General features: G+C 35.6%; 13 protein-coding genes, 1 long non-coding RNA gene and 1 other non-coding gene across 24 annotated transcripts in view; 6 read left to right on the top strand and 9 right to left on the bottom strand.

Annotated features, from left to right (window-relative positions):
* Positions 1-594, bottom strand: part of LOC120631339 — a 1,125-nt gene extending 531 nt beyond the window's left edge. The window contains exon 1 of the mRNA XM_039900835.1: positions 1-594. This exon is cut by the window's left edge and continues 531 nt beyond it. Coding sequence (XP_039756769.1) covers positions 1-594 — 594 coding nt within the window.
* LOC120631338 (amyloid-beta-like protein) overlaps positions 1-164,043 on the bottom strand; it is a 201,435-nt gene extending 37,392 nt beyond the window's left edge. For all 3 annotated transcript variants that reach the window (XM_039900831.1, XM_039900833.1, XM_039900832.1), the window contains exon 1: positions 163,913-164,043. In XM_039900831.1, the coding sequence (XP_039756765.1) occupies positions 163,913-163,978 (66 nt within the window). In that variant the 5' untranslated portion in view covers positions 163,979-164,043. The remainder of the gene's footprint in view (positions 1-163,912) is intronic.
* Positions 164,044-189,753: 25,710 nt separating this feature from the next.
* LOC120631453 (persulfide dioxygenase ETHE1, mitochondrial) lies at positions 189,754-196,410 on the bottom strand. Of its 2 annotated transcripts, XM_039901050.1 has the most exons (6): positions 196,151-196,410; positions 195,057-195,180; positions 194,445-194,589; positions 192,678-192,892; positions 190,867-191,137; positions 189,754-190,000 (listed from the first exon to the last, which is right to left on the bottom strand). In XM_039901050.1, exons 2-6 carry the CDS (start codon positions 195,177-195,179, stop codon positions 189,960-189,962), a joined length of 795 nt encoding a protein of 264 aa, XP_039756984.1. In that variant the 5' UTR covers position 195,180; positions 196,151-196,410; the 3' UTR covers positions 189,754-189,959. The 2 variants fall into 2 exon arrangements, with proteins under 2 accessions (XP_039756984.1, XP_039756983.1); XM_039901049.1 differs by lacking the exon at positions 196,151-196,410 and having other exon boundaries at positions 195,057-195,241.
* An 819-nt stretch (positions 196,411-197,229) lies between these two features.
* On the top strand, positions 197,230-240,440 carry LOC120631355 (tubulin-specific chaperone cofactor E-like protein). 2 transcript variants are annotated; one of them, XM_039900874.1, is made up of 8 exons: positions 197,230-197,599; positions 214,114-214,365; positions 215,053-215,555; positions 216,135-216,234; positions 232,935-233,119; positions 238,789-238,920; positions 239,622-239,721; positions 239,827-240,440. In XM_039900874.1, exons 2-8 carry the CDS (start codon positions 214,120-214,122, stop codon positions 239,944-239,946), a joined length of 1,386 nt encoding a protein of 461 aa, XP_039756808.1. In that variant the 5' UTR covers positions 197,230-197,599; positions 214,114-214,119; the 3' UTR covers positions 239,947-240,440. The 2 variants fall into 2 exon arrangements, with proteins under 2 accessions (XP_039756808.1, XP_039756807.1); XM_039900873.1 differs by having other exon boundaries at positions 239,818-240,440.
* Positions 240,441-241,345: 905 nt separating this feature from the next.
* LOC120631354 (DNA repair protein Rev1) lies at positions 241,346-244,494 on the bottom strand. Of its 2 annotated transcripts, XM_039900872.1 has the most exons (2): positions 244,404-244,494; positions 241,346-244,284 (listed from the first exon to the last, which is right to left on the bottom strand). In XM_039900872.1, exon 2 carries the CDS (start codon positions 244,246-244,248, stop codon positions 241,552-241,554), a length of 2,697 nt encoding a protein of 898 aa, XP_039756806.1. In that variant the 5' UTR covers positions 244,249-244,284; positions 244,404-244,494; the 3' UTR covers positions 241,346-241,551. The 2 variants fall into 2 exon arrangements, with proteins under 2 accessions (XP_039756806.1, XP_039756805.1); XM_039900871.1 differs by having other exon boundaries at positions 241,346-244,480.
* A 1,338-nt stretch (positions 244,495-245,832) lies between these two features.
* On the top strand, positions 245,833-246,767 carry LOC120631383. The gene has a single exon (XM_039900922.1). The coding sequence runs from the start codon at positions 245,890-245,892 to the stop codon at positions 246,430-246,432; it is 543 nt and encodes a 180-aa protein (XP_039756856.1). The 5' UTR covers positions 245,833-245,889; the 3' UTR covers positions 246,433-246,767.
* A 5,009-nt stretch (positions 246,768-251,776) lies between these two features.
* LOC120631363 (transcriptional regulator ATRX homolog) lies at positions 251,777-291,072 on the bottom strand. Of its 4 annotated transcripts, none has more exons than XM_039900891.1 (29): positions 290,894-291,072; positions 286,815-286,891; positions 282,527-282,717; positions 281,168-281,286; positions 280,203-280,237; positions 279,086-279,280; positions 278,206-278,311; positions 276,592-276,684; positions 276,050-276,190; positions 274,931-275,047; positions 274,466-274,632; positions 273,613-273,776; positions 272,124-272,261; positions 270,301-270,476; positions 269,230-269,351; positions 268,492-268,615; positions 267,926-267,994; positions 266,438-266,573; positions 265,164-265,341; positions 263,644-263,756; positions 262,408-262,516; positions 261,640-261,811; positions 260,397-260,609; positions 259,521-259,677; positions 258,250-258,386; positions 255,318-255,402; positions 254,197-254,324; positions 253,094-253,291; positions 251,777-252,300 (listed from the first exon to the last, which is right to left on the bottom strand). In XM_039900891.1, the coding sequence occupies exons 2-28, from the start codon at positions 286,889-286,891 to the stop codon at positions 253,100-253,102; spliced, it is 3,654 nt and encodes a 1,217-aa protein (XP_039756825.1). In that variant the 5' UTR covers positions 290,894-291,072; the 3' UTR covers positions 251,777-252,300; positions 253,094-253,099. The 4 variants fall into 4 exon arrangements, with proteins under 4 accessions (XP_039756825.1, XP_039756823.1, XP_039756824.1 ...); XM_039900889.1 differs by lacking the exon at positions 290,894-291,072 and adding an exon at positions 287,306-290,380; XM_039900890.1 differs by lacking the exon at positions 290,894-291,072 and adding an exon at positions 287,306-290,380 and having other exon boundaries at positions 253,094-253,279.
* Positions 291,073-291,391: 319 nt separating this feature from the next.
* On the top strand, positions 291,392-291,924 carry LOC120631510. The gene has a single exon (XM_039901129.1). It carries the CDS (start codon positions 291,521-291,523, stop codon positions 291,839-291,841), a length of 321 nt encoding a protein of 106 aa, XP_039757063.1. The 5' UTR covers positions 291,392-291,520; the 3' UTR covers positions 291,842-291,924.
* Positions 291,925-292,990: 1,066 nt separating this feature from the next.
* Positions 292,991-294,279, bottom strand: LOC120631664 (prohibitin-2). Its single transcript, XM_039901329.1, has one exon. It carries the CDS (start codon positions 294,158-294,160, stop codon positions 293,261-293,263), a length of 900 nt encoding a protein of 299 aa, XP_039757263.1. The 5' UTR covers positions 294,161-294,279; the 3' UTR covers positions 292,991-293,260.
* A 199-nt stretch (positions 294,280-294,478) lies between these two features.
* Positions 294,479-305,668, top strand: LOC120631557 (E3 ubiquitin-protein transferase RMND5B). Its single transcript, XM_039901189.1, has 8 exons — positions 294,479-294,793; positions 295,646-295,738; positions 296,096-296,256; positions 297,477-297,683; positions 298,631-298,814; positions 301,887-302,071; positions 302,582-302,733; positions 303,391-305,668. The coding sequence occupies exons 1-8, from the start codon at positions 294,658-294,660 to the stop codon at positions 303,455-303,457; spliced, it is 1,185 nt and encodes a 394-aa protein (XP_039757123.1). The 5' UTR covers positions 294,479-294,657; the 3' UTR covers positions 303,458-305,668.
* Positions 305,669-312,236: 6,568 nt separating this feature from the next.
* Positions 312,237-341,034, bottom strand: LOC120631686 (forkhead box protein N3-like). 2 transcript variants are annotated; one of them, XM_039901356.1, is made up of 9 exons: positions 340,945-341,034; positions 329,786-330,000; positions 324,335-324,432; positions 321,701-321,765; positions 316,631-316,909; positions 315,671-315,745; positions 314,773-314,970; positions 313,630-313,779; positions 312,237-312,644 (listed from the first exon to the last, which is right to left on the bottom strand). In XM_039901356.1, exons 2-8 carry the CDS (start codon positions 329,998-330,000, stop codon positions 313,642-313,644), a joined length of 1,068 nt encoding a protein of 355 aa, XP_039757290.1. In that variant the 5' UTR covers positions 340,945-341,034; the 3' UTR covers positions 312,237-312,644; positions 313,630-313,641. The 2 variants fall into 2 exon arrangements, with proteins under 2 accessions (XP_039757290.1, XP_039757289.1); XM_039901355.1 differs by lacking the exon at positions 340,945-341,034 and adding an exon at positions 340,430-340,499.
* A 495-nt stretch (positions 341,035-341,529) lies between these two features.
* On the top strand, positions 341,530-351,141 carry LOC120631361 (hypoxia up-regulated protein 1). The gene is made up of 9 exons (XM_039900884.1): positions 341,530-341,696; positions 341,803-342,119; positions 343,394-343,536; positions 344,236-344,396; positions 345,304-345,458; positions 346,176-346,386; positions 347,351-347,583; positions 347,875-347,986; positions 348,338-351,141. Exons 1-9 carry the CDS (start codon positions 341,682-341,684, stop codon positions 349,757-349,759), a joined length of 2,769 nt encoding a protein of 922 aa, XP_039756818.1. The 5' UTR covers positions 341,530-341,681; the 3' UTR covers positions 349,760-351,141.
* An 8,363-nt stretch (positions 351,142-359,504) lies between these two features.
* On the top strand, positions 359,505-448,782 carry LOC120631560 (interference hedgehog-like). The gene is made up of 16 exons (XM_039901194.1): positions 359,505-359,668; positions 408,058-408,123; positions 415,720-415,955; positions 417,977-418,171; positions 418,940-419,112; positions 420,009-420,213; positions 420,820-421,036; positions 430,955-431,085; positions 432,412-432,496; positions 433,080-433,186; positions 433,506-433,624; positions 435,839-435,995; positions 439,963-440,163; positions 441,490-441,673; positions 446,982-447,076; positions 448,360-448,782. Exons 2-16 carry the CDS (start codon positions 408,066-408,068, stop codon positions 448,477-448,479), a joined length of 2,283 nt encoding a protein of 760 aa, XP_039757128.1. The 5' UTR covers positions 359,505-359,668; positions 408,058-408,065; the 3' UTR covers positions 448,480-448,782.
* Positions 448,783-457,282: 8,500 nt separating this feature from the next.
* Positions 457,283-457,816, bottom strand: LOC120631501. The gene is made up of 2 exons (XR_005659060.1): positions 457,642-457,816; positions 457,283-457,355 (listed from the first exon to the last, which is right to left on the bottom strand). It is a non-coding gene; the product is annotated as an uncharacterized LOC120631501 (long non-coding RNA).
* Positions 457,817-561,848: 104,032 nt separating this feature from the next.
* LOC120631818 lies at positions 561,849-561,967 on the bottom strand. The gene has a single exon (XR_005659067.1). It is a non-coding gene; the product is annotated as a 5S ribosomal RNA (ribosomal RNA).
* Positions 561,968-576,716: the final 14,749 nt, after the last annotated feature.

Raw genomic sequence — 576,716 nt, 5'->3', positions numbered from 1 at the left:
AGAACCAAGAACTATAATGGTTCCATCCCTTGTCCAACATTGAGAAACACCAAACTTTTGCCTTGCAGCCTGAAATGCATCGTGTCGCTCCTTTGTCAAGAACTCAGATATAGTGACCCCGGTGCCTTTTAACCGAGTTTTCAAGGACCAGACTTCATTTCTAACTGATAAGTCACTGAATTTTATCAATATGGCCCGAGCCTTGCCATCCTTAGGCTGACCCAAGCGCTTACAATAACTGAGCTTGGATACTGTGAGTTCTGGCAGGCCAAGATGACTGGACAATACTTTCATAACTGCAGAGGACACATTTTCTTTCTGCACCTCGGACACACCGTGAACCAACAGCATTTTCCTTCTACTCCGTGTCTCCATTATGTCATACTGTTTTGACAGTACCTGGACTTGTAGTTGCAGACTCTCAAGCGATGTCAGAACAAACACTCTAAATGCAGCAAACTGTGCAGCAACATTTGAAGATGGACTTGTAGCAGGAATTGATGTCTGAATTATTCGTTGAAAGTCAGCCATACGCGCATTAAAGTGTTCTGTTAGTGCAGAAATTGAGTGTTCAATAGAATGTAGATTATCCATGTTGTTGTTATAAATTAAAAGATTAAGTATTATGTATTTAATGGTTTGGATTACTTGCTGGTATGTAGAAGATTCACTATTAAAACATTTCACAGTTTAAAATGCATTTAATTATATTTTAAATATATTTAAACTCAAGAGCACTTCAAAAACACATGTGACGTTTTTAAGCACCTACCCGCGAAAAAAAAAAAAAAAAAAAACTTGTGAAAGATCACTTTTTGTCTCAATCAACTGATGACCCGGGATAGTTCACTGCTCCCTTCTTCTCTTTTTTCATTATTCATTATATTTATTTTGTTTCATATTTAATCTATTATATTATTTTAAGTAAATATCTATTTTATATATTATATATATAATTGTAGTTACTTATTTATTTATTTGTCTTCAGTTACAAATATTGTTTTTATATACTATATGTATATATTTAAGTAATTGAAATATTGATTTTATGGGTATATGTATATATGCACCTGTTTTTTATCTTCGCCATTGTTTTCTGGTGTGCAATAAAAGTATATTCATTCATTCATTCATTCATTCATTATTCTCTATCATAAAGCATGATGAGATGATTTATTCCCTATTACAATCTAGCCTAACTTTTTTTAAGGTCTTTTTTGTAATAAGTACCTACTATTTTACACAAAGACTATATAATTTACGTGTATATACTAGTACGCTATGATCTAAACTAGAACGTGTATAGTCTTTATGTTATTTGTGTCTTGAAATTGAATGCATACAAAGATACAGAGCGATGATTTCTCGTGATTAACTTGACTAATGATTAACTTATTTTTAATCAGTCTTTAATTATGATTTGGCATTTACTTTTTTCGCGTGAGCTTATAACTTAGTACAAGCACTTTTGTTGTCCACTGCACTGATCGACACTACACTGATCGTCAGTGGCGTACATGGCGGGTATGCAGATGATATAAAATGAAGAAAATGTCCAGTACGACATATAAATACTTAAGGGTATTGGCTTTTTATAGCTCTTACAATGCCTATCCTTAAGTTTTTTATAACCTGTACTGGAGAATTTCTTCATTTATATACCCTCTATGCACGCCACTGCTGATCGTCACATTTTACTAGCTCAAAGGGTTTTTCCCTTTTAAGCTTTAAACTTATGATTTACTTACAGCAAATTGATGATTGAAAAATGTAGTTTACGTCGTGGATTAAAAACTAACTACATTCGTTAACTCAAACCTAAAGCCAGGAGTGTTCTAAGTCTCTGGTCTTAGAAGAGCCCATAACAAACTTAGTTAGGTTTATTTTGCTATCACCATCTCACAGACGGTTAATTTTTACCAATGAAGTTAGAGCGATTCGGCATTTTTATTGTTTATGTAATCCTTAATATTATAATAGGTTACTTTTATAAGCTTTCGTTTTATGAAAACTTAGAGCGGGACATCTCTAAGATTTCAAAACATATAAATTTGGTAACTTGTTTCGTGGAGTAAGAGATAATAACCGGGAATCGCTTAACGTGCTCTTCGGGCACGGGGGTTGACAACGCCAAATTCCTAACTCCAGGTAGAAGCAGGCGTTAGTTTGCGGAAATCCATGATATATTATGAAAATTAACCTTAATTTGCTATAGTCCGTGAAAAGCAGGAGAATCTGTATGGTGTAATTTATGTGTTCTTCAATCGTTATACTCCACACCAAACAGATCTTCGGCATGCGTAGGGTACATTGACGAAAATTCTTTAATAGATCAGAATAGTTTGTTTTCTTTCGTAAGTTTCATTTTCAAATAACGTAGGCATTTTCCACAGCAAATATGCACAATATAAGCAGAGTTATAACAAAGCTGAATTTTATTACGAACGCTTAGCCATCGGTGGTTATTCGCGATACTCGGCAACCAATTTTCATATTAAACTGACGTTAACTGCTCAAAGGGAGTTTCATGAAACTCATACATTGTGCCAACATTTGAACGCTCAGCAAAACTTTCGGAAGCTTTGTACCACAAATTCCTTTGACCTTTTTGAAATGACTTTCAATTACGAAATGGCGGTTTACAAGGATATTTGAATGTCACTCATGTGATAGACAGGATATAGCAACATAAGTAATTAAACAAGAAGAAGGAGCTCTTTGGTAATTTTCACTCAAGTCATCTCGTTTGCTAATGTCGTATCCACTAAACTCTAATGGAAAATAATGTTCTGTATGCCAATATTACTAATGAGTGAGCGACCGCGAGCGAAGTAATGTAACGATGGTATCTTCCTCTTTTCATGTCTTTCACTATTACAATACAGTGATAGAATTGAATTAGCTGTAAAACGTTGTATTTTATCATAAGTTTAAGCAGATTCCTATCTATTGACATTCCACAAGATTTTATTTGGAATATTGATAGATATAAATTATAACGTTAAGGTATACGAACATTTCTGCCTCTTTGTTTCTAATACGCTGCTAAGAACCAATTAGCACTTTTACACCTTGAAATTAAAAGCGAATAGGCAACCAATCTCAAGCTGCATCATTACTTACCCACAGGTCAACCGCTAGTTTATAATTTAAAAAAACAGTTCAAATATAATCTGTAAGACGGTATAAAAGTTAAAGTTGTCATGTATCAAAACAAAACGCTCAAATATACTCGTAGGTATCACGTAACTTGGCTCCAGATCGTTAAATAACCCTACCTACTCTAGCATAGAATATTTTTTTGTACGAAAACTTTTGTTGGTCACTCTACCCTTTTATACTTCTTTGTTGTTTACCAATACATTCGGTAAACATGATAAATGGACGAACTTGGCGTTAGAACCATTTGTCTTGGCATCAAAGAAAAAGTCACCCGTTATTTACATAATACAAGGCAGTTTACACAGCTGCCAAGTTGCCAAGTTTCAAACACTTGGTAACTCTCATGTGGTTGATATGAAATTGAAAGGCTTTTCAAATCGTTGGATGAAGCTTTGTAAGGCGTTCAAGAAAGCCGTCTAAACAATGTTATCGGGGATGCTCTAAAATTTTATATTGTGAGACTGCGTTTTGAAAAATATGTGACGCTTAGATATTTTACCACATTTTACAGGATATCAAAATGCTTATAAATCAAATATCGATCCATATCTATTGTCAAACCACAAAGCACTTTTGTAGAAAATATATATCTTTATATATATATTTCTTGTGTGCGTGTGTATGTCACTGAACTCCTCCTAGATGGCTGGACCGATATGAATGAATTTTTCGGTATGCGTTTGGGTGGCGCCCTGGATGGTTTAGATTCACAAATCAGCCCGACAGATGGCGCTGGGGTCCGCTAGTATCTTTATATATATATTTCTTGTGTGCGTGTGTATGTCACTGAACTCCTAAACGTCTGGACCGATTTGAATGAATTTTTCAGTATGCGTTTGGGTGGCGCCCTGGATGGTTTAGATTCACAAATCAGCCCTACAGATGGCGCTGGGGTTCGCTAGTAGTATATATAAGTTTAGCCTGTAGTCCAACACGTTAGCCAAGTGCGGATTGGTGGACTTCACACACCTTTGACCTTTTTCAAATTCAAAATTTCTTTATTCTTGTATATATATTGTATTATGTTCACATAATTGTTTCTTCACCATTAAAGCTAGCATAAATCTTAAAAGGCTGGGAATCGAACTGTACGGGTACTGACCCCATAAAGGAAAACTGTTACCCGCTGGACTATCACCGGTATCGCATTTATTATTAAACAGAAGTTTTCAATGTAGAAGCTAGGGTTAAAATAGCTAAAGGGCATCAATATCGCAATACTAGCGGACCCTCGCGACTTCGTCCGCGTATAAGTCAACCTTAAAAGATAAACATATGCTGTCACGGGGTTTTTTAAGGAATTTCAAATGGGAATAACTTTGTAATGATCTTATAGAAACTTGGTGCTATGCTTCTATTGATGAGATGATCTACCTATAGCCTTTAGCCTTTCTCGATAACTGGGCTATCCAACACTGAAAGAATTTTTCAGATCGGGCCAGAACTTTCTGAGATCATCGCGTTCAAGTAAACAAACAAAAAACTCTTCAGCTTTATATTATATTAGTAAACTAAAGGTTGATAAAATATCAAATAGTATCAAAAGGCATGCAATACTGTGGTGTAAAGAATATTCTAAGATTCGCACTAAGCTATTGAAAGAAACCTCAATAAAATATCAGTGGCAAATAGAGATACATAGGGGAAGTATGTTATCGATTCAACGCTATGTAATTTTATGTTATGTGTTTGTCGTCGAAGTTGGAAGCCCACTAAGTGTTTATAACTTGGAACAAGTTACGAGTTGGATGTAATGAAATTTGTGTGCACCAGCACTTTATTTCTGTTTGAAGTTTTAATTAAATTGTATTGGGTGTGCGCATTCTTGTGTCCCACATAGTGAGCGGGGAAAGAATACGGGAAGAGGGACGTCTTAATATGGCGTAACCAAATATGACATAGATTAATGTTATCAATAGCCTATTACAGTTCATTGCCTCTCCCAAATGGATATGGGGGATATGGGGTACGGGGGATGGGGGTTTGCCCATTATTACAGCAGGCAGACGGTTTGGTGATCGCTGCATATGGTAGTAGTAGCACATAGGACGATGCTGCTATTCCCTTATTCTGCCTAAGTAAGGGTGCCTTCACGCTCATTTCATTACCAAAAGCTAAAGTGGCTTATACTTGAGCCTTGTTAAAAGTTAGCTGCTTTTCGAAAAATTGTACAGTTATGCGAATAAAGAATATCGTTTAGTGAACTTCAACCGCCCGTACCATTTTAAACAGCACTAGAGATGACAGCAACATTTTATGCTGCATGCCACATTTCCAATGCATTTTCCTATATTTCCACCACGGAGGCAAGGAAATAAACTGTCATTTTAAATACATTATGCAGTCGACACACCATTTATAGCCCCCCGATAATACTATTTATATATCAGAGTCAAACGTGTCGAGGAAAGCCATTTTCAAGCGCTATTTCGCTAGGTGTACCCTTTTCTTCCTACTAGACATGTTCTAATATACTGTTTTCACGGCAAGAGCGATTTCAAATGGCAAACAAGTTTTGTGACATGGCATTATTTATTGAAGTAAATAGGTGTACGACAAATTTGCAAAATCGTGCTGTGGGCAATAGTCTTTTTAACACTTACAAACTTCGAAATTTGAAAGCATTAGTTGGATTAGGTTGTGATCGGACGGGAGTCTGTTTTAGAGTTCCGTACCCAAATTGAACATCAAGCACACTCTCAACATTAGTGCATAGACAAATATTAAAATTCTTCGGTCACGTCTCCCGGAGAGACAGCAATTCCATAGAACGCCTTGTTGTGCAGGGCAAGGTAGAAGGCACTAGAGCACGCGGTAGGTCACCCATGCGATGGACCGATCAAATCAAATCTTCAGTGGGAGGTCCCTTGCATGAGTGTACCAGACTATCTGCAAACAGGGAGAAGTGGCGAATGATCGTGAGGCGAGTAACAACTGCCACAAATAATGTCCCACCGTGATGACCACGACCACTCTGGCAAGAGTGTTACGACAAAGAAGAACCCAAACGGTAAAAAGCAACCCTACTACTAAGACTCCGCTGTCTATCCGTCTGTCAATAGGCTGTATGTCATGAACAGTGATAAATCGACGGTTAATATTTTCACAGTTGATGTATTTCTGTTGCCACAACAACAAATACAAAAAAATAGAATAAGCTACATATTTGAGTAGGCTCCCATACGACAATCATGATATTTTGCCTTTATATACATAATGGTACGGAACCCATCGTGCGCGAGTCCGACTCGCACTTGGCCACTTTTTAATTTTTTGGTGCGAAACCATAAAAAAGAAATATTATTATGCTAAGTGGGCATTACATTTATGTAGCCTACTTGACATCGTTACATCAATTCAACTTTGGTTACATGAATGATGCGTGAGAACCACTACGGAAAATATTATGACGGTGAAAATGTACCCGTAGCAACATTGCTACACTTGGAAAATCTTCATTTTATATACTAATATTATAAAAATGAAAAAACAAAGCGATAATAGGATATTTTTGCGGGCGGCCAACGAATGTAATGACGTAGTTAGTTTTTATATACGACAAATGGTGTTAAAAAGATATTAGGCCCGTATTAATGAAACGACAACGGACAATAGGTTCAAGTTGGGTCTGAACCGGCATTGAATACAAGGTATAGGTCTTACTTTCTAAACTCATGTAGATTCCCGTAAAGTTGAATCTCAAACACTGCTGCTGAGTTATCTTTTCCAACAGTGTTGCCCGCTTGCAATTTCTATACAAATTTTGTGGCGAATCAACTACCGCTGCTCTTTAGACAGTTCTTATCAATAATCAATATTGCTAATGTCAACCAAAATAGTTTTAATTCTCTCAAGAATGTATATTAAAAACTAATTTTGCCAAGGTTATACGAAAAAAAGCCTTCATTTCAGCTATCTCAGAATATTTTAATGGAGAATTTATAATTTGAATCACGCTCCACGAGGAAGCCTCTCGAATTAATTGCTTTTTATGGGATCGCTCCTAATAACTGGGCGGCTTGTTTTGAATAATAATGTAGGTACACTTTATTGTTGTCCACCACAGAAATAGGAATTAAATTTTTGTTTTTAGTATATTCCTCTACAGCCCCTGACTCCAATCTCACCAAGATAGCAGCGAGCTAACCTTTTAGGGGTATGGCATATTAAACCCATATTCTATTCGGTTTCGAAATTCAAATTTTCTTTCTTCATGTAGGCCTATCACAGGCACTTATGAAGCGTTCATACATGTATTTTTACATAAAAAGGGGATGGTGGTGACTTCGTTCGCCAACCTAAAGCTACGAGGGTTCCAAACGCGGCCTGGTCTAAGAAGAACCCACATCAAACACAGCTGGCTTTTTTTTTGTTATCACCATCTCAGTGTAATTTCATGTTATGCCAAGAAATTAAAACAATTCACACCCAAGCTTTTTCATCACAAAGGAACGTACCGGAGCGTTCAATCGCTTGGCGGGACGTTTTTGTCGGTAGGATAACTAGCTAACTTCGGCTAGACCAGAGAAAGTTCAGAAATTAATAATTCCCCGCCAGGAATTAAACACGGAAACAATCGGATCCATAAAATCGTCAAAAATAAAACAACTTTAAAAAATTACGATAAAATACCATTGATAACATTGACTTCGTATTCAAATATTTTGATTACAAATTCAAATAGTCCCAAAATTTGCAAATCTTAGCACCTTATTAATTAATCATGCACTACAGATAAATAGAGACGCGCGGAGCGACGACAAAACGTCGATAAATAATTAATTATAATTAATAGCAGTGTCTTACAAACCTATTACCAACATTGAACTTAAATTGCCGGTAGATGCGAGCGTAATTGGATTCTAGAACATACTCGTACGAGAAAATTATAACAGCCTTGTGGTTTACATGTTTTAGCTGTAACTAGTTTCAGCGTACATTTCTAGTTCCCCGCGGATTTAAAATATGTATATACTAAAAAAATATCGATAACGTTTAATTTCATATTTATAGATTGTATTTGATTGATGTATTATAAATAGTGCTTCAGAGTTTTTATATGTTCGTTGATTTGATTGGGTAACAAACTAAATATATTCACTCATAGTGCCTTGTTGGTTGGTTGGTGAGCATGTTCGACTGCAGATCACTGTGTTCGATACCCGGGATGGGCCTGTAAATTTTAAGTACCAGCTCAGTGTTTAGAAATTGGTTGTAATTTACCCCTTGCTTCGGAGAACACGTTAAGATGTGAGAAAGAGGTAAGACGCAAGGCCTTACCTCTTTTCGGTCGAGTCTGATCTGCCATCCCCTCGCAGTGGAGAGTGCACCTGTGTTTACGCACACACTGGAGTTTTATCACCATAAACGAAATCTTACACCTCCTCTCACATAGGTATCTTCAGAAAAAAATTGATTTGTGATAATGTGACAACATTTTATTAACATGCAATAAGTTGTTAGCATGCAATAATACATTCTGCGTATGTGAAGAAGTTAGAAGAATACTCGCAGAAGTTTAATGCAAACTTCTGCGAGTATAATTTTGTAAGTATTACAGTAGATGGTAATTTGTACACCTTGTAAACCAAGTTGATGTAATGTGTTTCGACGGCCGATTGGCGCAGTAGGCGACCCTGTTTCTGAGTCCAAGCCCGTGAATTCGATTCCCACAACTGGAAAATGTTTGTTGAACATGAATGTTTGTGACAGTGTCTGAGTGTCTATATGTATATCATAACTATTTATGTATATTGTTCATTAAAATATTCATCAGTCATGAACTAGCTGCGGTGAAATTATCCCTGAGACAATTTAGAAATCATTAATTCTCAAATGATCATAGCCAGTAATCTAAAAAATTATTGGACATGTTATTTACTACTGTTGTTGCTAATATGATAGTATTATTTAGTATAAGTTACTTATCCATATGATTAAACAAAACTCCCGTATCATTAAGATAATTTTAATTAATAGTGAAATTTCATTTGCTTGTGTAAGATCTATAATTAAGTTTATCCATCGTAACAATTTATTTGTAGGTGTTTGTTTTCCAAATAAAGAAATAAAGAAATTATATTGACATATAAATAATTAGATTCATATTAGATTCACAGGAAGAGAAAAAAGTCACAGTTTTGATTACTATGGCTACGGTCCTTTTAGAATTAATTATTTCTAAATTCAGGAAGGATTTCATCGCAGCTAGTTCATTCTTTAGGCGTACGATTCGTAGTATGTTTGTTTTATAATGCCATAAAAGTTAGTCCGTTACTACAGTTTTACCCGTAGGTAAGTAATACTGCAATCTAAGGTAGTAGCGGGCTAACATGTTAGAGGTATAGATAGTATGTAGTTTATAACCTACATAAGCCTTTCCAAGTTAGCATGTTTTCATGCTCATGTCATTACCTATCAGCTAATCGCTCCAGTGGTAGAAATCGAAACAATGTGAAACAAAAAGTATATACTTACTTACGTAAATACTACCCGTAAGTACCTATCCGTAGATATATTTTAGACTTTATAAAAAGATAACTGAAATAGGGCTTGCAACATAAACGGTTTATCCTGCAACTTAATATATTCAAATCGGTTTGTCGATAGGACCGAACATAATTAATTCCCAATACAAGTTCCATCGATATCCGATAGCCCGTCCTTAACAACCCTACCCGTGCCTTATATTTGTGCGTGACATTAACCGTATTGATTTTGTTTGCGCGCGCAACCCTAATCCCCACCCCAGAGGAGGGGGAAGGGGGAGGCGAAAAAGGAACAAGGGTGAACGACGTTTCGATTCGAACATTTTTATAGGGGTGCCTGAATCCCTAAGGTTAATTCTACGATATGTAAGATACAAGAAATGCGCATTACCATTTTCCATTTAAGTGTCTTTGGATATAAATCGTTATTTCCTTAGTTCATCTTCAGCCTTATTTTGGTGATACTGATATATCATATCTTTTGTTATGTATGAACGCTACAGGGCAGGGGCTAGCTCTCAGAATGGGAAGGAATTAGGTCGGTTACCACGTTAACTAAGTTCGGATTGGTAGACTTCCGACAAAATTCAAAATTCATTTATTTCAAGTAGGTAATATAAGCACTTTCGAAAAGTCAAGTATGTTTGTTTTTAGTCACTCTACCACCGATTCGGAAGGCAGATTCTACCGAGAAGAAGCCTGCAAGAAACTCAGCAGTTGCTCTTTTCCATCATCACTTTACAATTTAACAATCATTGTTCTATCTTGTGTGAGATGAAAGCAGAGCTTCCAGGCAACGTTGTTATTAAGAAATTCATCAATAGCATAGAAACCTTGATGTATTAAATGTGTTTCTATGCATTTAATTCACCTTTGAGAACATTAGAGAGATCTCTGAAGCACGCAGTTTAACTATGTTTTCCTTCTCAGTTCAAGCAAAAGAATTGCCTAAAATTAAAAACGTACATAACTCTAAAAAGTAAGAGGTGCGTGTCGTGAAACGCATAAAACCATATTCTAATCAGTTTTTACGTGTCATCGTACCGGAACGCTAAATTGCTTGGCTTCACGTCTTCGTCGGTAGAGTGGTAACTAGCTACAGCCGGAATTCGAAATTTCAATATATACCGATATAAATAAACCGAAGACAGTTTAGTTGGCTTGGAAATTAAAATATTATGAAATTTGTCTTTACTTATTTGTAATTATAGAATAATATTATAATGAATTCATATGCATTTCCATGAGATAATTTATTATTTAACTAGCTGATACCCGCGACTTCGTTCGCGTGGATTATCGTTTCTTTATTCCCACGGGAACTCTCTTAATTCCCGAGCTAAAAGGAAGCCAATATTCATTTAAATGTCAAAGGCTACATGCATGGATGAAATTTGCATCCAAATCCGTTCAGCCATTTTTGAGTGATTGAGTAACGAACATCCACACTATCACATTTATAATGTTAGTAGGATAGTATATCTTCTTGTCGTAATCCTAAGGTTGCCTGGCAGAGATCGCTTTTAAATGATAAGGCCGCCTTTTGTATTCTACTCCAGTCTTTGTGTTTTTCTCTATTCGTCACTTATTCTCCTAACTGTGTAGTGGTGTTCAAATAAAGAGTTTAAATAAAATAAATAAATAATAACAATAACTACTATGTGACGTATAATAATAAAATTTATGAATAAATTACTATTGACTATTGATTACTTAGTCTTTTCAACCTTACCACCTTACATTAAGTTGATACAACAGTGAAGTTAAACAACGAGAGAACCCCAGTTCGAAAGGCCAAATGATTGTTAATTTAAGGCTTTTATCTGGGCTGCTGTATTGCTGTTAGTACCTCTTAAGATGCCTATCTGTTTCGTGAAGGGCTTTTAATGGAGAACAATGGATTTTATTGCCTTAAATAGTGTTTATTGTAGATAAGTATAGAAGAAATAATACATACACTGCCAGTAGGCAATAAATGGTTGCACTTCATACGTTTTGATCTATGTTTACATACTGGTTTTAACCGGCAGCTTTGCTCAGGTTAATTTCGATTTGAATTCAAGTTATTACAAATTGGTATACCAATTTTTTGAGTTTCATCATATCAACCGATAGACGTCCACTGCTGGACATAGGTCTTTTGTAGGGAGTTCCAAATTCCACGGTTCTGTGCCGCTTGGATCCAGCGGCTACCTGCGACGCGCTTAATGTCGTCTGTCCACCTAGTTGGGGGTCGACCAAAGCTGCGCTTTTACCAGTCGGGGCTGCGATTTTTAAGGTTACTTTAATATTAAAACTGAAATATGTGCTTTAAGTATTTGAAATTATTCGATCGATATGGAGAATATCGAGTTTTAGTGGAACTTTTATTGGTGTATCTTGAATTCCTTTTTTAATTAGCCTGCTACGTGGTAAGGTTCGGGTTCTGTTACTACTGTTTTCAATAGTCTATGACAGTCCTCTGCTGGACACCACGCTGGCCAGACGGGTTGGTGATCGCAGAAGGCAGTCGTAGGGCACAGGAAGCACAGAGAACGCTGCCCGTTCTCCGTTATATTTATATATATATATATATATATATATATATATATATAATTTATTTATTTAAGGGACAATGAACAGGTTACAACAACAACTCTTAAAAACTAAAAAAAAAATTAAAAAAACATAAGTGGAATATTGTAGACCCTCTTAAAGACTGCCACAACTTGCGAATACAAAACTATATTGTCAGTTAGAAGGAGACAAAACGATTAAGAGAGACATGAGAGTACTTATAAGCTGTAAGAACCATCAGGCTGTGACATAAACTTGACGAATCTAGCACCGCGAACAAAATATATATTCTATAAATTTATTAAAATATATATAAAATTATATTAATATATTCCCTTTGTCACCTCGTACCGCATACGACACCCGGGAAGAGGAGAGCTGGTGTAACTGTATTCTGATCTGCCGTCACCACACAGCACTACTTAAAGTGCACTTACCTAACTATCAGTTTTTTTAAGTTTGTATTTTAGATTTGGAACATGAAGCTCAAAAATAAGAAATATTTTAATTGGTGTCTACACCTTCCTTCAGAATAAATCTATGAGACACAATATCGTAAGTTATATCAACATCATCATCATCATATCATCCAATTAACGGCACACTACAGGGCACGGGTCTCCCCCAGTGAAGGCCGTAGTCCACCACGCTGGCCCAGTGCGGAACTGGGAGAAATCTCTGGCAAGCAGGTTTACGATGTTTTCCCTTCACCACCGTTGAAGCAAGTAATAAAAACGCACATAACTTAGAAAAGTTAGAGGTGCGTGCTGGGATTCTGCCCCCCGAAAGTGAAGTCGAAGTCTTACCCACGGGGCTATCACCGCTTCATACTTCTACTAAAAGTGCACCTACCTAATTATCAGTTTAATCCCTACTAATATTATAAATGTGAATGTAAGTTTGTTTGTTACGCTTTCACGCGAAAACTACTAAAACGATTATCACGAAACTTTGTACACATAGTCCTGAAGGTATTAGAAGTAATATAGGATGCTTTTAATCCCAAATTAAGTTCTTCTGGGAGAGGGGACGAAAGTGTTTGACGATTTTACACCATAACGCCGTCAAATGATAAATTTAAATTCAAAAACTACACCAGTTCTTTTTTTATAAAAGAATACACAACTTCAAAATTTCAGTACAATTACACCTAAATTGAATGCCACATGTCTTTCGAAAAACAAAAACAAACGCAGACGAAGTCGCGGGCAACAGCTAGTATGTTTATATTTAAGATTTGAAACATTAAGCTCAAAAAGAAGAAATATTGTAATTGGTTTCTACATTTCTTTCAGAATAAATCTATAAGACACAATATCTTTAATTAAATATTTACACTTAAATAGTATAAATAATATATTCCCGCATAAATTCATCCTTTCACCAGCGTCGCACCAATTTCAAACACCCATTCCGAATGATTTAAATAAGCACTCAGTTTTGAAACGGGGGATTATCAAACCCATATTTCGCCCGAGGCTTGTACAGATCGATTTTAAAATGTATGAACTCCGCGCTATTTATCATAAAATCAGCACGCGGTCGGAAATCTCGATTTTAGAATATAAAAGGGAATTTATGTGGGCACTGCCGAGTTCGTCTGTTATGCATTTTTCAAATATATCGCTATTACCCCTCTGGGACTAAGATTTTTCCACAGTAAAATTAACGAATTGGTACCAACTCGATAGTTGCACATAACGATAAAGATTTATATTCTATCTACCTACTCGTGTACGTGGTGGGACGTTTTTGTTGAGTATAATATTATTGAAATTTTAAAGTGAACTCATGCTAGCACAAGCACGGGGTATTTGAGCTGGTTCTTTAAAAATACCGATAGTTAAATGACAAGTGTCTTGAACTAAATTTTGTCTGGTGGGATGCTTGGGCCGTGGCTAGTTACCACACTACCGAGATAGACTTTTTAGCGTTCAGATACGATGTCGCACAGACATAGATTAGAACGCACCTCTAACGTTTCTAAGTTGTGTGCGGTTTAAGTAATTAAAATGTCACTTGCTTCAACGGTGAAAGAAAACATCGTGAGGAAACCTGCATGCCGCAGAGTTCTCCACAATGTTCTCGAAGATGTTTGGAGTCCACCAATTCGCACAGTGCCAGCGTGGTGGACAACGGCCTTAACCACTTCTTCATTAAATAAAACGTTTGACGAGCTCGAATAAATGAATGAAAACACTTATTTTGTACACCACAGATAAAGAACGGAGATAATGTGAAATATCCATTTCACAACAAAAGAGAGGTATCTAGATTTTAGAATATGTTAGAGAATTGAGATTATATCGCATTTTACGTTGTGTATACAGTGTTGGACGTATTTTATAGGTGTATTATCAATAAGATAAAATTTTACTGGTGATTATGCAAAGTGCAATCTAATGGCTAATAATGGTGCTGGGAGAAAATCTTTTACGCGTGGTTGAGCGTTAAACCCTCACTCACTCACACATGTACACACTTCAAGCATAGATTAGATAAAAATACGTCACATAGACACGAGTCTACTATTTATGCCCGTAAGGAAAAGTTCACCCTCTATCTTATAAGTGACCTACAGTGCCTTTGTGATTAAAAGTATAAAGTTTCCGCCCGTAACCGCCACGTTGAATTCCTATGAGATAAAAATAATTTTATGACATTTATAAATAAATAAGAAAAAATATACGAGACAATACACATTTCACTATCTAGCCCCAAAGTAAGCGTAGCTTGTGTTCTGAGATAGCTGATGAATATTTTAATAAATAATATAGGTACATCAATAGTTATAATATTCAGATTAACTCCCATATCCTGAAAAAAACATTAATGTTCATCACATAAACATTATCCAGTTGTGGGAATCGAACCCACAGCCTTGGATTAAGCAAATGGAGAAAGCCAGGTTGATGCCCACTGCGCCAATCGGCAGTCAAAATTATAAGGATTTGCTGCTATTACTAGCGTTCCTAATTTCATCTACGAGTAACAATGTTTTTTATCATTATATTATGTACAAAAAAAAATATCTTGAAACCTGAGCTTCAAACGCAGTGAAGCTACTAGGTTTGAAGTGAATTTGTTAGTAGATACGAGTATATGTTGTTAATCCTATGACATTAAGTACGGCATATGTTTTTTATGTACCGAAGAATAATTTGTATATACTATATTGAAGGACGATAAATGAGAAACGGCTATCATACCTTATACACATATCGAGACTCGCCGCAAAAATAAAATTTGTAGCTTGTGTACCCCTAACTTTGCCTTTACAAAACGGTTTTGCTACTTTCTGGGCCCCTACTTGTATAATAAGCTTAACGCAGAAGTGTTCATTCATAACTTGCCACTCATTCAGTGTAAAAATAAAGTAACATCTTTTTGCTTAGTAAATCTTACGAAGAAACAGAAGATTTCTTACAAACTTTAATTTAATTTACCTGATTGTCATTGTTACTTGAACCCTACCCCAAAACACACACACAAACACGCACACAAACACACACACACACACTTTACTAACTATTTTTTTATTTCCTTTTTTTCTTTTAAGTTACAATTATTAAAGCTACATAATAGTAATGTCTTAATTTCAATCTGTCTATGTATGTTCCGGGGGCGAGGGCTGGTTATCCTTAACACAGATAAAATCTAGCTAGGGTAGCCAGTTCGTCAACTCATTATATGTGCAATTTTGATGAAAGAATTAAACGATATTATTATTATTAAGATCATATTATCAGAGCTAAGCCGGTGTAACAGCGGCACATGAGGTTTAATACCTACCAGTCAAGTTGATGGACACAGCGGCACATTTGAGGACGTGATCCTTGCACGCCCTTCGAGGTGTTGTTTTTTTTATAGGTGATGGTTTTCCAGATACCATCAGGCCAGCTGCTTGGTCGGACAATTATAATACAAAATACTAATATCAAAGACTGCAAAGATGTGTCATAAAATAATTCAAAAAACCTAAAAAAAAACAGCAAAATGGTAACAACCAAATGTATGTACTCCATAGGTAATAAGGTGCAAACCAATAATGCATTTCTATGTGTATCGAGAAAATCGAATACCCGCGCAGAGCAGAGCAGGAAATTGGCAATTTCTGCGTCGAACGGACCGACGCGGACCAACGGCCGTACTATGAATATAATAAAGCCAACTAAAACACCCATTAGACAGTTGATTGCAATTTAAATTGCATGGCGTGGAAAACTTAACAATATTTATTTAAGAAAATTTTTCTAAACAAGCGTTATTTAGTTCATTTTTTCAACTTCTCTAGCCGGATTGAACGTTTTTAACCCCCGACGCAAAAGCGACGGGTTGCTATATGACGTGTCTGTGTGTGTGTATGTGAGTGTATATTTGTGTGTCTGTGGCTCCCGACGCAAAAGCGACGGGTTGCTATATTACGTGTCTGTGTTTGTGTGTGTGTGTGGGTGCATATGTGTGTGTCTGTGGCTCCTGACGCAAAAGCGACGGGTTGCTATATGACGTGTCTGGGTGTGTATGTGAGTGTAATGTGTGTGTCTGTGGCATCGTATATTCCGAACGGATTAGCCGATTTGGATATTTTTAGTAAGTTTATTAAGGATTATTATTAATTCTTCAGCTAAAGTAATAATTGTCACAGGAAAGTTACTGTACGTTTTATTAAGGCCCAAATCAAATATTCCAAGCAATAAAAGATCGAGATAATATTTAAATTATTAGACATTCCATTATCAAAGTATTTAATCCCATAAAATGGAAATATACCGACTGCGGGAACTTTGAAATGAAAATTATTCTGAGAGTGACATTTACAAAGGACCAAGAGAAGTTAACAATCTTTTGTGATAATATTTTAATATTACTAAGGAGAGTTTCCGAAGTTTTGGCAGCTCTTTTGGGAATGTTACTTTGAGCTGTTATGTACTGGCTCTACCCGTGGCTACGGCTTCGTGTAACCTTTGCGAGAACCTTCTGTATCTGTACCTAGCCGCTAAAATGGCACCTAAGTGCAAAAGCTGATGTGGGAGTAACTTTCATGTCCATGCTTCAAAAGAAAATGCGAAATATAATCTTTGTTACTTCTAAATAAAATGGTATTCTAATGTTAAGAGAATTATTAAACTCGTTTGAGTACTTTCAAAGTTTATCGATTACAAATGAACAGACAAACCTTTTCTCTTTATAATCTATAATCTAACTCGTAATGGGGTATCAGCAGAGAGTGATGTAGTTTTAAGTTTTATTGAATACCTCGATAACGCATGTTGAGCTAGCTTTTAAGTAAGAATAATAATGTAAGTCCTTACTTAAGTTTTCTTTTTGCTTGCATTTTATCGGAATAGACAAATTTAATGATACAAAGATTATGTAACTCTACACATAAACTATATCTGTGCGATCCTTTGCTACGTTAAAGACGGAAAAAAACATAATTTCACTTTTAGAAAATTACGTAGGTACTTATTCATAATCTACAGAGCACGGGCTCTTACAATAGCTTAATAAGGGTTTAGGCCGTAGTCCACCATGCTGGCCCAGTGCGAATTGGTGGACTCCACACACCTTTAAGAACATTGTGTAGATCTCTCAGGCAGGTTTCCTCGCGATGTTTTCCTTCACCGTTGAAGCAAGAGATATTTTAATTATTAAACGTACTTATTAATTTAATCAAAATCAAACTCAGTCGCGTAGAACCACAGTGAAAACGTACAAACGCGTTTTCAAGCGAGCGTAGCCAAGAGCATCGCTATATAAAACAAGTATAATAGGATACTTCCTGGTGTTTGAAACCGCTGGTGTCATTTCCAGGTCGCTTGTTTGCGAAACAAATTCCGAGTTTCCCTTTAACCCGCATCAGATTTCGCATTATATCACAGTCTTCGTATAAATATTAAAACTGAAACTGATATATTTTTATTTTTATTTCCTAAACCTTTGAAATAAGCCACTACTATTAATTATACTTCATACTATTATAGTATCAAGTATAATATAGCTCAGTGGTTAGGACTTCGGCTTCACTTTCGGGGGGCCGAGTTCGAAAGCAATAACCTCAAATGTTTCTAAGTTATGTGTGTTTTAAGTAATTAAAATATTTCTTGCTTCAACGGCGAAGAAAAAACTTCGTAAACCTGCATGCCTGAGAGCCTTCCATAAGTTCTGAAAGACGTGTGAAGTCCACCAATCCGCACTGGGCTAGCGTGGTAGACCAAGCTCTAAACCATTCTCATTGTGGGAGGAGACAAGTGCCCTATTATAGTGGGTCGGTCATAGGTTGATATGCTGACTATTAAAGTATCAAGTATAATTAATAGATTACTCTAGACTCTGGAATAAACTTTGTATTAATTAGGAATGTTACATCTAGAATCTAGACTTTGAATCACTGGATAGACTAAATACTAGATTGATGAATTTGATTCTAAAATACGTGTGAGGGAAGCGCACTGCGGTGTTGTTGACCTCCAAACTAATTTAGATTGTGTTAGATAGTTTCCCATTCAGGCTGGATTTCATCAACTAAAACCCTAAGCTTTGACGGGATACGTTTCAGTACCAACGGAACAATATATCTAAACCTAAACCAGAGATGACCTTACCAGATTATGGCACCTCGTACTTAAACGCATATTCCATCTCACTTTATCCCTTTTGTAAAACAATCCTTAACATTATCTAAGAACAACACATAATCGTGAAATAAAATCCTAGGCTTTGAAGGTTATGTTTAATGACAAACTTTAGAACATATCTTTTGTATATAAGAATACATCTAAACCTTATCCACAGTATAGATACCTACACTACGTACCTAAACACATTCCTTCTTGCTTATCGTTTCTGTAAAAAGCCCATTAGAAGTTTATTATCTAGATAAGAAAAAGACATGATATAGAATATTTTATTTTCTAAAAACAATCATTTTATAAAAATTAAGCTACATTTCCGGACCAACCTAACAACATTATCTTTTATAAAAAAAAAACATCTAGACTAAACCACAGATTAGATAAGGACTACGTACCTTAACGCGCACTTCATCTTACTTATCGCTTTTTTTAAATTATCTATTAACAACACAGGTAAATCAAAGAAAACCCTAAACTCTGAAGGATATGTTTCACTTAAATCTTAAGAGCATGACTTCGACAAACTTTTTGGTGCTACATCTTTCGATTATTAGCAATAAATATACCCGGGACGGTCATTTACGATTGGGTATTTCTATCTAATTGTTTTTTATCTAAGTCTGGCGCAACCTTCGCTAATCTTATAGTAGTTGGAATAAGTAGCTTGCTTTCTAAGGAACACAGGATTTGTATCCCGGAAATTATCTTAAGATAGATTAATTTTGCATACTGAGATATAGCTTGCAGTCTAGGTATGAAATTATGCATGGAAATGTGTAATGACGTTTAATATTTGCTAAGAGCCCGGCTAATATTCGCACAAGTAAGTGCACTACAACATATTTCTGTTAGGGCTCAAATTATAATTCGGTTCAGGTTTTAAACTAAACTGAAATACATTCAAAATGTATTCAAAACACGAAAATTAGTACTGAATGGTACAACCACTGTAATCAACTACAGCTTTAAACATACGCAAATGAGTTCTACGAAACGCGAGCCAACGTTTGATTCAGCATTTAGGGTTAACTAACTGAATTCTATTTTGATTTCAAATTATCTCAACAAGACAATTAACTGTTGCTATCGTTAGACTTCTGTGTGTGAGTGTGTGTGTGTGTGTATTTGTGTGTGTATGGGTTTGTAATGCTTAAACCGATTCTTATGATATGTAGGGTTTTGCGATCGGAATCTAAGCCTCCATTTTTCCGTCCGTCTGTCTGTTTATCATTGGGCTGTGTCTCATGAACTGTAATAGGTAGAGAACAGATATTTTCAGGGAATATAAATCTTTAATACCGCTATGAGAATAAAAAGTTGCAAAAACGACATAGTATTAACATTATTGAGATGGAGAAAAAAATAACGTTGTTTCTTGTATTCCTGGGGACTGGTTTTAGGTTGTCCCTACAAACAAACCCCTTAACTTTGACACTTTTATTATTTGTTGTTATTGTGGCTACAGAAATACAAATTCTGTGAAAATTTTATCACTCTGATTCTGAGATACAGCTGGCTGGCATATACTTTTATTGCACACCACAAAAAGTACATAGAAAAAAAAAGATCAATCAAAAACGCCACTCGTTACTGTGTAACGGGGGATAAGAAGGAAAGCTAGCCAACACGTTTACATTTAAAATAATAGTAAGATTCCTAACCTTTCGAATCACATCTAGAAGCTACGTAGAGGCATATAGAGACGTTTTACGCGTCGAGTAACTAACTGTCAACGCGCTATGCAAATAATATTTCAACATCTCCCAAAACTAATTATAGAACACAAAATGCTATCCACGCAAAAACTAGAACACATATACCTATACATATATGTTAATTGCAAACTGGGCTTCGAAAACAAAGCAATATCCAGTGAAAGGGTCATATTATCAAGTAAAAACATACAGAGAGAAAAACAAACTAAACTGAAACTGAAACACTATGTTAAGCCGTATCCTGACAAACATTGCGTTGTCAGTGGCGTGCACTCCATACATGCACAAAAGCACTGCATACCCTAAAATTGTAATAAAGCGTATAGGAGGAGGATTTTTTATATTTTATGCAATTTTCCCAACGTATGCATACCCTGATAAGAAGTCCAGTGCACGCCACTGTGCGTTGTTATATGTTTTATGATAGAGAACATTTAAATATTGGATAGAAGCAGGCGTTACTTTGCGAATTTTCATGATATATAATGAAAATTAAGCCTTATTCGCTATACTTTATAATTTTTTCAATCCATATTTATACTCCACACCAAACAGATCTTCCGCAATGTACCCTCTACGCACGTTTCGCTCCGAATCCGAAGCATCCTCAGAGGATATTGACTGTAAAGTCAAAATAATTGTTAATTATTCATTGTAAAGTCAACATATCCTGAGGATGCTCCGGTTTCGGAGCGAAACATGCGTAGAGGGTGCATTGCCGAAGATCTGTTTGGTGTGAAGTATGAGGATTGAAGAAATTATAAATTACACCATACAGAATCTCCTGCTATACGCGGAGTATAGCAAATTAAGCTTAATTTTCATGAGATAACATTTATTTTTAATGGAAAGCTGTTCTATAATTAGTTTCGGGAAATGTTGAATTATTATTTGCATAGTTTTTGTAGTTGTTTTAGTTGAATAGCAAACAGACAATTAATTCGATTAATAACCTTTCAATATTAATATAAGGGATTTTTGAACTTTCGAATCACGTTTAGTAGCGATGAGAGGCAGATAAGAGGCGTTGTTCGCATAAACTAACGATTGTCACCGCACTTTGCTTATAATAACTTCAAATGAAAAACAAACTTTCAATGAAATTTCAACGTTTCCAAATAATCATTAGGTATGAAACACAAAAACCATCCACTCAAAAGCTAGAACACATATACCGATACATATAAGTTGATTACGCAATGAGCTTCGAAAACAAAGCCATATCCAGTGACTGAAAGGCTCATATTAGCAAGTAACTACACACAATTAAATCGGAAAATTATGTTAAGCCATATTACTAGTATAAAATTACAAAGTGAAATTCTTTTTGACTAAGAAATTGTTTTAGTTCAGTTAGTTTTGTTATGTTAAACCGCCGCCGCCGAATCCAACTCTGATGAGCAGCGTTCGGAAAACTTCGTGACATCTTCTTGTCCAAAATCCCCCAGTGCCTGAAGACTAAAGTCTTCGAACAGTGCGTGATGCCAGTGATGACTTACGGATCAGAGACATGGTCGCTAACTGAGGGCCTCATAAGAAGACTCAGAGTCACTCAGCGGGCGATGGAGAGAGCTATGAGGAGATCCGTAGAAGAACTAGAGTTACCGACATAGCTCAGCGAGTCGCGAAGCTGAAGTGGCAATGGGCGGGGCACATAGCTCGGAGAACCGATGGACGTTGGGGTCTTAAGGTGCTGGAATGGCGACCCCGCACCGGTAAAAGCAGCGTAGGCCGGCCCCCAACGAGGTGGACAGATGACATCAGGCGAGTAGCTGGGAGCCGTTGGAGGCAAGCGGCCCAGGACCGTGCATTGTGGAACCCTACAAAAGACCTATGTCCAGCAGTGGACGTCAATTGGTTGAGATGATGATGATGATGAGTTAGTTTTTTTATAGTAATAGCGAGCAAATATAAGGGATTCTGGAACTTTCAAGTAACGTCTAGTAGTGATGAGAGGTATATAAAGGCAATGTTCGCACAACTAATATACTGTCACCGCGCTATGCTAATAATATTGCAACATTTCCCAAAACTCATTATAAAACACAAAAACAACCTACGCAAAAGCTAACACATACACCAACACATATAAGTTAATTACGAACTGAGCTTCGAATACAAAGCAATATCCAGTGACTGAAAGGCTCATATTAGCAAGTAACATACAGAACTAAATAGAAACATTGAAATGTTATGAGTTCCATTACAGAGTGAAATAATTGTGAACGTGAAGTTATTTTAGTGCAGTTATTTGTAGCAGAATATGTTTTATTCTTCTATAAAATTCAAATACTCCAATAGAATATATAATATTGATACTAATCAAAATGTTGCCATTCTCCAACTCAATTTCATTACACATTTTCACATGCTATTTTAGGAGATAGAATCTTAAAATCGTTTTATTTTGTGTTTAATTAAATATCAATGTTTTATGCAATCATTGATAGAAGCTTCATTATATGTCGTTCGGAGTGGGGAGTTTAGAGCCGTAGGAACCGGGGACTCGAGCTTTTTTTTAAGTCCTCAAAATAGGGTTATCCAGTCTACCGGGGATCCTAGAGCCGGTAATTACCTTGGCCGGTAATTAGTTTGGCCATTCAAAGGGGAAATGCTGCCAGCATCTTAAACACGATGGCTCGTTGCGGTGGTTTCGAACACATTTTTGACGGCCTCCCTTGCGCAACGGTGAGCGCTGAATTTAGGCGAAGGTCTCAGGCTCGACTCCCAGCAGGTGCAATTTTGGAATTTATAATTTCTGAATTTTCTCTGGTCTGGTCTACTGGGAGTGTTTGGCCGTGGCTAGTTACCACCGTACCGACACAGCTGTGCCGCTAAGCGACACAGCTTAGCGGCACAAGTTAATAATCGCACATTCCGGTGCGATGTCGCGTAGAAACCTATGAGAGTTATACCATATTCCCTAACAGTTTAGCCCACTGCCATCTTAGACTGAATCATCACTTACAGGTGTGATTGCATTCAAGATAATAATTGTCGTAGAGTTTAAAAAAAAAGAGTCTCATTAAGTATAGTGTAACAAAATATATCATGAGAGTTTTAAGGGAAGAGTAAATATGGTCGTAATATAATGTGTACACAACAATTCTGATCCTATGACATTTGGTATTTACAAAGCGAAGTGGGTTTCAAGAAGATAAATTGAGTTTACAACAAACTAATCTACTTAAGTAAATGTAATCTTGAGAATCTGATATCATAATTTTATGGGAGCAACTTAGAATAATATGCTTAAACCTGCTGTTATTATTCAAAGCTGGAAAGTAATCGAAGAATATAATATAATACTAGCGGTTCCTCGCGACTTCGTCCGCTTTTGAGTCTACCTTAAAAGATAGACATGCTGTCACGAACTTTTTATAGAACTTGTAAAGCGAAACAACTTTGTCGTACATGATTTTATTGGAACTTTAACTTTATTTTCAAACATTCTTCATTGGTCCTACCGTTCTATTGGTCTTTGCGTGATGATATATGGTTTATCGCGACTTCGTCCGCGTATAAGTCAACCTCAAAAGACAGACATATGCTGTCATGCACTTTTGTAGAACTTTTAAAGGACAACAACTTTGTTATACCTTTTATCGAAACTATAACCGTTTACGCAGCGGTAAGCGGTAAAGTAAAGAAATTAATAAAATTAACTTCAAGTTAATCGTCACTAATATCATACATGCAAAAGTGTGTCCTCCCTCGACGCCCTCAATCAAGCTTAAGCAAAATTAAGCAACAAATCAAAGCAAATAAATTGATTTTTGGCACAGAGTTATTTGGAATAACGGAGGGTAGCATAGAATACTTTCTATGCCAGTAAAACAAACGATTCCCACGGGATTTTTAAAAAACCGTAACGATATTACGGATTTTTACAAATGCCGACAACAGCCCGGCAAAATACGGGCATTGGTATTGTTATTGTATCTTATCTTATCTTATATTTTTAAACGAGCAATTCTTGTATATATATAATTGGAATCTCGGAATCGGCTCCAACGATTTTCATGAAATTTAGTATACAGGGGGTTTCAGGGGCGATAAATCGATCTAGCTAGGATTCATTTTTTAAAAATGTAATTTTATTCGTGTTTTCCGGTAATAACCGATTTGGTGCAGACAAAGTTGTACGGGTCAGCTATTTGTAATTAAACAAGCATTGTATATTAAATCCATCCAGTTACAAGTCTAATAAGCATCTCGGAGTAACAAGTCAGACAGTAAGTAGTTAGCGCAGAATTCTATCTTTACCACTATAAGCGTAACACCGTTCCAGAGGACCTGCTGGGAAAAAGACTCCTGTCTATTCTATTAATCCCATATTTAGTATCTTTACATTTAAGTTGTAAAAGATTTAATACAATTTAGTTAAAACTCTATAATCATTAATAAGAGCTACGTTACTCTGTTTAATGTAAAAATAAATCAGCTTTATTTTCCCCTTTTTAAAAGCTACTCGTACTAAACTTAACACTGTAGACAGGAAACGCAATATTTCGCTGTCCATTGCTCAATTAATTTAAAGCAACGGAGGCACTCTGCTCATTACGCCGGCAATGTATCGCCATTATAAGGCGAGCGCGGCTAATCGCATTACGCTACGATGCCATGTATGAAACGTAATTAACGCCCTGCTATTTTAAGTAGCTTAAAGTGCAATTTAATTTTAATTTCTCTTAAAGATATTTTAGGAAACGTTTATTTTAGTGCCTCTTTTTTGGTCCTCATCTTTATAAATAAACAATTATGTTTCATAATTAAATTCTGCTTTTAACGGGTTTCTTCACGATGTTTTATTGTATATTTGCATGCCAGAAGGTTTTTGAGAGTTCTACATAATGTTTTCAAAGACGTGTGAAGTCTACCAATCCACTGGGCCGAAGTGATGGACTGCGGAAAATTGCAACAGAGATACCAGAGGCTAACGGCCAACGTTGGCTTGACTTGACATTATGTTTATACGAGGCCAATAGCAGCATTGGCTGCTAAAAAGCAAAGATAGCTTGGTTAGGACTTTGGCTACACACCAAACAGTGGCGTGCACGGGGTTTTTGAACAGGGTATGCATAAAGAAGGAAAATGGCGTAAAATGGAAAAATCCTTCCCCTTTATGAGTAATACAAAATTTTTAGGGTATGCAGTGCTTTTCTGCATGTACGAAGTGCACGCCACTGACACCAAACAGATTCGCTCCGAAACTGGAGCATCCTCAGGAGATGTTGACTTTACAATTAATAATTAATTAAAAGAAATAAAAAAAATTAAATTTAGAATTGTTTCGTTCTATTTTTAATTTAGTGATCTGACACTTTTATAAAATATATTGATTATTTAAATATTTCATAATGAATAATTGTTAAGTTTATACAGATTCTCCTGCTTTTCGCGGAGTTTAGCAAATTAAGCTTAATTTTCGTAATAGGTCATGGATTTCCGCTAAAAAAAAATTCTGAAACGCCTGCTTCTATCCAATAAGTTATGTGCATAATAAGCAATTAAAATATAACTTATTCTAACGGTGAAGGAAAAAATCGTGAGGAAATCTGCACAATGTGTGAGAGTTCTCCACAACGTTCTCAAGAAGTGTGAACTCTACTGACGATACAATCCGCCAGCGTGGTGGACTATGGCCTAAACCCGTCTTATTGTCGGAAGACACTTGTGCCCTTTAGTGGGCCGGTAATGGGTTAATATGATTACGACCTCCCTGGCGCAGAGTTAAGCGTTGTGGATTTAAGTAGGAAGTCCCGGGTTCGATTCCCGGCAGGGGGAATTTGGGAATTTATAATTTCTTAATTGTCTCTGGTCTGGTCTAGCGGGAGGCTTTAGCCGTGGCCAGTGGCGTGCACTTCATACATGCAAAAAAGCACTGCATACCCAAATTATTTTATATAACCAGTATTGATGGGGAAATTTTTCCATTTTATGCCATCTAACTGCTTTATGCATACCCTGGTCGCAAACCCTGTGCACGCCACTGGCCGTGGCTAGTTACCACCCTATCGACAAAGACGTGCCACTAGCCGATTTAGTGTCCCGGTGCGATCTCGCGTAGAAACCTATTAGGGGTATGACTACCCTTCCTAACCGGGTAGCCCGCTACCATTTTAGACTGCATCATCACTTACCACCAGGTAAGATTGCAGTTAAGGGCTAACTTGTAGGAAAAATAAATCCTGTGCAATTTACTCACACACGGCAGAAGTGTATCTTCTGAAAAGTAGCCTACGAGAGATTGAGGTGGATGTAGAGTATCAGAACTATTAGGATAAATGAAAGGTTTATTATTTAGTTTCCATAGTAACTAGAATAGGTAAAAAAAATATAGTTTTCTATCTCACTCTGTCCTATACATTTATGTGTTTGTTTCTTTTTATATTACTCGATTTCTTGGTAACTTAAATAGGAAACAAAATGTGGAATGTGTTATATCTCATTCTCTCGCTGGCTGAATGCTATACATTTATGTGAGACACCTCTATGGACTTATTTTTTCGTTTTATCGAGTTTGAAATCACAACGATTCTAAAGAAGTTTCACTCCAAAAAAATGATTGGCTGCTAGAGCCAGTATTGGCTGCCAGTGTCACTACACTAGCAACCAATACTGGCATCGCATAAACTATGCTTTATTTATATGAGAACGATCACAATAGCGTTAGCCAGTGAGCAGCGATGCGCTCAACCGTCAATAATAATAATTGGGTACACACTACCAATAATTACTGTGTGGTTGTGATAATCGATGCTGATTCTGTACGCTGCGCGCTAGCTATTGATTCATTTGCGGTTAATACTAACAATGTATTCAATGAAATGTATAAAATTAGAGATATTGAAAACGTACATTACTATTCAACAGTGTGTTGCGGTTTTGGCAGCCGAATGTATTATAAATTCAGCAAATAATATAATCGGGGCTTTAATAAGTCAGTAGGGTACAGTTCCAAGTAAACGTATAAAAAGCCTAAAGGAAATGAACAAACGTATCACTGGTGTTAGAATACATCTTTATATGGATATGCGGTGATATCTTATAACTCATATGACACCTTTATGTTGTATAAAGGCGGTTCCCTGCGACTTAGCAATCGAAAAGGTTCTTCTGCTATTCCACATAATATACCCCGACCGACCGCGTCGCGTCACCCGCCTGCGCTATCACTTTGTTTGTTTCCTCACTGATATGTCACCTTCATACAACCAATAGCGATTCCCTGTGGCTAAGTCTTCGAATAGCTTTTAATTAATATCCCATACAGAATTTTTTTTGCTGTTCCATACAATAAACCCCGACCCACTGCATTGCATCGCCCGCCTATGCCTTTACTTTCATTGCTCGCCTCCTAAATTAGTCAAATGTCAAAAAGATTTTAAAAATCGGATTGGTAATTTCACTACTTTGCTTCATTATACTTTTCTTTTTATGTACTTTTTGTTGTGTGCAATGAAAGTATATTTATTCATGCATTCAATAATTCATTCATTCATTCATTTAAATAACAAATAAATTACAAATAAAATTGAAACCAAATAAAAATTACACACGCACCACACGCACATACACGCACACAAACATGCGCACACCCACAAACAAATCAATTAATGTACCTAAGCTCCGGCCTCAAAAATTTATATAATTCTCTTTTTTTTTTTCTTAATTTATTTATTTCTTGTAAAATTGTCAAACGTTTGTTAATAAGACCATAGATATAGGGAAGACACTGTCTCCTGTAACACAGTTTAAACTACCGCAGGAGACAGGGCTTCACACTCATGAAATGTCTACGTTTATTTTGATAAAATAAAGATATTGTTATTATTATTTATTTATTCATTGAATCATTCATTTATACTGTCATTCCTTCATTCGTTCATTTTTATATCCCGAGTTTAGCACATAGAGTTTAACACGGATGGATTATACTATAGTAGGTATACATTATAGGTAGGTATACGTAGTAGTGCAGACTCCGCCATGATCCGGAGAGCTTATCCCTCGTCAGCGTTAATTCAGCCAACCGCCACCGCCAGTAAACACTGAAGCGGTGAACCGAGAAGATATGGAATCTGTGTTAATCTCTGCGCTGTACCACTATAAACTACGGATTTGGTTGGCACATTTCAGCACCTTGAGTGTTGAGTGGTTCAAATTCAAAAATGTTTTATTCATGTAGACCTTATCACACTTACACTAATGTTAGTGATGGTGATAACTGCATTCGTTAACTTAAAACTAAAGCTAACGCGCCCTGGTCTAAGAAGAGCCCACAACAAACTTAGCCAGGTTTTTTTGTTATCACCATCTCACAGTCTAGTTTATATTGTGCTGTGAAGTTAGAGCAATTCATACCCAAGCTTTTTTATCATACATTTAATCCTTAATATTATAGTAGGATTTTTCGATAAGCTTACGTTTTATATAAACTTTTAACTTATTGAGAGACATCTCAAGGATTTCATCTGGTAATTTGTTATAAAATGATATACAGTTTCCCTTAAATGAATTACAAATTTTATGCAGCCTAGTAAACTGCACTACGAGTTTATTTCTACTTCTAATATAAATGTTGTTACACTCCATTTTCTTTTAAAATTTTGTTATATTTTTATGTACATTAATTAAATTTTTAAATATGTATTGATTATGCACCGTCATAATATTAGCTTCTTTAAATTTATGTCTTAAAGACTCTCTTGGGCCCATTTTATATATTGCTCGAACAGCCCTCTTCTCCAGTACAAAATAGAATCTATATATCTGTGACATTATCCTATCATACTTCCGACTATAATGATTGATGCGAAAGTTTGTATGGATGGATGGCTGGATGATTTCATCCATCCTAAACTGGTATTAGATTGCGGCGATCTCCACATTACTTAACTAGATGGCACCACAACATTCTGCATCGCGATAGCGACATTTTCAGAAATTACTAAAAACAACTTTCAAAGATAATCCAAAAATGATCTTTCTATTGTTACGGTCATGTGCATTTCTATAGCTGCCGTACAATACCATTTTAGACACAAAACATGTTGTTTCGTGTCAAAACATCTTTATAGTCTAATATCTCGATAACGTCGAAGCAAATTTAAGGATAAAATCAATCAATCAATAATCGACATAAGTAACGCTTTAAAGCTGCATTCACACGCACACCAGATGTTAAGTGGTGATGCAGCCGTAGTCGAAACTTGTGTATCAAGAGAGCATAAGCAATATAATCATATTATTATAATATAATCGATTAATAAATTATTCATAGCCTATCCATCACAATCAGGGTCTAATAAATCCATAGCAATTAATTATCGGTTATGTATACTCGACAATTAGACGCGGATGAATGCATCGCTTTGCAAAGCTAATGTCGATAACATAATGTGCATTCAGTAATAGTTATCCCAGTATACGGATTGATAAATAGTTTAAATAAAGGGTTAAGGTAAGTTTTCGTTGGAACATAGAATATAAATAATGCTTTACCAACCCACTATAGGGAGTGCCAGTGGCTTGCATAGAGTGTATTCACAGGGCAAGGAGATTATATCAAATGAAGAAAATCTCCAGTACGACTTATAAATACTTAAGAGTAGGTTTTTTATAACTCTTACAACGCCTTTCCTTAAGTTTTTTATAACTCGTACTGGAGATTTTCTTCATTTTATATCATCTGCATACCCTGTGCATACCCTCTATGAACGCCACTGCGGAGTGCCCAATTGTGGGCCGGGTCTTTAGTCCAGTTATGAACTTTAGCCTAAGTACACGATTTGCTTGCTGGCGAGCTAGGAGGTGTTTTCGATTTTGGAAATACTGGAACACCGTAAAAAGCTAAAATAAATAAATAAAATGGCCTCCTATTCTTTAGTGACAGGACGTTTTTAAAACAGAAATCCTGAGTGCAAGATTTGCGACGCAAATACGAATTTTATTAGATCCTTTGACGATTCAGAGTTTGATATGTGAAAACGAGTCCTCGATTGCGAGGTAGTCAATCTTAAGGCTACTTTTATGTGTTTATGGTGATACATAGAAAGAAAACCACATTGTGATCCTTGGTTACGCGTGTCCAAACGTTTTGTTACCGTCGGTTTAACGGGCGGATGCGCTACGCTAACTTTATCGTTTTAGTTTTCCGTTCAAATGGTTTTTGGTATAGCTTTTTAATACAGAACAATGGTTTGGAAAGGAGTGCAGCAGATCAATATTCGTGCGTATCCAATGCATGCGGTTTGTACTGGTTTGCTTTTTATGCTAAAATCCTCATTCAGCATTTATTGCATGCTTTGCATTGTGTTCAAAAACAGAGAAGACGTGCCGAGTACGTCTCACTTCACCTAACTCTCACCCGCAGAATATTGCTATCATACAAACTTTTCCCATTTTCCTCATTTTATGATAAACGTTTGGAACATTAGAGGTAAAATAATGACTATCAACTGCTAAATGAATGTTATAATACCATCATTATTTTTATTAACTTAGTTTAAAATACATCGCATAAATACGAGTACAACTATGCACTATTCATCTGGAATTTAATCAATAGCTTCATCATCATAGGCCCACTACAGGACACAGGACATCTCCCACAATGAGAAGGGGTTAAGGCCGTAGTCCACCCAGTGCAGATTCGTGGACTCCACACACCATTGAGAACATTATAGAGAACTCCCAGGTATGCAGGTTTCCTCACGATGTTATCCTTCACCGTTAAAGCAAGTGATATTTTAATTAAATAAAACACACATAACTTTGAAAAGTTGGAGTTGCGTGCTGGGATTCGAACTCGGCCCCACGAAAATGAAGTCTGCCCACTGGGGTATCAATAGCTTCATTGTAATATAATTCACGCAAGAACCAGTGGTCATGCTATAGTCCCCCCACAAAGTATGAGTCAGCGAACCCCAACTAATAACCTCGTTTCACAAAACACGGCGATCGATGGCAATCGTCTAGACACCGTGAATCAGAACCCTGTTTGTTTTATCACGTTATGTTATACGAATAAGTATAACGCGGAGTAGTCGCCCGAATGTTTCACCATTTGTGTCCTGCGAATCTTTATAAAATCATGCATTTTAAACCAACAATATTTCCTCTCGGGGTTGCCGTACGTAAGGAACGTCCGTATTTAACGGAGAACGGGCAGCAGCGAACTCAGTGCTAAGACGTGCCGTCTGCCCAGCGTGGTGATTATAGTATTATAGGCAAACCCTCGCGTATCAATCAAAATAGCCAATCACAGTCCAGCAGTGGGCGGTGATTGGCTATTTTGATTGATTGAATATTTACTTTACATTGTGTACATGTTTGACAAACGATTCAGAAGCGTTAGTTAACAGTTAACAATATTAAAGTCAGCAAAACTAAAATGAAGACCCATTTTATTCTTAATAAGTTTTGCTAACTTTAATATTGTTCAGTTCAGTTCAGACAGGCCAAAATTATGCATAATCTGTGATCGATACAAGTTCGTGTTGGAATTCAAAATGACAATAATCCAGATTAAATTGAATGATGTTAAAATGGCAGGAATAGAGAACGGAAGGAAGAGTAGAGAATGATTAAATTAGTAAAGTTTCATAATGTTTGTGTTTTCAATCAATTATGCTAGATTTCTTTCGGAATTATGTTACTAAATCCTTGTATTTAAGTAGATATAAGAGTATATGGTAGTAGAGATGTAGTAAAGTCATTAGAAACAAACAGACTTGACGATTCAAAAATGCTTAACTAGTGAGTGTTGAAATAAATAAAAACTCGATTTCTGATATCAATATAAATTGCGTGGCCTCTTTGCATACATTTTTTTTTTAAACTTTTTGAATGCATCTTTAAGTCAGATTTTAATCTGAAAAATATTCGGCTACAATTCTATAGGTGTAATACAAATGGCTGCCTTTATAAAATCTCGATGTCCTGAAAGCTCTGAACAAGAAAAGCACAAATTTATTACCTTGGCTTACTTTCTATGTCTGTATTGTCCTTATATAAAAAAAAAATTGAAACTAGAGGTACTTTGATACGATACTTTTTCAAGTTATTTTTCTCCTTTCAAATATATAAAAGGAAAGAAATCACACTAATTACAGCACAGAACAAAAGGCTCGAGACCTGAGGACTCTCTTTATAATAATTAAACGAAGTCTTTCAAAAAGCGAAGGGCATTAAAAGAAATTCATGACATTTTCTTTTAGCGTAGAGCTTATGACAAATTAAGAATCAAATCATATGGTTTAAGGAAAATAATAATACTCAATTATTTTACTTTATACTAAATGCTCTTGTTAAAATAAAATAAATAAGGGTTTTAAAGATTTTGATGACGGTTTTACTTTTGATTTGATTTTGCTTATACCAAAAAGCCCAATTAAAGCCACTTGATGTGATTTTTTTTTTAATTTGATGTGGTTTTTTGTAAATTTAATGCGGCGGCCATTTAGGACCAATTTTTATCAAACAAAGCTGAAAACACTCCTTACTACTTCACCGTTGGAACAAAAAAAACAACGGGAACACTCATCAGACTTATAACACGCCGTCGTTTTTACGTCGGACGTAAAAATAGGCTCGCTATAGCCAAAAATAGTCTCTTCGTACGTACGTACGTACGTCAAAAAAAGTGAAGAAGGCTTTACAGAGCTTGTCTCCGGGTCCATACACATATGTCTAACTCGAAGTAAATTTCGGCGTCAAGCGTCTGGAGAGCCTATTAAGCGCCTATTTAAACAGTGAAGAAATAGTAATAGGGATCCGTCACTGACCTCTATTTTCACCTCTATTAATGGATCATCAGGAGATGTTGACTTAACAATTATTCATTGTAAAATATTTAAATAATCAATATATTTTAATATTTAATGGAATTTAGACAATTGCCAGAGCTGTAAATTAAAAATCGAACGAAATAATTCTAAATTTAAATTTTTTATCTCTTTTAATTATTCATTTTAAGTCTCCTGAGGATGCTACGGTTTCGGAGCGAAACGTGCGTAGAGGATACATTGCCGAAGATCTGTTTGGTGTGGAGAATAAGGATTGAAGAAATTATAAATTACACCATACAGATTCTCCTGCTTTTCGCGGAGTATAGCAAATTAGGCTTAATTTCATGATATTGATCACCAATTAATTAACGTCAATTCGTCATTTCTTCATCCAAATATATTTAATTAAAATGACCAAAAACACTTAACAATAAAAACACTGGGCTGGCTGCCACTTTCTAAATGAATAGTGACAGCCAGTTCAGTGTTAGTTTAGACATATCAGCGAGGCGACATTTTTAAACCTAAAATCTGTTCAATGGAATTTATCAAAGTGCCAGAGCAGTAAATTAAAAATCGAACAAAAGAGTTCTAAATTTAAAGTTTTTTATCTCGATTCAATATGAGTATAAATAGCTGGTGTATATTCTCAGAGGCTTTTAAAAAAAATTCGAGGCCTTAGTAATCCCATTAGTTGGATACCACTTCGGTATATGAGCGTAATGAAGTTGATTTATTCAACTCATTTTAGCAGCTTTCTATTATGTGCCGCGGTGCGATTGAATAGGCTTTATTAATAGCACGGATGCATAATATTAATGTCATTAAATCAAGCTGCGAATTACGCCGGGTCCACATTAGAGTGATTTCAGGATAACTGCAGTACGGGGCACATTTCTATACTCTAATGAAATGGTGAATCTATGAAAACAATAAATTAGAAAATTAATACGCGCATCTTGATTTTTTGTGTATGTGCAATGTGCATTTTTCTTTCAATCAAAAGTAAAGAATAATATGTTCCAGTTTTTATAAAATTCCAACCCGAAGGATAAAATTGCAGAAAAGGTATTTAACTTTTTTTTTTAATAAATTTGGTACCGAAAGATTCGCCTGTAGCTTGCATTCTAGCTACGGTTATAAGAAACCGCAGAAAAATTTCTGAATACCACGGAATATCAGAAATTCTAACGCTATTAAACATAAAATAACGTCATAGTAAAGTTTCCATAAAGGGAAGGGAAAAATAAACACAATATTTTATATTAAATTAGGCTTGCGATATAAAGTTGCGCGCTTTTTCCAATGTGAAGGAAAATCGATAACTCGATGTATTGCCTTTTAGCGTCTGTAATGGAATTTGGAGTTCAAGCGGAAATGAAATGTTAAATAGGAAGTAATATATTTGATTACCATTCTTGTCGGAAGACATTTTTTCTTCTTAACAATTTTATATTGTATAGGGTCTAATGTTAAACAAATATATCATAGCTTTAGATTTAAGGATCACAGTTATCTTTTCCGAGTTAAGGGTATTTATCCGGACGGCAAAGTTTGCAGCGATCCTGCTTTCTGAGTCCAACGCCGTTGGTTCGATTCCGACTACTGGAAAGTGTTTGTGTGATAATCACGAATGTTTTTCAGTGTCTGGGTGTTTATACGTATATTCTAAGTATTTATGTATATTATTGATAATAATATTCATCAGTCATCTTAGTACCCAACACAAGCTACGCTTACTTTGGGGCTAGATGGCGATGTGTGTATCGTCGTAGTATATTTATTATTTATTTGTAAAAACTAAAAATATAACCCTTGGGCAACTCCACGATTGACTAAGTCGCGCCTAGTCTCGACATGGCATCATATTGAAAAAAAGGCAATTAAGCTTTACAGAAATGTGACAATAGTAAAAAATCTTACTATCAATAACCCTGTCAAGTACCAGTCCATACATTTAACAATAAACTTTTTTTTTTTAATACTGATAATTGATGAACAAACCTACAGTAAAACAAGCAGGATTCCTTGCGGCAAAATTCAAATATTGGATAGAAGCAGGCGCTACTTTGCGGCAATCCATGATATATGAATAATTGTTAAAAATGTTTTAACAATTATTCATTGCAAAGACAACATCTCCTGAGGATGCTCCGGTTTCGGAGCGAAACGCGCGTAGAGAGTATATTGCCGAAGATCTGTTTGGTGTGGAGTATAAGGATTGAAGAAATTATAAATGACACCACACAAATTCTTTTGCTTTTCGCGGAGTATAGCAAATTAAGCTTAATTTTGATAATAGGCAAAATTCAACATTGCGCGAAGAGCTGAGTCACAAACTCTATGACTGTTCGAATACGTTCGTTCGTTTTGTTTAATATTCAAAAACAGAACAAATTGTAACCAATTCAATTATATTATAACCAGTGATCACGTACGCCGCAAAATGAACAAAACAAAATAAAATATTATTAGTGACATAAAACCCAGCGAAATCAAAATTGGGGATAAAATATATATACACGTTATGCAAACGCATTTAATTGCGATAGATAGAGCAATCAGTGGGACAACTGCGTAATCCAGCATCGCAATAACTTTGTAGCGCTGGTAACAATTAAGCGCAGTCATTTCATAACGAGATTTTCCATAAGAATTAAACTGTGAAATTCACCACCAGTCTTTTACCCGTACTTGTAGCTTTAATGGAAATAATGATCTTAAATGATTTTCAGCAATATACTCTACAATCTACTATCCTACTAGTATTATAAATGTGAAAGTGTGGATGTTTGTTACTCAATCACGCACAAACGGCGTAACGGATTTGGATGAAATTTTGCATGCTCGTAGCCTTTGACATGGAAAAGAACATAGACACCTTTTACCCTGATTTCTTAAGTAGTTTCCGAGGGAAAATTGTAAATTGTTTAGAAGCTACGCCGCGGGCAGACAGCTTTGAAATTTTTTGTTATTCAACCACGTCGCAACAATTGAACCGATTTGGTTGAAATTTGTTACAGAGATAAATTGTAGTCTGTATTTCTGACATCGGCTACTTTTTATCCCAGGTATATATTTTCCGATTAGATTTTCCGGCTATTTTACGTCATACCGAAGAAATGGTATGATAGCAACACTTGTTCTTTATTGATTAATTTTTTTTAAAAGAACTTCGCTTTGCTTGTCCATTCACTCTTTTTAAAGTGATAGATAAACAGGATAAATCAGTGTATGAAAGAACTGGACACTTAATTAATATTCATCACTTTCATAAACTACTATTCACTGCTATTTATGTCTGGTTATACGATGATTTATAAAACAAATTAATATACCATGACGGAAGGCCGTCAACTATATTAAAATATATTTTATATGAGCATACCAGAACCGGCTGTTTAAAAGTTATAAATTTTAACGAAACAACGTTCATTCCCATTTTCATCCTTTATAAACTGCCGACGCAATTATTTTATTAACGTGAATTTAATTCCACTAATGGATGAACGCGAAATTTTAATAAAATATAACCTGGTGTGTTTTGTGGTTAAAGCAACAGGTTGCGGCTTCGATCCTCGTGTAGGTCGGTTTAGTAACAGTTACTATAATAGTTAGTAGCCTAAGACGTACTTAGGTGAAATTTGTAAAACCATACTGCTAAGCTACGATTAAGCTACGATGCCGCTCGCCGCAAAGAAATTTATTAGCATTATGAGTCTAGCTACCCGTTGGTGTAGTGGTTATAAGCGCCATGGTGTATTTTGTAGTATGAGGTTTTGGGTTCTATCCTCAGCTAGGTCAGTTAGATAATAGTGACATTTTAATTAAGTCTGAGCATTAGACCAAGCTTGTAAAAACATACTGCTAAGTTATTAAGACACGATGCCGATTACCACGTAGAAATTTATTAGAATTGTGGATCTAACTACCCGTTAGTGTAGTGGCTTCGATTCTCGGCTAGGTCAGTTAAATTTGACTCCAATGGACTGTCACAAGCGAATTTTAAGTAACAGATAAAATTCTTATTGCCGCGTATATATTAATGAGCATCGTGAAATCTTACTGTCCGTTGGTATAGAGCATGTTTGACTACGAATCTCGAAACGGTTTTCAGGTCAGACTTATTAGCTAATGGGGTTTTCTGTCAAGAAATTATTTATACCAAATTTGAATTCTTTAGATTCCTTGGATTCTTCTAAGGGCTATTTAACATCATACTGCAACCCATAAAGCCTTTTAAGATACATATGGTTGCCTTCTGAGCAGCTAGGAGTCGCACAATGCTTTTTTTAGACGTACACTGTTATCGTACGATTCACGGATGACTGGTCGGCACGATGATGACGGTCGATAAGGTCACATGCTATGCCTCGTGGAAGCTATTACACTGTACTACTAAACCCGTTGTGACCTTGCTTATATGAAAAGGGCCTTAGTAGCAGTTTAAGCACGGGCGGGCGTCGCAATGAGGTGGGTTATATTGTGTAAAATATTGGATCTAAATTATATGGAAAACATATCAGAAAATGTACTCAGGCGAAGTCATGGCAAACCTCTAGCGAGATAACCCCGCCCCACAACCATTTTCTACTGAGATAGGAAGTATGTACATAGAAGTAGGAACGGCTGAGGCTGATACTCGTGAAATGGGCGTAGTGGTAGTTTTTGTGACGCTCAACCGGGGAAGTAGCTGTGAATTTTTTTGCTGTGAAGGGCCTGAATGCAAAACATTCAAACATTCAAAATTCATTTATTTCAAGTAGGCCTAATACAAGCACTTTTGAAACGTCAGGTCTGTCTGTGTGTAGTGACTCTACCACCGGTTCGGAAATCAAATTCTACCGAGAAGAAATCGGCAAGAAATTCAGCAGTTGCTCTTTTCCAACATCAACAATTTCCATTTTGAGAGATGAAAGCGGAGCTGGATGCTTCCAAGCAACCTTGTCATTAATACCAGGTGTATGATATATACATAGTAATTCTATTTGTATTTATATATTTGTATAATTTTTAAATCTTATTTATTGCACCACCTACCTCTTTTCTATGTTTTTTCCTTTTACGCCATTGGTTGCCTGGAAGAAATCGCTATGTAGCGATAAGGCCACCAAATTGTACTCTCTTGTTATGTATTTATATCTTTGTAACTACTTTTTTTTCTTTGGTGTACAATAAAAGTGTATTCATTCATTCATAGTAACTTTCTTCTTTGTTGTAGAATATATTTATTCTGCTTGCAAAGGACAGCACTAATCTTTTTGTTGTTAATTTGGTTTAGTTTAGAGATTTATGTACAACGGAATTTGTGATGGGAGAATATTCATGTCTTTTATGTAGAAGTCTTAAAGTAGTAAGTTATTTTTTATTTATTTTATTTTTAATGACAGTGTTGCAATGTAATGTAATAAAATTAAATAACAGGACCATGCTTAGAGTTTCATCTTAAGTTGAGGAACACAGGGCGGAATTTGTAGGACTGTCCCTTGCAGTGGCGTGCATAGAGGGTTTGCACAGGGTAAGCAGATTATATAAAATGAAGTAAATCCCCAGTACGATTTATCAATACTTAATGGTAGGCTTTTTATAACTCGTATTGGAGGTTTTCATCACTTTATATTATCTGCATACCCTCTATGCACGCTACTGGTCTCTTGTATGGTTTTTTTCATGATGTTTTTTCAGCAAAAAAAAAAATTTTTTTATTAGTGTTTTTACCTACTCTTGGAGGAATTATCAATTTTATAAATTCAAAATGCATATAAAAAATTTCGGAACCGACAGGATTTGAACCTGCCACTCTCTGGCAATCGCTTTATGCTTTTTTTTTTCTTGTATGCTTTGTGTAGGTGACGGTTTTCCGCTTACCATCAGTAATTATAACTATGGAAAAAAAATAGGAGGTTATGCGCCTAATAAACAACTATATCGATGGTCGATGGGGCGTGCGCTGGTGTGCGATGCAACCTGCAAATCTGCTCAAATGCCTAAGCGCCGTAAATACTCCGTTATTTGTAATGACTACGTTTTTGTGGCGCTTGCGTTGACTATGGGCTCATGGTCTTCGGACACGAAACATTTCATTGACAGCGTGTCCCAAAAATTGGTTATTTAGCCCAACGGCTAAGTCTACGAATTCAAAGGGGCAATAGCGCCAGCATTTTGAGTACCATGCCCATAAGTGTTAACAGTTGGGCTTAAATTTAACGTAAATATTAATTTTAGTTTGTAATTATTGTTTCCCTAGAAAAATATATTTTTCGTTGGTTTATTATTAATAAAGCACAAACTATATCTCAGTTTTAATTCCTTTTTCCTTTTCTATAATGGCTTCAGAATCCCGCTAAATGGTTTTTGAACAATTGTTTCCGAGCTGCCGTAATATTGGCGGACCCAATCAGATAGTCCCAGACAACTCAATCAACTGCCTGTATAATGGCCGAGGGAAGTGGAAATGAGGTTTTTCTCTTTCCCTCTTTTATTACGTGTTTATACCGTAACATCTATATATTTTCGTTTTAAATTGATATCCGTACCTATATATTTTGATCAACGTAATATTTTTCGGTAATAGCCCAGTGGGTAGGACTTCAGCTTCTTTCAGCGGGCAGAGTTCGAATCCCAGAATGCAATTCTACTTTTTCTAAGTTATGTGTGTTTAAGGAATTAAAATATCACTTGCTTCAACTGCAAAGGAAAACATCATGAGGAAACCGGCATGCCTGAGAGTTCTACATAGTATTCTCAAAGAGGTATGAAATCCATCAATCCGCACTGGGCCAACGTGGTGGACAAGCTCCTTCTCATTGTGGGACTATTTTCACAAAACCCCCGAGGCATCGAGAGGATTCTTTTTAATATTCCACTTCAAGTTAGCAACCTTATCTGGTTATAAAAATGATCCGCCACTGCATTTATAGCTAGATATCTGGTTCTGATACTAAGATATTCATCATATATGTATATCTATATATATGTATTCATCATATTAACCCTCTACCGGCCAAACACAGGGCATGGGTCTCCTCCCACAATGAGAAGATATACTCTATATATCTGGTTCTGTTACTAAGATATTCATCACAAATATGTATCATCATCATATTAACCCCTTTACCGGCCCACTACAGGGCATGGGTATCCTCCCACACTGAGAATTAGTTAAGACGGATGTGATTAAAGACAGTGCGGATTGGTGGACTTCACACACCTTTGAGAACATTATGGAGAACGCTCAGGTGTGCAGGTTTCCTCACGCTATTTTCCTTCACCGTTGATTGCTTAAACGATGATATTTTAATTGTTTAAAACACACATCACTTAGTTATGTAAAAGTTAGAGGTGCACTGGGATTTGAACTCGGCCTCCCGAAAGTGAAGTCGAGGTACTACCGACTGGGATATCACCGCTTCTCTATATCTCGCTTAATAAACGATATTTATTATTACTCTTATTATAATCATTTTTTGTCTCCATCTGCGGATCTTTAACTTGCCTATTCCCTTCTGTTTTATTTGTGGTTTGACAATATTGTATATATTTATTTATTTATTAAAAAAAAAAAAAAAACAAAAATAAAAAAAAAAATAATAAAAAAAAAAAAAAAAAAAAAGACAGCCGAGTGGCGCAGTGGGCAGCGACCCTGCTTTCTGAGTCCAAGGCCGTGGGTTCGATTCCCACAACTGGAAAATGCTTGTGTGATGAACATGAATGTTTTTCAGTGTCTGGGTGTTTATCTGTATATTATAAGTATTTATGTGTATTATGTTCATAAAAAAATATTCATCAGCTATCTCAGTACCCATAACACAAGCTACGCTTACTTTGGGGCTAGATGGCGATGTGTGTATTGTCGTAGTATATTTATTTATTTATTATTTATTTATTTATTATTGATATTAATTATATAGGTATATATTAATTATTATCACTATCTATATATTTTATTGTAAGTTTGTTATATGTACATATTATATTTGTATATATAGGTTTATGCATGTTTATTTGCAACACAGTACAGTTAAATGCACCACCTACCTCTCTTCTTGAGCTGTTTTTAACGCCTTTGGTTGCCTGGAAGAGATCGCTATGTAGCGATAAGGCCGCCAAATTGTATACCTTTTGTTAAATTTTTACTGTTAATTTGTTATGTTTATGTGGTGTACAATATAAGTATTCATTCATTCATTCATTCATAATTTTAAATCAAACACGAACCTACGTAAAAGCGAACTCTACATAGCCAAAGTGTGTTTCGATAGAATAGTTGCAGCTCCGGAAATAATAATAGCCCAGCCGAGGAATGCCAATGATACCGAATACGTTCCGGCAAATATTTGAAGCCGCTTACCACAAAATACTCGATCGATGGACGGCTGTCATTCGATTGGAACTCGCCACCGGTGGGATGCATATTGATTACTTCCACGTTACTGCACCGACGTCATGGCAACGTTTGGAAAACGTTTTTATTTGCAGCCTCCTCGATTGCTCCGGGAGCTACCGGCCGTCCAAATCGGGCTTTAAAATCGGCCAGGCATAGATTGATTGATTTTAAAATCTTCCACATGTGTTACTGGCTAATGTTTTTTTTTTTGTTTAGGCTGGCAGCTTTTTAAAGCGCAGATAGAATTTGGCGCAAACAAAACAAATATAATCCAATGTATATAACCCAGTTTATAAAATAACATGGACCATAAAATTTAAAATACATATGCCTATATGTACTCGTACTTACATACAGCTTCACAAGAGATTGCTCAAAAACAGGGCGTAATTCTCTATGTTTAAAAAAAAAAACTATCATTATCAACCTAATACGGGCCCATTACAAGAGACGGGTGTCCTCTCTGAATGCGAAGGTTTTATTTAGGCCACCACGCTGGCCTAATAAAGATTGGTAGATGTCACATGCTCTTGAGAACGCAATGTAGAACTCTCAGGCATGCCGTTTGCCTAAAAATATTTTCCTAGGCAGTTAAAGTAAATGATATTCTAATAAATGAAATAAAAAAACGTATATAACTTCGAAAAGTTAAAGGTGCGTGCCGGAGTCTCGAACTCGGAACACCGAAAAGAACGCTACTATAACCTAAGCTATCACCGGCAAAGCTCATAACGACAATTTGTGACGTAAATTATGCAGGTAAGCAAGAAAGCGTTACACTTGCGTCACAACAGATCTACGTCACTAACTGCAGAGTTACGACTTCACGGCGCTGTTTCGTACATTAATTGATTGCCACTGTTGGAGCGGTCGAGTCACGTGGATATTGAAGAAAATTCCACGTGAGAAGTGATATTTACTTATTAATAAATAGTAATTAAGATATTTTATGAACAAAGTACTCAAGTAGTTTGCCGAGTTGGTCTGCGATGACCTAAACCTATATCGATTAGTCTATTTTTAGTCTCTGACGTAATAAGAAGGGTGTTTATAAGTTTTACCGCTTTGTTCGTATGTCTGTAACTGAAAGATCAAAAGGAAGGATCGAATTGACTGCAGTTTTTAACCAGTTAGGTTCTAAGGAGGTTTACTTTTGATTTTTTAACAATATTACCACAATCCTGAAAAAAAATACTAGGCAATTCTGTATGTGTTTTTTTTAAGTATCACTTTATTTAATTTGTAATTTAATAATTGACAAAGATATTTATTGAGGCAGGGCGAGATCGAACACGAACGGTCAATCAACCCAGTTAACGCTCATACAAAGAACGGCTTAATACGTCGAACGACGTAAATCAGTTGGTTCCGGGCAACTTTGTACGAAGATAAACTTACAAGGAATAAGTAGAAGAAGCAGCAGAACAGATTTAGTTTCCTTAAACCGTATCAAAATTAAGCTTAATTTGCTATACTCCGCGAAAAGCAGGAGAATCTGTGTGGTGTAATTTATAATTTCTTCAATCCTTATACCCCACACCAAACAGATCTTCGGCAATATACCCTCTACGCACGTTTCGCTCCGAAACCGGAGCATCATCAGGAGATGTTGACTTTACAATGAATAATTGTTAAGTCAACATACACTGATGATTATTCATAACTGATTTGTTATGAATAATCTTAACAATTATTCATTGTAAAGTCAACATCTCCTGATGATGCTTCGGTTTCGGAGCGAAACGTGCGTAGAGGGTATATTGCCGAAGATCTGTTTGGTGTGGGGTAAGCTTAATTTTGATAATATATCATGGATTTCCGCAAAGTAACGCCTGCTTCTATCCAATCCTTAAACAGTTCCATAATATTAACCGGATAAAACTAATATTATAAAGAATAGGCCAATATCTGTAGAAACGAACCTTAACGTCTATAGAAAAATGAGGCGGTTTTAAACGTCTAGGATTGGGAAAGAAATAAACTACAAATAAGATAACTATGTCATATTCTGAGCTATTGACAAATAGGCCACGGGGAAACAATCACGAAATAATAAAAATATGTCATCCCGAACTCCTTTATCCGTTATACCTGTGCCTCTAACAATAGGGCAGACGCCCCAGTTACTCGCCCCGGGCGGATTGCCTCACTCACCTGTAACAATAGGGAAAACACGTCATATATCGATGCTTATTGAGTTACCAGTAGGCTTAGTACAAGATTTGCTCGTTAGCAATCGAGGAGTCGATTTCGAGTATCAAACTATGTATCGTCAAACTAAAATGGACCTAATGCCACTCGTAATAGTGTAGCAAATACTGTATTTCTCATTTATGTTTTACATACGTTTTGTCAGAATCTCGAGCAAAAGAATTGTAGCCAAATTTGAGCTTTAATACAATGCAAAAAGATTCATTTTACTCCAATGTTCAAGTATTTCTACATTTGAAACCGACTCCTCGATTGTTAGCTAGCAAATCTTGTACTAAGACTACAGATACGTTATTGTGTTGTGTTCATTATGATATTGGTCTTACACGATGAAACGTGTTGATTGGATTAGGTGAGGTTTCACTTAGTCTGTCTGTTGATAGTTACGTATTTATGACTGCCTGAAAATTATTACGTCGCAACTTTGATATAAAAAAGGCACATGTTTTTGTCATCGATATCGGTATTTAATATGATTTTTGAAGAGATTGTAGTATTAACGGAACAGTTGGTTGTTACCAATATTACTTATTGTTATTATGTGTTGGTAGTTCTATTTTGAGGTGTAAATTAACTAAACTAGGTATGTTAAAAATGTTTATTGAAATGTTAATCATTTTAATAATAAATAATAATAATGTGGAATGTTCAGTCGACCGTTATTGTTCCGATCGTCTTTTCGGTGTGAATGGTCTTCTCGCGTAAAGCTTCGACGAACATCTTAAGAAGCTTTCGCTTGGTTGTTGGATCAAGGGTCAGATACAGAAGGCAGTAGTCCTTGAAACGGCGCGTATTGTGAGGAGGTTCCTCACTCTGGAGCCCTGACCGCCGGTTGCTTGGGCATTCAAAAGCCCTGCAAGCGGAGGGTGGATGTTTTTTTTTTCTAAACTTTTTATTAATAATGTTTTTTATTTTATTTTTAAGCATTGTTAAGAATTTAAAAAAAAAATGAAAAAGAATAAATGACAGAAATATTATAATAATATTAATCTCTATATTTCAAGCAAAGCCCATATTAATACATTTAAAACAACAATTAGTATTAGTTAATATACAATATCGAATTAAAAATTAAAATTACAGTATAAATTGATTCAAACGATAATGCAATGCAGATAAACGTCTCACTTTCTGAACTCATGTTCTTGTAAAACTGAATCTACCTTTAATCGGTAATTTACGTCCCATTGTGCTTTTACCGAAACAGAGCCATAAATTTGATGGAACCAACCTGAAACCTCAGTTACCTAATATCTCATAATTTTTTCTACTGTGTCTTCAACCCGTTACCAGCCCACTACAGGGCACGGGTCTCTCAGAATTAGAAGGGTTTAGGTCGTAGTCAACCACGCTCGCAAAGGGTAGACTTCACACGCACAGAACATTATGGAGAACTCTCAGGCATGCAGGTTTCCTCACGATGTTTTCCTTCACAGTTTAAAGCAAATTATATTTAAATTACTTAAATTGAAAACGCACATAACTCTAGAAATTCAGAGGTGAAAGAACTTGCAACCTTTACGCCTTAACCACTAAACCGATTTAGATAATTCTTCTGGCAAGGCGCTAGCTTGCATCATTGGGAAGAAACTTCATAGAAATAAGATAATTTCCGCAGGATTTCAAAAGAAACCCTAAAAACGCCGGACGATGTCTTGAGGAACAACTATTTTACAAACTCGATGAAAGCATTTGCATTGATAACAAAGCCGCCGAAAGCCGAATATGCAAAGGCGCGGTCAGTCAATACCGCAATGGCCATGAACTGTACGCACCCTTTGAAATGTAAGCTACTGTAAACCTTGCCAAGTCACGCAATATACACGTGACCGCACAGGTGCAAACACGATCCCTAGCTCTTATTGCAAGTGGTGTAAAGGCGAAACGATAAAGTGCAACAGCATTTCTAAGACAAGTTGTGGTCAACTGTACAACTACCCCATGTGTGAGTCATCATGACGCAGTATTTTAATAATGGAAATTAATAATTACTCAGTACTTCAGTAAAGGAAGCGGTGAAAGCCCAGTGGTTAAGACTTTGGCTTCACTCTCGGGAGCCCGACTTCGAATCCAAGCACGCATTTCTCACTTTTAAGTTATGTGCGTAGTATAGTAGTTAAAATATCACTTGCTTCAACGGTGTAGAAAATCATTGTGAGGAAAACTGCATGCCTGAGAGTTGTCCATAATTTTCTCACAGGCGTGTGGAGCCCACCAATCCGCATTGGGCCAACGTGGTGGAATATGGTATAAACTCTACTTATTTTAAGAGGAGACCGGTGTGTAGTAGACCAGAAATGTGTTTTTGTGATGACCTAAATGAAGAGAATGTGGCATTGAGTAGAGTTCAAATAATAATAGTATGTGTCATTGGATTCTATGGAACCTATCCATAAACTATAAAAGAAAAGAATACTTGCTCGATTCGTTATTTCTTACAAACTAAGTCAGAACCTATCACTATATAAACAAGAAGAAGTAAAATACAGAAAAACACAATACAACACGAAAATATATGGAAACGGATTTTAACCATTATCCTAAAGGCAAACAAACGTCTTCATTAAAAAATAGGAGTGTTATTTCGGCTGATAACCGAAAGCAGAGGCCTCAAAAACGAGTGTACAGCAAAGAACCCGGCTCATTGTTTTATTTTACAACACAATGGCGCCAAAAGACGAAAAAAGCCAACAGTGTATTCTATGCATGTTTGGGTAGTATATTACGTGTGCTTTGATCAGCTACTGGTTTCTAAGCTTATATGTATATATACATGCAAGTTTTCGTAGTAGTTCAAAAAGTTTAGACTCCCAAATCTCTGATTAAAAAGGTCTGGGCAACAAAATATAAGTATACCTATTTAAAATCCCATATGATTTTCATATGATTCCAATATGATTTTCACAGTGCACAAACGTATCTGTCAAGAAAGGGAAACGAGTGTACAGCAAAGAGTCCGGTTCATTGTTTTGTTTCACAGCACAATGGCGCACAAAATACAACAAAAGCCATCAATGTATTTTAGCATGTTCTCGCAGGTATATTACGTAAGATTTGGCAATATATTATCTTCTAATACTATTTATTATAAACTTGAATGTGGAAATACATACGAATCGATCTTTTTAGTAGTTCAAAAATGTATCAATTTCCAAACCCATTTAAAAAAATTAAGTGTGTTTAAAATCTATTATTGCAATCTGATTTTCTCAGGAAACACACGTTTGTTGTCTCCATTGTTATTAAAAAATGGATGTATTATTTTGTCTGATAACCAAACAGAGGCAGAAAATATAAGTATACAGCCAAGACCCCGGCTCGTTATTTTGTTTCACAGCACCATGGCGCACAAAAGATAACAAAAACCGATAATGTATTAGCATGCCCTGGAAGTGTTACGTGTGCTTTGATTAGCTTTTGGTTTCTAATACTAATTCTAAGCTTGTATGTATAAATCCATGCCATTCATTATTCTTAGTAGTTCAAAAATGTATCAATTTCTTAATTGATTTTTAAAAAGTTACGTGCAAAAAATATATATATTGACGTTATTCCCATATGATTTTCACAGTACACAAACGTGTTTATTAAAAAAAGGGTGTGTTATTTTGTCTGCTAACCAAACAGAGGCAGAAAATACGAGTGTGCAGCAAAGAGCCCGGCTCATTGTTTTATTTCACAGCACAATGGCGCACAAAAGACAACAAAAGCCGACAATGTATTTTAGCATGTTCTCGTAGGTATATCGCGTGAGCCTGGATCAGCTATCACGGAAGCGCGCCTCGGATGTGCTGAATGAGGCCGCGGCGCCGCATTGTCTATGCTCACTTGTGCTGATGCTTGTTTAAAATGATACCACTGCTCTATTTTCAATAAATTTCATAATTTTAGTGTTTTCACCTCCACTTGGCAAATATAATTGTTTTATAATCTATATTTTTTAAATGCATATGGGTAGTTCTACTCACGGTGGAATTAAATTGGACCATTAAGTGACTCAGTGGCGTGCATAGAGGGTATGCACAGGGTATGCAGATTATATAAAATGATAAAAATCTCCGGTATGAGTTATAAAAACTTAAGGGTAGGCTTATTATAACTCTTAAAATGCCTATCCTTAAGGTTTTTATAACTCGTACTGGTGATTTTTATCAATTTATATAATCTGCATACCCTGTGCATACCCTGTATGCACGCCACTGAAGTTACTCTACATTTTATGTTTCTAATTTGTATAAAAAGTGTACTAGAGACCGAGAATTCACTACAGTATATACAATATTTAACGGGTCAGGCAAAATTATGGTTAATTTTGATTTTAGCAGGTTTTCTATTTTCAATGGACAGGGAAGTGAGAAAATGTAGTTTAAATGCAAGTTAGACTAATGTTTACTTTAATTTAGTGTTATTTTCGACTAATCATAGTTTTATATTTTTTAATTGTGATTTAAATAGTGAATTCTGGAGTGTCGCCCCACAGGGCAGTGAAACTTTTCCCTATTTAGAGCCATTTTGACCAAGTAAAAGATAAGTTGAACTTTATTAATTCTCTAAGCCGAAAGCTATTCGTTGGTAAATAAAGGAGCTGTAAGGTGAGCCGTAGGTATGTTACCGGAACGATAAATCGCTTGGTCTACATAAGTTTGCTTTTTATTTATTTATTTAATTATTCCATTAGATATACCAACAATACACTGTAATATCATTATAGGATTGGGGAACACAAGAACAATCCCATTTGTTATATTAAGTAATAACTGTTTATTATGAATATGAAATATTACATCTTCCGTTAGAAGCCATCTATGATTTCAACATTGAGTTCTAATCAACAGTCAACAGTTTGAACTTGTCTAACCATAGACAATAATGTTGTAGTAACATGAAATACAAAGGCGAATCGCCACAATCATCATTAATCATTTTAGATTATAGTTTATTTTCCGAGTACAGTTATCACTTACATATATAACATTAAACTTTTAAAACAGCAAAAGTTAAGTAAATATAGAATACCGAAAAAACGAAAAAACAACGTGCACATTTTCAATTTCACACACCGATTGCCAACAAAAGCGGACAATGTGTTAAAGCACATTCACATAACACGGGCGACTCTATTACGGAAGCACGTGAAGCACTGAAGTTTTTGATCTTTTATTTTTTCATCCAGTGCTTTTTGATTTTTTTTTATTATTTATATTGAAATTATCGGAATGTGTCTTTACGCTACCTAATAGTCACTGTTGTAGTATCCCGAACTCACTAAATTTATTGAGGAAATATTTAAAAGTTTTAGACCGTCAAACATGGCGAAATTAAAACGTTTTATTAATCGTTCAACCAAATCGTTCAATAATTAGAAAAAAACGTACTCGTAAAACACATGTGGATTTCGCGGGATCGTTGAATATCAAAAAACCCTTTCATCGCCCCAACAGGAAATGAAACACTCGTAAAAACCCGAAAAGGAATAAAGAAAAAAGCTGCGAATATATGGAAGCGTTAATACCCCTTAATGAAGCTCCGCTTACGTGAACGTTCTCAGGCAATGAATTCAGAAAATTTTACACCGTTCCACTCGCCAGATTTCCTAGCTGTGGGCGCTAAAACGCATTCACGCCTTTATTATAAACGATTCAGGGTAACCGAGGAAAACCGGGGAAAAAGGTTATTCTGCATGCTGTGAGATATATCCGACGTCAAGTGACATAGCGAAATAAGGCAATGCAAATTAATATTGGCGTTTTAGCTTTATGGCGTCTTTCCACCAGATACGAGTATGTCATTGAGATGTTTTTTATTAATAGTAATAATAGATGAACCCAGCAGAAGGAAATGGAAAAAACGACCTGCTGGCCACCTGGCCCATCAACCTGAGACGTAGGAGTTTAGCCTCAAAATGTCTGTAATTACACTGCATGTCATGGATTTTGAAATTCAAAAGTCTCGTTCTGTTTTATACATCTTTATTATTTTTGATATGTCTTGTTAGATACATTCTGTCCACGTGTCTGTCAACGCTACAATTTCCGGTGCAGGGTCACCATTCCAGCACTTTGAGGCCCGGTTGATCTATGTGCCCCGTAACCTAACCTTACCTAATCTTGACCTGTATCAAAACTTAGATTCACACTTTGAAGCTACTTTGCTTAACTTAGTGGCCCCTTTACACTTTTTACAATTGCTGAAAAATGGTAATATAGTTTCACAGCGTAGCCTCGCAACTACGTACCACAGCTTTAATGTTAATCTCTACCTCTGAGTATGGCAAAATTTAACTCTCAAATTAATCCAAACATAAAGACACATAACAAAGAACAATGAGCATTCAAATAACCTATATCTATTTCCGGAAGCTTTATACGGAAAATCCCTTCCAATCCAGTTCATCAAGTCCGAAGTGGACTATAAACTAACCACGAGCGCAACTTTAGCCGTTATTCATAACTTGAGAACTAATTCAACCAAAAACGGTTTTACGGCTAATCGTAAATCTCACGTATTTTAAGGAAACTTTTCTCAGAGTCCCGTTGGAATTCGTGCAAAGCTATTACCCGAGCATTTTCATAGTTCTCCTAAGCTAGATAGCATGCGAGTTAATTTATGTGCGCGTTTTAAATCTTCCTATTTAAGGAAACCATAAAATTCGTTTTCATGTTCATAAATTCAAGAAATTATTCTCAAGGTTTTAAACCTTGAGAATAATTTCTGAAAATTCTTACTCCAAAATAGTTTGGCAATCAAATAGAAGGCCAGATGTGTTAAAAATTAATTTGTTAATGAAGTATTTTTTTTAATAATTGCAGTTTTGTTGATTTTATTAAATTAATTTTGTGAGATTCAAGCTTTGTGGTAAAAGCAGTTGATACTTAATTGACAATGTAAACCATTCTCAATTAGGTATCCAGTAACTGACAAAAAATGTGATGTGGATTTACCGAACATTTTGCATACAACTAAAGAATTGGGATTCTTAATATCTTATTATTCAGACTTAGAGGGAAACCTACTCTCACAGTGTATAAACGAGTATACTATTGAAATTCCAATACCAAATTATTATGTGCCGTGTTCCCTGAATCTGAAGGGTTGCAAGGGACAAGGGTATATTGTATTATCAATCAGTTGAAAGCTTTTGTCCCAAAATAGTTCGCCCATACATGTCTAATGGGCAAAGGAAACTCGTAATTGAAACTTCTGAAACATTCGGATGGGATGAGCTAATGAGTTTTACAGTTTCTGGTTGATATCCTCAAAAAGGTAACGTAGCCACTCTTTATTTATAAAACATGATGCCCGAAAACATTTATAATTGCACAAAATATTTGCTGCCTAAAAATTGCCTGCTAATTGGAGTTTTATTTTTGTTTTTAAAAGTAACTTAACTTTGGGGTATTAAGGTAAAGGCACTAAAAGTAGCTTGAATTATAATATGTTGCCAGAAAACATTTAATCACTAATTGCAGTATTTTTTGCCTTGCAGCTTGTTAATTATTTCAAACCTAAAATGGGAGAATCCCCTTCATACGTAAGCGGGACAAAAAGTGTTTCCAATTCGGAAATATTCTGCTTTGCAATCTTCAGTTTATTTCAATGCCATAGGTTCTATCAGAAATCTTCACATTAATTAGGTATTTTTTCTTTTTAGCTTTATTAAGAGATATCAGTCGGTAAAGGAAACTAACGTAGATGTGTGGTATTGTGTATTTCTGGTAAAGAATTTTCAGTACCAGCCTGGAGTTAGTAAATAAGGGTTGTCATCAAATTGAGCCATCGGTTACTATAATCACTAATTTATGATATTAGTCTTTAATGCCCACCAACCCCCGTTGGAGCAGTGTGGAGAGTTTCTGCTGTAAAACCATCCCAATAAGAGCTTTGCAGTATTAATGAATGAATACACTTTTATTGTACACCAATAAAAAAAAACTAAAAAAAACTAAAAAAAACTTGGGAATCTTTTTATTGTTATATGTTTTGTAAAAAGAATCAGTTTGTTTTCTTTATGTTTTTAAAAAGTAGTCACAGAGATATACACATAGATCAAGAGAGTCCAATTTGGTGGCCTTATCGCTACATAGCGATTTCTTCCAGGCAACCAAAGACGTAAAAGGAAAAACCATAGAAAAGAGGTAGGTGGTGCAATAAATATATAACTATAATATATACATGCAGTACCCAGTAGTGGGAAGTAAATAGGCTGCAGACAATGATGATTTTTATCGGGCACACCTAAAACTATACTACGAGCAACGTAGCTTTACACGGACTGCCATGTGAATTATGCTGCAGATGTTTCCTTGTCTACTCTCAATATATCGCTGCACAGTTGCACAGAGGAGCTCGCACTCACACACAACGTTGTAATCACTCAGCATCTAAGTACATCACTCAGCTAATAAATAACGTAGCCTCTACGACGTGTTCAACGTTGCAACGGCTGCAATCGTCGCAAATGAAATGACGGCTCGGTTTCATTACACGGTTCGTGCATATGCCTTGTTTGTGGAAATGTAGACCTCGTCATATGTTGGAAATTTCAGCAATCAATCCCTAAATGGGAAGCAGTTAAATGAAAAGGATCCAACCCACATTGAAGTAGGTCTGGTGGGGATATATCTGCCGCTTAGCAGCATTTTCGCAATGATGTGCTCCGGTCTGAAGAGTTTGCTTGTCAGTGTATTTACAGGCACTTCAGGTTTAACATCTATACCTCAGGTTGATGGACACAGGGCAACACTTAGAATGTGTTCCATGGACATACCATCTGGTGGGCTTCTGCTTGGTTCATCAATTAACGGCCGACTGGCGCAGTGGGCAGCGACCCTACTTTCTGAGTCCAAGGCCGTGGGTTCGATTCCCACAACTGGAAAATGTTTGTGTGATGAACATAAGTGTTTTCCAGTGTCTGGGTGTTTATCTGCATATTATTAGTATTTATGTATATTAATCATAAAAAATATTCATCAGTCATCTTAGTTCCCATAACACAAGCTACGCTTACTTTGGAGCTAGATGGCGATGTTTGCAAAAAAAAAATATATATATATATGAAAACCGTAAAAAAATGCTTCTGCCGTGGCTAGATACCAATAAAGACCTCCCGGTTAGCGATTTAGCGTTCCGATACGATGTCGCGTAGAAACCTATTTGGGGTATGGGTTTAATATGATTGCCATACCACAGGTTAACCCGTTTCCATCTTAGACCATGCATCATACCTACCAACAGGTGAGATTGTAGTCAAGGGCTAACTTGTCTTGGAATAAAAAAAAATATATATACATATATATATATATTTAGTAATACCTACTGTTCTGAGTGAACGTTAACTAAACATACTCGTATCTAAAAGACTATGCTAATGATAAGGATGTTGAGGAAGTCTGCAACTGTAACAATTGTTTTAAAATTTTAATAAACCCTCTATTGTTAGATTTCGCAGTTGCACACCATTAAATTTTGCTCATACCTCGATATAAAAGCTCGAGTTTCGTAGATTTAATAACATTAAAGCTTGCTTTGTGAAGTATAATTACAAGTGAATTCTCCGAGCGTGCCCTGGAGCTAAAGCTAGTTAGAGGTAAACAGGGGACGCCGGTGCAGACGGCGTTAAGGTTAATTGGTTTTACTAATTGCCGTTCTGCGCTAGCGTAACAGATTTATTTATGTCCTTGGTGCTACCTGATTGCTTTTGGAATTTGGGATATCTGCGAGAATCTTAACATTGCAGTTTACTGATAGAAATGCGCAATCCAAAATACGACTTGCTCTAACTCAAGATTAGATAAATGTCAAGCCTGATTAAAGACAACTTTCAAATCATGGTTGAGTGATTCATGGATCATGAGTCTCTACTCACATTAAACGATTAGTACAGTGCTATTACCGAAACACGACTTTCTTTAGGGCAGTCAAAAAACATGAGCGAGCGCTAATGGTTCTTTTTTTACCAAAACTGCCATCCGCTTAAGATGGCCCACGTGATGGTATGTCCAAAAGTATCGCCCATATACAAGGCAACACTTCGCAGGGCATACGAGGGACACGGCCTATAAAGTAACGCCTCGGGTCCACCAAACTGATATGTAAGTGTTATAACTCCTGTGTCTGTAATTACACCGGACACATTTGCCCTTTAGACCGAAACACAATAATGCTGCTTGGCGGCACAAATAAGAATGGCGGAGGTACTTTTCATCTTTCGCTAGAAGATTGCACTAAAATAACAAGTCAACTTTTTGGATTATTGATCTAACAGAGTCCTGCAGGCTATATCTGAGTCTCTTGTGAATTTCTCTCGCTGAAACTATTACATTTATATTAGGCACAATTTTTATAAGAAGGCTCTGAGTCACTCAGCGGGCGATGGAGAGAGCTATGCTCGGAGTATCTCTACGCGATCGAATCAGAAATGTGGAGATTTGCAGAAGAACCAAAGTTACCGACATAGCTCAACGAGTCGCGAAGCTTAAGTGGCAATGGGCCGGGCACATAGTTCGGAGAAAGGATGGACGTTGGGGTCCCAAGGTGCTGAAAGCGCAGCGTTGGTCGACCCCCAACGAGGTGGACAGACGACATTAAGCGCGTCGCAGGTAGCCGCTGGATCCAAGCGGCTCAGAATCGTGGAACTTGGAACTCCCTACAAAAAACCTATGTCCAGCAGTGGACGTCTATCGGTTGATGGGATGATGATGATGATGATATTAGGCACAGATGAGAAACAGAAAGCAAAATGCAAAATTCAAAGGGCAAAACAAACCTACATTATTAATGCCAATATAAACGTAGGTAGTAACGTTATTGCTCATATGCCATGCACGCCGCGCTCCTAAAAGTTTTATTACGGGCAAATTGAATTGTGTTGTCTGCTCGGCTAAAATATATTGGGGTTTAATCATTTTAGAGCCTCGGCCTGGAACGTCCAGCGTGAAATAGTTATTTCTGTAGTCCTCATATTAATTTCAATCTGCTAAAATAGCCCCTTAGTTAGGTTAGGTTAACAGTGTCGTATCACCATTATAAGGATAAGAATAATTTCGGACACATAATGCAGCTTGGAAATGATAGTTTAGAAAAATTTGGTATCACAGGAGAGAACGAAGGTTTGACCCCCGATTACAAATTTTGCTGGTGTGTGAAATTTGAATAGAATTCGATGGAAACAACTGGTAACTAATGGGTCGGAATTACTCAAAGACCTCAATCTTCAGGAATGTAAGAGTGACTAGAGAGAGAGAGAGACTACTTGAGTAAAGAAAGTTTTACTGTGACTTGCACTGAACATAATGGCTCTGGCCTGAGTATCTGTCATATGGTTTGCTAAAAATGATGGGCATAAACTTTACAACCAGGGTAAGCATACAGCAGAAAAGGCAAAATACGTGGTAAAAGAAAAGGCCGCAGGCAGATTTCCTGGTAAGAATGTCAGTGGCTGAATATAAGTAAGAAATTACTGTTAAGAACAGTTAAGCTAAATTCGAAGTTACAAGCCTCCATTGAAAGAAATGTACGATTTAGTTCTTCACTTGTTAAAGTGCAAAGAACTCAATAAAATTCGTTTACTCTGTCTTTGTTAATCAGTCATCCAAAACCCTGAGCGTTGTACATTTTTAATTCACTATAATTATTTTTTTTAATTTAAATTCTCTCAAATTATACTAGATTTCGATTTTGGATGCATTCGGTCCAGGATATTTCTCCTGAGTACTAGTTGTTTCGTAAAGCGCTTTAGTCGTAATTTTTATTCACTGTTAGACATCTGCATTTCTTTTTTTATTTATATTTCTTGGAATTGTATGGTTTTAGTTATTCTGAATAAACGAATAAACTAAATTTAATTTTTTTTTGACAATAAAACAAATTACTCGCGAATTTTAACAATCGTGATAAGGAATGAATAATCCAATTTTATTTACGCCACTATCTGATATTTATCTGCTATTGAGGGTAAAAGCGATGTTATCACTCTACAAAATGAAATTATTCATAATTTTATGCTGATATGGAATACTGCATCATTTTAATCTCATTACCTAACCCACAGCTATGTATGGGTTTTTAAATAGATTATAATGTTAAAACATTTTGATTTCAGATTTAAATTTCCGAAATGCATTTAATTTTATTTGAAATATGGGTATATACTAACAAGTAGATGCTGATATTTAAATTTTACAAAATTTCGGTACAACCTCTGAAAAGCTGAAAAGTATGAAAGATCTCAAGCATTAAAGAAAGGTTATTTTAGTCTATTTAAATCTGATATTAGTGTTTTGATATGTAAGAATTATTAATATTAAAAATCAATTGGTGTTCGTTAGTCAGACTAAAATTCGAGAACGGCTAGACCAATTTTGTTAACGAAGGCCTTGAAAGAAATATGTCCAGGGAAGGTTTAAACGGTGAGAAAATGTGTAATGAGATCCGTGCCTTGGATGCCACAAGCCGTTGGTCACACTTTATGCAGTGAACAACGCCAATTCCCAAACTCAGGGCTAGTACCAAGAGCTTTTTCAAAGAAGACCCCAAGAGCTTACAATACGAGCTAGTCCAGGAAACGAACCTCGAACGAAGAGGACATCTTGCTAAGCAGTAAGCACTAAACCAACGAAGTGGTTAGTCAAAAACGCGTAAATGTCAGAAAATAAAAGTTATCCTACTATAGTATAATTATAAACGGTGTGCTGACTTTGTGCGCACGAATATGAAAAAAATCATTCGCCGGATTATTCCTGCCTCGTGTCCAATACAATTTTGGCGTGACAACATTTTTAGCGAATCGTGAAGCCTGTGACACGAGCGACGGATTTATATTCGCTTCAAAATGTGTCCTTTATTATTCACGCCTCTCATGCCTACTGGATCTATTGAGAATTGAATACTGTATATTACGACCTCGTGAAAGTCGCGAAAATGGAATAAAATAGTTCATGTAGCAGTGAACAGTTATTTTGATTTACAATTTTTAAATCAATTTTATTGAAACCTTTTTTTTACTTATTTTGATAACTAGCTAAACAAAAATGAAATAAAACAACTTTTAAGTGCATCCATTCATATCAAGCCATCCATTCAATGTTTGAAAAAACAAACCTTGAAAACTCGCAGACCAAGACAGAAGGAAGAAAAAAAAGAGTGGGAGAGTGAAAGAAAATTGAAAACCAACACATATTTTTTTTTTATTTGTGCAAAATAGTCTCACTTAGCGTAAGGCTTCGGCTTTACTTTCGTGGAAACCGAGTTCTAACCCCGGCACCACTGACTTTTCGGAGTCATAATTCCGTTATTAGTTAAGCAATTTAAAAATCACTTTCTTTAACGGTGTTGGAAAACATCGTGAACCTGCAAGCCTGAGAGTTCCCAATAATGTTCTCAACGGCGTATGAAGTCTAAAATCCGTACTTAGCCAGCGTGGTAGACAATGGCCTAAATCCTTCTAATTCTGAGAGGTGACCCGTGCCCTGTAATGGGCCGGTAATGGATTGATGTGATGAATGTTGTGAAAGGCAAAGCACCAAAGTCTTTCTTAGACCCAGAGTTACATAGTTGAATTGTATAAAGCTATTTATCAAACATATCATGTGGTTACTCTAGTGGTAACTAGAAGTTTATAAAGTTTCGAGTTATTCTAACATCAGATCTACATGTATACATATGAAATCTCGATAGATATAGATGAGTTGTGCGAATAATAGCGGATAAAATATTCATGCTGCATATAAATCCGTCGTTCATATCCTATGCATGACGCACTCCTAAAAGTGTTGTCACGCCAAAATTGAATTGTATTGGATATCCGGAAAAATATTCGTGGTTAATCATTTTAGTACAGGAAATATGAAAACCTAGGCTGAGGAACTGAATTTTTGTCCACTCTTTTGCTTTATGACAATTTAGACTTTAATTGGGTTCAACTGATGCAATCTCAAAACTAAAGTGTTTGACAGATTCTATTGTTATGATGGCGGTAGGCCAGTTTCATAACATCACCGTAAGCTTTGTTATTTATGTTGCGATGTTAGGTATTGAAGATTGCAGGCGTATTATCGATAACGGAGAAAAACAGTTTGCAAGAACTCAAAAACATCTGGGGTTTTAAAGCCAGAATCTTTAGCACCAACCAATTGCCAATATGTAAAATTATAACTACGAATGAAGTCTGATAAATTATGGCACGGAATCAGAAAAAACTCTACCTGAACTAGGCACTAAATCATTAAATCATAAGGCTTGAAAGGCATCGTCAAATGAAGCTGCATTAAATAGTGATAGAGGAAAACATCATCGTGCTTATAAAACAACATAACTATGTTGCTAATCCGTTGGAGTGGTTGGCGTGACATAAATCCCTGTCGCTTATACTCCATGCATGAAGCACTCCTAAAAGCTTTGTCACGCTCAAATTGAATTGTATATCGCGCGAAAATATTGGCACTCAATAATTTTAGAACGAACATAGAGCAAATGAAAAATTGAATGTGTCACTTTTTTATTGGTATGAAATATATTACATTGTTATTACAAAATTTACAGACATGGCTGGATTTCAACATCTAAGTATTAATGGTCACGACAAAAGTGTCTTAGGATTTTATGTTCCAAGCAATTTTTGCGTGAGTAGAAAAAAAAATCTGAATCTGTACATATTGGTTAAAATTAGCGTATGAAAAAACCTTCGTTCGCTGGTTATCCGTTTGGGTTACAACGATCGAGATCGTACACAAATTTGCAGCAAATACAATATTGACATTATATATTTCTGTAATCGAAAAATTAGACCATTGTGTTTGTATCTGTATGTCGGTATCTGTAGGGAATACGTACATAAATTAAGGAAGTTACCTCTCCTTTTTTACCTATTAATTTAGCACCAATCTTTGGTTTTGCTATTAATTGCTAATTTACTATTAATATTTCCATGTTCACCTGAAATTTTGTACGCTGTGTATAAAACTGGCCGCTGATATAAATTTGACTCGTAATCATTCTTCACACAAAACTAACAATATAATTGTAGTAAGTGGGGTTATAATATAACAGTAGTAGGAGTGTACGGCAATATAAAGTTCTATAGTTAGTAATATCCAGAAAAAGACTCAGTAATCAAGGCAAACATACAGGCAGGCCTCATTAATTAAATATAATAATAAAATTAAATAGAAATAAATAAAATTATGGGAACATTTCGAAGATGACTTCGGGGTAAAAGGAACAAAACGATAGCTTCCCAAAAAATAAAAATAAAATATCTATTAAGTTAGAAATATTGTATCAATTGTAAATAGTATATTTGCAACCTGAAATAGAGACTGTAAAAAGAGAAAAAGTTGATAGTTTTCCACGATTCATTATTGAATTGGCAAGGGCGCCTGTACCAAAAAGTTTCATTAGTGGGAGAGCCAATGTTTTCGCCTTCCTTTGTCGTCATCTCGGGGTAAAGATAAAAAAGATTGCAAAAAGATAAAAGAGAGGAACACGCTCCAGTTTTTTTCTTTCTTTTACCTTTTTTTAGCTGGGAAGGGTTGTTTCGGAAATAATGAAGTGCGGAATGCCGCCTTACGAATATTTTCTCCGTAGCATTGCAGTGTCTACGAGTGATATGAGATATGCGAGTAGATGTGGGTGTTTTTTTAGTTCGGTTCCTTATCTTATCGTTTAAGTATTATAGCGAGGGATTTACAAGCGAACTTAGGGTTTTTTTTGCCAGATCGTTGATTTATATCTTTTTTTCTTGATTCATGATGATATCTGTGGTTCAGTATATTTAGTAACCAATCAAAATATTAAACAAACAAGAAACTACCTGTATACTGCAAAGTCTAGATGCGTATACAAATCGTTTGTCCTCTCCATGTACAGTTTTATCTAAGTACTTATTTTTAACCTACTTACATTTCGCTGTATATATTTGTTAAGTATTTATTATTTATTGCCACTTGTCACTAGTTAATGATCATTTAGTTTAGTTTAGAATAAATATAATTTTAGAATTTAGCATGTAGTTATACACGACCAATGATTGTCAACGCCGCAGGGTGCAACGGTAAAACTCTTAAGAGTTTATGTTTTACACCATTTTAATAAAAACTATTTTTGTATTTTTCGATTAAATAAATAAATAAATAGTGGCTTTTGAGAGAAGTATTCGCTATTATTATTTCCATTGGTTGATTATAAATCTATACTTATAATAAATCTGTAACTGGAAGATTTCTGTACATTTAATATATTTTGAAAATTTTGACCAAGGGATGCTTTATAATCGACACTGAGTCCAAAACAGATTTTTATTTAATTTTTGTCTGTCTGTCTGTCTGGGGATCACGTGAAAACTACTGAACGGATTTAAATATAATTTTGTATAGTTGTTGCTGATATTCCGGGTCAACATATAGGATACTTTTTATCCTGATAAACAGTAAGTTTCCTCCGGGAGATGGGATGATATTTGTTATCATTTCATACTATGAAGTACTATGAAGTAACTCCGTTAAATTTGAATCAATTTTAATAATTCTTTTTTATTTGAAAGTGTATACTATCAAGTATGTAGAGTCTTATTTTAATAAGGATCTGATAAATATTGTCGAAGATAAAGGACATAACTCTTCACATATACCAGCACGTCGCAAGGCATATGGGACAACGATCGAATGCATGCGTACCATCCTGTAATAGCTCATAGGCTTCTGTTTATCCCGGAAAAGCCAACAGCTCCTACAGGATAACATCGCTTTTTTTCCGCATTTGTCTTTCAAATTCCGCACAACTGAGTTTTAGATTGTCGTGGTTTTTTTAGATGGGCATAGTTGAAATATTATCAAGCTTTTGAGTTTGTTTGGTTGAACGCGCTAATCTCAGAAAATCCTGTATCGATTTCAATTTTATTTATTGGTAGTATTAATTAAGGCTATAAAACATCACGCTACAACCAATGGCTACCATCATTAATGAATAATGTTGCAAAAGCTGCAAAAAATATCCTTTTTGAGAGTTTCCGATGCGTGCGATGCGTGAACGGTAAACGTTACGCCAAACGACGGAAATATGTAGTAAGTATATCGGAATTGTTTCTTTAAAGTTCTATAAAACCGTCCACGACGGAATACGACTACTTTTTGAAGTTGACTCATTCGCGGACGAGGTCGCGCGGGTCCGCTAGTTGGTAATATATATTTTGTGCTCGACTGTCTAAAGATATGTCGGAATCTAAAGCCACGGGCACATAATCTGAGTCAAGGGCGAACCTACCGCGGATTCAAGGTATCGAGTAGCGTTTTGTTCAGGCTCAGACAGACCAACTAATCATCCCTAAGCCGAGGTTAGAATCGTACTGCGGCAACGATGAATGAATGAACGAGTGAATACATTTTTATAGCATACAACAAAAATACTAGAGACATTATACATAACTAGTTTACACGACGTACTTATACAATTTTTGGGCTTATCACTACATAGCGAATACCAAGCAACCGATGGCGTAAAACACAGCTTAAGAAAAGAAACGTATTGTTTTAGTGCAATATCAACGAAAATATAAATTTGATCATTTTTTGTTTCATAGAAGCTAGGATTTCTTACTACAAAATGGGATTATATTTGATTTCCTTATTAAAATTACAATTTTTTATTATATTCCAAATTTTCTAATATCCCGTTTGTCTATCATTGTTAAGAAAGTATATTGTTATGTTATCAAACGGTTTCCACGGGGTTTGTAAAAACAAATGATGAAAAACGCGGGAACAGTTTGTATGGAATTAATAAGAAAATTTTGTCTGATGACGCCATGATCCACTGAATAAGTGGTTATCCGAGACGGCTATAAGATGTCGTTAGCCCTGATATCTCTAATCCTAGAAAGCATTCTTACTCGAACCACTCACTGGTAAAACTGTAACACTAACTCATAATAATTGTATACCATCCAAAAGAAGTAAGCACTTAATCACATATAAATATTTATTTCCATCCCTATAATTATTAAAGCAATATAGACAAGCATTTAGGTATGTCCCATTAAATTCCTATAGGAAAACCGTCCTAAATATCATATAAACTATGCGGACCATAAGATCTATATTCGCTTGGGTTTCATCAGGTTAAAAGGCCCTGGACTGCGAGTTGGCCCAAAACGACATCGCATTGACTATGTATGACTGCTTATTACGTGTACTAGGCTGTAAGATGGGTGCCATAGTTCTTATTACACTAGGTGTAACGGCTATTTTGCAACAAACTTTTTGTGTTTTGGCATAGGTTTATTTAGATTTTCGCTAGTTTACAATTCTAGCAATTAATTTGGGTAGTGACATAGTAGCCTTGTTTAATACAGAACATAGAGCCTGCATAATAAAGGATTGTGTGACCTCGCAAATTAAAGCAACGTTAATCCAAGTCAGGAAATTGATTTAACCTTTCATATCTGCCGTTGAACCGCTGATTTCTTTATTATAAAAACCTGATCAACAGCAATCATCTTAATACGTTACGCATAAGACAGCGAGATGAGAGAGTGAGACTTACACTCTCTCTCCGAAGTAAGAAAGGTAAAAGTATGTTATTTTACCGGCGGTTTTGCTCGTGGTATTTTTTCGTCTTTGCCAGGAGGAATAGGACACCGACCATGTATACAGTGCACTATTTACGTACGCTTGCGCAAACTATAAAATATTGCAGCCTTCTTTACTCTTGGGTGAAAATCAAGTAGATCAGTTACTTAGTTACAGCGTGAAGGAAGGACAAACGAGCACTCACATTTTCGTATTAATAATAAAGGCTAGAATTAGTATTTCAACTATGTCCGTGCCAAAAATCAACACCAATTGACTTCAATTGGTTGTTTTATTAGGACGTGAATGAAGAACGATTTTTCGCATAAAAATATTAATGTTCCTGTAAACCATCCTTAGAAATTTTGATGTTTTTCCAGGGCGACAAGTAACCTATGTTACTCTTCTGTTTGCCAGAAATCAAGTAGCTGGGTTGCTATGTTACAGCGTGTAGGATGGACAAACAAACAATCAGTAAGAAATAAAGTTTGGAAAAAACGCATCTCTTCATAAAGTTTTTATATAATTTATATAAACTCGTTCTTGTAATTACTGATAGCTACACTGAGATACGCTAATAGATAAAATTGGGACACTATCACAAACTTTAAACAACTAAATTCATAACCGTAGTCGGGGTAAAAAAGTTTACCTTATCTTGTACAACGCGACGCTTGGTGGCCAATAAAACGCACTAACGGCCACTAAGACAAGCGAAACAATGCTGCAGCGCTTGCCAAATTGTACGGAAACGAGCGGCAACTGATGCCAACAGGACACAAAAACGGCTCGAATACATCGTATCGTACAGGCTATAAAAGTGTTAGCCAATTTGAAACGGAGCTTAACTTGTGTTATATACAACTTATAAATAAAAACCGATATACCTTCACAGGCTTCAGAGGAACATTATGTACAGGCTCTGTGACTTATCTGTGAAACAGAAAACCTAATAGTTTTTGAGTAAATAGTCTTAGCATAAAATGAAAGAAATCAGGTACAGTTCTAAATTAAAATCGTGTGACTCCTGTCACTTCATAAGGTGCGCGTCGCGTAGCGTACTTACTATGCGCGTGTCGTTCTTTTATATTCAATATGGTTGTCATAAGAAAACACTTAGTATGTTTAGCATTCATGGAAGAATAAATACGCTTGTATTGATTTAATACTTTTACAGGATGATTTCTTATGGAATATACTTATGCATCCTTAAACATTATTTCATATATCGGTTACACGTTGTATAAACAAGATACAAACTTTAAAACTGCAACCTGAATACTAACAAAATACACATCGTGCACATTTAACTACATCGTAGTTTATAGTCCAAAACAATAGCTCGACTACAACCTATGCTACTAATAAGGTAAAGATCCCAAAGGTATAGTAGTCTATTCAATTATTTAACTAAAACCTGCATAGCACCTAGGTACTCCAGCAACAAGATAAAGTTGCAAGACCAGGACCTAACTAGTACTCTACTAACAATATAAAAGTTCCAAGAGTAGCAATCCAATAACAATGTATTAAGAAGATACAATACAAAACTAAAATGCAACTAGTAATAAATTAACACAATAAGGTTTCGATAGAAATACTGCACTAGAAATCCAAGAACAATGAAGAATTCTGGTAACTATAAATATGGCTAAAGAGTAACACGAGACCAGTACCCTAATAGCAATAACAATATAGAATTTAAAAACTAAAACGGGACTGGTAAAAAACTAAACACGATAAACCTCCAATAGAAATAATGAACTAGTAATCTAAATAACAATAAAGCATTCCAGCATACGTATCTAAAGATGTTATAGCCCAAGAGTAAATCCTAATAAAATTGCAAAACCCAAACCCGAGTAATACTCTAGTAGCAGAACCAAATTTCAAGAGTACTCGTCTAAAAGAATAAAATTACAATAGAAACACCCAACCACCACTAATAGTAATAACAAGGTAACGTTCAAAAGTAGCACCAAACAAGCACTCTGTTAACAAAATAAATTTTCGATAGAGACACGATTTTTTTATTTTTTTTTATTTACCAGCCAGCGCTTGACGACAATCATGCCCGTTAGAAATCAATGATGAGGTCTACGTTGGAGCACGCTTGCCTAGAAAAAGCCTATTTACTCTAGCCTTGAACGTACTCAAATTATACGTGGCAGGAAACACAGTTGCCGTGAGGGCGTTCCACATCTTAGCGGCACATATCAGAAACGTGAATAAAATTAAAAACTAGTAATTTTATTTAATTTAACTATTGTACCATTACAAAAAAATAGCAAACTTAAACGTTCAGAAACTAACCTACCTACCTGTACCTATTAGAGCCTTTAATCAATATTAGAATATTTATATAAAAGTATAATGGAGTGGTGATACCGTAGTTAGTGCATTGACTCCCTTACGGGGGGACCGAGATCGATTCCCAGCACGCAATTATATGTATATTAATGAATAATTGCATTTTAAGCAATTAAATATCAAATGGAAAATATCGCGAGGAAACCTAAATGCCTGTGTTCTCAAAAGGCGTGTTAATTCAACCAATCTACATAGCTCACAAGAATGTGAAATGATTTTTGTTTATAAATCACACTAAAGTCGGTAGTGCGACGGTAAGTTCGACATTATAGGTATAGTTGTAACTAGGCCTTCTTGAAATTAAATACGTAATTAGTATTTGTTCAGTGGAAGTCACAAGCGTTCAAAAACGAAACCAATTGAAAACTTTTGCGACACATTTGCCCTCTACCGTCCTTCTAGTGTTTGGTTTTGATAGCTATCAAGAGCATTGCCCACATTTAACTTCACGATGACTACCCGATTACGATTTTCAAAAGTTGGCCCAGAGCGAGAGTGTTGACATCCTGTAAATACAGTATACCTACCTTTCGATCGATAATAAATGTTCTTGTTCACATGTTCAACCGACAATCTTTTATTTTCGGTTAATTTTATACAGTGTACTTAGTGATACAACACCGAGAGACAACTCTCTGAGACAAGGGAAATTGATAAACCGATATAATACAGACAGAAAGAATAGTTAAGGTTCAGATTTTCTCCATTGATTTTCTATGATCTCAAATTAGGGCCCCATTAAAATTAAAATTTGAAAATAACGCCAAACAACTCTTTATTGTTTAGGGTATCCTGCTCTCACTTAACTAGTTTGTAATAAAAAAGGATATAGGTGTGTTATGTTATTACAATAATTGTCAGTTTCTGTAATTTTCGATATCCTACGATATTATGACCAATCTTGAAATCTTATTTCTATGAATGCTAAAATCTTATTTGTATCAAAACTGATTTTGTCGTAAAATATAAACGTCCTATCGCCCGCGGAACGCGCATTGCGGCTTTTTTGTCACGTATTCCAACTATACTATAGGAATTGGAAATAAAAATTCTATATAAATATGTAAGTTTCTCTCCTACTCCACATGTAACTGAAGTAGATATTCACAAGGACATTTTATTCGTCACAGAAAATGGAATATGAAATTTTATGAATACGCCAGCAAAATATTTACGTTACTTTATCAATAAACCCTATACCAATCTCTACCATATTCGTGCTAGTTTTTTTAATGTTTCCGCTTCAGAAACAGCTATTTTACTTTGCATTCATATTTGTTGTATATTTTTTTCATTTTTAACCAACTTTAAAAGTTCTGAATTGGATGCATCGTTTTCTCACATCATAAGATTTTGAGAGCAGGTATTTTTGAAGAGATTAAATAGAAGCAGGCTGTCAATTTTTCTTCAACAACAATTTTATATATTTGCCATTCATTATCATCATAAACATCATATTAATACCGGCCCATTGAATTTACTGATTATATTATGGTATTTAGATACCTATCATATTTAATGATTATTGCGATTTTTGGCTCAGTTTCGCATATTCCATATTTCAGTTTCAAAAAGCAAACAAACACTGCTCCTGCCAAGAACGTTTTTACATTATTACATAGACTCCAATTTCCATATAAAGTCAATCTCAAGTACGTCGGAGCAAACATAATAATCTCGGCCTGAGGCAAGTTTTGTAAAAATATGAAACATCCGTGTATTCTCGGGTTAAACTCGTTTTTTCTTGAGTTCCCTCCTTCTTATTGCGTTATGGAGGGGGCGAGGCTTTTAGAAATTTGAAACGCTTATGCTCACAATTTTTCATAAAAGAAACAACCACTTCCTTCGTACACTGGAGTGTAAGTGGATAAAATTCCATTCCCTGCCGATTACCAGACGGGGTTCTGGCAACACTCGATTTTATGTATTGGTATTCCTCGGATTCCATCTTAGAACTTAACGAGACATTTCCGTCGGAATTGTGTTCGTATTCGCTTTATTAAATTGTACTGCGTAGAAGCAGGCATTACTTTGCACAAATCCATGATATAACTATAAGAAAATGAAAATTATGCTTAATAATTAAGCTTAAGATGACCTCCCTGGCCCAATGGTGAGCGCTGTGAATTTAAACCGGAGGTCCCGGGTTCGATTCCCAGTAGGGAAGCAGCAGTTTGGGAATTTATAATTTGGAAATTTAATTCCAAGTTGTGTACACATACTATGGATTGTAGCTTAGAACAAACCTTGTTATTACTTATATTTAGATCTACTTTCAGTTATTACCTCTTTTGTGTACCTAATAACAATAAATAAATACATAAATAAAGCATAGAGTTTGCTATCGGAACGTATCGTTTCTTTTAAATCTTGCCGGTTTAATAATTTATGTACGTCATTGCTATGACTCAATAGGGGATTCCCCTAACATTGTTGTATATAGTCTGCGTCAGACATCATTTATTGTGTTCTTTTGGCTCTATGACTCGTTAGGGGATTCCCCTCAAAGTGTCGTCGAGAGTAGACTTTGTAATTAGCAGTAGATTGCCAACCAAATCGTAAGTGGAAAACCATCGCATATAAGAGCAACACTTCACAGGGTATGCGAGGGGCACGTCCTGCAACATACCGCCTTGTGTAGGTGTTAAGCCTCTTGTGCCTGTAATTACACCGGCAACAATGCTGCTTAGCGGCAAAAATAAGCATGGCGATAGTACCTACTTCCCCGGACGAGCTCTGTCACAAAAAACTCTTGAAGCGCTAGGACGAGCTTTTTTTGGTTTAGGGTTTCTCTTTCTTTATCCACGCCAGGTACCACTTAGAATAGTACAGCATCCATCAATAAATACCTACTGTCATTCCGATCATTGGGCAGAAGTTACTGGATTTTAATAATAAGAATAAATATTTTTTTACCCCTATAATTTACCCCTTGACTGAAATCACACCTGATGATAAGTAATGATGCAGTCTTAGATCGTAACGGGCTAACCTTTAAGAGTTATAGCAGTTTCATGGATCTCTAAATCGCTTGGCAGCATGTGCCGTTTTGTGTTTTTACTATACGTGTTTCTTTGTGTAGAATAAAGTATACTTTCTTTCTTCCTTCCTCGGTAGAGTGGGGACTGGCCACGACCGAAGCCCGCCAGACATAATCAGAGTGGTCAATTTCAAATAAACTAAAGGGCACTCGTTCTCGTTCACACCCTTTGTATACCCTCAAACAACACTGTCCCGACTGCAAATGAAAAGGTGTTTGTATTGATTCGCTTTACACTTCCTGTGCATAAATATTAAAATCCAAAAATATTGCTGAATGAACCTTAATTTCATTAGAATAAAGTGTTGAATCGTTGTTACAGTGGTCTGTAAACGAGGGTTGTAATATACCCCAAAGGATTTCCTCCCTTACACCCTTGTTTTAAATCAAGGACAAAACAAAAATCCACCCCAACCTTAATCACCTTTGCTTTGATGTTACTATTGACTTTTCGAATTTCATTCGAGACTGTATCCTTAAGAGAGTTTGCGTTGACGTGCTATTTGAATAATGTTGTCATTCAGAATAATATTTGATTTGATTCGTATCCAAATATTTTTTGAGCTTAATTCTGGGCTAAAGTTCAGAGTTAAGAGGTTGGCTTTATACACGTTCAGCAGTGTTCCCAATCAATACTAAGTCTCGATCACTCGTCGTTTTCCAGCCAACTTGTTGCCGTTGTTTGTAGTTTCAATATTGCCTACATAAAAATAAGTTGTAAGTATTCCCATTGAGTGAAATTGTAATTTATTTTGAGAAAATAAACGTCTTTAACCACAACTTTATGTCTGTTAATGAAATATAATGCATTAAATTATGAAAAATGTATTTTAATTTATATTCGAAGGGAGGTTGTTATTTATTTTCAATAAATAAAACTGAAATAACAAGCGATCCGCCATAAAAGGTCAAGCGCCGAATTCAAAATAATAACTTCGAAAATGTCTGCGTATATCAAGTATTTTGTGATTTCAAACTAGTTACAAAAATCATATCAGCTATGGGACAAGGACATACTAAAGTTCTAGTTTGCCTATGACGTCACCAGTGCGGCCACGACATCCAGCGAAAGTTTTTGCAGGAAATATTTTTTTAAAGTATAAAGGGCAATTTATATCAACTGAACGGTTAATTTCTGCGAAAATTAGATTTTTTTATATATGGTAGAGACTACTTTCCTATTATAGGCTGAGAATAAGCATGATGATTTCGTCTCTATTGCACGAAGTGCATCGCTGCACTAGATTATCCCGATATAATTTTATGAAGTATAACTACTGCTTGGTATTTCAGTTCGATAGATATCCATAAAATATTACGTTTCCAAATATAATTCTATATGCTAGTTTCGCACAAAGGCTGGCAGACAAGCTCCATCACTCATGACCCCTGTGGAAGTTTAGCCCACGGGAAATATTAGATATGGGTTTATAACATAAATGGGGTGACGATATCCTGTTATTTTGTCACTTTGGCTTTTGAGTTATTGAGGGTGACTTAAAAGGTAAGGTACGTAAGAAAATAGTGTAATATGTAATTCACTTTTTTATTTATAGTGATAATTAAAGGACCAAATAGTAAATGGAAAACGATGACCTATAACCAGACCAACTCTTCAAAAATCACATCCTACAAATTACTGTGTAGGTGTTAAGCCTTATTTACCATTTAGTCCACGTTCGTAACTGATTTTTAATAACCAGATGTTTTTCTGCCAGAGAACCAGCTACGAGAACAGAATGAACTTGGCGTTTTCGGAGACATGTTTCGTTCTTAGGTACGAAAATGAAACTTGTTTTATTATTGTAATTACCATTTAGTTCACGTTCGTAAGTAATCTCTGATAAATAATCAGATACGTAGATTTTTTTTCCTGCTAGAGAACCAGTCCACAATGAACTTGGCATTTTCGTAGCCATGTTTCGTAGCTAGGTACGAAAATTAAACTTATTTTTTTATCTCTGTTCAACAGGAACTAAGCAATGCTGGAATACATCTGTTTTGCTTAGCGATAGAACTAAGCCTGGCGGTAGTACTTCCCCGGGCGAGTTCTGTCACAAAAAGCTCTACTGTAAGATCCCTTTTTTATCAAACTCTCCGTTGGAGAACAAAAAGTTATATCGATCAAACCACACTCATTGCTTTCTTCCGCAACTTGCGTCATCTTAATTTGACATTAATTATTTTTTATTCATTTTATATATTTTTTAGTATTTTTTTATATAATTTAACATTGCTGAATAAAGATAGACAAATAAAAATTAATGTGCTGAGAGGCGTAAATATGAAAGAATTGTCAAAAAGGGTTAAAGAGTCTACCAGTGATCCTAGAACGGGCAGTTACCTTGGCCAATGAATTAGTTTGGCCAATCAAAAGGGCAATGCTGCCAGCATCTTAGACACTATGCCTCGCTGCGGTGGTTTTAAAGACGTTTAAGATTTTATTAGGTTTTTCTTTTGTACATGGGCTATTTTATTAGTAATTAATATTTACAAATAAAAAAAATATAAAAAAACTATAAAATAAATGGCCAACATGTAAAGATGTAACTGGGGCCTACGCTTCAAACAATATTATTTTAATATTGTTGTACCTGGAACTTCTCAAAAGACCATAGCGTTCACCAATGCGTCAGGTTTGGTTCATCAATAAATCAAATAAACCCAGACCAAAAAACTTCTAAAAGACTCCAATTCTCTATTCAATATAGGTTTTACTCGACAATATACTTAAGGATTCACATAAAACCTTTTCGCATTGGATTGAGGCATAGCAAGGCATGTAATAGAAAATTATCAGCAATCAAACCGTAGGACCCCGAATTGGCATCGAGACGAAGTTATTTGCGACGCTAAAAGTACCGAATTGTAAAAATTTTACGTCTTCTATAAAACAGACAAGATGAAGGTCTTTACTGTGAGTAATTTAGAACGAGGTAATACTTTCTGCCTATATTAAAGTTCAATCTTCAAGCAACAATCTTTTTTCAGGCTTTCAAGCTAAACAACTTGGGAAAACAAATTAAAGGAGATATGATTTTCTACCACAGTAATAAGATCTACTTGCCGTAAATCTAATTATTATTTATTTTTTAATTAAAAAAAAATCAGCCCTTAACTGGAATCTCACCTACATAAAGACAAAAAGAGACCAATAAAGATAAACAGACAAGTAAAGATTATTGTTATTATTATTTGCTAACAAAACCAACCAATAGAAATAGATATATTAACTAATGCCGTTGTCGCGATTATAAGTTCAGTTAATATACTAGTAAAATAAAAGCCTATATAAAAACAACAGCACGCTGCCAATACGTAACTTGACTATCAACCAACAAAATTTGTTTACCCTGTCAGCCATTAACACCAGCCGTGTTTTACATCGCCATTCCACTGCAAAGCCCAATCTTAACTGTTTGAACAACCTCGGCTTTGCTACTAGAATCCTATTAAGATCTAATACAAAACTTTACACCTAACACGGTTCAACTGCTTTAGTAAAATGAGCCCTATTTTATAATTTTACAGTTGATTTTAAGCAGATAGAGTGAGGGTAGTTACGACTTTTTTCGTAACAAGTTAATTCGAACGCGGCTTCGGCGATTTGCTTTATTTATTTCATCTGTAGTGAAGAGATATAGGGTCCTATTTCATGGATAATGGCTTAATAAACCCCCGGGTTCGTTCACCCTCTTTATGGGGGTTTTAATGCACACAATATACAATAAACGTTTATATTGTCCGCCATTTGTCTCGCGTCCTCTTATGAGCGTCTCTAGCATCTCTATGCCATTCTAAAGATTATTTTTTATATTTTTTAAATTTAACATTCACTTTGTCTAAGCAACATTTATCCAAACAATACATATAGGTGATCGATAAAAATAAATAGACTCAGGATCAGATATATGAAACAATATTTTACATTTGATCTACAAATACTCGTAAATTATCGCCATCTTTTGAATGCGCATGAACTATAAAGGACCACAGATAAATTACGTTTTATTTTTGTCATTGAGTTAATACGGCATAAAATTATATCGCAAAAGATTATAGCATGTGTTGTATAAAACTGCCACATCCCTAACATATGAGCCTGCTTCTATCTTAGACTATAACTTAGAACCAGGCAATAAACGGCAATGTAAAGGACTTACTTATAATTGAATAAAAAACCACAATGTTGTGAGATATCGATGCTCTTGGGTCAGCCAGGGAAGTAAGTAAACATGTGTGTAGTAAATCAAAGAAACAAAGTTCTTTTGGAGAGTACCTATCAGTGTAGCATTTCACAGTCGATTTTCTCCCCCTCTATGTACCATAAGCGCGTAATCTCCAAGGGACCAATCCACAATTCCGGACGCGATAAAAACCATAACATCCCATGAAAAACTGAAAACTACGTTTGAACATTCGTAACGCTACCGTTTTGGTAGCATTACGAACGTTCAAACGTCCAATTTCTTTTTTATTATTTACCTATTTCAGTGTTACATTTGTTATTTTATTTTTTAAAAGATTTTATGTTGATGTACTCGTAGATATGTGATTTTCACATATTTTAGATACTTAGTAATAATACCTAGACCTAGATTTTGATATAGCATCTAAAATTAAACTTTTATTACATCGTCACAGACTTTTCGACTGTGTGTTGCATGTCGCGTGACAGTCAGCCGCGGAGTAGGGATAAAGCGACAAGTGACAAGCTGACGAGTGTCAGAGCAGCCGAGGCCAATATGGCGACGCGTATAGTTCGTTTGAGCTGACAGTGTAGTGTATAATCTATTACTCATTCGTGCCAGTGCTCCATAATATATTAGTAGCATTAATAAACTGTAAAACTCACGATGAAGATGGAATTGATAATAGTATGATTAAAATAATAAATTATTTAATTATTTTTTATATTTTTCCAAAAACCTATCGCACAACCAAAAGCCTAGGGCATAATATTATGTTTGGTTGTTTAGAAATCATGGCTACAACAACTTACAAGTGTGACTTCGGTCATTAGTCCACCAACACGCATTCCAGTATCGTGGTGGGTCTGTCCTCAACAGTGGGACATTGATAGACGGGTGAGAGGGGGGACAATGTTAATGAATGCTTTCATCATCATCATCATATCAACCGATAGACGTCCACCGCTGGACATAGGTCTTTTGGAGGGAGTTCCAAATTCCACGGTTCTGTGCCGCTTGCGTCCAGTGGCTACCTGCGACGCGTTTAATGTCGTCTGTCCACCTCGTTGGGGGTCGACCAATTCTGTGGTTACCGGTTCGAGGCTGCCATTCTAGCACCTTGGGACCCCAACGTCATTCCTTTCTCCGAACTATGTGCCCAGCCCATTGCCACTTAAGCTTCACGACTCGTTGAGCTATGTCAGTAACTCTGGTGCTTCTACGAGTCTCCACAGTTCTGATTTGATCACGTAGAGATACTCGGAGCGTAGCTCTCTCCATCGCCCGCTGAGTGCCTCTGAGCCTTCTTATGACGCCCATAGTGGGAAGGGGAAATAAAACTATGAATGCCTACGTTATACGCCTACAAGAAATCCAAAAAGGATAACATTACAAAGGAATTCCGCAGTTAAATAAAAAACTATATTAAAGACTGAACTATGTTATTCAACGCCAAATAATGCACTTTAAACTTCATAGAGCTGGAATTTCATCATTGCAAAGCTAAACTCTCTTCAATTTATTAATGACCGGGTACATAATTAGGTCAGCTCATAAAAAACTGCAAGAATATTGTTAAACGGAAGCAGAAATTTTAGTAGTTTACTTTTCTTTTAAAAGAGCAAAGCAAAAACGTTCGTTTCTCTTTACTGTTTTTATTGTCCGTTTTATTGCTTGTTTAAAATTTAATTTTTACTAATGAGTAGGACAACGTCTGCATGTTTACTTTGCAAGTCTTTCAGACAAATCCTAAAGAATTTCTTTCACTTAAAGATCAAAATAGTTTTATCTCAAATTGTACTTTCTACTCTTATAAAGTAGGTATTGTATATGATACCCCTATAGACATAGTTGTGAAAAAATATGTTGGCAGCCATCTTAGACCGATATTCATCAAACATAGCTAAGAATAATCCCGACTAATTTACGTATCAAAGAAGAAAAACAAAATCAAAATCAGTTCATCCGTTCGGAAAATACGATGTCACAGACACAACACACACACAGAGAGAGACATGTCATGCGTCAGACAAACTTATAGCACTCCGTTGTTTATGCGTCGAGGGTTAAAAAGAAAGAGTTACGATGCGAATAATTCGTCCCTTCCAATATGGATTTCTTCGAAAGATCCCGATAACCACCTTAAATGGCTTATGCCCAGCGAGTGCCTGCGACTGTCTTAATGTCGTCTGCCCATCGAGTGAAGGGAAGGAAGGAAGTGCCCGCTGATACGTTTTCCGTTACGGAGACCAACGTCCTTCGGTCACCCGCCCTAGGGCCCACCTTGGCCATTGCCGCTTCACCTTCGCTACTCGTCGTGTTATGCCATTAACTTTGATTCTATGGATCTCCCCTTTTCGAGACCAGAGCGTGTTTGGATCTACCGTACCTACCATAACTTAAGTGTTATGTTTACTGATTTTCATTCATAAGACTTTTGACCTGGTATTTAATTTATTATGTCGGTAAGAATAAATATCATATAAAAATAAAGAAAATTCATAATAATATTTCAGTATTTAATCATATAATGTAACAATTATAATAATTTTTTTTATTACATTTTAAGATTTCTTCCTACATAAATTTCAGGTCTCTAAATTATTTAGTTAACGAACGAAATTTCCTTGATATGAGTACGCCCAGAATACAGCAAAGTAATTTTAAATTAAGGTACGAAACCCTAAATTTTACCTTTTTTCAACACAAACAAAAATTAAACTCCTCAAAGTTGTAGCAAATATTATAAGAATCCTAGATAAGTAACATCATCTGACAAGGGAACAAAGGGTTTCTTGTTGAATTATTTCAAGATACCTACCTCCGTACCTGCCGTTTTAATTAAAACCTGTAGATTCTTCGGAAAGTTCTTATGTAATTTGTAAGGTGAGTTCGAACTTACCTGGAAAAGAAAACATATTTTAATTAGGCTTGAGTTTTTTACACCAAAAAAGATATAGATATTATTGAAACATAGTATTAACAATGCGATTTATCAAATAGAACATATTTGTTTGATTGCTAGCCCGCGTTCTTTATCCACATTTTTTTTAAATCCCCTGGAAATCGCATGAATCCCTGGGATAAAAAGTAGCCTATGAAAAGAAACATGTTTTAAATTAGGCTTGAGTTTTATACACTAAAAAAGATATAGATGTTATTAAAATATAGTATTAACAATGCGATTTATCAAATTCCTATCCCTACTAATATTATAAATGTGAATGTAAGTTTGTTTGTTACGCTTTCACGCAAAAACTACATAACCGATCATCATGAAACTTTGTACAGATATTCTTGGAAGTGTTAGAAGTAATATAGGATACTTTTTATCCCGACATTAAGCTCGGTTCCTTTGGGAGAGGGGATGAAAGTGTTTGACGATCTTACACCATAATTTCGACAAATTATAACCGATTTAAATAATTGTTTTTGTACTATAGAGGTTAGAATATTTGTTTAATTTTGCCCAAACTGTGGTTGGAGATAGAGGACAGAACTCCTCAGCGGACAGCAGCAAACCCCTCATTTAAGGCTTAACGATACTGAATACTTTAATTTTTTTTAGAACTGCAACTAAATTTAATGCCACATGAAAAAACAAAATCAAACGCAGACGAAGTCGCGGGCAACAGCTAGTAGAACATATTTGTTTGATTACTAGCCCGCGTTCTTTATCCGCATTTATTATAGTTTTTGTATAAATCCCCTGGGAACCTTTTGTACCCCTGGGATAAAAATTAGCCTTTTTTATGCAGTATAACATACGCTACTGTCCATCTTTTCAAACTTGTTATGCCTATAATTAAGTTCATTTGTTGCTTAGTAAAGCGTAAAAGTAGAACCAACAAACACTTTTTCATTTATAACACTAGTATAAATGGAAAAGTGTGTTTGTATATATAATAAGGAGTTTTATTCGAACGGGCTTAACGTAGCGTGGATTCTTATGAGTTTGAGCTAAAGCGTAATTGTTTTATAACCTTATACTCTCATACAATTTCTAACATAAGTGAAAAAATATTTGTGGACTGTAGACGTATCCAAAAATAATATCTTCCTAAAATATCAGATACTGTAACATCTCAAATAAGGCATCTGATAAAGTTATCAAATAATATCTTTGGATAATAATCAATCAAGTTTCAACATCAATCAAAACTAAGCCAATTCCCGCGGCAAGATGGCTTCGCGGCGTCGAAGGCAATCCAACAAAACGTATTCCGACCTATTTTCCATTGAAAACACCGGTACGAAATATTATACTTTGTGCAAACTTAAACGGGAGTTGAGAGCGAAAATGAGTTTATAATGCCGTGAAATTGCCGAGTTGGCTTGCGTTGCTTTTCGTTCCGGCAACATGAATGACATTGTTAAACATAAAGCAATTGCTGTGTCAAGTGGCTTCTTATTTATTACGACAATGGCATTGCGTTACTTTTTAATTTCTTGCACTAATAACAATTTTGTTTGAATGCGTACCTAAATTAAGGTGATTTTGGATCTACCGACGCATAAGTTTAAACAATGTTGCAAAACCATCATCATATCAACCCATTACCGGTCCAACAGAGCACGGGTCTCCTCCCACAATGAGAAGGGTTTAGGCCGTAGTCCACCACGCTGGCCCAGTATGGATTGGTGGACTCCACATGCCTTTGAGAATTGTATTGCTTGCAGGTTATCCTTCACAACTGAAGCAAGTGATATTTTATTTTTTTTAAACGCACATTACTAAGAAAAGTTATTGGTTAGGTTAGGTTATGCTGGGATTCGAACTCGGCCCCTCGAAAGTTTAACTTAAGTCACGACTGAAGTACAACTAGGCTTTCACCGCTGTCCACTTAGGTTAATTCAACAACTTAGGTTAATACAGGTGATTAATTTCTTAAGGACAAGGTTGTTTTGAAGCTTTACTTTCATCTCTCGCAAGATAGGAACTGCTGAACTCGTGCCGGTTTCTTCTCGGTAGAGTCTGCTTTCTAAATTAGTGGTAGAGTCAGTACAAACAGACGTTTCAAAAGTACTTATAGAAATAAATGAATTTGGATTGCATGACATTGTATGACTCTGTTTTGATGATCTTAAAGGAGCTTGTTTATTCAATGTCCAATAAATATAACTTAGATGCTCGACTTAGGCTTCGTGGCTATGATCACGAGAAATACATAAGCGATGGACCTTAGAAACTACGTGCTTAACGTGTATGTGATTATTGATTGGACTCACTTTGACACACGCTCTTTCACAGAGCTACCACGTTTACTATTTAAAAAAAAAACTGATTTTGTTAGATTCGATTAAAGTTCAAGATAATTTTGTATAGTTGCCGCTACGTTTATCAGTCTTCCCAATAGCTCACTTACACGAGGCTATTAACTTGCTGGTCGCATAAAATAAAATAGAAACAATAGTTAGAAGCACTTTTATTGTCCAAACAACACGTACCAATCTTGTTTTGGAGGCAAGTTTCGATTCGAAACTGTTCTTAGTGCAAACAGATCATACAATAATTTCAACAAAAAAAGAAAATAGAGTTTGATACCATATTCAACAATATAATCAGAAATCTTCCATCCTCCATGGGAGAGAAAACATAATTGCAGTATACAGGTTACATGTAAACCTTTGTAGCATCAGGAGTATATTTTTGCATTTGTTGGAAGGGTTCATGTTGGTAGGCATTTTATTTTCCCAGCCGTCGCCATGAAGGAATACTCGACCGGTATATTATGTGCCTTTATTATAATTTTCCTTACTCCGACGGGACACGTGTAATATAAATATCTCCTAATATGTATAATTGTATATAATGCTCATCACTCAAACATTTTCCAGTATTGGAAAATGTTTGAGTGATGAGCATAAATATTTTTCAGTGTCTGGGTGTTTATATGTATATTCTAAGTATTTATGTATATTATTCATAAAAATATTCATCAGTCATCTTAGTACCCATAACATGAGCTACGCTTACTTTCGGGCTAGATGGCGATATATATATTGTAGTAGTAAAAAAAAATCTATTTTGCTATATATATATATTACTTCATAGTAGTAGTACAAGATATGAAGTAGGATTTATTATGTATACTATGTCTCTGAGACTTATCTGTGAAACCGAAAACCTTAAAGTTATTGAGTATACCACTATCCTAGTTTTTACTTAAAGAAATGGGGTACAGCCCTAGCATCACTTGCAAAGTTAAAATCATGTGACATTGTCACTTTATTAGGTACGCGTTGCGTAGCGTAGGTACTGTGCGCGTGTCGATCTTTTACCTTCAATAGGGTTGTCATAATAAAATACAATGTTTTGGATTCGTTTGTATGGATAAATAAACATGCACTTTTAAATAAATATTTTCCTTATGAAAAGCTCGGAAAAACTCGCGATTATAATAATTGATGTCTGAACCAAAATTTCCGATTTCAAGACTTCTTGCAGGCTCAGACTCATCGACTAAAATATTATTATTGGAAGACAAGTTTTGAGAAAAAACACGTAGTTAGAAAACGGTCGGGTACAAACCCATGCCTCGGAAATATAAACAAAATACGTATGAAACCAATAAAGCAATACAGTCGAGCAGAGATAAAATTAGAATTGAAACCGCAGCAAAGAGAAGAGAGGGCTGTATTACCCATATTAGCCTACTTTCCCACATAACCATGTCTCCCCATTAGTGTAACAGCTATCACTGCAATCCATTACATTTGCAGTGTCTATTCCATGCCTTTTCCGAATATACCACATCAGTTATGTATGGAATATAAGTACCTTTTCATGCGTTTGTTTATAGACACTTTATACGGTTATTTACATAGTATTTTTTATGTATTTCACTACAAGTTAGCCCTTGACTCCAATCTCATCTGGTGGTAAGTGATGCTGCAGTCTAAGATGTAATGAGCTAACCTGTTAGTTAGTATGGTAGTCAGTGGCGTGCATTCCATACATGCACAAAAGCTCTGCATACCCAAATTATTTAATATAAGTCGTATTGGAGAGGAATTTTTCCATTTTATGCCATGTACATTTTTCCATGTTATGCATACATAAAGCCGGTACATGGCATAAAATGGACCTGGTCAAAAAACCTGTGCACGCCACTGATGGTAGTCATACCCCTAATCGATTTCTACGCGACATCGCACCGGAACACTAAATCGCTTAGGTGCACTTCTTTGTCGGTAGGGTGGTAACTAGCCACGGGCAAAGCCTTCCACTAGACCAGACCAGAGAATAATTATCTGAAGAAATTATAAATTCCCAAATAAATATGATATACCTTTGCGACCACTGTTAGGCGAGGCCGTTGGGTGCACGGGTACTAACCCATCTCAAAGATTGGACCCATCCCTTAAAGACCTAGAACGATTTCAGTCAAAGTAAAGCAATATTCTTTTATAACTCGAATACCATAAAGATAAACAAACACAAAGTAAAAGTATATAAATAAATATACTACGACAATACATACATCGATATCTAGCCCCAAGGTAAGCGTAGCTTGTGTTACGGGTACTAAGATAGCTGTTGAATATTGTTATGAATATAAAACATATAAATACTTATAATATACAGATAAACACCCAGACACTGAACAACATTCACGTTCATCACACAAACATTTTCCAGTTGTGGGAATCTAACCTACTGCCTTGGGTTTAAAAAGCAGAGTCTCTGCCCATTTCGCCAACTGGCACATAAAAACCATGAAAGGGGATTTCCTAATTCGTAGCGAACTACTTGTTATTAAAAGAACCATTTATTTTATCAAGAGAAATATAATTGAAAATGACTTTCCAAGAAAGCGAAACAAGCTTGCGTGGGGAGATAAGCTTCGGAATAACAGGTAAGCAGGTAACCAATTAGTTCGACCTACTTCGACAAGGAAAATTCTTACCAAGCAGTACGGCCTCAATGATACGCCTGATATTTTATTACTCGACATCGAAAGAGGAAAATTCTATTCGACTCTAATTGCAAATCCTCAATTATGTTGTCCATACACAAGAAGTTAAGTCTGTTTGTTACTTTGGCAGCTCCAACACTGAAACGATCTTGGTGAAATTTTTCACCAATATTTTATAGCTTGTAGATGAACATGAATGTTAAAAAACCGTTACCTATTACGCACGCTTTAATAGTTAAACTGATCTTGACGAAGATTTGTGTCCTAGATACAGGCATGTGATATTTTTTGTCGAGGAACAAGGGGTTCACGTAAACAAAAAAGGAATTAAGCCTGAGAGCATAAAATAACCAAAAGAGGACGTAAAAAAGTTGTGGAAATTTGAGGACTTTAGCATAATATTCACGTCAGCCATAGTCAAAACGTTTATAACGTTTAGCTTTTGACTTTGCTTTACAACTTTTGACCACTCACTATGTTGGTTCACTCTTCTAAGTAAATAACTGAATGGATATCGTTGTTTTTATTCGGAAAAACTTTATTATATCACATACAAACTACGTATGCGCATACTTACAGTATTCGCAATCGAAACCCCGATAATAACTAGTCATACCATATAAATTCACGTTTAATATTATTATAGTAGGTAATAGTCAGTATATTAAAGAAAGGTTCGCAAAATTATAAGCGTCATAAAACTTCTAAGCTGTTTGCCCTCCGCACGTACATTTTTTCCGTAAAAAGTAACGTTAGGGTAAGTTTGGAGAGGTCAAAGAATTTAGGGACTTTACACTGTACCGCTCGACCTATACGTATAATCTTACAAAGATCACAAGTTTCTTCTTGTAAGTTAATTTTGAAGATCCCAAGTTTTTTCACCCTTGAACGTAGACAAGTAGAAATTACATTACGCTTCTACCATGTGAGGAAGGAATATAAAGAACAGCAGGAATAAGCATGGCAGAGCCCTTTCTCTTTTTATTGTACTGCCAGATGGACTTTGCAGAAGTTTACGCGCAATCTAGCCTGTTTATCGGTTTTTACCGGATAGACTTCGGTGAGATGGCCCAGGAACTTCACAATCTTGTTCCTCCGTCCCCGTTCTGCCGCAGAACAGCGAGACTCCGTGAGCGGTGGCATCCTTACGTGGTTGATAGTTCCTCAACACACACGAACCTTTTTGTATCCACGTTTCTGATACGTATAACTTGAGTATCTTCAAGGCAAGAGTAAATAAGCTTTTTCTAGGTAAGTGTGCTTCAACCTAGACCACATCAATGCTTTCTAACGAGCATGATTGTCGTCAAGTCTATCGTTAATAAACATAAATCGTTACAAGTCCCTGACAAAAAACTAGGATGCGAATCTATCAGTCCAGAGAAAAGTCAGCATGCGAACCTTTAAAGCTGTGGCATTTCAGGAATCTCGATCAAACAGGGAAATCCAAGATGGATACACAATTTTGGATTTCCCTGTAATTATGCTGATGACCTAGAAGAAACCTAATTCCCTCGAAACCTCCTACTTACAATTTCATAATGCACATGACAATTGACCGTCGTTTTTATGACTGCATGGCTTTATTTACGAGTTTTTCATAACTTTGTTGCGCGGCGCCATCTCCTAAGGTTATTTATTACTTGTTCACATAGCGCGCATAAAACTAACTTTGACAAACCGACGAACCCGCCTATAAAACTTTATAGCCGTGAAGGATACTTGCAAGGTGCTTGTAAGGCAAAACTACAAAATACGGTAGATAAATCTAAATAGAAGGGGCGTTTTTAAAGCGCATCTCAGGCTATCCCACATTTTTGTAACTTTAATACAGACATGTACAGAAATATCTGTTTAGATATTTCACTAAGTTGACCATTTTCTTCTTGTCCTATGGGGTTAACTCAAATTATCTTCTGCCTCTCTTTTATCAGTCATCACTACAACCTATCCATCAATGTATTCTTTCGTCTCCCTTCTTTCTGCTAAATACAATATGACCATCACCTTGACCGTTTACATTAAACAACCTAAACTCTAGCTAGTCTACTTAACTTGAATTCTCTACTCTAATCCCGCTCCATGTGATGGCTCTGTCAACATTAAATTACTTTCTCTTTCACTCACTTCTATCAACTGTCAACTCATTACTGCTTTTACTTCTATATCTTCTTTCAATCAATTCATACATCTCCTATATGTACTTCCTCTACGAAATTTAACATGGCTTATACCGATATTGATCTTATCTTGGTTTAGTCTACTTCATTGAACTGTACATATTCTTGTTCTCTATTTCTGCAGCTTTAACTGTATATCCATTCACTTTAAACACATTATATCTACCACACAATCCATCCAGTTTTTCTTTGGTCTTCTTCTACAAAATATTTTAATCATTTACAAGAATAACAGTTTACTAGTACTTCCTACAGATAGAAGCTTCATTACGTATTGATGTGCAGAACAAAGCGCTTCCAATGACTCTCTTATGTGAGTAGTTTCGCCTATACAGTCTAATAAATAGCCTTCAAGCCAAAATGGACTCTCTTTTAGGCAAGTATAAGGTTTAATATACAATGTAGGTTGTATGGTAAATGTTGACACTTGGTTGGCTCACATACTCATATTGTTCGACTGACGTCGATAGGCGTCAATTCAAGATACAGAGAAGGTAATAGGTCCCTTTTGATAGCAGCTCTCTAATGTTCCTTCGCAATGGCATCACGGTCAGTGGTTCTGAATGGGCCTAGGAATATTGATAATGCACGATGAGCTATCGATATTTCATGCCTTCATTCAATCAAGCAAAAAGAACGATATGCTTTGTAGTCTGAATCATAACACATAAAATAGCTTTAAATGGTTATTCACTGTTACTTTTTTCTTTGGTGAACATTGGACTTTTTTCTTTGGGAAGAAGTGTGTTCATACATTCATTATTTTTCGTTGCAGTATTCTTCAGATTCTATTTACTATGGAGTCCACTTTCTGGCCTATACCTATAGCATTATTCACGCGTTTAGTGTATAGTTTTGGTTAAAAATACCTACTTTTTATACGACCAACCTAACATAAATATTAGCGTGAACATCGACGAAATATTATAGCCAAGTTGACGACATCGTCCTTCTGAAGTTTATTAAAAATCATTAATTTTACCGAACCGATAGACTAACGATAGAATTTATTGAACGTTATCGAATCGGAGGGTGTAGAAAGACCTTTGCTGATGTCAGATACCCTTTCCATTAGCCACCCACGCACCCATCGACGCTCATAGTCCACTGAGCACTCATCGACCCATTAGCCCATTGCTCTTTTCCGACTACACGCACGCAAGCGGTAAAATATAAATCTATAGGTATTATTATGAAATCTTTACAAATAAATAAAATTAAAATCTCTATAAGAGACAGTTGGCAGGAATTTGAAATAACTGCTTTATATCGAGCTCATATTGATTGGCGTAGTACGCTGTGCTAGTGTAACACTGCTTTCTGAGTCCAAGGCTGTGGGTTCGATTCCCACAACTGGAAAAAGTTTGTGTGATGAACATGAATGGTTTTCAGTGTCTGGGTGTTTATCTGTATATTATAAGTATTTATGTATATTATTCATTAGTCATCTTCGTACCCATAACACAAGCTACACTTACTTTGGGGCTGGATGACGATGTGTATATTGTCTATGGCTTTTTAACCTATGCTCACTGTGGGACAAGACCCGCGCCCTTTAGTGGGCCCGTTATCGGTTTTTATACATTTAAAATGCATATAAAAACGCTACAGTCGCTATAAGACTGATGGCATATACTAATTTCGGCATCGACGGTAGGAGAGCCGTAGCTTAATTGGAGAAAGCGCTCACGCCGCGAGTGCTAGACGGTCACAGGTTCAAATCCTGTCGGTTCCGAAAATTTTTATATGCATTTTAAATTTATAAAAATTGATTATTCCATGTGTAGGTAAAAACACTAATAAGTTGTTATGAATGTTCTATGGCCAGCACGTATGAATAAAAAACAAAGCGAATATAACATAAAAATTCTCTTATCATTCTGTACCTATCGGTAACCGCTTAAAAAATTAATCAGTAAAATTGAAAAGTAAAAGCATTGGTTAAAAGCAAAGCAGTTAAAAGCAAATTGGTGCACAAAGCTCAAGTGAGCATCCTGAGCTATAAACTGGTTCCGCAAACGCACAATAAAAACTCCATAATTGAAAACTACTTAGCGTTTGTAGCCGTGCAATTCCCATACAAAGGGTATACAGATAGTGAGGATACGACATATTAAGGCATAAGACCTTTGATTGCGACATTAGTAAGCCCATACTCCGCTGAGCACTCATCGACCCATTAGCATTGCTCTTTGCAGGCTACCCGCATGCGAGCGGAAAAATATGAAAGAGATTCACGGCGAAGCTCCTTCATTAGGTACGCTTTGATCAATATAGAGCTACGTATGTGATTGGAGGATGTTTCAATACTTTTTTTTCACGGCAATTACAGTTTAACACAGGTTTTGTAGACTGTCAATAGATGATCAGTGACAGTTGCGTAGCTTAAGTTGATTACAACAGCCTCATCATCATTATATCCACCGATTGGCGTCCATTGGTTGGGGTTTTCTCTTGATTTCCGAATGACACGGTCGTGTCCCGTCTAGAATGGGGCAAGAATATTTAAGATCTCTTACGCTAGTCTTCTAACTTTCCGTTTACTCCGAATTACCATTTCACTACTTTGGGAACGACCTGTCTGGAAATTAATCGATCTATGCAGTTGCACACGCATTTTTGCATATTGAGAAATACATTGCATTTTTTTATGGATTGTATATTAAATACCACAGAATTAAGAACATACAGAACCCTGATTCAGCTATTATTGCATGTCCATTATTGCGTCCAAAAGCATTGGGAACTCACCGCGTACATCTCATTGCACACCCGCGAAATGATGCTACTGGTAAACGTTTAGAACATTAGAGGTAAAATAATCACTGTCAACTGCTAAATGGAATGCACAGGAAATACTACTTAAGTAGAGTGGTTTTTGTTGCTTCAATATTGGTCGTGTATACGGTTTCTGTATGTTTTAAACGCTGCGCAAAATACCTATTTTTTCACACACCCTCATGGGTGAACCCCATGGTGTTCGTACTCACCACCTTATGACGAAGCCACGGAAACTCTTTCGTGAGAAATATCTTCCATCCAAGATACCCTATAAAACCTAACCGAACCTAACCCGTATAATTTTTATTTGTTTAGTTTTTATATAGTATATACCTAAATAACTTAAGCTAAGAATTGAAAATAAAAACAAAAAGGTAAGTATAAAATAACTATCGGTTAAATGTCCCTTAAACTAGAGAGTTATTTTGCACGACGAAACATTTTATATAGCCGCATCGCTATCTTATGCAGTCCGGTACGTGTAGCCAAAGCTGCCTGGATTAACTCGTACCTGTCCAAAGCCAACGATGCGTGGGAATGGTCTGGTCTAAATGTCTAAGTTTAGACAGGAGCGAGTCTGGACAGCTCGTTATCGACTCTACGCCCTTTTCAGGAGAAATGCCGAGTGGACTGCTTAGAATATTCCGAGCCGATAAAGGACCTGTTTTATTGGAATTTATACGTTATTTACGTATGGAAGTTACTTCGTACTTGTATATTAGCTATAGTAAAGTTTTGTTTATTAATCTGTACTTTTTAATTTCTTTTCAAATTTCTTTATAAGAATCTTATTTTAACCACTTACTATGTATATCATGTATTAACTTCCATCATTGCACTCTTTTAAGGGTAGATTTATAACAAGTAGTTTATGTCATTCGCTGCCAAAGTCCGAAAAAATAGGTTGAGTCGCTCCAAAAGGTTAAGGTAAGGTCCTCCTTAGTAAAGAAATGGACAGACAGACCCGAATTTCGAAAACGGGTATTTCGAAACGATTCCAAAAGGGATGGTGTCGCTCAAGCAATGATAATATTATTTGAATAACCCCACACTAGAAATTCAAAATTCAAAATTCAAAATTTTCAAAATTCAAATATTCAAAATTCATTTATTTCAAGTAGGCCTAATACTAGCACTTTTGAAACGTCAAGTCTGTCCGTGTGTACTCTACCACCGGTTCGGAAGGCAGATTCTACCGAGAAGAAGCCGGCAAGAAACTCAGCAGTTGCTCTTTTCCAACATCAAAAATTTACATTTTACATTTTAACATTCATTTTTCTATCTTGTGAGAGATGAAAGCGGAGGCGGATGCTTCCAAGCAACCTTGTCATTAAGAAACTCATCAATTGTATAATAACCTCGCTGTAATAAATGTGTTTTAACACATTCTTTAAACTTATGCATTGGTAGGTCCAAAATTACCTTAGGAATCATATTATAAAAGCGTATACTCAATCCCAAAAAATGACTTCTGCACCTTTCGCGGACGATAGAAATACCTGTGTCCACTTCAAAGTAAGATTCTTAATTGTTATTTATTTCTAGAGATTTATAAAGAATTCAGGTATTTTTGTACTTTTACATTTATTCTTTAAGTAGGTACATTATATTAGAGAAATTATACAAAAGTTAAAGCCAGTTTTGAGATAGGGACCCCAGGACAACAATAGGGCCTCTGAAAGCCTCCAACGACACCCCAGTCGACCCAGATTTGCTTGTATGAACGCTCTCCTCAAAAAGTTTTTTATTAGTTTTAATATAATTTTCGGGTTCGGGTCACAAATTTACATATTTTTGAGGATTTAAATTAATTACTACATTCAAAAGTTAAAGGGCTCTGACGAACGCACAGAAGAACGTACATGTATCTGATATAATCCACTTCAATCATCATCATCACCATCATCATAATAATTAAAAAAAAACTAAAAAACACGCTTTTTATAGAAAACCGAACTAAAAAATAGAAAATAAATTTTAATAAATTTAAATAAATACAAATTTCAATAAATATAAATTAATAATAGAGTAAATAAAATAAAAAAATATTTATAAAAAAGCGTGGGGTGCTTTTTAAGATATTACTCAGATTAGTGTATTGTCATCCTCGATATGTCTACAAAGTTTGAATCGAATCTGATCGTTCAAAGTGGGTCAAAATCGCGCCCAAAGAAGTCGGTTACAAACATACAAACATACATACAAGTGAAGCTAATAAAAAGCTAATAATAATAAAAAAAAACCTTTAACGGACCACTACACGGCACGGGTCACCGCTCAGAATGAGAAGGGTTTCGGCCTTAGTCCATCACGCTGGCCTAGTGCGGATTGGTGAACTTCACACGCGCTTGAGAATATTATGAAGAACTCTCATGCATACAGTTTCCTCATGATGTTTTCCTTCACCGTTAAAGCAAGTGTAATTAATTGTTAAAATTAAAAACGCATTTCTTCACTTCTAAAAGTGAACGTTCGGCGATGTCGGCGTAAAACAATTGACTTACCAGAAACGGGCATTAATTAGTGATATCTGTATATCGTCTGCGAAAGGTGCAGAACTCCTTAGTGGGGTTGAGTATCCGCTTTTATAACATGACTCCTAAGGTAATTCAACAATTAAACTCGTAAATTTAAAAAATGTGTAAAAACACATCTAATACCGCTGTATTAGAACAAATTTATAGTAACCTCGCTGGTTACTATAAATTTGATGAATTCTTTAATGACAAGGATCTACCTTGGAAGCAGCCAGCCTCGCTCGTATCTCCCGCAAGATAGAAAAAATGATTGTAAATGTTGATGTTGGAAAAGAGCAACTACTTAGTTTCTTGCCGACTCTTCTCGGTAGAATCTGCTTTCCGAACAAAAGTGCTTATAAAGTAGGCCTACTTGAAATAAATGAATTTGAATTTAATCATTCTGGCAATATTAACTTTAGACACGCGTTTAGCCTTCGGTCTCGGTTAATATCACTAACTTGCGTTTACAGCCGCTAAAGCCCACCAACCGCCATTGGAGCAGCGTTGTAGGTCTATGCTCTGCAACCCCTCTCTTCTATAACAGAGACGGCCTGTGACTGTAGTGTAGTATGTACGCCCACCCGTATTGGAGCATCGTGGGGGGTCAAAGTACTTGACTACATCTCGAACGACAGAGGCCTGTCTGTAGCAATAAGAACTTATACTTATAATTACAAAGTGTTGAAGTTATGTATAGTAAAAGTCAACTGAATATAATATAAACCGAAACCACGAATTCGTTTGCTATTTTCAGCTTTACCAAAAAACAAAAAAAATAATATTGTTTAACCTAATCAAAAGTCAGAATGCTAGCTCTGACTCTTTGCTATCTCTTTGTTATAACAACAATAACGATTCAGTTGTTGAGCCGAACATAGGTGACAAACAAATGAACAGACAGATTCGCGTATATAATGTTAGTATGAATTAATTTTTAACCTTTCTTACTACACATTAGGCTTTGACGACAATCTCAGTGTGAAATTATGATGAAATGCATTCTAAAATGGTAAAGATAGCCCATCTTTCTAGTCTACGCGGCATCATACCGGATAGCTATAATCAGTCGCTAACCCCGTTGTAGGGTGGTAAACTAGCCATGACAGAAGTCCAATCAGAGAGATCAGAGAATAATATATATAAATCCCCAAAATGCCCATGTTTATCTGGCATAGGCAGGAAACAAAAATTATATACGACTTACAAGAAACAAGATTTTGGAAACTACTGTCTTTCTTGCCAGCTTCTTCTCGGTAGTATTTGCCTTCCGAACCGGTGGTAGAGTCAATACAAATAGACATGTTTCAAACGTGCTTATATTAGGCCTACTTGAAATAAATTAATTTTGAGTTCGAATTTTAAAATATCCCCCGATTATTTCCCTTGACAATCGATAAAACAAACGCGTCTAATCTGCCAAAGCATGGTAACTGGGAATCGTTATATTATTTAGATAATATTACCCCTTGTATACCAATGCTCGGAGAATCGATCAAGCTGTGGAAGAAGATAACATTATGTCCTTTTCTCGGGAGAAAAATGTCGCCTGTCCATGGTACCCACAGTGCAGTAACAGTGCACACTTACGTCAGGGGCTCGACATATATTATGAACTAAACACAATATCCAATCAATACCTACTCGTAATAAAAACGTGTCAATTCATTTGAACCACGCAGCTACTAACTTAATAAAGAGTCGAACAAATTACGGCACTGCCACCTCAGTAAACGGAATGAGGTCACGAGCCATTACAGTACTTTGAATGGCGCCCAATACTTTATTCAGGGACTCGCAGTCGAGTCAACTTGGCTCAATCTAAGCCAATTGCCAAGTGGTTGGTGGCCAAGTTTTTTAAAAACTCCGGCTGCAAATTAAATGCGGCTAATAAATACGGCTTTGGAAATATGACGGTTGAATAGCAGGACACTTGGGAAACGTGGCCTGAAAACATAACACCTAACATTTTTTGTTCAGAAACAAAGATGATCAATACAGTTTACCTAATCGATTTGGGGTCAATCTACAGAGAGGTTTTTCCAACTACGTACAAGTTGTTTATATTGTTTGAGTTTTTTATAACATGCTTATTTCTGCCGCTAAGCACCATTGTTGCTATGCTGTGTTCCGGTCTGAAGGGCGTGGTTGCCGGTGTAATAAGGCTTAACACCTTCACCTCAAATTGACGGACACAGGGTGGTACGTTATAATTTTTTAATTTTATTATTTTATATGGTATGAAAAAATCAAATTAAAAAATTATAGTTTGCTTTCTCAATTTCCTCACTCTCAAAGTCCGTAGGGACGGGATCTCAAACATGACCGGAAATAAAGAGGGGCGCAAAACCGACAGCCCAACCAATTTCTAAACAGGGGCTGGTACTACGAATGTTTTGATAGAAAACCCCCAAACCTTTTCGTGACCCGGGAACTGAAACTCGAGATCTGCAGATGTATTTACCACTAGACCAAAGAGGCAGTTGGTTAGTACGATCAGTGGCGTACATAGAGGGTATGCAGATGATATAAAATGAAGAAAATCACCAGCACGAGTTATAAAGTACTTAAGGGTAGGCTTTTTATAACTCTTACAATGCCTATCCTTATGTTTTTTATATCTCGTACTGGAGATTTTCATCATTTAATATCACCTACCACCTACCACCACACCATACCCTGTGCATACCCTCTATGCACGCTACTGAGTACGATCGATCTCCATATTACCCACTAACAAGGTGATATTATACAACAAGTTCTATAATAGTTATATGAAATAACATAATGAGATCGAACACAAAAGACTCGCCGGCAAAGTGCAGATATGACGTGTATGCTTGCAACTGCAACGCAGCAAAGCGACACAATGTCGCCTGTGTAACCTTCAGCTGCCTTCAGTAGATGCTAGTTGGAACACGCTTTGTGAGTCTGTGTGCCTCAGTCACGCGAAGCCTTCCACTTCATGTAATATTACTGGAGGGGCGCGACGGCGTGCGTCCTTCAAAGCCTTTGTAGCTTTTTATCTCAGCCATCTTAATCTTTTAGTGTTTATTAAAATTGTTTCAAAACCAAGGTCAATAATTAAGCTAGTGGAAAATGTTTCCATTTAAAATAGCACTTAAGTGTTATGATTGACTACACATGTCCATGATATATTTAAGGTACTCAGACAGTGTATGTGTGTAGTATTAGAATTTATTTTAATTATAATAATTTACTTTATTTTAATTATTTTGTATATATATATTTTAAACTTAAATTGCTGCACCAACCCGTTCTTTCGTTTTCCCTAACGTCAAAGGTTGTCTGGAAGAGATCGCTTTAGTGATAAAACCGCCTTTGCACGCTCTATTTTCTATTCTAAATTTCTTCTGTATATGTGTTTACTTTGTATAAAATGTGTTTGTGCAATGAAGATATCAAACAAACAAACAGTGTTGTGTTTCAGCGTTTATAGCCCAAAAGTAAAAAATATTGATCTTCCTTTTTGGGTGACCACCAAGTTCGATCTGAGATTCTAATATTTCGGATTTATTTCTGGCTTTGAAAGTAGAGGAAAACATCGTGAGGAAACTTTCGGTTCCACAGATGTGCTCGCCTTAAACAAACAAAAAACTCTTTAGCTTTATGGTCAGTGATTATTAGATGACAGCAGAAACTGCAGAAAAACATGTTTTAGTGGGAGTTTAAAAATACTATAAACATAAAAGGAAATTGTAGGCACACCAGAGTGAAAAAGCCTTGTGAACAGTACTAAGCCAATAATGGAAACTGGGAGGTTGGCACTACAAGCTTCCTGAATAAACTATTGGAGGCATTCAAATTTCAATTATTTCAGCCCTGACCTCATTTTATTTCCGGTACTGTGGACTTTTTCCGCTATATATAGCATTTTCTGCTACTGATTGTGGGGTTTGCTTGACCTAGCAGCAATAAAAGTTTACGCGACTTCGTCAACGCTAAGCTCTTTTACGCATTTTCAGTATAAAACTCGATGACAAATCCTGACACATGTTCATGATGTTTCCAACTTTAGTTATTAAATAGGGTCTAGTCTAGGGTCCATACCATAAACAGTCTGACTGACTATCTTTGGCTATTTGATAACTTTATGGCAAAAGAGAAAGGTATTTTTCTCTGCATTACTTTTAGGTGACCTTTTCGTCTTCGGCTTCGAACAGTGCGTGTTGCCAGTGATGAGTTATGGCCCGGAAACGTGGGCGTAGACTATCTCTCGTAAGAAGGCTCAGAGTCAGAATTACGGACATAGCTCATCGATTCGCGAAAATGAAGTGGCAAAGGGAGGGCACATGGGAGAATCGACGTAAACAACATTTCACATGCAAAAATAAATGCTGTGTGTTAATTGGTCCTTCTTTCACGCAGCAACGGAGCAACTGATGGAAGTAATTCACAGTCATAGAGGCCGATTGGTGCCGTGGGCAGTTACCCTGCTTTCTAAAACCATCCCCCTCAGAAAGGACCATCACCCCACCATATCCACTTGTGATATATATTCATCGGTTAACTTTGTACCCAAAACTGTACATTCTAAAGGTCCACTGTGTGGTGGTCTAAAATTAATGATTTACGAGTATATTATATTATAACACAATTTTACTTTAAGGCTAGATGGCGATGTGTATATAATATATTTATTTATTTACTGCACATACGAGTACATCCTAGTTGAAGGAAAATAATTATAGGGTACCGGCTTCAATAGTTAGTTGTAAAAAACAAATAACTTTTTGTAACTTTATGCACCATCCATTTTCCACTCTTTTATCGGCTTCGTACGCTCAGGTTGCCTTTAAAAGATCACTTTTAGTGATAAGGCCGCCTTTGCACCCTAGCACTAAGTCCTATTACTGTTTTCCTTGTATTTTCCTTTTTTTTGTTGTGTTGCAATAAAGTTTTTCTATTCTATTCTATTCTATAACTTACAATAACTAGTGGGAAATAATAAAGTCTTTAAAAAAAACATCCCTTGCAAATATCAGTACGTAGAGCAATATCCTTAAATAAATCCCCGAGCCAGCTATATGCCTTTTACTATCCCATATGATTTATATTTGATGACCCTTCAACCGAAGGGATAAGAATTGGGATGTAACCTTACAGACGAAGCCCTAAAGATGAATATGTGACTGGGACAATAGACTTTTGACAAGGCCTACTGAAAATATGACCCAAATAATAAGTAATAATGTCATCCGTTATGTGTTTATATAGCTTTATGTTACTGATATTATAAATTGACGTATGCCCGGGAAGCAATGATAGCATAGTAGTAGTAGGCCTTAAAAACGAGGGGCCGAGTTCGAATCCCAGCACGCACCGCTAACTTTTTTAAGCTATGTGCGTTTTATGTTATTAAAATATCACTTGCTTCAACGGTGAAGGAAAACAGCATGGCTGAGAGTTCTTTCTAACGTTCTCAAAGGCGCGTGGAGTACACCAATCCGTACTGGGCCAGTGTGGTGGACTACGGCCTTCTCATTTGTGGGAGACCCGTGCCCTGCAGTGGGTCATATGATGATGATGTCTTTGCCCGCGTTTTTTTTTTTAATGTTATCGATTACTAAAATGTCGGTATGCAAGCTACATGGATGCAAAAAAACATTTAAAAAGGTTTGCACAATACCTTAGACTGCTTCATTACTTATTATTGTGTGAAATAGCAGTAATTAGCTAACTTTTAGTGGAATTAAAAGAACAATGGCTATATAGAAGGCTGTCTGGCGCTTTGTTGCTATAATGAAAATTTAGCTTAATTTGCTATACTCCGCGAATAGCTTTCATAATATATCACGGAATTCCTCAAGTTTCAAAATATATGATGGATTTTCGCATAGTAACGCCTGCATGTTGATATTTTCTAATGTGAAAATTCGAGTATAATATCTATTGTTTTCTTATTTCATTTGGGCCGGAGAGTAAACTATGCAACTTTTTATAAAGAATAAAATGCGGTCCACCTCTTGCTATTGAGGATACACAACACGTGGGCGCAGTCAGAATTTTTATGAATAAAAAATTTAGTACGATTTTTAAGATTGAAGAACAAGTTTATCTGATTTTGGTATGTGTCACTTTTCTGTATACGCATTATTCCTGTATTGGAAAAACAAGAAATCGAACCCAAAACTATCTGCTTACGTTAAAAAAAAGAGAAAGAACTACAAATGAGAAAGCGTCGCACCATTCTAAGCAATTTAAATGTTAATAAGCTTTAAGGCGACACAATATATCCTTCTTGCTTAGAGTTATGCGTAGGCTATAATCTGAGCCTTTGCATTTCTTACTTATTCCCGTTTTAGCCCACGCTCATCCCACACGTTCCTATGACACTCCGTGCTCCGAGTTTATTGTATTACATTGCCCCAGTTCCAGAATCATACAGTTGAGTAACTAATCCGATATCAGGTTACTAGCTCTGATAGTCAGTGGCGTGCATAGAGGGTATGCACAGGGTATGCAGGTGATATAAAATGAAGAAAATCTCCAGTACGAGTTATACAAAACTTAAGGATAGGCATTGTAAGAGTTATAAAAAGCCTACCCGTAAGTATTTAAGACTCGTATTGGAGATTTTCTTGCGCCAGTTCCAGAATCATACAGTTGAGTAACTAACCCGATATCAGGTTACTAGCTCTGATGCTCAGTGGCGTGCAGAGGGTATGCACAGAGTATGCAGGTGATATAAAATGAAGAAAATCTCCAGTACGAGTTATAAAAAGCCTACCCGTAAGTATTTAAGACTCGTACTGGAGATTTTCTTCATTTTATATCATCTGCATACTCTGTGCATACCCTCTGCACGCCACTGCTGATGGTTACATTCAAAATACTAAGAGCCTTATTTTTGAACTAGCTTCTGCCCGCGACTTCGTCTGCGTGAACTTCAAAATTGTTTCTAACGCTTCGTTCGTTAACAATTTTTAATCCACGGAAACTATTTGAGGGATCGGTATATCGATAGTACATGTCCTTTTCTATAGCATAGGTGGCATTTCAAAGGTGTCTGCCCGCGGCGTAGCTCGTAACCAATATTTCATTAATATTAACTCATGTGTAACCAGTAATTTAACTAATGTGGTACCAGCCAGGACGCTTGTGTAAGAAAATGTGATTCAGACAAACGCATCCGCACGCAATCGCTGCACATAAGCCTTAACATGTACCTACTGAAGATGTTCCGCTAAATCAATCTTATATCTAAAATCTGAAGATTGCAGATTATCTCACACTTAATTGATTAATTATTAGAAACTAAATTTATCAGTGCTATCCCTTTTTTCGCAGTTGATTAGGATGACTCTTCTAACTTTATTTTGCATTCCCAATATTTTGGTCTGGATTGATGTGAACGTCTTTCTTATTACATTCGCGTCATATTGCATCCCCATAACGCCACACGCACAGCCCAACTGTAAAATTTATATACTGCGATAATATTTACTTTATCTTGGCCGCGCAATTAAAGTTTACGAGCAACGTGCTCGTGGTAAACTAATAAAAGAGTCAAGAGATAGACAAAATATCCTCAGGGTTTCTTGGTAAAAGATTAAGTTTTTAAAAAGAATTAATGTTAGAAATCTTCAGCCTGTATACCACTGCTGAGACGAGCCTACTGAATCATAAGAGCGAGAGAGCTAAGACTCACCATGCTGCTCCAATAGGTGCTGGCGGGCTCTAACTATTTTTGCCCCATGTTTCTTTTTATTGTACTTTATTATTGACAGACCAAGCAGTTTCTGAAGCACGTCCTGCAACCACCAAAAATAAGCATGGCAAGAGGCCTTCCCGTGACGTGCTCTGTCAACTGTATAATCCATTATTGTAACGTTAGACACAGTTTTTTTGGAGTTTACTCCTTAAGAATCGATTTTCATATATAAGGCGCCCGGTATGAGAAAAATGTGAGGAGTAAAATCTACTGATGAATGACCTCGTTACGTTTTCGCTTTGCGACGTTGCATGCCCGGCAACTGTGATGCGCAAACATGCAACGTCGCTTTCGTATAATTAACTTATTTTTGCTATTTAAGTTACCAAGGAAACCGAATATTATCTAGGTAAAGAAACAAACACATAAATATATGGGACAGAGTTAGATAGAAAACATTATACATTTTTTTTTCCTATTCTTGTTACCATGGAAACTAAAAACATTACATTTATCCTAATAGTTCTGATACTCTACATCCACCTCAATCTTCCGTAGGCTACTTTTGAGAAGTAACACCGTGTGTGAATAAATTGCACATGATTTTTAATTTACCCTTTCATATGGTATTAATCTTTATTCAGTTAAACAAACTCTTTTTGTTTAGACAATCGTACTTAAGGAGTAAACTCCAGTCGTGCGTCGGAGCTGACACACACTTTTTTGTCTGGGTGGAGGCTTCGGCCGTCGCTAGTTAAAACCCTACCGACAACGATGTGCCGCCAAGCTGTATAGTGTTTCGGCGCAATGTCTCGTAGAAACTGGCTAGCCCGCTACCATCTTAGACGACATCATCTCTTACCACCAGGTAAGATGCTCACTGATACTGACAGTGAGGGGCTGACTTGTAGCACCTCACGCAGTAAAAAAAAAACTCCATCCTCATCATGTGGAACAATCTCTCATCTGTTTCCTCCAAAATACAATCTAGGTTAATTCAAGTGGCGGATAAAGAAACTCCTTAAAAGCCGTCAACTCATCAGTGGCTTCTTTGGTGCTGCCGATATTTATCACTTTACATTCACTTTATATCAGGTGACCTCACTTGCTCGTTTGCCCTCTATTAATATGAAAAAAAAACTAAGTCACCTAATACCCATTTTTGTAAAGTCAAACACAGAATTGCCGCTACACAATCCACTGTAGGTATTCCACACACCTCACGTACTGCCGTACATTATCAAGGCGACAGGCGAATCGCGGAGGGCCCCATTTATCTTTGCCAGTTAAGAATGGATTCTGGCAAGCGATATGCTCGTAGAGAAATTGATGAAATATGGCACGCGTTTTATCAGCGGGCCTTAATGTTATGTGTATATTTTAATCTATAATAATGCTAATGATTTTTTAGTCCATGCTTAAATTGTAAACTCTGATCATTAGTTGTTTTAAGCTAGCTAGCCACAACCGATGCCTCCGACAAGTCTAGAAACTCTGTAAATGACTTTACAAAAATGAGTTATACTTACAGACTTACAGTATTCATAACAATTAAATATTCTCAAATTGTCCATGCTAGGAATGCAATCGACGAACCCTGGACCTCACAACGCTGCGCCACAATGATTGTCAAAATTATAATCTTACGCATCAAGCACGTAGGTTTCTTCAGCGATAAAGAAAATGATATTTAATTCCTTAAAACGCACTTTACTTCGAAAGATTAGGAGTGCGTGCCGGGGACCGAACTCTGTCCCTCGGAAACTCGGAAAGCCGAAGCTCTAATGGTCTGACCACTATGCTATCACGGCAGAAATATAAAAATAAATACTTAAAAAAATGATATACCATTGCAGAGAAGTAAAATCACAGCTAGTTTCCAGCTACAAATCAGAGGTGCCCGAAAATCGCAGACCTCACGTTCTATCGTCCATTACCGACGGGGCAAGCGAATCCAAGCGAAACCCATTAGTACGAACAGTCTAGAATGCTAAATCTAGTGATGTTTCCTTACTAAAATTAAAAGGAAAGATATCGATAAAGTATTTCTATCTTAGTTCGGTTTTTAAAATCAACTGAGCACAAAATACAAAAAAAATGAGGCAGTCAATAAGACTATAAAAAAATTAAGTAAGATAACTAGCTGCTTTAATTTATCCTGTTACTAAACGTCATTTAGCTTTACCATTTAAGCTACGGAAACAGATAAATATAGTTTTTTTACGTATGCAAGCGTAGGTGGAACCCGTGCCCGATAGTAGGTCGGTCATAGTTTGATATGATATACTTCTCTATCTTTGTGTGACTTATCGTTGATATCTCGATGCGAACCGACATTTTCATTTATATGAAAAATAAATCATTGCACTTATGAAAATTCTTTAAGAATTTTAATGACAAAGTACTTCTTGTACCAAACTAGTTGCTGGTACACAAAATAGATTCCAGTTCAAATAGCATACTTAATTCCAATTAACAATCAGATAAACATTCACAAACAACTGATTTGCTATTCAAATTTGTCTCATCGAGCACCGTGCAAACTTTCAATATTGTCTCAGGTCAAGCTAAGGTTGCTTGATGTAGGCATTTGTACTTGCAGTTCAATCAGACCAATGGATATGTATGTGTGTGTGGCCTACCATTACTCATCCCTAATGTCTATTAAATTCACAATAAACACATTAATGTAATATAGTATTATTTAATAATGTTCTACACGGTTATCTTGATCCTTGTAGCGAAATAACAGACAAACCAGCCAGACAAATCAGCGTCTAAAATTTATTGTATATCAAAATTAAGAGTATTGATAAATCAAATAAGGATACGTAATTCAAATTAAGAATAAGATTTTGAAATTCCACCAAAAGTTGTGCTCTTACAAGCATGTAGGGAACGGTAACAAATTCTTGATTAGAATCATATTTAGGTTACCAAACTTCTTCCCTTATCAAATAGTTATCGATTTGAGTCCTCGCTGCTAGAATCGCAATACCATATCATCACAGATCAATATCTATCTTAACCATCACTAATGCTGAGTGCATTTATCGTAAAATATTTTGCACACAGTATAAGCTACGATAAATGTACACATCACAGCCAGTGCCACTGGACGAACACAACTTCGTCCGTGTGGAATTCCATTTATTCTGGAATATTCCTACTATCTTTTGTTCCGGAATTTCTCGGAACGCTTCCTCTATGCAATATTATGGTTCGTCTATTCAACATTCCGCAAATACCTATCTAATTATAGAATACTGAGCGTGGCTCGCCTAGTTTTGTCATGATTATAAATATTGTAGTAAATTATACGTTACAAATCTTTAAATACATTTCCGATTATATTGCCAATTGTACAAAACAAATTAAACAATACTTCAGATTTCAAATCTCCTTTTAAAATTCAACTTCGTTCGTAACTGCAAATAATGTTTCTATTTTTTTTACTTTAAAAATTTTTCATGATTTTGTGATTTACTTAAAACAAAACTTGCTTTAAATTCTTAGAGCAAATAAAACGAAACGGCACTCTATTTTAAATTCGTGTTCCGTTTTAACTTTAAAATGTAATGAATTAAATTCCATTCCATTTTACAGACTCAAAGATTCCACATGCACTGGCCGCTGAACAGTACATATTGGTACATGAACGCCAGTTGGGCTGTCTGCGCTCTATCTATCTCAATATTGGAGCCAATCCATTTGTCTCGGCCCCAATATCGAAATGTTCACAGCAAACGTGATTCCGGCATATAGACTGCACCAGCCTTGTATTTCGTATTTGTGTCACGAACTTCGAGACCTAGCCTTTGCCTATGTAATGAGGTTGGATATTTCATATCATATATTAATATTTAAACAACAAAGTAGTTTCTCCTTTTTTAATTTTAACCTATCTTAATCTATTATTCTTAATCTATTATAATATCTGATCGGCATTCTTAAAGGTCTTTCTCGTCATTGTTCCTCAAGTGCAAAATTTGGAAAGCAAATAATAAGAAAAAATATGTAACGTGCTATTATCAACCCACTACGGTCACGAGTTTCGTCTCAAAATCATAAGATTTTAGACCACAGTCTACCACAGGCTAAGTGGGGATGGTGGGCACATGCCTTTGAAAAGATAATGGAGAACTTTAAGACATGTAGGTTTTATGAAAATATTTTCCTTCATCGTTAAATCAAGTGTCAAGTCAAAATCAACAATTTATACGTCTTAAACATATTATAAATAATTGTTGATACGTCATAAAAACTGATTTTTAATTTGTAACCCAAATGTTTTTTTTGTAAACTGTATTTGGTGATTTTTCTTGAGATTGATGGTGTCACATTGTATTAAGATAAAATTATAAAAGGTACATACATAAGAAACTCGTTTTTCTTCTAACTTACTTTCACGGTTCAATGTAGCGAGTAAAGATGCTCTGCGACGGTAAATTAAAATACTCTTCTACTAAGCGAGTAGGATATCAAGGGTTAGAGGAAAAATAATTAAGTCTGAGCACGGCAGGAAAGTGAGGGAAAAAATTCAAGAGAGTTTAATATACCCCTGTATTATAGCCTACCTCGAATTATTGCTCCGAATATTCTTTCTGTATTTACGGCGCATTAGTGATGTAGAGCGGACATGTAAATTTCGATAGTGTTTAAAATGCTGTTAATTAAGTTTGACACGAATCTCTTAGCTCAACTTAAGTGTAAAATATAACAAGCAGTACCCTTATTTATTGAAAACATTTAGATTCTATATCATTACTTAAGAAGTTTATCTTACACTCAATAAAAATATCTGGACTACTTTATCCCATTTTTTCCGTCACTAATAATAATATCAAATACCTTCGTAATCGATAGTGAAAATGCTCCACTTTCTGCATGTTTATCTCTTTTCCAAGGCACTATTTGAATAATGCACTGAATTAAATGCCAAGGATTATTTCTAAAAAGACAATATTGCTAGTGCTGCAATTCTTCATAGGTAATATAATTTTATAGCATAAAAGTCCCGCTTAGCTTAGTGAAACAATAAAATTGTAAGCAAAGCTTTGTTGATTCACCGATTTGACATATTGGACAAAATGATATAAAATATTTTTATGTTCTTTGATTCCTTTAGTAAATAAGTAACTTCTTTAGATCATATTCAAAACCTTTCCGTTTTACAACCTTTACATACGATTTATAACGTCGTAATACTAGTGCATGGGCAAAGTTTTATCGACATGAGCCAGTTTCACTTACACCACTAGTCCCGGCACGTGCCACTCCAGGAATTTCTCATTTAGTGGCACGAATCTATGCACCTCAACACTCTCGCACGGAAGAAAGGAAATGGGAGATTTTTGCGAAGGTGTAAGCCTTTGAACGAAATGGGTCCGCATTTAGTACGTATGATACGGCGTACTTTCTATACTGTGTGTATGAAATGAGAATTTCATTTTTGAGCTTTTGAAAAAAGCAGTGTAATAATTCATACAGTTTTTCTTGCTCTACTACATGTGAGCCCTTGACTGTTATCTCATCTTAATAATAAATATTTATTTACCACAATAAATAAATTACAACATACTACAACAAGAAAACACAGAATTAGAAAAAAATATATAATAATTTAGGAGGATGTTGCTTCGTTGTGGTCAACGAGTTACGTACTCAGCTCTGTGCCGCAGCACCATGGCAGTAACTGCCAAGGAATACTGCAACGCTGATTTTCAGTAGGGACCAAAGGTCACGGCTGTTCACGGACATGCAGCGACATGTTCTGACGTAGTGTTTGTATACTCTATGGGTAAGTTATTGATAAATAACAAATATAATACAAACACTACGTCCACATTTTGTGGTACGTTATGATGTACTCTAATGTGGGAGGCAGGCTAACCTGTTTAGGGATAAGTCAGTTATATTAAACCCCTAATCGGTCTGCTTACGTCACTGTACCGGAACGCTTTGTGGAACGTCTTCGTCGGTAGGATGGTAATTCGCCGAGGCCAATCCCGACCCAGACAAGAGAAAATTTAGAACTCCAAAATCTCCTTTTACAATTACAATTACATTTATTGTAATAAGTATAATAAAATAATATGATACTTTTCTGGAATAAGGTAATTTTATAGCATATTACTTTATTACATATAAGTTATAAAATTAATTTCGTTGGTCTAGACTTAAGTAATAAACTTTGACCTTGTACCTACGTAACGCTAACCAATATACCTATAAAACCACTCCCGTTCGATGTTAACATAATGTCTAGTAATTACTCTATGGACTAAATAGCATAATGAATAGTCCAAAGAGTGCTTGTGTTTAGGTATAGATATTATAATGTTTTATTTGTAATAACATAAATCTAGGGTACGTATTTAAGTGCCACTGCACAAATCGGTTTGCAGGGAACGAAGTGTAATGGATACACTTCGTTCCCTGCAAATACCTACTATAAAATAATCTGTACATATCTGTATTGAATTAGTAACCACATGATCAAGTCATTTCAGAATTTAAAAAAAAATTTAAAGAAACATATTAGAAGAGTCACTCAGCGGGCGATGGAGAGAGCTATACTAGGAGTATCTCTACGTGATCAAATCAGAAATGAGGAAATACGTAGAAGAGCTAGAGTTACCGAGTTTTTTGAAATGTAGTGTAATCTTTCTTTGAAATGTAATGAATATATAATAACCTGTTTGAATAATACCTAAAGCCTAGCAACATTTTGTAGCGTGATTTAAGTCATCTCGTATTTCTGAGTTCACACACGTTCTTAGCACTTAATGAGTTCCAAAAAATCTGTTTCCTTACTGAGCCGTTATATGTTGCTTGTATGCTGCACATGCTGCATACACATCAATAATCGGTTCATATTTTTTTATTATTTGAGTATTATGGAATAATTTACAGTATACGTAAATTGGTACATTGCCGTCGAATAGTTTTAAAAAAAAGAGTAATAAATTTAGTCCATTACCTGTCACCGGCAGTCCACAAACGAGTGTATTAATGCGACTGTTTGACACAGACCTCTAGTTACATCACTCACTGCTGTCGCTATAAATCCGGTGTAACTGTGAACTTTCAGGAATGGGATTTTTTAATTGACAAATATTCATATTATATAGAAAAATTAAGCATAGACCCAATACAATGTACATGAGGTTAGCAAAATAACGTCCAAAAACCTTCGTACGAATATATCTATCTGACGTTCAATAATTCATACTCTGTATAAGGAATTACCAATAACAATCGACATTAAAATAGAAGTACGAAAATTTTCTTAAACAAGCTATTTTAAACTTTAGTCAGCTTTTACATATATTTATATGAAAGCGCTATAGGTATATCGTCTAGCCTTATAAATGTGATGACGATAGCTTAAAGAATTAATTTGGCTATTCAAACTGGCAACTTGGGTTGGTTCTAGGCCTAGAATTATCGTGAAACGTAAGTTATTTTTAATTTGAACTACTTTTAGCTATTGCCCGCGTATTTTACTAATTCCGTGGGATCCGTTTGTTTTACTGGGACAAGTGAGTAGCCTATGCTCCTCTATGTCCTTTAAACTAGCTCTATGCCAAAAATCTACTTGATTGGTTGCCGAGATAATGCCTGAAGTAAGGAATTCGATACAGACAACTTTCGCATTAATAATATTAGTTTCAATTTTATTTTATAAATATGCTTAAAGCTTCAAATTAAACATTTTATTATTCAAAAAACGATGAGGTCTTAATTCGAGACGCACCACTTTTGGTGCCTTTACTGTCCTCAACAGGCCACAAACGAGCACATATTAATTGGACTGTGTGACATAGACCTCTACTCACATCACTCACTTCTGTCGCTATAAATCTCGTGTAACTGGGAACTGTCGAGATGGAGGCTTTTAATTTACGCCTCCGCTTTGGTAAGTTATACAATCGAGAAGCGGATTCGATTTCATTTCACGTTTCATGCTTTAAAATACGAAACGTAAGCATGTTGTTTTGGATTTAGTTTTGTTCTGTATACCTTCAATGAATTTATATTATTAATGCAGAAGCAATGGAAAGATAGTTAGCGTCCTTTGTGCTACTACTACATTCTACTGCGAGGACTAATCCGTCTGCCCGGTGTGCTTATTATGGCCGAACGCTCCCGTAGAAAGCCTATGCTTTTACTCCAACAGTTTACTGTTAAAGGCTGTTTACTGTTTATTAATATAAAAAATATAAAAAATAAATTCGTGGCTCAGTACAATGCCGGTATGGGGTAAACCGAGCGTACAGAGCGTTGTTCCGATTCAAAATTCGTATAATTCTTAGTACGCTCACTACATACGCACTTTTAAAACGTCTGTTTGTTTGTTGTGACTCTACCATCGACTCAAACTCAGCAGTTTCTCTTTTCCAACAATAGCAATTTACAATTTAACATTAATTTTTGGAGGGATGAAAGCAGATCCGGATGCTTCCAAGCAACTTGTCATCAGAAAATCCATCAATTGTATAGTAACCTCGCATTGCATACATTTGAAAGATATTGTCAATTAAGAGAACGTATATTAACGAAGATGAAAAAAAGAGTGAAGTGAAGTTGAAAAAAGACTCCATCGAGAATTGTCTCAATATTTTTTTTAAAAAACGGCCAAGTTCGTGCGTGCCGCAAAGCAGCTAAAAAATCATGTCAGTAATATCGATCCCACTAGATCTTAGATTAGAAAAATAATTACTAACACAGTAGATGTACATATATTGGCTTTTCACAAGAATTCAAAAACGGCTGTCACCAGCAAAGCAGTCTAGGATAGGGAAAAGTCTGCATTATGTATGGAGTTTAATAAACAACAATAAATTTTAATAGACCGTGTCTAGACGGTTGTAAAGTATGATCACGAATATTGTCAGACAAACCGCATAGCGTCCCTCCGAGCTTTTGCAATTTCGCAGTTGTCAAACCAAAACGAAGAAGAAGCAAGAAAAACTATTCGAACAGAATCGAAATCTACTTTCTGTTGGAGTTAGGTATTATATTATGGAAATATTGTAATTCATCAGCGTCTAAAGAAGTTTAAAAAGTCTTAAGTTTGGTCGTACCTACTAGTAGGGTAAGGCAGTAAGTTTAATTAATCAATCTGTGATACCTATTCGAGAGAAATTTTCCATCCCCGACTCATTCGGTATTTTATAATCTATATATACAAATATATGAAATTAAAGTGTATTTTTGTAATGTCAAAAAAAAACAGCTTTTTATTAAATGATGAAAAGATATACATGTTTTTAATCTTTTTCAGTCTTTCTTACTGTCTGTTTGTTCAAGCTAATCTTCGTAAGAGCAGAACTAGTTTCTACGGGTAGGAAATTATACATCAGGAGCATGCGTGGAAGTGTGTATGAAACTTACTTATTAGACTTATGTTTTTTATTTAGCATTATTAAAATCAAGGGTTATAAAATGTCTTTCTAACTATGAGAAAATAGTAAGAGAATTAAATAGAAAAGAATTTGGAGAAACTAACAGAACTGCATTTTTTAATAATCATAGGAAAGCTCAAAATGTATGTACTTCACTTTTAAGTACTCGTAGCTACTGATTGCGAGTAATTTACCTACAGTATGTTGAGGCGTTCTTCTACTTCTGTCTACATCTATCCATCTTTATTAATTTCTAACCAAATGTATGTACCTAAACGAATAAAAATATTTTTTACTTTTAATGAGACTAACCAGAGGTACTTCTTCATTTATTCTTTTTCTAAATGGAATAAAGAACCTATGGAAATTAAAAAATTATTATGTAAAACCTTTTTTAAGTCGTTTAAAAATAAAAAGCTGAAAAGACACATTTTGGCCCGATTGCAAATCCAGGACTCGGGAACATAAGTTTTACATAAAATATTGTGTTGTCTGAATAAAGTACAATAATAATCATAAGCACCAAACAAAAGCTATTCACACGAGCACGCGACACAGAAACATAATGCAATTTTCGCAATAAAAATCTGTTACCACAGAGGGATTTAAACGATGAAATAGTGTCACGGAGCAAAAAAATGTTGCACAGCACAACATCAAAATGAAAACACAAAATCCCCGTCGAGATTCACAAACGGAAAACACTGGAACAGTTGGAAAACGTACCAACATTGGTAGACAGCTTAAATGAAAGAACGTGGCGTCGAGATAAAAATATATTGTTTAAAACTACCTTTGTTCCGAAAAATGGGGGGGGGGGGGGGTTTTCACTGTCATAGCGCGTGACACACGAATATTACTTTCAACGATGTGTTACATGATATAGATTGTTCTAGTCTTCAGTTTAGGTCGCCGTTTCGATTTTACATCGTAAAAATGTAGTTACTTGGATTATGTATTAAACCTTTCGTTACGTAAATATCTTTATCATTAATTACCTATATATAGCGCCAGTTATGTTACATGACCAAGTTTCTATTAATAAACGGGATTATTCCAAATTCAGTGTAGTAATCATGTTTAATTTTGCTCTTAAAAATCTAATAAACCTCCTGTGGTATTTTCTGCAATAGTAACTTTAGGACCAAGTTTCTAATAGAGGTTATAATGATTTTATTTACGGCATTTGTTTTACTTCCAATATTCAAGTTACTAAATAGTAGTGCTACCGTGTGGTGACGGCAGATCAGATTGTCACCACCCCTCCGTACTGCGGGTGTCGTACGAGGCGACTTAGGGAATATAAAGTAGAACGGGCAGCAACGACATCTTTGCTACTACTGCCATCGACTGCGAACACCAACCCAAGCCCAGAGAGATGATTATGAGCAGACCATCCCGTTGGGAGAGGCCTTTAGTCCAGCAGAGGACTGCTATAGGCTATTGATGATGAAAAAAAAGCTTACGAACAAATTCATCGGCATTTGAGGCTTTGTATCCTATTTGTCAGTTTGATAAAACAAAATAAACGAGAGGGATGCGAGAGGATGAGGGCGATTAGTCATGATTAGTTGAAAAGGCCGTTGAAAAAGCCTTCCATAAGCCTCTTGGTCTTAAGTGTAATTTCTTGGGCCGCAGATCAATAACAACATGTTAGAAATTGGATTATATTTTATTAGATATTTATTTAATGTACAAGTTTATTTTTTATGATCCACATAAAAAATAGCTTGTATGTGCCAACTTGAGATGAAAGCGACCAATAGCAAAGTTGAAGGTATGAAACCGCAGTCCCAGTCTACTGTCATATTAAACCGCTAATGCGAGACTATGGTCCACACCAAGACCCAGGGCGCACAAAAGAGTAAAAGGTTTTCTACCTTGACAAAAAATCTGTTAAATATGAATACAACAGATATATGAAGAGAAATGATCAAGATTTTGGATCTTGACTCATGAGTCGAGACTTTTTTTCTTTCCTTCGTCGAGAAATGGATACCAGGTTATGTAGGACTCGTACCAGCTAAAACCCCACGGTATTCCAAGTAGTGTCTGATGGGTGGGCCACAGGAACGCTTTCGCGCACATCCACGACTCAGTTAGCGTTGCCCGCCGTAGCAGACCTACTAAAATGGCCCTACTAATCGCCGAAGACGCACCGGGAGCACGACGGGAGAGTGCGCCTTCTAACCCGAGGAATTATCTCCAACGGATGAAGGATTATCATGAGTCGTGGCCTTGACAGTCTGGTTAATACACTGAAGAACACTGCATAACTAGTCAATAAACTGCAAGTCTTCATTAAAAAGTGCCTGCATCTTTGGTATATTTTTCCCTAAAATAATTTCGTATTCAGATCTCTGGGCTTAAACTCAAATCGTAAAAAGAGATAGGATACGAACATTTATTTATTAGTGTATCGTATCTTCGTCTCGTGTTCCCATGTCACGTGGTCGTTAGCTAGTAGTAACAGAAAATATCAAACAAAACGTCTATCAGACTAAACCAAAGAAAATATTTTAAATCTCTCATAAGGATTCGGAGCAAACACAAAATACTTAGCATAAAAGATTACGAGGAGGCGTTGACTTGTAAAATTTTAAAAGATTTTATGAAGTAGCAACACTTCCGAAGATAAACTCGGAAGGAAGGCACGAGGGCACTCGAGATAACTAAAAGGCGGCATAATGAAAGAATGGCAGCGGAATAATAATTTCACAGGCACGGCATAAAATATGAATGTAATTTTTTTTGAAACCCTTTTTCTTGTTTTATCAGACCCGCTGGTACCGCTAGGGAGGCGTGATCATCAAGTCTACTTATGTATATTCTTTTATTACAAAACAATTGAAAACCAAGCGGTTTTTTTCTTATGCATAGACTAAGACAAGCAGTGGCGCATAGAGGGAATGCACAGGGTATGCAGATGATATAAAATGAAGAAAATCTCCAGTACGAGTTATAAAAAAACGGGATAGGCTTTGTAAGAGTTATAAAAGCCCACCTCTATGTATTAATAACTCGTACTGGAGATTTTCTTCATTTTATATCATCTGCATAACCTGTGCATATCCTCTATGCACGCCACTGAAGACAAATCAAAAATCTTATAATCGGTCTTAATAGACACAGCATAAAAAAGAGCTCTTTTAAACATTGAAACAAAATTCAATTAAATCAAAAAAACATTTGATCATTGTAGAAAATATATATTTAAACTTAATATAATTTCCTTTTCGGCTTTGAGTCCAAAATTAACAAAAACATTAATCTTTATCGTTTGAGGCTCTAACAAAGAACATACTGTCAAAATATAACTTCAACCAAGTAACTCTTTATATCTCGCTTCGCTTGTTTAATAAAGCTACGTCTCAGTTCAGGGAAAACTTAATTCTTGAACTACCTTGTATTTTAACAAGCTTATTCCCCGTCGAATAAAAGAGCATTAGCTACAGTCCAGTCGCCATGTTTATCTCCGCAATCGCATCTCTATAATCTTCTTTACAGGCGTAATCTCAAGCAGTATTTATTTAAGCAACAGGAATCTTTTTAATTGGTTCGTTGCTTGAAACAGGGGTACCGTGTTTCACTCTCCGCGCTCTTTTTATTTGCTTTAATGAAGTTCGTTTACGTTAGATACGTTATAGATCGCGGATGAGCGCGGTCGCATAGCAACAAAGCCCTCTGTACACTAGCGTACTAGTGCACAGCGTGCAGGCTGGACAACTCTTTCTGAAGGTGTTGGGATGGTGTACACATGTGCATCAGGAGGGGCACGTTATTAGATTTGAAGGAGTTGTTTTTAAGAGTTGACGGCTGATTGGCGCAGTAGGCAGTGACCCTGCTTTCTGAGGCCAAGGCTGTGGGGTTTAATTTCCACAACAGTAAAATATATGTGTGATGAATGGAAATGTTTTTCAGTATCTGGGCGTTTATCTGTAGGTATGTTTTAAGTATTTATGTATATTATTCATAAAAATGCAGCTAAGTTTAATTTTTCATGCCGATTAAAACTTCCTACTCGCCCCAATCGTAAACTAAACTTGTTTTCGCCGCCTTTTTTCCATAACAAATACACATGCAACTGTTACGTTTCTCGTGCTGTGAGACTATATAATGATGAATTTTTGACGTGGATGTTTTTTAGCTCCTTAAAGAAAATTAAAACTGCATCTTTTAGAAAATACTTTTGATGTACCTTTATACTTTTGATTTATCTTTATATTCAACTATATCTATTTCTTTCTTGCTGTTTTTAATTAATCATGTACCTATTCTTATGTTTCCCACCACTTATTGCCTTACTGCACTGCTCAATGCTTTTAAAATTTTCTAATATTGTAAATTAACTGTACTTTTTCGGCAATGTTTAGTCTATGTTATAAGATTGTTATTATATATGTATTAAGTTACTTCCATGTAATGGCTGTTTTTGCCACAACAAAAAATAAAAAAGATTGAATAATATTCATCAGTTATCTTAGTATTCATAACAACACAAGCTATGCTTACTTTGGAGCTAGATTTCAACATGTGTATTGGCGATATATTAAATAAAAGAAAAGTAGAGTAAAGTTTTATTTAGCTTTTAAGTAATAGGTTAAGATATTATATTCACTAACTCGACATGGACAAATGTCCGAAATACAAGTCTATAAAGAAGTCTAATGGACTCCTTTATGAAAGGAGTTTTATGCTCTTTGGCATTGACATAATATTAATGCGAAAGTGGTTTGTCCTTCGATCACCCAACAACAGAATAACGGATTAACGGATTTTTATATAAAGATTTTTACCGAAGGGTGACTCACGGAAAATGTATGGTTTATAGGATTGATCTATCATGAAATTTAAGTTATTACCTTTTCATACTAAAACTTAATCTCCCACGAGCAGGCACGCACCTCTAAATTTTCAGAGTTATGTGCATTTAAGCAATTTAATATCACTTGATTAACTAATGAAAGAAAACATCGTGAGAGAAAGATAAACCAGGCTAAACTCTCTCATTCATACTAATTCCAAGTTAAGATGAAATTTGATAAAACTAGATTCTTTATCTAAAAAGCTTAGCAGCACGGCTTTCCCGGTAGGGTGGTAACAAGCCACGGCCGAAGCCACCAGACCAGACCAGTGAAAGTTAAAAGGTTATAAATTCTCAAATAACTCCCGCCGAGCAGGAGTAGATTTTTCAACAAGGGTGTAGAGCGATGTCTTACGGTACGGACGCCAGGGTGAATACCAAGCAAACCAGGGAATTAAGAGTACTTCCCGAACGTAGCGTAGAGTGTTGCACTTAGAGTCCTGAGTGTAGCCAGAGTTTTAGGGACGCCCAAAACGAAATGAAATGAAAATGAAATGAAAATTTATTTGTTCACATAAAACAATAGCAGATAAGGCGGAGAACTTCTGTTAAGTTTAAAACCTGTGCCAGAAGATCTCGCTCTTCCATTACAAAACACATTTTTATCTCAATTTATTTATATATTACTTTTTTTTTTTTTTTACTTTTTTTAATTTCTGACATGCGAGTAAAACATGCAGTGTGAGTGCGATTATGTTATGTGTACTTTCGTGTGTGTGTGTGTGTGTGTGTGTGTGTGTGTGTGTGTGTGCGAGTGTGCGCGTGTGCGTGTGTATGTGTGAGAACGTGCTAGCGTGCGCGCGTGCGTGTATATGCGTGAGGCTGATTATTACTTAAGTAATAATCAGCCTCACGCATAAACGAAGTCAGCATTAACATTGAATACTCTACTTTTCACACCTCGCGTGGCAATTCAATCAAGTTTTGGAGGGATAATTTTGGGCGTGCGTGCTGGGATTCGAACTCGACCCCGCGGAAGTGATTTCGAAGTCCTACCCACTGGGCTATCATCGCTTTCGCATTTATAATATTGGTATTCATATACAAGACTTTAATAATAACGACCGTTCGTCTCTTGAATATGAATCCGAAAAACGCAAAAGCAGTATTATTTTTTTTTATAATTTAAAGTGCCCAATTAAATTCAAACCGAACTGTTAATAAATGCATATTCGTTCTGAAAAATCATTTAAATTTATTGAAAGTATATTGCAGTATTAATAAATTAATGCCTTTGAAAACGACGAGATTTTTTTTTCTTTTAGGTAAATTGAAAAGAGCATATTTTTAGCATCTCTTAGTTTTTATCAAATTGGTACAGAAGTCCTTTCATGTTAAGTAGAGTAGGTAATATTGAATATCAAAGCGAATATTCCAACTTTGATAGTTGGAACCACTGCGGCCTCTTTCCGCGAGGTGTCTTTTGAAAGCAAAGTCTTTGATTCCTCGCTTCGGTTATTCCCAAGAGGGAGTCAGGGCTGCCGGCTGTCCGCACTGGCGCAAATTAAATTAAGTTAACCTCATCATGGGAAATGAACTCAGTATTCTGTTATAAAAGGAATGCTATTAATATTTTGTTATTGCCTCTTCACGGCGACGCAGTTAATTTATGTAATTATAATTATTCAATAAACACTCAAAATATCTCTCATAATTCTGTATTCGGTGTGCTAAGAAATATCCTACAAAGTGTGCGACCGATGCGGCGAAGAAGCAGAATCTCTTAACGTTCCGCTCATTCACTCCGGCAAAAGCACTTTTGAAAACGTTTGTACCGTAATCAGGTATTCGAAAGTTCACGGGGTTTTATAAACAGAGTAAATTTAACACATTTTTAATATTACAAAAAGATTCATCGGAGTGCCTAGTGTGAGATTTTCTACCAATTAGATACCATGAACGTTTACTACGATTTGTATGGAATCGAAAGAGCGCCATCTAGTGACAACACTGTTTTTCAGGATTTTGGTTAAATGGGGTCTTAAAGGTGGGTCTAAATGGCGGTCTGTGTAATTCATATTCTTTAGAAAGCTCATTAAATTCAGTAGTGCCATTTTTCTCCTACTCTTCCCTGTTGATGAGAATGACACTACTAAGTCAAATCTGTCATTTAAAAATTTTGGTCAAAATAATTTATTAAACAAGGTTAACTTAAAATCGTTCATGGTTTTTTGCGTTTTTCTTCCAGCGGGTGCTGTTGGTGGCATTGTGAAACAAGTAATTGAGAAACTAGTTGCGAGATCTTATTAATTAAATACAACCATCTCATTGAAGATCGTGACCATGGGATAAAAGGTAGTAAGTTTTTTTCCATGTCAAGGAATCCATGCATGCCAAATTTCATCCAAATCCACTCAGTTGTTTTTGTGTGATTGAGTTACAAACACACACTTTCCCATTAACAATATTAGTAAATAGTAGGATAGTAGGATAATGGCAACCTTAACTCGGCTTATACAGAACAAGTATGCCATAGGCACTCTAGAGATAGTCCAAAGTGATCCGTAATGATGCCTTAGGTAAAGTTTAGATAGTAACATCAATACGGGTTAGTCTTGTATTTCGTTAATGCAAATCCTTTGGAGGGAAATAAAAAACCTGTTCAGGGGAGTTGCATACATATTGACATAGTAAGTGTATAGAAAGAAATATTTCCATTTTTATCCGCAATATAATGAGATTTTTAAATTTTACATTAGATTTTCGTGCGTAGTATGTTTGATTCTTTGAGGGTGATGTTCCTTAGGGGGCGTACGCTAACCGGCAACAAACTTCCGCAACGAAAATGCGTGGAGTAAGATTGTTGTTTTTTTTTATTTTAATAGCCACTTGGCGATAAAACACAATTAATTCATGTAAACAGCAGTTTCTTTGTATATTACTATTAGAAGAAGAAGAAGAAATACTTTATTGCACACAAACATCAAAATATACATAAAATATAGAATAAGCAACAGAACAAGAATTGTAGGCATGCAAAGGCGGCCTTATTGTTGCACGCAATCTCTTACAGGCAACCTCTGGCAGAAGGAAAAGCTGCAAGAGAGCGGGATAGTGCAATTATATATACATATATATTCGAAAATAAATAGACATACATATAAAATAAATATATATATATAAATACGATAATTTATATATTTTTTTTAATCTTTGTGCATAAAATAAAAGTGTTAAGATAATTTTATTGAGTAGTTTTTAATATTCATCGATAAAAAATAGTATAAGAAATTTATATATTTATAATTTATATTATTTTCTTTTTACCTCGACTAGAACTTGAAATTAATAATTATTTAAAAATGAACTTCGTCCCTATCTGCCGTCCCACGACACCACAGGTTCTCTGTTAAATGTTGGGCAGAAGGCATCAGCTCAGTACTTCTCATTTACGGGTCCAGGATTATCGGATGTTTTCTGCTCTCGAGATAGACTCCAAGTATTCCGTAATGAGGCCTTAGGGCTTTCGCCACTCCACAGTGAGACTGTATAAGTAATTTCTCTTAATAAACACTTCCAAGGTTTTGCGTCTTGCGACAAAAATGTGGGTCATTTTTTACGCAGTGTTTTTTTTTATAGTAATAATTGACGAACCAAGCAACTGGTACACTTAATGGTAAGTGGAAAACCATCGCCTATAAACAGAAGACCCCTTCACAGAGCATACTAACAGCACGTCCTGCAACATGCCGCCCTGTGTCCATCAATATACAATAGAATATATAAAACAGAAAAGGACATTTTCGTTTTGAAAATACGAGGTTGCATATCTGGTGTTCCAAGATATTTTCTCTCGTTTCCATTAGCATAACCTTCACAGTAAAACTTCGGGAATGGTAGGTATACATTACCTACCATTACCGAAGTTTTACTGAATGTTAATGTAATCCTAAACACATGCAACGCTATACGATATTAACCAATAAATGGGAAAATCCCTTTATGGGTTGGTGCACACTCACACACCAGGTGCTCAAGAGGGTAGTTACCTTAGTTAGGAGATTCCTAATTTTTTATTATTTATATATCTGGCCAATTTTAGTTTATAATAGTATATAAGATAATTGTTTTGTTGTAGCTATGGATTTTTATCTGAATTAAACGTTATTATTATTATTATTATATTTTTTGTATTAAATTCAAATCTTCTTTACGAAGGTATTATTAACAGAGCTATTGTTATTATATTAGTTTACTCACCAAAGCTACCTACATGCCGATACAGCCCTACATCTTTTTTTTCATCATCATCGAACCTCACATTAACACATCTCAAAACAAAGGTTTCCTACACGGGATTTCGTAATTTAGTAAACAGTATATGTACAACGGGAAGCATGCAAGCCACTGGGCTGGGCTTTTCGAGTAGTCCAGCTCCTACCCCAGTGGGTAGGAGCTTGACTTGACTTTCAGGGGGCCGAGTTCGAATCCCAGCTGCAGTTCAAAACGCTCCTCTAACTTTTCTAAGTCATGTGCGTTTTAAGTAATTAAAATATCACTTCCTTAAACGGTGAAGGAAAACATCGTGCGAAACCTATATGCCTGAGAGTTCCACATAATGTTCTTAGGTGTGTGGAGTCCACCAATCCGCTCTGGGCCAGCTTAGTGGACTACGGCTTTAACCTCTTCTCACCGTAGGAGGAGACCCGTGCTCAATATCGAGCTGGTAATAGGTTGGTTTGAAGATGATGATGAAATGTACTCCTTCCATATGAATCTGCTTTTATTGACATTATAAAATAACGATGCAAGCGGGGAAATCTGTGGACAGAGTTATTGTTTGTATAAACAAGGATCCACTGCCTTTGCAAGTTAAAAATCCAAGTTTGCGGCGATGGCAGAAATGTAGTCTTGTGCAAAAGCAAAGGAAGAAGATCAACAATTAGCTCGTTTTACGGTTCGCTGCAAATCTTACTGAAAAGACGACGAGGATGATTTACAATATCAAGTCGTTAAAATACACGTTTAATTTATGAAGAAAATGCGGTGTCAGTTAAGTTAATGACCCATAAAGGATATTTTAGGACATGTGAAAGGAGAAGCCTTTAGGAAGCGAGGGCCCATTTGTTTGATTTAAGTTACCCTGTCGGTCTAATGGTTAGCAAGTTCAACTACGAATCACGAACGTCCTTGGTTGAACCCCCGGGTCAGGTGACTCATTGCCAAGGAATGATAAAATGAAACATTTTACTTAAACTATAATTATAAGATTATTTTATAACCTTCATTCTAAATACGAACATTAGAATTAAAGAACACGTCTTATTATTAAAAAGTGCGATGCGATGTCACGCAAAAACTAATTATGGGTATGACTACCATACTCCCTAACAGGTTAGCCCGATACCATCTTAGACAGCATCTTTACTTACCAATAGGTGAGATTGCATTCATGGGCTAACTTGTAGTGGAATAAAAAAAATATATATATAAAAAAGTAAATAACTGGAGACGTTTTGTTGATTTTTCGACAACTTCCCGCAGGGTGATTAGGATCGTATCTCACGACAGGCTAGGCACTTTTGTATATTTTTTAATGCAAAAGTGACGTTTAAAAGCAATGGTCGCGAGATTTACGCCTGCCGCAAGCCTGTTGTGAGATACGTAATCACCCTGCCGTTTCTCGAATAACATACAAAATAATCGCTTCAGCGCTTAACCCGTAATATAACGAGACACGACCATAATATCCAAAGCAGCTTAAAGCGCTAAATGCGTTTTGTATAATGCAACCTTTTTGTAAATGACATTTTAACTATTGACAGGCGATCGATGTTATTTTGTTGTTAGCTTGAGTTGTGACTTTTCGACTTGCTTTGTGATTGTTGGTTCTATTGATAAATTATGTTACATTTTTAAGCTCATGAGTTTGTTAAGTATTAACCAAAAACCAGAACTAATCTTGGTGAACATAGTCCTATGTATCGTATGCAATTTCTTGTAAGTCCTTGCTTTGTAAGAAATTGCATTCGATATCAATTTCTTGCAAATCTTGCTTTGGTGATTGTAGCATACGTTAAGCTTAAGTTAAGAAATACTTAATTTTTTTTTTTTTTTTTGCAATATTTTATTGTTTCTTTAATATTTTACATTTTTAATTATTCTAAATTTCTTTAGCTGTGTACAGTAGCCGTATGTACCCAGCGGATTAGCAGGTTCGCATCGAGAAGGCACAATTGTATACACATGCCAAACAGTGGTATAGTTTATATTAGAGTTATGGAGGGTAGAGGTAAGGAGAGTCATCTGTGTATATGAAAAAGTGTCGTCAAAATGTATTAAATTAGGATGGCGCCACATTTGCATCAGGGTTACTCTTAAAAGAAGCGTCAAATATAAATATTGTTAGAGTAGGCTTGAAAAATAAACAAGGAAGTATGGAGATACAAGGAAGTAAGGTTATATTTACCACAATATTTTGTACAACGTAAATTGTTAAAATTCTCAATAATTAACTACTTTAGTCGATAATGACATTAAATTTTTTAACTCGGCATACTTCAATTCATCTACGATTGCTACATTCATACCATACCCTGTGCATCCACCAGCGCCATTGCGGAGGATTTTTGAACTGTTATTTAGCGCAACAACTGGACACTTTTTCAACTTTTCTCCCATATAAGATGACTCTCCTTACCTCTACCCTCCATAATTAGAGTAAGCAGTTGATTGTCAGTTTTGCGAACAAAAAAAAAAAGGTTCTGTGTGATTTTTCTGTTTTCTAAAAATGGCTTTAACAACGGACTTCGATTTTTTTACTCCTCGATTAACCCTTTGATTAATGGACATTGGAAGCGCTGAACACGAAAATCTTGCTAAACAGTTAACTTGTAAACCAGTAAGAAATCGTAACCAATAACGAATTTGAATTTACTTCGAGCCTAATTCATTCAGTTAAGTTTACAGCCTAATAAATCGTTACAGATGTTAATTAAGATATTTCGTTCAAAGTTCCGAACAATGATAATTTGGTGCGTCATCACCATCAACTTCAAGATAATCTTCGGCTAATTGATTCTTATAGCGTCGAGTCAGCGTATTTAGGACTTGGAAGTTCAAAGTAAATATCGAGCATGAATGTTGTAAAACATTTGTTGATTAGCTTTAGTCTATTAAGCGTTTTTTATTACACTATATAAATATATTTTTTTATTACTCTACAAGTTAGCCCTTGACTACAATCTCACCTGCACGGCTAGCATGGGCAGGAGAAAATTATATCTCCGGGGAAAGGATAAAAATTTAACTTCACCCACAGCTTAATAAACTCTCAAAGTAGTGGAAATAATATTCCAATAACATATGTGTAATAATAAACGGGGGCTTACTTCTCTTTTTCCATTTTCCCGAGCTTTAGCAGGTGGATACGTTCATTATGCCCCTTGTCAGGAGATATAATCGGAGGATATTATTTTTGTCTTCTGCCCGTGCTAGCCCTGCTGGTGGTAAGAGATGATGTGGTGGCAGTCTTAGATGGTAACGGATTAACCTGTTAGGGGGTATGGCAGGCATACCCCTATCTAACTATTTGGTTCAGCTTTTTATAAAACATTGTGGATACAAATATTTGTCACGATTGGTTTTGCTGTAAAGGAAAAACGATTATTGTCAATTCCGCAGGAACAGTTTCGGGACAGTTTCTAGGGAAAAAATGTATCCCAGATTGATTTCACAGAAATTTCCACAGTGAAAGAACAGGTTCCTATGTTTAACCCGGCTAAGTTTGTTGTGGGCTCTTCTTAGACCAGGGCGTGTTTGGAATCCTTGTAGCTTTAGATTTAAGTTGGCGAACGAAGTTATCACCATCCCGTTACAATTATGTAAACAAATATGTATGAACGCTTCATAAGTGCCTGTGAATAGGCCTACATGAAATTTTGAATTTATGCAGACTATCACAGGAACTGGAAAAGAATGGGTGCTTTTATCAGCTATTTATGTCCACATTTTCCAATACAAACATTCAATGGGACAGTTTTATATACAGCTTTGCAATTTGATAAGATGTCTTTAGAAATATTCTATTCAACTTTTCATATGCTTTAAGTCCAGTAGGTCATTGCAAAGGACGCAAGTTTTAATGAGGTGGCGGAGTGTCGTCACAAAATAACCGGGTGTTTATCATTTTGAGTAACTTTAAATGGATGTTCTTAATTCGATACGATCTCACAAAACAGAAAAAATCTAATAATTGTTAAACTTTAAAACGATGTTGGAAAAGAGCAATTTTCTGAGTTTCTTGCCGGCTCTTCTCAGTGGAATCTGCCTTCCGAACCGGTGGTAGAGTCACTACAAACAGACTGACTTGACGTTTCAAAAGTGCTTATTAATTATGCCTACTTAAAATAAATGAATTTTGAATTTTGAATTTTTGAATTTTGATTCTTAAAAGTAAGCACATCACTTCGCACAGAGACCGTAGTATTCTGCTCTAGTATCGAACTTGTTTTTTCGATTACATTTAAAATATCCACCGTACCGCCAGTAACCAGTCCACGAGATACGGTACATAATAGGTTGGGGAAAAAGTCTTTTCGCATTATAGTATGTATGAACTGGTAATAAAATCTCTTTGGCTATACTTTTTGAATCTGGCTGGTTTGGGTATCATTAAAAGTTTAAATTTTAAAGATAATTCCAAATTCAAATTAGTTAAATGTGTGATTTTTATTTGTTTTTCGAACTGTGAGGATGGCAAAAAGTTATCGAACAAATGTTACCTACATACTCTTGTTAAATGTAAATAAACTATATGAAAAAATGTTTTGAATTTTCTTAAAAAATGCGAAGAAATTTTTTCCCCAACCTAATATAATACTTTGTTGCCCTTAAATTATTAAAGTACCAGGAGATAACGGCTAAGCTTGTTGTGAGCTTCTTTTTAGACTAGGCCGCCTTTGGATCTATTGTAGCTTTTGTTTCATGTTAAGGAACATACTTTAATAATCATTTCCAGTATATTATAATAATAATTTATTCCTTCATGAATAAAATATATTTTTGATATTTGAATAACGAGATTTATAATTTTAACTACTATTTTTTTTTTGTTTAAATTGTAATTGTTTCCGATTTGCTCTCGTGTTTGAACCTATCAAATAAAAATATTTGGTTTAATAGACCATAGTTTTCACCATAAACACACCACATTAATAATAAAGCCTTCTTGAATCAAATATATTTGATATTTGAAAACAGGCTACAGAATTTTTTTACTTTAACTATATTTAGCTAGTAATTTTGCATAGTTCTTCTTGTTTCAAATTGTAATTGTTATAAATAACATTTATATTTTGCTCTCGTATTTGAACCTATCAAATAAAATAATAATCATCATCACATCAATCTATTACCGGCCCACTACAAGGCACGGGTCTCCTTCTACAATGAGAAGGGTTTAGGCCATAGTCAAAACTTAAAAAGATATTGCTGGATAAGCAAAAAGGAGACGACAAGAGGAATTGGGAAGTCTGATGTCTTGGAGCAAGCCTTAGTAACGCTTTGCATAGTGACAGAAATAAGTTAACCATATTATTTAGTAGACACAGAGTGCATACACTTGCCACCAAAATAGCATTTCTTGGCCGGTCCGGGATGTCGAGAGAGGTCGCCCGAAAATCAGAGCTGTAGCAGTGATCACAAAACCACTGCTACAGCATAACGCTGAGGCGATACTCTGATTGGGAGAAACAACACCACAGATATGTCACTGCCAACATGGAACTATTTTTGTTTGTTTTTAGCTTATTTAAGTTTATTTTGTTACCTAACTATAAGATCCTTTCTTTTTTTTCTATTATTTAAGTCAATGATAAGTTTTTGTGTAACGTGTACTTTATGTGTTAATTGCTATGTGTTGTTTTTTGTCCCAAATAAAAGATTTTATTATTTATTATATTATTTAGTCCAACACGCTGGCACAGTGCGGATTGATGGACTAAAATAGTTCGTTTGGTATAAAATATAAATATTAGATTTTATTTATTTTAAATTTCCAGACTGACGAGGGAGTTTATAGTTACGAGGCAGTTTATTGTTCGGACTATAAACTACCTCGTACAAGATATATTCTTAACACTAAAAAACGTTTGGAATTTAAATATATTTTTCAAATAAAATTACCTTCAGCATTTAATAAAATATATCAATACTGAATAGATTTTAAAGATACTCAGATGTCAGTATACCTAATATTCTGTATAGAGAAATATATACACTATCTAAATAGAAATTACTAGAAAGTAACGACAAAATCCCAATCGCCTTGACTGATTTCTTAGTCCTTTCAAACATTTTGCCGAAGCTGGAAGTCGAATAGAACATTTTGAGATTCAGAACCTTTTCAGACCATTTTCCTTAACAACGTCAAAAGACTTTTATCAATCTATTCCTGAAATGTGTCATACATATTTTGCGTTCGCGTATTCAATATGTTGCCTCTCACGAAGTACAAGTTTATATTTTATCAAGGATGCTCTGTCGTCATTTTCCTTACAGCTGCTTTGATTTTTAAAGCTGACATAAGCTTCAACCTTAGTAAAGAAAACATCTTATATTATGTACCTTATCCCTATGCCTATAAATCCCTGATTTCCGCCTTCTACGATTTATTTTTTTAAGTCATTACACAATGAGGACTAAACACACAGATAACGAAACGAACGAACGAGCGAGCGAAAGCAACTTGTTACTGTGGTCAACAAACTGCTCTGCCAATCAGTAGCGCTTGTTACCAATGCTGCAAAAAAAATCTCATGGCGAACATAAGACGCGCAACTGACCTGCGCATTTACCTACCCCATGCAAACTATTCTAGTATGCGTTACTGATACAGTTTTTAAAATATATACCCTATTTAAATACAGAGTAGGTACCTACCTTTGCAGGGGAAATAAAATATTTAAAATAACTTATTACTTTTGTCTTACAAATGGGTTTCTCGCTTTCGCCATTTGCAATAAATCTTCAAACACCACAAGGTACACAATTTTAAAATAACTCTAAGAATCTAAAGTGCTATCTTACTTCAACGGTGGTTGGGAAAAAGTTAAATTGGATATCTTTTCCATTTCTCGCTTTACAATATAAAGTTCAACCTGAGAAATGTTCTTGAAACTGAATTAGGGTTTGCGCACACTTCACTGAACCGCGCCGTAATTCACTTTTTTTAACAGGCAAACGAGTGCAAGACTCCGACTTCGGAACTGTAAGGTATCACTTGACTTAGCCACTTTCTCAAAAAAAGCTTAAGCCGTAAAAACCCTGACCAAAGCAAACTTTTTGCCGTTACTAAACCCTATTAATTTCTAGCAAAACAAAAGTATAAACTTCAAGATCTGAAAAGTTATTTGGGTCTCTAAATCTAACTTGATATGTTATTTTTTTTATTTTTATAAAAGTCCTTGTAAAATAGTACAAATACAAACACCAAATACATAATACATTCCGTTTGTCTGTAGGTTTTTACCCGTCAGTTTATTAGCACCGTCCATATGTGACGATGATAAGTTAGGTTAGACTTCAGGCTTTAATGGGGTCGGCTTAAATCCCTGCACGTCCTTCTAACATTTCGAAGTTATGTGCATTTTGAGCAATGAATATCACTTTGATTAACGGTGAAAGACAACGCAGTGAGGAAACGTGCATGCCTGAGAATGCTCTACAATGTTCTCGAGGGTATGTGAAGACTACGGCCGAAACCCGTCTCATTCTAAGAATATACCCGTGCCCTGAAGTGGGCCAGTGCTTTGTGATGATGATGATTTATAATAATAATATACAACATTGCCATCTAGCCCCAAAGTAAGCGTAGCTTGTGTTATGGGTACTAAGATGGCTGCTGAATATTTTTATGAATAACATACATTAATACTTAGAATATACATATAAAAACCCAGACACTGAAAAACATTTATGCTCATCACACAAAAAAAATCCAGTACTGGGAATCGAACCCACGGCTTTGGGCTCAGAAAGCAGGGTCGCTGCAAACTGCGCTAATCAGCCATCAATGATAGATGATAGGTGACGTCTGTAGGTACCGTCCGTCCGTTCCCTCCTGTCCGTCCGCAGGTACCATCCGTCGACAAACTAACCATAGATTATAATAGAATGATCATTAAGTTTATTTTGCTATTCTCCTCGAGCAGCAGGAGAATCCGTACGGTGCTATTTCTAATTTCTTCAATCTTTATGCTCTACAACAAACAGATCTTCAGCAATTTACTCTCTACGCACGTTTCGCTGCAACATAGGAGCATCCTCAGGAGATTTTGAATTTCCAATGAACAATATCTAAGTCAATTCAAGTTCAATGAAAATTCAACATCTCCTGAGGATGCTCGAGGAGTATAGCAAATTAAGCTTTAAAGTGAATCATGGAACTCTGCAAAGTAACGCCTGCTTCTATCCAATAAACTGTTTATACATAAAGTAAAACTTTCCAATACTACGGCTGGCAGAGCATCAGTAATGTTGTTCCACACGAGAAGCGTCAGCCTTCCACTCCATTAAACGCCTCTTCGATGGAGGCCTACGTGTAATTAACTTATGATATCGGGCTTTTGGATCGGTATTCATTAGAAAAACTAATAATAATAATATAACAAGCGCTATTAATATGTATCCAACCAGCATACAACCACTTGCCGCTAAATATTTAGAAATTACTCCATCCACAGAGATAATTACTTAACGCTATAAAATCGTAAAAAAATACTTTTAAGGCGGGACTTTGTCTATCCTATATTATACTGATATTGTAAAGCTGAAGAGTTTGTTTGGTTGAACGCGCTTATCTCAGGATTTAATAGTTCGAATTGTGAAAATCTTTTAATCTTGTAAGGTCCATTTATCAAGAAAGCGAAAAAGCTACATTAAATTACGCTACAGCTAGAAAAGAGCAGATTGTCAATGAAAATATTGCAAAGACGGGAAAAAATATTCCTTTTGAGAACTTCAGATGCGTGCTATGCGAAACATGTAAAATTACGCCAAAATAATGAAGAACAGAATTGTTCCTCTTTAAAAGTTAAAATAAAAGTCTGCGACAGCATAATTATGTAATGTTTTAAAGGTTGATTCATACGCAAGCGAAGTCGCGAGGGACCGCTAGTATAATAGAAGTCATCATTAAGGCTATCAGCTTGACACTTGAATAACTTGAGATATCTTAAACAAGGTTACAACTGCAAAAAAAAAGTATTTTCACTCAGCGAAATTATACTTATTGCATAATACATTAAATAAATACAATAGTACAACATGGAGTTGCTATTCGGCCGCAGTATGAAAGGGTTTTCGATTTAGTCATTTACATTTTATTTGGAAAATCGTAATAGCGACTGAAACCTTAAGTACCTTATTCGATTTATACCGTATAAAAAACTTAACCATCAATCTTAAAACCTAAATAAACCCGTAATTGGATTGAAATTACCCAGAAAACAGCGAACTGGGTCCAGTAGTCCTATTTAGAGTATAATCAAACAAGTCAATTGCCCGGCACATGTGCGGACGCCTAGCAAAACAACCCTAAACTAACAAATGGGTCCATTTCCTACACGCCCGACTTTATTTCACCTTAAATGACTTGGCTCGTTCGTTTGGAAGCGCCCTCGATTCGGTCATTGGATTTCCTTTTAGAAAAACCATTATTATAATAATTGGGATATCTAAAGTAATTGCTTGGCTTTATTACAAATTCCTCGACACAGCGTGCGGTATTTTTAATCAGTCTTTTAATCCAAACTCTTGTTTTAAACGAGGAGGATAAGGTTTTCCGGGTGAAGGTATATTTGTTCTATTTTTTTTTGGGCAATCAGTAGCCTAAATAATTCAATTCTCATTTATAGGATAGTGTTAGATTACAAAATTTTAAGATTAAATAGTGTTAGAAAACAAAATATTAGCGAGGAAAATATATTACATCAATATTTCCCTCCGTAGTATGATAACCAACCTACCTCCACAACAAAAAAACACTAGAAACCTAAAATTCTTGTCGATGCATTGTAATATGGTCTACCTGGAAATCATAGACAGACTGATTTACGGACTGAACTTGAGTCGTCCTATTCCAGCCCACTACAGGGCATGGGTACCGCAATTAGAAGGGTTAAGACCGTAGTCCAACACACTGACCAAGAACGGATTGGTAAACTCGCTCACAAAATTTCAACATGCGAAAAACCAAAGAGACATATATTTATGTTATACTATTGATAACAAAATTACAAAAACAATGAAGAATTTTTAAAATTCAACATTTGAATATGTGGAAAAACTGTGCACCAACTTACACCCTGGAGAGTACGTGCAACTAGAAAATATTATGTTCAAAACTCAGCTTACGAAAAGAGGTATAAAATGGAAAATAATGAAATGTGAGCGGAGCAGCAGGTTAATAGTAGTGCAAAACAAATGAATCTCTGTGAACTCTCGAAACTATTTGCCTCCAATAAAACCTTCGTTCTCTCGTAAATATTCAGTGGCGATTGCTTGTTTTGCTCTTAAAATGTAATTTTGCCAGTACTTTGTCCGTGCGGAATATACGTAGACCAATGGAATGGTGCAATGCAAAGCATTTTCAGGATATTCAACACGCTAGGTACAAGAATGTTTTAGTACCAAATAAAATTATTTTCAGTTTTTCCCAACAAGCAAAAAATTCAAACCCAAAATAGAAACAAATTTCCGAATTGGCCTGAAATCTCTGCGAAAAACCAAAACAAAGGTACATTTTTCGGGATAAAAAGTACATATTCTGATGACCGGACTTGTAGGCACAGTGTGGCACGACTGTCCAACGGGCTGGAGCCGTTGGACGAGATAGCTGGAAGCGGAAAGGCAGAGGACCGTGTGTGGTGGCGTGTGTTCGAAAAGGTCCACTTGCAGGCTGATGATGAAACCTTTGTGCTATTCCAGACTATCCAGGTCCATTCAGCCAACCCATCGAATTTATAATATTAGTATACCTATATGCATGTTTCATAAAATGCCGTTCTGTTCCGTTTCCGTTTAAATATTTTAGTTAAAAAGGTATTGGAGTAAGGTGTAGTTATATCCGGACGCCACCAAGCGGCAATATCCGGACAGTTACAGCCGACTGCATGCGAGTTGGTGAAGGAAATGAGATTCTATCATTCTACTATTCGATTAACTCACACTCTCGATCAGGTGATGTGATCTTCGAGGCCCGTGTCTCATTTATAAAATAAATAATGTTCTTAATTAAAATTACATTCTAGTATTTCAAATAAAATACTGATTCAAATTATCTGGAGCTTGTAAAAATGATTCGAGAAATACTATCAAAACTTTTTAGTAATGAAAAATTGTAACCTTAAAACAGCATATCAAATAAATGCCTTAAGGAATCAACAATGAGCTGATGTCAGTAACTCTAGTTCTCTACTATCACCTGATTTAATATTTTTATTATTGGATGAAGTGATGAAGATGCTGTATTAAAATATCTTTCTAATGAATAGGAGCGTTAGAAAGATAAAGGTGGAGTAACGGAATCGTTATTTAGTATTTTATCACGCTCTATCATTTGAGAGTTGTCTCTAAGTTGAAGTGCGACATAATACTTGAAGTTTGAAATCCGGTAGTAAGTCTGATCCTGGTAATTACCGACCTATTTCAGTATTGCCAGTATTATCAAAAATTTTTGAAAAGGCAATATATAGCAGGCTTATACAATATTTAAATTCAATTAATTTTCTATATGAAAAACAATATGGCTTTAGATCTAAATCGAGTACTATATCAGCAGCTATAGATCTTGTGACCAATATGAAACTGCAAATTGATAAAAAACAAATAGTTGTGGGAATATTCATAGATCTTAAAAAAGCTTTCGACACTGTCAGTCACAACTTGCTTCTTAACAAATTAAATAGTATTGGTATTAATGGTAAAGCTTACGAAATATTAAAATCATATCTCGCAAATCGGTCTCAAATAGTAAAAATAGGTAAAAATTGTAGTGGTCCTGCTTCAATAACTTGTGGCGTGCCACAAGGCTCGATTTTAGGTCCCTTGCTCTTCCTTATTTATATAAATAACATACACGAAATAGGTCTAAAAGGTGATATATCCTTATATGCTGATGACACTGTTCTTGTTTACTTTGGTGGATCTATAAATTCCATTATGAAAGATGCACAAAATGATTTAAATAATCTTAACGTATGGTTTCAATGCAACCTTCTTACCATAAATACTTCAAAAACAAATTATGTTATATTTGCTCCAAAAAATAAGACAATTCATAATTATGACCCTCTCACTATCTCTAATGACACTTTAGTTAAATCTGACAGCCAAAAATATCTCGGCTTAATCCTTGACAAGCATCTGACATGGAGACATCACCTAGACAAGCTTCGCAATAAACTGTCATCTTTGATGGGATGCCTGCGTGGCATCGTTCACTGTCTTCCAAAAAATGTAAGGTACACTATATATAACTCCCTTGTTAAACCACATATCGATTATTTAATTGAGTTATGGGGGACAGCGGCAAAAACAAATTTAAATAGAATTCAAATAGCACAAAATAAATTAATTAAAATATTATTTCACTATGATTTTCTAACGCCAACCAACAAAATATATAAAGAAACAAAATTACTCAACATAAGACAAACGTATATCTATAACACCTCTATATTAATTCGTAAAATACTTAATAAAGACATACATTCGAAAATAACTTTTACGAAAAAAATTCAAGTACAAAAACGTTCTCTCCGACGCGCGAGCCACCTCTTATTGCATAATAAACCTCGCACTAACTATGGCCACAAAAATATTATATTTGAAGGAGCGCAGATTTACAATAAGCTACCATCTGATATAAAAGAAGCTAAATCTATGTTTATTTTCAAGAAAAAACTAAAATTTTACTTAATAAGTAATGTGTCACTGTAAGTCCTTTCTAGTATTCGATGATCTTTGTTTTAGAGTTGTGTTTCTGTTTAGTAGTTTTGTAACCACCCACTTTTAAGATCATTTTTATTTTTGTTATTAGTAATAATTGTTAATACCCTCTATAATGTACGCTCACACTATGTAATAGAACTTGTAAGTTAATTAATGTTTTCTCAATAAGCGAATTTTTATGTAATTCTTCTGAGAAATAAAGATCTTAAACCATTGAACAGTGTCTTACTATTCCGACGTTATAGCACGTTAATTTTTAACGCTCCTAATCATTAGAAAGATATTTTAATACATCATCTTCCTCACTTCATCCAATTGACGTCCACTTCTTAACATTTGTTTATTTTTAAGGAGTCTTTATACAAACTACATGATAAACTGTTTGAAAAGCTGACAAAATATGCAGCATTAAACAGAAGATTATTTAACAAACAACAACTTTTCGGCAATATAAACAATAACCGCTAAATCCCCAGAGACATGCCATAATACTATTAATTGTTCAAACCGAGTGGGGCCTTCATAAATCCTTGAATTGTTATTCAAGCGTGCTTCCTAAGGTCACGCCCCGCCTTTATGGGCACAATAAAAAGCAAAACAACGCGTCCATCTGTCAGATGAGATCTGAAATGGGCTTTTCAGAGGAAATCATGGCCGCGAAATGCTCTAATATCATACTTTGTATCAGCAATTTCGCTGAAGTTAAAGCTCTTGTGAGGCTAAATAATTGTGGCACTTTAACACAAATTTGCAACATTTCTCTTCTGCAGGGAATTTTAGAAAGGTTTCACATAATTCGTATAACCAACTCGCAAATTCTTATTGTTTTTACTGACTATCCGTATGATATAATTTGAGACCATTTCGGAGAAATTCTTCTTAACATCAAACTCAATCAAATTAGCAGTTTTCCTTATCCACTAAATGTAAACAAAAGTTGCACTTTTTAATCGAGTAATAAAGAATCAATTATTGTAAGTGAAAAAATTTACGAATAAATGACTCATAGTCTCTTCATGAGAGAAATGAAATGAAGAGATTCTGTAACAGCAGAAATAGGTAGGTAATATCACCTCAATGTAACAGAAAAGTGCTAATCAAAGGGAGCGGTGAACGACAAAGTGACAAAGTCATCTAATTTGCTTTAAGCCTTACAAAGATACGCACCCAACTCATTACCGCAAATTAGGTTAGAGAGCCTCTAGAAAAATGAAGGGGCTTTTATTGAATGAATATTCAGCAAGATGGCCGGCGCAGTTCGTCGCGGCGATCATTAAAAATAATTACGGAGCCTCCACTGAAGGTACTGCTGAGCTGCGTATTAAATAACTTAACACCTCTGTTACTGTGAACGTACATACAAAGGCGTAGTGATTCAGACTTAAATCTACATCATAAAGCAATAACAATATAGCCCAGAGTTTGTTTGGTTATTAGCTTATTGACAACATCCTACCACCCTTAGTAAAATAAAGTCAACCAGAAGGACCCAAGTAAAGCAAGAGATATTTAATTACATCGCTATCAGCTTAATCTTTTTTGAAGTAGGTAAAACCAAGGAGAATTTTTTTTATTTAAAAATTAAATTAGGGCTTATATGGAAGACTCCTGACATCTTTCCACCTCAATAACATCTCGCGACATCAGCGACTCAACCTGCACCTTTTAGTCTATGGCGCATCGAAGTGATGTCAGCTCGTACTGCGTGTTTTGTGGACTTTATAATGGGGAGTGCATCGAACCTCATCGAAACCAATTTAATCCATACCATCTGGATGCCTTTTATTCTCCTACCATCTGCAATACTAGATAATTTCTGCCTGTTGATACATTTACCCATATTTACAGTCATCGGCATTAGTTGTACGTACGGTGTAAGCTTTTTTTACCATTCCGAAAATGTAATATACATTACTGCGCTCCATCAAGAAACGCACGAATAAAGGGTTTTTAATAATAATAAAAGTTATTTATTTTTTTTGATTCTTAATTTATGTCATTGATTGCCCACTGAGATATAATTGCAACAGCAGACTTGCGTTGCTTGCATGTTTGCCCGATATATATATATATAAAGAAATCAATACCAGCTTTCGTGACGTGGACAAATATACTTTGTAATTGACGACGATTGGCGCAGTTTGCAGCCACCCTGTTTTCTGAGCCCAAGGCCGTGGGTTCGATTCCCACAACTGGAAAATGTTTGTGTGATGAGCATGAATGTTTTTCAGTGTATATATATATATACATGTATATTCTAAGTATTTATTTATAAAAATATTCATCAGTCATTTTAGTACCCATAACACAAGCTACGCTAACTTTGGGGCTAGATGGCGATGTGTGTATTGTCGTAGTATATTTATTATTTATTATTAATTTATTTATAATTTCCTTGAAAAAAAGCGACTCAAAAATATTAACAATTTAACAAAACTTTATTAAAGAATTCACTGAAAGCTACGTATCTACGGAAAATTACATTCCTTATTCCATATTCAAACTGTTCGTAAGAGGAGAACATTTTCAAATAGATGAGATAGCTTTGTGCTGGCGTCGGTAACACATAAGCAACGAATAAATTGAGAGAGCAGCATGACTTTGCACTGAAGTCGTATCTACTGTATAGTGCGAGAACAAATGGGACGAGCAACAATAATTTATAGCTCTTTTCTATAAAGCGATGCGCTGAAGAGCAAAGGAGTCAACGAAATAAACGACTCTGCAAGATTTCTGAACCATTTTCATATTTCAGTTTTACATTATCCTCACTGTAACATTCTTGTTAGCTTGAAATACCTGTCTTGAAACCCCTATAGTATCGTAGTGTCCATCTATTTTTTAGCTGACTTAATAAGAGTAGTGGGTGTTCCGTTCACTATATATGAGTATATACCTAGTAGAAAGAAATTTTACATTTATTTTTTTAACGGCTTAAAAGTGTTGGAGATAATAATTATTTCTAGCTTTTTAGTTGTAATTAAGTAATAAACGAAGTTCTTTTTACCATTATTTTTTTGTACTACTTGTAGCTGCTGCACCTCTAGTATCAATTTGCTAGTTAAATGACCTTGTTCGTGTATGGAGTTCGGCTAAGACGTTTGGATGAACATTTTAATTATTGAAGTATCCGTCATTTTTCTTTTAAAAAAAATTAGAGCAAAGCAAAATGACAGACAGCAGGATAAAATACAATTTCACCCAAGCATAACAACAAGTTCTAGCTAAGACACGAAAGAGGTTCGTAAGAATAGACGAAAATACGGCGTAATCTGCCAACAAAAAACATTTTGATGACCTCTCCAGAGGCATCGTTATGTTAAAACTTGTCCTACACGTGTCGTTGCCAAGCTGCCTGGAAGTTTGCCAGGTCCGACTATATGCCCACCCCAGATATGCGGACGAAGCCATGAACTGCAAATGCCTAAACTAGCACCACAAAAACTCTATATTTCATTAGATGGTCTTTAGCCTGCTAAAGAGTGTCCAAGGAAGTAGCAACTGCATCTTCCACATGGTTTTTTACCGTGGAAATTCAAAAGGCTATTACTCCATTAGTTCTTAAGTAAAAACATTTACATCCTTATTAATATATAAGTCACGTAACGTTTTCTTTTACAGTAATAATTGACGGCTGACGGTAGAATATGCCTCGTGGTAAGTAAAAAACCATCGTCTATAAACAGAACAACACTTCTCACGGCATGCAAGGAAGACGTCCTGGAACGTACCGCCCTGCAATGCTGCCAATATCTCAGCGGGGTACTTCTGATAATGAATGAACTATACAACAATGCTAAATCAAGTTTATTACTAACGGGGTTTATGTACATTAGTACATATATTTTTTAGTTTAGTTACTTTAATTAGAGATTTGTAAGCAATTCCTGATAGAGTAAATAATTACACCTTCATTATTCACTTTATATGTATTCTCAGTTTATATGTATTCTCAGTTATGAGAAGATAATTTCGTTTTTAGTTAACCTTTTTCTTAGGCATTGAATTATGCCTCAATCATTTGCCAGTCTCAACTACTATGTACAGTAATTTAGCAAGCAAAGTTTTACTCGGTTTCAACAGTGCCCGAACTTTGCCTCATAGAAGGTTTATATGTACAATAGACATATACATTTTAAGTTACCTACTGTCAAACAATATAGATTTTCACAAAAAGAACTTAACTGAACTATCACGCCCAACTGGTAATATTAAAATTAAATTAGAAACTTGCGAAAGAAAATCCAAATAATAATTAAAGCAACTTTAAAAGTAAAGCTCCAAATGACCAGACATTTCCGAATATGTCCTATTTTTCCATGCTTATTGGCCGGCTGGTTTTCCGTCGACAGCTAGGAAATGAGTTTTGCCACGTTCCCCCCTTCCCCCTGAGTAACCCCCTCTCAGAGGACAAGCAAACCAAACTCATTATTGGCTTGTCGGAAACCTTTATGCTTTGAAAAATTATATTTCTCGGTTCTTATCACATTCATCGGGAACAGAATAAAAGAAAAAGCTATCCTTCATATTTATAGCAAGCAAAAGTGTATTTAAAGAAAGAAATACACAATGTAATCAAAACTTCAGAGCATTAGTAACCAAAAAATATTAACAGAAACTTTCTTTGTCTCGAGGAGGCAGTAAAAGATTACGCAACTCAAATGAAAACTCTCATAGAATCCAATTATGAGACAAATTCCGCTAATGGCACTAAATATCCTATAGAGGATTCTTATTTTCGGAAATGACCAGGCCCTAAGAATATTGTTACTGATAATATTATAGAGCTAGTAGCACGTAGTATTTGCGTACCAAATGTGGTTTTGGTGCCCTGCAGGGCTAGCACGGGCAGAAGACAAAAATTATATCCCCCGATTATTGCCCCTGACAGGGGATATAATTAACGTGTCCACCTGCTAAAGCATTTCCACTTGTGCGCCAGTGCTCTGAGAGTTGATAAAGCTATGGGAGAAGATATATTTCTATAATTTCAAAGCTGAATTTTCTCAAATATATGAATTTATATAATTTTTTTTAAATTTATATTTATATATTTTTTTTAATTATCTTGTATACTTACACATACTTTAAAATCAGGCTACCTATCCAGTGATTGTATGTAAATAGAAAACTACTTATCCAATCACCATATCGAAAACCTAAACCTCAATCAGTCGGGAGAGATCTAAATAAACTCTAAAAAAGAACAAAATGAAAAAATTTGTTATAAAAATACATACAATCGAACCTAGACCAAAGTAGACACAAAACGATTCTCTAGACTAACTAAAGATAGTAGTGCATGTATCTATTGAATCAGTATTAAACTTTTGTTTTTCCCATAAAGTATGAGTCATGAATATCTGAGGTTATGTAAAATTGTGTCTAACTTGGATATCTGCCAGTCGATCTGATGGCCAAGACCATGTGACCTTTTGTGATTTATTACGATGAAGTAAAACTTTCTAACACCTAAACAGTGCAAATAGACTACGGGTTGAAATTCGCCAAACTTCAATATGAATACCTGATAAGTTCCAGTTATTTAAACCCTGATAAAAGCCCTTCGTTCCAACCACTCTTAAGTAGGCTATTTTTTGTATCTAACAATGAATTTTTGATACCAAAAACAATATATTAGTCTTTTATATTTGTCAGAAAGAAAATGGTATATCCGTTTGGGGTTAGCGGTTGTGTGGTATGTTTGATTCGTGTGTCAACGTTTTTCTAAAAATTAGATTGTATTCAATACAGCTATCATTTCAGAACAGTTCTTAGAGATATGAGATTTGATTGGGCATTGCAGACACTGCAAAGTTTCTGTCATGGTTTTTTTTTTCTAAAAAAATTACAGAAACTTTTTTTGAAAAAGACATTAAATGAATCACGTTTTTGTTTCGTATTATATTTTCCTTTGCTAATCAGACGGCAGGTACCAGGCTAGAATAGAGAGGTAGAAGATACGGCAAAGAGGTGATGCACAAAACGCTAGTGCGCCACGAGCCCTTGAGTGACTTGTCTCTGAGGGCCGGCAGTGATTAGAGCGCGCTAACAAAGCGTGGAGGGCTCTTAACCTACATGCTACGTTTCACAGCGCCGCACGCCGGTGACACTCCTACCTACCACTGTGAGCCTAGTACACAGCTTACTAGAGGCTCATCCTTTACAAGCATTGCCACGTTACACGAACGAAGCTTTGAGACAATTATTGCATACGTAATTCCACTAAGTATTCGATAAACTTAAAGAAGGAATCAAGAAAACATGAACGAGGAGGAGATATTTTTAAAAGAAGAAGTAGAACTTTTAGGCTTAAGTTGAACGCTTGCAACCGTAAAAGGCGATAGATCAAATGAAATCTGGGTGAAATCAATATACGATTAATATAGTTATTGAAAATATTTTCATCATCATCAGTTCACAGCTGGTCTCCAAACGGAAGGGTTTGAGTTGAGATGACAGTCGTAGCACAGAGCCCGTTTTCTGTTATGTTTCCTGAGTCCCCTTGTACGGCACCCACTGTATTCTGATCTGCCGTCACAAAACATTTGAGACAATAGTAGTCAACGCTAACAAAAAAAACTCTACACACATGAAGTTGCACAACAGAATATGTAGCTAAACGCCATTTTATGTTTAGTTTTCTAGCTACAAATAAAAACCACGAAGCCGGCGCGACGAAATGATTCAGTTTTATTTTACAAAAGTAGTTGTTGCGAAAGTTTTATAGCTCTAGGAGAGACAATAAAACCGCGTTTAATATAAGGACTCGTCGAAAGGCTGGCATCGGTTCAGTGCACAAATTCGTAGACTGTTTACTGACCTAACTCGAGTCGAACAAATCGCGTAGTACACGCTAAAGAGAATATATATGCACCACGGATTGCATTCCGATCCTAGAAGATATCCCATAATCCATTTCCTTTTGAACTGCCCTGGTCAAAAGCTTGGTCTCTCTCTCTCTATGGTCGTTCCTTCATCACTGAAGATCGTGGTCCTGGTGAGATCTCAACTACGCGTTGGTAAACTGTCTCCATCGACTTCTGTTGAAAGCCATTTTTGCTATTTGATAGAAGCGGTCTTGATTTTTTCAGGTGGTCGGCCCATCTTGTTGGGGGCCGGCCTCTAAGTCTTTTACCTTCAGTGTTGCCCGTAACTATATTTTTTTCCAGGCTATCATTCCCCCGCCGCATTATGTGCCCGAAATAAGAAAGCAAACGTTGGTAACATATAGACGAAAGTAGAACACTAACTCCTAGCTGCGCCAGGATAGATACATTTGTGCGCTTGGCTGTCCAGCTTGGACAAAAAGCTTGGACGAAAAGCTTGGTAGGGGAAGCAAAAAGTCGCTTTGCGAGAAATGCGGCGGTCAAAGCAGATAGATGTACGATCAGCTTAACTCGTAAGCTTATTGATTCTTGAGGAAGAGGGAGTTCTGGCAACACGTCAAGTAATAAAGCGGTTATCTATGCTCGTTTGCGCCAAAACGGATCTGTGATATGGCCTGCTCCACGGCAATGACGCGAGCTCGGAGGGGACATTAGGGCAAATGCCGCGGTAATTACGCGCGAACTTGGAAGGTGCGAGCAACTTTGTGCTCGTAATTTGTTCCTAAACTTGCTTAATATTCCCCTTGACAAGATAAATTTATTAAAGGCGTCGGTGACGAGCGCTCAGTAACGAAGCGGCTGAATGGAGCGGTTCGTGTAATGACATCGTTAATATTTAGGAATGTGAGTATGCCCAGAAGCCGCATAACGATTACTGTGCTGCTGATATGTGGCTCTTTACTGCCATCACACTATTGGGATGTAACAGTTGTACTATCTCTTGCTTTTACGAAAATTAAAGAGGCAAAGTAAAACTTCCTAAGGCGCCGTGGTGAGTAACTTCTTCAAAGATTTGATGAACACCCAACTTGAACTAACCAAGGTCACCTTGGTCTCTGGCCTTTCATTATAGCATTTTTTTAAATAATTTATGTACCCAGCAGATGGCCCACCTGATGGTAAGTGAAAAACTATCGACTATGAACAGAGTAACACTCCGCAAGGCACTCAAAAAATACGTCCTAATTTTAATTTTTTATCAATAAATAAATATACCTACAACGACAATACACAAATCGCCATTTAGCCCCAAAGTTATCGTAGCTTGTGTTATGGGTGCTAAGATGACAGATTTTTTTTTTATGTATAATATACATAAATACTTATAAAATACATATAAAGACACCCAGACACTAAAAAAACAATCCTGATTATCAGATATATACACAAACATTTTCCAGTTGTGGAAATCGAACCCACGGTATTGGACTCAGACAGTAGGGCTGCTGCCCACTGCGCCAATCGGCCGTCTAGTCGACACTCTGTGCCCGCAACCTGAGGCGTAGGTGTTCAGCCTCACGTGCCTGAAATAGCACTGGTAAGACGCCCTTAGACTGGAACACAGCAATGTTGTAACAAAGCAATGCTGTTTGACGGTAGAAATAAGAATAGTGGGTGGTAGTACTTTCACGGACGAGCTCTGTCACAACAAACTCTACTACTACTAAAATAGCACTGGCATTCAATTCAATTGCTCTGAAAATTGGATAGAATATAATATAAATTAAGCTTAGTTTGCTACGAATCCAAAATGCAGGCAAATCCGTACGGCGCAAATTATAACTTCTTTATAACCCACACCGTACAGAACTTCAAAATAAACTCTCTGAGCGCGTTTCACTCCGACACCGGAGCATCCTCAGGAGACGTTGACTTCGCGCCGAACTATTGCTGACTCATATAAATATTCAGCTTCAATATGACACTGGTCGCAATACTTAAAAGATAATCTGTAGACTGATTTAATTTTTTTGCATAATGCTGCATTTCTATTTAAAAGTATTTGCATATACTTTTTATTCCTAATTTCGCTCGGGAATCGTATATGTAGTCAGGGATGGGTGAGACATTGTAAAACGAGTCCGGGTCAGCGGGATTTAAGGTGCTATGTTCTACTAAATGAGATTGAGATAACTTAAACTCAGTATACTATTAATAATAATCTATGTAGTTTTATCAAAAAAAAGGGAATAATAATCTTGACCATATTTATGATCAAATTGTCTATTTCAAAGGATTCAGTAAATTTTTCTTGGTAGAAAAAGATATCAAAGTCTAACGGAAATTATATAAATAAGGAAGTACGTCTTTCCTATTAAAAATAAAAATTATTTTTCCTTTATTAATTAAAACAGATATTTTCCCCAAATTTAGGTAAGAACTCACTACCATATACACAGTTTTTGCACACATTAAAAGTGCTATCTATTGCTATCTAGTGCAATATGTTATATATCTCTTAGGGCCTATTTGAATAAAGAAATATTTCAATTTGACTACGAATACCTACTTCAATAAAAAAATCGACGACTCCAAAAATTTTTTACTTGCAACTGCATACTGAAATCGAATCCGCAGGGTGATTACGTACCTCACGACAGGCGTAAATCATGCAATCTTTTCTGTCAAACTTTTGTACTATTGTTGTATGCAAAAGTGATGTTTGACAAAAATCGCAAGATTTACGTCGCAAGCCTGTTGTGAGTTACGTAATCACTCTGCGGGGTCATGTCAATATCTTTACTACATTTCAATATCCTGTATCTCACCCAAATCGTATAGTCTACTGATGTCTCGAAGTCCATTAGATGATTTAGGAAGGTGCTCTACCGTATCAACTACCACTTAGGCTTAGGAGATCATAGCAAGGTAATCCATCAAAGAGCCGTATTTAATCTCAACAACGGCTCGAGACAACGTTTGTCTCCATTAAATATTTACTCGTTATAAAATGGAAAATCCTACTCACTCTGATATTAAGTCATAAATAATATACTCCGATTCTTTAGAATATTTTTCAAGATAATATATAATAGTCGTGTTCACGGTTTCTGTATGTTTTTATTCCGGGATTCATACGTATGAAGAATAATAACTTAAACAACATCTCCGTTAAAAAGTGATATCTATAAGTTACATCCCAGCTTGCCGCCAAATACATCAGCTTCAGAGCCTGGCAAGGAATCTCATTAAACTTTTACAATGCCATTAGGCAGCGTCGGTGAATGTACGCATTACGCCCTTCTAACGACCTACGGGTAGCGTCTAGATCGAATTGAGATACGAATACTTTGGCCTAACATAGGAACGCTTTTATTGAATTCTTCGCTGCTGAACTTTTGAACTTACAGTTATTTATGGATAATGCATTAATATTCGAGTGTGTGATTATCGTCTGACTTTATATTCTTACTTCTCATATACTTTTCATATTATGCTACTAAAATTAATTTTTTATCTACCATCCATCTAAATGTCCACTGATAAGTTACCTGCCTAACTGAATCGTGTGTCCGCGTGCCTAGGACACACGATGCAGTAAGGTAGGTCCAATTTCGAGAAAGGGGTGAACCGCCGAATCTAACTGGGACAGGCAGCGTTCAAGGGGCTGAAAATGCTACCTCACAGCGTTGATAAACCCCCGACAAGGTGGAAGAAGAAGAAGAAGAATATACACTTTATTGCACGTATAACATACAGGAAAAGAAACAGTAAGGAGGAAACAGTACACAAAGTTGACTGAAGACATCAAACCAGTACCCACAAACAGTACACAAGACCTCCCTACAAAAGTCAATCAGTTGATAGACTAGGATTAAAAAAAAAATTAGCCAGATAAATTAACGTAAAGTATTGGTCAAAGGCTGCCCAAGTACCTTATTTTGAAGAAAAAACCAAATAAAAGCATTAATTTGACGGCGGATTGGAGGCTGGAGCAGTGGGCAGCGACCCTGTCCGACAAATGTTTGTGTGATGAACATTAATGTTTTTCAGTGTATGGGTGTTTATTTGTATATTATAAGTATATATGTATACTATTAATAAAAATAATCAACAGTTAACTTAGTACCCATAACACAAGCTATGCTTACTTTGGGACTAGATCGCGATGTATGTATTTTGATTGTTGTAAAAGAAGCCACCACAGTTAAACCGTAAACTAAAACAGCATTACTTATATCTAACTTGAATAAATAGATTTAAGCACAACTGAAAATAACGAAACCAAAAGGGTAGATAAAACACATTCTGAAACCAAAAGTAGACTAAACAAAAACAAGGGCGTTAAGTCGCGGCTCGGGGCTTGGAAATTCACCGCGGAGTTGGAAGCCTGACTCTGACAGCTAAGTAAATGACATGTTTGAATTTCATATATCAACGCTTCAAAATCTGTGTTGCTACGAAGTTTTGCATAAATGCCTTTGCAATTTGTGCAAACATTGAATTAAGAACAGTATGCAGTGTACAGATTGCGTCCAAAAACAGTAAAAACGCCCCGCGCACGTCTCACTTTATAACTGCGGAATGTTGCTGGCTCACAAAAATTTTCCCATTTTAGAAAATTAGAGGTAAAATAATTACTGTCAATTGCTAAATTGTATGAAGTGACTAACCGTTTGTTCGAGAAACCATTCTAAAGTGGAGTGGTTTTATATTAGTATTGTACACGGTTTGTATTAGTTCTGTATGTTCTTAATTCTGTGTGCGCAAATATAATAAATTCATTTTCGCGTTAAGATAATCTTGCGTTTATATAATTACCTTTTGCTAATAACATCGCAGAAGCTAAGCTGTTTCACAGATCTTGAGTGTGCAATTGATTGGAACGTTTTGAACCCTCGTAGCTTTAGTTTTAAGTTTACGAATATTGGTATCGCCATCATCTCACTACCGTGTAATTTTCATGTAATATACAAATTAAAAGTGCCACCTATGGGCCTACTTGAATAAAGATATTTTTGACTTCGACTTTGATTAGTTAAGTTGTTACTCAGTTAACTTTCTTTAGTTTTTGTCTACCTTTTTATAATGCTTATATTTAATGTTGCAGAACACATAAATGTGTCTTTACAATTCCAAAACTTAGTTATACAACTGAAAGAACGTTGGTCTTAGTACTGATGTAGAGATTGTAAGGAGAAAAAAGAAAGTAACGATGATAAAAAGATACAAATAATAATATAAAGAAAAGAAAACAAATAGAATCAATACGAATCACTACCGCTATAATCCAAAGTTAAATATAGAATATGAGGTCGAATAAGCTCACGAATCGCGCTAAGTGGCCGTCCAATATAAAATTTTATATAATTCATTAAGCGTTCAGTAGTTAATTAAATCGACTGCACCATATTTAAATGTGGCACTTGAAAAAAACCCTCTTTTAACAGCTTAACACAGCTCGCAAAAAATATAGCCCCCGGACATTCGAGCCGGCACTTCGCAATTTACGATCCGTAACGCTTCACACTATTATGAAAGTGGAAAAATGCTCGTAAAGCAATAACGTGATTGGAATGTTTATGTGGGTCCGTAAATATCGTGTATTTTACTGCCTCATTTAATGGACGATTCTCCGAAATGGTACCAAGCTGTATGCTTTGTCCATGCAGAAACAACAACAGTAACAGTGACTGTAACAGTCTACTGCTCCAGCAGTGGACTCTCCCAACAAAATGGATTGCCCATAATCACGCTGGGCAGACATGTTGATGATCGCAGTATATAGTAGTAGTAGCACAGAGGACGCTGCTGCCCGTTATATTCCCTTAGTCGCCTCGTACGACATCCGCGGCAAGAGGAGTGGTGGCAACTGTATTCCGATCGGCCGTCACCACAAATCCTTAAATTTTTTCATATAGTTTGCTTTTGACAGCTTGTTACACGTTCCTGCTAGTCGTTCATTGGCGTATGGCAATTCTTTAACGGTAAAGGTGGTTAAACTTTATGTGTAGGTGGTGGTTGATTTTTGTGTTTCTCTCTATTCGTCCTTTATTTTCCTAACTGTGTAGTGGTGTACAAATAAAGAGTTTAAATAAATAAATAATAATTAAATAAACTATGGAATGAGCTGCCGTGGGAAATAAGACAGTCCTAGTCATTAAATATGTTTAAATCGCGGTTAAAAGACTATGACTGTCCAGTATGTAGTAAAATATCTATGTTATTTTATGTGTTAATGTGTATGTAAATAGTAATATGTATTTAAGTTTATATATTAATATATATATGGATATTTATAAATATAAATATTATAATTGTTTTAACTACATATATATGTAGTATTAGTATGTATTGTATATGTAATGTATATAATTAGCACAATTTGGGTATTGCACTATCCCGTTTTATGTAATATGTTTCTTCAACCAAAGGTTGTCTGGAGTTCAAGCGATAAGGCCGCCTTTGTGCATATGTTTTGTAGTATCGTTTTTTTTGTTAACCTGGCTTTCTATTTGTATGTGCAACAAAGACTTATACTTCTTTTATGTAGGTACCTACCTACAGGGCGTTGCAAACATAATTATTCACTTTTCTTTATTCATGGTTACACTAAAAGATTACAATATTAAATAATTACATGTTATACAAAATAGAATTATAAATTAAATTAAAATTAAAATGTCACTCAGATAGTTATATTTGAGATAGGTATGTCAAAACTTATTGTTAATCGTCAGATCGTTATTATTTCATTTAAAATAACACTTATAATAAGAATACTGATTAAATAAAGATGAACATTAATAATAATTATAATAATAATATAATAAATAGCATGTCGTGGTATTGAGGTCTATTCAGCTAGGAATTCTTGGATATCGTATTCTATTTTAATGCATTGAATTATTATATTACTGCATTCAAAGTGGTTTACAAATAAATTGGCACTAGCTTATTAACGGCATGGATTTTTCACGGAGTCATGCTTAGTCAAGATACCCTTTTCATACAAACGAATCGATGACTTCTTACAAACCTTAAGTTTAACATTTTATCCTTTCTTTGCTTTCTTGTCGGGTATAATAACAATAAGCCTTTTTTTATCTATTCCACTATAAGTTAGCCCCTGAATATAATCTCACCTGGTAAGTGATGACCTTAAACTGTTAAGGTGACAGCGGGCTAACCTGTTGAGGAGCATGGCGATGAATGTTATATCGCTTAGCAACGGCCGCAGCTTCCCACCAGACCAGACTAAAGAAAATAAAATAATAATTTCCCGAATTGCCCCTGCCGTATCAAACCAGAAATCTCTGACTTAAAACCACAGAGCTCACAGGTCGGGGAATTCATCAATAATGTACATATTTATGTTATTTTTTAAATCTTTAAAAATACTAAAACAAAATTGCTTTTCACATCTTCAACTAAATACATCGCGTTTAAAAATACTCATTACGAAACCTATTAAAAAGTGTGGCTTGTACCATTAAAGAAAAAGTGGAAACCTACGAATATTTTTCCTTTGTGTCGAAATGCCGGAAAACTTCTACGAAAAGTCGTTAAGGAATCGCGATACGAGTTACTTGAGTAAAAACCTGCAGAAAACTGTACAGCCAGTAAACGAATTTCGCCGTTGTAAGTCTGCAATATGCGTTTATGTAAATTTTTCCATTTAGTTGTTTTCATTTTGAATGTAAAAACGTTCTAAAACAGAGTAGACAAACAAAAAGTTGTATTTTTGAGCAACAGTTGTCGTTGCGTGGAATTTGTTAGTTATGTTCTCAAACTGCAATATAACTTCGTTTCGCCAGACTACTGACTAAATATTTTATCAGGCTGAGTGTATTTATGACTTTGTTTATTTGTACATTCATCACTTGTAGCAAGAATTAAACAATTTTTTATTTGTTGTTGTTTTTTTCTTGGTTTAGAGTGGAAGGTTTTACTTCTATCGAGATATGGGCTCCCTAAGTAGTCAATAGTCATTTATTCATAAATATTAATATTATACATCACATAGTAATTATTAAACAATAAATAATATCATGCAAATGTATTCATAAATTCATTATAATATTATTCTATAATTACAAAGAATTAAAGTCAATCTTCGCAATATTTTACTTTCCAAGAATTCATTATAACTGTAGAAAGCCTTCTCGACAAACCAAGTCTTCAGTTTTTTCCTGAATAAATTATTATTTGGTGCATCTCTTATACTACCTGGTATCATATTAAAAACTTCTGTTCCCATGCCTTCTACAGTCTTTGTTGCCTTTTTAAGGTTGTGATATTTGGATAGAAGTCTATGAAGGTACCGTAAGTAACAATGACTCCTTTTGAAAAACTCGTTTCTGTGCTGTGCTACGTTTACTGCTATCATGTGGATGACGTCACATGGATTCAATAAAACAGATTGGCTGCTTCCGTCACATTGTGTCGTTTTGTTCTAAGTTAGGTTGAAACACCATTGTAGTATTTAAATTAAAATAATAGTTTTGGACGATTTTGGTGGCTACACTAGGCAATGCCTAAATAAGTAACGTCTAATCTAGGGAGATTTCTAGTCATACCGCAACCATTTACCAATAGTCTAATAGTTAGTGAAACGGTTTTTTCTAAAGACATCATCTTAGGGCTATTGCTGTCTTGCTCTTTTCCGCCTCGATCATCAATTCCTGAGTGGCGAGTTCTTTTCTCTGGAGGTCATTAGTGGTTAGGGTATTAACTGCATTAGCGTATAGTATATGATTTAAAATTTAAAACCACCGACTTTAAGTACCATATCAACCCATTAACGGCCCACTAAAGGGAACGGGTCACCTCCCACAATAGGAAGGGGCTAAGGCAGTATTCCACCACGCTGGTCCAGTGCGGGTTGGTGGACTCCACACACCTATCAGACCATTATGGAGAACTCTCATGCAGGTTTCCTCACGATGTTTTCCTTCACCGTTGAAACAAGTGATATTTTAATTGCTTAAAACGCACATAACTTAGAAAAGTTAGAGGTGGCTGGGATTCGAACTGGGCCCCCTGAAATCGAACTCGAAGTCCTACCATCAGATGGGCTATATGCTTGGTCCGGCAATTGTTACTACAAAAAAAGAACCTTCCACTAAGCTAGGGCTCACAAATCTAATGGGAGTCGGGCCCCGTAATAAAAATACAGTGTTGACAGACACAAAAAATTGCCATAGAGTAAACAAACAGTAGTACATCCTAGCTATCAACACCTGACCACTCTTTAAGCGACGTCAAAAAAGGTGGTTATAAATTCGATGAGTATATAATTTTCACTAAAGTCTGTCATTACTAAAGCCGGTTGATTTTCATTTAAATGGAAAAAATTCAACCGAATTCACAAGTAGGTATATGCGGCCTTTGTTAAAAAAAAAAAAAAACAATCTTAAACAACGCAGCGTCGCGTCGAGTTCGAGAGAATCTGTACAAAAAATAAATTCGTCGACTCGGGAGGGAAATAAGCACGCAATAAGAGGCACCGAAAAGTAAATTATTCAACCCCAATTTACCCTCCTTCAGGCGGGACATGCTGAAAATTCATTTTTCACGGGTTTCGCAGTGGAGCATCGCCGAGAGAATTAGTTTGTCCGGTTAGCTATCAATGTTAGGACGTCAAGTGGAGCAGAAGGCCCTATTTGCCGCTCCATTGGCCATTTTGTAGGCTCTGACGCAATTAACCGCTGCGTATATTATGTTTGTGTAATAGGGTTACACTGGGCAGCATTCGGCCAGTTCTATGTAATTGAGCGAAGTGATTTTAGTGTTCTCAGTATGTTAGGGCTAAATTCTGTGAGTTCCCCAAATGAATAAATATATAAATAAACTAGCTGACCGTATTTAGAGGGATGAAAGATAGTTGTCCGATTCTCAGACATACCGATTATGCACCCAAAATTTAAAGCTGTTTCGGAGGAGTTTAACTACAAACACCGCGATAATTTTATATATAAGATAAATATACAACGACAATACACACATCGCTATCTAAGTTCAAAGTAGCTTATCTTAGTAATAATAAACTTTCATCATCATCATCTCATCAACCTATTACCGGCCCACTACAGAGAACGGGTCTCCTCCCACAATGAGAAGGGTTTAAGTGTGGTAGTCCACCACGCTGGCCCACTGCGTATTTGTGAACTCCACACTCATGTAAAACTTATGTAAAACTCTCAGGCATTCAGGTTTCCTCACGATGTTTTCCTTCACCGTTGAAGCAAGTGATATTTTAATTAATTAAAACGCACATAACTTAGAAAAGTTAGCGGTGAGTACTGGGATTCGAACTCGGCCCCCCGAAAGTAAAGTCAAGCTCCTACCCAATGCGTTATCACCGCTTCCGGCAAGCTAAGTAAAACTTTACGCATTTAAAATGTTATGCGGACATAGTCACGGACACGCGCTAGTCGTTAATAAATAGCATCAGCATCTAAATAAAACAAATGAAGATGCAATGTCGTATTTCTAGTTTAACAGGTGCGTTAGGCCTGGGAACCTCTGCAAAAAGTCACATCGTGTACTACGAACGAGACTTTTTGCTCTCCATAAATAGATTTACAGTGTCCCGTAGTAAATATTTGTTTTTTTATAGAGTTCATTAGATAAACGGCAAGGGAAAAATACCAAGAACTTTTTAACAGAATACAGAGTGGAAAACTTTGTTTTTTAGGAAACAAATCACATTATTAGCGATATCCCTATCCCTACTAACTTATATTTATTATTATTTATTATAATTATAAATGTGAATGTAAGTTTGTTTGTTACGCTTTCACGCAAAAACTACTTGACCGATCCTCATTAAACTTTGTACACATATTCTTGGAAGTATTAGAAGTAATTTACTAGTACTTTTATCCTTACATTAAGGTCGGTTCCTTTGGAAGAGGGGATGAAAGTGTTTGACGATTTTACACTATAACTGCGACAAGTTATAACCGATTTAAATAATTATTTTTGTGTTATAGAGGTTATTTTATGTGTTTAATTTTGCCCAAACTTTGTGTAGATCTGATGAATGCGGTTGGAGATTGAGGACAGAACTCCTCAGCGGACTTACTACAACTAAATTGAATGCCACATCAAAAAACATAATCAAACGCGAAGTCGCGGGCGAAGTAGTTAGTAAACTATATATTTTAACGTTGGCACGGATTCTGGGATCGATTTAAGACGTATTTGCGTGTACGTTACTTTGTAACCATATTGCTAAAAACTATTTTGGCCAACTATACTATTTGCACCTTTTTTTTCGTATTTATTGATAGCCCTAATCACAACTCAACTATATGTACGGTACCTATTAAACTTTTCGGTGTTATGTGCGTTTTTAATTTAAGCAATTTAAATATCACTTGCTCTAAACGGTGAAGGAAACATCGTGAGGAAACCTCAGAGATGCCTCAGAGTTCTCCATAACTTTCTCAAGGGCGTGTGTAGTCTACCAATGCTCACTTGGCCAGCGTGGTAGACTACGGCCTACACCCTTCCATTCCCTTCCATTCTGAGCGGAGACCCGTGCTCTGCAGTGGGGGGTAATGATGATGATGAATGAATGCGAACGAAGATCATGAGCGTTGTACCTAATAAATGTTTACCCCAGCTGGAAAACGAACCGACGAACGATCTTGTAGTAAGGCATCCCTACTAATATTATAAATGTGAATGTAATTTTGTTTGTTATGCTTTCACGCGAAAACTACTGAACCGATCTTGATGAAACTTTTTATACATATTCTTGGAGGTATTAGAAATAATAAAGTATACTTTTCATTGAAAAAATAAAATTACGTAAGATAAAAAAATGTTTGTGAAAAAATCCAAAAATCTCATATATGACTATAGGTGTAGACTATGTAGCAGTACGTTGCCTACCAAAATTACGCGAGCGAAGCCGCAGGGCACATCTAGTAGTAATATAAAAGTAAAAAATATAATTTTTTTTGCTATGAAAACTTTATAGAATTAACGTTTTTTTTTAAATTCTTATTTTGAAATACTAAGTGAGTATCTTAACAAACCGTTTAGCAGCGTAGGGACAACCCCGCTTCCTTAACTCCGGATTGGTACTTACCTACGTACTGAGAATTACTTGACAGAAAAATACAAGATTTTTGTGTCAAGAAATTCGATTAGACCAATGAGGCAGATAATTCCAGATGCAAGGCAGAATAATTAAACTAAGCTATAATCCGGTGGCTGACACGATGCACTCGAGACGTCTGTCAAGTGGTCATTGAAACACTAAAATCTCGAAAATCTGTAAAATGCCAACAGGGCAGTCCACTACCACATCTAAGGTGCCTTTTCATATTCTACTTCGTTTGAACTGGTGTTTTAACACGTAAATACACGTAGTAGTAGGTACGTCACTACGCAGCGTAGATAAATAACCTAAGTCTAGGCGAAAGAACACGCTCACATCTAACTCCACACAGATACTATCTATCTCCTTTACAGACACTCTAAGCACTAAAGGTGTTTACTCACCACTCTGCACTCTGCATACACAGACAATCCGTAGGACATGTATTTGCTTAGCACACAGCTCGCTATCTCTATACCTATACCTATATAGCTTGAGAGATTCATCGAGTAATCCGTGTCGGTTGAAAACACGAATTTCTGTAATCTACACATTCCAGGAATAGAAATGTTTGTCCTAATAATTTCGTGTAGTGGGTTTTTGTTTTAAGAATTTGGCATTATAAATCCGGAGTTAGGTTATGTCGAAACCCGTGCCACGTGTAGCATATTAAGCTATAGGTCCAGATTATTGTTATTATTGTGGATAGTAATAAAAAAAGCTGCACTGTTAATTTCTTTATTTGTAGCCGGAATATACCAGTTCAATTTGTAAAATCTTCTTTTAGACTGTATAGCATTCTTCAGCGTAATTCTTCTACGACTCATGAGTGAAGCAACGGGCAGTATTTAATAGAGAAATCTGAAGAGTCTATTCCCAAAATTTCTCTCTCTCCTATTGGAGAGGAAGGCTGGGCCTAGCAATGGAATTTACAAAAACTAAGATGCAAATATTTTTTCTTGAATAAAAAAAAATTTTCTTGAGTAAGAACGTAAAAATTATATTGCTTCCGCAGTGTTTCAAGAAAAGCTTTTTTCGGTATGACATCTAATAGTCAGTCTTTGTAGGCTCTACCTAGATCAGTGCATGTACTATTTCTGTAAAAGATAGAGTAACAAAGAAAAAAAAAGAAAATACATTTTGGTGCATTGTGCTGTTTTCATTGTTTACCATTATAACAAAAGAACTGTAACATTTTATTGCGAATCTTAGTTTTCAGGCATTTAAAAAGACCTGGAAGAATGCAAAGAAATTTTTCCGCTGAAAGCTAATAAGAATCACGGAATACCTTCCTTTTATGCAGATAAAAGAATAGCAATTACATGACAAGTTTACTGCAAGACGCAAAAATCGAACCATAGAACAGGGTTTCTTGTACCAGATTTTAACATTTTATCTTGCATTTTTTTGGTAAATTTTACCATGTCGAAAGATATATAAAGTAACAGTTTCATTGTTTTCATTTAACTTTACTAAGACCGTGGATGCATAAACATATTTTTTACAAAGATTTATGAATTAAATATATGCCTACTGTCTATTTACTCTAATGTTTAAATATATTATGTATGTTATACATTACGTATATTTTATATTCATAAATTACGTGTATTTATTTAAATTATCTTCGTATTTGTATCTATACATTTTGGTATTTATATATTTATATATATTACAACACTCTTGGCACTATCCCGTTCTCTTGCTTTAAGTCCTATCTACAACGGTTGCCTGTAAGAGATTGCTTTCAGCAATAAGGCCGCTTTTGAATGTCTACATTGTTTACTGTATGCTCCTTAATGTTTCTTTTACTGTATGTTATACGTGCAATAAAGTGTTTCTTTTTCTTCTTCTTCTTCTACTCTCAAATCAATGCTCTTATTCTCCTCTCAAGACAGAGGAGGCCTTTTCCAAGCTTTGGGATAGTAATGGGCTGGGAATGTTTATTAATGAGGTGTTAGTGACGTCTTATATACTGCCTAATATATATCTAACAATTAAAATGGAATTTAAAGACATCTTTACGACCGATTTAGTGTAACCGAAAACAAAATATTTAATACACCTTGGGGGTTAATAAATATTAATATTAGGTTAATTTAACTCTAGAAAGTCTGCGTCTCAAACTAGAAAATAAGGCAACCCTACGACGGTAAATTGTGATATCATTGTTGTGCGAGAGAGTGGATGGAAACTTAAAAATAGTTCCTCCGCACGTAACTACGTTCGTACGTATCTCTCACTGAAGAGAGTACTTTACGAACAAAAGGCTACATGCAAACTGCTAGAAAGTTCTGTTGAATACGTCTGAAGAGAAGCTTCGGGCCATGAAAGGAGCGGGATTTATGCAAAGTTAAACACTGAATAGAAATGGGCTATTTACGCGGCCTTAATGTGGTTATTGTTATGACTTAAGTCTACTGAAGTATTGGTTTTCTGACTAGTGAATTATTTGCATTTATATTCAAGTACAAAGTTTAATGTTGTGGATACGCCCTCATTTCAAATTGGCAGAATTTGTTTAACGCTAAATAACTGAGCTGACCTTGTCATTAGACCTTATCAGTTAGTTGAAAAGACAGACAGTAACGAAATATACTTATTATACCATAAATAAATAAATAAAAATTAACTATAAAGGTTTAAATAAAAATACCTGAAAGCTCTCAGCCTGTACAGTCATACATTGTATTTTATTGTTACAGAAAAACCACGTTTTTTTTCTGTATTAATAAAATTATAACAGTATTTTAAAAAGTCGTAGAACGTAAGTTACAAGGACTGCAATTGTATTGTACTGTTACAGAAATACCATATTTTTTTCTGTATGAATAAAATTATTACATAATTTTAAAAAGTCGCAGAACGTAAGTTACAAGGACTTCAAGAAACTACAAGGCCGAAATCTTCTTGGTATTTTTATTTAGCCCTGTATAATTTAACGTTTACTGAAGACTGAATGTTTAACCATCTGTGTGTTTTAAAATGCTCAACATTCTGAAAAAGTTTACTGGTTTATATACAATTATACACAATACCCTATGTATTTTGATCTATAGCCACAATATACTGGAAGTTTATGCCTATAAGCCACATGCTATAAAGTATCTACATATTATAAGAAACCGTATTCTTATATTATATCATAATAATATTCGAGAGCCTCATGAATAAGAATGTACTTACTGGTATATATATTCCGATCACATCTTTCTCAAGGCTCAACTTAGAATTTTATAGACGAGGAAATTCTTCTAATAGTCTATTTTCTATTTCTTAGCTAGATAAAAGATAAGAAAATCGCACGTTCTTTCTCGCATAAATGCGAGTCACTAAGCACGTAGGTACGGACAATTTAGCAGTGGTATAAGAAAAGGATAAATAGCTTTTTATTTATTTTTTCACACAACGAATAGATCATTGTTAGCTTAAATCCTTATGATAAAATCAATTACTCGATACAATTACGTAACTCATACATTATTTAGTGGCTGGAACAGTTTTGTTCAGCTATATTAATTAGTTAATTTATAATTAACAAAAAACAATGTATTTTTCTTATTACTTTAATTATGCGTTGATAGCCTTGTTAGCTTCGGTTTGCATTTCGGGGTAACCGAGTTTGATCGCTGGCACGCACAATCTCTTTTGGAGTTATGTGCATTTTTATTAAAGGAATAAAAATATTCTATATAACGTAGTAATATATAAAGGAAACCTGCATGCTTAAGAGTTCTCCATAACGTTTTCAAATGCGTGCGAAGTGTACCAATCCGCGATCGGAGAGCGTGGTGGACTACGTCCTAATAACCTTCTCATTCTTAGATCCTGTAGCGGGTACTATAGCTGTAAATATAGTAATAATTACTGAATATACTTAGACGGCAATAGAGCGCCATGTAGTTTTCCGTAATACTGGGCAGTCAGTTTTTTTCTGCCAAGTAGACATTTCACACCAAAAATCCTTACTAGAACACGATCAGTTGCGGACATACTAAAAAAAATAAAAATCCCGGACAGGTAAGCTTAGCACGAGCGTTATTAAAAGAAACTGTTGTCACCATCCTAAAATATACGAGTATGCATTAACATTTTCTATCCTAACCTAATTAAATATTTAACGTGCATAATTCGTAAATCTCTCGGGTCTCCACTGAAAATGGAGAGGGGTATTATTCCCGAACCGCCAATTTAGGGGCTCATCCAGTCTCAAAGCTTTACTGAAGACTCCATCTTGCGCACGAGGAATCAGGGATTTAACTACAAAGAAACGCTCCATTTCCCAGTAAATGGACTAGTAAACTTAATACGTATAGTATACTGGAGCGAACGCCGCGTGTATTTTGCAGTATAAAGAAGCCTCAATTGGAAAAAAAACGTAGATTTTATTTCACAGCTCTGATAATTTTTTATAATTTGTAAACCTGTAGGATTTTTTTTAAACAATAAATAAAACCTATGTTCGTCTCAAGCTACATTCTTTCGAGATTGGTTGGTTTTGGCAACTAAGCCGATTATTTGTAGCTAATAAAAAAACAGACGCAAATTAAAATGAATTATTATTATTGCTTTTTATACTGATACTACGAAAGTAAATTCGTGGGGTTGCGTTTTTGAATATCACTTAAAAATATATAAAAGAATACCACATGGTATATACGATGGATATACGATATATGAAACATTGTATATATAACATATTATTGTAATTTCTCAAACAGAAGGCGATTCGGAGGACAATTAAAAAAGTAGAATGTCTATATCTCACACCACGCATCTCATTAACAATTAGCCAAACCAAGTCATAATACCTTTATCCGACACTTATGCAAAGTAGTGAGTTATTATTTTTTTATTTATATTAATTTAACACATTGTACACATAGTTCATACAACTACAAATATGTAAAAAAATTGCAAAATATTTAGATGAATAATATATATATTTTATAGATATAGTGCAAACGTGTGAAAGTACGTGTGATGTAAAAGGTAGGTACCTTTTACATCACACGTACTTTTATATAATTAGTGAAATCCATCCAACTGTTAATTGATTTCTGAACTAATAAAAACTGTGTTTCAGTATGTATGTAAAAATAAACTTTAAAATAAAGCAACGAGGCTCGAGAGTTTCAAACGTGCCCTAAAACTTAACCGTGCCCTAAAAGGGTATTAATTTGGGTACCATCATCTTAAATTGTTGTGAAACTACTTGCGTGTTTTTATTAACACTAATAAAAACACGCAAGTAGTTTCACAACAGCGTTATAGGAGTTATAGTGCAGCATCTATTAAAACACGTTCAGGCTAGAAGAGCGAACATAAAATCCACCTTGTTTGCGCTCACGTTTTATCTCTGAGCTCATATTCTGTGGAGGTCGAATTAAGCGCATTGCAGATGTACAAAAACTACGTACAGCAATCGTAGGTTCAAAAAATACGTTTAGCTGGTTTCCATCGGCGTTTTTCTTGTACTAATGATCCCACTGCCACGTATTTCTCTTGGATTTGTTACTTTAATGAAACTTTTTGGACGTTTAACGCGTACGTTCACTGAATTATTTAGTTTGGGTTTCTAACTTACTGAACTCATGCTGTATTTAAAGAAAATCTACACATTATTCCAGAGTCATCAACATCGCCTGCTATTAACGTCCCACTACTGGGCATAGACCTCCTGGTTCCCGAGGGTTTTAGAGCATAGAATAACCACACTGCTTCAATGCGGGTTTGTAAGCTTTATAGGTTATTGTCACATGCTAGTGAAAATACTAGAAGCTTACTCTCCAAGGCACGCAGGTGGCCACCGCTTATTTTCTAACTTCGAGATGATGATTAGAAAAAACACATTATTTGACCGTCCCGGGAAACGCACGGTGCGTATGAACGACCATTTAAATATTTATTTTAGACATTTTAACTGAGAAATGTATACTATTTCCTCCTTTATTTATGGACGAAATAGTATACGTCAACCCATTAACGGCCACCGGTCTCTTCTCAGAAGGAGAAGGGTTAAGGCCGTAGTCTACTTGTCCAGTGCGGATTGGTAGCCTTCACATGCCGTTGAGAATGAGAATGAGAATCTCAGGCATGCAGTTTTCCTCACGATGTTTTCCTTCACCGTTTGAAGCATAAATTGATAAAGCACAAAACTCCGAAAAGTCATTGGTGCGTCCTGGGGTTCGAACTCGGTCTCCACGAAAGAAAAGCTGAACCCTTCATCAGCCTGAAGCTGAAGGCATCATCGGTTAAAACCCTACCGCTATAGAGCATGATATTATAAGTATAAGGTCGCCAGAGGCATACAGCAAAAGCTTTCATACGTCAATGACTTTTTTTTCTTTTATTCCACAACATCAACACAGGGCTAACCCTTGATTGCAATCTCTGTTGGTAAGTGTTGATGCAGTCTAAGACGGTAGCGGGTTAACCTGTTTTTACGCGACGTCGTAGCGGAACACTCAACTAGCCACGGCCAGCCAGATCAGACCAGAGAAAATTCCCAAATTGCCCTCCCGGACACGGGTTTTCCTGCCACGTATAACTTGAGTACCATCAAGAGTAAATAGGTATAATAAAGAGTAAATAGCTTTTGGTCTAGGCTAGGCAAGCGTGCTCCAGCCTAGACCTCATCGACATCCTAACGGGCATGTTTGTCGTCTAGCGCTGGCCTATCGAACACTGGATCTCCATTGCGCCAGGAAGGTCGTCAAAAATTTTACGCGGTAATGCAAGATAAATTCTCTATAGAATAAACTTAATAACTAAAGCCCAGACGCCAGACTGTATCACTGCAGAGCACGCTTGGCTGCATGTATTGAAATCTCTTCGGCTGTGATGAAAATAGTGAAGCGTTAGTAACTTGAGATACTAAGCCAAAGTAACAAAGTTTAACTGTGTCGTAAAATATATAGGTTTGGTTGTTCTGTTTCTTGAACTCTTGTTAAGAAGAAGAAGAAGAAAACACTTTACGAACGCAAAATACAAATTAAGGCAATAAGAAGTATATAGAAAAGGACATTGCAAGCATGCAAAAGTGGCCTTATTGCTGCAAGCAATATCTTACAGGCAACCTTCGTAGACAGCAGTGAGCGGCATATTGCCAAGAGCGCACTATTAGATATTTCATAATATACTGCTATATACATTACACTAATTAACTAAGGAGCGTAATGTAATGTTATAAACATTAGAGTCTGCGAATCGCGTACTTATAGACGTAAACTTACCACTCGACCTCAACCTAACCGCGCGATCGAGCGCCATCGATTTAATACGTACTTATTTGAATATTTCATTAATTATCTACTACCATATGCATCCAAAGGACTTGCTGTTACGTGCTAAGGTTTATCTACTTTACTACTTATTGTCTTAATAATGAAATGGCTTTTTTTATTAAGGAATTAATTGAAAGACTAATAAGGGCATTACATTGAAAAGCAACGCTTAGTTTTTTATCATTTTTTGCCATAAAAAAAAAAATGTTACTGGCTGATAACATAGCATTTTATAGGCGAAAGAATGTTTTAAAATAATTTTATCCATTACTTACAAACCTACACGCTTACGAGATATCGAACATTTATTTTCCAAGCTATAGTAAAAGGCTCACTCAAGTCCCATAATATGTTATAATTAACTCTTTTTACATACTAAAAATGTTGTCCAAAACCCAAGTGACCGCTGAACACAAAGAAGGTAGCACCATATTGGTGGAGCACACAAAAAAGGGAGCTACGAAAAGAAAACTATATTACCTGCGCCATGTGTATGAAGTCTTTATAACATGCCAAATATGCAAAACTAATTTAATCAGAAATTTAAATATAAATAAAATTAGCGTGGAGGTAAAATTAAAAAATGTAATTGCTTAAAACGTAGGAGCGCTTAAAGCATTCGTACTTTTTAACCAATTAAGGCGAGGACGCGAATAAAATAAAATCCACGGTAAAAATAATGCTTTATCCGTAAACCCAAAACAGAGCCGCCGAGTTTTAAAACAATAGCTCTAATAACCAAAGGTAATGACGTTTTGAGGCTCCATAAGCCCCTCCAAATCCTTACAAAGTAAGAACAGCATAAAAACGTTTGGGAACCGCGGCGCGACAATGGCGAAAATTTCCATCAAAACCCTCAACTCTTGGTTAAAAATGTCAAAAACAATCCCCGACCACTTTTCTTTTCCTTTTGTGTATTTTTCAACCGCAAATCCGATTTCGGATATTGGGTCAAACGATTAATTTTCCTTTCTGATACAGACAAATGAGATTAAAGGCAGAAATGTCAATATTGTTTTATTTAATACTCTTGACTAAGGCTTTAAATACGATGGTAAAGTATTATTTTAATTATCAGATCCCTCTAATCTCTAAAATTTAAATTAAATCCCTCTCTTAAATTGTTTCTTATGTATTTTTTTAGCAATTTAAATCCTATATTTTAACATATGGGTCTGTTGAGATATATTACGCAGAATCATGAAATACTATGTAGTACTTTGGCGACCAACCTTTATGTTTGGCATTATTCTCATATTTAGTAAAAAGTACTTATTTAGCTCAGAAAGCACTACGTCAACTGACTATTATAGAGTTTCACCCCCTTTGTTAGATCCTTTTTAAACTTGAATTATTTGTATTTGGATATTTTTTTTATTACACCATGCATCGTCAACACTATTCAGTTCATGTATTCAAATTCCAATGTGTAAACGAGACGTCGGACATTGCTACGCTCTGTAAAACGTGTGGACAAATTTGGTAGCTCAACTAATACGACTAGAAATAACTCTATTAGAACAATACAGACTGGTTGTGCTCACTAGACCTGTTAAAATAATAAATTCCAAAATCGAAATCGACCTCCTCTTAAATTCACAGCGCTCTCCGTTGCGCCAGGAAGGTCGTAAACATGTTTAGTAAACATCTACATCTCTACATATTAGCTTCAGTACTTTAAGGCGATACTTCGAAAATCTTGACATTTGATCGTAAAACACTGACAAATAAATAATGGGCCTCATAAGAAAGCAATATGTCATTTAGCGGGCGATGAACAGAGCTATACTTTCTGAATATCGCTGCGTGACTAAAATTAGTAAAGTCAGAGCAATTTGTCGCGAGCGACATCACGAGCGACAGATTGCATGGAATTTATCCTATACTACGCAAATTAAGATTTTTAAATAAAATAAATAAAACCAAGTGCGAATCTTTATTTTCTTTCATTAAAAAAAATATCAAACTCATTATGTTTTTTTAGGATCCAAATAACAAAGACATAATACCTATACACCTTTTTTTACTATTTAAACAGAGTATGCCATAGACTAATATAAAAGGTGAAAGACTAACTGTAGTGACATCGACAACTATGTTACTTTTAAATACGAAATAGTCAGAGAAACTTTTCTGGAACACTCAGGTTTCACTACGGAATTTTTAAACAATTTTATATGAAGAATTTATAACATCTCGCTTTGATATAACATCATAGGTACTAAAGTTGAGGCAATATAAAATACATTTTTCACAGCGGGAAGCAAAGTTCCGAACTTACGAGTACAAGTCCTAATGTAATTCCCACCTTCATAGAAACTTTTAAAAGCACTATGTCGAGACTCGGGATACCTTTTTGGGAATAGTTTACGCTCTTGGAGAGCTTTACAGCATTTTTACTGCCACATAAACAAAAGTTAGCTTATTTATATGGCATGATAGTGAATTACATGGAAAGTTTAATGTTTTCTTTCCAGCAAAAGCTCTTATTATAACAATTTATTATTAGCTGTAAAATAAAAAGTCACATCAAAGGTCTAATAACATTTTGACAACCGAAAAGAAAATAAACAGCTTTTAATTATAAACCGCAACAAGTCTGCTACTTCAATTTTAACTCAGTTGGCGATTAATGCTAACAGACGAAAAATAAAAAACGAAACAATTTTACAATAAATAAAATAAAATGGCCCTTGTTACCCGCACTAGATAAGCCTGTGTCGCAGGTTTTAGGCTTATTCAAGTAGTGATCACTTTTCGCTCGATTACCGTAAGTTTTTTCGCGATTGATTAATTTAAAGAAAAAAGCGATTGCCTACAAAATTGTTTTACTATTTGTTGCACACAACATTTTAATATTAACAAATGTTTAACCCTTTTAAACTTTTCATTCATAATATAAAGTTAAAAGGGAAGAGAAAGGAGGGTTTAAGCCCGTAAAGTCAAACAGGCAGTTGGTAGGAAAAAAATGCATAAATAAATATTCATTAAAGCAAGAAGAGGAAAGGGATACTAGGATCATAGAACAAATAACATACAGAACCCTCATTTAGCGGCAAAGAAGACTTAGAGCCCCGGGCTCAAAGGTAAAGTAAAGTAGTGAGCAAAACATCTTATATAACGTTGGGCAGTTATACGGTATACAGTAGGTCTATCACACAGATACAATACAATTATTCATTATTTCCAGAAGGGTAACTGTTATGCTCTATTGAAAAGCCAAGTCTGTGTTTTTGTTGTAACTCTAACACCTGTTTGGAATGCCGATCCTACGGAGATAAATAATGCTACTAGGAAAAATCTGTCTAAGCCCACTTCTCAAACCAGTTACACAAATACACCAAATAAAACGTCTATTAACAACAAAGCTTATATAAGTTCAATTATTTTTATATTTTATTTTTATTATATTTATTTTATTTTTATATTTTTTTTGTTCATTTTTTGTTTATGTATTTGTATGCAGTGGCGTGCACAGGATTTTTGACCAGGGTATGCATAAAGAAGGACGATGGCATGAAATGAAAAAAAAATCTCTTTTATGAGACAAACATAGGTATTCTAGGGTATGCAGTGCTTTTGTGCTTGTATGAAGTGCCCGCCACTGTTTGTATGTAGTTATTACGTATGCATTAGCTCTTGTTGTCCTAATCTTAAGGTTGCCTGGCAGAGATCGCCTTTTGTATTCTACTCCAGTTTTTGTGTTTCTCTCTATTCGTCCTTTATTTTTCTAACTGTGTAGTGGTGTATAAATAAAGAGTAAAAAAAAAAAGGTTTATAATCGCCAAAGCACTTTTCCATAGCTTGTACAGTTTGAATTTTTTTTTATTCCCCTGCTAAGATGGTATTGAGCAACCCTATTAGGGGTATTTTGTAGTATATTTTTTAACAGAAAAACCTAATTCCTTACTATGTTTTGCATGAGCCAGGATTGGAACTCGTGATCCGTAGTTTTTCAATAGTCAAACGAGGCCGTTTAAACGCACAAGTAAACACTAAAGTAAGTGGCTCATTAGCCACGTTGCCCGTTTTCACTAAACCGAGGAATCGCCTTTATCGGATGCCTGGAAACGTTTCACTCTTATGTGATGTCTAAAGACATTAGGCGCCGTCTTAAGTTACAACGCCGAATCGGTTGATCGGAAATTTATGGGACTCGTAAACTGCCACTTAACACCTGAGAATAATATAAATGCTGTTTTGGAAACTTAAATCCATGCGAGAGAGATATGATAATACAAACACAAAATACCACACCTTGTGGGATTACAACCAAAGACAAGTTAGGTTATATGAGTTGCCTAGTCGAAATCGATTGGTGAAAGGTAAATGTATGCAATCTTCTTATCCACACGAGAAATTAAAAATATGATAATACAAACACAAAGTACCACACCTTGTGGGAAAAACCAAAGACAATTTAGGTTATATAAGTTGCCTAGTCGAAATCAATTGGTGAAATGTAAATGTATGCCTAGGAATCTTCTTTGATTAGGTGTTACTTACTTAGGCATTGACTTATCCGTCATTAGGAAAGCGGGTATAAATCTAGCCATATAAAGATAACAATAGCGCCATCGTTTTCGGTACCGTTCCCATAACGGGTCTGGACGGCTTAAACTATAAAAAATCCTATAGCACCTAAGTTATTCTTATTTGGTTACATTTTAAACAGCAGATAGCCCGCTGGAAGAGATTTTAAGTGGAAATCCGCCTATAAACAGAGCCCTTCGCAGGGCATCCAAGGAACAACTCCTACAAGTGCCGAGCTGTGTGCATCAAAATGAGGCGAAGGTGTTAAGCCTCATTTGTTTACATGCACACACTGGCCACCACGTAGTTCAGGCCGGAGTAGTGCAATGCTGCTTGGCAGAATTAATAAGCATGGTGGTAACAAACCCCTGGGCGAGCTCGGCCACAATAAAGATTACCTATATATATATATCTTAATATATATAAATCTCCTGTCACGATGTTTGTCCGCGATGGACTCCTAAACTACTTAACCGATTTAAAATTAAATTGGCTCACCGTGAGCGGTCTGGTCCAACTTAAGAGATAGGATAGCTTAGATCTTTAATTATAGTCACAATTTTATTTTATTGCAAATTATTTATCTATAATTAATTGGCAGTCACATGTTATATATATATACTCATTTAAAGCTTAGCGATACTGAATACTTTAAAAACAAAATCAAACGCAGACGAAGTCGCGGGCAACAGCTAGTATATATATATATAGTTAAGTTAAATATTAACCCCCTTACTAATAAAGGAAGTCAAGCGGTTATTTAGTTAGGTAGTTAGGTAATTTGTAACTAAACTAAAATGATAAATCTAAAAGTAGTGCTGTCCTTTTCACATTGTATCCCTTGCAAAAGGACAACACTATTTAAAGACATGCCAATTTAGTTTGGTTTAGAGAATGATGTACAAAAGAATTGGCACTGTTGTTCTGTTTTCCTCTTTCGAATGTCTAATTACTGAAGCTAGAAAGAGATAAATTATTATATTCAGCGATTCTATCTCTCTATCGATTTTTCAATTTTTTTAAATTTCATGATTCAAAATTCATTTATTTCTAGTAGGCCTAGTTTATAAGACCTTTTGAAACTTCAAGTCAGTCTGTATGTAATGACTCTACCACCGGTTCGAAAGGCAGATTCCACTAAGAAGAACCGGCAAGAAAATAGATTGCTCTATGTTTTATGTGTATAACAAAGAATTATTATAATAATAATAATTATAATAATCAATACATTCCGCCATGTGGAATGTTGAGTGGACAGTTATTGTTCCGATCGTCTTTTCAGTCAATGGTCTTCTCGCGAAAAGCTTCGACAAACATCTTAAGAAGCTTTCGCTTGGTTGCTGGATCAAGGGTCGAATACAGAAGGCAGTAGTCCTTGAAACGGTACGTATTGTGAGGAGGTTCCTCACTCTGGAGCCCTGACCGCCGGTTGCTTGGGCATTCAAAAGCCCCGCAAGCGGAGGGTGGTTTTTTTTTTCTTATAAATTTTAATAGTGTTTTTTGTTTTTGTAAGCATTGTTAAGAATTTAAAAAAAATGAAAATCAATAAATGATAGAAAAAAATAATAATAATACAGAAACATTGTAAAATAAAACCACACACAAGCTAGACAGTCTACGGCGCCCTGTCTGCCAATGCGTCCTGGGCCTATAAATTTCCTTCAAGCGTAACCTAACACTATAAAAATAAAATAAAACTGAGCCAGTTAACGTTCCAGTACACGAGCCGGAGTCGTAAATGGGCAGTAAAGTTGTGTGGTTTAGAACTCACCAAAGCGTACTAGGCTACTGAAGTTAGGTACGAGTAGGTAGCTTATGTTATGGCTAGTACTTAAAAATTTTAAAATCGATCTACTTATACGTCTCTTGTAAAGTAGTGCACAGAATTAGAAGTTTAATTAGAAGTTTTTTATCTTCTTTCGTGTAACATGTCATGTTTTATTGTTTGCACTGTCCACTTTCATGTTTTCTATTATTACTTTCACGAAGGGTTGTCTGTAAAAGATTGATTTTGCAATAAAAACGCCTTTACACACAACTTTTTTTTTAATTGTTTCTACTTTTATTTTTTTTCTCTTGTGTGTTTCTTGTATTGTTTCTAAGTTTGTGCTATAAAGTATTCTAAATAAATAAAATGTCTATTGTTTCTAATATCGTCACAAATTATTTTTTGGTTGTATACCTACCCTCGTTTTTATGTTTATTTCTTGTTATAGAAGAGCGGCGTCTTCTGACACAGGGGTACATATACATACTACCCTTAAAAAAAGGCTCCAGCCATTAGCGTTTACAGTAGCGTTTAAAGTTTTATTTATATTTTTTTATTTATTTACAAGTCCGCCCTTGACTGCAATCTCACCTGATATTAAGTAATAATACAGTCTAAGATCGTAGCTGGCTAAACTACTAGGGAGTATACCAGTTATATTGAAACCATATCCCTGGTTGGTATCGGTAGTTTGGCCGTAATATCGTCACATAAAGATTTTCTTAGGCCATTCTATTCCCGAAGCTTTCTGAGGCACATTTTTTTTGTTCTATACGCGCGTTTTGCGTGTTAGACCAGATGATAGTGGTAATTTGAATAAACCGTAAATGAAAGAATGGACAGTAAAAAACGTAAAAAACAAAAACAACAGCTTTCCAATTTTGCAAACTTATCGCTGCATAGCGTTAAAAAAACAACTGCAGAAAAGAGTAAGTGATGCTTATATACACACGTAAGAAAACCTGGTAATCGAACCCACGGCCTTGGATTCAGAAAGCAGGGTCGCTGCAAACTGCGCCAATCGGCCGTCGTTATATTTTCATCATATTTAAAAGTCTCTTCTCGTTTTAATAAACGCCGTTATATTTAAAGAGAAATGTAAAATGAGTTAGAAGGTGCAAAAACGTGAGGTGAGTCCCAATGAACTGCAGACTCGTTTCATCTCTCCCCGTGAAGCTTATCTGATCGCATTAAAACACTTGTGTAAAAGTTTTGTATTCATTCTACTAATTTGCATGATAGTTGTTAAGAACAAAAATGCATAATTTATATTTTATTCTTAACGTTAGTACGCTACTCCCTGTGCGTTTATTATGGTTTATTACAAATCCCTCGTGAACAGTATGCTTTCCTGGTATAAAATTAGCATATGTTACTCTCCGTCCCTTCAAGCCAAAATCAAGTCGACCGGTTGCTTAGTAGAAGCATAAAGTCAGGACAAACGAACTAACAAACAAATAACGCGTTTATAATATCAAGTTCTTATTGATTTTCTAAATGTTTTTCGGTTTTTGTAAAGCCCATAAGAATTGTTAGTTTACCAGGAATAAAAATATCATTTTCCTGTCGCCAGGAATACAAGCTATATCAGTTTAGTTAAGAATACAAGCATAGACAACAGGCTATTTTTTTAACCCACGGGAAAAGCGTCTGGTTCTTCAAAAGTCTTTAAGTATTAAAAATAACGACTTTCGCGTATGTATATCCAACTTTTGATTTTCCTGGATAACCTGAAACCTATGAAGTCAATGACTCGAAAGAATCGAAAGGGGGGGGGGGGGATAATGTCGATAATGATTACATTTTAAAGAAGTCTTGTTAAAAAAAGGCCGCTCAATTGCCCACGAAGATGTAATAAAAGATACTCTCGAATAGATCCTACATAAATCTTTTATCTTTTTAATCACCGTTTTTCAAAAGCATATGAAGTCTACCAATCTGTAGATTCTTGGCCATGGCTTATCACCGCAGCGTAGTCAACTAAGGACAAAACCCTCTTTCTTAGAGGAGACAAGTTCGTAGAAGGCACTGTCGTTTAAAACGACAATATTCATTTCTTTTTTGAAATAATTTTATGTCCATTTTTTCCCTTAAAAAAGTAATACAATAATGTTGCAATCCCAATCTAACGCTGAAAAAAAGATAATATTCAAGATAACGGATGTAGATTTTAACTATCGGCATTACATTACTTAACTAGAGCTTTAAAGTTTGATTTCAACACCATTCTTCTAGACAAATAATTGATAACAAGCAAACAATATTAGTTTCCAGTGTGTTTGATAAAGATCGTGTTCCCTTACCAAGGGAAGGTACAAGTAGGTATATATTAGTTTTCTTATCAATAGAGTAGAATCGCTAAGGCAATACACGCGATCGTGGGTCGAATAAGAATCGACGCTTCTTGCCTTATTTGAATAATGGTACGGAGGAATCGAAAAATATCGTATTATTTTCTCCATATACTTACTTAAATATTTTATTACGAAAAAAACTAAGAGGTTCGATTTTTTTTTAACTTACTGAGCAGCGAACTTGTGAAGTTGAGTATACGTTTTTATGTGTTCAAAGATTTTTTTTAAACTTGTCTCTTGTGTCAATAACGTTGTTTGCATCGTTATTTCTTATTTTTAAACATCGACACCTTAATTTCTGTATCTAGAAATTTAGAAGCAGTTTGTCAAATTAAGTACCGTTTCGAATATTTTATTCTTCTGGATGATACAACTGATCGAACTGAAACCGCACCGCGCAGTTGCCTCTTATATAGGATGCTCTCTATGCACCAAACTAGTAACTTAATTTTCTTCATTTTTTATGCCCACATAGCGCTGTACGATACAGGGTATACGATGTGATAAGGACAATGTGATAACTCATTATTAAAACTTGATTCTTGATTGAACTTGATTGCCGACTTGTTCTCAGTAGAGTGTTCACTCAAAACCAGTGAAAGAACCTTTTTAAATAAAAATAAAGAGAAAAATGCCTAAAGGTTAGTAAGAATCTTATTTCTATTTTTGAGTTTTCCGGTCTCCGTGAGTATTTTTAGAGTTACGATAATTTCTCATAAATATTTAAATATAGGAATCACGTTAAATTTTATTGTTCTAAAAACCTAATAATGAGAATAAACTTCATAAAAACTACTGTAAATGCGACATATTTATTGCCGCGATATAATATTTCAAAGTCAATAGTTCCGTTCAGTATCTTATAAATTTATTAATTTATATTTTAGAAAACGTACTAAAAACATTCCTTAAAGTGACTTTTTAACTAGTATTTCTTAATATAAATTTCGCAGTGTCTTAAAATTTTCAGTTGATTAAAAAACACTTTAAATGGATGATATTTTTCCTCTTTAGAGACTTATTTTCTTGAAATTCTTAGTACGTGACTTGAAAATGAGAAAGCTTTTAATCAACGGCAGTAAAATGTGAAACCGATTCTTTTAAGGTTTCGTAATTTTCCGACGGCAAAGAGGATGATTTTTAGCTGGTGCTTTTCATTTACTATAGTGTTTTATATACTCTAAGACGAAGTTTTTAAGAGAAAGCCGCTCGTTAAATGAATTTAAAAATGAATTTACTCTGTGTTCGTTTGTGTTTTAATTTATTCTCTTTACTGACTCATTTATATTTCTATACTCATACCTCAATTGAAGTTATTGATAGGATTATGAAAATATAACATCTTTCAAGTTTTCCGGGCATGATAAGCTATATTATGACGTAATGATAAATCCAACATGGCGTCGAGGACGAAAAAAAATACGAAAAGAAAATTTCGATACTGACAAATAATATATCCAACTTCTTATCGAATGAACGGAATAATTATATAAAACCTTATGAAAATACTTTTTTAAATTGATTATTCTTAGACAAGTTAGCCCTTGACTGCTATGTGACCTGATGGTAAATGATGATGCATTCTAAGCTGGTAGCGGGCTAACCTGTTTGGGGTATATCAGTTATATTAAATCCATATCCCTAAGCGGTTTCTACGTGGCTTCGTACCGGATTATTGAAAAACTTGGTTGTGGTAGGCAATTTAAAAATTGGTGTATATAAGACCGCATCACTAAATCATAATGTTTGCACTACTGCCCGGAAAAGTAGTGTAGAGATCAATACGATGTTAGCAATACATCTAGAAAGTAGACCAAACTATAAGGCATAGATTTATCGAGGTAGGTATTTTATATTGATTAAATTAGCTTTACAGTTTTATTGTATTTATTTAATTAAACGCATAGGTATCAAGAATAAGTTATGTGTAACTATAACGAGCATAATCTTAGAGCGAACGTACCCTTTTATATAATATTAAATCAAACTTTAAAAAAAAAGTTTTTTATTTTAATTTTTTTGACTGTAAAACAGTGATTTATTACAACCGACTTACAGAATCCCTTCTTCCCAATAAGGTAAAATAGGTAAAATAACGTAAACTTCCCTAAAAACCGTCATATATAAAAAAATAGGTGGGTGTACTATCCGTTATAAACGGAATATTGTTTATATTAGCTTAGAATATAATTACAAACCAAAACCAATAAACGTACTGTACGTAAACGTAAAACGTATTATACGACATCTGGCAACACTATAGTACCGACTTATTTAAATAAAAGAGGGGCTGTTACTCCTCACGGTTCCATACAAACACTTTACTTCCGAATTACTACGACTTCAGCTAACATAAAACCATATTTAGTTCGCACCTTCAATGTTACGCAATCTCCGCACCTACATTGGTACTAAAAACGCTAAATCTGGTAAGTGTTAGTTAAAAAGGAAACTTTTACGGCTTTGGTGGCTGAAAACAGCCGGTAACGCTATTTAACGCCTCGCTTGAAAACATCTTTGAGAGGTGTAATCGATTTTAGACTTAGTGGCACCGGCAAAACGCTGCAGCGCTCCAGACGAAATTCCACCTTAAAATCATACAATGTAGAAGCTAGACTCACCTGGCTGGCGTACAGGACGTCCAACAATATAGTAAAAACACTAATAAAAAGCACGGCTCGCGACATTGTTGCGGCCGATATGCGCTCCGGTTCTAGACTGAGCAGTACTGACGTTCGTGCAATACGCCAGAAACCTGCGTACTAGCTGGTTGGCTCAACACCGTACGTGTACCTAGCGTCGTATATATCGACCCTCCCGGGTGTGAGTGGGACAGGCTCAATCACCAGTACGTCGAAAAGGGAGGCATTCAAGACTACATCGCATGCGCGGTGCTGTTAAAACGCAACGCAACGACTTGGCCCGTAATATTCCGAGAGGGCGTGAGCAATTTTAAGGGGGTGTTTGATTAAAGCTACCAGCATTTTATTCTGCGGTAAATTATTGTGCTAAACTAGACCTGTAGCTTGGTGGGTTCACTATTTATCTGTTTCGGACTAGCTCATAAACAAATTAAGCATCTCGGAGACACCATATACAGCACCGATTTTTTTTGGTTAGCACAATTAAAGCAAGGTTGCACTCTGCATCTGAAGAATCAGATTGCAATAAATTATTGTCCACCAATCCGCACTCGGCCGGCGTGGTGGACTACGACTTTAGCCTCTTCTTATTGGGAAAAGACACGGGCCCGGTAATGGATTGATATGTAACATGATTCATAAATTATTATGCTTCGATTTTTATTGTAATACTCTAGGCGTCTTTTTTTAAATAATATTAATTTATAGGCCTTTTTGACTTTTGAGTGTCGATATATCAGTTTGTAGGTAGTGACTCTGCCACCGGATCGGAAGTCTAATTCTATTGAGAAACCGCTAAGAAACTGAACAGTTGCTCTTATCAAATATAATCATTACACAAAAAATTATTATTTTTGTTTGTAAATAGTAATTTAAAAAAATACAATTTACAAACAGAAATAATGATGTTTTATTGTATCTTGTGTGGGACGAAAGTAGAACCGACTGTTAGCATTAATTCTAGCATTCCGGTTATTAAGAAATTCATCATTTTCTAACTTTGGCTTAGTATAACTTTGTAACAATACAATTTACCATCTTTTAGACTTTCACGTTTAACCATACACCCCCTAAAAGTTTATTACACCCTCTCGAGCCATAACGAAGCGAATCACGAATGCTGTCTTCGTCTACCCCTGTCTGGGATTCCCGATGATGAGGCATCAGTTTTTTAAATAAGCTAACACGGGAATTTCGTCCCTAATCCCATGCAAATAGCAGCTAATTACACTGAGCATTGTAGCCTGATTTACATTGTTACCGATTCCTCGCGACGTCCCTATTTTCGAAAAGGCATGCGCTCTATGAGTCACCGTTGTAACCAGTAAGTTTCAGTATTAATTAAAAAAGTAATAAGTGAAAAGTCTCAGGTAATATCGATCTGGGGTGTTTGTCTCCTCAATAACGGACTTGGGGTTTTCGATATTTGAATTTTCTTGATTTGACTTAATATTTTCTCTGACGCTGTAAATACTTCGTCATCAATACGAACCGACTTACGAGTAAGTCCAATGCTGGATAATCTGATCTTTTAAAGGGAATTTCAAATTCCATACGGTCTTGAGCCGCTTGCGACTCGCTTGATGAAGTCTTGACTAGGTGTACTAGTCGTGGGTCTTACAAAAGTGCTGGGTCGCTCATCCAGTATACCTTCGGACCCCAGAGTCCCTTGTTTATCCGAGCTACGTGCCCTGCCTAATGTCACTTCAGTTTTACTACTCGTTGATGTATTTTGGTAACTCTAGTCCATACGTATGACAAAATAGTTCCGCTCAAAACAACATATGTCTATCTTTTAAGTTTAACTTATACGCGAACGTAGTCGCGAGGCACCGCTAGTAGAATTTAAAACTCGTTTATAGTATTTATTTATAACATTTATTCAGCGTTCTGTTTTTCGGTTAAAGCAAGTAGGTTGTTTTTTCTTCGAGCTTGCTTAACAAATATTCATATATATTTCAGACTAATAGCTGGACATTACTGAAATAAACATAGCTTATGCTACTGCTACAAACAGTTGCTATCTTATAGCTGGTAGTGGCGGGGCAGCTTGTCTAACAAAAACTACCTAAATATTTCACAACCGGGTCCCTGAATCGAAAAATGGATTTTAAAAAGCCGCACAATCTTTTTTAGAGAACAAACGACACCCCGTGTCATGGGATATACGAGTATAAAAAATATCATTCAATGTTAACATTTAAATGGGAAAAGAAAAAAATATATTTGACATTTGAAATATACAGGTGCATCTCAGCATAGGTAAACTGCAATGATATTCACAGTAACACATAAATATATTTTGACGGCCGACTGGCGCAGTGGACTTTCTGAGTCCAAGGCCGTGAATTCGATTCCCACAACTGGAAAATGTTTGTGTGATGAACATGAATGTTTTCAGTGTCTGGACGGCATCTGTATATTATAAGTATTTATGTATATTTTAAATAAAAAAAATATTCATCACTTACCTTATTATCCATAACACTTTGGGGCTAGATGGCGATGTGTGTATTGTCGTAATATATTTATTTATTTAGTTACATGAATAGTATAATAGTATACAAATAACCGTCTCTCCCATGAGAGACAAGGTCTGTGCCCAGCAGTCGGATTTTAATAGGCTGCGGATGATGATGAGGATGATACACATATGAAGGAAAAGTCGACAACCTTCCTGGCGCAGTGGTAAGCGTTGTGGCAGGAACCGGGTTCGATCCCGGTGCCGGCGGGGCGATTTGGGTATTTTTATTTTATTAATTATCTCTGCTCTGCAGCCCACCAGTCGTGCTTTGACCGTGGCTAGTTACCACCATTCCAACAAAGACTTATCACTAAATCCTTTGGGGGTATATATATATAATCCTATGAGATTGCAGTAAAAAATTAAATTGTAGTGGAACAAAAAAAATGACGCCGTGGATTTCGTCATTGGTCTCTGGTGAAATGCTTATTATGCTGAAAGCCTTTTTGGTTATTTGAAATGGAAAAACATGGATGGCATAAGCCAGTATAGCGCTTTAAAATAAAGGAAGTATAGTAAGGCTATAATTGTGAAAAAGCTTGAGATAGGAGACACATGCAGTCACAAAGGCCAGGAATCTAGACCGCCATCGCTTTTGTTCACCCTTTGTGTCCCCTCGACGGCGGCAGGTCATTAACTTTACAATTAACCCTTATCTGGCATGCTCTTGAGAAGAATACATTTAATATAACCCTCTTACTGTCTCATAAATAAAGAGTTTTACTTGTTACATTAGAAAGCCTCGTTTAATGAAAAATGAGGCTACTTGAAATAATATTTTTTATGAGGACAGAAAAAGTCAGAACCTCAAAGCTTCGGCAGACTTCATTTTTTTTTTAAATTTTAACTTTGTACACAACCTACGACCAACAGGAATATATGACAGTATTTTGTTATGCATGGTATGGCTACAAAGTCTGTGCGGTAAAAGGTAACTTCGGGTGACAGTTGTGCACCTAGTTATTTACAAATATACCTATAGAAAAATAACCTTAATCGGATGCTTTGTGATTTAGGTGATTCCTAAAGAAAACAATTGTTTCACGATCCCTTATGGGATGTTTAAATATTCCAACACAAAATACCACACCGTATGACAAGAACTTTGTCTAGTGCAAATTACTCGATTTTCACTAGTAAAAGGTAAATGTATGCCTAGGAATCTTCTTTGGTTAGGCATTACTTACTTTGAAAACGAGCATAAGTGTCATAAATTAAGTAGATATATACTTTAGGTAACAACCATTCATACTCACCGGCATGGAATCTGGAATACGGAAATTTAAAAAAAAAATAACTTTTCAGAGCGCTTTTGAACTGTAGTTTGTCTGACAATCAGTCAAGACATTTCATAGCTATAAAGGATTTCATCAAAATCCATTTAAAAAAATGGCAGCATATGAATAGGCATTAAGCAGTATTTGAAAAGGTAATCTGCTGAGTTTCTTGCCGGCTCTTCTCAGTGGAATCTGCCTTCCGAACCGGTGGTAGAATCACTACAAACAGACTTGACGTTTCATAAATGCTTATTAATTAGGCCTACTTGAAACAAATGAATTTTGAATTTTGAATTTGAATAACGGAATTGCTCTTTAAATCTATCACACAAAGTGTATATGAAAACCGAAATATTACTTCAAAGGCGTTAGAGTTACATTAACTGTCTCTAAGACTTATCTGTGAAACCGAAACGCTAATAGTTTTTGAGTAAACAACTACCATAGCTTTTACTGAATAAAATCAGATACAGCCCTAGCACACAACAGCACAACACATGCAAAATTAAAATCAAGTGCCTCCTGTCACTTTATTAGGCAGATAGTATGCGCGTGTCGGTCTTTTATCTTCAATAGGGTTGTCATAATTAAACACTAAGAATTATTTGAATTAGTTAGTATGGTAAAATAAATATGCTTCTTTTGATTTTTTTTTTTTTTTTTATTTAGAATACTTTATTGCACAAACTTAAAAACAATACAAGGAAACAAAAAAAAAAAAATAAGTAAAATTAAAAACAATAATAATAATAATAAAAAAGTTAAATACAGTTGATTTAATATTTCTACAGGTTGATTCCTTATAAAACATACTTAAGCACCCTACAACAGTAATTCGTAATTCGGTTACAACTTACACGTTGTATATAATTGAAGTCGTTAATCACATAGTAAAAGTGCATTTTTCGGATATAGAAGTAAACTTTATTTTATAATCACGTTTGAGGGAGGGTAAGTAGAATCGCATGCAAGGAACATGTCCTTCAAATCGCCTCCCTGTGTTCATCAACCTAACACGTAGGCAGCGTGCACAGAATTTGGACCAGCCAAAGCTTAAAATGGCATAAAATGTGTCTGTAGCCAGTTATATCATAATGTTCTTCCCAAGTGTCAGAAGTAGCAATAAAGCTTTTCGACCACGCCAAAAAAAAAAAAAAGGGTAGGCAGCGCTTTTGTGCATGTATGAAGTGCACGCCACTGGACGTAGGTGGTAAGTTGCGTGTGAGCGGATGAACACAGCAATGCTACTTGGCGGCAGAAATAAGCATTGCGGTAGCCGGTAGTAGTTTCCAAGAGCTGCTCTGCCACAAAAAGGCCCTCCTACTACTAATATGACACTCCGGATCACGTAATTCTAGTGAAACGGAATGTCATGATTTCTACACTACTGCCCAAAACAGGAGTTATGGTTCAGAGTTTAATATACGTATGTATTTATGTAAGTTTCTTTATTCCACGATGACTTCCAAATGCCAAAACAGAATTGGATGTGTAAGTTATCGTTAGAATCCGCATCATCATCCCGCGTAACACTGCTTATAAGTTTTAAAAAAACAATGTGGCGGCTGTATGGCGCTATTTTCAAATGTCAATATCCGTACGACTTTGTTATTTTACGGTTATTTATGAAGTACGTAGAACAACCCAACAAAAATATTTTTGCATTTAAAATTCAGGGATAGTAGTAAGAGAGTCCATTTGGAGTATTAAAAGTACCCGTTTCTAAATTCTAGTTCTAAATAGACACAGTATGTCCATTCAGTCGAATAACAGCAATGAATAAAACTAAGAACTGTTTTCCGAACTAGCTCGATTTATCCCACTTACAATCGCTGTCGCAAAGGCAAGGCAAGGAATAGGTATATAGCTGTATATAGACAGCTATCCAGCGACTTTGTGTATTGTGCTCCCTCGACATCGCCGGCTCATTTAGTGTAGATTAAAACCATTATTCATCAATTTCTTCTATAGTAAACTACAAGTAAGGAATGTAGTTAATGACTTAGCGGATACCAATAGTTGTATATTACCTCGTTGGTCGGTCATAGATCACGTGGTACGCATTGGATGAAGAAATTTTTTTATATTTCGCACTCAGTTGGTGACATAGTGTCGGAGACCTTCCTAATGTGGCGTTTGCTCTGAATCGATGCCAGCTCACGATTGTTGAGATATGGTTGGGTATGCTAGAGTAAACGCTTTTTTTTCTCCTTTTCCCTATGTGTGAGTGAGTGCGCTGTCTTCAGTAGCGCGTTGGTCCTGGGTCAAAATCTGTAAGGTATTGGGTGTTTTCTGGTAAATAAGTCTTAATATCTTAGGTTTGGAATTAGGAAATCAGTGTCAAGCTTGTCATCAAACGGCCTCGAAGAGTAGTTAATATGCTTGTCTAACTAATAACTAAATCTTCGAGGCACGGGGTCAGACGACGCTAATTTCCTTTTGTTGGGGCTGGTACTGTGAATTGTATGACCTTTCTGGCGTTATACTATGTCATCATTAATAGCCTGTAAAAGTCTACTGCTGGACTGCTATCACCACGTTGGGCTGATGGGTTGGTGATCGCAGTAGATGGTAGCAGCGCAGAGGACGGTGTTGCCCGTTTTTAGATATACTTACCCTTAGTCGTCTTGTACGACACCCGTGGGAAGTGGTATGGTGACAACTGTGTTCTTATCAGCCGTTACAGAACACAATGTTGATGACGGAACACAAGTGTTACAGTCATGGAGTGAGAGATCATTTGTATACACGAAAAATAGAAAGGGACCCCATATTAAGCCCTGTGGGACACCCATTAAGGTGTATGTACTCTGAGACTTTATGTCTTTTATGTTCTATTTGAAAATAAGAGGCGAAATATATAATTGCAACGTAAATTCCATAAAACCTTATTACATATCACAATGTAAGTGACGGTAAACCAAATCCTTCCCACAATGCTTGGTCTGACGCAGGAACTGATCCACGGACTATGTGAACAGAGTGCCAAATACGAGATTGTCTACGTACGTTGACTTATACGATTGCGTGAAACTAAGCTACGATTTATATGGTATTGAAGTAGTGCCACGTACTCACAATACTGGGAACCATGCTGTGACTAGTGGTGCCGCTTTTCCATATAAATCGTAATTAACTAACACGCGTTCGAATAAGTAAATGTCGGTAAAAAATCTCACACTTGGCACTCATGCAGTTAACATTTTTACTCAAAGAATTTGAATGAATATTCAACCCTCAGTTAATGATACGAGCTACGTTATTTATTTGATTGGCGCCGTCCCCTAGCACTCCATGCAAATTTATTGATGTTAAATCGACGCCACGCCATTCTGCTCAACAGCCGGACATATTGTTTGTATTATTATATGTACCTACGTAATTCATTAACTGAATTAATTTGCAGTGTTTATGGTACAACTCACCTAACTCTTAAGGACACCAAGCCGTGCTAATGAAAAACTTTTTTTTTATTCCACTACACGTTGGCCCTAGACTGCAACTGCACTGGACTGGTGCAGTGGCGTGCTCTTCATACATGCGTAAAAGCAATGCCTACCCTATATTTTTAAATATAACTCATATAGGAGGAGGATTTTAACCCGTCACATTTTAAACCGTCTCTCTGGTTTATGTATACCCTGGCCACAGTACCCTGTATGCAAGCAGATGATCTAAAATGAAGAAAATCTCCAGTCCGAGTAATAAATACTTAAGGGTAGGCTTTTTATAACTCTTACAATGCCTATTCTTAAGTTTTTTTATAACTCGTATTGGAGATTTTCTTTATTTTATATTATCTGCATACCCTGTGCTTACCCTCTGTGCACGACACTGACGCCAATGACTGGTAGTACCTAAGAGATGGTGCTGATACAGATCATTATCATCATCAAATCAATCCATTACTGTTCCACTACAGCCTTTGAGAACATTATAGAGACTCTCAGGCGTGCAGGTTTCCTCACGATGTTTTCTTCCACTGTAATGTTATCATGGACCTGTTAAGTCTACACTGATCCGCACTAGGCTAGCCTGGTTTACTACATAGTGTAACATGTTAAATGGATGAACGCTTCATAAGTATCTGTGATAAGGTGTACATAAATAAAAAAAAATTGATTTTTTTTTAATTTTTACAGCCTTAACCCTGTAGTAGACAGGAAACGTGTTAATGATAATGAAAGTTTGGAAATGACCCCCTATATGACCTATAACACACAACTGCACCTAAAATTCTAAGAAATTAAAAGCTAACTCCATGAAATTACCGTGAAGGTCATTTTACGGAGTTAGCTTTTAATTTCTTTCCAATAAAGGTTTATTGTACTGTCATCTATTTTGAAAATTGCGTGCAATAAAAAACATTTATTTAATTGATGTAATTATATTGTCCACAGTTTAATTTCACTCACAGTCGTTTTGTCGAGTGAAATATAAATTGAAATAATTTCAGTTGCATAAAATATTACATCAAACATTACATAAAATATTACTCAACATTAACTCGACTGTGAGATGGTGATAACAAAAAATAACCTGGCTAAGTTTATTGTGTGCTCTTCTTAGACCAGGGCGCAATCACAGCAATTCGATCTTATAGAATAATACTTTACAACTTGTTCTTAGCTATTAATATGGGCCTTAGTGATAATAACTGGGACCAAAGGCCTGACATGCGCGTTAGCATTAGTCGGACATGCTTAGAACTATAGCTTAATGAGACAGTTATTAGTGGTACGATAATCGTTATCTCCGCACTATAGCAACAATACCTGACGTCATAAATTGTCTTTTCAATTCAGAATGGTACTTCCAATTTATAAATTACATTACGTGGAAATGAACACGAGCTACATGTCCGGCTGTTAAACAAGATCGTGTGGCGGGGGCTTCACGTGCGATACATTTACATGAACAAAGGGCTGGCGCCAATCAAATAAATTACGTTTCGTATATTATTAACAGAGCGGTTATAACCTAGAGGGTCTCCGGATTCCCTTTGGGGGTACCGACTTCAATACCCGCCACTAACCTCAAACTTTTCGGAGTTATGTGCGTTTTCAGTCAGTATCATCATCATCTTATCAACCCATCACCGGTCCACTACAGGGCACGGGTCATAATGAGAAGGCCTAATAAATTATGGCCTAGTCCACCACGCTGGCCCAGTGCGGCTTAGTGAACTCCACACAACCTTTGAGAACATTATAGAGAACTGTCAGGCATGCAGGTTTCCTCACGATGTTTTCCTTCACCGTTGAAGCTACTGATATTTTAATTACTTAAAACGTACATAACTTATTCTTAGTTACAGGTGTGTGCTGGGATTCGAACTCGGCCCACCTAAAGTGAAGTAGAAGTCCTGCCCACTAGGCTAACACCGCTTCGCGTTTTTAGTTATTAAATAAAACTTGCTTTAACGGTGAAGGAAAGCATCATGAGGAAACCTGCATGCCTGGGATTCTACATAATGTTCTCAAAGGCCTGTGAAGTCTACCAATCACACATGTTCAGCGTGGTGGACTACGGCCTGTACCCTTATTATTTTGAGAGGAGTAAAGAGGTGATAATCATGATATGACTAAAGAACAGGAATACCGGTTCAGGAATATATCCACAAGGGAAAACAAAACAGTTCCATAAGCCGACAGAACGACAATACGTCTTAATTCGTCTTTACACAATTCAGAATGGTGCTTGAAATTTCTACCTGAAAAAAAACACGAGCGTCATATCAATATTAACCTATTATGAGAATTAAGCTTAATTTGCTATACCCCGCTATATGTAGGAGAATCTTTATGGCGTAATTTTTAATTTCTTCAATCCTTATACTCCACACAAAACAGATCTTCGATAATAAACCCTCTACGCACGTTTCGCTCCGAAACCGGACCATCCTCAGGAGATGTTGACTTTACAATTAATCCAATCCAATAATATTGAACTATTCAACAGGGCCGTCATTTCAACTAACTGTGTGCCAAAAATCAACAAAAATCAAGTCGATTGGTTGCGTAATTAGGATGTAAATGAAAGTCAAACAAAGTCGTGGAAATGAACATGAGCAACTTGTCTGGCTGTAAAACAGAATCGTGCGATATACTGACATGAACAAAGGGTCGACGCCAATCAAACAAATAACGTTATGTATTTCACTTATATACAGGAATACAAATTCATGAACATAATAATATGCCCAGGTAACCCGTGTTCAGGAACGAGGACAAAAAATATTTTATTAAAATACTCACACATTAGGTACATTTTGTCAGATGGCTGTAAGTGTAACACATGAAAAAAAAAAATTGGTTGCCTGTAAAGTCGGTATACGGGCGAAAGTTTTACGTGACAACGACTTTGAGTGGTAAAATAATTTTAATGTGAATATTCATTCGTATAGTAGGAAGAAGGATGAAATAATAGTAACAATTTAAAACATTTATTTATACAAAGAATTATATTTAAAACATTAATTTATACAAAGAATCTCGCACTGAATTTCATATTAACAAAATTTTATTTTTACCTTTACACATACATACGTATTTATATACAAATATACATACAATAACTTGCAATACATTTGCGTACAATGAAACAGCGTTTACTACAAAGGGACGCGTGCCTTTCACTTTTTATGTCTGTCTCTCTCGCTCTTAGGCGGGCTAACCATGCCCGAGTGGAAGGGACGCGTGCCTCTCACTCGCTCTCATTGTGAGCGCATAACGTGAGCGGAGCGTAACGCAGTTTCTTGAAGTGTCACCCGGCAAACCAATTTATAAGACGTTGTCACGTCAATATCGATTTGTCATGTTACCCATACTGCAGTTTATAATCAAAGTAACCCTCCTCAAACCCTCGTAGGTTTAATTTAAGCATACGAAAATAGTTATCGCTACCATTTCGCTACACATTTCTATACGCATTAAAAGTGCCATCTATGGGTCTATTCGAATAAAGAAATATCGATAAATTTCTTGAAATATCGTGACAATTTCGCGATAGTCGGTGATTTTATCCACGATTCCAGAATCAATATCAGGTGAATCTACATATGTTTAGAACGTAAGATGCATCTAAAACTTACATTGAAGTAGTTACAGTATTGAAGTATTGTAGAAGCTCATTCGAAAAAAGATATCGAAAACATTTGACGAAGATAGACGGTAGGTACCTCAACAGAAAAAAATACGCGTTAGATTGACTGCTTTCGGAAAAGTTGAAAACAAATTAATAAACACACAAGTCATCCCTTATCAAAATTAAAGTCAAACATAAAAACGCTTTTATACCTACGAGTATGTACCGAACTTTGTAAAAGCTATTTACCAACATAAATTTGTTTTCAATAAAGTTGTGCGCATATTACCTCACGATCCGCGAAAGGTTCAAAAACCGCAAATTATGGTATTTTTTTATGGTATTTTTTTATAGTAATGTTTGATTAAACAAGCTGATAGTACCTTTGAAGGTTGCCTATAAATATAGCACACTTCGCAGAGCATGCAAGAATCATCATCAAAAGTGCCGCCCTGTGCCGATCAACCTAAAGCGTAAGCTTTGAGTAGGTGTAGTTTCATGTGCCTGTAATAGAAAAAAAATACATTTTGGAACGAAGTTGCTGAAAAAACATTTTACGTGGCAGTTATATCACTCTTTTTATTAATTAATACCCGTGGGAAGCTGGGACGGATTGCTAGTACGCAAATAAAATACATGAACTTTTTTTGTTTAAATTTATTGGTTGTTAAACCGCTGGCCAGACTAGAATACCTGCGGAGACTTGCCTCATGCAGCTCTTGTGGCAATGTGCGAAGAGCTTCAAATATGGAATTTCATAAATATGTAGACCGGTCCAACATACTCTCATAATAGCTTACCACGGAAAGTGTCTTGGGATTATATTTATAGCCTTAATATAGCTACTAAAGTTAGCATTATTTTCCTATATAATACACAAATAGGTTCCAGTTTGTAGTGTATTGTAAGATACATGACGTTACAGTCCACACCCGGATTGTCAATAGCAAGCCAAATCGGGTCATTAAACACGGTTATGATACGCATTTAAATTCGGTTTCAAAAACGCAGATCCTTGTTTTTCGATATTTTCTAAAGGATTTAGTGAATTCAAACCAGCAACCTACTTTAGCAGCAATACTCTAACGTTAAACTATATTGAATAGCTTTTGCGCACTAGATTTTCGCCTAGTTACGGGTTTCTTTTTCTTATTTGCATTAAATTACTAAAGCTAACTATAATACAGTCTAAACAGTAACTAGGGCGTTACTGTTTAGACTGTTATTATTAACCTTATCCGTTTCAGAACTCCAATTCGGTAGTATTTTTCGGATAGCATGAAATTCGACGGCCGATTGGCGTAGTGGGTAGCGACCCTGCATTCTGTTCTATTCCCACAACTGGAAAATGTTTGTGTGATGAACATGAATGATTTCCAGTGTCTGAGTGTGTATAAGTATTTACATTTATGTATATTATTCATAAAAATATTTATCAGCCATAACACCAGCTACGCTTACTTTGGGGCTAGATGGCGACGTGTGGATTGTCGTGGTATGTTTATTTATTTTTAAATTAAAATTTATAATTTGGCACTTTTTTTATCAGTTTCTTCGGCGAAAAAAACCAGGTGGCCATCCATCACGTCATAATCACCGGAGTAGGCTACTCGTAGACATAATAACATCTTTCCAATTATTGCTATCTTTTTTTTTTACTAAAACTGTAACTAGTGTTAATAAACAACAAATACGACAGTAAGACACCACTATTGCCAAATCTCTTAATTAAACTAACGGGGTAAAATTTAAACAATGTTCCACTGCAAACCTTTACCGCACAACTTAGAATTGGCGAATAAATCATAGCTTTAGTTTTAAGTATGGAGGGTAGAGGTAAGGAGAGTCATCTGTGTATATGAAAAAGTGTCGTCAAAATGTATTAAATTAGGATGGCGCCACATTTAAAAGAAGCGCCAAATATAAATATTGATAGAGTAGGCTTGAAAAATAAACAAGGAAGTATGGAGATACAAGGAAGTAAGGTAATATTTACCACAATATTGTATACAACGTAAGTTGTTGAAATTCTCAATAATTAACTACTTTAGTCGATAATGACATTAAATTTTTTAACTCGGCATACTACGATTGCTACATTCATACCATACCCTGCGCATCCACCAGCGCCATTGTGGAGGATTTTTGAACTGTTATTTAGCGCATACACTGGACACTTTTTCAACTTTTCTCCCATATAAGATGACTCTCCTTACCTCTACCCTCCATAGTTTTAAGTTAACGAAAGTAGTTATCACCATCACCACAGATTCGTTGTAACATGCTGTATGTATGAACTAATAAATATGTATGCTTCATGAGTGCCTGTGATAAGGTCTACATGAAGAAAACGTTTTTTTAATTTGAATTTGAATATTAGAAATATGTTGTATTTTTTCAGTTATGGTTTAGGAAAAAATATATAAAGCAATGGACTTTAAATTCGTTTGCGGATATATAAACTTTGCGATCCCGTGTGTTTCCAGCAGAGCGCTGCAGTTAGATGGTGTACGCAGCGTTGTCTAGAATGTTCCAGATATTTGCATGCTCGGCGGGTGACGTCATACACCCCATCCAGACACTCCAGTATGGACATTTGCGCAGACATGCGTCTTTTGGAAATAAAAATGCGAATTCGCGTAGAAACTTATTAGGAATAGTAATAGAGCGTTTTGTGACAGAGCTCGTCCGGGGAAGTAGATACTACTGCCATGCAAATCAGCATTGTTGCAACGCTCTGTTCCGATCTGAAGGTGTTCGCGAATAAATAACAGGCGCATGTATGATGAGGCTTAACACCTACGCCTCAGATTGATAGACAAACTTAGAGCGGCACGTTGCAGGACGTGTTCCTTGCATGCCCTGTGAAGTGTTGCTATATTCCAATAACCATCCGGTGAACTATGATGCTTGATCCGACAATAAGTACTATAAAAAGCTAGTCCACGTATCGGATGTTAACAAAAACAGATACATATTGCAAAACTTGTTTGTATCTATTACCCAATATAAAAGTTGGTCTAGTTGTTAATATGTCCACCAGTGTGGGTGTCCTGCGCAAATGCGCAGTGTGGTGGGTCTATTCTCCAAAACCCTATCTTCTAGGTGATCGTAGGACTGCTCAGAAGTATAAGCCGACTAAGTTCTCTATCTTATTCAGTAATAACCAACATACAACTCCAGTATAATATTTTTTTTTGTGTTTTTACCTACACTTGGAGGAATTATCAATTTTATTTAAAATACATATTAAAATATTTGAAACCGACTGGATTTGATCCTGCGACTGTCTGGCAATCTCGGCCTGAGCGCTTTAGCCAATATGGCTAGAGCTCTCCTACCGCCGATGTCGAAATTAGTATACAGTTTTATAGCGACTGTAGCGCCAACTAGTATGAAACATTGCATATTGTGGTTAAAGACGTTTATTTTCTCAAAAGAAATTGAAATTTTCACTCAATGAGAATAATTACAACTTATTTTTATGTAGGTAATATTAAAACTACAAACAACGGCACGTACAAAACAATCAGAAATTATATAAAAAAACTTAAGGGTACATTTATAAATACTTCATTAATTAAATATTTCATATTGTCATACATAGCCACGACCGCACTCTATACATGCATTTTAAATTTATAAAATACTTTATTAAAATCAGACTGTCTTGTCGAGGGTCTGCAACGCCCTAACTGCTTTATTATTGAGGCTGTGCTGAACGTGAGGCGCCTTATGTGAATTCTATAGGATAGAACCAATCGCCTATTGATGTCTTCTACGCTCTAGCGTCTACAGCAGTGATTTCCAAAGTGTATCAAGCAACTAGAGGGAGCCATTTTCTATGTGACTAACTGTCTAACTAACTAACTATAGCTTCACATATCTATCTACTTATGTTATTGTTCCGCTTACATCCTTTGGTTGCAACGCATCCATTGTGTCTTTCAGGATGAGATTAAAAAAGAAGGTGGTGGAGATAAACATACGGCCAGTGGCGTGCAAAGAGGGTATGCAGATGATCAATGGCGTGCATAGAGTGTATTTATTTACAATGTATTTATGTATATTATTCAAACTATAAAGTCAATATTCATCAGTTATCTTAGTACCCATAACACAAGCTACGCTTACTTTGAGGCTAGATGGCGATGTGTGTATTGTCGTAGTATATTTATTTTATTTTATCTTTCTCGTTCGGGTACGGTCGCGACTTCACCCGATCGAGCCTTTCACCACAGAGCGTGACGGTTCAGCCTAACAAAAGAAGTTTTTACTTCAAAAAGAAAAGAAAACCGCTTACCATATTTTAAAATCTGTGTTACTGAAACACATGTACATGAAAAAGAAGTAGTAGAATAATGGAATGCGCAAGATATATCTTGTACCTACCTTACTTGTATCTCTTATAAATAGAAAACCGCATGACCTGCATAAAGCTTGGGAAGCTCTGTTTTAGTATTCAAATGCTATGCACTTATTCACCACCTGTTTGTGATGATGATTGATTTCAACGAAGATTGGAGTAACAGTGACAAATTAATGTTACACGTTGGATTATAGTAGTTCCATAGTGATCATCAAAATCAAAATCAATATCAAGAGCGGAGGGAAGCGGATTGGTGGAATTTGTAGAAAATGTCATTTTATTCGTGTTATCAATGAATATATATACATATATAAATATTAACGCCCTGTATACTAAATTTCTTGAAAATTGTTGGAGCCGAGCTTGACGTTACAAAAGTGCTTATATTGGGCCTACTTGAAATAAATGAATTTTGAATTTTTATATTTCTCTATGGTCATAATTTGTTTTTTAATATTGTTTCTCAGGTGACTGTGCACTGTTGCGGTTGTCAGCGACTGCTGTTACGAAACACGTGTTCTAATATAAAAATACTAGAACTTGAACAAAGTTATCGATTTATGTCACCAGTTATGTCACCTAGAACTAACTTTACGATGTAGAATTTAGGTGACGGTGTGCGCGCGCATTGTAAAAGTTCACTCTTATCATTTTTCTCCATCGCGCCAATAACTTCAAAAATTCGGAACGGACAGGATATGAACCTGCGACTCTGTGGCAATAAAGCCAGACAGTACGGAAGAAAATACAACAGCATCAGCAATACAATAGTGCTTAGGTAAACTACTTATGTACCTACATATCAAGCAAGAAATAAAAGCCAAAAATATTAAACACTAAAACTGTAAATTCAAATACATCCTAAATCGTCCATTAAAGAAGGCTTTTCTAGGAATATATGTATACGTAAGCTGTAAACTGCTGACATCGATCTGGTAGTTTTGCAACAATGCGGGTAAAGACACGGGCAAACTGCCAGTATGACACATTTAAGAGCATATTGAATGGCCTTTGAGCGCTCCCACTACACTAGATTCCGTAACTTCTCACATTATATACTCACCTAGTATTTGTACATTGATTTTTTTATATAATATAAGAGCATTTAACATATTATAGAAAAGTAATAATATGTACAAACTAAAATTTATATTTGCCAAAAATATAAGCCGTCTAACTATTCACGTTTGGGCATGGTACCCAAAATGCTGTTGCCTACCGCCAACCTTAAGAGTGATCACCGGACAGCTGCCCTCTTCTGATCTGAAAGATCTGGGGGTGCAGAAGAGGTCCTCTTTCCCCTTCTGCCCATTGAACAGCATTGCAACAATGCTGCTTAGTGGCAGTAATAAGCATAGTGGTAGTCCTTCCCCGCATATATATTAGTAATTCTTATGTAATTCTGTACTTGGGATTAATATAGGTATTGTATTAGCTGGTAACTGCCTACTTTATCGTCGTATAATTTCGGGTCGATACTAAGTTATATATTATAAACGTAAGTCAAAGTAAGGGCAGGGCTGACTAAAAACCAGTTCTGTGCCTTACTGCAGCTATAATGAGCCAGCCCAGTTGTCACAATTTTTTTTTAATACTGACGTACAATTTTCCTTTATTTAAAAAAAATGTGTGAGAATACAGATGATTTATTTTTGAAGTACTACTTCTTTTGGCACGTTAGGGAAAAATGAAAAGAAAAATGAAGAAATGAGTAAATTTTTACGATGACGCACATCGTAACAAAAAACTGACACCCTGAAGTTAGCTATAAGGTTTGTCAGTGTACACTTTGAATTGTCAAAGTCTGCGAGCTCATTCCGGTGACCGGGTCTTTTTTCTATTGTTAGTGTCGTTTTTTCTACAAACGTATACAGAATAAGGCGAAAGGTAAAATTAAAAAAAAAAAATATTTTGTTACGCCAAAGTGTATCTTCTAACGCGTGTACATAAGTAGGTACACACACGTTTTTTTTTTAAACTTTTCTGTTATTTTCATTTAGAGGCACCGGGGTGGACAATCGTCAATTCCTGACACCTATCTGACCGTCTTCATACAAAACACGTTATAATTTGACAGCGGTGGTCATAAATATTGTATGGAGATGACAAAGTCGCCATAAGTTACCAACTTTCAGATAAGTTATACAATACGTAGCCTAGAATGGGTTTTTCAGAGTTGCGCACTCGCGAAGTTGGATAAATAAACTTGTGTGACTGCATACGTACTGCCGTGGGGCGCGGAATCGATAAAACCTCAATTAACTGATACCTATGTAGGTAACTGACTCTGTGAAAACTCTTTTGCATTCAAATTAATGTAACCTCTGACCTGATTATGTTGACCTGGGGGATACTTCTGGGTACCTACTGGCACTAAGTTCTAAATGATGTAGATTTTAGGATGTTCGACTACAGATATCTGTCTCCGATTGGTTCAAATACTGCTTTTGTTACACCTACATCCCAGATGTCCGCCGTCATTGTCCGCACTTTGTCGCAGTTTCTTACAAGTCTTGTGGAAACCGCGTTTATTTCCGTCACTTACACTGACACTTAGTTACTCTCCGTCTTCATCATCATCAAAGTTCAAAAAATTCAAAATTCATTTATTTCAAGTAGGCCTAATATAAGCACTTTTGAAACAACGTCAAGTCAGTCTGTTTGTAGTGACTCAACCACCGGTTCGGAAGGCAGATTCTACCGAGAAGAAGCCGGCAAGAAACTCAGCAGTTGCTCTTTTCCAACATCAATAATTACATTTTAACATTCATATTTCTATCTTGTGAGAGCTGAAAGCGGAGCGGAATGTTTCCAAGCAACCTTGTCATCATTATCATCATATCAACCCATTACCGATCCACTACAGTGCTCTGGTCTCCCACCACAATAAGAAGGGGTTAATACCGTAGTCTGATGTTAGAAATTATACCCTTCGAATTAATAAACTTCTATGGAAATCCGTTAAATAGATGTCTAGGTACATTAATTATTACAAGCAACGTGAACTTTCCAGTTCCGAACAATGTGCATGAGTAACTTCTCGAACATTATACGTTGTAACGCCTTGAAAGTCAATTTGCTAATGGCATACTAAATTCAGAAATTATTTTCATAATTCATCTTAAATTACACTTCAATCTCAATATCGTTCGACCTTAAGAAAAGTGTGAGGTCAATTAGCTTAATAGTTTTTGTTTTAAGAATTATTTTAACGAAATAGGCAATACCTACGTTTTTTGTCGAACTCCCTGGCGAAGTAGCTAGTGCTGTGATGCTATAAGTGTGATCAATCGAGCCGGGGGAATTTTAAAATTTGGGAATAATTTCTGAATTTTCTCTGGTCTGCTCTGGTCACGTCATGATCATGATGACACTGAAGTCTCATACCAAGGAGGCTTCAACCTACGTGTCATCATCATCATCATGGCGTCAACACATTACCGGCCCACTACAGAGCACAGGTCTCCTCCCACAACGAGATGGGTTAAGGCAGTCCAACACGCTGGCTCAGTACGGATTAGTGGACTCTACATACCCTTGAGAATATTATGTCGAACACTAAATCGCTTAGCGGCACGGTTATCGGTAGGGTTTTAACTAGCCACGCCCGAAGCCCCCTCACAAGACCAGACCAGAGAAAATTCTGAAATAATAAATTTCCAAATCTCCCCAACCGGCAATCGAAACCGGGACCTCCTACGTAATCTCACAGCGCTCCCAACATAAAGAACTGTCGCCAATCGATTTAGCGTTCTGGTACGATGCCATGGCGGACTTACCTGTTAATCCGCCATCATCGTAAACTGCACCATAACTTCACCAGGTAGGTAAGATTGCAGACTCGCGCACGAATGGTTCCATTCCATTCCCCACGGGAGCCCCCTTTGATATTAGTTTTCTTAGGTTATTTATTGGTATAGCGGCAACAGATATACATCATCTATGAAAATTTCAACTGTCTATCTATCACGGTTAGTGACCTAAAGCGTGGTGACAGACGGAAAAACAGACAAACGGACGGATGGACAGCTGAGCCTTAGTAACGGGGTACCGTTTTACGTAAAGAAAGAGTACCTACCAAATTATATCTATTCAATTCTGTAAAAATTTAATAGACATCAACTACGTGAACACAAACTTTCTAAAGCAGAAACTAATATTTTGCAAGTTTTTACCCAGTGTACGAGCAAACAAGCGAACTGTTATAAACCATTAATAATTCCTTTTGTGTTCTGACAAGTGCTAATGCCAGGCCCCCACTCTGGGGGAGATGACGGACGCTTGGCAGAATGTCAAACTGTCGAACAAAACTTTTGTGCCTGAAATAAACATAGCTTAATTTGTTGTGAAGGGTACTTATTAAGGTCATACTTCAAAAATCGATTTCATTCATGCCCTCGTACGACGCTTCGTTCTTAGTTTCTTAAACGCAACACAAACAGCTCCAAAATTCTCCTTTTGGCTTTCGTCCTTTCCGATAGTAAGAATTCTTTCAAATCAAGACTAAATAGGTATCTTCGCTAGGTCACTCTAAGATAGAGTAATAGATAACTAATGTAGCTCATCTTGAGCTAGATTAGTTATCTATTACTCTATCTACCGGCCCATTACAAGGCACGAGTCTCCTCTCAGGATTACAAGGGTTAAGGCCGTAATTCTGCCAAGTCGATTTGTTGGACTATAATTAAACCTGTTTATTATAGATAAAAAATACATTAATGGTTATATCTCGATAACATTACGCAAATCTTAATTATCGAAGATTTTTGCGCTCGAGAGGGTTGCGCTAGCTTGTTAATCAATCGCCTCCTTCTGTGAGGAGGTCATGACGCAGAAGGAGGCAGCGGAACGGCAGCGGGAGGAGGACGCCGTCGCGGATCCTCTCCGTCGCCGAAGAGCGGGTCGCAGGCGACGTGCTCACGAACGCCACCTGCCACCCTAACGAGGAGCCTCGGGCGACTGATTTGAGGTATCGGTCGCCCGACGAGAAACGTCCTCGAGTCGGGAGGCGCACCGAATGTTCCTGGTACGCCTCTGACGGAGTTTGGAGACCTCGAAAAGGTCCGCCTGTGGAGGGTCTGCCTCGGCGGACGCCGCTGGCTGGGATGCGGACGATTGCGCAAGTGTTCCCGTGTCCCAGTCACCAGGCGACGAGTAGGAACATCGCTGGGTTTTAGTGGGTATTCTGGCCGTTTTATGCCGGTGAGTCCCACATACCCCTCCGGAAACAGTGCAGCTTCGGATGCGCTGTTTCCGGAGGGGATGCATAAACGCATTTCCCAGCGTGAAAAAAAAAAAAACAGCTTGTTAATCAACATTTAAAGTAAGGAAAAAAAATTATAATGTTAATGGAACTTATAGGAATGGTCTGGATGAACTTCCGCCTCGTGGTTTTTGTACGTACCCTTTTTTTTATACCACTCCGTTGGGGGAAACGGAGTAATTTTGTGGGACTTGCACCCACTAAAAACTCTGTGTGCCCTCGATAGACCTATAAGAGAAAGCACGGGATTCACTTGCGTATTCACCGCACTCTTGCCAAAGTTTTGACCCCCCAATGCATGGCAGGTCCATCATCGGGCCTGATCGCTGCCAAATCCTCCAGAGAGGCGTGCGCTACACGGCACCGCACCTTCTTAAGCCTGTCATTAGTTGGGTGACAAACTTAACTGTATCCCGTACCCTGTACGTACCCTGAATAAAATAACGTTTCAACTTGTTTTTTATTTGCTTCAGGTTTTAATTTTCAATTTCATCTAATAAAGGTCTAGCTGTTCCGTCTTAAAGGACGCGTCAGCTGGTCTTAGCACAAAATGGTCGTCTAGAAAAATGCCAGTATTTTTGAGCGTTTTTTTAAACCATCAATCTCAAATAGGAATAAAAAAACTTGGCATTGGCACCCCAATGACAAGTTTTACACCACCCCAATAAAATTGCAGATCCAAGGCTAATCGACGGTCCTGTTGAATACGTCATGATAATAATCAGCAGAGCCAGCCAACCACTTTGGAGCAGCGAATTTTTCTCTCTCGTGGAAATAGAGGCCAATGCCATCATCATCAACCAAATACCGGCCCAATAACACGGGCACGGGTCTCAGAATAAAAAAGGGTTGAGACCGTACTCTACCACGCTAGCCAAGTGCGGATTGGTAGACTTCACACGCCGTTGAGAACATTACGGAGAACTCTCAGGCATGCAGGTATCCTCACGATGTTTTTCTTCACCGTTTGAAGCAAGTGATATTTAAATGGCTTAAATTAAAACGAAAAGTCAGTGGTGTGTGCGGGGGCTCGAACTCGGTCTCCACGTAAGGAAAGCCGAAGCCTTACCCACTTGGCTATCACCGCTTCAATTCGATTGCTTAGGTATCAGTGGAGCATTAATAAGATGAGAACCATGAAACTAAAGAGTTGAAAGACTCTAAGAGTCCCCATGTCTTCAAAGTTAGAGAAAGTAAAATTAAAAAGGTAGGTTCGTTTTAGGATTTAAGTATTCTTTAAGAGTTTATTTATAATAATCCTAAAGCGGTGAAACGCGTTGGAAAGTTAAATAATAATAATAACGTTTATAATTCACATAAAAATCCATAGCTACAACAATAACAATTATCTTATTTACTATATTATAAATTAAAATAAATAGGATTAAATAATTAGGAATCTCCTAAGGTAAGTACGCTCTTGAGCACTTGGTGTGTAAGTGTGTTTCTACCCAGTGCTCCATAAAGGGATTTTTAAAGCAAAGTATTAAAATGTATAGTTTGAAATAAAATACCTCAAGGGTACATAACAGTGGATAAAAGTTTGCTGGGAAAATGTTATATACAGTTTACAAATTGTACGCGTCTAGTAAGAAATAAGAACTGTGCCAAGTTACTACAAGTTTCCCCGGTAACTAGAGAACGTTCAGTGCCATTAATAATTCCCCTTTTGTGTCACAACTCCCAGGCAGTGTTAATTCGACCCTGAGTCCGCGGCCCCAAGGTTCCCGAGGGACACAGTCTTGGCAAATGTCAAACTTGAAAGTAAAACCGGGCGTAGTGGCCTTGGGAAAATTGTGCCTACATACCTATTCACAGCTGCGAAGATGAAGACTTGAATAATAACTATATTACTACTGGTTTTCCATTACTTACTATTTATCGTTGACATGTAAATATTTATCGAATAAAATTACTGTGTTTAATCAGATATATTTTTGTAATTTTTTTCAGCATTATTGGAAATATGTACAAAACATACCTCTAGTGACATCTAGTGGAAAAAGATGACAACTACCTTGTTACGAACCGAAAGCATTGTTGAAGGTATCTGCGAAGAGTTTTAGTTTTCCAAACCATAACTCCTGTCATTTACCTACGTTTAGCGATGGTTTCCTTCCACGATGCCAAGATGGCGGCAAAGTCACAGTCTATTCAAAAGGTATCAAAACTTAAATACGAGTATATAAATCAAATACAGCTTGTACTTTAGACGGCCCATTGGCGCAGTTTGCAGCGGCCCTGCTTTCTGAGTCAAAGGCCACGGGTTCGATTCCCACGACTGGAAAGTGTTTGTGTGATGAACATGAAAGTTTTTCAGTGTCTGGGTGTTTATCTGTATATTATAAGTATTTTATGTATATTATTTATAAAAATATTCATCAGTTATCTTAGTACCCATAACACAAGCTACGCTTACTTTGGGGCTAGATTGCGATGTGTGTATTGTCGTAGTATATATATATACAGTGAGGCATTTTTCATCTTTATTGCTCAACCAATCATAGATTATACAAAATGCAGACTTATTGCTGAAGTATTCTCTACCAGTCAACCTTTAGGCGTGCGAGAATAACAATTTAGAACTTTTTTTATATAAAAAAGACATTTATTTCAACTAGACCTAATTAATATGAGCAATTTTGAAAAGGCAAGTTTGTCCCGTAGGGTAAATAAATAATTGAAATAATACTGAGTAAGGATTTGATTACGGGCTATTCGATTTATTAACGGCGTAATGCGGCATTTCACTATCCACCACTACACATTACCCACTCGCGAGCTCTATTTTTATTTTTTATTTATTTGGGACAGAAAACAATTACATATTACAACAATGAAATCATTTTTTTATTTATTCTATAAAATAATTGTTTTATAAATATAACCTAAAATAAACAATAGCTCTTAAATTAAAAAAAAAAAAAAATTGTTGATATGAAATCCACAACAATATATATATATATATACTGCGACAATACACATATCGCCATCTAGCCCCAAAGTAAGCGTAGCTTGTGTTATGGGTACTGAGATAGCTGATGAATATTTTTTTTATAAATATAATACACATACATACTTATAATATACATATAAACACCCAGACACTGAAAATTCATGTTCATCACACAAACACTCTCCAGTTGTGGGAATCGTACGCACGGCCACGGACTCAGAAAGCAGGATCGCTGCCCACTGCGCCACTCGGCCGTCAAATATATCCACATAATATTGTAAAGAGAAGTAGGACGATACGATGTAGATACTCTAACAGCTATATGAACGTCGCCCGGCAGTGGCTACTGAATTGGGTCGACGGGATGCTGGTGCGCTCGTTGCAAGCCCGACAGCCGAAACTGTCTTGCGTTAGGTTGACGTAAGCGCTAGTCTACGACCCCGGCGTAAACAACGTTATGCCCTATTACTAAAACTTCGCTGTCCTTCGATGTTGCAGGAAGAGTTCTTTGCACGCCCTGCTGTTTGCCTTGCTTATAGGCGACGGTTTTCCACTTAACATTACGTGGGCCATCTGCCCGGTCCGTCTACCGTCACTTACAAAAATTTAGAAATAAAGCACTCCATTCGAACTCTTAAATGCAGAGATAAATTTAAAAAAAAAAAAAAAATTTAACATTTTATTAACCATTGAAAGAATTGTATTCTACTACATTATTATTTATTACATAGTGAAAATTTTTTACTAAAAAAAACAACATATTATAATAAACATGAGTATAAAAAACACTATTCTTATTTTTATTAACAAAAATAAATATAATTACGCTTATAAAGAAACAACATTTAGGCCTATACCTAATAGAAGACAAAAACTTTTGTTCTGTAATTTTAAAATATCACAGAATCGCTAAAATCAGACAATCAATTTCAAATATAATTTATTATATAATAAATAAGTATATGTATATTTCGGAAATAAATATAAAATTCACAGCGAGAATTCACAGCAATGTCTTGTTTTTTGTGTACCTAAAGTTACTCCATAGTCTGTCCGTCTCAAGTACTGACTTATTTAGCTTTTTTTTCTGCTCAAACATTCTTGGAAATTTGATCATTATTTTGACAACCTTCTTCGAGAAAAATCTAAATTGTTGTACTGGCCCGATACATGCTAGTAGCGGCCGGCGAGAGTTGTTTTTCATTCCTTATCCGTCTTTGTTTAGCGGCAAAATAAATTATATAGTAAACTCATGTCTGCCGTGTAATTTAAAAATGGAACGATCTTATTTTCTTATGCTGGCCGCTGCAGAACTATATTCATCAACATCATCATATCAAACTATAGGGCACTAGTCTTCTCTAAGTATGACAACACCACGCTGGCCAAGTGCGGGTTGTTGGGCTCCACACGCTTTTGAAAACATTATGGAGAACTCAGCAGGTTGAAGCCAGTGATATTTGATTGCTTAATATGCACATAACTTCTTTCTGGTATAATATACAAAATAAATAAGGGCTACGAGAGTTATCTTAACGAGATAGACGTGATAACGGGTAGACATAACTCCCTTGTGGGGCACTTACTAGCCTAGTATCCAAGTATCCAGATAGTAGGAAAAAAGTTTATTTACTTTGAGTAAGTTAATAAAGTTTAAATAAGACTACAAAAGTGTTGGTATTCAATCGAACAATTAATATTCAAAATGGTTATCGAGTCTTCCGGTGGTCCTAGAGCGGGCAGTATCCTTGGCCAACGAATTAGTTTGGCCATCCAAAGGGGCAATGCTGCCAGCATCTTAGGAACTGTGCCTCGCTGCGGTGGTTTGAGGACGTTTTAGATTTTATTTACTTTTAAATAGTTTATTTTAGGTTATATTTATAAAACAATTATATTAAATAAATACTCTCCATTTCTCATAAAATCTCTTAAATTATTTGTAGGTTTGTAAGAAGAGTTGATTATTATATTATCTTTATATGAATATGGAGGTGTGATACTTTTTTTTGTTGCACTAAAAATTTGCCCTTAACTGCAATCTAACCTGGTGGTAAGTGACGATCCGATGCAGTCTAAGATGGGAGCGGGGAAACTGTTAGGGAGTTTGGCAGTTATATTTAACCCATACCTAACCGGTTCTAACGCGACATTATACCGAACGCTAAATCGCTTAGCGGCACGTCTTTGTCGGTAGGGTGGTAACAAGCCATGGCCGAAGCCTCCCACTAGACCAAAGTGGCCAGTGGTTAGAACTTCGGCTTCACTTTCGAAGGGCTGAGTTCACATCCGAGCATGCACCTCTAACTTTTCTAAGTTATGTGCGTTTTAAATAATTAAAATATCACTTGGTTCAACGCTGAAGGCAAATGGTCGATAGGAAACCTGCATGCCTGATAGTTTCACATAATGTTCTCAAAGTTGAGGTGTAAAGTCCACCAATCTGCACTGGGCCAGCATGGTGGGCTATGGCCTAAATTCTACTCATTGGGGGAGGAGATCCGTGTCCTTCAGTGGGCCCATAATTGCTTTTTTATAAGGTTTTTACAAAATATTAATACAATCCACACACTCTGTTTGCGGGCACCGCTTTATCTGAAAATAGAAATAAATAATTCGTTAACACGACAAGATGGACGACCTTTTTAGCGTAGTGGCTTCGATTCCCGACAGGGGAAATTTGGCAATATACAACGTGTAAATGTTAACCGAAATATTACTTCACAGGAGTTAAATAATTTACTATATCTGAGACTTATCTGTGAAACCGAAACGCTTATAGCTTTTGGGTAAATCAATCAAAAAATACATAAATTCTTTATAACTAAAAGACAATTAATAAATAATAAACAAAAAATAATACATATTATTCATATATGCGAATCACTGCCGGTCCAATCCAATTGAAATGGAAAACCAGTGGCTCATACACAGTGGCGTGCATTTCATACATGCACAAAAGCACTGCATACCCTAAAAATTTTATATTACTCAAAAAGGGGAAGGATTTTTCAATTTTAATCCATTTTCCTTCTTTATGCATACCCTGGTCAAAAACCCTGTGCACGCCACTGCTTATACATAAGAAGGCTCAGAGTCACTCAGCGGGCGATGGAGAGAGGAGATCCGTAGAAGAACTAGAGTTACCGACATAGCTCAGCGAGTCGCGAAACTGACGGCCGAGTGGCGCAGTGGGCAGCGACCCTGCTTTCTGGGTCGAAGGTCGTGGGTTCGATTCCCACAACTGGAAAATGTCTGTATGATGAACATGAATGTTTTTCAGTGTCTGGGTTCATAAAAATATTCATCAGTCATCTTAGTACCCCTAGCACAAGCTACGCTTACTTTGGGGCTAGATGGCGATGTGTGTATTGTCGTAGTATATTTATTAATTAAAAAAAAATAAAAAATAGCATTAAACACAATGCTTGAAATAGTAAAGATATAATACGAACACTTACCGATCATTTTGGGGTATGGCAAATTAAATTTATCCATTATATCGATGAACTTCTTTAAAGGTTTCGTCAATCTCGGGTTATATTTCTTCTCTTCACCCACTGTTGTAGCTGTCTGACCCTTATAGTCGTGTGCGGGGTAGAGAGTGTAGTTCTCGGGCAATGTGAATATTTTATTATGGACCGAATGATAAAGGGTCTCAGAGGAGCCTTCTTGGAAATCCGTCCGGCCACAGCCTCTGATTAAGAGAGTGTCACCTGTGAAAGCTATGCCCTGTAATGCGAATAAATTTGTTACTCTATGATCCGTTTTTTTATCATCTTCATCGTCCTATTGACGTCCAACTGCTGGGCACAAGTATAACTCTCATAGGAGAGACGGTTTTTAGAGAATAGACCCACCACGCTGCTCCAATGGGGGTTGGTGGGCTTCAACGACTATTTTCACAATCAAGGGACGGCTTTACGTGCTTCTCAAGGCATGGGGGTTGACACCGCCAATTTCCTAACTCCGGGCTTGTACTAAAAATTCTTTAATAGAAAATATATTACCATATATATAACTTATATAATATCATATACACTAATAGATCGATACGACTCTCCAATTTACAAGTTGTATATTAAACTCCACGTAGGGCTGCTTGGACGCAGAAATTTTAATTTCTAACTTTTTTTTTTTATTTATATTGCATATTATTTAAAAAATAAATATTTAATGTAAGTTTTTTATTTTTTTATTAAGTTTAATTTTTAATTATTCTATTTATGCTTTAGTGTAGTGCGTAGTGATGGGTCATAGATACCAAATAAATAAACAAAAATGAAAATATATAAAATAAATAAATATTTTTTTCTCGACCCGGGATTCGAACCGAATCGAGGACCACGACATCAAGGGGGTGACAACTATATTCTGATCTGCCGTCACAATACGGATTAAAACCTTAGGTTATTATCAAACAATAAATACAGAAGCCGACGCGGCCTGTGGTATATAGATATTTAACCGATAACGCAATAATTATAATGCATATTATCATAGCCTTGATAAACGTGGCAATGATTATATGTCTGATTATCAAGCTTGCAACAAAAAAAAAATAATACAAATATTCTAAAAATAATTATTATTTCAAGCATGCTCATTTCTAGAAGGTTTCAATCACCTGTCTTTCTCTTTTATTTTTGTTATTCTCATTATGATGTTATAAGTGGCGTGCATAGAGGGTATGCACAGGGTATGTGGATGATATAAAATAAAAAATAAGAAGAACCTCCAGAACGAGTTATAAAAAACTTAAGGGTAGGCATTGTAAGAGTTATAAAAAGCCTACCCTTAAGTATTTATAGCTCGTACTCGAGATTTTCTCCATTTTATATCATCTGCATACCCTGTGCATACCCTCTATGCACGCCACTGGATGTCATTGATTGTTACCAGTTTAATGATCCAGTAAAAAAAAACGACAATTGAAATAAACGTAAATATAATGTAAATGTACCTACTATTGATGAATTTCAATTGAAAGAAAAATGAAAAGGTTGCTTGAAAGCAAGCCGCTCCGCTTTCATCTCACGCAAGATAGAACAAAGATTGCTAAATTGTAAAATTATGTTGGAAAAGAGCAACTAGAGTCACATACAAACAGACATACTTGACGTTTACAAAGGGCTTATATTAAGCCTACTTACTTGAAATAAAAGAAATTCGATTTTTTTAATTTTGTTCAATCAATGATTCAAAAACCATCAATAATTGCGCTGAAAAAAATCACTAAATAAAACACAAACATAATTTACAAAGTAATCACCTGTTCATGCGAAATATAAGTTAAGCAGCCATTAGTATGACCTGGAGTAGCTGTAGCCAACAACTTATAGCATCCGAAGCAGACCACATCGCCGTCGATTAAAAACATGTCTGCCTGAGCGCCGGACGCTTTGCCGATCACACTCTTCGTGCCCGGCAACAGTGACTTTAGTTTGCCCGTACCCGTTATGTGGTCGGCATGCATGTGTGTGTTCACTGAAAATATGAGAAATGCAGGATAATTAATCCATGATTATCACTAACTAACTCGCCTAGCTTTTGAGACCTAAAACATAATTTATTATGCGCACACGCATACAATTCCACAATTAATATTGACTGACAGTGACCACTATTCGAAATTATTGGAAAATTTTAAAACATTTCGGTGCTGCTTTAGATATATTTTATTACAGTTAGGGTAATTAAATCACGGACGTGGGCAAATCTTCTCTTATGGTATAAGCTAAGCTATAGAAATAAAAATAACTACGTACGTATCTCATTAAGACTATCCGAAACTATCGGAAACTTTTACTTATATTAGATTCGGTTACGGTTTAAGACAGATTTTTCGGATATTCGAAAAATCCTATAGTTTCGGTTAGGGTCTCGGAGCCCTATTATATCCCTGTTCTAATATACGACTTAACGTGGGCAGAGACATCTCTCATAATTAAGAGGTAGGTTTGGGCTTGGATTCTTTAGACCAAAGGGACTACTTAACTAACGTGTGTTTTCTCAACTAATAGGATAACTAATAGTCTAGGTTTGCTAAACCCCAACTAACGGTAGTGTAATCGCGTCATTTTCCATTGAGGAGTTTCTCTCTAATCTAGAGTCGATTGGTTCGGTTTTGATGGGGATATGGCTTACAAATTTCCTTAGGGTTTCAGGACAATCCCTATTTCTTTAAACCAGCGCCCAGATGTATAAAAATGCCGTGGGCATTTCGGTGCGTCACATACGGCGTTAAAGCGAACAAATTAAAAGTTGAGTATGAAACAAAGATTTTTTCGTATACAGCCTACACTTTTTCCATGGAAATTGTGAGCTATATTTAATGCACACCAAATTGCGCGTTGTTATCTAAAGCGATTATTGCAATAAATAATCTTGCACTAATGCTTCGATTGAAAACAGACACAGATACTGAAATTGCAGTCTAAATACAGGCACGGACCACTTTAGATTTTAATAGCTGATTTCCTTTTACTCACCTACACTTAGTAAATGTGATACACAAGATTTCCCCACAGTTAAACCAGCGAGTAATATTCGTAACTCTCTTTCGTATTTTTCATAAAGATGTACAAGTATTGCGATAAGTATTAGGTGTTTTACTCCAAGAACAATTTTATGAGAAAGCAGTCTGAACTGAGAGTAAGCTTTCATATAGGGAGCAATGAAGTACATTTCTCAACGATAAAAAGTGGTCTTTGTTGTGATATTAATAGAGTATGAAGATTGTTAGAAAACCAACCCTTATTCTTGCAGCGTGGTAGGTGGGTCCATGCTCTGGAATTTGGCTTCAGATCTATGCTATTGAGGCTGGAGATCTATTGAGGTATAATTACTTTATGACAAAAAGGTGCTTTTTTCACTTTATTTATATAGTATGATGATTGTTAGACCGCCAATCCGCATTGAGACAGCTTGGTGAGACAACTAGCTAAGATCTTCTCGCCTATTAGAGTAGTCCAGTGCCGAGCAGTGTATCAATAATATGGATGAAAATCAAAATGGTAAAAGAAAAACTTGGACTCACTTGCATACAGTAAGTTAAAACCAAGTTCTTTTATTAGTGCTGCATCCCTCTCCGCGTGTTCCAGAACTGGATCAATCAGCACTGCCTCACAGGTCTTCATATCACCCAGTAAGTATGTGTAAGTACTGCTCACAGTGTCGAAGAGCTGGAATAAATAACACTTTTTAACACTTCCTTCAAAAGGAATAAATAGACTGCTTTCTTTATGTTACAAATTTGCCAAATTATCTAGTTAAAAAGGGGTCAATTCCAAAATGCACCCATTTAAATTTCATATAGATAACATTAATATGCATTGTTTACGCTATACACAACATAACATCACGTCTGCACACTATAAAAGGTAACAGTGATGTAGATATTCAGTATATCAGAGTGCAACCACATTTTCTACAGAGGTCAATTATAGTAGTTACAAAATAGTATTAATTTTTTACTTTGTTGGTAATTCATTTCAGATGTTGGTTTTTATTTTTCAAAAAATTATCTATATTGTATTTATAATCTTTTTTGGGTCTACATCTATTTATTTATTCACTCTTAAAAATCTCAATAAAAATTAATTACCTTATTATATTAGATTAAGGAAACAGTAAATAAATGGATGCAAACCTGTCTAAAAAAGAAGTTTGATCCTTTCTCCATCCCTGTAGACATCCACCTCACTCTCCCAACATTGCAGGCCACCAACCTCTCAACAGTCTTCGCAGTACTGAATGATAGTTTCAACAGCATCCTGCCAAATATAATAACAATTTCACAATAGAACTCTCTGTTACATAAAGGTTTAAGTTAGAACTGCTGTTTGTGTAGATGACTGTATGTGATGTCATTGTTTTGTTATAGCTTATATGTGTTATATTTTATGATTACTTGTTAAGTATTGGTAAACACTCATCCATACAGAGTTACAACCATAGATATATACTTCTGTAGATCACATTGTCACCTATATACAGTGAATAATTTATCATCTTACAACTGCAGTGACCAAGTTAGTATATCTAAAGTCTGCTATCCATTGGTATAAAATAATAAATAAAGTTAAATTAATTGTTTGGCCTATGTGACACATTCTATGACAAGTCTACAGAGGCAGTATCAATACAATCAATTGAGGTTGTTCATGCAGCCAAAAACTTATACCTTCAATAGGGAATAGTCAATATGAAACTGGGACTCCCTGCATAGCCACTGTCCAAAGAATTACATGTATATGTTTTAACACCTAAATAATATCCCCCACAAAGATTTCAGATTTATAAGGATTCCATACAAATCCTTTATTATCCTGAGATTAAACACACATATCCACCCATACATGTCAGTGTTTGTGTTTACACTGCATAATATTTGCCTAAGCGATTTTTTGTTTATCATAAGATTTGCTAGTAGATATTGTTAACATTTAATTAATTCAATTACTAGAACAGGTCATAGCATATTGCCTGAAGAGAGTAGAGAAAATCTTTGTGGGGTTTAGTTTAAGCTTTTATAACATGATACAAAGGTATTATTAGATTAACAGTTGCATAATTTTTATTTGACCAATGTGTTAAAAATCAGTTATAAATCAAATTTTTAATGTTAAGAATTAATTTCATTAACCTGTTTCTAATAAACAAGGCTAAAGTAATTTTCAGAATATTCAGAGAACCTGTAAAATTTATATGTATAGAAATATTAGAATATAGTTAAAACTTTACCTGGCGGTGTGTGTTTAGTAGTCAACTGGATGTTAAAAATTAAATAAATATAGCTTTTTCGAAACTGATAATATTATCTTCGCACTTGATAACTATTTTATCAGCTTAATACCTATACTTTCTAGTCTAACATTTCTTAGCTTCACAGATAAAACCTAACGGGGGTTCATTGGTAATTTATATCATATTACATTTTATCCTAACAATCATTTTATTTAATGTATTTCATTGAAACAGAAATTCAAAAACAAAAAAAACATCTGTTTTGTAAATTTGTACATACCTATCAAAGTTACTTGTCAAAATGACATTAGAAATTTGACATTTCAAAAGATGTGATCACTATTCGGTTCGGAATTTAGACTAATCGGTTGCAGTTCGGTCTATCATGGTTTGCGACTTTCTACGATCAAAGATTTAATAAGTTAAATTTTTTGGATCTAAAGTAAACTGTAACTATTTTCGATTTTGTTATTTTTTGATAACCAAATAATCTGGTAAAAAGGTTTGTATCATCTTTGGTCAACACGAGCAATGCAAACTTATTTGTGCTAAATGTAACTTTTAATTTGACGTCTATTTGTTATTTGACAAATTCGTATTAAATATGTAGAAATAATAATTTCAAAATCGTTTTAAATTACAATAAAAAATAAAATTAATAAGAATAAATAAGAATAATGGTATGATAAATTTACTGGTAAATTACAAAAATCTATCAATGAACAAAGGTAAGTTGAAGAATATCGATATGAATACAATAAAACAACATTTTGCATGACTGGCGAAATAAACTCCACAAAATACACTTCAGATACGATTTAAATAAATAAAAGCAATCGAATCTTTAGTCCCACTATTTTAAAATTCCCTCCGGTTAAAATAATTTTCTTATGAATTTCCATTATGTTGTTCTGTCCCTTTTTATGCACTGCATATGTATTGCGTCTCTCTCTTTTTCACCTTGTAACGTCATTGACCTATCCCTCCTCACAACGCCCCTCGGCCCTCGCTTTATTTTACTATCACACACACAACTTAAAATTATCAGCGTGTGAGTGAAAACTGGTATTGCTATTGCGTCTGTGCAATGTATTGATGTAAACATTCTCTTGTCATTATATTTCAGAGCGTTTAGAAGAGCGTATGGAAATGCTTTGAGGCGCATCTGAAAAATATGTAAACAGCTGATGCAGTAGTAACACGTAAAACAGTTTGATGTGCTTTGTTTGTGAAAGTAATCTCGAATTTTGAACATTTTAAATTCCTAGTTAAAGCACAAGTGCGATAAAATTCTTTGTTTATGAGTGCTCTGGTTTGGATGTAAATTACCTATTTACTATAAACTTTTTAGTGAAGATACCACTATTTTTATATGAAGTGTGAGCAAGGGCTTCAGTATTTTTAATAAATGAAAAAACTACTTCGATATAAAACAGGATACACTAAGTAAGTACCTACTTAAATTGTTTAATTTTCGTTGCTTAGCATATTCCAACAAAATACGCACTCAATTTAATATGATACGAAAGCCACAATCAAGTTACTACCTACCGACAGACACTTCATATTAATTTCCTATTTTTTTCTACTATTTAAACGTGCTTGGAAAACTACTAATATTTTGCTTTCTTTTGTAAAAATAATCCATCTCTACTCAGCACAGACTTAATAGGTAGGTAATTTGTTTTTGAATATTTATGATTATTAAAAAAATTTAATATCTTAATTTGGCCACTACCCAATTAACTACTTTCCTGAACACCTATAAAAAAAATATAAATCTTTAAGGTGTTAGGTACGTTCACGATTACGATTTTACGGACTTAACCAACCATAAAACACACAACACACAAAACTGTCTTTCATATGTTTTCCTGTGAGATTGGGCATAGTTTCCATCTTTTGCAATAATAAAGTCATAAAAAATAAAAATTAAGCCACTTAAAAAAATACAAAATACAGAAAAAGATTCTACTTTTATTTTAATAAATAGAATGAGTTAACAAGAGTACAATCGTTACTTAATAGTTTGGTGCAAAAACTTATAGGTAATTATTATGGACTATGGTTCAGAAATAGAGAGCCGACCTTGCCTCGCTTGCATTTGGAGCGGAATCCACCTTGCTCTATGCAAAGTACTTAATTTAATACTAATCGCTTGATTTCTTTGTTATATATATCTTAGTATTTTCTAATTTTCTATCTTTTTGAATTTGAATGAATTTAGCATTCCATTAACATGCAGAGTAGAAAACTAGAAACAGATTATACCGAACTGACATACCTACCCGCATCCAGGTGAGATTGCTGTCTAGGACTAACGTATTTCAAGGAATTAAAAAAGTTATTTTTTATATCAAAACTTACTGGAATCGTGTTTTAGAGATGAGCAGTGACCCGGAGGGCTGCCAGATCGATTCTTCCTGTTATCGGGATCAATACTCGATTCTTCGGGATTTTAGGGCTTTGGTCGGGAGAAATAAGTGAATAACATTAATTATACATAATATATTAAGTAAACAAACATATTTTTGCATAGCACTGTAGATATAAGAAAAAAAAACATAGTACGTATTTGTGACACATAAGATAAGAACCGAATGAGCATGTTTATTGTTTTTGTTCTTGCAAAAAAAAAACTACAAATACTTATGGTATTTGTAATTTTTTTTTTGTGTGTTATTTGCAAATTTTGTGTGACGAAAATGTGAACTTAAAATTATCGAACTTGTTTTCCGCCAATTCCCGACCGTCTGGCAACTCTAAGTGACCGTCTAGTCTAGCACCACCTTTTCGAAGATTTGTGCGTTTTTTGTTTAATAATTAAATATCACCTGCTTTCACGGTGAAGCAAACGCACCGTGATGAAATATGTTTCCTTAGAGATCGTCATTATGTTCTCAAAGTCTTCCATTCTGGACTTGTCAGTGTCTATTGCTCTTCTCATTCTAGAAGAAAAGAACTGTGTTTTGTAGTTGACTGTTCTTGGGTGGATATGATGATGTGCTTGAGTCATTTCAAGACTGAATTCACTTACCTTAATAGGTCAATATTTTTAGTTCGTAAGAAAACTATACATATTGCTTTAAGGTTTTTTCTCTGTTCCTACTACGCAATAAATGGGTACTTAGGTACATAACTGAAGATGTTTACTAACAAAACAGAAATATAAATATTCCTCAAGAGTTTACCATATTGTATATTCTACCTACTATGCCATTACTCAATTGTCTGAATAGGTATAAAACACGTTTACCTAGATACCTACTACTTGATAAAGACATACCTATTGTTTTTGCATTATAGCCGTACTATGTAGGTATGTTTATTATAATTGCGGTCAGCTGACTCGTACATGTGTCAAAATATTATCTATCCGGTTTTAAGGATTTTCTATAACGCAGTTAATACTTAAAACCTATTACTTTTTAGAATGGCAGTAATAGGTTTTATGTATTAACTGCGTATATAGTTATAGATAATATTTTGACACATTTACGAGTCAGCTAAAAAAACAAATGTCGCGCTTTTTGTCAAATTAAGTTAATAGGTAGGTATATTATGTTCATAAGTTAATTAAGATATTGATCGTTACTCGAAAAATAGAATGATCGTCATCGTATAACTAATCGACCCTGAGGTCCTAGGTATGTTTTATTTTTTTTTTCATTTCTTTTAGCAAAAACAGTAATTGGATAGATGTAACTTAATACATTGTAAATAAAATAAAATTTTCAACATTATTGAATTATATAAAATTAAAAGGAAATTATAATTTAAAAAAAAACCAGTCCGCCGCTTGCGGGAATGAGTGAGGAAAAAACATTTGTAATATATTAATATTACATATAAACATACTTTCTTTTTTTGAGTGCCCAAGGAACTGTCAGGGCTCAAGAGTGAGGTACCTCCTCACAATACGCGCCGTTTCAAGAACAACTGCCTTCTGTATACGACCCTTGAACTGACAACCAAGCGAAAGCATTGTACGTACAAATTATTAAAATGTTCTTGAAGTTTTTTGCGATTTACTCAAATGAAACGAATTTACAACCATAAATCCTAAGGTAGATACAAAACATAATAAAAATGATATAGCCAAGCATAATCGTACCTAAACAGCGGAAACAATAAACGTATTTGCCTCCTAACTAGGTACTGCGCAATATTAACGCAACAGTGTCCGCAAACTGTTTTTTTTTAATAACGTAGACGACGAAGGACACGACGCGGACGATTTGGTCACGCGTTGTTATAATCGAGCACGTGCAACTACGGTGCGATTAGCGGGCGCGTAGTTAGGTGGATTGTTTTTTTAATATTTATTATTATTACAAGCTGTGGCCACGGCTGCACTCTAGCTGTGCACGCAAAAAAAATACGGTATGGATTCATTGTTCTTATGTACGGCTATTTATTTAGTTTTTTTTTAATTTCTCAAATTTATAAATATTTTTTTCTATCTCCTGGATACTATCTAGGACTGTACTAAAGAAGGTTCCTACCTACGATAAGATTGGTTCGCCAAATGCGGCGAGCCAAACAGACACACTTTCACAATTATGATATTATATAGTATAGTTTGATGTAGGTATGTGCAGAATAGTACGATGTATATTTATTTGCCTTGCCATTGCAGTAAACAAAGAGGAGTAGCATAAATTTTTAACATAGGTATAGGTACTTTAGGTTTTTGTATTGCACGCCCACACAAAATGGCGATCGGTGAGCTTCAATACAATATTTCTTGTCATATACCTACTGATGAATTAGGTAGTTGCCTTTTATTATAAAGTTCAACATCCTTAGAAATACAATGCAGCGAGGTATTTTTCAAAAGTTAGGATAACGATGACATCATGCCAGGTCTGAAAAGCGCCATAATTTTTTAAATTCTCCAATCTTACAGTGTGGAACTCTTATCACATACCTAATACTGAAAAGAATTTTAAAATTTTAAATAGGTACGCCTCCAGTGGCGTGCACTGGGTTTCTTACCAGGGTATGCATACAGCAGGAAAATTGCATAAAACGGCAATGATTCTCCTCCTATACGAGTTATACATCAATTCCAGGGTAGGCAGTGCTTTTGTGCATGTATGAAGTGCACGCCACTGTACGCCTCTAATTTTTCACTTTCAAAGTATAATCCCCTTTTATTTGAGGTGCACTTATAATACACAATAAATTAATTAAACGTCTCTATGTTCGCCCGTTGGAATTCAAGTTTAATAATTCAGAACACCGTTTGCTAAGAGGCAAATTCAGCTTGAAGTCATACTGGTGAAGTCTACACTCCCACCTACTCCTGCCCATATTCAAAACCCCGAGAGCTTTAATCTTGAACTACGGATTCGGTTCGTTTGCCTAGCAGAGTACAACACTGTAGACGATTTAAACAAAAGGCTGGTGGAAACTGTTCAAGTCAGGTCCAAGTTCAAAAAGACCCACCGCAGAAACAAAGCCAATAGATTCTCAACCAATACACTCAAGCTTATGACGTAGAGGCGAGTGACTACACAACGGCACCGTTTAAATTAATGAACAATATTCAGTCAACAAACATATGGTGCATATTAGAACAACGAACAACACACCCTGATATTACCAGGCGATTCGTGTATGGTTATGCTTGGTTAAAGCCCGTCTAAAGTCAAGACGGATCAACTTAATTAAACTTATAGATGTCAGTATATCGCACCTGTTGACTAGAAAATTTATAACGTGGGCAAATTAAATGTAATAGCTAGGTACCTCACTAGAGTACCCATAAATTGTTATGTTAAGTTCAATACATCATATATCTTGATGCTTTCACTCGTAAAACTCTTAATTAAACAAAATTCCAATTCCTCCAGTCTCAGTACAAGATAAGCTCGCTCGCAATCCTGGTATCGTTTCGATTTTGACAATACTTGAACATAGGTGTAAAATTGTTCTAATTTTTATTGGATTAAAGCTGGGGCTTTTGACAACGTTTGTAAAATAAAAATCAGAAGTACAGGATTTGCTACTCTAAAACAAAAGTCATTGGGTCTAGGTTACTTTGATGATACAAAGTTTAATAACCAAAACTCGAAAACGACCTTTCGATTGTCAGAAGCAGCCTTACTACAAGATTTCTCTCCCGCAATCGAGGATTCGTTTTCAAGCTTGGAAATACTTGAACCTTGGAGTATAATAGATCTTAATAGCATTGGTTTAAAGCTTAAATTTGCCTACCATTCGTCTCAGGCTTTTGTAAGAAATAAGAATATGTGTAAAACAAAAATCAGATGTACATGATTCGCGACTCTGAAACGTGTGACATAATGTCCATTTATTTATAAACGAAACTTGAAAACGACTTATCGATTGCGAGTAAACAAATCTAGTACTTTAGGCTACTGTTGTCAAAGGAGGCTGTGTATCATAATGATATCATCGTTCATAAGCTAACTTGTTAACATGTTATGAATGAGTTGCTCTGGCCAAGTTTAAATGCAACGGAATTGTCTGGGGCGACTTGAAACAAAAAAAAATGCGTAAAGTTTATTCGTAATATGTAGGTTAATTAATATTAATTTAATCATCAATTAGTCCAAAGACAATTTACAGGACATAGAACAGTTTCTGTGTTTTTATTTACCCTAAAATCATGTAATAGTACATGATTTAAAATCAGAAAATTCATTCAAATTCAAAAAACGTCTTGATATGTTTTTTTATATTAATATTACTAGAGATTCGCCGCGACTTGGTCCTCGCAGATCTTTATCCTCACTTTTGACTCATCCGCTATTCTACACAATATTACATATATTGTGTATACTCCGACCCCCGCGTCCGGTTGCTTGCAGACCCGCGCTATAGCATCGTTTACTCTTCTAAGGATCGTAGCATGTTGTTAAAAAGCATACTTTATATCAAATCCGATAGGTAGTTTGAGAAATTAGCTCGTTCACACAAAAAACAAACTCTTAATAAACGTCTGACATCTTTTAAATTTAGCGTGATAAAACACTGAATACGACATTATTCCACGTTTATTTTTAAGGCTCTAAAGATTTATTATGAATACATATAGATAGAATCAAGTGTTATATATTGCAGACAGTGTGGGTGGGATAGGAAGAACCAATTTAAATCATATTGGCCGTGCCTGAAACTCGAAGCTAAGAACAAAAGAGCAGACTCCAGACAGACGCTGCACGGTTGTAGTTCAGCGACCTTTTCCGTCCCGAAAGGGTCTCAAAGTGTGTTTGAATAGTACAAGGCTTTTAGGCGCCCCACGACCTCCTAAACATTTGTAGTGAAAAGTAGAAATGTAATATTGCAGCTGGGATTCTTATATAGTACTGTAAATAAATCAAGAATTCATAGACTAGAAGCCTTCTTTGAAAATTTAAAAAAGTAAATCTTTGATGTTCTGTGTTTCTTTGAAAGACAATAAGAACATCAATATTTTATAATTTATACAAAACTCATAAAAAGATGGTTGTCAAAGTACGCCCGGCAAATGTAATACATGAAACCCAACATTATGTGTACTTCTTTAATTTTTAAGAGAAATATTCAGTTAAATAAATAAAAAATGGGGATTTTTTAATAAAATTTAAATATTATTTTTCTTTCTTTAATTAAAAGAATAATTACAGAACATAAATACACAATACATAACACATAGAATATAAATACACAATATGCGAAGAGGAGGCATAACGGCACAAAAATGCTTCATGCCGTTTACCGTGACGGCATACATATTACATACAATCACATCAAAAATATTCAAAGTGGGAATATTACTGTATACATAGCAGATACGAGTTGAAGTAGAATCACCTTACCGTAGAATCACTTTAATTAAAAGTAAATCAAATCTTGTTTTTTTATTTAATATAGCATTAATATAGTCTCATTATTTATAAACTTTGATAGTTATCGTGGAGTCAAATCATTAAAGTTTTAATGGGACCTTGGCTCCGTCGAGTAACGTAGTAAGGTCAGTATAAAATGATCTCCAGGCTAACTTTCAGCAGGATACTGTAAAATTATTAATTCAAGGTACTCGTCGGCTTTGAGACGATGCTCTAGAAGATTGTTAACTTTTGTTATAATTACGGCGTGCTATTCATTATCGTTATTATGATAATCCTGGGAACTTACTACCATCATACCATGCCTTTAAAACAGTATAATCTTAGGAAAGTTTATTTGACATACCTAGAGTCCTACAAATGAGAACTTCAACAATATTTTAATAATACTGAAATAAGCGATTTAACACTACTAATGTAATGTTTTTACTAAAACCTAGGCAACGCCTACATCGAAAGTTTAATAATTTAAGCTACGTCTACAGAAAAAAACGTTTCTCGAACTCTTAGGTTATACCTATTAGAGGACGGTTAATGTATGGCTAGGAATCTCCTTTCGTTAATGAAAATGGGCATGAGGGCCCTAAACCCTTTCTAACCGACTCGAAGAAGGATGGTTTTCGATTCCACACGTTTATCCTTAACGTAGATTTGTGTTCGTTGTTCGATAAGTGTTCTATTTATACTTACTAAAAATACAGTCCCCATACCAAATATAGCAGAAGTATCCGGTTTTTGTTTTTTATTGATGCTCTCCAAAATCTCAAAAAACAATGTTGAGATTTTGAAAACATTAAAAAAAATCAATGTCCTAAATTACCATAAGATAATAGATAGAAGCGGTGATAGCCCAGTGGGTAGGATTTCGACTTGTGCTTCACAAAACTCATCTGGAGCGACAGAATTTTACCCGCAAGAGCAACGAAATATTTTTTCATTTTGATATTATTCCTAATACAACTGTCCGTAAAGGGCCTGTCGATAAAGGGTCAGATTGATCTTAATGTGTCTAATTTTCTTTTTAATTACCAATCTCAGTTTGGCTGAGATGGTAGCTATTCTCTAATTACCTGTTTTATTCCCATGACATTTTACAGGCTTACATAAAATTTATTTTTGCATATATAATATAGCAATCAATAGGTCTCTGTACTTGTAGCTCCTTTTCCTATTTGATTTGTGGCCATATATCATGACCTAGTTTCACACGGAAGGTAGAGTTTTTGCTGACGTGTTTATGTTGAACTTGAATATTTTCACGATTTCCTCAAACATACATTTGTTTCCATAATAATGTTTGCGTTGTTGGGCTCTAGCAATCATTTTATGGTATCGTCCTCAAGAGTTTTTTTGTATTTTCTTCCCTACGCAATAGCCGTATCTTACGCCGTTTGTAAGTGAATGATAAAGAATAAATATTTTTTATATATAGGTCAGGGCTTCCTAGCCTAGGTGACGCGGCGGGGTGCCGTAGAAAGAACAGGAGGCCCCTTCTGTGGCAAAAATATAATGGTGTAAAATATTTTTTTGATAGTTTTTATGCAGCGATGCCACGGTTGGTCCCACACCTTGGAATATTGTGTGGAGATCACCAAGATAAGCCATCCCATTGGTGGACATCCCATCCATCCCAACTACCCCAAGGTAGTTTTATTTTTGTTATTTCTTTGTTAAAATTAGGGTTTCATAATGATGATATTTTCTTTTCTGCGCCTGTCTGCCCGACTCATAAGTTCCTATCTATTTTTACTGGCTAGTTTAGGGCACGGGCGCCGTGACAGATTTCTTAGCTTGTAAGTGCGCTACTTGCTTAAAAAGGTTGGAAACCCCTGGATATAGTGGCATAAAGGAAGAATAATCGCTACAGGGTTACACAGACACACAATCTGATTAGTGGTTTCTAAGCTGACATTTGAGAGATGTTTTGTTACATTCAGCTAATTGGAGTGCGGTTGAGTGGCCTTGTTAGTGTTCAGTGAGGCGTAGTTGCAGATAAGATAACGTGACAATCATACCTAAAAGGTGGAATTATCTGTCCTATTCCTTTAATTTAAGGTTTGTTATGATATAGCATAAAAAAATACCTGTGCTTCCACTTCAATTATGTACGCATTTCATATAACTAGGGTGTGAAACCCACCCGGATATGATGTTTCTTGACTCTTGCAATTCAAGTAATTAGGTATTGTACGTTAAACTTTAATGGACTTACCAATACAGAAATCACTACAAATTGTATAGTATACTGTTTTTTTTCTTTAATTACAAACCCAACACCTGCAAATACAGTAGAGATTATACTTAAGTTAACTTAAAGCTAACATATAAGTACATTCTATACAACGTCAGAGGCTTTAGAGGTACATTATTTATTGTCTCTATCCGTGAAACCGAAACGCTAGTAGTTTTGGAGTAAACCATTGCCATAGTTTTTACTGAAAGGAATCAGATACAGCCCTAACATCACATGCGAAAGTGAAATCAAGTGACTCCTGTCACTTTATTAACTACGCGTTGCGTAGCGTAGGTCGGTCCCACGACCGATATACTATGCACGTGTCGGTCTTTTATCTTCAATAGGGTTGTCATAAGTACACACTTAGAATGATTTGAATTAGTGTGTATGGAAAAGTAAATGTAAATAAGTATATTCTTTTGATTTCATATTATCTACAGGATGATTCCTTATGTAATATACTTATGCATCCTTTAACAGTATTTTGTAATTCCGTTACACGTTGTATAAATGAAGGTAAACGACAGATTTCTTTATATACAAAAAAATTATAATCTTATGGTTAAAAGGGATTCAAACCGACTAATGGAAAAACTGATCTTTTACGGGATCACTCTTGTTGGTTTTTTCATTCGTATGTCATGGTTCTTTCACTAACGGCTCGTATTCCATATTCAGCATAAGTCTTTTTTTATTAAGGTCTTTTCGAATACTTAATTCAACAGTTTCTTATTGTTGTGGCAATTCTAAATTTATTTTAATTAAACACCAGGTCGAATAATTCAGACAAATAGATCATTATAAATCTTATTTTATAAAAATCTATGAATCAGGTTCATTCAGGTTGGTAAAATACACTCCAGTGCTGGACATAGGTCCGGTGACAATTGCGTCCAGCGGCTCGCTGCGACTCGTTTTATGTCACCTATAGAATCGTTTACATGTACGGGATCGCCATTGGGCATCGTGCATCGATTCTTCTAGCTATGTGCCCCGCGTATTGCCGACTTCAGCTACGCGACTCCGTGATTTATGTTGGTAACTCTGGTTTTCTAAGGATCTCCTTATTTCTTATTTGATCACGTATTTATAGAGATCCTCCGGACGTAACCCTCTCCATCGCCCGCTGAGTGACTCTGAGTCTTCTTCTGCCCGACTGTTCAGATGATAAAACACTTCGCTTATAGTTACAACATCATCTATGTCTATAGTCTAAATTCTAGAAATAGGTTTCCTACCCCTTTATCAATATTTTCATAAAACTTTACTTTAGGTGATTGCGTTTTTAACAATGCAGCAGGCATTGTTAAATTTCATCACACAAAAAGCCACCGTGCTATTTGTTGTTGTAGTTTTAACTTTTATACAACCTTTGTTTTTCTCGACTCTGAGAGCACTATTCAGCAGATAGAGTAGGGCCTACGTACTGACATTTGCTTTGTGCTTAAACTAAAAGCTGCTATTTCTACTAGTGTGTATACTGTAAGTACATAAAAAGCTAGTCTAGACTTTGAAAAGTGAACTTTGCGACAGCTTTCAACTGAAAGAAGTGCCATATTTTATGTTTTCCTCCTTTAAGCTTTTGTAGATGAATAATCAATGTTAAAATCTTTTTTTTTATTCCACTACAAATAAGCCCTTTACTGCAATCTCACCTAGTCGTTAGTGATGATGCAGTCTAAAATGGTAGCGGGTTAACCTGTTAGAGAGTACCTACATGGTAGTCATACCCCTAATCGGTTTCCACGCGACATCCTACCGGTACACTAAATCGCTCAGCAGCACGTCTTTGTCGGTAGGTTTTTCACTAGCCACGGCCAAAGTAGAGAAAATTCTAAAATTATAAAGTCCTCCTAACCCTGGACCTCCTACTTAAATTCACAGAGCTCACCGTTGCGCCAGGGTCGACAAATCAGTAGCATTTTTTTATTGTAGTAATGAATGGTTCTTTCAGATGACCCTCCACATTGTTAGTGAAAACCCATCCTCTAAAAATAATCATAATCTTTGTGCAAGCACCTGCAAAGTGTCAATTCATCTGAGGCGTAGGTGACCGGCAACCACGTTCTTCAAGCAATGCAGAAATAAGCATGACAAATATAGCAAAATGTATTTTACATTACAGTTGTTATCATAGCCCAATCGGGTTAGGTATTTCAAATTGAATTCAATATCATCAGGGATGTTGTTTATTTTACGATTCCTAACGTTAAAGTTGAAAATCGCGTCTTCATGTGCGAATCTACTAGTGACGAGGTAGATTAGATTGGGTGTACGCCTTTCATATTTGAATAGAAATACAGAGTCGTGTGCCAGTTAAATAAATGTAAACCGATTTCTGGTCAGTTCGATTTGATGAAATTACAAATTACAGCAAAAGCTTATCACCTAATTGTTATGACTTTGAGTGGTGTAGGTAATGCATAACTGTTATCAATGATAAGATAGTCAAATCGAAAATAACATTAGTCATACCTTAGATGCCTTGCACATAACGCAATTCCGCTACAACTTGTGTCAAAAACACACAAACGAGCGCGCGCCCGCACGCACACGCACACACACAAACACACACACACATTAACCCGAATATCTAATTGAATAATATTTTACTTTGACGTTGAATCTATTTTCTTTATTTCAGTGCTTTCCTAAGAAATGTTTTTATTATTTATATTAACGTGTATTTAAAATCAAATTATATGCTTATTGCATTTCATTGCAACATATTGATTCTCTGAATTAAACAAACTGTTCCGAGTGATTCCACATTATCTTATCAGATATTATGATAGGCATCCGATTTAAGCGTTTCCTATGTTTAGTAGAAACTGGCATTATTATGCAATTTTTGACAACTTTTACTGTTCTCCCATATGCAAATATAAAAATAGCTGTAAAAGTCTTAATTAATTTATTAATTGCCTCGTTAAGTTGATTTTTTTCATCAACTCAAGGCTGATGATAACGTGGTTTCCTAATACAGAGATTTTATTGCTATTAACTGGGTGCCATTGTTTAAGAGTGTTGAATAATTTGAATTGTTTCATTGAATACTTGAGCTTTGTCTGTTCAGAATTAATAATGTAATTGAGGTTTTTTAAACACATTTTTTTTAACTAGCCTACGTATGTACGTGCGGGGTACGATTGCTTTTTATTCATCCATACACCTACTGATAAATATTAAAAAAAAACTTATAGTAAACAGCGTTTGCGTGAAAAAAAATAATGAAAATCACGTAAGGCCAAATAAAAATCTCTGTTTCGCTAAAAAGACAACAGTGTAAAGAAAACAGTCGTAAGAGGGTTTCCACAGAACTTTCCGAGATAGGTAGACATCTTTTTTCACGTTGCCTTATTTGTTGATACTGACTAATTTTTATTAGGAACCAAGGCATTAACCTAACCTAACCCAACTTTACAACCTTATCCAGAAATTGAACCTTGACGCGATCTGTAGTCGATCATACTAAATTCGATAGTCTACCAGAGAGACGATTATTACAACAGTTTAGTGTCTACTCATTCCTGATTTTTATTTCTCTGTCAAACTTTTTGCCAGTGGGTCATCCTTAACTACATAATTGGATAGGTCAATATACCAACGATCTATTCAATTAATAACCGGTAATCCAATTAAACTTCTAATTTAAACCAACCTTGAACTTGAGAAATCGTTGGAAACCTTGTATTATTAACCGACAAAAGAGGAGGAAGTTCTTCGGTTAGACATTGAAGAATACTACTGGTACTTTCCTTACTACTCCGACTATATGTATAAAAAGGAATACGAAGGATATGATCTATACATAGTATCGTTCTACATTTTACTTGGCATCGACTTTAAAATTGTTGTAGAAAATATTTATTTCTTACTTTTCCCGGGACATAAATGTATGGCTTATACTCCCCGTCCATTCAACTCTATGTCAAAAAAATCAAGTTTATTGGTTACGTGCTTGGGGTGTAAAGAAAGGACAAACAAACACACTTTCGCATTTATAATATTAGTAAGGATTTAATGGGTTAAAGGAATCTATGGTAGGTGGGTGAAAAATGGGAAAAATTTTATTCGGACGCAGTCGCAGAGTGCTTGCGATATATAATACTCATGTTAACAAATACTTTTAAGCCTTATTAGAAATCTAGATCGGCCCTAGTGGGGAAATACCTGTTATAAAACTCAAGGCTGTCCGCCACTTAAGTATGAAGATACCTATTTCGTAAATCGTGATGTCTTTGTTTCATCATAATAATTATGATTGTATTCGAAATATAGCAGCTAATACCGATGACATTTAACGTATTTTCTTCTCGTTCTATACTATATCAAGGCTTGTTGGAAGGAGGAATAGAATAGAATAGAAAAACTTAATTACAATAAGGAAAAAATACAAGAAGGTTACCAATAATAGTATTTGCCATCGAAAATAATGTTTGATTTCAAACACAAAGTCATCAACTCTCCAAGCATTGGCGCAAAAGTGGAAATAATATCCTAATAATTTAACAGGGGTAAACTTATCTCCTGCTGCCTCGATGTTTAAGGTGGACATTTTAATTTGATCCTTTGTCAGTTCTATAAACGGAAGATATAATTTTTGTGTCCTGCCTATTGCTAGCCAAGCTAGCAGGTATCTAGAATGTGTATCCGCCTTTACTAAAGCAACACGAAACATCATTAGAGTATATCATCAGAATCCACCATTGACAAACCAGATAATGATAATGAAATAAGCCAAACATAAGTATGTTACAAAATTCTTAATAAGCATACTGAGTTTCTAAAACTCCAATCGCGTGGCATCTTAATTAATATTCCTTAGACACATTACACACACACAGTACTCCGTTAATACGCACACCGCTAAAATCTAGTATGCCCTTGCAGCACCCGTATCCCACCACCACCTATACTAACCTAACCTAACGTCCAATTAAGAATGAGCAAGCATTCATATGATATCTTCAATTAAAATTTATACATATTCCATACATTTTTAGCTGCATTATCATTTCCCATCGGCAGGCCTATTAAGAATTTTGGTTAACTTTGTGGTAACTTAGATGAAGCTATAGGAACTGCATGTTGGGTTAACCTATAATTTGATGGTAACTTTTAAGAGTTTACAACTTAGTTTTGATATCACTGAAATACTGAATTGAATACAGCAACATTAACTCGATAAACTAATGTCCATCGGTAAACATTAACTCGATAAACTAATGTCCATCGGTAAACATTAATTATCAATTAGTGGTTTTATTATCATCGCCTGTAAGTGATATTGTTGTCTTGTTAACTAATAGTTGTTATTATCCGCAATCCGCAATTTACGGAAATCTATCGTACGTTCCGATAAGTTGGGTAACTCTGTAATAAAATCGTATAACCAATTTTACCAGCGACTTTTCAACGATTGCCGTGTAATAAAGAATTATAATATTAAATATATCGACGACACTGAAAAAATTTTGCAATGTCAAATTGGCGCTAATCATCCGCCATATTTTTGATTTATAAAAAACAAATATTACCACTGCCATTCGTAATGATATTGTGAGGTTTCTAAAGAGATCGCATAGATCCAAATCTGTTTAGGCATACATTTATGTACGTACCCTGAACACTATCTATCTAATGGCAAACGGGAAGGTTTTTCAACCTAAGCAATAATCACCACCCTGGGTTGGTGTTTGCAGTAGACGGCAATATTAACACAGAGGACGCTGCTCCCCTCTCTCCTTTATATCCCCTTCGTTGCCTCGTAAGACTCCCGCGGGAATAAGTGGGTAGGATTCAACTTAATTCTGATCTGCCGTCACCACACAGCATGGACGATGTATTTCCCGCGATTTTCCGGTTACGAATACGTACTTTGATTATCCATTCAGTTATTTAACTGAACGATATTGATCACATTGCTCTAACAACACAATTACTTGACCGCCTTGGCAACTATTATAGGCCCTTATTACTCTACCGTTAAAATGTAGGTACATGATAATGTTTGATGTTAATTTTATTATTGGCATCGGTTTTCAAATGCCATCAATTGTTGACAAATGCGCATTTTTATTGTGTCTATTGCCGCTCGACTTTGTGGGAATACCCTTGATATTTTGTTATAGGCTGGCCTTTCGGTTAATGGCCTTGTGCTTTAACCCGACAGCTAATCTTAGTAGAAATCAATACTTTATAGTGCAAATTAGAAAGTTATTCTGTTTGTTTGTCACCTTTTCTAAACGGCTGAACTTCAGTAAGGGGGTTAAATAGGGAAAAAATATTTGTATAAAATTCCGTCTTTAACAAAGTTTTATCAATGCAAATTGGCATTCAGAATGACCATTGAAATAGACAAGTTTCAGCATTTGTAAAAATTCTACCCCCAAATAGGTGTTGAAAGTTTATTTCTTAGTACCCGCAGTTTGATTTAAGAAGTGATTTTGCATTTAATAGCCCAATTTTTGAGGTAGGTGCTACAACTCCCAGCCAAAGCATCTAAATAATGACGATGGTGGGTTGGTGTCGAGTAAAATAGCGAAAGAAAGCTTGTAGAGGAAAACCAGAAGTGGTAGATATTGGACGAAGTTGCGCGGGACCGCTAGTACTTGGATAATAAATTTAATTTCGCTTGATTGACACCAAGCACCTTATTGCGATACTTCGACACGCTCGAAATGGTTGTAAAAGGAAATAATTGCGTTAGTAATTACGGAACATTGAATCATAATTTCCAGTTATTATTGATACCTAACTAATAAGTAATAGGTATTACAAAAATAATTTAGCACAACAAAAGAATTAAATTATTAAAATTTATTGCGCTTACAATTATGTAGAAAAAACAGGTCAAACAAGAATATGGCTCGCGCACTGAGGTTTAGGCCTTTGAAGAAAATATCTATTCCAAGACTACACGACTTATACGTTATGTAAGCCAAAAAAAAAAACTATTTTTATTAACCGAGTTACAAAAAACGGAGGAGGTTCTCAATTCGGTTGTATTGTATTTTTTTTTTTTATGTTTTTTAGATCAGAACTCTGGCATTTATAAAAAGATTTGAAAAAATATTTTTTGTTTCCGACGGTTCCCACGTGGTCCCTTTTTCATCAGGTCTCTTGAAGGGATTCTGGAGAAATTGAGGGAACTTTCAAATATTATAGGAACTAACTGGTGACCGACTAAAAATTTTGTAGAAAATATTTGTTCTTGGTTTTTAGTTGTATTACAAAGTCGGTTCTTTTTTCGTTATTACACCACACCATTCTGTAGAGGTTCATAAAACATGACTATACAGAAGTATCATTTCATAATTTTTTTAAATATGATGAATGTGTAGTTTGACTTTGCTAAAGGTTATAATTTAATTATGATGAATGAAACATTCACGATTCTATTCAACATCTCTAATTGCTTCTCTTTTCTATAAACTATATGGTTATAAAAAAGCGGAGAGTTTCTGAGTTGATTATCTAGCAAGCAACGTTTCGTCGTGCTCATATTTGTATTACTGGTATGAAAGCCTGGAAGCAATCCCTTACTACTTTCATATTTTCTTCTTGCCATTATCACATGATATGAGAGGTCGCCAAAAAATGCATTATTCAAAATTCATTTATATCATGTAAGTCTATTTTTAGTGACTCTACTACCCGTTTGGAAGGCATGTTCTACTGAGAAGAAACCGGGAAGAAACTCAGCAATTGCTCTTTTCCAACATCAACAATTTACATTTTACATTTTGACATTCACTTTTCTATCTTATGAGAGATGAAAGCGGCGGAGCCAGATGCTTCCAAGCTACCTCGAAACAGCTTTATTGAACCAACTTTTAAAAATATTCTTTCTTTGTCCACAGGTAAACATGCCGTCGCTTTTAGAAGCGTTGGAACGTAAGTATGGCGCAAAAGGAGAGATTAATCCAGCTATAGACGACATACCAGTGGCGATCTTTGTGCCCAAACGGTCGCCAAGACTCAGCGTACCCACGCTTTTGGTGCTGAACGATTGTGATATTGACTGTGCTGGGGATGCGAATACCTTAGCTGACAAATGTGCAGATGTTGTAGAACTGGATCTTGCCAACAATAAACTTAGTGATTGGAAGGAGGTAAGTTCGAACGAAATTAAAAAATTGACTTCTCCACTTAACAAGACGTACACCATTTCTGACCAATCACTTGCGGCTTGCTGCGTTATTGGAAGGCGCAGACGGCTAAAGCTTTTAAAGACAAGCCTTTGGACACTTAACCATTTAATTAAATACACTACTTCATAAAAATCTTGCAATGATTGCGAATTAAGTTGCTTCGGCAATTTGTATATTAGATATCGAATGGTGAAACATAATTCTTAAATGGTTCGCTAGAAGCGGTGTTCCACACCCCTAGAGTAAGTAATTAAATTCACAAACTGGAGTAAAATCAGTCGTCAAATTTGGACTTGGATTATGGAGTTGTCAAATTTTCACCTTGAGTGTTTATAAAATGACATATTTATTCTAAGGGATGCATTGACGGGCGGTTGTTGAAGTTAATTTACTTGGAAACTTCACTCCACATGACTTTTTAATACACATTTCAGATTGAGGTGTTTTTAAAGTCACATTTTCTACCAAAGGATCTGCAAATTATACTCTCCAGTATCTTTGGATTAGTTAGATTCTTCACATTTATTTGCATTTGCATAAGCATTATGCAATTTCATTGTCCACTAAACACTTCCGCGACATTAATTCCAACTACAAACAACAAGATCTAAGATATATAAAAGTAATTAAAACATATTTTGCCGCCAGATATTTGCAGTACTGGAGCAGACTCCTCGGGTCAGATTTTTAAACCTAAGCTTCAATCGGTTGTCCGCCCAAATCCAGGCAGCTCAGGCACTTCATCCACGCTGGGACAGCTTAAGTCATCTCGTGTTAAATTCCACTTACGTCGGATGGCCGAGTGTCCTCGGCTTACTTAAGGTTCTACCAGCTCTTGAAGAGTTGCACTTGAGCCTTAACGAGTATTCCTACGTGAATTTAAGCGGGAAGGAAGCCAAGAAAAGTGACATCTGCGAAGGATGCTCCCGCCTTAATATAGATGAGGCAAAACCTGTTCACAAACAGTTGAGGCAGCTGCATTTCTCCGGGAACCCTGTCAGTAATTGGCGGGAGATATCTAAACTGGGTTACGCTTTCCCGAACCTGGAGACTCTTCTGGTTAACGATTGTACCTTAACGACGCTGGAACCCGACCCTTGTGATAAATGCGATGACAGCAATGGGAACAAGAAGAGCCATGATGCCTTCCCGTAAGTATTTTCATAGATTTCTTAGTTTTATTTTTATAATTGGTATTGGTACCGGAACGCTAAATCGTTCATCTTTGTCGGTACACCAGTAACTAGTCACCGCCGAAGTATCCCACGGTACCCGACCAGAGAAAATCCAGAAATCATAACATCAAATTGCAAACATATATACTGCGCCAGGGTGGTAATATGAAGATTATAGTTTCCCACTGTCAAAGGAATCCGGCTATATAAAATGTGCACAAATTGTTGATGTGTATGTGATGCATTTAATAGTTCTATATGTTAAGTAGTAGTAATATATTTTGAGTTTTTAATTAAAATTTCCATCTTTATGAAATACCATAAAAATTGAATTTGACAAAAATTCTGATAACGCCCCTGGAGTATTCATAGATAAAAGTGTTCAAGGATGTTTGCTCTCCGAGATTTACGTCCGTGGTAGGTTATCAAGCTAATTTTCAATGTCGTATTTATCAGCGCGTGGCAAATCGTGTTATGTAATCAAATAACCATTGACCCACTGAACCTGTGTATCTCCAACTGCGCACTTTAAAGCTTATTATCTTTGTTTCACAGACACCTGCGGTTTCTGAACTTAAACAACACCGGGCTAGCCACGTGGGATGAGGTCGACAGACTTGCGAAATTTCCAGCCCTCAAAAGTTTAAGAGTTCAGGTACGTGATTATACTTTAGCTAGGTAAACGTATAAAACTCATCGTCTTCAAAATCATTTTATATGCCGCCAAGCACCATTGCTGAGTGTGGGCAATGGCGTGGTCGCCTTTATAATTAAAGTCACAAAAGGATTAACACCTGTGTCCCCGCACATGGGCCACTGGCCACAACCTCTAATAGCCGCCATTGGCATATTTTCTGTAGTTTTCATACATTTTATATGGACCCGCCGCTCAAGGTTGACGCCGGTTGCCGCCATACGCTACAAATCGTCGCTGCTGCTCACTACAGAAAATATAAGGTTGGGAATTGAGGACGGCAGTTTGTAGGACGAGTTTCTTGTATGCCATGCGAAGTTTTCTCTGTTTTGGCCGATGGTTTTCTGCTCAAACCATCTCCTTTTCATTCCGCATGATCGTCTGCTTGGACAGTCAATAATTAAAAAAAAAATTGGAAATGCAAATGGAAAACTGTATTTACTTATACTATGAAAATTAAGCTTATTTTGCTATACTCAGCGAAAAGCAGGAAAATCTTTACGGTGTAATTTATGATTTCTTCAATATTTATAATCCACACCACTCGCATCTCATAGAATTGTTAACACAACAATTATTCATTGTAAGGTCAACATGTCCTGAGGATGCTTCAATGTCGGAGGGAAACGTGCGTAGAGAGTACATTCCGAAGATCTGCTTTGAGTGGAGTCTAAAGATTGAAGAAATTTTAAATTACACCGAATAGATTCAGCTTTTTGCGGACTTCATTTATATAGTATATCATGGAATTCGTAAAATAAGGACTAATAGAGTTCATATAGAGTTCTACGTTCTAAGGTCTTTCCCAGCGACCAAACACGCTTAAAATCGTCAAGCCATCTTATGAAGGGTCTATTATTTATCTGTTAAATACTAGAATAATAAAACTATCAAACAGAATGGTGATATGAGGATGTTCGCAAAGAAGTATTTTGAATAGTTTCTTTGGTCCAGACTATGTTGCGGAATGTATGAAATTCTAAGCATACAGAACTCACGGCCGCTTATGCGGATGTTTAATCAGAGTAAACCTTGCGGCATATATCGCGTATTAAATCTTTGTATGCAGCAATATTTTTTGTGAGCCGAAAAGCAATTACTCTACATAGATTTGTCTCTTTCTCTAGAATTATAACAAATCGGGCTATCATGGTATACCATGGGATAGCCCAGTGGTTAGGAGTTCAAAATCACTTTCGGGTGGCCAAGTTTGAATCCCAACACCACTTTTCTAAGTGATGTGCGTTTTACAATTAAAGATATTTTGCTGATACTTGCTTCAAAGGTGTAGGAACACATCATGGGGAAACCTGCATGCCTTAGAGTTTTCGATAATGTTCTCAAAGGTGTTTGGAATCCACTAATACGCACTGGGCCGAGCGTGGTTGACTACGGCTACGTGAGATGATGTATACTATGGACTTCCGCAAAGCAACACCTGCTTCTGTCCAATATAAATGTTATAGTTATTATTGCGCTTAGCAATAGACCATATATTATCTAGTACCTATGTATTACTGCAACTGCATAATTGATTACTCGCGCCAATCATTACATCATCGATATACCCTTCCGAGTTTAGAACACATGATGTTGATGGGTACTGTCGCAAGGATAATCATTTTAAAATCTTTTCTTTTTATCTGACTACAAGAGTGCAAAGTGTCGTAACAGTCTATGTAAGTATGGGTGTTCCAGTTCTGTAAAGGACCCCTAGTGGAAACAATTTTAATCGTTTGGGTGACGTCGCCTTTCTCTCAGCAAACCAACGTGTACGTGGCTATGTGACATCACAATAAATTCAATACAATGAATACGATAGAACAAAATACGCTAAGTAAAAAAATACATATTTGAGAAAAAGGTTTAGATTTTGCCACTTATTCTACTAAATTCAAGCCACATTTGTGGTTTACATGCTCAAAATTGGCAGTGTTGGAAAGCCACCTTATGCTAATCAACATCACTACGACGATATATTTATGTCACATATTTGATCTTTAGTAAATCAGGGCTTAAAACTTTTAATAGATACCCACTTACTTGTTCACATACATTATGCAAATGAATCTCACAACATTTCTGATGTTAATTGTTTCCTTGGTACTAAGAGAATTATTAAAGAAAACAACTACAGTCGCTATAAGAATGATGTAAAAGGCATATACTAATCTCGACACTGACGGTAAGCGAGCCGTAGCTTAACTGGGAAAGCGCTCAGGCTCAGGACTGGTTGAAATTCTGTTGGTTTCGAAAATTTTTATATGCATTTTAAATTTATAAAAATTAAAGAAATCACTTTTGTCATTGAGCGTAGCACAGTATTAAAACATCGGACGTAACGTGTAACGTGACGTCCCTCGGGAGCCGGGAGCATGTGGGTGAAGGTCCTCCAGTTATATCTGCGTCCCACTTAGCGCCGACGTTTGCGCAACATGCGTGAAACCCTCCCGGATTGCATACCTTGGTTTACTATCTGATGTTTTTATTGTATCACTCGCGGATCTTTAATAAAATCCGTTATTTTTATCGGATATAAAAAGTATCCTATGTTTGTCTCTATCATCATCGTAAATAGCCTATAAGAGTAAAATACTGCAGGGCTAGCACGGGCGGGAGATAAAAATTATATCCCCTGATTATATCCACTTAGTAAATCACTGGAACATGGAACTTTTATTAATACACATATATTATTTGGATATTATTTCCACTTGTGCGCCAGTGCTCTGAGAGTTGATAAAGCTGTGGGAGAAAATACATTTTTATCCTATCCCCGGGGATATAATTGTCTCCTTCCCGTGCTAGCCGTGCTGGACACTATAAAAATAAATAAATAAATAAAGTATTATTTATTCCGCCACCAAAAAATAAAAAACTAAATACCTATTGTAACTTTCAATTACAAATAATACGCCACGGAATAAACATTACATAAAGACATTAACTCAAAAGTAATGGAATGAACCAACTAGAGGTATAATATTTTGCCTGGTGGAAGGCTTTGGCTGTGGCGGGTCGCCATAAACGTGCCGCTAAGCGATTCAGCGTTTGGTGAGACCGATCGGTGGTATGGGTTTCAAATTACTGCAGTTATAATAGATAAAACCCTAATAGGCTAGACCGTTACCATCTTGGACTCACTTCACTTACCAGCACATACACTCACCATCACTTACTAGCTGGTGAGATTGCAGACATGAGCTAATATGATGTGGAATAAAAATTCCAACTATCGATATACTATGTTTATCAGTTCCTTTCCTAAGAGATTTTCAAACCTCGAAAAGGTTAGGATTTCTTAGATTCGGTGAATATCCAATGTTTTTAAATTAGATACAAATCTGCATCTAGGACAATGGCTTTAAATATTTTGTAAATGCATAGGGCATGCCCTATTAGTTTCGGACTTGTCACAGATTCTTATTCATGAGCTCGACAGTTTAGTGTAGCTCAATACTCTTGCCAAAATACTCTGGTTTAAAAAATTAAACCTGGCTTTAGCCAAGTTTGAAAAATAATAAACCTCAACATACTTTACCCAGTTAATAAAATAGTAAATAGGTCACAGGCAGGTGTTTACTAATAGATGCATTCATACCTATGCCTCGTAGAGGTCGTAAAAACCGTCAATCCCAAGCCTCAATTTTTATTACGATTTCTCAATTTTCTACTCTAAACCTGTAGGATTCAGAGTAAGATTTCCAATGGCAATCATATGACCGTCACGCTACAAATGACGTGAAAGTGTTGTACAGCGTGTGGTGTTTGATCATATTCGCTCTGAATGACATGCGTAGCGACTAGCGAGGTACCAGACCATGCAACGTCAACCTATTGACGTAATATTACGAAATAATAGGCCTTTATTATGTACGTGGCTAGGTTCATATTGCGATCGCTCCGAACATTGGCAAATTTCGTCCAGCAGAGTACGAGTAATTTATTTCTGGTACCCTGGTTCCTGGACCAAGTTCAAGTGTCCTTCAAGTGACTGGACAAGTATATCGTTTATCTACTGGAGGAAGGAGGAAACATGGACACTTGCCTTAACACCTCAAGAACTACAGTGAAGGTGAAGAAGCGAAAATAGCCTAGTGGTTAGGGCTTCAGACTGTCTTTCGGGTAGACGGAGTTCGATCCCCGGCACTTTTCTGCAAAAAAGAAGCCATTTTTTGCCTTGAAAAATAATACGAAGAAACTGTTTCATTGATCTAATACTTCTTCTGCTACTAAATAATATAGCATATATAGCAATTAACTATAATATAGCATTTAACTATTCTTAGTTATAATTGAGAAGTAATAACATAAAAACTACTTAGATAAACGTTGATATGTGAACATTTAACAAAATTCAAGAACCGCAAAACTATTTTTAACTGCAACCTATTCAGTAAAAGTAGCAGATATTATTGCAGTGGGAAACAAAAATAAAACAAAACAAAACGCTGGGGTTGGACTGGGTGAGTCATGCACAATATGAAGTAATGCGTCACGTGTATAAAGGCAATCTTAAACGGGCTAGTTTTGCGGCAATATCTAGATTCAGCTGTGTTGACAACGAAATTCGTTTCTATACACTGATGATAAAACTAATTTAAAACGTTTTCCTAAAATAAGCAAAAACTGAACGCTTTTCAAAAATCAAGAACTTTTTTTAAACTGCAACCCATTCAGTAATGGTAGCAGCATACTAGAATCATAAAATTATGCGTCGCGTGCAAAAAGCAATCCTAAATCAGATAGTTACGGCAATTTTTAAATCCGACAATATAGCTAATGGAAACTTAAGTACATGGTTTCGGATAAAAAGTTTACTTTTAAAAGTTTTCATTCATCGTCACTGTCCCGTTTTCGTTGTAATTGTCAGCAATATACATTAAATGTCTTGCTGTGGCAAGAAACCATATTCATAGTCCGTTTACATATAATCAGTTCGTTCACATTTGCAATTTATTCTTACTTGTCGACCTTACGTGCATTCAATTACCTTTCACAACTCGCTCATCTAAAGAAGGAAGCTAGGTTCATATGAAGCAAAATGCAATTATGAATTGATGGTAAGTACCTACTTTAACGAGAAACCTTGGATATTCGTGCCAGTATCTTTGGTGTAAGTTTTTAAGCAAAGGAACGTCATAATGGCGTTAGCGTAATTCTTTAAGACGATTGCGTAACTGGTAATTATTACATTGCGACTAAAGCAGTTGTTGCTATTAGCTGAACGATTAATGGTGCTTTCACTCGTCGTGTATTTAAGCCAATAGTTAAATATCTGGGACGACCTCCTATGACTTTAAGTAGTTCGATTCCCGGCAGAAGCAATTTGGGATTTTATTATTTCTGAATTTTCTCCGGTCTGGTCTAGCTTTGGCCGTGGCTATTTACCACCCTACCAACAAAGACGTGTGCTAAGCGATTTAGTGTTCCGGTGCGATGTCGTGTAGAAACCGATTAGGGGGTGTAACTTCCGTACTCCCTAACGGGTTGGCCCACCGCCATCTTGAACTGCATCATCACTTACCACCAGGTGAGATTGCAGTCAAGAGTGCCCAATGGTTGACGCTTTTATTCTACCAGGATCGATCTTCATTTTACATCGATGACCAAATGTCATAATTTTATTTCACAGCAAAATACATACTTGTCCCCCAGAGCCCCAGTGTACTAACTTTGGAGTAACAAAAATTTCTCAAATTTGTAGGATGGTGTAAAATTTCCCATAAAATATTACAGATTTAGTCTAGAGTCGATGAGATGTTACGAAAACCTTCTTTGATTAAATTTTCTCCAGCGGTGTTTAAAACAGATCAAATGGTGGGTAAGTCGTTAGTCCCCAACTAGCACGAAGTAGTTGTTTAATGTTTAAAGCACAATTAGCAGACACAAACTTTAAACTGTACAATACCTTTACACCAACTACAGAATAACGTGTATCACTCTTTTCTTAGTGAACTATGACTAACAAAAGAGTGATAAACGTTATTTTGTGATGGTGTTCGCTAGTAAACTATATATCTAACTTAAAAATTGGTGACTCAGTATGGTATCGATATTTATTTTGTCGATACCAAGATATTCTGTTTAACAATAAAATCTTCTTGGCTATATTTGATGACAACAAAGTCTTAGTTCATAGGTTGTTAACCCTTTAGTGAAACCCTAGCGGTGAAGGGATTTGAGTCATACAAGTCGAAGTTCATGGATTATAATCCCTTTTCACCGATTTGTAAGATTTTTAGTGAAAAAAACCAGCACCATAGAAAAGTTTACGAACACTGGTATAATTGCAGAAAAAAGACCCGGGGCCGTAGCCCGAGACGTTGGTCAGAACAGATAAGGAAGGCAGTCGACGTAATTTGTAGTGCTGTACACAAGGCCATCAATCGACAGAAATGATCGTGCCAGCCACGATCCTTAAATTTGAGGCAACGATATGAGAAGAAAAAGAACGACTTGAACACACACTTGGTACACTAAATGATGATATCAGTATAGTGTCTGAGCTACCCAACTCTTCAACTTCTTACAGCCTGTGTTGTTTTTGGGCTCATTAATTTGGTTTGATAATGTTTTAAGATTATAAACAACTACGTCGCGCTCAAGTATATAGTTTTGGTCTTTGCTTTTTATAAGTTATTACTTCTTAATATCACAAGATTTCATTTTTTAATTTTATCTTGTTTCATACTTAATCCAGTGGAGGCCGTTTCAGTAACTGCACTGCCGAGTCTAAGTGGCTGCCAAGATTGCAAATCCGGCTTTGACTGAGTTACCTAAGTTTGTTAGCACAAAACACTCTAAAAATTTTACGATAAGATCTGTTGTTTTGCTTTTTGTATTTTAAGAAAATTATCTTTTAGATTTTAGATCACTATAGATTATTTATTTTGCTGTGAATAACTTGTGTGCATTTGTATTTTGTTTTAAAAGCAATTACATATTAATAAAGATAAAGAACACTTTTCTGTATTAATATTGTGTCATTAAATTGCTTTTAAATCGAAATACAAATGCAAGGGACGCAATTAAATTATGTCCCTGTTTGGACTATGGTGAGGTCGAATTTTGAAGCCTTTGTGAAAATGGATGATCACGAATTCAAACACACATATTACGGTGATACACGTGATACGTTACTATCATCAATAGTCTATAAAAGTCCACAGCTGGACTAAAGGGGTCAATGGGAAGGTTGGTCCATAATCACCAAGTTGGGCATACGGGTTAGTGATCACAGTAGATGGTAGTAGAAGAGGCGGTGACTTTTGGTGGAAGCCAGTTGGCGCATTGGGCAGTGACCCTGCTTTCCGCGTCCAACGCCGAAAATTTTTTGTGTGATGAACGTGAATGTTTTTCAGTAGCTGGGTGTGTATGTGTTTTTTATAAGTAGGTATTTATGTGTATTATATTCATAAAAGTATTCATCAGCTATCTTAGTACCCATAACACAAGCTACGCTTACTTTGGGGCTAGAAAGCGATGTGTGTATTTAGTATATTGTTGTATTCTGATCTGCCATCACACCACAAGGCATGAAAGAATATGTCTCATATGTTACCAGTAGCGTGCACAGGGTTTTTGCCCAGGGCATGCATAAACAAGGAAGAGGCCATAAAATAAAAAAAATCTTCGCATTTTTGAGTTGTACAAAAATTGTATGTAGGTAGAGCTTTTGTGCATATATGAATGAATATATGTGCACGCCACTGTATGTTACTATACATATAAGTCTCATATGTTATTATGATGCTCTCTTATGCGTCCATGAATAGCATTACACTACTAAGAAACGCTTGTCTTAGTAAAATTGCAACGTGTCACGCACAATGCGTTCATGGATCGTTTTTTAATCCTATTAAGTTTAACTGAATAGTCTGACCTTCCTTCGTTCCGATCGTTTATTCACACAGCGACAGCTCCTTTGATCAAATTATAATTGATCGAAGAAAACAGCTCACACCTTTATCTACTTGCTTTTGTTACTTTCTTCCTTCCTCCCATTTTACTTTCTTATACCCGCCTTTTGCGAAAGGCAATAAAGATTTTTAGATATTTGCATATTTACATGTCTGTTACATAATCGGATAAACAACTTTAATTTGGCAGATAAAAATCCCATGTGCATTATCTTAGATTTTATTGAGGTTGTGTTACATTAGTTAAAAAATTCCTAGGGAATTAAACTTTAAATTTGGCAGATAAAAAATCCAATGTGGATTGGATGACCTTGGATTTTTTTTAGATTGTCTCTTGCATTAGAAAAGAAATTCCTTTTCCTGGGGAATTATACTTAAGTAAGCAACATAAGTATTCAGTATTCTCACTTGCTATCATGTACATCAACAGATAGATATTAACTTAAGAATAACCTTAATATATAACATAGACGTGAGGCACTGTCAGGACAGTTGCAATTCTAAATGTAATAGATATAATGAGATTAAAAGGTCATGAAGTTTTAATTAAACTGAAATGCTAAACTAAATCAACTTTTACATGATATTGAACCAGATTGACGTTTCCTACTGTCAATTTATTACGCTCTTGACCCAAATTTCTTTTTGTTTTGCAGCTACATTTATTGCTAGCTATAAAATGTATTATTGTCCTTTAATAAATTATTTTATTACCAGAATATAAACGGCTTACCAAGTTGTAAACAAGGATTGGTTGAATCAGTTAATCAGTTATCAGTTGTCAGCAGTTCTGAATCGATTAACAAAAAATCTGTTAAAGAACTCTGTTTCTCAGAGAAATCGTTATTTAAGATTTATGATACTTACTTGGTTTCTGATATTCTAAAACTTCGAATTCATTTCTTCATATGGGACATGTGGAATCCTTGAAGCTTTTCATATAAAATTCCAAACGCTCGACTTATTTGAAGGCTGTATTATTCGTTTGTTTCTTGGTCTTTCACCTAGAACCTGGAGCTGTTGAAACATTTCCGATAGGATATATTTGCTAAACTGATCGGTAAAATTGTTTGCCCTCGTGAGTATTTCCGTCAATCACAGTTTATTACCCTCAGTTTCCGCATAGAAATACAAATAGGAGCCGACATTTCTGCAATAGTGTTACATTTGTTGGTATTTAGGTATATAATCTTCACGGTCGGTATGTAGATTGAAACGAGCTGTCTGGATGACGTAATTCCACCATTCTTGACCCCTAACGGCAGACATTGGCATGTCTCTGCGAGGAATTCAGAGCAATTGAACTGAAATTAATTTTGACAACAATATAACGACCGCATATTAATATATTATCGTTTAGGTGACAAGTCGACGCTTTATAAAGTACGTACTAAAATTCATACGATGATTTTGGAAGTGAAAAAGTGTATATAATTCTTCCTTAGAATAATAACGCTAAATGGTCTTTAAAGAAAGTTGTCTCATGCAAATTTTAAATAAAACTTTTTCTCGTACACAATATAAAGAAGTGATTCAATATTATTGATAAAACCAATAAAAGATCACACACAGCCTTTTTTGTAGTTAATGAGTTCACAAAAACCAATCAACTGCTAATACTGCACACGACTTTGTTTGGACTCAATATGAGAAGACCTAATCGACCTAGCGTCTCTAAATTGCCCAAGCAATGAGAACGTGGACACATGTCATAATTATAAGATTTCACCAGATATGATAATTAAGTGGCGTAGAAAATTTATTATTTATTAAATTCAAAATTCATTAATTTAGGCCAAATAAGCCTTCTTTAACGTCAATACCGGTTCAAAAGGCAGATTCTATCGAGAAGAAGCTGGCAACAAACTCGGTACTCTTCTTCTTTTTCAACCTAATCATTTTTGAATTTTGTTAGAGATGGAAGCGCTAAGTAACATCAAGGCTTGCTTCCAAGCAACCTTGATGTAATGACAACCTTTAGTCAAATTAGAAACGAGTACGTTCATCGTGTAAATACATAAATAGGTGTATTCGCAAAATAATATATATAAAGATTCAAACAATACCAGAACATAAAGTCAGTAATATAAAGCCAGTTTAGGATCCACTCATCTAATTATTCGAAGATGACGATGGCGTGACACTTCTTAGCACCCTAATATTTGATAATATGCTCGGGAGATAATTGCTTGAGCGGCTAAAACACGTTAAACCATACAGTTGCTAAAGCTACATAGCTTTGCACAACTTCACAACTTACTTTCCTTTCATCGCCCAAAGGTGTCAGAGCAGTAGGAAAATGCATCAAGATATTTAAATTAACTGAACCCACTTGCTTTAACAAAAGATCTAAGACGTTTTTTTTCCTTAAGTGCTATAGAAAAGTAAATATCCACAATAGCTTTTGCATTTTCTAAAGCTACACAGCTTTTCTTAACTTCACATCTTATTTTACTTACACAACAGTTATCGTCCAAAGCCGCGAGGTAGTGATAAAATGCAAAATTTAGCTATACAATATTAAGCCTAACTGAAACCAGTTGCGTTAACAAAAGATCGAGCACGTCTGGTTTCCTAAAGTGCTATAGACGAGTAAATATCCAAAATATCCTTTAGAACAGAAACTGCGTCATAACAAATTTAAAGATTACCGGAGTTCAAACGAAACCAGTTATGAACATGTGGATGGTGAATCACGTCGAACGATCAACGGTTGACTTGATTTTATTCCTCCCACACTCATCACCTCAAGATAAACAAGGAACTAGAAGAGTTCAGTCATTATTTTTATGAAGCTAAAAATGTTTATTAAGGTTAGTTTACCGTAAGACAGAATATTTTTATTTACGAGCTTAGAAATTTGGGAAGGGTAATATTTACACGACAAAATTGCAATTGATTAACAATCTTAATTTTCTAGAAACAATCTGCTTTTGGAATAAAAAAACTGTATTGCAACAAATTAACAGAAACAATGCAAGACAATAGGGATAGTACCTAGTGCTAGGCTCTAATGGCTTTTGTTACTTATGTTCTTGAAACCATATGAAAGCGATAATAAATAAATAAATCAGTGGGTAGGAACCAAAACAAACAAAGACATTATCGAGATGATAAATCAAATCAAGGAACTGTAGGATTGATATGTAGGAGTGGTGTGACCCAGAAAGTCCCCTCGTATTGAGTCGGTTGCCAGTTGAAAGGACATAATACCTAAAAGAGCCTCCGCGTTGAACACGCGTCCTTTGTTTGCATTACATTGTACCTATACTATAGTAGATCCTAGAATAATTAGTTCCATACGCCGTTTGTCTATATGCTTGTTTCCCGATGCACTGTTTACTTTTACATCGTCGCTATTATTAAAGCCTGCATGGAAGTTTGCAAATTGAATGAGTTCATGCAATTATAGTCTCGGTGATTTCTGGGTCTGGAGTTTAGGATTCAATATTAACCCAGATTTTTACAAGTTTTAGTAGTGGAGACAGATCTCGTCCGGGGTAGTACTACCGCCCGCGTACTCTTCATCGTGTGATTGCCGGTGTAATTACGGGCACATGATGCTTAACACCTTCGTCTCAAGTTGAAGGTCACAGGGTGGCACTTTGTAGGACATTTTCCTGGCATGCCATGCGAAGTGCTACTGTGTTTATAGGCGATGGTTTGCCAAGTACAATCAGGTTGGTCAGCTCCTTTGTCCGTCAATTATTTTCTATAAAAAAAGGATAAAGAAATACATTATGTATTTATTAAGAATACATGTAGTGAGCTGGTTCGCTTGCTGGCCCTTTACTCTTGGAATGCATTTGTTCTACAATGTAGTCTTTGTACACCAATTATGGTAGCGTCCCTACGTGATATCTAAGTACCCCCGTGACCTGTTGTATGCATTACCATAATAGCATGAGTCGGGTCACTTACCTACTTAGCTCTTTATTTATGCACGTGTTTTGCTGTGACAGATGTGACTGACTTTATGTTCTGAGTTTCTAAGGATTAGGGATTATACCTACTTCGTAAGTTAAAAAGGTATTGTCTGCTCTATCCTTTAATGTTCAATTTCTGTTGGCTTGTTTTCGTACGTGTAAAGGGTTTCGTAAGTTTGAGATTTTCAACATTTACTTATTCGATCGCGTAAAAGTTAACTACGGTTTAAATGATATGGAAAAACCGCCATCTAGTGACAATACCATTTCCCAGCTATAATCGGCCGCGAAACGTCTATAGAAGTGTTACTGACTGTAAGAGACTTTACGCAGAGTAAGAAGTCCGTATCTACACGTAATGACGATAAAAAAGAAAATCGAGTACGGGTAAAAGCAGCAAGGCACAGCTAGTAATTGCATAAGGTCAGAATAGCTGGGAAAAGGTTACGCGGTACCTTTACATTACTATTTAAACACTGCATTTTTAAACACGGACTGTGCTTAAAAAATTCAGTGTGCGAAAGTGTTTTCGTTTGTTGTTTGTTTGTCCTTCACGCCCTATCTATGCAACCAATCAACTTTATTTTTGACATAGAGGTACTTGAAAGGACAGAGAGTAACATAGGCTACTTTTCATCCCGGTTCCCACGGGCTGTATAAAAAAACGTAATAAAAGCGGACGAAGTATGCGGAAAACAGCAGTTTTGAATGTAAAATAAGCTTGAACAAAATCAACCGAAGTAATCGATATGGCAATTAATGATTCAGAACGGTGCATATTACGGCGCGGCACGGGTGCACCGTTCAAATTCGAATTTGGCGGTTGGTTGAACTCGTCCGCGCCATTTGTACGTATATTACTTCCAAGCCATTTCACGGGACCGACATAAATTATTGGGGTTGGCCTGCGTGTGCGCTTTATATCCTGCTCACAGACAAATTATAGGCGGGACGTGTTCATTGCAGATGTTTCCGGTTAATATTGAATAAGGCATTATAGTATAATCTCAAAAACTAAGCCAACAAACATAATAGAGTCAGTGTCCTATCAAAAACATTATTTTCGGCTTAGTGTATACATACCTTATAGCTTTAGGATCCCGTCTGATCCCTAGGAATCTATGCCTTGACTTCTTGTATTCAGTTTGGTCTGATCATGCAGAGTAGCATTATAAAATCAAACTGAAAACAACACAGCCAACCTGATTTTGACTCTTTTGAATAAAAACCTGATATTTTTAATAATTATATTCAAGAGGGGAAAAATGTCCACATTTCTCAACTAAACTGACTAAATTACTGATATTTATGTTTTCTAAATGATCCGCAGCATCTCATCACCGAATTAGTGAGTGTTTTTATCAGGATCGGTTGTTTTGAAACCACTTTTGTTAACTATTTTAATTTTCCCGTTCCCAGCATAAACTATCCAGCGTGCACCATTTCATGCCCTTAAATGTCCCCACAGCGCAACGCCGGCTAAATTTACGAGTTCGGATACCCGCTCTGCATTTTAAATTGTTTTACACAAATGGTACCTCTATAGCTACCCACTTGAAACCTTTTCTTCTTGCGTTCCTTTTGTTTTCAATAATAGCATTTTTATTGCGAGAACACAGGCACTGTAGACTTTTGTTTTATAGTAAAGTTGATATTGATATTCATATCAAGTGAACCTTTTTTTGCTAAACCTTATTGATGAACGATTTTTTTTATAAAACCATTTTATTTATAATTATTTTTTACTAGATATGTACTTATATCAATATCAACTTTATTATAAAACAAAACTACAGTTTTGTAACGTCAAGTATGACTTGTCGTTGTCTGTGATTTTAACTCCGCCGGTGCGGAAGGCAGATCCTACCGAGAAGAACCCGGCCAGAAACTCAGAAGTTGCTCTTTTTCCAACATCATTTTACAATTTAACAAGCAACACTGTCGAAAACAACAAAAATTATAATGCTCCTCAATTGGGAATTTCCTCAGTTTAAATCCGTTAGGACTTTTTCGATACTTGAATTTAAAAATTTAACAACGGTTTGGAATCCTAAAATCACCGATAAACGCTTTCTCTTTTATTTTTAAAATGGTTCCATTTTTTTTCCATCTCCACTTGTTTACTAGCGATATCAGTAATAGTTTACAAAAAGAAGCTGATTATTTTTAGTGCATAAATTGTCTACACATTATTAGGAAAAACCCCGACTAAATTATACTTTAAAATTTTATATATCTAATTTGATTTTTTATTGCGGTAGCATTAAATACCGCAGTTTAATACATGCATACTTATTGCTTATCCGCTATCTATCTTCCGCGATCCGTTTTGGGGCAAAACAAGCTTGCAACTAACAAGGTTGAATGTCCGATCAAAGAACAAAGGCTTTTAATTGCTAGGCATTTATGTTTATAATTTTATTGTGAATCAATTACGTTAGGACTTTACCTTCCTAGTCACCTAACGGTTAGATAGTTTGTGCGAAACTGAAGTCTTCATTTGCTTAAAAAAACAAACCATTTGAATGCACTCTTACGTTTTCTTTCGAGTTTCCTAAACTTTATTCTTCCTTAAGACCAATTTTTAAATGTTTACTGGTTTCTGTGAACGCAATGCTGCTACATTTCTACCATATTACCAAAGCCCAAAACTCTTACGATATTCAAGGTCATTCAATTATTTGAAAAATATATCAAATACGCGATGACAAAGAATTATACCTAAAATTTTTAACTAAACTTTATAAAACCATTTTTGAACCGGAATTCATCCTGACAAAAATATGATAATTTTTATTGCTCGTGTGATTTTTTTAAGTGCAAAATCCAAATTTTTCTTTATTATCGCACCTAGATAAACTATCGTCGACTACCACTTAAAACTTATTAACGCCTATTTTTTTCCCACACCGATGCATTTTCCAAAGCAATGATCTATCTACCCAGATCATTGGGAATCATTGCTGTGGAAAAACGCATCGGTATGGAAGAATTTTCATCATATCGCATATTTTATGATCTCCTTCTCATTCCTAGAAATAGTTGTAACTAAAATTAATACGGCAATGGCGAATACCTTCTTAAATTATCTACGATGAAAGGGTCACTATTCCGTTTGTTAATACCCAGTATACGCATCAAAAGTGCCACCTATGGGCCTACTTGAATAAAGATATTTTTGCCTTTGATTTTGACTTTATATGATAACATTAGCTGTTGCCCGCGGCTTCCCGCGCGGTTTTTTGGTTTTTCACGAATCCTGCGGTAACCGTACATTTTCCCGGGATAAAAAGCAGCCTATGTGTTTTTTCTATCTTCATTCCAAAATTCTGACACAATTGGTTCAGTAGTTTTTGCATGAAAGAGTAACAAAGATCCATCCATCCATACAAACATTTGCATTAATAATATTAGCAAGATTTGTAGGAGAGAAACATTATAACAGGTACATTTTAAGAAACCAACCATTTAAATTATAATAGTTTTAAAGTTTCTCACAACGTTGATTAAATTATTTGTATGATGTATAAAAACGTATCCGCATAAAACGAAAAGGGATCGAAATGAATTGCTACTCAAAATGGAAACTAGTATTGACGTAGCCTTGGGATGAACAAAAAGACATACAATAGGGCTTCTGCCACTTTTTATGCAAATGTTTGTCGTAGCAAATACTTGCGAGTAGGTACCACAGTAATTGTACCAAGAAGTCGTGACTGCTTAATTCAATCGGTTGTAGTTGTAATATACATCCGTTCGTGTTGAAACCGTGAGAGTCATAGTAGTTTAACCATGAATAGTTGACTCGCTCAATAAGTTTGTATTACGTACCAAAACGCTACTTTGATTACTGTGATATGTAATGATACAACCTTTTTCTGACTTCGAAATGATACAAGCATTTTTTGAAATAAAATAGAACCGAATTTCTGTAACGTTGTAATCGAAAAAAGAAACAACGGAAAATCAAAATATCATTTCAATCCACCGAACCGCTATTTACGCGCAATTTACACTGTACAGTAAGTGCTTATTCTTTGAAACAGCCGATGCTTTGCTGGAATGGCAACTCCAGCTTTTTGTTAGATCCAGACGTAATGGATAGTAGATAGCGAGGAAGGCGCTGGGAGCCGTTGGACACTGAACAAGAACTACAATTTGTTAGGTCTGACCCTTGAATCGAACCTCATCCAAAACCTCCTTCCTATCCAAAGTTGAACATCCTTGCCACTAAACCAACGAGACAGCAGACTTGCCCACTGGCTGATAACTATTTATGTTTTTCTGACAGAGCTTGCCCGAGAAAGTACTACCGCCTTGCTTATTTCTGCCGCTAGCAATATTGTTGTAATAGGTACTGTATTTCTGTCTGAGGGGCGTGAAGACCGGTGTAATTACAAGCACATAAGGGTTAGCATCTAGACTCAGGTTAATTGCAACCGTGCAAAGTTTCGCTCCGATATATAGGTACGATGGTTTTCCAGTTATATTCTGGTGGACCATCTACTGTACTGTGTGGTGACGGCAGATATTAGTACAGTTTCCACCACCCCTCCTCTTTCCGAAGGTGTCGCACGTAGTAAACTAATGGAATATAACAGAGAACGGGCAGCATCGTCCTCTACGCTACTTCTACCATCTACTGAGACCACCAACCTTTCTGCCTAGCATGGTGATTTTAGGCAAATTCTCTCTCCTTGGGAGAGGCTTTTAGTTCAGCATTGGACTGATTGCTTTTGAGGTGTGGGCCATCTACTTGGTCCGTCAATTATGACTATAAAGAAAAAAATAAAAGATCTCTCCGTCTCTCCAGGGCTGGCCACTGTGGGAACGTTTCGAGTCCACTGAACACGAGAGGCGACTGCTGCTGGTGGCAAGACTCCCGCACGTAAGGACCCTGAACGGTGGCGGCACCGTACCGCCTGAGGAAAGGGATGCGGCCGAACGAGCCTTCATTAGATACTACATGGAGAAACCGGAGTCGGACCGACCTGACAGGTAAATCTATATTTAATATTACAAAGAAGAAAGATCATTTGTTGCTTTGTACCGAATAGGCTCTGAAACTTCTGGACCGATTTTAACCATTTTTTACCAATAGAAAGCTCAATTATCAGGAATTAACATAGCCTAGCTAATAGCCCAGTGGGTAGGAGCTCGACTTAACTTTCGGGGAGCCGAATACGAATCCCAGCACGCACCTCTAACTTTTCTAAGTTATGTGCGTTTGAAGCAATTTAAATATAGCTTGCTTCAACGGTGAAGGAAAACATAGTGAGGAAACCTGCATGCCTGGGAGTTCTCGATAATGTTCTCAAAGGTGTGTGCAGTCAACCAATCCGCACTGGGCTGGTGGACTACGGCCTTAACCCCTTCTCATTGTGGGACGAGACCCGTGCCCGCTAATTGTTGATATGATGAACATAGACTAATTTATCTGAAAAATACGAGAAGTAGTTTTCCCGCGTTTAGAATTATCCTATCTAGATTGCAAGCTATCTCTATTATATGCAAATGTTAACTTGACCGGCTCAACTATAGATTTTTATAATAAGACAATCCACAGATTCCAGAATTCAACATTCTACACGCAAAAATAAAGCGTTTAGTGCTCGAAGCGCTATTTTAGAATCAGGTGTTAATATTTATGTCTTTAGCAGTAGCACAGCATAGTCAAGCCTTCGGTGCGATCGTAGGATACCGTGCAGATGACGAAATCTGCATAGATATTTCGAAAGAAATGCAAGGCTTACTTTCTCCCATAGCAAGAGGCGTTTATCTTGTGTCAGTGGGGTAATCATAGCCATTAGACTGTTCACTGCAATCCCTACCAATATATATAAATGCCAAAGTCTGTTTGTTTGTTTGTCCTCCTTTTACGTAGAGGTAGTTAGTTTATCACCATAGTAGCGAAAGCGCAGAGTATTGGCTTCTCTAATTATGTATAAATATCGTCGCATCTCATAAAAATAGGACGAGTAAACAGTCGACATAATTATGTCATACTATTTTTCGGGATTCATTAGGTAGTGATTTAAGTTAACAGTCTAATGACTATGAAACTGGAGTGAGCGCGCGTGGCCATCGACAGGTTATATCCGCCCTTTTCCCCGAAGGGGGGATTTATGGCACACAGAAAGAGAATGGCCGTTCATGGGCTATATAATGCAATTCGTTCTAAGAGTCGAAAATCCTGTACTATAAGAATCTATTGTACAAGCGTTCTGCCAAAAGCGCTATCTAAAGAATAGTGGACAAATTTGAGCTTTAACACATTAGTGATAAAGTCCCTCTTTACTCTGACGCGCCAGCGTTTCGATTCTCGAAAACTACTCTACTATTGCGAGTGTATACTTAACACGTACAAAAGGTACTGGACGAATAATCGAACAATAATTCAAATAAATAAATAAGAAATATATTGTGACCTTTAAACCTATATGTACGACTTGATTAAGCCTAAAGCGCATTAGATATCGTATAATATGCGGAATCACGAAGAAAGACTCTAACAAAGAAGTAATGTCCAGTTTAAACCGGAAGTTTAAGTAAATCGCTGCATTATATACCTCCATACGTTGGTGTCTACTAAGTTTGACCCAATTTCACAATGTAGGTACCTAGACGCCGCGGGTGGTCGATTCACGCTACGGAGAAGTAAGCAAATCGAAAATGTCGCACAGCTGGGGCATAAAGCACTTATTATACTGGATTTAGTTAATTTTATATCTTTTGTATTAGTACGGCTTTTTGTAACGGAACTCTTAAACTAGGTAAGTACTTATTATCGCCTAGCTTATTTATTTCTGCCGCTAAGCAGCATTGCTTCTTTCCGATCTGAAAGGCATTTTTTTATAATAACTTATAAAAGCGTGATAGATAAGAATGTACACCGCATGACAAATCTGCACCTCAATGTATATGAGAATACACAGAACAGAGCAAAAACAATAACTGAGTGAAATTGTTAGTACCGACCTAGAACAGTCTCCGACCGTCATGTCGGAGGAAAATAGGAAGGAACACATAAAAAAAGGCATAGTTGCCGGTGTATATACAGGAATATGAGGCGTACCTACGCCTCAGGTTGATGGACACAGGGCTGCATTTTGTGGGACGAGTTCTATGCATGCCCTACGAAGGTTTAGGTACTTTGTTTATAGGCCATCAGGTGGGCCGTCAATTATTATATATATATATATATATATATATATATATATATATATATATATATATATATATATATATATTTTTGATTATTTGAGGTATTATTGAAGTTAGTTTAGCTTTAGTTAGTTTAAATGCATGCACATTGTGTTTGCACAATTGTATGCAAAAGTTAGATAAAGCGAATTATTTTGTTGGTTAGAACGCACATTACTCTGAAAAGTTGAGAAGCGTATGCTGGGGGTTCAACTTAATCCCCACGAAAGGGAAGCTGAAGTCTTACCCACTAGGTTATAACCGTAAAGGTTCAGTTTTATGTCAATGGATAAGTAAAAATTGTTTGATATCTATTGCTCGACCTCCGGATAAGGATCTACATGGTCAACAATGGCTTTTTGTTACATAAGATTCAATAGATGTCTGTGTTTTAATTTTAAAGGATGCATCTTCTTTAGGAAAGTAGAACGAAGGTCTAATTTATAAGGAATAAATCGTAGGTGGTATAACATTGCGAATAGTGAATTAACCTCAATCTCTGACCAGCGAAATGCTAATGAGACAATCCGCATTGTGTGAAGACATTGAATTCGTAATAGTTAACACACTTTTAATTCGCTCAACGTATACATACGAGCATTTAAGCACGTTGTATAATAAATTACGTTATTTTACGGTTTTAAGCTTTTTTTTTTTTGTACTCTGTCAATACACACATCGCCATCTAGCCCCAAAGTAAGCGTAGATTGTGTTATGGGTACTAAGATAGCTGTTGAATATTTATATGAATATAATACACATAAATACTTATAATATACAGATAAACATACACACTGAAAAACAATCACGTTCATCACACAAACATTTTCCAGTTGTGGGAATCGAACCCACGGCCTAGGACTCAGAAAGCAGGGTCGCTGCTTACTGCGCCAGTCGACTGTCATACATGGATGACTGAATAGGTAATACCGAGGGGCAATTCGGTTTTCTTCGACCTTGAAGAGTCATCGTCATCATCATCGATCCATTAACTTACCACTGCAGGTCACGGCTCCCCTCTCGAGAAGGGTTTAGGTCGTAGTCCACCAAGTTGGCTAAATGCGGAAGTCTCATACCTTTAAGAACGTTATAGAGAATTCCCAGGCATGTAGGTTTCCTGAAGATATTTTCCTTCGCACTTTAATGATATTTTAATGCTTTTCCGAAAAGTTCGAGGTGCGTGCCGGGAATCGAACTCGGTCCCCCCGAAAAGGAGGCTAATAAATCAAATCTTTATTTAGTTTAGGCTATAGGTACAGCACTTATGCACGTCATTCCTACATTGTTTATTTTATAAACATAATAATAACACTTATAGTACTGATAAAAAAACGTGTGTTTATTTATGTACACGCGTTAGAAGTTATACTCCTTTGGCGGTAACGAGATAAAAATTTATAATCTTTTCAAAAATTTCATCTGCAAATTGAGTGTACACTGTCAAACCTTATAGCTAACTTTAGGGTGTCGTGACGGCGTGTGCGGGCATCGTAAAAATTTACTCTCATAATTTTTCCCTGAAACGCCAAAAGAAGTATAACTTCAAAAAAACGCCAAAGCCGAAGTCGTGACCACTAGGTTGTGACTGCTTAAAGGGTGCGAAAGTACAAAGCAGAATAAATCTGAGAATAAGTAGGTATGTAATAGATACCTACTTACGTTACCGTAGCGTCTTAGTTAAGCGTAGCGTCTAATAGAAAACGCGATAACTACGAGTAAATAACAAAACCTTTATACCTTGAAATCTGACGGCCTCAACTGATTTACAAAGACTTACGAACTTTAACAGGACATAAATAATAACAACGCTGACTGAGAAAGGGTCGACTAAACTGGCATGTCTAAACGTAGTGCCATTCTTTGTGAGCTTTGCGTTTGCATTATGCAGCAGCATTAGTGCTAATCCGGTGATATATTTCTTTTACTATTTACCTACCATTTTACAATATTTTAAAGGGTGAGTTCCCAACGAGTCACACCCAATCGTGTCACACTGTGACTCGTTGAGAATAGTTGGGAAAGTAAAAAAACGCAGTTCCTAGAATAAAGAAGAAAGTTTTTACCCCTCGATGATTTTGCTCCCATGAAAATTCATCATTCTATCATCATCGCCCATACAAATTAAAAAGTGTGACTCGTTGGGTATTTTCTTTTCCCATCAAGTTACCTGTCACTCGCTGCAACTCTTTTTTGCATTACAGTTCCCAACCAGTCACACCAAACAGAGAGTGTGACTCGATGGGAAAAAATTCCCAACGCGTCACAGCGTGACACGTTTGGGCGTGCCTCGTTGGGAACTCACCATTCAAAGTATGATAACAATTATCAAAAAGTAAGCATTTAGTGGTGTTGCGATGCCACGCAACAAAAATGGAAAATTCTTACAACAAGTAGCTAGTGCGTCAGGGTTTAAATCGGATTAGATTAATAACGGAAATCGACAAAATATTATAGACAGACTTTCGTTTAATCCTTAATGTGTTCCAATCCCACTCATCATACCCATATCAGTTGATAATTACCACACCGGATTTTTTTTATTAGACTACAAAGTAGCCCTAAAGTGCAATCTCACCTGCTGGTAAATGATGATATAGTCTAAGATGGTAACGGGCTAACCTGTTGGGTATATATCGATTATATTAAACCCATGCCCCTATTAAGTTTCTTCAAGACATCGTGCCGGAACGCTAAATCGCTTAGCCGCATGTTTGTCTACCAGACCATTTCAAAGGTCTATTTGCAACGTAGAGCCATTAGAAATTTGTAAACCTCTTTTTAGGCAATTAGGTTTACTACCTCTGCCTTGTATGTATACGAGAGATAGATGTATATGTGTAAAAGATATACAAATGATTGCAAAAGAAATTGTGAATATAATACGTATAAAGTCGTCAGATATCCCAACAAGCTCTGTACTGCAAAACGATGCAATAGTACATATATGAAATGTGCTTGCGGTATGGCTGTAAAAATATATAATAAACTACCAACCGATTTCGAAGACATGAATCTTAATATGTTTAAGAATAAATTAAGTAAAATGCTTCTCGAAAAATGTTATTATGATGTAAAAGAATATTTATTATAAACGAAATAATTTTAAATATAAATTATTGATCATTTATTTCGATTTGGTTATTTATTTATTTAATTACTGTCGTTTTTAATTTTATCATGTTTTTTTAGTGTTTATTTTAATTTAATTTGACATTAATTAAGGTTGATCTATTTAATATCCCTGAACCAAATTTGCACACTATTAATTTAGTAGAATGTTATGCTCTCTGAACTAACTATTTTGTTTACCAACATCTTGATATTGTATAAACGTTCTTGCATATGAATGATGAAATGATGAGAGCAGAGAATATGTAGGAATTATCAGGAATCTCAGACTTAAAACCGCTGAGCCAGTGAGGTCTTCAAATTGATTTACTTGATCCTGTATTTTCGTATTCTAGATACTGGGAGCTTGTAGGCGTTCACGGGAAACTGGATCCTCTAGTTTCGATTGACTTGCGACCGGAAAAGCGAGTGCAAATCACCTTCACGTGCGGAGACACTAGCGAAGTGAGGACTGTCGACGTTTACAGGTAAAGTTGATCTTCAGTGCTACATATTCCTAATGATAACCTTTTTCATATTAATTGTAGCCTAGTAATGTATCGGATCTCACGCAATATGATATATTAATAAACGTGGTATAACGTCGGAATAGTTTGGGGTTTTTTTTTGCTGACTATTGACGGCGCGGCTATCAAATGCCTGTGCGGACAAATGAATAAAGATTTTCTTTATTTGAATTTTTAAATGACAGAACGTTATGCTACGTTGATTTATGAAGCCCTAATAGTCTATTTTACACAAGCTACATGTAAGCATACTTAGGCTAATTCCTTTCTTACACTAAAGCTAAAAGACAAAAATCGACCCATCTATTGTTAATCCTTGATGTGGTTCATGAATGCGACTATCACTCATTCGAAGTGGTAAACGACGCGACGTTAGCCTCTACTAGTTCGTTGAATTTACGCCAAAAATACTGTTAAAAACTGAGCTCAATAATTTAATAGGAAATATTTTGATCTAATGCTGCCGGTAGTCTTTCGACTTAAACTATTAGCGCGCGAAATAATAAGAAGACAAAGACGTTTCTGTTTGGACGGCCTAACATAACAAATCAGCTAAACCATTAATTTTGGAGGGACTTTTTCGGGTAGAGGACCTCCAAAGGAATAAAGATTAAAATATTATATCATCATTTATTTTATGATCAATGTTTTTTGTTTTATAGGACTGTCTCCGATCTTAAGACGCGGCTTGAGCGGCTAGCGGGATTCCCCCCTTCTAAAATGCGTTTGTTCTACGTTGACCAGGAACTGAGAGACTCACAGGTAAATAGTATTTATGTTTAAGCCACACAAGTTGTGTCAAATAAAATCCTAATCCTACCCTACCCTGGTCGAATAATAATATGCTTATTTTTGGAGATGTTTCAGGGTCCCGAGGAAATGAAGTACCCAACGAAACAGCTGTATTCATACAACATCCGGTCGGGGGACGAAATCATCATAGAGTCAAAACTGAAGCACTCGATTTCCGCCAACTCTGGGGCATGAAAATGTATCTTGATAGTTTTTAACAACTACCGTCATTTGACTTGCAAGTTAAACTGTACTCGTATAAGATCTAGCAACGTCGCAATATATTTTATTATTGAGAAAAGGTAATTTGAATAAATTCAGCCTTAATAAAAGATTTGAAAATATATTTTTTTAATTTTAAACGCGTATTAATGATGACGAAACTTTCTGGCAAACTGTATTACTAAAAAAAGACAAAAAGTTTAAGTAATAAGGAATTTTTACAGAAGCCCCAGCTTAACACACCAAAAAATCTTGCATTCGATTGCTAGCTCGTACCTTTAAGTTTGAATTAAGTAGGTACTCGTATCATGTTCTTAAGTCACTAATACCTTATCTGATGATCAAAATATTAGTGTTTGTAAAGTAAAAAGTAGCAATTTAGCAGGACATTCGTTTTGTTCCAACAGTATACTTTAATGCAATTTTCTGTAGTGGATTACACATCTGAACACTTTTAGTAAATATTAGCAGAAAAACAAAGTAGTTTCCATAAATCAGAATTGTATCTATGTACCAAAATGGCACAAAGTTTACTTTAATGGAAACTAGATAAAAGACATTCAAATACTTTTATTTATCATATTTTTGCTGTAGAAATCTGAACAAACGATTTAACTTGATGTCTAAACCCCTCAAAACTATGCACATTTATGGAATGAGTAACTTTTCGATCAGGTGGTAGTATAGTAGAATGACGGTAGTTTACTTGTCATTGAAAAATTAACAGATTTGTAACTAAAGACTATGTTATATTGAACCTACTAACCTACTAGAATTCGTAGGATTTTTTTTATAAATTAAAGGGAGTGTTTAAGATTTAATTCTATTATATGTTTGTATTGAAATAAATGAATGGCGTCACAAAAAATTTAGATTTAAGTTATAAATATATTCTAAGCTGAAAGCTTTTTAAAATTCTTTTTGCACATTTGTTTTTGTGCAGTAAAACGGTTCAACACATAAAAATGTATTTTTCTTTTTTTTTTCTTTTGCAATAAACATCTGTGATAGTAAATTTTAGATAAACGAATGACTAAAGCCGCGATTGGATTAATTGTGATGGTGCATGTGATTATTTTCATGCCTGTGTAATTTACAGTGAGAATGTCAATGGCCATTAAATCTATTAATCATACTTATTATTATTAACAAGACAAAGTGATACTAACTGCCATTTTGCAAAATTTTGTAATTGAGACATACTTACCTAACTAAAATTAAGATGTCCACAAATTGTGGGAAAAGTGAATTTATTTTATTACAGAGGGCATAGTTACTTTCCTTTTCATAACTTTTAATTATTTTAAATGGAAAGTTGAAAAATGTTCCACTTCTCTGCCAAAAGCAAAATGTTTTGTACTGTTTAAGCAACAGCTTCAGGCAGTATATTATAATGATGAATTTTTGTCTTTATCTTGATAGAATCAAATTTAAATAAATACATGAAACTCGTAAAATTTTGTTTGTTTTCCCCCTTTATCATTTTATTAAATAAAAAATTAAATTTTATCCAAGAATCTCTAGTACTATTACTACATAATAGGTATTTATAAATATGAAATAGATAATTTCACTAGCTTAATTATTTATCAATAACTTTTTCCCATAAACAGCCAACATAGCATTTTGTACTTCTTCAACAACACACTTTTCAACAGGATTCCACATATCATTTTTCATTCCATGGATTCGTCGTTTTATGAAATTAACCAAAATATATACTTTATCTATATTCTTACTGGTTACCATTCCTTTGAGGTATGCTACAATTAACTCAACATCACAAGGTTTTGGTGACTGACCACTGTCAAACCAAGCTCTTAACAGTTCTCTCACATTTTCCCAAGGTAGACTAAGTAACCCTGGTGTAGTTACTTTTTCTACAAGGGCTTCTTCTGGCATTTGTTCTTTAATAGACTCTTTTTTTACACAAATTTCATTTGCAACACTTTTCCCTTGAAGAAATTTGCTCATTAGATTTTGAGATGTGGAGGCTTCAGCCTTCACAAATCTTGGTCTGCCTCTTCTCTTCCCTACTATAGAAGATTTTACAGTTCCTAGAACCGGAGATTTAATTTCGGGTGAAATGGCATTATGTTTCTTTGGTGTTGATGGATTTTTTATATTTTTTCTATCTCCAGTTCCTAGATTATTTTGATCAATATTACAAAATGTTTCTGTGTTGTTGAGTTGGTCTTCAGTTTTAAGAGAAGCTTTACTTGTAAAGAACTTATTAATTGGGCCCCTGACTTGTTTACTATTTATTGAATCTAATTTAGTTATTTGAATTCCAATACCCCTCATTTCCTTTGGGTCTATATTTTGTTTCTTGCAGATAGAAATTACTTCTTTAGTTATTATGTTTATATCGTTTGTAGCATTCTGTAATGTTGTAGATTTGCTGATAGGATCACAGAATCCATGGCCCATAAATTTTGCAGTTTCTAGAGGAGCATCTTTGGCTCTTACCATAAGTTTTAGAGTTATACACTTTCCTACTACTTTAAATTGCTGCATTCTCGAATGTACCTCTGCTGAAAGTTGTTTCAAAAATTCTTCACATTGCTTATAATTGTCAAAACGTATGCCATAGTTGACCTCAGCCGAGACTGATTTTCTTACTGTATGAAATGTTAATGGATGTGTATCACATCCACGACATTGGTCATACAATTGTGCGCCAACTTTAATGCCTAAATGGTGTTGAAGAGATGCAAGTGATAGAATCTGAAGTGAGCCACAAGTGATATGCCCCAGAGACTCTAGTTTCGTTGATATCTGCCTACCAACTCCAGGTAATTCTCTAAGATTAATATTATACATAAACTCATCAACAAGATCAGATGTTAGAAAGAACTGTCCATTTGGTTTAGCTTGTTTTGTGGCCAGTCTTGCTTGCAAACGATTACCACCAAACCCAGTTGAACACGGACATCCAGTTTTTCTTTTAATTTCATCTCTTATGGCAAATGCAAAATCATGAACACTTACATTTAAAGTTTTTAACAGTTCAGTGCAATCTACATACATTTCATCACAAGAAACTGCTTCTATGTCTAATGTATATTGAGATATGGTGTTGTACAATGTGTACGCTACCTCTTTGTAGCCCTCAAAATCATATGGAATTGTTTGCAAGTCTGGGCAAAGCTTTAAAGCGGCGCCCATGAACATCCCATTTTTTACTCCTTTAGCTCTAGCCTCATACGAGCATGAAGCAATTTCACTCATAGATCCATATTTATCATCCTCATCTGTGATATTGTCAATCCTTGTCTCAATTTTCATATCTTCAGCTATTCCCATTGCTTTACTTAGTTTCTTGATCTGTTTTTGCTTATATAAATTGAATTCAGTTTCTCTATCTACACCTGGTCTTTTTAATCGAGGTTGACCACCTTTAGAATGTGTAACAGCAACAGGTTTTCCTCTAAGTTCAGGCTTGTTACGTAATCCAACAGAAACAAAGAAACAATCCATATCAATATGCATTATGACTCTGGAATCTTGAAATACAATATTTGAGGTATTTTTCTTAGTGTTGCTAATTGAGAATATTTTTGACTTAAATTCATCATGGGCAGGAAATTCAAAATTACTTTCTTCTCGAAGATCATTGACATACTGTTTGAAACATGCACCAAGTTGGGATATATGATGCAACCTTGAGTTATTATAAAATTCTGAAATAAAATTAGGATCGGCTGCTGACTTAGTTACAGCTTGGGTTTTCTTAGAATCATTAACATTTAATGCAGTTGATTGCTGCTGTGGTTCAATAAAATTTTCATTACACATGATAAAACTGCTTTCCTTGTCCTTGAATTCTTCCTTCCTTTGATAGTCTTTGTTGGCATCTATTGTATGATAATTTTTATGAATTCTATGTTCTAAAACGTCTGACCTTTTCTTCTGATTAAAATTTAACCAGGGTTGTGTTCTAGAATTCCTATAAAGTAAGTAATCTTTAAAGTCCAGTAAACGGTTGGCTGATATGCTGTCTGTTATCCATTCAGGTTTAACTACTTTAGCTAAAGACATATTTTTAACCTTTGTGTCAGGTAAATTAGAAGCTATAATATAGTCATCACTCCTCTGGTATGTGTGATAAATCCCACCATGTTTTGCCATCAATTCCTTTAACTCGTCCGCCGATGGTACAGTGAAACCGTTAACGTAAATACTTACTCCATTAAAAATATTTGATAACTGATTTTCGGCTTTGCCAATCCCAGAACAGAACTGCTGTTCCAATTTAGCAATTTTAGCATGCATATATCCACCCCAAGCTTCGAAGCCATTGTCTGGAAACTTGTCATCTCTATTAGCCATTGAAAAATATTTAAAATTTTAATACGTATTTGCAAAAAATTTCATAAACTCGCAGTTCACAACAGTCGAGTGAACAATAACTTCATAAACCAATTTACCAATTTACAGTTACTGAGTCAACAATGTCTATTACTTTATTCTTTTTCCCGCCAAACTCCCTGTGTTGTGCGCGTGGTTATTGGTTACCTACCACACCAGTAAATAAATATGACCTACCTAGAGTATGGAGGGTAGAGGTAAGGAGGATCATCTGTGTATATGAAAAAGTGTCGTCAAAATGTATTAAATTAGGATGGCGCCACATTTGCATCAAGGTAACTCTTAAAAGAAGCGCCAAATATAAATATTGTTAGAGTAGGCTTGAAAAATAAACAAGGAAGTAAGGTTATATTTACCACAATATTTTGTACAACGTAAGTTGTTGAAATTCTCAATAATTAACTACTTTAGTCGATAATGACATTAAATTTTTTTACTCGGCATACTTCAATTCATCTACGATTGCTACATTCATACCATACCCTGTGCATCCACCAGCGCCATTGTGGAGGATTTTTGAACTGTTATTTAGCGCATACAACTGGACACTTTTTCAACTTTTCTCCCATATAAGATGACTCTCCTTACCTCTACCCTCCATACAACTGTGCCAATCGACCGTCGGATTAGGTCACGTATCTGAGATATTAGGCATACACCAGGGTAAAATAACAATGAAATGCATTATTTTGTACTCTTTTTCCTCATGGGCTTAAGAGGCTGCCCTAGAGATGAACAGTGAGAAACGGTAGGTCAATTTTGCTGTTTTGTACCGAATCTAAAAATCATTTCTCTAATATAAATATTTGTGGGAAACTATTAGAGCAGGGTTAAGATAAACTTAGCTTTATTTATTTTGGATAGTTTCTGTAGGTAGGTACGGTAGGTATATTACCGGTAAGAAAGATGCTTTGTTCGATTTCGACTGAATCCAGGAGTGATCTAGTTAGCTTAGTGCAGATTGGTAGATTTCACATGCCTTTGAGGACAATGAGGAGAACTATTAGGCATGCAGGTTTTTTCGCTATGTTTTCCTTCACAATTGAAACACTCGGTCCCTCCCGAAAGTAATCCGATCACTGCTTTTAATCTGCAAAATGGAAAGTACCTATTGATTAAGCTAATAAGACCTCGGATGTCTTAAAAACAATTTATCGATAAACCGATATTTCACAACACTATTAACTTATGAGCACTGTCTGGAAAATGAGTACAGCCTCAAAGCACAAGATATTTTAACTCAACGCTTTACACTTTTATTCACAAGTACAAGATATAGGTCTATATTTAGATCCATTTATTCGTCGTTGTTCTTAAATCATACATTATCTTTCACCAATCGATTTTTTCTGCAACTCTTAGAGCTCTTTATGCTATGGTACAAGTTGTCAGATTTTGAATTTTTGAATTTGACGTTGTTCTGACAGTTTTAATTTTGAACATCTAACGGTAGGTACCTACTACTTGAAATTCACGACTAGTGTTAATTTTAAAAATATTTAAAAATAAATAAAAATTACCGTTTTTTTTATTCAGTGTATCGCAATGTCTACAATAGAAGAAAATGCTATTATAGCACCATGGGTTGGCCCTACTTGCTGCAGAAACAGTTTATCAGTTGTTGTGCTCTCTTCTAACAATAATGTTATTGAAAATATATCCGAGGCATTATTGGATGTTCACGCAATGGGTGATTTTAGATGGAAGCTAGTTGTGTTACGTTCATTGTGTTTGGAAGATATAGCAAAACAATCGGAGTTAACGGGTAAACTATCTATAGATTTTGTTATTGTTGCAGTGGATACTAGTAGACTATTTTGCATAGATTGGGCGAGTAAAGTCTTGGAGCAAGTACATCCTGATCTGAGAATACGCCGTGTGGTGCTAGTGAATGCAACAGATTCCCCGATACATGCAATGGCAGTGAATACAAGTGAAATAATTACATTCTGCTCTGAGAACAGACTTGATATGTTGACTGCAGATGTGTCAAAACAAGAAGATGCGAATTTCCTAGCGCAAAGGTTATTGAAATATATAGAAGTATCTCTTGGTGTAAATACTGGAATACCTAATATAAATATTTGATATGAGACAATGTGTGACAAATATAATATGGAGTGCATATGCTGATGCACTTTAATTAATAAATGCCCCTCAGCTGGGGAAAACTCTCTTTTCCAGTATACTCTCACAACCCTGTTTCCGTGTGGGTCTGAAGGCTAAAAACAGATGCAGATGTACCAATAATTGAGTTAAATTGGAGACTCATTATCGAATAATTATAGTATATAGCTGGAATTTAGGCCCCCTATTGCACAACTAATACCCAAAATGTTGATTTTTTTAATATGTATGCATTTCTCAGCTAATAGTACACTTTCTTTGTTACCTCAGAATTCTTAATAATATTTCAGCTTATATCAGCTTGTTACATTTTCATAATAAAGTAATTTTATTGGGATTGTGAGAGATAAGAAATAAAATAATAGATTACACATTTCCGAATCATTTATTATACTCCATTGTACTACAAAATAATAGGAAGTTTTCTACAGTTACAATAATTATATATTACATAAATAATTAAACTGTGTATAACAGTCCTCGCACAGGTGTTTGAATCTCACAATGAAACGCCCACATAAAGCGACATTTGCCATTTCTTAAAGATAATAAAAAAATTATGTCAAGTTATATTTTAGTTATAAAATTACCTTATTCTCTACATGAAATACTGTTCATTCATTATAATTTGTGTAAAACTAATCATATAATAAGCATAAATTTTAAGAAATATTCTAAGTAATAAAAAAATCAACATTTAAAATGTCTCATACTTCTAAACAACAGTATTTAAAATAAAAAAAAACTACACTTCAACTGATACACTGGTATAATATTTTTTAATCTAAATTATAAAAAATAACTACTTAATTATTTACTGATTCTAACGTTAAAGTCACAGCAGTGACTAATTTAAAAATAAACGTATACAAAATTTAAGATTAAACTCTTCATGTCTGAATGGAAGGTAAATTGGTCATTAGAAATATATCCTTTGCGGGTTTAAATGTGTAAGCAAGAGAGCAATACATAAAAGTGTGCGATAGAGACAACCATTTAATATTTATTGACCAATTTTCATCCTATCCCACATGTAGACTATAGGCAATATCACAAATAAAACACCAGCCATCTAGGCTAATAAATAAAGTATTCAATCACATGACAGAAAAGCGATGGTTCTTAAGACTAGTGACATAAAATAACAATTAGAAATACAAAATAAAATCTCAAAATGTACCCAAACATTGTGTATCCAACAACCAGCAATGCAGTACATGTGTGTACACTTTAAAGATGACTGCCGCACATAATATTTTATCTGTTTTTAGGATCCTTACAACTAAGTGCACCAGAGTGGATGGTCTCAAATTACATAATTTTAAAATGTATAATTTCTTTTTTATACCAAAATATGGTTTCAGTTATATCCTGGATTATTAGCACATGCCACTAATCTTAAAAAGCTACAAAAACGTAAATAATTAGGACAACATGACAAAATCAAATTTACACTTAGTAATTTTCCTACATGACATGGATAATAAAAACGAAATGGATAATACAGTACAGCATATATTCATTATTCTGGAATGACACTTACATATAATAATTTTTGACACTACGAATTTACATCCACTCCCTTTCATTGGATAAGATTATTATTACCAAGGGTTTTCATGATTCCACGAAAATATCTTAAGATAAAGTCTGGTCTGAAAATAAAAATTCCCTTTGAACAAGAAAAATTTCAATATTCAGTTTAGACTAAAGAGTCTGTAAAAGCAAATTGCTAAATGATAATAAAGCAAGTTTAAATTTTCTCAATATAAATATTAATGAACATCTGTAAGTTTGAGCCTATCAAAATGGGAAAAAGGGTGTACAATTATACATGGAAATGAAAATTTTTGTGCCTACACAAAGTACATCATACAGATCATTTTGTAATACAAAAAAAATCCCCATGTAATAAGTATTATAATTTAATTATTTAAAAGTAAATATTTAGATTGGTTATTTTTAGCATGAGGGGTAAAAGGTTTATGTCAAAACGATAGAAACGCCCAAATGAGGCATGTCTGAATAAATAAACACAAGTAATGGATACTTCCTTATGAAATCTCTTAAGTTTATCTGACTTGAAGCGCTATACATCCATTAAAAACGCAGCAAGTAATAGGTTCCGGTTTAAAGGTCCTCACTGTTCATGAACCTATTGCTAAAAAATTAACATAAAGTCTAGCAGTTACAAAAAAATCTAGCAAAGTTACAAAAAATCTAGCTGTTCCTTCAATTTCATACACACAAATATATATTTTTTTTCATTTCAATGAAACAAAAACGAAATGTTAGCCCAACCAAGAAAACACAAAATACTACATACAACATCATTAATTGTTTCAGCGATTATAGAGATTGCACCTACATATTGATAAACATAAAAAATTACAAGAGGTTTGAATGATTTAGTGGAATGTGACTGAATTTTAACTGAATCAAGAAATCATTTTGACGAAAATTTATTGAAAAAATTTCTAATAACCATTAAAATAAAATTAAAAATTGCAACAATGTAAGACGCCCTTATACCCAGGCTGACAATACTTGCCGAGGTATAATAATTGTGTAGATTCTGCTTTACGCATATGTCTAAATTAAACTCACAGGGCAGGTCAAAAGTAGCGCCATCCCTTTCTATATGATGTTCTTTGTGGAAAAGGACAGGACTATTTTTAGCCATCTTAATTTAGTTTTATCAGAAAGGGCACCAATCAATGCTTAATTTTGGATTCTGGGCAGTATGCATAATCTGAATTATGTTTTCATGGCCTTATTTATTATACTAAACTCATCATGTAGAAATGAAAAATATGTACCTATATGACAATAAGAGAGCATATTAACTTCCACTGCTCAACTCTTTACAATAAAAATTATTATTAAAGGTTCAGTGTCTCAGAATTACCATCTTTATAATCAGTAAAGCTAATCAATTACTTTGTATACTCATTGAGAGAATTGGCGGCCAAACAAAGCAGTCGGCCTATAACATGCATCGCGGGCAGAGGGACTCTGCATTTCCACTGCACAGATTCTTTACATATAATCGTTATAAATAATTAATTCTCATTAGCAAAAAAATGTGATAGTGATGCGATGTGTAAATTATTTTGATTGTAAATGCAATTAAATGTATAATTTTTATATTTCTGTGGTTTTCTTTTTCTACAACATTTAAACCCCTTTTCACCAAGCCCTAAATTTGGACAAGGAATGAGACTAAGAAATCACAAAACTTGACAGGCAATAATTTTAGGGCTTAGTGACACGAGATTTTTGTTGGGTAACATTTTAGTATTTTATATAGCTACTGACGTACAATATAGCTTAACACTAATTTCCTGTACTGAGAGATATATTTAAAATAGTCAAGCTGACTTATTTTTAAAGCCGCTCATAGACATGCATATAATTAAGTTTTTATATCAGTTTTAATGCCAATGAGGTGCTTTAAACTTACGTTTTATGCAAATAACACTAACTCATAGTTCTAAAATAGCTTTACAGACAAAATTTTAATAGAAAAAAACATGTCTTTTATACAATACATATTTACATCAACTATTGTAATCCAATTTGTGTTTGTTGCTCTAAAAATCAAAATGTTATCCACATAAAACTGCCTAGTATTCATCTAAATTATTATGTATTTATTCCCACAAAACATAGGTGTCCGAGAGTAGTAGAGTGCTAGATTTTAGTCAAGTTTAATCTTTGAGCATTCATTTAAATACTCATTAAATATTAAAAATATGACTTGTGCGAGTTAATTTGGTTAATACCTTAGGCTGCACTGTTTATAAAGAGATTCTTATGATATGTGACTGCAACCACCATTTTTTTTTTCATGTAAATAAGAATTGTAATAATGAAGGAAAAGATGAAAATGAGATTCGTGATATGTGGTGGTGATGCAAGCCTGAAGGCAACAATTAGATGATGTTCAAAGTGAACAAGCAACGAAGACGGCGACAATTTTTGAATACGTATTAAGAATGAAACACCCGGGTACAATTTATGTGCAGAAAAGCCCACCCCACCGATTTTTGAAGAATCAACCGTTTTCGACGTGCATTATTAATTTTATAGTGAAAATCTTCACAAAAATCCTAAGGTTGCCTGGCAGAGATCGCTACTAAGCGATAAGGCCGCCTTTTGTATTCTACTTCCGTCTTTGTATTTCTATTCTTCTTTTATTTCCTTAACTTTATAGTGATCTTTATGAGAGTAAAGAGTTAAATAATAATAAAAATACTCGAATGCCAAGTCAGAAAGAATCTTATATAAACAAATCTATTTATATTTAAAGTCAAAACTGTGTGTTCAATTCGGCCTTGAAAGCTTTGACGTATCACTAAACGTTACTTTTTTTTATTAGATATTCAGTTGGTCAGTCAATATTCTTAATTACTCTCTGCAACTGCATGAGACTGAGCAGTGAGAACAGTACAATGAAGCCTCGAGTTTTTATTACACTCTAATCTTAAAACAATGCTTATGAAGAGGTGCCAATGTTTACGACACGGAATGCATATTATACGTGTTTATTTTTATTCCACCACAAGTTAATCCTGCGTTGCGATGCGTATCATGAACGCATACGAGGACGTGTGATGACACGCAATCTCGGTACGCATCTCTTATACGATACGCGATAAGGCCAGTTTCATTTCGAGTCTATTTTTATCCGATTATCAAATGGAGCGGATAAAAAACTGGACCATTTGATATCCGCTCATGATATTTAATAGTAAACTGAAGTCTAAAATGAGACGAAGCTAGAAGTTTAATACGCACGCTACGTATCATTGTGTACACCTTCCAGATTGATGCGGTGATCGGATGATATGTATCCGAACCCAGTTTTGTTTGATATTGTCGGTGTCGACGTTGCGAGTCACTATGAACAGTACCTTTAGTACGAGATTCAAACGCTCTTAAACGTAGAGTAGTTTTCGTATATCAAATCGCTGGAGTAAACTTGCACTTATCAGCTTTGTTTTAGAGATCAAATTTGTCTACAATTCTACAGCTTTTAGAAGATTGTTTGTAAAATAAAAATGTAGGTATAAAACAAGTAACTTAAAGTCCATTTTGCTTCGACGATATAATGTATCGATCCCAAGACTTTTGCAAAATAACATAATTAGTTTTTTTATTAATATGAATTACTATGAACTGTTTAATTCAAAGTTATGGCGTCATTACAAATATAAATATACTACAACGATAAAAACATATCCACCTAGCCCCAAAGTAAGCCTTGATTGTGTTATTGGTACTAAGATGACTGATGAATATTTCTATGTATAAAATACATAAATACTTATAATATATTACATACATTTTCTAATTGTTTGAATGCAACTCAGGCTCATAAACAAAGAAAGCCCACTCGGCCAATCGGCCGACTTCATCGCCTTCGTCAATCGTTAGCAATTCTTTCTAATCAAGCATAATTTTAATTTATACTGATTTTTATGTTACTATTTCGCTTGGATATAGAAGTCTGAATGGATTTGAGCGTTAAAACATAGGTGAATAAGTTCAATTTTACTCTGACGTTACAGTTTAATGATACTAGCTAACGACCGCTCGATTGTGTGCTTGCAAATCTCATACTAGGGTACAGGCACTTACATGACATTATATTATGCGACATTTAAAATCATCGTTCATAAATTGATTAAATATTCCTATCGTCCTACAATTAAGAGTAGATATTTCCTGTCAACTTGACGCCACACGAGTGTTCGAGCCAACCTTGCTCAAATGTAGCACCGTATAACCTTCACTGTACACATATGTTTATAATACACCGGGAATCTGCAAAAGAATTATTACGTATTAAAAAATAATATTGGATAGAAGCAGGCGTTACTTTGCCAAATTCCATTATAGATTATGAAAATTAAGCTTAATTTGCTATATTCCTTGAAAAGCAGGAGAATCTGTATAATGGTGTAATTTATAATTTCTTCAATCCTTATTAAGCTTAATTTTCATAATAAAAAATAATACTTTTCACCAGCATATAATAGTCACCAGCTCTTAGCGGAGTCAAATTTGACGACGTCAGTGTTTGGGCATGCATGGTGTCAGGGACAGCAAATCATATGTCACTTACCAGCTCCTAGCCGAGTCAACTTGGACGACGTCTGTGTTTGGGCATGCGTGGGGTCAGGGACAGCACATCACGCGTCACTCACCAGCTCTTAGCCGAGTCAAATTTGACGACGTCAGTGTTTGGGCATGCCTGGTGTCAGGGACAGCAAATCATATGTCACTTACCAGCTCCTAGCCGAGTCAACTTTAACGACGTCTTTGTTTGGGCATGCGTGGGGTCAGGGACATCACATCACACGTCACTCACCAGCTCTTAGCCGAGTCAACTTTGACGACGTCTGTGTTTGGGCATGCGTGGGGTCAGGGACAGCACATCACACGTCACTCACCAGCTCTTAGCCGAGTCAACTTTGACGACGTCTGTGTTTGTGCATGCGTGGGGTCAGGGAGAGCACATCACACGTCACTCACCAGCTCTTAGCCGAGTCAACTTTGACGACGTCTGTGTTTGGGCATGCGTGGGGTCAGGGACAGCACATCACACGTCACTCACCAGCTCCTAGTCCGAGTCGAGGTTGACGACGTCCCCGGTGCTCTGGGGCGCGCGGGGCCTCGGCGCCGTGGTGCCCGGGGGCCGGCCGCGGGGTCTGCCGCGCTCGCCTAGCATCATCTCCCGCGCCCGCTGCTGCTGGAGCGCCATCGCCACGGGGTCCCGGCTGCCCAGCCCGCCTGCGTAGTACTTGGCACCCATCTTTGGTTATAAGAATGTTAATTTGCGTTCCTACACGATTACGGCTAAGCGTGGGGAGGACTTGGGAATTTAACAATATACGTTATAGCGAAGTTCTTGAAGTATTTAAGTTACTTTGTTGTTTTTTTTTTTTAATTTACATACAATTGTAAATAAAAAATGAAGCTAACTTAGTTTCCTCTAAATTATAATGCATATGGAACGATTAAAGACACCAGTAGCAGGAAAGGCAGGAGAAATATTCCCCGATAATATCTACTGACAAGTGGTAAAATTTATAACTTATCCACTTGCCAAAGCGTGGCAAACAGAGGAAAGAAGAAGTTTGACACTAAACGTATATTATTATGGGAGGGGACATGCGTCTTTCTCCCGCGGAGAGAATGTATCCTACCAAACCAACTTGTCAAGTAACACTTGCGGTGAGTCAAATATAATTTTGATTACATTCTAGGTCAACTAAGGTAAATGTGTCCGTACGGCAACGGAAACTGGACACAGCTTCAGATTTCTGTTTCTAGACACAATATTCTCTTTAGTTACACAATATTCCAAGTCCTGTGTGCACAGCCCACTAAAATGTGTGTTTAAACTTAGAAAATTATTTATTTTGTTTGTGTCTTCATCTGACAACGTTAATCAGTCAATCCTCGGGACAAGGATAAAATTATATCTTCTCCCACAACTTTATCAACTCTCAAAGCACTGGCGCACAAGTGGAAATAATATCCAAATAATAAATGTGTAATAATAAACGGGTGTAAACTTCTCCTACTCCACGTTCCCACGCTTTAGCAGGCGGACACGTTAATTATATCCCTTGGGATATAACCGGGGGATATAATTTTTATCTCCTGCCCGCGCTAGCCCTGCAGGGGGGAAAAGGGGTATGATGGTGCGCTCACATTCTGCTGTTGCTGCATGAGGCGTTGCAACTGAATCTGGTGTTGCTGCTGCTGTTGCCGCTGCCATGGCGGCTCGTACTGCAACCCGCTGCTGCCGCCCAGCGACATGTTGCCGCCCGCACCTGCCGCTACGGAACGATATTGCAGTTAAATCTCAATCTCGCCTGTTGGCTAGAGATGATGCAGTATGGAATACCGGTTCGCTACCAGTTTTTTATTTTTTTTATTTTAGTAACCTTATCATCATCACCATCATATTAACCCATTACCAGCCCACTACAGGACACGGGTCTCCTCCCACATTGAGAAGGGTTAAAGCCGTAGTCCACCAAGCTGGCCCAGTGCGGATCGGTGGACTTCGCACGCCTTTTTGAACATTATGGAGAACTCATATTGACATATCTCTTACAGGTTAGCAGTGATTTGACGGCCGAGTGGCGCAGTGGGCAGCGACCCTGCTTTCTGAGTCCAAGGTCGTCGGCTCGATTCCCACAACTGGAAAATGTTTGTGTGATGAACATTAATATTTTTCAGTGTCTGGGTGTTTATCTGTTTGTTATAAGTATTTATTTGTATTATATTCATAAAAAAATATTCATTAGCTATCTCAGTACCCATAAAACAAGCTACGCTTACTTTGGGGCTAGATGGCTATTTGTGTATTGTCGTAGTATATATTTATTAATTTATTCTGTAAAGCTGATAGATAATAAAACATGATATTGTGCCAGATGTAATAATGTCATATCAACCCATTACCGGTCTATTACAGGGCACGGTTCCCATCCCGCAATGAGTTTGTCCCGCATGCAAGTTTCCGCACGATGTTCCCCTTCACCCGTTGGAGCAAGTGATATTTTAATTACTCAAAACGCACATAACTTAGTAGTAGTAGTAAAAGTTAGATGTGCGTGCTGGGATTCGAACTCTGCCCCCCGAAAGTGAAGCCGAACGCCTTACCACTGGGCTATCACTGCTTCGATTGATTCGATGATTATTTCGACGAAAAACTAATGAAAATATCGTTGGAATAAAAACAGGTAAGAAAAAATGGTACTATAGTACCATTTATGGTCAATCTGTTTTAGAATTAATGTAAATAAATAGTGCGTAAAACACACCTGGATTTAGTACTGGATTCATCATTCCTGGATTCATCATACCAGGTTGAGCGTACTTGTAGATTTCACTCATCTTCTGCATCAACTGTACAAAGAACAAAAACAGCATATTAACAAAACAACGCAACAAAACTACAATGTAAACAAAAAGGCGATTAACTGATTTGTCGATTTATTCTGGATTCGGTGATTTGGTATATGTTTCAATGAATCTATACTATAGTATCAAAGCCTTATATCTAGAGAACGTAATAAAACTAGTGTACTAAGATTATGGAATACTACAATCGTTAATTCAAAAACTAAAGCTATCAGAATTCCAAACACGCCCTGTCATATGTTACAGTGTTTTAAACTACTTAGCTATCTAGCTAGTTAGGTCTGGTCTGAATTGTTACCACCCTAACGGCAATAACGTACCTGAAAAGCAAAGTCAAAGTCAAAGTCAAATATTTCTTTATTCAAATAGGCACACAGATGGCACTTTTGATGCGTTGATTTTATACAAAATGTGTACATAGCAGCAAATGAACTGCTTTCATTCTTTCGATTTCATTAGGCACAGTAAGGTTTCTTTAACTATTTAAACATTTTATTGACCGACATTTTACAATGGGAGCCAAATTTGGTGTAAACACTATACCGAAGAACGTAACGGAATGTAAGTAATAAACAAAGTAACGGAATATAAGTAATAAACATCGCATAACGTTCAAATACATATGCTGTATTTTTTCACGCTCTGGCAATTGAAAGGTGCTGTCAATTGAAGTGTAACGATGCACTGCGTAACTATTATATTATAGACGTTATGTCACGAGTATATATATCAGGCCTTGAAGATTTAAGTCTGGCCCTTGCGTTGCGCTGCTGGCACCATTTACCGAACCGATTGATTGATTGCCAGTCAGGCAACTAAGGTAATAATATTAATTCTGTGGTCAAACCATAAATTAAGCGTGAATACAGCAGAGGACTACAGAACTGTAAGACACACGACACTGCGAGTAATTTATTTATTTATATCATTAGTATACGACACTGCGAGTAATTTATTTATTTATATCATTAGTATACGACACTGCGAGTAATTTATTTATTTATATCATTAGTATACTTACAGCTAGCCAAAACGTATACTAAGTCAGTTACAGATGTACATTACAAAAATATTAGTTAATTTGGCTGAATATAATTTAGGAACTTAGCTAAACTTATATTAAAAATGTCAATTTGTTGGTGCTGAGCAATCATATTATTAAGAAACGAGAGCGTATTGGCGATAATATACACTTGACTAAATTAGCACAGACGCTGTGGTGTAGTGTGTTATGATTTCATACATAAATGTGGAGTGAAACAGCCAGACTATCGCTACCAAATCTACCGTACGCACCGACAAATCAGTAAACCACCTAAATTGTTACGGTAAATACATGCTATTATAGGAGTAAAAAAAACAGACGTGGCGTAAACAATAAAAATATTATAAAAACAAAAAAGGTTCTAATCAAATAACGTCGATAAAACTTACGCCATAGTCATATCCACCGAACATCTGAACAGATAAATTTCATAAATTTAATAACTTTTTTAAAAATAAATATATTCGAAATAGCTTATCAAATTAGTTTCACTGAATGAAGCATATTTTGATTATTTTTTAATTTAACATTCACTATTAAATTATGACTACAAAACGTAATAATTAATACCTTACACCGAAGCTATGTATGCTCATAAGGGAATTCATTGCTTAAATAAAACAATTTTCACAACAAATCCAAATTTTAGCTGAGCGGAGCGGATCGCCAATACCAAATAAAGAAAACGTTATGTGGAAAACTGAGAGGAAGAATAAGATATAGCCACGTTTGAGTTGGATAAGCAGCAGTGTGTTACGGTTGTAGGTTTGTAAAATTTCAAAAGCATCAGTTTCTTTACTCATTTATCAATGTATTTTTGGTGACCGGTGTATGAGCCTAATGGTATATGAATTTTATCAATTCAATCGCATGGCCCGCTACATAGGTCACTGGTCTCCTTTCAGAATGTTTTAAGGGTTGGAAGGGTCTTTAAGAACATTATGGAGAACTCTCAAGCATGCAGGTTTTCTGTCCGTCACCATTAAAACAAGTGATATTTAATAACTTAAATTAAAAAAGCACATATTTCTTGAAAGTCAGAGTTTCACTCCGGGGATCGAACTGGGACCGTCTAAAGAGAAACCTTTACCTGAACCTAAGCTACCACTGCTGATAATATTTAGCTTCCGAGCTAGATAGTTTTTTTCGTTGGATATTTTTCATTGTAGGTTTTTAACATTGGATCCAACGTATTCGCCAAGTAAAAAAACGGATTAATGCAACAGAAGGATGCGAAGTAAACCTACAAGTTCTTCAATCACTGATCCGTAGTTTATTTAACCGGTTTTTATTCAACTTTGGATCCACCTTAGTCGCCAATGCCAACCATACCACCTAATAAGGAACCTACAAGATAGAAGATACCCGTATCCGTAGTTTATTATTTATTTAACCGGTTTTTTTTTTTAATTTAGATTAAACTTAGTCTACAATGCCAAGTAAAGAGACTGATGCTGTGTAGTAAACCAACAAGTTGTTCAATAACTGATCCGTGGTTTATTTAACCGGTTTCTAATAACTTTGGATCCAATTTAGTCGCCAATGCCAACCAAAGAAATTGATGATGTGTAGAAAACCAAGAAGTAGTTAAATCACTGATCCGTAGTTTATTTAACCGGATACCGGAACCGGAACCAAGTAAAGAAACTGATGCTGTGTGGTAAAGCTACATATTGATCACTGATTCATAGTTTATTTAACCGGTTTTTTCAACTTTGTATCCACCTTAGTCACCAATGCCAACCAAAGAAACCTAATGCTAAACCTACAAGATGCAAGATACATACCGCTGGGTTTGAGTTGTATATGAGAGGCAGCATGTTCCGGATTTGGTCGTCGTTGATGTTCGGCATGTCTTTGCGCAGCATTGCCGCCAGTGCTGCGTACGCCAACTGCTGTTGTTGCTGCGCCAGGAGTCCAGGCACTGGGGAGTATTGATTGTGAAGTGAGCGATGAGTTTTTTACTTTATTTACAATTGTCCAGCACTTGACAAATAAAAAGCCTGTTAGAAAGCAATGATGAGGTCTCGGTTGGTGCTCGTTTGCCTAGAAAATGCCTATTCACTCTTGCCTTGAAGGGAACTTGAATAGAATAGAATAGAATTTGTTTATTTACCAGAATAACACAACCAGACGTGAATAGCTAGCAGTAACTTAAAATTTTACACTTAAATATTAATAATTTAAGTCTATGATGTGTTGTGCCAATAAAAAGGTTCTGACTCAGCTTAATGTTCCGGATACTAATGTACCCACAACGCTGATATTCTGTCAGTACCTACCTATTGAGTTGAGGGAAGTCCACTTATGAAATCACATATTAGAAATGAAAAAGAAAGCAAAAGAAAACTTGAGAAAAGAAAGTAAACCCGTTCCTTACGAGAACTACTTTCACCAAAGGTCGTCTGGAAGAGATCGCTTTGGCGAAAAGACCGCCTTTGCACACCTAAACTAGTTTTTTATTATTTTTTAACGTGTTTCTCTTTCCATTTTGATTTTGTGTGTGCAATAAAGAATTTAATGAATACACTTTTATTGTACACCAAGAAACAAAAAGTAGTTACAAAGATATAAATACAATCAAGAGAGTACAATTTGGTGGCCTTATCGCTACCCAGCGAATCTTCCAGGCAACCAATGGCGTAAAAGGAAAAAACGTAGAAAAGAGGTAGGTGGTGCAATAAATAAGATTTAAAAATTATACAAATATATAAATATAAATAAAATATATATATATATATATATAAATAAATATAACTATAATATATATATAAATACAAATAAAATATATAACATAAATATCTATATAAATATATTACATATAACATCCCCAATTAGTATGAAATACATAAATAATTCAAATTAATTCGCTTCAGCGAATCATTTTAAGTGTGTAAAAAATTGTAAGTGTGTGTTCAGATTTAATAATAATAAAAATAAACTTCATAACGGAAAAGAGATAAAAAATAATTTTTATTCCAGTTGCAATGGAAAAGTATGTCAGTCAGATAATAATTTTTAGTTTTACAGATGCACAGATAGTTATAAAACCACTTACCCATGCCGTTGTGTATGTTGTACGCATTGAAAGGCACTGGTGGCGGCCGCGTCTTTTCGTTCTCAAAGTCCTCCCACGCGGCTTTGCGCTCCTCCTCTGTCAGAGTCTCCTCCTCTTTATTCTCGAGGAGCGAATCGTGCTCGTGGTATTTATATATCTGATTTTACAAAAAACACATTATTTTTTTCTTAACGTATTTTCTTTTATACTCATTGTAATCACAAATATAATACTGGATAGAAGCAGGTGTTACTTTGCGGAAATTCATGATTAATTATGAAAATTAAGCTTAATTTGTTGTTAGTAGTTTCGTTGGTTTATTAATAAAGAAAGATTTTAGAGAGAGAGAAGAGAGAAAAAAAAAACTTAATTCGCTATACTTTGCGAAAAGCAGGAGAATCTGTATGGTGTGATTTATAATGTCTTTAATCCTTATTTATATATATATATATATATGAATAATTGTTGAGTCTACATAAATACACACAGCCCATCCGGCCCCATAGCTTGTGTTATGGGTACTAACATGACTGATGAATATCTTTCACGAATAATATGCATAAATACTTATAATATACAGATTAACACTCAGACACTGAAAAACATTTACGTTCATTGGCTTCTTGTATTGACTAAAATACCATAAGCCAATGGGGTATTTCACTCACCTGTGCTTTATATTCCTTCAGCATCTCTGCGAACAACCTATTTTATTTTTTTTACTATGACAATACATACGTCGCCATCTAGCCCCAAAGTAAGCGTAGCTTGTGTTATGGGTACTGAGATGACTGATGAGTATTTTTTTGCGAATAATATACAGATTAACACCCAGACACTGAAAAACATTTGTGTTCTTTGGCTTATCGTAATCACCTGTGCTTCATATTCCTTTAGCATCTCTGCGAACAACCTGTCCTTGGGCAGGGGAGGCAACTCGCGAGGCGTCGGCGGCTCCGGCTCGAACTTGTAAAGCTCTGCCAGATCGTTCTCCGCGTAATGCCGGTCTATTTGTTGCTCGTCGATCACACGCTTCGATATAGCCTGCTTCGTCACTTGGCGCTCGTAGATTTTCTCCTCCATCGTACCCTTTTGGAAACATCCAATGTTAAATACAATTTACTTATAGTAGTAGAATTACTAAAATATGACTGGGATCTGGCTATACAATCCTCTAATTGGAATTTACCAATAAAACATTTTTTTTTTAAAATAAGTATTAAAAGAAAAAAAATAAGTGTGAATCGTAAAAGACGAAATCGAATCGAAATCGTACAGGGAAGTACTATAGCCATTGTTTATAAATTTTTTCTGCAATCACACCTGATGGTAACTGATGATGCAACTTAATAATAATGTGGCTCGCGCTTGCCTAAAAGATGCCTATTCGCTATTGATTTGAAGGTACTCATATTGTAGGTACTGATGAAAATGGAAGTTGGAAGGGCATTCTAGATCTTTGCGGTGCGAATCAGAAACGAGGCTCGACTAAAACAATTTATCTATAATATCTGCAGTCAAACATCATTGTTTAGCTATTGAATTGTGGAATGCAAACATAAGACAGGCTAAGTAACTAGGCATATTATAAAGTGACATTGATATCTTTCACGATACATTAGAAAGTTTTAAGGAGAATGTGAATTAAATATAAATAATCTTAATTATAAATTTTAATTTTATATAACTTATCAATCTGTTATAATAGCTTAATTAATATATAAATTATTATTTTTAATAGTTTTTAGTTAAATACTTATTTTAGTTTTTTTTTTTTTAAATGGGATGGGAGATAACAACGATAATGTATACATTATCTACCTATAATTGATTATTGTAATGGCACTAGACAGAATTTGTAATTCTAACACATAATTTAATTTTATTATGAATGTAGTTACAATTAATTGCTGGTGTGTGATATGAATATATAAATAAATAATAAATAAAAGTGCTGTTGATGCTCATTATCTTGCGCAATAAAGACGAATATTTATATACTCTTACTAATATTTAAGTATTTATGGTATGCTAAGATATATATAAGTTTATTTATTTTTTATTTTTATTATCATTATGGTGGGACTATATTCTAAGGCTTCCTAAAGCAAAAACTCACCATTGCCAAAAACCTATAGATATAGCACGGTTTCTTCTGTCCGAACCGATACACTCTGAATATGCTCTGTACATCATGGGAGGGATTCCACGACACGTCGAAGATTATAACGCGATTCGCAGCCACCAGGTTGATACCGAGTCCACCCGCTCGGGTTGATATTAAAAATAATCTAAAACAATACAGTTAATATTAAACTATTTCACACACTAGATATGAAGTTATTGTCCAAAAATATAATTATAAAATTATTGTAAGGCTTAGTTAAGTTAGCCTTTTTCTGAAAAAAAGTAGGTTTTTAAAAGATCTTGCAATGGAATCTGGTGGTGATCTCTCACACAGTAAAAAAGCATGTTGCTTGATAAAATAAATATTCAATTTCAATGTAATAATATGAAACCGTTGAGAAGATGCTCTTTTTTAAATTGCATCAGCCTTTGTTTTAATATTTGCCTGGTTTTAAGTAACCTAAACTTTTGAATTTTGATTTAAATAATATTTGCTTTCTTTATACAATCACGTCAAAGAAAAAGCAATAATGAGGTAAAGTCAAAATTCAAAAGTTCGAATAGGCTCACATAATCAGTGTATTTGTAGTTGCCGAGAGCTGAGAGAAGCTGGGCAAGAAAAGCAGCAGTTGTATTTTTTGTAGGTATTTTCATACTTACAAACGTAAAAGCCGGCTATGTCAACCGGCTTAAAGATTTCGAATTTTCCTCTGAAAACTTTGCTCTTTTTAAAATATTTACATACTATTTGCAAACTTACCTAGCTCGAGGATTGTCTTCCCTGTTAAAATTCTTACACCAAATAGATCGGTTTTCACACGAAGTCGAACCGTCCAATCTGAAGTAGTCAACACCAGGTGACCACGAGCCTAATGAAAAGAAATACATTTTGTAGTAAAACGTCACAGCAAACCGTCCAATCTTTGGCCTTTAGTCCAGCAGTCAGGTGTTATAGGCTAGTCTATTGATTCAATAATATACTACCCCTACTAATATTATAAATGCGAATGTAACTTTGTTTGTTACGCTTTCACGCGAAAACTACTGAACCGCATATTCATGAAACTTTTTATACATATTCTTGGAGGTATTAGAAATAATATAGTATACTTTTTTTTTTTTTTTTTTTAATTGAATATAAAAAATACGTAAGATAAAAAAAGGTTTGGGAATAAATCTAAAAATCTCATTTATGACTATAGGTGAAGACTATGTAGCAGTACGCTGCCTTCCAAAATTACGCGGGCGAAGCCGCATGGCACATCTCGTATTTTAATAAAATTGAAGTTTCTGTTGTTTTCTAGATTTTGCCCGCGACTTCGTCTGCGTTTGATTTTGTTTTTTCATGTGGCATTAAATTTAGTTATAGATCTAAAAAAAATTAAAGTATTCAGTATAGCTAAGCCTTAAATGAGGGGTTTGCTGCTGTCCGCTGAAGAGTTCGGTCCTCTATCTCCAACCACAGTTTGGGCAAAATTAAACACATATCATAACCTCTATAGTACAAAAATAATTATTTAAATCAGTTATTATTTGTCGGAGTTATGGAGTAAAATCGTTAAACACTCATCCACTCTCCCAAAGGAACCGAGCTTTATGTCAGGATAAAAAATATCTTATATTACTTCTAACACTTCCAAGAATATGTGTACAAAGTTTCATTAGGATCGGTTAATTTTTTATTATTATTATTATTTTTGCGTGAAAGCGTAACAAACAACCTTACATTCACATTTATAATATTAGTAAGGATAATAATTTGAATTATATCATTTGAAATACATCATTTGCTTCGTTGGTCTAGTGGTTAGCAGGTTCAACTACAGATCACAAGGTCCTTTGTTAACTAGGCCAGGAATTTGTATAGGGCTAACTTGTAGAATAAAAAAAAATAATGCCTAACTTAACAAGTTAGCTTGGTATCATCTTAGACTGCATCTTTACTTATCAGTCAAAAGCTTACTTATAGTGGAATTAGAAAAAAAATGTAACGAACCAACATGTCCATTTAACTTCTCGTCAACTCTCCCCTCTTGTGTCGCTTCATCCACTTTTCCCAGGAAATGTTCTATTAGGTCTAATGAATACAGGGATTGAGAAAACACCAATCTGAAAAAATATTTATGCTTGAAGTTAATAATCAATCTTAACCAGAACTTTTAGATGACAGATTGATTGTAGTAGTGCTATTCATATCTACAGAGAGGAAAAGGATAACAAAACAAAATTAAATTGGCCATCTGAAGAATTGTGATGATATAGAGTTAGTGTTGGGTGTATATAATATGATCCTTGATACCTTGATCATATTCACATTAGTGAAATTAGTGAATCAAGCTGTCAAAGAGAAAAAACTTTTTGATTTCGGATATCGGCTATATTCCGCCATGAGAAAAAGCTATTGCAAAATAATTGAGCTTGCCCTCCTGACCGTCCCTTCAGCCACATACTAATAATATAAATGCGAAAATGTGTCTGTCAGTTTTTTTACCTATGTTCGGCACAAGGATTCTAAACTTCATCAAGATTGGTTCTTTAATTGGTTTGGTGTAGTTGGTGGATTGGTTGATTGGTTATGCCCAACCGCAGTGGCGTGCACAGGGTTTTTGAACAGGGTATGCATAAAGAAGGAAAATGGCATAAAATGGAAAAATCCTTTCCCTTTATTAGTAAATACAAAATTTTTAGGGTATGCAGTGCTTTTCTGCATGTATGAAGTGCACGCCATAATATCCCACGGTTGGCCAGTGCCAACCGTGGGATATTATGGCGTGCACTTCATATTATTATTTATATATTATTTATCCTGGGCCAGCAACCAAAATACGATTTTAGTGATCCTATGCCTGGTATGTCCAGACGTAGGATCACAAATGTGTTTTCATCCCAGGGAAGGTCCTGGTGTGTTAGGACCTTGACGAAATTTTTGCATAAAAATAGCTGGCATCTTAGATCGTACAAAATTCAAAATTCATTTATTTCAAGTAGGCCTAGTTTATAAGCATTTTTGAAATGTCAAGTCAGTCTGTTTGTAGTGACTCTACCACCGGTTCGGAAGGCAGATTCAACCGAGAGAAGACACCATATATATGGATTACTCTATAGCCCCAAAAATAAACCTTACCCCCGGTATTTTTTATAAAACTAGGACGATTGTTACTTATTGTAGTGTATGTCGTGATTACCAGCCAGGTGGGATGAGCTGAGAGGATTTGACCTCGCACGAGGAAAGCACCGGTTTGCTTTTAGGGGAACCTGGAGTTTCCCAACAAGTGTCAAGGATGGAGGAGGTTTTAGTGCGTCAGAATCTCACAAAACCCAACCTTTCTCCCGAGGAAGTTGGCTATCTGACCACGAGATTTCCCACCAGTAATCAAAAACATAAACTCGTAAAATTTATAGTATCCAGCAGAAGCAGCCTGTATCCAGAACAAGGCAGTAAATAAAATAAATGAGTCTGACCTCTAGATACAAGAACAGACAGTTAAAATACATTGTAAGATTTGGAAAACTCACAATTTATCGCCAATGGCTTCACACTGGCGCAGTATGTCGAACAGGAGTACCAGCTTGTGCGAATGCCGGAGGTCATCTAGCTCGTCCTCACTGACGAGGGACATCCACCATTCCGTCGGGTTTTCCGCCTTCACTTGACCGTCATTTTCTACCGCCATCACGTCTTCTTCGGCTTCCACTAATAATAAATGCAATATAGGAATGAATATTCCTCCCTGGTCCTATTTCTCAACCCATTACCGGCCCACTACAGGGCACGGGTATCCTCTCACAAAGAGAAGTGGTCTACCACACTGGCCGAGTGCAGATTAGTACACTTCATATGCCCTTGACAATATTATAGAGAACTGTCAGGCATACAGGTTTCCTCACGATGTCTTCCCTCACCGTTAAAGTAAGTTAGACTTCATTGTTAGATATATAGTGTATAGATTATAAATTAAAAACGCACATAAGTCTGAAGTTGGACGAGCGTTCTGGGTTCCACTCAAAGTCCACCCAATGTCCTATCAGAATGAGGGTTGGTTTGGTGAATTTGGAGAACATTATGGCGAACTCTCAAAGTTTTGCTTCACCGTTAGAGCAAGTGATTTATTGTGAATTAAAAACGCACTCATATATCTATATACTTATATGAGTGCAAGCGATTTAGCTCGGTTCCCTGAAAGGAATGCCGAAGCGCTAACCGATTGTCTAGCAATGCTTGAAAAGAAATACTGCGTTTAAAAGTAAATCATTTTTACAGAAGATTAAATCCCAAGCTGGTAATGTGATAGCTAATAATATAAAAATCTAACTTATCTATGAGAACGTAGTTTTTACATTGACTCAGCTTAATATCTAGTTATTTATAGAAGACTAAAACTGAGAACAAAATAAAAGTCACGCAAGTCTTTGTGAGTTATCAGCACTCGACCTATTTAGCACCGACGTCGGGCTCCGCTGCTGTAGGTATAATTACGTGCCTAAACTGTAGAGTTATAACGTGGTTCTTCACCCTAGGTCTACCACACTGGCCATATTAGTTGACTAAATAGACCCTTACGAAAATTATAGAGGACTCTCAGGCATGCAGGTTTCCTAACGGTGTCTTCCTTCACCTTTAAAAACATTTTATTTAATTGTAAGATACAGTGTATAGATAATAAAGTAAAAACGCACATCGAACTCGGTCTTACCCAAAGAAGTCCTAACCCATAGGCTTAAAACATGGTTGCTATAACATATTCTCTCAACTCATCTACATTGGAATAGTAAGAAAAGAATTGTCTTACCGGGATTTGCTCTTGTCCCACGCCGTATAGAAGATTTACTTTTGTTTTTCTTGGAAGCTTTCTTTTTCTTGTTCTTCTTTCGACTGTCGTCACTTCCATCCGATAAACTGTCCGAGGTTTCCTCGGTCGAAGATTCCTGATGAACATAAAATTTCACAAATATAAACGCTAGTTCAGACACGGCGGGAACCGCGCGATTATAGAATCGCATTGAAATCGCGCGGGTCTTATTTATATGAGTTATAAGTAATCGTTCAGACATAACCGCGCGGTTAATCAAGCCGCGCGGTTACCGCAAAGCAACCGCCAGAAAATAGAATCGCGCTGCTCCCACGCGTTTCTATTACTATGGAGTCTTTACTTCGCGTTCAGTTGAGTTGCGGATACCGCGCGGTTAGCACGTCACAGCTCGTGAGTTCGCCATGGATCGTTACGACACTGAACTATTTATTGATGAAGTGGAGAAAAGACTGCAATATGGGACCTTTAGTGTGAGGATTACTCAAATAATATTACCAAAAACCGATCTTTTATATCGTACATTCTTAAATTGGGATATAACGGTAAGAACTCATCATGTACTAGTAGGTCACTTAATATTGGATGCACCCAATACTGCCTTTTTCACACTTCTTCGTCGACCTACATTTTCAAACTGACGCTATCCCCGCACGAAAATCGCATAATAACAGTCGGTGTCTCACAATTTTGCGTGTGGTTCCCGCATTTCTGAACTAGCGCGTAATCTATATAATATAAAACGTTTAAATGAAAACCTTAATTATACTTCACAGGCTTTAAATGTACATTATGTACTGTCTCTGAGACTTATCCGTGAAACCGAAAACCTAATAGTTTTTTAGTAAACCACTGCCATAGTTTTTACTGAAAGAAATCCGATACGGCCCCAACTAACAAAATTAAATCATGTAACGCCTGTCACTTTATTAGGTACGTCGCGAAGCGTAGGTACTATGCGCGTGTCGGTATTTTATTTTCAATAGGGTTATCATAAGTTTGTTTGTATGGAAAAATGAATTAGCTTCTATTGATTTATTAATTTTACAGGGTTATTCCTTATAAAATATACTTATATATTATTACGTATCCTTCAATATAATTACGTATTTCTGTTACATGTTGTATATAAATGAGTCGCCGAAATGTAGCTGTGCCAATAACTTCCGACCAAACCGATTGCACCAAATCGGATAATTCTTTATTCTTTGCGTTTGTTATTGCCAGGAATAGGTTTGTGTAACAGAAAATGAAAAAAAGACTTATAATAAACCTGGAACTGTACTGTTTCCTGTAAATAAAGGCCGATATAAAGAACAAGCTATTAATTAAATTAGATAATATTAGTTTCAAGCGGCACAAAACCGATGAATTTGGAACTATCTACAAAAGACCTATGTCCAGCAGTGGACGTCTATCGGTTTATATGATGATGAATGTTAGTTTGGTTTTAATTAGTTTTTAACTCACATCAGGTGTGGAATCATCGTCGATGAAATCGACTAACGAGCCCTCCGAATCCTCCTCTTCTCTTTCTCTCTGTAATTATAAAAAAAAACACATTAATATGACTTCGAACCAACTGCCTTTTAAAATCTAAACGGCCGATTGGGCAGCGACCCTGATTTCTGAGTCCAAGGCTTCGATACCCACAAATGGAAAATGTTTGTGTGTTGAACATTATTTTTTATCAGTGTCTGGGTCTATCTGTATATTTTAAGTATTTGATGTTATATTATTCATTAAAATATTCATCTGTCATCTTAGTACCCAAAACACAAGCTACGGTTACTTTGGGGCTAGATGGCGATGTGCGTATTATCCTGGTATATTTATTTATTATAATTGTTTGAACGAAAGCATATTTTTATGAAATTGTTTCAATTGAATTATTTTCGTTTCGATTGGACGTATTCAAAATATGACAGCCCGAAAAATCTATTCAAGGTCGGGGTAAAAGGATATAGACTACCATTTCCTCAAACAAAATATAGAATTACATCCTTAGAAAGCAATTTGACACAATTTCTGCTCACCTTTTTCTGCTGCATAATTTCATATCTTTCAGAGTTGTATTTGAGAACCAGCGGATGGGTCCATATCCTTTGTAGCGATTGGAAATCTGGGAACAGGAATCCGGACGATTTGCCAGCTAGGGGTCTGTTGGGAAATAAATCAGTATAATAGGGTTATTGTTATTTTAAAGTCAGTATAATATATTTGTTTCTGATTGATGCCTCTTTTGAGAGTTATAAATAGACAAAAAACAAAATCCTTTTATTTCAGGTTTAAATAAAAATCAGAGATTAAAATAAAATGAATATAAAAGACACTGAGGTTTAAAAATAAATAAATAAAAAAAACCGAATTACAATCTAAAATTCAACTATTTTATATTATTATAGGTTCGGAATCTGGTGCACGTTTTGCCAATGTTATGGCGATTACAGTCTGCCCGCCGTCAGCGCAGTGCAGTGTTCGTATATGCATGGCAATTTGGGAATTTTCCAATTTCGCTTAGTCGCCGTCAAAACATTTTATGTCGTCAATGACTCCAGGAAAATGGTAGTTCAAGGAGTGACATATACTCATTAAATGTGTTCTTCGACGAAATATACCCAGAACGCAGCTTTAATAGTGCGGCTGACACGAAGATTTTATCCTTTATAAACCAGAGATATTAACCTTTATAAACCATAGATAACCTTCATAAACTATAGATATTAACCATCATATACCATAAATATTAAACTTCATAAACCATAGATATTAACCTTCTTGAATAGTTATCCAGGTAGTGTTGATATAGTTTGATCTGCACTTCGGTGAGGGTGATGAAGAGTACGAACTCCAGTTTCGGAGGCAGGAAGGGCGCCAGCACCCCGTAGTCTCGCCTCTGTTACAAAATTTAATAATTATATAGCTTTTAGATCGTTAACATATAGGGCGCCGAAGCCTTTTTAATGATTTGGCATCTTTATAAAGTTACTTTCAAGATTATGACTATGTTATATATATATATATATATATATATATATATATATTGTATATATATATATATATATATATTAATTATATGTTATATTTGTATATTACGTATATTTATTTAAATTATCAATGTATTTGTACCTATACATTTTGGTATTTATGTATATTTACTCTTGGCACTATCCTGTTCTCTTGCTGCAAGTCCTGTCTACAAAGGTTGCCTGTAAGAGATGGCTTCCAGCAATAAGGCCGCGTCTGCATGTCTACATTGTTTACTGTATATTCCTTACTGTTTCTTTTCGTGTATGTTATACGTGCAATAAAGTGTTTCTTCTTCAATATTAGGTATCAGCCAATCAGCACCTACGCGAAGCTACACACACAGCTGACTTCTGGGACGACATAAAGTTCGAATCGAACTATACTAGACGGATAAAAGCCGACCAATAATGAAGCATGATTACATTACATTTTATCATGCTTTATAGTTTTACATCGGCCAACTGATTAAATTCTATCAGATCTGAAGTATAAATATAGTCTTACTTATACATATTTTTCGCTATATAGTAATAGATAAAGTATTCCTAGCAATTGAGACTAATGCACCAAATTAAACAAATTTATATTTATAGCTAGTTGAAATTTTATTTATTCAATATAAAATATAATACCATACATATTACGAAACTTTGTCAGCTTTGTAAACACAGGTTGCTTATTGAACGAATGATTAAACTTTTACTGTACACCAAAGATAAAAATAGTATATAAACACAGTAGAAGGTACAATTAGACTGTATTAGAAAAATAAAAAAAAGATAAAAGAAACCATTTAAGTTTAAGTAGAATCTCACCTGTACAGACCCATCGAGCATTTTATGCAACACATGGGAACGTCTCTTCATAATCCGGATATCGTGCTCTGTTGAGTCTGTGTACTGACCGTTGGTGATGGGATTCACGAAACGATTCAAATACTCGTTGTATTTACCGAGAAGGTTCGGCTTCACGAATTGCACCATACAATAATCTGTGGGGAAAAAATATTTATGATGAAAAAGATTTTAGAAATGTTTCACTAATCCGGGACTACCCAAATATTAAAATATTCGGGATGACAGTTTTGTTCCATCTATATTATACCCAAATCTATCCTACATCTTATTTATTCCAAGGGGTAGAAAAGGGGAGACACTGAAATTCGCATTCAGGTTAGTCTATACAAACCTAAAATTTAGTATTTATTAATACTTTGACTTTGTCAACTTTGGTTCTGCTGGAGATAGGCGTAGGCGGTCTGGGATTTCTTCTTATTTCACGAACAATCTAAATTTCATCGCGGACGAAGTCGCTATCAAAAGCTAGTAAAATTACTTAATTACAGTTAACAATATACATTTAGTTGACATAACCGTCAATAGATGTCGCTGCGTCGGAAAAAATACACGTTGTGTTCACTCCAAACGTATAATATAATCGGTCTAACATCGAACACGCCAGTAACCTAAAAAGTCCACTACTGGACTGTAATGAATTTTTTTGCCTGAAGTTATAATTTGATAACTAAGGGATTTTAATTTACGGTACTACCAAAGTGTGTTTAGTGTCTCCAACTCTACGCAAACAAAAATTTACATAAAAGTCTAATAGGTCGAATATTCCAATTGCCAGATAATGAAAGGCAAAAGTTAAAGTAGTAAAGCAGTGGTTGAAAGATTGAATGAGAATCCTGTGATTACGAAGTTAGAGGAACCTAAATTAGCATAAAAGAAATATATATGGGGTAAATAAGTAAGGGTTGCACGTGCAACAGACGAGAAGTTGTTAATGCGGGAACCAGCCCCAGTAGATTAAGAAAAAGAGGAATGACTAATTAAATGTTAAGGTAGGTGGTCAAACTAGGACTTAAACAATATAACTTTAAACACCAAGGTGTGTCTTTCTGTCTGTTTGTATCCATCTACCTCCAATCTATTGTTTGTTATATTGAACTAATCTAAAGAAAAATTTGCCGGTAGCTTTCTTTCCGGGGAAGGGCACCATTGGGGATAATAAATAATAAATAAATATACTACGACAATACACACACCGCCACCTAGTCCCAAATTAAGCGTAGCTTGTGTTATGGGTACTTTAGATAACTGATGAATATTTTTATGAATAATATACATAAATACTTATAATATACATATAAACACCCAGACACTGAAAAACATTCATGTTCTTCACACAAACATTTTCCAGTTGTGGGAATCGAACCCACGGCCTTGGACTCAGAAAGCAGGGTCGCTGCCCACTGCGCCAATCGGCCGTCCAAATTCTCAAGCTCATGGTAAATCAGAAATTCTACGATGACGAAGCCTCGAGTATTCGCTTAAATCACTCTGAGGTGCATACTATTAATTTTTAGGATTTTTTCAGTATTTTTTAGGAGTTTTTACAGTATTTTTTAAAACTTTCCTTTTATAAATCAGATGTAATAGTGTAAATTTGAGACTATGTAATCCTGTCTGACTGTAACCTGATAAAGTATAAATTAGCTTTAAGAATTGGATTATTTTTTGTATTTAAGGACAAATCAAAATTTCATCGCAGACGAAGTCGCGGGGGCAACAGATAGTTAAAAATAAAAATGCTTACATGCGACTAAAATTAGTGAACGTTATATAGAACTTACACTCTTTGAGATTATTCTGCAGCGGTGTACCGGTGAGCACGATGCGACGTAGGGTCTTCACTCTATTCATAGCTTGCGACAGACTTGTCTTCTCATTCTTTAGTAAGTGACCTTCATCACAGACCACTAAATCGGGACCTAGAAAAGCAAAAAGTAGGTGTTGATATTCAGTCAAACTGGTGATTATCATATTGCGCCTATCGCAACTGTTGCTGCACGGCTAGCATGGGCACGAGACAATTATCTCCCCGGGGGAAGGATAAAAATATATTTTCTCCCATAGTATTATCAAATCTCAGAGCACTGGCGCACAAGTGGAAATAATAACCAAATAATATATAAGTAATAATAACCCCGTTTATTGTAAACTTCTCCTATTCCATGTTCCCGTGCTTTAGCAGGTGGACACTTTAATTATATCCCTTGTTCAGAGATATAATTTTTATCTCCTGCCCATGCTAGCCCTGCTGAATTGAATTTATAGTAATCCCGCCCAAATTGAATAATGGAAGCTCTTTAGCTTCTTCTTCTAGAACTTCGTGTTAGTTTGTAGAACATCTAATTACACGGTACGCATACAACACTTTTGCTAAACCACTGTTCATGTTGCCAAGGACACGTGACTTAAGCTAGTACCTGTTCGATACATATCTGGTCCAAATAGATCTCCTGGAAGCTCTTCTTCTTGAACTTCTGGATACTGTCAGCTGACAGGTTAAGTAACATCTTATAACTCAGCTCGATTTCATAACTACAACTAAACCACTGTTCAAGCTGCCAAGGACACGTTTAGCTTGTACTTATGTGATACAGACTCCAATGGAATCTCTTGACAAAAAGTTTTCAGACCTTTGATTTTGTCAGGCTACAGGTTGCACAACAGCTCTAACTGTTACAATTGACAAGAACGCTTGAGTTTAGCTTTACCTGTGCAGTGGCTCGCATAGAGGGTATGCATAGGGTATGCAGATGATATAAAATGAAGAAAATCTCCCTCTGTTAGAGTTATAACATACCCTTAAGTATTTAAAACTCGTACTGGACATTTTCTTCATGTTATATCTATATATATCTGCATACTTTGTGCACACCATCTATGTACGCCACTGTACCTGTGTGATACATTATATATCTGTGTCTACAAAGCTCATCTGGAAACTCTTGAGCATATTCTTTTTGAACTTCTTAACGTTGTCAGCAGATAGGTTGCGGAACATCTCATAACCCAGAACGCATACACCGCCGTTGCTAAAGCCCTGTTTGAGTTGCCAGGGATGCATTAGTTTAGCTTATACTGTGTGACACATACCTGGGTCCACTAGACTCTCCTGGAAACTCTTGAGCATCTTCTTTTTAAACTTCTTAACATTGTCAGCCGATAGGTTGCGGAACATCTCATAACCCAGCACTCATACACCGCCGTTGCTAAAGCCCTGTTTGAGTTGGCAGGGATGCATTAGTTTAGCTTATACTATGATGTGACACATACCTGGGTCCACTAGACTCTCCTGGAAACTCTTGAGCATCTTCTTTTTGAACTTCTTAACATTGTCAGCCGATAGGTTGCGGAACATCTCATAACCCAGCACGCATACACCTCCGTTGTTAAACCACTGTTGCAGTTGCCAAGCACGCTCGGAATTTTGCTTGTACCTGCAAAATATACATTTTTGTTTCTGAACAATTCCACAGGATGGGTGGAAACAGTCCAAGCCTGGGTTAGCTAAGAAGCCTTCCTATGAATGCAATACTTTCAACAACAAATATATTGAGATGGACATTTTTCACTTCAAAATTGGCACATTTAGGAAAATATTGTTTTTGTTTTTTTTTTTAATTTTATTATTGTTATGTGATTTTCGCTAGGTAGTTGATCTATAAGCATTTTGTGGTTAATGTCATCATTTATGTATAACTAAGTTGTGGAAACTTCATTGGATTATGTGATAAAAAATACGGCATTACTATCATGTGTAATAGTACTGTTTATTTATTAATAAATAAATAATACGACTAAATCGCTATGGAATTAATAGATATTTGAAAATTCTCTAAAGATGCAGATGATGAGCAGTCAAATAGTTGAGTGCAGTCAACAAATAGTCATAATTTACATTTGTTAGGCTCAATGCGTAAAGTAAACTTACTACGGCTACTAGTAAATATGTGTTACGACTGGACTGAGTTGATCACGGTTGATGAACAAAACGCTATTGTAATTTGGTAAATCGACTTCTATAAGTTAACTCGCTTAGAAAGCTCATACTCTGAAATTTGTTGACCCAGAGTAGTTGATAGCTAAATGTTCATATTTGTTAGATGAATGCGTAAAGTTAACTCACCTAGAGAGCTCGTAAATGTCTACTTCAAAGTCTGTGACGGCGTGTTTGAGCCAAATCTTGAATTCATTGACCCAGTTGAGGACAGTTGATAAAGGACACACAACCAAAACTCTATTTACACGTGTCATATCACTGTGAATTAGCAGCGTATGCGTGAGTGAGACAACCTGAAAAATAAAACATTTCTTATAATCATGGTTATTGATAATATAACAGTCAGATATAAAATTTTGAAAAAGAAAGTGACGGCTGTGAAACTTTACATTACATTTTTTCACGATTAATTTCTGTTATCAAAGCGAAACGAATAGCGCTATAACGTAAAATTTTGTCTCCCGCCTTTATTTTAGTCCTTGTATTTGTCCTTTTCTGTGTTTTGTCCTTGTCTTAGGGGTATAATTAGCAAAGAGAATCTTTTTTTTTTTATTTGTGTCATTCGGGTCGCAAATAATCGTAATATAATACCTGTAATGTTTTTCCAAGACCCATGCAATGCGCTAAAATACATCCAGAGCCTTTGTCTTTCTTTATCCGTTTCACACTTTCGAAGCACGCGTCCCACATGAACTTTATACCGTTTGCCTGGAAGTTAAATATAAAATTAAGTGTTTCCTTCCAAAATAATAAAAAAATCACATCAATAGGTCTAGCGCCGCGAGTTAATTATCTCTACCCGTTACTCGTAATTTTTCTAAAGACGTTCGAAGAATATGTGTAGGATTAACTCTCGTGGCGCGCATGCTATCACTGCTGACCAGGGAAAATTCAGAAATTAGGTAGAAATTCTCAATTTGTATCCTGTTGTTCAACATTGCGCTAGGCAAATATACAATGTATGTCTCTTTCTCCTACACCCTACCTTGCCTCTCTCAGGTAACGACATGAGGATCAACGTGATTTTATTTTATTTTTGTTTCAAAAATCAGCTTCGTATTTGCAAGCTAGTACAAAATACTAATAAAAAAAGATCACTATTAGTGATAAGGCCGACTTTGCATTGTAGCACTAAGTACTATTACTGTATTCTTTGAGTCTTTCCCTACAGTGTTTTGTAAGTTGGAATGGAAAGTTACATTATACGACAGTTATGAGTTTACTATGTAATTTTTTTGGCCGCTAAACCATGACAGATATAGCCGAGAAAAAAGGTTTTAATACAATTTTTAGAGTTGTCCGATTGGCGCAGTAAGCAGCGACCCTGCTTTCTGAGGCCAAGGCCGTGGGTTTGATTCCCACAACTGGAAAATGTTTGTGTGATGAACATGAATGTTTTTCAGTGTCTGGGTGTTTATAAGTATATTATAATTATTTATGTATGTTTTCATTCAAATAATCATCAGTCATCTTAGTTCCCATAATACAAGCTAAACTTACTTTGGGGCTAGATGGCGATGTGTGTATTTTCGTAGTATATTTATTTATTAATATAACTTTTGCTAGCCGCTGCTCGCATTTAGCCAATACAGCAATTTCTCCAAGAAGGTATTTAAAATAATGCTCAAATTTCCAAGCATGTTTAAGAAAATATTTTTTTTGAACAGTTAAGATTTCAATGCCAGAGTTAAAGAAATTAAAAATAATTACCTGATGTGGTTTTAACTTTTTTACAAGTCCTTTGTCAACCTGTATCAATGGCTCTTTTGTTTCGGGATCAAAGTCGAGAATAACCTTATCTAGTACAACTTCATCTGGTTTGCCCGACTCGTCGAATTGCAAATTATTGTACTGAAATCCGGACAAAATGTACATTATAAAAGATCATCATCATCACATCAACCCAATACCGGCCCACTACAAAGCACGGTTCTCCTCCCACAATGAGAAGGTGGACTCCACCCACATTTGAGAACATTACGTAGAACTCTCAGGCATACAGGTACGATATTTTCCTTCACCGTTGAAGCAAGTAATTATGAAAATTAAGCCTAATTTGCTATACTCCGCGAACAGCAGCAGTATCTGTATGGTGTAATTTATAATTACTTCAATCCGTATACTCCACACCAAACAGATTTTCAGCAAAGTCTACGCACGTTTCGCTCCAAAACCGGAGCGTCAGGAGATGTTGACTTCACAATGAATAATCGTTAAGTGCCTTTCGTATATTAGTAGTTCAATCAAATTACCAATTTTTGTCGTTCAGCTATCCGAGCAATCCTTTCCTTTTCTTCGCGCGCGGCTTTTTTGGTCGCCTCCTCTAATTGGTTTTTACTCATCACCTAGAAATAAAAACACATTGACCTGAATATTTCATTGATTTTTTTTACAGTTTATATTTAATAATACTTAGAATTGTTAGAAAATCCTACTGGCTTTAGATATACGGAAAAAGTAACTATTGGACAACAGTTTTCACCTAGAAATAAAAATACATTGATCTGAATATTTTATTGACTTTTTTTTACAATTTATTGGTAAAAATACTTTTCATTACAATTGTTAGAAAATTTTACTATATACGGGAAAAGTAACTAGTGGATATCAGTTTTATTCTACGATTATTGTATTTATTTCAGTCTTTTGCATTAACGATAAAAAGTCGAAAAACGTTAATAGATAGATAATTGAAGAGAATAGAAGAGAACGAGACTCTGTAATTCAAAAGCTACATCATTTTTTGTGTAGATAGGTTTTTATATACATAAAATTTGATGAATTTTTTTTGTTTATAATTTCATTTCTGTTAGGTGTACAAGAAAGTGTATTTTCATTTCATTTAATTTATATAAAAATAGATATAATTTTTTCGATTATAAATATTCAATAATAATAATGTAATTTTTTAATTCAGTTCTAAGCCTGTTCAGAAAATTACGATTAACTCAGTTTTGCAAAAGTGTGTGAACTCGAAATTGGGTCTGACTTGCTTTGATAAAGAAAAATGTTATTACGATTATAGGCTATGTGGTGATGGTTTTTTTATATTTTACTGTTGTAAATCGCTACTTAATTTAATAGCTTATTTAAAAACTTTTCTCTAAGCTTACGTTTATTACAAACTTCGACCTTTTTTTGAGACATCTCCAAGATATCAACTGGAAAAATTGTATACAATTTCCTTTACATGAATTCCTTATTTTATTTAGTCCAGTAGTAGAACTCTAGTATGTTGCACTGCCAAATGAATTAAAATCCATTCGCATATAGTATGAGTTCACTTATTACTATGGAACTTTATAATATTTTTATTTATAGTTTTATATAGGACCGAGAACACATGGCGTTGGCCGTAAGGGGCAATATCCTTGCCCGCAGATTCGCCCGGTGCACAGCAGACGTGAAGATTGCTTTATTTAAAGCGTTCTGTCAGTACTTCTGTACCGGTGGACGGTGGATTGACTTATACGCGCCGGACTATAAATGCCCTGCGTGTTCAATATAACAACACCTTTAGAATGCTGTTGAGGCTGCCGTGGCGTTGTAGCGCCTCTAAAATGTGCGCAGACGCAGCACCAAATGACTTTTTTGCGATAATGCGTAACAAAGCAGGCTCTCTCCTATAGCGTTTACGTACCGACGACAACGGCATTCTTAAGGTATTTATTTGCTGCCGGATGCGACTGCCCTATACTGTGCCATTGTGTGAGAGTAGCATTTGGGCGAGTGTTGTACTTTTTTTTTATTTTTATTTAAACTAGTGAACATACTGACTTAGTGGTTAAGGAAAAGTTGTAACTAATGTACTAACAATGTATGGATGGAAACGACTGAAATAAATGATTATTTTTATGTCAAAATACCTTTCGTATGTTCTTCCTGCCATGCTTGTTTCTGCCTTCAGTTTCCGTTTCCGAGCCGGATCCATCGCTGTCGTCGATATTCTTTATACGTCGTCGCTTCTTTTTACTGTAAAAAAATATTTTTAGAAGTCAGTAATAACATATTATTTAATTATTTTGCTAAGAAACTTTATTGCACATACATTGAAACAATACAAGAAACACACAACAAGAACTATAAAAATATATATATACAGTTGTGTGTCGTGTGCATACCCTCTATGCACGCCGCTGTGTACTTCTATCGGACAACATGATATATTTTTTCAATATTAATCACTGAGGCAAATGATAAATGAAATCGAATGAAGCGTAGTGTTGATTAACAAAAACAGGTAGTGTGATATAAAATTAACTCACGATATCATAAAAGACGAGTGCGGCATTGTAAAGCAATGAAACACGAACGTTGGATAGAAGCAGACGTTACTTTGCGCAAATCCATGATATATTATGAAAATTAAACTTAATTTGCTTTACTTCGCGGAAAGCAGAAGAGTATGTATGGTCAGTCATTGTACAGTCAACATCTCCTGAGGATGCTTCGGTTTCAGAGCGAAACGTGCGTAGAGGGTACATTGCCGAAGATCTGTTTGGTGTGGAGTATAAGGATTGAAGAAATTATAAATTACACCATACAGATTCTACTGCTTTTCGCGAAGTATAGCAAATTAAGCTTCATTTTCATAATGAAACACGCATGTTTAATATTTTAGATTTATGGCCTAAAAGTGACGTAATAAGATCCAGGCTTATGTCTGATGGAAACATATTAATAAAGATTTGACTGACGTTGAATTTTGAAAACGCCCATGTTCAGCCAAATAGGAAGGCGTCTTACCCTTCGTTAGTCGAAGAGCTACCGGAACCGTCGCTATCGCTGTTCCTTTTCTTTCTTTTCGACCTCTTCCCAGTTTCCGAGCTCTCGGAGTCATCGAAGTCACTGTTATGCACATTGGGGTCTTTCTTGCGAGAGCCGCCCGCTTCGGAGTCCGATGATATCGTCGCGTGGGCTTTGCGACGTCTTGATTTGACGCTGTGACCAAAACCCAGACTCCTTACTTATATTAATATTGATATATTAACTTAGTTAACTGTAGTAGTTTCGGTAGTACTTGAGATTTGTGAGAAAGCTAGTCCGGGGAAGTTCTAACACCATGCCTTTTTCTGCCGCAAAGCAGAATTGTAACAATGCTCTGCTTCGTTCGGGTACATGAGGCTTAACACCTACGCCTAAGCACATGGTTTGAATGGTGGGAAGGCCTTGCATGCCCTGCAAACAGTGGCGTGCATTGAGGGTATGCACAGAGTATGCAGATGATAAAAAATGGAGAAAATCACCAGTACGAGCTATAATAAACTTAAGGTTAGGCATCCTTAAGTATTTATAACCTGTACTGGAGATTTTCTTCATTTTATATCATCTGCATACCCTGTGCATACCCTCTATGCACGCCACTGTCTGCAAAGTGTCGCATTATGTGTGTGTATAGACATTGGTTTGTCCACTTAACATCAGGTGGGCTTCGTCAATTATAACTATGAAAAAAAGTTTAATGATTGCTCTCCTTCACCTAATCTAAGATATTATATTTTCTACTCTAACCATGTATTTTAGATCTACTTAGTAACAGAAAAAAGTCTTAATTGTCTCAATGAGTTCTCTAATTTTATAGTTTTTACGTTTTAATAAGCGAAATGTTTCGTTCAGCATAAATAAAATTACACATAATATACCGACATCGCAGTTTTTAATTTAAAGATGTAAGCATAAACTCCAATGAATTACTCCGTATTATTATTTAGTTTAATACAGAAAATAATTTTAAAGCTTTCCCCACACTGCAACGCTAGTGGGCGCAGTTAGATGTGGCAAGAGATTATTAATATACGTAGAACTTTAAACATACGCATATAGTAGGTATTAAGAATTTTGTATGATATGAAAAAGGACTTACGTTCCTTCGTCGTCAGTTTCACCTTCTTTACCATCCTGTAAAAAAAAACAGACCCTTAATATTAAGGGAATAACTCAATTACGGGAATTATTAATTAAATGATTATTAATTTTTCAACGTTATACATGTATGGGCCTCAGTGCTTTACAAACCTTTTCCACAAACCCGGATCTAAGGATATAGGAAACCTGTTCTTTCGGTTTCAAAAGACAAGGATTATGTATCTTAGCTAGTACTGAATATTTCAGTAATATAGTACTACTTTACTAAAACATTTTATAATAAATTACTAAAGTAACTTATATAACCGATACCCGGGTATACCCGGTATATTGAAGCAGGACACTATAATATCCGGTTGTCAACACCCTAGACACTTATTGAAAAAAAGTATATGAATATAAATAAATTTATGATTCGATAAGCCCCAGGCTCCCAGTGCTGTTTATAGGTAAATAATAACCCGGTTGCTATAAGATGGCCGCTGGAACTATGGATTACTAAAATATCAATCAATATACTTTTATTGCACACCAGAAAAAGTACATAAAAAAAGAAATGTATAACAAAACAACGTATACAATTTGGCGGCCTAATCGCTTCATAGCGATTTCTTCCAGGCAACCAATGGCGAAGAAAATACCCTCCTAATACCCGAGTATTAGGTCTGCATTAGAACTGGACACGAAAACATGTATTATTTAAAAAGTTTAGCTTTGTAAGTAATAGATGACTTGTTCGTAAGTAATAAATTTAAAAAAATGCTTTTATGTGTTTCGTATGAACCATGCTCAAGGATAAATTTAACAATTCCGCGGCGTCTCAGTTAAAACGACGGGAGCAAGCGGATAAAATCAATTTCTAAGATTTGCTGGGGTTAGTTGCTTACTTCCTACTTTTTCAGTTTATTTACTTCTTGAAAACTTCTGTATAGTTCTGTAACATAGTCGTTGTCGATTTATTACCTGTGAACTCTTATTTTGCGAGCTAGATGAGTCGCTGTCACCCAGTAAGTCATCTTTCGCGAGATGGCCAAACCCGTCGCCGTTCAGACCTGAAATTTCTACTGCCGGCAACTCCACTTCTGTAAAAAAAAAACAAACACATATTATAGAAAGTAGCTTTACAGTAGTAGAGCTTATTATTGTGACAGCTCGTCCGGGAAAGTACTACCGCCATGTTTATTTCCGCCAAGCTGTGTTCCGGTCTGAAGGGCATTGAAATCGGTGTAATTATTTTTTTAATTTTATTTTTTTTAATTTAATAATTATCATTATTCATTGTAATTGTTAATTCAATTTTTATTTTTTATTTTGGTCTTTTAATTTAATATTTTTGACATGCCATTTGAATAAATTTATACTGTAATTTTAATTTTTAATTCGATATTGTATATTAAGTGATACGAATTGTTGTTTTAAATGTATTAATATGGGCTTTGCCTGAAATAAAGTTATTATTATTATTAATAACAGGCACATCAGGCTTAACCCCTACGCTTCAGGATGAATGACACATGGTTACCACTTTCTGGGACGTGTTCCTTTAATGCCCAGCGAAGGGTTGATCGTCATATCAACCCATTACCGGCTCACTACAGGGCATGGGTCTCCTCCCACAATGAGAAGGGTTTAAGGCACCACGATACCCCAGTGCCGATTGCTTGACTTTATATATTTGACAACATGATAGAGTACTCTTAGGCATGCAAGTTTCCTCACGATGTTTCCTTTACAGTTAAAGCTAGTGATATTTTAATTGCTTAAATCGCACATAACTTAGAAAAGACAGGTGAGTTTGATAACTCCACTTGTAAAAAAAAAAAAGAACTCGGTCCCACGAAATTGAAGCTGTAGTCCTAACCATCAGGCTATCACCGCCTATTATCTCTGTTGATCTGTTGGTAGACGATGGTTTTCCGCTTATCACTAGATGGGACATCTGCTTGATCCGTCAATATTGGATAGAAGCAGGCGTTACTTCGCGGAATTCCATGATATACCATAATAAGCTTAATTTGCTACACTCCACGGCAAGCAATCTGTATGGCGATTTTTATAATTTCTTCTATCTTTAATTTTTGCAACATTTCGCATCTTCAGTAAATGGTGACTTACAATGAACAATTGCTAAGAATTAATAAGAAACCATACAATACAGATTGTACTGCTTTTCGCGGAGTATAGCTCCGCGAGAAGCAGTACAAATAAGGTGGTTTACCAAAAATCTATGTGGTACGAGTTCCGACCATTACGATAAAAAATTGATCTGCAGTAACAGCAACTTACATAACTACAACAATCAAACACATTATACATTCCTACCTTCCCCAACATCGCTGTCTGCCAAAGAAGCTTCTTCTGAACTGTCCTCAGCCTTCAAGAAGCCCTCCTCGCTGATTTGCGGCACCTTGGGCATTTTACTTCTTAGTATTCTCGTACTGCTTTGAGTGCGGTCGGTTGACGTGCAGCCCCGCCGCCTATGCTTCTTGGTAAGCGTACGTAAGTTTGTTAGCCTGAGGGCAAGAGTTGAAAATTTAAAAAAAAGCACTCCGTCTTCAACATTATTTTATTGGGTACAGACTAGCGCTTGGCCACCTAATGGAAACTGCAGATATGACCTAAGATGGGAAGCGCTTGAGGATGAGGGAACACAGAACTCTGAAGGGCGTTTCGAACGCCAGCCATGCGTACCTATAGGAAAAGATGCAAAGCAAGTTTTTGGGAAAACCCGCCCGGTGTCTTGCGCACACGCACACATTAATGGCACACTAGCCATCTCCCGCATAGGGGAGGAGCTAACGAGCAACAATGATATAAAAAAAGGAATAAAGATAATTAATCAGCTATGTTCCGAAGAAAGTAAAGATGTATTCCTAGGTCTGCCAGTTTAAAATATCCCAATCGAAAGGGTTTTCAAAAAATACAAAATGTGAAATTGGTACCTATCGGAAGAATATCCTTTTTAGGAATTTTGGAAAAAATTGTGACGGTTTCATTAAGAGAGTCAACGCTGCTCCAATGCAGGAACGACAGATATTAAGCCAAATTTCTAATCAAAAATAACGTCCAAAATGGTGTTTTCAAAATCTACAGAACACGAAATTGATATTATAAGAATCTGTTTAGAAATCATAAAAAGAAATTTTTGAGACAATCGATATTATTTGTATAAAATGGCAAATACAAAATAATTGAGCACCATTTTGTCTTCAGTTTGTAAACCAATTTTATCACTACTTAAAATTATGTCGAAAATAATTCGTTCGCGTAACTACCATTTGTTCGCATCCCTATTCAATTACAACAGTACAATAAAATTAATTTCATCATCAGCATTACCAACATTTGTGTTGTTGAGGTATTTCCTGATCAGATATGCCTTGTTTAAACATACCATTATTAAACGGGTGAGAAAAAAAAAAGAAATATCATAAATAATAGTACCAATCTAATAATTAATACCAATGCTACGTAGTGTTTACCTGTGAGCACTTAAAACTTAGATAAGGTGTAGATGTAATTGATTGTATAACTTTCATTAGTCTGATAAAATTGCTAGTGCTAGGAAATTAAAGTCTTTCTTAATTCTCCTTATAGTAAGCTAGCCATGGTTGTAGTATAGTTTAGTCCAGTCCATCTATACCTATTCAGAATCACAGACACTTTATTCAGAAACATTTGATTTCAAGAACAAAGCTCAGATATCTTTAAATCGCGGTTAAAAGACTATTTCCTGTCTAGTATGTAGTAAAATATCTATGTTTTTTTTGTGTTTATGTTTATATAGTAATATTTAATAGTTTATATATTGATATATATGTTTTTACTATATATATGTAGTATGTATTGTATATGTAATGTATATAATTAGCACAATTTGGGTATTGCACTATCCCGTTTTCTGTAATATGTTTCTTCAACCAAAGGTTGTCTGGAGGAGATCGCTTCATGCGATAAGGCCGCCTTTGTGCATATGTATACTATCGTTTTTGTTTTTTATGTTAACCTGGCTTTCTAATTGTATGTGCAATAAAGACTTTTTCTTCTTCTTCTCAGTTATAGAAACTTGTTTCTGCATAGTATGTTATTAAAATTATTCAGACTGATATTTTATGGGTTTAGTGTTATATAACAAATAAATTTTCATCACCTATATAATCCCTTACAGCAGGGCTAGCACGGGCAGGAGATAAAAAACAAGGGATATAATTCACGTGTCATCCTGCTAAAACATGGGAAATTGGAATAGGAGAAGTTATCACCTGTCTAATATTACATATATATTATTTGGATATTATTTCCACTTGTGCGCCAATGCTCTGAGAGTTGATAAAGCTGTGGAAGAAGATCATTTTTTAGCCTTTCCCCGGGGATATAATTGTCTCCTGTCCATGCTAGCAGTGCAGGTGAACATTTTAGTGATATATGTATAACTATAGCCTGGCATAGCTTGTACAAATCAGTATTATCTCAGAAAGAATAATCACAAAGCGTAAGGTTTCAGAGCTGTAAGCTTTGGAAATTTTACTGGAGCCTCAGTGAATAGGTAATATTGATACTAAAATTTTACAAATTGGCTCTAAAACATTATTTTATACTAATCTTAGTCTAAATCAACTAGAAATTAACCCGCAAAGTCAATATTAGTATATGATTTTTATGATAGGTTGGCATGTGTGTTCCCTGCCGCTTAAGTCTGTAGGGTTAAAAAAAAACTTTAAGCTTGCATGCACAAGACCAAATATTTCAGTGGTTAGGCCGTCATGATCTTTGCCTGTATTGAAGGGGACAAAATAAAAAACGACAATACTTTACTCACTTTACTCACACCAACAGTACAACTTTGTCTGTGGAAACCTTTGTCTCAGACAACACTTACTTGTAATGATGCCTACTATTGATTCATGTATGTATTGAGTAAAAATTTAAGAAAAAAAAGAAAATTGTAGGTAAACCGAAATAACCGGTCATAACAATCAAAACACTCTACTTCAAATTATTGTTATTTAAAAAGTACTCTAACATAAATACTGATTGACTTTATCCCATATTAGGGATATGGGATAAAGTAAATCGGTACTTATCTGTTAAGATTCATATTTTTATTAAGTCCAAAGATATGCAAGATCTCAAGGTGCTTCACTGTGACACATATTTGGCTGGTTTTAAATTTTTTGTCTTGTCCACTTTTGCGTAATCCTCGTATCGCTGAAATTTTGGTGGCATTTGGTCAGGTTGGTTGGCATTAATTTTGCACCTACTTTTATTTATTATTTTTAATATATTATTATAATAATAACGTTTAATTCAGATAAAAATCCATAGCTACAAACATAAAATAATCTTATTTACTATTTTATAAACTAAAATTGGCCAAACATATAAATAATAAAAAATTAGGAATCTCCTAACTAAGGTAAATACCCTCTTGAGCACATGGTGTGTGAGTGTGCACCAACCCAGTGCTCCATAAAGGGATTTTCCTATTTATTGGTTAATATTTTCAAAATAGAACACTGATAGAACAGAATCTTTTCACAAACTAAGCTGCTGGAGCTGCTTTTTAAAGTTTACCATATTACTTTCCTACTATCTGCTGTAGACAAGATTTTTTGTGTATGCTTAGTAGTAGTAGTCTTTAATGCATGTTGATAGAATTTCCTCTCTTCATTTTAACACTTCAATTACTAACTCTAAACTCATAACCTATACGATTACCTATCAAAGTAATGCATTCAAATTCAAATTCAAAATTCATTTATTTCAAGTAGGCCTAATATAAGCACTTTTGAAACGTCAAGTCTGTCTGTTTGTAGTGATTCTACCACCGGTTCGGAAGGCAGATTCTACCGAGAAGAAGCCGGCAAGAAACTCAGCAGCAGCATTGCATCAGCTTGGGTTAACCTATATTATATTTCCATCAACCTGCACTGGGCCAGCGTGATTGTCTACAGCCTAAACCCTTCTCATTGTGAGAGGAGCCCATGCCCTATTAGGGGTTGATATGATAAACCTATGATACCAATATTTTTAAATTTTGAGGGTTTTTTCATCATGTTGAAAACGGCACATCACTCACAATCCATGCATTTATTTTGTAGCCAGTTAAATATTAATGTTTTAGTACATTGGTTACATTATGTAAAGTATATTGGTTGCACAGTTGCATATTTGCTCCAACCTAATGGCACAACATTAAGGATAATCAAATACTGAATGCCAGTATATAATGAACTGCATAATACTTTTATGTTATTTTATAATCCAACTAACCCCTTGTTTAAAACCAAATTTATATGACTCCTGAATTTGCATGAGGTACTTCTGAAATATACAAAGTAAATTCATTGTATAGTTACCAGATTTTACCAAAGCCTTTGTCATGCAATGAGATATTATATTTATTGTAACCAATACTTTTGCATAGTATTTGTAAACCATGCACCATCACCATAACTGGTTATGTCAGTCAAAATTTATTTTTTCTCACAATATGGTTCAGAGGCTTCTCATGCATACATTTTGTATTATGAAAACAGAATAGCCTAAACACAACCCATCAAGATATTTTGATCACACAAAACCCTCAGCCCTATTCACAAATATTTACCCATCAATGTCTTTGTCATGAGACTCTTGAGTATCTGAATTTTGCCTGCTGGTACCAACTGTTTTAGAGCGCCCCATCTGTAATAATTGTAACTTCTGTTTGAATGCTTGTTAGACTGAAAAGCTGTACCAACCAAAAGGTCCTAGAACTTAAGTTTATATCATTTGGTCTACTCTGCCAATGTTTGTAATCAAATAAAAGACAAAATTTAAATCACTATTTAATGCAAGAATTATTATGTTAAAACAACAATATTACTCATATAGCAATATATCAACCACATCTTTAAAAAGATACAGTTACAAGTACTTTAGCTTATTGGAATACATTTATAAATCAATAAAATATGCACACTAAAAATTCTGAATAATTAACTCACTTCAGTATGGCATGTTATTTGAAAAATCATTTAACATTTAAGCTAATTATGAAATAGCTATGGATGATACACTTAAATCTAAAGAGAGTTAATATGTTCACTTTCTTCTAACCTTTTGAAAACTGCTAATAGATTTTTCTTCAGTATTTTCATCAACTTGGCTGTTTGAATTTTTGAGAGAAGAATCAGTGTCTGAAGCAGTAGCTTTTCTCTTTAAATTTTTGTCATTTTCTGATGATGATTCCTTACTTTTATCATACTTTTTTTCTTTCTGGACCTTAACAGAACTATCATCTGAATCAGATATAGGTTCCTTTTTTTTATGCTTCTTTTTTGCAATATCCTCATCACTTGTATGTTCTTTGAGTAAGGAATGTCTAATTTCTTTTAATACATTTCTTAATTGTTCATCTTCTGTATCAGAACTAGAGGAATATGTCAACAACATCTTCTTAGCATGCATACTTTCCATTATATGCTTGCGTTTGGAAGGTGGAGTGCTAATATTTTTTTTAGTTGGCTGTTTAGTAGGTGTTTTATGGTTCTCATCTGAGGAATCACGTAGTAAAGAAGATTTTAAATCATCAATCATAGTATCACATACTTTATTTACAGTTTGTGGTTCTGGTGTATTATTATTTTTTCTTTCTTTATCAGAATTGCTAAGGTTTTCATTTACCATTGAATTATTTTCATCATAATTTTGACTGGGTGACTGGGGGTTTTCATCTTTTTTAGGTTCTTGTAGCAGCGTTATTTTTTCTGAGTCAGATGCTTCCGAGTTTTTGTTTTTCTCAGAACAAGATTCTTTCCCAAGTGCTTTCTCTACTGGGCTTGAGGATGGGATACTTTCTTTTTTTTCTGACACAAACTCTTCTGGAAATGTGGGATGCTTGTCTTTTTCAGGTCCAGACTCAGTCTGAAGTTTTTTTTTTAGTGGCCTTGGTGATGGGGGATTGCCCTCCTTATCTGACTCAGATTCTTCAAGAAGAGCTCTTTTCACTTTTCTAGGTGTATCTGCTAAGTCTTTACTTTTACCTGAATCAGAATCATACAACAATGCATTTTTAGCACTGTTTATATCAATTGGTGTGTCACTTTTTTGAGAATGTTTTTCACAAATTTCCTCTGTTCTTACCACTTCACAAATAACAGATCCGTTTTGAGTAATCCTCTTCAGATTAAGGGCAGAAAGATATTTTTCTGATAACTCTGGTAACCTTTTTGTCCTAATAACAAAGCCCTTGGAAATAAACTGATTCACCTCCTTACGTTTTTGTATCCAATATTCTTCATTTTCCTTAGATGACTGTTTAGAACTATAATCCTGTTTATTTTTCTTGTCATTAGGTTTGGTTTGCAACTGATCATGTTTAGTGACTAACATTTTACTTTTTGATTTTAATAATGAACATTTTTGGGTCTCACTAATTTTGGATTTGGCCTTTTCTTCATTTTTTTTCAGTAGCTTATCAAGACTAACACATCTTATGAGTGGTCTTTGGTTTGAATCTTTATCACTAATTGCTTCAGAATCATTCACAGAATCATTACTACTAATAACATTAGAAATACTTTCATTTTCATGTTTTTTTTTAGAATTGTTCTGTCTACCTGTCTCATTTTCACAATAAGATTTATTGGAATCACTAAGGGTTGTTTTATCATCAGAAGAGCTATTCTTGATATTTTTTTCTTCATTACTTGAATCATTTAATTCCACTATATCAACACAAGTACTGCTGTTGTGAACTACTGTATGTTTTGTTTGCTTTTTGTTCATATTTCCTATATGTTTCTCTTGCTCATTATCTATGCTATCTTTACCATTGTTAATTTCCAAAATATCATCTTTTACTTGTACAGTGTCACTTTTGTATGTATTTCTGCCTAGTGTAGTCTTCTCAGAAATTTTGGAATCATCCTTTTCTGAATTTTCCTTCAAACTTTGATCATCATCACTTTCTGAACTTTTATTAATAATATTCCTATACTTTTTTCTACTTTCAGATTTGCTGCATGGTTTTTTTTTTGTGTTATCTCTATCCAAAGCAATTTCTTGGGATTTCTTTTTTGCCTCTTGTGTAATTTCTTTTTCTGGTGCTTCATTTGCATTACATTGTGAATCTTTAACTTCCTGCTCTGTAGCACTACAATTTTTCTTTTTTGCTTGGTCATCTGCAGTATTTGACTTTGTTTGGGCTTCTAAAACATTACAATTACTTTGTGGTTGAGAGGAATTCACTAAAACTGTAGACGATTTACTTTCCTCTTGGTTACTCACAGCTTCACTCATCTCTGATTCAGTATTATCCTTCTCTGATTTACGTTTTGAGCATTTAGATGTCTTACTTTGAGACTTATAAATAGTATCACATTCCGTAGGTTCATTTTGAGATTTATCTATCACTTTACTTGTACTACATTCAGATATTCCACTTAGTCCTGTACTGTTAGGGCTTGCTGTGTTAATATCTTCCTGGTCAGAAATATTCTCATCTACTTCTTGGTACTTTTTGCTTTTATTTCTCAATCGGTACATTTTACAGTCATAAAATACTGGATACTTATCTTGCATGGAAAGAGGCATGCTTGTAGCAAAGACTTTTACTGATGTGAAATGTTTCATATCAACCTTCTTTCGTATACGTAACCTATGGGAATTGTATTCAATATATTCGTAATGAACAGCCCTTTCCACATTGGGCAACCTATAACTTGAATTCCCGCCTTCACTTGTGGTACGGTCGTGGGAAAGATCGATCTGCTTCAATACCTTTTTGATACCGCTTTCGACGTTTTCAATAGACTTTTTTGACAAATCACATATAACTAGCACTTTATTTGCAGCTTTTTGTACTGCGTGGGTATTTCGTAACTTATCCTTGCGTATCCTTTTCTCCTTCAGATTATCTGAGCGAACTCTTAAATTCGATCCGAATTTGGATAAATATTCTATAGCTTCGCAGAGAACGTCAGAGACAGGAACCGCGTCCGCCATTTCGTAAATTCAATATTTCCACATTTACACGCACAACATAGGTCCGAAACACTGAACTAATATTAAACATTAAAGCTGAAAGTTCATAACAGTCTAGCAAGGCGAAAATTTACTGATAGTGAAATATTTTCGCGGTATCGATAGGAAGCTATAGGTACCAAAAAAAAATAGAATAAAACCACAGAGTAAAAAATGTATTTTTAATAATGAAGGCTATTGACACCACCTCTTTCAGCCAATACGAGATGCGACTTCACACTTTCAAACTTTTCTAATTAGGATTTGCAAGAGAGATGCTCAATTTAACTTCAGCAGTATTGATTTTCAGTGCACAATTAATTATAGTCTCTTAAGTAAGGTTAAACTGCTAGAACATTACTAAATCTTGGAGAAAACTAACCTTTGCGAATGTACGTTGCATAGATCGGAACGTACCTTTTACAAGTCCCTCCGTAACTCGGTTGGATTATAGGCATAGCTATACACAAATATATCGCAAAATAGCGGCAATGATATACATAGGAATAATAATATATACCACGAGACGTGCATAATTTCTTAAGATTTTCTAGTAACATAAACCTTCGATAAATCGAGATCATTTTAAAAGCTAACCATGTAGATATCTATAATAGAAGGGTGAAACTGTACATTTACACCAAAACAAAAAATATTGAGGTACCAATTTTTTGTACTTACCTTTCATGTAAATGGCTGATCTAGCGTTTTACGGTTTAGTTTTCAATAGATAACACTCAACTATAATCAGAGCACATTATTGTACTCAAAAGTACACAATAAACCTTAAATCATACACATTTTCCACTCCTAATCCAAATATTCGGCGAAAAAGCAAGGTAGGTAAACTATCCAAAACAGTCGTGAAAAAGGCCCATAGACAACTAGACACAGTGTGCGAAAGCGAGAATTATAGGACAGAAAGAGAAGGAAAACAAGCAATCTTCGATAGTGATTCACTATTATTAATATTTAATTATAGTTTTATAATTTTAACTTCGTGCTCTTCTTAATCTATTCAAAGCTGCAGCATTCTAATAAGATTATTTAAACTGTTGAAATCAGATTTTTGTGTGTCAATAACTTTTCTTTATTACTAAAAATTATTTTCGAGCTTTTTATCGATATTTACAAAAAAGATAATCCTAAATTCCAAAATAATATTCTACACTAAAAAAATGGTAGTGTCAAAGAGACGTCAAATTCAGATAAATTTGACAAGTAGCATTGCATTTCGTTTTTCCAATAACTTGGCTGCCCTTTTGTAATTTGTTGTGTAATAAAGTAAGAACATAAAAAAATACAAAGATGCTAGCAAGGTCTATGTTGCGAAACTTTGGTTTAAGAGCTGGAGTTAGGTTTTACAGCGACGGTACCGGACAAAACCAGGGCACGTCTTCAGTTACCTCGCCGTCACCAGCCACTGCAAAAATGGTTTCTAACGTTCCAGGTCTTAGCAGTGCGGTAATACATCCAGCATCAGAGCCTCTGGGTCCTGGTGTAGACCCTCAAAAGTCAGGGCCGTACAAAGTGCCCGAATACTTCTGTTACGACAACATGAGCTACTTTGAAGCTGAAATTGAAATGTCCAAGTTTAGGCTTCCACAGCCATCTTCACTCAAGCAGTAGACTTCTAAATGAATATGATTATTTAGTATTACAAGTTGTAGTTATCAATTAAATAGATTAATAAATATTATTGTTTTAATACATAAGTGCATTTTAATTTAGTGTCATACATAGTTTAGCAGATTTAATTTGTTTAACACTGTATTTAGTTTTTCTTTAATACTTTGCAGCACCATTAAGGCTGGATGCATGCACCTAAGGATACACTTCTGGTATCAAATATACCAGAAGTTAAGCATCCTTAGGTTACAGTATGTTTTTTTTGCACCCTCAGGCTACACACCTAATATTTAGCTTGTCTCTGTGAGGCTTTTACCTGCAGGATTAATTCAATAAAATTTTATTGTAAAAAAAAATATCGTGGCTGATAGTCTAGCCACGGTCTACTCAAAAATCTAGATGAAGCCCCTCAAATTAGTTGATGAGTAAAGATTTTAAACTAAGATTTTTGTGGTTAAATCAACAATTCTTAAATGTAGTTCAACATGTTTTGGACATCTCATACCTCCGCAATCCTGTTGTGACCACAAGCCTTGCAACTGGGCTGAAATATCAACAAATCCCATAATATTAATGTGGTATGCACCTGTACTATGTTCAAGAAATAGTTGATGAGTCTTGTTATTTCATGGTTAAAGTCCAAAATATCTATAATCAAGTAGGCCCATAGATGGCATTTATTGTTGGTTATGTAACAACATAACCATAAACTGATATAAAATAACAAATTCATACCATTGAAGTAAATGAAAGATTGTTGCACACAAACAAGTTTATTACTGGTGATGCATCAGTGTCACTGTATGTTAGGTACATTGTGGGTATATACATCAGCCTTGTCCTTCCGAACCTTCCCGCACAGAGGTGTTTTAATTAATTAACTGGGGTAGGAAATCAAAAGCCCCACAGAACAGAACAGAAATCTCCCCCCACCGGTAGTAGTAGCTAGCTAACACACTACCTACATACCACCAAGTAGCATTTCAGTACTATGGCAAGCAGTCAAAAATAAGAGGTATGGGTCTAGTATATCTGCTGTGCTCCCAACCAGAAAGCCAAGGCTACCATCTTAGATTGCATCATTACTTATTATAGAATAAAAGAAACCATACACTATACGTAATAGTAGTGACAGAAATAAAAAAAGACTTGAATGTGTTTACTTTTATTGCATCAACCGATTTCCATACACACTAACCTACAACTACGTAACCTTAAAATGCAACATTTATCATAATAATAAGAAGTACAAGTACACAGTATTATATATTACTTTTATACATTTTGTAAAATGCAAAAAGGATAAAACAAATGCTAGACAGCAACTGAAGCAGCGCCACTAATTAAAACTGCAGTTTCTTCATCAGAAAGAGTAGTCGCAGGCTCCAGGCTTATGGCATACTCTTTCTCAGCCTCATGTTACTTCTTTTTTGTGAGTTTTTCTGATAAATCATCAAAGGATGGATCCGAGAGATTGATCATTAAACTGTTGCCAGGGAGGAAGACTCTATTTTGTGACTGTGCAAGCATTCTGGAGATACTTTGAGCTGCTCGGATTTTCCTTAATTTAAGGTAACCAGGACTCATTCCCATGGCTTTACCTAACATCTCTGCAGCTTCTGCTTCTCCCTCAGCCTGTACAATCTTCTGTTGGCGCTCCTGCTTTGCTCTTTCAACGACGAAAGCAGCACGCTGAGCTTCCTGCTGCGCCACTTGTTTGGCTTCAACTGCAGCTGTGTATTCCTTGCCAAAACTCAATTCTGTGAGTGACACATCGTCCAAAATTATGTTAAAGTCAGCAGCCCTCTCCACCAACTCCCTTCTAATCAACAGAGACACTTGCTGTCGCTGAGTGATAAGCTGTGATGCATTAAACTTAGCAACTACTGATTTCAGAACTTCATTACAAATAGATGGCAAAACTTTCTCATCATAATCAATGCCTAGTTGTCTGTACATAGTAGGCAGGCTATTCGAGTCTGGTCGCGATAAAACTCTCAATGAGATGTTTACCATTTGTAAATCTTTGGAACCAGTGGGAGAGGAAATTTTTCGGGGCCTTGATCTTATGTCATAAATGATGGGATACTGGAACCAGGGTATGCGGAAGTGCAGTCCTTCTGTCATGACATGTTGTTGTATGCCTCCGATTCTATTAAACATGATAGCCCGATGACCACCCTCAACAGTAAATAGCGATTGGGAAATTCCATAGGCCGCTGCGCCGACGACGGCAACCACTTTCAAGCCGATACCAAGACCGGGAGGTCCACCCTTAGCAAACTGACCCGCCATGTCGTTTAACTTACTTTGCGCCATGGATAATACAATTTAGATGTTTCCAGAGATTATTTAGGACAAATCGTAATAAAAATATAACCTAGCAACTGAACCACCAAATTGTGCAACTCGAGTGAACGAAACTGAAAGCGAATGATTCTAATTTTTAGATAGACTGCCATGAAACCAAAAATAATCTAGACTTACGAATGAATGGAATATTGACGAGTATTACTTTACAATGAGGACACAAACTACGAACTACCTTATTTTGGGGACCAGCCTTCACACAGGCTTTTTAGTTTACTCTGAGGAGGACACAGAGATTATAAAAAATGAAATTGACATACCTTTCATTGCTGGTCTGTAGACAAACTAACAAGGATCACATATTTTGTGTAAAACACAAAATTTCAAGACAAGATTTACCTACCAAACGACAATAAAGATTTGCCTGGGCAGTAAAATACTCAAAGCTATCGATTCTGCGGAATAGAATTGAATATTAAATTTTTGTGGCCTAAATAACATAAACAATGGATTCTTGCCTGGGTGTTGAACAAGATTTGGACAAAGCCACTTCAAAATTCACTGCCCTTAATGATCATTCAAACAAAATTTTGGGAGAAGTAATCAATCAGGTTGAAGACTTAAGGAAAGAGATATCTCAGCGTAAGTAAAATCTATATCAACGCTTTATTAACGCCAATGATATGGCATTTCTTGGGACAGTGAGTTTCTCTTATTGATATGTAATTTTATATTTGAATCACAATATTTAGTGTATAGGTCTTTTCTATGGTCTTGGTGTCACTGAGTCCACTGTGTCTATTAGCTCTAGTATTAGATGATGATAGACAGACACTATAATAATGGCAAATAATTTCTTCTTAGGTAGGGTGCCGGGAAATTGCATAAAACTGCAAGAATTCTCCTCTTATACAAGTTATATATCAAGTTTAGGGTTGGCAGTGCTTTTGTGCATGTATGAAGTGCACGCCACTGGTACCAACATATTTGCATACTTAAGATTATATATAACAGGTTGCACATTCCTATTAGTCATATGATGGCATATCGTAAATAGTTTACAGTAAAAGTGGTAAATCTTAAATTATGGCATGCCACCATGCTGGAAAAGTGCTGCTAGTTAGAATTGATTTGTCATTAAGAACATTATAAAGAACTTTCAGGCATGCCAGTCTCCTCACTATATTTTCCTTCACTGCCATATCGGATGATATTTAATTGCTAAAAATGCACTTTACACTGAGAGTTACAGGTGCATGCCGGGGATCAAACTCTGTATTCAAAAAGCCCACTACGCTATCACCTCGGACAATTGTTAGGGTAATGACTGTTACAGCTGGAGTTAATGCTGCCGGGATGTCTTTTAGGTAGCATAGTCACTAACAAAGGCTGATATAGATACCAAAATTACCCTGCCTGGTATAGACCACTTAAAGAACACAGGACTTTAGGTACTACTGAACAGCTTAAATGTTAACAAACAATGTCTTTCAGAACCTCCAGACACACCTTTAACACAAAATCAAGTAGATATTATACATGAGCTGGCATCTTCAGTCAAGCAATCAGTGTTTCAACTTTCTACAGGTATATATTTTTTTTTATAAAAATTCAGTTTACAGATGTTGTGTTGTGTTCATTAATCTATGATAATTTAATGATTTTGAACAAAGGAGTAAGTTTAGCTGCAATTGTGCACTATAATATTACATTTGAAACTATAATATTACATTACTTAGCAAGTTTTGTTTGGCGATGTAGACAGCCATGTTATAATAGATTGTTACAAGTCTATACAGTACCAGGGAAGTAATACATATAACTTGAGCTTCAAACAGAAAAAGAAGATGATTTTTATCTTAAATTGACTTCTTCAGGTGTGCATTGATACAGCCAGTAGAAAATTATTTAGGGAGATGTTAAAATAAAAACAATTATTTCCAGACCATCGTGAGTTGCATGCAACAGTGTCAAGAGTTGGCAAGTCAATTGACAGGCACTTCATAGCTGACTATGCAGCAGTGGCTCCCAAAGCAGAGTCCTTCTGTTCAGACACAAACAGGCCTATTATGGAGCAAGCTATTGCACAGCATTTATATAGACAGGTATGAAACACAGCTTGATAGATCTTAAACCACATTTCCACAATAAATGCATGAAGCTTGGGATGTCAAATTCAAATTCAAATTCAAAATTCATTTATTTCAAGTAGGCCTAATTTATAAGCACTTTTTCACTGTTTGTAGTGACTCTACCACAGGTTGGGAAGGCAGATTCCACTGAGAAGAGCAGGCAAGAAAGATAGTTTAACAATCTTTAGAATTCTTCTGTTTTGTAAGAGATGAGAGCAGAGTGACCTGCTTTCAAGCAGCCTTGTCTTTAGGAATTCATCAATAATGAAGTAACCACGATTAGCTAAATGTGTTTTTTATATATTGTTTAAACTTAGGTAAAGGTAGATCTAATATTATGTAATAAAAGCATATACCCATCCCCACAAACGATTTATGTACTTCTCTCAGACAATATGCAGATATCACTAATATATGGCTTGTTTATTTCGCATACTTTCACAGTATTTTGTCCTATGGGAAAAAGCTGCAGATATTGAAAGTACTACAGAAAAGAGCTGTACGATCAATATATAAACTTGGATCATGCGAATCGCTTCGTGAAAAATGTAAACAAATAGGTATTCTTACAGTAGCTTCGCAGTATATTTATAATAATATAGTCTTTGTGAGACAAAATATTACTCTTCATAAACAAAAAGCTGAAACTAACAATCGACTTACCAGAAACGGACATAAATGAGGGATGTCTGCGAAAGGAGCAGAACTCCTTTGTGGGGTTGAGTATACGCTTTTACAACATGATTCAATATCAATGCATAGATTTAAAAAATGTGTTAAAACGCATCTAGTACAGCGAGGTTACTATACATATGATGAATTCCTAAATGACAAGGTAGATTGGAAGCAACCAGCCTCACTCTCATCTCGCAAGATAGAAAAATGATTGTAAATATTGATGTTGGAAAAGAGCAACTACTGAGTTTCTTGCCGGCTCTTGGTAGAATCTGACATTTCAAAAGTGCTTCTAAAATAGGCCTACTTGAAATAAATGAATTTGAATTTGAATTATGTCCGTTTCTAGTAAGTCGACTGTTTATATCAACTTTTGTTTATTATTATTATTATTATTTTCGTAGCTTAGCAAAGTTTAATAATGGAATGAGATCTGTTTTGTGACTCTATTTCAAAAGTTTACACCTATCACAATTTGAATTTTTTTTCTTTTTTATATTTGATCTATATATTTTTAGGACCTGGAGGATGTAGGTGACTCGCTTGTCGGCGAGGCTAGAGTGGGGGTGTCGGAGCGCGGCAGTACCTTCGCGCAGTTACAACGTTGTGCTGCCGCTCTTGCTGCCGCTGACCCCGCACCCGCCCTCGCCTGGGCAGCGTCCCGGGAACACGATCTCACCCATTCCCCATTGCTGTTCACCCTACACCGTATGCAGATGATGAAGGTGACTTGATAACATCCCAAATAGCAACTTTTGGCACTGAAGCTTCTAATGAATAATGTTTTTTTTTTTTTTTTTTTTAAATTTTACATCTTGTTAGTACGGCAGGGCCACTTACACTAACTAGATAGAACTACATTATTATACTATAAGACAAATGAATTTCTCGTAGTTTTTTTTTTTAAATATGTTAGCGGGAAAGTTAGATTCACCTACCTTGCAACATTTAATGTCGGTGCTTGACAGGTGAACCAAACCGTCTTGTAATTTTCTTGTAATATAATATCATTCTATAATACAATTTATACTAACATAGTAGTTTCTGTTGTTTTACTAACAAATGGGCCTTAGTTGTCTTAATAAAGAGATTTATAAATATAATTATTATTTATTATTATTTGTGACGGCCGATTGGCGCAGTTTGTAGCGACCCTGCTTTCTGAGCCCAAGGCCGTGGGTTCGATTCCCACTGCTGGAAAATGTTTGTGTGATGAGCATGAATGTTTTTCAGTGTCTGGGTGTTTATATGTATTTTCTAAGTATTTATGTATATAATTCATAAAAATATTCATCAGCCATCTCAGCAACCCATAACACAAGCTACGCTTACTTTGGGGCTAGATGGTGATGTGTGTATTGTCTACTTATTTATTATATTTAGGTTTATGTTGGCAAACGAAGCTATCAACATCCACTTAAAATAATGTAAACATATATGTATGAACGCTTCATAAGTGCCTTTGAATAGGCCTATGAATAATGAAAATTTTAATTTTAATTAAAATTTGAATGAAAGATGACATAAAAATATAGTGTATCGTTGAAAGAATCAATACTATTGAATTAGATATATAATTTAAAAGTATTGATTTTTTAACTATAAAATACTATTAAATATAATAAATAAATAAATGACATGGTGTTATAGTTGTCTGTAATCTACCCAACAGCTGGCGCGCGAGGAGGGCGTATCGGCGGCGATATCGTACGCGCGCGCGTACCTGTCGCAGCACGTGTCGCGCCACGAGCGTGCACTGCGCGCGTGCATGGGCGTGCTAGTGTGGTGCACGCAGGCCGCGCCGCCCGCACCCCCGCCGCCCGAGTACGCTCACCTGCTTGATCTGAAGGCATTGGGTGAGTGCAAGGCATAGCAAGCATTGGGTGTGTGCAAGGCATAGTAAGCGTTGGGTGGGAGTACAAGGCATAGTAAGCATTGGGTGTGCGCAAGGCATATTAAGTATAGGGTTAGTGCAAGGTATATTAAGCATTGGGTGAGTGCAAGGCATTGCAAGCATTGGGTGTGTGCAAGGCATAGTAAGCATTGGGTGAGTGCAAGGCATAGTAAGCATTGGGTGAGTGCAGTGGCGTGCATTGCATATATGCAAATAAGCAGTGCATACCCTACCCTCAGGGTCTTAAAGAGCCTTCAGATAGGACCATTAAAGTTTTGTAATTAAAAAAACACTAAGTAAAAAATATATGAAAGCGCCATCTAGTAATGAGCGGCCAAACTTCTAGGTCAATTGTCGCTAGACAGGCGACAGCGCAACCAGCGCGCGCGAGGCGCATAGCGTACAAAATAAAATTTTCTACTTCGTATTTTAATTTTTAACCGTAAACGCTAAACATTTACCTTTTAAAACACGTAAAAATACCTATATTATTATTTAAATCTCATGTTATCGATTGCAGGGTAAATCCATTATTAAGAATCACTCGACATATGACGCCCTCTACTGTTGCATAGAAATATCAAATAAAATAAGCACGCCCAAAAAAAGAATCGTTCTGCTAGATGTGTGCGTGCAAGTTAGTAGTGTGTGTCGTGTAATGTTATAATCGTGCGCTTGTACTTACAAGATTAGCATCGGTTCACACAAGAACAGTTTCATTCATAAATTCTCTATGTATGGGTGTCTAAGCACTGCTTACGGAAGTGGATAATCAATTACGTGTTTGATTTTTTTATGAATAAAATGATTTGCTTGGTTTGTTATTGTTGTTAACGGTCATTATTCTTTTTTTAGAATTAAAAACATTATTCACAAATGTAAATACCTTTTAGTGTCTTTTAAGAAAATTAAGGAACTAATATTATCGAGTTAGTCTTTCGTTTTGAAAATAATCTATGAAACCAAACGCTGTCTAAATTTTGAAAAATGAATAATTTAGGTTTTCCAGGAATCATTGGAAAGTGAGAGAGTTAACAATAAATATAGTTTCTATTTATTGTTTACATATCAAAATAAAATAGCGTTCGTACCCGTACTTACAAAAAATTAAAGACTATTTTGACTAATTTCGATTGCAATATTATCTATAGCATATTCAATCGCCATTATTGTTTACCTTCGAACAATGCTGTATGGCGTTGGTGATAAATAAACGGTTCAAGTGCACAAATTCAGTAACTTTAACCTTTAGTAAAAGTTTGAGTAGTGATAGTTTAATGTGTTAAGGTTAATTTATAGTTTATTCATTCATTTTATAATGAAAGCATATTCGTGCGGTCTTTGTTTGGGTTCAGTGTGCCTGGAAAAAGTACTTAGAGAAAACTTTAATTTCTATCCCTACCTATATCGTAAAATTAGAAATCATTCGCAAAGGAAGGAGTGTACCAATGTTACAAATATCCCAAAAAAAGGTGATAAAGTAACACGTATGTTTAATAATAAATATTACGAAAACTTTTCTTGGCTAAGCGGCTTTGTACATACCAATCTATTATTTTGCTTTCCTTTTGTTTTATTGTCCAATATACGTAAAGTGTGGAATGATAAAGGATATTGTGATCTTAATAATTTTCATAAAGACGCTAAAAACATGATATGTTGGAAAAATATTATCATCATCAGTGTGCTTAGAAAATGCTGCCGAATGGTGTGTCATAATTTTGTGACGTAAATCAGGGTATGTACTTTTATTCAATTAGCAGTAGATAGACGATAGTATTAAATCAATCAAAAATATAACTTTCGTAAAGTAATTTGATTATAAACCGACATACCTATCTAAAATCTAAATTTTAATTTTACTTTATGTTTGTGCTGAACACCTTGTGCAGACCCTGGGTCCAAGGGCTATGCACGCCACTGGGTGAGTGCAAGGCAAAGTAAGCATTGTGTGGGTGCAATGCACTTAGCAAGAAAGTAGGTCAGTACAAGACTATGGGTGATTTAAAGGCATAATAAGGCATTGGGTTTTTTTTAATTTATTCCTCTACAAGTTAGCCCTTGACTGCAACCTCACCTGCTGGTAAGTGATGATGCAGTCTAAGGTAGTAACGGGCTAATCTGTTAGGGGTATTGCAGTTATATTAAACCCATATACCTAATCGGTTTCTACGCGACACCGTACCAGAACGCTAAATCGCTTAACGGAACCTCTTTGTCGGTAGGATGGTAACTAGCTATGACAGAAGCATCCCACCAGACCAAGTGCAATGTGTTAGTGCAAGGCACGGTAACCCAATGTGTGATTGTAAGTCTTTGTAAACACAGGGTGATTGCAAGGTACAGTAAGGTATTGGATGAGTGCGAGGCATATAACACATTGGGTGTGAGCAAGGGACCGCATGAATCTTTTGTTACTCCTTTATTTTCATATAACTACTAGCTGTTGCCCGCGACTTCGTCTGCGTTTGATTTTGTTTTTAAAGAATTCAGTATGGCTTAGCCTTAAGTGAGTATTGTAGAATATATATACATATATATATAACATGTGACAAATAATTTGCATTAAAATAAAATTGCGACTATAATTAAAGATCTAAGATATCCTATCTCTTAAGTTGGACCAGACTGCTCACGGTGAGCCAATTTTATTTAAAATCGGTTAAGTAGTTTAGGAGTCCATCGCGGACAAACATCGTGACAGGAGATTTATATATATTAAGATATTTGTTTTTTTCCTTTCTTATTGGATAGAAGCAAGCGTTACTTTGCGGAATAACATGATATAATATAAAAATTAGGCTTAATTTGCTATACTCCGCGAAAAGCAGGAGAATCTGTGTTGTGTAATTTATAATTTCTTCAATCCTTATACTCCACACCAAACAGATCTTTGGCAAAGTACCCTCTACGCAAATTTCGCTCCTCAGATGTTGACTTTACAATGAATATTTTTTTTTCATAATTTATTTTACCTTGCTTTAATTGGCTAGGTATTCCATGCTTAATGGCCCTACGGTATGAATTGGTGCAGGGGCGGAAGCAGGTGAGCTTTTTCTGCGCGAGGCGTGCTCACTCCTCCGGCTGGCGCCGCACTCTCCTCTAGCGGGCGCTGTGCTCGCTGGCGCACGCGTGCTCCCCGCTCTACACGATATACGTGCCAAGATGTCGCACCCACACGTGCTCGCCGCTTGGGCTGACGACGAACTGCCTCTCGAGGTAAGTAACTAGCTTTCGGCTCTATTCGCGTTACTGTAGATTTTGTCTATCAATTCGGGAATAGAACTTTTTATCCGGGCGATAATCTCTCACAGAGTCTATGTGAAATTTCATGATGATTCGTTCAGTAGTTAGGCTTGAAAGCGCAACAAATAAACACATTCGCATTTACAGTTCAATGACGCTATGTATTCCTGAATTGTGGAAGCGGTCTAAATGTAAAAAAAAACAACTAACAGGTCGTTCGCTTAGTGATGGGGTAAACATAGGAATAGTTTAGATTGTAACTGCAGTCATCTGTGAAAATTAAAAAAAAACATGTGGTTTACCCTAAAAATACTAAAATAACCTAATCTTCACATAAAATGTTCACAACCTGTCATTTGTTTGTTTACATTCTATCCGCGGATGAATTATAAAACTAATAATTCCTCCAATTGTAAAACACTAATAGAAATTATAAATTGCGATGCAACAAAAATAACCATTTTCTTTGATTGTGTCCTCCAGGTGGAGCTGGGCGAGGAGGGGGGCGGATATCACTCCGTGTTCGCGTGCCCCATTCTCCGACAGCAGGCGTCGGATCACAACCCACCGATGCGCTTGCTTTGCGGACACGTCATCTCGCGTGACGCGCTCAACAAACTTGCTATGGGGCTCAAGTGAGTGTCTAAACACACCCACATCCATCACGCATACCCACAGCCAACACGCGAACCCGCAGCCAACATGCATACCAACAGCCAACACACATACTCTCAGCCAACACGCATACCCACAGCCAACTCGCATACCCACAGGGCCCTTTTGGTTACTTTCAATAGATCGCCTCCCTACGAGTGATACGAACTTAACGGGGACTTCTAATATTAAATAATATTAACAATAATAAAACTTTTATTTGGGTGGAAAAAATTTACTACATTTAAAGTACATATATAAATAACACAACAATTAATCGAGGAGTAAATAACAGATCTTAAAATTAGGTAATAAAATTAGGTAACTAAATAAAATGAATTAGACTAGTTTCTATGATAAGGATTTTACATAAATATAACTGTTAATAATTTCTATAAAATAGCTAAGTTTGTTTTGGGCTTCTTCGTAGAACTTAAAACTAAAGCTAAGCGGGATCCAAATGGGTGCCACATTTGGATCCCGCGTAGCTTTAGTTTTAAGTTAATGAATGTAGTGGCCATCAGCTCAGTGCCATGTTTAATTTTTTATTTTACACATTTTTTATTTTAACAAGTATTAAGGTTAAAAGAGCCATGTATGAGCCTCTTTGCATAAATAAATATTTGGTTCTTTTTCAGATTGAAATGCCCCTATTGCCCCATGGAGCAGTCGCCATCAGAAGCTCGACAGATTTACTTCTCGTAAATACTAAAATACGCATAAACAAATTTGACAGATTATAAAATAGCATATTATTAAGTTTAATCGTTAAACAGATGAAATAAATATTGGAATGAAAGTTGCATTTTTAATGACGTAACTTCATCTGATATTTATGTAATGGTCGCTGCTTAATAAATGTGGTTTTTTTGGCTGACGGAAGGAGACGAGTAATTATATAGTAACATCCTTTTATATGATAATTGAAAAGTAGGGTACTATGTTGATGAGGTTACATAACTATTAATTCATTAACTATTAATTAATTTTCATATACTGTACAAAGTAATAATAAAAAATACGCGATGACAACCAAGATCAAGCATTGGTTGCCTGGAAAAGATCGCTATGTGCGATAAGGCTGCCTTATTTTACACGCTGTATACAAGTCGCTCATATATAACTTGTATAGTATCTTAAGAAATATCAATCTGCTACTGAAACTATAGGATAAGCAGAAATAATTTCTGATACCGAAATTTTAGCTTATCTGAAACCTATGTAATATTTATATATCCACATCCAGATTTGTAATTTCATATACGCAACATCCCTTTTTCCGGCAATGTTCATAGTTCCGTTCCGGTATTGATGTTGAAGATAAAACAGGTATCCATGAAATCTTATATTTGTATTCTCTCAAATAAATAATTGTATAAGTTTCGTACACCCAAAATTATAATTTGTACACTTTAGAAATGTTGGCATACATAATCACGTTAAGTAGTTATTGGAAATAGATTTCAAAGAAATACTATGAAGAAAAACAAAAGCAATTAATTGTAAATACGAAATGTAACAAAAATTTTAAGTTATTGGAGGGAAATTCCCCCTCCCTCTTTATATTATAGACCTATAATATCAAAAACGATCGTATTCACTGCTGTGTGATTCCAAATGGTGTATAAGTATATTTATTAATGGTTTCAACGTATGTTTTAAAGTTTTGCATTTTTTTAAATAATTAAAACATCAACATAACCTTATAGTGAGATGACGGTTGATAGAAGTGAGTGGAAGATATATGTTGTGCCGACCCTGCATAATATGGGATAAGGGCAACAAAAAACAAGAAAAACCATACCTTTAATTAAGCGACATACTCTGAACAAAATAAATGTGTCACTACACTACTTAGCTGTTAAGTTTTGGAAATGTACCCTTATTTTAATGGGCGTAAATCTCTCATTTAATATGGAGAACCAAACGTCTTGACAGATTTGACTTGATGTTACTCAAATTTTGACTTTATAAAAATCCGGCCATTGAAATAATGCGCTGTCAGTTGGGCATCTAAAAACTTGCATGAAACAATAGTTACATTTTTACCGATCAATTTCCTTCGTAAAGTACCTTGTGCCCAGTTTCACCAATTAAAGACATAAACAAAAATTTAATTTTACATTGTAACAGCACAGGTATAAAAATTATTAAAAAACTTTTCTTCTAAATTTATCCATAAATTAAAAAATAATATAAATTGACTATTATTAAATAATAATAACCATTCGTTATTACGGCAAATAGACAACACATGCATACTTTAGTCAAAAAATTTAACGCCACTTTGAAGTAACAGTAAGTGACATAGTTAACGACCTCTCCGGAACGCGTTCTTTCAACGGCTAAATAATAGGGACTCAGAGCCCACAATGATCATATCCAGCCCAAGCATTTTTTGCCCGATTTGCGACTAATGCGTAGGCGGATTAGAAGCCTTGGTTTTTGGCTGGCAGCAGCGTAAGATTTTCTAGACAAATTTGTATTGAGTTATCAAATCTCGTTTGGTTATGTATATAATGGGTATTTTTAACTGCGTTAACGCCTATGTTATTGTTTTCATACCTTTAGTGTTTGTATCTTCATTGACTTAAACATTTGAGCCTGATTTGTACTTTTGGTAGTGACAAATTATAAAAATAAATATTTGTATGTCTCTTGTATCTTGTGTATACATAATGATTATATTTCTTTTATTTATTTACTAGTCTGGCAACACTGACCTATCCGCAAAGGATATGCGAGTCAAGCCAATTTAGCCTTATTGATACGACATAGAAATTATAAATAATAGGTATTTAGCTGAAAATCCAGCTTAAAAAAAATTGCGTTTTTAAATAACTTTCTCGAGGTAATAGTTAACGTTTTAAGTTTGTTTTGTGAATAATTTTTGTAATAAATTAATTTCAGTATTAATTTTGTTCCTATTTTTATCTAAAACCCTATTCCTATTGTAATTTTTAGTAATGATAACTCGAGCTCTTATCTTATTTTCTACTATATAAATCATTCGATTTACTATATAAAGGCTTAGATTTAGTTTAAGGTGCAGAGTGCTGCTGTGAGAAAATGCTCAAGTCACGATCTTAAAGGGATATCAAAGCCTGGCTATTTCTCAAAAAGTAATTTTAGGCCATTTGCTTGATTACTGGAACGTTTACAAAAATTTATTTACACCGACAGAATGACCACGATTATTGGTGGGCTTCCTTTTTTAAAGGAGATGAATCTATTAGCTTACTGAACATAAAGGGTCTGAGGTGCGTTAGTTTGTTGTAACTTTATTTCTAAACAGAAAAAACGCAATACCTTACACCTTTCCCGATCCGTGAATCGAATCCAGGCTCGTGTCTGTATTCGAACATGCCAACATAACCCATCTAGGCCTATTTGCTTAGGTAAGACTTTTATTTCTTAGCGCTTAGGAAAAGGAATAAAAGAAATAATGATCTTTAGTACATAATTTATTTCATGGATATGTACACAGACAAAAAGATTTTAGGACAAATAAAAATTTGGCAATAACTCTCAACAAATAGCAATAATAAGTGGTTTCGTTCAAAAGCCGGAGAAAATATTAACAACAACAATGATTTCAAAGCTTAAAATTATATTCCGAACGTACAAACGTATATCATAAGTTTTTTTTTTGCCCAAATATTGACGTTACCTTTGTAAAGCAATTTCATGGCATATCAAATTGAGTAATAACATTATAAAAAGCTAATTAAACATTGGTGAAGAACGTAATCAAGTACCTTAGGTGGGTCACAACACCCCCACATCACTTAACACCCGACGTTATATCCGAAAATAAGCGACTAATTTGAAATTGATAACTCTCTAATACGGTTCCAACTTTTGTTTGTGTAAGATGATAGTCTGACATTAACTATTATTTAAATGAACTTGTAAGAGCTTTACAAAGGTAACGCAATAAAATAACAATAAAACCTTAATTTCAAACAATCCAATTGTTATAAAAATAATAACAACATTACAAACTAATTAAAAATAAATTAATTCATAAATTATATATTATTTTCTCTTTTTCCGATAAAGTATGAGCCGCAACAATTTTAATATCATGTTGATATAACCTCGTTATGTAATTTTGATTACATAAATATATTATTACACCTCACTGTTTTTGGGTAAGATTGTGTTTTCTATAATTTCGTCATCAAAACAAACTTATCAGCACCGCTGCTATCGAATGCCGAATGTCAGCGACTAGCAGAGCAATCGACATTTCAATTCCTTCCAATTTTGAACACCGGGTCAGCTAAGTTTCTTGTACTATAACTATACTTTATTATGTTAAATTTGACAGATTTAGAAGTTTCAATCCTGACGTCACAAAAACAACTTGCATAGACAAATAGTGCTTGTTCATTAAATAATCAAGGTATAATAGAATATTATGTAGTCAAAATCACCTTTATATATCGCTTAGTAAATAAATCGCAATGTATCACACAATTATACACATAGCATCTACCAGCGAATATTAGGTACTAATTATTGCTGTAAAATTTCATCTACACATTATTATATTTTATACCACCAAAAGAAAGGCTACTTACTATACAGACGCGGAAGAAGTATATTGCTTCTGTATATTTTCAAGGTTTAGTCTTAATCCTTTACTCAATAAGGCTCCTCAGATTTATAATGATGGCACGCCTTTTATGGCGCTATTATAAATGTGAAAGTTTAGTGTAAAGTTCATTGAATATGGTAATGTTTGATTGGGAGGATATTTGATATATTTCCGGTAGGAATCAATACCATATGAAGTATTCAACCGGGATGCATGAATCATTTCATATTTTTACAAAAAAAACCAATAATAATAACTTTTTAACTGCTCATGTGATAATAATAATGACTTACTCCGCGCCTGTACATACCTAATAGATCAATGAGTTAAAGATGGAAGACGCTTCTAAATACAGCAAAAATTTATGTATTTAATTTAGCATTAATTAATTACATAACTATAATATCACTTATCACCTAATCTAAGTATGTGTTATATATTCTTTTTTCTCTATATATAAATACACTCAATTTCTGGTACCTATTTATTTATTTGGATTGTTAATTTGAACTCTAGTCATTTAGAAATTCCCATGTACCTATAATACCTCTTTTGAGTTCGGTTTCTTGTGATTCAGTAATGTTTTTAAAATATAACCTGCTAACACTAAATCTTTCTGCTTTTAAAGATGGCATATTCATTGAAGATTTCTAAATCACTAGGGCATATAAAGTATGGTATAGGATATTTATATTTAATCAATTTGGCACACAGCGTATTTTAAATTACAGTGATACAATATTTTAACTATCATAACCTGAAATTGTAATAATGCCTTGCATTTGAACAGATTGTATTTTGAAACGGAATGAAGAATCAGTTGCGCAACGCAATCGCACTATCGCTATCAATCATTTGTTAAGAGGTTAATAAGTATGACATCTACATCGTTATCGGAACTTATGATATCGAAAATGTATAATTTTTGTACGAAGAGGTGCCAAAATCTACAAGACAAAACGCATTTTACTTGGCTAAAATTTAGATGTCAGGTTCGATTTCAGTTTCGATTGAACGTAGAAAATTGATATCCTTAAAAGATATGACAGACAGGTAGATTTATTAGAGCCATACCGTAAATTGGCTCTTGGATGCAATTGCGTTCCGCAATCACTTCAAGTGATTTTATGGTAATGTGCCCTCGTCAAATGGTTGTACAGTAATTTTCTAAATTGCATTCATACTGAAAGCAACTTTAATTTACTAAATAATAATATTGCTTTTCAAATCAGTCGTGGTTCAGTCTAGCTTAGTTACTTATTAAGACGACATCCAAAGCAAGTGATCAAAATTCAAATAAATATAAATTGTGTGCATTTCCTTGGGAAATTTTATTTAAAATTACTTACAATTATCAAAACCTGTTTTTGTCTCGTTTTGATATAATATGTAAGCCGTTTTAATTAAAATAAATATGTGATTATGATAATGGCTGTACATTTTCAAATATAAATTGTTGTAAACGCACGAGAAAAATATAACACAATTTGAATGAGGCGATTAATATCCTAGACATTTTGTAAGTACTTAAAAATTATAAAACTGAATCTAAATAGAAAATTGACTGAATAAGGGTTATTTATCCATAAGTAAATAAATAAAAATAATATATTATTATCGATGCATAAATTAATTTTGACATTTGTATTATAAATTATACTAAAACGTGACCGCCTTAATTTATTTTTCAAAAAACCAAAATACTACATTACATTTATTATTATATAATAATGTCGATGGGTCTTTTAAAATACACGTTAAATACAATAAATATGCAAGACATTACTGAAATATTTACTACTTAGACTTTAAGCGATAGTAAGTAGATCACATGGTAATGAACACAAAATACAGCTTATAGCTAGAATTTATAAACATTATAGCTTTATTCATATTCTACATCTATCGATTAAGATTTTATCACTTTAAAGTACAAGAGACTTTTAATTTTATCATTAATAATCTTTTTGTAGTGATTTTGTCTTTAATACCAAATAAACAAGCCAACCCACCAAAACCTGACCCACCCCAGAGAGTAATGGCTACGTCTCTGTCTACATTACATTATTTTTTTCACTGTACCATCTCTTTATTAATTCCAAGAGGTATTTTGAAAAAGTTGTAGGTTCTGTTACTGTAATTGTGCTATTAACTTTGCAAATATTGACAGTTAAAACAAAAAAATCTCGCAAGGTTAATTAATACAAGTCCGTGACAAGCACTTTATCTGTACTTTATTATTTTCAAATGCCCTGTATATTATACAATATTGTATAGTAATTCTTACGCTCAGATCACATAGGAATATTAATATATAATATTGTAATACATAGTAAATAGTATTTATATTATAAATACACCTAAATTGCTCAGTTTAGAATACAGTTTTCATAATTACAATTCATTTTAGCACGATAACGGACTAACCTAAATAAATTACTTTTTAAAAACTTAAACCTATCTATTTTGTGTTAAACATTTCCGTCGATATCAATTCATAGCCGTAACAGTTGAAACTGAGGAACCGTTTAATAAGTCACATAGTATCATTACATATAGAAGGAGTAAAATAAGCAAACTAAAAAGATTATGCCAACAAAATGCAGAATGCATTTTGTTGGCATAATCCTCAGAGTGAATGCAAGAAAAATACTGTTCATGAGTCATCATTTTAACCAACTCCGAATAACTGGCTACGTTCACGGTCTACATTTTCAATTAGAGAAATATTTTAAGATAACCTTAGTGTTAGGTATAGGTTTGTTTGACTTCCTGTACAAAAAACATGTGAAAAAAAATTGATCGCTTCTAAAACAAATTAGTTAGTGTTTTAGTTAGATATAAAAAAAAAAGTATTTTCTTGCATTCTGTCGCTAGTGAGGTGATAAGTTTGCGTCATAAAGTATTTCTTAGCAAAAATGAGTTTTAGAATCCTATGTGCATTAGTATTCTAAAACTCATTCTTGCTAGAATTCGAGCTTAGAACCCACATCAAACCATTGTTCTGTTGTTGCACAAATGATTACTAAAGTTTTCAAAAGTTATTTTTCATTTACTTCATGTAAATGAGACATTATACTGGAAATAATAATGATTAGTATAAATTGAAAATCGACAGAAACATACTTAAGTAACACTTATAACTTACTATAATAAAATTCCTATTAAATATTCTATTATTTTGAATGTTCGACTATATTTAACAGAGGGAACCTAAATGCAGGAGAAACTACTACGCTATATTCCATTCCTTTTAATAATAATAATAATTATTATTTAATAAATATGTATCACATCTATCACTATTATTTCTCTACTTAATTTGTAATCGATTTTTTATATACGAGTACATTTGGGTAACCGATCTTATTAAAGAAATTAAAAGTTTTTTATCTTACAAGCATGCTGAGTTTTAAATTAAAGTCGAGGCGCAATTTTTTAATGATACAGGTGTCAGAAGCGCCGAGAGATTAATTTACTATCAATTGCTCACTTGTTTGATACTACATATAGTTTTTCAATACATTTGTAAGTAAAAGTCACCCAAAGCTATTGAATACCATAAAATAACTTTACCTATACATAGATAACTCATTAAAATGTGAAAATATTACCGTTAAACTAAACTGTGGATATACTGTGCAAAGAAAGTACAGTTATTGTAGCCAGAATACTTCGCGAGGGAAATATTAAGGCACCGTTTTTGAAGGTACTTTGCAGAAGGTTATTGCACGCTGCATTGTAAGTAAGAGATGTTTGAATTATGATATATGAGATGTTTTCACAGCAAATGTCATCATCATAATATCAACCCAATACCGGGCCACTACAGGGCAAGGTTCTCCTCCCACAATGAGAAGGGGTAAGATACAATAATAAGAGCAAATATACTGAAGTAAAACAAATTGAATGGAAATAGTCGGTTTTTAGCTAAAGAGTGAGCCTTATACTTAATAGTAATATTAATAATATAGGATGATATTTCATACGAATTGAATAATTAATAATTTTAATATATCAGTAGATATTATATCTGTATGTAATATGTATATCACTGAAAGTATAGACTTTTTTTATCTATTGAATTGTCTTTATTGGACTAGAGATTGGTAAACTTTTGTCTATATACAGAGGTGATCATAGACAAATAAAATTTGCCGAGCAACTTTTTAAGATAACAAACCATTTCTTTTGTGTTCTTTGAACTTATATGTCGACGATCACTTTGCGCGGGGCTTTGCCCCAACAACGAACAGAACTTCGCTACGAAATATTTATATTACATATTTTAACTTAGAATTACATCATTACTAAAAAAAACATTTGAGCAGTACAAACAGAAAAAATCAAAATGCACGCACGCTTGATTGAAACTCTGTTCATATCACATAAATAAATAATCATCAGAAATAGAAATCATCACGTTATATACCCCTTGGGTAAGATTTTAAGTGAACTATCGAGCAGCGCTATCGTGAATGAAATTATCTACGACGACCAAGCGTCTGGATTTAACAAATGAATAGAAATCTGGTAGATTAACGTTAAGAGTTTGTTATATTCAACTTACTCAATGGGCAGAAAACCAGGGCTTGAAATAACCGATATTTATTTGGGTTAAACCGGTTTAAACTGATTTTCACTCGCGTTGGTATGTGCAAGATCAAACCAAAGCGTTCAATCAACCCAGTCAATACTCACACAAGAAAATCGCTAACTGAACACTGGTAGCAGTGAAATGAATCCAATTTCACTGCTACCTACCTACTTAAGGTGCCTAGTGTGAGATTTTTTATCTACGTTTACCTATTCGATAGCGTGAAAGTTAACTATGATTTGTATTGAACCTAAAGAGCGCCATCTAGTGTCAATACTGTTCCCCAGTATAAACTTAGGTAGAAAATCACACAGCAGGCACTCAGAACGCATTTTCAGTACTGATAATATAAGAGTGTACACATTGGCAAATATACTAAGTCTGACTTGGCAAGTTGACAGTTGATAACTTAAAAGAAACCCTTACCAATGTGTACGATCGTTTATATTTTGAGGGAAGATTGTATATAAATTAAAATTAATATATAAAACGGTTAAATACAAATCACAATACACAACTGTACTGGTCAACTTAATATGTGGCGAAGTAAACGTTCAGGCGAATTGGAGTTCGTATTGAAAAGCGTTGCGTTCCTTAGGAAGACTTACATTTGATGTTACCGTCCCCACTCTTGCCCGCCATATTCTCACTGCTGGGTTTAGCGCAACGTATCACCAACCACCCAGTGTTACCTGCAACACGAAATAAAATATTTTACTCTACACAGTTTCCCTGACCATGGTGGTCAACCATTGGAGAGATTTTTACACGCTTTATATTAGCTTCACCTGTATGTTTGTAACAGACTGCGTTGGACTTGATTTTGACCCTCTTCAAACGGTCTGATTTCGTTCAAACTTTGAAGATACATCGAGGACCGATGACAATGAACTAATGTGATAAAATTATTCCATTTTTCATTTTGCAAAATAAGATTTTTATCAATTTATATAATTTTCAACTATAGTAGATAAGGCAGATGTTAATTTTAATTTCCATTTCGATCTTTAGCCAATTTCTCTATTATTAAAAAAAATATGGTGAATGGGTAACCGATTATTTATGCTCTAATAAAAATAATAGTTTAAGAACAACTAAGAATCACTCTTTATAAATACTAAACTCAAATTTAGAAATTATTTTTGGTTTTTTTATATCAATCGTGTTTAAAAGTTTTTGGAACATTTAATTTAATACCAACTACACTAAAAACCAAAAGGACCCACAATTGAGCCCTGTGGGACGCCTATTAAAGTGGTTGGACCCTTAGACTCAAAGTTTTCTGCGATAGAACCCAATGAATAAAACTACAGCCTGAAATAATACTATTCTTATAGTATGTTAAACGAAAAAGCGATACCAAACTGCTTTATCAGATGCGCTGTTTATATTTTCCATCATATGTAAATACTTTGCAGTACAAAAATGTCGACCTTTAGTAGGTCTAAACAAACGTTCGCAAACCCACCCATATACCAATTTTTCCTAAATTAACCCCAAAAACGATTTTTTTGTGATGAGCATATACTATAGACACGCTATGTTATGATCGTTTTCTTTTTTCTGTACTTTTTATTGTGGTACAATACAATTGTATTTAATTATTCGACGAGGTCAAACACACAAATTCACTCACTCAGTACAATCGCTCATTAACTCACTCAGTTTAACACTCACCGCACGTGGGCGCTAGCTGGGTTGTGGGTGAGCGGGCGTGACTCCAGCCAAATTCAGCAGGGCTTCGGCCGTGCGTCGCTCTTCTCCACCACTATACGAGTGTTCATCACGCGCGCACCGGGATATCACCAGGTGGGCTTCTGGGGGGAGCTGGAGGGATGATTAATGCAATAGTAAATAATATACAACGTGTAATCTTAATATATATAAATCTCCTGTCACGATGTTTGTCCGCGATGGACTCCTAAACTACTGAACCGATTTTAAATTAAATTGGCACACCGTGAGCAGTCTGGTCCAACTTAAGAGATAGGATAGCTTAGATCTTTAAGTAAAGTCACAATTTTATTTTATTGCAAATTATTTGTCTATAATTAATTGACAGTCACATGTTATATGTATATACAACTATACTCATTTCAGGCTTAGCGATACTGAATACTTTAAAAACAAAATCAAACGCAGACGAAGTCGCGGGCAACAGCTAGTAGAATTATAAAATACTGTTGAAGGGTGCATAAGTAGGTACATTACATAAGGAATTAGTCTGTAAAAACATTAAATCTAAAGAAGCATCTTTATTTTTCCATACAAACATTCAAAACATTCGTAGTATTTGCTTATGACAACATAAAAATAGAAGTAGAATACAAAAGGCGGCCTTATCGCTTAGTAGCGATCTCTGCCAGGCAACCTTAAAGTTAGGAAAAAAGTCTGAGTATGTGACTGAAAGTATTTTAAGTTTCGTATACAAATTCCAATCTAGATAACGATCACTCAAATAAATAACTCAATTCAATGGAGATAAAGAAAATACATTCAGCGATTTCAGCAAGAAGTCGTAAGAACGAACTGTGCTTTAGATTTATCCCAAAGAGTTTTGATTTAATTTAGGTAGCTAAAAAATCCCTTGCTTTAACGGGGAAGGAAAACATCGTGAGGAAACACGCATGCCATAGAATTCTCCATGTTATCAAAGGCTTCTGAAGTCCACCAGTCCGCACTTTGCCAGCGTGGTGGACTGCGGCGTTAGACTATACGCTGTAGTTGGTTAGATGATGATGATGAAGTTCATTTAATTCATACACGCACGTTGGCAATTTTTTAAAAGTCAGTGTTTGACTAAAGTTCCGTAGAACTTACCTGATCAAGCACGGCGGGTCCATACTTCATAGCGAGTACAGTTGCAGCTGCTAGGTACTCGTCTGCGCCGGGCGGCGTCCGGGTGTCGGCTAGACGTCTAGCCAGGTATGGGAACAGTTGTGGATCCGGTGCGTTCCTACTGGTGTCTGTGGGTTCTGCTTCTATTTCCACTGGAGGCACTGGTTGACGACCGAACGCCTGCCAATTTTAAATTTACGCTTTATGAACGAATGAAATGAAACGAATGAATGAATGAAATACACTTTACTGTACACAAACTGATTATAAAACCATATTAAAGCAACAATAAAGAAAAAATCTTTGAGAATCGGGTCTAGAGAAAAAAAATTAAATTCTAAAACACGTCGTCAATAACTTACGCTTTAACTGATATTCATGTAATAATAATATAAGTTAACAATTTAAACTTTTTTATAAGAAGTAGAAAACTAAAATATGGTAATTAAACATAAAAAGTTTACATAAAACTTTTAATTATACTTAAGGTTAATATTTAAAGTCAGGGCATGATATCCATATGCTGAATTGCGAGCAATTTTCTGTTGTGATTGTTAACTAAGTTCATTGACCTCTCGTGTTCGATTTAGCACTTAACAACCCATCGGGAGGCGGACGTTCATTTTAAGCTTCTTTGACTTCGTGTACACGGGCATTAAACCTCGAAACTGTCACAGAAAACACCGGTTTGTTTCCTTGTGAACTCTACCAGAACTCGTTAGCAAGTATTTCTACCAGTTATTATTTCACAAATCACTAATTCCGTGCCGCCAACGATGGTATACGCTATTAATGATTTAAAAGGATATAAACTCATTTTTAGCACATATAATTGTATAATTTTTCGGTTGCGATCTATGAACGGCAGGAATGTACTAACCTGTAGTAACGTTGATCGATGCTGAGGGTCTACTGTCCAGAGAGATCCTTTGCCTAATCCAGGCGCTGCTGCGACCTATCAAAAATAAATAACCTTAAAATTTTATTACGGAAATCGGAAAGTAGATTTCTACTTAGTCTGTAGTTAAAATAAGGTAAAAGGTAAAAGTCGATTTCACGTTTACCTTCTACCTTATTCTTCAAAAGTTTTTATAAGTTTGGGAATATTATTATAATTGATCTGATAAATGATAAGAGGATAAAAAAAGAATAACTTTTTAAATTCGAAGTTTCAACATTATCATCCGCAGGCTATTGTCCCACTGCTCATCACAGGCCTCATTTCTCATAGGAGATATGGTTTAAGAGCATAAACCCAACACGATGCTCCGATGCGGCTTTTACCATAAAATAATAACAACCACGACTAACGGCTTTACTTGGTTGACACCGGCAATTTCCTTACTCAGAAAAATCTTGAAATATAAAAAACAACATTTTATACTGTTGAAGGGTTCTTAAGTTATTTCATAAAGAAACGCCCTGTAAAAATATTAAATCAAAAGAAGCATTTTTACATAGAAAATTAATTCAAAACATGATAAGTGTTTACTCATGACAACCCTATTGAAGATAAAAGACCGACACGCGCACAGTAAATACGCTACGCGACGCGTACCTAATACAGTGACAGGAGTCACTTCATTTTAATTTTGCATGTGAGGTTAGGGCTGTACCTGATTTCTTTCAGTAAAAACTATGGCAGTGATTTACACAAAAACAGTTTCACAGGTGATGGTAAATAATGTACCTCTAAATATTTTGGTTTGCGTTGTATAATTTTTGTACCGACCCTCTGTGACCTCGTGATCCGTAGTTGAACATGCTAATCACTAGACCAACGAGGCATTTGGAGGGTCTGCCATCACAAAAGCTTGAATATAATTGTATAAGAACTAACCTTGTGGAAGCATTTATTCAGAGACAGGTTATGCCGAACGCTGTTTTTCCATCCTTGAGGCGCGTGCTTGAAATACGGGAAGTGTCGAATGATCCACGCGTATATCTCTTTCACAGGTAACGCCCTCGCTGGTGCTGCCTCTATCGCCATGAAGATGAGACAGGAGAAAGAGTAAGGGGGTTTCGCGTGAGCGTTTACTGGGGGGGAGGGGGGAGCTTTGCAGGGAGTGCGGGGAGGGGAAGGTACGCGGCATATCGGCGGAGGTGTCCTCGGTTCTGTCTGTAAGATACGATACTATCAGATATCCATAATCGTAAACTAAGATAAATTTAATACCAGATTATGAAAGCAATGAGATCGCTTTAAAACGATTGGGAATATTTAAATTCTATTAAGGTCCGATGAAGATTGAAGACAGAAATGTTCAACAGACGCCATTTTTTGTTATAGTCATGTCAATTGACGTACCAAGCAGATGGCCCACCTGGTGGTAACTAATGGTAACCATCACCCTATAAATAGAGCAACACTTCACAGGGCATGCAAGTGGCTCGTCCTACAAATTGCCGACTCGTGTCTTATGTCTATTGTTATGAACCTGGGGCGTATGTGCTAAGCCTCATGTGGCTGTAACTACACTGGGTTAGAAAAAATAACGAAGCTTAGGTGTGCATTGAATAATGTACACGCATAGCTTTGAACAAAGTTTCGGTAGCTATTTTGTTTAGTTTTCATTTTAAGCCACTCCGCTACGTGAGGTTCTAACATAAAGTTTATTGAAAAAAAATCATTTTTTTATTTTTATCATATTATGTCCACCTTCAGTTTACGCGTTTCACAAACATTACGCACTGGTGAATAGGTGCCGTAAGTCTATATGGCGCCTAGGTTCTTTGGACATCTTTTAAGAGTTGTTAAAAGGTATTTATCTCTAGGCATAGCCTAAACCATTAAACATCCCATTTAAGAGCATCTTAGGTTTCGTGAAAACGGGCATTCAACATCATCATCACAACCCATTAAATTAAATTGTTGATATTGGAAAAGAGCAACTGCTAAGTTTCTTGCCGGCTTCTTCCCTATAGAATCTGCCTTCCGAACCGGTGGTAGAGTCACTACACACAGGCAGACTTGACGTTTCAAAAGTGCTTATATTAATTAGGCCTACTTGAAATAAACGAATTTTGAATATGAATTTTGAAATTTGAGAAGGGTTAAGGCCGTAGTCTACCACGCTGGCCAAGTGCGGATTGGTAAACTTCACAGGCCGTTGAGAACATTATGGAGAACTCTCAGGCATGCTGGTTTCATCACGATGTTTCTCTTCAGCGTTAAAAGCAAGTGATATTTAAATTGCTTTAATTACAAAACGCACATATCCTAAAGTCGGTGGTGCGTGCCGGGGCTTGAACTTTGTCTCCACGAGAGAAAAGCCGATGCCTTACCCACTAGGCTATCACCGCTTTATAGATTTTAAACTATGATTTTCGTGGTTAACAAACATTTTGCCTGGAAGAGATCGCTACTAAGCGATAAGGCCGTCCTTTGTATCCTACTTTTTAAGTTTATTTTTGTTGTGTCCATTGTTTTTTCTTTCCTATTTGTGGTGTACAAATAAAGTGTATAAATAAAATAAATATTTTTTTTAAATATAGTTCAACGGGTACCATACCACGATGCTATTTTGTACGAAATATCACCGCTTTATTTATTTTATGAACTCCATTTTACCGCTTCATTTTATTTATATTATTATTGGTGTGGAGTATAAGGATTGAATAAATTATAAATGACACCATACAGATTCTCCTGCTTTTCGCGGAGTATAGCAAATCAAGCTTATTTTCATAATATTTTATAACCGCCATTAAAAAACTTCGCTTGAAAATGTAAGAAAAGTATTCTAATCCGAAACTTCTTCACTTTTGGGTAGGTTAAAAACTTTAGATATACAGTAAGGGAAACCTATCAATATAAAAAAATATCTCTTAAGTTGACAAGGCAACTAAATAATAACCTTAGCGATAGCGATACGTTTGAAATGCCTCAGGAATAGATAAAGAATAAGATAAATTAGCGTAAACGTAGTGGATGGAAACTGCGGCGCGCAAACATTTCACAGATAAGTAACCAAGCCAATTTTTAAAGGAGGTCAGTGGAAGGCAGTAGCCAAACACTGGTTTTTTACGTTGTGAAGATAAATATTACGCTGGAGAAAATTATTTAGACAAACATCACGTCATATTTGGGAACTGTATATACTGTAACCTTAGTACAAGATTTTCACGCTCGCAATCGAAGAGTCGTTTTCGATCAAACTCTGTATCAAAAGAAAATTGACCTGTCACTCGATTAGTATCGCAAATCCTGTCATCATCATCATTACATTAATTATATCAACCTATTAGCGGCCTACTAAAGGGCATGGTCTCCTTCCACAACGAGAAGGGGTTAAGGCCGTAGTCCACCACGCTGGCCCAGTGCGGTTTGGTGTACTCAACCTTTGAGAACATTATGTAGAATTCTGAGGCATGCCGGTTTCGTCACGATGTTTTCCTTTACCGTCGAAGCAAGTAATATCTTAATTGCTTAAAAAGCACTAAACTTCACTTTCAAGTTGCGTACTGGAATTCGAGCTCGACCGAAATCGAATGTGAAGTAGAAATCTTACCCACTACGCTATCACCGCTTCTTGTGCGCAAGCGCAAATCCTGTGGTTTTGATTTTTGTTTTACAAACGTTCTGTCAAAAGCCCCAGCTATAGAATTATAGGCAAATTTGAACTTTAATTAGTTGCAAATAAGATCTATTTTAATCCTATGTTCAAGTATTTCCGTACTCGAAAACCACTCATCGATTGCGAGGGAGCATATCTTGTACTAAGGCTACTGATAACCGATGTTATGGCATTGCAACTGTAAATAAAACTTTAAAGCGCACTCGCAACGAGCGTGTGTTGAAACACCTTGGGTGACTTTAACGCCTGTTTTTGACGTGTAAATTGTACGTGTGAAGTGAGATGCATTATTGTGTCTGACACTGGCAGGAGACATTTTTTCCAAGGGGAAAGGATAAGGAAATATATAATATTATATTTTCTGACCACCTGCCTGGCGCAACTGTGAGCGCTGTGAATTTAATTTAAGCAGGAGGTCCCAAGTTCGATTTTCGACAGGGGCAATATGGAAATTGATAATTTCTGAATTTTCAAGAGTGGTAACTCTAACCAATGCCAAATCCTTCCTCCAGATTTTTTTTTGTAATTATAAATTCAATATCCAAATGATATACGTGTAAAATAATGCGAGGGTAAATTTCTTCTTTTCCCACTTGCTGGGCTATGGCAGATCTTCTCAGTGGACATCGGGGGATAAAAATTATCCCAATCGGCTAGAATAGGCAGTAGACATAAATTATATACTATTATATATATTCTATTTTATTAGATGTAAGTCAATCTTTGTTCGCTAAATAGTAAATACATTGTTTACGAAGTTACGAACGTCTTCAGTCTGTATTCAACTTTTAACTCATAAAAGATCTGGGTAAAAAATATTAAACCTGTCGTTTCAGTTTAATTTCGAGATATACGTAAAACAGAACATTAATGTCATCAATTAACATACTACGCACATTCACGTATTTTTTTAAAAATTTTATATGTTTATCTTTTGAGCCATTTAAGTTTTTACGCACAGAAATAAGAACATACAGAAACCGTGTCATCATATCAATTATCTACCTATTATCGGCGGCCCACTACAGGCCACGGGTTTCCTCCCACAATGAGTAGGTTTAAAGCCTTTGTAGACTACGTTTTAAATCACCGTTGAAGCAAGTGATATTTAAATTGTTAAAAAAAATGCACTTAACCCAGAAAAGATTAGAGATGCGTGTTGAACTCAGCCCAAAAAGTGAACCCTATCACTGCTTCTAGAAACCGTGTACACGACAAATATTGAAGCATCAAAAACCACTCCACTTAGTGTTCTTCGAACAGGCAGTTTGACACTTCATTTCATTTAACAGATAACTTTGCTATCAGTTTACCTATAATGTACTAAACATTTGCTATAACATGGGGAAGATGTGAAATGTCTGTGAGCCCAGCAACATTCCGCGGGTGTGAAGTGAGACGTGCGCGGGGCGTTTTCAGTGGTTTTGGTTTTGGACACAATGCACTGCATTCAATAATGGCTGACTGAGGGTTCCGTATGTTCTTAATTCTATGTTTTTACGTAACATGACTAAGTACCCGATGTTTAATATTTATTTAACAAAGCAACTGTACAAATACTTTGGAACTATGTACCGAAAGTATAATGAGTTGGAACTGTGAACGATTTAATGCGAAAAGGAGAATGCTTGAAGAAATATATCCAGACCCAATAAGAAAGATGCTTTACTCAGTCTTTTTGTTATATTAAGCGTAACAAGTAAATATCACTTGCTTTAAAGTTGCAAGGAAAACATCGTAAGGAAATCTACATGCATGAGTGTGCTTCATACTGTCTCTAGAGGCATGTGAAGTATAACAATCCGTACTGGGTCAGCGTGGTGGATTACTGCATTAACGGGCCGGAAATAAATAAATGAATAAATACATTACGACAACACACACATCGCCATCTATCCCCAAAGTAAGCGTAGATTGTTTTTTGTGTAATAGGATAACTGATGAACAATTTTAATGAATAATATACATAAATACTTATAATATACAGATAAACCGACAGACGGCCGAGTGGCCCAGTGGGCAGCAAACCTGCTTTCTGAGTACAAAACCGTGGTTTCGATTCCCACAACTGGAAAATGTTTGTGTGATGAACATGATTTTTTTTCAGTGGGTGTTTATCTGTATATTATAAGTATTGATGTATATTATTTATTAAAAATATTTAACAGTCATCTTATTGCCCATAACACAAGCTACGCTTACTTTGGGGCTAGATAATTGGGCTGAAAAACAACCTCAAAATGTAAATCACACAAACATTATTCCAGTGTGGGATTCGAACCTATAGCCTAAGACGAAGACGAAGAAGATGTTTACTAAAACACATTACTTACTTTTACCACCACTTGACTGCTTATCAATTTACTATCTTCCATGTCGGCTTTTGTCAGATTAATACCTGGAATAAAAATATATTGGTTAAAATATGATTTTTTTATGTGCCGCGTGGGGACGGCAGATCGGGATACAGGTGCCCTCCTCTATTCGCGGGTGTCGCACGAGGCGACTCAGACTCTGTGGTACTACTAAATGCCCCCTACTGCGATCGTCAAACCATCTGCCCAGCGTGGTGATTATCAACCAACCCTCCCATTGGGGGGGGATTGTAGGCTCTTCTTAACTAGGGCATTTTTGGAACCCGCGTAGCTTTAGGTTTAAGTTGGCTAACGAAGTTATCACCATCCCCTTAAAATTATGTAAACATATGAACGCTTCATAAGTAGGAATGATAGGCATACATGAATAAAGAAATTTTGAATTTGGATTTGATGCGATAAGGCTGCCTTTCGTATTCTACTTCTATCTTCTCTATTCTTATGTCCGAGAGATTGTGAAACTTAAGATGGTGAATTCCAGGCTGGTACCTACTGAAATCGAATCAAAAAAACACAAAACCTAACAACTTGTGTCCCAGGATCCAACCAGGATCTCGTGAGCTTACATAGAAAGAAAGAAAGAAAGAAAGAAAAATCGTATTTATTGTCACACATTTGTGTAAAATGTTACATTTGTGAAATAAAATAATTGTTTAAGTATAAAAATTAAAAAAAAAAAAATGTGTGACAAAGGAGCTGGCTCAGTATAGCTGCAAACTAAAACGCGCAGCACTGGTTTTCAGCCAGCCCCATTATCTTCGTCGTCACTGAATCCTCGCAACTAAACAATAACAAAATAATCATAAAAAAGAACAATAACAAAGAATATAATATATAAACAAACAAAAGATATTTTTCATTAAAACAAACTTATTTACATCGAGAAATACAAAATCATCAAAGAGGTAAATAATAAACAAAATCAAAAATTATGAAATTAATAAACATGAAAAACTAAAAAAAAGAAAAAACTAAAAATCTAAAATCAAAAATTAAATGTAATGTGAGTGTCTTTTATGTGAATAAAGGAAAAATTTATATAAAAGTACTAAAAGGTGGGAAAAGTAATAATTTTTTATTTTTTATTTATATTTATTATTACATAAACATGCTAACCGCTAGATCAACTAGGCAGTCTATCGTAAAATCGTTTTGGGCACGTACGTTATGGTATCTAAAAGATTTACTTCGTGTAGCCGTTCGCCGACTGGTACTAATAAAGCCTTATTATATCTTTGCGGCGGTGTAGGGTCGTTGCTAAGCTAGGTTCAGGCGGGCTTAGACATAATCAATATACTTCGGGCTATTTAGAAAGGTTTTATTACCCTAATGTATCTATCTACACGCGTATATTTGGTATGGAGCAACGAAAACGTTTATTTATTTACTGGCGGTCCCTCGCGACTTTATCCGCGTATAAGTCAACATTAAAAGATAGACATATGAAAATTTTTTTTTAGGAATTTAAAATGGGGACAACTTTGTCATACATGATTTTATCGAAACTTGAACAGTTTACGCAACGCACACAGCGAATATCCAGCGGGGAACCGCATCAGTGGCTACATTTACAACGCACCGTTTCAGACCAACCGAGTGCGGAAACGAAGCAGCGAAAGCTCTCAAAAGGGAAAAACTGCCGATTTAAAAACATTCTAATTTGGTGCTGTGATCCTATTGGTCTAAAAGTGATGATATATAGCCTATAGCCTTCCTCGATAAAAGGTATATCCAACACTTGGATGATTTTGAAAATCGAACTAGTAGTGCTCGAGATCCTCGCGTTCAAGTTAACAAACAAACCTTCTTCACCTTTATATATTAGTATAAGATTTCCATAACTTCATTGTACCTTTACCTAAGGCTTGACTTTATGCGACAAATAAAAAAACTAACATTTTTGCCCTTACTATACCAGTATACTTACATATATTTTTTGAGTAATAGTTGACATAAGATGTATTTCGAAAGTCATCGCTTATGAACAAAGGAACACTTCGCAGGGCATGCCCTGTTAAACCTGAGACGAAGGTTTGAAGGCTCTTGTGCCTGTATGTAATTACACCTGCGACCGTTCCTTTAACACAGAAGACAGTAATGGGGCAGGAATAATTCAAACAGCTCTACTACTAGTAATATAATCTGTTCTTTTAATGTACTAAGTCGTCGGCGACACCTTTTAACAAATTATAATTATACTCGTAGGTTCATTGTACTTCCCGAAATTTTCTGGATTTCCCGGTCATATTAAAGTAGCACGCGACGCGAAGTATAAGTACCAGCTTCATGCTAACATGGGCAGGGACAGTTGTATCCACTCTCCGAGCGTGGGCGTAAGAGTGAAAATAATAAACAAATCTTCTCATATCTTTTCCTGCATCGACAGGTTTTGGTAGGTGAACAAGAACACTTTATCCTTTGTCAGTGGATATTCGAGGATTTTATTGTCTCCAGAACCTGCCAATGCTAGCCCGGCTGGTGTCCAGATTTTCTGCGGACTTTCTCCGAATCTTGGCGTGCTTAGTTCACAGTGAAACAGAAAATAAGTTGTATGTGACTGTGATTTAGAAAACGTAAGTCCCAGCAACTTACCTCTCAACAAATTCCTGTCCTGTAACCAACTGAGGCTTGTCAGGTCGTCGTCGTGTTCAGCCGGGGGTAGGTTTCCGGCGTTCCCTCCGCACGCCACACTATGACAAAAAAAATCACGCGTGAGATACAATAAAGAAGTTATGACTTCGATTGCATTTTCCCACTCCATCTCAGTTGGTAAGTCATGACACTGTCTAAGATGACAAAGGGTTAACCTGTTAATGGTTTTTTTTTAATAGTAATAATTGACGGTCGATAGGCGCAGTGGGCAGTGACCCTGCTTTCGAGTCAAGGGCCGTGGGTTCGATTCCCACAGCTGGAAAACGTTTGTGTGATGAACAGGAATGTTTTTCAGTGACTGGGTGTTTATATGTATTTTATAAGTATTTATGTATATTATTCATAAAAAATATTCATCAGTCATCTTAGCGCCTATAACACAGGCTACGAATACTTTGGGGCTAGATGGCGATGTGTGTATTGTCGTAGTATATTTATTTATTTTTTATTTTAGTTGACGGACTAAGCAGATAGCCTAATGATAAGAGGAAAGAATCGCCTATGAACAGAGCAACAGTTCACAGGGCAAGCAAGGAGTACGTCCTGCAACATGCCGCTCTGTGCCCATCAATTTGAGGCTAAGGTATTAAACCTTATGTGCCTGTAATTACAACACCGGACCGGAACACAGAATGCAACAATGCTGCTTAGCGAGCGATAGTTCTTTCCCGGCCGAGCTCTGTACTACTAATATGGCAGTTATATTTCACGGTTGAAACGGTTGCTACCCCGGATTCAAAGAGGAACGGTAAACAACTTGGCGCAACGTCTTGTTAGATTGTTAGTGTGTTAAATAGCCACGGTCTAAGACTCCCACCAGACAATTCATAAACTGGACGATGAAGAATGTCTTGTAAAAATTTACGCCGATAGTTCCAATCAGCTGCGTTTAAAGAACAGATAGGTTTCAGATCCTATAGGTACTGAGAAGTAAGCAGATGAAGATGTATCGATAAACTCTGAAACAACTCAACCGATTTTTATTTCACCATAAGAAAGCAATCTTATCTTCTCATGTAGTCATTTAGGCTATATTTAATTTCATTAATAAAAATTAAGTCCGAAATTATGGTATTTCTGAGGCTACCGAGCTGATGTATCCGCTTGCGCTGACTAAATGGTACGTTGTATATAAATACTATGTACTACAGAAATACTGATCTTCAAATGTACTTTGATACGCGAACTTCGAATAGTATTCTTTGGAATATTTCCTATACACACTTATTTACTTAAATCAATGGTTTAACATATGTAAGGGTAGGTAAGGAAAAGTTCACGGTCATTTTATAACGGGCCGAAATATATTTAACTAAATAAAGAATCACAAAACAGCATTGCCGGAGAAGCAATCAAAACTTATATTTATTTTAATGTTTTTTTTAAGTGTAAGATAATATCTTTAGTCTTATTATTTCATTGAAATATTGCATGAAAATTTCTATCAATAATTTTGCAATGCAGATCTCAATAATCTTAATAACAGTTTATTGCATAGATCGTCGATATAAATAGTAAGGTAATATGGCACTTTCTATTTTAGCACTATTAATTAATCATGAGAATTTTGTTACCAAACGATATTATAATTATTACGAAATTGTGGCATTGGGGTTTGTCAAGAAATGCCAGCTAGGATTTACCAATAGGAAATCGGTGTTGGTGCACCATACTGCAAAGTATTTTTAAAATGCTATCGGTCCAACCAGCTGTTATTTTTAAACTACAGTATTTTTTATTTTTTATACCTAAATTAATACCTAGTAAAGCGAAGACCAATCTGAAGCGTCAGACCTGCGTTCGTTGTGGTGCATCCTGCGTGCGTCCAATCACAAAACACGCCCGATCGTGCAATGCTTCTGATTGGTCTCACGCAAAGCGCACACTTAAACTTCGCTAAGAACACAGGTTAGACGCTTCATTAGATAAAGAAATAATCTTACTAATATTAAAAACGTGAAAGTGTGTTTGTTTGTTTATTTGTCCCTTATTCACGCCCTAATTATGGAATCATTTAACTTTAGTTTTGTCATGAAGAACGAAGAGTAACATAGGCAAATTTTTATTTTAGGACAACCGTTATAAACGCAGATGATGTTTATTACTTGTTCTGCGACTTGAATAAAAAAATGGTCACTCACCACTGTCTTAGATTTGCCAAATTACAATACAAAAAAAAAGGACTCAAATATAACGTCTCTGTCTTCATCTATCTACGAAAACACTACTTCATTTAACCTTAACGTATAGCAACAACGCTCTAATCTTGACAATTGATGATAAAATAATACAATATAGGTCATACACAGTACGCGTCCTAAAAAATGTCTCTTTGAATTTGCTACATCAATCAAAGTACTAGTTTTATCACTGTCCTCTTACCGGGTAACCCATAATGTGGTTACTTATCAAATTATCACATAGTTTAAACTATTGTCATTGATTGATGACGGACGAACGAAATTGCGTTACACTATTGCATAATGTCGTTTTAAAACGTCGTCTATATACGTATATACATATACATATGTACGCATATGCTTCGCGTAAATTTTGAATGATTCGTTTTAAAACGTCGTCTATGTACATGTATACTTATACGTATGTAAGTATATTTTTTTACAAATTTTATTGGTGTTTTTACCTACTGTCGCTATAAGACTTATGTAAAAGGCATATACTTATTTCGGCATCGATGGTAGGAGAGCCGTAGCTTAATTGGAGAAAGCGCTCAGGCAGCGATTGCCAGAGTCGCAGGATCAAATCGTGTCGGTTCCGAATTTTTTTCAATGCATTTTAAATTTATAAAATATGTATCTACGTATATGTTTCGCGCCAATTTTAGATGATTAAGTTTTTAAGCCTTCGCTCACTTTTTTATCTCAACGTCTGGCATAGGCAGGAAACAAAAAGTATATCCCCTGACAGGGTATAAAATTAATGCGCCCACCTGCCATAGTACGGCAACAGGGAACAGGAGAAGTTGCACCCCGTTCATTATTAAATGACATATTTATTGGAGAAAATATAATCGTGTCCTTTCCCTGGGGGAAACATGTCTTTAGCTAGCCGTGCTGCACGGCTAGCATGGGCCGGAAAAAAATATATCCCCGGGGTAAGGATAAAAATTTATCTTCTCCCACAGCTTTATCAACTCTCAGAGCATTGACGCACAAGTGGAAATAATATCCAAATAATACATATGTAATATTAAACGGGGGTAAACTTCTCCTATTAACTTTTCCCGTGCTTTAGCAGGATGAGACCTGGATTATATCCCTTGTCAGGGGATATAATCGTCTGGGAAGTGTACAACGGGTTCCCCGGACGTCCAATAAAGCCAACGAGAGGGACATGCCGTGGTGGTTTTTAGTTCGGGTAAACGAGTCCCACATAACCTCTGTCCTGCCCAAAAGGACAGAGGTAGCCATAAAGCTTTTCCACCACGACAAAAAAAAAAAAAAAAAGGGGATATAATCGTGGGTTATAGTTTTTGTCTCTTGGCTGTGCTAGCCCTGCTGATGGTAAGTGGAAAACCATAGTCTATAATCATAGCAACACTCTGCAGGGCACGCGAAGAACACATGCTACAATATTCCGTCCCGTGTCTATCAACCTGAGGGGTAGATCTGCTTTCTGAGTCCAAGGCCGTGGGTTCGATTCCCACTACTGGAAAATGTATGTGCGATGAACGTGAATGTTTTTAAGTGTCTGGGTGTTTATCTGTTTATTATAAGTATTTATGTATATTATTCATAAAAATATTTATCAAACATATTAGCAACCATAAGCCACGCTTACTTTGGGGCTAGATATCGATGTGTATTGACGTATTATATTTATTTATTTATAACTAGCGTACCCAGCCGAACTTACATCATAATATTTTTAATTTAAGTCTCATAATATATAAAATCATTTATTTCTCTGCGTATTCATTCTCTTATATTCTCTTCTCGAGCGGGTGAAGATCATTATCTACACCCATGTACACCCAACAATGGAATATCATCATAGTAACTAAAAGCTGTATTTGACAGTTTGACAGTTCAAAAATAGGACTGCTCCGATCGTCACCAAACTTTACAGGATTACTCGCCAGGAGTATTATCCGGAATGAGAATATCCGGAGATTCCCTGAAAGTTTCATTGAAATCGGGTCCAGCCGTTTCGGAGCCTATACGGAACATACCCACACACTTTCTCTTTTGTATATATAGATTACACCTGCGACCCGAGAGTACCCACTTAAAAAGGCTCTACTGCTATTTGTATAACATTTTCTTTTAACGTACGAATTCCTCAGCGACACCTATGACCTAATAACAAATTTTGATCAGTTTCTTTGTATTTCCAGCGTGCTTGAAATTACACTGGCCACCACGCCCTTCAGACCGGAACATAGCCATGCTACTTGGCGGCAGAAATAAGCATGGCGGTAGTAGTTCCCTGGCTTTTGGTGTAACAAAAAGCTCCACTACTACTAGTTGACAACGCGTTGCCAACGAGTGGTAAAGCGTATACGATGAGTAGACAACATCGACACAAGTTTTAACAATAACTTACTTTATGCCTTACGTCAGACAGCTCACTTTTCCATGCACTACTTTAAGTGCAATTGGTTTCGAGGCGACATGGTTTGCGCGGCGCTTTACATTGCGCTGTAGTTAATCGAAATATAATTGCTATTATCACTTTTATCTATTACAATTATCCCAACAAAAACATTACGTAATAAATAAATGTTATTCGCCAAATAACCGAATGAAACCAAATGCTCATAAAAAATTGTTACTGTTTCTTATCTTTCTCGTCTCTATCGTTCTCATTCCGAAACAGATGAAGTGATATTGTATTAAAAAAAACATGTTCTGTTGTTGTGAATTATTCTTACTTAGTAATTTAGTAGAAGTATTAGTAATTAATAAGATTTGTTTCAAAGACTTCACTTCACTTACAGGTCTTCAGTGAATGGAAAGTTTGGGACAATAATATTTTACTTATTTAAACTATGAAAGTAGTGTTTATTATTCTCTGCCTAATCTAGAAGTTGGCTTTGAAAATCTCTGACAGCCTGGACGTTCAGACAAACTGAACCAAAATAAAAAAAAAAGGGTTTAAAAAATCGATTTGCCAAATTGCACCCAAGCCATATAATGATTTGTTTAACAAAAGCTAATTATGCTAACTATACTTATACTATACCGTCATCTTTAGTCAAAATCACAACCTAAATATCAATGTATTAAATCGTCTCTGGAAAGAACACTGAACGCTAAACCAGAAACCTCACTATTTAGGCCATTTATTCAAAATCCTTACTCACTGAACACAGACTAATCTATAATGTATAGTGAAAAAAGGTGACATTTGTGAGATCTCAACACTTACGCGGGTTGAGATGTTTCCATGTCAGACTCGTCGGAAGCATCCTCGATGTCGTCAAAGTTATCGATGATGCGACCGGAGACCTCAAGTCTTCGTAACGACCGGCCACTGGAGGCGACGTGTCGCGCGATCTGTCGGATTAGGCGGCGTGGAAGTGGCAAGGAAGCTCGGGCACCCCTCGCTGGAGATCCGCCGCGTTCGCCGCGCATTGGCGCCATCTACGACAAACATTATAAATAAATTTTAAATTACTGTTTTCCTTGTATTTTCCTTTTTTTTTGTTGTGTTGCAATAAAGTTTTTCTATTCTATTCTAAATTTTATGTTGCCTCAAAACTGAAAAAAAAAACAATAATGACATGACTTTGTGAAGGAGTTGTGACTTTTGGTCTTTAAGACTTTTTATTGGTGACCCATGTAAGAACACATTCTTAAACACGATATAAAACATAACAATTATTTCGGAGATTGTAACAATAACATAATTTCTTACAATCCGTAATATAAAAATATGTAGATAATTAAATGACATTCAGTGACGAAATTCTCAAAGGTTCATTAAAAATACAGCAATCAATATTTTAAGGTAATCAGTCAATATGATGAGGAAGGTATTTATATTTAAAGAAATCCAAACTGTTCTTATTGAACTAGTTAATGCATAGGTAGGTACAGGCTTTCCTGAATTGTTTCCTGATTCAATCATGGCTCCGGGATGTCTCCTAGCTGCTTGTTCCGAAACTTTCAGACAGTTGTTCACATTCTATCTTTAAATCAGCAACTAGCTAAAATGTTTCAAATCACAACCGGTTTTCTTTTGTATAGAACACCGCCGGGTGTTTATTTATGAAGTCGACCGGTTGGGAACATAATATTGCAAAGGTTCCTAATACGGGCAGATGTGTGTAAAGAAGCACACAAATATCACAGGGTGAATGTTCTTTTTATTAAACCCATAGTTTTCTGATCAGATTCTTCGACGATAAGTTTGAAAAAGCGTATATATGTAACAGGAAATCTTAGGTGTGTACATACAGATTATATTATAATGTAGCACAATGTGTGAAGGTTGTAAGAAGTGAATTTCACGAAATTTACTTCTTACGACACAAAGTAGGTACAAGAAACTGCATCGTTCGAGAAGAAGTACAACTTTCTTGGACACGATTTCCGTATCTAAAACGATGTAGTAGAACTCAACCTGGCTATGGTACTTAAGATTTCTAGACAACTCACGACAAAGTAATTACAAGAAATCGGCAACCTTGAGGCTTCGACAGCGGCATCAATGCAATCAGAATTAATGGCCTTGTGCATGTAGTTAACAGTAGAATAAAAGTCCACTGCGTCATTACGCAGTCAACGAACATCGTTACCCGTAACGAAATGACATTTGCAACGATGGAAATATAAAGAACTATTCCGCATGTAAAGTAACCCTCCTGTTTTCGTTACTTAGCAGAAACAAAGTTGATCTAGAGTAGATCTTTTAAAATACCAAACGGATTTTAATGTAGTTTTCAGCAATAGATAGGGTTATTAAAGAGAAAGGACCTTATGTAGTATAAATGCATATTATAGTAGAGAAAAACAAAGAAATACATTGATTTGTAATATAAGCAAACGGTGGCTGAACCTTACGCGATAAGTCAAATTAATGTAATACGGAATTCTTAATAATGGATGCGAAACTATTAATATTGAAGCTTCATATATCATTATTAACTATTACCGGCCCACTGCAGAGAACGACCTCTCAGTGTGAAAAGGCTTTAGGCCATAGTCCACCGCAATGGCCGGATTGAGCAGATTGGTAGACTTTACACGATTTTGAGAACATTGTGGAAAACTTTCAGGCACGAAGGTTTCATTCAATTTTCCTTCATTGTTAAACAAGTGATATTTTAATTGCTTCAATAAAAAAACATAAAGAAGTTACGAGCTATCACCACTTATATATTGTTAAGAAGAACTCCCGACGACCTTATGATCTAGATAATAAACAATTGGAAGTGGTGGATACACAATAAGATCTAGAAGTTATCATAAGCAGTGACCGAAAATGCGAAGCGCATTTTGGCTATTGCCAGTAAGGTCAACTCTATATTTTTCACATTTTGCAACATAAACCTTCATAAAGATATGTAAGATCAAAAGACAAACGTAAGATCTTTGTTGGAGTACGCTTTTCAGGTCTGGAGTCCATAAGGATACTAAGTTAAGGACATAGGAATGCCTGAAAGAGTAGGCGAGAACGAGGCGATCTCATTGAAACGTATAAAATACTGAATAAGTATTACATTCCAAATTTTGAGGAAATATTTTCAAAAAGGAGTAACCCAAGACTAAGAGGCTATGGTCTCAAACTTGGATCTCAGGCATCGCCTAATCCTTGCAAACACTTTATCAGCATTAGAGTTATACAAATGTGTAATGCCTTGCCTAAATTCAAATTCAAAATTCAAAAATTCTAATTCAAATTCTAAATTCATTTATTTCAAGTAGGCCTAATATAAGCACTTTTGAAACGTCAAGTCTGTCTGTTCACTACAGTGATTCTACCACCGGTTCGGAAGGCAGATTCTACCGAGAAGAAGCCGGCAGATGATAAAGATGTAGTGACTGCAGTATCACTGAATCAGTTTAAGAATAGACTGGACAAACATCAAAAAGACAAAAAGCACAAGAAATGATATAGACGCATCAGCGAAAGCTGCTTAATTTATACAATTATAATACATTGAAGCTAACATTATTCATTGTTCTTAGAGCTAACATGCCGCAATCCTTGCTTCCAGACAAACTTTCTTCACAACTTACTTACAGTAGCTTCGCAATATACTTATAATATTATAGTCTTTCTGAGACAAAATAATACTCTTTATAAAAAAAAGCTGATATTAACAATCGACTTTCCAGAAACGAAAAAAAAATAGTGATATCTGCATATCGTCTTTGTGGGGTTGAGTATGCGCTTTTACAGCATTATTCCTAAGGTAATTCTTGACCTACCAATACATACATTTGAAAAATGGGTAAAAACACATCTCAATCCTCAATCATCAATACAGCGAGGTTACTATGCATTAGATGAATTCCTTAATGAAAGGGTAGATTGGAAACAGCCAGCCTCGCTCGCATCTTCCGCAAGATAGAAAAAATATTGTAAATGTTGATGTTGGAAAAGAGCAACTACTGAGTTTTTCGCCGGCTTTTCTCGGAAGAATCTGCTTTCCAAACCGGTGGTAGAGTCACTACAAACATACATACTTGACGTTTTAAAAGTTCTTATAAAGTTGGCCTACTTGAAATAAATGAATTTTGAATTATTTGAAACCTGTACTGTACTGTGGTCAGTGGTGCTAATTTTATTGTATTTGTGTGTTACAAACACTTTACTAAATTGGCAGGTGTATTAGTAGGGCTTCTTAACGTTTCTTCTTTGTGAAAAAGGATAGCTATTATTAGACCTGTCAGTTTATTTTACTTTAACAATTTGTGTACAACAGAATCAGGCCAAGAATTATTTATGATTTCTTTAATCTTTAAAACACCACACTAGACTTCTTCCGCCTTTTTCAACCATATTGGTGTTAGGCTTCCTTCAACACCTTTCACGTCTGGTGACATTGAGCTTTGTGCTGTGGATCCAAATTGATACTAGACTGATTTTCTAAATTACCCTCTTGAAGCACGGTTCGCTTCGACACGACTCAGGAGTGACATCACTTCGGTCAATTTCTATGTCGTTAATAAAATTAGTTTTTTTATAAATCATATGAAAAGGGGAAAAAATTATAATCTGGCGTCACCAGGGTCTCCTAAAACAAAAATGACATTCGTATTCTAATGATATTGTACCATTTTTTCATTGCCTAAAAACACGGATAAAACGACGTTTTCTAAAAATGAAAGCTAGCTAGATCGATATATCGCCCCTGAAACGCCCCGCATCCAAAATTTTATGAAAATCGTGGAAGCATTTTTCGAGATTCAGATTAAATGTATGCACATATACCAGAATTCCTCGTTTAAAGGAGTTAGTCCTAACAATATTATAAATACGACGCAGAGTTGGTTGGTTTATTTCACGCATTAACTTTCGCATTTATAAAAGGTAAAGCAAAGCGTCCATTAATTAGGTAGAGTGACGACCCGAACTACACTGAACTTTACCTTAGGAAAAATTAATGCTCAAGATTTGACTTCCTTTCCTTTTAATAACGACAAAAGTATGATGAAGCTGTTTTAATACAAAAGCTACGAGGGTTCCAAAATTACTTTTTTTCTCTCGACGCCTCTCTATATTTAACGCTCACTGACCCGCTAACTGGCATTTCTATTTTTATAAAAGTTTATGCAAGCTATTTATAGAGATTTATAAATGTGTTATCAAAAAAATAGCAATAATAAATTTTCTAACATCATGCCCTTATTTATTGTTATTTCGCGGAATTATTTTTATCTCCAAGCGTCTATATTAAAGGAACACTGACCCACTAACTGGCATTTCTAGTTTCATTAAATTTTACGTAACTGCAAATATTTAAAACTATAAATAAATGTGTTATCGATTAAGAAAGCAATAATAAATTCTCTATAATCGTCCTATATTGTTTCTTGTTTCATTCATTTCTTTTTTATCTCCAAGCGTCTATATTTAAGGAACACTGACCGACTAACTGACATTCCTATTCGTTGGCACATATCGTGGTGTAGTTTTGATAAAACAAATTTTTGCGTACGCAGAGACGTTCGCGGATATTTTTAGCGTTATGCAATAGATACGCGTGTACTGATACTTGATAGTAAAAAGATAATAAACTGCCTCATTGGTCGAGTAGTTGCTTATTGGACTGCTGATGACGCGGGGTACTATTTTAGAGTCGCGTGTCGGGCCTATGGGTCGTCTTCTACGTTTGGCCTACACACCACGTACGTTTTTGAGGCCTCCTTGTCCGGGCTTCTACTCACAGGCAGTCTCTGCTACATGGACCTTTTTTCAGATCTAGGATCGCGCCTGTTTATTGTCAGCTCGAGGATATGGGTTCCAGTGCGATATTCTCTTCAATGATGTTTCGGGCCTGAGACAACTGAGGGCATTGTAATTATTCTAGAGCTTTGAAGAAAACAGCGAGATGTTATTGCACTGTTTGTAATTTAAGTTGGTAACTGATGTTTTGAAAATGGCGTAAAGTCACCTCGGCTATTAAAGTTTAATTAGCTTTTCGGAGATTAAGGTTCAAGCGACAATCTACTTCATTCTAGAGAGGTATCTGTTTTCTAGTGGATCTGTTTTTCTTGTAGTTTAAGTACAAACTGCTCCTAAGTATTATTTAAGGGGAACCCTAAAGGCAAAAATTATTAGGTAGGTATAACTGTCAAGAAATTCAAGAGTAGAAATCCGCAGTTAGAAAATTGGCGTTGTTCCACCCCCGTGCGTCGGAGATCACGTCCCCCGTTACTATCATTAATGGCCAGGGCACACCGGAGACGGCAGGGCAGGGCGTTCTATCTTTACGCAACGTAAATTCATACGCAACTAGTGGTAACAAGATACAGATTGTAATGTTGTGTGTCGTGAGAAATCTGCATGCCTAAAAGTTCTCCGTAATGTTCTCAAAGGCGTGTGAAGTCCACCAATCCGTACTCGGCCGAGACATGGAAGGAGGTATTATTTGCTCCGTAATGGGCCAGTAATGAGTTTATATGATGATGATGTGTAAAGATAATAATACACTGCCCTCCCCTGGATGAACTTTACATTTACAGATTCCGATGTGGAAAAAAATTATGAGTTTTATATTCTTTTCATCCCGGAAAATTCGAAATCTCCTGGTTATATTTTATTCAGACGTTTTGTTTCGAAAAAACCGTACGAGTTGAGGTGTAGCAATACGGGCACTGTTATCTAGCGATACGGTAGAAATCGGTTGGAGATTACACTTATCACGGCGCCAGAATCAAATAAGACGGAAGGGTGATAATTTTTACCTGACTACTGAAAACTATTTTTTTTTAGTATTATATAACTAATTTGTGTATACCTTCTTGGCGCTGTGGTATTTTGTGTGAGAGGTCGCGGCTTCGATCCCGAGCAGGGGCAATTTGGGAATTTCCTCTATTGGGAGGTTTCGGCCAGGGATAGCCTGCGTACAAACCGAGGAAATAGAGGTATGGGTGGGTTTAATATAACTGCCATACCCATAACAAAACTGTCATTCCTCCATCGTCAGTGAAACCAAAATAATATTCCACGCATTTGTAAATTGTGTAACCAGCGTAGGTACACAGGGCTAGCACGGGCAGGAGGCAAAAATGATTATATCCCCGGATAAGGGATATAATTAACGTGTTCACCTGCTAAAGTACGGGATCATGGAATAGGAGAAGTTTACCCCTGTTTCTTATTACACATATATTATTTGGATATTATTTCCACTTGTGCGCCAGTAGGGCTGGCACGGGCGGGAGATAAAAATTATATCCCCTTACAAGGGATATAATTAACGTGCCCACTTGTTAAATCACTGAAAAATGGAATAGGAAAAGTGTACCCCCGTTTACTAATACACATACTATATTTCGATCTTATTTCCACTTGTACGCCAGTGCTCTGAGAGTTAATAAAGCTGTGAGAGAAGATATATTTATATCATATCCCCGGGGATATAATTGTCTCCTGCCCATGCTAGCCGTGCTGCGGTGTTTAATCTCAAATCTCTAATAGTTGTCCACACAATTTCACTGATGCTGTGTTAGGTAATGGGGTGCGGTAATCACTTAACATCATCATGTGACCCGCATGCACGGTTGTTAGTTTTTATTGATTAAAAAAATGCAAACAGTATTCGCCTACCTGTTCATCCGCCTCCTCTTTTCTAGTACTCGTTAGAATTGAATTAATGATGTTTCTTATCAGACTGTCTTCGCTCGTTTCACTTTTCGTGGACCTTTTTCCCGACCTTAAACGTTCGGCAAACCTTCGCTTTGACTTTTGGGTCAAATATATCGAGTTTAGTATCAAGCGCCAGAAATCATTGTGTAATTTATAGAGGGAAAAAAATTAACCATAGTAATTGTAATCAAAATGTAATGAGTACTTTTAGAGAACATACAAACAAAGAGCACATATTACGAAAATACAAAAATAGACTGGTGAATTAACAAAGTTATTTCGTAGAAGACTAATAATAATCTTAAATTCCTCAGGAAAAAGATACCATAATTGATTGTAAAATGTATTCGCTTTAATCAATAATTACCGCACATGAGTACATAATATATAGGTAGGTATTCTACGTTGTCATTCACGTGTATCTCTACATAGCAATGCCTTTTAATTATTTATATAGATCTAGAATATGTTTTATCGTCCCTTGTAAACAAACGGTCCTTCATAAGAGCGATGTAAACAATGACAAACGCATTAGTTATAGATTATCATTGGAATGTTGTAAGGTTTAGGCTTTATCTGAAAAGTGCATGTGTGCGAAGCGACTAACCAAAATTGACTGGTAATCTAACCAAAGACGGCTAGCATGGCTGATATCAAACGGTCCTTCATATGAGCGATGTAAACAATGACAAACGCATTAGTTATACATTATCATTGAAATGTTGTAAGGTTTAGGCTTTACGCTTTATCGGAAAAAAGCATTTGTGCGAAGCGACTAACCAAAAATGACTGGTAATCTAACCAAAGACGGCTAGCATGGCTAATATCATACCCTCTCACAATTTTATCAACATAATTCTGTGGAAATAGTGTCGATGGAAATAATATAAATGTCATATCAAGTGTTGCAAACTTCTTCTTTTCCTTTTGCTGTGCTTTTATGACAAGGGATAAAATTAATATGTCCACCGGAAATAGAAGTTAACAACCACGTATATGATTTGGATATTTTTTCCACTTGTGCGCCAATGCTCGGAAAGTTGATAAAGCTGTCATGGGAGACGATACATCTTTATCTTTTCCCCAGGGGGGAAAATGGTCTCCTGCAAATGCTAGCCGTGAAGGTGGACAAGTTAATTTTATCCCTGATCAGTCGATATAATAGGGGGAATAAAAATTGTCTCCAGCCTCTGCTAGCGTTGCAATATAGGATTTTTTTAACTCCAAACTTTAGATACTTATCATACTTACAGCGGGAGTGTCTGACACCAGTGTAAGTCGAATATCGATTACTTAGTAACACGCGCGTGTTGAAGGTTCATATTTGTTTGTTTCATCGCTTGACCTCTAAAATTGTCACCATTGCAGGAACCATAGCGAGTAACTGTCAACGAAGGTTTTTCAATGGTGCCAGCAGCGTTTCACGCAAGCTGGCCTTAAAGTCGAGATTGGTTGGCTTAGCTAGTTCACTATGTTATAAATCATTGCTCGTTGTTGTGAGGTTTAACATAACTATAGTCACGCAGTGGGTTGCAAGTAAATTTAAAATTATGAACAGGAAAATAATAAAGAAATTCCATAAACTTCCACGGCAAACGAAAATCCCTAACACTCGCACATACCGGTACTTTTTATTAAGTTTTGTTTTAGGTGTTATATTAAAAATGCAACTACAAACTTACTCGTATAAATGTGTTACGTGTGGAATTTATGGACCCAAAATGGTTCCGGCTTTAATTTAAATTACGCGTCATAGCGCACCTTTATTACGTCACTTCAGATAAAACAAAATTAGCATGCCGCTGAGTAAGATAATGCTTGTTATAATACAGCGAATATTATTGAAGGTTTATATAAATCTAGTAGCATTACAGTTGTGTTCTAATTGCTGCAATAAAATGTAAACAGTGTTGGTTACCGATTCAGTACTGAATCAACAATCAGTGACTGAGGAGTTGAATCATGAATTGATTGTGAGACTACTATTGTCCAGCGCGACTGAAATCGCTTAAGCTTTTCGCGAGTTCAGACAAAAATCATTAGAATGGCACAAAAAATGTTTTAAGGTTATTCAAATGGGTTTAACAGCAGAATAAAGATCCTTAAGGGAATTTATAAATTGGTCATGGTCCCATTTGACATTGGGACTTCAAGCCAACGATTATCAACCTTATTTATTTACAAATTACGCTGACGCTTCTCTTCTCCTAAGATTAGTTTTTAGGAGAAAGAAAAGAATGAATTTTAAAAACATTTTAGAATATTATTAATGTGTGCAATATTTATTACACTTGCTCTAAATATAATAGGGAAATGCAGAAGAATTCAAATTAACCACTCATCAATATTGATTTTGGTTGATTTAGTTTTAAGAAAAAAAACAATAAAATCTAGATGCTGAATTATTGCTGATACGTTCTGCATAATTGTCTGGTGTTTCAAAAAGGCTTCATACTCTATTTATTATAACAATCAATGATTAAAATATAGCTATTAACATATATTTCCTGTTGACATATTAATTAAACATTGTTATTACTTATTGGAATCCTATAAGGAACTAAATTCAATCGCAATTAAATTGCAGTAAAACTGCTGCTGCCACACTTAACAATATAACACAAATTGTAATCTATTTTTTCATGGTATGTAAAGTTTATTCAGTAGGAGCATTATTTATAATTTATTATTATCATTTTACAAATTCTAAAAATCTAACACTTTAATTAGAAAATGTTTTGATTATAGTGTAGCAAGACAATAACTTCATATAGTCCAATAAGAATAAGTGAATTGCAATAAAATAAAAAAAATTGCTGAAACTCAACAAGAAGTTCAGTACAGGCACTCGAATCTTTAAAACAATTGTTTGTTGACCAGTAAAATATATTATACTAGCCTATTCATGAGGAATTAAAGCTACTTGCATAATGATTCCTTGTTGATAAATTACCATACCTCTTATTATAATATAATCGATTGCAAAAAATTCTGATCATTAAATTTGTCAGGATCTTAAAACATAGTAGTGAAATTACATAATATTGAAATGTGAATTAGTCGCCACTCAATTACATTTTTATCTCTTGTAACTATGTTATTGACCGAGGAGTTGATGTTGATTTGTTTAAATAGTGGAATAAAATAAATGAAATGGTATAAATCCATGCAATGAACTCGATGCACACCTAAAATAGAAAACCTTGGTCCTAAAATAGAGCATTGTTAAGTGTTTCTGGGTGATAATTATATTTAGATTTCCCGTAAGTAGGAAGTACAAAGTTGAAAGTAGGTCATACTGAAATCTAGATTCTATTAATAGTCTCGCTTTATAGTATTGTGAAATAAAGTTATTTGGAACTTAACTGACAATTAACAACTTCAATAATGCTGTAGATAGTTATATGAAGGTCATAGTGTCAATTATTATAAAATAAAATACTTTTTGTAGTACATTATCTCCTATAGCAACATCATTCGGTTAGAAAGGTACAGTGAAATAGTTTTATCTGTTACTAAGATTTATTATTACAATATAATAGGGTGTAAAATAACCAGCCTACTGCTATTTTACAAGTTTCCTTCCATATTTACAAAGATTAAATTAGAAAAGCAACATCCACTATGCACATAAATATAAGAGTACACTAATAAAATTTATTGTAACATAATGTGTTGATAAAAATACCTAAATAGTTCGTAGCACGCGAAAATACTGACGCGTGGTCGATGTGATGTAACAATAATTACCATGTGTTTTTGTATTCATCGGGTCCGCGTCAACAGCGTGTTGCTAGGAAACTAATTGGGTTTCTTATACCGCGTGCGCGTTGCGCGTTGGGCTCTACGTGGACAGCCGCGTGCACCGTCATCAGATGCACGTGCCGACGCGAAGGGCCATTACATAACTGCAGGCACTGGGCCCTGCTTATGCGACACCGAGGAAAACGCAGGTCGCAGATGCGATGCGAATACCACTAGTTCCAATTTTAGATGAAGCGCCAGAGTATCTATATCTATGTCGAGTATTCTCATGCGTCCCGTCACATTTTTAGAAACGCATGTAAACGACACCGCTCCACGCCATCCTAAGCATATTAACTCATACAAACTTATAATAAATGCTTGCGAAATCAGGGAGCAGAATCCGAAATGCGCACAAAGTTAAAATGCGTCGCGTTTTTAATTATTTTTTGCTCAATATTCTTTAATTCTACCTAGATATAAATGTAAGATGGTAAGCCTTGTTTAGGGATAGAACTCACCTTTTAGTTGTGATGTTTATATAACGCACAAATTATTAATTAATAACAATAAACAGCATTCCGCTGCCTCCTTACTTGAAAATAATAAATCAACACTTGCAAACACCTCAACACCCAATCAAACCATAAACTAAAGAGCAACCTACATAAATAAACATAAGATCTATGCGTAACCTAGGCTTGTCAATAAAATAAAAGATTGTCATTGTCATGCTACCTTATTTTCTTTCTCTTTCTTCTGGGTCCTTATGGTTTCTTGCTCTGCGGTCATGACCATTTGTCTGTAGTATGTATTCGATATTACTAGTCTGTGATCATATCAGATCCATGAATAATCAGAGCAATGAATAATATTATAAGTACATATAATTTAAGACTTTAAGAGATAATTTAGAGGAGCTAGGTGCTGTTTAACCTCATGTAAATAAAAGGGCACCGGATTGCTGGAGCTATTACAAACAAAAAATAATATCAAATTTTTTGTTGTTTTTTAATTTGTCCTCTTCAGGACAGGCAAGGATTATTGATTTTACAGCCTTCTATTTTTTTTTTAATTTTTAGTAAAATGTGGCAACAACGTCACTGACCAAAAAGAAGAAAACACGTTAAACTTGACGTGGACTAAAGTAGCTGGCCCACTTTGCTAAATAAAATGTACTAGACATTCTAAATATTTAACCATTAAAGTATAAAGAATACACGTGAATTCTAAACTGGATGTGAATTAGTGAGAGAAGATGGCCCTAGTTTATGTAAGTGCATACATTTTATCAAAACATGGGGTGCATTGGCAGTCCTTTCACCGACACCGAGTTTTCGGCGTTAAATGTAATCGTATAAATCTCTCGTTTCTTACAGAAAATGTTAAGTGCAATATGTCTGGTGTTGTTACCGTTACTTTTAAGTCAAAACGTTGATGCGGCGGCAGTGATATCAATTGATCTTGGGTCGGAATGGATGAAGATCGGCATTGTGTCACCCGGAGTACCTATGGAGATTGTGCTCAATAAAGAGTCGAAACGAAAAACCCCGGCGGTTGTCGCATTTAGAGACGATGTCAGGACTTTCGGAGAGGATGCTGTTACAGTTGGAGTTAGGTTCCCAAAGAATTCGTACAAATATTTGTTGGACCTTCTAGGCAAGCCCTATGACCATCCACTTGTGCAATCTTTCAAGTAAGTTACTAATTTACATAAACAGCATAGTGAGGTCTCTTTGATAATGTCACACATAAGTATGTGCATAAGGCTAAAACTGTTGAGCGCCAATTTTTGGTGTTTTATTTTTCAATTATCATGGATAGTATTCAACAAGCTTCATCATTTAGTGAAGACTAAATGCAACTAAAGCATATGTTTGAACAATTAGAGTTGTAAGTTACTTGAGAAAATACAAAATGTGTGCACTGCAAGTTAATACATTCTTCACAGTAATCAAATTTATTTGTGGTAAATTTATAATTTTTAATTGCAAAGAAAAACATTGTGAGGAAACCTGCATACAGTCGAGCTTAGACTGGCCTAGACCTAAGCTTTATTTTTCATACTTACATATATTAGTTTCAAATATACTTGATCTTTAAAATTTTGCCGGTATTTTACCTTAAAGATTAAAGAATAATGTGACAACCTGAGAGTTCAATATTATGTTCTCAATTGTGAGGTCTACCTCTTCTAGTGTGGTAGACTACAGGCTAAACTATCTACATTCTGAGTCCTCAGTATGTAGGTTTATAATGAAATCTATCTAATCCCTTCTGTTATGATTTTCCTAGTTACAAAAGTTCAATTTCACTTTATAATCCTTTATATGGACAAACATTATTCTAGCCTTTGTATGATAATCTCATCAGAATTAGAGATTTTAGTTAAAAAATTAGTTTCTAAGAGGATTTAGGACTTATTAATGATAATGTATAATGGTGACAGATTACTTGTAATTTACCTCAATCTAAAATAGAATATAAGTAAATAGTTATTTATGCAGTTGATACTGTACTCCAGAAAATTATTCTTACAGCAGCCCATCCACAGTATTTATTTAATCAAATGTGGATTTGGATGAGTGCTAAGTGCAAAACATTTTATCATTTTTCCATAGTAGTATGTCTATTAATACACAAGCTATAAGCAAGTTTAGTTTAGTTTAAAATAGTTAACTAGTCGCCGTTGTAATGTTTAATGTGGTTTTTTACAAAACCTGTAGAAACCTTTTGTTTTCTTAGGATAAAAATTAGCATATTATGTCCATCCTTTAAATTAACTCTATGCCAAAAACCAAGTTAATTGGTTGTTGAGTGTGTCAAGGAAGGGTACACAAACAAGCACACTTTTGCATTTATAATATTAAAAAGGAATGTAGCATGTAATTTTATTAAATTCAGAAATATTAGATTTGCTTTTGTAACACATTTTGACAAAAATGTTGTATTATTTGATTTTTTTTTCAGAGACAAATTCCCATACTACGAGCTAGTGGCCACAGAGAGGGGAACACCTGAATTTGTTCATGATAACAATACCAGATACACACCTGAAGAGTTAGTAGGACAACTCCTGGCTAAGGCTAAGGATTTTGCTGAGCTCAGTCATGGTGAGATGCAGATCATTAAACACCAGAATATCTGAGAGGCTACCTTTATTTTATTGTTAAATTCAAAGAATGATAACTTTACTATGGTATGTAAATCAAAAGATGGGTTGGAATACAAGGACATTTTGTAAGGGGGGGTACTTAGAATCAATCTAAATTATAACTAGTACTGGTTTTCTTTAAAAGTTAACATAATCATGCATTTGATGTTCAATAATATAATTTTAATATATTAACAATACTTTAGCAAACCACAAAACTAATACATAAAAAATAAATCACAAAATTGAAAACCTCAATTAATATATACTTATACCTCAATGAATATAACTTGACATAACATTTATATGTGTATGTGTGTGCGTGTGAATTATTTTTTTAATCTAGGACCTATGTTTTATTCTGTTGCCATAGTTCATTGGCCTCATTAAATCTTAAGTGTTAACAGCTGATGATATGCTTGTTGCCTCATATATTTTATATGAAAACCCAATTATTGCTTAAAGAATAATGTTTCTGGTGCAAAACATTACTAATAGTCAAAAAATCTATAGAAATGACTTTTTATTATTTTTTGTCAGTTTTAGTGTATTGAAAATAATTTAAAATTAAATAGAAATATTAATTTGGTTGAAAGACTTGGTGCAAGTGATGTAGTGCAGTATTTATCTGGTCATTCATGTGAAAAATATTTTATAGGTCAACCAATAACAGAATGTGTGATCACCATACCCGGCTACTTCAACCAAGCTGAGCGTAGAGCTATGAAAGAGGCTGCTGCTCTTGCTGGACTCAATGTGCTGCAGTTAATAAATGACTACACAGCTATTGCTATCAACTATGGGATATTTAGGAGAAAGGTATGTATACACTGAATGAATGAATGTATACACTGGTATGAAATTGTGCTCATGTCAGCTCTAAAACTATGGGTAAAAAAACCAATTCCGAAAACCTTGTTGCTTGTCATCCATGCTTCCTGCACATTATTATAGAGCAATACAGATAATATTGTAAATAATTAATTTGTGAAAGTTAAAAATATATAGTAAGTCAATCATAAGTTAATCATCAAACTTAGTGTGTGAAACTCAATATTAATGCAATGTCATCTTTTTAAGAGTAGATAACTGACGCTGATACATATACAGGGTTAAATATAAAATACCAGAAAGCTCTCGGCCTGTAGTTGTTTACATCAAACCTAACAACTTTTTTTAAATTCTATAGTTTGTGAAATATAAATTATTCAATATTTTACATAGATACTCTACAACTCTGTAGTGTAACATGCACCGACCAACCAACCCGACTATGCAACGTTGTGGATTCACGTATATTTGGTTTCACAGAGTAATGAGAATTTACAGAATAAGCATGAATTATTTGTATGAATTAAATCAATACTGTATTTTTAAAATTCGTAGAACAAAACTTGTTAGATTAGATTGAGAGCATTCTAGTGTTTTTATTTAACTGTTTATAATGGTTATTTAAGCTTGTCAACAGCTCTATATCTCTTCTATGAGACTGTAATTCTATAATTATTATACACTTTTATTTTGAGTACCAAAGACTCATTGCTAAAATTTAATAAAAAAGTTTGCGTTGATGAGTTGATTATTTAAACAATTCAGTTGTGCTGCAGCAAACATTGCGTTAACCTTTGCTTAACAGTGGTACATTTATTACACTGACAGATAATGAGAATGTATGTTTTTCACTAAGGAAAACTTAGCTGAATATATTTCATATTTATTTTTACAGGAAATCAATGAAACAGCCTGGTATGCTCTATTCTTCGACATGGGCGCAGTCTCCACCAAAGCAGCACTGGTTGAATACAAAACTGTTAAGATAAAGGACAAGGGTTATGTTGAGACTGTACCGCAGTTGCAGGTCATTGGAGTTGGTTATGACAGGTAAGGAACAGGACCTTTTGCTTTTAACTCATCAGTTGTTGGCAGTAGAGATCCGACTCGTTTGTAAAAGCTACATAATGTACATTGCCCATCCAATTCCACCATACACAAAGTAGTACCTTGGCACTGAAAATGGCGTCTATTTTATCTATAATAGGGCACCCAGAGCAAGGTGAATCTTTGACAACAAATTCCCTGATGGAAAACGTTTTAACAAACTTTGTGCTACTCTTACGGTAACTGTATTCTTTTTCGCGGCTAACATAGAAGTTTTTCCTTTTCTGTAATCAAATCTTATAATTTATCGATTTTTTTCATAAGATTCACTAATTAAAGGTTATGATAACGACTAACTCACATTAAGTTATCTTTGCATCGTTTGAGTCTTATAGAAGCTTAAAGTGATTCGAAAATGCACCCGTATTTATAAAAAAATATCCAGTTGAATTGTGGTTGTGAATTATTATTAATTTTAATTATTTCTTGTTTATTCATTAAATAAGAATTATCACCAATATTGTTAAAAAGGCTTATCAATTTAATAAAATGTCTGGGACATATTAATTATTTAAACTTTATAAAATTACTGTATGAGTTACCTTTTAATGCTATCAAAACCAGCTAGATACAAATAGCACAGTCAAAGAAATTTTACAATAAGTTTATACATACTATATTCGAAAAGTATTTCTCCCTGACCTTAATATATATTTGCAGAACACTTGGTGGTTTAGAAATGACATTACGTCTGCGAGAGCACCTCATTAAAGCATGGGAAGCGAATGGAGGTGGAGACGTTAGGGCTTCACCCCGCGCTATGGAGAAACTATTGCTGGAGTCTGAACGTTTGAAGATAGTTCTGTCCGCTAACTCTGAACATTATGCCCAGATTGAGAGCTTGCTTGATGATAAAGATTTTAAACATTTGGTAAGTCCTTTCAGTTGTGTACTTTAAAGCATTTATATATTTGAGTACTTTAAAATAAAGCTTATCGGTGAACCCTCCCTTAAGATAGATATTACATACAGAACACCTATTCCTTCCTATCTTTATGATTATTTTTATTTTTGCTGTATTTACATGTCATTATTATTATTAATTTTTGTGAATGTCATGGTCACTTGTTATAGATGTACATATAAGGGAATGTGTTAAATATTGTACAAGTTTATTACTGTATATGGTAAATATGTATATTGTTAGTGTTCTTAATAAATAAATAAATACATTTATAATGTACCTTAACCCTATACAAATTTCATATGATTAATTATAGGGATGCTGGTAGGAATCTCTAATATAGGATTAAGCTTTTCCTTTATACAACGTGTAAAGGAATTACGAAATACTGTTGAAAGGTGGATAAATATATTTCATAAGGAATCACCCTGTTCAAATATTAAATCAAGAGAAGCATATTTATTTTTCCATACAAACTAATCCAAAAAACATCCAAAAAAAATACAAAAAAAAAACAAGTGTGTACTTATGACAACCCTATTGAAGATACAAGACCGACACGTGCGTAGTACCTACGCTACGCGACATGTGCCTAATAAAGTGACGTGTATGTGATGCTAGGGCTTTATCTGATTACTTTCAGTAAAAATTAAGGCAATGGTTTTCTCAAAATCTCAAAATTACACAGACACAGTAAATAATGTTCCTCTAAAATCTCTGAAGTATTATTTCGGTTTTCATTTAAATAATTACTTTTTTCATAATTATAATATTTAGTTTAATTCTTTTGTGGATGAAAAATAAAAATAAAATAAGTACTCCAGCACTATCATTTAATGGGATATTTTTAATTTAGTGGAAATTGATTTCTTTGCAAAACAGTTGAAAATAGAAGTTAAATATATGAATGAAATTTTGAAATTGTTACCAGGTAAGCCGGGCTGAGCTCGAGGCCCTATGTTCGGACCTCTGGCCACGTGTTTCGGGTGTCATTCAACGTGCAATTGCCGCGGCCTCTGGGTCCGGTACGGGAGCTCGGCTTATAGTGGCCGGTGGAGCTTCCCGTGTACCTTCTGTACAGGAAACTTTGCGTTCAGCCGCCGGACTAGAGCTCTCAAGATCGATTAACGCCGACGAGGCAGCTACCCTCGGAGCAGTATATAGGTATGTAATGGAAACAACATGTGATAGAAGACCTTCATTTTGAAGAAGTAGAAAGAGTCAGAAGATGGAACTTTTAATATTCCAGAAACATTGATTAGGGAGATTGGCCTCGAATGTTTAATTGTATAGTCTAGTAATGGACAATCGTTCTAGGTTACGACTAGTCTATTTATATACATTTTAGATTATTGTTTTATGAGTGTCTGGTTGCCTACTGTCGAAAATGTTTACCTCTGTATATACAATTTGGCCTGCTACCGACATTAGTTATAACAAATTTTATGTTCGTAGGGCGGCATCTCTTGCTACTGGATATAAGGTGGCTCCGTTGAACGTGCGCGATGCAGTAATCCTTCCTATACAAGTTGTTTTCACTCGCCACGTTGATGGCAATGACAGACTGGTTAGTATTAAATATAATATCTCATAATATTTATTTATCATAAAAGTGCTTATAGGTTATGCAATATAAATATGAAACCAATTTTATAATGATTTCTTGTTAATTTGCTTTACTAGTTTACGTTTTAAGCCATATTCATGATATTGTTGTTATAAGGCGATTATTTAATGTTATTAAGACATACTTAAAAAGAAAACTCTTTTTTTTCAGGAATTGGTAAGAACTTTTGTTTATAAGCTCTATCTTTTTCTTAAATTCTCACTTATTGTAAAATTCTAGCAATGTTAATATCTTAATGTGGATTTTTAGGATTTTTTAAAATGCTTTTTAATAAGGATAACATTGTTTCAGATTAAGCGGACACTTTTCGGACCAATGAATCCCTACCCACAGAAAAAGGTTATCACTTTCAATAAGCACACAGATGATTTCACTTTTACCGTAAATTATGCCGAGCTAGATCACATCCCTTCCAACGAATTAAAAAATATTGGTACATTGAACTTGTCACAAGTTGTACTTAGCGGTGTAAATGAAGCCTTAACAAAGAATTCAGGTGATAATATAGAACATAAAGGCATTAAAGCACACTTTAACCTGGATGATTCAGGTATACTTAATTTAGCTAATGTTGAATTTGTCGCGGAAAAGACTGTAACAGAGGAAGATGGAGAAGACGATAGTACATTATCTAAAATAGGAAGCACTATAAGCAAGTTGTTTGGATCCGATTCAGAAGCTCCGGAGAAGCTGGAAGAGTTCTCAGATGAAAAGCCCCAAGTACCACCAAAAAATGATACAGTGAAAACAAATGAAACAGCATCTGAAAAACAGAACGCGACAGAAGCAGAAAGCAAACCGAAACCAAAAATCGTTGTACTAAAAGAGCCAATTAAAACAGATGAACAGATTTTGAATGTGCGACCACTGTCACTTGAAGAATTTAAAACATCTAAAACAAAGATAACTAAGCTGAATAATATAGATAAAAAACGTATAGAAAGAGAAACAGCTTTAAACAACTTAGAAGCATTTGTCGTAGATGTTCAAATGAAGACTGACATGGACGAATATGCTGAATGTGGTACTCCGGAACAAATAGTGGAAATCAAGAAACTGTGTTCTGAAATCTCTGAATGGCTTTATGATGATGGCTATGATGCTGCTACCGAAAAGTTCGAAGAGAGACTTTCTTTGCTCAAAGAAAAGACTAATTCCATATTATATAAACATTGGGAACATAGAGAGAGGCCCGATGCAGTTGCATCTATACGAAAGCTTCTGAATAGTTCCCAAGAATTTCTAAAAATGGCCAGGAACTTTACTAAGGAGGTAAATCCAGATAAAGATATTTTCACTGAAATAGAGATAACCATGCTCGACGTCAAGATCGAGGAAACTAAAAACTGGTTAGAGGAAGCAATTAAGGAGCAAAATGCTTTGAAGAAGAATGATGATGTCAAACTAACCATTGACAGTATTAGGGATAAAATAGCGTCTTTAGATAGAGAAGTTAAGTATTTACTGAACAAGATGAAAATATGGAAACCAAAGAAACCAGTTAAAATAGAGAAAGATAATAAAACGGATACAGTTGTTGAACCAGAGAAACAGAAAACGGAGACTCTGGAAGAAAAACCGGAGGCTCAAGAGAAGCCTATAACGGAAAATACGGAGACTGATGAAGAATCAGTAGCAGTAGAGGAGGAGATTACGGAAATCCCACAAATAGGCGAAGAAAACCAAGAAGAAGTTGAACATTCCGAGTTATAATGGTGATGTGCGGTGATGAGTTAATTTATTTAGTCTAATTTGTTTTTTACTCTGATACATCTACTGTAGGAGAGTGGTGTGTTCTCTTTTTGTACTGAATTTACCTAAAGCACAACGTAACACAATGGTTCCTTCACATTTACCATTAATTGATTAGTGACTTTGTATGTTGAAGCTATGTGTTGAGGCTTAACTTAGTTACATGATAAGTTTTACTACAGTGTAAGTTTGTATTTGTGTGTATCTGTCTTTATTCTGTTAGGGCAGCTTTTCTTTGACTTGCGAAGCGATAAGCGTGAAGTATAATAATGTTATATATCTTAGTACATATCCTGGCCGACTAAAAAGACACACGGCCTAATTTGCTTCGGGCAGAAATATTAAGATAATGTATGTGGTTAGTGTTTTTTTTACTCACAAATAAGGGTGAAATCGATTAAAACAGTTTGTATGGAGGTCTGAATAAAAAAGGGTAATTTGTATTTAAGTTTATTATTTGAATATTTGTTTTAGCTTTCTTTGAGAAATCAACCCTCAAGGGCTGAAATTGGTGCTCATTTTTCTTTATAACATAGTGAAGGTTACATATGCTATGTTTTAGCCTAGGAAAATATCTTAGTCTAACTTCGTTTTTAATATTAATTTAAATTACATCTTATAAAAGCTCCCTTCGATTGCTCCGTAGTCTAAAAGAAGCAGTCCTAACTGTTTAGCTATTTAGAATTTCATATGCTCTCACTTAAATATACCATACTTAGTTCATACCATTAGGATATTGTGATAAATTAGTGCAAAAAGCGAACGCGTCCGAAATCTTTAATCTCAGTCTCTGGGCCGCATTTTAATTTCAAAATCTATAAATTTAAGGCCGATTTCAAAAGAGATGTGAAATCGGACCTTACAGCATTCTTATACGCAAAAAAATACAGTAGAATAGTCTAAGATGATATTTTATGCGTTTTGTATAACAAAACGCAAAAGTTGTCAATAATAGCTGTTGGTTGTCGACCAGTGGGTAAATGGTTGGAAACCCTTTTAACCGCTTGTTGTGACCTTGACAGTTTTAAATCTGATTGGATGACCATAAAACAATGTCTCCAGTCAAATCATTCGCTTTATTATTTTAGTTTCAAGCCACCAGTAAAATTTTGATAGCATCTATTTCGGAAACATGACGCTCTATGCTCTCAATTCTTGTTTGTGTTGACTGCAGCTATTGATTTGTACGGGATTTTTTATGATGTACCTATTTCCAAAATGTTTTAAGCCATACGGAAATAAATTCCATAACTCCTCTTTGCAGTCAGTTTAAAACAACAATTTGTATGTGATTTCGTCGTAGTGAAATATTCCATAGGCGTGTAGGTTGATATTATGAAATACTATTTTCTTACATTGTTTTAATTATAAATTGATTGGTTTGTTAAGCTAAGCGGCCCCTGTTTTTAAATAATTTTGCAGTGACCTTTGAAAACAATGAACTCGCGAGATTACGGTATAAATATTTATTGTTTTAAAATTTTATGTGATAATTTTAATATGTTAAACTTCAGTTTTAAGAGGTGGATGCTTGGTCTCTCTGATACCGATTGCGTTCGCAGTTTAGCTATTGTACAGTTAGGTGTAATTAGGTGAATCATTTATTTCATTGCCGCGTACATAACTGACCTTGAATGAGTCTAGAGATAGAATTCCGAAATATAGTTCAGACAATTGGAACGTTATTGCTTACCAGAAGAAAGATTATTGGCTATCCTTTTCTTTCTTTTTCATTTTTTAAAGGCTTGTTGGTCACACTTTATAGAATTGGCACCGGAGCAGCAATCTCTAAGCTGCGTCTATCAATATCAATTCGTGTTTAATTACTGATATAATGTTACCTGAATCATTCGTCATTCACTTTAGATGATGTCTGATTTTGGCAATGATTAATTTCAAACTACTGTCCGATCGATATGTTTGTTAGGTTACATTTCAAAACATACTTGACAAAGTTTATAGTTATGCGTAGGATCACACAAGTTAAATTGGACATTCGACTTTATATTAATCACCTGAGTTAAGAGAGTCTTCCACAAAAACCCACTTTAACTTTCGTACACTTTATACGTTACCCAACTGTATGATTGCTAAATTGTAACGTGATTAGCAAAATATAAAGAATAGGTACGCGTGTACTGAATTTATTAGTATTACTAACATCGCCAAATTAGTTTTGTCAGAGAGACAGTCTGTCTGGAATTATGTAAACATTTAAGTGAGATAGACGTCAATACCCAGTCGCAAACGATGAAAATATAAATTATTAAATGAAAATAATTACTGTAGTTTTATTTACATGATCATTTTTTTAGTATGGTTTAGCCTGCAAATCCTGACTTCTATACGAATTAATACAAATGACACTATGACATATGGAGCAGAGACTTGGACCCTTACAAAGAAGTGCACCGGCTCAAAGTGGCTCAGTGTGCAATGGAAATAGCGATGTTAGGTTTGTCTCTATTAGATAGGATTCCCAACGTAGAGATCAGAAACCGAACTGGAATCACTGACATCGTTTAAAAAGCAGCGGCCCTGAAATGGAACTTGGTGGGGCCGAATGATTCTGGTTTGGCAACCGCGCTCTGGACACAGAAGCATCGGCCGAGCACCAGCTCGATGGAGGGATGATATTGTAAAGGCAGTAGGGAAGAACTGGATGCAGTTAACCAGAAATAGACCGAGATGGCGTGCAAATGAAGAGGCCTTAGTCCAGCAGTGGATTGAGATAGGCTGATGATTATACGAATTAATGTGAAATGGAACAGGGCTTCCCAAATTCCGGACTTAAAGGCGTGGTTGCCGGTGTAATTACAGGGATATGAGGCTAATCAGAATCACGACCCGAGTCGATATGACACTTCGTAGTACGAGTACCTACCTACCTACCTACCTAGAGTAGTACCTACTTGAACCAATGTTCCTACAATGCTGCCACAGAGTTTTTAAGAGTTTTATTCTGTCGTACACAAATCTCTAAACTTAATTAAATGGATAGTTCAAAAGCAGTGCCCTCTTTCCACGAATAATATAAATATGGAATAGGAATTATTCCCACTACGCCGCTGCCCACGACATCGCTCGCAGCTTTGATAGTGGTGGCGCAACGACGCGACGGCCGCCGCGCTTTTCTTTGTTCCCACGATGCCGCGACTCTCCTTCGCGGTAATTTCACTTATGAGTGTTAAGTCCGATACTGCGATTTAATGTGTCCATTTAATTTATATATTTGTGTAGGTACAACATTAGCATCAATATTTACTTTTTGATGGTTGAATTTTTTTATGTTAATTATTTAATGCTGCCGTGGCGACGCCCTAAATCGCGTCGAATGAAGCTTGCTCGCATAATTTGGAAAGAACTTCACTTACAAGTAAGTTCGTTTGATCATAAAAATATTAACTATAAAACTAGATAAATAATTCACGACAACTTAATTATTTTATTTAATTATATTATTTGGTCGTCTGCTGAAAAAACGATAAAAGTAGCGGTGCTAGCGATTACGCTACCTTCCACTAGGTTGGGATTTCAGTCTTCTTATCCGGGGACCGAGTTCGACCGGCCATGCACCTCGTAACTTTCGGAGTTATGCACGTTAACAAAAATCACTTTCTTTAACGTTGAAGGAATACATCCTGGGAAACATTAATTCCTATTAATTTTCCTTAACTTTTTCTTAAAGGCTTGTGAAGTCCACCAGTGTGCGTTTTGCCAGTGTGGTGGGCTACAGTTTTAACCACGTAGGTACCCGAAAATCACTTGCTTTCACGTTGTAGGAATACATCATTGGAAACATTAATTCCTATGAGTTTCCATACCTCTTATCCTCAAAGGTCTGTGAAGTCCAACAATCTGCATTTGGGCAGCGCGGCGTAGTGGGCTACGGTCTAAGCTATTCTCATTCTGAGAGGAGGCTTATAGTGTAGTAGGCCGATAATGGGTTGTAAATGACCATGGTGATGTTTAAAAAAATAAAAAAGGGAATTAATTTCCCTTTTTTTGGTAGTCGGATAAATGACAACTATTTGAAAAATATTATCTGTGGAAAGAACGTTCTGCTACAGATAAAGAGGTCGTTAAACGCGTCGCTCCATTCAGGTTGGAATTCTTTCAAGATGACAGATATTAGATACATCTCTTATTGAATGGAATGCGGCAGATCGTTCGAGTAAAAAAATACACGGGAAGCCAATGAAAATAATTGCATCTCAGTTCATTCAAGATAGCATCTAGGCTATTTTTTATTTATTATACAGGATATTCTCAGGCGACGATATTTTTATTACTTCTTATATTTTTCTTTTCATATCCGTGTGAACTGAATAAGTTTAAGACTTGGGGATTTTTTGGGAAGCATCAATTTTTCAGAAAATTCGTTTTCGGACTCCTTTTTTATTGTAAGCCCTCGACTGCAATCCCACCTGGTGTGCTGAGCCAGTTTATGACAGTAGCGAGCTAGCCTGTACCTAATTGCTTTCTACAAACCATCGTTTCTGAACGCTAAGTTGTTTTAGTAGCACCTACAGCTTTTTGTGACAGAGGAGGGAAGTTCGTACTACCGCCATATTTTTATAAATAATAAGTATATATAAATACTTATAATCCTTACTAATATTATAAATAAATGAATTTTATTTATAATACATTTGAATAAATAAATTTTATTTTTAATATTAGTAAGGATTATATTTGACGGCCGATTGACGCAGTTTGCAGTGAGTTTCTGAGTCGTGGGTTCGATTCCCACAACTGGAAAATGTTTGTGTGATGAGCATAAATGTTTTTCAGTGTATGGGTGTTTATATATATCTTAATATATATAAATCTCCTGTCACGATGTTTGTCCGCGATGGACGCCTAAACTACTTAACCGATTTTAAATTAAATTGGCACACCGTGAGCAGTCTGGTCCAACTTAAGAGATAGGATAGCTTAGATCTTTAATTAAAGTTGCAATTTTATTTTATTTTATTTATTTGTCTATAAATAATTGACAGTCACATGTTATATATATATATATACTACTATACTCATTTAAGGCTTAGCGATAATGAATACTTTAAAAACAACATCAAACGCAGACGAAGTCGCGGGCCACAGCTAGTTAATATATATAAATCTCCTGTCACGATGTTTGTCCGCGATGGACTCCTAAACTACTTAACCGATTTTAAATTAAATTGGCACACCGTGAGCAGTCTGGTCCAACTTAAGAGATAGGATAGCTTAGATCTTTAATTATAGTCGCAATTTTATTTTATTGCAAATTATTTGTCTTTAATTAATTGACAGTCACATGTTATATATATATATATATATATATATATATATATATATATATATATATATACTACTATACTCATTTAAGGCTTAGCGATACTGAATACTTTAAAAACAAAATCAAACGCAGACGAAGTCGCGGGCAACAGCTAGTATATTATAAGTAATTATGTATTATATTCATAAAAATTATTAAACAGCTTCTAGTACCCATAACACAAGCTACGCTTACTTTGGGGCTAGATGGCGATATGTGTAGTCGTAGTATATTTATTTATTCATTTATATTTATTATTATTAGAAATGTGAATGCGAATTGTTTGTTACGCTTTCACGCGAAAACCACTGAACCTATCTTCATGAAACTTTTTATAGATATTCTTGGAGGTATTAGAAATAACATAGTATACTTTAATTGAAATAAAAATATGTAAGATAAAAAAATGTTTGTGAAAATATCTCCAAATCTCATATATGACTATAGGTGTAGACTATGTAGCATTACTGCCTCCCAAAATTAGGCGGGCGAAGCGGCAGGGCACATCTAGTATACATATATATAACTCATAGACACTGAAAAATATTCATGTTAATCACACAAACATTTTCCAGTTGTGGGAAACGAACCCACGGTTGTGTACTCGGAAAGCAGGGTCGCAGCCCGTTAAAACATAATCTTCATTATTATTTGACCACCATCATGACATCCTATATCTGTCTATTGCTGGACGGTTCCCCAGGTTGCGGTCTCAAGAGACAATCTTCCGCTGGACAAGCCCATAGGTACAGTTAGTAATGACCCTATTGTTGAAGTAGAAATTATTCTACACTAGCGGATCCGGCAGATATCGTCCTGCTCGGCGCCACCTACCTGGTCTAATTGTGCTTTCAAACCAACCAGAAGCCAATATACACACAAAAATCTAATTCCAGGTCTAGCTGTTTTGGAGGGGTTAGGTGACAAACACCCGTACGCATTGTTTAAACCTTACCTACTTTCAGCAGCTGGGCAAGATAATTACATCCCCTGTCAGGGGATATAATCGGGAGATATCCCCCTGCTTGTGCTCCTGCCCTGCAGAGGTCAGAAAAGTTAAATACATATATATAAGTTCTAACTAGAACTAAGTTCTACGAGCACTCGTTCGCAGTGCAAGCCATAGAGGTGAAGAATGCTTTCCCAATCGACATAAGGCAGTCTAAAGTACTTAATATATTTAAGAAAGCTGTTAAAAATCACTATAGTTTACATTAAAACTACACCCGTGCAGATGGTTTATACCTAAGTAGAAAAAAATATTATTTTGCAATCAAGTGGCCGAAAAATAAATTTGGCATGGCAGTCAATTCTTTTCTCTCATTTATAACCGAGCAAAGCTGGGGCTAGTAGAGTAGCTAGTAAATAATAATTGTCAACTTTCTCTTCAATTGTTTTTGTTGTAATATACTATGACGTCACTCAAAGTGGCACGCTCTGAATCGCCGTATCGGTTGATAATTTTAAAACTTTTTTAATAATACTTTTCGGCCTTGAAACTTTTTTAGTTTTTCATAGAGATGACAACTCTCGAATAAGATGCCAAAAAACGACTTGCAATTATAGGTACGTATGTATCCACTACTAAGTTGCGAACTTTGATATAAAATGTTGGTGTACCCCAATAAACTTTATAGATCTGCGTAACTCTTTAAAGTGTAGGTACGGGCGTGATGTTATGTTATGTCATTGCGTCAACAATGCATATTTATGCGATAACAGTATTGCGGTTGGTTTGCTCTCATATTTTAGAGTACACTACTAATAATCCAGATCTATCTGTAATTTAAATGGGACAATGTCAAATATTTCATAGGTCAAATAGACCCATAGATGGCACATTCGATGCGTACGTAACAAAAAAATGTTCAGGTACATAGTAGTGGGATGATGGCTATACCTAACGTAAAACGTAACATAGGTAAACTAAAAACAAACGCGCCCTGCTCTAAAGAAGCTCTTTTTGATCAAAAAAAAGAATAATATTCCTTATTGAGTGAAGTACTTATTATAAATACTTGTTTGGCATACATACGCACACGGGTCGTTTATACGTTCATGTAGCCTTAGTACAAAATTGCTCGCCCCTCGCAATCGAGTATTCCTTTTTTGTTTTTGTTTTATAGTAATAGTTGACGGACGAAGCAGATGGCCCACGTGATGGTAAGTGGAAACCATCGCCTATAAACAGAGCGACACTTCACAGGGCATGCAAGGAGCACGTCCAGCGAGATACCGCCCTGTGTCCATGAATTTGAGGCATAGGTGTTCAGCTAATGTGCTTGTAATCACACTGTTAACCGCGCCCTTCAGACCAGAACACAGCATTACAACAATGCTGCTTAGCGGCAGAAATAAGCATGGCGATAGTACCTACTTCTACAGACGAGCTCAGTCCCAAAAACCTCTACTACAACTAAAAGTTTTCGAGTATTAAACACTCGTTTTAGAGTCGCAAATCCTGTACTTCCCATATTTGTTTTACAAACGTCCTGTCAAAAGCCCGAGCTAAAGAATTGTAGGACAATTTGAGCTTTAACTCAATGAAAATAAAATCCATTTCACTCCGATGTTCAAGTATTTCCACACTCGAAAACGACTCCTCTAGTGCGAGTGAGCAAATGTTGTGCTTAGGCTACCGATGACCGCCATTAAAGTCACATGACCATTAAAGGTGCGCTTTTTAAAACGGTTCCTTCGTCTCAGCAGCTGATTACATGATTGCGAATTACGATGCGTTTGGACTGATGTTGCGAATTATTTCTAAGAATCGAATGCCCCTGTTTAGTGTATCACGTTTCTGGTGGGAGGCTACGGCCGTGGCTGGTTAACATCCTGTACCACCTTACATAAAGACTTGCCGCCAAGCGAGTGAGCATTCCAAACTGATTAACTGTACTGGTCTAATAACTGCAGTTCCCATAACAGGTTAGCCCTTTACCATCTTAGATTGCATCGATCCTTACCACCAGGTGAGATTGTGAACGTATTTCTTCAGACTTTGTTTACAAATACCATTATTGCAGGCTCAAATCTTATTAATACTGAAATTAAATATGGCATATGTTACTTCTGGATATAAGCTTTCTAATGGTGAAAGATTTCAAAGTTTATCAATAAAAGTAAACAAAGAAATCTTAACTTTGATGGCTGATTGGCGCAGTGGGTAACGACCCTGCTTTCTGAGTCCGAGACCGTAGATTCGATTTCCACAACTGGAAAATGTTTGTGTGATGAACATGAACGTTTTTCAGTGTCTGGGTGTTTATAAGTACATTATAAGTATTTATGAATATTATTCATAAAAATATTCATCAGTCATCTTAGGAGCTATAAGGCAAGCTACGCTTACTTTGGGGCCATATGGCGAGGTGTGTATTGTCGTAGTATATTTATTTATTTATATTTATTTCGTCTGTATAATAGGTACAAATAGCTTCGCAGAAGCTTGCTCGGAAGGAATATGTAGCTTATACCCAACCACGTCCCACGTTAAGTCCCTCACTGACTAACACTTAAGAATACTCCCAATACTAGCCCAAAGCTAGAAACAGGCTTCATTGGACAGTGGGGTTTTGTTCTTTGATCCGTCCAACATGCAGCACCAAACAGCGAGAGAGCTTTGCAATTGAACTGTATTAGATATCTTACAAGATGTATGAAATAAATTTGTAATTAAAGAACATTGGACTTCATTTATCAAAGTAATAAATGAAGTCCAATGTTCTTGTATACCTACTTAATAATTTTTAAGTAGGTAACTTCTTGGGTAGAAGTTGTTGAGTTTTTCAGCTGCGTTTTTTTTTATCTGTGCTAATCTCACTTCTATGTGAAAAAAAACACGGATTAATTCGTAGGCTAAACAGCTAGTTTTTTTCATAGTATAAGAAGAGTTTAGGAAAACCAAATCACATTTCTTTAGTTGTACATTTTAAATAAGAAATCTTTGGCAAGTAATATTTATAGGATTTACGAGTATGTAAGGATGAAAAAGTTATTTATTCAATTACAGTAATTTTTAAGATTTATTTCAAAACCGTTGTTAACATTTGAAACTTCAAAATGATTATGCTGTAAAATAACCAGTCTATTAAAAGATTTGAATGATACAGTCATTTATTAGACACTCAACAACCATGCTGTCTTGACAGTCACCTGAGGGCAAGCTTCAACCAGTAACTCGGTCCAAAAGCTTTTGTTTCTTGAGACTTAAATAGTGAATACCATCCCGGAGGAAGAAGTCGGCGCGGGCGCATTGGCGCCTTTCTCCGAGGAAGCGAGACAACAATATGCGATCAGCAAAATGGAAAGAGACAAAACAATAGCATTCCGCGTCGGACGGTCAAGTCGAATGAACTAACCAGTTTGCTTTTATAACGCCGACCTATTCGGTTGTGTATTTTTGTATTACACTTTTTTCTGGCAGTGATGTAAAAGTGAAGAGGTACATTTCAATTTTAGTGTATGTATGCAAAGAGTTTGAACGATTAAATGTATGTGAACTAGTGAAGTGTCTCTCATGCTTAGTGGATGTATTGTATGAATCGGTAAGGAATAGTCTTAAGAATGCAACCCAATCTCGATCCCTCTTGGAAGAATGCAGTGTTCGTTGTATCGGACTCGGTATCGGGCGCAATGCACCTTGCCGGGTTGTGTACCAAAACCAGCTCAATCAATACAATTTTTATGTGCCACAGATAATCGATTGTTATTAAACTAATCATTAAGCAAAGCCGGTAAAGTTACGTGCTTATTTAGAGTTCATTCTCACTCCGGATATACCTACCTAGTATGTTACTGGAACCTATCTCAGGTGTATTATAGTATTATATACATAATAGGTATGTTTTGGAAGTTAAAATCGTTTGAAAATAAACATGATTCGCTTATTGTTGGTGAATGAAAATGAATGAATAAAAAATGATATATTTTACAACAAAGCTTTGTAGTTTTAGCTACTCTTGTCCTTGGGAATAATGTAGCTGATATTTTAGGTAGGAAGGTAAGTATTTACCTATTTTTTAATGTGCCGATTGTTTCCAAATGAGAATACCACTCACCTGTCGACTTATTTCTATCTATATTATGTATTCAGCTACAAACCGTATTCATTAAGGATCAATCAATCAATCAAAAATACTTTATTACACACAAGAAAAAATAAATAAAAGAGAACAAAGGTACAAGTCAATTAAATTTGTGTAACAAAGGCGGCCTTATCACTTAGGTATAGTGATTTCTTCCAGGCAACCATTATGAGGATTATAACGGTGCGCAAAACTCTAAGAATATACATACATATTTATTATTAAAAAAACCGTACATACCTATATAAAATAAAATAAAACAGTAACAATACAAAACAAAAATTATATAGGTATAATACCTGAATGATTTCTGTCAAAATCGGTTCAGTCAACAGAGTTATTTGATAAGTTTGCTAGCTATCTAGTATCTACTTACCTATTAGGTAGATATGCTAAAATTACAATTTGAAGGCCAACACTCTTTGAACCTATACCTACTTTAACTAGGTATGTAGATCTTAGTTACCTACCGATTTGCTTACCATGAAATCCATTAGAATACTACGATCATAGACAATTTTAAATTCTAACCTAACCTAACTTTTTAGTATCTTGATGACATCTTTGGCGCAGTGGAGATCGTTGTGTCTTATAAGTGGAAGGTCCCGGTTTGCAACCCTGCTAGAAGCATTTGTGAAGCCTCAAATTAAACCCGTTTAAATTGAATATTACTAATAGGTTTCTATGCGACATCGTATTGGAACGCTAAATCGCTTGGCGGAACATCTTTGTTGGTAGGGTGTTAACTAGCCACGGCCGACGCCTCTGACAATACCGGAAGACAGAAAACTCAGATTTAATAATCTGAGTTTTCAGATTCCCTAATTGCTGCTAGCCATTGAACCCGGTACCCCTTGTCATAAGACTACATAGCTCACCACTATGCCAGGTAGGAAAGACTATCCTATAAAAAAAAGTTTTTGGATCCGGTAGCTGGGACGATCAAGAAAAACGATCTCGGCCCGAAGTGCTCGTATCAAGTTCAAGCTGTTCAAACATAACATCTTTGTACGCACGCAGGACACTACTGTGCAGACAGTCTGATTACATGATAAAGCGTAATTGAGTTGTGTGTACATAGTTCAAGAGCTGGTGGCTGGTGGGTGGATAATAATTCACCCTACTTACTTATTTAACATTATAAATGCAAGAGTGTCTATTTGTTTGTTACCTATATACGTCTTAACCTCCAGACCGATCTTGATGAAAATAGGCAGACATGTAGCTTGAATCTTGGAGATGGATATAATAATTTTCTTTTCAGAAATCATAAATTCCCAAAATGCCCTAATGATTTCCAAATTGGGCAATTTTAAAATTTGTGATTATTGATCTGGTGGAAGGCTGAAGCTGTCACTAGTGACTTCCCTACTGGCAAAGACATGCCGCTGCCATGCCGGTATCCCGTAGGAACCGATTATAAGTTTCCTATGACTGCTATACTTAGACTGCATCATCACTTACCATTGGGTGAGATTGCACTCAAGGGCTAAGTTTTAGAGTCATTAATAATTAACAAAAGTTAGGTACTATTTAAAAAAAAAAAAAAAAAAATGGTATGAACATTTTTTCCGACACCTCTATGGCTAGCCGTGATGTTACACAGCTGAGTTGATTTACACAGATGCACAATACGGTGCGCTTGACATTGTTTGTATAGGTACGAAATCATGAAATATGTACCAACCTACATCCCTAGGCCTATATATATATACATAAACGAATAGAAGAAGAAAATTATAGGTACTCATATTTCCAGATGCAGGAATTACTAGTAGCTGTTTAAACCAAAATAAATTATGCTTAAACTAACTAAAGTGAGAAATACAAATTCGTGGTTCTATATATTTTTCACATCCAAACTTCATATCCTATTTCTACATCGGTTAGTCTTTAAAAAAACGTTTCGTCTGTATTTAAATAATAAATTTGTATTGGGGGAAATGTCTGTAAAAGTGAGAAATTAAAAATAATTAAACTAAATTACATTGAATTTATTTTATTAAAAAAAAATTATAAATAACTAAGATAAACGAAACTTACTTTAAATTTTCGTCACCATCGTGATAATTTTGCTGTAAAGCGGAAAAACATTTATAAAACAAAAATATGATAATTAACCATATCTTTTTTCGCTATGAAGAACTACGTAGATTATTAATAATAGTTATAGTTCTTTCAACCTCATTAAGCAGCAGTCAGCATGGCTAGCATATCCTGACAAGTGATAAATTTACATGTCCTGCCAAAGCATGTCAACAGGACTTATTCGCTGATGTCAATTAACCCCCGTTTATGAGACATATGCTCGGATAGTTGATAACGCTGTGCGAGAAGATAACATTTTGTCCTTTCGAGAAAAATGACATCTGCTCATGCTAGCCCTGCTGCACTTTAATTAATTTATGTTTTCATTAAAACTTTGGAATCGCTTTAATCTGATGAGTGATGCCTATAGATTTAGGTGATTCCTAGAGAAAAAAAACGTTTCACGAACTCTTGTGTGATGTCTTAGCGCCGTCTAAAGTAACGAACCCATTCGGCGGATCGTAAAGTTTAGGGGACTCGTATACTGACACTTGACAGATGAAAAATATATAAATTCTTTTTTTTTAATAACCTTAAATCCATACGAAATCATAGTTGTATTGTTTGCATGATCATAGTTTTCACTATTATTATACAAACACAAAATACCACACCTTGTGGCAGGGACAATAGACAAGTAAGTTTGTATGAGTTGCCTAGTGAAAATCGATTGGTGAAATTGGTGAAAGTCGATCTTCTTTTATTATGCGCTACTTACTTAGGCATCACCTTAACCATAGTTAGTGAAAACGGGCATTGGTGTTTTAAGCCCGATACGCTGAGAAACAAATTCATAGAGGAAGCTAAAACGTTATTTATTTGTTTATTTTTATTGTTCATGTACGAAACAAAATATTATAAATATTACAAAAGTACAAAGGAATAGCTTATCCCTCCAATAGAGATTTCTCCAAGCTTCAAAGAGGTATACAACGATGATAAATAGTGTTGTTTTAGTTTCAAAAGTGTACTGAATGGCAGTTCTCTGATATGTACGAGAAGTGCATTTCCAAATTCGAGCAACTTGAACGCAGAACGATTTTTGGTAGAAAACAGTTTTCCAAGGCGGCGGTATTGAGGGGATTTTTAGCGACACAAGAACGCAAAGGTCAAGTAGAAGGCCGGGATAGTTTAGAAAACCCTCGTAAATATGTGTAATGGTATAGATATTTTGAGTTAATGCTCCGAATGCCCTGATTACAAAGGGTACGGAATCAGTCGGTCGATGATGTTCCAGTGCGTTATAGCTTGTAGGTCACAAGCAACTGATAATAATGCGGTTCAAAACTTCTTATGTGTAGGGATAGTTTTTATGATATTCTACTTATCTATACTGTGCGGAGCGGCTCAGTGGTTAGGACTTCGGCTTCACTTTCGGTGGGCAGGGTTCGAATCCCAGCAAGTATGTTTAACTTTTTTGTGCGCTTTAAGCAGTGGTTTTAGGTAATTTAAATATCATTTGCTTTCACGGTGAAGGAAAACATCCTGAGTATGCTGCATGCCTGAGAGATTATGTTATCAAAGACGTGTGTAGTCCACCAATCCGCACAGGGCCGGTGTGGTGGGCTACGGCCTATGATGATGATGATACAGTATTTTATATTGATATCATTTCAACGGACCGTTTCAAAAGAAAAAAACCACGCCAAAACCAAAAAATAAGAAAATGCCTCATTGATGAAGATTGTTAATAAAAGACTGAAGCGGGTATCGTTTGTTTTAAAAAATGTGAACATGTCCAAAACGAGAATACGTACAAGTAAAGCCAAACGCTAAAAGTTATGTAGTTACAGTCTTTTAGATTGTTCAGTAAACATTCTGCCGAGTTCTGCGTGAATTTATTTGAACGATTGATGTTAAACACATTTGTATTTCGCAAATATGCGCCTGCCAATTTGCAAGTGTTTTTGTCCCCTAAAAACATCCTTATCATGTTGAATACATAACTGTAGGCTAGTATAAGCGAGATACCTCTCATTACCCATAGTAACGGGGGCGAAACCGCGGGGCATAACTATCATCATAATCCACCCATTACTGACCTACTACCTATACAGGGTCTCTTACAATGAGATACACAATGAGAGACTGTGTTCATCACCTGAGGCATAGGTGTTAAGCCTCATAATTACACCGGCATCCAAGTCCTTCAGACCGGAACATGGCACTGCTTCTAAGCGGCAGAAATAGCCATGGTGGCAGTACTTCCTTGGGTGAGCTAGCTCTGTTACAAAACCCTCTCCTACTACCATTTATGGAGGGTAGAGGTAAGGAGAGTCATCTTATATGGGAGAAAAGTTGAAAAAGTGTCCAGTGTATGCGCTAAATAACAGTTCAAAAATCCTCCACAATGGCGTTGGTGGATGCACAGGGTATGGTATGAATGTAGCAATCGTAGATGAATTGAAGTATGCCGAGTTAAAAAAATTTATGTCATTATCGACTAAAGTAGTTAATTATTGAGAATTTCAACAACTTATGTTGTACAAAATATTGTGGTAAATATAACCTTACTTCCTTGTATCTCCATACTTCCTTGTTTATTTTTCAAGCCTACTCTAACAATATTTATATTTGGCGCTTCTTTTAAGAGTTACCCTGATGCAAATGTGGCGCCATCCTAATTTAATACATTTTGACGACACTTTTTCATATACACAGATGACTCTCCTTACCTCTACCCTACATATACCATTCAAGGACCTTCCGACTCCAGCGTCCATAGGCTTTTACAACTGTGTCAAATGTTGGTAACAATTATTTTATTAATTACGTAGGTAAATTGTGTAATAAGAACTTAAGTTCGTAATATATGGGCAAAGATTATTATTTATAACATTAAACGACGATAAGGAGATGCGTACGTGATTTCTGGGACATAGGCATGTTTGCAAAAAATGTTACGTACCCAGTATTCGTTTTCTTGTAACATTATCTCACGTACATTAATATAGTATTTTTTCCGACTTAAAAAAAGAGTATGATACGTATAAAGACCAAATGCTGAGTTTCTTGCCGGCTTCTTCTCGGTAGAATCTGCCTTCCGAACCGGTGGTAGAGTCACTACACACGGACACACTTGACGTTTCAAAAGTGCTTGTATTAGGCCTACTTGAAATAATTTAATTTAGAATTTTTGAATTTCGAATACCTCTTTCAAATATTTTTTTATATGTCTGGTACCTCAGAATTTTAACATTTATTAACCAATTCGCAAAATTTTGTGTTTATTTTAAATCGGTATACCTACTTCCCAAGTGGTCCCGTTTTAAGCAGGACAAGATCTTTATGACGATCTTTAGAAAACTCTTCAAATATTTTAGCTATACCTAGAGATATCGATTTGAGTATCTATTAAAGTATCATTTTCCATGCATTTTCTTTATAAAAGCACCATTTTGTCAAGGTCTGATGGTCAAGATCGCCACCGGAACTACACAATAAAAGTATTACACAGATTGGATTGTGATATACCGTTGGTAAGCAATCTATGCTCGTCACAATAAACGAGCTATATTTAAAAGGAAACGGAATACATATAATATTATATATACTTAGTAATGTTAACATTTTACTTAGTAATGTTAACATTTTACTTGGCCCGAGTTAAAATTATTTACTATACGGGTTTTACTGACATTTTTTTTTGTTTTATTAGAAATATTTGTAAGTATTAGTGAATCCCTTTTTTTCCTCTATATTTAAAGAGCTTGAGTTTTAGCTTAAGAGCATGGAAACAAGTATAAGTATAAAATATATATACCTCGGCTACCAATCTGGAGCACGGATGGAAGATTGGAAGTGATTATTGTACTATACGGGTTTTACTGACATTTTTTTTTGTTTTATTAGAAATATTTGTAAGTATTAGTGAATCCCTTTTTTTCCTCTATATTTAAAGAGCTTGAGTTTTAGCTTAAGAGCATGGAAACAAGTATAAGTATAAAATATATATACCTCGGCTACCAATCTGGAGCACGGATGGAAGATTGGAAGTTTTATGAAGATGTTAGGCTAACGTAACCTCATATTTACAAATCCGATGTATTTAAATAATTGAACCCAAAAAGGAGACCCTAAATTTAGTCAGTATGAAAGAAAGAGAAAATTAAACAAATACACAACTAAATACATTTCACGCAAATCTGTTTACGAAGTTTGTTATGTTGGTAGTTTTACACCGCAGGTGCATTGCGAACAGCCAACAAGGATTAACGTCGGCAATTTATCGCCCGCTCCCCAGTTATTACCAATTAATTGAAATATATCGAGCGATAACGCAATTGGATAACATTCCAACAATTATGTTTTTGCATTCAATTGTTAATTTGAATCTTTATTTGTTTGACAGTATTTATTAAACACCACTAACTCTGTTGAGTAAATAAACCAGTACGTAAATAATACCTCAAGTATTTATTTTTATATTTACCTCCAAGTGCAGGTTTTTTATATTGAAATATAATTTAAAGTTCTAAAACCTCGTTGGTCTAGTAACTAGTTGTTTATTGTGGAAGGTCTCTCTATGTCTGTCTGTGCCCAGGGGTGGGAGTGGGACATACATAAGCTGAGGATGAAAATGATTAGTTTATAAGGTATGAATCTATCTTAACAAGGATTCAAATTAAAATGTAACTTTCACACAAGCTGTCTATATGTTTGCAAAATTAAGCAAAATTTTAGTAGTGTCCACCACAGGTTCATTGCGAACAGCCAACCAGAATTAACGTCTGCAATTTATCGCCCGGTCCCCAGTTATTAACAATTAATTGAAATATATCGAGCGATAACGCAATTGGATAACATTTCAACACGTATTCATTTCCCCATTTGCATTGCATTGGAGAAGCCTTCCCTTCTTTTGCGGCCATTAATCATTGTAGGTATGTAATGGATTGAGTTAAATTACTACTTATAATATAAGTTCAAGACAAAGTACAAACGTTCAAGTTTATAATAATATTATTATTATAAACTTGAACGTTTGTTTGTTGCTTTATCGTTCGGCCACACTTTGACAGAGCAAAAGTTTGGTGTCATTTGCATAGAGTTTATGAGCCGGACGGTGCAACGATGATAATCCATAAAGATGGTGCCGTGAAGGCAAATTTTTACCTAATCGATAAATCTATGGGGCAATTTCGGTATAACTTCTTAATGCTAAAACGGCTAAACGGATTTAGATGACTACCCAGGAATCATTTCGTCTCTTGTAAATGAGAAAATGAGTTTGCTGGGTTAACCGTCTTTCACACAGCAACGTTTGAATTTATAGCATTACTAGAAGTGTCCAAGACTTTATGCGAGATTGTTTCGAACTCCTGGATTCTATTCACGGATCATGCAACATTTTTTATTAGGGTATTGGTTTACTTGTAAAAAAATCTCAGTACCAGTTTGGAGTAAGGAAGTTGGTTGTACTTGTATCCTCGTGCTATTGTAGAGCACAATGAAGATATAAACACTTTACGTGGCTTCGATGTTTTCGCCAAAAATGTCAAAATAACCTACTTAAAAATCCTTTGAAAACTCGAATTAATATCTGAGCTCGATGTTGCAACCACTGCGAGTCGCCAAGCAAATAATCGATCTGGCTATAGGCATAGGGCCTTATTAATTCCTAAACGGAAAAAATAAAAAAATAAAAGTAAAAATCGTAATATTTCGTTTCTTACATTGTAAATAATACACGTTGTGAAGACCTCCTAGTAAGCATCAAAATACCTGTGTCAGGAGGCCTTACTCTTCCATAGCAAAAACAAGATAAAAATAAAACGATCGAGTAGTGTGTCTTGGTGTGTATGGTGTGTTTATGTTTGTGTGTGTGCGCGCGTGAGTGTGTGTTTGTGTGTGAGTGTGTGGAAGAACTTCCTAAACGGAAGAGTGCAATGTTTTGTCACACTCTGATAATTAAAAGGTGTTAATCAGTTGAAGTGTGACAAAACATTGCGTATCTAATCCGAAATTATTCCACGTTTCTCAACAAACTACTAAATGTCTTACATAAAATGTTTTTCTATCTACCTAAATCACCCCGCAGAATGCGCGGTACTGCAATCTAGTTTTAGAGTATTTTTGTTCCACACAAAGGCTAAATGTCAATAAAATAAATTTAGAATATTAATCCGCTGCAGTTCCCAATAAATATTCATGCGGCTATTTCGTTTCGTTCAGATCTGGTTTTAGATAAACCAGTTTCGATACTTTATTACTTGTACTTTTTGTTGCGAGAAAAATGAATTGTGTTACGCTTTTGTTGCTTATCTATGACGCCCAACTGAAAATATTAAAAATAAACTGTCGATATTCGACTTAGACTCGCACACGAAAGGTTTTGTTGCAATATGAAACATTTAATATTACGATCATTCATTCATACATTCATTCAAATCAGCAAAAAACAGTTTGCACTCACAGTATACAACGGTTTCATTTTCGACCGCGACTTCGTCTGCGTGGACTTCAGAATTGGGTGGGTCTAAAGCTTCGCTCGTTAACAATTTTAATCCTTCCACGGGAACTATTTGAGAGATCGGTATAGAAAGTACATGTCCAGTGCCCTGCCCGCGGCTTCGCGGGTAAACTTCTCATATTCCATGTTCCCGTACTTTAGCAGGTTACGTTAATTATATCCCGTCTCGGGGGATATAATAGTGGGATATCATTTTTATCTCCCGCCCCTGCTGGAATGATTTACAATGCATAAAGATGAATACACTTTGTATTCATTTATTCGATCATACTGTAACATGTCATCATTTTGTTTCCGTGCATAAAAGACCACCGCGGAGCAGGATGTATCAGCCACTCTTTCGCGTAAGGTACTTATAAAACAGAGCTGAAATCGCTTAACGCTGCTTTGATGCGAGCGAAGTTTTTTCACTGCATACTCGTAGCTCGTGCTTAAGTGCCGTTCATACGTGGATGTCACTTTTTGAAGTGCTCACTATGAAGTAGTGAAACCACGGTTAATCCGTCTGATTGGCAGCACAGAACCGTGATGTACAGAGTTTAATGATCTAGTAACAGATGGGACAAAAGTACGAAGAATGAGATCATGTATTGTAAATCTTTCCTGATATGATAAAACTGAGTCCGTGTATTATTTTATTTTTTTTACATTTTTATTGTCAGTACGGCAGGGCCACTTACATTAATTAGATAGAACTACATAATTTTTGGATAACTATAAGACAAATGAATGAAAGTCAAAGTCAAAGTTATTTTAGTAGTATTAGAGCTTTTAGTAACAGAGCTCCACCGGGGATGTACCTACTATAACAATGTTTATTTCTGCCGCTTAGCAGCATTGTTAGCTATCCTGTTATCCGCTCTGAAGGGCGCGGGTGCCGGTGTCATTACAGGTACATGGGGCATAACACCTACCCCGCATGTTGACACACAGGGCGGCACGTTGCAGGACGTATTCCTTAAATGCCCTGCGAAGTGTTGCTCTGGTGTTTCTCATGACCCTGACCCTGTATAGACCCTGTATCGTGGATGTAGTAGGTCGGTAATGGGTTTGTTATGATGATGATAGCTAATAGCTATGCCCCGGGATTTAACTAGCCTGTGTTCAACATGCTGAGGATATTTTTAGGAGACAAAAAACACTCGTAAATTGGCAGGCGCTTATTCGCGAAATACACATATTTATAGGCGATGGTTTTCCACTTGGGCCATCTGTTTGGTCCGTCAAATATAAGTTTAAAAAAATTTAATAGGATGCATTCACTACATTTTTTTGCTATCAGTTTCAGATTTTTGCGGATATCCACATTCCATTGTTAATTGACGAAAAGCGAGATGTCATACTAACGGAGTTTTTTAATTAAATTTGGTGGTAGCTTTTCTATGAAATGGCCAGACTGGACTGACTTGAGTTCATGTCACCATCACCATTTTTGTCTATACCTAACCTGGCCTCTTCTTTATGATAGAAAATGAGATGAGTGAGAAAGATAAATTGTGAGTAATGGAATTTTTTTTATTGGAATTGAATTATTTTTTTCTGCTCGCACAACATAGCTGTAAAAGGCGGTCTAATATTTCAAGTCAAAAAATTGATACTGCCCCGGTAGAGCTTATTTTCACGTTATTAATGTTTTTGACAAATACCAAAATTATTATGCCCTTAAAGGACATGAGATCAAAGTTATTGGATCTAAATTTTTTCTCTATAGCCACTCTACATAACTAAATCTCTTTGGTTGAGTTCTATTAGTAACTGGTTGTAGGTATCGATTGGAGAGCAATGAACATTTTACCTCTGAATGTTATATATAGAATTATTAATAATTAGTAATTCCTTAATTAGTATTCGATTTAGTTCGACACATTTCAAGTTAAACACTGCTAAGTAATTGACTAACAACGCAAAGCGTAAATCATTGTGTCTAGTGTAAAATTAGTCAACGGATATCTTAATACGGGTAAAGTAAATGTAAGAATTTCGAAAAAAAATCGGATATCAATCCCTCAGGGGGTGTACTGTGCACTTGATGTCTGACCACGGCACACGTTATGCAGGCAGATGATGTAAAAATGAAAATGTAAGTACATTACAAGTAAAAAAACGTAATTATACAAGGTGATTTGTATATGGCACTAGAATACCACCCGTAATAGTATCACCAACGTTTCCTTTTTTAGCTACTGGCTGTCTATAAGTTAATGTACTATTACATAAAAAAATGGCAATTCTAGGTATATAGAATTGGCTTACCTTTAAGTCATTAAGATATGTTTGTCGTCAGTCTATAATTCGAACTTAAATAAATAAAATATATCCCAAGTAACATATTTAACATCGAATTACAAAAAAATAAAGAAATAAACAAAATAAAATAAATCTAAATAATAAACATGCATTAGTTAGTTGGGTACCCATCTTCGGGTAAAGGCCTCCGCCATCTTACCCCACTGCACTCTGTTAGTGGCGAGCCTCGTCCAAGTTGGCCCTGCGACAGCTTCATAATTCATAATTCATTTATTGCATAAACTGTACATATAATGGTCTTATTAGCTAAAAGTTTGGGGCTTACAGTTTGCCATTTCAGGCGTGCAATATTATTTAAGCAGTGAACTTATAAATAGTTACATATTAAAAAATTAAAAATAAAATCGTGTTCAAGCATAAGTCATATTTTAACTAAAACAAAAATTATATAATTTAAATATTGATCTCAATTATTATAAAAAATGTCATTTTTAAAATTTATTTTTATTTTAATTTTAAAATGCTTTACTTAATATTTTTTATTTATTTATTAAACAACCACAGCCAGAGATCCCTCCTAAGGCGTTCAAGTGGTAAGTCACGCAAAATTCAATGTCGTCTCTCCAACGAGCACGCGGTCTTCCGCGCGGCCTGCTTTGGTCACAGGGCCACCATTGCAAGACTCGCTCGCTCCACCGGTCATCTTTAGAGCGCGCCACATGACCCGCCCATCGCCATTTCAGTTTACCCGCCAACTTATTTCGAACTTGCTTGTGAATAATGTTATTTTAATATTAGGAGCTTAATATATTCCTGAGGGCATCATAATCCGAAAATTTAAATGTCGGCTGGTCAGGCAGCTGGTGTTATGGTTGTCACCGAATACGTACCCCGCCCATTTCCACTTCAGCTTTGCAACTCGCTGAGCTATTTCGGTAACTCTGAATAAAATATATAACTACAAATACTCTCTATAAAATGTACTCTGTATAAAATGTATAACTACATTTCAATTAGCGAGAGTGATTTTTGAATTTTTAAATAAAAAAAAAGTTAATTTGACGCCAGGTCTTATTATAATGGATGATGATGTAGGATGTAGGTGCTTAATATCATTACAGTAGCGACGTGGGTGGTCAGGAAATGAGGGGGATGTCACTTTTTAAGATTTTTAAGTAGGATCGTATTCAGAGTAATGAGGCGATCGGGAGTAAAGATAGCCTTCCGGGTTTATAAATGTCGATCTTAATATTTTGTCGTGACTCGTGTCTGTTTTTTGTCAAGATATGATTAAACACAAGATAAAATTTTAATCTTACTAAAAATAATTATACTTTTTGGAACCTCAAAACGGCTTGTAGTTAGTTAATTAGTTAGCTGGTAGAAATCTTCACGGAAGAAAACACCGTTATGTACCCTCCATGTTAGGCATTCGGTTCCGTTCGGCGTAGTTCGAGTATTATCGTCAAGCGCTTTCCGATATACTTTTTTTTATCGTCGCCAGTCAGAAATCATATGTTAGTTTAAATGTCACTCTTTTTCTCATGAAAAGATTTTCGGAAATTCCCGCAGTTTCCCAACTGCACGCGTTAATTTTAATTTTACCTAGTTGATACCTTAATTGTAAATACCTTGTGTACGAGTATGCTCGCTAATGCTGAAATTGAGATGTATTGCATTTTTATCAGTATATAGCGACTGAAGCTATCTCGTAGGACAAAATGCAGTTTCGATCCACATACTTAAAGCTTATACTACTTTGAATATTATAATCACATGTTATTGGTAAAGACCGGGATCGACGGTTTAACATACTCTGCGAGGCACGGAGTGGTTAAAAATCTTCCTAACTTCAGTCAGCTACTGTCTTAACAGAAAAACGCGATACCTATCAATTTTTTTCCCCGACCCGGGAATCGAACATTGGACGTTGTTCAGTAGTAAAACATGTTAACTACGAGCCAAAGAGGTAGTAAGCTAGATAGGTTAAACAAACATCCTTGTTAAAAACAAATCAGCGACAAACAAAGTTGATTGTTTAAATAAATATTTACGTATTTTATCACAATTTGAACACAAAGAGTGCAGCTTTGCGCTCGCAAAGCAACTATTTCCAAGTAAAACTCGTGCTAATTTTGCAGGCGCTCGAAAATACCACGGACCTGTGTAACAATACCGCTCTATGTGTACTGTGGCCACGTATTGAGAATACCCGAAACTTTGGAACTGTGCGCTTCGACCAAACGAAGATCAGACATGTACGGATTAAAACCTTTCAAATGTCACCGTGAAAATCATTGGAATGAAATTATACGATATAACGAAATGCGCGCGCACATCATTACACGATTTTAACAGGATGAAGGTAGTGGCGGAACCGAGTGAGAGGGAAATACATCGTCCGCCATCTCTCTGTTTACGATGCGCGCGCAAACCGTAACAAGCCGACACCCTGAAGTTAGCTACAGTCGAGATTTTAGCTTTTCAAAAAAAAGGTTTGACAGCGTACACTTTCAATTGTCAAAGTCTGTGTCTCTCAAATTGGCTCATTCCTGTGATTTAATTGATTCAATTGTACAAAAATCTCAAATTTTAATGTTTAGTGAAACTTGGTGGTCCGGTAATGAGATAACTTGATAATGCGTTTAGTAAAACTTTCAGTGTATTACCCTTTTTTCAATTGTTAGTGTCGTTTTCTCTTCGTTTTTTTCCGTTGGGAAGACATAGATTATATTAAAAATTCTTTCAACCACATTTAGCAGCACTATAAAGTCACAAATAATCGTTTTTTCGTTTTTTTAAAGCATGTTATGGTGAAAATGTACCACATGAGCCAACTGCTGGCCGGCCAAGTAAGATCTTGCGTTCCAGTACCGAATGTCATTTTTCATACCACTTGGAGACCCTTTTTTTTTTTTTTTTTTTTTTTTTTTTTTTTTTGACGCATACCACTCCGTTGGGGAAACGGAGTAGTTATGTGGGACTTGCACCCACTAAAAACTCTGTGTGTCCCTCGATAGCCCTATAAGTGAGAGTACGGGGTTCACTTGCGTATTCACCGCACTCTCGCCAAGGTTTTGACCCCCCAGAGCGTGGCGGGTCCTATCATCACTGGCCTGATCGCTGCCAAATCCTCCAGAGAGGCGTACACTACACGGCACGCCACCTTCTTAGGCCTGTCATTAGTTGGGTGGCAAACTTCAACCACTTGGTGACCCTACGCTCACGTATTTTAAATTTAACAGCGTGCTTCTGCTTACAACCGGTCTTTTCAAATGTAGAATATAGCAGACGAAAAATTCCTTGTAAACTTCGTATTGACCGGTCAGATTCTTATAAAGGAACTAAAAATATAAAGTAGGTTACGGAGAAATTTTACTCTACATTTTCACTGGACTTATTTTTCCTCGCCCGTTGTTAATTTAAAATGAAACTCACTAAAAAGTTAGAAGTTAAACTATTTTCAACTTAATATTAACTACTAGCTGTTCCCTACGGGTCATGACGTAAACATTGGCCACATGGATAGCTTACGTAAGACGTAAGCTCCCGTACGTATTTTAATGTTATGTTTTAATTTTATTACTATATAGTATATTATATGAGTAATAAGTATATATTATATAAGTAATAATAACAAATAAATTGTTTCACTATTTATTGTTCGTCTCTTAATATAGAGTTCTGTGAACTATTTAAGTTGAAAATATTAACGATATTATTCATAACGATACCATCCTGTAACAATTCGTGTTTATCTCCTTTAATTTTTTGCTACATTAAATATGCTACAAAAATAGCACAAAAGAGACATTACAGAAGCGTTTAATGCGTACTAATACAATGCGAGAGTCTGTCTGTCTGTTTGCTACCTTTGCACACTACTGCTGACTTATTTATTAATGTAATTTGTTGTACTTCGAAGAAGCTTGCACTCTGGTGGTTATAGGATTACAATCCCGGAAAAATATGAATTAACCTACGTGTTTTCATAGTACTAGTGAGATAGCGGCGGTAAGATTTGTATGTAAACATTAATTGTTTGGATTACTCCAATCGTTTAAATGAATGCGAGTGGGCAAGAGGAAATAAATCTGAAGTACTTATCACATAAAACTCTTATCTTCTATAACTTTATGGACTCCTAGTATTTGAAAACAAATAAGAAAGCGTTTCGAATCTCCTTCAGGCGTAAAGTATCAGGCCATCAGAAATGATAGTTTATGTTTGTTCTTTTTTCTTTCTCGTTTTTCTGAGTGGTGTATAAATAAAGAGTATAAATAAATAAATAAATAAATACCATAAAACAAAAATTAGCAGACCAACTCGCGGGAACGCGTAGTAGGGAATATTCGAGACATTAGCCCAAAAAGTTTACTAAATATTCCAAAGAGCCCTTCTCCGGCCGATGTTGATATTCCACTAAATTAAGCACAGTAGAAGCAACCCCGCATTGGGTAAAAAACATTAGAAATAATTCATGAACTGCCTCAGTAGGCAGCGACCCTGCTTTCTGAGTCCAAGGCCGTGGGTTAGATTCCGAAAACTGAAAAATGATTGTATGATGATGATACTATTGTTGTAATATGTAATTGTTTTCTGTCCCAAATAAATAAAAAATAAAAATAAAAAGATGAACATGAATGTTTGTCAGTGTCTGGGTGTTTATCTTTATTTCATAGTTACTTATGTATATTATTCATAAAAAATCAGTCATCTTAGTACCCATACAGTGTCGTGCACTTCATACATGCACAAAAGCACAGCTTACCTATAACTCTTGTACGAGGAGGATTTTTGCCATTTATGCAATTTTGCTGCTGCATGCATACCCTGTTAAGAAACCCAGTGCACGCCGATGTACCCACAACACAGACTATGCTTACTTTGGGGCAAGATGGCGATGAGTGTATTGTCCTAGTATATTTTTTTAAATAAATATGTAAAACACAATAAATCTTTTCTCAAAGAAAGGGGATGCCGGACGATTCTAATAAGCTTATTATTAGAATGTCGGACGATTTCCCAGAAACCCGCAATTCTTTAAGAACCACGGCATCGAAGTCGTGGACTTCGGCATCGGCAAACATGTCCGACGCACTACAATACCTAGACTTTTCTAATGAACGAAACAATCTTTTCCATCAAAACGTGTAATACCCATTACTTACTACTAAGTAAAAGGGAAATTGAATGGAAGCATAATATTAAAAGGTTTAAACAAGAATTTGTCAAAGTTTAGATATGCAAATTACTTTATTCAATTGAAAATGCAAATATTATGTTTTAAGAGCTTTAACGCAAAGCGTTTTACGGTTTTCGAACGCTAAGTTACGCAGTGGTTCACATTCTCCATTGGGCGGATACGACCCGATATTTCTACCGTCATTCCTGTTTGCATAGTTTACTGATACAGAATGGAAGGAAAAAACTCAACTCTTTAATGGACTCTGTTTCAAAATGTATATAGGATTGCGGGTGTCCAAATATTTCAGTATCATTAGTAAAAAAAATAAAAAACACAATACTTATTAGCACGCAATACATATCCGTCGCTGCATGCAGTGTTGCGGAAAAACGTTAAGGCCATACAATAATGAAGTGCGTCCTGCGTGCGGGTAATAACAAGACTTCGAGCTATAGAACGCATGTTACTTATGACGCACAGAACTACTTATGATGTACAGGTGGAACGCCGAAGTTCAGCCTTGCCTTAACCTGTCCCCGGCTCAAAAGCGGAACGTCCCTATATCCCTACCTACTAATGTCATAAACGTCAATGTAAGTTTGTTTTTTACGCTTTCACGCAAAAACTACTTAACCGATCCTCATTAAACTTTGTCCACATATTCTTGGAAGTGTTAGAAGTAATATAGAATACTTTTTATCCTGACATTAAGCTCGGTTCCTTTGAGGGAGGGGATACACAATAACTACGACAAATTATAACCGATTCAAATAATTATTTTTGTACAACAGAGGTTATAATATGTGTTTAAATTTGCCTAAACTGTGGTTGGAGATAGAGGACAAAACTCCTCAGCGGACAGCAGCAAACCCCTCATTTAAGGCTTAGCGATATATGAATACTATAATTTTTTTTAGAACTACAACTAAATTGAATGCTACATCAAAAAACAAAATCAAACGCAGACGAAGTCGCGGGCAACAGCTAGTAACTAATAAATAAATGTACTACGACAGTACACTTGTGTTATGGGTACTTAGGTAGCTGACGGATATTTTTATGAATATACAATACATAAATACTTATAATATACAAATAAACACACAGGCACTGAAAAACAGTCATGTTCATCACACAAACATTTTCCAGTCAAGAATCGAACCATCAGCCCAAGAATCAGAAAGCAGGGTCGTAGCCCATCGGCTGACAAAATGGAAACGCGCACAAAATTTATGATTGCTATGCAAATGTGATTATTGTCACTTCGCACATTGTTAATTTCTTTACGATTTTTAACCGTATGTGTGTTTATATTGGCATTAATTTTGGTATTTTGAATGCAGTTGTTTTTTTTAATTAACGTTTAAGGTTAGTGGCGACAGATTTACAATCCGCACCCGCAGGTAACAATAGATTCTTCCCTGCGGGTGCGGATTGTAAATTGTACTATCTACTACGTAATTGTAGTAAGTATACCAAAGACTTCGTAGTCTAAAGATCGAGGGGTTTCCAAGGACGTAACAACAAAAGTTATTTATTATATAATGTGGTCAGTTGTAAAAAAAAACGTGTGTGTACTTATTTACACGCAATAGACGTTATACTTCTTTGGCGTAACAGGATAAAAAACTTTTCAAAAATTTTATCTTTCGCCTTATTCTGAGTTTGTAGAAAAAAACTACTCTGACAATAGACAAGGGTATTTAATATATTGAAAGATTTATCATAACGTATTATCTAGTTGTCTCATTATCGGAAAACCAAGTTTCATCATTAAAATTTGAGATTTTTGTTTGTACAATTAAATCACTGGAATTACCCCGCAGCCTTTGACAATTCAAATTGTACAAACCTTTTACTACAGCTAACTTCAGGGTGTCGGTTTTTCGTGACGGTGTGCGCGCGCATCGTAAAAATTTTCTCTCATCATTTTTTTTAACGCGCCAAACGAAGTATAACATAAAAAAAATATCAAACCATACCGTCCATTTATGCTGATTTCGGAATCATTTAGGTTAAGAATTCCGAGGAAAATCAAATTCGATTTCTTCGAATTAGTAGATTTAAAACCATAAGTACACTGTACACAGATGTGACGTTTTTTTATCGCGGCCTGAATCGATTATGAATGCTATGAAATCATTTCGGTTCTTTTTGCACATCGGTAAAACAAAGAACAATATATTAACCGGTGTATTACCCAAATTTCGAAAAATTAAATTGATTCTGTAAAATAATACTCAATAGAGCTTCCCAATTAGTTTCGGGGCAGCATGAAACGTTTTTTTTCCCTTATCTTCTGGCTTAACACAGATTAACCTATGTCAGGTGTACAGATAATATGTTAGGAAAACTATAAAAGCTTTAAGTAATATGTATAAATCCGTCTTTCATAGGCTGGGTACGAAGGTGCAATATGAAACACTACATATAAACATTATTAAGATCGTGCAAAAAACACAAAAAAAATGTTTCTTGTACACGGACCTTCTCGGCATAGTACCCTCTAACATCTGGCCCTGTTTTTATTTATATTAATAATTGACTGACCTGAATAATTGATTGACTGATCTATGTCCAGCAGTGGACGTCCATTGCTTGAGGTGATGATGATGATGATATTGACAAAGCAGATGCCCCTGCTTAATGAATTATCACTGATGTGAAAAACCATCAAATATTCAGACCAGATCATCGAAACAGATCACCAATTCGTAGGTCATGCAAGGAGTAGGTCCTCCGAAGCATCTTTCTGTGTCCACCAACCAGAGGCTGCCTGTAATTCCACCGGCCACCCAAGCACTTTGCTGCTTGGCGGTACAAATAAGCATGGCGATAGTTCCTTCTCGGACGAGCTATATGACAACACGCTCTACCTACTACTTCCTACTATCTAAACTTTCGATAACTGTATTTTGATATATATGTTTGCTATTTTAATAAATTGGTTAGCATTAGGCACGAGTGTGATAATAATTTTTATCATATTCATTTAATAGTTTACAAGAAATAATTGTAATTATACTTGAATCACTCATGTTTATTGAATAGTTGTCGGCAGTTTATACTTTTTATAACTACGGGTGCATTTTTAGCGATAGGTACAATTTAATTTTGCATTGAGACTCAAATGTTTTCTTCGCGCAAAGTTTTATCCACTCTTCAGGTGCACTAATAATAAACTTGCCGTCGTTTGACAGGTGGGCAAGATAGTTAAGCCCTTGTCAGTGGATATAATCACCATATAAACCCATTAACGACCCATTACAGGGCATGGGTCTTTTCCGCAATGAGAAGGGTAGTCCACCATGCTGGCCCAGTGCAGATTGGAGTTCGGTATGCAGGTTTCCTTACGATGTCTTCCTTCACCGTTGAAGCAAGTGATATTTTAATTATTTAAAACGCTCATAACTTGTAAATAAAGTGAGGAGAGAGGTGCGTGCTGGGATTTAAATTCGGCTCCCTGAAGTAAAGTCGAAGTCCAGAGTCAGTCAGTGATAGCCCACTGGGCTATCATTGACTCTCTCTGTGGGTATAATAGGAAGACACCATTTTTGTGTCTGACCTATGCTAGCCGTGCTGATGTCTTCAGCCGGTTCTATGAGTATATGGTATTATAATATGATTCCCAGGGTAATTTTGGACCTGCCAATGTATAAGTTTAAATAAAGTGTTAAAACAGATTTTGATAATACGATTGATGAATTTCTTAAGGCTGCTTGGAAGCAGGCTCCGCTCTCATCTCTCACAAGATAGAAAATTTAAAGGATTTGAAACTGTAAAATGATGTTAAAAAAGAGCAATCTGCTGAGTTTCTTGTCGGCTCTTCTCGGTGGAATCTGCCATCCGAACCGGTGCTAGAGTCACTACAAATAGACTGACTTGACGTTTCAAAAGTTCGTATAATTTGGACCTACTTAAAATAAATGAATTTTGAATTTTTGAATTAAATACGTAGCGTATGGCAAACAAACAACCAACCTACTGCTATAACAAACAACTAACACAGCCCTAATAGCGTTTTATCTGTAATTATAAACTTTTCGCGTTAGTTGAGGCGGAACGGTACGTTCCCGGGACACGATGTATGTACTTGGATCACGTTTCAAAACAATCCGCCCGGAGCACACATTATTGATTTAGCGGAGGTTCGTTAGTTAGGGATCGCAAAGGTTCCCCGAAGATATCTATTATTAGTTTGAAATTCTTCATTAAATACTTACTTTCCTTTGTACAAATATCTATCTACCTCCCAACCTCCCTGGCGCAGTAAGCGTTGTGGTTTTAAAGTTGAAGGTCCCGGCTTTGACGGATGGCCTTGGCTACTCACCACCCTGAAAAACTCGTGCTTAATGGGTTACTTATTATTTATTGGCGCAGTAGGCAGAGACCCTGTTTTCTGAGTCCAAAGCAGTGGGTTCGATTCCAACAACTGGAAAATGTTTGTGTGATGAACATGAATGTTTTTCAGTTTCTGGGTGTTTATCGGTATATTATAAGTTTTTATGTATATAATTAAAAATAAAAAAAAAAAACTTACTTTGGGGCTAGATGTGGGTGTTGTCGTAGTATTTTCAACTTATGCTCGTTTTCACTAACGACGAAGGCAATGCCACCAAATCGTAGGAGATTTCTAGGATTACATCAGCCTTTCACCAATTATCACCTAAAAGTTGGCGAAATGTTTTTTTTTATAGACATCGATTTGGGCGATGCGAAGGTTTTGTGAAACCGGACGTAGAAATAATTCAAGCTTAAATTTTTTTTTAAATATATATTCCACTGAAGCTACTCTTGGCTGCAATCTCATCTGGTGATAAGTAATGATGCAGTCTTATGTAGGGCTAAGACGGTAGTGCGGTGAATACGCAAGTGAACCCCTAGCTCTCACTTATAGGTCTATCGAGGGACACACAGAGTTTTTAGTGGGTGCAAGTCCCACATAACTACTTCGTTTCCCCCAACGGAGTGGTATGCGTCAGGCATTTTCTCTGTATAAAAAAAAAAAGGTCTAAGACGGTAGCGTGGTCACGTTATGTAAATATGGTGTAGCTAGAATGGTTGTCAGTTATCGGTTGCCAACGAGGGTTTGTTTTGAAAGGCATCCCTCGCCCGTGTGTCATCGATCGTGTGAAGTGTCACTGGACCGCACAGTTCCGGGTCGCCATTCGTCACTCACTGGTCGATACTTCCTACTATACTTGCACACCATTTATTTTCGCCGAACTTCATTTTTTTATATCACTACAATTCGGAACTTGTACAAAATCTCACCTGGTATAAGTGATGATAAAGGTTTTCGGGTGGATAAGAAGCAATATGATATAGTTATTGAAATCCAAGATGGCCGTCGTGTCAAACTGACAATTTGAGCCCCCTTTCCTCTATGTTTTCTTAAATATTTCCTTCAGGGCAAAGAGCAGAAACGAACGCCTTTGCTTGCTTAAGTGAAAACCACCCTAAATATTCATTTAGTGCCTTCACAGTAAGTGATAAATATTCTAACATCAAAATGTATGTGAAGTAACGCCCACCGCAGATTGTTTTATGTGGCTGTATATTGTTTTGGAAACTGCGAACATTGTTGTAGGCAGTCAAAACAAGGACATACACACTCATAACTTCATATTCCAATCCCGCAAGTCCCGTACTTAGTACCGTATATTGCCTCAAAGTCCCCGAACGTTAAACAAAACGTCTAACAAAGCACGTTCGCGCGTACAATGTTACAATCTGATCTTAACAATGGTATTTACTTGAAAAGCAAACAGTGGTAGGGCCCGCTTTACCAAGAAATGCTCGCTTGCATAGCTTGCTTTTGCTATTTAGATTGTGAATTCAATGTTCTAGATCAGTGCTTCTCAAACTCTACGCCTGTCGCGGAAAACGATATCGAATAAAACGTTGCTCATTTGATGACGTAGTGACAAATTGTAAATTGTAATTCATTAAAAGGCAGTCCCTTTTTCATACGATTTCGCTTGATAAAGTTGATGGCGCCAATTATTTTGTACACAAATCTTTAAATTTAATTAGCAGGTTTCAAAATCGTTTGAAAATCGTCGATTAATTCGCTAGGTACGAGTATAGCCATGATTTCTAAAGTCACTCAAGACCGAAACGTCGATCTGAGCCAGGGTTCTGTTAGGCGGCACCCTCGGGTCGACGTCGTCCATTCCTCCCGATGTCGTAAAGCTCTGGGGCTCTTCTCATGGCAAATTTTCGTGCTCGCCCCGTCTCCCGGGGTAACTCTACACTAATTTGTTTTGAACGCGTCACGGTGAACAGATGTAATGTTTCTTTAGCGTACACAATTGCCTAATAGTATTCTGTGGCACGCGTACTTAACCTCCTTAGCGACGTTCAAGAACTTCCAGGTTTTAGTATCTCAGCTGTTTTACTATAGTTCTATCTTATCTGGATCAAGATTAAATCTTTTATCTTAGCGGGACTTTCCCGGATAACATTTTTGTATCTAAATTTATAGGTACAACTACAAAAAAAATGTAGGTCTGTGTTTTTGAACTAACTGCCTCTTACACACATTTAAAATGTTGGTCCGTCTATTTGTCTGTTTGTTCGGGATGATCCGATATTAATAAACGACTGGAACTATGAAAATATTGTGATTTGGCTATGTATGAAGAGACTTTTATAGTATTGTGGCATATTATGCGACTTCTATTTCGGAAAAACCGCGGGATATAAAATGGGATGTAAAGACTGTTTAAAAGTCCCCTGTTCTTTGAAATTGGTATCATATAAGTTTAAAGGCTGCTAGCAAAGAAAGAGAAAAGCTACGCCTGTTATTATGGGTATGCATATTTGAGAATTTAACGTTTATGGCGTTAGACACATTAAAATCTACAACGAGCTTTTATAAATCTCTTGCCAGAGAGTCGCAGGTTCAAATACTGTCGGGTCCGAAAAATCTTTTTATGCTTTTTAAATTTATAAAATTGATAATTCCTCCAAAGTGTAGGTCAAAACACTAATAATTTTTTTTTTTAGCGAAATAGGTACTTGTAGTTACTAACATTTATTGAAAAACAAACTTAAAAAAGAGAAACAGACTATTAAACACAGATAAAGATGTAGGCACTAGCTTGTCGTTAGTAAGATTTGTGTATCGGTTAGTTTATTCAGCATTGGATGAGATTAACCATAGATTTACTTTACTCGAACTTCAAGTAAGCGATGCGACGCTTCGTCGGGACTTGCTTTTATCTTATTAACCGTGATCGACGGTTTACCGTGCTCTCCTAGACACGGAGAGAAACGGTAAACTCAGAAGAGAGGTCACGTCCCTTTGAGAAACACTGTTCAAGTAGGTTTGCATACTAAGTAAAAGCTTAAGCCTTGCTTAAGGCATAACCAATTATTTGTGATGCAAGAATGCTATGTAAATTCATAGTTGAATTAACACAAATTAAATTAAACTTGATCATAACGAACTCCTATGGATATATCCTCGTACGCAGTTCTATTTAGTCTATTATCTGTACTGTCTAGGAGGTTTTGAAAAGAGTTTTTTCAATAATTTCAAATGACAATAAAATTAATCTAGAAAACAAATTTTTATTGGCTGTGAGCTTAAAGTAACATATTAACTCAATTCTTATTGGAGACTAAACTTAATGCTTTATCTACCAGTGCTCGCGCTATTTTTGTCCCATTCGACATGGATTAATTTGAAGTTATGTTCAAAATATCATATGAGAGCGAATTTTGGCCGAATAATAACTTTATATATTGCATATAATTTATCAAATATTTAGCCTATGTTTGGTATAAAATTGCAGTATATTATGTAGGTAGCAATAAAATATTATAATTGCGATAGTGTATCTGTTTGTTTGCTTGTTATTTAACTATGTTCCGCTCTACCTTTTGTACTGTGACTTATGTGTGTGATGATGATGACTGCATACATTTTAATGAAATTTGTCACATAAAGAGCGTTCAGGAAATAATTAAAAAAGAATCAAAATTCATTTATTTCAAGTATGATTAGTTTATAAGCAATTTTCAAAAGTCAAGTCAGTCTGTCTGTAGAGACTCTGCCACCGGTTCGGTAGGCAGATTCCACTGAGAAGAGCCGACAAGAAACTCAGCGGATAGCTCTTTGCAACATCATTTTATAGTTTAACAATCTTTAGAATTTTTCTGTTTTGTGAGAGATGAGAGCCGAGTGGCCTGCTTCCAAGTAGCCTTGTCGTTCAGGAATTTATCAAGCGTGTACTAACCACGATTGGACATATGATACGTTTTATTCCGAAGAAGCTCTAGCATTAGAGAGTAACATATATAAATTATGTATTATATAATTTGTTTACTAGTAGTAACCGATTTCGGTGAAATTTATCATAGAGATAAACTGCATCCTGGAGATTCGTAGAGGTTACCTTTTATATCAAAAAATCGCAAAGAAAACGCTAATATTAAATAAATTAAAAAAAAAAAAAATAGCTATAGACACGAGTATATGTAATGTACAAGCCGAGATATATACATAGTTAATGACCCGTTAGTACGTTTACAACAAAAGCTCCCGAACTAGTGACCGATTTCAACGAAAGCGTTTGCAGCCTTTTAAGCTCAAGAAAAGCCGACATTGTTTTCTGAGCGGTTTCTTGTTGACATCCTGTGTTCTAAAATAGCTCGCATTTTGAGGACAACGCCTGGTTTCGTTTATCAACCTCATTTCGACTACTTACTTTAAACTAGTCCTAAAGCTTTTTCGTACCTTTGAGTTTTTTTCTATTATTAAGCGACTACAAAAAAACTTACTTTTCCAAGTTATGTTCAATTTAATCTTTAATTAAAATATCACCTGCTTCAACGGTGAATGAAAAAAAAACATCGTGAGGAAACCTTCATGCCTGAGAGTTCTACATGATGTTCTCAAGTGAAAGTCCACCAATCTGCACTGGGCCAGCGTGGCGGACTACGGCCTTAACCTCTCTCATTGTGAGACAAGACCCGTGCACTGTATTTTGATATGATGATTAAGTTACATATACTACGAGCTAGTTAGTTACAGGTTTCAATAAAAGCGAACAAAAAAAATCGTAGCAAGCTTTTTATGACCTCATCAAGAATTAAACTATGAACAACTTCATTTTAATGACCCGCGTACTTTGAATTCCAATTTTCTTTTATGCCAACTAAAACTTAATGGTAAAAAGCAAAGTGAAAGGCCACATTATTGCGTACGATGCGGGCATACACAATTGTTTAGAATGCATAATAAAAGAGCGCAAACCAGACATCTTTATAAAAGTTTTATGGTGATATCGCACACGGAGATTCACGAGGTTATGAAGTTAAAAAAAGTGCAGTTAAAAAATAACGATTGTGGCGACGACAATGGAGTCGTTCGAATTTTACGGTTTCATTTCTAAATTTGAATACGCCCGTTATATTTTGTTTTTTGTTTATAAAACCGGAGACAGTTTATGGAGAGATACTGTATTGTTTTATTTAATCAAAATTCGGAATCGGTTTAGTGTTTGGCGGGGGAAAATTCTAACAACCAGTATTTTATTGTGGCGGTTTTACAAAAGCTCGATAGCTTTTATTTTTATTCAGTACTATTGGATACCCGCGACTTTGTCTGCGTTGGATTTCATATTAAATATTATACCCCTAAACCCTTCTCACTATGGGAGGAGACGGGTGCCGTGATATAAGATATAAATAGATATTGAATTATAAGACATTGCTGTCGCGGACTTTTTTAAAAAATCTAGATTTATGCAGCGCACGCTAGTTTGAGAGCTAACTGCTCTCAGACTCGCACTTGTAACTTATCGGTTATATTTTGGCAAATTTTAATATTTCGATAAATTTAAGCGCGCGCGCGCGCGCGTGTGTGTGTTTGTGTGTGTGTATGTGTGTGTGTGTGTGTGTGTGTGTGTGTGTGTGTGGGTATATAATATATTACTGTAAAGTTTTATATAAATCCGTTCAGTAGCTTTTGTTTCAAAAACATCCATCCATCCATCTCTACAAACTTTCGCATTGTCCGTGCCCGTTCATATATATACATAAGATGTACATGTATAGCAGCAGTTCCCTGCGATCTGTCCGCGTTCGTTTTCTGATAAGTTTCAAATACAAACATTCTTCCACTATTTTACAAAATATAGCCCGACCAACCGCGTCGCCTCGCTTTTCTATTTAACGCCTTTTGGGGTAAACTTAAGTAAATCCCGAAACATGTGTTTAAGTTTTGTAATTATTGTTATCAATTTTAGTTGAAAAAAAATAGGACTTACATACAAACTTTCAACCACAATATAATCCTTTAGGGGTGACAACGTAGCCTTTCATTAAGAATTAAGCCAGATATTCCAGATATTAATGCGTTGAAATAAAAAAGCAAAACAGCCTTATTATTAGTAAAGATGTGGCAGTGTTTTTGTTGATGTTCTCATGGAGCGTATAACCGGATTGACGTTATTTTTACTATGTACAAATATTCGACACACCAATTTTATTATTAAACTTTGTAAATTGTTTTCTTAATTAAAATGTTTGCAAAGCAAATGCGAGAAATAAGAAATTAATAAGCTAAGTCCCACAGTAGTAATAAACTTCTATAAATTTTAAATAGAAACTGAACTTGATTTCATTAAAAATTTATTAAAATCTTCGAAACTTGCAAATGTAGTGCCAGATGTCAACATCAGAATAATAAGTTTTTAGCAACGTTAAATGTGATGATTAGAAATTCTATTTGTCGAGGAGTAAATCTACAAATAGGAACCATAATAAATAAGATCACAGTATATGCTTATATACATGGATCTCTGGCATTTCAAAAATCGCTCGATTGAATTTTACTCGTGGTAGATTTTTGTTACATAATATAGCCGCATACGTATGTTATTTTTGGTCAGGTGCATGAATTATTGGCATATGTTTGTCATTGTTGTACAATGCAGATATTGATACGTATATTTCTTAAGTAATATGCAATGCATTGTCGTTGGATGCTGGCGCTATAGAGTTTAAATAGACAATCCTATTACGTTTTACTGTGCTGTAATGCCCTAGCGTCTAGCCTAAGTGATCTAATGCGACGTAAGTCATCGCAATGCTAATCTGAGAGGGAACTTCAAAATTCAAATAAAAAAAATTGGTTGTCTGTAAAGTCGGCTTACTGATGATAGTTGAACGTGACAACGTCGTAAGAAAATACTGATGGAATGGTTGCATTTTTCAAAAGAAAATTTTAATTTTATTTGGTTGATATTTGTTTGATAGATATGTGCACTTTTCACTGCACTTCATCCTTGCCGAAAACATGTAAATGTATTATTGTATAGAAGCTGTCCACGCGGACGCATCGCTCATTCTAGTAGGAAAGAGACAGATGTCAAACGCGGAGGCCGACTGTGCCTCTTTGTCGCTCGTTCCGCGCTCTCGCTTGCACTTCAAGCCTTCAATGGAACGCCTCAGAGCGAGGTAACGCCACATGCGTGCAGCCGGGTCCATCGAATTATAAGACGTTGTCACGTCAAAAAATATTTATTCATGTAGGTCTATCACAGGCACTTTGAAGCGCTCATACAAATAAGTTTATATAATATAGGGGGATGGTGATAACTACGTTCGGCAACTTAAACCTAAAGCTACTAGGGTTTCAAAACTTAGCCACTAGGCTTTCAAAACTTAGAGTAATTTTTTTGTTATAACCATCACACAGTCAATTAATATTATTAAGCTATGATTTTAGAGTAATGACCATGTGAGATGGTGATAACAAAAAAAAACAAGTGACTAAGTTTGTTGTGGGCTACTTCTTGGATCAGGGCGTGTTTGGAGCCCTCGTAGCTTTAGTTTTAAGTTGACGAATTTAGTTATCGACAATAACTCACTTCTATGTCATACTTTACATAAAATGTAGGCATCAAAAGTGCTATCTATGTGCCTATTTGAATAAAGAAATATTTGACTTTCACGTAGACTTTGACTTTGTGCATGCGAGCACAGAAGTATGCATCCAAATGCAGTCGCGTGCAGTTCATACAGGCACAAAAGCACTATCCACCCTCATTTTTTTACCTTTCATCGATCGATTTTTACTAGGCAAGTCATATAACCTAACTTGTCTAGTGTTCTTGCCACAAGATATGGTATTTTGTTTTTGTATTATCATATTCTTCAATTTCCGTATATAAGGGACTTTAAAAAAACGAATTTATATTTCTCTCATTTGTCAAGTGTCAGTTTACGAGTCCCCGAAACTTTACGTTCCGCCGAATCGGTATCGTAACTTTAGATAGCGTCCAAGGTCTCATAAGTGTTGGTGAAACATATTTACTCTTTACGAATCTCCTAAATCACCAAGCATAAAAATGGGCATAAGAGATGGAATTTTTCCTGATTTACAGCTTATTGTTTATTGTTTATTGTTATTAGGTACACAAAACAGGTAATAACTAAAAGTAGATCTAAATATAAGTAAAAACAAGTTTTGTTCTAAGCTACAACCTAAAGTATGTGTACACAACTTGGAATTAAATTAAACAGAAAGTAAAGATAAAATTAAAGTTGAAACAAAAAAGAAACACTTAAATAATAATATATATATTATTTCCCTAAAGATTATGTGGAATAGTGCTTAATAATTTGATTTTTAAAAATATTTATCCTTTTGTTAAAAATGTCAATATTATGATTACTTGATACTAAATCATTATAAAGGCTATCATAAATCCGGCATATTTATTGTCGGATGCCTCTGTATGGAGTTTCTATCCGTCGCAAATCGCTGTCACCCAATAAAAACATCCGAGCGCCTTATACAGCATGTATCCGACGTACGCTGAGTCAGACGTCAAGGATGCATTAAATGAAGCCATACCTAATCTGTTTCGCGTTGATGTCTTGGTTGTTAAATCGTTTGGTACTTCGAGACTTATAGTAAGTGGAGAGCCATTGAATATAAACAGAGCAAAACTTCCCAAGGGATGCAAGGAACACGTCCTGGAAACTATCCGACATAAGTTCAGTCAGACGTAAAGGATACATTTAATTAAGCCATACCTAAACCTTTTAGCGCTGATGGCTCAGTGGTTAAAGCGTTTGGTATTTTGATAATGATGCGAAGTGGAAAGCCATAGGCTATATATATAATAAATAAATAAATCTTTATTTGGAACAGTTACAATGGCACTTGAAATATTAGCAAGGGTGGCACTGCAATAACTGTGCTGCATGTACCACCGCCCAGTAATACAAATTTAATCAAATTTATGTCCATAAAAATATAACAAAATTTAAAAAGAATGGACTGTAACAATATTAATATTAGGAGCAAAAATAAACTCGTTGTGCAGTTTACTAGGCTACACAAAATTGCTAATTCATTCAAGGGCAATTGTATATTATTTTATAACAAATTACCAAATGAAATCTTTGAGATGTCTGTCAATAAGTTCAAAGTTTATATAAAACGTAAGCTTGCATAAAAATCCTATTATAATATTAAAGATTACTTGAACGATAAAAAAGCTTAGGTGTGAATTGCTTTATTATTTATTTATTAAACTCTTTATTTGTATACCACAACATTTAAAATGTAACAAAAACAGAAACATCGAAAGAAGTAGTAATACAAAAGGCGGCCTTATCGCTTAATAGCGATCTCTGCCAGGCAACCTTAGAATTAGGAAAAAAAAAAGAAGAGGAGAATAGACTGCTGGTGGTACAAATATTAAAATACATACATGCAAATAACTACATGCCAATACATAAACTAGTGTGCACAAATAGATAAAAAGTAAATAATATAATAAATAAATAAATATAAAAATAAACTAATATATATAATAACAACACTTACATAATTAAATACTTTAACATACAATAAATGAGTAAGTACATATATACATACTATTAAAAGTCGTTAACAATATAATGGGCCTTAACTGCTCTTTTAAATATCGCCAGTGATTTGGATCGTCGTATGCTCAATGGAAGCGCATTCCACAATTCCACAGCTCGTACGCTAAACGAACGCTTATAAAATTTTGTCTTATGATAAGGCATACACAGCGTCAGCGCACGGCACGATCTTACACCAGATTGCTCACCAAGAAAAGTGAACTTCTCTTTTAAATACGAGGGAGTATTTAGATGAAATAACACACAGTACAGAAGAGAAAGTACATGCATATCCCGGCGACGACGAATAGGAAGCCACTTGAGTTTTTGTCGAAATACGGAAACATGGTCATATTTGCGAAGGCCAAATATGAACCGAATAGCCAGATTTTGAAGACGCTCAAGTTTATTAAGCTGATCCTCGGTCAGATTAAGAAAGCTTGCATCCGCATAATCGAGAATAGATAGAAAAAGAGAATGTGCTAGCATAACTTTGGTCGGAATTGGAAGAAATGATTGCAGCCTTCGCAACGAGCTCATCGCCACAAACACTTTCTGACTCAGCTCTTTGACATGCACTGTCCATGACAATTCCCGGTCGAGGTATACACCAAGATCTTTCACAGAGTCACAAAAAGGAATAGCGATGCCATTATAAATAACAGAAGGAATGCTCAGCCAATCAACCCTCGCGATCATTCCTGAGCTACCAATAACGATAGCTTTTGATTTTGCAGGATTGACCTTTAGCCCATATTGCCTGCTCCACTCAGAAATTGCAGCCATATCATTATTTATAGCTGCAATAGCAGAACCAAGATTTTGAAGGGTAGATGAGCGATATATTTGGATATCATCTGCATACATGTGATAGAGAGAAGAGATGTTTTGAGTAATAGAGTTAATGAAAATAGAAAAAAGTAAAGGAGATAACACGCCACCCTGAGGTACCCCAGCCGCTACATCACACCAAGACGAAAAGGACTCGTCAATCTGAATGCGCTGTCGACGGCCATTGAGGTAACTCCGAAACCAGTCTATTACTGATGGAGATATGTTAATAGAGCGTAAAAGACTAAGCAAGATGTCAAAGTCAACTGTATTAAAGGCATTGCTAAAGTCAAGCAGAATAAGAATTGTTAGCTGCTTGTTATCCATCGCCCATCGAATATCATCAGTTACTTTAGCAAGAGCAGTAGCCGTACTATGACCAGGACGAAAGCCAGATTGCAAAGAACTGAGAAGGTTATTCTTATTAAGAAAGAGACTAAGTTGTTGAGATACGAGTTTTTCAAGAACTTTTGAGAGAAATGGTAATATAGAAATGGGGCGAAAATCAGAAAACGATGAAGGGTTGTTTTTTTTAGGTAGAGGAATAATCTGAGCAAACTTCCATTCTTCAGGGAATTTGCTACAGAGAATGGAAGAGTTTAAGATATGGGTTAGAATAGGGTAAACAACGTCAAGAATTGGAATGATCATATTACGGGTAATGCTATCTACACCAACAGCATTCGATGCAATGGATATTATGCTCTTCTTAACATCACATTCAGTAAAAGACTCGAAGGTAAATGGTAAAAAGTTAGGAGTTGAGTGGGAAGAAAGAATACTAAGAGTACGTTCTTTATCGGAACTATTAATTGTATCAGAAGTAGAAAAATGTTTATTTAGGAGTTCGATATCAACGTTAATAGAAGATCTATGAGATGATTTACCAACTCCAAGAGACTCAAGAAACTTCCAGGTTTTAGCAGTGTCACCACTTTCAACAGACTTATGAATATGGCGTCGTTGAGCATCCCTACACAATGTATTACAGCGATTCCGTGCTTTATGATATTTTTCCCGGTTAGCGTCAGTATTATTTGTTTTGTATTTATATTTCGCCGCAATCTTTTTGTCCATTAAAATTTTTATCTCTTCTGATAACCAAGGCGCCGGTAGATGTTTCAGCTTGATTGGTCTTAACGGAGCATGCGTATCGTAGAGTTGCGTTATCAGGGAATTAAATATCTCAATTTTGCGGTCAACTGAGTCAACAGCAGCGATAGCCGCCCAGTCCAGATGACTAGCATCATCACACAAGCGACGGCTGTCAATTCCTCCAAAGTTACGCCGCAGAAGTACCCTCATAGCTTACGCTTTAGCTTACGCTTTAGCTTCATAGCTTAATATAAATAAACTGTGAGATGGTGACAACAAAAAAAAAAATACTCGGCTAAGTTTGTTGTGGGCTCTTCTTAGACCAGGGCGCGTTTGGAACCCTCGTAGCTTTAGGTTTATGTTGGCGTACGAAGTTATCACCATCCCCTGACAATTATGTAAACATATATGTATGAACGCTTCATAATTGCCTGTGATAGGCGTACATGAATAAAGAAATGTTGTATTTGAATGTTCCACCACTGTAAACAGAAAACTTCCCAGGGCTTCGAAGGAACGGGTCCTAAGGAGTCCCGCCTTTCCTCAGTCGCCATGCGTCAGGCGTTGGTGCATTTTCATGTCATCATTTCTTGTCATTACGCCGGCAACACAGCGATAGTACTTGGCGACTGAAATAAGCATGGCGGTATTAGTTACCCGGCCGATATCGGTCACAAAAAGTTCTACTAAAATTCTGCTTCAAAAACATTTGAATAACTATACTTTTACTGAAAAACTTTATCAATTCCCAGTTAGTTAAATTCGAATGCGAATTGCGAATTCTATATTCAATTTAAAAAAAATGACTCCTCATATAAATCAAATCTAATTTTATTTATTTCGAGTAGGTAGACACTTTTGAAACATGAAGTATTCTTTGTTACTGTACCACCGTTGCTCGTTTCCAGTACCAGAATATTATACTATTATCATGTCTTGTGAGAGACATGCTGATGGTGACCCTGTAAGGATTAGCGAAGGATATGTCAATATGTTTGAACAACGCACTGTGCCAACGCAATCGTGGTGAGCATATCAAATCACTTTATTATCACGCTGTGATGACTGTTGAATAATAAACAATAAGATCCCGTTTAAAAAACTGTAGGAATCCCTTTTTTATGTGCGCACGTCAACGGGCCCCGAGCGGTCAATCATTAGGTATACAATTAGCTTCGACGTGCACGTGATTTGTAATCGAATGATGAATTTTAATGCTTGTTAGAGACAACATATTCTTGCATGTTTAGTATAGGATCATGCCCTCAGATTGTCGCAGCTCTCACTTGCTTGGAAGGTTTTCTGGTACTACAAAGTGTATGTACGTCTAGAATTCATTATAAAAAGACAAAAAGGAAACCCACTTCTATTTGCCTACTTCTAACAGACTCAAATTAAAAAATTCTTTATTAAAAATAATAATAATATGATAATAATGTCTATTTCCAAAAATCTTAAGTAAATATAGTAAAAGGTTTCTTATTTTATAGGATGGGGCATCCATGACACGTTAAATTATTATTTTACTACAAGCTTCTGAGGCTAAACTAAGAAACCTTGTATTTTAGCTTCACTGCCTTCACCCCCTAGAGTTTTTTGATTATTTTTAGCTTAAAATATACATGCAGTTTTAATTACATAGTTGAAAAAAAATTATAAATCAATTAGCCCGTTAGTTAATGGGAACATACTAACGGGCTTATTGATTTATAATTTTTTTTTTAAGTTTGTATAATTATAAATATCTAAAACAAATCAGTATGTTCTATATTTATATACAAACTTTAAAAAAAAATTCCTCTGTCATAAATACGAAGGTGTATGCTGCTGTTCTTCGTGTGTGTGTGATGTAGGAGTGTAGGTATCACTGTATTCACTCATGTGAATGAAGGTGAATAAAGGGTACTTTGAAAATTAAATAAAATTATTATTATAATAATAATAAAATCTTTTATTTGGGATAAAAACAACACATAGCAATTAACATATAAGGTACGAGTTTCACAAATAAAAAATAAAAAAATAAAGTTATCATTAACAAATTAAACTTTTTAAAAATAAAAGCAAGGATCTTAAAATTAGGTTACAAAATAAATATGCTAAAAACAAACAAATATAGTTCCCTGGCGGCAGTGACATATCTGTGGTGTTGTTCCTCCCAAACAGAGTATCGCCTCAGCGTTATGCTGTAGCAGTGGTTTTATGATCACTGCTACAGCGCTGATTTTCAGGCGACCTCTCTCGACATCCCGGACCGATTATTCGTGTAGACCTATCGCACTTATGGTGCGATCATACGTAGATGTTTACATGATTATGAGGTGATGTTAATACAACATACTAGCTATATAGCCGGGTAATATTTTTGGTATCACCATCTCACTGTTATTTCTCACATAATATTTAGGTATAATGTGAGAGCAGTTAATAAACAAGCTTTTCTATCGTTTTTATAATCTACTAGCTGTTGCCCGCGACTTCGTCTGCGTTTGATTTTGTTTTTAAAGTATTCAGTATCGTTAAGCCTTAAATGAGTATAGTAGTATATAATATATGTATATCATGTGACTGTCAATTAATTAAAGACAAATAATTTGCAATAAAATAAAATTGCGACTATCATTAAAGATCTAAGCTATCCTATCTCTTAAGTTGGAGCAGACTGCTCACGGTGTGCCAATTTAATTTAAAATCGGTTAAGTAGTTTAGGAGTCCATCGCGGACAAACATCGTGACAGGAGATTTATATATATTAAGATATAATATTTAAAAGGGCAGTTAAGGCCCATTATATTGTTAACGACTATTAATAGTATGTATATACTTACTCATTTATATATTTATGTATTTAAATATGTAAGTGTTGTTATTATATATATTAGTTTATATTTATTTATTATTTATATTATTTAATTTTTATCTTTTTGTGTACACTAGTTTGTGTATTAGCATGTAGTTATTCGCATGTATGTATTTTAATATTTGTACCACCAGCAGTCTATTCTCCTCTTCTTTTTTGTCTAATTCTAAGGTTGCCTGGCAGAGATCGCTATTAAGCGATAAGGCCGCCTTTTGTACTACTACTTCTTTCGATATGTTTCTGTTTTTGTTATATTTTAAATATGTTAATGTTGTGGTATACAAATAAAGAGTTTAATAATAATAATAATATATAATATAAAAGAAAGTTGTGTTAGTTACACCATTTATAATTCAAAAACGGCTGGACCAATTTTTATGGTATTTTTTGGAATACCTAGGCAGGAATAGGATTAAAAGTATGAAAATATTGTATTTATAAAAAAAATTGTTTGGCGGTACAAAGTTCGCCGGGACAGCTAGTCCTTAATAAATAACGTTGTACTTACCAGGAATTGTTGAAGTTTTTTTTCCTATTTATTATAAAACTATAGTAGTAGTAGTTTAGTAGCTTTTAGTGATACAGGTCGTGCGGGGAAGTATTACCGCCATGTTTATTTTTGCTGCCAATCAGCATTACTGCATTTTTCGTTCCGAAAGGCGCGGTTGCAGATGTAATCACAGGTACAAGAGGCTTCCAGGTTAATGGACACAGGGACTTTTTAGGACGTATTCGCATGCTCTTCATTGTTTCTCTGTGTTAGGCGATATCTTTAATTATGACCAAAAAAAAAAGAAAAACTGTACGAGGTCTACTAAAAAGTCTCTGTTACCAATGGCAGCCGTGCTTATGTAACAAAAACTTTTTTAATTAACACAGCTAAACCGATCTCGGCTCTCCGAAAGGATTTTGCCAAGATGCTTTATTTTACTGACATAAGATACTTTTATCCACGGGTAACTAACGTCATATACTTTTAAAATATTGATAGCTATTTTTACATAAAAAGCTTAACAATACTTGGTAAATGCAACATAAATGTCGGTTTTCATTTCGTTTTTGTTAAATTAATTGAAGACGTAGGTACATTTTAAATAGCCCTTGTCTAATGTAAGTATTATGCAGACAGATTCCCGAGGCGCTGACGCCATGTGAATTAGCTAAGTGGCTACACTGATAAGTCTAATGAAAAAATCTACTCAATGAATGGCGTTGCTTTTGCTAGTCAAGCAGCTTTCTTCACGAATAAAGACAAGGCTAAACCGCGACTTCTAACTTGCTTCGTTGTTTTTCTGAGAGAAAATTCTCATGGATGCCAAAGCAGGGCTCTTCTGTATCTCAGTTGACACGTAATTAAGCTAGCAAGTATGGAAAGTTGCTAAGAAATAACGCCCAAACAGTTATTATACATTGTGAAATTGTATCTGCCAACCGAGTTGAAAGGAACTTAGTTGGAAAACGAATTGTATTTTTGTATAGTAATAGTTGTTAGGTTGAAAATAACAAAATAACAGATTATAACACACTTACTCGAAAAAATCCTAACAAAATTGAATTGCATTTGCTTAGGGCAAGTACTCTTAATAGGACATTGAGTGAGGCATTAATGAGGCTGATGATAAAGTTAAATAGGAACACTTAACTCAATTTACTAACTACGCAAAACGTAATTCATGATTTCTAATTACATCCATGTCACGTACACTAGCCGCAAACTTGTCCAGAAAAGTTAGTAATTAAAAACTGTTCCATTAGTCACACTAGCTTTGCACATGGCTTCGTTCGTAAATCGTAAGGTGGATAACTTCAATTACTTGTACAGTTTTATAGAAACAGATGCCTGATTTTGACCTGGTACTGGTAGCAATAATGAAAATTGGCTTTTATGTAGAACGGATGTCTTATTCTTAAGTAACATAGCATTTATATAATTGCGTGACGATCAATAGTATTGTTTTATTTTGTACGTGTAACGACTTTAAACGTGCCATTATATCTGCTTTGTCAAATAATCCCGACAACTTTTAGATCTTTTTTTTTTTAATTGTTTCTTGTTACATTTCATTCTTAAGTTATTATTGTAGTACTTTTGTTTATATTTGTGTTGTTTACTCTTAATGTATCTTTAAAAAAAAAAATTTAAATAGGTAATTTTGTAGTAAACGCTGTGCACACTTTTAAGTGGCTAGTCACACTGATTAGGAACAAAATATTTGTAAGATTCCCTCTCAATTTATATTGTTAACAAGCTATTGGTGTGCCTTTAATTCGAAAACGTGGGTCTATTTCGAAAATGGCGTGACGTGAAATAAGGGTCACATCGTCGGTCACTAACGTTAAATCCCCAGTCGAGATGCAGTATCGCCAGATTTACATGTGTTTGAAAAGTAGCTCTATCTGTACCTAGATCGATGGTTATATAGTGGTTTTATTTTATTTTCTATTTACTTAATATAAGGTAAAGTGTACTCAAAGTTTAACAGCGTCTAACATTGGTGTAAATCGAAACAGGAGTTTACGAGGTAAATATAATATGTTACATAAACTTCAACTGTTATTTCTTAATGCTGGCACAGATTTCAATTTGGGCATATTTTTTTATTACGTACGTGCTTGTTCTAGTCATTAGTCTATGCCAATAGGTACGTTGCCTATAAAACAAAAAAACAGTTTCACACAAAACGTTTTGTTTTATCGGCATTGAAAATCAGCTATCGTACAGAAAGCCTTTAGAAAAGATCACCCCAGAGTGAAAATTCGCAGACAGAATAACTATGTAAAATATTCTATATAGAGCAAATGCCGCTCTGCTTCTATTCAGTTTTTCTCTTTTTCTTTGTCTAGATACAAACTCCGCGTGGAATTTTAAATCCAGTCCGTCGAAGTTGCTTCAGCTTCTGTATTTTAAAAATAGCTAATAGCCCCTTTATTTGCCAATGATTTGCAGTTTACTTCGTTGAAAATTCTCGGCCATTGGGTTCGGGAGTGTTTTTTTTTTTCGTTTTTATTTTGGGCAATTCCGCATTGCATGTAGTTATTAGAGCGAGTTAACGAAGTGGATTTCATAAAATTGTATCTGTAGTTATTTTTTTTTTTTTTGATGATCTCCAATGTTATGCTATTCCTTTTGTTTGTGACGCTGAAGTATTTCCAAATGAAGGAGGAGACCCGTGCCTTGTTATCTCAGTATGAGAAGGGCTTAAGCCGTAACGGATCGGTTTATATTTAAACATTACTTGTGTTAAGATATTACGCATATCAACATCATGCTCGTAATATTTTCATCATCATCATCATTTGATCACATTACCGGCCTACTCCAGGGTACTAAATAAATAAATAAATAAATATACTACGACAATACACACATCGCCATCTAGCCCAAAAGTAAATAATCCAAATTATTATTTTTAAATAGCGGAAACTACACAGACGTCTGACGTAAGCGTTCATTCTGTCAGAAAAAATCTGAGTTACTCCCTAATCACGCCTAAAGAAGTTTTATTTCGAAAATCTGACTTGCACTCCCCCAGGCCAAATTTTGGGTACACCCAGGGACATACCCTAAAGAAACGATATTTACCGCTTGTGCAGCGTGCTTGCTTCAAGACCCTTGTACAAAACTTAACTCATATGTAATGGCGTCGCTATTCTGGCACCTTGGGAGTTGCGACCGCAATATCCATCGGTTCTGCGTGCTTATGTGTGTATATCAGCTCGTTCTGGGGATTTTCTCCATTTGGATTTTATCTTGTACGAAAAAGGATTTCTCTTTTGCTCAGTGACCGTGATCGTTTATTCATAAATTGAAGGATCAGTTAATTATATTATTTTATTAATATAGCGCTAGGTGATTTGTACAATTTTTTAGCGTTATCGCTATGTGACGATCTCTTACAGAAGTTAATTGTGGATTTTAATTTAACTTGCGTTGTGGTTTCCACTTGTTTGTTATTTTTTTTATTTAATCTTATTTTTGAGCGATACGATCGGTTGTCATTCTACGATTGGTTAACGCCGGTATACGCATAACGGCGGGAACCAATCAAATTGATTGGATCCTACCTGGACGGCTGTGAATTTTGACGGGGGACATGAGTATTCTTCTTGCCCGGTTGGGTCGTCCTCTAAATGGTCAGGTGATAAAGTGATATTTGTACGGTACGTTTATTGGCATCTTTTCGTGGCCTCATCTTTATCCTACTACAGGTCTAATACAGGCAAAGTTAAGTTAAGAAATATTATTAATTTTTTAAAAAGTATCAGTGAAAAACCATTGCACCATCCCCTTACAATTATGTAAAAATATTATATGTATAAACGCTTCATAAGTGCCTGTGATAGGCCTACATGAATAAAGAAGTTTTGAATTTTGAATTTTATAAAAAAAAGTTGGTAGCTGGTACACCAGAGATAAACCCCTTTAAAAATGTATTCCTCGGAGCACTGTATTAGAAATTGCCACATTAAACTGGCGTTTCTGTATTAGGCTATAAAGATATCATGCAATATAGCGTTATTAGCCATTTGCAGTAAATAACTAACAAGGGAGTTATTTTTCACCCGACTGGGAAAGAGTTATATATTAGAATAGAATAGTCTATATATTTATTTACGTACTACATTCTAACTACAACGATTAATTTAGTACGAGTATCATCATCATTAGCCGATTGGCTCAGTGGGCAGCTTTCAGAGTCAAAGGCTGTGGGTTCGATTCTCACCGTCAGAGAATGTTTGTGTGATGCAGATGAATGTTTTTCAGGGTCTGGGTGTTTATATGTATATTATTCGTAAAAATATTAATCAGTCATCTTAGTAACCATACCACAAGCTACGATGAATGTGGCTTTATGTGTATTGTCGTAGTATATTTATTTATATCTCAAGCCCTTATGTCACTGCTGCAAATATGTCTTTTTTAGGGATTTCTACTTGTTTTATGTCAACTGTCTAACTTGGGACGGGTCTACCAACACTGACCTTTCCATTAAGACCGCCATTCCAGCACTTCCTTCTTAAAAATAATGAAGTATGCTTTTGAATTAGAAATATATTAACGTCAAGAACTTCTAATATTATGACGGTCTTGCAAGAAAATAAATAAATAAATATACTACGACAATACACACATCGCCATCTAGCCCCAAAGTAAGCGTAGCTTGTGTTATGGGTACTAAGATGACTGATGAATATTTTTTATTAATAATATACATAAATACTTATAATATAGATATAAACACCCAGACACTGAAAAACATTCATGCTCATCACACAAACATTTTCCAGTTGTGGGAATCGAACCCACGGCCTTGGACACAGAAAGCAGGGTCGCTGCAAACTGCGCCAATCGGCCGTCAAAAAGGTCGTAAATAAAGCAAAATGAAATTGAGTGTTGGAGAGAGTCGGGTTTCGGAGACCAATCCTTAACCTAAGATAGATGAATATAAATAATAATAACAAGATATGTACTTACAATAATGACTTTATTGTTTTTTTTTGTATATGTTTGAAAGCTCTGTGTCTGGACCGGAGTTCAGTTGGAACTGAAAACTTTTTTTTTCATTTCATAGCCAAATTCTCGAGGAACATAACAACTCTTAAAATACGCGATGAAATGAAGAAATAGGGCGGGAAAACCCGGTGGATCTTAAAATGGCGGATGAAAGTTAGTGAAAGAAAAGTCTACTCATCCAAAATTATATGTGTGGTACCGCTAATATATTATGTAATCCAACTTTAATATGAATAGTCAAAAAGTTATGAGAGAGCAGGCAGTTTTATATATAAGTACCTAAGTATATATAATAGTTATATATAGACAATGAGAGACATAGATGGTTGGCTGCAATCATAATCATAGGTTTGAATCACCTAACTAAGCACTTCAACTCTTAGACGATAAAGATAATATCGATTGATATACACCATTAGCAGTAAATAACCGGCAATTCGTTCTTTATTGCCTCGTATATTAGCTTCAAGCCAAGATACATTTACAGCTTTTTGTACGACACAGCTGTGAAACGTTAAAGCTGAAATATAACTCGACAAGTTTTAGAAGCTTTAATTTATCTAAGACTAGCTTCTCATTGCATTCCGTTTCTCATTATCAATATAATATCGCTATCACTTTTTACTAATATCACTAATGTCACTTTACTAATATAATATATTGTGAAAGTTGGGATATGTGAGTAAACTTATACTTAGGTTAAACTACGTAATGTAATTTTACGTTCGTGTAATTTATATTATCTTTATTCTATATACGCAATACCATATAGATTCTCCGAAACACGCCCTATAGCTTTACGAACGTTTCGTTCTGACGACTTCCCTGGCGCAACGTTAAGCGCTGTGAATTTAAGTAGGAAGTCCCGGGATCGATTCCCGTCAGGGGCAATTCGGGAATTAATATTTTCTGAATTTCCCCTGGTCTGGTTCCCCGGTACTTGTTCCATTACCTGACACGGGTACCTCCTCATCTCGCCCTTGAACATTATAGAAAACTCTCAGGATTGCAGGTTTCCTCACGCTATTTTCTTTCACTGTTATAGTAAATGATATTCAAATTCAAAAATTTCAAATTATTCGTTTAGCCCTATCACAGGCACCAATGAATCGTTCATACATATATGTTTACATAATTGTAAGGGGATGGTGATAACTTCGTTCGCCAACTTAAACCTAAAGCTACGGGTTTCAAACGCGCCCTGGTCTAAGAAGAGCCCACAACAAACAAAGCCGGGTAAATTATTTAATAGCATAACTTAAAAACTCGTACACACGTACACACGTATCTCTGAAAGTTACAGGTACGTGCTTGAGATGGAAGTTGGATCCCCCGAAAAGAAGACTGAAGCCTTATCCACAAGGCTATTAGCGTTCATTTGGTTGGTTTTATTACAATCGGTTAGCGCTAAGCGCTTCAGCCACAGACGATAAAGATGATATGGAATGATGTGTCTTACATTACAAGACGATAGCCGGCTGTTGACTTCCTCATTATCTCTCCATATGTTCAAGTCAAAAGCTTCATACATTTAGCTAGTTTTCGTTATGCTCCGGCTACACGTTCCCTCTTGCTTGCACAGTTACAACTGCACAGTCATGAAACAAAAGACAGAAAACAGAACAGTTACACGGCACGAGTAAGCACGAGGATACTCAATCTGTGCGAAGTTCATTATATTTTTAAAATATGGTATGTGGCCAATGGAAAAATTGTTTTTCGTTGGTTTTTTAATAAATTAATATATAAATAAATATAGTACAACAATACACACATTGCCATTTAGCCCCAAAATAAGCGTAGCTTAGCTTAGTATGGGTACTAAGATAGCGGATGAATATTTTTATGAATATAATACACATAAAATACTTATAATATGCAGGTAAACACCCGGACACTGAACAATATTCATGTTCATCACACAAATATTTTCCAGTTGTGGGAAATGGCCGTGGGCTTGATTCGTGGCTTGGATTCGGAAAGGAGGATCGCTGCCCACTGCGCCAACCGGCTGTCAATTTAATTGTAAAAGGAACCGATTTAAAAACCACAGACGAATTAGGCTGTTTGGTATGCATACGATCAGGATATTGAAAATTACACCTCAGCATGGCTAGCATGGGCAGACAGAGACAATTATTTCCCCGGGAAAGGATAAAAATGTATCTTCTCCCACAGCTTCTTCAACTCTCAGAGTATTGGCGCACAAGTGGAAATAATATCTAAATAATATATGTGTAATATTAAACGAGGGTAAACTTCTCCTATTCCATATCCCTTATCGGGGTATATATATTTTTATAGACTGAACAGGCAGGAGACAAAAATTCTATCCCTTAACATGGGATATAATTGACGTGTTCACCTGCTAAAGCACGGGAACATGGAATAGGAGAAGTTTACTCCCGTATTCAGTGGCGTGCATTTCATACATGCACAAAAGCACTGCATACCCAAATTATTTTATATAAGTCGTGTTGGAAGGGAATTTTTCCATTTTATGCCATGTACCGGCTTTATGCATACCCTGGTCAAAAACCCTATGTACGCCACTGCCCGTATTTATTACACATAGGTATATTATTTGGATATTATTACCACTTCTGCGCCAGTTCTCTGAGGGCTGATAAAGCTATGGAAGAAAACTGTGGAATGGGTGGCTGTGGACACGGTAATATAATCGGGTGATATAATTTTATCTCCTGTCTGTGCTAGACCTGCTGAGAGGGTACAAAAGGGGTTTGAAATACCAGTCATAATGGAAATTACACGAGCCACAACAAACCTCCTCCATAATGCTCTTAAACGCGTCAGCAGTATACCAATCTGCATTTGACTACAGTAGTGAAGGCCAGTATCCTGGAGTAGGCCGGCAAAGTGATCAAATGATGAAGATGAAAATCTTTCGAACTGTTAGGCGTACCTACTATCTTAATACAACTAATGTATCAATTTAAGCCCGTCCGTTAAATCTGGTAGGTATTAATTATTCATTTAATTAATATGAATGCGATAATGAAACGATTATGATCAGCCAAATTAGTGCAGACTACCGTGTTGTTGTTTAGCGCGTGGATATTTGGATAAGGCCTCACGCAGAAGGCTGACTAAAGTGCTGTAAGTGGATAGAAGCAGGCGTTACTTTGCGGAAATCCATAATATATTATGAAAATTAAGCTTAATTTGCTTTACTCCGAGAACAGCTCCACACCAAACAGATCGTCGGTAATGTACCCTCTACGCACATTGCGCTCCGAAACCGGAGCATCCTCAGGAGATGTTAATTTTACAATGAATAATTGTTAACACTTTACAATTATTCATTGTAAAGTCAACATCGCCTGAGGACTCTCCGGTCTCGGAGAGAAAAGTGCATCACTCCTATGTCGTATTTTACAAGTAATGTACGCATCAAAAGCCATGCCATCTATGTGCCTATTTGAATAAAGAAATATTTGACTTTGACTTTAACTTTGTGAGTATTTAAGTGTATTACACTTAGGTTTATGGTAGATGGTAGTAGTAGCACAGAGGACGCTGCTGATCCTTCTCTGTTACATACCTATTGTACCTTTTCTTCTTTTTTTTTTTTTTCTCTAATGCTTGTTTTTTTTATTTTTTTATTTGGTGCACAATAAAGCGGATTTCATTCATTCATTCATTCCTATAGTCGCCTTGTACGACACCCACGGGAAGAGGGGTGGTGGTAACTGTCACTGGTCTGCCCTCACCAAACTGACGTGACGTGAGGTCATTACAAAAAGCTACCATAGATAGAATACGACAATATCGATTCAAACGTTTTGTTAAACTTATTGGAGGTTGGAATTTTGAAAGTGTATACCTATATTAAATCTAACTCTTAATCATCAATATCAACCGATTACAGACCCACCGAGTCTTCTGTCAGAATGAGAAGGTCGCAGTCTACCACGCTGGCCAAGTTCGCATTGGTAGACTTCACATGCCTTTGTGAACGTAATGGAGAACTCTCAGGCATGCAGCCACGCTGGCCAAGTGCGGATCGGTAGACTTTACACGCATTTGAGAACATAATGGATACTTACCTGAAATCTGTTTTGTATACTAGCAGTTATTAATAATCACGTTTTATGAGACAAAACGTGTCCAGTGAGGAAATTGATGCGTACATTACGAACTTGTCTATTACAGTGAGATTATGGTGATAATTTAATTTTGAATCTGAGAATATATTATATCCCTATCCCTATCCCTATTCCTATCCTATCGTATCCTATCCTCTTCTATCCTATCCTACTTCCTATCCTATCCTACTAATATTATAACTGTCAATGTAAATTTGTTTGTTACGCTTTCACGCAAAAACTACTTAGCCGATCCTCATGAAACTTTGTACACATATTCTTGGAAGTGTTAGAAGTAATAAGTATAGTATAGGATACTTTTTATCCCGACATTAAGCTCGGTTCCTTGCGGAAAGGGGATGAAAGTGTTTGACGATTTTACACCATAACTCCGACAAATTATAACCGATTTAAATAATTATTTTTGTACTATAGAGGTTATAATGTGTGTTTAATTTTGCCCAAACTTTGTGTAGCTCTGAATGTAGTTGGAGATAGAGGACAGAACAACTCATTTAAGGCTTAGCGATACTGAATACTTTAATTTTATTTAGAACTACAACTAAATTGAATGCCATATCAAAAAACAAAATCAAACGCAGACGAAGTCGCGGGCAACAGCTAGTATATTATAACGCAAACGACTATTTCAAAGTGAATCTTATGAAATCGACGAATGTACATGCCTAGCGCAAATACATGTCTAAAACCGGATGAAAACGACGATATGTTCTGCGTAGGGCCTTAAAAATACTAAAATAATGAACATAATTTACATTACTTAATCAACTATAAATTTATGTTGGATCAAATAGATAGGTACATTGTATCAACAGCGTATGTTGTTTAATAACGTGGAATTATATTTGAGCAGTAAATTAATTCGTATAATATTTACTATTTTATACACTTCTTCCCGCGGCGCTGCATGCCCAATAACTTTTATCCCACGAAATGAGAGTCGTTTTCAATCTTGGTCATATCGAATTTAATAAAGAAGTCAAAGTAACTGGATCAAATAATTTAAAAGGTAAGTAGAACCATACTTATTGGATTGGCAGAGTAAACAGACAATACTACTAGATGTAATTTTAGATTTATTTTTAATTTGTGGCGTACATCGCGTAAGAAATAAAAAGTAAATTTTAAAATTCGAACGCCACAATAGACACAGATTGGAAATCATACCCTATAGCCACAGTAGACGAAGACTCTACCGAGACTTTTTTTATTAAACTTCAAGTTAACCCTTTCAATCGCACTTAATGATATTAAAATGATAATCCTGGTATGGATTTCTTCACAGAATCGCACCGGAACGCTGTCTTGGGCTTATAACAGTCCACTGCTGAACTAAACGACCAACGGGAAATGGCTTTAGTCCACCACGCTGGCCCATTGCGAATTTGGGGACTCCACATACCTTTGAGGACATTATGTAGAACTCTCAGGCATGCAGGTTGTTTTCCACACCGTGAATGCACATAACTACGTATAGTTAGAGCTGAGATTCGAACTCGGCCCCACGAAAGTGAAGTCGACCCTACCCACTGCGCTATCACCGCTTAACTTATAATATAATATAATTAAATTATATTTATGTATTGGTAAATGTATTATGTATATATTACCTTAACATAAATATATAAATAACCAGACCCGCATAACTCCAATATCGTGACAAACTGACAACTGCTTCTCCAAGACCATTAAAGCTTGCAATCATACATAAATAACTTATTTATTGGACATATTCGACCTTTTTACGCTCGGAATCAACTACTCGGGGAAGGTAGGTTGAAATTTAAAATGGAAACGACTTTAATGTACATAAATACTGGAAAATTAGCATCGATATAGGCACCTATATATAAGGAATTATTAGCGAATTAGCATGGTATATCGGTTTAACGATAATAATCGAAACATCAAAACGTTACTATCACTTGTTTATGCTAATACAATGCGGATTTTGTTTGTGTTTAGTTACGATTAGCATAATAGAATAATACGACAGATGTATCTAATTACATACCAATATACCGGAACAAAAGTTGTTAGTTATCTACCTAAAAACCTTTTTTTTGTTTTTTTTTTTTTTTTCTGAATTCATTTTAATTCTTTCGATATTAAAAAGCCTTATTCATTTAGAAGTATTATATGGTTGATACGTTGACAGTTTCTCACTTGCCGAGTACGTCCCAAAAAGCGGCAGCAGCTGCCGAATCTGCTCAAATGCTTAAGCGCCGTAAATACTCCGTTATTTGTAATGACTACGTTTTTGCGTTTGAGACTCTGGGCCACGAATAATTTTATTAACATCGTGTCCCAATAATTGGTCTGGTGACGTCTGGTGACCCAAGAGCTGGCACTTTTTTACCCCAACGGCTAAGTCTAGCAATTCAATGGGGCAATAGCGCCAGCATTTTGGGTACAATGCCCATAAGTGAACAGATAGAACGGCATATATTTATTGTAAATCTTAATTTTAGTTTGTAATTATTATTACTTATAACTTAAAGTCTGATCTGTGACTATAGTTTGATTATTATATTTTATTTCAGTTGTAATAAGATATAATCCTTAATAATGGTATTTGTTAACCAATTTAGAAGCAAAATGTTTGCGATCTGTTTCATCCCCGTGCGCTGTTTAAGTGGCCATACAGAAATAATATTATGTTCTACAATTTAATAGTCATTGGTAGATTTTAAAAAGTCCGTGAAACCATATACCCGCCTGTTATAAAAATGTCACGATAGATATAAATTTGCTCTATTTTGTTAAAGAAAAACGCAATCTATTTAAGTGTACAATATCTATACTTATAATAAAACTGTAACTGGAAGATTTCTGTACATTTAATATATTTTGAAAATTTTGATCGGGGGCTGCTTTATAATCGATACCGAGTCCAAAACAGATTTTTATTTAATTTTAGTCTGTATGTCATCACATGAAAACTACTGAACGGATTTAAATAAAATTTGGCATAGTGGTAGCTGATATTCCGGGTCAACTTATATAATACTTTTTATCCCGATAAACAATAAGTTTACTCCGGAAGAAAATTTTTATCGATTTTACTTCATAGCTCCGTTAAATTTGAACCAATTTTTATAATTCTTTTTTTATTGTCTAATTTTAATGAAGATCTGATAAATATTGTCAGAGATAAAGAACATAACTTTTCACAGATAACAGCAATTCACTAGGCAGCAGGTCGCTATCGTTAAGACGTTACGACGGGTCTAGAAATGCTAAAAGCAAGAAAAATGCAATAGTTTGAAAATAAAACTGGACCCGGGAGGTGGCGCTGCAATTGGGTTCTTGTTTTTTTAAAGACATAAAATCAGATAATTACCGATTTGATACAGACTTAGTTGCGCGGGTCAGCTAATACAGTAATGAAACAAAAACGGGTATGTGTCGTTTCTTTCGGGTCTCAGATTTTTTCTATAGGCTGTGAGCATTCTCCAAAATGCTCAAATTGTTAGCTCTTTTCAATCATTGTGAAAACATACTAATACTGATTTTTTTTCTTGTTTCAGGGACCACGATGGGGTTGCCGTCGCTTATGTACGTCATAATTGGAATAGCGGTCCCCGTGATAGCAGGTGCGTTTGGTATAAGTATTAATAGTGAATTGATAAAGTTCAGGCCTTAAAGAAAGCAATTGCCGGCCGAGTGGCATTACAAACTAAACGATACCTTCCACTGTTATTTCGACAGAGATTTAAAAAGTACTCATTTCTAGAAAAGAATCTGATTAATTTAAATAACTCAGCTAAATGAGGTTTGCCAACCAACAAAAAAACAAAAAGTTATAACTTTCGAGAAAACAATAATTGTATTAATTTAGGACATACTTTGACTTGAGTCTTACCCTCTGTATGGGAGAAAAGATACAATTATCAATATTTACCTTTTTTTTTAAAGTGTTAACATGTAGAGCTGTAGCGTCTTGTTTGGAATGTTTTTGATAAATTTGGTGTTTAATCTATTTATACACATTAAACTGAGTAAAGTGACCAAGCTTAGTTTGATAGAATCCGTAGAAATCAAATACGTTTGTGAATTGCAACACTGACGTTTCATGTATACTTGAATTTGACAGTATACATTGTTTACCGAACCATTTCGCGAAGTAGTAATAAAATTTATTCTTTTCAAGCTACAAGTTATTTGTGTTTATCACAAAGTGCCATAGACTTTGAATTTGGAACTAAATATGGAGACCGTTTCTTTTTTTTAGATAACTTGGATAATTAAGTTAACAGAGTCCATGATGTTTAAATGTAACGTTTAAACATCTTTAGAGAAGGTAATCGGGTTTTAGTTTCCAACTTTACACTTGTTGAGCACATAATTCCGTCTTGATTACATTCATAGTTATATTTGACTTCGACTTCTACAGTTGTAAATTCGCCTTGAGTTCGAAATATTCCGTTTCTCCCAGGATTTGTAACAAAGGGACTGTAATTAGTCCTTTTAGTATATTAATCTACGGATTAAATGTTGCGTCAAAGTTTTTAAATCCAATAACGAATTCGTTTGTTCTTAGGCATACTAATTAAAGCATATATAATAAATATTCGGTGACTTTTTTCGTGAGTGATTTAATTAAACTAAATAAGTCTCTACTTATTAAAACTAAGTGAATCTGTCCAATATCTACTATTCATTGCTAAAAAGTATAAATGTAATAAAACTTTACGCAACTTTAATTAATGCAGCATCCTATATGGAGTGTCAGCGACGATGTGCGGCTGTATAAATTCAATTAATCGAAAGGATATATTCGAATAGGTAGCTACTGAATTTGGTTTCCTTTGTCTGACAAGACCAGACCAGAGAAAAATCTGGTGATCGAACCCGAGTCCTCTTGCAAAAAACCAAAGCGCTCATCGCTACGCCATGGAGGTCTTCGCATAGTGAACGCTACGACTGCAACATTAACAGCGAAAACTCGATTTGTTTAATAATTAAAATTAATTGCCAGCGCAATTATCTACGTTTTTAATCCAGAACAAATTGATGGAACCAGTCTGTTTCGTTCGAGGCGACCCATTTCACCCGTCCAGATAAATATCTGTGAGAGGCGTGACTTTCAAATTGTATGCAGTACATTGTCGCGCGTGTGAGATGTTTCCCAGCTTATTGTTAAGCCGGCCAGCGTTGTTTGGTATGAAAGTGGGAAGACTCGTGCGGTTGTTTTTGTTTTTTTTTTATTCCGTGTCGCTCCCGAGTCCCGGCGGATGCGGCAGGTAGCCCACGCACACATTGACAGTCGGTGTATTGACGCTAAGTTAAATAAAAAACGCTAATCCAGTAGCGGGTTCCGTGGATAAATATGAAGCGATATGTCTTACTTGGACGGTGTTAATAATAAAAACTTGTTTGTATTTTCGAACCGGTAGAGTTATGATGTCCATGCAACTACTATGTAACTAATAACTTTGCCGGTTGCTGTGATACCTGTTACAACAACGTAGGTACCTACCGCGTGATAGCCTAGTGGGTAAAGATTCCCTCTCGGGGGGGGCCGAGTTCGATCCACAGCACGCACTTGCTTCAACGTTGGATAACATTGTGAACATCGGGACAAAATCACAAGTTTTTTTTGTGTATATTTTTATTTATTCATTTTTTATTTATACTCTTTATTTGTACACCACTCAGAAAAACGATAAGAACGAAAGAACAAACACCTGAAGAATGAAACAGGATACAAAAGGCGGCCTTATCGCTAAGTAGCGATCTCTGCCAGGCAACCTTAGGATTAGGAAAACTAAAAAGAAAAACGAATAGCTCGGGTACACTATTTAGTTCATACATACAAATATCTACACTATATATCTACTACTAGACTACACAAATACAACAATATCCAACGTTCAATATATATTTATTTATTATTATATTTATTTAAACTCTTTATTTGTACACCACTACACAGTTAGGAAAATAAAGGACGAATAGAGAGAAACACAAAAACTGGAGTAGAATACAAAAGGCGGCCTTATCGCTTAAAAGCAATCTCTGCCAGGTAACCTAAGGATTAGGAGACAACAAGAGCGAGAACAAATAGGTGGTCTAAAATTATTATAAACCTACATTCAAATAACTATATACAATTACATAAACAAAATATACACAAATAAAAACTTAAAATAATATATATAAAAATATAAAATAAATATAAAAATAATAAACTAATATGAATGAATGAATGAATGAATGAATACACTTTTATTGTACACCAAAGAAAAAAAGTAGTTACAGAGATATAAATACATATCAAGATAGTACAATTTACTAATATATGTTATGAAAAGCTATATTAATGAATAGATGATATAAAAATATAAACCAGTCGTTTATTGCGCAAGATAATAAGCTTTAACTGCATTTTTAAACATATCAAGCGATTTTGCCTGCCGTATGTTCGTAGGGAGAGCATAATCATATTTTTATTTATTTATTTATTTATTTAAACAACTTTATTGCATAATAAAGGAAACACACACATGAACACTCACATTAACATAAATTATATGCAAAAGGCGGCCTTATCACTAACAGTGATCTCTTCCAGGCTACCTTAACTTTAAACGTTTTTTTTTTTTTTCTTAGTTTTTGTTTATAGACGAGCGCTTGACTGCAATCACACCTGATGATAAGCGATGATGCAGCCTAAGGTGGAGCGCGCTTGCCTAGAAGATGCCTATTCACTCTTGATTGGAAGGTACTCATATTGTAGGTACTGGGGAAAATGGAAGCTGGAAGAGCATTCCAGATCCTAGCGATGCGGATCAGAAACGAAGATGCGCAGAGCTTCGTACGCTGCCGCGGTATATCGACCACGTAGGGATGCAGATCCTTACGGTGCCTCGCGGTTCGATGTTAAAAAGGCGAGGGGGGAACTAGATCAAATAGTTCTTGAGCACACTCTCCGAAACTAAATAGGTTTATAAAAATATGATACTCTTATTTTTTCTATTTAAAAACGTCATACGAATAAATATGGAAAGATTACTTGCATTATCACAAAAGTAGGAAGTAATAGAGTATTATAGTATTGTAACAGGAAGCAAGTATTTCTTAAGAATACGTCATTATCCCAAAAGTGGCACCACAATAACACGGAAAGGTCATTATCTCTTAAGCTACTTACGGAACTCAAAAAAAAACCGGTCAATGCAGGATCGGGAGCCCACACCCTAATGGGTGTGTGCGTGTGTATACACAGCAATTTCACGGTAACTCGTCATATTGTTGTCCCTTCTGTTAGAGGTAGGTCATTAGCTGGTAACATGGTAACCGTCAGTTGACTGTTCGAAAACACCATAAACGAGTTAAGAAGTGCGTAAGTTTTTATGGTGTTTAATTACTCGTGGGTTTTATTCGTCGGAGTATACCCGACTCGAATTGGAAACTAGCCGAGCTTACCCGAACGGATTTTTTTTACGATTAAAATTAAATAGCAAGAGACAAAAATTGAATGCCGCGTTTATAACCACTGCACTATAGCTGCATAAAGCTACTACCTCGCTTGGCTCGTAATCGAGGAGTCGTTTTCGAGTATGGAACTACTTGAATATTGGAGTAAAATAGATCTTATATGCTGATGCTAAAGCACAAATTGACAGAAGGTTTTGAAGAAACGAAGAAACTAAAAAAACAAAAATCAGAAGTACAGGATTTGCAACTCCAAAACTAGAGTCATTAGGATCATTTTACTTTGAAGAAAAAGAGTTTTATATGCGAAAGGGGCCACGCGATTGTAACGAGCAAATCTTGTACTAGAGTTCACCATAATGATGGTGAAGTTCTTTTTAGTGAAAGAAAATATTATGTTGTTTTTGCCCATATTTGGGGCGAAATGATTTTTCGCTGTATACGACTTAGTAAAATTTTCACGACAGAAAAAGTTTTCTTGGCTTTAAATATTGCGATAAATTACTAATACTATATTAATATGGCGTCGTATTACGCATTTATTATTTTGTATATATATATATATATATATATGAATCGTTTTTAAAATTTATAAAAAGTAATAATTGCGCGTAGAAATTTTAGTAGTATGTATTGAATGTAAAACACGCGATAAAAAATATAAGACGGAATAAACAAGGCTTTAAAGTGGATGAACGCCTTCTGTTTTCTTTAACGTCTATTTTATTGCAAATGGCTAACTGCTCGATTTTTTTCCAATTACAATTCAATCCATTTAATGTTATGGCGTCGTATTATTTCCAAATTGAAAAAACAAACATCCATGTAGCTTAATTGGGAAAGTAAGGAGATATTTAACTTTATAGGTTATAACAGATAGGAAAAAGCGAAAACAGACGTGACACAGACGTAAGAAAGAGAAAAATTATTTTGATTTTCTCCCGTTCTCATCTAATCACATACTGTTACAGCTTCAAGCAGAATCATTCTAAAATAACAATTTGGTATGTTTTTTTTAAGACAGAGCGTCAACACTATAAAATAATACTACTTAAAGCGACGCGACGGTCGTAGGCCCCCAGAACAAATCTTAATTACAATAATACCCCATCCCTTAACAGTGTTGTGGATTAAGTAGGTAGATTAGCCTGCGGATATACACTTATAGTAATAAACTTATTAATTATAATATAGACTTACATGCTGTAAATGTATTCAATATTGCTAAAAAAGCAACCCAATATTTAGATCAACATACTTGATTGGAGGTCTATACTTGACAATCTTTATTAAAATCCTTTACTGAAACTTGAGATTAAAATTTATTTTTTCATGAAATAGCCGCTCTGCGTTCAAGGTTGATATCTTAGGTTACAATTTTATAAAGGCTAAATGTGGAATGAAAATTCTTTCGAATAACGTTTAAGTTGCTTCCTTTTTAATATAGCGATTAACGCGGAAATAGCATCATTAAAACAATGAGAGTTCATTCCCTATTTACAGAGCTCCATAGGTTTATCTATTACAGAATTATTAATACTCTGCGGAAAAACATAAAACGTTTCATAATAACGGTTACGTTTTTATCCTATTATTACTGTGTGTTAATGTACTTAGCCAAAATAATATTATTCTTATACTAATATAGTTTTTTACTGCATATCATTAAAATGATTATTTTAGACGATATCAGAGATTTAAAAAGCGGGAAAGGGCGGGTGGCGTTCGCGACATTCATACTATTATAAATTCAATTAAGCAAACCTACATGTAATTGCACTCGTGCAAAGTCGAGGTGGGTTGCTAGTTATATTATAAAGGATTATGTAACCGATAAAGATGCTTAGGCGTGAATTATTGCTCTATCCACGTTGCTATTCTAATAATTTTAAATGACAATGTGAGATGGTGATAACAAATAAGAATACACTGCGAATTTGGTTGTGTGGTTCTTCTTAGACCAGGACGCGTGTTGAACCCTCGTAGCTTTAGTTTCATGTTTACGAATACGGTAATCGCCATCATCTCACAACTATGTACACATTTTTTAAGTAATGTAAGCGTCGTAAATGCCGTCTATCTATGGCCCTACTTGAATAAAGATATTTTTGGCTATGACTTTTACTTTGACATGCGGTAGAACTTTCCCGGACGAGCTCTGTCTAAATCGTACTCAGTGAGATGTGTATTATCTGCTCGGTTTGGCTATTATAAAAAAAAAAACAAGTTAATCAACACAAGTTATTATTATATATTTAATAGCAGACAAAATGTGTTCCAAGGTAGTGATCCTACATACAGATAAAGCTGTTTTAAATTCTTCAAGGGGTCATTGATTCGTAAGAAGAATCTGATAATTTCGCATCCCGCAATCCGAATGGTCCCATAACAAAATGTCAGAGCAAACGATTACTAAACTAAATATGTGTAAATAGCGTTCAATTTTGTGTGAGAGCCGCAATAAAATATTAATCACGACATTGGATGCGTCATTCACGTTTCAAGATCAAAATGGGTGAGTAACAATATTCCAAGGACGCCGCCTCGAGGTTTCTCTCATTCGTTACTTATGTATTATGACGAAGAATGCAAACAAAAAACATCACTGACTTCATTTCGGATTTTAATAGGTGCCCGACTGCCCACTACCGACTTTTGATTGCGTAGTACAGTCACCGATAAAATAATGAAACATGACTTTCTAAACAACTGTACTTTCACGATGTACGACTAATGTATCGGGTTTAGTATTAAACGAAATGTTTCTATTTCTTATGTAGCTTTTCTATCTATTAAAATTAATGAAAACGAGTGTGTACTTATGTACACGCGTTAGAAGTTATATTTCTTTGGCGTAACAAGATAAAAATGTTTTCAAAAATTGTATCTTACGCCTTACTCTACTACGTTTGTAGAGAAAACGACACTAACAATAGAAAAAAGGTATTGTTTGAATTATTGAAAGTCAAGTGTCAAACCTTTGCGTCAGGGCAGCGCAGGACAGGGCAGGGCAGGACTGGGCAGGGCAGCGCAAATCAGGGCAGCGCAGGGTAGCACAGGCAAGCTCAGTGTAGAGCGGCGCAGCGCAGGCAGCGCAGCGCAGCGCTGGGCAACGCAGCGCACGGAAGGGCAGCGCAGAGCAGCGTAGCTCACGGAAGCGCAGTGCAGGGCAGGGCATCACAGTGCAGGGCAGCGCAGCTCGGCACAGGGCAGCGCAGATCAGAGCAGCGCGGGGTAGGGCAGCGCAGGGTAGCGCAGGGTAGCGCAGGGCAGGGCGGAGCATTGCAGGGCATGGCAGCGCAGGGCAGCGCAGGGCAGCGCAGGGTAGCGCAGTGTATAACGGCTTAGCGCAGGCAGCGCAGCGCAGCGCTGGGCAACACAGCGCAGGGAAGGGCAGCGCAGAGCAGCGTAGCTCACGGAAGCGCAGCGCAGTGCTGGGCAGCGCAGCTCGGCACAGGGCAGCGCAGATCAGAGCAGCGCGGGGCAAGGCAGCGCAGGGCAGCGCAGGGTAGCACAGGGTAGCGCAGAGCAGGGCGGAGCAGCGCAGGGCAGGGTAGCGCAGGGCAGGGCACGACAGGGCATGGACACGATATGACACGACACAACAAAAATTAGATTTTAATTAAATTTTGTGTCAACTGAGATGAAGGATCGACCGCAATCAGTCTGTCAAGCAATATTACTTTTAAAAAAAATGAAACGTTAATCCTTCAGGTTTATAATATTAGTAAGAGATAAAAACTTTTTTACAGAAATTGAAATGGATTTCACCAAGTATCCAGAATCAGTCACGGCACCAGTAGGCGACAAGGTCACCTTCGAATGTGCAGTGAGAGTGCCTGGAGAGAAGCTGACATGGCGTTGGCGACCTGATGATGACCTGGAGTGGAAGGATTGGAATAATGTAGACGGTATCAATGACAAGGACAGTGTATCTACGCGACTGGTGGTGCAAGTGACAGAGAATACCCCCACTGCTTTGTATCAGGTGAGATTTCCTGTTTTAGAAGCTTAACCCATTCATTTGATTGCAACAGGACATTCTTAATATACGTATTAAGTCTCATACCTGGAAATTGGCGTATCGATCGAAATAAATACGTTTTCACTGCGGTTGGCTTCTGGGCTTTATAAAAACAACATTAATTTGATCAGGACATTCGATATGCTGTTTAGTATGGGATAATTATTGACTGTGGGATTCGCTATTTCTTGTGGCGATTGAGAAACGACGTATTTTGAAATGGCTTTCGAAAATTTGAGAGAATGTCTTTGTTCTACGGGATTAAAGGCATTTTTTTCCCCTCCATTTTCAACTCTCTTGTAACGTGCAAGACAGACGTATGTACGCCTGTATGGGCGAATATAGAAAAACAACTTTTAAAAATGAGCTAGGTTTATTGTTCCTTTGCAAGTTGTCATTCTACCAGCAATGTTGTACTTTACTTATCTATGGCCCAAAACAGTGCACTGTTGGACTAAAGGCCGTTGGGAGAGTTCGCCCGTCATCACCAAACTGGGCAGACGGTTTGTTAATCCAGTAAATGGTGAACACACAGGAAGCTGATGCCCGTTCTCCCGTAAATTCCCTTAGTTGATTCGTACACTCAAAAAGGAGGGTAGTGTCGTCGGTATTACATTATTTTTATGGCGTAAAGTACTTAAAAACATTTTTGCGTGATTTTTATGCATTGTGAGAGTTTATGACATGTTGCGTGAACATGGAAGTGACATCAAAAGTATAGCTAAAAATGCTCGGTTCCCACATGAATTTGTATTTGTTATGAACTCTTGAGATATGCATTTGTTAGATTTCCGTAAGATCCATTCCATTTCCCATAGGATAGGATTCTGATGCAAAAATGAATCAATTCTGTACTAAGATATCTTGTTTTAAGATAACTTGGGGATCTTGGAATAAAACAGAATATTTTTATTCTCTAAAATTGAATTTGTTAGTTTTCGTCCTTTCACGCAACTACTTTTGTATTTAGCACATGCGAATAGTATACGCTGGCTAAGTCACGAAGAGAACGACAAGAATTGTACGCTCCTAGACGTAGGTCGGTGTGACTATCCACACTCTCTAACATCAGGTTAAAAAAAGAATTTATCGACTTCGTTTGAACGCTCAGATTCTCTAGTACGTAATCTAATGTCCTCTCTGTAAGCACTCTTGTGAAATGATTACAGAATTTGTGACTCTTAAAACGTGTTACATTAGGTACATGCTTTGACGTTAAAGCGGTTAGATACTAGAAAAGGACTACTTTTAGTCCAATAGTCCAAGTATCTTCAACAAAGTATACTTGTACAATATATTTTGCTGAATAGGATCCTCGCCGGCGAACTGGAGGTTCCAGATTTCGGAAGTCATTCGGACGTGTTACCAAATTCCAGTCCAAAAACCCACACACAGTCCAAACAAAGCCTGCCTGCCTAAGCCGAGATTCGAGTCTCACAGCAGTGGCGTGCACTTCATACATGCACAAACGCAGTGCATACCCTAATTTTTTTGTATAACTCATAAAGGCGAAGGATTTTTCACTTTTATGCCATCTTCCTTCTTTATGCATACCCTGGTCAAAAACCCTGTGCACGCCACTGTCTCACAGACACCCTTATATCGACGTCAACCCCTTACTTATAGCCTGGTGTTGCTGCTTACATATTTTGCAGATTATGAATCCGAAAATATATAAGTGCTATTATTTGATGAGATTGCAGTCCAATATATTTCAGTGTGGTCACGGCAAATAAGAATACAGTTGTCACCATACCTCCCGGGTGTCGTACGAGGCGAATAAGGGAATATAGGCGAATAGGGCACGGACATATATAGGCGGCAGCGTGCTACTACCATCTACAGCGATCACCAACCTGTCTAGCCAGGGTGGTGATGGGCAAAACATCCATTGGGAGAAGCCTTTAGTCCAATTATATGCAACAGATACATGATGAAGACTGTTATATGCAATTAATGATGATTGTGATGATACTTCTTCCCAGTGCATGGCGTGGTACGGATCGATAAGTGTAGTATCGATACCAGCGCGCCTGACAATCGCTAAGGTGGATCTCAGCAAAAACACCCAAGAGAGGCGCGTGCTCACAGCACCTCTGTATAACACTATCGTGCTGCATTGCAAGGAACCGAGGTCAGAACCGCCCGCCAGACTAAGCTGGTGGAAGGAAACTTCAAAGGTAAGACACAACTAAATCATTTTTATTTCCCATCACCTCGGTATTACATTTATGTGTATTATCTATAAATCCGGCTCCGCTTTCATCTTTCACAAGATATAAAAATGTAAAATATAAATTGTTGATATTGTAAAAGAGCAACTGCTGAGTTTCTTGCCGGCTTCTTCTACACACAGACAGACTTGACGTTTCAAAAGTGCTTATATTAGACATACTTGAAATAAATTTATTTTGAATTTGAATTTTTTGGAATTTTATAAAATTTCACTTATATTTATGCACATTATTCACTTCTAAAACTAATCATATTTTACCTCTTCTTGGGTGGGAACTCCTTCTTGGGTATAGGCCTCCTCCAGTTTGGTCCACATTTCTCTATCCTTGGCTCTTTCGATCCACTCCTTTCCTGCTGTCTTTATGATATCGTCACTCCATCAAAAAAAAAGCAATGAGCTCAGTCATAAAAAACTACTACTAAAAAGGTCTATCCAAGACTATTTTTCTAAATTGAAAAATTAATTAACTAATTGTCTTGGGTACTATTCGCGTTTCGGACTTTATTAGAAACTAGCGGTCCCACGCGACTTCGCCTTTATAAGACAACCATAAAAGATAGACATATGCTATCGCGGACTTTATTTTAGATACTATAACTAAAATCAAATTAAAACATTATTAAAATTTAAAATTAAAAATGAATATCAAACTACAATTACAGATTTAAAAACTAAAAAAAAATATATTGATATGTATTTCATTCATTGTTAGGGGTTAAGAAAGCAACTGGAGACACCATACGGAGTTCTCGTGATTAACAACGCAACTGTGGAAGACAGTGGCACATATGGCTGTGTGGCGACCAACGATATCAGCGATCAAACCATAGATCTACCAGAGAGGACGTACCTAAAGGTTCAACATGAAGGACACGCGGGAATCAGGTGACTAATGCGCTGACAGTTTTTTTTACGTATCATTATTATTATCACTCCATCCGATTGGCGTCCACTGCTGGACATACGTCTTTTGTAGGGAGTTTCAAAACCCACGGTCCTAAGTCGCTTGTTTCAAGCTACCTAACAGGTTAGCCTGCTACCATCTTAGACTGCATCATGAAATTACCAGGTGAGTTTGCAGTGAAGAGCTAACTCGTATTGGGGAAAAAAACTTAAAATTAATAAACAGCGCCGTAAATTTATGTTAGGGTTATCCATCCATCATCCATGAAGACTCATTTACAATTCAGCTGTGCTTTTAAAGCACTCACGGGTTTTAGGATCAGCTTTTTAGATATTGCATTGAAAATTGTGGCGTTAGAAATTTAAAAAACGAAATTCGAATATACATGTTCTGATTCAATCATCAAATCAAGAATCATTTGGATCGAATACTTTAAAAAAATATAACAACCACACGATTTGTATAAATTACTAGCTGTTTGGGTTTTTTGGGTTTATAAAAATATATTGGGTGATCTTAAAAAAAAAAATTAGTAAAATTCATGTAAAAAAAAAATTACTTTTAGTGTGGACCACCGTTATTAGTTAGGGGTTTCCGATTCTCTGACCTACCAAATATGCAAAAAAAAAAACTCATAAGAAAGCTGATTCGGAGGAGTGTGTCCCCGAACTCTATGACAAGAGAATTGTATTGGAAAAAAATTGTATACGAGAATTGTATTTAGGGTAAATCAAAGATACTCAGAAACATACAGAAAGTTCTAAGCCTATAGTTGTTTACATTAGACAAACAAATTTTGACCCGGGTCTATTTAGGCAGTTAGCAGACACTGAGGTAAAGGTAACACTGGTTCACCAATGCTGAATTTTTCAAACAGGTTCATGGAAACAGAAGACTATGTGGGTACAATAGATAAAGATGGAGTATTAACAATGCCAGTATTGCCAGATAATTCTTTAAGACTGTGGTGTGGTGCTGTCGGCACTCCTCAACCGAGAGTCACCTGGAGTAAAGGCACGGATACTAACTTACCTGGAAAGACAAATAGTCTAGTCGTGGAAAATTTTACTGGGGAACATGAGGTAAGCGTCATTTTTTTTTAAGTAGTTTAAACGTCATAGGTGTCTATGAAAACTGTATTTAGAATTTCTAATTCAAAAAGGCAATTTTTTTAAATGCTACATTGATTGAATCAGCTCGCTTTTTTTTTAAATGTATTCATTTTATTTTTAAGAATAATAAATACTTCATACTATAATCCTCTGATTAGATTGTGTCGCTTATACAATGAGCTAATAACTTCAATGGATGTTTTAGATTATGGATAACAATTTTTTTTTTAATGTTATTAAAATTATAAACTAAAAAACCTGTACCATTTCGTTAAGTTTATTTAGCGTGACACAATTATTACCTTTATTCACGCTGTGTAGCTTAAAGACTTATAATTTGAATATAAATGTTGTTTTATAGGAATTAAGTCTAAGTTACAATTGTAAGTTGTTGCCTGATAAATAAATAAATCAATTGGAATCTAGATAAATCATAATTCTATTTGTAAGTATTCCGTACAAACACACTAAATGCACGCACATTACGTTGTCCGGGCGCGATTATGAACTTTACGCTACCAGTAATAAGGATATTTGTAACAATATCCCTATTAAAATGAAACGTACCTCTTGCAGGGTGTATATTCCTGCTCAGCAAACGGTATCCGGCGCTCGTGGAAGGTTATAGCTCTTCAACCTCCTCATTGGGAAGGCTCGGCCGGGAGTGTCAATGCCAGCGAAGGTTCCAGTGCTCACATCTCTTGTGGGGTTCCGCATGGACAACCCGCACCCGTCGTACATTGGATATTCAATGCTGAACTGATTAAGACTGGAAAAGGGATAAAGGCAACAGGTGAGAAAAGAATCACAGTAATAATATTAAGCCAAAAATTTGTACGCAAGTGTAAAGTGTGTATGTTGGTTTCCCTTCAAGCCAGAACTGCTGCACCAATTAGATTAGTCGACTAAACTAGGAAAAATAATATCTCGTAACAAAACAACTAGTAAAGTTACCGGCCTCTGAGTATACTTTGTATTAAACAAGAAATTTATTAAAGGATTTTTTAAAATTCAAAAATTCAAAATTCAAAATTCAAAATTCAAAATTCAAAATTCATTTATTTCAAGTAGGCCTAATACAAGCACTTTTGAAACGTCAAGTCTGTCCGTGTGTAGTGACTCTACCACCGGTTCGGAAGGCAGATTCTACCGAGAAGAAGCCGGCAAGAAACTCAGCAGTTGCTCTTTTCCAACATCAAAAATTTACATTTTATATTTTAACATTCATTTTTCTATCTTGTGAGAGATGAAAGCGGAGCCGGGTGCTTCCAAGCAACCTTGTCATTAAGAAACTCATCAATTGTATAATAACCTCGCTGTAATAAATGTGTTTTAACACATTCTTTAAACTTATGGATTGGTAGGTCCAAAATTACCTTAGGAATCATATTATAAAAGCGTATACTCGATCCCACAAATGACTTCTGCACCTTTCGCAGACGATATGCAGATGTCACTAATTTATGACCATTTCTTGTAAGTCGACTGTTTATATCCACTTTTTGTTTATAAAGACTAATATGTTGTCTTACAAATACTATATTGTTATAAATGTATTGTGAGGCTACCGTAAGTATACCAATTTCTTTAAATTTTTCACGGAGCGATTCACGTGATTTAAGTTTATATATTGACCGTACAGCTCTTTTCTGCAATATGAATATAGTTTCAATATCAGCAGCTTTGCCCCATAATAAGATCCCGTAAGACATCACACTATGAAAGTACGCGAAGTAAAAAAGTCTTGCTGTTTCTACGTCAGTAATCTGTCTAATTTTCCTGACGGCGTAGGCAGCCGAGCTTAGTTTACCTGCTAGTGTATCTATATGGGTACCCCACTGAAGCTTACAATCCAAGGTCATGCCCAGAAAAACTGTGGAATCTTCCATTTTTAGTGATTCTCCATTTATTATTATATTTTTATTAACTTTCTTTACATTTGGTAAAATAAATTCCACACACTTAGTTTTTTTTGCATTTAAAAGTAAATTATTGACAGTAAACCAGTGCGACACATGCGACATAGCACGGCTTACATCGTCAGAGTTGTCTCTACCTCTATCAGTTTTAAAAATTAGAGATGTATCATCAGCAAACAGTACAATGTCACAGGTTTCACTGACATGGTGTGGTAGATCATTTATATACACCAAAAATAGAAAGGGACCCAAGATTGAACCCTGTGGGACACCCATTGACGTAGCCGACCCCTGCGACTTAATGTCTTTTATGCAAACCCTTTGGGTTCTGTCACTGAGATAAGAGGCAACCAAATTTAGTGCAACGTTTTTGATACCATAATGGGCTAGTTTAAGAAGCAAGGTTTTATGATCGACACAATCGAATGCTTTGGATAGATCACAAAAAACACCAATGGCATTCTGCGAACGTTCCCAGGCATCGTACACATGTTTTAAAAGTTTAGCGCCTGCATCCGTGGTGCTACGACCTTTAGTAAAACCGTACTGCTCCGGATGTAGTAAGTTATTTACATTGAAGTGATTCAAAAGTTGATTTAATATAATTTTTTCAAAGACCTTACTAAGAGCTGGTAAGATTGAAATGGGTCTGTAATTGTTAATGTCGTTTTTATTGCCAGATTTAAATAGAGGTATAAGTTTACTATGTTTCATTAAATTTGGAAAAGTACCTCTATCAACACATTCATTAAAAAGTATGGCTAAGTAAGGGGCAATAACGTCTATAATGTTAGATATTACCATTACAGACATACCCCATAAATCACCGGTTTTTTTCTGTTTCAACAACTTAAAATTCTTTATTATATCATATGCAGATGTATGTTTAAAATTAAATAAAACGTTGCACTCATTAACGTTGTTCCTCAATAAACTCTGAGCTGCAGTAGGTGAAGAATTAAGTGAATCAGTCAACAAAATAGGAACACTCTGAAAAAAGTTTTCAAAGGTACTTGCAACCTCACTGTCAGCGGTAACTTTATTATCATTAATAATTAATTCAAAGTTTACGTTGCGAGATTTAGCTTTCCCAGTTTCATTATTAACAATTTTCCAGGTTGTTTGTACTTTGTTATCCGATTTTATGATTTGATCCTTAAAGTATAGCGACTTAGCATGAAAGCAAACGTTCTTAAACGTTTTAGAGTACATTTTTACGTGTTGTAGGAAAGCTGGAGTATGGTTATATTGTTTTTCACTATAGAGCTCATACAAATTATCTCTACTTTTGTATATGCCAATAGTTGCCCAATCGCTAAACTTTATTTTTTTATTGAAATCTATATGTTTGAAATTGAATATTTTGTTAAATTCATTTTCTATGATATTAAAGAGCGTACCATAAATGCTGTCAGGATGACCGTTCTTAAAGACAAGGGCAGGAATTTTGGATGATATTTCACCTTTGAATCGCGTCAATTTGCTCTTAGTTATCGGCCTACACTTGACGATATGTTTATCTTTGTTTATATTATTCAAAACAGTAATTTGTTGGCCACAATGATCTGATCTTAAGTTGGTTATTATCGATTTACCTAAGATATTACAGTTGAGAAAAATATTATCTAAACACGATGCTGAGGTTGCTGTGATTCTAGTAGGTTCACTAAAAGCATAATTTAAATTAAAACATTTAAATAAGTTTAGCAACCTAGTCGTAGTTGCATTACTAAGTAAAATATCAACATTAAAATCCCCGCATACTATTGCTTTTTTTGTGGATACAGACAATCGCTTAAGCACATCTTCCATTACATCCTCAAAAAGGCTAAAATCACCTGAGGGGGGACGATATACACACACTATTATAAATCGCTCCAGCTCCACACAAGATAGTTCTACAGTGCGTTCAACAGAAAGACTAACTATGTCTTTTCGCTCCTTACAAGTTATATTATTGTGTACAAAAATTAAGGACCCACCATGAATTGCAGTCCTTCTGAAGAACACACTTGACATTTTGAAATTCCTTAAGATAACTGCTGGATGTGCACCAGTGAGCCAATGCTCAGTAATACACAGAATGTGTATATTGAGTTTTTCCACAAACAGTTCTATTTCAATTTCTTTGCCGGTTAAGCTCTGTATATTTTGATGTACAATGTTCATATTGGAGAGCTTCTCCGTTGTCTGGCTATCTAGTTTAAATAATTATAAGAAATTTTCTTAGTACTTGAACAAGTACTTGGGTCATTATCAGAAATATTGGTACCTAAAGTACAATTTGTAAAGTTGTCAATAGACTTAGTTACAACACTTGTAACTGTATCATTTAAATTGTAAGCTAATAATGAGGCTATATGTTGCTTACATTTTTTTGACAGATAAAAAGTATCCCTAGTCAATAACAGTGGTGAAATAAATTTATTCACATCAAAATAAAAAACTGCCTCACTATGACGGCATGTCAAGTTATAAATTAATAAATTTAAATTATAAATTTGCTTATTTCGCTTAGAACTAAGTGTGCCACAGTACGGAAAGGCACACATAACAAATCTACATTTAGATTTTTCATGCAAAGCCAGCAATTTTTCTACACATCTTATAATTTGTGTCTTTTTTACATTTAAGCTGTCTCCTAACAAAAATATAACATTTTTATTTACATCTAAACTGTCTATGTTCAAACTATCAATAAGATAGTCTAAATTAGCCCCCGGTGAACATCTATTAGTCACTGAGTGATCTAGGTAACAGTTCATAATAGGACCAAAACCTTTACCTAGCTTGTCTGAAATTACTAAAGTGTGTTTTTTATGCTTACTTGATAAATTATAATCTAAGGATGTAGTGACAGGAATAATACTTTCACACTGCTCTTGGCAGGTCTCTAGCTTATTAGAGGACAAAATACTACTACTTAAGTCTAGGTTAGCCGTAGGTATATCTTGAGAACATTGACATTTATTTGCCAATGACTCAAAACGAGCCATATTGTAGGTACCTAGAGCTAACAACTCATCAGCTGCCAGAATTTGTTCATCAATCTGCTTTTTTGACAGCTCATATTTAATAGTCATAGTTTTAAGTGAGTCTTCCAGCTGTTGAATAACATCATTTAAGGTTTGGATTTCACTCTCATATTTTTCCCTGCTACTTTGAAAAGAAAGAGAAAAGGTATTTAACTTTAAATTAAGGTAAATAAAGGTATTAAATTTCATTAATTACCGTGAACAGCATTGAGTTAGACAAGTGCTTATCTTGTTTGTGTAAGGGAAATTTTCCTTTAAAGTTCGTTACGTAAAAAAATAAAAGAAAGGTTTGTTCTCTGGAAGACTTTGTAAATTATATTAATTAGTAGTTTCCTTTATACACTGCGTCAAAGTGGATAACAAGTTTCAAACAACGATCGAGAAAAGCAAGAAGAAAGAGAACTCTCTTAGTGCACTCTAAATTGCTTCTTTAAACTTACACGCTCTATTGCTTTCGGAGGGGAAGGCGAGAGTTCTTTACTGCCGCGTATTGATTTATCTAAGACAATAGTGTACTTACAACCGAATCATTGTCTAAACACGTGATCGATAAAAAAACAAGGGAAGAATATTTAAAAAAGTTATGTAAAACTTTTTCGAGACCTGAAAATGTTATCAATATATTTGAATTTTGATAAATTCTGGCTCCGAAATGTGGTCGCTAACTATGGGTCTCATAGGAAGGCTTATGCCCGCTTTCACTAAACCTAAGAATTACTTAAATCGGATACCCAATGATTTGGGTGATGCGTATAGAAAAAAAACTTTAAACCAACTCTTAGATTATTTTTTAATTTTTGTTAGTGTTTTTACTTTAGTGCCATCTAGTAGGAAACGTTGCAGTTTCGATCTACTTTTTCATATTAAAAATGCTAAAAGCTAAGTTTCAGGCCGAGAGACGCAGGTTCAAATAGTTTTTATATGCATTTTAAATTTATAAAATTGATAAACCTCCAAGTGTATGTAAAACACTAATAAAGTTTATCCTGTTTACTTATTGTATAATAAATTATAAAAGAAGCAATGTGTCATCTCTTTTTTCTAACGTGTCTCATTGTAAAATGGACCATTGACAAAGTAGATCGAAACTGCCACGTTTCCTACTAGATGGCACTAAAGTCGATGTAAGACTGATGTAAAAAGGCATAAACTAATTTCAATAATATAATTTCGGCATCGACTTTAGAAGCGCCGTAGCTTAAAGCGCTGCGATTGCCAGAGAGTCGCAGGTTCAAATCTTGTCTTAGATGATGACTAACGAGTTTAGGGACCATCTAAAGTTACGACACCGAATCTTAATGTGAAAAAAGATGCAAAATATATAAATTTTCTTTTTAATAGCAGTGACTAGAATCATAGACAAGTTAGTTTATGTGAGTTCCTATTAAAAATCGATTGGTGAAAGGTAAATGTATGATTGGGAATCTTCTTTAATTAGGTGAGATAAAATTATTAAAAAATATATCGAAGCTTTGAAATTATTTGAGGAGTTCCCGAAATTATTGATAGGGTTGCTCGAAAGCAAGCTGCTCTGCTTTTATCTCACACAAGAATCGTGGTCGTTAAATGGTCGTTAAATTGTAAACTGTTGTTTGAAAACAGCAAATGCTGAGTTTCTCGCCGCCTTCTTCTTTGTAGAATCTACCTTCCGCGACGGTGGTCGAGTCACTACAAACAGCCATAATTGACGTTTCAAAAGTGCTTACTTGAAATAAATGAATATTGGATTCCTTTGAATTAGTACATAGAATTAGTTCGAAAGAAGAGTAGTAGCGGGTACATTTAAAACGTCTTCATTCTACAGATCTATCAGGGTTTTATTTTTTTTAGATCTTTGTGTTTTTATATGGCAAAGCATTCCGGAAAAGTTCAGGAAATTGCTAACAGTCTTTCAAACCTATTTAAAATGTAAAATTCAGTATCTGAAAAACATCATTTTGACGACCTCCCGGGCGCAGCGGTGAGCGCTGTGGTTTAAAGTGGGAGGTTTTTTAATTTCTGAATTTTCTCTGAGTTGGTCTGGTGGGAGGCTCTGGTGGCAAGTTACCAACCTGACGACAAAGACGCCCCGCTAAGTGATACAGTATTCCGGTACGATGTCGCGTTGAGACCGATTAGGGCATGGGCTTAACATAACTGCCGTACCCCTAATAGTTTAGCCCGTTAGCATGTCTAAGACATGCATCGAAAATTAAGGAAATTGTATACAATTTTATAATAAACTACCAGTTGATATCTTGGAGATGTCTCTTTAAAAGTTCAAAGCTTGTATTAAACGTAACCTTGTAGAAAAGTCCTATTATAATATTAAGGACTACTTCAACGATTAAAATGCTTGGGTGTAAATTATTGCTCTAACCAGGTTGCTTCTTTAATAATTTTAAATGACAATGTGAGATGGTGATAACAAAAAAAAACACAACTGGCTAAGTTTGTTGTAGGCTTCTTCTTAGACCAGGGCGCGTTTTGAAGTAGCTTAATTTTAAGTTGACGATTTTAGTTATCGCCATCAACTCACTTCTGTGTCATATTTTACATGTATAAATTAAAGTATGTAAGAATAAAGGTATATTAGACTTTGACTTTGACTTACCAACAGATGAGATTGCAGTCAAGAGTTAACTAGTAGAGGCATAAAAATCATGAAATCTGCCAGATCACAAACGAGGAAGTTAGTTCATAAATAACCCCATAACAAGTTACCTATCCATTACCAAACTCAACAGATTGTACTGCAATAAATTTCTCTTTTCAGCGGCATCGGGTAAGTTTAAAAGTAATTTAGCGCTAAGGATCCCAGTTTCCAACTTGTTCCGATCGCTATTCAGAGTTCAAAACTAGCGCACTTTTGTTGTTTTCAACCTGTACGAATGGGACGTCGAATGAATTTATAGACCGACCGAACTGTATGACGATATGGCTTTTTTTTGAATTCACGAAGGTAAATGGTGATGCAGTCTAAGATAGGCTGTACAAGGCTATATGCTAGACTGTAACAATAGGAAGACCGAGGTTCATTTATCTTTGGAATTTGTATTCATTATATGTGAAAAAAAAGAAAAACAACTAAAATGCACGAAATAAATATTTCCTACATGTTCAAGTCGATGCCAAGAATAATCTGATGACATATACCTAGTAGTATGTGTCTAGTAATTTACACGTACTTCAATAACAAATCAAACGCTATACTTCTTATAAAGATCTTAATTAATATTATTTTATGTATCTTAATATTTTTATTACGTTTGATCGGGCACATTTAGAATGTCTATAAAATCGACGTTCGCAGATACAGGGAAGAGAGAAGAAAACAACAAAGAACGCTGGTTTTAATCCATGAATAGCGATTGGAACAAGCGGTGAACTGGGATCCTTCACTCTAAATTACTTTTAAACCTACTTGATGCTTCTGAAAAGGGAAAAATGGAAATTTATTGCCGTACTATCTTGAGTTTGATAAAAGATACGTAACTTGTTATGGGTTGATTTTTGAACCTTTTACGTTCTCTTGGATTTTTATAGTTACTAGCAGTCCTCCGCGACTTTGTCTGCTTACAACTTCTGATAGCTTTGCCATATAAACTTTCTTCCGCTAGCCTACGCAATATTACCACCGCACCCATTACACCACACTCAGGCATTGGCGTTAATGACATGCAACTCGGACGGCCGAGTGGCGCAGTGGGCACCGACCCTGCTTTCTGAGTCCAAGGTCGTGGGTTCGATTCCAACTCGAAAATATTTGTGTGATGAACATGAATGTTTTTCAGTGTCTGGGTGTAAATCTGTATATTATAAGTATTTATGTGTATTATATTCATAAATATTCATCAGCTCTCTTAGTACCCATAACACAAGCTACGCTTACTTTAGGGCTAGGTGGCGATGTGTGTATTGTCGTAGTATATTTAAAAAAAAAAAAAATTAAGCAAGCTTTTTTAAACATTATGAAAATTAAGCTTAATTATCTGTTGGGTGTGGAGTATAAAGATTGAAGAAATTATTAATGGCACCATACAGATTTTCCAGTTATTCGCGGAGCACAGCAAATTAAGCTTCATTTAGATAATATATCATAGAATTCCGCAAAGTATCGCCTGCTTCTATCTGATAAGCCTTCTTAAATTCAGTGTACCATCAGGATATCTTCAGTGTTTAGCGCAGTCATACAAATTAAATTTCATCCTCTATCTCACCCATTGGAAACGGTGATAGCTCTATAGGAAGGACTTCCACTTTGCATTCGAATCCCAGCACACACCTCTAACTTTCCTAAATTATGTGTTTTAAATAATTAAAATATCACATAGTTTAACGGTAACGAAAAACATCGTGAGGAAACCTGTATGCCTGAGAGTTCTTCTTAATGTTCTCATCTTTTCAAAGACGTGTGCAATAGGTACACCAATTTTTAAAAAAAACCGCGCTGGGTCCGCGTGTCCACACTACGGCGTTAACCCCTTCTCATTTTGGGAGGACACCCGTGCCTTTTAGTGGGCCTATTTGGAGATAACATTTATCGAAATCTTGAAATATGTATTTTAACCTAAATTCCAGTTTTCATTGATATAACTTGAAAAATGACGGATCTTAATAGAAACTTTCATACCTATATATTTAGCCCCCGTAGGGATAAAAAATTTAAAAAGTTTCATAGCGTTCCTCGAGAAATTGCGAAATTAAATACGACCGATAGTTCCAGAGATTAGTGAAGTCCAACAAAATATGAACTCTTAATCTTTGTTATCAGTAGGTATTCATTGGGCGCGTAGGTTGGTCGGGTAGACTGATTCGGATAGCGCAAATTATTTGATTGGCTGGTTTAGTAACGTTTACTCAGTGTCCATTAACCACAGTTCCCCGTTCGGGTCCCGTGTGTAACTTAGGCCTGAACTCCAAAAGTTAGTTATTATTAGTAATCAACGTCCCACGATTAACTAGTCCGTTTCGGTAAAAGTTACTCGTTGGTCAAGTGGTTAGCATGCCCAACTACGGATCACGAGGTCCTGGATTTGTTCAAATCGTTTCAAAAGTTTTAAGCATTGGGTTTTTCGGGTTAAGCTCTCGGTACCAGCCTGGAGGTAGGAAATATATAGGATGTTCCTCCAAGTCAACCGTCGTCGTACGGTCGTACCTCGTTATTTTCACAAACATGGGATTATAATCCTTAAAACTCAACCACCCGCATTGGAGCAGCGTGCTGGGTCTATGCTCTAAACCCTTTTTCTTAAGAGAGAGAGAGAGAGAGAGAGAGAGAGAGAGCGAGAGCGAGAGAGAGCGAGAGAGAGCGAGAGAGAGAGAGAGCGAGAGAGAGAGAGAGCGAGAGAGAGCGAGAGAGAGAGAGAGCGAGAGAGAGAGAGAGCGAGAGAGAGAGAGAGAGAGAGAGAGAGAGAGAGAGAGAGAGAGAGAGAGAGAGAGAGAGAGAGAGAGGGTCTTGATAGGACCTCTTGATCCGTAGAACATGCTAATCACTACCGACGAGGCAGTTTAATATCATCAATGGTCTATGACAGTCTATAGCTCGATTAAAGGCCTCTCCTAATAGAAGGGTTTGCCCATAATCGCAGTTAAAGATAGTAACTAAAGATTTTAAACCAAGATTTTCGTAGTTAATCAAGATTTCTTACTCGTAAATATAGTCGTGAATGGGCAGTCACGTAGTACATGAGTAACATAGGCGAGTTTTAATTACAGGAAACATACGGGCAGGCAAAAGTAATTACCATATAGATTTAGCTGAATACTATATTTCAGATTCTGATCTCTACATCGACCATGTGGAGAAGCGTCACGCAGGTATCGTGCAGTGCTTCGCCTGCAACGCGCTCGGCTGCGCGTACGATGCGGCAATGCTTACCGTCGTACCAGTGCAGATATCCGACCAGGTATTTCTATAGCTTAAAGCTTGCAGTTACGTCAAAAATACTTTCATTGGATCTCTACTTATTTAAGCTTATTTATTGTTAACTCTTCCGTCTTAATCTAGCTCATTACTATAAATACACGCGTTAACACGCACGCGTTAAATACACGCGTTAACCCCTTGTTTTAAGTGTCTACAAGAAGAATACTTCCTTTTACAATCTCATCGTTCGCATGTGCCGCCTTTATAATGATTTAGTATAAAGTAATCTTGATTTTGTCATTTTTAACAAAAGGATAAATATTTTTAAAAACCAAATTATTAAGCATCATCATAACTTAAGGGATATTATATAAATATAATATATATCTTTTAAGTGTTTACTTTTTGTTTAATTTAATTCCTAGTTGTTTACACATACTTTGGGTTGTGGCTTAGAACGATATTTGTTATTACTTAAATTAAGATCTACCTTTAGTTATTACCTGTTTTGTGTACCTAATAACAATAAAAAAAAGTCATGTCAAGTCAAGTCGTGGGCGTAATCATCATCATTATTAATCAGCCACCAGCCCACTGTCTCCTCTCAGAATGAGAAGCGTAGTCCAGCGCGCTTTGGGTTGATAAATGTCACACACCTTTAAGAACATTACGGCGTGCAGGTTCCGCACGATGTTGAAATTCACCGCATAAATAATATTAAAGCAAGTGGCATTTAATAACTTTAACGGCAACTCCTTAAAGTTAGAGGTGTAAGCATGGGTATCGAACTCGGTCCCACCGAAAGGAAGGCCGAAGACCTAATTACTAGGTTATCACCGTTTCACTGGACTTCTGAGGGTGCAATCAAGTGACGTCATACGATTGTATTTAGTCCATTGTCCAGATTGTATTATCTACCTACTCTACCTTATGCCGCGACTTTCTGTAACTCATTTCACGTCGTTTGGACACACTGATAGACTGCCATGTGAAAAAAATCCTTTGTTCTGTCAATTAGTGGATGGGAAAAAGAATATGCTTTGAAGTCAAACAGCGAAGAACCCCCGACTCAAATGCGACTGGGTGTTATAAGTTCGACGCGTCGGTGTGTGCCTGTCTGTGGCGTCGTATTTCCCGTGGGGATTAACCGATTTTGATTTGATTTTATTGTTCGAAAGGTGAATTAGTCGGGAGTGTTCTTTTATATGTTTGATGAAAATCAGTCAAAAATGGCCGCTACCACAATATGGCGTTTTTTTTCATCACAATTGACATTGGCAATGTGGATATCAAATGAAAGGGGTTAACAAGTCGAACATTGTACACTGTATCTAAGTTTTTCGATTTATGAATTTGGAACTTCCAGGATTACTCCGCGGAAACGCCGAAGATTCACATACCATCCCAGTCTCCTAAACGGCACAACAAGAAAAATCCAAGGAAACACAAAGGTAACAAAACATAGTAGAAACAAGAAACTCTAGGAGTGAGATAGTGCTAACTTTTTGTTCTAAAGAACTTTCTTCTGCATTACTTTCTACGATTTGCTATGCCGAGTCAAAATGATATGAAAACTTCTGCATTAATATATGGCATTGAATATTTCTTGCATTTTTTTAACATGAATGTGAAGTAATCGTACTAAATACTAGTCGTTAGCTTAAAACTTAAGCTATGAAGGTTATATCAAGCCTGAGAAGTAGTGTACTATCCTTTTTGTCAACTCCTTTTTTTAAATAGAGATGTAGACTATTATAGTTTGTTAGTCTATATATATATATATAGACTAACAAACTTTAAAAGATCTCTTTCAGACACCCTAAGAAGTGAGTATGATGATTTTAGGAAGTTTTTTAGGTAAAAAAAGGTACGACTTTGTTAAACAACTAAAAAGCAATAAATAAATACTTTCTACAACATTTTTAAGTCGGTGCCGAGTCAAATGTAAAATTTCTATGTAAATTTCTAATTTTCTACATTTTACTTTGTAATTCCCCAAATGACAGAAGTTTATATTGTTTATTATTATTGCAGCGGTATTAATACCACCATCCCGGCCAAATGTAACAAGGCTGTCCGACGAGAGTGTTATGGTATCATGGTCCCATGATAACCACGGGCTACAAATACAGTTTTTTAAAGTAAGTAAAATGTATGTATACATATACACATTATATTTATACATACATTTAGTTATATATGTATAAATAGACATTATAAATATATTTAGCACATGGAAAGCGTTCGGAGACAATGATAACCAAAAAGTAGGTACATATAATATACACACAGTATACATACACCTAGATCATGGAAAGCGTTTGGTGACGAAAGCGCGAGTACAACGATTTTTCTTTAAGCTAAAAGTGCTGAACGCCCCAAAAGAAGTTTTCACTTAAAAAAATGTAGGCACATATTATGTGTATGTATATGTATTTAATACATTTTGATGGTTTTTAGGTCCAATACAGGGAGGTTACTAACTCATCCAACATCCAATGGCATACTGAGAACTACGAAATACCCACGCATATTCATTCCTTCCAAATTGATGGACTCATGCCCGACAAATACTACAAGTAAGTTCAAAGTTAATAATACAATACTATATTTTGACGGCCCATTGGCGCAGTATGCAGCGACCCTGCTTTTTGAGTCAAAGGCCGTGGGTTCGATTCCCACGACTGGAAAATGTTTGTGTGATGAACATGAATGTTTTTCAGTGTCTGGGTGTTAATCTGTATATTATAAGTATTTTATGTATATAATTCATAAAAATATTCATCAGTCATCGTAGTATCACCCATAACACAAGCTACACTTACTTTGGGGCTAGATGGTGATGTGTGTATTGTCGAAGTGTAGTGGTTCAGTTTGAAGTGTACTACAATGCACAAAAATAAATTGAAAACATCTACTGTAAGATTTTATTTTAACTTTTACTTGATCGATTGTCATGCAATTTAAATGGGATCGAAAGAGCGCCATCTAGTTATAACATTGGGTAACAGATCTGATCTCATACTAGGCACTCAGAACGCTGTCAACCCAAACAAATTTTAAAAAAATATTTAAATGTAAAAACAGATCAGAAATGAACATAGGATAAAATTTATTTTGAAAAAGCTACAGGTAAAAGTTACCAGCGGGATTTTACAAAATAACTTAGTCGCTTAACTTATCTTGGTTAAATTTTGCATAGGAATAGTTGGCATCCTGGAGATCATAGGATAAATTCTATATAGTAATTAGAAAATAAATAGTAATTATTATTACTTAAAAAAAAGTCCGGGAGGCTAAATGTCTAACTGTTAAGGCACAATAACCGCTTTTTGTTACAATTTGTCAATCAAAACACTGGTACAATCTTAAGATGGTGATGTTCCTATCAGATCTTTATCCAAATAAATAGCTTTATAGTTAATTGCAAATTGTACCTGCAAATTAATCTTTAAATTATTCAAATTGGATCTATCTTTTAAAGGTTACGACGGGTATAGAAATTCTTAAAAATATTTTAATTATATTTGATGCAGACGAATTTGCGCGGGTAAAACATACCTGCAAGGGATTCAGAATTCATTTTGTGCGAGTAAAGATTAAAGAAGAGTACGAACAAAGAACAGCAAATAAATAATAATAATTCATTTCTAAAACCGCAATCCAATGCAAATATATTTTGTGTTCAAATACCAATGGCAAACGCATTTCGGCCTTTATTTGCTCTTCATTTATATTATTCAAATTTCCGTTCTATTATTTTACCCTAAAAATAAATAACTAATGGAGAATTATGGTATAATTGAATTTGGTTTCGGTCACAGTTCAATTATAGATTTTAGTATCAAGTTTTCAATATGAAGTTATATGATTGTTGGTATTTATTTAATATTTTATTTAATATGCCAATAAATATAATGCATGTGGGTAGTCTAACAAATTTCAGTCCTGGATATGACAAATTAATAATTAAAAAATATATTTTTTAAACATTCCACCGGTTTGATTATTGGACAGATTCTAAACGAATCGAAAGTGCCATAGAATATGCAAACGGTAGGTTGCCTTCGTTATTTTAAGGTCGCAACTCACGGGTAGCCAGATAAACAGGTAAATCGATAGTAGGATCTTAAACTGTAAGGAACTCAGGATTATGCACAATGCTAAGTATCAATGGTATTTGTTATCACCCTCCGAGGAGTACCACCCATAGAATTGACGTGAAAAAACCTGCTATATCTAATTTTGTCGATAATGTTGACAGTTAAACTCTATTGAATTCTAATGTTTATTAATTACTAGCTTCTACCCGCGACTTCGTCTGCGTGGACTTATGAATAGGGTCTAAAGCTTCGATCGTTAACATTTTATAATCTTACCACGGGAACTATTTGAGAGATCGGTACAGAAAGTACACATGACCTTTTCCATTGCATAGGAGACATACATACCAAATTTCAAAGCTTAGGCCGTAAGACACGCTCGTCAACAATTTCCAATTTTCCCTCGGGAACTACTTAAGGAATCGAGATAAAAGGTAGCCTATGTTCTTTTCCATGTCAAAGGAAATCCAAATTCCAAATTTCATCCAAATCCGTTCAGCCGTTTTTGCGTGTTTGAGTAACGAACATCCACACTTTCACATTTATAATATTAGTTTAATTTATACTATTGATATTGAACGCCTTGATACATTGAAATGATAATGGCACCAATAAAATCTACATCTCTATAGGTACTAATAGTGAAGCTAAATTGTTGGTCTTTACTTAGTGGCATTTTTAATCCTCTAGATTCCGAATCGCAGCGGTATACTCGAATCAGGACAACAAACTAGGGCGTAGCAGCGGAAAGTTCTTCTTGCAACGTGGAGGATTCCAGAGTCCACGTGCGCCAGTCCTCGACAAGGCCACGTCGCTATCACCGCATAGCATCCAGCTAAATTGGACGGTAAGATAACATAATTAAAATCATATAGAACCCTCAGTCAGCCATGCATGTTATTGCATGCAGTGCATTGTGTCCAAAACCAGTGAAAATGCCTCGCGCACGTCTCACTTCACACCCGCGGAATGTTGCTAGCTCACAAACTTTTTCCCATTTTCCCCATTTTATGGCAAACATTTAGAACAATAGAGGGAAAAGAAAGGCCTGTTCGAGAAACACTACTATGGTGGAGCGGTTTATGATGCTTCTGTGGGTAGGATAGAAAATAATAATACAGCATATTTAGATGGTAGGATGTCATAAGGCATGATGACAGTAACTATTGGTATGGTATTTATTTAAAAAAAAAACTGCAAAATCTAGCAATCCGTCATGACAGGTGAATCGTCGAATTCGAAATTATGACGCCACGTCTATATAAACGCAATCTTGTACCACTTGAACTTAGATTTTTTTTGTAATCGTATGAATTGATGGACCAAGCAGATGGGCCACCTGATGGTAAGTGGAAAACCAACGCCTATAAACAAAGCAACAGTTCACAGGGCATGCAAGGAGCACGTTCTTCAACATGCTGCTCTGAGCACCCTGAGGCGTAGGTAATAATCCTCATTGGCCTGTTATTACACCGGCAACCACACCCTTTAGACCGGAGCACAGCATTACAATAATGCTGCTTAACGGCAGAAATAAGCATGGCGATAATACTACCCCATATCCCCCCCATATTATTATTCCCCAATGCCCAATCTCTGTGTATATCAAGCGTTTTGTGACTTCGAAGAACCCATTGCTAAGTTTTTTGTTATCAATACAAAAGTCAATAATCTTTAGCTATGGAACGAGGACTTACTAAAGCTCTAATTTGCCTATGACGTCACGAGTGTGACCATGACACCCGGCGAGTGTTTTTGTGAGAAATAACTTTATGCAATATAATTTGCAAGTTATATCAACTTAAAATCATCAACTAGAGACTTCGGAACTTTATAGCTCTCTTATAAATAAATAAATAAATGTACTACGACAATACACACATCGCCATCTAGCCCTAAAGTAAGCGTAGCTTGTGTTGTGTGTACTAAGATGACTGATGAATAATTTTAAAAATAATATACATAAATACTTATATAATACAGATAATCACTGTCGTCACTGTCACGTGTCTGGGACACTAAAAAACATTCATGTTCATCGCAGAAACATTTTCCAGTTGTGCGAATTGAAACCACGCCGTTGGACTCAGAAAGCAGGGTCGCTGCCCACTGCGCCAATCGGCCGTCAATATATACGTGGACTAGGACAACAGTTCTTAAAAGAGTTCTGAATTCCAGTTACCGCTTAAGATTCAGACTATTTGAATGTTATGTCTTACATAACGTGCAACAGAACAATAGATCAGGGCGCAGCATCGCGGGAAATTCTATTTCCCTTTCGCTCGTGTTTGATAAGCTACGTCATTGCTACCGCAGAGCATCTAGCTTGATTGGTCGGACATATTATTTACGTACCGTACCCTTAGTACAGTAAACTTATCACCACGGGAAACACTGAAGGCAAGAAACCGAGAGGCCGTTTACTGACACGATGGGCAGACCAGCTGACGGACTTCAAGTGCAAATTTCATACTATTGCTGGCCTTAGATGCCGGTGGAAGCAGCTGGTCCGCACGGGGTTGCAATTACAACAAGACCACGGTCTTCAGCAATGAAGGAGTGACTACAGAGAGACCCTTACAAGATTTTTTCGTCGCAATCTAGGTGTCGTTTTCGAGTATCGAAAAACTCAGGCATCAGGAGTCAGTTAAAATTTACCTACAGTAAAGGACTTTCGACTCTGAAACTATTGATAAATCCCCTTTTCTTTGACGGTCTAGAGTTTGATATGCGAAAACGACTCCTCGATTGCGAGTAAGCAAATCCTGTACTAGGGCTGCTGGAATCAGGTTAGATCGCAGAAGCGAGCTTGCAGCGTTGAGTGATCCATTTCTGTTCTTGAGTGATAAACAAGAATAGCATTATCTATCCTACTAATATTATAAGTGTGTGAGTTTGTATGGATGGATGTTTGTTACTCAATTACGCCTTAACGCGAAGACAGTCGCGCTTTTTGTGACAAAGCTTATTCGGGGATGTACTACTGTCGCTAAGCAGCATTGTTGCAATGGACTCAGAACGGCATGTTGCAGGCAGTGGCGTGCACATGGTCTTCGGTCAGGGTATGCATAAAGCAGATACATGGCATAAAATGGAAAAATTCCTATCCAATACGAGCTATATAAGACAATTTGGGTAGGCAGTGCTTTTGTGCATGTATGAAGTGCACGCCACTGGTTACAGGACGTGCTCATTGCATGCTCTGTGAATAGGCGTGGTTTTTTAATTATTACTATATAAAAAAAGACGGGTATCTCTGTCTACGCGTAGAAAAGTATCTGTCTGTGTAAATAAAACTGCGCTGTGTTTGTAAAAAAGTGTGCCACTCTGCAAATATAGTCTGCAATAATACACTTTTTTTTTAATACTTGTTATTGCGGAATAGATTTGTATTTGTTTTTCATAGAGTAAAAGATCGACTTGTGTTTTAGCTTCTCAGGGATAATTGTATGCATACACATCAAAATTTCGACGTAGTAGACATATAAGTAGTGACATTTATATTCGGGAATCTGGACAAAAGATTAGCGAAAATAAGCGTAGAAACGTGAAGTTTTACATGCTTAGTGGTTTTCTTGACCTTGAGAAAACCACTAGACAAACTGGCGATAAAGAAATTGACGAAATTGGGGAATGACGCCATTGTGAATTGCATTTCTATTTGAGAAATAAAAGAAACGATAGATATTGTAAATTTTCGAGATAAAAGTACAAATAGTAGCATTTAAAAGCACAAACGGACATCTACTTCTCACAAATTGGAATAAATGGACAGACAAACGACAACGATCGCGACGGCGAAGAACGACGCTATAAATTATTCAGGGAGACCATCACACAAGTTAGTGGGATGGTCTCCTTGAATAATTTATCTGCTAAGTGCTAATCGAAACACCCAACACTACAGTGAGCAATTTTCGCAACGTCTTTACGTAGCGTTGAACTTTATGGTTCTGAAGTTGCACTGATGTAAAAGTTAACGGAATAGCAAACGAAGAAAGTAATTAGGAATACAATATTTAAGGTGTTTTATATAATACTAGCAGATGCGAACACCTCTCTCTCAACGTTTGTGCAGAATTTCTGATATCCCGTAACTTGAAATATGCCATGCTTTTATACAAACTTTCTTCCCTAGAATAAAAAAACCCTTCTTAGTAGGTACGGTTCTAGAGAGCTGAAAGAATATTCTCTAACAGTTAGAACTTTCTATATTCAGCCATTTGACATTTATTCAGTCAGTAAAGACAAAGCTTTTTTTTTTTTTTTTAATAAGTAAGATAGATTCATGTTAAGCTCATCTACCAAAATCAATAACATTTCCTTCAATGACATACTTATGAAAGAAAACAATACAAGAATATATGAGCCTCCTTGAAGTGTCCGTAAACGTAATGCCGGGTATGTGAGCAAATGTGACTGGCAAGTCCAAATTTGGTATTGAAAGTCCGGTTTCATGTCGCACAGTGTAACTGGCCATCTATATTGTACGTGTAGATGTAGGAAAATTTCGGCTTGGTGTTTCGTGGCTCGGTCTTTAAGTCGATGTTCCTCAAATGTCTTACGTTTCTAACGGCTTTATCAACAGAGACACTCCAGCCTTTGCCGTGTTCCTCCCTTCTTATGTTAGATGCTGTTAGGTTGCACTTAAGAACATCCCTGAAGCGCAGAAAGACCACAAGATTTTTGCTTTCGTCCTTCAGTTCTGACTAGAATACGGCTTTAATAAGTCTACGTACAAGAGGCCCGCACTGTATTCATCAGGACCTTTGCTAGAAACAATGTCAGAGTAAAAATCTTTATTCCTTGTACAGTGGTCGGCTCATGGCGGTGTAGAAGCGGAGGGTTTCTATGTTTACTACCGAGCGGTGTCTTCGGCTGGTGCTTACGAGAAAGTCACAGTGGGTGGCCATGAGAGGAGTATGGTTATGGCGCATCTGGCCGCAGATACTGCGTACGAGCTGAAGATACAGGCCTACACTGCGCAGGCGCCTTCAGATTTCAGTGCTATACTGGTAAGACTATTATGATTTCACTAGAAAATACGAGAAAAGTTTGACATGTCTCATCATTATCATATCAACCCATTACCGGCCTACTACAGAGTACGGGTCTTCTCCCAGAATGAGAAGCGTAATGGCATAACGCGGATTAGGAGAACTCTCAGCCATGCAGGTTTACTCACGATGCTTTCCTTCACCGTTAAAGCAAGTCCTAGTTATTTGCTTAAAACGAATATAGCTTAGAAAATATAGAGGTTCCAAACTCGGCCCTCTCAGTACTGAAGCCGAAGTCTTAACAACTAGTCTTGTCCTAAAATTAAAGTGTGTATTTAATCGTTATTTAGGCTTATTGCGTGAGTAAGCGATGCGATCATCGGAAGCTCGCACGGTTCCAATAATCTGGTGTCCTAATTGGATTTCGCCGGGCGTGCGAACTACGTTACTTTGTTTTCATAATATTTGATCGATCCTGGCCTAAAATACGGACCAAAATATGGCATCGTTTTCAGAGGACATACGAATAGGATAGGATCTGTTCACATAAAATATGTTCGTTGGAACATATTCTGTGTGAACAGATCTAAAGATTTTTAGTTCGCGAAATAATTGACGCCACGGTAATCTTCAATCTCATACCACCACAATCATGGCCCACCACAATCATGGCCGTACCGATTTAACAACGATTTTAAACTCTCGAATAGCATTCTGTTAGACCCTGGGACTTGTTCAGATAAAAATCACACAACACAAGAAGCACTAGAACTACGACTTAGATTTCCAGTTTACTTAAATCACTTTACTATTGTTCGCAACGCGAACCTATAAAAGGTATTTCGGCAAAATCCAGCTACGCTGGGCAGCCATTCAATTAATACTAGAACGACTGACTGATTATCGAAAATAGACTGCTTTACAAATAGACATTTGCTAATTCGACGTTATTATTAAGCAAATCAAAATACATAGCATGAAAGCAATATGTATGTAGGGTATGTATTATAGGGATGTAATATGTAACAGTTCTGGACACTTTTGTTGAATTCAAACCAGTGGCGTACATTGAGGGTATGCACAGGGTAATCAGATGAAATAAAATAAAGAAATCTCTAGTAACACATATAAAAAACTTAAGCATAAGCTTACCCTTAAGTATTAATAATTCGTACTGGAGATTTTCTTGATTTTATATCATCTTCATACCTTGTGCATACACTCTGTGCACGCCACTGATTCAAACCTAGTATTAAGAAAATTAGAGGTAGGAAGGTATGTTTCTTGAGTCGGTATATAAATTACCTTGGGAACATAACTGAAAAGTATTTCATATCTGGATAGATGGCTAAAACTCAACGGGCATTGAACGCAGCAAGTACTAGCACAGAAGCACCACCTAAAGAGGAAGAAAGTGCTCCCGGCACTTTGGTGACAGCTGGAGGTGCGGCGGGTGCGGCCGCTCTGCTGTTGATACTGGCTGTCACATTCCTTTTGTGTCGACGCGCTAAGAGACCTCATGCGGATAGTAAGTGTATTATGTTACTAATAAGCGGGAAGGGAAATAACTAATAATTGGATTTCTCATCTGGTCTACTAGTCTAGTCACTTACAGACACGGTTGCATTGCTACAAACTCTAATCTCTATGTTTTGACTGCACACAATGCAGTATGCGGGCACAAAGAAAGTCACCACTGACGACTTTGTCTTATTGATAGAGATTCTTGCCCTTATCTTATGCTGCTAGTAGAGACTTTTATGACAGAGCTCGTCTGGGGAAGTATTACGTATGAAGTGTGGTATGTAGATATAATATTGTGTATAAGTTTATTATATATTTATAGTATTTATTTACATATATATATATATATATATATAGCTCCTAGCTAGCTATAAGGCCGCCAAATTGTATACATCGTGTGAATTTGTTATTTTAGGCTTAGGCTCGTTACATTCGTTATTCTTAGGCGTGTCTTCAAAGTATTCAAGTACGATGTTTCGTAAAAATCGATTAGGGGCATGAGTTATTAAAGCGATTGGAAATTTCAGAGCTTTAGTCTTTATTTGTATCACATTAAGTTAACTAAATTGTATCTCAAACTGCATAATCAACTACGATCATTGGGTGAAGAAACTAAAAATCTAATTCCTTATTGCCACAGCTGAGTAAACTGCAAAGCCTCTGGATTTGTTATCAGTACGACTCAAAATGTTTGAACACGTATAACTAAGTGGCCAGATAAAAAGCATTTCTGGACTATCGTCGACCGCAACTACACTTTACATATGCGAAATTTCCCAACAAAAACATACACGGAGAACCTTAAGATAAACAAATTTTCATTAGCACGATGTTCTCACGAAACTTTTGCTCGCAAGCTCTGTGATTCCGCAGAACATTCTCGAAAGTGCTGTCGTTTTAGTGGGCTATTGTTTTAGGTGCTATTGTAGCGGAGAAGTTTGTTTTTTGAGATAAGATTATCGTAGTATAAACTTTTTTCACCGTTCGCCAACAATATTTGTATTATAGGCCGCTTGGTCACGGCACGTTTTATGAACGGTATCCATACTAATACATGCGAAAGTGTCGCTGTTTGTTTATTTCTTTCTCTGTCCTTTACTTCTCTTATTTCCCAAATTTTATCTGCTCGCTAGGGTGCCTTCAAAAGATAATTTTTAGTGTTAAGGCCACCTTTACATCCAATTACTAAGTACTATTGCTGTTTTCCTTGTGTTGTTCTTATTGTGTTTAATGCAATATTTTTTCTATGCTATTCTTTCGACTCAGCTCCAACGTTGAAGAAATTTGAAACATATAGCTTGTAATCTGCAGATGGATGGATTCAGAGCCCAAAAACGCGCCAGGGTGACGTTCTCTGGGGATTTATAATATATTATTTTCTCTGGTCTTTTCTGGTCTTGTTGAGTTGCCGTGTTTACCGTTCTGGCACGATGCCTCGTAGAAACCTATCGGGGATGAGGTTTAAATATAACTGATATATACCTAACAGGTTAGCCCGCTACCACCTTAGACTGTATCATCACTGAACACAGATTACCGGGGTAAATTGTAGTGTACAAAAGAATCGTCGGTGTTGTACGGCGGTGAAAAAAACGTAAGTGAACGAGATGCCTTAGTCCAGACCAAAATTTTGCAAAACTTTAATAAGAATATAATATTTTGTGTAATCTCGAAATAGTTTTGTAACAGAACTGTTGTTAATTCCACAGTTTCTGAAGTTCGTTTTACTGGCATAGAAGGTAGCATATATTACTCTCCGTCCTTTCAACTAACTCTACTCTATGCACAAAATCAAGTTGATTGGTTACCTGGAGCGTATAGGACGGACAATCATCAAACGTACTTTCAGATTTATAATATTAGTAAGGATTCAGATTCAACATAGTAAGTTTTAAAGTAAATATTCGAACGAATGAAACAACGACGTATGTATCAATGCATGAATGATTGAGCGAACGACAAACAATCCTGTTTCCTTCACTTTACGAGAATTGGTTTGTTATTTAACGTATCCTTGCGAAAGCAGCCGTTCTATTCTGTGTCAATTACCTTTGCAGGCGAGTCTATGTACTAGACTGCATGAGAAAAATGCAGAGGCAGAAATGTTGGCATCCCTTACTACATTTTTATATTTACACCTTTTCTTTTACCTTTTCCAGAGAAACTATTGCACTTTTGCACAAATGAGTACCTACTTAAAAATATTGTTTTTATGACATGAACCAATTCAATTTCCACAATTTAGTACATAAACGATAATTTTAACCAGGAAATACTTAAGAGATAGAATGCGAAATTAAAAATTAACTCTAACGAGCTTTTCATAGTATGGTTTATAATTTTGACGCCATTCCAATTTGCTGTTGAATGAATGAATGAATGCAGTACAACGTATACAATTTGGCGGCCTTACGCTTCATAGCTTTTTCTTTCAGGCAACCAATGGCGAAGATAAAAAATACAGTAAATAGTTGGTGCATATATATATACATATACCCATAAAATAAGTTTCTTAAATTAATTATTATAATTATTCAATTTACTGTTGAAAGTATTTTACTCACGAGATAAAAAGTTCTTTGCCGAATACCTTGTCTATCATCTAGCCCACGCAAAGAGAGGTTTACATCGGGCATTCAACCCGCGACATGAAAAGGGGCTAGTTAACTATATATAGTATGTATTTTGTATCATAAGTTTTGGACTCTCAAACCACGCCTTTTTTTAGGATACTTTTAGGATTCTTTTAACCCCAGTAAAGTATTAGGGCAAGTTCCCGAGGGATTGAAAAATAAAGCCTTTTTTACCAACTCTAAGCCGATTTTGGTAAGAAATTGCCTGGGAAAACGTCTACCGCAAGTTTATTAAAAAACACGGATGAAGTCGAGGACAATACCTAGTTTCGTAAATAAATTAATAAAGAAATGAAGTATGACAATACACACATCGCTATCTAGTTCCAAAGTAAGCGTCTGTTTTGGGTACTAAGATGACTGATGCATATTTTTATGAATAATATACATAAATACTTAAATTAAAACTGTAACTGGAAGATTTCTGTACATTTAATATATTTTGAAAATTTTGACCGGGGTATGCTTTATAATCGATATTGAGTCCAAAACAGATTTTTATTTAATTTTTGTCTGTCTGTCTGTCTGTCCGGGCATCACGCGAAAACTACTGAACGGATTTAAATAAAATTTGGTATAGTCGTAGCTTATATACCGGGTCAACATATAGGATAATTTTTATCACGATAAACAATAAGTTTCCTCCGGGAAATGGGATGAAATAGTTCTTTATAGCTCCGTTAAATTTCGACCAATTTAGATAATTCTTTGAAAGTGTATACTATCAAGCATATTCTGTCTAATTTTAATGAAGATCTGATAAATATTTTCGGAGATACAGGACATAAATCTTCACAGATAACAGCAATTCGCGAGTTGAATGGGACAACGATCGAATGCATGCGTATCATCCTACTAAATACTAATATTATAAATGCGAAAGAAATAAAGTAATATAAATATTAAGTTTGATTATATATCTGCAAATTCAGTTTTAAAATACTCAAATTGAACCTATCGCTTAGAAGTTGTGACGGGTATAGAATAAACACGTACGGCCGCGAACAACATAGTTTGGAAATAAAACAGGTCCATCTGGTAGGTAGCGCCGCAATTAGTTTCTAGGTTTTTTTCTAGGTGCAGAGGAAGTTGCGCGGATCAGCTAGTATACAAATAAGCACCCAGACACTGAAAAACATTCATGTTCATCACATGTGGGAATCGAACCCACAGCCTTGGCTCAGAAAGCGGGGTCGCAGCCCATTGCGTCAATCGGCCGTCAATAATAATAACGGTTCGTCAATCTTATTCGGTTATAATTTAGATTTAACAGATTTTTTAAATTTTATTGACACGAGTCGTAAGGATTTACGTATATTAAAGCAACATAACTAAAGTGGTAAAAAAATTGTTGATTGAAATGAAAAAGACCATCGGCGGCACAATCGTAAGCAATAAACGTCCGGAAGAACGAATGTGTACCGATAAACGAACGATTGAACGAATTACTAATAAAAAACCCATCCCGTTTCGTTCGCGATATTGAGAATCGGATTTATGCTATCAACTACTGTAAATTGACAAACGATACGTTTTCTTTTGATGTCGACCTCTGGGTAACCGCAGAAATGGGATCTGCCGGATTGAGTCGTCCTAAGAATAAGGAGACTTGTCCCACTGCTGGGAAAACCCTCCTCTGAAATCCCCTCAAAGCTCGATACCATGGACATTGCAAGATACCTTTCAGGCATGGACGTACCCAGCATCTGATCTAGGGGGGGCAAGTGAGATTATTTTAGGTCAGATCGTCCGCGGCTGTACTGTGATTTTTTTTTAGATGGTCTTCTATAGTAGATACTGAAGCCAAAACTTACTTTTTTTCGCTTTTGTCTGTCTGTCTTTTGGCCGCCATACATTTTTTAAGAGAGTTCATACATTTGCTGCGATATTTCCAGGGGAGGGCAGCTGCACGTGGGGGTACGCCCATGCTTCGCAAATTGCAAGATTGCAGATCATTGGGAAGTAATTACCTTTAGGTTGGAATGATAAGAAAGAAAAATATTTGTGCGTTTAATATAATACAATATGTAAGGAATTTCCCAAGAATATTACTTTGTTTTTTTTATATAATCGGATAATCGGAAATCTTTTAACTCGGGAAAAGGAACTATAAATATTGATATTTTTGTCATCATTCGGCCGTAGCTGGTGACCGACCTACCGAAAAAGTCGTGCTACCAAGAGATTTAGCTTATCAGCACAACCCCGCATAAACCCCCAGGTTGCTTCTTAAATATTTTCTAATGACAATGTGAGATGGTGATAACAAAAAGAACACCCGGCTAAGTTTGTTGTGGGCTTCTTCTTAGACCAGGGCGCGATCGGAACCCTCGTAGCTTTAGTTTTAAGTTTACGATTGTAGTTATCGCCATCAGTACTCACTGCTATGTACACATTTTATATATAATAACGCATCATAAGTGCCATCTATGTGCCTATTTGAATAAAGAAATATTTGACTTTGACTTTGACTAAAAACCGTTTTAGGATGGCTTTAACTCTGAAAGGTTAACGCGCTACTACTGACCAAAATTTCAATCAAATACTAGTTGTGGCTAAAAAAACATCTGTTCAGGTTTCAACTTAGTACCTCAAGCCGATACTGACAGATAGGGTTTTCACTATGAAGCAGGGAATCCTTAAAAGGCTTAAAATATTAATAGACACTTTTAATTCTAGAGGAAAAAGGGGCGGGACCTGAAGGCGGTGCTAACAACGGGTACCTTCCAGCAAAAGTGCCAATTACTATAACGGCTAACCCAATGCATGGAGAGGTATGTAACCAACGTCATCCTGAATTCCCTGGCCTGCAGTGGCGTGCACTTCATACATGCGCAAAAGCACTACCTACACTATATACTAATATATAAACTTGGATCACGCGAATCGCTTCGTGAAAAATTTAAACAAATAGGTATTCTTACAGTAGCTTCGCAATACGTTTATAATAATATAGTCTTTGTGAGGCAAAATATTACTCTTTATAAATCAAAAGCTGAAATTAACAATCGACTTACCAGAAACGGTCATAAATTAGTGATATCTGCATATCGTCTGCGAAAGGTGCAGAACTCCTTTGTGGGGTTGAGTATACGCTTTTACAACATGATTCCTAAGGAAATTCTTGACCTACCAATGCATACATTTAAAAAATGTGTAAAAACGCATCTAGTTCAGCGAGCTTACTATACATTTGATGAATTCCTCAATGACAAGGTAGAATGGAAGCAGCCAGCCTCGCTCTCATCTCCCGCAAGATAGCAAAATGATTGTAAATGTTGATGTTGGAAAAGAGCAACTACTGAGTTTCTTGCCGGCTCTTCTCGGTAGAATCTGCTTTCCGAACCGGTGGTAGAGTCACACAAACATGCATACTTGACGTTTCAAAAGTGCTTATAAAGTAGGCCTACTTGAAATAAATGAATTTGAATTTGAATTTTGAATTTTTGAATTTGACTAATATTGATATTTAACTCGTATAGTATATACATATATGTATATTCTGCTGTAAGCATACCCTGGTAAGAAACCTAGTGCACGCCACTGCTGGCCTGAGGTAACTTACGGGTGGCTGCGCTGATATCTTCATTACCAGCCTACTATATGGCAATTGCCTCCTCTTAAAATGGGAAAGATTTTGACGACCTTTCTGAATCTTCTCTGGTCTGGTCTGGTGGGAGGCTTTGGCCGTGGCTAGTTACTGTGACTAGTGTTTTCGTGTGATGTCGCGTAGAAACCTATTAGGAGTATGACTACCATACTCCCTAAAAGATTAGCCCACTGCCATCTTAGACTGCATCATCACTTACCACCAAGTGAGAATGTAGTCAAGGGCTAACTTGTAGTGGAATAAAAAAAAAGAAAGGCTTAGAAAACATCTCCCCAAAGGCGTGTGTAGTCGAGCCCTAAGATACAACTCCTAGAGAGTTTCGAGCTCCCCACTCCTCCAGTGACGCTAGTACAACTCACTGTCCATCCGAAACAACACATCAATAGTCAACATTACTTTCTATACGCTGTTGTTTGAACAGAGATAAAAAGTCATGTAACTTTCCAGGGTGGTGACAGCGGTGTGGAAATGTCTTTCCTTCACAACAATAACTGCGGCAACACCGCCAGTACTGACGACACGTTACCACACTCTAGGAAGAACGGCCCAGCGAGACAATATGTGTGAACAATTAAATGTGAATTCCGTTGTGTATATAGTAGTGGGCGTTTTAAAGCGACTATCAATCGACATTTCAGAGATATGCTCAAGAACTATTTGAGCTATTTACGGCCGCAGCTTTTTCTCTAATACAAACAGCTCTTGGCCATTTTTTCTCGAATGGAGATTGCAGATCCTTACGGTGCCTCGCAGTTCAAGATGTATCATGCAATATCAACTACCTACGTAATGTATTTATTTATTTGCCAAATTGTGGATTCATAACAAGTTAACATTTAATTAAACAGTCCCGTCACAATCGACTGTCACAGACTGTGCGTAAATGTTAAAAAAAAATAAAAATTACATTAAAATTCAGAGAATTAAAATACAAGAATCAGAAATAGGTAAAAATGTCATTTGAATTAATTAGGCAAATAATACAATCATAAATGTTTTTATACAGCTACAAAAGTTAAATAAGTCAGTATATTACTGTCACTAAGGTTTTATTTTACACTGTAATAGTTTTTTTGTAGGATGTTGATATTCCATGGACACAGACGAGGCGCAATGAAAAGATTTTAAAAGACCTTCCGTTTCTTTTCGCAGCCACCTTGAAAGGTTAGCCATCTTCTAGGTAAGGACGCCATAAGCTGAAACATCGGTTAGGTACGATTTCAGAAAAACGCTAGTCTTGTGTATTAAAAGATACAAAAATTAATTGTTGCTTATTCAAAGACTGTTTTTATGGTTTGCGTCACTAAACCCGTAATTGCTCAAGTTGAACGGATTTAGTTGCGAGAATCGCACATGCGCTATTTATTGTTCACGGTGTAAAGGCTGGAATCCGTATAAAACTGAACCAATGACATTAAAAGTGGTCTTGCGCTTAAAAAAATTATTGAACTGATAAATTTGAAGTTAAACGTATCAAACAAATGGATATATTTGATATATTTCTTCCTTTTAGCCGTCGTGCCGACAATAATTGTTTTCGCGGATGATTTTTGACAAAAGGGGAAAAAAGGTCGAGTTCTATCTTTAAAAATTTAACAATGACCTAATACTAGTACCTTAATAGATTACAATTTTTTGTTGCCAACACTAATAAATTACTGCCATTATGGTAGATTAAAATAAAACTGAATATGCAATTGTGATAATTTTACCGGCCGAAGTGCATGGACTTTTGAGAGTACAAAAGTATATTTATTTATATCTAGAAGTATTTTGTTTGTGAGGTGTGTGCGTTGGATGACTTAGCATTTATTTGCTTTTATTAGACGTATTTAAAAAAATATTAAGATCTATTTAATTAGGATTTCAGACTAAGGAATAAAATAGCATTAAGTATATAGATTAAGCTGGACACTTTTTTATTGTATTTTAAACGCTTATTTAATGTAAATAATTGACTTTAGTTGTAAGTTCCATTCCCAGTTGAGTAATGAGTGAAGTATAATTAAATAATTTAAACTAAAGTAGCTATCTATATTTATTAAAATAAGAGGAAAAAGATCTGTTTCATATACTCAATTGTTGCCATTTGGAAAAATGACAGTAGGTTTTTTTAACCAATTGTATTATTTAAATATGGCAGATAAATATTTCTCTGAACACAAATTGGGCAATGTACTTAAATAAATTTAGTTTTTGTTGATGTTAGAGAAAATTTTACTTAAATAAATTAAGTTTCATACCCTACTATCTAGCCTAGTTTTTAGTTGAACCAGTTTTTATTGCGATTCTGGTCAACTTCTACCAGGCTACTGCCATTTCATTCGACTCATCGTGCGTTTTGTTGCGTCTCATAATATATTTATAATATTAAAATAGTTATACATTTATCATTAAATTCACATTTAGAACTGACTTTTTGGCTTTTACACTGACAATAGAGCTGTTCTTATTTTAAAAATTTAAAAATAACAGAGGGCAACACTATCACATTCAATGATTATTATTATAGGCTGCTGCCAGTTTGTTGTGTCTCCAATTGCGTGACGCGTCTATGGTGCTGTACATGTGTCCAAGGAACTTAAATTAGAACTACTAAAGACCGCTATATTTTTGTTGCTTCGTGGTCTTTAGCTTTGGGCCTGATGAGAAGGGAATGATGGATAGAGCTATGCTTGAGGTATCTCTACGTGATCAATTCAGAAACGAGGTGGACCTCAACAGAACAACTGCTACCGACAGGTAACGAGTCCCAAAGCTGAAGCGGTAACGGTCGGGGGTAATGGTCGGGGGCACCAATGGTGGTTGGGGTCCCAAAGGGCTGGAGTAGCGATTCTGCAGTGAAAACACTGTGTTTAGACCCCCAACGCGGTGTACAGACAACATAAAACGGGTAAACAAGCTAAATACAAGCTGCACAAATCGTAGCCTGTGAAAATACCTACAAAAAACCTATGTCTAGAGTGGTTGAGATGATATTGACTATATTTTAGTCCGAGAGACACTCATATTTTAAATGTGGCGCTTCAAATGAGGTTCAAATTTAAACTTTCATTTATATATAGGCAGCCAGTCCAGTGTGTTAATAATAGACGTCAGTTACATTAGATAGTTACAGCTTTGTTGCAGCACCAGTCTAAGACTCAACTTAAGTATTTTCCTTCAAGACGTAAGTTTCATAACCTTTTATGGCCTTACAAATTAAGCTCATATAACGTTGAAATAGTAACGCAGTGTTTTGTCCCATTTTAACTGAGAGCACCTTTCCAATGTCAGAGCGTGACAACACACTGAATAACTATTCCAGACGTTAACTTGTAAGGCCACTACAGTTTATTATGTTTCCGCTTTAAGCTTTTTGTTTCTGAAGTGAAAACTTCTTTTAGCGCTGTTCGCATATTTTTGGATGAGATAAAATCTATGGACTTGTGACTCAGCTTTTTTTTTGAATACAGAATTTGATATTACTATGTCCAATCAACGCAATATTAGTACAACAAGATATCAAAGTACAATTGATGCGGTATTCATCAGATATTTAAATAGCCCCGAATTAAAATTGTTTATTTCCTATTTTCGTTGCCATGAACCTATAGTTTCTATTTTAAGATAATTATACAAGAGTTGTCAAAATAGTTAACGATGATTAATAAAATAATATGAAATGTATTTTAAAGTTTCTTATAATTAATGAAATATAATTTATAAATGAAATGCAATTCATAACCCAATATTTTAAGTATTTATGTATATTATTCATAAAAAAAATTGGTTGCCTGTAAAGTCGGTATACGGGCGAAAGTTTTACGTGACAACGACTTTGAGTGGTAAAATAATTTTAATGTGAATATTCATTCGTATTCGAGTGGTAAAATAATTTTAATGTGAATATTCATTCGTATAGTAGGAAGAAGGATGAAATAATAGTAACAATTTAAAACATTTATTTATACAAAGAATTATATTTAAAACATTAATTTATACAAAGAATCTCGCACTGAATTTCATATTAACAAAATTTTATTTTTACCTTTACACATACATACGTATTTATATACAAATATACATAAAATAACTTGCAATACATTTGCGTACAATGAAACAGCGTTTACTACAAAGGGACGCGTGCCTTTCACTTTTTATGTCTGTCTCTCTCGCTCTTAGGCGGGCGCGTGCCTCTCACTCGCTCTCATTGTGAGCGCATAACGTGAGCGGAGCGTAACGCAGTTTCTTGAAGTGTCACCCGGCAAACCAATTTATAAGACGTTGTCACGTCAAAATATTCTTCAGTCATCTCAGTACCCATAACTTAAGCTACGCTTACTTTGGGGCTAGGTGGCGATGTGTGTATTGTTTATTTATTGGAAAATAAACCTAGTACCTATCTAAAAAATGTCTAACGCGCTAAAATAAGTTTTCACCGGAACTGAAACCTGAATTTTTTTGTTTAAAAGTTGAAATGTTTTGGTATTATTTGGTATTTTGTTACGCACGTTTGTATTATATTCTCGTGCAAATAATATAAGTATTTTATTTTTTTGTTTTATTGCATTGAGAATATTATATAAACGTGAGTAACTATAGGACGCCATTTGTGTTGTAATTTTTTTAAATGCGTATAAAGAAAGGCATGTCGAGAAAGTTTACGTTTAGTTATAATGTTATATTATGTCCAATCATTTATAACAATTCTGACAGTTCGAGTTAGTGTTGTTATGATGCTTTTCCGGAGCAATTTTCAACACATTAATGTTTTAAATTTAATAATTTTGTATCGTTTCAATTCAAATATCGATACATAATCTTTGGTCAATTGATCTATTATATTGTAAAATAAATAAATAAATATACTACGGACAACAAACACATCGCCATAATAATGTTTTTGGTTTTATGATCGATAGTTCGATATCAATCAGCAATAAATTGTTGATGGTCTGAGGTTGATTAGAGCATGTCTCTTAATAACCATAGACAATGTAACAATAAAGTATGTAAATGATTCAAAATTTAAAAATCTTTATATTATATATTAAAGGTGTTTATGTACATAAATAGTTGGACGGAATATAATGACTGAATAGAGTAGAAGCTTTTTAGTTTGCTTTTTGTTTTAATTAAATGACGTCAGAGGGTATTGTAAATGACAGACTGAGTTTGTGTAAAGGTAATATAAATAAAGTGCTGAATTAACGTTGAAATGTTTTCGTTCGTTCCCGGCGATATATTTGGTTTGAGTCGTACAACATTTATTAACCCCACAGGCTACGCGGGGTGTAGGCGAGCCAACGACATATAAAACAGAGATGCAGAGTTCCTTAAAATTATTGCAATCATGAAAAACGTGCTATTTAATTTAGGTGGATGTTAGAAACGCAGAGATTCAATGTTCAAATCCTTATTATTCTTATTATTATAAATGCAGAAATGTATTTGACTGATTGTTCTTTTTCAATGCAGTAACGCAGCGGTAGGTATTCTTAATGTTTTGCTCAGAAATAGTTTTTGGGCCGAAGATTGATCTCCTAGGACTAAAATTTTAGCGTTTGCTTTTAGCAAAAATTGAATATTCTGTACTGTAACAAACAAAAATATTATACTATTTAATCAATTGTTTTAGGGCAGTTATTTAATTATTTTTGGCTTTTCGAAGTGAAGTGAAGTGCGTCTTTATCGACACTTTTAGCATCAAACCTTTTGTGTTTGTAGTATCTCTAAACGCGTAACCATTGTTAAATCAATACACGCGCCCCTGCTTCGATAACATACAAAATCAAATAGCTGCCAATTCATTGTGGTTGAACAAAAATGAGAGGTTATTGTGATCGAACGAACAATGAGCATCGGAAATTCTGAGGTTTTATATCTACGTGTGCCATTTATTATTTAGACAAGGCGTCACATCAGTTACGCGATCTTTTAACGTCTCGTCGGAAGACTTTATTAGGGACGTGCGAGCTCGGTTTTGTAACGGTATCATTATTTAGGCATTTTGGCGACTTGATACATGGTGACATGTCTGGCTGGGCTGATAACATAATTAATAAGCCTATATGCTAGAACTACCTACCTACTACCTCGAAGAACGGATGGACGCTCGGGTCCCAAGGTGCTAGAATGGGGACCCCGCACTTGTAAGCGGTGGTCCAACCCCAAAGAGGTGGACTGTTTTGTGAACATTTTTTTTAAAAGGCTCTCTGTAATCGATATTAAAACCAAAACTGAGAGGGATTGAGAGACGAATCCTGTAAGCTGCTCCATTTAGCAAACTTTGGCACGTTCGTCTAACTGCGATCAACTATACGTGGCACGGGAAATAGCCTTCCTCGTAGTACTACTAATAGGACGAATTCGCAGTTTCAAGAGGAGACAGCCGTATTTATAAGTCTTTAGGGGCTATTTATTAGACACCAGGGGTTATTTATTAGTCATTAAAAGGTTTAAAAAAGCGGTGATAGCCCAGTGGGTAGGACTTCGACTTCACTTTCGAGGGGCGAAGTTCGAAGCCCAATCACAGTGTTTGGAGTCCACCGATCCGCACTGGCTTAGCGTTGTGGACCTAACGGCCGCTTCTCATTGTGGAAGGAGACCAGTGTACTGTAGTAGGCTGTCTGATCATGATGATGATAATGGCAAGGTTTATAAAAATCCCAAATGTAAAATTTTAAATTATTGCTGATTTTAGTCTAGAATAAAACGTCCTCAGGTGGATAGGAAAGATATAATATGTTACGTTTCTTTTAAAAAATGTTTCGCATTTACCATAGTATAACAGTGTACTCTACAATATATTTCCGTTAACTGCAGCAATCACAAAGCCGTGCTGTGAAGTAATTTACAGCGGTATCTATCCCACCTGCGTCGCTTCAACGCCTGTACAAGGACCCGTTTGGATCAGTGCCAGGACTCTTTTGATCCCAACTTACTACTAGCTAATAGTAGCTGCAGTGACGCAATGATTGTCAAGAGAGTAAAATAGTTGCAGTCGCAATATTAAGCTACAGCAGCTGCGGTGAAGTCTCAGTTCGTATTTGCTTAAAACATTGTATCCTTGAAATGGTGGACATATTTATCCTTTAACAAAAATAGGTACTTATACGACATTTTTAAGAACTCAAAAAAATTTATTCGACATTTGTGGTGCCGGCCATCTTGGATTTGGAATTATTAGTGTGTTGGAGAACGTAGGGATGATCTTGAATAGTAACTTCTCGTTTTCACTTAATACATATTAACATTTTGAACTATAATCGGGCAGAACTTCCTCAAAAGAATATTCGTTACAAATGGTTCCTCTAAAATGCACTGGTTCTACTTTTATACGACTCAGATACTGTTTACAATTGACTACAAAACGAACCATATTATTGGTTCGTTTTGTATATTTTGTATATTTTAAGATATTAGTTTCCGGTAAGTTATTTCTGAAAATATTTACATAGTTAGATTTGGAAAAACATTAAATAAGAATTATTACGAATTATGTAAAGTAAAATTAGAGCTATTAAAATGAATCTTCTAGTGACGTCACAACATGTTTATGGTGGAACCGCTAACAAGTGTATAATATTCCACTAGTAAAGACCTTCAATTGATGCCAATATTGTGGCAGTTGTTGAACTTTATGAAATCCACCATTTTGTGGCGGTGGCCATTTTGGGCCGATTTTCATCAAACATAAATCTAAGAACATCTTAAACTAATTAAACTTAAAAACCAAATCAAAATAGTTTCATCCGTTTCAGAATTACGATGCTACAGACACATACACACAGACACAACAAACTTATAACACCCCATATTTTTTGCGTCTTTAGGTACGATTTAAGTACTACACGCTGTTCGTTAAGTGTACAGTGTCCACCACGCTGATCAAGTTACTGACTTGACTACAGCAAGTTATATTGAAATGCTAGAAACGCACATAACTTAAAAAAGTTAGAGGTTAGTGTTGGGGTTAGAGACCTGCTCCGAAAGTGAAAACTACCACTAGGCTATCACTGCCTATATGCAGTTTATATACCTGCCTATTGAGTTGAGTAGGGGAGGCCGGGGCTGAAAGTTCCGATTTTCAAATAACATGTAATTTTATGATAAAAAAATAAGATTTTAATTTTTAATATTTGATTTTATTAAAAAGTCTTAATCGGTCTCTGTAATAGTGAAGTCATTTCTGCTAGTTTCTCAATATATTTTTTTGTACAGGCATATTTTTGCATAATTTTGGAAAGGAACATTTAACCCCACTTTGGGGCGAGTTGTTCCATGTGTGGGGCAAATTGTTCCACTTGGATAATTTAAATAAAGTAAAAGGATAATATAAGGTTTCTTTGAAATAAAACAATAATTTCTATAGTTACGTTCATTACGTTGTTATGAAATAGTATAAACTTTAAAAAAACAATAAAAAAAAATTACTAGCTACATCTAGATTAACATTTTGAAATGTTGACACTTCCATAACTGAACTTAAAAAAAGATAACAGAATATAACTGGCAATCTTCAGATAAATATTTCTTTTAATTCAACTGTAATAGAGATTCATCAAGTTAAAAACCTTACAAACATAACTGCACTTATTTTAACTACATAACAAAATAGGTAACCTTCTTGCAAACGCTTCAATAATAAATTTAATGGAAAGTGAGATCAAAACTTACAATTATAATAACTAAACAAATAACGTCAAATTATTTATCACCTTGAGGTTATCAAATTATTTTTATTAAGTGAAATAAAATTACAATGAAGACAAGTCATCAGTCTTGTTTTAATCAGTCGTAATCAACTTTGGTAACTTTTATTCTTATTCATCGTTAAATTCTTCATCTGACTCACAGTTGGGACACATATAAGTAATGTTATCAGTTTCATTTATACATTTAACATGTGCCCAATTTTTACACAAGCTACATTCTATCCACTTTTCTCTTGGTAGTGAATTTGAATATGAATCACAACAAATTATGCAGTACCATTCCAGAACCTCATCATCACTATCACTCTCGCTTTCTTGTAATACTCTTCGTTTAGCTTTTTTTGAGCTTTTCCCTTGCCTTTACCTTTTTCTTTATTATTGTTGTTTTCTTTCCCCTTGTTTCTAATTGCTTCGTCTTTCCTTGATTTCTTCTTTACCTGTTCTTCAGCTAATGCATTTTTTCTGGCGTGTCGGTCAAAACAGCTGTCTTTCTAATACGGCGTTTTGTAGCCATCTGCAATCTTGGGGATGCCTTTGGTAAAGGCTTTACAATTTCAGGATTAAACACAGCTGAAGCATTCATCTTTACTGGTGTAAATTGAAGTTCTTGGGCACTATTAATGGTTAAATCGATGTAATGTCATGTGGCAAATTTCCAGTTGTATGACAGCATTGGCAGCTTGACGTAATAACGTTTCGGATATTTTCCCTCTCTCAGTTTTCCGTTTGTAGGTACGTACCATCCTAAAAAAATGAAAAATATACTGTAAAAATGTATAGAAAATTTAAGGATCGATTGGGGTAAGTTGTTCCGGGGAACAACTAGCCCCTTTGGGAGGGAACTTGTAGCCCCAAATTATATTTTTGGATAAAAACTGTCATGCTAGCAACTTAACAAATTCAATTGAAAAAACATTCAAGCTATAAAATACCTCACAAATGCCACTCTAAAATTGGAAAGATGCACATAAATCGGTCAATAATAAAGAAAAATAGACCAAAAAGTTTAATTACGAAAAAATTTACTCACGTGGTGTTCTAATAGCACAGTGCACACAGCCACTCTTTCGCCGCCGTCGAAGCAACTAAGATGGCCGCCAAAGTGGCGCGCCGCCTGATGCTTCAACGACGCACTTCACGTGTATTGCTATCTCTTTTCTTTACAAAGTTATTACTGTCGGAACAACGTGCCCCGGGAACTTCCAGCCCCGGCCTCCCCTATACTGATGGATTTACACTTAGCGATTTACTTTGAGCAATTTGCCGCAATGGCAGATGTAAATAATTGATTGAGGATATTACTGACATCCATTATCTACTCTCTTGTGATTATGCCAATCAATCATATGGAGTTGGGTACATACCTACTGGTGATATAACATTAGGATCATCGTTAACAATTTTTAGAAGTACCGAGTAGAGTTTTTTGTGACTGAGCTTGTCCGGGGAAGTACCTATTACCGCCGTGGCCACCGTTAATATTTGCCGCAAAGCCGCAATGTTGCGATGCTGTGTTACCGTTTGAAATCATTACAGAGAAATGATGTTTCTTAACACATACGCCTCAGGGTTATGGACACGGGGCGGCCCGTTGCAGGACATGCTCCTTGCATGCTCAGCGAAGTGTAGATCGGATGGTGAGGGGATTGTAACCAACATTTGGCTACTGTTTAATCTGATAAACTTGCGATACATAATCGAACGCAACCGTGATCCATTGTTGAACCTGATAGCCACCAAACCAACAAGCTAATTAGGTAACTTAGCAGCAAGTATTGTTATTAGAAATTACTCCTATGTAGGTATCAAGTTAATTAAACACGAATATGATCATATTCCTGGTGTCTTAGTCGTTATCAAAAGGCATAAGTACGAAAGCTAGGTGTGCTTTTGATACCGGAAATACCAGGAAGAATATTTACGCCGTTATCTTTTTATGTTAAGGGTTGTACCTGAGTTACCGGGGTATGGGGGCGGTGCAAAAGAATCCTAATGCCGGGTGCATTTAATATAGAACAGGTACCGTATAGGTAGGTATCTTGAAACTATCAACAATATGTCAATAAACATTCGCGGTGAGTCAAACCATATAATTATGATTATGTCTTGAAAACTATTGATAACGACTAAGACACGGGGGGGGTATCTTTGGATCGTTCGAGTCCATACAAAATGAAGTGTATGGAAAATGCATCCGTATTTATAAGAAAATACTAACGGGCACAATGTCATGAACATTGGCTGTGAATCAAATATAATTTAAATTATTTCTTCTGAATCTTTTATTAATTAAATTAGAATTATCAGCATTTTAGTCAAAAAGCTAAAGAATAAATTAAAATATCTTAAATAAAATTATAGTTATCCAAAGTTAATACCTACTTTTTAAAATTACTGTAACACTATGCAATTAATAAAATATAAATTATTATCACATTTTTAGAAATGCTAATTAATTTAATAAAAGAACTGGCTAATATCAAATTATACTTTCAATAACTACTGTTACACTTGTTTATTTTATTAGCTATTAACTTATATATCGAATAATATATATAGGAGAGACGTAAATGTACTGTCTAAGTTGGATATAAAACTTTATTGGTATATGCTTATTTGTCGCTGCTAACAATAGCAATGAGAAAAATAATTATACCTAATAAAAAAAAATTAAAAAATTGCGTGAGCAAATAAAAATGCGAACCTACCTATCTACGTAAAAATAATAAGGATTAATTAAGTACCTGAACCACGGAATATCACAGTTTTAATTGCCAAGGTACTTGACTCGGTCGTAAAGAGCCAAAATAGATGCCCATAAAATATCAACTCGTGCGAGTAAAGGGGTCAACTGGCTTGTTGGCGAGTGACGACCCCATCATACCTACTTGGCTTCTTTTGTTTCATGCTCTCTATTATTTCCTTTTATTCTACGAGGCTTCGATATTTTAAAAGAGAATAATGTAACGCTGCTTTCAGATAAAATGGATTGATATTTTTATGAAAAAAATACCCATCTTGGTAAGTAATATCATGTCGTCATTGTTATCAAGTCACAAGTAAAGTTCTATTACAATATAAAAAATTATATTTATTCTTGAACTGACGATTAACGCCGGCTTCGCGCGGGGTATAGATTTGATTAAAAGGTAGAGGTACTGCCTTGTAAAACATTTCAACCGAATGTTGCATTATATACTTGTTTTTTCTTAGCAAACAAACTTAATTAGACTTTATTATTTAATATAAATTATCTGTGAAAAATTGTCTTAACGATGGTGGCAACCTCATCGAAATCAGTTGCGTGGCTTAGGAGCAGTAAACGAATAAACACACTTTATTTTTTACAATGTAAATAAGAGAAGCGGTGATTCCCTAAGACGTTGTTCTAGATTGGGTGGAGATGCTTGTGAGTCATTCTTAAGTTCTTATGATATAAATGCTAAGTCAGTGGGAACAATGCTATTATTCGACTTATACTTTCAATGACCGTCACCATCATCCACCCAATACTGGCCCACTATAGACCACGGGACAATGTGAAGGGTGTAGACCGTAGGTAGTTAACCACGTTGGCCGAGTGCGGTACGGCGAATGGTAGACTTTACACGCCCTTGAGAGCATTATTAAGAACTCTCAGGCATGAAGGTTTCCTCCCGATATTTTCGTTCACCATTAAGGCAAGTAATGTATAACTGCTTTAAATAAAAACGCTCATAACTCCAAAACATTAAAAGTACGTGCCGGGGATCGAACTCGGTTCACCCGAAATACAATCACCGCTTTATTAGGTTTCAACATTCATAACCTTCATTTGTACAGATGAACTGTGTCAATACGGTTGAACAAAAATGTCTACTCTCAACTAAGTTGACAGGTCTTACAACATTGCTGTCGTTTTCGCAGTGAAAGCTCTGAGGGAGTTTGACACAATTTTTAGAAATAGGTAAGTTATAATTAGGTAAGTTTCGTCAGCTGAATTGTATAAGTATAAAGAAGGGATTCCAAAGGTATAAAACTTTAATAAAGTACGTACGATTTTTGTGTGCATCTACGCTAAATTCCACTCTCATAGATGGGTTCCCATAGCTGGTTGTGCTTTATTCGAACCTTATTATCTTCCTTATTTTAAACTATGTAAATTGATAGCTATATGGACATGTATTTTTGTTTGGATTTCCACTCTTAAGCCGAATATATTTGTGCGTAATGTTTAACATATAACCTTCATAAATGATTGGGCTATTAAGAGGGGGTATTAAGCAAACTCGCTCCTTTTAGATTTGATTTTTACAGTAAGTGCAAAATGCTTTCACACAGTTTGTCGAATCTAAATCCCCAGAGTTCTTTCGTAAAGGCATAAATGAACTTCAGTTTAGATGGCAGCAAAGTATGGATAATGGCGGTAAATATTATATTAAACTTGAGTAGTTGCGAAGAATATTTTTAGGGTTGCTATCCCCAGCAGCACGCACTTAGGTTTTTCCTAATCATTTTATGCATACTGTGCCAAAAAATCCGAGCGTGCGGTAAGCGGTGCCTGCCGAGTAGCGTTCGGAACTTTACGGACTACTGCGGGGCATGTGAGGCGCGCGGGTGAAATTTGATTTTTTGCTTGCTTTATACTCGCTCTTAAATACGAGCGAGATATAAAAAAGATTTTCCAATTCTCACTCGTAGACCATTAGTGCGCTAAAACAAATATTGCTTAATCTATACTAGCAATCAATAATTTATAAGTATAGATTAAGCGATTCAGCGAAAGTGAATGTATATCGAGCCAGTATCAAGAGTGTTATCGATAGGCTTCAAGGCTTAACTAAAGCCTATTTAGATGTAACGCTTGCTTGCACTTTAATATATATATCTTTATTTACTTCAATATATAATATACCAGCTGTACCATGCCACACTTCACTGTGGCACATTGTGACTGAATGGTTGAGAAAAATAGATAAAAACAATACTTGATGCGTATTCATGTCATATCATTCATTCATCATTCATATCATGCTAAAATTTGAGTTCGATCGGTGCAGAACTTTTTGAGTTTTTGAAGCGTACACAAACCAACATAACATTTTTATATACGTATATTTAAAACACCCATAGACTCTGAAAGTAATATACTCGTTCACTTTTACAATGTTGTTTTATCCAGAAGAAGCCTGGCTTTTGTTTCGTTTCAGTTATAATATTTCGGTGTAAAACAACAGTATTTGTAAATTAAGCTAGAAGAAAAAAACACTAACGAGATGCTTTATACACATACGCTGGCTAAGAAGTCCATCATAGGTGAACACTAAGAACTCAAGTAATATTGTTCTATAGTTCACCTAAAAAAGCGCGTGGGAATACCTATATATGAAAATGAAATGTATAAATTAAAATTATTAGACAAACAATTTAAAAAGAAAATCTCTAGTAACAGATATAAAAAACTTAAGCATATACTTACTCTTAAGTATTTATAACTCGTACTGGAGATTTTCTTCATTTTATATCATCTGCATACCCTGTGTATACCCTCTATTCACGCCATTGCTTATAGCATTTCACAGATTCGATTCTCATCTGACTAACATGTATTATTTCCAATGCTCCAGGCCTAGTTCAATTCTCAAAAAAGCATTTTAAAAATAGGCTTAGGGATGTTTTTGTGAGCGAGCTTTAAATGTTAACAAAATAGTAACTTTGCCTTCATTGAAACATTCATATAAACATCCACTGGTTTCACATTTATCTATACCTACTAGCTAACCAGTGCAATTTCGTCTGCATCAAATCGGTTATTACCGGAAAACACAAATAAAATGACGTTTTCTAAAAATGAATCCTAGCTAGAGCGATTTATCGCCCCCGAAACCTCCTGTATACAAAAGAAAAAATGTTTTTAACTCTTTGTTTTTGAGCAAATCGGGCGAGGGGCAAATGTAAATGAAGAATACAAAAAGAAGATGCCGTGAGTGCGATTGCTGCTATCTCGTCGGCCTATAAGTTTCCGGCCCATGCTGTGCGTAAACATCGATGTAGTTCGAGAACCGCGCAAATATATCACTACGTAGTTTGACAATTAGGTTACGATAATACTACATCCTAATTAGCGGTACTGAATATCTAAATCAATTATGAACATCTGTCTCTGGCAATAAATTGTTCAATACACAGTGTCCCGCAGCTTTGCTGCTCTTCATTAAACTATCTTCAGATGTTCCAACTAGTCTAAGAGCGGGCAACCGTCTACTAATTAGAGATGTAGGGTCGGAACGGCCTCTGTAAATGACAAAGATTCATGGATGCAAGCGGCTTTTCAAATCGTAAAATGTTTACGTTTAAAGTCCAGCTCTATTTCTTGATGGCTTTTCACATACAATCAACTTCATATAGTCACACTTGAAGTTATAAAGATCCCTGTAATGTGGGTGTACTTTAAATACCTAACAAACTTTTTGTTTTTTTAGGGACTCGCTTTGACAAACGAGAAACTCTTATGTAACTATTCACGTTCTAAATAGGGGTAGTTTTTTTTTAAATTTCTTGCAAAAAATAATTAAGCGTCCCTGTAAGTGAACACCAACTCGTTATTAAACTTAAGATTGGCATTAAACGGAGGGCACGTATATGAGAATTGGATGGTAAACAGATAGGATCTGAGTTGGGCAGAATGTCTAGTCAAAAACTTAGTTGTCTAAAACTGACTGTATATAATTTTGCATTAATTAATGTACGATGAGCTTTTGTTGGACTTACAAGTTGGCATGTCTGCAGATGGTATAAACGAAAGCCACCATGAATCTAAATTGGAGCCTAATACGGCAGTATTTCTCCTCTCCACATCAGGTTTCGACACCTGAACAAAAGCCAATTTGGCTTGACGCCCGCACTCCTTGATCCAACCGACAAACCAATCCTTTGAAGAATTCCCTATGACATCCAATATTCAATTAACTTCCTGGCTCAGTGGTATGATGTCTTATAGCCAGTGGCGTGCATAGAGGGTATGCACAGGGTATGCAGATAATATAAAATGAAGAAAATCTTCAATACGAGTTATAAAAAACATAATGATAGGCATTGTAAGAGTTATAAAAAGCTTACCATTAGGTATTTATAACTCGTACTGGAGATTTTCTTCATTTTATATCATCTGCATACCCTGTGTATACCCTCTATTCACGTCATTGCTTATAGCATGTCACAGATTCGATTCCCTTCTGACTAACATATATTATTTCCAATGCTCCAGGCTTAGGGATGTTTTTGTGAGCGAGCTTTAAATGCTAATAAAATAACCATTTGCAGATGATTCATTGAAACATTCATATAAACATCCACTGGTTTCACATTTATATATATTTACATATTTACTTTTTTTTTTTATTTATATATTTACTAGCTGACCCGTGCAATTTAGTCTGCACCAAATCGGTTATTACCGGAAAACACAAATAAAATGACGTTTTCTAAAAATGAATCCTAGCTAGAGCGATTTATCGCCCCCGAAACCCCCCTGTATATATTTTTTGAAAATTGTTGGAGCCGAGATTCCAATTATATATACACAAGAATTGCTTGTTTAAAGATATAAGATATCTTATCTTTCTTTTCTTCTCTTATCTTTAATTTTGGTACATATAAACTTTTACCATTTATAATGTGAATGGAGGAATGAAGTGTTCTTCAAACTGTCGTTCACCACACGGCACAATCCTACATCAGTCTTACCTAAAACGACGTAGTCCTGTGTCCTATTGTAGGTATAGATAATAGGTTCAGATCCGATCCCGGCCAGCCGGGCTTCAGGCAGGGATAATTGACAGCAGTTGCATCAATAGCTCTCAATTACCAACGCTCGACGTGCTGCTAATGTCATTGAGACGATAATTGCTTAATCAATTACATACAAGTTAGCATCGAGGACTGATATCGATATTATCTATTGCTACAAATGCCAATATCGAATTATTTCTATGTATGCCTTAGAACAAGTTTTGCTCGCAATAGAGGAGTTGTTTTCACTTATTGAACCGATTTCATCAACCCAATATCGGCCCACTACAGGGCACGGGTGTCCTGCCACAATGAGAAGGGGTTGAGGTAGTAGTCCACCACGCTGTCCCAGTGCGGATTGGTCGACCTAATTCACCTTCGAGAACAGAATGGAGAACTTGGAATGCAGCTTTTCTCACGATGTTTTCCCTCACCGTCGGAGGAAGTAGTGTTTTAATTGCTTAGAATGTACATAACTTAGAAAAGTTAGAGGTGCTGGGATCCGAACTCACACCCCCCGAAAGTGAAGTCGAATTTTTACCCACTGGGCTATCACCGCTTATACTTACTATTTTAATTTGACTGTAGAGAATTTATTATGCGAAAATGCGATTGCGACTGAGCAAGTCTTGTGCTACAGATAAAATGTGCAAGAATGAATTGTTATTGACTCTGGTATATTGACATTAGGACTGTCTTGTTGGTTTAGATGTTAGACTAAGGATCACTAGGTCCTGAGTTCGAATCCCGGGTCATATGACCTAACCTTCTTGATTTTTCAACCGACTAAAAAAGTGGGAGGTTCTCAATTCGTCTATATGTTTAAAGTCGTTGCCAAGTTTCCAAACTTTCTACTACATAAAAGTTATAACATTTTACGTACTCTTATACTCACTTCATTAAAAAATAACGTGTAGACGAAATCATCTATAGACACTCACTAAAGCACGCATTGAATTTATAATTATGCGGTACTTACTGATTACATTACATTGCCTTTCAAAAAAACTTCAAAACACTAAAATACTTTTAGTATTTTAAAATTTTTTTAGACCATTTATTTGTCGAAAAAATCTCATGCTGGCGTCAGCTTGCTCGTGTTGTGGGAAAATATTTTCAGAGTATAGTATAAAGGTAGGAAGGTATGTGAAAAAGTTTGCCTCAAAATATTATTTTTGCCTCTACCTCCCTCTGTTTTCACAGTTTTTTTTTAAATGGACAAGATTAGCCCATTGCCTACTCTTTATTGCTTGATCCCTATCATATGACCATTTCCATTTTTGTAAAGAATAATAGACACTTAATAAAAAGCTTATTGAATTTATAATTATACCTACTGATTACAAAACTTTACCTTATAAAATTAATTTGTGTTTTTCAATTCAACTTAATAGTTTCTTCATTGGAAAAACTGTCCAGCTGGCGAAAGCATAGCTATGTGGAAAAATCTTTACGGAGTAGGTTGGTATGTTTAAAGTCAAATTAAAATATTTCTTTATTCAAATAGGCTCTAAGATGGCACTTTTTATTGACATTACATTAAAAATGTGTACATTAAACCTAAAGCTAGTAACTAACTAAGCCAGGATTGAAGTTAATACTTCTGGCGTAAAACAACTCATACGTAATAGCAATTAAAAATGGTACGAACGTCGTCCTGTTTAATCGGCCCCGGGGGATGTTCAGACAGAGATAGCTGCAATTAGCATCACTTTGCATCAATAGTGGCTCAATTACCAACTCTCGTAAGGGGCATTGGCGCAAATGCGATCGTTTTAATTAATTCCCACATTGTACCTTCACGTGAGTTTAAGTTTATCAATTAAGTTATCATCAAAATTCAAAATTCGAAATTCATTTATTTCAAGTAGGCCTAATATAAGCACTTTTTAAACGTCAAGTCTGTCTGTTTGTAGTAACTCTACCACCGGTTCGGAAGGCAGATTCTACCAAGAAGAAGCCGGCAAGAAACTCAGCATTCTCAGCACTCACATCATAATTATCAACCCATAACTTTCCACTACATGTCAAAGGTTTCCTCTCAGAATGAGAAGGGTTAAGGCTGTAGACAGTGGCGTGCATAGAGGTTATACACAGGGTATGCTGATGATATAATATAAAGAAAATCTCCAGTATGAGTTATAGAAAACTTAAGGATAGGCATTGTAAGAGTTATAAAAAGCCTAACCTTGAGTATTTTTAACTCCTACTGGAGATTTTCTTTATTTTATATCATCTGCATACCTTGTGCATACCGTCTATGCACGCCACTGGCTGTCTACCATCACGCCGGCCAAGTGCAGATTGATACTAAGTTCCACAAATGTAAACCTTCCACAGACTGTGGAATTTGTGGAAACAGACATTAAAGTGTGAGAATGAAAACCGAAATATTACTTCACAAGTTTTAGAGCTAATTAATTTACTGTCTCTGAGACTTATCTGAGAAACTGAACCGCTAATAGTTTTTGAGTCAACCACTGCCATTTTTACTGAAAAAATCAGATACAGCCCTAAGATCACATGCAAAATTAAAATCAAGTGACTCCTATCGCTTATTTAACCGTTGCTAATGCGTCGTAATCGTAGGTACTGTGCACGTGTCAGTCTTTTGTCTTCAATAGGGTTGTGACAAAAAGAGACTTAATATGTTTTGAATTAGTTTGTATGGTAAAATAAATATGCTTCTTTTGATTTATTATTTTTACAGGGCGATTCCATGTGAAATATACTTATACACCCTTCAACTGTATTTCGTAGTGCAAAAGTCATTTGTGGGATTGGGTATACGCTTTAATAACATGATTCCTAAAGTAATTTTAGACCTACCAATGCATAAGTTTAAAGAATGTGTTAAAACACATTTATTACAGCGAGGTTACTATACAATTGATGATTTTCTTAATGACAAGGTTGCTTGGAAGCATCCGGCTCGGCTTTCATCTCCCACAAGATAGAAAAATTAATTTTAAAATGTAAAATGTAAATTGTTGATATTGGAAAAGAGCAACTGCTGAGTTACTTGCCAGCTTCTTCTCGGTGGAATCTGCCTTCCGAACCGGTAGTAGAGTCACTACACACAGACAGACTTGACGTTTAAAAAGTGATTACATTAGGCCTACTTGAAATAAATGAATTTAGAATTTCGTAATTCGGTTACACGTTGTATACAGATGCCACTAATTTAGGTCCAGTTTAAGTAAATCGATTGCTAACATTAAATCTTAGTTCATTAAGACTAATGGTTATTCTAACTAGTCATCATCATCATCACCTCTGCCCATGGGTCTGCTACAAGAATAAGAAGGGTTCACGCCGTAGTCCACCACGCTGGCCACGTGCGGATTGTTAGCCCTCACACGAGTTTAATAACGTTATGCAAACTCAGGCATGCAGGTTTCCTCTCGATGTTTTACTTCACCGTTACAGCAGGGTCCTCCGTGCTACTACTAACGTCAACTGTGATCACCAACTCGTCTGCCCAGAGTGGAGATAATTGGCGAACCCTCCCGTTGTGAGAGGCCTTTAGCCCAGCCATGTACTTTTATCGGCTGTTATTAATGCTGATGATAACTAAATACTGCTAATAGCGGCACTAGCGGTCTCCCGCGACTGCACACGCTTACAGATTTTTATAAGTTTCTCATACAAAATTTCTTCCGCTATCCTAAACAATATATCTCAAACCACCGCTTTGCCTAGCCCATTGGATTTCTTTAAGAATTTGGTTATCATATGCATTTTTTTTTAAACCGGACTGATAATTCCTGAGTTAAGCTTCTTAAACTTTCATCCACCTTTGGGGGTGAATTTTTATAAATTCTGTATCATCATCAAATCATAAAAAACTAAGCCTGAAAAATTTCGGACTTTCATACAAACTTTCATTCTCTTTTTAACTCCCTTGGGGATGAAAATTCTAAAGTTATCTAAAAAATAATTTTCAAATCCGACTGATGGCTCAAGAGATTAAGCGCATTCAAACAAGAAAAACTCTTCAGCTTTATTATAAGTAAAGATAGATACGCTGACTGTGAAAGTGCTATAGGGTAGAGCGACCAATTTCAGGTAAGTACATAACTGAACATTCAACGTATGTACATCCCGATCGGAACACGATTGTTTATTTTACCGTCCAATCGTTCGTTTATCGATACACATTCGTTCTTCCGGACGTTTATTACGCTCGCGTTCGGGCGTCTTCAGAGACATTTCAACCTTATGTTAGTGATAGAGGGGACAAAGGGACGAATACCTACGTAAAAAACGAAAAATTAGCAAAAAAAAACCGTCATCGATAGCAGATTTTATACCTACAAAGGAATACAACAACTTCTACAATCCTCTTAACCAGCGGCTATGGTTGATTTATTATCAATGCTTCTTAATCTGTAAGAAGTTGCATCATTATCCAAGAAATACTATTTGTAAGCTTAATAAGACCTTTTTTCCCATACATACTGCGGCAAATCCATAGTTATTCAGATCAGATTACTCGGTAAAGTTCGTACCATTTAAAATAGGCCATCTGTCTAAAATATAATCCGAACAAAAACCAGTCCTTTGGATTTTGTCCTATTTGTTTCTCGAATACAAAACATTTTTAAAATTCAAATTTTACAAATACTTTAATGTGTAAAGAAGATGTATTAGTTTTAATTTTGTTCAAATTCTGCAATAGCTATTGCATACGGCTCAAATATCCTTGGCGTATCTTTACTCATTCATTCGATGCTCGTTTTACCGGTTATGAAATTCGAATATGAGCGAAGATAAATTAATAATGGACACAAAAGGTATAGGCGTGTTAAAGTGATTTACCGGCTTTAAACGGCAGAGTTATGGATGGGATAAAGCATATGTACTGCATCCAATTCAAACGCTAATTAAGTTGCGATATATACAAGGCTGACCGTGCATCGGGAGCTGTTTGGGGAGCGCAGATCGGAATGCCGCAAGATGAGGGGAATAGTACAATTTTAATTTTAAAACTTGATTAATTCCGAATATACACAGGTTATAAAACGATGTCGCTTTCAATACCCTTAATACAAAATTTGCTCACTCGCAATCGAGGAGTCGTTTTGGAGTATCAAAATACTTTGACATCCGTGTAAAATGAATCTTATGTTAATAGTCGTAAAACTAAAATTTGCCTACAATATTAATAATATATATTAACAATAAACATCATTATCAACCCATTACCAGCCCATTATAGGCCTCTTAGAACGATAAGGTTAAGGCCGTAGTCTATTTTGCTAGCCAAGTGCGGATTGGTAGAATGCCGCGCCTTCGACTATATAATAGAATGACGGCCGACTGGCGCAGTGGGCAGCGACCCTGCTTTCTGAGTCCAAGGCCGTGGGTTCGATTCCCACAACTGGAAAATGTTTGTGTGATGAGCATTAAGTGTTTTTCAGTGTCTGGGTGTTTATATGTATTTTCTAAGTATTTATGTATATATAATTCATAAAAATATTCATCAGTCATCTTAGTACCCATAACACAAGCTACGCTTACTTTGGGGCTAGGTGGCGATGTGTGTATTGTCGTAGTATATTTATTATTATTATTTATTAATAGAAAACGCTGCGGAATGCAGGTTTCCTCACGATGTTTTCCTTCAACTTTTAATTCAAATTTAATTGCTTAAAACGCATATAACTCTGAAAAGTTAAAATTATTGCCGGGGATATTGGGGATGCCGACGCCGTGCCCAATCGGCTATCATATAATAATATAATAATATATCCGTTTCAAATAATACTGAAAAACATTAATTATATTCAACTTTTTTCTGAGACGAACTATTTCAAGGGCTTTATTAATAAAAATAGCATAGCGTTGGAATAGTTATTTCGTTCTATTTTCACTCTCTGAAATTTCAAAGGTGCTGCCAGATATGAATGACTATTGCAACTTTTGTCTGTTTATTCCTGTAAGACCCAAAATGGGAATCTAGGAAGCCAGGACCATGTGATACTTACTGAAAATTTTAGCCACTATACCAACGAGGTATGCCTGTTACAGTAAATTGGAACTCTTACCAATTAATTTGTAACGTTTATTTATTTCAAACAACTACTTAAATTTCCCGAGAGCTGCTGTTGTCTTTATTAAAACTAATGATCAACTTTTTAAGTAGTGCGATAATTAAGAGCATACAAACGGAGCGTTGTTTTCTTTAACGTTCTCTTAACTTTATGTTTTTTTAAACTTCAGCAATTAATAATTGGGATGCCCTCCAGCACTAGACCTTATAGTGACAGAAGTACTACCGTCATGCTTATATCCGCCGCTAGACAGCATTGTTGCAATACTGTTTTTAGGTCTGAAGGGCGCGGTTGCTGGTGTAATTATAGACATATGGGGCTTAACACCTACGCATCATTTCTTATATATTTAGTTCAACACTAACGTGACTTGCGAGTGGAAAGCTCTATACAGTGGATGTCCTATAGTTGAGATGATGATGATAAAAATACGTACACAAATAAAATAGCATATTAAACGCTTGTTAGTAGAAGTTCCGAGTTTTATAGAACAAATGCGATTGCCAACTGGGAGTCTCTACGCTGTACCAGTCTAATAATCTCACATACAACTAACAACTGTGAATAGCGCCGGCTAGTATCCTTCCCTTATTACCACTGAGTCCCGGCTTGTTCTATTCAGTGCAAATTGTCTTAACTACAATAGCAAACTTCAGCCGAGCACGTTGACTATCTTAGTCTAGTAAGTATAACTTGAATAATATCTAGTGGATTTTGAAATAAAGCTAGCTTTAACGTGCGTTAAATTTGGTTAAAATAAATTAAAACAGAAAAAAACAAATTTGGGCCCCAGCACGGCTAGCGTGGGCAGGAGACAATTATCTTCTGATAACTCTGAGTTGAGGAATTTTGCTTTTTATAGGTTAGGAAAAAAATCGTGCCTACGCAATAATTCATATTTGACTCCAGGGGGCCGTGCAGCTTTTGTTACAATCTAAATAAAGGTACTTAAACTATTTCCACCAAAAACAATCATACTTTTTGACACATTGTAACAAGTGTTTTCAAATTTCAATGTATTTACACTCAACGGTAGGTTCAAGGGGTGATAGAAATGAAGGTCATACAACGGAGGTTGGTCTTGTGAAAGATTGGCGTGGTCGTTTTATATAATTGTTGGAAAAAAACGTTCATACACCCGGCCAGCCTCGATGTCAACTAACCAACCAAACAAACTAACGAATATTCGTAATTTTATACTAGGTCTTACGGACTGTAAACAGTAGTAGACCGCATCGACGAACTTTGTAAATTTATTAAAGCATGTGGACTGATAAACAAACAAACTTACATTGACTAGGTCAATGTAAGTTTGTTTGTTACGCTTTCACGCAAAAACGACTTAACCGATCATCACGAAACTTTGTACACATATTTCTGAAGGTATTAGAAGTAATATAGGATGTTTTTTATCCTGAAATTAAGTTCAGTTCTTTCGGGAGAGGGGACGAAAGTGGTTGACGATTTAACACCATAACTCCGTCAATTGATAACCGATTTAAATAATTACTTTTGTACTTTAGAGGTTATAATTTCTGTTTAATTTTGCCCAAATTTCGTGTTGATCTGATGAATTTTATTGAGATCAGCTAACCCGTCATTTAAGCCTTAGTTATCCTAAATACATAAAGTGGTGCCACATTTATGAGGCAGATGTCTTTCGAAAACCAAAAACAAACGCAGACGTAGTCGAGGGCAACAGCTAGTAATAAATAAACACATCGCCATCTAACCCCAAAGTAAGCATAGCTTGTGTTATGGGTACTAAGATGACTGATGAATAATTATATGAATAATATACATAAATACTTATAATATATAGATAAACACCCAGCCACTGAAAAACATTCATGTTCATCACACAAACATTGTCCAATACTGGATTTCCACTAACTGTACCAAAAAATAAACTTGATCCCAGCAGGGCTAGCACAGGCTGGAGACAAAAATTATATCCCCCCATTTTATCCTTTGACAAGGGATACAATTAACGTGTCCACCACCACGGGAACATGTTATAGGAGAAGTTTACCCCCGTATATTATTACATATATATTATATGTAATAATAAACGTGTAATAATAACGTGTAAGGATACAGAAAGCAGTAGTCCTTGAAACGGCGCGTATTGTGAGGAGGTTCCTCACTCTGGAGCCCTGACCGCCGGTTGCTTGGGCATTCAAAAGCCCCGCAAGTGGTGGGTGGATGTTTTTTTTTATAGAATAAATGATAGATAATCACGTATAATAGTAGTAGTGAAATATTACTTCTCCCAAAGATACATCTGTGGGAGAAGTAATATTTTTATCCTTTCCCGGGGAGATAATTTTCTCCAGCTAACTGCGTGCTGGGCGTGCGAAGAACTCCTCCTACAAATTGTCGTCCTGTGTCCGTCAACTGAGGCGACGGTGTAATGCCTGTAACTAACACACCACCCTTCAGACGGACACAGCAATGCTGATTAGCGGCAGAATTAACCATACGATAGTGCTTCCCCGGCCTCGTCAGACTTTATACTTTTTATTATAGCAGAGGTTTGGGACTGTGCGAGTGATGACGATAAATGATACGCCAGCTCAAGACCCGATAGCGGGAAACAGTTTTGACGGAAAACAAGAACACATTTTTTTTCTTGTGGTTGTACAATAATATTAAAACTTTACTTTACTTAAAATAACCCTTTGTTGGATTTAAATAATATTTTAACCATCGTATCGACTAATAGCCAATTGTTTCATAAAGATAATAATCCACTCTGCTATGAAATTAAAATATTAATGAAACCACAGCAATTCAATATCATAAATAATTGTGGCCAATTAATGGATTAATTCATAGGGCGCGTTAATTATATTATGGAAATAATAGTTCGCTTTATTTAAATCGGGGGTCTACCCGTATTCTGCGGTTCAAGTTGTAAGCTCGAGAAGTGAACAAGTAATAAAAATAAACAGAAAACCCACTGTGAACATCAACTTTCTCAGTGCCCCTTGGCGGCGTACCCATCATCTGTAAGTCGTCGCAGATTAAGGTATTTCAGGACTGCGCTGTAAGGCAATGACCGCTACGGGATGGTAATGTAAACTTCTTTGGATTGCGCGTATCTAAATAAATTTATAGGTTTTAATAGCGTAATTCGGGTGGGCGCACAAGCCTAAAAATGAGGCTCTGCCATGAGTTTGAGCTTTAGAATTCAAAGAAGTCTGCCTAAGGACGCTTCATGTGAGTCTGGCACTTTGGCTAAGGCTACTGTTTTGGTGACGGTGACGGGGTTTCGGGTGTATATCAGATCGCCCGTCTAAGAAGGTTTGGATGACGTCATAATGCGGGGACCTCGTCTTCGCTGGCGAACTATTGCCTTTTCATCAACGAGTTTAAGTTAAGTTAGTTAAGTTTAACACTGAATCCAAAGTATCAAGGTGGAATGTATCATGGAAGATTTGTGTTGTTTTGCGTATAAAGAATAAATAAATTACAAATACACCGTACAGATTTATTTGGTTGGTACTCAATGTGAAATGTATATCAAGTTCTTTTGCTAGCATCCTGCATCACCCATTTTTGTAAGAACATTAACAGAATATTAAAGAAAATTTGTAATAAAATAATTTGACAAGACAATTATATATATATATATATATATATATACGAGTTTATAATATGTATAAATTGACTAATGTTGTATAGCAAAGTCGGATTTATCTTGTCAAATTATTATTTTACAAATGTTGATATATATATTAATATATATATATATATCTACAATCCTTGTTTTTTTTGTAAGTTGGGTACTAAGAAGGCCTCATAACTAAAAATGCTTAGTCTTTTGCCACTGAAAGAGTATTCCTTGAGCACCTTATAGGTTGTTTGTACACCATTATATAAATAAATTTTGTCAAGTTTGCTAATTTTTCTATTGTCTTGCTTTCTGGAGACCGGTATACGTATTTATCACGAAGTTAGTTAGAAATTATAAGCACACAAAGTAGCATGGTTGCTATGTTAATATTTAATTATTTTTATATAAAATATAACTCGGGAATAATATTTTAGTTATTATAATTATGCAAAATGTATTATAGAATGGTTTTATCATGCCGCGTTAGCGTAGCCACAAGTCAATTTGCTCGCTAATTCTATCACATTTAAATAACCACAATCGTTTAAATTCCAATTATTGACTGAAAGCATTCAGTCCAGCTCCACTTTGGAGAGTGCTCACGGCATCTAGAATGGATTCCTAGATAATGCCCTTTTCTATTCTGACTTATTATAAAAATAAACGCTGAAATATAAATTGTCGATGTTGGAATGGAGCACCTACTGAGTTCCTTGTCGGCTCTTCTCGCTAGAAACTGCTTTCCGAACCGATGGTAGTGTCACTACCAACAGACATAATTGATGTTTTTATAAAGAAGCCCTACTTTAAATAAAGGAATTTTTATAACGTAGCCTATGTTACTAAAGGACGGACTTTTCAAGTAATTCTATAATAAACAAAAAAAACAAACGCACTTTCGTATTTATACTATTAAGTAAGGATTATCGACTTAACAGGTTCATGATCGGACATGTTAATTGCGTTAAACGTGTTCCCATCTATTTAGTACTCATTTCCTAAGCACTTCAGGTTTCCTATTAGAATGCAAATCATGCAATACATTTCTGTATGTAAATTGGGATTACCTTTAGGCAGTGTTGGAGATCGTTATACATCGGATAGTGCAAACACAACTTACAAGGTATTTAGGTTGTAATGTACATGTGTAAACGGTGATAGACTAGTGGTTAGTTAGGGCTTCGGCTCAGTTTCCTGACGAGTACCTTTTAAATGAAGTAATTGAAATATCACTTGCTTTAACGGTGAAGTAGAAATTCGTTTGGTAACTTGCATGCCTGAGAATTCTCAGTTCCGGTGCGATGTCGCCTAGGAAACTATAAGGGTTATGACTACCATACTCGCTAACAGGTTAGCCCGCTACCATCTTCGACTGCAACATCACTTTCCACCAGGTGAGATTGCAGTCAAGGGTAACTAGCAGTGGAAAAAAAAAAACTTAAGGTTACCTTTTGGGAGTTATCAAACTCCCCGGCTGGGATAACTTTTCCGGGTAATATAGAGTTTTAAGCAATTGAATATGACTTTTCGATGTTAATAATTGACGAGTCAAGTAGATAATCCACCTGGTGGTATTTGTAAACTCAACGCCTATATCCAGAGCAACAAATGTGCCTGTAATTACACCGATAAATAAATAAATATACTAATATACTAAGACAATACACACATCGCCACCTAGCCCCAAAGTAAGCGTAGCTTGTGTTATGGGTACTAAGATGACTGATGAATATTTTTAGGAATTATATATAAATAAATACTTAGAAAATACATATAAACACCCAGACACTGAAAAACACTTATGCTCATCACACAAACATTTTCCAGTTGTGGGAATCGAACCCACGGCCTTGGACTCAGAAAGCAGGGTCGCTGCCCACTGCGCCAGTCGGCCGTTTGATAATGAGAAACATAGCAATGGCGGCAAAAATAACTATAGCGGGAGTGCTTTCTCGGACGAGCCTTATCACAAAAAGCTTTACAACTATTATCGTTGCTTCCGAAGTCAAAGTCAAAGTCAAAGTCAAAAATATCTTTATTCAAGTAGGCCCATAGGTGGCACTTTTGACGCGTACATAAGAATTACACGGTAGTGAGATGATGGCGATAACCACATTCGTAAACTTAAAACTAAAGCTACGAGGGTTTCAAACGCGTCCTGGTCTAAAAGCCCACAACAATCATAGCCGGGTGTTTTTTTTTTGTTATCACCATCTCACAATGTCATTTAAAATTATTAGAAGAGCAACCTGGTTAGAGCAATAATTTACACCCAAGCTTTTTTATCCATTACGTAGTCCTTTATACTATAATAGGACTTTTCTATATTTAATACAAACTTTGAACTCCAATGACATGGATATGCTTGAATGTCGTGTCTTAAGTTGTTTTAAATGATTGAATAAAAGAGCAACGGTAGAGTTTCTTGCCAGTGGTCTTCTCTGCCGAAGACAGCATTCCGAACTGGTAGTAGAGTCATTTGAAGGTAACAAGTAATATGAATTATAGAGAAGCCTAATATACAGTATAAGAGTCAGTCAAGTTGTTTTATTTCACTCCTTGGGAAGTCAGGTTTATAGAGTACAGACCCACAACACTGCTCTAAAGCAGGTTGGTGGGCTTTAATGATGTCTTTTATAAAATGAATACTTTAATAGGAAGGAAGAATAATAGTCATGAGAATAGATAATTACTGCTAAGAAACTAGGTATTTGGCTTCAATAAAACTGTTAATTAATGAAAGATCTAAGTGAAAACCTGACCATTGTGGGTATTGCAGTTAATATCTGAATACCTGGTCTTCCATCTTTCATATTTTTTTTAACACGTGCATAGAGGGTATGCACAGGGTATGCCGGTCATATAAAATGAAGAAAACCTCCAGTACGAGTTATAAACAACTTGAGGATAGGCATTGTAAGAGTTATAAAAAGCCTACCGTATTTATAACTTATACTGGAGATTCATTGATTGAATTTTGAATTCACGTTCTAGTTTTATTTAAAAAAATAGTTTCTTCGCGGAGCCGTTACAAGTTTGTTGTTTTAATTAGTTATAAATAATGGACATCACTGTTCTGGCAGATACAGAGTGCGACAATGTTTTCGCAGCGTTCTTTTTATGGAAGCTTTCACACTAATGAACACCATGAGAAATGATTAAAGAATGAAAAAAAAATTGGTAGCAAAGAAACTGGTTTAGCCTATAAATAACAAAAGCCTAAATAATCTAAAAAAAAAGTAATGATCAACTATTAATGGGAAAGGGATGTTAGTTTGTGTGCACGCTCTCCACGGCAACTTCGACACTTAGAGGGAAGTAGATAACAGAACACGTGTGTTTCTAATAAATGCGAAAGAAATTAGAAAGTGAAATGCAGAGAGAGAGTGGGATTTCTGCTATACCACTGTTGGGCAAGGGCCTCCTTTTTCGGACAATTGGAGGGATTAAGATTTTAGAACCTCAACGCTGCTCCGATGCGGATTGGTATGCGGATAGTAATAAATACCAGCTTTTGAAATCCGCTGTTAAACGATAAAAAAGTTTTGGTGTGAATTGCTCTAGCTTCATAGCTTAATATAAATTTACTGTAAGATGGTGATAACAAAAAAATATTTACCCGGCTAAGTTTGTTGTGAGCTCTTCTTAGACCAGGGCGCGTTTGAAACCCTCGTAGCTTTAGGTTTTAGTTGGCGAACGAAGTTATCACCATCCCCTTACAATTATGTAAACATATATGTATGAACGCTTCATAAGTGCCTGTGATAGGCCTATAAATAAATTTTTAATTTGTATTTCAGTGTTATTTAAATGACTATGAAAGCAAAGTTTAAATTACAAATAAAGATCTATTCAACTCTATTCACAATTTTCTAACTCCGGGTTGGTACTAAACATTTGTAGCAGAGAAAAATAAAAACAATATAAGATTAACCTAAGAATTACCCAGTTTAAAAAAAAATTCGTTCATTGTCCCTGGTTAAAAAGTATCTCTATGCAATTTTTTTTTTTTTGGTTTTATTGTTTTTTATTGTTCGGACCAAGCAGATGAGCTACCTGATGTTAAAACTATCGCCTATGAACAGAACATGGGCATGCAAGGACATTGGAAGGATTTGACAGCCGATTGGCGCAGTGGGCAGTGACCCTGCTTTCCGCGTCCAAGGCCGTGGGTTCGATTCCCACAACTGGAAATATGTTTGTGTGATGAACATGAATGTATTTCAGTGTCTGGGTGTTGATCTGCATATTATAAGTATTTATGTGTATTATTATTATATATATATTCATATAAATATTCATCAGTAATCTTAGTACCCATAACACAAGCTACGCTTACTTTGGGGCTAGATAGCGATGTGTGTATTTTCGTAAAAAAAAAAAAAACAATAATAAAGGAACACGGCCTGCAACAGCCGCCCTGTGTCGAACAATTTTTAGGCGTAGGTGTTAAAGCCTCAGCTCCCATGGGCCTGTAATAACACCGGCAACCACAGCCTTCAAAACGGAACACAGCATTGCAACTATGCTGTTTAGCGGCACAAATAAGCATGGCGATTGTACTTCGCCCGACGAGATCTGTCTGTTATGCCCTTAATTTGTACAAAGTGTAGTGTGTGTTTTTTTTTAATCCCTTGCGATCATTACCTTGCTGCTTTTTGGAATAAAAAGTCCTTTGTCCATTTCCAGGATGTAATCTATATAAGTGCCAAATTTTATCAAGATCGGTATCGTCGTTGAGCCGAAAATATTGATAGAATAGCGACCTTTGTTGCCATAAAATATGAAAAAAAACTATAACAGTACATACCGTTAGGTTGCAAAGGTTGCCTTATCGACATATGTAACAAAGAGACAAATAATTAGTATGGTTAAAAGGGCGCAAAAATTTGCACAGTACACCATAAAAAATTATGAAATTCATTATTGTCAAGCGGGAAATAAAATAAAACGGCTCGCCGCCTAAGGGCATAAGCTGGCGGCGCGGCGTCGCTCGTAAAAACTAATTAGCAAATAAAACCGCGCTATACTGCAGCGGCTCACTTAATCTCCCGCGCTCATCCCATTACGGCCGTTGAATACGATGACGTAGGACTGTTTACGTGATAATATATTTAATCAGAGCTTCTAGAGTAAGTTTTCACGTAAAAAAACGTAAGATAGACGTGATAGTTCGACGAAGATTAACGTGACTTAGGCGCTATGTTTGCTACAGTGAGAACTTTTGTGAGAATTCAAAAGCCTTAGCCGGCGAAGCGTTCTATTTTATTTCCCGCTTAAAAAACGAGCATAGGCGTTATACTTTGACAGTTATTAACGTAACTTAGGCAGTACGTTTGCTACGGGGAAAACTCACAGATGTGCCTAAGTTTTTATGTAAAGTAATATCATATTCACTAGAAATTGATAACTCCATAATCTCACTTCTCTCTTTTGTGTTGTACTTAACTAATTAGTAAATAAAACTGCGGCTCACTTAATCTCGCGCACTGATCTCATTACCGCCGCTGAATATGATGAAGTTTGCCGGTTTACGTGCTAATAAATTTAATAACAAGTTCTAGTGTCAGCTTTCACGTCAAGAAGCGCAGCATAGAGGTCAATTATTAACGTAACTTAGGCACTTAGGTTGCTATGAGGAAAACTTATAGTACGGGTTCGTAAGCCTAAGTTTTCAAGTGTAAACTCATGTCATATTTACTTATAATTGATAACTCTATAATCTTACTACTGTCCTTTGTGGTGTAGTTGACTAATAGTGAAGTAAATAAAACCTCAGTGTAGTGCAGCGGCTCACGTAATCTCGCGCGCTGATCTCATTACTGCCGCTGGATATGATGAATTTGGCCTGTTTTCGGGATAATATATTTAAACAGAGTCTCTGGTGTTGATTTAAAATGTAACATAACGTTATGATTTGACAATGATTAACATAACTTAGGCGCTGCGCTTACTTAGATGAAAACTTATAGTGAGAGTGTGTATGTTTGTCATAACTACCAAGTTAACATAAATCCAAGTAAGCATAAATCTGTAATTTTATAAGTTGAATCGAATTTCAATATTTTTTTAATATATTTACGAAGTACTATTGCCATTTGACGGCCGATTGGCGCAGTAGGCAGCGTCCCTGCTTTCTGAGTCCAAGGCCGTGGGTTCGATTCCCACAACTGGAACATGTTTGTGTGATGAACAGAAATGTTTGGGTGTTTATATGTGTTTTATAATTGTTTAATCTATATTATTTATATAAAAAAAATATTCATCAGTCATCTTAGCTACAATTCAACACAATCTACGCTTACTTTGGGACTAGATGGCAGTGTGAGTATTATCGTAGTATATTTATTATTTTGTATATACATATCTCACAGATTAATATCAATCCAAGGTTAAGTTGACGACTGCTCTCACGCATCGGTGAGGTAATTGATTTTAAATTGGAGGTCCCGGGTTCGAATCCATGCAGGGGCAATTTGGGAATACATGATTTCTAAATTTGCCCTGATCTGGTCTTGCGGGAGGCTTCAGCCGTGGATAGTTACCAACCTACCAACAAAGACGTGCCGTTAAGCAATTTTGCGGTCCCTTACGTTGTCGCGTAGAAACCGTTTAGGGGTATGGGTTTACCAGTTTTAGCCCGCTACCATCCTAGACTGCGTCATCATTTACCACCAGGTGGGGTTTTAGTCAAGGGCTAAATTTGATTTGGTTTGATTGATTTGAGCAAAAGACAAAATTAAACTGGGATTTATAAAACGACACCTGATTTATTTATTTTATTTACTTAATCTTCTTAGTTGCGTATTCTCTTATCACACAATAAGAAAACAAGAAACAACAAGAACACAATAAACACTAAGAATATACATTTTTTTTTTTATGAATATATAGACAAGTGCTTGACTGCAAATGGTAAGTGATGATGCAGCCTAAGATGAAACGCGCTTGCCTAGAAGATGCCTATTCACTCTTGATTTGAAGGTACCCAAATTATAGGTATCGGGGAAGACGGAAGATGGGAGGGCATTCCAGGCCTTTGCGGTGCGAATCAGAAAGGAAGAAGCAGAAGCCATTAGCCATACATTGCCGAAGATCTGTTTGGTGTGGAGTATAAGGATTGAAGAAATTATAAATTACACTATGCAGATTCTCAATCTGTTCGCGGACAAATTAAAAATTAATAATTAAGCTTAATTTTCATAATATATTGTGGATTTCCGCAAAGTAACGCCTGCTTCTATCCAATAATAGTTTTTGGGTAAACTACTGCCATAGTTTTTACTGAAAGAAATCAGATACAGCTCAAACATGAAATGCAAAACTAAAATTAATTGACTCCCATTACTTTATTAGGTGCGCGTCGCGTAGCGTAGTAACTAGGCACGTGTCGGTTTTTTATTTTCAATAGGGTTCCAATAAGTAAACACTTGAATGTTATGAATTTGTTTGTATGAAGAAATCAAAAAGGCATGCTTCTTTTGATTTAATTCTTTTACAGGTTGATTAGATTGAGGTCCTTATGATACTTATGCACCCTTCAACTTTTTTCGTAATCCAGTTATCTATCTATCTATATATATATAATGAAAATGGTCTTCGTTTGAGGCTCAATCACGCCTAAACCACTGATCGTATCGACATGAAACTACCACCATTCGATGCGAAATTTTTCCTAGATGGTTTATGGCTATCTATTTTTTGAATTCCAACATTCCTTCATTTTTTTATTGCTGTTTTACTTTTATGAACATTTATCCCGATAATAAAAACAAAAGATAAGCATTTTCTCTTGATTCTTTTGTTTTCATGGATTTCAACAGAGTGTATTAAACGGATTATGGTTTTTTACATTCAGCTAAGAATCTACTCACGGTAGTGGAGAACGGCTGGACCAATTGGGCTTTTTTTTATCTTCAGAATTGTCAGGAGAAAGTTTTGTATGTAAGAAAATTTTAAAAAAGCCCGATAAAAAGTTAAAAATTTCGATGATAATCGAAGAATTCCCATCTATATAGTCACTCACCACGAAATCTCGGGAACCATAAGACTTAGAAACGTGAAACTTGGTAGGAATATTACTTTTGCTATGTAGAGGTCAGCTATGAATAGATTTTAAGAAATTCATTCCCCAAAGGGGATTGCGGGGGCGTTAACAATGAACAATTCCCGTTTTTAAACTATAGCTTCTATAGACTTCAAATTTGGTAGGAATTTTCTGTAAGAGGTGTAGAAATAGGCTATGAACGAATTTTACGATAGCTCACCCCACAGGGGGTTGCGGGGGTGGGTATTAACAATTAATATTTTTAATTTTCCAGCTAAAGCTCCTACAAGCTCCAAATTTTGTAGGAATTTTCTATAAGTGATGTAAAAATGATTTATGAACAAATTTTACGATATCCCACCCCAAAGAAGATTGCGGGGGCGTTAACAATGAAAATTTTCAATTTCCAAGCGATAGCTCCTATAGACTCCAAATTTAGTGAGAGTGTTCTATATGTAATATAAAAAGCGGATTTTACAATGAATTACCTCCAATAAGGTTCGCGGGGGTGGGTGTTAACAATAAAAAAATTCAATTTCGAATTATAGCTTCTAAAAATTCTAAATATGGTAGGAATCTTTTATTATTCACATAAAGAACATCTCACAATGGATTTCAATAAAGTCTACTTCCGACAGGAATTGCGGGGGTGGGTGTTAAAATCTAAAATTTTTATTTCTAACCTGTAACTTCTACAGACTCCAAATTTGGTGGGGATCTTCGTGTATGTAGGGACATTCGTGTATTTCCTTACAACAATCGTCTTTTTGGCAGCGGAGAAAAAGTCATTGAGAGGTTTCAAAAACTTAACTTTACATGTAGCTATCCAATCAACGGACTAAGAATTTTACATTCATTTTACTTTTGCAGACTACATAACCGACGAATTCTTTTATTGCGGGATCGCGGAAATGTAACAGATTAAAATGAATGCATTTTCCAAGCACATGAGATGTGGAAAAGAAATTTAGTTACTTATTCCAATAGAATTCATAAAAAACATGCACAATTCATTTTCTATAAAAAATTGATGTCACGGAGAAAATTTTAGTTAACAGAAAATTCAGCGCACTAGAACCTAGACAGATTTCAACTTCACATATGAGACTTGCAATGACTTTAACTTAAACTTTCAATGCTCATTTCAAATTTTTTCTTCATGTCAATTATTATTAATTTTTGGAAGAAAGGCACGGAAATGTTATAATGATTGCACATTGAAAGTTACAATGAATATTAGTGAGAAAAATCATCTGGATGAAAGATACAGGCTAAATCGATGGAATTTGGAATTTGAGTAAGTCTAAACAATATCGATGCTTACAGTTCTATCCGCGGGGCCTATTTATGTTCATACAAAAATAAAAAAAAGGAGAATAATAAAAATATGAAAAAAATAAATAAAAATGAAACATAAAATGTAATTTATTTCCTTTTTCAATTCGCCCAGCGAAGCGGGCGGGAAGCGGCTAGTACGTTATATATATACATATATACAAAAATAAATATTAAAAATATTTATATATCTATGGTATATATACTAATTTATTCACAATCAAACCTAGGACACTGGTCTATCATTCATTAGCTAAGTTAGGCAGACTAATATGTCACAATTATCTGGATAAGCTTCACGAATATTCCGGATTAGTATGGTAATTCTATCGCTTCCGTGACACGCCCATTTGCAACTTTGCTTTGATTTCAAATCTTACTGTAAATCTGCTAGTTAGTTATTTAGTTACTTTAGTAGGAATCATTTTATTGCTGTATTTATATTCACCATCATCATGAAACCACTAACGGCCCACTACAGGGTATGGGTCTCCGCTCTGTATAAGAAGGGTTTTGGCCATAGCTTACTATTCTGACGAAGTGCGGATAGACTTCACACGCCGTTAAGAATGTTATGAAGAACTCTCAGGCATGAAAGTTTCCTCACGATGTTTTCCTTCACCGTTTAAAGTAGAATATTTAAATTGCTACAATTAAAACGCTCCACTGACCGAAATGTCAGTGGAGCGTGCCGGGGCTCGAACTGGGTTTTCATGAAAGGACCTTGAAAGACCCACTAGTCTATCACCGCATCTTTTATTGCTTATTTTAAATTTTAGCTTAATCTATATATATAAATGAGAAAGTGTGTGGGTATTTTCCGTATATGCTCCGAAACGGCTGGACCGATTTCAATGAAACGTTCAGGGAATCTTCGGATTGACCTTGCGTGACGATCGGAGCAGTCTTATTTTTGAACTGTCAAACTGTCAAATACAGCTATGATGATATTCTATTGTTGGGTGTACATGGGTGTAGATAATGATCTTCACCCGCTCGAGAAGAGAATAGAAGAGAATGAATACCGAGAGAAATAAATGATTTAATATATTATGAGCCAAAACTACCATGCTAGCTATTATATAATGTAACATAAAGAGCAACTGCTGTGTTTTTTCCGGCTTCTTCTCGGTAGAATCTGAATTCCGAACCGGTGGTAGAGTCACTACAAACATACAGACTTGACGATTCAAAAGTGTTTATATTAGGCCGACTTGGAATAAATGAATTTCGAATTTTAAATTTTGAATTGTCTTAATAAGTAGAAAACCATAGCCAATAAATAGAGCTCCAATTTGCATGCCATGCAATGAACACATCCAACATAGTGCAATCGTGTACATCAACCCAAGGCGTAGGTGTCAATTACATCATCCTCATTATCTCCTGATTAGCTCTTATATGGGTAGATCGGGTTTCTTACAATTCTAACATACTAAAACCCACTCAGCAGCAGTGGCGGTACTACCATACAAGCCGAAAAGCCGGGCTTGCGTTACAATAAATCTCCTATAATAATTCATACTTGATAGTAATGAGGAAATAAAAAAGTATGAAGTTCGACTCAATAGTGTATTACAATGCGCGATTTCCGAACGCAGCGGTACAGAAATTCCCGAACGCAGCAAACTTCCGAGTGGCGGCGATGGAATGACAAAATATCAAGGTCGCGCACGAAGACCTCTCGCTTTGTCTCACTGCAGCAGTAAGTTGTTTGCACATGCTAGAGCCTCTAGAGTTATCGAGTTATCAAACTTAACTTTGGAGCGATGTAAATCTGTTAGATTAGTATGTGGCTATCAAATTTTGACGTTTAGCTCTCCATTTAAAATGACAAATTTAGGCTAACGTAAGGATAATTACATAAATTTACATCAAAAGTTCGATTAGGCTACCTTTGACTAAGAAACTTACAGGTTATTTTAGAAATAATAAGCAACAGAAAACTGCTACGCTACTTCTACGAAGTGCTACGCAGCCAAAAGCTGCCTACGCTGCCAAATAACAATATCCGTAAAGGATGTACAGATAATTGTTGCCCTGGACTTTGTTGGCGTTTTCTATAGTTTTTAAAATCAGTCTGGATACCTTCTTTTGCTCGGGATACATTCTCCAGGATGCATGCAATGCATATCTCTGTGCAAAATTTTGTCAAGCTTGGTTTAACAAAGGAATTGTTTAATCCCCGGAGAACGTCGCTCTGGTACGTTTCAAAAAACTTTCCTACATACAACTTCAATATGTAAGCTATTACAAAATTACCTATAATAAGATCGGTGTGGTTGTAGAGCTGAACATAGGTAACAAACAAACAAATAAATTAATTAAAATACACTTTTATATACTTATTAGTATGGATTTATAGGAGATGATAGCGCATTGGGTAAGAGCTTTACCTCACTTTCGGGGCCGAGTTCGAATCCCAGCTCTGTAACTTTTCCAAGTTATGTGCGTTAATTCAAATATCACTTGCTTCAGCGGTGAAGGAAAACAAGAGGAAACCCGCATGCCTGAGAGTTCTACATAATGTTCTCAAGGGTGTGTGGAGTCCTCCAATCCACACTAGGCCAGCTTGGTGGACTACGGTTTTCACCACTTCTCATTGTAGGAGAAAACCCGTGCTTTTTAGTGGGCCGGTAATCGGTTGATGTGATGATGAGTACGGATTTTACATAGTACGTGGGATAGTTGAGGTTCCTACATGCTTGAATATATCCATACAAATTTAATTGTAATATGTAAACTCACAACGGATCCAGCTGTCTAAAAGTGCCATACAGAATAGCTTTGCTGCATTTGAAAATACACTATAACAGACGGAGCAAGCAGATCGTAAGTAAAAACCTTTTTTTAATGTTAAAATACTCTTCATTTGCACAGAAGTTAAAAAAAACGAAGAAGATTAAAAAAAATACAGACAGAAGCAGAATACAAAAGGAGGCCTTATCGCTGCTTAGTGATCTCTGCCAGGCAACCTTAGGATAAGAAAAACATGACGATAACAGACTACAGGTTGTGCATATTTAAACAAAAATACATTCGAGTAACTACATTCTAATACTAGAATTAGAAGAAGAATTAAAAAAAATACAGACAGAAACAGAATACAAAAGGAGGCCTTATCGCTGATTAGTGATCTCTGCCAGGCAACCTAAGGATAAGGAAAACATAAGGATAATAGACTAAATAATGTGCAGAATGGAAAAAAAAATCATTCGAGTAACTACTATATACACACTTAACTACATACTATGTAGTTTCACAAATAAAATAACACATAATATAAAATATAGTAAGAAATATTTAGTTAAACATGTAATAAATACATAAATAGCACTATAGACTATTATAAATCGCCTTTAAAGTAAACTGTAGTGATATTTGACAGCGTGTTTAAGTATAGCAAGTAATTTAGACCAATTGCCTATAAAGCGTTGCCTATTTAAGTTTAAGCCAATTGCCTATAACAATAATTCGCATTATGCCTACAAAGTGACACGTGCCCATCAACTTGAGGCGTAGGTATTAAGCCTCATATGCCTATCTGTGTTTTATTGTGTTTTTTTTTTTATAATTTAATTTCTGTTAGGTGTACAATAAAGTGTATTTTCATTTCATTTCAACTACAACAGTAAGTACACTATACAGACTGGAACACAAAAACCTTTGTGGTAGTACTTCCACGAACGAGCTCGTGTCAGAAAAAGCTCTACTACTACTTTAAGTGGTAGACGATCGTAGATCACTTGAATCTCTATACAAAAGTGAGCTAGCAAAAACTTGCCGACAAAGTTGGCTATTTAGAGCAGAGTTAGATTCTGTACGAAGTAAGTAGTATGAGAGCTTAATATTCTTGAGTAATTCAACTTTGGCTAGCGTTTACGAGGTCGTGTTAAATAAGTAAATGATATTCAAATTTATTACACCGTGTATAAAGTTAAACATAGTTTAGCAACCATACAGTAGTGTGATTTCTTACAATATCGTCTACGGGTCCCGCGAGTTACAAAGGTGCAAGAGAGACTCGCGAAAATAAATGTCCTGTCTTAGATTTTAAGGTATGCCCAGAAACTTAAATTGAAAATGCCTCAACTTCGCCGTCCCTGGAGTAAAAGCTTGCAACAGGGTTAAATATAGCGGTATTGCTTTAGCAATGACGTTAATAGAAATAGGTAATGCATATGGATTTAGACGTTAAGTTTTTTTACATATTATCTATGGTTTTTTTTTATTTTTGTTTCTATAAAAATTTTAGGGTATATGACAGTACTGTAAAGCACCTATTGATAATAATGAGTGTTGCAGTATGTTTAGTTTACTATGACAACCTTTATCCACAATGATATCTATATAATAAGTGTCTATGTGAGATTAGTATATATATATATTGTGATGCATGTCTCCAATCTGGGTTCTAGCGGGAGGGGAGGTCAGACGTCGCATAGTACTCTGAGGGTATTATGGATATTTGACTCCATATTTTATTTTAACTTTTCTGTTTTTTATTGATTGAGATTTAATTGTCAATTTTGATATATAAAAGTACAGTTCTTGGAATGCATGCCACTGTTTGTGAAGGAAGACTCAACTGTATGGTTGTTAAACTATGACTACTGCTGTTCTCATTGGGCGGTTTCAGTAGAATGTTCCACACTTCTGGTAAGTCATGTTTTTTAAAACACCGTTGATTTATGCTAAGCGTATTCATGGCAATTAGCTAGGGGAGCTAATTTCCATTAGGAGCTCTTGTTGTTTCGAATAAGGAAATTCTTCTCGCGGCCCGCTAAATTAGTAGCGAGTACAGACTAACGTAACTGACTAAGAAAAACTAGAATAAAGAAAGAGTTCCGTTAGTAAAATAACATAAGTGTTATTTTCATTATTAATAAAAAATGGTTCTTATTAAAATTATTATAATAGCTGCTAGCTGTTGCCCGCGACTTCGTCTGCGTTCGATTTTGTTTTTGTAGTTGCATTCAATTTAGTTGTAGTTCTAAAAAAAAATTAAAGTATTCAGTATCGCTAAGCCTTTAATGAGGGGTCTGCTGTCCGCTGAGGAGTTCTGTCCTCTATCTCCAACCGTATTCATCAGATCTACACAAAGATTGGGCAAAATTAAACACATATTACAACCTCTATAGTACAAAAATAATTATTTAAATCGGTTATAATTTGACGGAGTTATGGTGTAAAATCGTCAAACACTTTCATCCCGTCTCCCAAAGGAACCGAGCTTAATGTCGGGTAAAAAGTATCCTATATTACTTATAACACTTCCAAGAGTATATGTACAAAGTTTCATGAGGATCCATTAAGTATTTTTTTCGTGAAAGATTGCTTGCGATTTGCAGGAATTTTGAGGGATTATGATGACATAGATACGATATATGAAGTGTCAATGGGCGGGGCACATAACTCGGAGAAAGGATGGACGTTAGGGTCTCAAGGTACTAGAATGGCATGTCCGCACTGGTAAGCTTAGCGTTGGTCGACCCCCAACGAGGTGGACAGACGATATTAAGCGCGTGGAAGATAAAGACCCAAGCGGTACAAAACCATGGTATTTGGCCGATTGGCGCAGTTTGCAGCGACCCTGCTTTCTGAGTCCAAAGAAGGCCGTGGGTTCGATTCCCACAACTGGAAAATGTTTGTGTGAGGAGCATGAATGTTTTTCAGTGTCTGGGTGTTTATATGTATATTATAAGTGTTTATGTATATTATTTATAAAAATATTCATCTGTTATCTTAGTACCTTTAACACAAGCTGCGCTTACTTTGGGGCTAGATGGCGATGTGTGTCGTTGTACATAAAGTATATATAAATTTGGAACTCCCTACAAAAGACAATTGTCCAGCTGTGGACGTGTATCGGTTGATATGATGATGATGATGTTTCACAATCAGAAAATTACGACGTCGCGAGACGCTCGGGATTTTTTTCTAATTGTAATTGACGGACCGTAGCAAATAGCCTACCAGAAGGTAAATGAAAACCATTGTGTATAAACAGAGCAGCTTTTCACAAGGCAAGCGAAGAATACCTCCTATAAAGTGCCGACCTATGACCATCAACCTTAGGCGTAGGTGTTAAGCCTCATATGCCAGCTTCGCTCTCATCTCCCGCAAGAAATAAAAATGATTGTAAATGTACATATTGGCAAAGAGCAAGTACTGGGTTTCTTGCCGGCTCTTCTCGGTAGAATTTGCTTTCCGAACCGGTGGTAGAGTCACTACAAACAGACATACTTGACGTTTCAAAAGTGCTTACATATAATACCCCTACTTAAAATAAATTAATTTTGATAATATTTTTTTTAATTATGTGCCTGTAATGTGCCTTGTGGTGACGGCAAATCTGAATATAGGAGTCAAATAATCAAAAATCTATAAGGTAATAAAACCGTCAGTGCTTCCTAGCCCGACAATGTGAGATAGTGATAATAAAAGTAGCACCCGGCTAAGTTTGTTGTGGGCTTCTTCTTACACTAGGGCGTGTTTGGAACCCTCGTAGCTTTAGTTTTATGTTTAAGAGTGTTATAGTTATCGCCATCATTACTCACTAATATTTACCAATTTCGTACACAACTACACAGTTAGAAAAATAAAAGATGAATAGAGAGAAACACAAAAAACTGGAGTAGAATACAAAAGGCAACCTTATCGCTTAAAAGCGATCTCTGCTAGGCAATCTTAGGATTAGGAGACACAAGAGCGAGAACAAATAGGTGGTGTAAAATTTAACCTAATAGACAGTTTTATTATGCAGTTGTATAAAGTGATAAGATACATGCTTATTTACCTAACTCCTAATAGCTATGTTTATTTGACTTGCCTGGTATTGTTAGCTAAGTAATAACATTTATGTTTTTCTAGTGATTTAAATTTTAGGTATGTCACAAGTGACGCTTCAAATGGGGCAACATTTTAGCTATTATTTGTATACAAGCAGTCTGTCCAGGGTGTTACTATTAGGTAAGTTATGACATTGCTCCACCACACAGTGAGATAAGTTGTTTTATTTTCATCAAACAATAGGGCAGGAATCTCCTCTTAAAATGAGAATAGGTTAAGGCCGTGGTCCACCACGCTGGCCCAGTGCGGATTGGTGGACTCCACACACCATTGAGAACATTATGGAGAACTCTCAGGTAAGCAGGTTTCCTCACGATGTTTTCCTTCACCATTGAAGCAAGTTATATTTTAATTACTTAAAACAGACATAACTTAGAAAAGTTAAAGGTACGATCGTGCTGTGATTTAATCTGGGCCCCCTCGATAGTGAAGTCGAGCTCCTACCCATTGGGCTATCATCGCTTCAAAACGATTATACATGATAAAAATTAAACAATTTAATCATAAATGTGTAATAATAGAGTAGGAAATAAAGCATTTAAAATTCAAAAGACATTCCCTCTTATTAACTTGGAAAATACAATTCATCCCGAGAGCAATTGCCACATTAATATTTTAATAATCATAATGCGCTCTCTGTTACTTATCCCACTGTTGCTCTGTGGCAGCACTGCTATTCGTTTACTAGAACGGTGCTAAGTATAAAAAGCAAGTTTTGCATCACGATCGAAAAATGTGGCGAGGGATAACTCTGTATAAGATTTTTTCTTGCCATCAACATCGTTCTCCATTCATCACCAAATTGTACTCTCTTGCTCTATGTTCATATCTCTGAAACTACTTCATTCATTCATCATTATCAGCTATACCGGCCTACGAGATCTCCTCTCTCAGAATGAGATGAGAATAAGCCACTTTTTTACTACCATGAATTGGTAGAATTCACACGCCTTTGAGAACATTATAGAAAACTGTCGGAATGCAGTTTTTTTCTCATGCGAAACATAAAAATCAAATTATATTCTATACTTTAGCTTAGCTTAGATACCTGTAACTGGACTTATTATGTACATAAAAAATATTCAGATAACTTTATTCGTTTTTGCATCTTTAAATGATCCAAAACAATTTTGTTTTCTGTTGTATGTTTATTAAAATGTGGGCGTTGGGTCTTAACACGTTAGAATGACGACCTCGCACTCAAAAACAATCTTTGTATTCTACATGAGATATGTTCCAATAGATAGTATAAACGTGAGTCAGTGAAAGACATAGGAGATAGTAATTTTTTGCTCTTTAAAAGGGGTGTAATATCATGAAATTGACATTTTATGGCTTGGCCGCTTTAATTTAGCTGTTGGCAGTACAACGGCAGTAGCACTCAGAACACGTACCAATTACTCGAGTAATTAAAACGAAAATACCAAACACCAATACGAAAAGTAATTTTTAAACAATCCTTTGTTTACTTTCGAGCTCAGCAAGAATTTTATTTATTTCAATCTACAGAGATCGTGCCGTGGACAAACAAATAAGATCACACTGAAGGCGAGTCGCATGCGGTCGTTTTTAATTAATATGCTCTTGTAATTATTTAACATATTCGTAACGTTTAATTAAAATAAAAATCCCAATGATAAAATAAAAATATGAACTTAAATTTTCACATCAATCAATATTATACATACATATATATTATATATATGATGATGATTGTAACAAATTATGGGCGTTCCTTTTTTTGCTGACCAAACACACACATATATATGTGTGTACATGCGCACACACATACATTAATACATACACACGCACGCACTCATACATTTAATCGTTCAATATATACAGATTCACCAATCACCAAATACAATATTAGTTTGTCAAACTAATGGCAAAATGAGCATTTGGCTTTGTCAATAGCTTATCAACACCGAACAGTAATATAACGATGATTGGCGTTTCTGCAACCCGATTAAAATTGACTAGTTAACTTTGAATGCTATTTATATTTGACCGTTGGTTTAAACAAGCTTATCTGTCTCTTTATGTATCTGAAGTTTACAATAAAAAATTTATTCATCATCATCACGTCAACCTGTTAACGGAATTCTACAAAGCACGGGTCTCCTCCCACATTGAGAAGGGGTAAAAGCCGTAGTCCACCACGCTGACCCAGTGCGGATCGGAAAATTAATTAATTACGAGGATTTTATTCTTAGGACTAGCAATATATGTTTATTTTTTCTAAATAAATTGGTAAAATTCTAGCCTTGTTAAGTGCCGTGTGGTGACGTCACATCAGAATACTGTGGTCCCCACCCCTCCTTTTCCTGCGGGTGTCGTACGATACTACTAAGGGAATATAACGGAGAATGAGCATATATGTGCCGGTTTAGTCAGCAAAAGCCTGTGACAGTTCATTAATCAAAAGCTGGGCAGACGGGTTGGTGATCGTAGTAGATAATAGTATCACAGATGACGCTGCTACCAGTTCTACATTATAATCCCTAAGCCACCTCGTACAACACCCGCGGGAAGAGGTGGGTTGGTGAACACTGTATCCCAATCTAGCATCACCACACAGCATACTGTAGGTAATAGCAATATATTTAAAAGTGATATATTATAACCCTGAAAAGTTTAAATTGCTTGCCGGGAATCGAACCTCGATCCTCCCGAAAGGGAGGCCGTAGCCCTAAGCACTAGAGGTGGCGTGCATAGTTTGGACGGCCGATTTGCGCAGTTTGCAGCGACCCTGCTTTGTGAGTCCAAGGCCGTGGGTTCGTTTTCTACAACTGGAAAATGCTTGTGTGATGAGCAAAAATGTTTTTCAGTGTCTGGGTGTTTATATGTATATTATAAGTATTCATGTATATTATTCATAGAAACCAGTCATCTACCCAAAACACAAGCTACGCTTACTTTGGGGCTAGATGGTAATGTGTGCGTTGTCGTAGTATATAAATTATTTATTTATTATTTATAGAGGGTATGTACAGTGTGTGCAAATTATATAAAATGAAGAAAGTCGCCAGTAGGAGTTATACAAAACTTAAGGATAGGCATTGTAAGAGTTATAAAAAGCCGACCCCTAAGTATTTATAGCTCGTACTGGAGATTTAATTAATTTTATATCATTTGCAGACCCTATGCATACCCTCCATGCACGCCACAGATCACTAGGCTTATTTTAACGATATAAATAAGACCTACTTTACCAGTATGATGCCATTTGGTTTGTTATATTCTTACAACTATGCACATTATTATCCGAATTATTTACAAAGTGTTTTCCAAAATTTAAACGGTGATTAGTATTGCTTAGAATTTTACTAACAATTAAGGCGATCGCACATCTAGCATTATTTACAATCGTATGACGTCACGAATCCGACCTCATCGAACGTGCCGAATCGAGGAATTCGTGACGTACTCAGCCACCTCGAAGCATGCTTATTCGTGGCTAAAGACCGACTCTTTGAACTGTGCGCACCATTACTTCCTATTAAAACACCAGTGTCTTTATATCAAGTAGTGGTTCTGACAGTGAGCAAAGGATGTAAATTTTTTTTGGTAACAACAAAGTGGATTATACAAACAGCGAATCAATTAAAGTTTCTACCAGTATACCATTTAAAATGTTACCGTTTGTAAGAAATACTGTGTTGTTTATTCACTAACATATACATTATTTCTAAGTTTGATTACTTTCTATCTTTAAAATTAAATATTATTTCAGACTCAGCGTTATATAAAGATAAGCGTTTTGCGGATACGGCACGTGCGGTGTATGTTGTTTTTAATGTGCGATCAGCTGTATGGAGCTGTATAGTGATAGCATTATGTATTATGTAACATAATGAGGTTTTGTATGTTCCTGATATGTATGTAAACCGTACCTATTAGGTTCGGTTTCGCATTATACACAATTACATGCCCGCTATTGAGTAGGTATTGCGGTTAGAAACGTTATGTAGAGTTTGGTAAATGCCTCGTTGGTCTAATGGTAAGCATGTTTAACTACGGGTCACGAGGTCCTGGTTTGCGACAAAACATATTAGGTAAGGAATTTTGCTTTGTCAACTCTTTTAGCTCATAAAAAAGTCCTATTATAGTATTAAGGACTACGTCAATAATAAAAATGCTTGGGTGTAAATTATTGCATTAACCAGGTTGCTTTTTCAATAGTTTTAAATGACAGTGTGAGATAGTGATAACAAGAAAAAAAAAGGCTTCTTCTTAGACCAGGGCGCGTTTGGAACCCTCGTAGCTTTAGTTTTAAGTTGACTAATTTAGTAATCGCCATCGACTCACTTCTATTACATATTTTACATGTAATGTACGCATCAAAAGTGCCATATATATGCCTAATTGAATAAAGAATTATTTGACGTTAAGCAGTCGGTACCGTATTTATATCACTAACTTGTGATAATAGACGTTGGACCCCTCTAACCAGCGTTGAAGCAGCGTGGTGGCTCTATGCTCTAAACCCTCACTGCTATGAAATAGGAGGCTTTTGCCCAGCAGTTTGACGGTAATAGGTTTAGGGGTACAATGAGTTATACTTGTCCCATACTTACATTGACATCAATGGCGTGCATAGAGGGTATGTACATGATGTAAAATTAAGAAAATCTCCAATATAATTTATCAAAACTTAAGGGCACACTTTTTATAACTCTTACAATGCCTATCCTTATGTTTTTCGTGAACAAAAAATTAAAAAAAAATCCGAAACTGGAGATAACTAGTGCATACCCTGTGCATACCCTGCATGCACGCTACTGATTGACATTGGTACACATCTATATATTTTATTATTATATATTATTATTATACTCATATATTTTATTATTATAAACTAGGTTTATAATGATAAAATATTGGTATAAACACACCCGCAATGAAACCCAGTCTGTACCTAATTGCAATAAAAAAAAGAATCGTTCCCAGGACGAAAAGTAATCTATGTTACTGTCCGTCCTATCAACTACGAGTATCTCTAAGCCAATAATATATAAATAAAGTCGATTGGTCGTTAATGTTAGGCCGTGAAAAAATAATATTCCTGTTAACCACCCTTGGGAATATATTGATGCTTTTCCAGGACTAAAAGTGAAAGTGTGTTCGTTGAAAGGACGCAATGTAACGTGGGCTATGTTACACTGCGTCCTTTCAACTAACACGCATTTGTAATATTAGTAAGGATTAGAATTAAGTTAGTTTGTTACACTTTTACGCCTTTGTATGAAAGTGATGTGTGAAATATAAGAATTGAAAAACTTATTCACAAATTACCATCACGTATTTATCATACGAGATCGTAATTATTATAACCTACACAAGTAATCACGTTCTCACCTAATTAGATGATTACTCGTTAAATAACAATCATTATACGGCGCGTTTATTAAATTAACTGAAGACAAAGAGAATTTATTGAACAGAAAAGCTCTGTATTTAATAATTCACTTGGCGCAAAGCGACCGTTGCTCTGCTATCGAGCTAAGATGCTTTTCGCAATATTACTACTGACAAAGTACCAGACCATCGGATCATATAAATATACTATCGAATTAACTTTACTATTAAATATAGTTCCGTGAGTCCCGTCGTGACCACGATCCATGGAACTGGGTCTAAATATTGACAAATCCAAAAATATTGTCGTGGTTTGTACCCTTTGAACTATATTTAAGAAATGTTGGTTAACCACAAAAATCTTGGTTTAAAATTTAAAAAAAAATGTCTCTAAATTCTATTAATTATTGAAATTATTGTAAAGTTGTGTTAGTTACATCATTTATAACTCAAGAACGGCTGGACCAATTTTATGACATTTGATTTTATGGATTCCTCTTAAACCGGAATACTACATAAAAAAAAAATGATCCGCGGTACGAAGTTCGAAGGGACAGCTAGTTGTTATCTACAAAAAAGTCCAGAGAATATATCCAACTATCATAGTTAAGTCGCAATAGCAGCTTTTGTGTTCTAAAAATGTGTGTGATCGTCGGTAGAAACAAAGGTGAGTTACGTTTGTATCGCAGTATAATTTCTTATTGAAATAAATAGCAGTAAAAAACCTTTTGAATTCATTCTAATCGGCACATTAATGTAGGAGTTAAAAACATTTAAGAACTCCACCCAAAAAAAAACAGTTATTTCTAGAGATAATGGGTGTAACTTAATTGAAAAAGTTCTTATACAACCTCAAAATATGCTCTTGAAATAAGAAAACACGCAGACGAAGTCGCGGGCAACTTCGTGTCTCAAATATAACACATAAGATTATCAACTTAGCAGCAAGCAATTTTCATCGCCAAGCGTGAGCGTGCCCTCTCTTTGCTGAGTTGCTTTTCTTACCGCGGTATTATTTACGCACGAAGAAAGTTTTCTCTCGTAAATTAGGTGGTGACTGAGTACCAACTCCTAATTTCAGCACCCTGCCAGAGGCTGCTCTCGGGGCCTGATTTGATGACAAAGGGATAACGCTCAGACTGAATATTATTTTACGACCATTATGTAATTGTAGTCGAGTACAATATACCCAGGGCACACGATCAAGTTAGGTAGGAACTTTTTCGAGATAAAGGTTAACCGCCTAACCCAACTCGGATAGGCAGCGTTGGGTAAACTTCGTGACATCATTTTGTCCAAAGTCCTTCAGTGCCTGAAGACTGAAATCTTCGAACTGCGTGTTGCCAGTGATATACGGATCTGAAACGTGGTCGCTTCGTGGGCGCGAGACTTTATATGACGCCCATAGGGGCGTCATATGAAGTCTCAGAGTAGCTCAGCGGGCAACGAAGAGAGCTATGTAGGGAATATTTCTACGTGATCAAATCATAATCAGAAAGGGGAAATCCCTAGAGTTACTGACATCAGCGAGTCGCAAAGCTGAAGTGGCAATGGGCGGGACACATAGCTCAGAGTACCAATGAACGTTGGGGTCCCAAGGTGCTGGAACGAGGTGGACAGACGACATTAAACGAGTCGCTGGGAGCCGCTGAAAACAAGCGGCCTGGGACTGTGGATTTTGGAGCTCCCTACAAGAGACCTATGTCCAGCAGTGGACGTCAAGCGGTTGAATGGTGATGATAAAAATGTCTCCCGTAAAAGTTGTTACCGGGTGTATGTCATGTGACGGCAGATCAGTACCACCCCCCCCTTCTTCTCGCGGTATCGTACGAGGCGATTTAAGCTACTGCGATCCCGTCTGCCCAGCGTGGTGATTTTAGGCGAACGCTTCTTTAGCAGAGGACTGTTATAGGCTATTGATGTGATAATTGTAATGACCTCAGTCCAAGGTTTTTTTATTCCACTACTAGTTAGCCTTTGACTGCAATCTAATTATCTATAAAATCTATAATACGCAAGGTGGTCCCGGACTAGCTTGTTAGGGGTATGGCAGTTGTAATATTAAATCCGTCCCCCTAATCGGTTTCTTGACCGCACGTGTTTCACAGGAGAGTGGTAACTAGCCACGGCTGAAGCCTCCCCCCAGACTAGTAAGGCTAGTATGTGCACTACGGAAGAACTATATCTGCCATCATCTCGTGTTATTTGTATGAGCTAAGACGAGTAAAGACATAACTATTTTGCGGAGCGAATGAAAGCTTCACAAATCAGGGGAAATTCGGAAAATATAAATTCCCAAAGTGCTTCTGTTTCTCCCTCCGTTTTAAAACTACATCACTCAAAACTGCGCCAGTTAGGTCGACGAAAGCATACATACAGACATAGCTGCTTGATTCTCCTAGGTAAAATCTGCCTTCTCAACCGTTGGTAAGTTGGTGGTGACAAACAGTCTGACCTGACGTTTCAAGCCCAGCCAGCGCCGGACATTGGTCAGAGTTTCCATTGTTCGATTTTAATTATTCCCAGTTAGGGCAGGAAGCCTTTGGCGTATTATTCATACGCCTTTGTTTCTGAACTTGACGTAATTATTAATTTATGTCACTTGTAATAAGAGCTAATTTTCTATAGCTACGAAGCGCTTATGAAGTCCTACATGAAATAAATGAAAATAGAATTTCGCTACGTTTTTGTAAATATTAATGTTACTTTGTAATTCGTCAAATTATTATTCATCGTCATCATCATACCCATTTACGGCACACTACAGAGCGCGGGTCTCCTCCCACAATGAGAAGGGATTAAGGCCTTAGTCCACCACGCTGTCCCAGGGCGGATTGGTGGACTTCACACACCTTTGGGAACATTATGGAGAACTGTCTGGTATGTAGGTTTCCTCGCGATGATTTTCTTCACCGTTGAAGCAAGTGATTTTTAATTGCTTCAAAACGCACATAACTTAGATCTCACAAAAGTTGGACGTGTGTGCCAGGATTCAAATTCGCTCCCCCGAAAGTGAAATCGAAGACCCACTGGGCTATTACTGCTCCAATTATTATATTAATAGAGTGGTCTTATAATAGAGAGTTTGATATATCTAGCTTCTTGACGTCTGTTGGTTGCTACGATTATGACGGCGACAGCTTTAGTATGTTAGATGTAATATGATCATTATCACTCAATGATCTCATTGTATTACTTGTGTTATCTTGCTTATTAATTAACTTGCAATCAGTTTGCAGCGTCGTGTCGCTATTGTTCGCTAATGATAGGTCATATTACTAAATAGAGTGCCACTTTATTCTGCACTAATTGTACTTATATACTAGTAAGCGGTGATAGCTCAGTGGGTAGCTCGACGACACTTTCAGTTCGAATCCCAGCACGCACCTCTAACTTTTCTAAGTTATATGTGTAAGTAATTAAAATATCACTTGCTTTAACGGTGAAGGAAATATCGTGAGGAAACCTGCATGCCTGAGAGTTCTGCATACTGTTCTCAAAGGTGTATGGAGTCCACCAATCCGCACTGGGCCTGCGTGGTGGACTAAGGCTTTAATTCCTTCTCATTGTGGGAGGAGACCCGTGCCCTGTAGTGGGCTGGTAAAGGGTTAATATGATGATGTTATAATAAAGCAACCCGCCCCGGCTTCCCACGGGCGCAATATATGTAAGTGTGTATGTGATTTGAATTTGTGTTTTAGTGAGGTTTATGTCACGCGCACTACCCGCCCTGCCTCCGCTATGTAAATCTCTGATAACCTCCAAGATATTAGCTTAAATGATATGGTCAATTTTGCTCCAAATAATATGCATAACGTATCGGACGTATTTCATTGGATAAAAAATAATACTGTTTTGTTTAAAATAGTTTTGTGAATAGCTCTAATGATTACTATAGGTTATCCTTTGGAAATGAAGATATACTATCGCGGCTTTTTTGTAGACACATTAAAAATGAAATGAAATGAAACACAACACAATGAAAATTAAACACATCAAATTCAAATTCAAATTCAAAATTTCTTTATTCATGTAGGCCTATCACAGGCACTTATGAAGCGTTCATACATAATTGTTTACATAATTGTAACGGGATGGTGATAACTTCGTTCGCCAACTTAAATCTAAACCTACGAGGGTTCCAAACGCGCCCTGGTCTAAGAAGAGCCCACAACAAACTTAGCCGGGTAAATTTATTTTTTTGTTATCACCATCTTCCAGTAAATTTAAATTAAGCTATGAAGCTAGAGCAATTCACACCCAAGCTTTTTTATCGTTTAAATAATCCTTAATGTTATAATAGGATTTTTCTGTAAGCTTACGTTTTATATAAACTTTGAACTTATTATAACCTCTATAGTACAAAAATAATTATTTGTCGGAGTTATGGTGTAAAATTGTCAAACACTTACATCCCCTCTCCCAAAGGAACTGAGCTTAAAGTCGGGATAAAAAGTATCCTATATTACTTCTAACACTTCCAGGAATATGTGTACAAAGTTTCATGAGGATCGGTTCAGTAGTTTTTGCGTGAAAGCGTAACAAACAAACTTGCATTGACATTTATAATATTAAGCAGGGATAGGGATAGGGATAGGGAAGTATAGAAAAAAATTGTTAGAAAAGAGAAATCTGTAATACGCTTTTACGGTTGCAGTAGCTACGCTTAGAAAAATAATACCTATGTAGCATACGAAAAATATTGGGGCCCTTAGTATTTGATAAGTTCTATTACATTTGTGCGAGGATTTACTGAGGGAATTCCTTGTTACCAGTTAATTCAATACGTGCGGCTGATACTAAGTTTTACATCCAAGTTTCCTTTGTTGTAAAACAGGTTTTGTGGTTCTTAATAACAATCACTTTCCCAGGAGAGTTTTCGCGCACTTATTGAAGGTTGCTTTATTATTGTAATTCATATTTTTCATGGCTTCTATTTTTTTTTAATTCACACGCACATCCAAATATACATAAAATATAGAATGAACAAAAATTGTAGGCATGCAAAAGCGGGTTTTTCGCTGCAAGCAATCTCTTACAGGCAACTTCTGGCAGAAGGAAAAGCTGCATGAGAGCGGTATAACGCATTATATATACATATATATTCGAAAATAAATAGGCATACAAAGATAAATATAAATATATAAAAACAAATATATAGCTGAAAATATAATTTTTGGTATTGAAAGGAAGACGTTTGTTCGTATAGTTTACTGTTTGTGATTTCTAATTTGTAAGGCGGTTTCATGGTTTTCCCGAGCTTTTATTTAGATTGCTTTGAACATTTTTCTGTCTTTTCGATCGAAAATTTGTCATCCATTTCCAGTGGGTGCTGATATTTGAATGAATCGAAATTTGGCGAACCTGTGTAGCTTTAGTGAGAATGTATAAAAATACAATTTCGTAGCTATTAGTTTTACTGAGAGATGTTAAGTTTACGACAGACAGGTTAGACTCATTAGGTAGGTCTCCTCGATGAGAGATTTTTTAGTACTTCTAATTGATGGACCGGACAGATTTCCTACCAGATGATAAGTGGCGTTGTGTTACCAGTTAATTACCAGGCCCTTTAGTCTGGTTTTCACAAACGCTGCTTGATGTCAGAAAAAAGTATGGCTGTAGTTACTTTTCCGCGCGAACTCTGAAGAATCAGTCCGTCTTCTAAGCAATCTTGTTACTAAGAAATTCATGATGTAGTGCCTCAGGGATGATATTTCAGTACTTATTAATTGACCAAACATTATCAGAGTATTTGAGTTTCAAAAATCGGCCCATAGTAGTTTTTTTATTTATAAATATTCATAAATCCTAGATTGCACAACAAGTGCATAAACTACTCCATTTTAGTGTTTATCCAACCTAGTCACTTGGGAGGGTAGATATTTAAGTCTTCGTTAAAATAGGAACTCGTAACTAAACAAGTCACTCTACTTTACACTTCGATATGTGGGCTGTGTGTAGGATAAGTATGAACGCATCAATAAGTAAATAAAGAAATATTTGTCTTTGACTTTGACAAAATATTTTGCCTGTAGCATTAAAATTAAAGTTCATAAACAATTTTGTATGTGTAATTTTAGTCCGTTTTTTATTATTTAAATACGAACTAAAACACATGATTTCTTTATTAACTTTCACATTTGTTTTATAAATAGAACCTAAAATAAACCATGTAAAACTAAATAAAATCTAAAACGTTTTCGAAACCACCGCAGCGAGGCACAGTTCCTAAGATGCTGGCAGCATTGCCCCTTTGGATAGCCAAACTAATTCTTTGACCAAGGTAACTGCCCGCTCTAGGATCACCGGTAGACTCGATAACCTTTTTTGATAATCTTTTAAAAAGAGCTCGTGCCTCCGAACCCAGGGGGGTTAAAAATATTAAAATTATTTGTTTGAAATTGTGACGATATTGATTATTTATCTGTCGTCATCATATTACACTTTATGCACAAGGGCGTAATAGAAGTTTTAGTTCATTTAGTAAAAAGCAGCAAAAAAAAGGTTTTAGTAAGAACTGATACAACACATATGCTTAAATAAGAAAACAAAAGTAATTTTAAATATTTCATTTTAAAGAATTTGTAATCAATTCCTTCTGAGCAGGAATATTTCATTTCTTTTCAATTAGTAAAGTGATAAAGTAAAATAGGAAGATAATAACTTCGAAAGGCCTTTTTATGGAATTGATATTCTAATTAGTCTAAGTGCTGCAATTAAGCTTAATTTTATTATTCCATAGCGAACGGGAGCAGTGTCTTGTGGATAAAGTGTCAGATACTCTACAAAACACAATTCAACGAATCCAATCAGGGTTTTTTTTTATTTCACTACAAGTTAGCTCTTAACTGCAACCAAATTAAACATAAAAAAATTCAAAATCCATTTATTTCAAGTAGGCCTACGTGCTACTTTTCAAAAGTGCTAAACTTTTGAATCTGTATGGCGTTATTCATAATTTCTTCAATTCTTATACTCCACACCGAACAGATCTTCGGCGATGATCGGCGATCCTCTACGCAAGTTTCGCTCCGTAACCGGAGCATCCTCGGGGATGTTGACTTTACCATAAATAATCTTAATTAAGCTTAGTTTTCATAATATATCATGGATTTCCGCAAAGTAACGCCTGCTAAATCCAATACGTCCAGTATGTCTGTTTGTAGTGACTCTACCGGTTTGGAAAGCAAATACTACCGAGAAGAGCCGGCAAGAAACTCAGTAGTTGCTTTTTTTCAACATCAATATTTACAATCATTTTTTTTTCTTGCGGGATGATGAGAATGGACATATGTGGATGATGCAGTCTAAACGGGTATCGGGTTAAACTATTAGTAATATGCCGGTTATACACCCATAATCGATTTCTACGCGGTATCGTACCGGAAAGCTAAATCGTTTGGTGATTTATGTGGATATACCTTAACGCCCTTACCCGATGGAGGTCATAAATTTCTACTTTAATACCAAGATGTTTGTACAAAACTCACTAAATATTAATTAACTCCGGGCTATTTTGTATTCAGTGGCCATGTAAAAGTTTAAGATTAATATTTAAAGCATGGTTTATTCTGGCCCCGCATTGTGACTTTATTGGCTTAATTATGGCTATTTATCTTTCCTACAATTTAGCTGCTGTTGAAATTAAGGGAAAGGAATGTCTTTAATGGTATACGCAAACATGCCACGGACGGCGCCTCCAGTCTCGCGGGATGAAGAAATGCCTTTTTTATGCGACTTTCTTCAAAAATGAGGAGGATATCAATTCGGATGTTTTTTTTGTATGTATGTGAAAGTCAAATGTTTCTTTATTCAAATAGGCACATGTCACTTCTGATGGGTTCATTACATACAAAATTGTACATAGCATTGAGTAGTGATGGCGATATCTACACTCTCCAACCTTAAACTAAAGCTTCTTAAGGGGGTTCCAAACGCGCCCAGAAGGGCTAGCAAAGGCAGGAGACAAAAATTATATCCCCCGTTAATTATATTAGGTATTCAGGGTATCCCCTGAAAAGGGATATAATTAACGTTTCTAACGTGCTTAAGCACGGGAACATGGAATAGGAGAAGTTTACCCCCGTTTATTATAACACTCTCACTCTGAGGGTTGATAAAGCTGTGGGAGAAGATAAATTTTTATCCTTTCCCCGGGGAGGTATAAATTAAACCCCCCTATTATACACCTGCGCGGATCCCCTTTCAGGGGGGGGAAGGAGGGTTTTATCCTTTAACCAGGGAGATAATCGTCTCCTGCATATGCTAGCCGTACTGGTCTAAGAAGAAGCCCACAGCAAACTTAGCCGGGTATAAAACAAACTTAGCCGGTTATAAATGTTCGGCCATAACTCCGTTATTCATAGACTTGCAAAATTCAAATTATGTTCGACAGGGGTTAATTCTGAAATGGTCCTTTTTATATTTCATATAGATCTGATAAAGAGTTTTGAAGAGAGCCAACGGAACTCATAAAGAATGACAGTATATCAACCGCGATTACTACTCATGAATATGCATTGTTTACGCAATCACACAACAAAACTATACGCTTTGACACTCGAAAATTTTAAACAATTTTTACATTTTCGAGTGCCAGTGTACAAGGGTACTCACAATTTCTATCAAGTTATTAGTACTTGTATATTTTTTTGCGACTGGAGGCTAGTTGTAGCACATCGTATTCAAACTGAATTTATACAAAAATTTATTTACTTTTTAGCTGTTATGAAAAAAAACTTGTTACCGTAGAATATCGATAATAAATATTTTTTACCAGTGACATATATAATGAAATAGTAGTGTTAACTCTGTATAGCAGCAATGAACATATAACATATAACAGCAGTGAATTTTGATTTTTGTTTTTTTTTGGTTTCAAAGGTGTATTAGTCGGAAGTGTTCTTAGATATGTTTCACGAAAATCGGTCCAAGATGGCCGCCGTCAAAAAATGGCGGATTACATATTTTTACACAACCACCTTAATATGGGTATCAAATGATAAGAACACTATATACTATGACAAATTTCAAATCCAAAATACCTGCTCGCGCTGCCACAAAATGAAAGGGGCTTGACTAGTAGAATAATGAACACTATATTGAAAGTCGGGGTTTTCAAATTTAATATTATTTTTATAGTTATTGAACCAGATTAGTTGACTACTAATCCGGAGGGTCGCAGTTTTATGTGAAAGTTAAAAATAGAGTTGATGAAAAAAAAGAGTTTTTAGAATCATTACGTCGTAAATAATGAACTCCCAGAAGACTAACTAAGTACAATGGCGACTTTTTATTTCCACGATAAAACTAGTGCATGCAGTTGGAGAATAGTTTTAATTGCGCAAATGGAAGCTGAGTTTTTTTTAAAACTCATAGAGATAAAGTTACTGAAAGACTATATTCGAATTACAGTGCACTATTGTTAAATTATATATAAGGTATTCATATATCCACTACATTGCGAATGTAGGTAATTTTTATGGTAGTATGAGCAGGGTTTCCAACTTAGAAAATAAAACCGTACCTAGCTTAATCTGAATTTAGATAAGATAAATTATATCCATTTTATATAAAAGTGCATTTATTTTAAACGTTAAAAAGGTATTGCTTTGGTACTAAGTATTGCTTTGTAATAAATAAGTTATTAATACATTGTCTGACGATTGCGACATTCTATAATATTCAATGACAAGGTTATATTGACATGTGCCGATCTAACATTTTAATGTGAATATTAATTGAAATGGCAGAGTCCCAGGAACTTTTTACTCTTTCATCAATAAATAATTGTATAAGTTTTACTTCAATCGCGCGTTAAAAGGCTACACGCACAAACTTTATAGGATTTTTTTTCTTATAAATTTTCCTATTTACTGTATTCTAGTAGTATTACAGACTATTAAGTTTACACTTCTTAAAACAAAATAAGGAATAATACAATATTTTTGAGAACGGTTGATAGGCCTCACCACGTGCTACTTTTAAAGATGGGTAACATTTAGCAGATAAAAACTGGATAAAAATATCGACAAGCCGCAGGTTTACCCCGAAAAAATTCATAGCACTTAAGACATTCTTTAGACTTAAAGCCAACAAATAACCATGAAACCTTTCAAAAAAATCTATATCAGGAACTTATAAAGCATTCAATATAATATAGATTTTTTTAAACTTTGGTTTTTTCAACAAACTTTATTCTTTTATTTAAAACAAAAGCTACAAGGATTTTTAACCTACCATGATCTAAAAAGGGACAAAGGCGGGTAGTTTTTTGCTGTCACCGTCACACAGTGTCATTTCAAACGAACACATTGAGTAAACTTAATAACACCATTTACCATTATCTAAATCCCCCTCGGAAAACAAGCGCCTGTTATACGTATAGGTGCATAATACAAGGAGTTATCTAAACAGATACCTGGCATCAATATCTTCCATGACCACAGCTTTTAGGAAAAAACTCACTGAACACTTAACGATGAGTTAATTTTTTTGTCAATAAGTTTACATGACGCTTTGTCAATGTGCACTTGTAATTGACGTGTGCTCGTGTGCCTAATATTTGTGGTCAGATCAAATAGGAAGTGATTTGAAAATAAAGAATCTGTGGTGTAATGTCAATCTTAGTGTCAAAAAGGTGTTGTCATCGGCTGTCAAACGTCAATATGTCAGGTCAAAAAATCAATAATTGATTGGCAATAACGGACGTTGAACTTTGTAAAAATCATTAAAGTCTCAATAACTAAATATACGCTTCTGATTTATGCATATCACTCCATTTTTTGTGTTTGTGCTATTTTTAAGAACGTGTAATATGCATGTTGTTAGGGCTCGTAATAAATAAATAAATACATAAACATGAAAGTTACATATTACCATAAACTCCAAAGTATAACAAATTAACTTTGGACATGGTAAAACCGTGATATAATTATATATACTAAATTAATAAATCAAACAGTTGAATTAAGTCCGTATATTAGCATTCTCATTCAACAGAATAGAGAGAGCTCAGGTACAGCCCGTAAGTCATATCTTGTTATCTATGACAAAGTGCTTTTACTTGAAAACTAGGAATTGTAACTTTAATTTATCACTTTAGTTTTCTAAGCTGCGTTGTTTCGCTTCAAAGGCACTTTTATAATGTCTTCCTATAGGATTACAATTGCCAATGCATTTAATTTGCCTATAATACTATCCATATCTGTACTCTTTGGTAACTAACTGTTTTTTTCTGTTGCCTTTTCGTATCTAGCTGAAGATCTTTTTGAATTTTCGCTTGATTTAATATGACATTTACACGTATAAAGTGTGTGCGTGTGAATCTGTAAAGTTGTTACAGATTACAAGTGTAAATTTCGTATCAAGTCATTACAATTAGTTAGGGTTGCCAAAATGAAAATAAAAAGATTATCAGCTATGTTTACGTTAAAGGTCACATAGGGTCACAGATTACTATGGCAATATTAAAAATGTTGTTCTTTATAATATACAAATAATAATGAATACACACGCCTATATGTATACACGTACAGTGTACTCGTGTAAATGTGATTTCAGCTCATTATAATTCGCGTGTATAGAAAATATATTCTTATCTTCACTAAAATTACAAATGGGAGAGTGTGTGTTTTTGTTTGTTTGTCCATCCTTAACGCCTTAACTAAGAAACAACGCAGTCAATTTAATTTTGGGATAGAGTTAGTAGAAAGGAGGGAGAGTAACTAAAAGAAATAGGCTACTTTTTATACCAGGAAAACAAAACGGTTCCCACCGTTCACGGATTAAAAAAAAAACGCGATACCATAGTTAAATTATTTTTTTATTTATTTATATATACACTTTATTTGTACACCACAAAAGAAAAAAAAATGGACACAACACGAGGAAACTTAAAAAGTAAATACAAAAGACAGCCATAAGATTAGGAAAACCAAAACAAATTAAGGTAATTAAAGCGGACAAAACTCGGCATCAGCTAGTACTTTAAATACAAATGTGTGTTTGTTTGTCCATTCTTTACGCCGTAACTAAGCAACTAATCAACTTGATTTTGACAAAGAAATAGTCGAAAGGATGAAAAATAACATAGGCTACTTTTTATTCCAGGAAAACAAACAGTTCCTACGGAATTTGTAAGAACGCGGGAAGCAACTATTATTATAATGTCTGTTTGTTTGTTGGACCGTCCTACACGCAGTGACTAAGCTACCAATTAACTTGATTTTTGATATAGAGTTAGTTAAAAGATTGAGAGTTACTTTTATCCCAGGAAAACAAACAGTTTCCACAGTAAAAAACCGTTTAAAAACCGTAATAAACGCAGACAGCTAGTTGTATAATACAGCACTTTGCTTTTCTTGGCATGAAGTTTAATTTAGTATCCAGCCATTTCAGCTCGCTTGAAGTTCATTTGGAGTGTCCGACAACATTGAGTGAACGGTTCGGAGGCTGGCCGGGAAGCCTACGAGCGGTTTCCGAGCGCTCATGAATATGCATCGCTTCAACATCAACGTAAACGCTACTAAAATTTGACCAAGAAACACTATTGTTCGGAATCTATAAATAGCATACTTATTTGCAAAGAGCATACCTATTAAGCTGTGATAAATAAATATTCTACGCCAATAGCCCCAAAGTATCATCGCCATATAGCCCCAAAGTAAGCGTAGCATGTGTTAAGAGCACTAAGATAATTGATAAATAGTTTTATGAATACAATACATATACAATACACAGATAAAAACCCGGACACTGAAAAGCATTCATGTTCATCACACAAAATTATTTCAGTGGTGGGAATCGAACACACAGCCTTGGATTCAAAAGGCAGGGTGATAGCCTTATGGTTAGGACTTCGGCTTCACTTTTTGGGGCCGATTTCGAATCCAAGGACGCACCTCCAACTTTCTAAGTTATGTGCGTTTTAAGTAATTAAAATATCTTTTGCTTCATCAGTGAAGGAAATCATCGCGAGGAAACCTGCATGCCTGAAGTTCTATAATGTTCTCAAAGGCATGTGGAGGAGGTTTCGTGGATTAAGCCTTTCTCATTGTGGAAGGAGACACGTGCCCTGTAGTGGGCCGGTAGCATTGACACAAAAAGCCCTACTACTCATCTCGCTGCACAAACGGATTAATGACCACAATAGATGGTTTCATAGTGTGATGTCTTACGGGATCTTATTCTGGAGCAAAGCTGCTGATATTGAAACTATATTCATATTGCAGAGAAGAGCTGTACGGTCAATATATAAACTTAAATCACGTGAAAAATTTAAAGAAATAGGTATACTTAAGGTAGTCACGGCCTCACATTATATTTATAACAATATAGTATTTGTAAGACAACATATTAGTCTTTATAAACTAAAAGTGGATATAAACAGTCGACTTACAAGAAATGGTCATCAATTAGTGACATCTGCATATCGTCTGCGAAAGGTGCAGAAGTCATTTGTGGAATTGAGTATCCGCTTTAATAATATGATTCCAAAGGTAATTTTGGACCTACCAATGCATAAGTTTAAAGAATGTGTTAAGACACATTTATTAAAGCGAGGTTATAATACGATTGATGAATTTCTTAATGACAAGGTTGCTAGAAAGCATACGGCTCCGCTTTCATCTCTTACAAGATAGAAAAATGAATTTTAAAATGTAAATTGTTGATATTGGAAAAGAGCAACTGCTGAGTTTCTTGCCGGTAGAATCTGCCATCCGAACCGGTGGTAGAGTCACTACACCAAAGTGCATAAGCACTTTTGAAACGTCAAGTCTGTCTGTGCCTATAGGCCTACTTGAAATAAATGTATTTTGAATTTTGAATTTTTCGAGTAGTAGCACAAACGACGCTGCTACCGTTGCATTCTCTTAGTCACCTCGTGCGACAAGGTTTTGTTTTTTTTAAATGTATATATCTGCCGCTACCGCATGGCGGGGTGAAATCTTTGATTAAAAAAACAAAATTCTTTCAGACCTTCATCATTTTATTTTAGGCTTGTACCCTTCCATATCTCGATAGGATCAAAGGTCTCAGGTGGGTAGTTTCAATTTCTTCTATGGAATATGACGTCATCGGACAAAATGAGTCTATTTTTGTTTCTTTTGTTCCATAGAACTATAAAAGAGCGTTTCACCCGAGCTGCGACTCAGCGACGTCATGGTACAAAATTGGATTCTAATTTTCCCCAAAGTGCGGCATTGTTCCATTTTAATTATTTATAAGTGGCCAGTTTGATAATAATTGTTGGTTTTAACGTTTTGAGAAATAAAAATATAATATTATGTTCTGTGGAATTGTGAAAATACACTACGCGTTCAGCACCGCACACGTGATCGAATTAGAACTTCCTAATTTAAATCATTATCACATTCTGAGATCATAATACAGGTTTTTATACGCAAGTTAATTAAAGTTGGTCTCAGACTGCCGCAAGAACCGCAATGCGCATAAGAGTTATAGTAACTCGAAGAACCTCACGTAACATGCTGGTCATGGTACGCGCAACGTTACCATCGAAGCATCTAGTAATTAAAAGGTGAATCGAATCGTCTAGTAGTAAAGAAAGAACCGTTAAAATACCAAGTATGCCACGGGGCTGCGGCGACCGATGTCGCGACTACCCATCCGTTTATTTGCATCGCACGACGCGATCATTCCGGTGCCAAGCTTGTAGCGAATGCTTTAGTGCTGAATAGACAGCATCAGCCACACCGTTAGAGTATACGTTGTAGAGATCCTACGACTCTTACGCCATTTAATATTGTTGCATATGTGATCAACTGTAATTAAAGATTAAACTAGACCATAGAAACGCCGAAGAAAAATTTGTAGCTCTTATTTTTGAATTTTCGAATTTTCGTATGATGATGATGATTAAATTTGATCCACGAGTCCAGTATTGTAGCTTGAAAGAAAAGTGCCGATTTCACCGTTTGCTTTAAGAACCAAGTCTGTTAGACTTGGTTCTTAAAGCTTGAACTACGATTTAATAAATGTTCACACAGCTTGTTTACGCGATTTCTATTAGATCGATTTACGTACAGTTCTCTTTCTGTACTCTCTGTAATTTATATGTTTTCTCTCCTTGATGTAACGCTACGAACATGAAATTTTATTCTTGGTAATTATCGTCACTTCAAACTCATTGACTGAGGCTCCTGTCGCAAATACTAGTCGGCTAGTAAACTAATCTTGAAAATGATACTACCGTATCGCTCCGTAGCTAGTTTATTACTGCCAACTGACACAATTGACAAGCATTATATACATCAGTATTCCCGACGGGTGATTCAGGAAAATAGAATGGAGATGACTGGGAGGGCTTCTACTAACAGAGTCTTTTACTTCCATCCTAGCATGAGATTGCAGTCAAGGGCTAACTTGTAGTGGAATTAAAAAATAAAACGTCGATATGATATGCGAAGGCCTTTATGCTACCGTGACATACTCCATATACAAATGCTATCAAGACATACCTCACATCTAACAAGTATTCATAGACTTATAAGTAAATAAAATATGCCTCTACCTTAATTGAAATGAAATATTAAATCCATCTAGTTAAAAATATATATATTTTAATATTTTAACGCCCGTATATTTTATACTGTATAAAAGGTTTACAATTTAATTCAGTCCTTGCCGTGTAGCAGAAAAAGTTTTTTGCATTCATCGTAGACTACCGCACGACCTGCAATTTTATTTATTGCATATAATATAATTACCGCCTTGTTAATCTAGTGGTAAGCATGATGACGGATAACGAGGTTCTGAGTTCGATTCTCCGGTCGAGCCAAGAATTTGTGTTGCAGTTTCACTTAACATACTCCAAGTACAGGGCCAGTTAGGAAATAGTTTCTACCCCCTTGCCTCGGAGAGCATGTAAAGCCTTTGTACTAGTTATTTTCACGACCATGTTGTAATAATCGGTAAAGTCCGCTATTAATATAATATGCCGGCCAAATTGAAGTTTCCGTTCATCAAAGAGGCAATAGTAACGTTCTAGGTTCCATATCTAGAATACTAGTGCTCTTCTCTCTGGAACTAAATACGATCAAGCTAGTTTAACTCAATTTGAGCCTTTAACTAGATTTAGGACTACAGTTTAACCTATTGAACATTTATTAAATCGTAGTTCAAGCTTTAAGAACCAGGTCTAACTGTGACATCGGCACTTTTCTTTCAAGCTACAATACTGGACTCGTGGATCAAATTTAATCATCATCATCATACGAAAATTCGAAAATTCAAAAATAAGAGCTACAAAGTTTTCTTCAGCGTTTCTATGGTCTACTTTAATCTTTAATTACAGTTGATCGCATATGCAACAATATTAAATGCCGTAAGAGTCGTAGGATCTCTACAACGTATACTCTAACGGTGTGGCTGATGCTGTCTATTCAGCACTAAAGCATTCGCTACAAGCTTGGCACCGGAATGATCGCGTCGTGCGATGCAAATAAACGAATGGGTAGTCGCGACATCGGTCGCCCCAGCCCCGTGGCATACTTGGTATTTTAACGGTTCTTTCTTTACTACTAGACCGATTCACCTTTTAATTACTAGATGCTTCGATGGTAACGTTGCGCGTACCATGACCAGCATGTTACGTGAGGTTCTTCGAGTTACTATAACTCTTATGCGCATTGTGGTTCTTGCGGCAGTCTGAGATCAACTTTAATTAACTTGCGTATAAAAACCTGCCCACAAACATGTCGATATAGCTTAAGAGTTGGCGGAGAGTATTGTAGGGTTGCTTGATATAAGATAAATTTTATTGCTAACTTTGTAGGTCTAAGTTTTCTTCAGTCTTCATCTAAGTATTAAAACAGAATTGAAAAAGTAAAAGTAGAACTCGTATAGCAATCGAAAATGAATTAAAAATGTTTTACCGATTATTGTCTTTTTATGGCTACAGGTACAGTAGCTCCAGGTGTTTTTAACAAGATAAAAGTGTTTTCTTTTAAAATAAAATTTTATATATCCACTGTCGAAGTTACACTACAAAGAAAGTTCTGTCTTTAATAGCTATATAGCAATGCATACAAATGTTCGAATCCCACTTATTTTATATTCAATCCCAAATTCCAACTTCGGGTTTGTACTGGGAATTTATTGGTAAAAAATCTAACAATAGTTGGTCCGATCTGGGGACTACGTAATCCATAGTTGAGCATGCTAACTACAACACTAAGTTGTATAGATCATGATATAAAACCACTAATCTTGAAAACCGGACGGAAACATTTGAGTACTTATGTACGGAAGAAATACAGCTGACTCGTGATAAACCGAAGTCAGTAAATACACTTTAGCGTACGCCCACTTATTTATAGTACCAGTCAGTACAATTCAGTACAGTGTTTTTGTTGAGGGCAGAATTTTGGCCTGATGGAATTCTGCACTGAAGATCACACATTGTAGCTCGATCGAAAACCCTTCTTACTTTGTAATTATTTTACACAGAGGAATACTTCGGAATGCATGCAAACAACACGTCCTACTAATTGCCATCCTGTATCCGTCAACGTGAGGTGTAGGTGTTAAGCCTCATGTGCCTTAAATTACACCCACTGGCAACCAAACCCTGCAGACCGGAATATTATAAATATCACTTGCTTATACGGTATAGGAAAACCCCCCTGAGGAAACCTACATGCTTGAGAGTTCTCTATAATGTTCTCAAAGGGGCGTGGAGTCATACAATCCGCAATGAGACAGCGTAGATGACTAAGGCCTAAACTGTGCACATAGTGTATGCACAGGGTATGCAGATTATATAAAATGAAGAAAATTTCCAGTACGAGTTATAAAATCTTAAGTGTAGGCTTTTATAGCTCTTACAATGCCTAACCTTAAGTTTTTTATAATTCGTACTTAAGTTTTTTTTTAACTTTATATAATCTGCCTGCTTAGTGCATACCCTGTATGCACGCCACTGCTCTTCATGTATTGGAGACCCGTGCCCGGTTATGGGTTGATATGACGAAGATGATGATGATAAGCATTTTAGATTTTTATATTGTATTTATGTGTTTCTTTTATAGTCTACTTTTTGAAGAAAATAAGTAAACAAAATAATCCACCAGCTCTCGGCCTAACTTGTACAGTTGTACTTATGTTTGTCATGCGAATGTGACGCGTGTGTGTACATATTTGATGCCTCGGTCTGTATGCGGTACACAATGAATGAAAGAAAAATACTCCCCGGAGTACGGTTAATCCTTTCTGGTTTAAAAATTCATACGCTTGCATGCGCTTCCATATCATTGAGGTTGTTTCTTATTGAAATAGAAACACGCAGTTTTATTAAATTTTCAGGTATTAAATTAGATAAAAATATATTTAAACCTTCAAACAAATTGAAACATCTGTTTGTAATGTTGAAATAATAGAGTTTTTATTTTTGAACCAAACGTTCCAAACTCCACGATTCTGGGCCGCTTGTATCCAGCGGCTCTCCGCGACTAGCTTGGTTGGGGGTGATCAACGCTGCGTTAACCGGTGCGGGGTTGCCACTCCAATACCCTGGAACCCCAAAGTCCATCGGTGCTCCGAGCTATGTGCCCCGCCCATTACCACTTCAGCTTCGCGAATTTTATCATATTATTATTCCACAACGTCATTGTACCGTGAAAGTACCGCATACAGACCGAGGCATCAAATATGTACACACACGACTGACGGTACGACAATTGTTCATTTTTAAACTTGTTATGAGATATCATATTCAAAATTAAAATAATATTAATAACATAGGAAAAAGGCGACATTATCAAAAATATGCGACTAATAAATTAAAAAAAATATTTACACATAATTTTCCATGCTTTCTGGGGAGCTATCTTTATAATCAGGTAAATAAAAGACTCAATATTGATAAGTTAAACATACATAATTGTAAAACTCGACTATATGACTGTTTAAGTGGGCTAAACTACGATGAGACTGAAAGCATTATTCAGATACTGAAATGATTCACATATGCCTAACACACACACATACCCACACACACACACAAACGAACACACACACACACTCCACACACACATACAAGCACGAAAAACTATAAACTACATTTTATAAGACATTACAATTTAAAATAAATTATTACTATAAATAAATTATACTATTCTAATAAATCTAAAATCTTTGCATAAGTTAAATCTTCTGTTAAAATAAAGAAATTCATTATTTAAAATATTAAACACAAAGTTACTCTTACTTAAATTTAAATATTACCGAATAACTGTGATTAAAGGTATACTTTATCCTGGGGAAAGGACCTGGTGGCTTGAGATAGGTACAGGTTCTACCTAGTTCAAGCATCAGTCCCCACATTATAAATGTGTAACAAAATAGCCCGTAAGCAACATTATATTGTACTCATACTTATAAGTAATGTGGAGAAATAAATAAATCATTCAATCGTTCATTCATTCATTCATATCGGTAACTTTAGTTCTTCTACGGATCTCCATATTTCTGATTTGATCTCGTAGAGATACTCCTAACATAGCTCTTTCCATCGCTCGCTGAGTGACTGTGAGCCCTTTTATGAGTCTCATAGTTAGCGACCACGACTCTGATCCGTAAGTCATAATGTTCGAAGACTTTGGTCTTTAGGCACTGAGGGATTTTGAAGACTTATAAATACTGAACTCCCTTAAGCTATTGTATTAATTGTTTGCGATGGTGCCTTATCGCTAGCTAAGTCAGTTCCATAAAACAGTGCCATTATATTATAGCAACCGTGCGAATTACTTGTGTTTCCCGACATAACAGTGGTAGTACTTCCCCGGCGAGCTTTCACAAAAGCTCCACTACTACTGAAATATCGTTCGTACTTAGACATTCATTACATTCCAGCACGCGAAATTCAATTCTCTCTTATTATCGTTGATCTATTGAGTTTTTGAAACACCTAAACATTCCCAGTCTAATTGGGTTTCTTTTGACAAAAATGGCCAATACTTCTTAATTAAATTTCCTCATTGAATTCGGGCTTCGAGTTAATTGATTATATTTTGTCTTTATTAAAAAGGAAATAAAACGGGAAATTGTTTCATGAAAAAGTTCTTAAATTTTATTCAAATGCGGATGTTGGTTATAATATCATGTGATCTAATTTGTATTTCTTAGACATCACTTATTTATGTTTACTCCTCTGAATGCTTTAGTTATGGTATTTCATTGGCATTATATTAATCATAGAATGAAGAACATACAGAAACCGTGTATACGATTAATATTGAAGAATCAAAAACCACTCCTCCTCCTCCAATCGAGTAGTGTTTCTAGAAAAGACAGTTAGTCCATTAAGCAGTTGACAGTAATTATATTGCTGGGCCAGCGTGGTGGACTATGGCCTCAACCCGTGACATATGTGGGAGACTAGTGACCCGCAGTGGGCCGGCAATGGGTTGATATGACGATGATGATGATATTACCTCTGATGTTCTAAGCGTTTACCATAAAATGGGGAAAATGAGAAAATTCGCGGAGTATAGCAAATTAAGCTTAATTTTCATAACATATCATGGGTTTCCACAAAGTAACGACACGCTTGCTTCTATTCAAAATGAGGAAAGTTTGTGAGCAACCAACATTCCACGGGTGTGAAGTGAGACATGCGCAGGGCGTTTTCAGTATTTTTGGAGACAATGTATTGCATGCAATAATAGCTAAATGAGGTTTCTGTATGTTCTTAGTTCTGTGATAATAAAATATTATTATTCATATGCAAGTGGTTAGGAGTTTGGCCTTCCTTTTTAAGGGCCGCTTTCGAACCCTGGCATGGATAAAAAGCCTTTCGTAGCTAAGTGCGTTTTAAGTTGTGATATATCAGTTGCCTGCATGCCTCAGAGTTCTCCATAGTGATAAACGACTAAGACACCGTGAGGCATCATTGCACCGTTTGAGTCCATGTAGGACTGAGGTGCATCGATAATGCAGTCGTATTTATATCAAAATACCCACCAACTAAATGTCATGAATATAAAATATCTGGCAAATATGAATTTATAGTTATCAAAAGTTTAATTATTTACCCACTTTATAAATTTACTGTAACAATAGTGTTCTGAAACTCCCATCCTCCACAAATAAAGCGTTCTACAGATAAACCTAGAAAGTGGTTATAGCCTTCCTCTTTTGGCGTCGATGGTCAATGAAAAGTTTTGATAGTAGAATTCGACTTGTAGGCGAGACTTCATGAATATGGATAGTTTTAACATCAATTCTCAATGTAACTGATATGGAATAGTTGGTAAGTACATTCAATTTAGTTCGAGGGTAACTTTTGCTATGAAGTTGAAGTCGGATGTCAGTTTGCCTCGCTGGTCAAGTAGTATATTTTTTAAAGCAATAATTGACGGAGTAAGCGCAAGTTTTTTTTATTCCGCTATGAGTTAGCCCTTTACTGCAATATCACCTGGTGGTAAATGATTATACAATCTAAGGTAGCATCAGGCTAACCTGTTAGGAAGGAGGGTAGTCATACCCTAATAGGCTTCTACACGATATCGCACTGGAACAATAGATCGCTTAGCGGCTCGTCAGTAGGGTGGAAACTAGATCCCACCAAAGCCGACGGCCGAGTGGCGCAGTGGGCATCGACCCTGATTTCTGAATCCAAGGTCGTGGGTCCGATTCCCACAACTGGAAAATGTTTGTGTGATGAACATGAATGTTTTTCAGTGTCTGGGTGTTTATCTGTATATTATAAGTATTTATGTGTATGTACCCATAACACAAGCTACGCTTACTTTGGGGCTAGATGGCGATGTGTGTATTGTCGTACGCTGGCCAAGTGTGGATCGGTAGACTTCGCACGCCGTTGAGAAGTTGTGGAGAGCTCTCAGTCATGTTATATCCTTTACTATTTAAAGCAAGTGATACGGTGGTAGAGTACACACAGACTCGACGTTTCAAAAGTGCTTATATTGGGCCTACTTGAAACAAATGAATTTCGAAAATAGCTATGATGAGAAATCGCTATGTAGCGATAAGGCCAGCAAATTGTACTCTCTTGCTATGTATTTATGTCTCTGTAACGATGTTTTCTTTGGTGTACAATAAAAGTGTACAGTACAATAAAAGTGTTTTCATTCATTCATTCATGAATTTTGAATTTTGAATTTTTTGCACATGACTCCAAAAAGTCAGTGATACATGCCGGGGCTCGAACTCGGTCTCCAAGTAAGGAAAAACGAAGTTTTCCCACTAGGCTATCACATTAGGAGAGAAATTATTTTAATATATAGTATTTTGTGTTTGTTATGCGGTAAAGAGATATATCTCATAGAGATAAGCTTTCCTTTGCACACTTCATGTATCTTATGTTCACAATTACAATTTATGGTACATAAATAATAAATAAATAAATCATAATAATAAAGCCGCCTTTTCACCCTAACTAGCACTATACCTGTTTCCTCGGGTTGTTTCTTTTGTGTTTTATTGCAATATAGTTTTTCTATTCTATTCTACTCTATAAATACGTGAAGGCCGAGAGCGCATTAAGCAACGACCCTGCTTTCTGAGCCCAAGGTCGTGGGTTCGATTCCCACAACTGGAAAATGTTTGTGTTATGAACAACGAATGTTTTTCAGTATCTGGTTGTTTATCTGTGTATTATAAGTATTTATGTGTATTTTATTCATAAAAAAATATTTATCAGCTATCTTAGTACCCATAACACAAGATACGCTTACTTTGGGGTTAGATGGCGATGTGTGTATTATCGTAGTATAAAAAATATATATTAATTAAGCTGTTTTCCTTTGCACAGAAACAGGACATTAATTAGACTGTTGATTATATATGAAAGTGCTCTGAGAGATACGAGGACACATATGAATAATCACCCCCAAAAACTCGTAAATATGAGCTGTAACAAAATATAGGTTGACACTGGACATAATCCTTCCAACAGTTCGCAGAGAATATTTCCTTTGAGCTTGGCTTCGAATTGCAATGCTCACATTGGATTAAACGTATATACCAACGTATTCCTGCATCAAACAGAACACTAAATATACGTGTACTTATAATATGGTAAGACTAACTAAGGGCGCGTTTGGAACCATCGTAGGTTAAGTTTTATGTTTACAAATGTACTTATCGCTGTTATCTCACTCAACACGACAATGTCCCTCTCCCTTTGTGTGTAGAGATCAAGAGGTTTTCCTATTATACACATGTATTCAGGATGATTTTTTTTTATTTTGACTCGAATCCCAATAAAAAATAATACTAATAAATAATAATTTATTTGCTAGAATGTTTGTACAAAATATATTACAATTTATCGTAGACCATAACATTCGATTAAATGAATAGTGTGAAATCATACATTTCATGGTAATTTGCACACTATTGAAGAATTCATAAATCACAAAATAAGTCAAAATACATATGTCAGGGAAATATAAATTAAAACAATTGTATAATCAATCAAAAGTAAAAATTTATTAATTATTATCATGCACGCCTAAACTTAACCCACGTAATAAATGCGCAAGTTTATTAATTTTAATTTTAATATTTTTTTATTAATTTTAATTTTAATTTTAATTATTTTGTTTTTTTTTCTTTTTTTTTTAAAACTGTTAAGTGCACAGTATATGGGCTATGTCTGAAATAAAATTTTATTATTTAATATTATTATTATTATTTGCCTATTCGTTTTTCCTTCCTTAACGCTCTAACTAAAGAACCAATCTACTTGATTTTTTACACAGAGGTGGTAGAAAAGACGGAGAGTAATAATAATAATAATAAAAGTTTTTATTTGCTTAAAAGTACAACTTTTTTTCTAAAATTACCCCGGACCCCCAAACTAGGATATCCCGTGTCTTGGGGGTCAGTGTCTTCCCATATGTTCATCGAGATTAGAGAAAAAACAAAAAAAACAGAGAGAATACATATTTGGAAGTTTACATTATCAACATACAATTTATTATGTGTATAAGTGTGTGTGTTTATGTGTGTGTAAGTAACATTTATTTGTTATTCCAGGAAAACCAAAAGTTCCCACAGGATTTGTTAAAAACCGTAATAAAGGTGGACAACAATTAGTAATATCATAAATGGAAGTAACAGCATATCAACCGACGGACGTCCACTGCTGAAAAACAGAACGGTGTTGTACCGCTTGTACTCTGTGACTCCATGCCCATCTTTTGCTGTCGTCTGACGCCGTAGTAGTATTCCACTCTACAAATGTTATGTTTTTAGGTGTGAGGTTATCACTCTAGCACCATGGGGCTATATACCGACTTAAAATTGTATAAAATAATAATTTATATAAAATACCTTGGCGTCCCTAAAATTCCTCGGAAACCATTAGTTTTCCCGGGATAATAACTATTCTTTGTCCGTGAGCTATCTCTATACAAAGTTTCGTTGAGATTGGTTTAGTGGTTGCCGCGAATATGGGTTACAAACAACCACATTTTGCATTTATAATATCAGTTTGGTACAACGTTTCTGTGGTTAAAAGTGCTAACTACTAGACCTCAATGACACTGTTTTTTATTAATATTACAAGCAATTATTAAATAATAAATTATAAGCAATGAATGAAGAATGTAGATTTGTCGAGTGTTATTTGGACTGCTATCCGTGAAATTCCGTTTGCTCCTTGCCTTAATCCCCAAATTTAAATAACCAGCCAGCCGTACGTACTCTCATGCATGTGGGGTTTCACATTATATGTTATCTAAACAAATACAGACAGCCGAGCTTAAACGGCCAAATATGCTTTGCCATGTTGCAAAAATAAATAAAGAGACGTCCCGTCTTTCAAACAATTTTGTGTGCAATATTCTGCCGTATTAAATATATATATAGGGGGTTAAATTAGATACGCTTTTTGAACAAAGATACACTGTTTGACGTTTACTTTTTAAAGTTCCTAGGAAAATACTCCTTAGGCATTTGGTCATCATATAAACCCATTACCAGCCCACGACAGGGAACGGGTTTTCTTGTGCAATAAGAAAGGGTTTTGGCCGTATTCAAAAACACTGGGAAAGTGCGGATAGGTAGACTTGACACGCCTTTTAAAACATTATGGAGAAATCTGAGACATGCAGGTTTCCCACGATGTTTCCCTTCACCGTTAAAACAAGTGATTTTGTATTGCTCAAAACGCACATAAGATTGAAAGTTAGAGGTGCGTGCAAGGATTCAAAGTCAGCCCCCGAAAGTGAAGCCGAAGTTCTAAACATTATGCTTTCGACGGTTACAGGCTATTACTGAATCTTATTTTCCGAATGATCACGCCTCAGCATCAGCACTCTATTAATTTTCATATTTTTCATTTGTTATTTTTGTTTGATCATGTTACGTGTACGATTTAATAACCTAGGCTTAAACATGAATGCTTCAAAGGCAGGAAACATCAAAGATATAATTTCAATGTAAAATAAACAGGCTATTTCCAGTTTCTCTTATAATTAAATTAATTGATATGATCTGGTCAATGTTTATTATTAAAATTAATAAATATGAGTGGCATGTTTATATTATTACCCGTTCTGTGGCTTATAAGTAGGTATTACTTAGTATTATTATAAAAACGAAACGTGTAGTTAAATTATCATCATCATGTCCACCAATGGACGTCCACTGCTGGATGTAGGTCTTCGAGAGAGTTCCAAATACCACGGTCTTGTGCCGGCGGGGTCCAAGTCTCTAGTTAAATTATTATATAGCATAGTATGAATCCCGCAAAAGAAGCGCAAATTTAACAAAGTTTTCTTTATAATATAAAACGAGTTCTACCTGAGTAACAAAACAAACGGATATTTAATTAAGGAAAATGCTCCGTTTCTTGGTTTAAAGTAAAATCACGGCTCATTTCCTGAAAACAAAACCATCGTGAGTTTTAATAGGGTTGACAATTTATTCTAATAAATGATATTTCTACAGGTATCTATCTATTGCATCTATTTATCTATATATTTATTTGTACATCACATCATTCAGAAAAACAAAAACTTCAAGAATGACGTAGGATAGAAAAGGCGGCCTTACCGCTAAGTAACGATCTCTGCCAGGCAACCTTACCGATACATATAATATTTTAAGAGTTTCCTTAATTTCTCTAGGACTCTCTCTCCCTTCAACAGATCTTGACCTGGTGACAATGGGACGAAATGGGAAGTATACCGTCTCAAACAAAAAAATAATTTTTCAAACCGTTTTATAAAGGACGAAGTTCTGAGCTAACAAACTTAAAAAAATATATACAACCGAATTGAGGAGGTTCTCAATTCGGTTGTCTTTTTTTGTAAAACGGTTAAAAATAGTACCAGATTTAAAATTAATATATATTTATTAACATAGGTAGGCAAAAAAAATATGAAAATAATAATACTCCAATACTTCTATATATTATGACTGTTCGCTTGAAGTGGTCGAAGCAACCTAAGGTGATTTTATAGAATTCCTCCCAGTCGAAGCTGTATAAAGTGATAGGTTGTTGTAAGCAAAAATTATCAGTAATGCTATGATAATATATGATTCAAATTAAAATGTTTTAAATTATTTTAATTAATTTACATGTTCAGGTTAATTCGGGACACTTTTTCTCAAATTTTGTATGAGACCCGCCGTTTGATCACTGACGTAATAAGAAATAGACTTTGTTTTATCATAAAAATGTTAGGTACTGTTCTGCTCTGATAAGAAATTCTCGTCTCTGTTTCTTCTCTAAGCGGGTTACGGGCCTCGAGGCTATTATTCGTTACCCTGGTATCACCAGGGTATGGAGATGTGACCGTGACGCATGATCAGGGTAATGAAACTCAACTGCGTCATTACCATAAGGTTGAGGTCCCGGATTTGGTACCCAGCAGGAGCAACCTGCAGGTTTAAATGGGCTGTATGGGTTAAATATAAATGACACATATAACAGAAAAAAGGTTTGATTTCAACCATTAGTTAGTCTTTAAATTAAAAAAAAAAAACAAACCCTTATTGGGGCAGCTCGGCTCAATAAAGTTTTGAAATGTTTACTCTGGTTAGAAAAATGCCTGTTGTCTAACAGTGGGACATCGAAAGACGGTAGATGATGCTAAAGCAAACAATACTTTGCACCTCACTACCTTTAAACCGATCCCCAAGTTACACCGTTACTCTTTAGGTTAGTCTCGCCGGAGCTTCTTCAGAAGATAGGCTTTCGGAAGAATGAACAACAAGTAAAGTAAATTGTTCTCTCTTGTATTTTATTGTAATAGCCGAAAGAAATTTAGCGGAAAACTAAAAAAATTGTTTCAACGCCCTCGTTTCTCGGAACAAGGTCAAAGTTTCGATTCTTAACATTCCGAATGAGTATAGATGCGAGAAAATACTAGAGCAAGAATAAATCATTCGGTGGTCCAAGACAAAACTGGATAAACACTAAAATCCGGAATTTTAATAAAATCACGAATTCAAAATCACATAAAAAAGGAAAGGCCAGTATTTGTCGGTAGGGTGGTTACTAGCCACGGCAAAATCAGAAAATTCAGAAATTATAATTTCCCAGATTGCCCTGCCTGTTTGATATATAAATCTTGGACAAAATGGGTTTTATGACCGAGTTACACACTCTGATTGATAGAGTTGTGTAACTTGTGCATTTTCTTTGAAATGCACTATTTGCTCAAGTGGAACAGATAATTATGACCACGGATCGCCATCAGAACTGCACAATAATAAGTGGATAGCCTATACTGTTTGCGATTCGATCTACATTGATTCTGGTGATTTATTTACAAATATACTACAACAATACACACAGCTCTATATAATCTCAAAGTAAGCGTAGCTTGTATTATGCGAACTAAGATGACTGTTGAATATTTTTATGAATAATATATAAATACTTATAATATACAGATGAACATACAGACACTAAAAACATTCATGTTCATCACGCAAAAAATCACAATCTTGGACACAGAAAGTAAGGTTGTTGCCCACTGCACCAATTACCCGCAAACTAAAGAAACAAAGCATATTGTGAAAGATTAGTAGTGTTTCTTCATATCGCTACCGCTTATCGCTTTGTCCACAAAAAAGAAACATTCTAGAGGCGTCAAAGAAAAATCGTAACAATTTATTTGAGGCGGCCGGCCCTTAAATGAATGGAGTGAAATTCGCTGTCCCGCTATTAACGTCTATTTCCACCATTTCACTATTACAGAAACAGCCCAACTACTAAGGCGCAATATATTTTTTGCGCGTCTCGAATAAATGTATAGAATGTTAATGAATATGATGTTGGAAATGAGCAAACGCTGAGTTCTTGCCGGTTTCTTTCGCCCTGCGTAAGAGACTGAAAAAGCGATCTTTAATGAATAATTAATGAATGGTCAACGAATGGTAGATAAATGAATGAATAGTAAATTAACGAATGAACAAAAAACTAATTGAGATGTAAACTGCAGAGTGATCGCTCTGTTTATTTTTCCATTTCCAATTTTGAAATTGATTGTCTTTATAAAATTGATCATGAAGTATCTCTACATGATCGATTTGATATAACTCTTGAAACATATCTTCTCCCCCGCTAAGTGACTTTGAGCTTCCTTACAGATCCATCGTAATGGAAGGGATGACCCATTTTCATTATACTTAAAGGGCCATATAACAAACCTGGTGTTGTCAGTTTTAGTGTGACAAAAACTGAAATAATACTTCGCCATTATGCCAAGATCTAAATAATTAAGACCCATATAATATACCAGATATAAATAAATTAAGGAACGCAGCGTACTTCATAGTCAACACCTACCTCAATAAATCAAATATCAAACGTAAATTTTTTTTCAATCGCTATGGAAGTGCCAAATGTACAAACCTTTGATATTAAGTACAGATATTCTTAGATACAGTTCAACGGGTACATACCACGATAATATTTTTGGATTTGTCGATATTTCAACCTGCATGGATTGTGGTCACGACGGGACTCAAAAGTTGACTGAGTCCCGTCGTGGCCGCGTCTTGAAAATCTTGGTTTAAAATCTTTAAGTACAGATAGTATTTCAACATATTTAAAAGAAGGACTGAGGTGTGGGGGACTACTATATCTATGCTTGCTCTTGTATAATATATTGTTATTTCGCGTTTATAGATAAGATGTGTTTCCGCGTCTTTGTAATTGCGATATAAATGTTAAATTGATAATTGCTTGCTGTGGTTCGTTTTATTGGTTCATTGGTAATTAATTGAAAAGACAATTATTGCGATATGATCATGAAACAATACAACAATACAATAATGACTTTCATTGTTACCGTCTGATTTATGTATCTTTCCAATTTGTCGGTGAGTTATGATGAAGTACTCGTATATGTTTTTCAACTGAATTCCAATTTGATGGCATTTGTTTTTGGTCTTATATGTGTGATATTTTGGAATTAATTCTATACACCATAGCCATGTGACTATGGTTATGCAAGGATAAATTTAAAAAGTCAAAATAATGACGGTGCGTAGTCAGTACATATTTGAAAATTCAATTTATGTCCATGAAAATATAACAAAATTTAAAAAGAAAATGGACTGTACCAATATGAATATTAGAAGCAAAAATAAACTCGTTGTGCAGTTTACTAGGCTACATAAAATTGCTAATTCATTCAAGGGCAATTGTATATTATTTTATTACAAATTACCGAATGAAATTTTTGACATGTCTCTCAATAAGTTCAAAGTTTATATAAAACGTAAGCTTATAGAAAAATCCTATTTTAATGTGAAGGATAACTTAAACGACATAAAAGCTTGGGTGTCAATTGCTCTAACTTTATAACTTATTATTAATTTAGTGTGAGATGGTGATAACAAAAAAATACACGGCTAAGTTTGTTGGGGGCTCTTCGACAATGGCGTATTGAGAACCCTCGTAGCTTTAGATTTAAGTTAACGAATGAAGTTATCACCATCCTCTTACAATTATTTAAACACTATGTGTGAACGCTTCATAAGTGCCTGTGATTTTTATTGATTTTATTTATTTATAGCCTTTACAACAATCTTATCTTATTGATTATTTACTTATCGAGACACCGCGCTTGATTATCTTGCTGTAGCATAGGCCTCAGGTTCTTCCACGCTTAGCGATCATGGGTTTTCCTTGTCCACGGAGATCCTGCTGTCGCTCTTAAGTTGTCTTCCCCCCTTCGTCTCTTCCTCCTCGAGGATACCACTTTTTTCCTTCTCATTAAATGCCTGTGATAGTTCTACATTAAAAAAGAATTTTTGAATTTGAATTTTGAATTTATTGACGGACTGACTGATTGGTACGTGGAAAACCGTCGCCAAAAAACAGAGCGACACTTCTTTATAGGGCTTGAAATGAACTCGTCAAACAAATTACCGGCTTGTGTCCATCAATCTGAGGCGTAGGTGGAAAGCCTCATATGCTTGTAATTACACCGGCAAAAACGCCCTTCAGACCGGAACACAGTAATCCTGCTTTTCAGCAGAAATAAGCATGCCGGTAGTTTTTTCCTGCGTCGAGCCCTTTCACTTAAACTCTAATCTACTCTATTACTACTAAAGTCTCTCATACTCTACTCTACTACTAAAGTCCTGAGGTCTCTAAAATCGCCGGCCTTTCAAATTACGCTAGAGGGAGAAGGAGGCGCCATTATTTTTCGAGATAGGATGTTTCTTAACACAGATTACATTACATCCCACATAGGTAATGAACTTAAGTAGGTACAATATTACAACGCTGCTAAGAATTAATGACACGTGAACGTAATGACGCACTTTACGTTAAGATAACAGGTATTGTAATGAGAGCTTGTCGAGCGAGTGGTGTGAAAAACAATACAAGGTTATATTGCAAGCTTAATAACTTAATATCATATGTATGTACCATATAAACTCACCTCACGTTCCCAAATCCATCAGTATAAAGGGTAGAGACAAATCCGGGGTGGGTAAGCTTCTTACCTAATTAGTGACACACAAATAAGCCTCATCAGCACCCAGCCTTGAGCTCCTGTCGCACCCATCTCAACCGTGACTACCATAGATGAAAAGATAGAGGTCAAGCTTACCCATTGAATATTTAGTTAGTGTAATAAATTCTTCCAATGTTTTGAAAAAAAAAATCTAAAGAAAAGGTTGAAAAAAAAGAGTCCAAATAAAGGTTATATTAATCGATTGTATATTTGATTTATGATTTTATGTAGTTATATTAATATTCGATAAGAAAACTTAATATTTTCGCATCAATCATTTACATCCAAATAAAGTGGGTGAGGTAGCTTCTTACCTAATTATTGAGACACAAATAAACCTCTTTGCACCCGGCCTTTTGCTCCTGTCGCACCCGTCTCAACCCTGACGTGCCATAGATAAAAAGATGTAGGTTATTTTTACCCATTGATTATATACTGTATGTTTCTATACAAAAGTAACAAGTCTCTCAGTATTTTTATAGAATAATCAGAATCAAAGGTCAAATAAAAGGTCAAAGAAGGGGTCATATTAATCCACTGAATATTTGATCTGTGTCTTCATATCAACCCATTACCGGCTCACTACAGGTCACGGGTGTCCTTCTGGAATGAGAAGGGTTTAGACCGGGCAGATTTTTATAAGATTTTATTTATACTCGATGAAAAACCTAACGTATTTACATAAAATATATCGTTTCCATCAAAAATAATAGAGTGCAAATTCAAATTCTGTGAGGGAGATTCTTACCAAATTATTGAGGCACAAATAAATCTCCTCGTACTCTAAGATACAAAGTTCAATCAAAATATTAGTTAGAGACCTAGTCTATTTTTATCATTTGCAAATTATAAAATAAAGATTGATGAATTTTTATACCCTTAATGGAATATTATTCCGAAAATTTTAAGTTAAATGTCTACAATGTGAAAAAAAAAATTCACTTTTACCGTGGTTTCATAAATTCAAATTCAAAATTTATTTATTCATGTAGGCCTATCACAGGCACTTATGAAGCGTTCATACATATTTGTTTACATAATTGTAACGGGATGGTGATAACTTCGTTCGCCAACTTAAATCTAAAGCTACGAGGGTTCCAAACGCGCCCTGGTCTAAGAAGAGCCCACAAGAAACTTAGCCGGGTAAATTTATTTTTTTGTTATCACCATCTTCCAATAAATTTATATTAAGCTATGAAGCTAGAGCAATTCACACCCAAGCTTTTTAATCGTTTAAATAATCCTTAATATTATAATAAAACACCCAATCCTTTTTATTCATTACTACTTTATCCCTATCCCTACTAATATTATAAATGTCAATGTAAGTTTGTTTGTTACGCTTTCACGCAAAAACTACTTAACCGATCCTGATGAAACTTTGTACACATATATAGGATACTTTTTATCCCGACATTAAGCTCGGTTCCTTTGGAAGAGGGGATAAAAGTGTTTTACACCGCAACTCCGACAAATTATAACCGATTTAAATAATTATTTTTGTACTATAGACGTTTTATTATGTGTTTAATTTTGCTCAAACTTTGTGACAGACAGACAGAACTCCTCAGCGGATAGCAGCAAACCCCTCATTTAAGGCTTAGCGATACTGAATAGTGTAAATACCACTAAATTGAACTACATATAAAAAAACAAAATCAAACGCACACGAAGTCGCGGGCAACAGCTAGTATCTTTATAAACGTAAATAAAATTAACTAATTTTTGTTGACGGCCTGTTTGTAGCTTAATAATTTAAGGTATCCACACAATAACCAATATTAATAATCTATGAACGAATGCAATAAAAGACCTAAAAAAAGTCAAATTAAGAAAAATGTAACCAATAAAATTGCGTTCCATTTTCGAAAATAAAACGACGCAGATATTTATGGAACTCAGTTATTTACTTAAATGACTGGGATTCGCGCAAATTACGCTTTTCGCCAACAATGGAAATACTACGGCTTCAGAATTAACGGATTGAGAAATTAATGGCTCCGGGAATAATAATGACGATCTGTGTATGGAGAATGCTTTTGTCAGTACTCATGTACTTATTGCGATTTACTTTACATAAAAATAAAATGCTTAAAATTTATATTAAAGAAAAGTCGGAAAATCAGGGAAAGTGTACTATTACTATAGTACTAGTACACTTTTACTATTACTCCATATTTACAGCTTCTCCGATCTTCTGACTTGTTGAATGACTGGAGCAGCTACACTTTTTGTAACTTGTCTTTTCATTACTTTTTATTATAAAGAAGGTTTTAAAAATATAATAAAAAACGAGTTGTTTATGTAAGAGTGTTTTTATTATTATCTTAACAATATGAAAATAGACGAACGAAAAAATATTTTTATTCATTCTCGCTCGTTTGCTATTGAATGATATTAATTATATATTCACGTATGTGTTGTTAACTGAACACGAATTGAGTGACTGAGGAAAAATCTATTGTCTAATCTAAAACATAATAATAAAATGAATTGCGAAAATGTGTAAACAATTTATTGTTCATTTCACTATCTAGAAATTGTTTGTTTTAATTCTTTATTGCACGCTATACAGCAAAGTACAAACGCGAACTTAATGTCATAAGGCATTGGAAGCTAAAAAACAAGAAATTTTGGCCTAATAAAGATAAAATATGTTTAGGTACATACACTTGCTTCAACGGTGAAGGAAAACATCGTACAGAAACCTGCATGCCTGAGAGTTCTCCGTTATGTTCTCAAAAGGTGTGTGGAGTCCACCAATACGCATTGGGCCAGCGTGCTGGACTACGGCCTTAACCCCTTCTTATGTGGGAGGAGACCCGTGCCCTGTAGTGGCTCGGTAATGATGTTGATATGACGATGATGATGTCATAATATCATATGCAATATAAATACATCCATTATTTGAACACATTCGTAAGTTTTAGGAAATGTTTAAGAACACAGAAAGTCTGTCAAGTGTACTTAAATTACAATGTATCAGTACCGTCTAATAAATTATTGACATTGGAGTGCATACAGGGTATGCACAGGGTGGTTGGGTGCAGGGGGTGTCCACTAAGTGGGCAGATAATATAAAATGAAAAATATTTTCAGTACGAGTTATAAAAACTGAAGGGTAGGCTTTATGTAACTCTGACAATGCCTTTCGTTAAGTTTTTTATAACTCGTACTGGAGATTTGCCATTAAGGTGGCGTGAATAGAGGATATATATAATCGTAATGGAGTTTATTTTATAATGTAATCTTTATACCCTGTTGACTTGAATACGGATCCTGTTGGACACTTTTTTGGTTTGCTCGAAATCTATTTATTAGCAATAACAACTTACAGCTGTCCATTATTTTTATAATAAGTAGATTTATTACACCCACGTTGGGAGCTAAATATATCAAAGCGATTCAGGCCGGATTATAAAAGGGTCACTAATCTTGAGTGTACAATAGCGGAAGCGATTGCTCGCTTTTATATTTTTATTTACTTTGGCCTTCTGTCAACGAAAAAATATTGGTAAATTTGACTATAATGTCTCATCATGATTATTGAACAATTAGAGGCCCGTTACAGGGCACGGGTTAGCTCTCAGAATGAGGAGGGCGGGAGGCCAGCGTGGTGGACAGCGGCCTAAACCCCCCCTCACCCCATCACCTTCACCGTTTCAAGGTTATCATCGCTATTAACCGCAATAATATCTGCTAATTTACAACAGGAGCGGTGATAGCCGATACAACAGAAGCAGTTGTAGAAGCTCGACTTCACTTTCGGGGGCCGAGTTCGAACCACCGCACCTCGAACTTTTATGTTATGTGCGTTTAAAGTAATCAAAATATCACTTGCTTCAACGATGAAGGAAAACATCGTGAGGAAACTGAGAGTTGTACACAATGTTCTCAAAAATGTGTGGAGTCCACCAATCCGCAATGGGCCAGCGTGGTGGACTACAGTAGGGGTTGAGACCCGTGCCCGGTACTTGGCCGTTAATGGGTTGATATGATGATGATGATGAATTTAAAACTGTGTTATTTACTGAGCACTACATAAGTTTCTGAGTTACCTACATTTACAAACAAAGAATCATCTTATCTTAGTTATAAAAGAATCGAGTCTTTCGAAACAGCAAGACCGATTTTTATGTATAACTTGTAGCTATAAGAATAGGTCTTAAAGTATATTTCATATTGTCAGGGTGTGTTTTTTAATTTTGCATCTAAAAATACCGGTTGCAACGCCTGTCGGTATGTAACCAAATTCTCTTAGTTTGTGTGAGACACATAATATAATAAATATTTTACAGCCGACTATTTAAGTTGATTTGTTACGCCCACATTTTGTGACAAATATATCAAAGAGAATCAAACCGGATTATGGCAGGGTCGCTAATCTTCAGTAAACAGTTGTCAAAGCGTATTTTCATTCATTCTGGCCTATTTGTAATTCAACACAAATAAATGAAAACAATGACTTTATAAAACAAGTGTGCTTTATGCTTTTGTGCCACTGTATACTTTGTCCGGTGAGAGGCTTCGGCTGTGGTTACGACCTATAAACACGTGTGGCCAAGTGATTCAGCCACACATCGTACCGGTTTCGGTATGGGTTCAACATTACTGCCATATCTCTAACAGGTTAACCCGTTACCAGTTACGTTCCTAGGGTCAGGTAGGGTATTTAAGCAAGCCCAGTCACCTACAGCAGTAATTTGACTCGTAAAGACCTCTAAAAGTTAACTTTCTTGTTGCATCTAATGATCCATTGATAATGACAAACAATATTAACTTATCCACAAAATAAAGGCTCTTTCTATGTGTTGAAAGAATCAGCAAACCAAGTTTCTTGGGCAAATACTCTTGCTATCAATATTATAACTATCAGTATTTTCAAGATAAACCGTGATGTAAGAATCAGCAAGCGTTCCTACTCAAAGCGAATACCTTGACGCCCGATCGCGCAGTGGGCAGCTACCCGGCTTTCTGAGTATGTAAGTACGTTAAAAGTAAGTAAGCTTGTAAGGAAATTATTATTAGCACGTATTGCATATTAATTTAATTATTATATAAACATTTCGTATCAATACATTCGTGATGGAATTTATACACATTTCCAATATCAGTCAGTTTGTATATAAGATTAATCTTTATCTCTGTACCTTATGCCACTTCATAACACTACTTGTACTTACTACTAGGATTCAATATATACCAGTCAATAGTCAAGTACGTTAAATTATTCATAAAATATTCAACATTCATTCAATAACAGTCATCTTAAATAATAATAAATAAATAAAAAAGTATTAAATAAATATACGACGACAATACACACATCGCCATCTAGCCCCAAAGTAAGCGTAGCTTGTGTTATGGGTAATAAGATAACTGATGAATATTTTTATGAATAACATACATGAATACTTAAAATATACATATAATATAAACACACCCAGACAATGAAAAACATTCATGCTCATCACACAGACATTTTCCAGTAGTGGGAATCTAACCCACGACCTTGAGCTCAGAAAGCAGGATTGCTGCAAACTGCGCCAATCGGCGGTATCTTAGTACCCATAACACAAGCTACGCTTACTTTGGGGCTAGATGGCGATGTATGTAATGTTGTAGAATGTTTATTTATTTAGATAATTATCGACTTCCACAAAGTAAAGGCTCTTTCCATCTGTATTATAATTATTATTATTAGCGACATTAAGACGTTACGTGATATAAGAGATCAGCAAACGCTCCAAGTTTCCAAGGCAGTTCCTAGGCATTTACCGAGTTTGCTACAGTACAAGCATCTTAGGCGTTTATTGTTGTAGCGGAACGTCACTGCGGTTACTGTAAGTTCCCGCTAACGAGGACGTCGCGTAATTCTTGTACTACGCTGACATAAGTTTATCTATCTAGCAGCTTGCATAGGAATTTTGGCTCAAGCAGGATGTAATTATTTTATTGCAGAAAAGAGGTAAACGGGATAGGCTAGTGGGCATCGGCTTTCCGCTTAGACCCAGTTCGATCTCTAACTTTTCGGAGTTCTGTGCGTTTATTTACGGAATCCAAATATTACGTGCTTGAAGGAAAATATCGTGAAAAAACCGCGTGCCTGAGTTTCATAGCGTTCTCAAAGGCGTGAGAATTTCACCAATCCGCACTTGGCCCGCGTGGCCTCCCGCGGCTCCCAGCGACTCGCCTGATGTCGTCTGTCCACCTAATTTGGGGCTGAACTACGCGTTTACCGTGCGGGGTCGGCATTCCAGCACCTAAAGTTCACATCGTCCATCAGTTCTCCGAGCTGTGTGCCACTTCAGCTTCGCGACTCGCTGAGCCATGTCGGTAATTCTAGTTGTTCTACGGATCTCCTTATTCCTTATTTGATCACGTAGATATACTCTTAGCATAGCTCTCTCCATCGCCCGTTGAGTAACTCTGAGCCTTAATATGAGGCCCATATGATAATTATAGTTACAATTATTTTAAAGTTTGGTTTTATCCATTTAAAAACCTCAACAGTATTAAAAGAATAAATTTTTGTGTAAAACACTAAACGCGAAGCAAACAACTAAAATGGGTGCTTAACAAGGAAATAGCTTTAAAATCTCTAAAACTCAACACGGTTTTAGTAGTGTGATTGTAAAATCTCTGGCTTCCGGTGCAATTAGCTTATCTCAGTGTAAAGTGAACTCCAAGAACTGCACCCCGTCTCATTACTGGGAGCAAACATTTACCGCGTTAACACAGGAAATATTTAGCTGAAACTATAAACCTGACTAATATTTGCCTATTGCGGACTACTAAATAGTTTTTAATTTATTTAAACTTTTGAGTAGTACGCAATGTATATGAATTAAATAAAATGCAGATAAACAATCTCTTTGAATTTCATTTCATTTTTTTAAAGTTATTTTTCTCATGGAACCGTATAATTTTTTTTCTAATTGATCAAAACATTGTTGACTCAAATGAATAAGGTTAAAGTTAGTGTTTTAAATTTAACCTCTGAAAATTGAAGGTTTTCGCCAATGCATTCGAAGCCATAGGCAACAACTATTCCTAGTATTTATACGTGTTTGTGTACTTTCACGAAGAAACTTCTAAAAAAAATTGCCTGTTTGGAATAGAGGTAGATATTATCCTGGACTAACACATCATCATATCATACCATTACTGGCCCGGGCACGGGTTTCCTCCCTCAATGAGGAGGGGTTAAGGCCGTAGTCCAACACGCTGGCTCAGTGTGGATTGGTGGACTTCACACACCTTTGATAACATTATGGAGAACTCTCAGGTATGCAGGTTTCCTCACGTTTTGCTTCACCTTTGATAGTTTTACGTAACTTAAACACAAAGTGCGTGCTGGTATTCGAACTCGTCTCCCCGAAAGTCAAGTCGAATTCCTACCCACTGGGCAACCAGAGCTTCACATAGACTGGGAAAAATCAATGGAAAAAATGTATTTGACCTCGTCAACCTTAAACTATAGCTATTGTTTGCCATAGCAAATTTCCTATATATCAGATTTATACTAGCTTCAGCCCGTGATTTTCCCCCCCAAAAAGTTATGGCAATAAAAAATAAGTGTAGAGACATATTTAACACACTGTTATCCCCGGTGAATAAGTTTGTACACGCAGCGTCGTCTCACAGCAATTATTCATCCACGTATCTGTTTATCCAAAAGTAATTGTTTGATTGTGTTTTTGAGTTAGTGAATAGTTACAGTATAGTGTATGTGCTGCAGGAAATATCACTTAACGAACAATCATCGTCATCACATCGACCCATTAACGGCCCACTACAGAGCACGGGTCGCCGCCCACAGTGAGAAATGGTTAAGGCCGTCTACCACGCTGGCCCAGTACGGATTGGTGAAGTGCACACATCTTTGAGAACATTATGTAGAACTCTCAGGCATGCAGGTTTCCTCACGATGGTTTCCTGCACCGTAGAAGCAAGTGTTATTTTATTTACTTGAAGTTAGATGTGCGTACTGGGATTTGAACTCGGCCCCCGGACAGTGAATTCGAGCTCCTACCCAATGCGTTATGACCGCTTCCGAACGAACAATGAGACTTGTTAATTATAAAAAAAAAAACTAAGACACGCTATTCGACTATCTCTTGGATTTCTCTATATCTTTTTTTGGGAATTTCTTTGTATTTAATAATACTTGCTGTTGGCCGCGCCTTGCTCAGGGTTTATTAATGTAATTATAGATCTCGCAGGAACCCTAGAATTTTCCGGGATAGAATGTATTACTTATCGTCTCGCCACGTTCAAACAACGCATTGCTAAAGGTAATCAGAATTATATTAATACTTTAACGTTTTTATTTTAAAATTACAATCCTTATTATTGAAAGTTGCTATTTGTTAAAGTATGTATTGATATATTTTGACATTAAAAATTTGCTACGTAATAAATCTATTAAGTAACAATAATAGTACTATTGGATTACTTTGCGGAAAGCCATCATATATTATGAAAATTAAGCACTTTACAATTATTCATTGTCAAGTCAACATCTCCCGAGGATGCTGCGGTTTCGGAGCGAAACGTGCGTAGAGAAGAAGAACATTGCTGAAGATCTATTTGGTGTGGAGCATAAGAATTGAAGAAATTATGAAGAAAAAGAAAAAGGCAGGAGAATATGTACGGTGTAAGTACATATTCTCCTGCCTTTCTCGGAGTATAGCAAATTGAGCTTAATTATCAAAATAATAATGTTTATTTACAAAAAAATCTTAAGTCTTAACAATAAAGTCAATTGTTTTTTATTTTACAGGATGGGGCATCCATGACGTCTCAAATAATTATTTTACTAAAAGCTTCTGAAGCTAAGAAACCTTGTATTACAGCTTCAGTGCCTAACCCCTAGGGTTTTTGACTATTTTTAGCTTAAATATAATACATGCAGTTTTAATTACTTAATAATAATAGGATAATATATAATTGTTCTACTGGGATCGAACGATTATCACTGACAGGTATATTACAGCTAATAGACCTGATATAGTGCTAGTGGATCGATCAGTGCGCCGAGCAATCATTGTTGACATTACTATTCCACATGACGATAATCTGGTGAAAGCTTAAAAGGAAACAGTATCTAAATACTTGGACCTTGCTCACGAAATTACCGCCATGTGGAATGTTGAGTGGACCGTTATTGTCCCGATCGTCGGGAACATCAACATCTTAAGAACCTTTCGCTTGGTTGTTGGATCAAGGGTCGGATACAGAAGTAGTCCTTGAAACGGCGCGTATTGTGAGGAGGTTCCTCACTCTAGAGCCCTGACCACCGGTTGCTTGGGCATTCAAAAACCCCGCAAGCGGAGGGTGGAGGTTTTTTTTTATAAATTTTTAATGTTTTTAATTTTTTTTAAGCATTGTTAAGAATTAAAAAAAAAATGAAGATGAAAGAATTAAAAGAAAAAATTATAGAATAATAAGTATAGGAAAATACTAATGGGCTAAATGATAAATATTTTTTTTAAAGATTATATATAAATTTATAACATACTGATTAAGGACAGATTAAATATAGAAAATTGACATACGTAGTGAGGGTAGATGCCCTTGACTTAACCGCTGTATAACTGCCTGTTGTGAAGGTTGTTTGGTGCAATGCCTTAAAAGAACGTTCTAACCCGAGCTAATAGTGCACTGTAGAAATTCTTAGTAGGTATTAGAATTCCCGAGGGAGTAGAATTGCGCAACTAAGCAAATGAAATAAACAAATCCGCATGCATTTAAATTGTCTGAATGCAACCGCCAGCGAGTTATTCAGGCTGTGTACTGCTTTGTACAATCACATGCTAAAATCGCTCAAAGTATTTTAGCGCTTTAAAACTTGTATACTAAAACTTAACTGTAAAAAATTTTACGCGCTCACTCTATTTTCTTTTAGGAACGTTAATAATATTGTTTATTTACTCCCTTGCTTTAAATCCTCTACACAAGATTTTGCAACAGTTAGCTTATTGCCAACATTAAAACATCTAATGAACTAAACATCTAAGAAAATTTAATCATCTAATTAAAATTATCATCTAATTAAGAAATTTATTGTTTTCATAAGAACAATATTCAGTTACATGAAAACTTACGTAGAGTGACAACGTGTGCCTCAGTTTGTACATAGGAGACATCGTTTTTATTTTTCATTTAGTAGGTGGGCATTTTTTTAAATTGTAGAAACTTTTACTTTCTTTCATATTCTTAGGGAGTTGTATAATGGTATTTATATTGTATAATTATTATATTTATATTGTATAATATTTATATTATATATTGTATAATTGCGCACTTTCAAATTATATCATCCAAACGACACAATCTTTTACATAGTGACCAGTGTAAAAAAAAACTAATATAAACTAATAATGTTGATTTTTCACAGCTTGTTTAAATATAGCTTGTGATTTAGACTGCTGTATGTCTACTGGCGCATTCTATAGTTCAATGGCTTGTACTGTACACGAGTGCTTGTAGAATATAGTTCTATGAAAAGGCCCTTGCCCCTGACGGGGACCGAACTCTGGACCGCCCACTTAAAACCACAGCGCCAGGGAGGTTCTCAAACCCAGTTATTATCACTAACATGCGTTAATATTAGTAAAAACTCCTATAAGAGAAGATGCCTATACCCAGTAGTGAGACTTTATGTAATCGACTAAAAACGTGACCCCGCACGTCACTACACACTTTTGTATACCATTGTATCCATGTATTACGTAGGGAGTTATTAACGTGAATATTGAGCTTAGCTTAACAATTGAAATTGTAATCTGCGAATTTCCATAGTACGATGTCAATTGTTAAACGGAGCGTGCAATGATGTAAAGCTGTAACGGATTCTTTAAAATATTCAAAATTCATTTATTTCAAGTAGACTCTGTTTGTACTACACCGGTTCGGAAGGCAGATTCTACCGAGAAGAAGCCGGGAAGAAACTCAGCAGTTGCTCTTTTCCAAAACGTACTTTATTCAATAATAAAAGAAGTAATACATGCATTTAATGTAAGAGCCTGAAATAATAAGCCTTGCGATGAAGAACGATGTCGGGTCTCCTCCCACAATGAGAAGGGGTTAAGATAGTACCCCACCACACTGGCTTAGTGCGGATTAGTGGACTTTACACATCTTTGAGAACATTATGTAGAACTCTCAGGTTTACTTACAGATATTTACTTAAAGCGCACATAACTTAGAAAAGCTAGAAGTGCGTGCTGGGATTCGAACTCGGGCCCCCCGAAGGTGAAGTCAAGCTCCTACCCAATGCGCTATCACCTCTCATGTACATACTCGAAGGTAAAGAATTGGATAGCTTTATAAGTTTTTATTAGTGTTTTTACCTACACTTGGAGGAATTATCCATTTTATAAATTTAAAATGCATATAAAAAAGAAACTGCAACTGTTCCTACTAGATGACGCTACAGTCGCTGTGAGACTGATGTGAAAGGTATATACTAGTTTTCGGCAGCGACGGTAGGAGAGCCGTAGCTTAATTGGTGAAAGCGCTCATGCCGCGATTGCCCGAGAGTAGCAGGTTCAAATCCTGTCGGGTCCGAAAATTTTTATATTATGCATTTTAAATTTATAAAATTGGATAGCGTGCCTAGCATTTGGACGTTAATATGCTGCGGATGATGTGTGTCTGTGCGTGTGTGTGTGTGTGCGTGCGCGTGTGTGTGCTCTTTTATATGGGTAAAAAATGGAAAAGTAGTCACTAGTACAATAATGAACATTATATTGAAAGTCGGTTTGAATTTTAAAATTATATAATTTACTTATAAACATTATAGAAAGCTACCTTGCTAAGTGTTACATCTTCAGTACAGTGCAGTAAACAATCGGTTAAGGCGCTGCGGTAAGAAGTAGGAAGCAGTTCTCGTTAGAAGCCTCGCGGGAATTCCCCCGTCCACAGCTGCAATGTTAATTTAATGTTGAACTGTTTATGGGAGCTTGGACATTGAGTTATGGTCTCAGTTACGTGAGTATTTCAATTTAGGTCTCAGAAATATTGATAAAGCCAACGAAATTAGTATGGTACTTTGAGTTTTTTGGAAAAAGAACATCGCGGTTTAACGATTTATAAATAAACTAGTGGTTGACCGTGATTTCTTCCACGTTTGTTTAGTTCTAAATCCTGCGAGAACGTTTTGTTTTATAGCGATAAAAAATATTATATATCCGTGTAGCTGGCTATATGCAACATCATGCTACATATGGTTTAAATGTGAAGCCGATGTTTATATTTTCCGAATGTAGTCGCTCCAACCAGTGCACCAATCGTTATAAAATTTTAAAAAAATATTGAAAATAAACCACTTTTAAAACAACAAACAAACAAACCGACATAATATCACACATTTAATATAGGTAAAACTTTTAATTCAATCAATAAAATCCTAACAAAGTCTTAGGTTCATATTTTGGTTCTGAGGGAGTAAGGTAAATACTCGTACTATGCAATTACCTATTTATCGGTCTTAATTGATAATAAATATAATTTTTAATAATCTGTTCGTAACTATATTGGTAAACAAACATTTATACAAATAACAGATACTAAAGACGATCCCACAACATTTTTAAAGTTTCTAAAAAATAACATTTAATTCCTTAAAAAAAATTTCTTTCAAGAATGGATGAATTCTGTTACTTGTCTCTAATTATGTTATTCAAGTGAAAGTAAAAACGCTATTTTATTCACGGACAATGCCTTAAAATGTTTCACCGTTAATTTATAAGTTCGCAGCCAGCGAGAAAGTTTTGTTGGTACTTGCTAGGTAAAGTGGCTTTAGGGTCTTTGACTGCGTGATATCTTTGTCTAAGATGTAGATCGTCGTAATTACCTTCAAGGGAAGAGTATATGTTATGTTTGTATTAAGGCAAGCGTTCAAAAAGAGAAAAAAAGAGAGCCATAGAGACTCTTGTCAACAGAGTCCGAGTCTTAAGGCAAAGCCACTTCCAAAACTCAGCCAAACTCATAGCGCGCACAGCAAACCACGCCACCGACCGTAATTTACAATGGGTTGCATTATCCAATTAAATGGATTAAAGTGCGTGAATAAAACAGTATTTATTTTATTTAACTATTCATGTTTCCATAATGTTTATCCATTAAAATATACTGATGTATTCGTGGTATAAAAAATATACCAAGAGCCAATACACAAAGATACAATATATCAAGTGTAGTGCATGTAAACCTCAAGTACCTATACTTTACTAACATATCGCATGTTTAGTAACGTTCACCAGACATTTGTGTAACGTTACTGCGGTAACTAACAGCTGTCGCTAGTGGCCGCAGGGGAATTCCCTGTTTCTACACCGCGCAACTATGAGATTGTTCAATGGAAGCAAGGAATCTTGTTTAACTGTAATGATTGGGAGTTTTTAGAGCATTAAGGCTTTTGGTCTTTCGACAAAGATCAACAAGAACAGTCCAAGGGGAGGAGCGAGACCACCTCTTACGTGAGCCTTAATCGCTCCCAACTGACATTGGGTATGGTATTAAACTTGTAGGATAAACATCAACAAATAGTTCGTAAGAGAAACCCATTTCATTTACTCATTTAATATGGAATAAGTTCATTGATCTAATGTTTATATGGTCCACGATAATACATGCCAATAGCAGGGCACGTTTACCTCTACCATACTTTACTAACGTGTCGCATGTTCAGTAACGTTCCCCGAACATTTGTGTAACGTCGCTGCGGTAACTATCAGTTCTCGTTAGGAGCCGCGCGGGAATTCCCCGCCTCTATAACAGCGCGCAGTTATGAGATTGTTCAATGTTAGCAAGGAATCTTGCTTTAATGTAATACCGATAGTTGATATAGAGACTTTTGATAGGAAGTCATCTTGGTAGTTACATCTAGGTAAACTTCATAATCGATATCATATACAATAACATGGATTATGTCGTTTATTAATAAATTAACATAATTTGACGGCCGATTGGCGCAGTTTGCAGCGACCCAGCTTTCTGAGTCCAAGGCCGTGGGTTCGATTCCCACAGCTGGTAAATTTTGTGTAATGTGCATGAATGATTTTCAGTGTCTGGGTGTTTATATGTATATTATATATATTTATGTATATTATTCATAAAAATATTCAAGTCATCTCAGTACTCATAACACAAGCTACGCTTTCTTTGGGACTAGATGGCGATGCGTGTATTGTCGTAGTAAATTTATTTATATCAACCCATTACTGACCCACTACGGGGCACGAGTTTCCTCCCAAAATGAGAAGGGTTTAAGACCGTAGTTTTAAAGTGTACCCTTAAATTAACACCACTACCAATGTAGGTGCACGTCCTCTAGCATAGAATAGCTTTAATCAAAACTTAAACAGACAACACTTCTGACGTGAGGTGCCCTTTATAAACTCTTATGACTTTACCTTAGTTCTGAAGCACCTCCATATGCTAAAACTGAATTTATTAAAGTAATATTTGCAAGGAGCGTAGAGGTTTGTTATTAAATTAGTTTTAGGCTGCCGGAATCCTTACTAATATTATAAATGCGAAAGTGTGTTTGTTGGTTTATTCGTCTTTTGAAAAGCAACAGAGAAACATATTGAAGTTTGAAAGATTGTGGGTGACTAGAGATTTGAAACTAAACTATGCGTGGTTAATAAACATTTCTTAGGTACAGTTCAACGGGTACATACCACGATAATATTTTGGATTTGTCGATATTTCGACCCAGTTGCATGGATCGTGGTCACGTCGGGACTCCCGTCGTGACAAGTCGTGATCCAAAATATTATCGTGGTATGTACCCGTTGAACTATACTTAAGAATTGTAGGTGACATAAGCTACTTTTTATCCCGGGGTGATATCAGGGTGGCACCTTGGAGGACGTGTTCCTTACATGACCTGCGAAGAGTTGCTCTGTTTATTGACTGGTTTTTCTCTCACCGTTAGGGGAACCATCTGCTTGGTCCATCAACTATTCCTATAAAAAAAAACAACCCACGCCTTTATAATATTAGTGGGATTATATGTCGAATTAATAAAAATTGCAATAATTTCACCTTCGAAACTCTGAATGAATTTTTGTTTGGACCTAAAATTTACATTTTCTTTTTTGCTTTTGGGTCTCCTCTCCGAATGAAAATGGATTAAGACCGTAGTCCACCACGCTGGCCAAGCGCGGATTGGTGGAATGCATGGTCTCGGAGTAATGAACGGTTCCTACGGGATTTCTGTTTTAAACTCTTATAATAGCTACGGTTGCTTCGCGTTAGTAGAAAGCTTTAAAATTCGCGACTTTTTTTTACAAAAATTTAAAAATGTCACGTAATTTAAATAAATCAAAAGGTCATAAATAATTTCCTTACAAAGATCGGCATACAAGTCAAATTTCGAATGATTTAAATATATCACGTTTTACTGTACGCTATGGAAATAGTTTGAAGTAGTACTTTTTTGATACCTATACTCTGAGATAAAACTATGACATCATGGAACTGTTACGTGCGCCATCACCATCATAGCAAACGATTAACGATCAATGCTGGACAAAGGTCTTTTGTAGGTTTTCCAAAGTTCAGGGTCTATGGCGGCTTGTTTCCATCGGCTTCCAGCAACTCTTTTGATGTCGTCTTTCCACCACGTTGGGGGTCGCCATTCCAGCAACTACCACTAACTTTAGCTTAATCGCATTGAATTTGAAGAAAAGATGGGGATAGTTTATGCTGCTTCAGCAATATAAGAAGAAAGAATCACTCTTCCAGACTCAGTTTTACGAGAATAAACATGTAGTTTAGAATGTTACACCTATAATTGTATTCGAATGTATCATCATCATCATATCAACCAATTACCAGCCAACTGCAGGGCGCGGATCTCCTCCCACAATGAGGAGGGTTTAAGGCCGTAGTCCACCACGCTGTCCCAGTGCGGATTGGTGGATTCCACACACCTTTAAGAGCATTGTGTAGAATTCTCAGGCATGCAGGTTTCCTCACGATGTGTTCTTTCACCGTTGAAGCAAGTGATATTTTAATTACTTAAAACGCACATAACTAAGGAAAGTTAGAGGTGGGTGCTGAGGTTCGAACTCAGCCCCGCGAAAGTGAAGTCGAGCCCGTATGTTGGGCTATCACCGCTTTACTTCTATTCGAATGTATATTGTTACGCAATCTCTATAGGCCCACAACGCTGCTCCAATCCAGGTTTATTTTAACGATTTATATCACATGCCACTAAAAATATATAAGAGACCCACGTCTTAGCGCGATTTTTGAAAAACGGAGTTGAACACTGGTAATTTTCGGATTCTTAGTTGGTACCAAGTTATTTCACTCCCACGTCAAAGCGCGATTTTTGAAACTGAACACTGGTAATTTTCTGATTGTTAGCTGCTACCAAGTTTTTTTTTTACTGAAAATCCAATTCCTGACAAATTAAGACCAACCGGGGAATCCCCAGCCAGAACCCAAGACCTGGTAATCCGCACTCAAACATGCTAACTTCTTAATCAAGGCAGCTACAAACATTCATCTTAAGCAGGGCTTTCATCGCAAGAAACGTGCATTCAATAGTGGACATTCATAAACTCTGAATTGCGATGCCGTGTTAAGATAACCTTATGTATTCATTCAGACATCAATGTCTGCCGAGTTGATGGTTTCAACTTGGAAAATATAGTCTAAGAGCTTTTAGTGATTTTCGGCAGGTGCTTCATACGAGATGCTTTAAATCTATAGGCATATAGAAACTATGACAAAATGGAAATGCGGATTCCAATTTATTTGCTAGTATTTAATTTTAATCTATGAATATTTATAATACTGAAGGGTTTCTATCGCCATAATAACTAGTGTAGATATTCGTATGTATGTACTAAATAGTGTACGCCACCTATTTGTTTTCTTTTTAGTTTTCCTAATCCTAAGGTTGCCTGGCAGAGATCGCTACTTAGCGATAAGGCCGCCTTTTGTATCCTGCTTCATTCTTCATGTGTTTGTTCTTTTTTGTCTCGTTTTTCTGAGTGGTGTACAAATAAAGAGTATAAATAAATAAATAAATAAATAGTGTACTATTACAATATAGATTTAGTAAATATATTGGATAAGGAAGTTCAAATTTAATTTTACATTTCCATTTTAATCACCTTATCACACAGGGCCGTTCACATATTTTTGAGTACATTATGGAGACTGTCAGGCATGCAAATTTCTCAAACATCTTCATAATTTCTCACCGTTAAAGCACGTCATATTAAATTGCTTGAAACGCACATAACTCCGAAACTTAATGGTGCGTGCCGGGGGTCGAACTTGGTCTCCTTGAAAAGGAGGTCGATAACCATATCACTAGACTTCTACCAATTTTTGTTTGGTGGGTCTATGCTATTGAACCTCAAATTTTTTTGAGAGAGGAGACATATGCCCAACCATTGATTTTTAGTAGGCCTAGCATGAATCAATGCAAATGCAGTACTAATAGTTAGATCTTCAAATATCAGCAAATAAAGCTACTGCCGTAACCCTACTGACCAAAGTGAACTTACTGTGGTTATATGAATGTATCTCTTCCCCCGTGCCTAAGAGCACGTTAAGTTGTCAGTGACAGTTATTAAAAATAGGATGTACAAACAAAATCCTGTACGCCCGCCGGCAGCCATTGGAGTAGTGTGGTGGATCTATAGTCGAAACCTCTTTCTCTTAGCCACTGCATTTTTTGTAAGAAATATTATGTTGTTTTTTTAATTAATTAGATGAAATTGTAATATTTTTTATTAATATTAATTTCATTTAAAAAATGTTTGCATACTAATTAATTAGTTGAAGGACACAAATAATTGTAAGAGGAATAAAAAACCACATTCCAGCAAATAAAGATATTCTATTCTATCTATTATGTGGGTGAAGGTCTATGCATCAATCGAAATCGAATGCTTATAGGAGTCAGCTCTTAGACTATCAGCAAATAGAGCCACTGTGACAACCCGTGCGGAAGCGTTCCTTTGCCGGCGGCGGGAGCTATGTAAATACTAGCCTAATGGCCGGCCTTGGTGATAACATCAAAGCCTTTCACGAACGCCTACCCTGGTCAACCTGAATGGTCTTACTCTTTGGTCATGTGAAAATAAATTTTTGTTCCAAAACATTTCCATCATTGAAAACCAAGAAATATCTAAGCTTTTATACGGATATCACGTTTTTTTTTATACGGAAATACTCCATTTATCTGTTTCACTCGCGTTAACTAAATGTTTTAGGGCAATGCCATAATATTATGGTCTCAAGGCTCGCGTACTCATGGACGTTAACGTACCACCCGACCAAAGTGACGCCTAATGCAAACCGCGTGATCGAGCGCCACAGATTTAATACTTTATTTTATTAATTATTTATGATTTCCTTACTTTACATCAAAACAACATGCCAGTTTATGTATACTATTAATCAAAATTTTACCATTGTTATTTATTATAAGGGTGAACATTATAAGGGTGCTGTTGTCAAGGAATACACTAATTATTTAATCACAGATTTCACCGAGGCTACCTGTTTTTTATCAAAAAATTATTAAAAATGTACGTAAAGCAAAACATTTGTACACCTTTTTCCGAAAATGGCGCGGACGGAGATGTATGAAATTTCTCACACTTATAGTTTCTATAGGGAAGGAGTGCAAAATGCATTTTTTTTTACAAAAAACACACATTAAATCAATAAAAGAAAATTACAGACAAAAAAAAAACAGGCAAATTAACAGTTTGGCCTTGGCGAAATCTGTGACTAAAGAAGTATATTACATGTCTTTGACAATAGAACCATAATAATGTTCGAACTTATCATTTAAATTAATAGTGTTCGAGTTTTGACCATTGGACCACCACTGGTATACATAAACCGGCATGTTGTTTGGATTTAATTTAGCAAATCATGAAATATAAAAAAAAAATGTTTTAAATCTTTGGCGCTCGATCACGCGGTTTGCATTAGGCGTCACTGAGGTCGGGTGGTACGTTAACGTCCATGAGTACGCGAGCTTTTAGACCCCCTGGCTCTTAGTTAACGTGGGTGAGATGGATACATGAAGTTTGCACACCATTAGTTTATAAAATCTCTCTGAAACTCGTAGTATGACTTAGTACTCTGGCGAGCTGTAGACTAATGGAAGAACTAGATTCCGAATATCCTTTTCGGAAACGGTATAAACTGATCTGACTGACTGTGAATAATGGCTGACGGATACCGGTCGGTACCGGGTAAATCCGATTCGGCTCCTCGAACAAATGCGACGTGATCAGTGCGTGGGGAGGCGCAGTTGCACGGGATTTCGTGCAATGGATTTCAGAATAAGTTTTGTTCGGGGATAATGTAAATATCTTTGACTACGTATTATGAAGTTCTTGCATCGCCAATGGGTGGCTTTAGGTCCGGTTAGGTTAGATTAAAACAGGGGATTAAAAAATGTCGCGTCAAACAGCTACCATCAAAAACTGTCATTTTAAAATAATGATGCTTTAAGCCATATTAGTTAGCTCTCTGGGATAGATTTTTAGGCATTTGCGATTCTAAGTTAAGATACATTCGCGTGTCTTAACATTTGCTTGGACCTGACGTGTGTAAACAGCACTTAAATCCATTGAGGCCTAAATAGTACCTTAGCCGAAGGTTTGCGTAAAGTATTTGACCTAGTAGACGACAGCGAGGCAATGCGAAATATCTGTGGCGTGGCATGGGAAATAAACTAACTCGTATCCCCTCACTACAATCGGCATGATGCTCTTTTATGCCATCATGCATCCCAAAATTTACTTATTGTGTATTTATATTCTGTGATTATTGTTATTTAAAAATATAATAAAATATTGTAACGAGGGAACAACCCGACATGCACCTCATATAAGACTAAGTGCAACGGATTAATGTAGGATAGTGACAGCAGATGGCACTACTAGTCCTCTACCTCGTGCTATCGTTTTTCCCTTGCCAAAAGTATAAGTACCGGGCGTTACACAATAGTCGATGTGTGAACCCCCCGATGTCGTCGAGCCCTGGGGCTCTTCTCATGGCGAGTTATCGGCAAGTGTCCATCCGAAAATCGAAATCGAATATTCGATGTCTTTGGTTAGCAGCTTAGGTCGAAGTAACAGGTGCAACCGACTCCTTCGGCACTTCTGAGACTTACTACACAGAGCTTCAAAGCTCTCCCAGGTGTTTGCGGCCGTCTACCCGGCCCTGTCCCTTGGTGTCCTGACATCGGTTTTCTCTCTAATCTATTGTTGTAATTGTTAATATACGGACATTACCCTCCGATTACAGCGTCTCATTCATCGCAGCAACTCCCCACTTCCAGCAACGACCGTTACAATATATATTTTTATAATTCTCAGAATTAGATATAACAACAATATTTACTCCTTAGTTAACTTATTATGTACAATATTTTTAACATTTAAAAATATTTAATTAGCTTAGGTGAACCTCAACTGACCACTCAGCGCTCCGCCACCATTTTCTCCTGACACCTGACTATTATAATTATTAAAGTGATAAGAAAAAAAAACTCTCAATTTTTATTTACTATATTTTTCTTCTATTAATTTTAAGTTCTAACTACTACCAATTTTTAAAAAAAAAGTGGTGATATATAGTGGCGAATTGGGCAGGAGCTTTGACTTCACTTTCGGGAGGCCGAGTTTGAATCCCAGCACGTGCACCTCTAACTTTTCTAAGTTATGTGCGTTTCAAGTTAATAAAATATCACTTGCCTCAACGGTGAAGGCAAACATCTTAAGGAAACCTGCATGCCTGAGAGTTTTAGATAATATTCTCAAAGGTGTGTGGAGTCCACCAATTCGCACTGGGCCAGCGTGGTGGTCTACGGCCTTAACCCCTTCTCATTGTGGGAGGAGACCCGTGCTCTGTAGTGGGCCAGTAATGGGTTGATATGATGATGATCTGTCTTAGATCATCCTCAACCTATGCATTCTCCTAAGTCCTAACTTGTACTACTAATATCTACTGCGTTCACCAATCCGTCTGCAAAGGTCTGTCGTCCATCTTATTTTGGGCTTTTAATCCAGCAGAGTTGTTATAGGTTATTCACAATAAATATGTCTTCTGGGTACAGGCCTCCTGTCTCATACACATTTCTATATTATTAATTTCAACCTCTTATGGATAAAGTCATAAAAAAAGGAACATAATAAAGATGTCAAAGGCTCTGACACACTGACAGAGGGACGAACAAAGTGCATATTAACCCAAGTAAACGAAGAGACCTCGCTTCGCTGGGTCACTCAGAACACTTGTGACATTTTCTTTGAAAGACCACTCTATGTGCCACAAAAGCGTGAGCTATTAGTCTGACCATGTAGGTAAATGTGAAGGCCTTTAGTGCTAACACCAAGGTCAGCTACGACTGGTATTTGTATAGCAGCAAAGGAAGCATTTTATTACTTGCTCTAGTAGCTCTATAAACCTCTCTCGAAACATTAGCACTGTAGGCAATCATAGCTGAAAAGGCAGTAAGGTCACGTTAGTTCAAGACTATTTTCAACTTTCACTGCAAATAGGTTCCAAAGGGTAGCGCTAGGAAAAAGAGAAATTGGGCACGGGAGGAAAACAACTCAATTTATATGTGTTTTAACGACCTCCCTGGCGCAGCGGTAGGCGCTGTGAATTAAAGTAGGAGGTCCCGGGTTTGATTCCCAGCAGGGGCAATTTAGGCATTTATAATTCCTGAATTTTCTCTGGTCTGGTCTGGTGGGAGGCTTCGGTCGTAAGTAGTTACCACCCTACCGACAAAGACGTGCCGCTAAGCGATTTAGTGTTCCAATGCGATGTCGCGTAGAAACCGATTAGGGGTATGGCTACCAAAGTCTCCTTAACAGGTTAGCCCGCTACCATCTTAGACTGCATCATCAGTAATCACCAGGTGAGATTGAAGTCAAGGGCTATCTTGTAGTTGGAAAAAAAAATGTATGTATGGTTAGTTACAGTAAATTATGTTACTTTACTAGCTGTGCCCTGAGGCTTCGCCCGCGTAAATTACGTGATTAGGACTGATGCATAGTCTACAAACATCATCAATAAAACCTTACTTAAAGACTGTTATAGATACAGTAGTACAGATAGTAAAGATAGCGATGCTACTTCTTTTAACATATTTCAGCAAACGACTGAGCTTTGCGCGTATAATATTTCTATTCTTGCTCTTGGAGCTTCAACAAGCAACTATTTGAAACTTTCGATTACGTAAACATTGCCAATCGCACATGACCGTCCCGGTGACCTACCCCAGTTTACCCTTACCTATAATAATTATTCTAAATCCTTATGCCGAAGAGTCAAAATCGAACTATTAGTTGACTCGTATGTTAACCAAGTATTACAGTTTTGGCTTCAATATTGATTACAAAATACCCTACATTTTTTTTTAATATCTTCAATGTACAGAATTCGAACCGTTAAGGTTTTAAAACTACAGATTATTTTTTCATTATTTCTGATATTATGTGTTAATTTATGTATAATAAAAATGTGTTATATATATTTTTAAATACTACGCACCGCCTTAGGCATGTTTTTCTCGTGTTGGTTCATAAGGTTGCCTGTCAAGGATCCCTACTAAGCGATAAGACCGCCTTTTTATTCTGCTTATTTTTGTTTTTCACTTTGAAAATGTAACTTGTTTTGACGACCTCCATAGCACTGTGGACTTATAAGTAGAGGTACTGAGTTCGAACCTCAGCAGTACACCTGCCATTTTTGGGGAATCTTTTTTTTTCTGAAATGTGTCTGGTCTGGTATGGAGGATAACTTCCACGCTACCAATGAAGATCAATCAATAAATTTTTCATACATTCTTTATTATTTATAAGTTTAATTTAACATAAAAAGAAATAATATTTTTATGATCTTTTATACCAGCTAACAAAAAAATCTAAGGTTTTCAGTGTCTGAGTGTTTATATGTATATTATATATAAAAATATTCATCAGTCATCTTAGTACCCATAACAAAAGTTACGCTTACTTTAGGGCTAGATGGTGATGTGTGTATTGTCGTAGTATATTTATTATTTATTTCTTATTCGCAGTGAGAGTTTTAGATTGAACAAAAAAAATATCACGGTTTGTTTTCAAAATGCGATGTTGTGGCAAAAATGTTTTTGGTATTTTTTCGCCTCCTATTTTTCGTACTCAACCTGAAAGTATTTTTATATTGGCCTTATCGCTTTTTTTGGCTAGCCAGCCGTGTAGCCTTTGACGTTGTCAGCAAAGTCGGTTGCCGGGTTAATATTTGTTTAACTGCCGCCGACGGCAAAGAAATGATTCCGCTTGGCTTGTCAAAGTTACTCTATTTACAGAGTTGAATGTATAAGCACTGGAAAAGTGGATGTTTAATTAAATAAGGGTTCCGAGATTAACATCCTTTAAGCATAATAATGAACCATCAATATTGTTCAGATATTTATAGTTTTGCCTCGTTGGTCTGTGATTGAAGTGCGGGTTCGAGTCATCGAAACTAATTTGGGAATTTGTTAAGTTCTCTGAACTGGTCTTGTTCAGAAAACAAGAAAAAAAATACATTTAAGTATCGATACAGTTAATAATTACATCTTTGTTCATAGTCATCCCAGTTGGTGTAAAGATCTATGGCGTTTTATTGGTTTTACTTATTTTGTTTTGTCTATGTTTCTTGCTCTCTTGTCTACGGCAATAAAAAAGAAATTTACCAAAAGTAATGTTTGTTGTTACAATTAAAAATAAACGGTTGGGAATTTTAAATTTGGCTCTATAAGTTATTTCAATATATCCACAACCTAACAGGTCTGATGGGACTCGTTGGCCGTGGCAAGTTACCACCCTACTGACGAAGATATCAATCAATTTCATCGTATTTTTTTAATATTAATACCAGGCAAACGAGTACCGGTTAACTGATTTAACAAAAACCTGAAATGCCCATAATAGGTTGGCTCGCTACCATCTTAACCTGCATCATCACTTACCACCAAAATTGACAGTCTGACTTGGTTCCTATCGTTCTACAATGTAGCAGTATGTTTTTCCCACAGCTGGTTTTATTCTTTTAATTAACACCTTAGGTAATCGTTGCAGATAGGCACCGAGGACAAACCTCTGCGGTTTTTTCGTTGTTTTTATACTAACCATTTTATTGTAATTGCTTTATTTGATAAATAAATAAAAAAAAAAAAAACAAAAAACTTATAGTAGATAAAAAAAAGTTGTACATATTGAAAAAAATACTTTATGTTTTACTTGATTACAGTTGGTTATCCGATTTACATCGCAGCCACGCTACTTCATATATAGAGATTAATTATTACGTGATAGTTACAAACCGACGTCTTATCGTGCTCTCCTAGACAAGGGGTTGGTACTAACAATTATTTCTCCCTTAATCTAACAAATTATTAAACATTTCTGGAATAATTATAAACACTCGATGGAACGACTGGTTGTCCAAGGGAAGTGGAAGGCAAACGGTCACGCGGTCGATCACTCACGCGTTGGACAGACATGATAAAAGTTGCAACACAAACCTCCATAGTCCAATGTTCCCGAAACGCTGAAGATCGTAACAAGTGGAGGCTGCTGCAGCCAAAGAAAATGTATTATAGTCAACCAAGACCACTCTGTCAAGAGTGAACGACTAAGGAGAGCCTACACTGGGAATGAAAGTTGTATTTACTTTTTAGTTGTCGACGGCCGATTGGCGCAGTGGGCAGCGATCCTGCTTTCTGAGTCCAAGGCCGTGGGTTGCATTCCCACAACTGGGAAATGTTTGTGTGATGAGCATGAATGTTTTTCAGTGTCTGGGTGTTTGTCTGTATATTATAAGTATTTATGTATATTATTCATAAAAATATTCAACCGTCACCTTAGTACCCATATCACAAGCTACGCTTACTTTGGGACTAGATGACGATGTGTGCTTTGTCGTAGTATATTTATTTTATTTATATTTATTTATTAGTTGTATTTACTTAAAATAAAAAACAAGATAAAAGTCTTTTCAAAAATTTTATCTTTCATTACACTAATAATAGAAAAAAGGTATTATTTGAATTATTGTAAGTCAACTGTCAAACCTTTTTTAGAAAAACTAAAATGTTAACTATAGCTATCTTCATAATGTCGGTTTTTGTGACCTTACGCGCCAAAAGAAGTATAACTTTAAAATTCTCTTGTTTTTTGTCAAATTAATTAACTACTTTCATGTAGGTATTCAATGTGTTTGAAAAATGTTCACATGTAAACTTAAACTTTTTTCATAATATAAGCACATCTAAGACCGAACTTTCTAAGAATCCATTAAGGTAAAGCACTTTTAGTTTTCGCCGCGTGAGACCTCTCATATTCTTTACGTAGCTACAAACTAATTTCATAACAAACTCCAGCGTTCCTTCCGAATATTATTTTAATAAATTCTGTTAGAGTATCTCGGGATAGTTTTGATGACATAATTTCTGGGATCATTTGGGTTATTTTACGCCAAAATGATACAAATGTGGACGCTAAGGTTGGGTTACACAACGTACAGCGAGCCCTGTTTTATATGCAAACTTGCTCACAACTTGCAAACATTCCAACGTACAAGTGAAAATGGGTTGAATGATTGAAGTGAATCTGCCAAGGTAGACCCCATCTTTGGTTTGATTTATTTTATACATTGTATTTGAACACAAATATAGGAAAAATAAAAGACGGCCTTATCGCTTAGTAGCGATCTCTTTCAGCCAACCTCAGGATAAGGAAAACCAATGGAAACCGAACGAAAATGTATTGTTATAAAATATATATTTACAAATTGATAGATTAGTATATAGTGTATTATATAGTGCTAGATTGCACACACTTTACCATAATTATACACTAATACTTATCCGGATTACTTAGGGTTGCCACATATATCTTTTGATTTCTGAGACAATTATAGGGTGGGCTCTAGAGTCTTACATACAAAGTAAAAGCATACCAAAATACAGTGATAGTAAATCTGATAATTTGTGTACGAGCCTTTGACTTTTTCGATATTAAAGGGAAAGGAAAAGGAAAATTCCAGGCGTTCATTGTTGAGGAGTTCTCCCGGTTATTCTTCTGCATAAAGGTACTAATAGTACCTTTATGCAGAATAATAAAGCGAGGAAACTAAATTACTTACCAACAGCGTATCGCAAGATCGAAATCTTGACCTGGTGAAAACGGGACTACTTTGAAAGTATACCGTTTCAAACAAAAAAATATCGTACTTTTTCAAACTCGGTTAAAAAGAAGGGTTAAATCCTACTAACGGCGTGTGTTTTAATGTAACAGGAAAACCATTTTGTAAATAACCAACTAAATACATATTTTAACGTTTTAATTATTTATTCAGTATCTATTATGTTTAAAACCAAATCACTATCAATTAATGTTTACGTTGGGAACTAAATTTCAATTAGACCCCGATATAATTTAAATTTTAATGGAACACCTGCCGACCGCACAGCAAATTAAACATTACAATGAACGGGTGAAATCTCAGTTTAAGCTTTTGTTGAGAGCTTTGTAGAATGAAAAAATCTTAAATGATTTGCTTTCGTATTGAGATTGTAATAATAGATTATTCAAAAAAAAAAAACAAAATTCAGTTATTTCAAGTGGGCCTTATATAAGCACTTTTGAAACGTTAAGTTTGTCTGTTAGTAGTGACTCTACCACCGGTTCGGAAGGCAGATTCTACCGAGAAGAAGCCGGCAAGAAACTCTGCAGTTGCCCTATACTCAACAGTTTCAAATTATGTAAATCTATGGATTATGGATTGCCATATCCCTTACAGGTTACCTCGCTATGAGGGAATAAAAAATAATTCTTAAAAAAAAATCCAGTTCCATTTTTACTGACTGCTGGGTAATTATTGTTTTTGTAAAATAAATATTTACAGACAAATTTTCTCGATTCCCCAGAATATGAGAAAACTTGCATAGTTAACTTTTAATGTTTGAAAAAGTTAAGTGATTCCATGTAGTGATTAATATTAACTGGACCCCTCGAGTTTGAGGTCAGATTAATTTCTACAGATCGTAAGAGCTCAACACCATTGTATTGTCATTAGATTTGCACGAGTTCGCGAAGTTTCAAACTAATCCGCCAGTTATAACAACAAGTAGTGAATTATTATCAGCACGATACTCGTAGATGTTAATATAAGTTACCATAGTTTAAAGTTACGAGTGGGTTATAATATATAATATCAAATTAAAATTAAAATTTCATTTAGATTCACTCTTGAAACGTCTAGTCTGTCTGTGTGTAGCGACTCTACCACCGGTTCGGAAGGTAGATTCTACCGAGAAGAAGCACGGCAAGGAACGCAGCTTTTTCTTTACTCAATAGTTTCAAATTATGTTAAATTATGGATTGGCAGCTGAACCCAGCAATGTTATATCCGAGGTAAATAAGTCTGCTCCTAAACGTATTTTATTTATTTATTTCTTGTGAATAGATTTACATAAATTGAGCCATTTCTGGCGCAAGTAAATTTTGTCATTCGATGAGTATTCTTGATAATAACTATCTAGATAATAATATGATTGAATCAATTCAATTAGGAATATAAAATTTATATTAATAAATCATTCAACATCATAAATTTATTCAGTAATATTTATTGCAAATACGCGTACAGACTTATTCAGTGAATAGCAACGCGAGGTGCAGCTAGTATAAATAGAGTTTCGAAGAAGATTGCTATGAAAAATTATAGCTATTGTTATAGCTCATCTACGTAAAATTCAGTTTGTCACTAATATCGCGGATACCATAGAAATTTTAGGGGTAAAAAATCAGCTGTCTGCGAAATCGGTTTACTGACGATAGTTGAACGTGACAACACCATAAGAAAATACTGATGGAATGGTTGCATTTTTCGAAAGAAAATTTTAATTTTATTTGTTTGAGAAATATATTGTATGGATTTAGAGAAGTAAGTAAATGGAAATCAGAATTGAATGAATCAAGTTACATTTATTTGTACGCTAAAATACAATTATGTAATTTTTTTTTAGTGTACATAGTTTCTAGCACAATTGACACCACATTCACTTTTCACTGCACTACATACTTGACGAAAAAATGTAAATGTATTATTGTATAGCAGCTGTCCACGCGGACGCATCGCTCACTAAAGTAGGACTCTCTCCTATGACAGATATCGAACGCTGCCGAACGCGGAGGCCGATTGTGCCTCTTTGTCGCTCGTTCCGCACTCTCGCTTGCACTTCAAGCTTTAAATGGAACGCCTCAGAGAGAGGTAACGCCGCATGAGTCATGTTTTTTCGTGCATGCAGTCGGCTCCATCGAATTATAAGACGTTGTCACGTCAAAAGTAGCCTATTTTAAAATTATCTATCTTTCTTCCAAACAGTCAAATTGGTTCAGTACTTGCAGCGTGAAGCAGTAACAAACATACACTCTGGCATACAAACCGAATGACTCTGAATTAAGATGTACTTTATCAGTTAATCTGTTGAGCAGTGGATAGGCGATTGAGTGCTCCGCGTAATATTAAACACTTATTTAGTAGGTTTAGTATTAGTAAATCGCCGTGTTATTTGTGACAGTAACACACACAGGTCAGAATACAACTGTGACTAAGGGAATTTAACGGAGAACGTTCAACAGCGTCCTATGTGCTACTACTACCTGCTCCGATCTTCTAACCCGTCTGCTCAGCGTAGTGATTATAGGCAAACCGAGTTAGGAGAGTAAACTGCTTAATCACTTCCAGATTCGCGTTTCAGTCTCTACATGGGTAATACCTGCTAACTCAATCTGATCACGACTTTGCCGTCAATCACGCACACAATAATTTATCAACGAGTAATGTATTGATAGGAGGTTTGACACTCTGGAGCTTTGACCGCCGGTTGCTTTCTTACTCAAAAGCTCTGTGGCTTTATTTTTATTATTTTTTTATAGTGTTTCTTATGTATTTATAAGTAAAACTGTTAAGAATTAAAAATATATACGTAATATAAAATATATAACGTGTAAATGAAAACCGATATATTATTTCACCGGCTTTAGAGGTACATAATTGTCACTAAGACTGTCTGTGAAACCGAAATCCTAATAGACATACACAAATAAACATCACATACACAATTAAAATCAAGTGACTCCAGTCACTTTATTAGGTACATATCGCGTAGCGTAGGTACTATGCGTGTGTCGGTCTTTTACTTTCAATAGGGTTGTTATTAGTAAACACTTTAAATGTTTTGAATTAGTTTGTATGGAAAAATATATATGCTTGTTTTGATTTAATATTTTTACAGGGTGATTCCTTATGCACCATTGAACAGTATTTTGTTATTCGGTTACACATTGTGTATGTAAATAAATAAATGATAGAAATGTAATATTGAAATGCCACATAATCAGGGCGTGGTTTCAAAAATACGATAAGATTTAATAAAACGCTAGACGAGTTATTCGTGAGTTGGCGTATGTTTCACACCCACGCTGCATATTTATGAGCTAATCAACCGCTGCAGCTGTTGCCTCCAGCCGGCGGTACTGCATTTGTACAACACGCGTCTTAGAACAAAGGGGCCCTTTGTGATTTAGAACTTCGACCTGCTTTGTGACTCCTAAGTAAGATTACGTCTGCGAATCAAAATTAGAACGAAATGATTTTCGCTGTGGGGTTTCGTATACATTATTTTAATTTTAGGATACGCGTTCGAAGTTATCTTTAGATCTGGCATTGTGTCATTTTTTTTAGATTCATCTCGTTTTTAACGATGGATTAAATCCAACGTTATCATCGCCATCGTAAATTAAAATTTTGGAAAAGTATTACAATAAAATGGTCGGACAGAGAACCAACCAAATTAATGTAGAAATCTGTAACTTTTTTTTTTGAAAAGTCATCAGGCAATTTTTATGTCAAATAAAATATATATTAATAGAAAAATAAATATTAATAATATATTTTTCAAACATATGCTATTTAAAACGCACATAACTTAGAAAAATTAGAGGTTTATTAAACTCGATATTCGATATAAACTCAAACAAAATGCGTGCAAATAAAGGTTTTACATTTAATTTGACTATTAAAAACAAATACGTTTGCGGTCTGGAAAACAATCACACCGTCCAATTAGCGGGCCGTAGTGGTTAATGAATATTGAAGTATGTAACTAAATTTCCCAAAAAACAATTTCGAGCACGTTTTGTGGGCTTACAACTGTGGCCAACCGAGTGCATGTTAATATATATTCGGGGTAACTGTCTCGTTGATAGCCTAGTGGATAAGGCTTCGGCTTCCATTTTGTTGCGACCAAGTTTCATTACCGGCACCTCTAACTTTCTGGAGTTATGTGCGTTTTTAATGTAAGCAACTAAATATCACTTGCTTTGATGGTGAAGGAAAACATCATGAGGAAACCAGTGTCTTATAATTTTCTATATTCTCAAGAGCGCTTCACACGAAGCTATTAGTAACTCTACCAATCCGCACTTGGCCAGCGAGATGGACTACGGCCTTAAACCTTTTTAACCGGAGAGGAGACCCGTGCCGTGGGCCGTTAGTGGGTTGATGATGATGATACTAATAAATCGTTTGTCGTCAGGTTATTCTGTTTATAGTAACCCAAACACCAGTTTTTATAATTTTTATAAGACTATTTTTATTATTTAAATTTATAAAACCAGTTTAGAGTATGGAGGGGGCGTTAAGCTCTATCGCTTTAAAACAATATTATTTTGATATTATTCATGACCTTGTTTCAGAATTATAATCCTTATTGTAGGGAGTTTAAGGTATATTTTTTTTATTCCACAACAAATGGCCCTTTTTCTACAATCTCAGCTTTTTTATGTGATGACGCGGTCTAAGATGGTGGCAGTTAATTGTACCCATCCCCTAATTGGTTTATACGCGAGAGCGTACTGGAACACTAAATCGCTCGGCGACACGTTTCTATCGGTAAGCGATAGAAACGTGTATATAATAATAGACACGCCTGAAATTGTCAGTCTGTGGTTTTATCTAACTGTTTGTTCCATCTAATTTTGGCTAAAAAACGGCTGAACTGATGTTGACAGGACTTCAATAGAGAGGTAGAAAATTACATTAGCTCATTTTTTCTCGAAATTTAAGAGGATTGACAAATTTAATGAGTTTCATGTTTTTCAAAGTTGGAGACTTTAAATTTAGAAGACATTTAGTTGGTTAAGAAACGACAGTTGCAATATTATAGTTGGTTACTTTTAGATGTCTAAAAAGAAGAGAGACTCTTATCATCTATCCATAAAAGGCAGAAACCGTAATAATATGAAAGTCCCTTATTATTAATTAATTTATTTATTCATTCATTCAGTCCAATTTTCTACGTTGTGAGCTAAGTGAATGTTCAGCTTATTACAGGTTTTCACAACGTTTGCAAATAATTTCAAAATTAATCACATTTTAAATACTGCAAAATTGCATTACAAAAGAAATGTCTAAAAATCTTTTACTAATTAATAAGGTTATAATGTTACAAAACATAAAATTAAAATAAAATTTTAAATTTAATTTAAAATTTAAATACAAGATAACATTTTAAACATTTAAGGCCAAGTGTGTTTAAAATTTATTTAATCATAATAAAATTAATTATAAAAATGCCTATAAAAGTAGTAGTTGTTTTTCTAACTACCGTAAGTGATTTGGGAGGCAGCGTACTGCTACATAGTCTACACTTGTAGTTATATATGAGATTTTGAGATTTTTTCACAAACATTTTTTTAACTTACGTAATTGTTTTTTTCAATGGGAAGTATACTGTGTTATTTCTAATACCTCCAAGAATATATGTATAAAAATTTCATGAAGATCGTTCAGTAGTTTTTGCGTGAAAGAGTAACAAACAAACTTACATTCACATTTATAATATTAGTAAGATACTAATTATATCATGCTAATTATTTGTACAATATATTCTATTACGTTTTTTTTTATTTTGCACGGATGTTTTAATATAGGCGATGCTTATCCAGTTAGCATCTGTTGCGTCGTCTGCTTGGTCCAATTAACTAAATAAAAAATGGGGAAAGATGTTTGTATATAGAAAAATATTTTGGTACCTACGTGATTTAACGCTAAATAATACGCAGGCTTCCGTTAACTAGTTTATTAATAAAATGCCATGCGGGTAGTGAATTAAATATAAAAAAAAAATTATATCACAACAGAGCACGCAAACATTGCTCAAAATAAAGTCATAAATTAATTTGTCGCGGTCGGCGACTCGGCGTTTCATGTTGTAATTTTATTTGCTTTCATTTCCCTTGTGACATTAAAATGCAAATAAATGTTTTTAACTTTTTTAACCACTACAATAGCACTTCGTTCTGTTTGAACTTTGTAGATCTCTCTGGCTGGGCACTGATATATGGGAATGCGTGTGATTCCTTGTTGGGTCTACTCGAAAAACACATACTAACATTTTAAGAACGGGATGGACGGTATTTTAATGACGGTGAGCTTAGTGGGTAGGACTGCGAATTTTGTTTCGGGCGGCCGAGTTCGAATCCCAGCACGCATCTGTAACTTTTCTAAGTTATGTGAGTTTTAAACAATTCAAATTCTGCTTCAACGGTGAAGGAAAACATCGTGAGGAAACCTGCATGCCTGAGAGTTCTTCATAAAGTTCTCAAAGGTGTGTGGAGTCGACCAATCCGCACTGGACCAGCGTGATGGACAACGGCCTTAACCCCTGCTTATTGTGGGAGGAGACCCGTGCCCTGTAGTGGGCCGATGATGGGTTGATATGATGATGATGATGATTTTAAAAGCGAAAGTGTGTTTGTTTGTGCTAGCAAATCTGCCTTTGTACGTTTGGTTAAAGAGAAAGGTATCTTCGTCAGACTTGTCAAAGTTATGTATAATCTGTGGTCGATATAAGTCGGAGTAGGAATTCAAAATAACGGGAGTCCAGGTCAAAAAGGAAGGTCATATAGAACGGCGGGAAAAAAGAGGTACAGAAGTGTCAAGAAAATTGAAGAAGTTATCTCTTTATAGTTAACTAAAAGTTTGCTATAAGTTCAGATAGATTGATGTTTGAGTTTATAATGTGCTATGCTGTAACTAGTGATACGAAAACCATTAAACGCTGTAAGATAAGAATATGGGTTTCTTTTAGTTGTGTGTTTGTCTTTACTTTTAGCCCTAACCAAACAACCGATTGACTCTATTTTAAGCATAGAGTTATTTTAAAGGACGGAGAGTAAGTAAGGCTAATTTTTCAACTCCGGAAAACAAATGGTTTTCACGGGATTTATAAAAACCGTAATAAACGCGGACGAAGAACGAGGTACTTGATAATGTCTTTATTTTACTAAAAGTTAGCAATTGACGGCCATCTCACCTCGGGGTAAGAGATAATCATTCAATTAAAAACGTACAGAATCCTCATTCAGCCACTAATGTATGCAGTGCATTGTATCCAAAAACAGTGAAAGCGCTCCGCGCACGTATCACTTTACATCCACGGAATGTTGCTAGCTTACAATATTTTTTTCCAATTTCCCATTTTATGGCGAAAGCTTAGAACATTAGAGGCAAATAATGAATGAATACACTTTTATTGTACACCAAAGAAAAAATAAAAGTAGTTACAAAGATATAAATACATATCAAGAGAGTACAATTTGGTGGCCTTATCGCTACATAGCGATTTCTTCCAGGCAACCAATGGCGTAAAAGGAAAAAAAATAGAAAAAATATATAATAATATTTGCCAACTGCTAAAAGGTATACAGTGACATGCCGTTTTTTTGAGATACCATTATAGAGTGGAGTGGTTTTTGGTGCTTCAATATTAGTCGTGTACAGGGTTTCTGAATGTTCTTAATTCTGTGTAGATAGTGCAGTCTAAGATTAAAGCGGCTAATCTGTTAGGGGCATGGCAGTTATATTGAACCCATAACCCTTTTCAACCCTTAATAGGGTGGTAATAAGCCACAACGAAAGCTTCGTTTCATACCAGACCAAGAAAATTCAGCAATTGATGTGGATGTCTTTGTGGTCTAAATCTGGTCAGTGACCTTATGAACCCATTACAGACCCACTACAAGGTAAGTGTTTTGGAACAACATTGTGATACACGGTTTTATCGAAACTTTAACTGTTTACGCAGCGCACGCAGCGGATACTAAAAAAAAAGAAACGTTTTTGAAACATTCTTTATTGGTGCTATGCTGCGTTATGATATGTAGCCTAAGCCTTCCTAGACAAAAGGGCGATCCGACACTGAAATAATTTTTCATATCGGACGAGTAGTTCCTGAGATCATCGCATTCAAGTAAACAAACAATCAAACAAACAAACAAAAAAACTCTTCAGATTAATATATAAGCATAAGACAAGATGATCTAACGAGTATGAACCCATATGGTATCCTTATAAGCTATTTTACTTACTCGGAGCCAAGAACATTCCGATCCTGCCATTGGGGTAATTATAAATTTCACTCACAGTTTAAACGCCAAAAAAGGGTCAGACCCGGAAAGAGCTAGTAAATAATTTAAAATGTGTATTTGCATTTCTTTTATGCCGGGTCAAAAGTTCGTAACGTGTAAATAAAAATAAAAAAACTTTGTTAATATTCAGGTGGGTCGCGAAACGCTTTGTGACCTTCCATAAAAAACCGGGTGTGTACACCCTTTGTACGGTGAAAATACATTTAGGTGTATGACAATATCATATCTAAAACTCTCTGCCCCAAATATGTAGCCGTTAACACGCGTAGGCAATGTACATTGTAGCAACAGACGAGAACAGAACTAAAGTTACAGAATATTTATTTATTTATTTTATATAGTTTGCTATTATGCAGGTACATAAAACCGTGTTAGGGCGTTGCAAATATAATTATTTACTTTTCTTTATTCATAGTTACACTAAAAGATTCCAATATTATAATATTTAATGTAATATATAATAATAAAAATGTGCGTGTATTAGCACACACGCAAGAAGTGACATAATTTTTTAATATTTGATAATTTTTATTTTAGTATCTGCAGGTCAAATATTCACCAAAAAATACGCATGAAGTTGATTTTCTTTTTCGTTATTAATTTTATTTAAAACAAGGTAAAAAAAGCCATAAAATTGACTTCCTTATTTATTTTAGATTCTATTCAAAACAAAGCAAAAAGCCAACATCACGCGGTGTTCCCAGGCGGTCACCCATCCAAGTACTGACCGCGCCCGATGTTGCTTAACTTCGGTGATCGGACGAGAACCGGTGTATTCAACATGGTATGGACATTGGCAACAGTTGTTTTTAATTACACAATCAGAATATGACAATCTGTCAGACAATATAAGTACCCAAAAATGGTAGCATTAAACGTTTAACGCAACCTGGTTGGAAATCGCATTAGAAGTTTCACTTCAAATAATTACATGTTATATATACAAATATAATTATTAAATTAAAATTTATATGTCAGTCAGATAGTAATATTTGAGATAGGTATGTCAAAAGTTATTATTAATCGTCAGATTGTAATTATTTAATTTTATATAACAATTCAAATAAGAATAATACATACAATTAAAGATAAAGATCAATAATATAGTAATACACACATTGATTGCATAGTCTTATGTGAAATGTGTTGTAGCATGTCGTGATATTGAGGCCTATTCGAGGCTAAGAATTCTTGGATATCGTAGAAGCGATTTTTTATTAACAATTGTTTTCATTTACGCTTAAAAAAACTTCTTTCTTCTTTTAAAAGTTTAGTTGGCTTATGCAGTTAGGCATTGTACTCCAATGTTTAAATATTCTATACTCGAAAAGACCTCGATTTTAAGCGAACAAATCTTGTACTAAGAAGGCTCTGGATATTGAATGAAAGATTAAAAAATTCAAATAACTGAACTTCTGTAGTATTTTAACAGCAATAGTAGGGTTTTAATAATAATAATGTTTATTGAAAGGTTTTAAACGTTGTTATTAAAATATAAAGAGATAAATTTAACGTGATAATTAATAATTAATTTATGGTGACCGAGTGTGTATATCCCACTTCTGACATCATAAGTAACAATAAAATATTATAAACGCACGTCCGTCATAATAGTTACTCTTTCTAATAGCAAGCGTCATACTTTATGGGTTATCTTATACCTAACCTTCAATTCAATTCAATTTTATTTATTTGCTGATACAGTTAAATAGGTGTTACAGGAAAAAAACTATGCAGATCTTAACTGTACCACGCCAAATTTGCATGCAAATTGTTGTCAGGATAGTGTTTAAAATTTTAATTTATGTTACTAGTAGGTAAAATAAAGATATTGGCAATTACAATGTTTATAATAATACAATACAATTAATAAAATAATAAATTACAATTAAGTTTATATGGGCACATGTCAAAGTTAATAATTACTAACGAATGTCATTTTAAATATTCATCAATAATATAAAAAGAATGTCTATTTAAATATTGAAATAACTTATCTTTTAAACATTTCATGTCATTTATTAATGGCTTCATTTCGTCAGGTAATTTATTGAATATTTTTATCGCCATAATATAAAAACTATTGTTATAGAGAGCGGTTTTATGTGCGGGGAATCTTAATCTATTTTTATGACGTTTATTTTCAAATTCCGTGAACATTATTTTGTTGGCGGCCACAAATAAGACTACCTACCTCATAAATATATAATGTTGGAAATGTTAATATGTTGAGCTTTTCAAAATTCACAAAATAATACAGTTTATTTTCTATTCGCCCCAAAGTGCACCGAAAGCCAGTGCTTGAAAATCGAGCAGTCCTGACCCTCTGTCAAGATGCTTAGGATTTAATTATCGGAGGCTCGCATGACTCCAAAATGCTGCGATTCGCGAACTCATGATCGCAAAGAAAACCGGTACTCTGACCCTATGTCATGTCCGACTAACTTTATTCTATTTATGTGATTTTTCATGCACCGTTACATGTATGCATTTTAAAACAATTAAAAGCTCGTAACTTGGTTAAAGTACCGTTATAGTTTTGAAGCCTCTCAAATAGAGTTTGCTGCAGTTTATTAGCCATGGATTTTTTATAGAGTCAATGTAGAGTGCGTGAAAGTGATGTCATTTTAACGCGTGCTAGATTTTTTTTATTCCACAGTTGTGGTGACTTCCGCAGATAATTCGGCACTGGAATTCAACTTTATGCTAACATAAAGAGAATTTGCCTTTAAATTGATTTTATCTCAAATGCCATAAAGCCAATCCTAAGAAATACGTCTCAATAATAAATGTTTCTTAAACTTCAGATAACGGTAGGTCAGGTCTTTAGATAGTAATAATAATCGTTTATTGTTCAATAAAACATAGGTACAAGTTACATTTAATCTGCATAATAGGTATTACTTATATTATTCTTATAATTTAATTGGATATCGCTCTACCAAATAAATAATTCATATACAAATTAAAATAAATAATTAGATCCTTAATGTGTCATATAAAGTTATAAAGGTTTAGCAAAGATAATTACAGTGTGACTACTTGTGGTGCGTTTGTGTGTGGGTATATGTGTGTGTGATAATTAAAGTTTTAATTATTATAACTTGATATGTGCCAGATATTTTATTCAATTGATTAGCATTTTAATGAATGTGCTAATAATACTTATTTTATTATTATTATTATTAATGAAAAGTATTCAAAAAAACATTATGTTTGGCAATGTTTATGTGTCGGTGGGTATTTTGATATAGATACAGGTGCATTTCCGGTCCTCGCTAGAGGCACCCTGGGATTGCCGTCCCCCCTTACCCCCGAGGTTGAGCTCTGGGCCTCTTCTCATCTTCTGGATGGAATTACAATGCTTAAGGCGTTATGACTTATTAAGTCTTGTGAGAGAATCAGACGATGCAAATATAGCTCCAGGTGCCATCGTTATCATTTACAACGTACTTCGCTGGTTAAGTGACCCAAAGATCGTGGAGTCCGCACTAAGAGCAACTCGCTCCTACGTTTGATTTTAGTTAGACGAAATTTTTACATCCCACTTTTTTTTCGGTAAAAAATCTCATTGTATTAAACTATTGGCCGTGGAATAAATCTACTTCAATATATGTATACGGTATGCGGTTTGAATACAATCACGCTCCAATCAGCGGTTAACTGCGGCTAGTAAAATTGAAATTTTGACTAATATTTTCTGAAAACCAATTTGAACATGTCCGGCGCAGTGGTCATCGTTAAAATACATTGGAAGATAGATAAGTAAGCGTTTTTTGACGTCATTTAACTACATTTTTTGATTTACTGCTGAAAACAATTCCAATCAAGTCTAAACGCATTTTTATTTTCCAAAAAAGAAAGTGGTTGTTAATAGAATTTCTTTTTTACGGTCATGTACCATATTTTTGACGCCTATAGGCGTTTAAGGCTTTTGCATACATGAATGCCTTCGGAAGTAAAAAAAAAATATGATACGAAAAAAAACCAACAAGTACGCGTTAATCTCTCGCACCGAGGGTTCCGTACCTAAGTAAAAGCTCGAAAATTGCTCAACCATTAGTTCTTTCGATGTTCACAGGTCGTCTAGTTTCTATATAAAGTTATGACAGACGGTCAGAATTAAAAAAAGGGTTCATTTTCGTAAAAAGAACAGAACAGTAATTTTTAGACAACCTACCTGCCGCAGCAGTGTGTATAAATACTTTGGTTTTTTATGTGGGTAATTCAGAACATTTAAAATTTCGTAACTCGGTCGATCTGTCGGCACAGACGTTCCGCAAAGACATTAAGCGTTCCAGTACGGTGCCGCAAAAAAACCGTAGGGGTATGGATATAATATACCATATCTCTTAAAGATTAGCTTGTTACCATTTACCGATAGACTACACCATAAATTACCATTAATAAAATAAAATATACAGATTCTTTAAAAAAATAAATACGAAAACTTTCTCTATAATATACACTTATAAACATCAAAGTTTTGACTGAGATATCAATGCACGAACTAAATTGCTGAGGTAAGAAACTTAAAATATTGAAAATAGGTTGCAACCGCGCACCATGAAAATATTATTTGAAAATCTACCCCCAAGGGGTTAGATAGGGGTTTTAAGTTTCTATTAAAGTCTGTAATTTTTCAAGTTATATCCCTAAAACTTTGTACTTTGGCTCTTAAAATAAAATGAATTTTTTGTATCACTGTTTTTGGAAATTCTAACTCCCAAGGGGTTAAAAAAGGAATGATAATAGGATTGGAATATCAACGCACAGCCTATAACTATAACATAAATATAATAATGGTCTTAGAGACATTAAATTTGTAGGGTGTATTTTTTATAAAGTGTAAGAATCCACTAAGAAAGGATATTTTGAAGTTTCACCCCTAAGAGAGTGAAATGGGGGTTGGATACTTATAATAAAACTGTTCGTCCTATATTTAACACAGCTGTTGCCGCGACTTCGTACCCCGTGTTAGTTTTTCATGAATCCTGCAGAAACCGAGGATTTATCCGGGATAAAAAGAAACCTATGTTTCAATTATCCATTTCCGTTTCAAAATTGCTTCAGTTGATTTGGCCTGAATGAGTAAAAAATATCCATCCATCCATACAAACTTTCGCATTTATATTAGGAATTAGTACGATTTTCGGTGCTTCCTGATACATACAACTTGAATGCTTTCAAGACAAGAGGGAATAAGCATTTTCTGGGCAAGCTCGCCCCAACTTAGACCGCATCATTGCTTTACATCAGGCATGATAGTGGTCAAGCGCAAGTCTATCAAGTACAAAAAAAAAATGGAATGGGTGGACGATACGATGCGGTGGGTCGTAGAATGAAATTTAGTAATGGACAAATTATTTAACAGAATTGTAGATACGCTGACTAAGGATATATGGGTAGGATATATATATAGGATACTGGAAGGATACTTTTCCTATTGTGATCGTGATAACTCTCTAGGTACTTTGAACTTGTGAACTATCTGTGCATTTCACTATTAAGGGTACAATTGGGGCGGATTTTTTCATAAAAGGTCACGAAACGAGACACCAGAATATTAACAAAGTTTTATGCGATTCAAACTTTTGGGCACCCAAAAAGTATCAGTAAGGTCAGCAAATATAGATTTTACTAGCTTTCTCTTTATATTGGATAGAAGCAGGCGTTACTTTGGGGAAATCCATAAACCGGAGCATCCTCGACCGCTGCTCCGGTTTCGGAGTGCGTAGAGGGTACATTGCCGAGGATCTGTTTGGTGTGGAGTATACGGATTGAAGAAATTATAAATGACACCATACAGATTCTCCTGCTGTTCGCGGAGTATAGCAAATTATGTGCGGAATAAAGTGGCAGTAGGGATTGTAATTTTGCTTGTTATTTTAGGGCTGTATCTTATTTCTTTCATTAAAAACTATGAACAACCTAATAATAAAACCACTGCGGTTTACTCAAAAGTGTGGGATACCGCCAATTTTCAAATTCCAGGCTGGTACTAAATTTCTAGATAAATTATAATACTTAAAGGCCTAACCCGGACATCGAACCCAAAACAAAGTGATCTGCGGTCGAGTATGCACACCACTAGACCTACGAGGCGGTTAACACAATTACAGATCTAACCGTAATATAATGAAACAAAACAAAAATTATCACGTTGTCTACTTAATCCTAACTGCGGTTAGGTACAATATTAGTTAAACCGCAAAACTGTTTCATACTTGCATTTGCAACTAGTTTACGAGCAGCGTCTAAAATGTTACATTATGTTTTGATGTTTCACGTATGTGCTGCATAAAGTTTTAATGTTTTACGTGTTCTATGCTTGATTTAAATATTATAATGAATATACTACCCAGTATTCATCAGTGCGCGGTGTATGAATCGTAATTGTCAGACCAAATAGATGATCTATTTGAATTAAGATCATAGAGAATCCTTATTGAGCCATTATTGCATGCAGTGCATGCTTTTGGGCACACCAAAAGCAGAGAAAATGCCTCGCACACGTCTCACTTCACACCCGCGTAATGTTGCTAGCTTTCAAACTTTTCCCATTTTATGGGAAACGTTTATAACATACTTTCACATACACATAAGAAATATATATATAAAAATATACATAAATATATATAATATACAAATAAACGGCTGGCCGATTGGCGCAGTGGGCAGCGATCCTACTTTCTGAGACCAAGGCCGTGGGTTCGATTCCCACAACTGGAAAATGTTTCTGTGATGAACATGAATATTATTCAGTGTCTGGGTATTTTTCTGTATTTTACAAGTATTTATGTATAATTTGTATATTATTCATAAAAATAGTCATCAGGCCTCTTAGTACCCATAACACAATTTTGGGCCTAGATGGCGATGTGGGTATGATCGTAGTATAATTATTTATTTATTTAAACACCCACACACTGAACAGTATTTATATTCGCAGAAAGCTGGGTCGCTGCCCACTGCTCCAATCGATCGTCAAATATATAGCTTTCTATATATATTTCTTGTGTGCGTGTGTATGTCACTGAACTCCTCCTAGACGCCTGGACCGATTTGAAGGAATTTTTTGGTATACGTTTGGCACCCTGGATGGTTGAGATTCACAAATTAGCCCGACAGATGGCGCTGGGGTCCGCTAGTATATTTATATATTGTTACGCGTTATTATGTTATATACATTTTAAGGTTCTTTGTAACACTATTAAAGCGAATGTATTTGGCAAATCAGTTCAGTTATTTGAAATTATTAGTTGTAATTTCTCTCCGTTCGACAACTAACCGCAGATTGGTGCGTGATTGTTTTGTGACCACATGCCGATTTTACGCGACAGCGTTGTTTAATTCACTGTTACAGTTTCCAGCGAAAATGTCAATCACTGCTATTATTCTCTCATCATCATATCAACCCATTACCGGCCCACTACAGACACGGGTCTCCTCCCACAACGAGAAGGGGTTAAGGCTCCACCACGCTGATATAAACAGTTGACTTACAAGAAATGGTCATAAATTAGTGACATCTGCATATCGTCTGCGAAAAGTACAGAAGTCATTTGTGGGATTGAGTATACGCTTTAATAATATGATCTCTAAGGTAATTTTGGAACTACCAATGCATAAGTTTAAAGAATATGTTAAAACACATTTATTACAGCGAGGTTACTATACTATTGATGAATTTCTCAATGACAAGGTTACTTGGAAGCATCCAGCTCCGCTTTCATCTCTCACAAGATAGAAAAATGAATGTTAAAATGTAAATTGTTGACGTTGGAAAAGAGCAACTGCTGAGTTTCTTGCCGGCTTTTTCTCTGTAGAATATGCCTTTCGAACCGGTGGTAGAGTCACTACACATATACAGACTTACAGACTTGACGTTTCAAAAGTGCTTATTTTAAGCCTACTTGAAATAAATGAATTTTTTATTTTTTTTTTGAGAACATTATGTAGTACTCTCAGGCATGCAGGTTTCCACACGATGTTTTCCTTCACCGTTGAAGCGAGTGATATTTTAATTACTTAAACGCACATAACTTAGAAAACTTGGAGGTGCACCACGAAGTTGCACTACTGCTTCCTGGGCTATCACCGCTTCCTCACACTATACTATACTATATATACTAATCGTCTATTGTATTTGTATCTCTTTAAATCTCTGTGGTGTACAATATAAGTGTATTCATTAATTTATACATACGTGAGAAGGCGCTTGCGACAACTAATGGTAACAAATCTCTCCTCTAGCGGCATCCCGCGCCCTTATTGCATTTCACACGTTGAAAACGAAAGTGGGTACAGCTGCTAAGAAGCGCGAACTCAACAGGCTATTGTTTTGCGAATTATTTATGTTTTTTTTGGCAAAGGCAGAAAATGCTCATAGCGTTCCTACTCAAGAGTCAACTGCCAAGCCTATCAATAAGCCATTAACGGTCGCTGGACTTTCCCAATGGAAGGATTTATAGATAAACATAAGGGTAGGCTTATTATAACTTATCCTTAAGTTTTTTATAACTCGTACTGGAGATTTTCTTCATCTGATATGATGCATACCCTCTACGCAAGCTACTGCTTGTAGCACAAAGGACGCTACTGCTGTCCGCTCTCTTTTATATCCTTTATGTACATTCGCAGAATAAGGAGGGGTACCGACGACTATGTTATTATCTGCCATCGCCATACGGTACTGCCAAGACAAATACTTCGCAATTATTGGCTCGCCCTAGAAGTCAAATCCGGGATTTCGTGATCTAAAAATGTTAACTAGAACTACTTATATGAAATAATCTCTTTTACTCAGCCTAGGCCATGAACCAAATGCCCAACTACTGGGCACAGAACTTCTCTCCCATGCAAGAGAGATGGATAGAGTTTAGCCACTGGATACGCTATTCTAATTTAGTAAGTTTCAAGGATTATTATTGCATTCTAGAGATAATAACTGAGGAAAATAACTGTAAAAGTTGACAATTGCAGAACAAATAAATGAAATATATCCTTTAATCTCGTACTTGGCTTAATCTCCGAATTCAAATTACGAGTACCATTCGACCCCAGTCACCTAATTCCGCTTTGCCCAATCCTCTTCAAGTTATTTATGTCACCCTACCAATACAAACCGTCCTAATAATAAGAATTCATCCGGTTATAACCCTAATTGCATGCACATAGATGCTAAAATCCTATCCTCTGTTTAAATTTTCCGATAGTTGCGGGGTGTACCTATCTGCTTAGCATCTTAAATAAAATACTCAACGTTCTATGTAACTTGTCTGAGTGCTAGAATAGCTATAATTTTAACTAGTAGCACTTACAGTGGATGTAGTGGGAGAAAATTTACATATTCCAAACGACGACTTACTCCCTGAGCTTTTTGTGACTGACAGAGCTTGTCTGAGGAATACCGCCATGCTTCTTTCTATCGCCAAGTAGCATTGCTGCTTTTCGGTCTAGAGGGCGTGGTTGTCGGTTTCATTACAGGCTTATGAGCCTTCTCACCTTCGCTACATATTGATGGACATAGGCGGCTCTTTGTAGTAGTTATGAAACTCTGTTTCTAGCCTATAGTTTTGCATATTATAAATAAATATACTACGACAATACACACATCGCCATCTAGTCCCAAAGTAACCGTAGCTTGTGCTATGTGTACTACGATAACTGATAAATATTTCTCTTATTAATAGTATACAATATATAGATAAACACTCAGGCACTGAAAAACATTCATGTTCATCACACAAACATTGTCAAGTTGTGGGAATCGAACCCACGGCCTTGGACTCAGAAAACAGGGTCACTGCCCACTGCGTCAATCGGCCGACATATATATTAACATAAGGTGGGCCATCTACATGTAGTCAATTATAACTGTAAAAAAGAAACATGTTAAACGCTTGACCAACGAGGAAGAGGTTTTATTTTTAAATTAAAAACACAAAAGCTGCGACTTAACTGTGATAGGTAATAACTAGTACTTTAATCATGTATAACGTAAGTTTGTGCATCATCAATAGTTTTCTCAGCGCATGCCAAGTAATTAATTCTCTTTAGTTTTTCTAATCCTATGGTTGCGTGGCAAAGATCGCTACTTAGCGATAAGGCCGTCTTTTGTATCCTGCTTCATTCTTCATGTTTGTTCTTTTTTTATCGTTTTTTTGAGTGGTGTACAAATAAATAATATAAATAAATAAATTATTGCAATTTTCTTAAGGATCCTTATTTACTTTTAATAAAGCCTATGTTATTTCTTGATAGTTTGGCTTTCTTTTGGCGAAGAAATGGTTAAGAGCGATCCAGTACTTTCGGAACCAAAAAAATATATAAAATTTCAGGTACAAAAAAAATTATTTCCTCTTTAATATTAGTACAGATTTATAAACAAAGATTCCGCGATAACAAGCTTTTCATTGTAATCTTGTTTGAGAAATAATAATCAAGTAAAAGTCAAGACTCAGTTGTTATCTCAGCTATCAGCGCAAAGGATCGTTCTTAAAACAATTTCGTTTAACAAGATTTTCGAAGATACCTATCGTACAAGCGAAGGGGTGTTTACTTTAATTTGACTTGTGACTGCCTCGTCCGTCCATTTAGTTATAGTTAACATTTTAGTTTTTTTCATACTATAGTAATCATCATTGTCATCTTATCAAACCATTACTGGCCCACTATAGGACAAAGGTCTCCTTCCACAATAAGAAGGGTTTATACCGTAGACCACAGTAGACCACAATTGATCTAGTGCGGATTGATTCACACGCCTTTGAGAACATTATGGAGAACTCTCACGCATGCAGGTTTCCTCACAATGTTTTCCTTCACAGAAGCAAGTGATATTAAGGTAATGATAATTTCACATTCAGCTTGAACGCGTCTGTAAAGAGAATTTAATTTCTTTACTCGTATTAATCGTTAATTTTATACGTCAAAGGTTATATACCCTTACAAGGTACAAACTCCTCTTAATAAGCTGCTTTCAATAGAGCGAATGCTCCGTAATACGTCAAACGTTAAAGGGAATCTACATATTAGTTGCCAATCTGTATATGTCGCAGGGAAATGTGGATGTCAGTGGTTCCACAAAATGCCCAGAGATCTCACACAAACCATTAACTGCAGGGCATGGGTCTCCTTTTAGAATGAGAAAGGAGAAAGCCGTAATCCAGCCCGTTGCTCAAGTGCAGATTGGTACAGAGATATCACAAAGATCCAGACTTACTTGAAGGAATAAATACACTTTAATTGTACACCACAGAAACATATATAGTAAAAATATATAGTAAATAAAAATTTTACGAAAAGTATAAAAATTAAGCGACCTTATCGCTACATAGCGATCTCTTGCAGGCATCCAATAGTAAAAACACCTCAAGAAGAATGGTAGGTGGTGCATATAAATAAACACATATATTGCACGCCTCATAAGCGAAGCGTTGAGGTTGTGCTCTACTCTCGACATTTCAAAAAAATTTTGATTTTTTGTTATTTATATTGCACTTACAGGTTAATTTGAGTACACTAATATCGAGTCAAATAATTTGTCAGGCACATAAAATACATTTCAATAACAATTTTTTTGTTTAACATAGTAAATAATAACATTAAACATAATCTTTTCTGGACGTCCGTGTATGGACGGGTGTATGTGGCATCAATATTGGTCGAAAAAATGATCGTATCGGAATAATTTTTTTTTAATTATCTAAAGTAACACACGACATAATTTCTTAGTTAATATGAGCGTTCAATTCACTGTCGTTAAATTTCCATGTAATTATTCTAGCTAATATTAATTGTAACTTTCAATGTGCAATCATTATGACATTCCCGTGTCTTGTTTACAAAAAATGAATAATAATTAATATGAAAAAAAAAATTGTAATGAGCATTGAAAGTTTCAGTTAAAAAAATTTCAATTTTATTGTGAAAAAAATTAGATTATGAGGCGTGCACTTTTGGATTTTCCAAATTTTTACATATATGCCTATATAAACATAAATATTGTATTAACATAATTCCTTTGCTCCAGAGCAGCTCTTTAGGGTAATAGCCTACAGTTGCGTCATTAGTTCTAAGCTGTTTCAAAGTTTGTAGGGATTTTCATTGTTCCGTGATCAAACGAATTAGTAATTTGTTTATTTAAAGACCTTTACTGCGCAAACCAAGCAAACATTCAATGAACTTAAAATTACCACAAGCAGAAGTCGATCTTAACACTAAATCAGATTTCCTAGAGACTACTTTTGAACAACATTAGTCGATAATGTTGTTAAAAAGTAGCCTGTAAGTGAGCCATATGGCCTACCTGGTGGTAAGTGGAAGACCGACATCTGTAAACAGAGCAATACTTTGCAGGGCGTGCAAGGAATACTTCTTATGAAGTGCCGCCCTATATTATATATATATATATATATTATATATATTATATATAGTAATTACACCACCTACCCCTCTTCTTGGGCTGGGTTTCACGCCATTGGTTGCTTGAAAGAGATCGCTATGTAGCGATAAGGCTGCCAAAGAGTATAATTTTTGTTAAGTTTTTATTTAACAATTTTCTATATGTTATATGTTTTTCAGTGTATATATTATATGTTTTTCAGTGTCTGGGTGTTTATCTGTATTATAAGTATTTATGTATATCTATATATATAAAAGAAAGTTGTGTTAGTTACACCATTTATAACTCAAGAACGGCTGTATCAATTTTTATGATTTTTGATTTTTTGGATTCCTCTTAGAACGGAATAGGATAAAAAGCATTAAAGTATAACATTCATAAAAAAAAAAATCCGCGGTACGAAGTTCGCCGGGACTGCTAGTTATTCATAAAAATATACATCAGTCATCTTAGTACCCATTACACAAGCTACGCTTACTTTGGGGCTAGGTGGCGATGTGTGTATTGTCGTAGTATATTTATTTATTTATTTATTTATTTGTTATTCTTATTAGTTCATTCTTTCGTTCAGGATATAATTAAATAATTTTATTATATACGTGTATCACCAGGTTTGTAAAATCCGTAGGGATTTTATGAAATACCTGGCAACCCTATTTCCCTACGACTTATACACGACGCGGATGTATACTAGCGGGGAGTTTCACGCTTCACAGCGCTTTTATAAAGAGCAACAGCTTTGTATGCGGTAAGCTAAATAGATTGCCGCTCTATAATAGAGCTTCAATCGATGCTATATGAAATGCTTATGAATCCTCAACGCAAGAAGACGGGTTTTTTTGTATGTTTACGGTTTGTCTATTGATGTCTCGGATCTCAATGTCGCATGCAAATGGAATTGTTGCAATTTGTGAGAACTTTTGTGTAATATTTTGAAAATTAATATTAAATTACGTAATCAATATCTTTTTTTTCTGCAGGGTGCCCAAAAACATTTCGAAAACCATTCATTTTGGTCCAGTGTTATTTTTTGATAAGAATTAATTGATTAGAATACATAAATGAGTATAAAATAAATAATATTTTAATCTTTCGTGTTAACCTATAAAAATGACGTCATCGTAAATTGGAAATCATTTTTGTTGCGCGGTCCAGTTCTTAAAACCTAAACTGCTTTGTCAATCTTAGGATGTTAATTCACGCAGTTCACACCGATCAGTTTTACTTTTGGATAGTCAAATTGACTACAAATAATATCGTACTTGATTGATTGATACAGCGATATGTTTATAGCTGTATAGTAATTCACATAAAAAATGTATGAGTAAATAATTACCGATGTTAAACCGAACCAAATGAGCGATATTTTGTCAATATACCTATACACAACACCGCATGTCTTCACGCTGTTTACCCGCCATCAATAATACCGTCTACGAAAACTTAATGATACGTAACAGTGACACTCACTTATCACCCGAACTACGACTCGACTCCCCAAATCTTATAAATAATAGATAAGGAGAAAAAACATCAAACTACACCATTGACTGTACCAACGTCACACAAGTTCTAACCTTGTGTATTTAATGTAAGGTTGAATTTCCAATGGCAAAAAAAGTCTGTCTGAAAGTTAAAGCAACTCGATAACGTAATAAGGATCCTATATTTACCGTAAACACACTTGAAAACACAAGTGAGCTAAAGTCGACGAAGTTGGTCAACAGACCAAGTTTAACTCTGCTTCATGAAGTGAGAGGAGGTGGAAACTGTGGTTCCAATACGTTATTTAATAGGTACTTGATTAAATATTCTGACTATTGACTAGCTTTTGACAGTACCTATTTTACAAACTCTTTAGGAGACTTCGGTTTTATATACGGTCTCGGACTTCAGTCATAATTACAACAGATGCACACGTATGTCAACTTCAGTCGCTGCAGTGAGTGATGCATTATCTCAGATAATAAAATTTCTTGGCCTTTGCGTGCCTACAATTTTTGTTATTTTTGTCTATTCTTTATTTTATCTATATTTTTATGTTTGGGTGCAATAAAGTATTTCTACTACAGTATAACAAATATCGTTACATACGCAGTGTAATTTTTTTTAAAGAGAAAAAAAAAATATAAATCATCATAATCATAATGAAGAAACTAATAACAAGAAACTTTTAGTAAATAGTTTTAATTTTAACTAGAATTATAATACAAATTCAATTTTTTTTCACTTTACCGCATCCGACATCGTACCAGAACGTTAAATCGTTACCGGTGTCAACAAGCTAGCCTTAGCCTAAAGACGAAAAACCAGATGGAAGAATGGATAGTGAATAAATTTCTAATTTGTCCACGCCAATGATCCGATCTGGGACTTCTCACCTACCTATAAGACCACTGCGCCAGGGAGGTTCCAAGGCTGGGGGGGGGGGTATATTCACATGTTAAGTAATAATTCCGCCAAGCCCAATTGGAGCAGTGTGGAGGGCTGTGAGAAGTCGTTTATCGAATAATATAACATAAATACTTATAACATTCAGATAAACACCCAGACACGTTAATGTTCATCACACAAACATTTTTCCAGTAGTGGAAATCGAACCCACGGCCTTGGACTTGGACAATAAGCAGGCCCACTGCACGAGTCGACCGACAAACAAAAAACATAACATATTACAAGTTAAATTGAAAACCATCTTCCTTTTAAAGTCGGTTGAAACATAATGGAAAAAATACCTACTGTGTGTTTTACTTGACAGTATCGTTTTATATCACAGTTCTATACAGCTTAAAACTCTTTTGTTGCGAGCTATAAGAAGGCTTTTCTGTACTTTGCAATAAGTCCCTAAAGAATAAGATATTCTAGCGAAAAACGCCTAGAAAAAAAGGTCTCTTTTATTCGTCAAAAGAAAATGTATTCTAGATAACACCTCCCAATAAAAATTTACTTTGGTATGTAACACAAACCGTCTTAATATAAAAGCGATCGTAACAAAGAGAAAATAAAAGTACTTTTCTCATATCGAATATTAACATTACAATTGCAGAATGGTATAGTCATAATGGTTAGGACTTCCGCTTCATTTTCGGGGGCCCGAGTTCGAACCTTTCTAAGTTATGTGCATTTTAAGTAATTAAA

The sequence above is a fragment of the Pararge aegeria genome, chromosome 18, assembly GCF_905163445.1.
Source record: "Pararge aegeria chromosome 18, ilParAegt1.1, whole genome shotgun sequence".
NCBI classification, from domain to species: Eukaryota; Metazoa; Arthropoda; class Insecta; order Lepidoptera; family Nymphalidae; genus Pararge; species Pararge aegeria.
This window is presented reverse-complemented; position numbering and strand designations above follow the sequence as displayed.

Excerpts from the sequence above, each read along its gene's own strand:
- LOC120631453 (XM_039901050.1), bottom strand. The coding sequence starts at position 195,179 with ATGCTGTTGAAACTATCATTCAGTACTGCGAAGACTGTTGAGAGGTTG. Across the intron at positions 194,590-195,056 it reads CAAACTTCTTTTTTAGACAG|CTCTTCGACACTGTGAGCAG; the intron begins GTTTGCATCCAT and ends TATTTATTCCAG. Across the intron at positions 191,138-192,677 it reads CTTATATTTCGCATGAACAG|GGCATAGCTTTCACAGGTGA; the intron begins GTGATTACTTTG and ends TTCGCATTACAG.
- LOC120631355 (XM_039900873.1), top strand. The coding sequence starts at position 214,120 with ATGCCGTCGCTTTTAGAAGCGTTGGAACGTAAGTATGGCGCAAAAGGA. Across the intron at positions 233,120-238,788 it reads GAGTCGGACCGACCTGACAG|ATACTGGGAGCTTGTAGGCG; the intron begins GTAAATCTATAT and ends TTCGTATTCTAG. Across the intron at positions 238,921-239,621 it reads AGGACTGTCGACGTTTACAG|GACTGTCTCCGATCTTAAGA; the intron begins GTAAAGTTGATC and ends TTTGTTTTATAG.
- LOC120631354 (XM_039900871.1), bottom strand. The coding sequence starts at position 244,305 with ATGGCTAATAGAGATGACAAGTTTCCAGACAATGGCTTCGAAGCTTGG.
- LOC120631383 (XM_039900922.1), top strand. The coding sequence starts at position 245,890 with ATGTCTACAATAGAAGAAAATGCTATTATAGCACCATGGGTTGGCCCT.
- LOC120631363 (XM_039900889.1), bottom strand. The coding sequence starts at position 290,194 with ATGGCGGACGCGGTTCCTGTCTCTGACGTTCTCTGCGAAGCTATAGAA. Across the intron at positions 280,238-281,167 it reads CGCAAAATAAGAGTTCACAG|GATGGTAAAGAAGGTGAAAC; the intron begins GTAATAAATCGA and ends TTTTTTTTACAG. Across the intron at positions 258,387-259,520 it reads CAACATACACAACGGCATGG|TGCCTGGACTCCTGGCGCAG; the intron begins GTAAGTGGTTTT and ends AATACTCCCCAG.
- LOC120631510 (XM_039901129.1), top strand. The coding sequence starts at position 291,521 with ATGCTAGCAAGGTCTATGTTGCGAAACTTTGGTTTAAGAGCTGGAGTT.
- LOC120631664 (XM_039901329.1), bottom strand. The coding sequence starts at position 294,160 with ATGGCGCAAAGTAAGTTAAACGACATGGCGGGTCAGTTTGCTAAGGGT.
- LOC120631557 (XM_039901189.1), top strand. The coding sequence starts at position 294,658 with ATGGATTCTTGCCTGGGTGTTGAACAAGATTTGGACAAAGCCACTTCA. Across the intron at positions 302,072-302,581 it reads ACGACGAACTGCCTCTCGAG|GTGGAGCTGGGCGAGGAGGG; the intron begins GTAAGTAACTAG and ends TGTGTCCTCCAG. Across the intron at positions 302,734-303,390 it reads AAACTTGCTATGGGGCTCAA|ATTGAAATGCCCCTATTGCC; the intron begins GTGAGTGTCTAA and ends GTTCTTTTTCAG.
- LOC120631686 (XM_039901355.1), bottom strand. Across the intron at positions 324,433-329,785 it reads ATGGAAACATCTCAACCCGC|TGTGGCGTGCGGAGGGAACG; the intron begins GTAAGTGTTGAG and ends TTTTTGTCATAG. Across the intron at positions 321,766-324,334 it reads GGACAGGAATTTGTTGAGAG|GTATTAATCTGACAAAAGCC; the intron begins GTAAGTTGCTGG and ends TTTTTATTCCAG.
- LOC120631361 (XM_039900884.1), top strand. Across the intron at positions 343,537-344,235 it reads TTTTGCTGAGCTCAGTCATG|GTCAACCAATAACAGAATGT; the intron begins GTGAGATGCAGA and ends AATATTTTATAG. Across the intron at positions 346,387-347,350 it reads ATAAAGATTTTAAACATTTG|GTAAGCCGGGCTGAGCTCGA; the intron begins GTAAGTCCTTTC and ends AATTGTTACCAG.
- LOC120631560 (XM_039901194.1), top strand. The coding sequence starts at position 408,066 with ATGGGGTTGCCGTCGCTTATGTACGTCATAATTGGAATAGCGGTCCCC. Across the intron at positions 418,172-418,939 it reads GGTGGAAGGAAACTTCAAAG|GGGTTAAGAAAGCAACTGGA; the intron begins GTAAGACACAAC and ends ATTCATTGTTAG. Across the intron at positions 432,497-433,079 it reads AAATCCAAGGAAACACAAAG|CGGTATTAATACCACCATCC; the intron begins GTAACAAAACAT and ends TTATTATTGCAG.